The 576,716-nt window shown below is 40.7% G+C and overlaps 3 protein-coding genes, 2 long non-coding RNA genes and 1 pseudogene across 12 annotated transcripts; 2 read left to right on the top strand and 4 right to left on the bottom strand.

Annotated features, from left to right (window-relative positions):
- The first annotated feature begins 11,292 nt into the window (after positions 1-11,292).
- TAFA4 (TAFA chemokine like family member 4) lies at positions 11,293-82,117 on the top strand. 6 transcript variants are annotated; one of them, XM_039559264.1, is made up of 7 exons: positions 11,746-12,683; positions 12,952-13,152; positions 36,957-37,092; positions 40,136-40,251; positions 74,063-74,218; positions 77,321-77,445; positions 80,302-82,117. In XM_039559264.1, the coding sequence occupies exons 3-7, from the start codon at positions 37,013-37,015 to the stop codon at positions 80,311-80,313; spliced, it is 489 nt and encodes a 162-aa protein (XP_039415198.1). In that variant the 5' UTR covers positions 11,746-12,683; positions 12,952-13,152; positions 36,957-37,012; the 3' UTR covers positions 80,314-82,117. The 6 variants fall into 6 exon arrangements, with proteins under 6 accessions (XP_019135710.2, XP_039415198.1, XP_019135709.2 ...); XM_019280165.3 differs by lacking the exons at positions 11,746-12,683; positions 12,952-13,152 and adding an exon at positions 11,293-11,705; XM_019280164.3 differs by lacking the exon at positions 12,952-13,152.
- A 30,388-nt stretch (positions 82,118-112,505) lies between these two features.
- On the bottom strand, positions 112,506-112,694 carry LOC120410704 (annotated as a pseudogene).
- An 18,436-nt stretch (positions 112,695-131,130) lies between these two features.
- TAFA1 (TAFA chemokine like family member 1) lies at positions 131,131-355,643 on the bottom strand. The gene is made up of 5 exons (XM_010390208.4): positions 354,856-355,643; positions 352,650-352,770; positions 184,650-184,790; positions 148,015-148,139; positions 131,131-143,450 (listed from the first exon to the last, which is right to left on the bottom strand). The coding sequence occupies exons 2-5, from the start codon at positions 352,765-352,767 to the stop codon at positions 143,433-143,435; spliced, it is 402 nt and encodes a 133-aa protein (XP_010388510.1). The 5' UTR covers positions 352,768-352,770; positions 354,856-355,643; the 3' UTR covers positions 131,131-143,432.
- Positions 355,644-381,222: 25,579 nt separating this feature from the next.
- LOC104683356 lies at positions 381,223-394,754 on the bottom strand. Its single transcript, XR_750804.4, has 3 exons — positions 394,676-394,754; positions 388,977-389,099; positions 381,223-382,207 (listed from the first exon to the last, which is right to left on the bottom strand). It is a non-coding gene; the product is annotated as an uncharacterized LOC104683356 (long non-coding RNA).
- A 64,597-nt stretch (positions 394,755-459,351) lies between these two features.
- Positions 459,352-461,250, bottom strand: LOC109143362. Its single transcript, XR_002043484.3, has 2 exons — positions 461,187-461,250; positions 459,352-461,091 (listed from the first exon to the last, which is right to left on the bottom strand). It is a non-coding gene; the product is annotated as an uncharacterized LOC109143362 (long non-coding RNA).
- Positions 461,251-461,322: 72 nt separating this feature from the next.
- SUCLG2 (succinate-CoA ligase GDP-forming subunit beta) lies at positions 461,323-576,288 on the top strand. Of its 3 annotated transcripts, none has more exons than XM_039559028.1 (11): positions 461,323-461,426; positions 482,110-482,251; positions 511,972-512,071; positions 512,199-512,289; positions 518,338-518,490; positions 519,454-519,543; positions 521,982-522,078; positions 525,408-525,569; positions 526,988-527,130; positions 566,367-566,487; positions 574,338-576,288. In XM_039559028.1, exons 1-11 carry the CDS (start codon positions 461,343-461,345, stop codon positions 574,451-574,453), a joined length of 1,299 nt encoding a protein of 432 aa, XP_039414962.1. In that variant the 5' UTR covers positions 461,323-461,342; the 3' UTR covers positions 574,454-576,288. The 3 variants fall into 3 exon arrangements, with proteins under 3 accessions (XP_039414962.1, XP_039414963.1, XP_010388507.1); XM_039559029.1 differs by having other exon boundaries at positions 574,325-574,450; XM_010390205.3 differs by lacking the exon at positions 461,323-461,426 and adding an exon at positions 481,092-481,177.
- The last annotated feature ends 428 nt before the right edge of the window (positions 576,289-576,716 follow it).

Genomic DNA, 576,716 nt, shown 5'->3' with positions numbered 1-576,716 from the left:
CAGTTGTGTACAGGTAATTACAAGTCACTCTTGCTTTATTATTAACTATTTTTTGACTTTTTTTTCTTTTAAATAATTTTCCTCCCTGTCCCCAGAGCGTTCAGCACTCCTGGTGCATCTGCATCAATTATGCATCATCTGTGTGATTTTTCTTCCTGTGGAAACTTGGCTTCCAGAGGCTCTTTGTGATGCTCTAGCCATGACCTAACCCTCCTTTGCTGAATAATTCCTACCGAGACAACACAGTTTCCCCGCTGTGTTTTCCACGCTGCCGTGTCTCAGCAAGGCAAATAAATCAGGCTGTCTCCCACCACCAGGCAGCCTTGTTTGCTCAATTTTGCCGTTCCATTTCTTGCTTTATTGAATAAGCATGTATTTATGTACCTTGTGTCCTTTCTGTGCCTGCTCATTTTTTATTGAACTCCTCTATTGGCTGCACGGTTGGATTTTCCTGACAGAGTTTTGGATCTTAAAATGCTATTTCTTCAGACCAGCTGTCACTTCTGTCCTAACCTTGTCCCATGAGGTCTCTGTGCACCGCTTAAGTGTCTACTCTGCCTGCCCCTTCACCTCCTCCTCAGCTCTTTTAGTTTTAATACCTTGTACACAAAATCTGGTTGGGATTTTCCCCCTTTCTCTTTAATTAAGGTGACTCTCTTATTTTTGGCATTCTCCAAAAACCAGCACCCCTACAATGAGAACCCCTCCACAGCTTTATGTTCTTCACGACCCCTGTTTGTGCTGGTGCAGCACCAAGCCTGTGTCTCTCTGGGAATTAGCAGGGAGATGCTGCTGTACCAGCCCCAGTCTTAAATATCTTCCCCAGCGATAAAAGCAGTCTCCAGCCAGACTTTATTTTAGCTCACCTCAGCCTGCAGTGGAGCCCTGGTGTGCAGCTCCTGGGGCAGCTCACGGCCCGCTGGTTCCGAGGGCTCCGCTTGGCTGGAGCCAACGCCCCGCGGCAGCTGGGGAGAGCTGTGGGAGAGCAGCCCCAAGATGGGGTTCTGCTCTCACCCCATGGTCTCTCATCCCCCACCTAACGAGTTCAGGCTTTAGGACTGGAGAGGGAGGTTTTTGTGCTGAATCACCCGTTTGGGAACATGTCACTTGGTGGGATTTCCCCCCCACCCCAAATCCCCATTTCTCTCAGGAGAGCACAATGGAGCTTTGGGGATGTGGGGGAACAGAAAAACCTTTTCCCTAATGGCTCGTATTTCTGCTCAGTAACTGCCTGCCAAATTTGATGTTGGGAGATGCCGAGATCTGTAGGGCTGGGAGTCGGTGTCTAATGAAGGGACGTCAGGCTGGGAATGAGGTTTTTATACCCCGCACAGCAGAACTCCGGGATGTTATTTATAGCTGCTCACTTGCACCACAAGCACCTGTAGAGACTTTATTCTCCAGCCCCTCAGTGGAATCACAAATGACAGAAAGAGCTGAAGATGTAATGACCCTTGAAGTAGGAGAAATTATTTACCAAACTGTAGATAAGGCGACAGATCTCTCCTGCACTGTGTTTAGGGCATCCAATCTATTGCAGATGTTACCATAGTCATGCTGCTTAATTTAAAATTGCCCTGCCTTCCTTGTGTCTCAAATTCTTTTCTTGGGAAACTAAATCCTTTCATAACCTAAATGCAGCAGAGGAGATGAAAGCGGCTGGTCTGGGGATGGATATGGCCATTCCAAGGGAGCTCTATGTAATTGTTTTTTAAATGGACATGCTTGCTCTATTTTTTTTGGTCTGGTTCATCCTGGTTTTGTTGTTTGTGATATGTCTTCTGACATGTGCTCCTTGTCTAGCAATAAAAAGCTACCAAGATTAAAAACCTTTGTTAATTTATTACTGGCATAGTAAGAGCTCTTCCCATTTTACTGACTTTGCGACCACTGTAGCAGATATAATGCAGGGATTAAAAAGGAATGGTTACTATTGGTTTCCTGGAGTAATTTTCTTTGTGCATGGATCAAAAGAATAAGGATTAACAAAATTATTAGGTATTGGAGACAATAGCCCAATCTGCCTGCCTTTAGCTTTTAAAATCTGTCTCTTACCAGGGCAGGTGACTGGAATAGAAACCTTGCCACTCTCTTGAACTGAACATGTTGTTCAGACCAATCTCTCAATACTAAATACCCAACAGGTCTTTCTCCACTGAAATCAGACAAGGATCTCAGCTTCATCTACATAGGACAAGACTGATTTACATTTGCAAGACATAATATGGTTGGTCCCAATTTTTCATGTGTGCTTTCATGCAGTGCTAAGCAGCGAGTTGTGTAAATCTCTCCAGTGTGAGCTTTGCTTATCACTTTTCAGTCACGTGTGAGCCCTGATTTTAGTTTTCCTCCTACTGAGACAAGGCTTTGGAAGCACTCAATGAATGTCCAACACATGCAAGTGGAGATAACCCTGGGGATTCATTTCACCCATGGCTTGGTCAGGGCTCAGTGAGACCCAGGGTAAAAGAGAGGCCTTTTGCCCGCAGCTCCTGGATTGTTGCTCTTCCTGGTGGTATTGCAATCAAAGCTGTCAAGGAAAATGATCTACAGGCAGTAGCTTGATTATATTTGTCCTGAACTACTACTACACGAAAGGATTTTCAAGTTTTAATCAGTCTGCATTAACTATGGTGCTCTTGTAGTTGATCATGGAAAGAAAGCAACTGTTGATTGCACTAAAAGCATTAAGTGACCTCTGCTAATTAAAAGATAATGTCAGTGCAACTGAGTGGAGTGCCTGGGTCTTTAGCCTTTTAGATAGACATTAAATGAAAATCAAAGAGTTTGGAGGAAATATTTGTGGTAAAGTTAAGAGACTTGTTTGTGGAAATAGCAAGTCATGTTTCATAAAAGTTATTTAATCCATTAATGATACCTAGTATGCCATAGAACCAGCAATTTGCTGGAAAAGAACAAGCTTCCTCCCCAGCTGTGGGATGTCTTCACTTACTCTGCCTTGACTGGAGCATTTTGCTTGGGAAGCCTATGATATAGTGAATCCAGTGTGTCCCTCTGTTGTCCATAAATAAACCAAATGCTTTTTCTCACAAATGCATGTTACCTTTTAAGTGACCCAGACATTCAGTGTTAAGTTTGGGTTCAGTAATAGTGTAGTCAGTGTCTACAAATGCAGCCTTGCCTTTTTTTCATTAATCTTGGTGTCTGGGAGAGAAAACAAAAGAGGTGCAATAACTATGTACAAGCACATCCCTTGCTCCTTGGAGACAATTGCTGGTAAACATTAACTTCTGCTTTCTGTATTTATATAAATGCAGAATGGAAGCCCTTTGGACAGAGAAGCAATGGCACAAATTCTGTATGAAATCACCTGGAGATGCTGTTGTGTCCTCCGAGGAGCACAGTGGGCAGAGAGCTCTTGGAGGAGGTGCCAAAGCAGTTGGTAAAAGTGTGGGATAATTTTTCAGGTTTCAGTGTCTCACTCTGACTCCTTCCTCTGTGAGAAGAAACAGAAAGAAGGAAAGTTAAAATATTTTTTTTCCATGTGGAAGAAGGTAAATCCCACGTGGGAATAGAGAAGGGAACATAATGGTTCAAGCTGTGGTGTTGGGAATGAGGTTGACTCCGTGCATAAAGCAGAGGCTTCATGGGGAGGAGAGGGGAGGTGTCTGCTTCTCTTCAGATTAAAAGAAATGTTCTGGAAGCTGAAGGTAATCTCTTCCCAGGCATTTGTAACCGAGCTTCACAGCTGCCAGATTGCATTTGATCACATCCAGCAGCCCTGGCTGAGGAGGCTGCAGGGTGAGGAGCAGCACAGCACTGAGTGTGAGGGCATCCGAGCCAGCCCTGGCTGAGCTCTGTCAGAGGCTCCATCCAAAAGGTCTCTCCAGGCAGAATGTGCCAGATTTGCCACCATCCCAAAAGCTACAGGAGGAGGTAGGCTGAACCTCCAGTGTATCAAGATGAGGGGGGAATTTTCGGACAGGAAATACTGATTTTTCTCAATGGCAGCCACCTACCTGACAAAAAATATTGTTCATCTGAAGGGAAATGTAAATGTAAGCCTTTGACACAAATATCCCCTTTAAAGAAGCCTTTCTGCCCCCCATCCCTCTGGAAATAGAAAGTTACATTTGCTTATGTGAAACCTGAAGAATTTTCACTTTGAAAACTTTAAACTTTGAAAAAATGCCCTTTATATTTGCCCTTAGCACTGAACTTTGTGGAATCCACCCTTTGCTGTACTGAGGTCTCAGCAGTGCTTGCTGCCTCATTTCTCTTTTCTGTTTTACAATTAACTCTTATTTTCAGTGTTTTTTTAAGAGCAATATGCACACCTGAAGATATTTTAAAGAAACTATTTTAAAAGGTTATGAAGAAATAAATACTTGGCATCGAGATTCTTGGAGTGCATGATGAATATTTTAACAGTTAAAAATCTAGCCAGAGAGAAATGAAAGGATTTAGTGCTCTAAATAAAACTCTTTGTGGGTTTTAATGTGCAAAAATGGACAACAATGGCTTTAAAGCCTCTCCACAGATACTTACATCTCTGCCCTGGTATACCCTGTATATGTTATATGCGTAGCCAGTAATGGTCTGTTATGTCTTTTTAGATGCTGAGGGAAGGTGTTACACCAGTTTTCTGCTCTAGGACTTTGCATAATAACCTTTAGGCTTTGAGCAGAGGGTTTGGACCCTTGGGAAGACAGTTGTGGATGCAAAGCTCTATTTTTGTACCCTGTGATGGAAAGCGGAAACCAGAGAGAGGGGAGGGAAAGGGAGATTTGGGAGGTGATCATTCCCCACAGAGGGGCTCAGCCAGCATAAATTGCAGAAAGCTCTGTGCTCCCATAACTTCTGATTGTCTTGTGACTGCAGGGAGGTTTCACACCAACAGTGGGATAAGGTTTGGTTGTGTCACTGCTTAATATTTCCATTTCTTTCTCTCCCTCACACACATGCCCACACAGCTGCAAAAGACAAGTTTTCTGTAATAGCAGCTGTTTCAGAGGTGGAACATTACTTGAGTTTTTATTTGTGTAATTGATCAATTCACTAGCTAAGAAAGCCTTTTTTTTTTTTTTTTTAATTAACCAAATCCATGAAATATGTATTTCTGTAAAGTAACATCTTTGGCCTGGGCAAGAGCCCTTCAGTCCTGCTGTAAGGTTGCCTTTCTGCAAATCCTCCTGCTAATCGACTCTTAAGTATTTTCTTCCTTGCTGTTACAGAAATTCCTATTGCTAAATGTAGTGAATGCAATTTCTAAAGTGATGGTGCCAGTATAAATTATTAAAATTACATAGAGTAATAAAAATGTGTTGTGTATAAAAAGATACTGAACAAGGCAGTAGGACTCAAGCTTTTAAGTTACCTCAGAAAATTCTCTGTATCTGTAATCAGGACAAGTGGTACAGTAACTACAGTTGGCTTTTGTCTTTACACGTTTTCTAAAGCAAAATGCATGGATGCCATAGTTTTCAGGCTTCCAGCTTTCCTTGAAGAAAGTGAGATGCTCACTTTCAGCTCTCAGGATTTTGATAATTTTTGGAAGCATTTTTGGCTTGGAACATTAAAAACATAATGTCCAAAATCGTAAGTTACTTTTGAAAATCTATGTGGTTTGTTTGCAACAAGGATAACTGATAAGATTTAACTGTGAGAAGATCACATATATGTATCAAATATATAAATTTATTAATTTAGTACATAATATCTGTTTTCTTATTATCAAAACAGAGAAGTTTTTGAGAAACAGGAGAAACCAATTCACCCCTTCACTATAAATTAATAAAAATCATCCCTTTGAGTTTTTTCTTCCTTGTAGTAGGCACTCAGAAGATGGACATGGGAACTTCTATGGAAAGTTGGAAAGAGACATTAAACAGCACAGATGCAAGGTTAGTGTTATACAAAAAAAAAGAGTTCAGTGCATAATCTCAGCCCTTGATGGAGAAGATATAGTGAAATGTTGACTTTAATTGCCATGGGACATAGATTAGCAGATGGTCCCATGGATAGACTGCTCTCCATGTCTATAAATAGCATAAGTTAATTTATGCAAGATCTTCCTTTTCTTTTATAGCTATCTCCCAATGTGTCGATATCTTCTTGGCAAGGAAGTATCCAGCCCCAGAGCTGGAATAGAGGCCCTGTCTCAAAGCCTGGTATCGTGTGATTATGTTACAGCAAAAAAGCATCTGATCAAGTAACTCCTGATTGAAAAGACAGGCCGTGACAGTCTGATCTGAACACACCTTCATTTCAGAAATAACTATCAGGTATCTGCAAGTCAGCTGGAATAATGTCTGGGAGAAGTGGGGGAGGCAGCACGGCTGCGAGCGGGGTCAGGGAGCTTCTGCCGGTTCCCATCACAGGCTGCTGATGCTGTTTTGCTTTGCACATCTTTTCTGCCTTCATCTTCCACCTCCCCAATGCTGGGTGAACTCCTTTGCTTGTGGTCTCACTGCCACAGTCACAGCTAAGTGGCAAATGGGTTTTGGGACCTGGCATTGCTGCGTGCAGCCAGCCAGCCTCCAGCCTGGCCCCTCTGTATCAGGTTTGGCCTCCCCGACGCGCAGACCCTCGGTGCTACAGCTGCCCCTTAGCTCCTTATCACTGGAGTCGTTTTCCCTCTTTACTGGGCTTTCCCAGCCCTCCTATTCTGTGTCTCTCTGTCCGTAATTTCTGTAATGCAAACCTCACTTTTTGGTTCACAGCTTTGCCTTCTCTGTTGTTCAGGAAGCCTCATGTTTGGAACTGTCACTGAGTAACTGGGTACCAGAATCCCACAGATATTTCTGCTTCTGGGCTTGTGAAGCCATTTGTGCCTTGTCCAAAGAACTCCTAGAAACTCCCACTTTTAAGCTCGTCATCCATCACTGTGCAAATGTTGGCATTATAAATCAGGGTCCAAGCAATCTTTTGGCCCAGTTCTCCCTTGCTATTACATTGAATTAAAGAGGTACCAGTAAATACAAAATAGGCAAAGAATTTTCTAAGCTGCCTGTGTAAATACAGGCAGTATTTTAAGCCAGAGCACTTTCTTCTCCCAACAGTGGCACAGTATCTCCCAGCCCCACAGAAGGGCTGAGCCATCCCTCTTCACCACCTGGGCAGGTAAATGAAAATGTAACAGAGGACCTGCAGTAACTGACTTTGTGCCATTTTGAGCCTGATATCCATCAAGATCAGCCACCAGAAATATGCATTGATAGATCAAGGACCACAACCTGCTCCATGACAAATCTGAACCCCCTTTGGTTCAGTAGGGATATTCTGGATTTACCTACATGTAATTTAGAGCAGATTTTGGACCCTGCCCATGAGCATTATGCCTTTCCCTACAGGAAGGAAGATTGATTCTGACCTTACTTAAACTAAGCAGCTTTAATCGTTCGGCATAGAAACACCAAGACTGGGCTGGGGGCTGGGGACACAGACATGGGAATCCTGTAATCTTTGGTTAAGTTGTAATGAAATTGTCCAGGATGAGAAGGAAACAGATGGATTCTGATTAATTTCTCACAAGTGTAGACCTCAGCATCCGATGTAACATATGTGGTGAGCAAATGTCACTCATGCCTCCAAAGTGCAGAAAAAATCACTATTGTCAGGATATATTCATTGGCATATTGGCTGCTGAACTCCCAAGGGTGCAAGGATGCTGTGCATTACATTTAGTCCTGAATTAAATATTCAGAGGCAGAGATACCTAACCCTTTCCTGTATGCCTCACTGGTTATCACAGTTGAGCTTAATGAATTGAAAGAAGGAGGGGAAGGGAGATTTCCCTCCCTCCTTTGTAAATCATTATTTACTGTGGAAGGAATATCAAGATGAGTTGGTATTTCTGCTTTAGAGTGTTCAGTTGACTACCAATAGAGCCTGAGTTAGGGAAAATAATGCAGCTTTGAGCTGTAAATGAGCAACTACATGGCTTTCATCTCGTATTGATAGAAATCAGAGCCCAGGTCTGTGTTTGTGGAGTTGTTCTGGGTTTTGTCACTTCTATAATCTATTCCACATAATTGCATATTTAAAGAAAATGTAGTTCATTTATTGATTGCCACTATATTGTTCGAGGCAGGTAAGATAAGAGGCCAGAGCTACTTTCTCTTGTCTCCACGTATTCTTAGGAAGTGGAAGGAGCAATGCATGTAAGTAAAGCGAGGCCCCATCTGTGCTGAGGAAACAGATTCATTACAGTTGACTTGTCCTGTCAGAATTACTGCCCCAGACTGTTTCTCGGAAAAGGATGTCACTAAGATATCTATTAGAGTATTTCAACCACAAACTTGAGAAGCGAATATTGAGCAGTGGGGCTTCTCTGTGGCTCGGGCTCTGCCCTTGGATGCAGCTCCCCACTTCCAGTCACTCCCTCTGCAAAATCAACCAACATGTCAGTCAGTGTCTTCTCTTCTAAAAATTAATTCCTCATTAGAAAAACGGGGGAAAATGGATATTTTGCTCTCTACCTCACTGTGTGTTGAAATTTAATGTCTGTCTTAACTTGCACATTTCCCTCTCCACCTGTGGCAGGCACTGCTCCACTCACATTATGGGCTGGTTTGTTTGTCTTAACAATCTTCTATTTGACAAGAGTGTGCATCTTTTTTGGGGGAAGCTGAATCCTCTCAAAAAGAGCTTTATTTCTGACTGAAGAAGATGTAGCTGATAAGGCTGGGGAAATCTTGAGACAACCACATTAGCTGCTGTCATACACTGGTGGAAGTTGGCTCTTCACGTGCAGCCTTTTGTTTTTTCCTGAATGGAAGATGAAGCAAAGCTCAGTAATAGCTGGAACTACACGAAACAGCCCCCATCTGCTGCAGTCATAACCTTCATTTTGAAACCCCTAGGTTTTGGAAAACCTGACCTGAGCTTCTTGTTTCCCTTTTTCACTGCTCCAGCTTGTGACCTGTGCTGGACTCCGGGCTCCTCTGGCCTCGTGAAGCACAGCACTGTTTGGTTTGGCCCCATTGCTCATTAGAGACAGCTCATAGTCTCTATGCTTAAATTTTTAAAATTCTGGTGAGACAATCAGACCCTGATTTCTCAGGAAGCTGTACGCAATTGAGTGTTGGTTTTGCTAAAATTCCTGATTTTTTCTTTTCTGGGTTGTCTCCAACATTTTTATGGTGTTGTTGACTTAATTGTGTACCAAAACGGAGCTAACAATTTGTGCATCTGCAAAGCACTTGAACACAGTGCTCCCCTTTGTCAGCTGGAACTCCAGCTCACTTTTTCTGTTTTTTCCATGGTTCCTGACAATGCATCACTTAGAGCTCCCTCCTTTAAGCTGTGGTCAGTGCAATGAGCCTAAGTTTGATAATTGCTTGTTGCATCAAGACTGCACAAGGCAAAATCACTTAAATCCTCTGTTGATCTCCAAAGTCACTGAGCAAGACCAAACTGCCTCATTTTTCCTTGTTTTATCACATGCCACTGGAATTCCCTGTAAGTGTTGCAGTCTGCTTTGCTGTCCTGGAGACCAGGAGCTGTGCTGGGATTCCTTGGCCCATAAAAGTGACATTGCAAAGCTACATCAAGACTTTTTGACCCAGCTTGTGTTGCGTGAAAGCTTCAGTCTCATGATGCCACCCCAGCTAAATACACGGTTTTCTGGACAAACCTACCCACTGCTTTGCTTGGCAGAGGTCTTTGTGGATAACCAGGCAAGCCTGAAGCCATGAGAATAGGTGAAGCCAAGGAGAGTGGTGGGAGATGGATTTATAGGGAAGATAAATTGGTGGGCACGGACATTTGCGTTAATTAATTGCAAAGCTACAGAGAAAAGGAATATAGAACTGATGCAGAATTACCTTGTGACCAAAAATATTTCCCTAAATCAGATAAGTGAGAATCTACTCACTCAAGTGAAGCCATTTTCAAGGAGCAGTGATGAGGATGGGACCTGAGTGCACGTTGCCTTTGTCTCTCCAGCTGAGGAATCACACATGAAAATCCCAATCACTGCTTCCTGTATACAGCAAACCAGCAGAGATATAAAATTGGGGCATAATGATGAATGAAACTGTGGGATGTGTCTTGATTATCCCAGGTTTCTAATGTATAATTGAATTATTTTCATAAGTGTATTTCAAGCCCTTTGATTTCTGGCCTCTGTTTTTAATTACTCAGCCCCCTCTTGCCCTTGTGCATTATTATGCTGCTCATTAGCATTCAGTGAGACTACAGAAGTTTGACTTCTGAATAAAGTAGCGTACAAAAGAGAAGGGATGCTTTTTATCTTACCAGTTAATAATTTAAATGGAACCCTTTTCTTTAATCAATGTTTAATAGTACAATAGTTGTTTATTTAAACTGTGTTTTGCCTAATTTTGCAAACAAAAAAGAGAGGCAGGATAAACATGTTTAGAAATAAAAACCTTTGTAACCATTTTAATCTTCAGAAGACTTAAAATATCTCCAGCACTTCTAATGTTGGTTCATCTCAACAAGGCAGGAACGTGGGCCTTGAATGTCTCTGTATCATTTATGCAGTGTTAAGAAGCACCAGCCTATTTTTTATTTGAGGGAAGCAGAAAACCTTGCTAATTGCAAAACTGAAAGCTACTCAGCAGCGTTAATATTGTTGGCATGACCGCCAGCTGTGATGATTAGGATGTGTGACAGAGGGAGAGATAATTTGATCACAGGCCTGGGGACCAGAAGCTCCTGTGTCCTGCTCCTTCCCAGTGCACCTGCAAAGGCAAGGAAAATACAGGGGAGATTTAGTTCAGCCCCACAGCACCCAAGCTTTCTGGGAGGGTCCTGCAGGGCACAGTGGATGCCAGAAATATGGGTGTAACTCCAGGGTGAGGGAGAGGATGAGAGCTTAAGCCTGGGCATTGACTTGTCAGAGGAAATAGCTTTGGGGGGGTTTAGTAATCTATTACTAATTGGGTAGTAATTAATAATCAGATGTAGAGGTTCTGCATGTATGGAGCTTGTTCTGTGTCACCAGAAGAACATGGCTGTGGATGGGGTCAGACTCTGTGGGACAAAAACTGGGAGCCTGAGCCACGGCAAGGTCAGGGGGACCCTCAGAACACAACATAAAAGAGACGGACTAAAGCCTCTGTCCCTCTGCTTGGCTTCCTCGTATGCAAAACAGGAATTGATCAGGGATATCTTGAGGATTTAGAGATATCTGGAGACCGCTTTGGAGACATTAAAACCAGCGAGCATAATATCTGCATTTCAAAGTACTCTTTGGACCTCTTAATTCACTTTGACAGCAACCCTGCGCTAGAAATGGGGTTGGCTCTGTTGTCTGGATGGGAAAACTGAGGCTGAGAGATGGGAAGGAATTGTGAGCACAGGATAGCACCAGGCCAGGGAGAGCTGTGAACTCCTGTCTCCTGCGCCTCAGCAGCCCAGTAAAAGCCCCCACAGCTGGTAAACTGCTCCATCCACACATATCAGGGGGTTGCTGATCCTACATAATCCCTGTCTGATGTCCTGACCAGCCTACTTTCAACAAACTGTACTCCAGGCGGCAAGATGAGACCTTGTTTCCTGCTAATTTGCGTCTCCTGTCCTCTAAATCTTTCCCTTTCCCATCAGTACACCCAGTTCCCTCCCTTTTGCCCAGATCTACTTCTCACGTTTCTTTATGCAACCTTGGAGCTCCTTCCTGCTTCTGCCTTTTCTCTCTCCCTTTTTCTACGCTCGCTAGAGGTCTGGAGGGGTGTTAAGTGTCAGGAACAGTAGGCAAGAAGGTGACAGCTCCTCAGGTAAGGAATCAGATGGAGAGATGTGATCTCATGCTGTGGGCTTGTTCCCTCCTACTTTGACTATATTGTAACTCCTGATTAAAAGAGCGTAGCTGAGTTGTGCTAACACGAGATGAGGGAGAGCTAAGGCTGGGGATTTGGAGCCTTTCTTTTAGGCTAAGTGAATTTGTCCAGGATGTGAGAGTCTGCTTCTGGGTTATTAATTTACCATGAATGGTGGTGTGGAAGCTGCTGAGATTTTTACTGTATTTCACATGTGCACAAGAGAACTTGCACAAAGAAAACTCAAAAGGCAATTTGCAATTCCACAACGGTAGCCAGAGTGTTTTCCCGTGATAAAAGTAGTCTGCTCTGTTCCACAAGGCATTTTTTCACTGGTTCTTCCAACTGAAGGAGTGTTTGTCCAGGAGGATGACGATTTGTATCACAACAGGATTTAGGTAATATAGCTGAAATCAACCTACTGTTGCACTGAGCCCTCTGGTTACCTACGGTGAGACACTGCCCTCTCTCACAGAAATGAGACTCGATTCTACACATATTTAAATGCCTGACACCCACTGAAGCATTTATTTGGACGTCACTGTTTAGGCGAGCAGCAGAGCTCCGAGAATCTGAGGGTGTAAAGTGAGGTGATAAAGGTTGTACAGAGAGTCAGTGGCAGCACAAGGAGGCGACTCTGTTTCCCAGTGGCTGCTGCAAAGGCTGTCAAAGTGACCCCCACTTTGTAGCCAGGGAAACACCAGCTTTCATTTTGAACATTTAAACCAAATTTGCGAAGATGATGATTTATTGATAAGCCGCAGGACTGTGGACATGCAGTAAGAGGCGCGGGGAGGTTATGGCCTGAGCCCCACACCCTTCTCAAGTCGCAGCTGTTTCCGAAAGATGCTGCGAACTCCGGCCCGGCTGCGAGCTACGAAACACCTCCCGTGTCTTCCCTCGGCTGAGCAGCCAGCACTCGGATGCTGAAATAAGGTCAGGATTCCGTCAGGCGGCTAAAAGCCCGGGCTGAGCGAAGGCTGTGCCTCCGGAAAGCAGCGCGGTGTTCCCCGGCAGCAGCATCCCGCTGCCCGGTGCGGAGGGAGGGAGGGAGGGAGGGAGGGAGGAGAGGGCACCTCGCCCGAGCAGCTCCAGCTCTGCGCTCCCCGTGCGCGGTGGGGTCAGGGACCGGCGCGAACCAAGGGAGGATGCTCCGCGGAGGTGGGAAAGACGCCGAAGCCGTAACACCGTGCTTCCTCCCCAGGCTCTGAGGAGGAGGAGGAGGAGTGGGAGGGGAGTTCCAAAGCCACTTTGGGCGCTGCGCCGCTACGTGCAGGAGTGTATGCGGAGCATCCTCCTCGCAGCCCGAACGCAGGGTGCGCTCCCCGCTCCCCCGCGGGTGATTCCCCGTTCCCCGACGCTGCTCCTGCTTCCGCAGCCGCTCCCCGGGCGAGACGGCGGCCAGGTGAGCGGGGCCGGGCAGCGGAGCTGGGGCACCGCGGGGTGCGGGGTCGGGCCGGGCTGCGGCCGGGGCTCCCCTCCGGCTGCCCAGGCTGGTGCTCGAAGCCGGGAGGAGCGGGACGGGCCGGAGCTGCGGCTCCCCTCCGGGAGGTGCCGGGCCGGGCTGGAGCCGGGGGTCTCCGCCGGCTTCCAGGGCCGGTGCTGGGCGCTGCGCGTCCCGGGAGGGGGTGTGTGATGTGCGCCGGGGGGAGGCAGCCTGGAGAGAAGCATCGCTTCAGCTGCGGTGTAACTTGTATTTCGGAGCGCAGTTACCGGGAGTGTGATGGCTAACAGTGACTTATTTATTCTCAAAGAGGCCACGGGAGCTGCCCGGCCAGGGGCAGCGGGATCCCCCGAACTGGGCACCCCGGGATCCCCCGCACCGGGCATCCCCCGTGCCGGCAGTGCCTGCGGTGTTCGCGCTTCCCAGAATGTCTGTAGCGAACCCCGCGGGCTGGGCAGGCTCCGGGAGAGCGGCTGCGCGAGTGTCAGTCCGGAACACTCCAAGTGTTGGTCCTGGAGTTAAATCTATCTGTGCACTGGGGTGTGTGCGTGTAATTCATTTACTGCCCCCGTTACTCCAGTGATGAAGGTGTTGATAGCAAAGGGTCAAGCTTGCTCCCTAAATATCACTCTTCCCCCCACCCCCCCTTCTTTTTCTTTTAGAAAGTGCTTATAATTTCAGCTACCGATTTTATAGCTCCTGAAATACTTTCACTTCCCAGAGCAGTTGGTTTCCCACGACTGGCACTTTCACCTTTTTGAGTGGGAGGATTTATTTTCTTTAAAACAGAGCTCTAACAATACCCACTCCTTTCAGCGAGGCACGTGTCATCTCCTGACCCCAGCAACTTCACTTTGACAAAATAAAAGCTGGAAATAATCACTTAAGAGATGCGACTTTGCTCGTTTCAACAAGTTGCTTTGTTCTCTGCTCGAGTAATTTCCTCCAAGGCCCGTGGTCATTGTCGTTAGCAGAGGATGTGGTGATACGTGTGATGTTAAACCTGCAGTCACCGGGGATTAATGCACGGGCATGACATCACCGACAGCCAATGAGGGGATGGGTTTGGACACACACGGACCCAAACTGTCTTCCAAACTGGTGATCCTGCCGTGCTCCTGAGAAATAACGCCAGTTCGGGCAAACGCCGTGATTTCCTAGCACGCTGTCACTGTGTTTCTCAGCCCTGTGTCCTCCTCTGAGACAGTCACAATTCATTAAGCAGCCACTCGTGTGTGGTCAGTCTGGTTGGTTAAAGGTTTCACTTCTTGGGAAGAGATTATTGAAAATGGGCATATCAGTGCCCTGGCAGAGAGAGAGCTGACGCGACTGAGCTGGTTGCTGGCAGAGTGTAAACAGGCAAAGAGTTCTCAGCCCTTGTGGCAGGAGAGCTGCCTAAGCAGCGTGTTTGAGCACACAGAGCTTTCACCTGTAGTAAATTGCTTTCCTTTGCCTGATTGCTCGGAGCAGAGCTGCTCCCGTGGAGATGGGCACAGACTCCGTGCCAGGGGAGTGAGGAGGGGCCCCGTGCTGCCAGGTGGATGTTGCCGTGGCTGGCGAGGCAGGAAAACGCCTTGCCCCGCTGTGCCAATGGCTCCTGCTGTGCTGTCACCCTCACCTTGGTGCCTCCGTGCTGCCAAGGTCCAGCAGGTCTGAAGCCCTTGGCCTCAGTTCCTGTCACTTTGCTCTAGGATTGCTCAACAAGTCAGGGTGGCTTTTGGAGAATCACAACAGATGTTGCCTGGCATGGTCTGGCTCCTGAAATGTGCATTTCGGAGTTCAGCTGCCTCTTCTGTCTAATGTTTCCTTAACCTTCATTATTTGCTGCAGACTGATCCAATTCCCCTGCAGGTCAGGCAGGGGCTTCCCCATAGGCTGTGCAAGACCCTTTTTGTCACGATCACAAAATATTTTCACTCAAATAACTTATATTTCCCTTTGCTAGAATTCTCAATGCTAAAACATAAATTTTTGGGTCCAGACTTCATTCCTAAAGTCTTTTAATATTTTTGGTTGTGATTTATATGTAGGTACACACACAGAGTCCCTTATCAGTGCCATTGCATCGATAGCCCTTTGCACTGAGGGACCCACACAGAATATTAGCAATATGACTGATGTGCCTCAGAGCTGTGTGTAAGATCCTTATGCCTTCATTGCCAATAAGACGTGACAGGATACATCTAATGAATTACCTTTAAATTAGAAAGCAGTAAACAAGCCATTATTGGATTAGAGGCATATTAAAATTAGAAGAACGTTACCATCTTTTGATATCCTGTGGCACATTTTTACCAGCTAGGAAATGACATGGGGAGCTGCAGAGAGAGACAGAGGGTCTCTAGAGAACTGTAATGATTTTCATCTGTGTGAAATAGATTTTTTTTTAAATGCTATTACTTAGTGTCTTATGTTTAGATGATGCTGTAGCAGATTTCTTCCTGTTTTTTCCCTTCTAGTTTCATATTGATGTTTGATATATTTTGTCTGAGCGACTTCAGTGCTTGTGGAAGGTACCAGTTTGGTGTACTCTGAAAGCTAAAAGCTGCCAATTATTGAAGAAAAACACAGGCAAAAGGAAACAAGAGTCTTGTTGATAGGTTTTAGTCCAATATTGAAGAGCTTTCTGCCTTGCCAGGGTGCAGAGATTGCCTGGGTTCATGCCTCTTATTCCATGGCTCTTTTCCTCAGCTGTTTAGTAGGCTGCACCAGCTCTGGTGATTGTGGAATATTATTTAAATTGCATAAAAGAATTCACACTGACTTCCCTGAGTTTTATATAAATTCCTAAGAATCCACCAGTTCTCCTGGTCATACAGCTCAGGTGCAGGTGTTACCTGGTGTGGCCTTCCAGATGTGACTGCTCTGGATTGGATCTGAATTGGTGGAACTTGGGAGCAACCCCTGATCTCTCCATGCCAATCTCCTATTAATTGAAGGCCATCACCTGCTGTCCTCTCTCTGGCAAACCTTCCCAATTAAGGACTGGGCTGAGAGTGAAAAGGGCAGAATTTGGCCAGTACTCCTCAAGCGTTAGAAAAAAATGTACATGGAGAAGTAAATAGTAAAATATATGATGAAAAGCAATTAATTCTCAGGCTTGTGTAAAATAAAGTTTCTTACGAAACCTTGAAATCATTGTGGTTTTGTAATGTCACCTACCTCTGTTGGCCATTGAAAAAATAAGATCTTAATCTAGAACTAAATTTGAATTTGTGGGTCCAAAAAGTTTGTTTGGACTACCAATATTTTATAACTCTCTAAGACCAATCTTTTATTCTTTTAAACACTCTATCAATATGAATATGGAGCAGCAATAGACCTTTGAGTCCTAAGCCTCATTCCAGTCTCCGGAGGAAAATCTTGAGCATAATGTTTTGTGCTGGATTTTGGAAGCACACTCAGAATAAAGATCTCTCCTATATAAATACTTTTTACCCAAGGTATTGGATTTTCCTTGTCTCACTCTCAGAGTTTATGGCCCTGGGACTCCTTTTCTCAAGGTCTAGTAGAACTCCTTCAGCATCTCTTTTCCCCTTTGAAAATGTGATAACCATCACGCAAGCAGCAGCTTTGAAGCTGGTGCCAGCCCTGCAGATCAGGAGATCACAGCACACTTTCACCTGGGGTCAGGCAGCTTGAGCTGAGCTGCTTTGCAGTGCCAGAGCATCCTGACTACTTGCAAGGACGGGGATTTCTATCCGACTGTGGCACCGAAGCCTCTTTCCTATTCTGAAGGGGCTTGTAAGGAGGAACAAAGGACTGTGGATTTCACCTATTTTGCTCTATTTTATGTTTTCCAGCAGTTATTTTGGAAAGGCTGTGAGCTGAAAGGCTGATTTTCTCAGACTCGGTACAACTATGCCAGAGTAAAGCTCAAATGAGGGAAAGTACTACTGGGTATCTCCGTGACTCCAAAGGTGACCCGTTGTTTTTATTCCCCTTTCTGTTGTGTTTCAATTTCAGTTACACTTTACAGGGAACATCTGTGGAATAAAAACTCTGGTGGGGTCAGGTCTTTCTCCTAGAAGGATATTTCCCTCTGCACAGCATCAGTGCAAGTTTTCTCCCTCCTCCCACAGCAGCTGTGCTACATGTGCTGTGAGGTATAACAAGGATAAATATATTAAGGGGCAGAAATCCCACCCTTGGTGTTACAGGATGGTAAAAGATGGTTAAAGAACTTCCTCCCCAACCCTCACTGCAGAGCTCTTGCCCCTTTCTGTTCTCCAGCCACTTGCCAAGCACGACTCACTCGTGCTACATCCCTTTGAGCTGAAGAACATGGAATCAGCTTGGACTTACTGATTCTTACTGGTTTCTTTTCTTTATAGAGGAGAGAGCAGAACTCAGGTGCTTGAGCTCTTAAAGCATTTGTAGGCTTTTTTCTGAGCCTGCAAGAGGCTGCTAACTGCTAAACCAGAATCACTTGAGTAATGCCTAGACATGGATAAACCAATTAAGAGGAGTTCTTTCAGCTTTTTAAAACAAATTGCAAATTTCAGGTTCGTATTTGCATAATTCAGGTTATTAATTCATGTGTTTGCTTTTCCTAAACTGTGTGCCAAATTCCCATTTGGTGTAAGTTTCAGAGTGTTGATCTCAGTGTAAAGGGGAAAAGGTGGAAATTGAGTTGTTGTAGGAAGCACTAAATGGTTAGTGATTTTTCTTTTCAACAAAATTAAATGAGCTTCTTTTTTTTCAGAGTCAATTCAGTGTCACCTTAAGTATTCAGTGAGAAATTCAGAAATTCTTAATTGATAGGGTACCCAATCTCTCCTTTGTGCATCTCTGGGATTTATATACATCACAAGTTAATAAAGCTTCCAGCATTCATTCTGTGCATGTGTAATTAAGGAGCGACTGTACCTCGATGTCATTTGCTGTGTTATGTGGATTCCAGTGGTGAGGACGATGGTATTTTATGCTATCGAACACAAGCAGGAACATCCCTGCATGAGTGAATCTGTTTGAAGGACTAGGCTGTGGCTGCTTTAGTCTGGAGAGCAGTTACCCTCAGATTTTCTTGCTGCTTCCATTATTCACTGAGAGTTATGTGTGTTTATGATAGTCTGATCAGCAAACACAAGTGTGTTGCAGATGCAGATATACTGTGAAGTACAGCGGTTTACATTAATGGGAAGGATTTATCTTGTTGCAGTGTTGAATTTATGATGCCAAGCTGTGATATTTCCCTGTTTCAAAAATGTTATATTGCAGCGGGCTGATATCAGGGTGATAAAATAAATGTTTCTTTTTTAATTCAAGCCACTGTAAGATGCTAATAATGTTGGAGACAGGAAGAGAAATGCCATGTTTCAGAATTTAATGTAATGCATCCATATTACAATTTCCTGGCTAAACTAACTTAGCTTGGACTCCTAAATGAAACTTCTTGTTCAGTTTAAACTATTAAACAGGTGTGGTTGAGTTCTTTAATGGAAGTATGGCTTATATGACAGAAGCAGGGGAGTTATAGTGCCCTGCTTAAATCAGTCTTTGAGACTGTTCCCTATAATTTACAAGGGCTTGTAGTGACAGGAAAAGGGGGAATGGCTTTAAACTGAAAGAGAACACATTTAGATTGGATATTGGGATGAAATTCTTCACAGTGAGGGTGGTGAGGCCCTGGCACAGGCTGCCCAGAGAAGCTGTGGCTGCCCCATCCCTGGAAGTGTTTAAGGCCAGGTTGGATGGAACTTGAAGCCACCTGGTCTAGTGGAAGGTGTGTGTCCCTGCCCACAGCAGGAGGAGGGATTTGGAACTCTAAGGTCCCTTTCAGCCCATACCATTCTGTGATTCTAGGATAATTCTGAAAATAGAGAAGCTCTGGTTGCTGGTGATGGTCTCTTCACTGGGCATTCAGGAAGCCCGTGTTCCCTGCTGGTTTCCTTCCAGCTTCCTGGTGAATGCTCAGCAGACAGGGTTGCTAGGGAGGAAGAAGGGATCATCTCTTCCCCTTTGCTGTTACCTCCTCCTCTGGCCAGTGCCAGGGTCTGTGGCAATGCCAGGGCTGTACTCAGGATAGCCATTTGTTTTATTCCTGGAGGAAGTAAGATAGTGTGAAGGAACTCTTCATAACCTTAATGACAGAAGGTGTCGTGGCTGCCCTGCTCTGCGGCATTCCTTCTTCCCTGAAGAAAATTGGGATGCAACTGGAATTGGCCCAGTGTGGATCCAGGCAGGTGTAAAAGCCTGATCCTGGCTGTCTGGCAGGCTCGTGTTGACTGTGTTACTATTTGTGCTGAGCACTGCCAGTTTAATGGCTCTGAAGCACCATGGTTAGAAGTCAAGTGCTATGAGAATTTCCCCAAACACAGATCTACAGCAGTGAGTGCACCTGCACATAAAACAGGCCACTGAATCTCAAAAAAGGATTTTTAGTCATTTTGTGGAACACAGAGAGATTGTCATGTGTGCATGTTCCTGTTACATTACTCCGTTAAACAGTGCCTCTGAACTTCGGAGTTAATATCCTTTATTGTGGAAGCACATCACAGAGTAATTGAAATTGGGTTATTTAACTGCAAAGTATACTGGAGTAACAATTTAATTGTGGAAATACCTGCCAGTGATGTGGTGTATGGGCTTAACTGGGGCTAAGGGAGGAAAAAAGCGAAATAATTATTTTAGTACGAAACTATCCCCTATTTTTGGTGTGCTGCTGAAATGATTAATTCTGATTTTGTTTAATAATAGATCTGTTTCTGTTCAGGGACCACTGAAAGAACAAAAATTTGTTAGATCAAATACCTTTTAAAAACCTGTGCTTATTGTCTTAAGAGAGAAGCAGGTAAAAAGGATTATCCCTCCTTTTCTACACCGAATTGTCATGGAGAGATGGATCTGGGGTGAAGTGGGACAACTTCTGGCAGAAAGACTGTAACCTTCCACCTGAGAATGACACTTCGTTAAGTGTTAGAAATTAATTGGTATATTGAGCTCATCCACACACGTAAGAGCATTTCCCTCCAGAACATTTCCTCCTTGCAATTCTTCTCATATATTTTTGTGACATATATTTCAGTTTAACAATAGAAGAATAGTCACAGAAGCTGTAAACATTTAAGAATAATTACTGTTTATAACTCTGAAAAAGGGGCACCCACTTTAAATACAATTAGTGCAGCCACTTTAAATACAATTACTCACCTTGCCAGTGGGTACCATTCACCTGTGAAATGCTCCAGGTGCGCTTTCCTCACTGGTTGCACCCCAGACTGAGGTGGGTGGTGGTTTTGGGTGGATGAACAGGAAGCTGCTTTCTCCCAGTGTCTTTGCAGACAGCTCCAGGAATGAGAAGGAAAACATAATTCAAGCAAAACTCCTGGGTTTTGCATGTGTTAAACATTCTTTTTCTTGAACATGCTCTTCAGAAATGGATAAACTATTACTGCTAAATCTTGCTTGGAAATGTAGGGGAGACGGTCTGCTATTTGTAATTCGCATATTTGGAATATACATAATTGTATTATGGCTAGAGATCTGATCTGCCTTCTGTGTTTTCCTCATGTAAGAGGAAAAATAAAGCCTGTATAAAGCCAAATTAGTCTTATTTTAAATGCTTTTATTTTTTTTTCCCTTACAGAAGAAACATCTTCTGTTACAGTTAATGAGCACTGTTGTCTTTTGTTAAAGTCTTTGTTACAGAGGCTTAGAGCAAAAGGGCTTTAATAATAAAAAGGCCTTCTTCTCTGGAATGTCTGTCTGATAATAGTCTGTATGATTTAAGAATAATGCTGTAAAATAATTGCTTTTCAAAAGAATAATTTTATATAACTAATTGAAGGGCAAGTGGAAAATCTGCATCCTCCAAATAAATGTATTGTGTCTCTTTAAATATCCAAACAATTTTTCCTCCTATTTTTCCACCCTCAAGACAAAAATAATATCAAATCTCATTCAGGTTGTACTTAAATATGACCAAACTGATAATTACATTATTACAGAGAAGGGCAGGATAGCTGGAGGATATGTACAAGGTGCATTAGTACTGCAAATAGAAGCTGATTTACTTATTGATAGTGGAGACACGTTTTAGTCACTTTATAGAATTAACAATTGATCAGCTTGTTAGGTTCTAGTTCTTCATAAGCACAGCATGTTTATTCATTATTGTCATTACATGATGCAGGCAGCCGAGGTCATGATTAGCAAGGCAAAATCTAAAAAAAATTCAGCTTCATTAAATGTAACTTCTGCAATGGGCAGTTTCTGAGCAATGCACCACTTCTCACTCCTCTGACATAAATAAAACTTATACCTGCCTGGCTAATTTGCATTTCATTAACATTTTTCAGAACCATCAGATCTATTTGTTTTGCCAAATGCCAGCGATTCAGGCTTGTAAAATTGTAATAAGATGGGCAACATCAAAGCATTACTTTCAAATTGCCTTGGTCACTGTAAATATCCCCCAATCTGCAGCACTGCAACTGATAAACGAAACACGCCGCTGGAGGAGAATGGAAAGATGTTATTCCAATAAATATACCCCTGATTGTTTGTTACTATGGGTAAGTTATGTTTTCTAAATCAGCATTGACTTAGGCTTGAGCGAACCCGATAGCAAAAATTCCCACAGAGGCTTCTCCTGCTGTATATGACTAATATATTAAAGAAGATAAGTAGTCGTTTTTAAAACTTATTACACAGTAGGATTGAACACAAGAGGAAACCATTTTACAAATCTGAAACTTAAGGTCACCTTGAGAAGAAAAGGACACTTCAGATGGCTAGAAAAAGTCTGTTTCCTCCAGAAATTGAGATTCAAAGTTTACTCTTTTCCCAGTGTCTTTTATAAAGCTTTAGACTCCCAAGTGTAAAACTAGAGTCTGTTTTGATGTGCAAATATTTCAAAACTATGTGGTGGATAGGCATTTAGACACTCGCATCTAACCAGTGCTACAGATGAGCTTCCAGTCTCTTAGTAATAAATAAAATGCAGAGTAATAATTAATAAATAATAAAAACCAGAATATAAAGCTATTCTGCTAGTGGTTTTTATAATATAATCCAGAATTAGGGCTGACTTTTCTAAAACATTTTATTAGACTGTTTTAATAATTTTCTACCTTTTCCTTTTTTATTTCTAAGCATTTAAAAAAAAATCATGATGTATATTTTAGTGATACTGAACACTATTAAACTTTTGGTTCATAATTCAAACTTTTAGGAGTATGAAAATGTGCTCAATAGCATTTTCTTAGGGCTTGTTAATAAAGTTAATGAACTTTTTTTCTATTAGTCAGTCCTAGCATAGATAATACTGCTCCCTTGTTTGAGCTGTAGCAAATCAGGACAACATTGATTTTCTTTAAGAGATGAATAATGAAAGATCTACATTCTTAAATATGTAGATAAAGATAAGTAACTTAATTAAAAAATTATCAGTGGAAGCTAATAAGATGAATTAACTGTTTCAATTTGTTGTATATGTCAATAAGCTGTACGATAACCTGGATTTTTACATAAAAGCCATTTATGATATTTTTTTTTCAATTTTCAGTGTAATTTCATGGTGTCTTTGGCCGCCAATTCTTTTGGAAATTGCTCATGTCTTGGGAATGTTAAATTCTTGGAGCTATCTCCCTTAACTTCAGCTGTGTAGGCGTTGACTCTGCAGATGTTTAACGTCCAGAGCAGTGCAGCCTGATGAAAATAGTTCTGCCCTGATCAATAGGGATGTTTACAGGCTCTGTCCTCGGCGGTGAAGTCAGGTTACAGAGCCTGATTGTTTTTCCAGTGACTGGCAAATTCTTGTGTTTGATCACATGTGCTATGAATATCTGAGCTGGCAAACTTCCAGGCTAAATTGCTTGCTATTTTTTGACTAGCATTACAAATTATACATGATGAAAAAAAGGACGTCTTGGGGCCTCCGTCTTTCATCCGATGCTGCTTTTAATATCGAGGAGGCATCATCAGGGTACACAGGGTGGAGGAGGAGCTGTGAGGAGGATCTGCTCTATTAAGATGTGGTAGCTGATGTTATTAAAGGAGGAGACAAACAGCCTTGTGCTGGAAGGGCTCCTCTGTGTCGCACACACGGGGGTTTTTGGTCTCACATTAACAGAGCAGGCACCCACACCGGTCTCACGGGCGGATTCGCTGGTGGGAATAATGATGTGTATGGTGTTGCACCTGCAATAAGGCTTTCACAGTCCTCATGCTTCAATTCTAAGGAACTCCTGAGTCATGCTGGTTTTCAAGCTTGAATCTCAAATCTCAGTGCAGCTACAAATGCATCATTGGACAAGCACGCCTGAGCTGCTGCTTCAGGCCCTTGGGTCACTGCCTTTCTGTGGCAAATGTACTGCCCAGTGGCTGGGCTGGAGTTTAGTTATTCCTGTCTTTTTTAGACATCTCTGTTTGGCTTCCAGGGTAGGACAGAGATGCTTCACCAAGATCTGCAGATTTTGCCTTCTTCTAACTCAGGGCTGTCCTGTTTGAAGTGACTCAGCTGGGTGCTGAGAAAAGGGGCAGCTTGTAGATGGGCCATACCTGTAATGGGAAGGCGTGGGGGACACTTTGTAAAACCTCTGGGCAAGGCATTGCTTGGCAGACAGGGCATGATTTGAGCAGGATGTCTCTGTAGAGCTCCCACAGGATGGTTTGACAATAGAACGTGATTTGGGAAGCAAATTTCACTCTGTCTGCTCCACCCAGCAATGCCCTGCCAAACTGCAAAGTGTTGAGGATACTCTGGTGCTTCAGACTTTACTTTAACTTGTTTTACTCATTTAGTCTTACTTCAGCTCTTGATTAAACATAATATTTGTGTCCCTGAGATGAGTAACAAACCCGTGCCATGCTATGGATCTTGCTCTGTTAATATGGGTGGGAGCCAGTGTTTCTTGTCCGGAACAGGACTGTCAGAATCAGAGGTGTAAATAAGAGCCAAGGAAAATTGCAAACCTCTCAAGTCCAGTCTGTCTGTATTTTTATTACATGGTGCTCAGCAGATCTTTCTTAGAGACTTTTTTAAAAAAAAAAACCTGTTCCAAGTTCAGCTGAAATTTACCCACTTACAGCAGAGATTGTTCTTGGTCCTCTGTGCCAGGGTAGCAACCTCTGGATTTTTCCTTTAATTCGTGGTTTTTGTCAACACTGTTCAACACACAGACAGGACCTGGCTGTGGCTCTGTGTTTTGGGGTATGCACCTCAGGACATGAGTGGCCAGAGGTCGGTGGTGGGTGAGAGCTCCAGAGGGGTCCCAAACAACCTCCAGCTGTGTCCAGCGTGTTGGAATGGAGCTTAAGCTGGGCTTGAGCTCTGTATTCAGAGAGCTCTGCTGACTTCTCCTGAGAGGAGAACAGGAAACTTCAGAAAGCAATACTTTCCAGTTAGGGTGACCATCATAGGAATATTCCATTATTCAATTAGAAATTTTTCATATTCTTGAAGACTAAATGCTGAGACCTTCAGGTTAAAAAGGCAATAGATTATTTATGCTATGCTGCTATGCTCAGGTGATAAATTGGATGGTGCTATTGCAAGCAGAGAAATAATTAAGAATTCTGGTACAATTGAGAAGTCAAATTAGAAAGGATAAAATCATGATTTAAGAAACCAACTGTCTTTGGCTGGAGAGCAAAAATAATTTAAAATGATAAACCATACCCTCCACTGGCCATTTATTCTGGTTTGTGCAGCAGTATCAGTGTTCCAAGTGGGTTCTTCTGTCTTTCTGACACAGCTGCTACAAGACACTTTGTACTCACAAGTACCTGCTCAAAATCATGCAATCTGAATGAAGCTGAAATACCCAGGTATTTATTCTATTTGCACAAAGCCATCCGCCTAGAAAAAGAAAAAGGACCAGGAAGGTAAAATAAAGGTGGGTGCACTCGCTGGAAAATGTTCTTTGGGTTTGGCTCACCAAACAATTTCTGTGAGCAGAGAAGTGAATTTTTGGCATTGTCTGTCAATTTTAAGGGAGGATAGAGGTGGACAGGACTTCATCCATGGTATAAAAATGATGTATTAGACTAAATTGGCAGTATATAACTATGTGAAAATGTGGGGTTTGCTTAGTGCAAGGCACAACTCTAAATTAAAAATCTGTATCTTCCTTTTTGGGTGTGGGGGTACCCTCTGGTGAGTAAAGGTTTGGCTGCCTGCAGCCTCTCTTGCCAATCTTAGCCAAACATTAGTCATTTGCAAGGAGGGGTTTCAGTTGGTGAGGGGAAAATATAAATTCAGTAAGTAATTTTTTTCAATTTTTTTTTAAATTAGTGGTGCCGTTTCTCATTTAATTAGTGACCAGTACTAAAGCAGCAGACTTAAATTCCTGCTCTGGTCCTGAGATGTAGCACATTTTTAATGAAAGCAGTTTTTAATGTAAACCAGTTCTGTGACTGTCTTTGCTGTCTTGCCTCTTGCCAGGCCATGGAAGTGCTGTGTGCAATAACCCTGGAATTTGAACCAATGGTGCAACCACTCCATGGGCGTCTATAAAAATGTGTCTCACAGTGCAGGAAACTCAGGTGGGAACAGTTAAACTGAGAGAGTTCCACTTTTGTGTTCCAGTTCATCAATCTTTAAAGAGACACTAGTAGGTCAAATGGGTACAACACTGATCGATGGACAAGAAGAATCCCTTTTTAAAGTCATTGCAATTCACCTCCAATGGGCAATAGAGAAAATAAAATAAAAAGATACAGCCACTTGGGGTCCTGGTGGGGGAGAAGTTAATTAGCTGAGCACTCACATGCTCTTCAGAGAGCTGTCCCTTAGAGTCCATAAGGGATTTGCAGTCCATTACTTTTTTTGGAGGGCAGGTTCCCTGCAATGTGACAGTGACAAAACCTGTCTGTCTCCCAGTCTCTTACCAAAGGCTCCTTGTGGTGTAACTGCACCTCAGGAACAGCCAGGACACCACCTGGTCATCACCTGAAAGACAAATACCTGCTGGGCAGGACAGCAGCAGTTGTCTCAGGACCCAGCAAAGTGCTCATGATTGAACTAATTTGAGTTACATTTGAGTTACAAGCAGTGTACTATTAAAGTCTATGTGGCAGTATTAAACGAGGCACATTGGCATTTTTTGTAGGGAAAGCTTCTGGAAAGTTGTATGTGAGCTGAAATGTCTATTCAGTTGCCCATCTGAAACCACAAAAGGTGATATGTGAGGTGTTTCATACCTGTTGCTAATTCCAACATAATTGAAATTTGGAGGTTGCTCTCTTTACTGTAGTTAAGTTTGAGTACTGTTTCCCCCAGGACAGAAATTCACAGACTATTTACTCAAAAATGGAAAAAAATGTGTTCTGTGGGAACCTGAAAGCCAGGGTTCTGTGAATAGTCAGAAATCAGAGGAACAGAAGACTCGTGCAATCCATTTCCTTAAAAAACCGTTAGGCAGAAATATCTGAGCGTCTGCCCAAGGTGACTGAAGATACTGTTTCTTATTCAAGTGCCAATATCCATAACCTCATACAAACTCAGGAAGCACAATGCAACCTCTGGCAAACAATATCTCATTGCTAAAAGAGAGAACTTAACGTGCCACCATATAAAGTTTTTTTTCCTGTGAATCTTGAGGTGGTTTTTTTGGTTGGTTTTTTTTTTTCCCCCCATAAAATCTCAGTTTCCTGGATGAAAATAATTGGAGAAGATTTTTCTTTTCTGTTTTCTAATTATTTTTAAGAGACTTAATAGCTCTCTAGTGGTGATGAGAAGCTGATTAAAAGCTGATTGTTGTCTACCCTGAAAATAAACAATCAACGATTTGTTACTTTCAACAGATCTCACATCTTTAAGGCAATCATAATTGCCTTCAAGAGAGGCAGGAGAAGTGGGGGGAATCTCATACTTCATTTCCAACCCTGAGCATTTCAAAGCATAATCAAAATTATACCACTTACCCTCCCCCTTGCTCTTCCCATCAATCACGCACATGGTTACATGATCATGAAGTGGCTTTTGCATGAATGAAGAACAGGAAAAGAAAAATCCATTGTAGGCAGATTGGGAAGTGAAAGCCTGATGTTCAGGCTTCTCTGAGCTTTGTGGAAATGAAAATTATTATTATTAGGAAAAAAAAAAAAAAAGAGAGACCAAAAAAACCCAAATAAAAAAGAAAGTTTCTAGCCTTAGCCATGAAGAGGACGTGGCATTACTCATTCAAAGCCTGGCTGGATTCATACTTCAGTCAGAGGCACTGGCTGAGCCTCCTGTATTGAAACATGTTGTTCCCTCAGCTGTGACAGGTGCTGGAAGGAAGACCCTCTGACAATTCACATGCTTGAGGGGGAATACCATGTTAACACCTCTCTTACTGTTTCTGAAGAGCAGTTATCAGCTTTCTGTGGCTATTGCTCTCCTGTCCTGGTAGTGCAGCCACAGGAAGGTGTTTGGGACCTTTAGAGGTTTGCTCCTTTTCCATTGCAACAGTGCCAGAGCTCTGTGTGGCTTCCTCGTGCCTGTGAAGGGATGAAAACAGCATCCAGCAGATGATTAACCTGCCATGGGACATCTTCTTCTCTTCCCCTGCCTCCCAGCCCTTTTGTTGGGGGTTCACATGTGGTCTGCTGCCAAGCAGGACAACTTGCCATGGGAGGCAGGGAGAGGTGCTGTGCAAGCACGAAACAGAGGGCTGAGACTCACAGAGAAGAAGGCATGAAGGATTGGGCAGGAAGAGGAAAGGAAGGAAAGGATGGAGGAAATTCCTTCTGGATGTGAGGAGCAAAATGTAATTTATGGGACTTCTGAAATTCTCTTGCATCAGCGAATGCAGTTCCTGGTGCTGCTGGAAATGAAAAGAGCTGAGTGTTGCTTTATGCATTCTTAGTGGGATTTGGAATTTTTCTGGTTACAAGGAGAAAGGCAGAGCCTGCTGGAGGCACACAGAGCCAGTGCACGCACAGACAGGGCAGGTGCACTGGGTGTGATGGGCAGGGCTTCCATCCAGCCAGAGTTGTCAAACAACAGAAAAGAAAATAAAACTCTGAGATTGGTTCTAAATATGCTTTTGCTGAGTTAACGAGAATCCAGACTGAACAAGTTTGGGTTCTTCTTTAAATGCAGTTGTTTATTCACCCATGTACAAATCTCCATGCCATACAATTGCCTCATTTTTGTCAGTGTCATATGACACCTTTTACTTTTGAGCAACAATTCCTGAACTGGTGGGTCAGGAATCTTATTCTGGAATCCTCCTGCTCAGTAGAGCAATGTTTTTCCAAAGTAACTTGAGGAAGTTACTGAGAAGCAAACAATGTTTTCTAACATTGATTAAAAAGCTGATCCCATAGCATCAAAGTCAAGTGACAAAACCAGATCAATAATCTGGGTTATGGCTGTTTGGTCTGTGCCTCCCTCACCCTGTGCAAGTTTTATCCTTCGTTATTGAGATTCTGTATGTTAGGGGCAGAGTTTAAAATCACCCTGAGCTGTGTTGTTGTTGCTACCAAAGAGGGAATATAAAAAATGTTACCTTTCAATTTCCTAGTAGTTATCCTGTCCTGCCCCAAGCCTGACAGAGAGCAGGGAGAGCACTCCACAAGGTACTTTGCTATTCGCTTATGTAGTGAATAACACAGGTGCTAAAAAAATGTGTGTTCAGCCTGTAATTACACTTCTGGAAATTTAGTGCTGTATTTATGAAATGCTTTTCCTTAGAATCTTTAAATAATTAGCTAATGAGTCCCAAGTGGAACAATTATCCCATATACCCAGACAGTTGGGATTCTTCATCAGCCAACGTGCATCCAGTGCTCATAAAACATGCTTGTGTTCTAAAAGCAAAACTGGCTGCTCTGTGCTTGCCTCTCAGAGTGTTTTGGGAATTGAAACAAAAGCAGGGACCAGGTTACATTGGTAACAAGTCCTGTTACTGTCAGGGCCTAGTACAGCTTAGGGAAGTGTGAGTGGACACGCTGTAACTGTGAGTGAGGTGCTTTTGGGAATAACAAGTGAATAAAATATTCTAATGCAGTAGAACCAGAAAGAACCAAATTTGGTTGCATGAGGACCTTAAGAACCACGAGAAGGATATCTAAATACAACACATCCTGACTCTGCCTGCATGAAAAACCCAACATGTGTAGGAAGAATTTTCAGTTTGTTTCTGCCATGACTTTCCTCCAGTAACCTCTGACTTGATTCAGGGTATTGAGGCTGACACTGAACAGTGACTGACTACCTCATATTTATATCTCAGTGGTTTTTTGCTCCAGGGCATAAAGGATATATAGTCCTGCTACATGCTCTGAGCAAACATGTAATCCAACCCTGTGGATGGAGAGGGGAGCCTTGACCACCCCACAGGTGTTCATCCAATTTAAAGAAATCTCCACAAACCAGGCTCCACAAGATTTTGAGCAGTTTGTACCACTAGTTTCCCCCCCTTAGACACAGAAAGTTTCTCTTCATGCACACACCAATTAATCTTTGCAGGACACTGAATTTATTTTTATGCTGCTTGCAGTAGCTACAGACAACCACTTTAAATCCTGCCCTTCTTTAAACCAAGCCTCTTCAAGGAGACAGTTGACATGTCTCCAACAAACTCTCTTTTCTTGACTAAACAGACACAGTCACTTCTACCTTTCCTTACCACCTGCTTGCACTTGCTGACTTTTAATTTTCATGTTATTTCCCTTGGATTGCCTCTTGCTCTTAGTTTGAATGGCCACCCCTAGTCAGGAATTATCTGCTTCTTGCATGTGAGCCCTGGACTGGCCACCACACACCCAGAATAGGTCTGGGACCTCCCAGCGCATTATCCAGAGGCACAAATGGACATGAGTTTTCCTCCTTCATCTCTTCCATCCATTCCTCCCTCCTCTGAGTGATCTCTGCAAAATAACCCACCAGCTCAGCTGGCTCCCTGGTGAGAGGGAAGGAAGGTGAGTGACCTACTCTATAGCAGGTCAGTTATCTCTGCCTTCCATGGGAGAAATTAAATTCCTCCATCAGTTCAGGGTAAAGAAAATAGTGTTTTATGGCTCAAGACAACCTGTGCAACAACTTTAATGCTTTGCTACCTGGCAGGCAAAGTTTACAGTAGGGGAAAATGGTTTTTTACTGTGTCTGAAACATCCTGCTGAAGAGATTTCCTTTAAAGACGTTTCTCTCCATGTTTTTTTGGTGTGCTGCCTGCTTTAGATGAGGGCAGCTGGGAGTGGAGCAGGGAGTGGAGCAGGGCACTGGCTCTGCTCTGTGTCCTCTTTGAACAGGGTTGGAGTAATTCCTGTTCTCCCTTGAACAAAGTGACTGAAACCTGCACATCTCTTGAGCAGGGCTTGCACAGGGGGGTGGAGAAGATTTTGAGCTGCAGTGAGGGACTGAAAGAACCTGGATCATCACAAGGAAAAATTCTTTCTGATAAAGGTAATTGAAGGAGTTGAAATGCTGGGCTGTAATGAGATCTCCTGTGTTGGCTGTCCACACTGGTAGGTCTGTGCAACCTTTAAAATGAAACCTTGATGGTGATACATGCCTTTTCATGAGTTTGGCAGAACAGTTCCTAGTGGGGTGGTGATGAATAATAAATAATGCTGTATGGAGAAAAGAGTCTATTCTGCCTCCATTTGACAGTCAGAATAGCTGCACTTTGCTCTCTGAGCCGTCCCTTGGACTTGGTGGTCTTTATCCTGGAGGAAAGATGAGAACTCACTTTGTGTTGAGAGAGCAGAGGAAGCAACAGCTTTGATTTCAAACTCCTCCTTACTCTGTGTGGACTTTGGGTTTTCTGGCAGTCAGTCCTCTGTTCCTTGCCCTCAGTCCCTTGCTCAAATTTGTTTCCTGATCCTGTGCACTGCTCTTTCTGCTTCTGTGTGACCTGAGCTCTGCTGGCTCAAATTTGGAGGCCACAGACTCTCACTTAAAATGAGTCCAACTGAAAAGCCTTTTTAAGAGATCATCCACCCAAGTCACTATTGAGACTCTGGCACTACTAACTAAGGAAGTCTGTGGTGTCTGGGCCAGAAAATTAGGGTGATTTAGGCATGTTTTGCAGGATAACCTCCCAGGACATCTTCTTTACACGCTCACAACAGACAGAAGGTTTGTTCTCATGTTTAAAGGAGGTGGTGAGGACAGATATACCCTAGAGAACTCCAAATGCTGTGAAGACAGACCCAGTTCCCCCTCCAACCTGTGGCACAGAGGATGTCTGTCAGTGTGTGGATGGTCTCTGGCTGCTGGTGTGGTCGATACCTCCTGTTATGTGGATATAACAGCAGTTCAGTTCTCCCTCCTCAGGAGGTTGTGGGGTTTATTTCCTCTAGCTCTCACTGGCATTGTTCTCTTTTCCTCCCCACCTCCCCCACTTGCTGTTAAGTGAGATTTTGAAATATTCCTGTGGAAAGGGCTAACTTGTGGTGACAGACTGAGCTGCTGCCAGCAGAGACTGATGTCGTAAATGGGACGTGATGTCATAAAAAACAATTCAAAAATTGCCCATGAAGTGTGTAAGGAGTCTGCTGGGGTCTGAGAGGGCTGGGCACTCCTGCAGTGCCCCTGTGGTTTTTTGGATACCTGCCTGGCTGATTTTTGTGCAGTTCAAAGAGCTTTCTCACTTCACTTTGCCGTGGGGAGCTCGATGTGACCAGACCTCCATCCCTCAGAGATTCCTGTAGGGAAGCAGAAGAGCTGATGCCAGCTCTGGGAGTAAAGGGAAGACGGAATGGACCCAATAAAAGTTTTACTTTCTTGCACTGTGAGCTTAGTCTTGTGCTACCATCCAATACCTGAAGGAAACCTACAGGAAAGATGGAGAGGGACTTTTTACAAGTGCCTGAAGTGAAAGGACAAGGGAGGATGGATTCAAACTAACAAAGAGTATGTTCAGGTTAGATATTACGAAAAAATCCTTTACTGTGAGGGTGGAGGGGCCCTGGCACAGGGTGCCCAGAGAAGCTGTGGCTGCCCCATCGCTGAAAGTGTTCAAGGCTGGGTTGGATGGGGTTGGAGCAACCCGGGATACTGGAAGGTGTTCCTGTAGTGGAACAGGATGGTCTTTAAGGTCTCTTCCAACCCAAACCATTCTGTGACTCCGTGATTCTGTCATTGTACTACATGGGTAACTTTATGTCCTCTCTCAGTTTGCACAGTGCCTTCCTACTTGGTGTAACCCTTACTTGGTGTAAGGACTGGCAGAGCCGAGGCCTTTAAAGACCTGACACATCCCTGTGGGATGTGCCAGCTGGGAAAACAACCAGCATGTATCAGGAGGTACAAGCTGGAAGGTGCAGTGTTTAAAGTGAGGTTAATTAACTGTTGGAATAACTCGGCCGAGGTGGATTTACCGACACTCAAAGCCTTCAGATCAAGCCGCAGTTACGTGAGCTGATGCAGAGATTTCTGGGTCAGGGTTAAGGGACCAAATCCAGAATGTGAGACGCGTTATTTCCCTGTGTCCGCCCACTGCTGGGGCTGATGGGGCACCTGGAGGGCACGGCGGTCACTGTGAGGTGAAGGTCAGCACGTCCCCGCGCTGCCCCCGCTCCGAGGACAGGCTGAACGCACGAACCCTGCGACAGCGACGCGTTAATGTGGTTAATGACAGGCGCTAATTGTCACGGGCGGCGGCGCCAGCACAGAGGAGCGCTGCTGCCGGGAGGGCCGGGATCCCTCGGGGCCGGGGTGGCTCCGGCGGGGCGCAGGGAGCGGGGCTGGCGGCGCAGCCGTGCGGCTGAGGCTGGATGAGGCTGGACGGGGCTGGATGAGGCTGGACGGGGCTGGATGAGGCTGGACGGGGCTGGACAGGGCTGGATGAGGCCGGGTGAGGCTGGGTGAGGGCGGGTGAGGCTGGGTGAGGCTGGGTGAGGCTCCCGAGCGCTGCCAGGAGCTGGGAGTGGTGAAGCTCCTCATGGACACAGGCTGCGGCGGCGGCGCGCGGCCGCCAGGGGGCAGCACCGCCCCGATGGATCCCCGGGAAGAGCCGGGATCCTTTGGGAAGCGCCCGGGATCCTTTGGGAAGCGCCGGGGTCCTTCGGGAAGCACCCGGGATCCCTTGGGAAGCACCGGGGTCCTTTGGGAAGCGCCGGGGGTCCCTTGGGAAGCACCCGGGTCTTTTGGGAAGCGCCGGGGTCCCTTGGGAAGCACCCGGGTCTTTTTGGGAAGCGCCGGGATCCTTCGGGAAGCGCCGGGATCCTTTGGGAAGCGCCGGGGTCCCTTGGGAAGCGCCGGGGTCCTTCGGGAAGCGCCGGGATCCCTTGGGAAGCACCCGGGTCTTTTGGGAAGCGCCGGGATCCTTCGGGAAGCACCGGGGTCCCTTGGGAAGCTCCGGGATCCTTTGGGAAGCTCCGGGGTCCCTTGGGAAGCTCCGGGATCCTTTGGGAAGCTCCGGGGTCGGCCTCCGCACCGCGATTTGGAGCAGCGCTCACCCGCCCGCCGTCCTGGAGCTGCCCCGTGCCGGGGAGCGATATCAGCGCACAGCCGGGAATGGTTTGGGCTGGAAGGGGCCTTAAGGAGCCGTGGGCAGGGACACCTTCCGCTATCCCAGGTTGCTCCAAGCCCCGTCCAGCCTGACTTTGGACACTTCTAGGGATCCAGGGGCAGCCCCAGCTTCTCTGGGCACCCTGTGCCAGGGCCTCCCCGCCCTCAAGGGGAAAATCTTTTATACAACATCTAGTATAAATCTCTGCTTTCTTCATTTAAAACCTGTCCCCCTTGTCCTATCACTGCCTGCCTGCCTGTGTAAAAAGTTGCTTTCTCTTTATTATAAGCCCCCTTCAAGTACTGTCACTGAATTGCTCCCCTGTTTATAGTGATTTAGCCCCAAAATGGGGCTCTGGGTTTGTCAGCCAGTGTGTAGGTGTTTGCTTTAGCTCTCTCTTTTGTCTCTAGCTCCCCTCACACAGCAGCAATTTTCAAATACACACAGTGACCTGACTAGATCTTTTCCCCCCTCTTCTAAGAAATGTCAGATATTGCTGTATTTCCTCTTTGTTTCCCTTTGTCCTTTATTCAGTAGGAGATAAGAGTTTAACCAGGCTGACAATGGGGTTAAAGTCAGGCTGGCAAACCCCCTGAACAGGATATGGCCCCCAAATTTCTTTCCTTCTCACCCTTACTTCACACAAGAGGAGTCTTTAAGGGATGCACAGCTGTATTTTAAGTGAGGAATTATTTAGAATGGAGAAATTAAGGCCTTTTAAATATTTAATGAAAGGAGGTTTTGTAAATTATTTAATAGCTTATTATAAAAGATGGCATAAAATGGTTTAGTAATTTATTCTTTGCAGAAAGTAGCCATAAGAAGCATTTTACAACATGTAAATATTGGTAGGAAATGCACCTAATTTAAAATGTTATCTTATTCCATCTGTCAAAGGAATTACACAGTGCCTATACAGTTTTCAAATAACTTTAGACCTTTATTGTTTCTGTTCTTGACACACTTCCCTGGTACAGGGAAATGCTGTTTATACCATTTTCCTGGAGTGCAGAGGCACAGAGAACAGACTGTGCTGGGACTGAGGCACAGCAGACCTGACCATTGCAATTCCCTGCAGATCCCAGAACCCACAATCTTCATTTGCCCTACATACTGACACAGGGGAGTGGTGTAGCCTCTGGGGAACTCGTGCAAAGCAGGAGTTGCTCATGGCCAGTCCATGCATAAATACTGAAAATTGAGCCCTTCCCCTCTCCCATTCCCTCTTCCTTCTTTTCTGTACCTTCGCTGGAGATGGAGGTGGGGTTCAGCTGCTCACTGGCTAGAGCTCATTGCATAAAAATAAACAAGCAGCTCTGTTTTCCAAAGTCATGTGTCACCCTGAGCCAAGACAGGGGCCAGCAGTTAAACCCACTGTTCACAAAACACACACAAAGCATGCTTTTGCCATGAAAAGGCTGGAATTCCTTTTACAGTTATTAACGAGGTGAGCCTCTTGTTTCTGTTCTGATCTGTCTCCTTTATTGACATAAACCAGCTGAAGCTGGTTTCACGAGTGTGCCTTAATGTCACCTCACACAACTCTATTTTTTAAAGAAATATCACTGCCTGGAAGGCATCAGAAGACCTGGAGATATGCAGGTGGATGTATCATCTGTCACTTTTGCTGCATCCACTTAATTAGAATGAGTTGGGCTAATCAATACTCCCTTGCCTTTTACCAGTGTTTAACACATGTTTACAGAACAGGTTGCACTGATGTTTGTATTTACCTGTAGATGCATCTGCACAGGGTTTTATTTTCCTCTCTAATAAAAATTATGGAACAGATAAGCACTAAAACCCAAGTTAGTGTATTGCAGTATTGATTTCTACAGGAGCACTGTAAGAATATATTTATCTACCTGTCCTATTATGAAATGGGTAAAAATGTAGCACATAACCATTTCAGTCAGTCAATGCTATATTGAAAATCCTGTTTGTTTGCTTCTTCTTAATAGGCCTTTTGAGGCACACTGGTTTTTTATTTTTATTTTTTATTTTATGTGTATTTGTGGAAGAAAGGATTAATACAGGATGGTAGTGCTTTTTCTTAAGACAACTCTTTGCCTACATTTTGTTTTGATTTTCACTGCTGATTTGATAGAACCGCTGATTTTGGCTCACCCTGGAACTCCACCTTGGAAAGCAAAGAGAGTAAAATGTGATTAATTATAGATTGCTGGCCTGGTGCCTCTTTAATTCCAGCAATTACTCTATTTTCTCATGGCATTCTGAACAAAAAGGAGCTGTTAAGGCCAGGTTGGATGGGGCTTTGAGCAACCTGGTCTAGTGGAAGGTGTCCTTGCCCATGGCAGTGGTTTGGAACAAGATGAGCTTTAAGGTCCCTTCCAGCCTGTGATTGGAAGGTTCTGTGATTCTGCAAGTGTGTTGAGCCAGGGGCTTTCCTGTCCTGAGCTGCTGAAAGGTGTCTGCCTGTGTACTTTTATGACCCCAGACATAGTCTGCCCTCCAGTGTGGTGGTGTAATTTTGTGTTCCTTAAAAGCAAATTTCTAATTGATCCAAGGAAGAGTGAAATGAAAAGAATGGGGGATGAGAAAGGTTTTTGTGATCACTCTGTAGGTGAAGACCACATTGTTATTACTCTCACAAATTCCTCTGTGTCATGTTTTCAATAGCAGAAGGTCAAGTTGTGCCCAGGGATGGAAGTGAGAGAACAAATATAAACAGCAAAAGCAAAGAAGCTTGAATGTCTATAAAATGGAGATTTTGAGCTCGTTTTTCTGTGGAATGTGTGTCAGTGCTGCTGCAAAAGTGTTTCCATGTGGAGATTTCAAAGTGTAACTCCTGGCTGTAGGTGGGCTGGGTGTGAGAGGTGATGCTGAAAGCGAGGAGAGGCAGCAGGGTCAGAGGGTGCAGTAATGCATAATCCCAGACACACTCCTGTGGATGTGACCCTCTGCTCCTGAGGCAGGCTCCAGGGCCTGGGCCAAATCTTTACGAAGACAATGACAGATTTTTCCCACTCTCTGTAATAATCTCTGGTTCAAACTGTTGGAGGCTTCATGGAACCATGTGGCAATGTGTTTGCACTATGGTGCAGTCTTAGACCTTCCAGCTTTCCCAGCTGGGTGGTGAGAGGGCACGTGGTGATAGGGCCCCAGTGAGCTGCACACACTCTGTTTGCAACTCCTAGTACAGCAAACTCTGCCTTTGCTTAATGCACTGATATCTCAGAGCTGCCTCACCACAGCTTCTCTGTGTTCTCAGAAAGAAAAGAGCAGTACAACTGCTGCCTTTTGCCCCAGATTGCCCTGTAGATGGCACTGTGAAACTAAGATTTTGGTAACACAGACGTATTTTACAGCACCATTCCAGATGTTAATTGCAGTGTAATGTGGCTTTCTTTCTAGGTCCCCGAAGTGAAGGAAAAATTCTGAGATGCAGAAAGGTTTATTTGCTGCCGCAAATGGGAATCTGGAATAACTATGAAAAACACACTGAAATAATTGTGTTTGACTGGAACAAAATTCTTGCAAAGTCCCCAAGGTAAGAGCACTTTTTATCTTTCAAATGACACTGAAGATTCACTGTTCTGGTTAGCAACAATATCCACTTGAATCCAATAGAGAGTGAAGGCTTGACATTTCTGAAAGCGGCAGCCCACTGACGCTGAAGGGCTCAGCACCCCTTGCTGCATCTGTCTGCCAAATTTCATTTTTTCCCTGCCTTTTCAAAGATCCTCTTGTAGTTCTTTACATCAGCAGGCTGAAAACTTGCATCCTGTCTACCTGCAAGGCAGACTGAAGTCTGCAAATGTGTCACCTGGATGGTGCTGGATGCTTTTAGCAGCCTTTCAGTTTGGGTATGACCAAGTGGATGCTTTGTTGTAATACATTCATTCCTGGATTTGAACATTCTTACACTGGACTAAGGTTACCCTGTTAATCTGATGAGCCCTGGTTTCACATTGCTTGTTTAATATCTCAAAAGAGTCAAACTCAGCTGGGGAAATCTTTTGAAAATAGGTCAGTACATGACCCTTTCCACCGAGACCAGTTTTGTTCCTGCACTGGGAACAGTGGGAACACCTGGGTCCACTTAAGAGCTGAAATAGCAGCTGTTGAGTGCGTGATGCATGATTTGGGACCTGTCCGTCATCACACCTGCCTCTTCAATCAACTCCTACGAGAAACAGCATGCTGAAAATGCCTGGTCTGGGATATTTAATTCTATGGGTTAAATCCAGCTTTCTGCCACACCTCAGGAAGCCTGGAGGAAGGTTTCTGTCTTCCTGGTGATATATCAGAGTGACACCAGAGCTGGGATCTCCACTGATACTTGGGTTGCATCCAAGTGTTTGCATTCGGAGCAATAGAGGGATGGGATTGGAAGCTGAGCAGATGATGACATTGTATTCAGTGATAACTGGTGCATGAGCTGTAAACTGTGTGTTTCTCATGGAGAGACCAAGAAAACTAAGGTTAAATTCAGCTCTCTCCTGAAAAAAAAGGGGTTCAGCGATGTGGGAAAGATTTGGATGACCAAAATCTGAAATTCTGACACACTGATTTCAGAACTTACCAGGCAGTTAGGCTAATGCTGGATCAACAGCAATAATAACATTTATGCTGGTTTCACAGTGACTCAATCCCATTAGCTGCAGGGGCATTATGTGGTTCAGCTGGATGCAAGAGGTGAATTAGGTTCAGCTGCTCTGAATTAACCTGGGAGCGCTCCAGAAGAGCGTACTCATAGGGTAGGTGAGGAGCAGTGATGTCTTTATCTTCTAGGCTTGATGCATGCTCACAGAAGGCTCCTGTATACAGCTGTAGAAGGCCATCAGGGTGATTGTTCCTGTATTCAGGGTGGCAACATATTGTGTACAAACCAGAGCATCTTCTTAAAGCCAGAAAAGGTACTATTTTACCAAAACAGCCCTTAAATTGTGGCTTCTTTTACATATAATTTTCATTTTCTGAAATCTGTGGATGTGGTGAGCTATTTTTTTCTGCAATATTTGTGTAAATTTTAATAAAGTTTGTAGGCTGAAGGTGCGGGGGTTTACACCAATGTATTTCTTTCTCAAACGTAAACCAGTATTTGTTGCTAAAATATATTTACATGCAGCAAGCTTCTCATCTCTTAACTTTTGATATTAATAAGTATATTTTTTTTTTTTTTAGGCTCTACCAACATTTACAATTAGAGAAAAAATGTTGTTTTGCAAAGTGTAAAAAGGGAAATTATGCAAGCAATTTAAAATGGGAAAACATGGCCTCTGTTTTGGTTTAATTTGTAGATGTTTATCAAATTTAAACAACATCCAAGTGTGTCACCTGGTTGTGACAGTAGAGCTGTCTAAGGCACGTGTTGCTTGGGATTTTTTTGTTTTAAACTTATCTCTTCAGCACTTGAGCATTGGGTTAGCTGAGTAGTCTTAGGTATTTTCAAGATATATAGGTAATTTTTTTTTAGAAAATACTTGGAAGACTCAGAACTAGAATCTGCAGAGGGGAGTAGTTCCCAAAGGACCTTTTGGTGCAAATAAACTCGTGATAGGCTTGCCCAAATCCCAGCGTGCTGATTAACTGCAGACTAACGTCACTGCCATGAAAACAGTATTTGATTCAATTTATGCAAATCTATAAATTGCCTTTAATTAATTTGATGTATTCCTGCTTGCAGAATTTTCTGAAAGCATGGAACACAGTATCTAAGGGTTCAGCTACATAACACCCATTTATGTATCATGCAAGCAATAAATCATCATAACTGAGTTTAAAAAGATGATTAGATTCCCTTTCTATATGATGAATGGCATAACATAAGCTGTTGAGGGATTTAATTGTAGATATTTGCAGAAAAATTACTGAGGATTTGCGATCTTAGTTCTAAGAATCACATGAATAAGAGTAATAACACCTTCTTTAGAGCAACTGTTTTCTGAGATGCAGTTTCCAACATCCTGGCAGAGAAGTGAGTCCTTGCATATTTGACTGAGGTCCTGTTTCATGAGTGTCTTATCCTCAGCAAACCTGCTGATCTCCAGGAAATCTCCCAGATATTGTGTGTTTGGGAGACCCAGCCAATTTCTGTGCATGGCTGCAGGGGAGTTGGTAGCTTTAGTAAATATGTCCTGAGAAGTGTTAAGTAAAGATTACATTTATTTTCTATCATTGGGGGAGGTGCAGTTTAAAAATAGTAGCACAACTCATAAATATGTATATTTAAATTTGAGAGTGGCTGGTTCTTAATAATAGACAAAAGAACTCATCCTTTATCTCTTATTCATAGAACTGTATTGCACTCATAATGTGTTATTATAAATATGTGTTTGTGGGTAATATGATGTGTGACAGACATTGCTTCTAATTATAAAATTATATTATATATATTATCTAATTATAAAAACTCTTTACAAAGAGTTGATCCCAACCAAATCATGAAGTTGATTTTGTGAATGTTGCCTTGTAATAAATGCATTAGTTATTCTTCAGCGTCCTTTCAGCTTTTCCTTCCCCACATCGTTTTTATGTTATTCCCTACTCACATTGTTCTTTCACTCAACTGCTTCCTTTTCTGCCTCCAGGATGAGATTCTGTGCCAAATCAATGCTTCTGTCTGACTGGCTCTTTCTGGTCTATGTGTTAATGGTCTGCTGTAAATTGTTGTCCGCCTCTAGTCACCATCCCCGGGGGCACACAGGTAGGAGCTTTTAAACTCATTATGTGCTACTGAGACCAATTAATACCACTTGCAGCATGTTAGAGCCCACTTTCTAGCAATGGATAATTGATGAGGCTGTTGACAGCATGTTATAATCAGTGCAATAGGTTAAAAATACACCGCCACCAAGAAAAAAAAGAGTTATTGTAAATTTTCATGGCTTTTCTCTAGTAATTTTATGTACTAAAGCTCGCCAGGGGGTTTTTGGAGTGACTTCATGACCACTAGGACTTTGGGATTTGTTTGTGTCATTTTGCTTTATCCTTATCCAAAGACATTCTGAGATGTATCTTTATCTTCACCCTCTTAGTCCTGTCATTATCAACTGACTTTACAATGGTATCATTTGCTTTGGTGGGCAATAAATCGAAGCCCTCAGACTCATGTTAGCCAGTTCTTTCACTGACTAACACAAATTCTGACCTGTGATCATCTGCTGATCCCCCCCCTTCTTTTCCTAACTGGCATAATGAGGCAAAAAAAGATCCTGCATTTGAGGGGATGTACTATTGTAGTAGGGAAATATCTACCAGGCACGATGTGCTATCATATTATAAATGATAGAAAAAGCCCAGAACAAAGCCGGGTTGACTTCCAGACTGGATCTCTGTAGCAACATCTCTGGTAGGATTATGCAGACAAAGCAGAAAGGAATAAAGATGTACCAGTGCTAATGCAAAGGTATTTGTGCAAGTCCTAAATAAAATGGGATAGCTGTGCTAAGACTGTGCCACCTTTGATCCCACTAGAGAGTGAGCTAAGGTAACAAAATGCCACCTGTCAGTGCTGCTTTCAGGAGAGGCCAAAAGTCTGGCTGCAAACTCCATGATGGGTCTGTGTTGTCAGCACCATAGTCAGCTTCATGCTGGCTTGGGGATTTCTGCAAGTGTTGCTCTTTGTGATGTGGCCTTATTCTTAAATTAGGTGTTAGGCCTCAAATCCATATGCAATGTTCTTAGCTCTGAGTCAGACTCTTGTGGGTCCAGGTCTAATGTTAGCATCCACTCCCCTCAGGGCTGGGAAGTGGGGATGCATTTGGTAGAGGCTCCATCCTCCAGAAGAGACAAACTATTGATCTCTTTCCGGACTGCTTCCAGTGGTTGTCTAGGTAGGAGCTGAAGGCTCCTCCTGTGCTCACCAAAATATCTTCAGAACCGGCAAGCAGGACTGACTGACTTGCAGGTAGCTGCTGTGTCTCTGAGAGCTACAAACCCTCCTCCTTGCCTTCCCCATAACATCTGGAATGGTGCTGCTCTGCTTTCCCTGGCTGTGCAACACTCATGTTTGCTGTAAAATACAGTCAGCGTTTATGGAGAATAACTGCACTTTGAAGCAAAAGCCTGTGGAGTGATTCCAGTGATTGCAGTGTTGGAGGATGGACCATGTTGCTGCTTTGTTCTGGGAATCAGTTTTATCACTTCAGTGAGGAAGAAGGGGGTCTATGCACAATCACAAGTTAACAGCAGAGCATTTTAGAGCCTACTCTGAAGAAAAACCTGGACAACAGCCTTCTGCGGCTTTTGCCATTTGGGGAGCGGTCTTGTAAGAAGAAATGTTGTTTTTGTCCTTTCGAGATGCACTTCGCCTGTGTACCTCAGGGAAATACCTGTAATAAGGCAGCAGTGATCTTGTGTTGTGGGCTTGTGTGATGAACACAGTGTATTATGTAAATTAGGACAATACTTTTTACATAAAATTTCAGAATGCTTGAGGACATACCTCAAATTGACACCAGGAATTCTTTCCACCCTATCAAAGAGGTACCACAAAAACAGTCAAGTTGCTTGACTTGAAGCATATTTGTGCACTGTGATTTCTCTGGTGAGTGAAAAGAAGGTTCTGTTCCTCATGAATAGTTTGGTCTGACTGTGGAGCTCTTTTTCAAATGGACACCCTTGAAGCTGGAGCCTCCATGCACATTTTTAGACTGTGGTGTCTTGTTCTTCCCCAAATGTGAGTTTTCCTCCATGTACACTGAAGTGACCCCCATCCCACTTTGATTCCATGTGGTAGATGAAGCAGCCACCCCATCTTTGATTCTGCAACTCCCTACATCAGACTCTTGGCACCACAGAGGATATAGAGGGTTTGGGGGGCTCTCCTCCAGGGGCCTGCATTTCCCAGCCTCATCTTATCTTTGCTGTTTAACACAACATATAGATTGACCTTCTAATGGATAATCAAACCTCAGATGGAATCTATTGTGTGAGCAAGGTGCTGCCTTGTTCATCAGGAAAGCAGATAATTCAGAGCTTTAAGCAGAGCCTGTTTTGTGGAAAGCAAATAATTAGTCTCATTTATTTCATACAAATCAGCATGTTCTTGGATAGCAATTGAGATAAAATTTTTGCAGTCAATAGGCAACATTCACATTTTTCAAAGTAAAATGTCCTGAAGCACATTAGAGGGATGAATCCAAGCTTTGGGTTCAGCAAAGGCTTTGTCCTGTGTCCCTTAGGTCCTGCAGCTGTAACCTGACAGGTACCTGCTGAGCTGGGAGGCATGAGGTGCCCAGGGATGCTTTGAGAGGAGCTGGTTTTTAAGAACAGGTTGTGTCTGCTCCTGACAATCAGTGTGTTTCAAATGATGTACTTGACATGATTAGCACCTTTAAATATATGTGTATTCACTACAGCTAAGGAACTTTATTAACTAAGAGCAGACAAGAGAATTTAAGATGAAAAGTGGGAATCGACTTTTTCTTTTCAAATTACTGCCATTTTTAAGGAGCCTAATCTGGGAAGAGACAATTATTGACCTAGGTTATGCTAGATGGTGCCTGAAAGAATGACATTTGATAGCTGTCTGCCCTATTCAGGCAGGAACAGAGACTGGATCTTACAGACTCAATAGCCATCCTGCTCCTGAAAAGTGGGAGAGAATGGCATTGAGCAGTCCCTTTGACAATGGAGGGCTCTTCGCTGTAATAAAGCGTAAGACAGACCTGGTTCTTTCTTTTGCTCTGTGAAATATTCACCACCATCAAATACCTGTCAGGGGAGAGACTGTTCAATCCTGCAAGCCAATCCTGCTATTGCTTTGGAGCAATTTGAATCCAGCCTGGAGGCCGCAGCCTCCTTTTTCATTGGACCACTGTAATGGCTTTGACTGCCAGTGCCAAAAGGTAGGGGAGAAATGTTCCTTCTCATCACCATTAGATCACTGAAGATGCTGCTTGTGCAGATTATTTCAGCATCCTCTTTGTATATCTGTGTGGAGAAGACACGTGAGAAAGTTCATAGGACTTTGTTGCTGTGAACACCCTTCTGAAGAGTTTCTCTTTTGCCCTGACAATAGCTAAGGGAAGCATAAGCACCAATTTTACTTTTTTTTTTTTTTTTTTTTAAAACTGGGCAGTATTTCAGGCTCTTGAGTACCTAATACCGATATAATGATCAATTCCATGCTGTGCTGGATGAAGCAGCATACATTTAGTACCAGAAAAGATTTGTTTCCACCTCACTGCTCTAAGTCACAAATGAAGAAGCATTGACAAGACACTTTGTCAGGTCAGCTCGTGTGAGGGCTGGCCCTGCAGACCCTGAGCTGGTACAGCCAGCTGAGCAGCTTCTGCCATGAATTACTGGTGCAGCTCAGCTTTTTCAGACTGTTTTATGTGATGATCCTCACCTGAAATGCTTCCAGCTTTGCTGAAGGGTCTAAATTTTTGAGTGGAATGTTCCACATCACTTTCAGTTTTTCACAACTTTAAGGAATTTTTTTCTCTACTCTCAGGGCTTTATGGACAGGCTCTGTCCCCACTGGAGTCAGAGGAAAAATTCTTTACTTACACAAGCTCCAGGATTTAATCTTCTTATAGGAGAGCTGAAAAATGCAGCTTTGTATTAGAAACATTGCTGCTTTCAAGAAAACAGTGAAAACCCAGTCTTCTTGTTCTCCCCTTATTTTGGGGTCGAATCATAATTTTTCCTGGCAGTGCTGTCGGGCAGCCATGGGATGGATTCCCATTTCCACCAGAGGGCCCTGCAAGGCTGTGGAAGGGACTCCAGCACTCAGCCACCGCCGGCTTCCTCCTGATCTAAATCCCAACTCTGCATTTTGCTAACTAGAATTATGAGTCCGTTGTATTTCAATGGGTCAGACATGGTTACTGCACAATAAGCTTTAGCCCTTTGTTCTATTTAACTCCTTTTATGTCTTAATGTTTTATTCAGTGTGCTATTTATGTGGTTTATTACCCAGCTTCTAAATATAGGGGAGCTACAATATACAGCCCTGACTGTAATCTCTTCAAGTAATAAGGTAGGAAAAGCAATTCAGTTGAGAAATAGGTTTCCTTTAAGACTAAAAGGAGCAGAATTCTCTGTGTGAAGTTTGCTGGTATATTTATTTTTGAGGAGAAAAAAGCATAAGAAGTATTTCTTACTTTCCTTCTTTATTTTTTTCCTTAAATAACAATGAGAACTTTTAATACATGTGACAGATTTTGACAATGACTTCAAATTAGATGCATAGCTATGTTACCAATAAGTAACAATTCGGTGTTGATTTACTCTTTTATAGGGTAAAAGGTAGCTCCTGGTGTCATTTTCCATGAAGGTAGCTTTAACTGCGTGGAATGTGGTTGCATATGAAAAGATTTGTGTATTCCTGGCACTCGAGGGGTGGGAGGAGGAGAATTACAGACAAACTGGTAAATGTGCAGGTTTATGTATCAAATGCCATTGTTTCAAAAGTGTGGGGGGAAATTCTGTAATAAAAAGAAGACAGAGCCTCAGTTAATACAAATGGCCAAACCCAGTGTGTCAAACTGTAGAGCAGGAGGCTGAAACCAAGCTCTTTCCTGCAGTATCAAAGTGACCTTATTTTAAAGCCATTGGGGAAAGCTTGTGAAAATACTGTCTTTATTTTATTAATTTTACATTGACAGCATCGTGTTTTTTACATAGCTGCCATCTGCAGTAAATGATAATCTTTATATTCCATTGACCAAAATTCTAACCAGGAAAGCTTTCTTTACTCTGTGTCTTTTCTTTTAAATCTACTTCTGCCATACTTAGAACTGATAACAGAAAAAAAAATTGCATTTTAAATGGATAGTCTTGTGCTAATGTGAGAAATAAATGGTTGGATAAGTGTAAATCCACAAATAGATTGGAAAAGATCTTGTCCTTGGTGTTCATTGAGTGAAGTGATGCAACAAAAAGCGGCACGTGCTCTGTTCTGGGTTTACATGGAGGTCAACTCGCTGAGTCCTTGGGAGGATGGATGCCAGAGTGATAAAGGCAAGAGATTGAGATGTAAAGGACTTGCATTGAGTTCCTTGCTCTCAAATGATTAAAAGACCTGCCTAAGATGAAGTTGTGACCCCACTGAAGTGGGAGTTTGTGATTCTTCTGTGATTTAGTTTCCAGCCTACTCCGGATATGTCTCAGCAGAAAAGGTAAACTTCATAGTTATGATTTTATTAAAGCTTAAACCAGTCATTCTCACAGAATTCACCATTCAGTGTATGGCAATCACTGCCATTTTGAAGGATGGAAACTGTTTTAGGACCTGTTCTGCTATTGATCCCCAGGTCTGTGCTCACTGGCTGGGGCACACTGCCACAGCCTTTCTGTTACATTAATTGTGATAGCAGTGCAGAGCCTGTCCCAAACTTAAAGTCCCATTACAACATAATTGTAAGGCCTTTCATCCCAAACGAGTGGCTGCACAGGCTTGAATAAACATCCATGGAAATGGACAGCAGTTTCTGTTGATTTGGTGATTTAGGCTGTCTGGTTTTGTCTGTGCTACTGGTGAAGGGTGGTTCAGAGGCAGGCTGATCCTGCATGTTGGCTTTCATTTGCCCACTTGGCTGTGGGTGGGTACGAAATATTCACCTTGTACTTAAGAGCAGGAGATCTGTTGTCATCCTTGGCTGTAGCATCAAACATGCCCCACCTGTGCCTGGTCCACTCAGACTCCAAGAAGTGCCCAGCTCTGCTCTTGTGCCAAGCACAGTGTTCTCTCCTCCAGAGAGCTGCCCCTTGAGTTTAACTTTGAAAGTTTCTGGTGTTGATGTACCTGGCTTCAAGGACATGTTTGAGCAAGCATTTCTTCTTGGAAACTAGAAAATGTTTAATTAATAATGGAAGAACCTGGAGATGGAATTTTTTTTTTTTTACTAACATTTAAGTGTTTTGTTGGCAGAGCACCTCAGGATTGCTGCTGGTAGCCCTTTGCTGCAGCTGTCTGTTTTTCAGTGTTTGGCAGCATTCTTGCATTCCTTCAGGAGAGTGACAACTGATAGCGGACAATGGATTCTAAATCAGGAGATTAAAGATGTCTTGTAGGCTTCAGCAGGGTAATCTCTCATCATCACACTGGAGATGGAAGTTACACCGGACATTCATTATCTTCCAGGGTGATAATCTTTAACAATACCTCCAGAAATGCCAGAAGTTATGAGTGGAAAATTCTAGGATCAACAGTTCTGTTGCTTAAGTGTTTGGTTTGCCTTTATTTATTTATTTATTTCCTTTCATTATTTCCACCTTTCCCCCCCCGCCCCCCTTATGGACATCATCCATATGCCTTGCAGTCCAATGGTCTCTGGTGTTTTCATTTATGTTGTTGTTTTGAGAAGTAATGACCAGGTAAGTGGGAGGTAGGATTTCACTTAGCTTTGTTTCCTGCTTGCATCTTCCTGATACCAGTTCTGTTTATAGCTGTGTTTCCTTCAAGTAGCATCTTAAGATGCAGTGAATATTTTGGAATAAGCAGTTTTCTTTAGGTGTCTTTTTTTGCACAAACTGTTGCAAATTAGCTGGGGTGAAATGGCAGGATCTGTGTTTAGTAGACCAGGGGTGAGTTAACAGCTGTTTGTAGGGTGTTGCATCATGTTGGCTGGTTTTGCCTGATAGCAAAAATGAAATTGTAAGTGATTGTAAAGCAAAAATCTAAATGTACCAAGGTAGTTTTTGGGTTCATTTTATTTTCAGATTGGATGTAAAACCTTAAAGCATCTTTTGTGCTCTGTATATCCCTTCTTCTACAGCTTCCTTTATTTTCTCAGGAGATTTCCCTCTACATAACAGGAAATAAGGCTGATAGAGAGCAGACACTGACCTTCCTGCCTTATGGTGTCCCTGGATTGTCTCTGACTGGCACATGAAGTCTCTCCTGACTTGCCATGTTGAGGAGATGCCTTTTTCAGAGGAGATCAAACAGGAAGATGTTAAGACTGTGTCATCACTGACGTTGCTACTCCTAAGTTTTCTCAGATTTGTCTATAGAAAACATCATTTACTGAAAATACTAAAATTGAGTCCGAGTATAATTTGAGAAAAGAGCGAGTGATGTCAGTGGGCTTAACTCACCCCAGGAACATGAGTATTTGGCATGAATTGTGGCTATGCTAATGATTTCTGTCTGCTGAGTCCTTTCAGCAGATGCTGGTATTCTTCCAACTGGAAAAAATAAAGCAAAACAAAAAAAAAAACCCAACAAAACTAAGTCAACTGAAATTTCTCATCTAAGAGTTTGAATGTAGAAAGAGGTCTTTGCTGTTCTCTCTACGTGCACCCTGTTGGAGTTAGTACTCTTGTGTCACTGAGGAAAAAAATGTAGCTGATAATTTTATTTTCAGTGTTTCTAAATGCATGTTGCTTAAAAACAAGCCTGATTGCTCCGCAAGTTGCTCTTTAGGATTTTCACTTGCTTGGCTGGGTGTCCAATGCTGTTGTCTGTTTTTAGGAATGGCTGCTGATAATAGAGTTTAATAATTTACTAGCATAGAGTTAATTTTTCAGCTTTTGTTCTGCTTCCAAGTTTCAGAAATATGGAGGCAATATAGTGGATTTTATTATCAGACCTATGTTCAATGTTGTTTGTTGTTTGAACTACATAGAAAAAGGCAATATTTTGACATTTCATTCAGAAATACTGTGACAGATGGGCTGTTTTTCTCCCCCCCCTCCCCCCCCGCTATTTTTAATATTTTATTGGAAGTACAAAAGACCCCACAACTTTGTGTTGACATTCTCTAGAAATGGAGTAAAATTGCTGCCCTCAGCAAAATGCAATTTGCTGCAAGGGATGACACAGTCCCCAAACAAGGAGCCTAGATAATTAGTCTACAACTGACAAATAAGTCTGCTATGCTAATGTAATGAAACATCCTTTTATCAGACTGTATCACATGGTAGTTTGTGCCAAGCTAGAGAGAAAGGAGAGTTTACTCTGAAAACATGTCCTCTTCTGGGGCAACAAATCTAATCCAGCACTGACTGTGAAAGAGTTTTCCTGACCCTTCCCCACTATCAAGGGATTTGGATTGACTTAATTCTGGATCAAACCCAAAACCTGAGTAGGGTTTTTTGCAAAAGCATTTCCATTTTTCTTTTGGCTGTAGCACGACCAGCGTCAAAGCAGCATTAAAAAGAACTGTGGCTGCAGAAGGCCCAGTTTATCAGGGGGATAAAGGTGATTCAGCATTTTCTCTGTATTGTCTCTCCCTAAAAAAGGAGGTCTTTGCACCAAATTCTGCAGCCTAAATAAACAGGGATCTGCTGGAGTAACTCCTCTGGCAGCCAAATCAAAGCAATAAAGTGTTTGTCAGCAACATGAACTGCTCTACAGAGGAAGTGTGATTATTCTCATTTAAGAGATTGGGGATGAAGCACTCGTGTGCATGGTGAACACTTCCATGTCCTGGAAGCAAACAGGTCTCAGCTGCAGAAGAGAGCCAGAGGTCAGGTTTAGATTGCCTTGCCTGGGACTTGGTGGCTGGGCTGCAATTTATGCAAACAAGACACTGAAATACCATCACTGCACTGTGCTGGCCAGCAAAGGTTCACACCTGTCAGAGCTGGCAAGGGACTGGTGAGCTCCTTCCCAAAATTATTTCCAGCGTTTCTTGGTCCAGAGTCTGTTAGCTGAGTTGGTCAAAAGGCACTGCAAAGAAAGGACGTTTATTCTTATTTATTAGGTTTTGCTCACTACATTTTTTTGTGAAATATGACATGACCTTTCAGTCTGAGATCTGTTAGATAATAAATATTATTACCAGGGTCATTCCTTGACCAAGGGAAAACTGCCTGTTGTGAAATGATGAATTCAGTCAGGGGACAAGCCATGGAAAGATGTTTGGTTTGTGGCAGCCTCAGCAGCTGATTGTACTGAGGGAGTGGATATTGCTAATTGCCACTACTCTTATGTTAGCATGGTGAGTAGGAACTGGTTTGCTACTTGGCTGTGGGGATAGGGAGAGAAGAAATGAGGTCTTTCTGTCTGAGGTGAGAGCACAGGCATTGTGTACCCATTGGCTGACTCTTGTTTCATGCAGTGTGAAGCACAGGTAACATCAAGGTACCGGGAGTTGAGAGGCAGCAGGTACTGACCTCCAGCAGAGAAGGGGTCATTGACGTTCTCACACTCTGTAAATAAAGCATTAAACAGAGAAATTCTGAGTATAAAAAGAAATCAGTATGAAAATCACAAGGATACACCCTGTGCTTCAGTAAGAGTGTGTGTTAAAACAGCATCCAATTGCAAAGTGCTCTCTGGGGCAATGAGAGCTATTTAGTCTTTTTTGCATAAATCTGATGACTTAAGCTGTCGGCTTTATGAAAGGGCTGGATGATAGAGTGAACAGGACGTGAGTCTTCAAGGAAGAAGAAAGGCAGAAATCCCTTTCAGTGGAGACAGGATCTCATGATGTCACTGAGCACTTGATAAGCCAATTGAAATTCAAGAATCACATTTAAATTTCTGTATGATGAAATGAGAGGGAGAGAAATAGGTTTGCACTAATGATTATGTAACCTCTTGACTAGAATCAAATAATATATTGTACATTTTCATTAAAATCTGCTGTCCTGTATCCAAGCAAGTGCTAAAGTTTAAAATGCAGTTAAGTAACATGTTAGAAATGTGCAAAAGCTGAGATTACTCTTCATGTTATGTACTGTACAAGCCTTGTCTCTGCAATGTTTGTATGGGTGTGTGAATTACTAGGGTTTTAATGCTCCAGTTAACTTTTTTAACAGGTAAGCGGGCTTGTTCTGTTTTGGTGTAGAGGCAAATCAAGGACATCTGTTTACTGACAGAACACAACTATCCTAAATGAGTCCTCCTGAAATTAAGCACTGAGAGGTTCCTGGGTTAGGTGTCTCACTCAGACTGAACTGAACATACGGCAGCAAATAAATGCGGATACACTTGCAGATTCTCTGTAAAAGCTGATTTGGTGCCTGGGTGCAATGTACAGCCTGTGATCACAGGGGAGCTCTGGCTTTTGCCTGTGACTCCAGTAGAGTGTTATTTACAGCACCCAGGACTTTCTGGAGAGTGGAGGGATTCTGGTTGTACCCCTGCTTTTCTGGGAGGTTCACTGTACAGGGAGGACAACCTGTCGGGCTTTCCAACTGCTACACAAACCCCAAGATAGTCAAAGGTAGGCTCAGCAGTCAAACCAGATGACACACGGATTATGATTCTCCTATTCTGTCAATGGTGTAGTTGAATAGCAAGTACTGGTATGTGATGTTTATCACAGTTCACCTGTTTCCTCCCATACACCAAAAATAAAGCATCATCCCATTCTTTGTTGACTGCTACACCACTGGTGCTCTTTGGAAGAAGTCTGTGTTGTGGAACTTAATTATGGGTTAAATTAAAAGTGAATTAAATTATAATTTTATGTTTCTTGTAGCAATTTTACAGGAAATATGAAGGTATGAAAAATACAGGGATTGACACTTGTTTCTCTGTCTCAGCTGCATCTCACAGAGCAGAGTACTCATTGTTCAGCTAAACTGCTGAGGAAAGCTTTGTCCTTTCCTCTCTCCTGGTCCCAAGTCAGGCCACTTGCCCTCTGCTGCCCTCCCATTCTCCTTGATTTGGAGGAGTTTGTACCACTGATGTCTTGCTGTAGAGTCCTATAAGCATCAGAAATTTATCTTCTTCATAAATTGTCCTGTAGACAGTACCCTGACAATTTGAGTTGGCTTTAAATTGTTGTCACTGTCTCTGCTTCATCATCCACGAGTAATGATGTTGGTAATGAAAATGTTATGCTATCATTTACAAATTCTGAGCCCCTTTGTTATCTATGAGATGATAAGTAGATAGCAGAATATCAAAGTCTCATTTTGCTCTACATATGTTCTGAGCTCCTGAGTGCCGAAACAAGGCAGATACAGGCTTTTAAGGCCAGATTTAACAAGATATGTAGATACCTATCACAGCAGATTAGCTGCCAGTATGATTTTTCAAATGGGTTTATGCAAGGTAGGTGCTGAACTTCCATTTTTAACTGCAATGAAATTCTAGATTTGAAGACTTTAAATTTGTGCTGGTAAAAGATAGATAAGATCCAGCACATTACAAAGCTCCGTGTAACCATTCCTCTGTCAGCTCCAGCATCTTAAAACAGCTAAACAGCTGCAGGGTCAAGGTGGATCAAGTCCATGGAGTGGTTTTCCCAGGCAGCACAGGAACGAGTCAGGGCAGAAGGAGCAGACTCTTACAGCGGCTTCTAATTCAGTGCCTGCTTTATTTTACTTTCTCTGCAAACTTTAGCCTTGTTCGGCATTGGCAGCGAAGTGCAGAAGGAGTGTCCCTGTGTCGGTGGCTCAGCTGAGCGCTCGGTGTCCGTGGCTCTGCCCGCGGTCGGTCCGTGGCTCTGCCCGCTGTCGGTCCGTGGCTCTGCCCGCGGTCCGTCCGTGGCTCTGCCCGCGGTCGGTCCGTGGCTCTGCCCGCGGTCCGTCCGTGGCTCTGCCCGCTGTCGGTCCGTGGCTCTGCCCGCGGTCCGTCCGTGGCTCTGCCCGCTGTCCGTGGCTCTGCCCGCGGTCCGTCCGTGGCTCTGCCCGCGGTCCGTCCGTGGCTCTGCCCGCTGTCGGTCCGTGGCTCTGCCCGCGGTCCGTCCGTGGCTCTGCCCGCGGTCCGTCCGTGGCTCTGCCCGCTGTCGGTCCGTGGCTCTGCCCGCTGTCGGTCCGTGGCTCTGCCCGCGGTCCGTCCGTGGCTCTGCCCGCGGTCCGTCCGTGGCTCTGCCCGCTGTCGGTCCGTGGCTCTGCCCGCTGTCGGTCCGTGGCTCTGCCCGCTGTCCGTCCGTGGCTCTGCCCGCTGTCCGTGGCTCTGCCCGCGGTCCGTGCTGAGCCGCCCCGCTGGATGGCGGCAGCGCCGCAGCCGCAGGCTCCTGGCCGAGCAGCGCCACGCTCCCGCTCAGAGCTCATTCTCCCGATTTTCACGGGATTTTCTCCCTACTTAATCTTTTATTTACCTCTGTGTATCCAGTGGAGGCACAGCTCGGTCTTTACGTTCCTCAGTGTCCGAGCGCGGGTGTTCCAGATTTTCCAAGAGCGGGGGCCAGGTCAGCCGGCGAGGAGCGGACACGTCCCTGGTGCGGGTCACACCGCAGCCGGGACCAGCTCAGCCCGCTGCTTGTCAGGCAGAACTTGACCTGGGAAGGGAAATGAAATTGAGCCTGAGCGTTTCCTTTCTAAGTTTTATTAGGCTGTATCAACAGCAATTAAAGCAGGCAGGTATTTACTGCCTGACGGCACTGACAAATAATTTAATTTCCCACTGCTAAAAAAATGATCTTCAGCTTAGCAGGCTTTGTAATTAGGTTTGACCTTGAGCAGTCCCACATTCCTCATGTTGGTATGTTCATGTTAGAAGGAGTATCTGAATTTTGGAATCTATTTAAAATGTAAATTATGTTTCTTAAAAATTGTAGCACATCTTGCATAGCATCGAGGCGTTTAGCATTTATGTTATAAAGGTACATAATAACTAAATGTGTCATAACCAAATGTCATGATTTTATGCTGAGTGCTTGGACCTGCAATACTTTATGTGTGTGCCAGTATTTAAATGAGATCCAGCTCACCTCCAAGGCTAACAATCTATTAGGATGAAAGTGTGGGCAGTTCACCTCAGTGTCAGTGCTGTAATTTCTAGCTATTTGTGTGTGGACTCTGTACTGTGAGAGAAAAGAGATTTGTACAGTTAAGACTCTCTCTTCAATATGATAAAGTCCCACAAAAATTAAAATTCAAATTACAGTAACATTTTGGGTATCTAGGTAGAGCCTGAACTTCAGTCAACAGAACAGAGCTTTTTAATTTTTAACATTGGATGTCTTGCAACTAAATGCTGAAAGTCAATGCATTTTTTTAGTTGTTCTTGGTGAATTAGTAGATACTGTAGATGACAGTAAGGTATATTTTAGGAAATATCACACCTGCTTTCTTTGGAGGTGGTTCTCAGTTTAAGAGAAAATACTTGCATTTATTAGGGTGTGAATATGGCATTAAGTGGTTGCAATAAGGATAGTGTTGTTTGTTGCAAACAGGAGATTTGAGATCAGAACAGACTATTTCCCTAGAACAGCAGGGCTGTAAGTGCTGGATTATTAACAGTAAATCCACAGTATTTCCATTTGTATATGTAGAAGAGACTTAATCCCAGCCACAGGTCCTTGTGATGGTTCTGGGCAAGAATATGGAGATAATGAAGTAAGGAAAATTGCTATATAGAGAAAAATGCAAGCTTGGAGCTGGTACAGACTTGACCTCTGTTATAGCCCTTAATCTTGGAATGAAACAAGATTTTGCAACTTGTTCACCTCCTTCTGAAGTTGCTTGCAGATACAGTGACACAAAACTGTTTCAAACTTATCAACACCAGCACTGGCTGAATGTATTATCTGATGCTGCAGTATGGAAATTGGGGCTGTTTGATTTACAGGACTCTCTGAGCTGTTGGATTTATCTGGTTGGCTTAAAAGCCTAAAGGAAAAAATTGCTTTGAAGGAGAATTTTTTAAAAATAAAGATGTCCCTTAGTTAGGGTTAATTGTGGCACCCAGGGAAGATATTTCATTACCATTATTAATCTAGATCTGTGTCTGACCCTGTGGGAGAGTTCTGTGTATGCTCCAGGTGACAGAAGATGGAATATCCATGGAGAGGACAGAACAGCTCTAGCTGGCAGACATATAAAATAATCCATATGAAATTGGGGAGTTTTAGTGGAGTTTGGAAGTTTTAAGGGCACAGCTTTGAAGTGTACAGGGATTTGCTCCTGTACATTCATTAAGAAATGATACAGTATAATCAAGAGATGATTTATGCAGTTGTAACGGTGTAGACAGGCTGCTGTTAAGTATATTCTGATGCTGGTGTCTTGTTCCAAGTGTTGGGATTAGCTACAGGTGATAAGAACAATACTTTGTTTTCTGTCCTGAGCAAGTTATTTCTTTAGTTGGTTCCTTTTTAGTTTGTTCTTTTTTATTATGATGTCAGTCTGGTAGTCCAGCATGTTCTGAATTAATTATTAAATGCTTCAGAGTAAATGGAACTGGGACTGCTGCAGAGAACAGGAGATTGTTGTGATTTGCTGAATTTAGGGACTCTTTTATTTCACAGTGCTTTCCTAAAGGGGAACCATGTGTGCACCTTGAATTTCACACACCTCTTAATCCTGAAGGACTGAAAGTTCTAAAGGAGGAGGACAGATGTTATTTTACAGTTCCTCCACCTGTCACTGACTCCCCAATAATTTTTGAGAGTGCTGGGCCAGCAGAGGCTGTTGTCAGTGCAGACTGTGATCCCAACGCTGGGGTCCCTCCCTCCCAGAACAATCTGTGCTGTTCTCATGTGTGTGTCCAACTCACACTTGGTTTCAGTTCCATTAGATTTTGATTATTAGATGTCATCCCTTTGAGATATCATGCATTAGATATCATCCATTGAGTTAAATATCATCCATTAGATATCATCAGCAAGTGCTGAACAGGGAAGGTCATTGTTTTCAGTGCTCCCTTTAGACACTTCTGAAAATTCCACCTGGAAAGTCTCTTATTAGCCACTTTTGTTATATGAAAAATGTCATTCCTCATCCTCAAATGACAGGGAAACACCAATAATAGTTCACCTTTAATCATTTTAAAGTTTAGTTTTGTGCTCAGTGACAAAGCTGTAAGATACATTTAGCAGGATCCCATAAATAATTGCAAGCTGAGAACAGAATAATGATGGAAAGCAACTAGTTAGCCAGATCATGTAACTCCAATGCTTTATGTTGCCAGGAAGGACTTATGCCAGCTTGCTTGCAGAGTTGCTGTTTTGAACCTTCTTGAATCCTGGAAGGTTTGTGATTTGAGAACTTTTATGGATTTCTTTATATAATAGTTCGAAGAAGCCTTGCCCCCAGTGACCTAATTATGTCACCTGCATGCTGCACAACTTTGTACTCAAGCAAGACTGCCACGGGCATGCGAGCTTTGTACTGGAATTTTTTTTTGAATTGGACTTAATCTTTTCTTCCCCCCTCTCCCAGTACAAGCTGCTGACTTCAACATTTTACCTTAGATTGGAAGCTCCACTGATTTTTTTTCTTTTGGGTTTTATGGTTTTTGTTGTGTGTGTTTTTGTGTGTGTGTGGTTTTTTTTTTTCCCCCAAGAGGCCGAGGATGCAATGATAAAACTAATTTGTATTTTTAATCTGTACCTTGTAATTAGAGCTAGGAGGGGCTGGAAGGGGATGCCAAGCAAGTAAGTGCTTTTCCTTTAAAAGCTCTCCGGGCACATAACTGAGTCCTGGGAGAGCTTTAAAGGAAAGCACTAATGAAATTCCTGCACAAAAGGAAAAATAAGCCAACAAAATTAAGACTTAAGCATGCTATTTTTATTCAGGACTGGGGTTAAAAAAGACTCTGGTACCCTCTGGGTTCATTCTCAGATAAAACATTTGAATCACTAATTATTATGTTCTTTTTGTGTAGATGAGTTTCTGCCCCACTGATTTCCCCAGTACTGAGATTTTTAGGTGATTGAAGATGATGTTGGTGTTACTTGGAGGTTTTGCAATCATTTTACCTCAGCTCTGTTAGAAAATCAGGTTGTTTTTACTCTGAGATCAGTAATTTTAATGAAGTTTTGTTTTTCTAGAGGGCAAAGCTCCAAAGCACAAACCCCAGCTTATTTAAGTCTTGGAAATGGAATAGCTGTGGAATTTAGGCACCTGGATCTCGTGAAGGTTTAAAAATACCTCACCTTTCACTCAAGCAGAGCAATGAGTTAGAAACAAAGCTCAGTCATGGTCACCCATGTTTATAACCTCGAAGAAGATGATGGTGGTGAGAAAGGGTTGAGGTGCCAGTGCTGAGTTGAGAAGCTGAAATAGATGTTTATTGTCCTTTTGGGCAGGATTCTGCAGTTTTAAGCCAGTAGATCTCCAGTGGTAGAGCGGCACAGAGCTTTGTGCATGGATATGCTGATAGAATTGTTCTAGCACAGAGGATTCTTTGTTTCTAGGAAACACATGCAAAATTTTCATTACATGTTGCCTTCTGAATGCATATGACTTCATTAGCACAGTGAACTCCCATGCCTTCCTTCTGCCAGCTGATCCTCTAAGGGTCCCCTGACTTCTGCTCTCAGTGGCTTTTCTCCTTAGTGTGTAACAACCTTTATTTTTTAAATACCAGTTTATAGAATTAAAATGATAGCTCTGAAACAGAGATGTTGCAGAGCTAAACCATGTTGTTCATTGGCACATTGTGCTGTGCATGAGATGGATGATTTTGCATTCCATGTGCAAGAAGGAACATAAGCCTCAGCTTGTGCTGGCATTCCCAAGGACAAATGAAAACAAATGTCAAACAAGATTTCTTTTGATAAACACTATACCCAGTTAAAATGAAGCTCAAGCCCTTTTTCCTTATGCAAGACTAGCTTTTGTTCTTTCTAAAGAAGAGATGTCCAGGTGAATACACTGGGTCTTAGCTGGCATTGCTTGAAACTGGATTATTCCCCCCCTTCCCTGGTGGGGGCCATGAATGGTTGGCTTTGCCTCATCTCCTTCTTTTTGAATGGATGCAGAAGACTGCAAAGCTGGCTTCCTCTTCCTATTATTTAGTAACTATCCTCTATCCCTTGAATTTTTTGGGATGGCTTGAGTTATTTCTTTTCAGTGGCTTAGTGAAGGCAGCTTTCTCTCCTGTCTTAGCTGGAGGACCAGGCTGAAGATCCAAGTGAAGTATCATCCATAGTCTGAGGAAAGAGAAGGACCACTAGCAATTAGGATTTGTGAACTGAAGAGTAAATGATGGGGATTTTTGTATTTCTAAAACTTAGTTTTGGAAACGAAAAATATCCCTCATCATCAAGGGCATTCTCAGCTATACCTCTGACTTAAGTATATTAGTTTTCCAAGTGATGTAAATAAAATTAATGGGCCTGACTTTGTTTATGGGCTGTGCCTCCACGCAGCCATGGCCCTGGTGCAAACGCTCTCATCCTGGTGTTAGCAGGCAGCTGTAAACCTCTATTTCTTATGGCTCCCTTGTAGCTCTGTGCTCTGATGCAGCTCAGCATGCAGATTTTTGAGTAAGGAGAGGCAATAGTTTTCAACATAAACAAGTCCACTGGGTCACATTAACCTCCTTCAGTCTCTGTGTTAAATAATTAAAATAAACTAGGTAATGTTTAACTATACGTATTTAGAGGCTTACTGGAGGAGCTTATTAGTTCAATATTCTAACACAGTATCTTAAACCTTCCTGAGCTCCAGGATCCCTTATTAAATATTTAGTGCATATTGCTGAAAAAGTCAAGATTTGCTTTATTTTTTAGAGGAAATGTCTATTCTCAAAACTCACTCAGCCTTTAAAATACTGGCCATCTATAAATACTATTTTTCTCCAGCTGTCATTTCTTGCTACCAAGGAGTATTTTTCATTTGTACCAATCTTAATAGTGCCGCAAGAATTAATACTTGCAGAAGGCTCTGCAGTGCATCCTTGCTGTATTCTATAGAACCACCTCAAGTACCTTTTTAAGCAGCTCATTTGACAGCAGCTCCTTTGGATAGAAAGAAGACGTGTGTCAGCTGCTGACTGTGCTTCGGAGACATCAATATTTCTCCTTTTCTGCTTCTAAAACTGTCAAAATGAAATTAGTTAATTGGTGGGTACTTTAGTGTAGTTGCTGTGGGATAGTAATTATTGGTGACAAGAGCTGCTGGATGTGCACTAATACAGTACAGCAAAACCTAAAATTTGAAAATACAAGGCATTATCTTGCACTGCTATTAAGACTAGTCTTTTTGCCACAGTCTCATTTACTAGAGATTCAAACCTTCAAGTTCAAGGACTTCTTGCCAGGAGAGAGAAGATTTTGCTTTCTGCAGAGCAGAGTTTTAGAAGACTTGCTACATAGCTAAGCAACAGCAGCTTAGTGGATTAAAATAGCATCAGTGATATCTCCAGTCTCTGGGGTAATGAGTTCTAAGCAAGGCAAAGACCTCCAGGAAGGGATTTTGTTTCTGTGGAGTCTCTATCTGATGTTAGTGAATAATAAACAAATAACAAGTTGTTTCACTGAATTCATTCTCATTTTGCCTAATTGCCTGTCTTGGTCCAGTACTTCTGCAGACAAGACACAAACCATGTTGCATTTACCTTTACACCCAGGGACTGATTGCTTACTGAAAGCAACACAGGTCCTGTGTTTTTTCTCTGCCTGTAGCCAGAAACTGGTCACTCCCTGCTCCAGGATTGTCTTTCAGTATTTTATTATCACTTTCCATGTTGTTGTGTGACCTGAGATGTCAGCTGAGAGAAAAGGGTCCCTCCTCAGCCCCCATGACAGCAGCACCTTTTAGTATGAAGGTATTCTGCAAAGAAAACTGTTTTCCATCTCTAACAGAGACTCCCCATAAACGGTCTGTGTGCCATAAAACATAAAACTACCTAATAATCCACCTCTATACCGATGCTTAAAATTACTCAGAAGCTGACAAAGGATAATGTGTTGGACTGGCAGCATGTTGGATCTCTAATACAGACTCTATTCATCCTGATAATTGCCATCCACCTCTCATCTGAAACTCACCTGTGCTTTAAGCATTGAATCATGATCAGTCATAGCTCTGTTCTCATAATGCTAGGAAGGAGAAATACAAGGTGAGAAACTCTTTTAAAGAGGGTAGTCCCAATTTTGACAAGGTGTTTCATGCACAAACATGTCTGTTTCTTCACTTGCAATGTTTTCAGGTTTAATGGGGTCTAGATTAACAGGTTTTTCTTCTCTATTGGATTTTTTTCTGAAATTTGATGGATATGTAAAAAGTTAACTTAAAAAAATATCTCTGCTTTGAACTGACAGGAATGTTAGAAGAAATAGAAATCTATTCTCTCTTACCCAACTTCAGTGTTTTTTGAATAACAACATATTACTGAAGTTCCTGATAAAATGTCAATGATTTTAAATAAATAAAAGGAGAAATTACTTATGATTTTCAAAAGACAGCATCTTTTAATCTTAGAGTGCAAAATGCGTTCCTGAAGGAGAAATAATGCTGTTTTTTTTCTAGACCATTGCAAATAGATGTCAGGTTTGTTGCCAAATAACATGTCTGATTTCATGTCTAATAGGTAGTGGAATTTAATGAGTACAAACTGAAAAATGGAATAGTTCTCAGTAGGAAGGGAGCTGAGTTCTTTTGACACACCCTGCTGTTCATTCAATTGTAAAAGATACCCACAGGTGGCAATTCAGTGCTTTCAGTGCCTTGTCTGTGTGAAAGAATAAATGTGAAGCCTGGGCACACTGGGAACAAATCCACCCTGGCTCACAGGCTCAGTAGGAACTTTCAAAAGGAGTGAAAAAGGGCAGCCTTTGTAGCTAAAGGAGGGTGTTGGTGGTCTGAGATTTTTCCGTTGATATCTAAGGTACTTGATATTTAAGGTAATTACACCTAAAACTTAAGTAGGGAGTGAAATTTATACTAAATTCAGTGGTTCAGGCCTTCAGGTGGCCCACTGCTGCAGTTAGTTTGGAAGACATACTTGACACCTCCTCCACGTTTTTTTCTGGGAATCATTTGCCAGCTGGGTCCACAGCTGGTGCTGTGGCCTAAATGGGCTCTGTGGAGAGACAGCAGAGAAATCCTTGTGAGGACTGAAGGGAGCCTATGAGAAAGAGGGAGAGAGACTGTTTACAAGGGCTTGTAGTGACAGGACAAGGGGGAATGGCTTCACACTGAAATAGAGCAGGTTTAGATGGGATGTTGGGAAGAAATTCTTGACTGTGGGGGTGGTTGCCCAGAGAAGCTGTGGCTGCCGCATCCCTGGAAATGTTCAAGGCCAGGTTGGATTGGACTTGGAGCAACCTGGGATAGAGAAAGGAGTCCCTGCCCATGGCAGGCAGGTTGGAACTAGGTGGTTTTTCAGGTCCCTTCTAATCCAAACCTATCTATGATTTGATGATTTTATGATTATCACACTTCAGCTGTCCCATTCATCACCAGTGCAGAATGTGTGGCTCAGGGACTCATGTGGATGTTCCCTTCCTTGAAGCTGTCATAGTGCATGGGGGATTCATATCTTTGTGATGGTTTAGTTGCCCAGCTCTTGTCTCTAGGATATGTTAGAGTTAAAATAGTCCCTGAGGAAAAGGTGATGCTGAAATGTGCCTTTTACTCACCCCATGGGGAACTGTAGGTGCTGGCAATGGATGTGTGTCCTGCTGCTTCCCTACTTTTTTAGGAAACTTGCATGGCAAATTTCCTTCAGGTAAAAGTTGGGTACTCTTAAGTGAAGTGTCAGATGTTTTTAATACCTGAAGGTCTAATTCTGTCTGGTGCTGAGCCTTGTAAACCAGTGCTTTGTATAACCTGGATTTAGGAGCACTTTGTACATGGCCAGGTCAAATCACGAGCATGTTTACTGTAGCTCATGGGTCTGGTTTGCTGTGTAGTTTTGAACTGTGATTAAATGGAGATCATTATTTTGCAGGCTCACAGAACACAGAGTGCTTGGAATAGGGTAGTGAGAAACCTATTTTCTTGTATGTAAGTGAACTCTTCTGGGGCTATGTTGCTGAAGCCGGATCCCTTCTCAGCTAAGGCTACTTCCAAAGTGTACATATTTATGATAACCTCAGGCCATCTGCCACTGATTTCAGAATGAAGTAAAATATTCATTCTGGATGTATCCTGCTTTATCACAGCCAGTGATTCACAGTGGAATGTATCTTTTGCCATATTTTCTTGTCTTAAACCCAGTAAGTTTTTTGTACACAATTTAGAATCTTTTAAGTCTTCCACATTTTGTCTCTCCCTTAATCTTTGCCCAAAAATAAAGGGGAAATTTTACCTTAGATTCTGTACTGCCATTTTTGCAGTCTGAGAAGCAGCTTGTTGGAGACTGCAATTAAAATTATTACATATTTTACCCATAATTCAAGAAGAAAAAGTAAATGACGTTGTTAGAAGTGTTTAAACAGAAAGCTTTCGGTCGCTTAATCACATATGAAATAACAAAAGGCTTTTGAAAAGCCATTTATATTTCTGCATTGCCATATTGAATACCACCATGCCTGCTCCCTAACAATAAAATTTTACAATATTTGTTGAGCAAACCCCATATTTTTCTTAATGCAGCAATGTAGGTATTTTTACATTACAGGACTGTTTCATTAAAGAAAAGTCATGGCAGTTCAAGTGGGTGAGTTATTTTCCTTGAAAGTTCTGTTTGTCAAGGTAGAATTAAATTGGACTAGCCAGGACTGTCAGTGTGCTGAAAATTGAGTTCTCTTTGGGGAAGTGGCAGTGCAGAAACCAATTGGTTAATTATATTGTCTAATCTCAGCTGGTCAGGATTGCATGCTCTGAAGGTGGATAGTCACTATAAAGAAAGTCTTGTAATTTCTTGTGCTCAAAAGAGGCACTTGCAAATCATTACAAGATGCGATCACATAAGATCAGGAAGCCTCGATGGATTAGTAATGAGACACAGAGCCTTTTAGCTCAAGGTCGATGTTCCTAATCCAGATCTGCCTGTGCTGTTGGGAAGTGACCTCAGGCAGGTTCTTTGTTTGCGGTGAGCTGGAGTTTTCAGGGTTGTTGATAAGTACAAATTCACTGAAGAAAAATTGCCGTGGCGGTGGTTTTCTCTCTGGCTGTCTCCTTCCCTCTTATATAGAGACAGAATTTCTGCTGTTTTCTTGAATTGTGCTGACTGAGGGAGATTAATGTGATTCTGGCCAGGTTCCTGCTGCTGGGAGCTGCCTGCTGGGCAGTGATGATGCTGCCGGACACGAGTGCTCTGGCATGGGCAGTGGAGGGAACTCAGCAGCAGGAGGCAGGACAGGAGTTTGTGTTTAAAGGAGAGACTGCTAGAAGTTCATGTTTAAAGGCTCACGTTTAAAGAACAGGATGAGGGAGGCAGTCCAACCCCACACAGTGTCCTTAGAAGCTTTGAAAATAACAGGAGTTGAGCAGGTGTGCATGGAAGGGAAGTCTTTTTCAATGGGCTATCCAGCAAGTGTACAGGGCTGTGGAGGACCTGGCGGCTCATTACAGACAGTGGCACTAATGCAGCTGTCACTGTCTCCTGCTGCTGAGGTTCACTACAGATGGAACTGACGTTTTCTTGGGTTCTAAGGACCTTCAAGCAAGGGATCTTGCAGAGGAATGTGCCTTTATGGAACTGCTGCTGCTCTGTAGGAACAGCTATTGCAAACAATAGCTCCTTCCCACCCTGTCCCTGCTGAGACATTGAGTTGAAGGAAGTATCAAATGGACACTGTATATAATCTCACAATATCCATGGATTTTCAAAGCTATCTACTATTCTGACAATTTATATTGCAAGGCAATGTGTGTTTTGAGATCAAGAAAAGCCAACCACACTAGAAACTGTTTTCTAGTGAGTAAAAAGTCAACACAATTTTTAAGGGTTAAAAACCTCCGTATAAACTGTGGGTTGAAATTTTTTTTTCGAGAATACAATCAGAAGAAACCTGTTAATAGTTTCCTTTTGTAATGTGCTGACTTCAAGAGGAAAACCCAACTGCTTTATTTAGAGTACCATCCTTGTGGAAAGAGTGGAACTAATGACAACTGTACCAGGTCACCTTTAACTTTCTCAGATGGGAGATGGTGGAGCACTGCTGTTAAAGTCAATGGCTCTTGGGGGAACCTAACCGGCACTGTAGAAGGTAATGACATGTCCTCTCCTGCCACCTATGGCTGCTCCATTATCCTTGAAAGCAGCCATGAAATTTGCACAGCTTTAACGGGAACATCTGCTTCTCTCCCTTGGTTGTTTCCCTCACATCTGCAGCGGTGGCGACAGGGCACACACTCTTCCTCATTTACCCTCGTTGCTCTGACCTTTCCTGTGGCTCATTTTTTATGCTGTGTCTCCTTAATGACTATTCTAATTCATCTCTGCATTTGCTGATAGTCTTATTAGGGCCAAGGGAAAATTCACCAGGTGAGGAAGCCTGTTGTTTCCTGGTAAGAATGAAACTTTGTCAAATCTGACAAGCTGGCTGGGATACTTTTGAGGGACAATTTCACTACAGTTTCTGCAACTTGCCCAGTTGGGGACTAGTGTTCCTGCTAAAAAGAGCAATCCATCTCTTCTGTGGTGAATGAAGTAAGTCTCCTTTTCTGACTGACATGGATGATTTTTTTTTTTCTGGCCAACACCTAGAAAAATATCCAATTGTCCTCCTGCTATTTAAACATCTAATTTCCATTGATTTCAAATAGATTTCATGGCCAACATGAGAATGGGACATTTAAAAGCCCTTGGGAATTTGAGACTTCCCCTTCAATTCTAACTCCTTTGAGCTTCCAATCCAAATATGCTTTGTCAAGTGTCCTGGAGCAAAGCCAGTGTCTGTCTGGTTTCCTACAGGCACAGGGAAATGCTATCATTGCATCTGCTGCATCACAAAATAAAAGTGCTCAGTTATTGGGGGGAAATTTCCATCTCATGGTCTAAAACCCCCTTCCAAATACAACAATCTCTAAGAGTCAAGGTCTCTCTTAGTCCTTTGAGTGATGGCAGTGAGGATTGAATTTGATTCAAGGATCAAACTCTCGGACTTTCTCCCAGAGTTGTGGTCTCTTTCTGTCAAACATATGACGTGTGTGGAGGGAGGCTTTTGATGCTAGTCTTCATTTTGTTCCTGTTGTACATATTATGGGATACAGTGACTTCCGTGCCATTTTAAAGTTATATTTTAACTTTTCACTTCAAGCTGAATGGCTTAATTAAAATGGAAAATCTACCTAATCATTGTCAAGGACTGTAAATTTTAATAAGAATGGAAGAAGAGCTGGATTCTTGGGTACTTGGAAGGGGATATGTGGAACAAGAAAATAATGTTTTAACCTATAGTTCTTCCATTTCTGAGAAGGGTCTGTTAACACTCTGTCTTTACTGATTCAAGCAGCTTTTTTGTAGCAATTCACATTTTAAGCCTGAGCGAAATATCTTTATTGATGCTAGTTGCCAAATGAAAAAAAAGCTAAATTTGTGTAGAACAAGCTGTATACTGACTTCAAAAACACCTTCTTCTGCATAAAAGAATAGGCTTAGTTATATAAATGACACGGAAGAAATAAGGTGGGAGATCAGCACAGTTTGTGTGTTGTGGCAGCACCCACTTGTGCACACCCAGTTACTGAGCAGAGATCTCCACTTTTGGCTCTTTGAACTGCACCTTTCTGGGATTTTCTTGGGTTACAGCCTGTGACTGGAACGTTAAAATTTTAGTCTTCCACCTTTATTCTTAGATAAAGAAGATTAAAAAGTGAAAGTTGAGAGGCTCAAGAGGACTGAAGAAGCTTGAAAAGAAAAAGAAATATTAATGGTGATGCTTTGACTGAGAGTCATCTGTATGAAATAGGAAATGTACAGACCTCCACAGCTTCTGAATTCTGACCTTTTAAATTATTATTCTGTCATTAGCAGTGTAGGTCGGGGTCAGCAGTTTAAATGTGGGCCTATGGGAAACAGTTACCAGGTATTCTCACTTTATTTCCTTGTATCTGTATTTTATTGTGGGTCTGTTGCAGTGCAGCATGAAGCGGTGGGCAGTCTGCAGTTTTATTTTTTTTCCATAAAAGAAAACCCTCCCTATTTTAACAACACTGACTAAAAAAAGTCTGTTGACATTCTGAAAACCTCACTTATGCTTCGTACTTATGGATATAGCAGTTAAAATAACTTAAGTTCAATTAGCTGTTCAGCCAGGTTGGATAAATTCTGCACATGCTGAAACCACTTACAAGTCCTCATGCCACTCAGAGTTACAAATGCATTTTTTCAATTTAGTTTTATGACCTGTTATTGCTTAACTGGCAGCTGGATCTTATACTTGGATTGCTGTGATGCTTTCCTTACCTATTCCATTGGATAAACCCAAGGTAATCATTACAGCTGTATAAAACCTGGTATCAAATGAGACAAACTTTGAAAATAATTGATCAGTGGTGATCAAGACATAGGGCTTTTCCCAGAGATTAAAGACCAGCTGAGGAGCTGATGGCCTGGTGCCCAGTGCCTTGAGTGATCTGATTGCTCTTAATGTTCCTCAGAATTCCATTTGCCTGATTCGCCTATCACATGAAAACTTCATCCCACTTCAGCAGTGAAATCTATCATTCAAATTCAGTCTTATCTGCTGGTTCTGGTTTTTGCAAAAGACAGTTCTTCCAGTGGCAACAAATGCTGCTATATGAGTTTAATAAACACAGAGCAATTAGTAGAAAGTGGGATTCAGTGCCATCCTTTAAATTAAGAACATCCAACAGGATGACCAGAAGAGCTTTCATAAACCACACCATTCAATGATAGCAGTTATGTGTGGATCTTTCTGGAGCAGACCCTCAAATGAGGGTTAAAGAATGAATAATTATTTATTTACTTACCTCTAACTGTCAAATTCAGGCACATTCCTGTTATTCTATAGTCCCATAAAAGTAATTCAAGGAGGGAAATACACCTTTGCATTATAAAAATAAACCCCAGAAAGCAGAAGTTCTTTATGCCTTGTAAGTGTGAGCTGTTTTGAGCCCTGAAATGGAGTACAGTACATGTTTCCTTGGTTGATCTCCCCAGTTTTACTGATTCTATTTGGACATGAGACTAAAGATTCAGTTTTCACTTAAAATGAAGAGAATGCTTCTTTCCCAAACATCTACTTTGTTTTCTGGCAGCTTCCATTTACTTAATCTGCAGAGCTTAATGACTTAGATGACAATTAGTGTTTCGTATTCTCTAAACAAATATCATTCTTGTCTGATGAATGACCTTGAACTGGGTTAAAAATACCTCTGGTATTCAGTAGATTACAAATGTTTGTTTTACACAAGTAAGCCCAAAATGATCATTAGATATTTCAGGTGATGGAGGAATGCTCAGAAAGGCAGAAGACTTAATCCTCAAAATATATTTTGTTGCATGCATGAGACAGACTTAAAAGGGTTTTGTTGGGGATTTTTTTTTTTAAATTTCTTAAAGATTATGATACTATTAAATGAACTTCTGTCATGCCATAAATGAGCAGTAATAAGCTGTACAAGCACAGCCCTGAGACTGGGTGTGGAGAGCAGCTGCAGATGGCAGTGAGCTCCTGGTGCTTACAAGGGCTGTGTTAGTGACACCTTGATCAGGATGGCTTCATCATTGATGTGGATGGGACAACCTTTCCTGGTTTGTGGTCCCAAATATGCTATTTTTGCTTTCCTATGGCAAGAACAACCCTGTTTTGAGAGGAAATCAGCTCTCAAAATTGAGGCAGAAAATTTAATTTTTGCTCACAAAGTGGTGAGTAACCATAAGCCTGCCCTATATGGATGTGTGTACCTGCTTTCTTCAGGCAAGCAGAAATCTCTCTAGGGAACTGGTTTCATTCTCTTTCCCTTTCTCTCATGATAAATTTGTGAAGGAAGGAACAAATGAGAGAAAAATAGTGGTCTGCATGTAATAGCGAGAGTGAATGTTAATGGGACACCTGGGAAATACTTCTATATTACAGAGCACAATGTTGCTCATTTGCTACAAGTTATGATTGAAAACCAAATCTTTCCTTTGCATTTTCTCCTCTGTGTCACCTAAAATAGCCCCACAGCAGGAAGCTCCCTGCAGGAAATGATTAGCCCTGCTTTACTCCGAGGTGCCTTATGAGGTTTTACGTTCCTGGATTCCGTCTGTACAAGTGATGTGTGTGCTTGAACAAGGATGAATATTGGTGCCCAGCTGAAAGGCAGCAGTCCTTATTGATTGACTCCAGCGAGCACCCTGGCAGACAGAGACACTCATGTTTTAATTTGTTTTTGCTTCCAGGTCACCCTTCATCCACCTTTCCATTTGCAGCAGCTTTTCCCTCCTGCCCCCACATTTACAGCACCTCAGTTGTTTTGATTTATCGACAACTCAGATTTAATGCTTTGTTCCTTGGAGAAGTCTCTGTGCTTGTGTCTGATCTAATGTCACCTGTGCTACTTATTCCAGAGGACTTTAATCTCCATATGGATGTGACCTCTGACAATCACCACAGAATTCACTCTCTTACATGATTCTCTACAGCTGTGTCAGCAGATTCCTCCACCTGCTCTGAAGGGTTATGCTTTTGATTTCATTAACTCTTTGGGTCTTATTATCAGGGTTTGAGGTCACTCACCTATTCTCAAATATACAGCTACACCTACCTGGTGTTCCTCCCTACTCAGTTGCTTGTTTTTAGAGCTGGTTTTTTTACCCCAGGTGTCATGTCTCACCTGAAACCAGTTAAAGTGCTTCAGGACTGGTCCCCTGGTTCCCCAGATAAAATCCTGATTGTGATTTTGCATATAGCACACTTCTGTTTTCCACAAGGAGAAAAGCATAAATGTCTTGATTGGAACAAAGTCTGTAACTTTATGGGCTGTGGGAAAATCTTTGTTGTTTGAAGTCTACACGTTGTGGAAGCTCCAGCCTCTATTCCTACACCTGGAAGATGGTTGTATCTTTGCTTCCTTTTTTTCTTAGAGATATTAGTACTAGGAATCACAATCCTGCTATGTGTTTGAGGATTGTAAGAGTAATGGCTAGCAAAAAAGGGTTTCTTTTTCCCTTTTTGTTTATGTTTGGGTTTTTTGTGTGTGTTACATCTTACTTTGCCTACTATCATGGGCAGGTGATTATGGGAAGATATTTCTTGTCTATTTATTCCTAGAACAGCTGAACTGGGCTTTTGTGGCAGTTCTGGACTCTCTCTGAACGCTCCCTTACTGCCCATAAGTGAAAAGATTGAACTTAAAAGTGGAACTGGACTGATTTGTATATTCAGAGACAATTTCTGAGAAAGTGGGGGATATATATATATATGTGTGTGTGTGTGTGTATATATATAAAAAAAAATATACTGCATATCCTCGAGGGAGGAGAGCATCTAAGACAGAACCTTGTGACATGAATGTGAAATTATGAAAAAAATCTGATCCAGGTGGAATGGTAGTAGAGAAAAAGCTGTGCTGTTATTCTCAGCCTCTAACATGGTGTGTACATTTTACTTTCCAAGTGACTTTTATCTTCTTTTCTTGAGAAGAATTCCCATCTTTAGAAATACCCCTTTTCCACTTTTACTCCTCAAAACTCCTGCCCTGTGAGCTGGATTGGTTCTTGTAAATATGTGTGACAAAGAATATGAAAAATAGCAAGAGTTGTTTCCTCTAATATTTGTGTTTTTCTAACAATATTTGCCTTTTGGTGTGTGCTTCCCATGCTCATGTATTTGTAAGCAAAAGTCAGCATGACATGAAGGCAGATGATGAACTGGCACCAAGCTTCTTAAAGTGCTTTCCTCTTCCAAATAGCATCAGTGCCGACTTCTAAACTCATTTGTTTCTCTTAATGTTGTCTGTAATATTTAGTTCCATAGCTGTTCATCCTCCTATTGACATCCATCCTCTCACCCTTTAAATAAATGATGCAGTTGATTTTGTGCAGACCAAGCTTGCTGGTTTTGAGGCTTTCTGAGGAATGTGCTGAGCTGGACTCATCCTACTCCAGATTTGCTGCTCTCCACAGCATAGTAGCTCTCTTCATCAGAGGTGGCAGCTTATGAAACAGAGATAAAAACTCTCTTCACATTTGTCTTTTCCTTATGTTTCTTAGCTAAGAAATTAGAAAAAAGAGGAGGTTGTTCAGGATTTCTGATAGAGGCATGCTGCCTGCATGTATATTGCATTGTGACAGCACTCCCTGGGAGTGATCAGAATTAGTCACAGAGATGAAATGGATGTGGACAAAATTGGTTAGCAACCTTCTGAAAGCCTCCTTCTTTCTTTGATATGTTCCTTCTGGTTTTGAAGTGCATCACTATGATGTTTGATATTTTATTAACAATAATTATATTTCCCTCTTTTTTTTTGAGCATTTCAAAGAGTTTTAGAAGTATTAATTGAGTATCTGCCCTCTGACTCCTATTAAGAATGTGAAAATAAGGTCTAGTCAAATATTTTTGTTGAAAAAAAGTATTAAGAATAGTACTGAGAATATTAAGAGTACTACTGAGAATAAACAGTTCAATGGTGATTATTGAGTCAACTCCATTTACAACACTTGTGCTGGCTTGTAATGTCCAAGCCTAATAACTTCCTTGTTAGTACTTTCTTGTTCTTCAGAGATGATGTCTGTGTTCTCTGAAATCCCTGGGGGCTGTCTTGCAGCTCTGCACAGCACCTTTTTCTGGGATGAAAATCCTACAGATAACAAATAACTGGTCACAGAATCTTCATGTGGCCATTTCTTTAGGTCTTTAAGAAGCATTCTGGGCTTGGGCACCTGAGGGCTGTTGTTATCTGTAGGTGTCTCATTTTGGAAGGCAGCAAAATTCATAGCAGGGAGTATCCTGGAGGTTGCTTCCATTAGGGAGCCCTGTCCCATTGTGTCTGTGCCCTGTACTGAGAGATAGAGTCCTTAGTGAGCTAGAACAGCACTGGTGCTTCCAGGGAAGCAGAGCTCTAAGGAAATTAGGATATGGATAACAACACATGTGCCAAACTCCTGACCAGAGGAAACACAGAGCCACAAGGTTTTCAACACTCATCCCCTGTCCTCCACTGTCGCTGGCTGACCCATGCTCTCCCTTCAACATGCAGAAGGATTTCTGTGACAGAGACCTTTCTGTGGTGGTGTTGCTGATAAAATGTTTCTTTCTTTGGAGAGTTTTCTTATTTAAAAGTGACGATGTAACTGAATTTCAACTGCAAATACTGGCAGCCCTTAAGCTGTAGATCTGAATAGGTTTACAGGTGATGAGCTATGAATTTATGGGCTTTGCTCTTCACAGCCTTTCTCCCTCTCTCTCACTGCATTTCTCCCTGAAATGGTTTTCCTGATGTGTCCAGCATAGAATTCACTTACTGTGGTCTTCACATTTTAAAAACACTTCAGTCCCTGCTCCTCTAATGATTTGGCTTCCAGAGAATCCATTGATTATAAAATATTTTAAGGTGTTTCTTGAGTGATTCTGTCAGTATAATCTCAGCTGCACGTTAAGTGTACTTTAAACCTGAGATGAAGGTTTATTTAGTGCAAGATGAATGTTAAAACATGAAGGAGAGAATTCTTATATTCTTTCTTTTTGCTGCTGTTGGGCACCTGAATGCAGATACAACAGGTTTCAATAGATCTAGGGAGGAATAGACTGAGTTAGGGTTGATTAAGATTTTCTGTGAGTTTTCTTAAATCTGAAAGCTGCTCTGCAAATGAGTGTTTATCCTCTAGATTGCTGAACACTGGCAAAAACAGGACCAAAAGGCACCATGTTAGCCCTCAGCATTTGTTCAGCACCTGCTCACAGATGTGTCTGAATATTAAGGAGAAATTCATACGGTGTTCAACAGCATAAAAAGTGTCAGGATGTGTGTGAACAAGCAGGAGGAAATATCAACGTGAACGTGTAGGAGGGGAAAGACTATTACCAGGGCAATCCAATTAATACAAATGATGCATGCAGATGTCTGTGGCTTTTTAGTGCCTCCACTGTTGTACTCCATGAGGGAGTACATGCATTAGGGACAAGGGAGGTGAGTGCTGCCTTTCCTTGTGTGCCAGTGGTGCTTTCAAACCTGGGCATCCCACTCCTCCCAGGAGATGAAGAAGGGACACCTTCCCTTACCTGCTTGTGGAGGAAAACCAGGAATGTGACAGTAAAACAGCTCCTAAAACAAGGGCTGCTTTCATGAGGTAACTTAATTTTGCCTTCTGCAAACAGCAGTGTGTCTGTTGACTCCTGGCACTTCAGGGCAGCACTGTCACTGCTTTAAAACTCAAACAAGATAATTGAAAGAGCCCAAGGTTTTTGGGGCTGTATGCTCAGGGCCAGCGTGTTTGATTTCCTTTGGTATTGGCTTAACAGGACTGTTCACCTAAAGGAAGTAGGATTTGAACTGGAAAATAGACATCCCTGAAGCTACATATTGATAATTGGAGCTGGATCCTTATGATGTACCTTCTGGAAAAAAGGTTCTCTTATCTCAGCATCTGATGTCTGGTGAATAGTGACTTTAACTAAAGACAAGACCTGGCCACTTGGTCTTTCAGATGAGATACATGGCAAACACAAATATGTGGCCTGAGCAGTTCAAAATTTTTGCTTTTTATTGCTTCCCTTATAAAACCTCATTCTCAAGAGACAAACCAGACTCTGACCTTGCTCTCCTGAAGTGAATAGAAACTTTGCTGTTGATTCCAGTGAATGCAGGACCACCACAGTGGACACTGTAGGAAACCAATGGAAATTTTCTCCTATTTATCCCAAAGAGTTTTGATTCAAGCTGTTGCACTAATAAACAGATAATTAAATAAATATTGAATTTAATAAATAAAATTAGCAACCTCATTAAATTAACAGCCTCTCTTAAATTAACAATCTCATCTTACAAAATCTTTTCTGTCAGAACTTTTGCCATCTTACTATCTCCAAGCATTTTCAGGAACAATACTTTGGGATGAAGTGGCAAACTTACTTTCTCTTTTGTGTGTTTGTTTTCCATATTGACTTACGGAGAAGCTGCTGTCCTCCTGACTAGTAGCTGTTTTCATTTTTTTCCATGTTTATTACTATATGGGTATTAGGTACTTCATGAAAAGTCACAGTCTGCCAATAAACTTATTACAGTGGCTCTGTAAGGTACTTTTATGTTATCTTCAGCATTTTGCCAACTTGTAGTAAAATACCTTATGCATTTTTCTGCTGTAGCACATTTTGCTTAAAAGTAGTGTAGCTTTGTCCTCAGGGAAAAAAATAAAAAAAAAAAAAAAAAGTCTGTATATATAATTTTTTAAAAAGTTGAGTGCTCAAGTAGAACACTACATTTCCACTCCAAGATTGAATATGCATAGTTTCTTGTCCACTGAGGTTGTTAGGAATACAAATTTGGCAACAAAATTCAGGCAGCCAAGTGTTTTCACAAGTATTTCAGCTGTGCTTGAAATACTTGTGAAACCAAAACACACAGAGCAAGGAACACTGCCAAGCAAACTTTTTTTAAAAGTTATATGTATGTATTTAATACTCTTAAGTCCCCCCACAGAAGCTTAAATTGCATTGCTAACTCTTTTTGAAGTCTAAGATTTCACATCTAATCAAGTCATAACATTTTCCACACAAAAATACAGTGATGTTAATCCCTCAATAAGATTTCATTTGTAAAAGTGTGCCCGATGTTAGTTAGCAGCAGATACTGTAAAAAACCAAAAAAAACCCCAAGCCAGCCCAAAATATCCAAACAAAACCCCCCAAACAGGGCAAACATGGAGTGAGGAGGAAGCAGGATAATTCTCAGGTTTGCCACTTGGAGGATTGTCTGCTTGTGGAGCATTCTCACCCTTCCCCCTACATTTCTTTATTCTCTGTGCCTTTGATATCAGCCACACCTAGACCAGTATCTGTGCTGTCTCTCTTCTCGTACCAGCAGCCTGTGCTGCTTTGATGGTGACTATTTTTATTACTCTCAGTGTTGTCTCTCTGTCTTGCTCACTTATGAAATAACTCACCCTGCTCTGTAGTGCTGTTAATTTACAAGGTGCTTTACAGACACAGATAAGAGCCATCCAAGGCTCTACTCTAAATAAGACAGGAAAAATGCACGATGAAGCACTTGAAGGCTGTTCAGGAAAGTGAGGACATGGAAATGACTTATGCAAAGAGGTGAGGGGCTTGAGAAATGGAGTTTCTGAGAAAAGGTTTAGGTAGGATGGAGAGGAAGTTTGGCAGCAGAGGAAAATGATCAGCTGCAAGGAGCAGTGACGCAAGATGTGAAGGCAAGAGGGAAGAAGGGAAAGGGAGGGGAAAATAAACTTGGAGAAATAGGGAAGAGAGAACTTTAAGGAAAGCAAGAGGACAGAATATTTACCAGAGGTTTGTTCAGAATGGTCTGGGAGGGAACTGAAGAAATCCGTACAGTTTGGGTGTGGGTTTTTTCTTTTGGACAAAGCTTGACTATCCATGACAGCTTCTCAGCCCACCTTGTTCTCAGCCTGCCTGCAATGACAGACAGCAAGCAGTGCTTACACGTTGTTGTGTTAAAAAGTTTCCCTGCTATTTAAGATGTTTCTCTTGTACTAAATATTATCCTGTCCGTTGTGTCCATTTATGAAGGGAAAGAATCAAATAAAACCTAATGGAAGACAGGAAGGCAAAGGAAGAGGGCTGTGCTCTGTCTGCCTTTTTGCCCTCATCATCTAACTGAATACTCCAACCTGCTCTTCTCCCTATGGCTTTGTAAGGGTGAGGGAAGAAAGATTGAAAAATTTACTTATGATAACTAATTTTATTAGTAAGAATAGTATATAAACTTAGGGAATGAGCCAGATCCTACAAGATGCTTTGCTTCTTTGCATTCCTGGGATTTAAGCTGGCTTGGGGAGATTCAGTATCCTGTAGTAGGACTGCACAAACCAGCTCTTACTTAAGAATTTTTCTTAAAGAAAGGCTTTCTGATGTGTTTTTCTCTCCACCCCTTACCTCTGGAATTATTAGGCCAGCACCAAGTGAAGCAAGGGACGTGTGAAGTCGTGGCCGTGCACCGGTGCTGCAACAAGAACCGGATTGAGGAACGCTCCCAGACAGTGAAGTGCTCCTGCTTCCCGGGGCAGGTGGCCGGCACCACACGGGCACAGCCCTCGTGCGTGGAAGGTGAGAGGCTCTGCTTGCTCGTGGCTCATTAAGATTGTTTGAGAAGTTGAGTCTCCTTGATGTTTGACTTCCCACTGCCTCAAAAGCGTAATCCTTCTTTTTGTTAATTTTGGAAACATCTCTGTGCATTGATGATAATGATTCTGTGCATAAATCTTGGTGTAATTAATCCTCTTAATATATGTACTCGTCTATTTCATGTCTGTGCCAATAAAACTTCTTAATTTCTTCACGCAAGAATTCTCCTCTAAAACTAGTTTGAAAACAGTGTAAGCCAAGAGATTCAGGCTTATGATATTAACTCTTCCAGATGTCTTAAGACTTAGTAGCTTGGCTAAAAATTCACTGGATAATAAATGCACCCTTAAGAGTGGAGGCCAGTTCTCTAGATCAATGTTTCACCATTTAATGTGCCTATTTCTTGTAGAGGTTGCTGCTCTTGTTAAATTAGTACATCTACTCCAAGACAGACTTTTTTTTAACCTTAAAGTTACCAAAAATCCCTAATTTCATTAATTCATAAGCAAGATTCTGTTTTCATTGTTTTGCATCTAAAATTGCAACAGGTTCACCCTAATATAAAACAAAAACTTCAAAGTCCAATTCTAATCTAATATTCAGAAATATTTAGTGTCAGACATAAATCTCTAAATACATGTGAATCTGTTTTTTGAGGTTATTTTACCTATTATGAAGCTGTCAAAACAGATATTTAAGAAAGTAGATTTTTATTTTTAATTTTTTAGATGCCTAGTGTTTTTATGCTTTGTAATTCAGCAATACAGTCAAATTTAACTGTGCAATTTCTTAGGGAGTTTTGTTACATCAGAAGTATCTTCTGTATTTTTCAGTGACACATCAAACAGCAGAAGTACTTTTACATATAGCAGATAATAGAAGTCAGGCAGAATTTTAAACTCACTTAGAGACTGCAAAGGTGACACTGTTATTCCATGGCAGAAATATACAAATACTATAGAAGCTTGATTCAGTCAATAGTTGCTGAAGGAATTTAATAGCTGCTTTTTCTTCAAGTATAGTTAAATTAAGTGCAACAAAATATTATGAACGTAAGATTTTGACTTTTAAAGTGGAAGCCTTTGATTCCCCCTCACTCCTTAGGGTAATGCTTTAGCAGGCTTTGCTTATTTTTGCAAGCATTTGAGACTACAGTGAGTGGCTGTAGCACAGAAACTGTAACTCTCTCCTTAGCCTCAGGATTAGATGTGTTTTCTCCTACTCTATACACACCCTTCAGTAGACTCCTACACTGTGAAAGCAAGAAACAGTTTGAGTTTTGAATTGCATGTTACAGACTGATACAGACATTTAGGGTCTTTTTCCAGCACCTTTGTCCTGAATGCAGGCTTGTTTAATTTGCCTGTAATTTGTCCTGAGTTTAAAGGGAAGGATACACCCAAAGCATAGAGTTACTTTTCCAAATAAAATAAAAAAAGATTTTATAAAGCAATTGGCTTGTCACTGTTTTTTATTGTCATTGAACTTCAGACCTTGTCCAGTAGTGGTGATCATTTGCACCAGGGCAGCAATTCTCTCTGCTGTTGATCGCTGCCGTGGTTGGTACCTGGTGTTTTTTCTTGAATCACCCAGCTCTACTTGGCCCAGCAGACCTGTAGCTTGCCATTGTTCATTCCCACTCCTCCAGGAAGGGTCATGGTGCCTCCTTTCATCCCATACTCCCTTATTTTGCCTGTTTTCCTCTGTGCCAGGACCCCTGTTGGGTGCTGTCATCTCCTCTGTGTGTTTTTCACTCCATCCTTAGCGATCTCATCAGAAATGATCTCTCACCTCCCAGGAAGCACCGTCAGGTTTCATCCATTTTTTGTCCACACTGATGTCCACAATCAATCAGTACCAATGCAAATGATCTGAGACCCATATGGCTGGTGAAAGTTCATACATTTATTTTGCAATGTTGTAAGACTGAAAGATTAGATTATAAAAGCCAAACTGGTGTTCCAGAAGTGTATTTTTTCACAATGTTTTTCAGTAAAAGTACAAAACAAAAGTAATTGAATGAACATTTCAGCAATATCCTGATGTCAGCTTGCCTGCTTGACACCCTAATTTAAAGGTTGCAGAAGAACAAATATATCTTGAAATTAAAAGGAAAAAAGTGTTTTGCAAGAAGTAGACTCCATTATTTTTGTTCATCTCTTCTGAATGTGTTATCTTTTAAAGCATGCAATTCAATAGTTTGTGCATAATGCAGACTAGCTGAATCAACATTTTAAGCCATATTTTTTTTTGAAATGCAATATAGATTATGTAGGATTGTGTACTGATATATTTCATAATCATTTTCTGGGATTTGATGAGTGCCATGAACAATGTAAAACTGAGAAATGCATGCAGATGTTTGTGCTGTTGTTAACAGCAGGTTTATAAAGCCATGACTACATTTCTAAAAATAATAGTCATGGTCTTAATAGAAATTGGCTTAAGGGTAGAAAATTAATAAATTTGCCCGGTTAGGGTGTACAACTGTGGTTTTCCAAAACATATTGCGAAAGTGGCACTGTAACTGCAAGGAGATTTTTAGTTGATATTCTAATGCTTGCCAGAGGTCTCCCCACTCTTACCTGCAGTATTTGCTGACAGACCTCACGGGTTTACATCTCTGTGCAATTCTATTTTCTCACCCAGTGAAGGAAGGAACTGTCATTTCTCTGTCCAGTCTCCCATATGCATAGCTGGGCTAAACAAGAAGCCTATGCTTCATTCCACCTTACAGCAGGTACTTGACTGAAGCATGCAAATGAAGTAGGCAAGTCATTTTTGTAGTCAGTGGAGATGGAAAGGCCCTTCCAGAGGTCAATTGAAATGTCGGAGTCAGTCTCTGGTGGTGCCTGCCTGTCTTCACTATTTGCATGCAGCATTTACCCTTCTGAGGGCTGGTGAAGTGTTTAGCCATGTTTTACCTCAAACATACTCCATGTAATTCACTATTAAACGAGCAATTGCTGGTTTTATGTTTTTGAAATCAGCCAATCGAACATGGCACAGACAACTTCCCTGCAAAAAACCAACAGTCATAAAAAAGGTATTTTATAGTTTATCTTTCCCGTTTCTATTCTCTAGCTTCCATTGTCCTGCAGAAGTGGTGGTGTCATATGAACCCCTGTTTGGATGGAGAGGACTGTAAAGTACTACCAGACTATTCAGGTTGGTCTTGCAGCAGTGGAAATAAAGTCAAAACCACAAAGGCAAGTACAGAGATCACCTGTATTTAAAGGTGCCAGTCTGCTGATTGTTCTTACTGCATTGTGTCTGTGGGTGTGAGCACCAGTCCTGGCCTTCTCAATGTTTAGGAAAGCTGTGATTAATGTAGTTGTTCTCAGAGGGGAAAATATTGGGTCAGAACTGCCCCTTCACTCCTGCAGTCAAACTGAAAATGGTCCTGATTCAGTCCTCAGTGACCCAAAGAAACTATCCTTGTGCTCAGTGCTAGAGGGATAATCATGTTCCAGGACCAATTCTTCAATTTGCAGAGTTGAGTACAGGGATCCGAGATCTTTACCAGTGTCACATAAAGTTAGATTCCTATGCTAGAAAGCCCTTTTAACTTTTGAAAGTACCAGCCTGGCTTGGGAGTTGTTGGGAACCTGCACTGATGCCACTGTGCCACACTGAACATCACTGGAAATCAGGTTGGTTCAGAATATTTCTAATTACAGACCACTCTGTAGCTGGCCTGATTTTTTTTAAACCAAAACTTTGCTATTCCATTCAATTTCGTAATTAATGGAGAGAAAATATCATGTCCTCTGTCTGCTTGGCAATTTAAAATGAGTTCAGTGCATTGAAGTTCAACAAGTCACAGCGAACTGCATGTCTAAATGCATCATAAACCAGGAGTCTTTAGCAGGCAATAGCAAGGGGAGACATATGCTCAGCTTTTCCCTTTACAGCCTCTTCTAGCTGGGAAAGAATGTTGTTCATTAGGTTACAGTCTAAGTTAATAAGCAATATTGTCACCAAATGTTGTTTAGTAAAGGCTGTTCTGAGGAGTGAAAACTGCACTAACTTCTGGATGGATGAGAGGAAATTGGATGTTTTGGGAAGCTGTGGTGTGATACTGGTGGTCTGTAGACATTGCATAGTGGCACAGAGGAAGTGGCAGAGGGGTTGGAAGTAGAAGACCTTTAAGAACATTTTCAGCCCAAACCTTTCTATGATTCTATGGCCAGTGTTATTTAAGTGCCAAAGATGCAGTCTGTAACGTGCCTGGGTCCTGCTGTTCTCCTGTGGTGGACACTACACCTGGAATTTGGCCTGCAAACTCTGGAATCAATGTGGATAACTGGGACTCAGTTATTGCAAGATAAAGATTACCCTCAGCCTTTCAATTTTTTCCCAGTGTTGACTTTTAACTACTCATTTGTGGATAAGGAGTAGCATCACACTGAAGGGTGAGACTGGTGAATTAGGAGTTCTAGAAATTGTATAAGACAGCTTCATCTCTGGACATACCAGGAGAGAGCTGGCAACTTATACCACAAGGACCTTATTGGAGAAGAGTGAGTCAGGTTAATTATTCTTGAGTGAGGGTTAATTATCCTCCATGCTTTCGACAGATACTCAAAGGATGGGGGGCAGAACAAAGACTTTTATGTTGGCACTGATGACTGAAGGCTGGAGGTGTCAAATCCTCATTCATGCAGCTGCCTCCTTCCTATGAACAGTTGTAAGGAAAATAGAATGGAAAGACAATTTCCTTTGTCACAGGGAAAAGGGAAGTATGATGTAACTTATATTTTTATTTTGCGAGTGAGCCAAAGATTTGTTTCAGATCAATAAACAAAATATTTCTTAAGTGTGTTATTAAAATCTTACACAAAGAGAACTATTTGAACTGTCAGACCAGTAGCCCAAACTGCTCAGCCACCTGTGAGTCTCAGCACTGGGATGCTCAAATCAGGCACAGCAAAACCCTTTGGGACTATTACAGAAAGTGTACACATCCGTGAATTTTTTCCAATTTAATAGCTGCCTTATGTCTAAAACACAATAAGTTGAGATCCATTCCATACCAATTTTTTTCTGTGTTATGCACCAGAGATGATCTTATTACCACTTTAATTTGTAATCAATTTTTAAAGCTTTTTAAGACCCTGGGATCAGTGCTACGTGGGACAGCAGCTTCCACAGGTTAATTATACACTGAAAGAGGAAATGCCATTTAATCAACTTTAAGTCCTCTATCTTTTCACTCCATGAAAATAAGTAAAAATAGTGTAGCTAAAATATCTGAAGCACAGGAGACTGCTGACGCTACTCAGTATTTAGATGAATAGTTAGTGGCTGAGTGGGACTGTTAAAATGTGCAAAGCTGAGGAGTTTGCATCTTCCATCAGTTCCCTCAGGAAAAGAAATAAAAACTTCTCTATGCTGAGTGTCTGTTTAGTTCTGTGACACTTCTAGACACTGCACAGCAGAGCTGACAAAGCTTTCCTCCTCACAGGCTGCCTGTTCTCATCCATTTGCAGGACAGGAAATCCAACAGGACCCTCGTCACTGTGCAGCCAAAGCTGCTGGGTTTGTGCTATGGTGTGTGCATTAAGGCATGAACACATCCCTACAGCCCCTCCAGGGTCCTGTGGGAGTTGTGCTGTCTGGGGGAGATTTCTACTGCAAGAACAATTTATTCCCCCATGTGCTGTCTGGTCCCTGGTTCCCTCCCATAAGATGGACCACTGGGAATGGGCAGCAGTTTTTGTGAATGGTCCTTTGGGATGTAAATCCTACACTTGTGCTGGAGGCACTGGTGGTGGAAATGATATGAAACAAAATAAAATAGGAGATTTCCAGGAGATGATGGTGGCAAATTTAATGGTGCACTGCCATTTCTTTATCAGCAAATGCTCCCCCATGCTATCAAACAACAGTGTAATTAGCATTTATATAGAGATTCTGCTTCTCTGTGTGGTATAAAGGTGTGGCTGGGGCAAGTTCATTCATTGTCTATTCGTGTGCACAGTTCCTTTACAGTAACAATGCACCTGATATCATCCTTTTTTTGGTCAGTTCTGTGTAGGTAATTCTTTCCTCTTCTTTTACAGGTAACACGGTAGCAAAGGCTAAAGCTGCCAGTCGCTCCCAGAGCCATGGCGTGTTGGAACTGTTCTTTGGCTGTTACACAGAGACACTTTTTTGTCACAATGTTATTGACTTAATCCTTTGAACTTGCAAAATGAGTTGGGAAAAAGAACAACACTTCTCCTTTCCACTGTGGCTGCTGTTCCTGAACCTGGATTTTGCTATTCAGTGGTACATTATAATTTCACAAGGAAAAACGAGGAGCTTTGGTTCTACCTGAAATGCACCTTGGATTCCCAAGGATCTGAGACCTGGCTGAAATCTGTGGAAGCACGCACCTGAGCTTCTTGTGGTGCACCAAGGATAAGACTTTCTTAATGACACAAAGATATGTAAATTGTTTTAAATGAGTTTAGGTCATGAATGTAACTTAGGGGATCATAGAAAGAAAATGCTGGTGTTAGAACTGGTACAGATGATCTCAAAGGTCTTTTCAACCTATATGATTCTATGGATTTGTCTGAGGTGTTTCTTGCATACAGTACAGCATAAAAACACAAGGCTGATCCCAGTGAATTGACGGTACCGTGTTAGTAAATTATGTCTTAGTGTATTTTCAACTGTGGTTTAGTACCTATCAAACTGGTATGAAGGTGAAAAGATGGAACTTATAGAATCAGTAGCAATTATTGTAGGACATACTTTGGTTATAGCTGTGCAATTAGTTTTATTTCCTTAGATAGTTCTAGGTAGTTTAACTTTTACATTCATAAGTGATGGCAGGAAAGCATGAGGAAGAGATAAAATTTGAAAGCAGGCATAGTTTTTCTTGTCCTAAAATAAATCCATTCTCTAGGGGAATAGCAAAGTATACATATTCCTTGCCTCTTTGAATCTAGATATGGAAAAGAATTTAGCCATTAGCTAGAAATATTCATTGAGATGCCTCAAAAAAAGGAAAGCAGGCTTGTACTGCATAAGGAAGGCTTACTGGAAGGGGAATAATTTGTTTGGATTTTCATAACTTTGGTTATATCCTAATAGGTAACATACTTAAAATTCATAAGCAAAATTCTAGATAAAAGTGAATCTTCAGTTTGAATTAGTTCTTGTTTAGAATGATTATAATAATTAAATGTCCAGTTCCTTGACAGACTGAATTTCCAAGTGGTTTCCTTTTGAGACACATAATTGTTCCCTATTATTGTAGATGCATTTCATGCTATTTTTCTTATTTGCCTGTTAGAGTTTTTTGTCATCAGTCTTCACAAATAGAATAGTGGGTAGAGGTGAAGCTGTAGCTGGTCTGTTCCCCCTGACATTGCAGCAGACTGAAGTGCAGTGGTGCAGATGAACTGCTGGTGACCCAGAGACTGAAGTCATTTTTATGCTTTATGTAAATATTAGGGTAACAATGCACATCCAATTTTTATATAGACAGAGAAGTGAAAAAAAGGTGTCTTGTACTAATGTAGGTCGTTGTGCATATGCTTTCTAGTGTATGGGAAAGATCCCATCAATGGTGGGAAGCTGTTCAGGGTCATAATTATTAACTTCTGATTTGCTGGAGTGAGTGGGAGCATTCAGCCAGGTGGAAAGATTTGGCCCTGTGTTTTTTGGTTTTGATTTCCTTGGTTTAGGTCACTTTTAATTATGTATTTGATTACAGCTGGGATCATAGTGGTCATTGTACTCAGTGATAAGCAAATGAGATTTTCTGCTCTGTGCTTGGACAGCTGAACAGTTAATAGACTCTGCTTGCCCTAATGAGCTATACATTCCCAATATTTTTCCATTGTTTTGATTTTCTGATTAAATTTTAAAGTTACCTTTACTATTTCTATTGTTTCTCTGCATATACATTCATGGCGTCATCAGGGAAGATCATTTTCATTTGCTGTTTGTACAGTGTTGACCCATAACTAGAATTTATTTATTTATTTTGGTAAGTGCTCTTCGGTTAGGCTTAGTTAAAACCATTGCTGAGATGTTCTAGGTGGGTAAAAAAGAGGTTGAGAGAAAAATTGTCTTTTTTTGAAGCTAAATACAAAGAAAACAAGTTACTTTCCAGTGATCATACACTGGATTTGTGGTGGAATTGAGAACAAAACCAAAACTTGTGTCTAATTCAGTCCTACCCCAAAGGGGTACAATATGTCACATGCCCTGAAATAGGACCCTGCAAGGTGCTTTGGCTGTCACTGAGGAAGGGGGAAAACTACAACAGAAATTTGGTAGCATGGGATTATGAAATACGGCCCCAAAGAGTGACTTGCCTTCCTGGAAGCCCAGCCCATGACAGAGATTTTATATTCCTAAAGAAGCTTTGTTCCAGAGGATCTTGGGTCTCTTTACAGCATTTTCTGACTCATTGCACAAATGCTGTGATGTGTGCTTCTCTCTTTTTTTGGAGGATTGCTGCTGCTTCCAATGCTGTTGTCTGGCATCTGACACCAGCACTGCCCTTCTGCTGAGAGATAGCAGAATTAAAGTCTTTGCCAGCAGCTCTGTTAGTGGAAGAGATCAGTGCCTCAGATCCTTGGTGTGTTCTCTCTGGAAATGGTTTATGTTTAACTACTGGTTCTAGAAGAGCAATTTTTGTAAGCAGCACTCCTTACCATCTCTTAGCAACCCCAGTTTGCATCCCACAGTTAGGATTCTGTGGGGCTAAATCCTGTGGGTCATCATGCCCAGGGTTTTGTTTGGACAGACACTGTCCTATCCTGGTTCAGAGAATAATCCTCTTGCTCTAAAAGAGGCAATGTCTTTCCATGCAATTTCAAACAAAGATTATTGCAGACGCTCACTTCTCTGATGATATATTAATATCCAAGCTGAGCTGATTCATATCCTGATTATACCTATACCTTATTTCTTAACTGTGTTCTTTTTGTCCCTCATCAGAATGACCCTGATGCCTTTCCTTTTCATCCAGGTGACATTTCAGTAGGCATAAAATAACTGTGGCTTCTTCATGTCCTTTTTTTCTCCCCTTTACCTGTCTTTATAGCCTCCTTTGCATCTCTTGCAGTTTTGGTGAATATTTTTGAACACATATTGCCAGAATTATGGGCTTTGTTTGACATCTGCCACTGCTTGTTTTCTGGAGTGTTGAACACTGCCAGGTCTGATTGCTGAGGAGCTGCATCCTGTCTCACTTTGAGCAGGAAGTGCCACTGTTCACTCCTCAGCCATTTCCTTACCACCATCCTTATCTTCTCCAGTTAGATAAGGAAATATCTGTGATATCAAAATAAATGCTTGAATATATAGATTAAACTAGATATATGGCATTTTATTTATCTAGAAATTAAATTTTCATAATATAACTCCCTGCAAGGTTCCCCTTGCATCCTACAACTCAGTCAAATTCATGATAGATTTTTTCCATTTTCAATTTACCTCTAAGTCTGTTATCTTCAAGGATTTTTGTTCAAATCTGGATCTAAAGAGAGTGGATAAATTTTTTACACTTGCTGTAAATTTTCTCAAGGGTTAGTTTACAACAAACCTACAATGATAGAAAATGGCTTTGAAGACTCACAATTTGCTTACAGACTGAAAAGACCCTGAGGTAAGAGAACAGTTAAGACTTCTGCCATAACAATAGATGCTTCTATATCTATTGAGATAGAGATGATCCTGTAACGAACATTTGGGATAAATTAGTACCTCATGACATTGTAGTAATGTCATTTAAAGGACTGTTTTCTGCAGCACAGTGTCTCTCAGCAATGCATTGGGGTAATAATTCTGGACAAACTCAGAATGGATCTGCTCACCTTGGAATTTGGAATATATTGGTTATGTTCAGGAAGGTGGTTTTTTGAAGTTTAAGGCTGCAGGGATTCTCACTGCCTGGAAATGAGAATCCTGAACCTGAAAATATGAAGTATGTACTATTTTTCACTTCAGTTACCTTAGTGCTTAGTTGAGAAATCAGAATCCTATTTGCAAGAGCAGGATTAACTAAACAATGATAAAACTTGGAGCTTTTTTTTTAAAATGATGACTTTGCCTTATGAATAAGCAGCATAACTCCAAATAATTTCCTTTATGTCTTTTGCTGTTAAAGTTATTTTAAAAGACAAATGAACTAAAAAGTGCCTGGGCAAAGTTAACAGCTTGTACTTTAGAGTACGAGCTACGTATTGTAGACATATATATGTATATATTGTATGAATATGTCTCAGTTGCTGGATTTTTCTAATTTGGATGAAATTTCGCAGATGTAGTGGGTTAGAATAACAACCCATACCAACCTTCAAGAGACCTTTTGCATTTTATAAAGTACCAAAGCTTTATTATTGCTATGAGGACAAAGTCACCCACCAGGAGAAATTAATATAGGGTAAGAACACTTCAGGGGCCATTCTGCCCCGCTCTGTGTGTGAGTGTGACATTCCCATTAATACACAGAAATTACACACACTCAAAAGAAGGCAGTTTTGGTAGCATGTTTTATTGGTAGCATATTGTTATTATAATCATTTTGCAAAATGATAGTCAGTGAAATGTTGCCAGAAAAATCACTACAGGCTGCACTGAGTGTGGAGGCTAAAGCCTGTGAAAAGCCACTGTTGCATTTTACCAGCCCAGGGTGGGTCCTGGAGATGAAGATATATTCCTGGTCCTTTGAGATGTAATGGCTTGTAAAAGGGGCAGACATGAGGGAGACTTAGTGGAAAATCAACTCTGTTTTCACTCTTCTGTCCCATTCCTTTCAGAGAAGAAAACGATTGCACCTTTGGTCTTTGTACACTTTTGTAGGACTGAAGTTCAGAGATTCACAAATCTCTTCTAGCCAATGTGGGTTTTCCATTTTGGAAGGTCTCTCAGAGCATGGTCAGATCACGAGTGGTTAAGCAGTGACACTGGGCTCTAGCTGAAATGCAGGTACCATCTTTCCTTGTGGATATAAAGTGAGGTACCTCAGACTGCTGTGGAGGTTGCAGCTTTTAAAGTTCTCTTAACTCTGTCAGTTGTCTGTCTCAGCCATAACCTGCATTGTATCTGCCATGTAGGGCTTACCTAGGGACACTGGATAGTCCAGCACTAGCAGAGACTTCTTCATTTTGGGGTATAAAAAGTTTTTCTCTCTGTAAGTGAAATTTTGCAGAACTGACCCCACTTACGTACTTGGTATTTAGGCATTGAAGTCCTCCAGCAGAGAAATAGGAACACAAAGGTTTTGTTTGCTCATTGGAGTTGTGGTTTACTTAATGACAATCCATACAGCCATGAAGGTTGGTACAGGAATTTACACAAAAACTGTATAAATTGTAGTAATTCAGCATCCCTTCTGCTCTTTAGTGTTCTCACCAGGTGAAGGTTTGGGGATCCCATTCATGGCTCTTGGCTATAGGATCCTTATTTTTGTTCTTTGCAATTCAAAGTTGTGGGTGGATGTACTTTTTTTTTTTCTTTTTTTTCTTTTTTTTTTTTTAATTTGAATAATCAGAGAGGTTTTTCACAGAAATGGCTTCCAGTCAAGAAACTTCTGCTGGGTGTTCTGAGTAGAGGGAATGGTTGGCTCAGACATGACAAGGAATTTATGAGGGACAACGTTCATCCAACCCCACAAATGCTCTTTGCAGTGAGCCAGAAGAGTGACAATGTGACATGGGTAAGATAAGTCAAGATACATCATGTAATTGGTAAAAAGCATTATTCAAGACATTTCAAGGACTGTTAACTTGTGGCCTTCATATGGCTGAGACCTTGGAGAGCCGCAATAAATTGTAAAATAATTTTCAAGCACCTTAAAGGAACATCTACGCTGCCACCCATGAGCCACCATGAGAAAGAGATGGACACTACAGCAGTGGAAAAATAGCCTAAAAGACAACCCAGAATTAGGTACAGAATATGTTTGTCTGCTGTACAGTACTGTGCAGATCCACCCAAGCTCGTGTACTGGGTGATTTTCCAGTTTACAGAATCTCAGTAATTTTTTTCTTTACCATGTTTCCGCAAATGTGCCCATTGCTTAAAATTCACTAGAACAAGTGATTTGCAAGCAAAATTGTCAGCTGTTTGCTTACCCTTTGAATTAAGTAGCTCACAAAGTAATCTACTACAGTGGTAAAATCAATGTAAAATGCATTACTCTAACTCCCAACAAAATAAAATTGGTGCTTTGTAAAACAGCCCTGGTATTCACAGGACTAAACTCTTCTGTCACTCGGATTCCTGTGGAACTCCTGGAGCTGATGAGTTCACACGGGTCCAGATGAATGCACAATGATGTTCTCTATCTGCCTTTTGAAGATGTGCCTGCAGTCAGCAGGAGGCATTAGCAAATCCGTGAGGAATATTGCAGGAAGAGTAGAGGAATGTAGTGCTGCTTTCAACAACTTTTACAGGGCCTTTGGAAAGTAATGGGAAAACTACTTCATTCTACAGTAGCCCATGGCTTTCACAGCCTGAGGATTAGGTCCTACCCCTACAGAGAGCACAAGTGCCTGTCTGTGGTTAGCAGTGAGCCCAGGGCTTGTTGGCTCTGGCTAATATGCATTTTCTACACAGGGATGCTGCAAGTTGTAATGTGGCTGTGCTGAGTGTCTAAATATGTATTCCAGGTCTTGTAAAGAAGAGACCATGGGGGCACTCTGCACCCTCAGATGGATCAGGGTGTGTGTGAAAGGACTGAGCTTTCCCCCTACATGGTGCTGTGTCCAGAAGCATTCTCTCTGCTCATGTGCTAAGAATCCTTCCCAATCTTCTGACAGTAGGAAAACACAAACAGTTGCAGAGGGGATGTGAATTCCTGCAGCAAGGGCTAGAAAGAACATTTTTTGTCACTTAAAGCAAAGCAGACAGGGTAGCACATCCCACAGGACATTAATGAGCCACCTGATAACACCAAGTGCACACCTGACCTCTTGACACGTGAAGCAAGGATGACAGATGTACTGTCAAAATACAAATCTATCAACTTCATCATGTAAATCTACCCACAGATGCTTTACAGTAGAGATCTGAGGGCAAACAAACATTTTAACTTACAGAGTAACCTTGTAAACAGGAACTTTTTACAAAAGACTCCAGTTAATAATTTATGAATTGTAACACTGTCATGAGAGAAGGATACTGAGCATTGATTTTTGGCGTTGAATGACAACAAAGCCAATCCCCCAGTTTCCACAATAATGATGCACTCACTGTTTTAGTGTTGGGGTGCATTGATATTCATGATGCATTTGCATAAAGTCCTGTCTCTCACCTTTTATATTATTCATTTGGTGCTTTCCATTTCTTTCCCTAATGTGTTGAGTTGTTCCCTTAAACACATAGATTTCTATTCTGCAGGTGGGGAGGCATCTCAGAGTCACTTCAGGATACTGATTTTTGCTCTTTAATTAGGTCTGTAAAGAATTTGGTGCTTAGATCAGGAATTAATTTTGTTTTCTTGTTTATAAGTAATTTATTGTGACCTCTTGAAATGATAGCATTTGCCCTGTGTGAAGACAGTTAATTTTCTAAGATGTGACAAACACAGGTTTTAATTAGATTAGGGTAATCATGTCGAAAAAGGAACTTTCCTTTATGGAACACAGGGATATTTGCATTCTTTTAGTAAAAGCTTTTTTTTTTCACATGATTGAAAATTAGGCCTAACAACGAACAGATCTGGAGTATTGGAGTTCAGGCAAGAAGAAACTTTTTGAGCTTTTTATAATACCTTTCAGGACTCTTCCTACAGAGCTGCATTTTTGGTACATGTTTATTTATGATTAATGTATCAATATTTTAGTTTCTATTTTAGAGAGGCTTTATGCAAATATCTGTAAGTATTTTTGCAGAGAAACCTATAAAATATGGATTTGGTATCACTCTAAATGTTGTGTCTTTTCCCCCTTGTACCCTTGAGCAGTGATGGCACAAATCCAGTCCCTTTTGGACATCCTGTTTCTGGGGAAGGACCCTGATGGTGGGGAAGGCTGGCTGGGCTATGTGGGGAGGTTTTTCTGTGTTGTGTTGACGTGAATTCATGAACAGGATCTTGGTTTACCCATTGGAGCTCTGGATTCATGGCATGCAAAAGGTGTGGGGTTTTCAACACAATCCAAAGCCCTCATAAGCACCTTTGAAGATATTTTAGTTAATAGTTCTGATGAGGCTGTTTGAGTCTGCCAAATCAAATCAGACTTTGCTCCTCCTTAAGGGAGAGGTACTTCTGCAGACCTCTGGCTTAATGGGCTGGTGGCAGTTTCAGAGATGCTATAGTTTTCTGAATTGCTGCAGGTGCACTGATGGGTGAGACCCTGTAGGCCTATTGTGAGCCATTAATGCTCACCACATCAGGAATATTTCAACAGAGTTATGTTCCTGGATCATTGATCTGCTGATCCATAGGTGTGCAGAATTATGTTCTGTGAGACAAGCTGAAAGAGGCAGGAATGTTTTCTGTATTCTCCAACAATATTCTCCACAGTATTTTTTTTTCCTTACAGGAGTCTCAATTCAAGGATTGCTTCAGAGATTCTAGAGGTGATTTTAATGAAAGAATGAGATTATTAAGCCTACCAAGTGTGCTCTCCCTGCTTGATAAGTAGCTATATATATATATATATAGCTGCTATTCATATATATATATGTATATTTATATATATGTATACATATGAATAAATAGCCTGTGAAATTATAAATTATTTCCTTTCTTAATGCTTTTTACCACTGCACATTGTGTTGTGGAGTGTGATTCCTTGTATCCTCAGATATAGGACAAATCAATATTTGATGAATGACAAAGTCAGCCCTTTAATATTTTTTATCTGTCAGTTCATAAATGTCCTGTTCTGCACCTACAGGGTTCAGCTCTCAGCTGATTTCAGGGAGTGGCCAAGCAGGAGGCTGGAGGAGAGTGCCACCAGCTTGAGAGGAATGCTGGATTTGGTGCTGCTGTTAGCCAGAGTACTGCCATAGAGATTGTATTTGAGATCCAGCCGCAGGCTGTGGCACACAAGCAGTGCCAATCTGGTTGAATAAATGCAGATAGGCTGTTAAATGCAGCGGATATCCCGGTCTGCACCTTTTTCCATAGAAATCCTGTATGAATGATGGAGCCCAAAGGTTTTCCATCAATGTCTGAAAGCAATTCTATCCCTCTCTGCTTTACTGCTTATGACAGTGAGAGTTAAGAAGCCAGGGCTGTTCCCATCCTGTCCCCAGGGCACAGGTCCAAGGGAGAAGCCAGACTGTGGTGTTTCCCTAGTGTGGATTCCTGCAGCCTGAGTGCCTACAACCCAGTCTGCTGTGTAGCAAGCAGGTAATGTGAGATGTAAGAGCTTTGCCAACTTGTCTATCAAATATTGACTGTGTGCAGCTACTGTGAGGCTTTACAGGCAGTGGAAAACTTGGCTGCGTGGTAAAAGCTGCTGCTATGCTCATTCTACCCGAGATGTAGATCTAAATTTTCCTCATCTCTGTTCTCCTTTTCCTTCCACTCCTTGTATCCAAACTGTGCATAAACACATTCAAAAGGCAATGGAAAGATAGTCATTAAAGCCTCCTGCACTGCTCTTGCATGGACAGAATTAGATGAGAGTCTAGTTTATCCTCTCAAAACAGCACAATTTGTTCTTCAGGAACATTTACAGTATTGTGCAGCCAGGGAAACTTCATAAGAACATTTGGTTCTTACAGACAGGTGCTGCAGAATGGTTTCCTGTAAAGGGCTAAAGGTTTGCCAACTGCTCTGTAGCTGCAACCAGCTGCCATCCTGCCACAGCAGAGCCACCCTGAGAGGTGTGGGAGGCTGGCAACTCACTGATATCCACTCAGTTGTCTGTCGTGGTAGAGCTCACAAGAAGACACTGTGGAACCCCCTGGAAGGATTTCCCTTCGTGCAGCTGGCAGGGCTGTTACACCCTGAGGCTGCATGGCACAGCAGAACTTGCATTATCACTTTTGCAGTTGGCCCTGTTTATAGCCCCTGCTGGGATGGATTTGTGCTGGCGGTAAATGAAAGCGTGACTGGCATGTAATGGAGAGCCAGTGTCAGGAGGGAGACAGGTGGAGATTTTCCAGCGGCAGAGGAATCAGCTGCTGGCTTTCATCCCTCTCCAGTACTGGCTTAGCCAGTTAGGTACTGCAAAGGAACAAGGAGAATCCCATTTATTAGTATTTTGCTTATTTGTGTGGCAGGGAAGTATTGGATGCACAATGCTGTGCTGCCATCAGGTTGCAGGAAGGGAGAGAAAGACAATGCTAGATGAGAAACAGTGGAATGTAAGCAGGTTTTTTTATCCCCTCTCTCATTTTTCTAAATTATAGTGATATTCAGTGGTAGAATCATAGAATAACTTGAGTTGGAAGAGACCCACAAGGATCATCGAAGTCCAGCTCCTGTCCCTGTACAGGACTGCCCCAGAAATCACACCATGTTGTCCAAACACTTCTTGAATATTCTTCAATCATGTAGGTTAACATAGAGTTAACTGAAGGTACAATGTAATATTTTATTACATATTATGAGTGTCAACCCTTTCATTTTTGTGCATTTACTAAATAAAATGTTAGATTTGCAGAGGTATTCCTTTATAATTGAAAATATTACTAAAAATCTGAAATTAATTTATTCAGCTTTATAAGCCAACAAGCACTTTTCTTACTTTGTATTTTGTTTCTGCAACCCAAGGAGACTGTCTTCTGTGGCCTCGGAGATGTCTCTGCAAATCTTAATAAATCCTCAAACTTCAGTTAATGTTTATGTATATTAGTCACATGTGAGTTTAATTGCCATTATGAGAGCCTATCATGGGTCATGGTTAGCCATTTCCCTTGGAAATAATTACCCTCAGTTGCAGCATAATGTGTTAATAGAATTGCTTTAAAGCAGGAGAGCAGCCCCATTAGCACTTGTCACTGCTCCGTGTATTTTCAGGATGTCTCTCACCTCCATCGTGAGCCATTAGAACCAAAGGGCTGGGATGCAGTAAATAGTCTGGTGCACGCTGGCAGCTGTGAGCAATGAACTGACAACTGATTTATTCAAAAGGAGACACCTAACACCCCAAAGGGGGTTGTTTCCCAGGCATGCTTGGTCCAGCTCTGCAGCCCTGGAGAAGTGGTCTCTGTAACTGCTTGTTCCTGGTTCTGCTCAGGGCTGTAAGAGCTGCTGAACCAGGCAGTGCAGCTGCCCATGCCAACAGTGCACTACCGTGAGCTTGTCTTAGTTCAGATCACCTCAAAACCAGAAAATGGAAAGGAAGTGTGAGCAGGAGGTTTCTCAAACACATAGGAGAATGTACAGGTTCTGCCTCTGTCTGTCCCAGCAATCCTGGACCTGCCTGAGCAATGTGGAGCTGCTTCAGCTGTTTGGAGAGAGGATGTCTGTCCCACACCTGCACCAAATGGCCAAAGGTGTGTCCTGGGCAGCTCTGGGCTGAGTTCCTTCACATGGAGAAAGAGACTGACCCCATATCCTACACCCTGTGGAAGACGGAAGCAGTGAGCAGTGCAAGAGGTGCAAGCAAAGGGGAGAGTTGGCAGCTCATTTGGCTGGATGATGGTTTTGCTCAGAAACAGCATTTATTTTCCATGGTATCTGCAATCTTCCTTCACGAAACTCTCTATTCCTTACAGTAATTTGGAAGCAAATGTAGAAAATACGTGACTATGGTTCAGTACATGTTTTCATTGCTTTACTTTTGCAATTAACTTGTTGGCATAAAAGTCATTATCTGATGACATTTGGGAAGAAAGAAACAAATATTGCCTGGGCCAGAGGAATCCTGCCCATCTTTGCAACAGCCATTAAGATAAACACTTCTCTGGTTTTGTGCAAACAAGCTGATCACTTTTTTGGCAATTTAAATCAGCTGACATCATCACCATGCTCCAGACTCCAACCCAGTGCCAAAGGTTGATAAGCAATAAATGTTCAAGTCAAAGCTGACCTAATGCAGGCCTCCCAGAGCTTCGAAAAAGCTCACAATATTTCAGCCACAGCAGGTGCATTCTGTAATCCTTTATTAAAAACTCCTGCCACACACCCCCCCAACATGTGGTGGGGTCTTATGCAGATTAAATGTGACATGTTACGAAGTCATTGCAACCTTTTCCTTACTCCTAATTAAAGGAAAGAAAGCCAAGAAGAGAAAGAAATACTCCTAAAGAGAAATGTGAGGCAGGTGGGTAGACATGATTGTATCCTGTGTGACAATCACTAGGCCTGAGGTTCACGAGATGGGGAAGGTACTTGACCTGCTGTTCTTCCTGTGTGTGTGCTTAAATTAAACCAGAGGCTTTCTGTGAAAGATAACTGACTTTGTTTAATTAAAAGCCTCTCTCCTGTTCTACCTGGACTTCTAATTCCAGTGCAATGTGTAGGCACACGGTGCTTTGTCTTCTCAGGGTATAATTAGACTCAGTAATGCAGCTGTCCTGTTTACAGTGTAAATCCCCCTAATGATAAATGGAGTAGACTTTTGGAGAAACCCTGATACTTCAGACAGGGAGAGTGGATGATCTTTGCAAATAACTGGTGGCTAGAAAGTAAATCATTATCTGCTAATAAGCCTCTGATTGCTGGGTGTTTTATACTGTGGAAGATTAGAGAACTTGACTTAGCTTTATTTTAGTCCTGGCTGTGGAGCTGGAGCACGAACAGGACTAACTGGTTTGTTTATGGGTGAGATTCTGACCTTGTGTCTTGAGAATCCCTTTGAGAGTTCACACTATGGCAGAAGCTCTTCTGTGGTGCTGGTGAGAAAAATGTGACAAAAAGGCTTTAGGAATGGATAGTGTGTAGTAATACGGGGAGCAGATTCTGTGCTGTGAAGCACCCAGTGACCTCAACCAGGTGAAAGGACCCGCATAAGCATTCTACAGCCAAATAACTGTCCCCAAACCCCCACAGCATCAGGACAGGGAGCTGATTGAGGATGGAATGAGGACGTGCTTTTACCCTTATTTGCAGGTGTTTATCAGGTTCCTGAGGAGAGCAGAGTGTTCCAACTGCAGTCTCTGACTTCTGCTGAGACAGAGCTGGGGACCACGAGGGGGAGGTCACTTCAGCTGTCAGATTTCAGAGACCAGAAACTGCTCAGTGGGGAAGAGATGGGGAACATATGGTGTGGTAGGCAAAGGTGACAGTGGCACAGAAGAGCAAGAAATATAATGAGAAGTAAACTTTTTGTGGGATGCTGCCTTTAGGAATGTGGTGTGAGAGGGCAGGAACTGGTGAGAGCGGGGCTGTATGTGCAAAGAAAAATCAAATAGGGTAAAAACAGGAGCTGGGAACAGGGATGAGCCTTGGGAGGGAAATTGCCTTCTCTCCTGTGTGTGCTTGCCGTGGCATACATCAGCCTGGAGGCCACAGGAGTTATGGCATGAATTGGAGGAGCATCTTAAAGATGGATGGTTTGTGTCCATTTGTTGCTCTCCAGAGGAATAAAACTGGGGCCTTTGGTTACTCTCTAGCTCTGGTTTTGATTCAGAACAGGACAGGAGGTATTTTTCTGGCACACATGATTGTGCAGCCCTGGGAGGAGGAGGTGGCCACGGGAAGAGATGTGCCACCAGCCCATTGTGCCTGGGGGTCACTCACTAGGACCACAGGGCAGCTCCAGGAGAAACAAATGGGGAGGAAGCAACCAGTGAGGAGTTCCTTCAATTGGACTGAGTCCCATTTCTTCTTGTTTCATTATATTTCAGCTGCATGGGACGAGTTGGGTGGCATTACCTCTGCTTGTTATGTGTTCTTACCACGCTGTCATTGTCACTGGCGTAGCCTTGCACAAAATAATTTTCTCTGCAATGTCTGATGCTGGTGTGTTCAGCCCACCAAGGAGACAACTTGAGGAATTGTTCATCAGCATGTTCACTGACCATGCTCAAGATCTTCTGGACATCTGAATATCTGCTACAATTTGATTTCTTTTGGCTATTATGGCACTGTGGGAATTGTTTTCCCAATCACTGAGAAATTCAAGACTTGAAAAATGCTTTTGTCTCAAATTAGGACAGAAACCCAAAATCTCAACCATTCTTATTCATCAGCTGTGGGAATTTAAAGGAAGGAACTATCTTAGTTGAAAATACATGTTTCAGTAAATTGCAATTGCTGCAATTTGAGTTCAGACTTTTTAAAATGTAAATGAAGTATTTGCTGATCATTATAAATTTCAAAGGAAGAAAGCAGGTCTATATGAAATTCAGTCTGTTTCAAGTAAAAACATATATTAAAAAGTAGTTTAGGTTACAGATTTTTTCTCCGCAACTGACAAATTTTTGAACAATCCTTCATTTGCAATGTTTTGAATTAGGAGAAATGGCATTTTCTGATGTTTCCTCAAAAAATTCCCGAATTGTTTTAATGATCTAACCAACAACAGTCTTCTGTGGCTTTTTGCCAATATGTTGGTTTATGTGTAATTATACTGGAATGATATTAAAAGTTTATTTCATAATGAAAATAACCTCAGGAGGAATGAAAATGGATATAGAGTTGCAAATGAAACACTCCGCAAAAAGTGAAATTTGCACTGCAAGGAAATTCTTGCTCCACTTTCACGTCTGAGATGGTAATAAATTGAACACAGAGCATTTCACAGACAGTGTCAGATATAAAATATATTAATCTTGTCAGAGAGTGTACTAACTCTCCCAGATTTATGATCAGGTGCACTTAAGTGCTGTTCTTCTCATTAATCTTGATTTACAAACAGTAGCCTTCAGAACAAGGGGTCAGAAGAGACAAGAGACTCATGGATGTGTTGCTTGGATAACTCACCTTCCCCAGCTGCCCTGTACCTTTCAATGACACCTTTCCATCTTTAATTACTGAAGGGTCTTTAATCTTGTCTGAGTAAGGACAGGATATGATGGATGTGAGGGGTTGTCTGGGCTACTCTGGGTTTGTTTTTTAACAAGAGATGTCATGGATGTTGGTGCGAACAGCAAGATTATCACATCTGCCACTAGCAGGACTTGATGCTGAGAAAGTTCATGATGAGAGGGATGCACTTGGAAGGGGGGAAAAACAGCAGGAGAATTACTGAATGAAAACAGCCATGTGGAGAGAATATAGTTCCTAAGAAACTGCACTTTAAAGTCCGCTTAACACACATACTCTGAATAAGATTCTGTCCATCGCAAAAGAATGTCCCTTTATAATTCTTAAAATCAAGGGGAAATGGAAAACCATGTTTTCAAAGGAAATAAACCTGGTAATTCTACTAGGTGATACTGGGGACAAGTCAGCCTTCCTGCAGGCTGGTGGGCTAGGTAGGATAACATCACCCTGGATTCTTGTCAAGGTGCTTAACCTGGAGGAGTTAAACAAACCTCCCAAATCTACTTGTAATTCGTAAGAGGAATGAACAAAGTAATTCATCTGATAAAGCTGCAAAACTGCCAGGTGTGAGGACATAGGTGTACACAAAATGAAAATAATTTCTAACTTCCTCTCTGGTATGGTCAGTCATCCAAAAAAATGTCATTTGTAGCATTCAGCACATTCTTCCTGCTCTTGCTTTATGTACTTTCTCTAAGGGTATTAAACTGCTGGAGCATCTGTACGTTGCAGGCAGGGGTGGTGGCAGCGTTAAGAGTCTAATGGACTTCCTAGGGCCTATTCCAGTTCTTCCAAATGGGAGTAGAAACTTGGGACATTTGATATGATGAGGGCTTTGGGAAGAGTTTTGGCATGAAACAGTTATCTGAGTTGTGGTTTTAAGTCAGGAAGTAAATCCACCTTAAAGAAATATGCCTGAAGTGTACCAGAGTCTGGACTTTCCTGATATCCACTAGAAAAATATTCCACAGCTATTGATAAAACCTACCTTATTTTCTTCACAGCTTCCCTAGATGCTTTGTTCTGAGCTTTAAGACCTCCCAAAGGCTCACAGATGCCATGGGGGTTCATGGATGAGAATTCAGACTTTGATGTGGTTGGAACTTGAGACACTAATTGCTTTGAGAAACAGGACCAGGGCCTTAAGCTGGCATCAGATACTGGCTGGGAGCCATGGGAAAGAATTGAACACAAACCAGATATGCCCTTGGCAGCATAAGCCATGGAATAAGCAGTTGTTCCCCATTCCCAACCAGCTGGAGCTCATGTACGGTTTCCACACTGAGTTTCAAAACACATTGAGTTATTATAATCCAGCCCAGAGGTGAAAAATTCATGGATTACTGATGCCACCTAAGCAGCCAGACTTTGCAAGGTGTCAGACCCAAGGCACAGCTCTGACAAATGTGAGCAGTGTGCTTTTCCACAGAGGAGGAGACGATGTTTCCATGAGCTGTTTAAAGAAATCCTTCCCCTCATCCTGCATTTTGGCTGTGCTTGGATTCATTCACTTCAGCCTTTTTGGATGCAGTTCAAGCCATCTGCTCCTCTCCAAGAGCTGTGTTCCTGGAGGTGTTCTGGCCAGCTGTGTCAGTGGTGGTATCCGTGGAGAATGAGGACACTGTCATCCACAGCCTGTTGGTAACCAAGCCTGCAGCAGCTTCTTCATGTCTCCCAGACATCTTTCCTAATTAAAGAGAGGAAGAAGGGCTACATGGATGTCTATGGGCTGTTCAAGGATGGGAGAACAGAACCTGCCTCCACTCTTAGGTTTGCTGGACACCAGTGACAGCAGCTATGTTGGAGTTGAACTGTCCACTTCTGGTACTTACTGTTGTTATTTTTATATCAAAGACTTCAGACTGATCTAGGAGCGGAAGGGAGGTGATGACCACAAGAATTGGGTGTCAGCAGAGCTCTCTGTGCTGTTTCAGGGGCTACATCCCCGTGCAGGATGTTGGCCAAAGTGAGACAGCTGTCAGGGAGGAGGGAGGTGTCAAAAGGAAAACATGTATCAGAACCTTCAAGGTCAAGGATCAGCTTTTGAAAAGGTTGAAGAAATTATTTATCATTGAAAAAAGGACTTTGAAGGCTTGATTTTTAGAATACTTATTTTGAATCCTGGCTTTTTTTGAAAAAAAACCCATGAACTTAGCTGGAACAGAGAAACACAGACACCAGTTTGTTTGTAAGTGAAAGTTTCTTTTCCAAGGAGAGCCATATGTACTTGATTAAGAAGCTGACACTTCTCCACAACTTTTTGTTTTGCTGGTTTACAGATTCATGGAGTGACCTTCTTGGTAGGGATAAAGGAAATAGTCAGAGTGAGGGCATCTGAACAGTAGAAGATAATAGATAATGATTTTTTCTGTGGTTGGTTTTCTCACTTTAGAACAAGTTGAGGCTTCTTTGGAAGGCAAGGCAGCTTCAGTTGTTCTCAGCCATGCTGGTGTGTGGTTTAACCTCTGATCTCTCATTAGTTGGTAATATTTCCAACAGAGTGTGAGATTCCTAGTGCTTCCAGAAAACAAGATCTCAGATTTTGTATTGAAAATATGGTGCAAAATATGTTCACCTCATAAGAAAATTCAGATAATAACATGAGAGCTGAAGGTCTTCATATAGAGTTCCCATGTGGTGGTAGGCAGCTGATCTATAATTTCATTGAGAGAGTCAGAAGTCTTTCTTTTTTGGAGGAGAACATGCTGCTGATCATCTTAGTTTCTTGCTGTATGGGGTTTTTTCATGTATTTATTTTTAATTCTGATTATTCAGTGCAGGAATATTTTCTGTATCTGAAACTGAGGAACAGCTAACCCCTCCTCTTCATTTGTCTGGTGTGTACTAAAATATATCCTAGAGTGTGGAATGTATCCCAGACTTCTTGATGAGAAGGTGCAAAGGTGAGAGAAGTGTCTTTTCAAGAGTCTAAAGCATCGTGGAGTCACGTCTCAGTGAAGCAGTCATGACTAAATACAGCAGCCAAATTGAAACCCTGCCTAGTCTGACTTGTTTTTTTGGCATCTGATCTTGCAGTCACCTGATAGTGTTAGTCCTTCCCCTTTCTGTTCTGTTTAATGGTGTTGCAGAATGAGCAACTGTCTTCAGAACTGATTCAACAAATGGGGAATTTGGAAGAAATACTTGATGCAATTTGAGAAGGTTTAGGGCACTGCTATCACAGCAACTTCACCTCAGTGGTTCCTACTTCCTGAGCCCTGGTGGGACAGGCTTCTCTCTGCTCTACTGGACTCTGTGGAAGGAGATTTGCATTTGTTCCTTAGTTGGGTGCAGGTGGTTTAACAAACTAAAGTATGCCTCAAAGAGCTGGAAGAGTTGTAAAGTGACAGAGCCAAATGCTCAAAGGCCTTCCTCCCATGGATGTCACCAAGACCAGAGCTGTGGGTGGAAGGAGATGGCCATCTGTGGTTAGGAAAAACAATTATTCAGCAAAGCCCCATCGCTGGCTGAATTAGCAAGTGTTGGAAGTGACTGTAAATGCACCATCCTCAGTGCTTAGATGTACCAGTGTGTCTCTGTGCATTGCCCAAGTGTCACTCATAGTGAGATGCAATAGCAGGTTTTCAAGTTAAAAACTCAATGTTTTTTTAAATATGTGAAGCATAAATTACCACATATAATGAAGAGCTGGATGACTCTTATCCCTTAGAACTGCTGCTCAGAATGTTTCTTTGTTTTGTCAGATTGGAAAGGCATCAAATTGTTTTATTCATTATTTCTCCCTATAGGTTACTTTCCAACGTCATGTGTTTTGCACTGTATAATTTGGAATCTTTTCAGACTGAAAAGTGCAGACAAAGAGACTCCCACTTGTTTTGACAGTGTCTTGTGTATTTTATGCACCAGTTTAAAGCAAACACCACCCCTTGACACCCCCCTAAAAATGATGATCTTTGATTTGATTCACTCCATGGACCTAGAATTGATATGAAAACCTGTGCAAGAACTAAACCATGTGAGTAATTTAAAAATTGTGTCTAAATACAAATGCAGCAGGGTTCACCCCTGGAAATTCTCAGACGAGCTTAAAGACGACCTTTCATGAATAGTTTAAGTAGATATGGTTCTCTGTTGGGATTGGGGGAACAGGCTGGTAACCTTTTCTGTCCCCTTGTGGGTCTGTCTTCCATAATTATCTAATTCACCGCTTTAACTTTATTTCCAAATAAGGAAAGATTGTTTTTGTATGGAAAGCTTAGTAGCACTACAGCTTACTTGGCCAGGGAAGCATGAAGACAGGATAAAGAGAAATATGCCTAGTGCCAGAGGTTTCCCAGGAGTTTCAGTCAGACCTGGGTAAGGCTCAGTGTGGAGAGGGATCAGCAGGACACAAGGCTGAGCTGGATTTATGGGTGTAGTTATCTAACAGTAGCTTTTGCCTCTCAAGGTCAGCCCACCCGAAGTGCACATACACAGTGATGGTTTAGAGGAATAAGCTATAAAACCATAAAGTGCACAGCAGACTGACAAGATGTCAAGTGGATTACTACTTTGACAGACTCAGGAGACCAAAGCACAGGTGCAGCCCAACAGCAGCTGATAAAGTAAGTGCTGACAGCTAATGAGAGCTCCCAAACCATGGAACTGCTCATGCTCCAACGAGACCATGCCTTGGGTAGGAGCTGTTCCTTCCAAGGATAAGGATAGGCTAAGATGCTCCTAAATGGTGGATAACCCTGCTAATCCAAACACTGCTTGCTCTCTCCATCCTTGAGGAGCTGTATGATTTTCACCAGAGCTGCATAATCCCTGGTATGAGTGAGCATTCTTTATGAAGTGTTGGAAGGGTTGAGGACAGCATCCCAGAGGACAGCAGCTTTGGTGGTCTATAACCATCAGTACTGAAATCTTGAGCTCCTGTGGGCAGTGAGAGGACTGGGGAGAGAAAAAGGTGCTGTGGGTTTCTTTCTATCAGTAGGGATAAAGGAGTTGGAGTGTTAAATGTGCACCACCATCCTGGCACCTGTGTGCCAGAGGAAGGTGGTGACTGCTGAGCCTTTTCCTGCACATTTTTTTCCTACCTCCCCTTGTAGGAGCTGGTTAAATTTGTCAAATAAAAAAGCCAAGACACTGAGAAATGGTTCTTCTGTCTTCAGTTGTTCCTAGGTGTAGGTTTTACAAGCAGTAACAGTACCATGTACCTCACTGACTAATTTGATGGAATGAGCTTTGTAAAAACAGATTAAACTATTTTCCATTCACTTCAGGAAGGGATAATTAGGTGGGAACAGAACAGACAGGAACAAGTCACAAGTACTGCGCTATCAGACACTGCCTTTGATCATCGTGTTACTCCCAGGTCTGCAGTCACAAATTAGGGTGTTCTATTTGCAGTGGATGGGGCTTCAAGCATGTTGTGCTCAAAGCTGAATTTTTCCTTGATTTCCTCTTCAAATGCCTTTTTCTCATGCAGAAATTTTCAGGCTACTCTGGACTCAGAGAAATTGTGCTATCTCCAAAAGGTGTTCACAGGGGAAAAGGTAACTTTCCCAGTCTCCAGGAAAATAAAGTTTGCCTTCACTGAGTTTGAACTAAAAAGTAGGCTCTCATATGTGCCTCTTTGAGCTGCTTTCTCAGAACCAAAATTAATTATTTAATCCTCTTCTTTGAGCTCTGTCCCTGCTCTATATATTAAGTTTCCTTTCTACATGGCTGTGACTGTGAAGGCTGTGTAGCTCCTGAAGGTCTAATAAAAGTAGAAAATGTAGTAACATTCAGCAGATTCAACCAGTGTCCAGGGCTGTGAATGGTGAGCTACAGCTGGGAGTCCTGGAAGTGAACTGGACAGACTTACAGACCTGTCTTTTGTGTTTTGCTCTATTCCTTCTCCAAGTCTGCAATCAGTGGGATAAGAAAAACCTTCATTTCTCTCCTTTGGGTTCATCCTCAGGGAGAAGTCTTGATGACAAATGCAATGAGTCCAATAAAGAAGTAATGAAAAATAACCAACTTCCTTTCACAGTGTGTGAGTTAGAAAGGAGGAAAGTGAAGGAGAGACTCTGGGGCTGTTTTATCCTATTGCTTTTGAAACTGTGAAGGAAAACTCTGTTAAGTCTGAGTCTGCCAGGTTTGGCAGACAGATCCTCTGTTATCGAGTCTCTTGAAACTAAATGTGATGCCTTGGTTCCCTGGTGAGGGCCCTGGAGGGAAACGAAGCTGCTGGAAGGCTCCTGAGAAAAACGCAGTGAGGCTGTCACAGGGTGAAAGTCCCCACAGCCTTTGAGAGAAGGCTCAAATAAATGCTTGAAAAGAAAATTTTAAAGGGAATCAAAGGAGGGGAGGCCTTCAAGTATTAGGAGAGATGGAGGAGAATTCTTGTAATGCTTTGTCAGTCTAGTGTATGGAAAATTTCCCTCTGGGACCAGTGTGGGGGAGGCTGGGTTTGAAGTACAGGGCTCAGCTCAAGCTGTTGACATTTCTCCTTCAGTGCTGGAGGAGTGTGAAGATGTCCTGTGTCAGTAGCAGGTAGGTCAGCCAAAAGGATGCCTTTCATATTTCCTCCAGAAAATACTGACCTATGCGCCCCAAGCACAGGTCGTTTCTACTGCCAGTTCTCACCTTAGGAGTGAAGACTCTCCAAAATATTAATTTGGTTTGAAACAGGGAATATTTTCTGTCCAAACACCTGGGCTTTGTTTTTATAAGAATTAAATCCAGGCACTTAGGCCTTAGCAGCATAAAAAATATCCCCTGTAGGTAGAGGTGTGATAGAGTTCTTCATGGAGTTTGTCATTTCACATTATTGCTGGAAAACAAGGGGACAGATTGCATTGAAACCATGGGGAGATGCTGATGAAAGCAATTTGTGCTGTGGGAAAGTGAGATAGACCTGATGGAAGTGAGAGGGCTGCAGGCTGGAGCAGTGGCTGTGAGGGGCACAGCAGCTCATAGCTGTCCCTTGGTCAGTTGTCCCCCTGAGCTGCTGCAAGGAGCAGCAGGGCAGCTCTTTGGTCATGGTGTTCTCCACGTGTGAATTCCAGCCCTCAAGGTCTCACTCTCTGCTGGGTAACACAGAAAGCTTCAGGTGCCCACAGCACATGGGGTTTTTCAAGAATCCCACACCTTCTTGTGCCTCACCTTTCTTGGCCATCTTCAAGCCAGCACCTCCTTGGGTGGCGAAACCCCTGGATAGGAACAGGGCCTAAGGCAGCAGGTTGACTTTGTATAGTTTTCCATTCTTTTTGCCTCATTCCCATGACAGAGATTGCATTAGAAGCTGAGAGGCTCATAAATTCTGAGTTATAGCTGTAGGCAGTTCATGAAGGGGAAATTGGGACTGGGGAGGATTTGAAATTTACATATATACCACACCCACTGCTATTTAATTTGCATTTTGTTTGCATATATCATGGTTAAATAATACCCATGCAGTACTTTTAAGGGGTAAGGAATGTATCAGTTTGTCTATGATTTATATAATTTTTGCTTTAAGTGTAATTTTATAGAGTAGTTTGGAGAGCATGCAGTATGAGCTTAAATTTAATTTCACAAAAATGATCAAATAAAACTTATCAGCCATAAATATTGAGTTCTCTTTGAAAATAATGTGGCTTTCATAAAGATCTTAGATTAACAACACTGCAGTCTGCTGGTTAACAGCTGAAAAACCCTGATCCAATACAAGAGCAAGCTTTCCCATACATTGGGATTTCAGGGGCATCTGCCCTGAACTGGGTGGGAACTCAGGACTTGTGTCTGTTCAGTGGTATGTGATTCCTCAAACTTTAGGGACTGAGTTTGGATAGTGTTTTAAAGCATGTTCCTTCCTTGTTTGCATTACTTGAATGATTTTCCAGGATGAGTGCAGCAGCAGAGTGACAGTGTCTGTCCTTCCCAGGATGGCAAATGACTGTAACATAATTATTAGATAATTGTGACTAGTGTCCCATGTGGGAAGAGAGAGGCCAAAGCTATTTCAAGATGCTTTTCAGATTTTTTTTTTACCATGGACTTCTTACAAATTCAAAAGTAGGAAGTAAAACCACCTGACAGTCTTTGTTTTGTGCCTATCCCAATGGCACAGGAATTGCAACATCCTATTTAAAATTTATTTTCCCCTTTTTAGTTTTGCAGCTGTTCTTCAGGGCAAAGACCAGTTCTGCAGAGATATTTCTGCATCTTTAAGAAGCAGAGAGGTGCCACACTCCTGTCACTGCATTTCCCTTGACTGGGAGGACTTGGAAATTCCATGAAGTCCTTCCCAGGAAAAGCTTTCTTCCTCGGGGATCTGGTCTCATGTGTTTCTCTGCATTTTTAGGCACCTAGACATCTTTTAGCTGTAAGTACATTTTTGGTCATGTATTAAAACTCTTGGAGTACCATGTTCTGTCACCTCCTCCTCTGTACACACTCAGGAATCTCACACTGTAACCACCCTCTCTGCTCCTTTTCATTAAAGGCAGCTCTCGCCTGGCAGCCCAGCCACAAATCTGCTTTGAGACAGAGAATATTCCTCTGTGGCAGCACAGAGATCTTTATGTGTCCTTTTGGTGGCAGTGGCCTATAACCTGCAGTGCTCCCAGCTCTGCAGCCTCACACACGAGCCCCTGCCCCTCGCTGTGTGCTGGGCTGCCCGCAGGGTTCAAGTTTGCCTTGAATGATCTCTTAGCTAAGAAACAACAACATGTCACTCTGGCAACCTGAGCTTAAATTGGTTTGAGATGGTAAGGAATGCTCTTGGTTTCTCTCTAACCTCCCTGCACTGGCAATAACTCAGTTCTGAATGTGCAGCCTGTTATTACTGTGGGCTTTTGACACATGGATGTGAAACCTCCTCTTAACCTGGCTGAGCCTTGCCAGAGTGATGGACATCAAAAAGGTCTGCTCTGTTTTGATCAGCACCAATGTGCTTGGGAGCACGTCCCTAATCGGTCGCCTTTGTCAGTGTCTGAGTGCTCCAGCAGGGCTTCAGGAGCAAGTGGGTGTTCTCACCCATCCTCTCATTTGTCCCTGACCTCAGGCACTTGCACAAATGTTATCTGGAGCAGAGACTGGAGATGTGCTGTTACACAAGTGGCAGACATGTATTTAGCAAAATGGACCAAGTGTGGGTTTGTGTGTACTTGAGTTCCAAGTGTTTTTCTTAGAAGTTTATGCACTTCTTGTTGCTTTGTAGCATTCAAAAGCAATTTAAATTTCTTTGCTTCTTGATCTTTCTCATAGTCTTCCAGCTTTGTTTCTGTGCTCTTATGTGGCATCAAAAACAGTGCTCTTGCTGCTTCCCTTTGTCAGGTTGTTCAGATGGCCTGCAGCCCCTCTGCAGATTACAAATGGGTGTCAGTCTTCTGCCTTGCCTTGTACCGATGCAGGTAAAACAGGTATGTTCATGTGAGCTCAGAACAAAGCCTTTAAATCTATCATCTGTGTTTGCACTTGAATGACTCTTTTTAAATTTGAGATATGAACTATCAAAGGAAGAATACAAGCACAGGTTTGCTTGGTGGGCTGTTAAATAGGATTTCTGAGTAAAGCCTCAGTGACTCAGGAGCCCAAGAGCACCTTTAGAGATCTGAGCCCTTGGAAACAACTGTATGGAATGTATTGAAAACAGAGGCACAGCACTGAAGGCATCACCCTGTGCCTTTCTACCCTGTCATCTGCTGGCTGTGGTGTTTTCAAGCTTGCCCAGGTGTTGCTACAACCTTTGAATCCCCTTATATACCTGTAAGCATCCTTGGTATCAGCAGCAGCTGCCTGGCCTGATGTGCTCCTGAGCCCACAGCGATGGAGTGGAGCTGCTTTCTGCCTCCATCTGTCTTTCCACATGGCTGAGGCTGTGGCTGCATATGCATGGGAGCGAGTGAGGCTCAGAGAGCAGTCTGAAAGCCAGCCAGGCACTCGGTGCTTGCTGAGCAACAGGAGCATGCCACGAGCATGTGCCCTTCCACAGTTTGAATGAGATAGAGCAAGACACTAGGTCAAGGAGAGACGTGCAGCAGAGGGGGAAGTGGGAAAGAAATCCATAAATATTCAATGAAGGAAGCGGGAGAACACATTCTGATTACAACTCTGGCTCTAATGTACGCAAATGTAACAGTTTCCTCCCCTACTAAAGAATCATGTATTACATACATTGGATGATGTAGTAATGTGTAGCAACATAGTTTATGACTCCTAGGAGAAGAAAATCATAATTCACTGCCATTAACAAAAATAATAGTGCTTTCACCCAGAGGAGCTTTCCTTCGAAAGCCTGTACAGATTCTATCTAACCTAATTTAAGCAATGTCATGAGTTGGAACAGATCGCTATCAAGTCTGTCATGCTTGTCATAACACGGCACTTGAATTGAAGACATCCCTTCCCAGGAGAAATTCCTGTGAAGGAACTGTATTATTTAATGGAGTTTAAGATTCCTTTTAAGTTTCAGAGCTTGTTTGCTTGAAAATTGTTTCAGTAAAACTCAACTGTTAGCCAGGTTTCATTTAAAGAGAAATGAGTTTGCATGTCCATGATTACAGGCTGCTATTCCTCAAAGCTGTAATTAACTGGGGGTGCAAAGGGGAAGCCACTACAGAGGAGCAGAGCACACACAACGTGCTTTGCAGCTGGCATTTATTTTCTTAGGGGCAAGGCTTTCTGGAGCCTGTGGATGGCCACCAGCATTTATGGGAAGAGACATTCCCTTGTGACAGCCACCTGTCTCTGTCACACCTCTGTCACACCTTCCCTCATCCCTCCTGTATTTTATGCAAGCTGCTAATTAGCTTTCAGTTTTTAGTGTGTAACGAGGCAGAAAACCTAAGAGGGAAATGAGACCGTGGTCTTGCCCCTCAAAAATACTTGGAGTCAAACAGCATCTTAATGAGTTAAATCCTTGGATGGTCACAGGTGTGGGCTCGTGACTGCTCGTTTAATTTCTGATTTAAAGCAGCAACAGTGGGTGTTGAGGGGTGTGGAAGTTCACATCCATTCCTCCAGTGCTGCTCCCATTGCCAGGCATTTCCATCCACCATTTGTTCCCATGTTCCTGGAGAGCCTTACGCTGGTGCTGAGGGAGGCAGAATGCAGGCGCAGCTCCACGCTCACTTCATTAGGAGCACGTGGGGGCTGTCCTCATTTAGTGAGGCTGCTCAGGAACCTCCTGTTTGCAGAAACTTTGGCAGCTTGTCACAGCGTGTCAAGATCTGCTCATCTCCCCGGATAGCAGAGTTTATGCATAATGCAATAAATAGAGACGGGGAGAATTGCGTTCCATGCATTTAGCAGATTTCAGGCTAAAAGAGAGAGGAGTTAAACTAATGCCTTCCTGTCAACCTCTCAAAGCATTTAATAATTTTTTTGTGTTTACTTTCTTCACTCTCTTCGTATTTATTTGTTTATACAAAATCTTTTGGGTTTTACATCTCTCTGTTAAAAATGAGTCGATGTCTTTTTTCTTTTTGAATGCTTTAGGAGATGCTGGGGAATACTTGAAAAAGAAATATATTGGGAGAGGCATGAGAAAGGTGTTTAAGGAACTGAAAGCATAGGGAAAAACAATAATTCTTTTCTCCCTTGCTGCACTGCCTGTTCTCAAACTTCTGTGACCGGGCCACATGGTGGCCTTTGGAAACTTTGGCGTCTAATGCTGAAGCTGTGTTCAAAGCAAAGCCTGCCCAGTCCTGTGTGAAGCACTGGGCTGATCAAACCCCACTGAAGTCAGTGGAAAGGCTTTCACTAGAGGCAGTGGGCTTTGGCTCAGATGCTAAAAACATTATCATCACTCTCTGGCTGATCCTCTTGATACCAGTTCTCTCATCAAACCCTCTGACAGAAAAGGAGAGAAAATCCAGTCCCTGCTGGTTAAACCAGCAGCTAAACACAGAGTTTTGACAGATTTAAACCACTCCTATGGAGAAATCAGAGTTTTTCAGCACAGAGGTACAAAAACACAAATGCTAGAAGCTACACCAGTCTTCAAAGCATCCTGTATTTCCCCAAATTCTTAAGGTGCAGTTTTTTCATGACCAGGAGAGCAGTAAATGCTGTAGGGTGTTGCCTAGCATCCTACCCAGCCTGTGGGTATGGGGCTGTCCCTTGGGCATTGTGGCAGGGGTGTGGGGATGTGCCATGATCCTGGGAACAGGGGAAGGCTGTCCCATGTGGGGGAGGCTGAAAGATGGGGCAATGGAGAGAGGTAGTGGGGGATATCAGCTTGGGAGAGAGGAAGACTGGGAGCTGCTGAGCCATAACCAGGGAGAGGCAGGGAAACTGAGCTCAAAGCCCGAAAGGAAAAGATGTTTAATGAACATTCTAGACAAAAAAAATTACATGATTAATCAGGACTGGCCTTATTTCTAGTCCTGGTATCTTGGTACTAAATGAAAGTGTAACAGAGGGAACTTGAATCCTGATTTTGTTCCTGTTCTTACTGCAAAGGCTCAGTTCACAGGTTCAGACACCAGTAAGGAAGAGCCAACAGTTGGGTGGTGGAGGCAGGGACACAAGCCCCTGCTACACATTTTTAAGCAGCTTCTAACTCAAACAAGAAGACAGAGCTAAAAAACCCTCTTGATTCAATCAAATATCTCCTTCCAGCCAGCAAGAGTAACAGGCTTTGGGTGTTAGATGTCCAGTCTCAGTGGATTAATAAGTTGCTTTGTATTATCGGCCAAGTTTCATCTAGAAATAAATCCTGTCTGATCTCTGTGAACATGACACAAGATTATTCCAGCAAGTGCAGAGGTTGGGATTTGTGCATTGAAACTGGTGGTGAGCAGGGCTGTGGGGGTGAGAAGGTTAGGAGAGGATCTGTGCCAGGGGGATGCACTGGATTAGGGTTTTGGGAGCAGAGAGAGGATTGCAAAGGTGCCCTGTGCTCCTGACCTGCAGAATCCAGCACATGACACATCCCTGGGACAAATTGCACTGCAAAGTCTTATGAGAAGCAGCTGAGTGCGTTGGGGGTTGTTAATCCTGGAGAAAAGGAGACTTCAGAGACTTCTCACTCCTCAAAAGAAGACTGTAGCAGGGTGGGGGGGCAGTTTCTTCTCCCAGGAACAAGTGATAGGATAAGGAGAAATGGCCTCAAGTTGTGGCAGAGATTAAGATTGGGTGTTAGGAAACGTTTCGTCTCTGAAAGGGTGGACAGTGTGGTGAGGGGTGTGGGAAGCTAGGCTGGGACAAGATGGTGGAAAGAAGTGTGGGAGAGGATTTTGTCTGAGAGGAAGGGAGTTATATCCTACCCCTCTATCAGAGTTGTGCCACAAGGTTCAATTTCCATGATTCTTCCCATGGGAAATTCTGCACAGTGTTTTAATTAGCAATAGAAAGATGTTTAAAGAAGCTTGAGGTTTCTTACCCCTTACTCATGCTTTACTCATCCACTAGACAGACACACCTCACAGCCTTTTGTTCTTGGTCTACATTTGCACTTTCTGTGGTTTGTTTTTTGCTGGTTTTTCTTCCCTCTTCTGCTTTGAAACAAAGAAATATAGAGCAAAATTGTAAATTATTTGATTAAAGAAATACGCTTGGGTTTTCAGCTAATTTTTGTATTAACCTTTCCCTGTGTTTGTATGGCAGTGGTGCCTGGTTCTCGGGATTAAGCCTTGTGTGACTCCCAGGCAGAGCTTTCTGAGAGCCTGCAGTGTTGGCAAGCCTAGTCCACGCTGATGCTGTGGCTTTCCATGGAATTTTTGGCCATTACTGAGAGTGAGCAGCAGGACTTGGTGTGCTAAGCCTATCCTGGACCTATATGAAAAGATTTGCTTCCAAACTGACAGGACCACCGAGGTGAGAAACAGCCTTAGCCTTCAAACAAGGCTTTTAATTTAGTTTTAATCCCCCATCCTCAAAACTGTATGAAAAAAAAAGATTAATAATACTTTCCTTTTTACTGAATTGAAAAAAGGATTTTCCCTCATTGGAGCATTTCCTCCTCCCACAGCAAGTTGCTCTCTGGTTTGAAAATGCTTTCACAGATGTCAGTTAAAATGTCAGAGGCTTCTGATCTAATCCGTGCCCTCTGAAGGACACCTGTGTTTATTTTTACCCTGTCTCTCGCCTCACATTCCTTTGTCTGTGGAGCCCTCCAGCAGCAGCTGTCCTCCAGCCCTCTGTCTTTTGGCATCTTGTACACTCCTGCTCGATGGTGTTTTTGGCTGTCAGGACCATGGCTGGCCTTGTCTCGGAATGCCCCTGTCCAGAGCTGTGGGTGACACTGCACTGACCTGGTGTCATCCCTCAGCCCCTACAGCAGGAGCTTAGAAAAGGCAGGAGGAGGAATACTGCTCAATATAAGGTGGAAGAGGAGGTGACTGTATGATGGGAGACCTTGGGAACAGGGGCAGAAAGGGAGGAAGATGGGCAAGATAAAAACAGGGATGAAAAATGAATAGGTGACCCAGCCCAGTTTTGATGGCACTGGTGGCACTGGGGACATGGGTGAATCTGTGCAGGTCATGTAAGCATCCAACTGGCCTTGCTTCTGCACCGAGGTGACACCAGGGGTTTGGGAAAATTAGTGCAATGATACAAGCAAATAAAACTCAGTTACATTTTCCCATAGTTTTGATCCTCATTTTGGCAAAACCTCAATCTTTCCCTGACTTGTCCAGCAAACGTGATTAAGATTACACGGCAGGAATTCTTCCGTTCCAGCTGGAAAAATATAATTTTCTCTCTGTCCAAATGGAATGGGTGATTTTCTTGTCAGTGTTTTAAATTGGCCTCCTTGGGAACATACTCTGAGATGGTGATGTCTACATTACAGAATAGAGACAACTCTTGCCTTGAAAAAAGGAAAGAAAGATGGTGGTTAATGGAATAAAAACTGTGTTCAAAAGACATTATAATAAAGTCCTACAGACAGAGGGCTTTCTGACTGTGCCTTTCCTTAGGGTCTCAGCTGCGAGTTCCTCAGGGACTCTCAATCCAGATTAAACCCCGAGGGAGATTTATATATAAATGTCTATATGTATTTCTATGTGTGTATATATATGTAAATACCATATAAGCCTGTAAAAAATCCGTAAGAATCTCTCTATTGACTTCAAAGGCATTTAAATCCGTGGTAGTAATGCAACTATATATTTGTAGCTGATTTGAGGATTTAGGGAATCTCTCTCTGAACAATTTCTGAAGGCTGTTTGAGATTATAGCATTACTCCAGGTAGCTCTATTAAATTACAAACGCTGTTCTGATTGCACTCCCAGTTTGCCTGTGTGCTGTCTTTTTATTTCTGCCTTGGACTCAAAGTCCCAGCCATAGTGATGCTGGATTAATAATGGATCACACTGTCACGGGAGTGAGGCTTGTTTTACTGCCCAGAGGAGCCATGGGGTTGGGAAGTGAGAGATCATTTTGAGGGGAGGGAGTTAAAAGGTCAGCTAGTGTGGCTTGCCACATGCCCAACGGAGCTGGAAGGGAACCCAGAGTCTTGAGCACCATTTCTAGCAGCAGAGAAGTGATGAGTCAGTGTTGTGGTGGAGGGGAAAGGGCCAGGAGCTTCAGTAGTGATATATTTTTAATGATGCAACATAGAATCATATAAAGGTTTAGGTTGGAAGGGACCTTAAAGACCAACATGTTCCACCCCCTGCCATGGGCAGGGACACCTTCCACTATCCCAGGTTGCTCCAAACTCCATCCAACCTACCCTTGGACACTTCCAGGGATGGGGTAGCCACAGCTTCTCTGGGCAACCTGTGCCAGGGCCTCACCACCCCCACTGTGAAGAATTTCTTCCCACTACCTCATCTAAACCTGTTCTCTTTCAGTTTAAAGCCATTCCCCCTTGTGGAGATAGCAGGGAATTGACCAGCATCTGAAAGCTCGGAGCCCATCCTATGCTGGCACAAGTCCATGACAGGCAGTGGTATCTCACACGGTTCCTTTGCTAGGCTGGGACACCTGGAATACAGCAGCAGCACAGAAATGAACTCTCCCTGTGTTTACATATGGCTGAAGTGGACACGTGTTCCTCCTGCAAACCATCATCTTTTCTGTTGGTGAACTTACTCCAGAGAGCTCTCCAATATTAATGGTTTTGCCTGAGCATCTGTAAAATGAGCTCCACAGGATGAGAACCTTGTAAGTCAATACAGGGAAAGCTGGTCTGTGCTGTCACTGCCCTGGTGTGCTGTTTGGCACGAAGAAGGTTTCCTTCTCTGTCTTCATGGGTTTAGTTTTAAATAGCTTTTATAAAACAGAGCAACCTCCTGAGCTTTAGGTAATTTTACCATATTAGATACTGAAGTATTGCTGAATCCTGTTAAGCAAATGCAGACCAAAGGATAAAAAACAAAACAAAAATGCCTTAAACCTAAAAGGCAAGTCTCTTCAGGGATTTCACCTGCTTCTAGTGAGTGATACAGGGAGACAGGACTGTTTTTCTGGGGGGAAGTCCTGTCTCTGAATGGATAACATATGTGCTAATCACAGCCATGTAGGATACAGGTTCCACCTGAATCACTAGGTCGGGTCTTGTTTCCTTCAGGGGATTTTTCCATTCCACTGAGCTCAATTTTTTTTTCTGTTAGCTGATTTATGCCTTTCAACATGAGCTGTATCAAAGTCAGCGTTTAGCACTGTATATTTACTTTGGTTTGCATGCAATTTGCAAATGATATACTGAACTTTTATACAGCTAATATGTTCATTTTAGTGTATAATGCATCTGTGAACTTCCTGAATTTTGAGCTGAAAATATGATAAGTGGGTTATATTATGCAGTGAAGGAGCTGTTCTATGAAAACACTTCCATATCATCAATTATGTACCAGCTTAATACAAAATGGTATTAATACATGAATCAGTGAAGGAAGCTGTACAATAAGATTCTCGTGAGAACATGAAACTGATATTTATTAAAGATGTAAGTTCCGTGTTAAGAAGGAATATTTTGTTTTATTCATCTATTTGATAAGCAGCTCTGCAGCCCAGAAAGGAACAATTTCATTGTATATTCACAAGGAACTCTCACATGTGTTTCTCATATTTCTCACAGAGTTCAGAAGCTTGATAAGCAATACAGATATCATAAAATCCAACTACTGGTTTATAGTCCACAAGTATTGCTTTCATTTGAGCACAGTGGCTTTGGAAATGGCTCCTCAGACAGCTGGTAGTGCTGGGTGGGATCCCATCCTGGTAGAGCTGTGTGGAATGCTCAGTGGGATCCCTCTTGTGTTGATGCACATTGTAGTCCAAGCAGCTTCAGTGTTATTTTTACCTGGTTGCTCTTCAGCTTATTTCACCTGGATCTCAAACTGCAAATGTCCCTCCACCTCCCAAATGCATTTCAGAGCAGGCTGCAGACCCATAGCCCAGACCTGTTAAAGTCAGCACAGGTGGATCTGGAGGTAAGAGTGTTCTTGAAGTGTGTGACATGTCTGGGATGGGTGTTCAGGGTCAGCTGCAATGTTTTGTGTTGAAATGGTTGCAGTTCCAAATAGAATGGAATGGAATGGAATGGAATGGAATGCAATGCAATGCAATGCAATGCAATGCAATGGAAGTAGTTCACTTGGAAGGGTTCTACAATGGTCACCTGGTCCAACTGCAAAAAGACAGAGTGTAAAGCCCAGCACAACTGAAGGGCAGGGGATGAGCCTTGCCCTGGGAACGCCACCTGACTGATCATGGTGGCTCCCCTACCAGGCAAGTATTATGGAATGTTGGACAGAGGTACATGTCAAAACACTTTTTAAGACTGGAGGAAGATGGGGGCTCAATTATACTCAGTATTTTCACTATGAAGTTAAAAGTCTCTATTACTCTGAGGCAGAGGCTTTCCCTTCAAACCCCATGATGGGTAGGCATTAGAGTCTGAGCTGCTTTAAGAGTGATCAGGAGCCAAGAGCTGACTCTGCCAGTGGTGCCAGTAGCTCCCATTCATCTCACTTTCAGCAATATTTGGAGCCAGAATTAAGATGCCTCAAGATGAATGGGAGCCAAATTGTACTGCCTTTGTTCTCATTTGATTAAAATCCAATAGTTTTTTGACTACTACATTGGATGAGAGGGTGCTTATTATTGTTTTTAACCAACATTTAGATGCTCTGGTGATTTAAAGGCTGGCACAGCCCCTTCATCTGTCTGCAGCTCACAACTGACTTATTTCCCCCCATTCATTACAAGGTGCTACAGGCACCTGGATGCCAAGAAGGGCCACGGATGTTTTGGGAGGAAACCCTGCACTGCTGGAGGAGCTGAGAAAAGCAATCCTGTAAGGGAACACTGTGAAATGATGCACAGACAGCCACAGCAAGAAAGCAAATCTTTGGAAACCACAGCACTGGAAGAATTAGAGGGAACTTCAGGAAGAAGCACATTGCAGAGGTTTTGTAGCACAGATTCAATCTAGAGGAGTCATTTACTGAACAGCAGCAGAATAATAGAAAGAAAAGCTTATACAATACCTGAACCAGGGTAAGAGTAAAGATTGACAACTGTATGATGAAAGGGCGAGCGAGAGAAGTCAGTCTGTGAGAGAAAGAAGAACGGTGATCAATATTAAAAACACCACCCTGTTTCTTGTGAAAAGTAATGGGATGTACAGGAAAACATAAGCAGGGTGATGAAAGCATGGACAAGGTGATAAAAGAACCCATGAAAGTCAGAGGGAATTTGTCTTCAACTTTTTCAGGCATTTAGTAAGAGTGACTCTGCAGAGAGCTCCAGGGTAGCAGTCTGGCAGTTTGTTTGCCTAATATGGCACTGAAATTAAGCAATAATTCCATTAAAAAAAAAAAATCCCTGCTCCTCCCAGGAACTTTAGATGCAATTGTTGTGGGGCAATTGACACAGAAATCACTCCAAAGCTGCTTTGCAGAGGTATAAAGCAAGAAAAATGGCTGCATAATTATTTGTTTCCTTCCCCTCCCTTGGCAGCTTCCAGCCCCCAAAACTGAGGACTGCTTCAGTGTGCATATGACTCAGGAGAATATACTCCTCCAGTGATGGCCCAGAGGATACTGGTTGATAGCTGGGGATACTGGAGTATGTCCAGAACCAGTGCTGAGCTGCCCAGCCCCATTTTTAGGCAACATGGTCTACAGGAAGGTGTCCCTGCCCATGGCAGGAGGTTGGACCAAGACAAGATTTAAGGTCTCTTCCAACCCAAACCACTCCATGATTCTGTGATTTCCCAGCCATGCTGAAGCTGGAGGCAGGGACTGGTCCCAAGAGTGTCGCCAGTGCAAATGTTACTGAAAATACCAGCCTCCACACAGCCCTTGAAGCAGGCATAAGGAGAGGCCTAGTTGTAGGAAACCTCTGTTCTTTCTGTAAGTTTATGTCCAATTTCTTGTCCCCAGCATGCCACAGTGTGATGGATAAGCATCCAAACCTCAGACAAACCTGAAGCAAGGGAGCACTCCTATCACTAATGAAGACACATTGTCACTGGGCTTGGCTCAAAGACCATTAAAATTTCCAAGTGGTTCCAATGGGGGCCAGAACAACCCTTTTCCTGAAGAAATAGAGGTATATATTAACCTTAATTGGGAACAGTCTCCACGAGGATTTTCCCTCTGAGGAAAAGGATCATTTTGTAGATATAATTGTTTTGGAGGGAGTAATTATTCCACGGATGCTTCCTGAGGTGACTGATGGCTCTTATTATGTTTTTTCCCCTGAAACTGTAAGAGCTGTAAGAGTCCTGTCAAGGACCAGTGGCATTACCTGGCAAGCAGGGGCCAGGCTGATGTTCCAACACAGATACACACCAGTAGGAGGAACATTTGTACAGTTTGGCTGAATATTTCTCTGTTATTCTGTACCCTGCAGCACAACACAGTGTGCAGAAATTGACTGACTTAGCTGGACAGTGAGATAAAAAATTACAAATAAGACCGGTTGGGAGCTGTTCTTCTGCTGTGATTAGATGTAAAACAGCCCCAGCCAGAGCCGTGTTTTGCCTGGGGTCAGATCAACAGAACACAGATCCTGGTGTTTCTAAGCGTTAAGTTTTACTCAATTTCCGGAAGGCTGGAAATCATCGCCCTGAAAAACCTTTCCAGTGATGGGGCATGAGTGTCAGTGTGAGGATCAGCAGGAGCCACAGGATAATCACTTTTTCCTCCTGATCAGGAAGATGTTCCAGGGAGATGTGTGGGAGGGAGAGGCTGACTAAGGAAAGGAAAAGGGGTATAAATCAAATCAGAGGTGGGACAGACAGAATCAGGCAAAACATAGTAAGGAGGAAGATCCCCAGAATGAGAGCTATCTTCTGCAGATTCCTCTGTGGTCAAGTCCTGCTTGCTCCTTCAAGCAATGTGTGTGACATCCTAAAGGTGTCTTCCTGTCTCTTGGTGGGGAAAGCTGCCCTTGGGAGATTGCCTGAATAAGAAGTGAATCAGGGCTGATCAGCAAAACCCACTGCTCCTGAAGGAGTTACTGGGAGATGTGGTGGAGGCAAAAGACACTTGAAACGAGATAACTTAAAATCATTTTGTACACAATTTACAGCAAAGTTTTCTTTCATAATTTCCCTCTTTTGTGCCCCAGCTTTCCTATTTGCCTTACAAACTCTTGGCAGAGATACTTGGATTGAATAGGGAGCTGCTGTTGAGAAGCTGTGGTTTCAGCACTGCAATAAAGCAGTCTTACCCCAATGAATTTTAAAGGCTATTTTGGCTGTCTTGAGAAATGCTGATTTATTACTTGAATGCATCAGGTTTTTTGCAATTAACAGGACACTGTCTAGAAATTATAGACCATCTTAGGCAGAAATGGGCAATTGTCTTTTTTCCAAGCTATTTTTATGAAACATTTTCCTTCATTCAACCAGCAAGTTAAATACTCTCCGTTAATAAAGTGGCTTCCACATTCAGACGAAGAAAATTTTGCTAGATTTTTCTTCAGAGTTGACATTATCACCAAGTATTGCTCTCTGCAAGAAGGTAAAGTCGTGGTTGATTTGTTGGTACCATGCACGCTACCCCCTTGAGCAATTCCATAAGCCTCATCCTGAAACCTCATAAAATTCAGTTGCGTTACATGCTAATACAGCAATTTTAAAAATAGTGGTGTCACATATTATGTTCTAAAGATGTGAGAGACTGTCTGTATCACATGGCATCAGATATGGCAACAGACAATGAGGTTGGCTTGAATGCCACACAATTCATTATGCAAAATAATTTTCATTTGAAGACATTCAGACCTGTCATATTTCTTTTAATGAAACCCTGCATTTTTTTAATAAAAAAGCTTAGCAAGAATAGAATTTCAATAATGAATTGGGTAACATATTTAAGCAGATATCAATTAAAATTTTAGTTATAAGGAACAGTTTTTCTTGAATTTTTCACAAGATGTTAAATTTTTAATCAGTTATTTCTGGGGAAAAAAAAAAAGGTTTTCTGGGAAAAGAACTTTGAGATGTTTAGACAAGGACTGCGTATAAAACCTGAATCATGATAAAGAAAACATACTTAGGAGATCTTGATGATCTAAAGGACATAATTTCCCACAAAAGACCACAGCCTCTGTGCTCTGAGAGCCACATGTTGTCTGTGGAACACAGAGAAATTGAACCTGCGTAAACGAGACACAAAACTCCACCTTGTGTGAGCCAGCGAGGATATTTGCACCAACCTACATTATTTCATTCCTGAAAACCGGTTGAAAATCTGCTCAAAAATTCAACTTTTAAAGATGTTTTCCATTCCATTTTGGGATGGGAAGGATGGATAAAAGCTTTTCATTTTGCCAAGGACAGAAATTCTGAATTAAAATAAGCACATTTTGCTGAATGGCATAAAAAGAGAACATCAAGGCAACAGCACCCACTTGATACATTTTCAGCAACTGCACATCCACGAGGGCCATACAGCTCTGAACAAGGCTCTGCTCTTGTTACACGCAAGTGTTCCTGAAATTGCTGTTAAAATACTCCCATTCGTGCTTGGTGCTTGTGTTTCTAGGAGATACCATGGGATGAGGAGAAAGGCACAGAGTGAAGACAAAGCAGTGAAGAGGATGTTTGCCTCAAAGGTGATATCTGGGAAATGGTGAGTAGGCAGGAGCTGGGTCAGCTGGACAAGTATAACATGAACACTAAGTCATTTGTGCTCCATCCTAGGGTCAATTATTACAAATACATAAAAAAAAGGTGCTTTCTGGCCTCTTAGAGTTATGGGGTGGAAATACAGCCCATTTTGCCATTTGAAATAAACACATTATCCTTTGCTTTGCTATTTATCATAGGAAACATTTGCAGTTATTCCAACAACATTTTTCACAAGATGAGGATGAGGATGCCACATCCTCATTGGTGAAGGTACCTTTTGGCTTACTGTTAATGCACATTGCCTCAATCATTAACTTCATAAAGTAGGAATAATTGAAAACCCAATGTTAAACTGCATTCAAAAGCTTTTGGTTTATCAGACTCCTGCTGTCTGCTATGTGCAGATTTTGATGTAGACGAGTGTAGAACATGCAAACCTTAATGATGGCTCTGGCTCAGCATTCACCCTACTTACATCAGCAAAAAGCCCCATTTTGAAAGCAAAGTGTGACCTCAGGAAATATAAGGTTTATATTCCTGCCAATTCCTACTGCACTTTCCCAGGGAGGTGTTAAACCCATTATCAGCCATCACGGACAAAATCAGCATTTCCACCTCTCAATGCCATCTGATTGAGCGGATGTGGTGAATGGCAGGCTTGAAGTACAAAGTGGGTACTTTGCACTGCTGTCCACATGTCCGTGGAGCCCATGGAGATGAAAGGCTCAGCCTAAGCTCCACATGTTATTCATCATGCAGGATTGCTCCATAAAGTTGATTTTCCTTTGCTTCTTTGAAAGCCTTCTGTAATTGAGGCTTCGACTCTTTTCTTCCTAGGTCTAGAGTGAGTATAGAAAAAGACAAATTATGGTATTGAAAAATGAAGATTTTCTAAATTTCCCAATTTTGTGACAGAAATAAAGCAAGGAAATATCAGAATTCCTTATGGATATGCTGCATGGACAGCAGGTTTTGTCTGTATTTCTTATATATATGGATTTTATCATTTGGCCATTTTATAATTGCATTGCTTGGAAAACTTGGTTCAGGGAACATCATCTTTCTGTTGTTTTCATAGAAATAGGACATCACAGAGCAGACTGTGGACTGCTTCTGTCAGAGATTCAACTGCCATGTTTCATTTCCAAACCCTCTGCTGCCTGGGGCATGTGCGGCTTGAGACAGGTAAAGAAGTTTTGGGAATAAAGAAGTTGGCGAGTAACTGGCACACCAGTCTGCCAGGGATGTGATGCTGTAGAGATCATGTGTGGGGTTTGCAACATGCTTCAGTAAGCCTGAACCAGGAGTGTCAATGTTAAAGTGCTTTTTCGAGGGAAATCAAAGCCTGGTGGAAGTGTTGGCTGATAACACCGCTGGGTTGCTCTTTGAGGTAGGCAAGAAACATCCTGTTACCACCTGACACGGAGATACATCCAAGTGCACTTACACTTGTACTTTAAAGACTCAGTAAGCCAGAGTGGTACAAAGCAGTTTTAGTATCAGAGAATTAAGCCCTGAGGCACAAAGGCCAGATCTGTACTTGAAAAGGCTCCTTTGTGTTGCTGTGCTGGCAAACCCTCCAAGAAGGAATGAGGCATTTGTAATCCCACACAGGGTAGGGAGAGAGATCTTAGATAGGGATACCCAGTTTTGTATGCCAGGACTTGTGCGGATAGCACAGAGAGTTCACAAAAGATGTGAGGGTCACCGAGTAACCTTGCTGTGCAGACAGAAACTTCTGAGTGGCTTAGCAGAGGCAGATATGAGCAAAACAAGCTCTTGCCAGCCTTGGCAGGCTCAGACTGCTGCTGTTTGTGGAGGTGCACTGCAAGACCCTCTCAACAGCAACCTACACACCCCACCATCTGCTCTAATGAGGTGCTTGTTCTTATTCCTACACTGTTTTCCATATCCTCCCCTCGTGGATCTTCGGGGACCTTTGCCAGAATGAAAATTTTTCAGTTTCTTTCACCTCTTTGTTCTTTCATGTCTCCATTCCAAACGGCTTTGTCTCAATCCTTTCCTACTAAGTAAGATTCGAAGTTTTCTGCTGAGTAAGAACCAGCAACCTGATCAGGCTCCACATGACCATGCCTCCCTTTCCTCATACACAGCCGGAGTGCCAGACAGTCCTTCAGAGCAGAAGCTGTCTCTAAGGGTGGGTTCATTGGGTTTATTGAGGAAAAGGAGGTGGCTAAAGTTACTTCCTTTTGTGAATCTGTACAAGTTCCTGTCTGCTTTTTAGAACCACAATTCTGCAGAAACAAAGGAGCAACCAAACAAGTGACAAACATCAGAATGTGCGGCTGCTTATTTTATGCAGAGCTCAGAGCTTTTGGGTTTGTGCCTGCAGAGTCACCATATTTTAAAAATGGTAATTTCTGAGACCAATCTAAAAGGCTAATTGTTGCTGTTACTGATCTGCTTTAAAAGCCATGATTAAAGCTGAAGAGAACAGTCACAATTCCTGCCAGCTGCGGGAAGCTTTGTGGGTGCCTTGTCCCAATTACAGGGTTTTTTGTAGTGAGCACACTGTATTAGCATAGCTGCAGCTCCCTTCTAACAACAAGCAATCATGAGAAACATTTAATGGCAGGCTTTGGACCATGTCTTTCTTTTCTGTACAGTGTGAGTAGTGAGGGTTTCTGGTGCCTGTGAAACACATTTTTTCCCCCCAGTTAATTTAACAGGTTCGGAAAATGAAAGTCAAGGTTCAAGTTGATGTATTCACTATACTTATTTCCTTTTCCAAAAAGAGGTAGCTGTCCAAAGGTTTAGGTGGCAGTTTCCATTTGTTCATCTCAAGTGGTATCACGTTCTGCTTTCACAGCAAGGGTAGAAGAAGCAGAGAGGAGACTTTGCTTAGGGCTCACAAAAACTCTTCAGCTCTCCAGTCTCCTGAGGCCCTATCCAGAGACTTCAAGAGGGGGGAAACTACTGCAAGAAAATGTGGTTAATAACACCTGGGGTTGACTAGGTTAAAGGAAGATTGGACTAGACCAGATTGTCTGCTCCCTGTCTGTTTTCAAGAGCCAGCAGGTCAAGAGGCTGCCTTCAAAAACCAGCCAGACAATTCTCCCAGCAGCCCAGGCTCTCCATTAGAAAGCTGTTCACTAAAAACACTTCTGTCATGGGCAAGGAAGCCTTCTAGGAACAACACGTTGCAGTAACACTGTCTAGTTCGGTCATATTCTTCCTGGGAGTTGATCCAAAGCCCACTGAGGTCAATCAGAACCTGTATAATGGCTTAAGCTCTGTTTAGTTGGAGCTACTAATCCAATTTCCACACCAGTGCTACTGTGAAGTCCCAATGCTGACACATGAAATTTAGCTCACTGCCAGTGGTAGCATCATTACGGTTCCTGCTGCTCTCAGCTCTCTGATGCAGATTTGTTCACATATCTGCAGCCACAGAAGCTTGGGCAGAAGTCCTGCAAGGCAAGGTGATTTGGGCCTTGTCCATTGTGAAGGGAAGACATCCAGGAACAACCTGGGGTACAGGTAAAGTTGCCCATGTAATCCAGTGAGGTGGCACTCAGTGCTGGTCCCATGGCTCGGGGCAGATTCCTCTGCTTTTAACAATGTCACCTCTAGGGAGGGGTATGAAATATGTCAGTGGGACCATTGAACACCTTTTCCAAAGCAGGAGCCATTGCTGACCAGGTTTGTCACCAATTTCCTCAGCTCTCTGAACAGAGAGAACTGAAAGTTGTTTCAGTAGTTGATGGTTTAGCACTTGACAGCCGAGTAGGGATGCGCTAACCCACACGGGCAGATGCAACCTGTTCCTAGAGACCTTGCAAGGCTACACTCATCTGTGCTGGAGGTCAAGAGTGTTGATGAGTTTCTCAAATTAATTCCTGGTTTAGACTTAGTTTTATCTTCTGGTCTGACTTAATATTTTGAAAATTTCCGTCCCTTTTTTTGACTGTGATTATCCTCAGGAGCCACCCAGCAAGATGAACAACTCTAGGGCTCAATAGTTTGTGTTTTCTCACTTAAAATTCCCTTCCTGCAAGCCATTAAGGTATGACCTTGATCCTTTCAGTGTTCATGGAGAGTTAAGACACATGGGGGTAGAGCAGAACTGAAAAGATATTTATTTTGGGACTTAGGCCAATATTGAGGAATTTGATTCAGCTACAGTGTCCAGCTGGATGTGAGATGGAGCACACCAGTGCTTATTTCTTGCTTTCCAGACCAGCTGTGCAGAACCACAGTGATGAGGTTTCCCATAGGTAACACTTACCGCTTACGGATTTTTGAAAATTAAAAGGTCTTATGACTGTAAATAATTACAGTTCCCAAAAAAGGTATTTCTGCCACATAAAAATGGCCATTGAGCTGTGCAGAGTCCTTCAATTTAGTGCTGAAGTTGTGTTAAATCTTACATTTCAAGATTTCTTGAGTTTCTTCTAATTTCCGAGAAAACAGGAGACGAAACAGCCACTATAAATCCTGTAAGTCCAAAAGTGCCAGGTGTATAACAGCAAGTAGTTTATCAGCTTCTGTTTATCTGGGTTTTCTTAAACCTTGTCAGATACAATGACAATCAGCACTGACTTTCTACCAAACAGGTCAATAGAGGCTTCAGTCTCTGATCCAGATGCCAGATGAGTTGTCCACGAAACTTCCATTAGGACACAGACCTCAGGTGTACGAAAACACAACAAACAATTACAGAGACTTTCTGGAATAAAAGAATTTAAGCCATGATCACCTGCTTTCTCAGAAATAACTGATAAAATTGGTGATATGATTTCTTGTGATGGCCTGCCTGTTTTATGTCAGAAAGATGCACCTTTACAATGTCTCATCAGATGTTTTTAAGCCTGCAGCACTGTGCTGAGAGAGACCTGTTTTAGCAAGAGTGTTGTGCCATCCTTGTCCAGGGTAGGAGTGAAATACTGACCCCTGAGACATGCTGACCAGGATGCCATGCCTGGCATGGAAAGGAAGTATTTCTGTGGAGAAAGTCTGCATCTGGTGCTACTGGGCCATGCAGAAGATAATGGGTGGTCCTCAAGAGTAGTTGTAATATGTGCTCTGGACCCAGGAGGTTTGGAGTAGCAGTGGGATAAGACAATTCTGTAGTCTGAAACCACATTCATCTGTTGAGTCATCTATTATGTTGTTAAAATGTGATAATTGGAATCCACGCATTACCAAGCCAAAAAGACAATAATTAAAGCCGAGACACAAAAGGGAGTTAATGCTCCAAAATTATTTTGTGCAGTTATTTGATAAAGTAAGTCTTTCTGTTTCCTTATGAAAACCCCTGCTCTACAATGAATCTTTCTAACTCTCTGGAAAATAATCTAATTATAGTTAACATTATTATGTTCTTTGGTGCTTTAAATGGAGCTGAGGGTAATATTGTACTTACTCCAAAGCAAATAGCTGCATATTTCAGTCTGACATTTCATATTGATAGAAACAAAACCATTTTGTTGAAAACAATGGATAAGGGAAATAATTCATTTTCTAGATAATGTACCAAAAGAGGGAAAACCACCATCATGTTCTCAACAACAGCAGAAATATGCTTTGCCAGACACTCTTCTATAAATACATTTAATTATAACATTGTATTCTTCTTCTCTAGGAGAAAGCAGGTGAAACCTAACTTTCTCTTTCCTGAAATCTTCCCATATACTTTCCCAAACAAATGAGTATCTTATGAGTCAGGCACTGTGATCACTTGAAATCTTATAAGAACACTGGAAAAAAAAGATTAAAAATGAAAGAATGGTATAAAGTCTGCAAATGTGCATTTAAATCTTCTACTTCAATCTCAAATAGACAAGCCTCATCTTTATTTTTATTCTTTTTTGTTAAAAAGAGCCCCAACTGGAAGCCAATGAAATGGGAAATATATTGACTTCTTTTCATCTTTGTATAATTGGTCACCTATAGTTGAACAGTGAAGTTAGATGCACAATACCCACCCTCAGCCTCTCTACAGAAATGGAAATGCAATTGGAATTTTCTGCTGTCTCTGAAGCTGGTTTTGTTTAATCTATTTTGTTTTAGCAGCAACCTTGTTGCTAAACGTTCTCAGACCGGGGAGGTTAAGTAACCTGATGTAAGCGTAGCCCATGTTCACAGAGGCATGGCTGCACAGAGAAACTTCTGGTATTTTGAGTCATAAACCCAACAATCTTTTGCTGGTTATGATATGAGAAATGTGTCAGGGAACTGGGTTAGGGATGCTCAGGGGGCCGGTTGTGTGGGAAACTCTTAGCAATCCCCTTTTTTCCCTGTGGGACAGCATGGATGTAGTACCAAGGCGGAGGGGCAAACCCATTGAGGGCACCCTGTGCAGTCCCTGCTGCTCCACCACCCCACACTCACCACAGCCCCATCAGAGCATCCTTGTGCGTGGTTCATGAGCTGCCCATGGTGGATGAGCTCTTCCTGGACCATGCTGCTACCACACACCGTTTTTCACTTGCAATCCTGCCCACTCTGCCCCGTCTGACCCATTCCATTAGCACCAGGGGGATCTGCAAAGGGGCTCTTGGAGGGGTCTGCCCAGGGCCTGGGCTCATGCACTGTGGAATGTGTAATAGAGTCAAACCAGATTTTGCTGAAATGGTGCTGAAGTGGAAGCCTGCCTGTCTGCTCTTTGACTAGACAACTGACACACTATATCTCCCTCTGTGAAAGCAAATATTTTTTCTGTCAAAATGTCTGTAATACAATCCATTCTCACTCTTGGTGTAGAAGCAAAAGCTTCTAAGATTTTAATCAGGGCTGGATTTTGTGGTCCCGTTAGTATTAGAAATCCAAGAACATACAAAGCTGTACTCCAAAGACAACTGGAGATATTCTTTTTTAAGGTCACAGCAAATGTAATAATGCCAACAGCTCATAGTGTTCTTCATTAGGCTGTGTAACTTCCCAACCCATCAATCACCCAGTGGAGGGTGTTCACTTACTTTCTTTAACAGGGTGAGTGTATTTTTAAATTGGTAACCTAGTTTAACTCTCCTTTATGAGACAGATGTGTCTGACCCCGTTGCTGTGGGAATTCAGTCATGCAAAACACAGAGGCAGAGTTGGGATTTCACGACCCCAAAGAGGTAAAGCCATAAAGGTACCCAGAGCACTGTACATCCCCCTGCCCCTCTCTTCCATCACATGGCTCAGCACTGGGTGGATGATAATTGAATATGTGGAATTTGCACTTGAAAATGTCTTTTTGTCTCTGTGCAGGTCAGCTCTGTACTGAGTCTCAGCTGCACCCCAAGAGCTCCTGAAACTTTGGAAAGAAGGCTTTGGTCTGTCAGAAACCCTGATTTGATATGGCATTTACCTCTAGGCTGGGTAAAACCTCTGAGGGTGTTAGAGAAAGTCACTCAAACAAGTGAAGTGGAGCCCAATAGGTGCTGGTGAGGGTGAGCACTGGGTGTTGTTGCTCCAGGCTCTGTCTCCTGGGTGTTCTCTGTTTGGATACCTTTTCTGGCCCCAGACAGCTGTTCCTGCAGGAGCTCCTCTTCCTGTCTCCCAGACAAGAGCAGGGGACACTTTTGCATCTGGGGCTTCCCAGACACTACCCACCTTCCAGGTTCCTTGGCATGCAGCAGTTTACATTGTGTACACTTTAGTATTATTTAATCAGAAATTTGGGCTTAGGGGTTTGTTTTGGGTTTGTTTGCCCTTATTTTCTAAATATTGGTAGAGAGCTCCTGGGAACTTGCTGCAGACAGCCACACTGACAGCTCTGGGCTTTGGTGTGGTCCTGGCACTCACCGAGGCTCGCTGCTCACTCTTTCCTTAATTGAAGGTTGGGATGAGGATAAGGCTTAGCTCATACCCTTGTGAGACCTCACACATGCAGAGAGCTGTGCTTGATGGAAAGGCAAAAAGAGCATATTCCTGCCTGAGCCTTGGCTTTTTTTCCCCAACCCCTCCTTGGGAAGCAGGGAAGATGTAAGGGTATTCTGTGAGCAGCAGGAGGGGAGACCTTGCTGCTTCCCAGTGTAGGGATTATATATTAATACATCAGGCTTCAATGGTTTCTGGTTACACAAAAAGACATAGAGAACAGCAGAGGAGCTGGGAAGAACATTGAGTCTCTACAGCTCCGTGATCCTCTGGCAGCACAGGCACACATCCCTGCTTCCACGTGTGGGGTACTCACAGAGGCAGACACAGGGACAAGGAGAAAGAAGAGAGGAAACCAAACCCTCAGCTATGTGTCATGGCAACCAGAGCCACCACATCACTGCAACACAGTAGCATCCCTTCCTGCTGCTGCCGTATATGAGCACAGGTAGGAGCAATGCAAGAAGCAGCAGCTGGAGAGCACAGTGGGTCCATGGCAGAGCTGCCCCACCAGTATGTGTGGTTAAGCAGACAAAGCACTGCTGGTGCTGACAGTGTCCCTGGGAAGCAGCACTGTGCCTGGAAGGGTTCTAACCTGCTCTGTAACCATATCAGATGTGTGAGGCCCCAGTAGATGTGTTACACTGAATTAGCATGAATGCACTCAGCTTACAGGGTGTCTTATTTTGGTTCGAGTTGGTCATGTTGGAAGAGAGACAAATTATTGAAAGGCTGCTCCCAATCTCTTCATCCTCCAGACTGTAGTGACTCAGATGCAGGACCTTACTCTTGGCCTTGTTGAACCTCATGAGGTTCACATGGACCCACTCCTTGAACTTGTCCAGGTCCCTCTGGATGGCACCCTATCCCTCATGGGTGTCAACCACAGCACTCAGCTTGGTGTCATGTGCAGACTGGCAGAGGCTGACAACACAAGGAGATGTGTGTTGTGCAGATCTGCTCTGCAGAGCTCTGTTCAATACAACAGCACTCGTGGGTGTGTGGTGGGGATGTGAGCTGTTCCTGTACCATATCTATTGTCCGACAAGTGTGCCAGTGTCCCTAGAGCAGCTGGGCAAGAAAAGAGAAGAGCAATTTCCTGAATGCCTTGTGCTGAGAGGATGCAGCACTACAATACAGCACAAGCACTCCATCTACCTGAAGTGCAGACCTACTGCTGCCAGTAGATTAGCCCTAATGCCCTTGGAACGTTTAATTCAAATAAGCAACCTTGTTTCTGGCTGTGTACCTGAAACATCTCTTTGTGGTGGAAATCTTCTTTTTGTGGAGATTATGTTTGTGAATGCCAGGAGGTACTTGGCACTAAGTGCCTCATGCATTTGTATCCCTGCACAGTGCACAGCCTGCATAATCCACACATTGCCTGAAGATGGTCTTTAGCTGCAAAATTCAGATCTCCATCTTAAAACACTTTGCTGTCCTGACATTCTCAGTTCCAGAAGTTTAGGTTTATCTGCTCAGTGTTTCTCCACCATGGGAATTTGGTTTGGGACTAGCTGTTAATAAATTAAATGGCACTTTTTTTTTTTGGTAATTCTTTTGCAACAAAGGCCCATCAGGGAATATGGAGATAATCAGCTTGAAGAAAATCCTGAGAAATCTGTCTGTGCCTCTCCAAATAGGTCACCCAACAGGCAGCATCCCTGAAAATTGTATGGGGGGCCTTTGAGATAGCCTCCAGATTATTTATGGTGTTATAATTCAATTAAGTGGTATCAGGGGATCAGTAAGGGTGGCTGTGAGATCCTCACGTGCTAGATATTTTTGGACCCTACAGAGGAAGAAATGAGAGTATTTAGGATTGAGTAATTAAAATGGTTAGGATTTAATAGGGAATTTATACTGCAATCTGTGGATATTAGTCTAGATGGGTTACTTCATATGGAGGCATAGTAATGGAAGCACTTGTCAAACAGGTAGCTGGGGTTCTGCCTATAAATAACCAGTAAATGATCTATGGGAAAAGAGAGTGGATATGCTTGGACAATGTTTTATGACCATCCTTAAATTGTGGAGATAGGTGTTTTAAAATGTGAGTCTGCCTTACAGGCAGGAGAATTTTAGGTCAGTAAAGAAGAAGGTTATGGGTTAAAGCCTGACGGATTCCTTCCTGCAACAGACTGAGAACCAATTTTCCTTGAGTCGTTTAAAGGAAAAGGGGAAATATTGTGTAGCTGAGAGAATAACATGGTGCTTTAGCATAAGGCACTGAAATGCTGGCAAAACACTTTTGTTGGGAGAGATCATGAACTGTCAGGGTCAGAACAGTCCCACTGGAGGTGCAGATGAAACTTGACTGAGCTGAGAAAACAAGCAAGATGTTGCCTCAGTTCAGCTACAACAGAAAAATAGGGAAACACTTGTAGTATTGGTTCTCTACACTCTGGCCAAGTTGAAGACACCTCTTTCAGAGGTGTTACTGATCTTTCAAACCTTCATCTCAGTGCAAGCCACCTTAGAGTGATAATAAACAATCCTCATCTTCTTAGACCATGAGGTTTCACTACTGAGGGCTTTTTAACTGGTTTGTGAGACCTCTGCCTGCCTTTCCTCACAAGCAATCAAAAGCTACGGCTCGGTAAAACATTAAAATTTTATCCTTGCCTTCATCAGTTCCAAGTGAACAGAAATTGTTTCAATTTGTTAAATCTTCTTGGTGAAATGAGAGGGATGGCATGGATGGCCCTTCTGTGTTGGGCTGCAGTGGGATGTTGTTGATGACATTATCAAGTGCTCTAGAACTGAATCGTGACTTGTCAAACTCTCAAGTCCCACACCAGAGTGGTTGTGTGCTTTCAGTCAGAATTATGGCTGAGCAGAGCCCTCTTCCCCGTGCTGTCGGGGAAGCCCTGCTCCATGCTCAGCAGCCCAGGGTGTTCTGCTCCTCTGACAAGTCATTGGTGATTCCTTTTGCCTTCCCTGCAGAAGTACTGGCATTATCTGTTTCCTCTTTAAATTCGAGGGTATTACTTTGATCAATTGTTGAATGCAATCCTGGAGGTGAGGGATGTCTTACTGTCCTACCAGGACTCTGCAGCCATAGCATCTGTTATTCTGTGTGAGAAACCCACATTTCTAACCCCATTTCTAAACCATCATTAGTCACCAGCAAATTTAATTTGTCTCTTGGAGAACTGTGAGCAGACATGCATTGGATTGGAAAGTGGTATTTAGCATTTGGGGCCCTGCACTAAGATGCAGCTAATCTGGGTTCAGCTCCTGCCTCTACCTCAGGTGTTCTGCAGCCACGGCAGGATCCAGAATCAGGATGCAACCCCCAAGGATGGCACTGCAGAAGTATCTGGGACACTTCATTGTGGTGTTCACTGAGGTGCAGTGTAGTTTTGAAGCCCACTGGTTTCCATGGCAGGTTGCAGGAAAGGGATGGGAAGGAAGATGAAAATCTGATTTTGAATTACCATGAGCAGAAAGGAAAAAACCAAATGTATACCTGGACCCAAATCTCCTAATGTTCAATAGCATATCTGGATTTCTCCAGTGGTGATAACTTCTGTATCAAAAGAAGAAACTGGAAGAAGAATAACAGGTTCTTGGTATAAACCAGGACATTTTTCTTGTTTAATACTCCCTGTGGCAGGGGCACATAGCTCTGCCATGCTTCACGCACCAAGAGAAGTCACTCCTGTTTCTCATTTCCTCCTATCTCTGGTCACTATTAATCATTAGGCAATTACATTCTTTAAGATAAATCACCACAAGTTTCTCTTCTGTAAACAGAGAAACAGCTTTTCTTTGTAAAGATTGATTTAGTTGCCCTGCAATTTCCTGTTTAATTAAACAGGATCAGTCTGACAAATGCAGGTTTTTAAGCACTTTGTTTCTAGCCTTTTTTCCTTCTTCTAGGAATATACAAAGGATGGAATTATTTTCCATGGCACTGAGAGGGCAGCTAGGTTAATACCAGTCACTTTGCCCTTGAGCATCGATTATTATCAGCTATGCCAGATAATCTCATACAAGGGAACTCCAAGAGAGATTCTCCACCATCCTTTGTGGCCTTCAGCTGATACCAAGTGAGTGTCAGCCCTTCCTGAGGCAGCAGATGTGTTTTGTCAAGATGTGGGCCATCTTTGCTCTCCTTTATCCTTGGCCACATTGAGCCCTGCTCAAAGGAGTGGAAGGTTTGTACATCCATATCACAGACTTGCATGCTGAGTAGGTAAAGAGTAGATGTTAAAGTGCTTTTTTGAGATAAATCAAAGCCAAATCCTCAAATGGGTTTTGGGCTACTATCTTAGAAATAAAATGTCCCTAGAAACAGCAACAAATGGAAGGGTTGGGCTGGGAGTTTGTGGTTTGGAGGGAAGAAGCTTGAGGGGGACCTGGGCATGGGTTACCAAATATGAGGGTGGGAGATGCAGCTGATGTGGGGCTGTCCATGTCCTCCAAAATCAGGTCTATGGGTGCCTTGTGAATGAGGCTGAATTTTAAAGGGAATTGATTTGCACACAGGACAATGAAGTTCTGGCACATCTCAGAGTGGGAGATCTGGGAATGGATGGACAGGTCCAGAAAGGGATCAGCCACATTGATGGGCCACAGGGGGATAGCTAGAGCAGTCTGCTTTTTAGCAGAGGGGATAATGGGGAGAATGGGAGGAAGAGGCTGGGGCAGTCAGAGGGATGATGCAACTTGGGTGCCATTCCCTGTGGGAGCCGTATGGGGCTGGAGGAGCAGCAGGAAGCAGCCATGTGCTGTGGCAGCGGTGCTGCTCTCCAAGTGCCCACGCTGTGCTGAACAGCAGATGTGCCCTCCTGCATCGACTTGTCTGAGCTGAAAACACTCATCAAGGTGACGTTATACAGCCTGGGAAAACAGGAGACAGTCACATTTTTATTGGCTTTTAGATAAATGTTCCCTGACACTGGAGCCATCTGCAGATTCATTCCTGCCACTCCTTTCATTCATGCCTCCATTTAAACAATTTCTTGAAAGGAGAAATCCAAAGAATTGTTTTTCCCCTTTCAACCTCTGCCTTTGCAGCCACCTGGGAATATCACTGATCACCCAATGACCAATTAGCACTCAACCTTCCCATACTCTCAGTACCATTATTACACCAACAAGGCAAAGGTGTCATGTTCCTGCTGCTTCTTCCTGAAATGGTAACAAGAGCAGGCTTTTTTCTGGAAGACATTTCCTTAAATATTCCCTTTGGGGTTTTGAAATGATACTCCTTAGTTGCTGTGACATGAGCTAACCCTACCATTTGTTCTTATCTGTTCCAGAGTAAATAGTTGGAGATGTCCTACTGGTTCATACTAATGCCAGGTTTCACATTTGGGGCTGTGGTTGGAAGCTGTGCCAGAGTAAGTCTTGACAGGTGTACATGGAATAAATGGTGTTTTGATGCTTTTAGGAGAAAAGAGTGGTAAAATTTCCTTCAGAGATGCAGACTGTGCTCTCCCAGTTGTCTTTTACCCCTTTGTGATACAAAGGCAAAAACCAAAATGTACATGGAGGTTCTGCAACCACTCGTGTGGGATGGGAAAAAGGCAAGAACAATAGAGACTGGCACATCTGTGGCATCACTCCCAGGAGAAGCTCCAATCAACAAAACCATAGCCCCACCAGCCTGTAGTGCCCTCTCCTTGCTTCCTGCAGGGAACTTAGGTCTACCACCAGATGAGCACTCCTGCTCTGTGTCACACAAACGGTGGCAGCAGGGCAGGGATGTCCTGGCACAGAGGTGGTGATAACCCTCAGGTACAGTCACATCCTCTTCTGGCACAGGGGTGTGTGTGGGATCTCTGACCACAGAGCATCACAAACAAAAGTGACTCTGATCTTCCCAAGGGCTCAGCCTCTCTGCATGAATGCAAAGGTGAAGAGGTGACACAGCAGGAGCTCTCGGACTGGGCAGGAATTCTGCAGGAGAGCTGGCCTCCAGCACCGCAGCAGCTGGAGCTGAACGGGAGCGTCACCCGTCTCTTTGAGGATTTCCTTGCTGCTCACCCTGCTGAAACATCTTCTCCCTCAGGCTAAGTGGTTCATGGCTCTTGGCTTATTGCTATTACAAGACATTTATGTTTCGTGGCAGATGGTCTACTGCACAACTTGTTGTTTTGCTTTTTTTTTAACTAAGGTGGATCAGCAGGCAGTGGTTCAGTATCAGGCAGCTCCAGGTTGAGATATCAGTATTATTAGTACTTCTTTAAAGCAAATGAAAGAAGACAAAAAAAGATTGGGAGAGAAATATTTTCATAGTCACAAGATTTGTCACTTTTATAGTATATTTGGCACTTATTTTGTGATGGCCAAAGTACGATGACCCAAGCACCTTTAGAAAACTGTTAAGGTACAAAATAATGAGCGAACAGTACAAAGCTTTGTGACTGAATGCATGAAAATACACTGGCTCAAGCTAAGCTGCATGGAATTTGACCTTGGCACAAATGATGGTGCTTCTCCACCTCCTTTCCAACCTGTGCCTTTTCAGACGATTTGCAGATTTAATTTACAATGCATTTCCATATACAGAGGAAAAGTGCTACAGCTTTATCTGTCCATGGAGTCCCAGTAGTCTCACCTCACCAGATGTTCCTTACTCATTTAAACAGTGCATTGAGCTTTGCTTAGTGTGATAATTTTGAAATGCAATGAGTATGGGGACACATAATGAAGAGTTAGAGGTAGTGGCTGTAAGCGTAAAAAGTTTCAAGGAAAAGATCAATTGCCTTGTGTCCAGCTGTATTACCATAACTGGGTATTAATTGTTGTGCAAACACCTACAGGTCACTCTGAGCATAAATTATGTTTTGATATCTTTCCTTAAGGCCAGAAACTTGGTCAATAACCTTCATTTAAAAACAGGACCTCGCTGCAAGCAAAGTCTTTAACTCAAAACCTTGTGATTACCAGATTGGGTTTGCTGCAGCAGGGATTGTTCTTGGCTCTGGGGTGAGAAGGAGTGTAAAGGACATTTTTTTCAGCCATGCCTTCTTCCTACCCCCAGGAGCAAGAACATCTGAACTGTTTTTCCCGAGACTGATTCCCTTTTGTAGCATTCTGATTTTCACTCTATTTGTGTCCAGCCCTTGCTCCCTGCAGCAGCCCTGCCAAGGCCAGGCCACATCCCTGAAGCAGTTAAATGTTGGACTTTCTCCAGGAGCTCTCTAAGGGGCTTTCTCAGCCACTTTCCTCAGCTGAGATGGTGGAGGTCCCACAGGCTCTGGCAGCGAGAAAGCAGAGGGAGAATATTCACAGTTAACCTGCAGAGACCTCACCTTAGAGGCTTCACTGTGAGGTTCTACTCCGAGTCCAAGAAATAAACTGGAGAGAGATATTTATGTCTAGGACAACAGTCCATGGTGTGACAGGACCCTCCAAGGGACACAGAGAGGTTAAGGGACACCAGCAATGGCTGCTGAGGGTGATTCGAACAAGTGGAATGACCCTTGTGTCACTCCCAGGTATGCGCCATCCCTGAGGAGGCGTGACCTTGGATGATGGATAGAAAGGTAAATGCATTGCCAGCCCCTGGCCAGACTTCTTGAAAAAGAAAAAACTCAGTGAAAAAAGAAATTTCATTTTCAGCAGCACAGACAGAAAAATAATAAAAAAAAATCAGCATATTCACCAGCTGAAAGGCAAACCAAGAGTTCATGTTTCCTAAAGAAGTTGAAATCTAAGAATCCACATAGTTACATGAATATTTTCCCCTTAAGGAATGTCAGGGTTTTGTTTTTTAAAGCTTAAAATAGTTTCACCTCCTCTTCAATATCTTGGTAAAATAGTAAAAATTTCTCAATCTCACTCAAGCTTGCAATAAATTATTTTTGCCCTATATTTACAGCAAGGTCAATTTTTTTCTCCCCGGATTTCTTGCATATAATTCATTTGAATGGGGTGGCTTCTATGTCATCTTTAATCTTCTAAATGTATCTTAAGTCCAAATTACAAGTCCTAGAAATGAGTGACCCATAATGAATTCTTAACCATAACTTTATGGCAGAACAAATATTCTTCTCAAATATGCAAACTGTTAAATGTTTTCTTATCATACTAAAAGTGTGAATTAAATTATACTATGATGAAAAAGTAGCAGTTTGCAGTAATTCCAAATGTGGCAAATCTTCAGTAGTGCATAAAATTATTCAGTGAACTGTGGAAAACATCAGAGCAATTCTAGCCTTAAAGCTTTTCTTCCAACAACCAAAAAGTGCCAAAAACAAGCAAGCATAGCTAAGCATTTCATCTTGGAAGCAGCTTATTGAATTAATAAGACAAGTCAATTAATGTAATGCTCTGTTGCTTCAGGATAAAACATGAAAAGGAAAAATATGGAGCTGTTTACTGTAGTGAGATCAAGCAACCATGAAGTCTGTAAAGTTAAAGTTGTTCATTTCTCTAAAATCCAAGGAAATGATCAGCACTGCCATTGTATAGGCTCACTTTATATATAAGTCTTGAGCGAGATGTGGATCTTCTGCTGTTCAGACAGGGTTTTAATACCAATTTGCTCCTGCTATGAGTCTGGTTTCCCTCTCTGCTGCATAAACTCAAAACTGAGTAGCTGGCATCATTGACACTGGTCAAACATTGGAACAGCCTGCCAGGGAAGTGGCGGAATCACCAGCCCTGGAAGTGCTCAAAAAACGTGTGGATGTGACCCTTAGGGGCATGGTCTAGTGCTGGATCTGGCAGTGTTAGGTTAATGGTTGGACTTGATGATTTTAGAGGTCTTTTCCAACCCTAATGATTCTGTGATTCTCTATAGGTCATGTTTGATGGGTTCCCCTATGTCTGAGGGTGTTTCGGTGCTAACTGCTGGGGAAAGTTACCTCAGAAGTGTGCAGGGTATTTTCCACAGGTACCATTTAACCTCTGCATTGTAGAGCAGTGAAGAAAATCAAGAGCTGCAAGTAGAAACTCTCTGTATTTCGGCAGAGCAGCCTGTGTTTAAATCATGGCAAGGTCCTGATAAATTGAAAGTTAAGGTTGGTAATCTCTGCTTTCAGGTCAGTTCCTCGATTTTCATTTAACTTAATGCTAGGCTCATATGTGCTCAGAAATCCTGATTCCAAGTGTCTGTAAAAAAGTGTCTGAGAAGGATGGAGTCAATTAATGGTGAACAGCTGGTTTTCCTGTGTAATAGACCCTATCTTCCCAGAAATCCTCATTATGCAAACTTTGGGTTTTATTTGAAAAAATTATAATAATCCTGATCAAGAAATTTCCCAGTTGTGAACTCCCATTTTTCAAGTCTTCTGCCCAAATCACCACCTTTGAATGCAAGGGACTAATTAGATCAGTTGGGGGTTAAGGAGGACTACAGAAATGCCTTGCTGTTGGTTGGATGAATGCCTCAATTATTCAGGCACAAGATGACTTTCATACCTGACAGCAATTTGGGAAGAACAACTCTCTCATGGCTATTCTGGTAAAATTCTGTTGGGTGTGAAGGGCAGCAGGTGAAAGGGAAACTGGAGACAGCAACACAATGACCAGGCCTACACTCATTTCTGTGAGGCTGCTTTTTGGGGCTCCCTTGCAGGTGACAAGGCTTCAAATGGCAGAGCTACAGGAGGTGCTGAAAGGTGGAGTTACCTGTAGTCTCGAAGAAGATATTAAAGGAAGATCATGAGGACTAGAAATCAATGACAACTATGTGTTAAACCAGTTTTAGTTTTGGGCTAAACCATTTTAGCAGCTTTGTGCTGCTCTTCCTAATTTTGCCACCAGATCTTCAGCAGCACTGACTGTAAGAAATCCTGTCGCTTATTTTCCTTTGCAGCTTTTTTTGATGGTGGAAAAAAGGGATGTATTGTTGTTACATTGTAAGTATTTTTTTGTAGTTTGCTCCTAGATGCACAATCAAGACGATGCTGTTGGGAAAAGCCATTGTGACACTTCTGAGAGCTTTTGAGGGACGTCATTAACTCCAGGATCTCATAGATCACATGCAACAAGCAGTTCCAAAAGTCAAAATAAAATTAGTATTGGGGGAAAAAAACCTTTCAAACTCAGCAATGGTACTGCAAAACAACATTATGAACCAGCAAATACTGTGGGTCAAATCCAGTGATGAGGGAAACTGAGGTATCTGCAGGTATTGACCCTAACTATCCAGTCCTCTGGGGTGAATTCAGAAACTTCAGCCTGGGGACTCTTCCTAGGCAGCAGGTACAATGTGTGTGGGTCACTCTCTCCTGTTTTGCTCCTGTCCCAATTGTTCTCCTTGCCTTGCTGGGCACTGGTGAAATTTTTGCCATGCTCTCCTTGAAGTCAGTGCCTAAAGGATAAAGACTAGCAAAAATATGAATCAATCTAACATGCACTTTAATTTGTCTAATATATGAATACCTGGATTATCATTTCAGAGTTGTCTGTTTCAGTTTTTGCTGCCCAGGGCTGGTGTTGACTGTAACAAGACACTGTTGGAAAGAGCCTTGTAAGGTGGAAGTTGCAGATTAGATGAATATAACATCTGTAGGGGAAAATTGTAGGATTGGGCCCATTATTTTGAAAACTGCATTCAATTCTGTTCAAATCAGAGAAATAGACACAGGTTACAGCTAGAGCTGTAAAAACATCAAAGTGGTATGAAGATAGTAAAAAGAAAAATTGATACAAAAAAGGTGTTTCAGTTATGGGAGTAGATTGGAATACTGTTTATAATCCAACAGCGAAGCAAATGATGAGATGATAAAATCAACAGGCTCTTATCCCCTGCCTTGTTTTGTGTGCCAAGTAAAAGAATAAGCTTTTGTGTAAGCAGAGTATAATTTTTTCTGCCTTGGACAAAGGAGTGGAGATGAGCTGAAAGGGAGATAGGCTATAATAACATTTAGAAAGCAGGTGCTGAGAGAGTAGGAAAGCTAACTGAGAATGTGATGTTCTTATAATAATCACATCTCAGCACAGATGAGCAGAAAATATCACTTCAGGCTTGTAAGAGTCTTATGGCTTTGGGTGCCAGAATTTCCTGTCCTTCCTTTCATGAGTCTTCCCTGTCTCCTATTCCAGATGAGGAGAAAGCAGTGCTAGGACATACCAACAATGGCTATGGTGATTTTCCACGTTTCTTTTCCGTCCAGTCACTGTTCTCTCTTGAGACCGTATGTTTTTGGGAGTCAAGGTCAGAACAAAATGAAGCCAAATGAGTGAAGCAAACATGGAAGCTGCCTCTTGCAGGTGCACATCCACACTGTGATACTTCTTTGTTGCACTGGCTGTTGCTACTTAGGTGATGTGTCCCTGAGAGTCTGGTAGCCAAATAGAATGGGGGGAAAATAGCTAAGCTGCTGAGGAAAAACATCATAGTCTGGTTGTTCCTCTTGAGCAGCTTTGAACATATATGCCACCAAACTCTGCTCAAAGAGCAGGTACTTATACTGAGGTGGAAGTGCCTTCATCAGTAGGAAAGCCTTATTTGGACTGTCGTGCTGTGTTGTGAAGACATAAGTGCTGTTACCACACATAGTCATCAGTCAAATCCAGACTAGACTAAGAGCAAGGAAAGTTGGTGGAACACAAATCTGCTTACTGTGGATCCAGTGCTAAATGATAAACTTGCCTTTGGCAGAATTAAAGAAAAACTGTAGAGTGCCTGGAGGTAGCACTGCAAGGCAGTGACGTCTTTGTGACAGGTCTTCCCTGCTTACGTTCATTACTAAGACTTAAGTGGGTCTCAATGTGACCTATCAGTTCCTATTTGAGAAGTAAAGCTGGTGGAAGATTTGCCTAAGGGCTTGAATTCAAGAGCAAGTGCATTCCTTATTTTAAGATTTTTTTAGCTGATCTCCAGCATTAATTCAGTACTGAGGCTCTTCGGGTTGCAGAGTGCTTTAATGGCTGTTTCATTTCAGTGATACTTTGAGGGAGTACTCTCTGTAAGCAGGAAAGGACACAGAGACCATTGTCTTTAGCCTGTAACATTCTCTAACTCTTTCTTTGATTTATATCAGTGTCTGTGAGACACCAGGAAGGCTTTAGGAACTTGGGGTCAGATCTGTAAAAACTCTGGACCATTTTACATGGGACATCATGAAGGCCCTACTAGTCTAGATAGCAGAGTCTTTCAGAGAGAAAATGTAATTGAAAGAGCACCAGGGAAGAAAAAGCTCCGAAAAAACATTGGAACAGGTTTCCCAGGGAAGTGGTGGAATCACTATCCCTGGAAATGTTCAAAAAACATGTAGATGTGGTGCTCAGAGACACAGTTCAGTGCTAGACTTGGCAGTGCTTGGCTAATGATTGGTCTTGATAATCTTAGAAGTCTTTTCCAATCCAAGTGATTCTACGTCTGTGCTTGGATCCCACACTACACATTTCACAGCAGCTTGGCCTGTTCTTCACTTTTTATTTCAAGTCCAAAAAAAGCCAGATCAAATCAATAGTGCTAAATTTTCCTCTTGCAGAGGTTTAAACGGATGGCAAGCCCCAGTAGCCGGTGTGCCGAGTTCTCGGATCTGGTCAAGGCAGAGGAGACCTTAGGAAAAGCAACAAACAGAACAGGTTCAGGGAAGGTGAGGAGCTGACAATTAACTCCTCTGCAGCAAATCAAATACCAGCAGCACCTGCTTTGTACCCAGGGCACACCTGAGAGGGACCCCATGGCCCTGAGCTGGGGATTGCTGGTGTGGGCAGTGAAATACAGGGAGCTGCTGGCACAGATTGGCACCTCGCCTTCCAAAGTACACAGGAAAAAGGAAAAGAGAGAAGATCACATAAATCACTGTTCTTGAGGGGAACAGCTCCCTGAAAGGGGTCTTTTCTTTAGTCTGTGGGGCAGTAGTGGTGATAAAAGGCTAATAGAGACGGATGAATGTTGAGTGATGTGAAAGAGAGGGGATGAGATGAAATGAAAGTGAAATGAAACAGGAAATGAAGAGGAATGGAAGGTGGAAGGAAGAAAGCACATATTCCCCTGAGCAATATTTTAGGTTATGGGTGGTTTGCTTCATATCTAGGTGGGCCTCTAGCCCTCATTTCTAACTGAATCAAGGACAGCAATCTGAGAAATAAAACAGATGAGAAATAATGGGAAACAGGTCAGTAACCTGATGCTCAAACATGTGTTTTGTTTCTGGTCATACAAATTTGATCTTATTGCTTCTTGGTGGGAAAACAAAAATTATGCAACCATGAGTGTTGGATGAACAGGTCTGTTAAATGGGAAAGACCTCTGCACATTTCTGAGCTGCAAGCAGGAATTAGAGGTACACGTCAAACAACAGTAAAAGGTTCAGCAAAGATCTGCCAAATGTGCCCACAGATGAATATTTGTCAAAAATAATTTTTTCTCCATTGCTTAGTTGCCCTGCATAGTATCCTCTCCTGTGGCAGAGGTGCTCCCACTTTCAGGTGAGACCAAGTTATTTGTGCTCCTTGTTGGCTAGTTCACCATTTTTCTGGTGGGAAGCAATGTGTGCCTTCTCTGCTCGAAGTCAGCTTTTACATGGAAATCATTCTCTCAAATGGATGTCTCTAAAAAATTACGACCTCCAAAAGAAGAAGCCTTGGTCCTTTTTTTCAGCCTTTCAGGGTTAAGCACAGCCATTTTCTATCTCTGCTCTCATCTGAAAGGCTCAGAGCAGCTTCTACTGTGGAGCCATGAAACCAAACAAAGGAAGGACTGTGTCCATGTGGGAGCAAAAGATGTTGGAGTAGACCTGGTTGTGATCTTCCCAGCATCAGTGGTTTGAAAAACCCAGCTGAAGGGAGATGCACAAGCTCTGGTCAGTTGGTGCTTGCAGATGGTTGTCCACATTTGACTGCAGGCCCCCAATTCTGCTCTCTGTGACTCAAGCTCAAAGCCAGGGTCTGCTCTCAGCAAAATTTCACTGATGTGAATCGCAGATGAACCATCCTCAGCAATGCCCTAAAATCCTGGAGCCTTCAGTTCTACTGACGGGTCTGCTTCAGATTTTTAGCAGCACCTTGGGCAGGTCTCAGGTCTTATGAGTTTCAGTTTCCTGCCTGGAAAGCAGAGGATTCAGTTTCTTTCCTCAGAGCAGCATGGTTTTATAAAGTACAAATATTTGTGAAGTTAAGTGCTTTGACTGTGTGAGCCTCTGAGAGAAGAAACCATAAATATGTGTCAGGCCTATGATCTGAATTCAAACCAGTGAACTAGAAAAAGTGTTGACAGCCTGAAACCAACTGCCCTGTACACACATCTCCTTCTGTCTACCTGAAAGATTATTTGTGGAATGTGTTTCTATTTTTCTCTGACAAAAAATAGAATACCAAGCAAAGAAGCATGACCCATTTCTTTGTCAGGCAAGCTCTAAACCCTGCTTACTGGGATGTGACTGAGGTATTGATAAAATAGAAGCTCATTTTAGGCCACAATATTCATCCTGCCCTTGAAGAAGAAACAAAGCCTGCCACCTTCAGATGAAATGGATATGCTTTCCAAGCCAAAGTATGCTTATCTCCTCCACAACTTCTCTGTGGTCTGTAATTACATTTGGACCATACAGTGAAACAGGTAAGTGGCAGATGAGGAGAGTTAGGAATGTAACTAATCATTTTATAATAGGAAAACATACAAGCAGTACATTACTGACAGTACCTGCAAACTCTGCTAATAGTCAGTCAATAGATCTGATAAGAGCATCACTCATCATAAACTGCTTCACCTTCAGCAATTTTTCATGGTCCTTTCTCTGTGTAGGGCCAAGTCTGGGTGCACATCGTGCTGTTCCTGATGTTGGCCATAGGGGTGGACTTCTACAAGGTTTGGGTTTTTTTATATAGCATATAGCATATTCAAGATTCAATATCAAGTCATACCACACTGAGCATTTTATTACCAGAGATTTTTGGACAGAAGCACATAATCTAGAGTTTCGGAATTAATAGGCAGATGGTAGCTACTTTTTTTCTTTTTTTTTCTTTTTCTTTCTTTTCTTTGGTATTTTTTTCCAACTTATACATTTTAGATTTACATAACTTTATTTCACACATCTGACGAAACACTGACATAAATCTAAATTTATCTTTGATGCATTTACAAATACTCTTTTTCTTTTTTTTTCTTTTTCATTTCCTGAAATGTCTCTTTCTAGACTTCTGCCAAAAAGCAGGAACTTTAATTTTCTCCCCTGTTGACATAAATACCTTTTAACATTATGCAGAGAATGGCATGACTGTCACTTTCCCATGAGGATGTGGGGACCATTCACTTCACCACTGAAACACATCTGCTTTCCATCGGCCAGGATAAGTAGCTGTGACATCTTCCTGCTACACACTGTGCTACTGCAAATATCCCTGAAATGCAGAATATTTGTGACTCTAGGCTTGTTGAATTTCTTTTTGTTATTGTTTTCAATTTGGTTCCCTGAAACAATGAAGGTTAGTTGCATCCAACTCTTAATTGGACTTCACGTTCTATTAGTCATTATTTTTGCAAAAGCCTTAATTCCCCTCTAAAACATTTTAATTAAAACAGCAATTTCTCGGTCCCGCGCTCCACGAGCAGATTTTTGCAGCAACTTCAAAGAGACGCAGATGTTTACTGAATTTGGTGGGGTGGTATTTGAGGCTGCCTACTGGCAAAGAAAAATTCGTAAACATCTCAAAGAAACTTTCCTGTCGTAATGACAACATTTCCTTCTGATATGTTAGCAAGTCTAATATTTCCCAATCTCACAAGGCATATTTCATAGGCACAGCATAAGCAGCGTTATCTACTCACAGAATGAGCCATGTCAGATGCTCTGCTGTGGGGTATAAACCTCCCAGTGGTGATACCTTGGGCTTTGGCAAAGGGTACAAGGCCACACGTTAGTTTGTGGGGCTCCTCTTACAGAGTAGCAGCAGACTGGGAATAAGGAAACCAAAGTTCGATTTCTGCTGGATTTTCCACACCTCCCCATTATGATTATGGGTGGCCATTTAGCCTTGTGTGCCTCAGCTCCAGCTGGTAAAGGGCTGATAACACATCCTGGCTTTGAATGGATTAACCTGCTGGTCTATCTCCTAGTGCACCAAGGGATGCTTGAGAGGGTCTTGGGGTTTATAAGGTGCTGTTTGAGCCAAATTCAGAAATGCTAAGGGTTTATTTTGGAGGAGTTTCTCCTTACTAGTGGCAGGTGAGCCTGGAGCTGATCTGATAATCCATTTGGAAGTAACCAGGCAGGCAGTGTTCTTCTCTGAACTGAGGTGATGGTACTGGGGACACATGGCCAGGGCAGACTACATCTAAAATATAGAGTAGGGTCCAGGTATCTTCTGTGGTTTGGGCAGGTGGCTGTCCCCAGAAAATACCTGGCCTGTCCAGCTGGGCCACCAGCGAGGGTGGTCTCCATGTGCAAGGATCTACAACTGATGGCGAAGCTCACACTCCTTTCTGCACACAGAACCATGGAATTCTTAATGCTGGAAATGACCTCTAAAATCATCAAATCCAACTGTTAACCTCACACTGCCATCTTCACCACTAAACCATGTCCCCAAGTGCCACACTGAGGCCTCTTCTTGAACACTTCCAGGGATGGTGATTCTACCACTTTCTGGGTAGTCTGTTTCTTCCCTGGATACTCTTCACTCATATTTTTGAAGGGGGACAGTAGAAGTACTTGGAAACAGCTTATCCATTTCCACAGTGAGCACTGGGCAAAGACCGGCGTGGAAAGCCAGCATGGAATATGGCGTGACACGTCATGTAGCTGCTTTAATCTACAGTGTAATTACAGTGACAATTTCTGCCTCTTGAAGCGTCCGGATTGAAGTGGTTACCCTGAAGGAGAAAGAAAGTTAGTGGGGAATTTCAACCAAATCCAGGCTGGGAAGTGCAGCACTTCCCCTGCACTGGATTAAAAGTGATCATCATGGCCAAAGGCATCCTGTGAGAGACAGGTAAGCAGGCTGAAAGGAAATTGGAAATATTAAAGGATTGAAGCTGGACTGGACAGAAATAGTTTTACAATTCCCTATTCCTCTTTGATTTGGTAGCATTAGGCGGACTGAAGGGTAGATAGCGCAGACTTATGCGTGACAGCAAGACACTTTTCCACACCAATAAACCCCCTGAAATTAATTGGACTGCTCACAAAAGTGCCTGGGAATGTGAACTAGGCTTGCACATTTCAGCCCTCAGATCTGATCTTTCTTCAGCAATGCCAGGCCCAGGCTGCCAGGTGAACAGCTACAGCTCAGCCATAAATGGGAGTTGAGACTGCTCGCAGTGGCTGGGTCAAGGTCTCTGTGGACACATCCTTGCTGAGGAACATCTCAGCTCAGCTGAATTCACCATGGCAAGAAACAGATTGAAAATAAACTGAAGGAAACTATTCTGAAGCAAAAGCAGGGATCAGCCACGAGTTTGTGCTTGTCACAAACTGTTGTGCATTTGCTGTGCTGTGGAATTGCCTATTTGTATGCTTTTAGCTGGTGGCAAATGCTCTCAACAAGAGTTAGCCTGGCTTGCAATGAGGGAAACTTAAATTTAGGTAGTTGACCCATGTGTGCTGTGGGATAAGAGAACACAGCCAGGTGTCCACAGAGGCATGCTTAAGCTGAGGTGCCTGTTCAACCTCAAATGGGTTCCTGAAAAACCAAACTGTATGAAAAAATTCCCCTCACGTGTTGGTCTGGAAAGAAATAGCTTTGTTGTTGTTTCAAAGAATTAGTGAGCCAACAATGCAAAGCTTTGGAGGTGGTTACTGGGTTTTTACTAGAGTCTCTACGAGCTATACAAAGTCTGAAGACATTGTACGTACAGTACATCTTTAATAAGAAGGGAGCTCACAGTCTACCAAACTCTGCCAAATAAACTTTTAATACATACTGTACTTCACTCAGTAGTTGTCCATCTCTTCTTCATGGAATATCTAACAACTCTAAAAATATTTTCTTGGAGGAGGATAGAATTATCATTGTTATATATCAATCAAGTATGGTTAATGAAGCAAAGCCAGCATGCTAGTATTGCACAAGGGGAAAAGCCTCCAGAACACAAAGTGGAACAAAAAATGCCCTCAAAATTCTGCTGAAGGGAACAGGAAGCTCTGGATGCTGCATCGGTAGGATTCGTGTAGCTCTTAGGCGTCCTTGTACCACAGCAGGATTGCTTTGCCTCTTCACTGCCACATTTCTCTCTCAAACAGGTAGGGAACTTCCAGACCATTGCAAAAAAGGAAAAAAAATATTACAGCAGCTGCAGCAAAGTGTGGTACTACTCAATTTCTTGAAGAGTGAGGCTTTTATTTCAAAATATCATATATTAATATATATATATTTCTATATATATATACTTTAACTGGTATAAAGTAAATTGTAGATCCAAACTTATACTGTTGTTTGTACTTTGCAATCTCGGAAACTTTACCAAAGGAATCACTTTCTTCATTTTTTATTTTCAGCTGTCAAAAATCAGGGCCATTATTTCCACCGAATCCTTTCTTTCACACAGTAAAGCCACTGTTGTTTTCTGGTAAACAGTCAAAGTGCAAATAAGAAATCCATTTGGCTTGTAAATGCTGAGATGGTTTTAAACTTTCAATACTTTGTCCTCATAAATCAGCAGGGCTTTCACTGTCTCCATGCAGACGTGGGCGCTCTGTTAAGTCCTTGGGTGGATCTGCAGTGAGAAAATGGGAAAGAGTCAGTTATGCATAATATGTTAATTTTTTAATATATTCTTTTAGAAAAGAAAGACCCAGGCTCTGTGGCATATAGCTGATTGATACAGCTGAATTTAAATATAATACTGGAGGGGTGTGTGTCTTTTAGCACTGCAGGGGTGTAAAAATATGCAAGAGGCAGATCCTGAGCAAGCTCCTGCCTCTGCCTTGGGAGATGCTGGGTGTGCATTAACCACCTGGGCTGGTGGTACTGGAGATCATGGAATCATAGAATGTCTTGGTTTGGCAAGGACACCTTTCACTACACCAGGTTGCTCCAAGCCCTGTCCAACCTGGCCCTGAACACTTCCAGGGACAAGGCAGCCACAGCTTCTCTGGGCACCCTGTGCCAGGGCCTCACCACCCTCACAGGGAAGAATTCCTTCCTAATGTCCAATCTAAATCCACTGTCTGTCAGTCTGAAGCCATTCCCCTTTGTGCTGCCACCTGATGCCCTTGTAAAGAATCTCTCTCCATCTTCCTTGTAGGAGCCCTTCAAGTAAGAAGGACATTCCAGGACAGCTTTGGGCCTGGGGCTGTGCTCACCCCAGCCTTCCACACTCCCCTTCCCAGAGAGATTCCAGTGATTTCTGCCAGACAAGACAGGCAGGTGCATCCACCTTTCAGGTTTGTTTGGAGCCACACCAGCCCACTCATAGAGAGGGCAGGGTAGGAGTGACTGGCCACAGCAGCTACTCCATGCACTCACCTCGGGTGAGATAACACACCCTGCAACAGACCAAAACCCATTCCTCTTTGTGACTACCACCAAAATCGATCCGAGTGCTGCACTAATGCTGCAAGAAGAAACACCAATGCCCAGATGTTTTTTTAGGATGCTGAAATAAGAACAACTGACTGACAGCAAAAATAGTGCTCTCAAGGAGATTAAAAACCAGTGCTCTCAAGCTTTTGTTACGCTTTTGTTTCTTTCCTCACTGGAACACCCAGATAAATGCCATGAGGGGTTCAGCCCTTTGCCAGGCACCTGGGTCAGCAATGAAACTCACATTGACTTGAATATGATCAGGCTTGGCCATTAAATCAGAGCTACAGGTTATTATCTAAGCATGAGGTGATTGAATGCAGCAGTAAGTATTAAAGCAAGAGAGATTTACAAGAGATCCGGCCTGTTCAAATTGAATGAAACTGAATCCCACCAGTTAAAACTGAAACCTGAAGCAAATGGTTTAAACCAGATTAAACCAGTCAAAACCAGTTCAAACAAGATTAAACTGGTCAGAACAGGGTAAAAATGGCAAAAATCAGTTTAAACCCTTTCAAACCAAATCAAACCAATCAACACCAGTTCAAACTGGCTCAAACTGGTCAGAACCAGTTCAGAAGGGTCAAAAATGGCTCCACCTCATTCAAACTGGTTAAGCCTGATCAAACCAGGTTGTAACAGAAGGCACAAGCTGTGAAGCTAGAGAGGTGCTTTGAGCTGAGCTGCTCTGCCAGTTCCTAACTGATCAACGCATTAATTTCCATCTTCCTGAATATCAGCAGCATCCAGCCCGAGACGCTGCTCTTCTATTTCCACTGGTGCCAGTTGCTGTGCTGAAAGTGCTGATGTGATCTCCAGCAGGTCCTAGTACAGCTCCAAGGGCCCCAGATTTTTGAGGAAAGCATTGAAAGTTATGTTCTTAAACAAATTTAAAAAAACCCAAAAAGGAGTGACGAGGGATTAAAAAAACATTGAAACTGCTCCAGAAATTGAATGACAAAATGATTTCTTTGCAGTGTTTGTCACCTGCCTGACCATCAATAGAAAACAAATTGATTTAAGGAAGCTGTGAGCTTTATAACTTTGGCTTTAAAAACTTAATTAGTGAGTTATGCTAAATGACTAAACACAGAAATAAATGCATGAAAAGGAAGGAATGAAGAATGTGCTGGTAAAGACTTCACTGAGTGTGTTGTCCACCTCCTTTTGACACTAATCACTTTTAATCATGTTTGAGACCTAACCATGAAGTTATGCACTACCCTAGCAAATGATATATACTGTGTATATCCATGTATGCATAAATATATATATATATATACACGTACACACATGCTTATATGTGATTTAGTGTGGGCCTGGAAGGATGTGCTAATGGATATCTTAATCCCGAGAGTCATAAATGTGAATGTTTTCCTCATCAGGACAGCAGCTGCCCAATGTAAATGTATTTAGTGTAAGGAAAAGCCTTCATTAAAACAGTTTACAGTTTACAGCCTATGGAGACTTGCTGTAGCTTTCTGCCTAATGACCACAGAGAGAACTGGGATGTTGACTGATTTGTCTTGTTTCTTCTGGTTTCTTAACTTCTTTAACTACTCAAATTAGACACACATGGCCCAAACTTGGAACCTGGACTGTGGTCAGGGCAGATTACATTGTAATCTCATTCTCTGCTGCTGTCTGAAATGGCAAAACAAGGAAAAAAAAAGCCTGTTTCAGGATCTGATTGCTTCCATTATTTTATATTTATATTGCTAGACTTGACACAGTGGTATGGATTTGAGCGAAGTTTCAGGGACTAAGAAGTAGAATTTTTCTTTAGAAAATGCAAGAGACAGTTGCTGAGCACATCATGTCATGTTGCCTTTGTCACTTGGGTTCTGTAATGATATTTTAAAGCAACAAAGCAAAATTCTACTGGAAGCAGCACCATAAGGTACTCCCCTCACAAGCTAATTAAAACAACTCCTATGGGTAAATGAAGAAATATTTTTTCAGTTATGAGCACTCACTCTGCAAGTATTTAATTTAAATGAAATACAATAATGCATACTGAATAGATTGGACCATACAGCTGCATATTAATGAAGCTGCTAAATTTCTAGCAATCACTTCTATCGCCTAAAACTAGTTTATATGATGAGGATTGGGGGAGTTAAGAGAAGGACAGCTTCACTGAAGAAAGAAAATGCAATTCCTCAATTATATAACTTGTAGACTGACTGCAGAAGAGCTGAATTATTTTATAAGATACTTCATGTTGCTTCTTAGTTCTCCTGCATCACTTTCTTCCATTTTAACTCCCCAGTAGCCTCACTGGAAAGGACATGTAGTGAGCTTGTGGTTTGGGATTTTTTAATTGCACTGCAAGGCACATACATCACTGGAAAGAAACAACCTTCCAGTGGTGCTTCAGTGGGAACAGATCAGCTGTGGGCACAGAACAATTTGCAGGAACAAGACTGCAGGAAGAAACTGAGTCAAGGAATCCCAGTTACCTCCATCCTTCCTCCTTTTCTCTTGGAGGTGACAAAGAGATCATATAGATCTTGTTTTTGGGGCCCCTTACTGCTTCCTACAAAGAAAACCTCCTAAGTCAGTAGGTCTCCTGATAATTTTAGTGTTGGTGTGGCAGAAGGTTCTGCTCCAGAAATGAGGATATGTTGCAATACAAATCATTCATTCTGGGGTAGGTCCTATGGAGGGAAAGAAAAGAATTTCGGTGGCATGGGGATTAGTTAGGGTAAAATCTCCTCCTTCAACAGAAGGCCTAGAAGACATGAAAAATGGCTGGAGTTAGGATTGGAAAGAAAGGAATAAATCAGGAAATCACAACACTAAGCTGCACATTCCTGTGAATTAGCAGCTGGGCATGAATATGTAGAATTTCTCATCAAAAAAGGAAAAAATTCTTGAAAATTCACTCTTTTTCATTTAGCTGGTTTCAAAAGCTATTTTCCAATTCACAGAGAATGAGAATTTATATATTTTAAAAAAAATTTGACAACCATGTCATTTTCTTGGAAAAAAACTTCAATGGTGGTATGAAAATTAGTTAATTAAAATTGTTGAATACAGGTATAGGAGACAGTTTTAAGACAATGGTTGTGAAACAGTTGGACAATGCAAAAGAGAAGCTAGAGTCCATTTCTGAAAAACACTTTTATTCCCAAGGTAATCTCACTGTGGGAGTTTAGGCAGCTCATTCACACTCTCTCTTTGCAGCCCTCTCTCTGCCTTTTCCTGGCAAGGTGTGGTGAAAGCTGTCGTCACCTGTTGGCCTGTGTTACCTGAACCTGCAGCATCTCAAGAGCTTGTCACTAATGGGTTTGTGGGGTTGGAGCAGCTCTGAAGTGAGACCCGAAGTGCAAACAGAGAGCTGAGTCCTCTGCTGCAAAGCACTTGTGCAGCTGCTAATCCAGGTGTGGCCTGGAACAGCCAAGGAATGGATATAGGATCCAGCAGATCCCTTTGAGCTAATAATCTTCCCTTTAGCCACCAGAAAGGGACTCCATGATCTGCATCAGGGTTTTTTTGAGGTGACAATGTCTGTAAGAAAGTGACCCGGCAATTCAGCAGCTCCAACCTGCTGGCTACCAAGCCTGGACCCAGCTGACCAGCTTGATCCATCTAAATTTTCACCAAACTATGGCCAGAAGCACTGGGTGATCATGAAGTGGTCTTTAAGACTTTTACAGCAGACATGATGATGGAAAAGACATGGGTGAGCAGTCATTAGTGACTCCCTTTCCTATTAAATCCTCCTGGGTGCTGACAGAAAGGAGACTTACTCTGGTGGTCTTGATTTTATTGCCAGTCGCACACATCCATCCAGAATTATCAGGCAACGTCTTACATTCCTCTCCTTCTAGGCAGGGCTCCATCTCACACCACCATTTCCCAATCACTATAGAAGCTAAAAGAGAAAAGACAATGTTCACAACTATGTTACAACGGACAAATCTAATTAAATAATATCTCAAGGGTCTAACACTGCAGTTAAAAGGCAGAGTGTCCCTTCAACTGGAGTTTAGTTGTAAGGATTTCATATTTAATTACTTGTTTGGCATCCTATATTGCCGAAGACAGCGCACTGCTTGCCAGAGCATCCTCGTACAGGAGATCTTGTCTGCTCCTGTGCTGTGGCTGCAGGGAATGCTGTGATGGCAGCAATTCTGCTGCAGACCAAAGGACCATCCAGCCTCATAGCCGCTCTCCCTGGATGCCAATCTGATCATCACGGACATGTACAAGAACAAGGCAAGTCTGAAGAGATTTTCCTCAGAATATTCTCCAGGTCTTCAGGACTTGTGGCTCAGTGTACTCCAGATAAAACTGTCTGCTTTGCTTTCAGGACATGCAGCTGGATTTTTTTTTATCACAAATCTATCCAGAATTATTTGGACCCATAAAGACTTCTAGCTTTCCCAGTATCCCATCCTAGGGAGCATCACAACTAGAAGTAGAGGGTAAGGTAACAGTGAACAGCAGCAGAAGTTGTTGAAACATGATTATGAATTTTGTAGAAACCATATTATCTCTAGCAGTAACTTTTAATTTCCAAATATTTAACATTGTAAATAATGGCAGCGTTTGGACCCTGTTGTTTGAATTTTATTGGCACATATGTTTACAACCTTGAATGTACCTTAATGAAGTTTCTTGCCTGGGAATTGGTATCTGACTATATCCTTAACTGTATCTTAATGACATTTTTTGTCTGGGGATTTTGATAAACTTTAGCTAACCTTGTAACTGCGAAAAGTTGGCTCATGAGTGGCTCCTTCTGTGGTTTGCTTTTTCTGGCAAGGATTTCATGGTTGCACTCAGGAAGCCTGTCAAAGCTTTCTGCATGATCACTCAAAGAGAGATGCTTAACCCATTCATATCATCCCTCATGGCTCCTTCAAGCCCACAAAATACCTTTGAAGCAGCTGCCTACCTTATACATACATATATATTAATATATATACACACCAGCTGACTGCCATTCAGCTCTGGAAAATGCCCTGTTGTGCATGCATTGATTTAAGGACATTACAGAGCTTATAATTAAATTCTTGAGTATAGAATTGAATAGAATAGTTCAGTTTCAGGGGCCCTACAATGATCATATAGCTCTCAGTGTTGTCTTTTCTGGTTCTTCCCACAGCTTATATCTGATTTTTATAATATAATATATAATTTCTCCATATATACAAGACACAAAAAAAGCCCTTTACACCTGTGCTGGCAAGGCAGTTTAATGATGCTATTCACACACCTTTTTCAGAAGGGTATCATTAATGCTGCTAACAGCAGAGGAAAAAAAAATGTCTCTCTTTGCTATGCATGAAAAGGCACAAGGGCTGAATCTGTGCTCTAATAATAGATTGTGCAGTGGGCAAACTGAAAAACCATATCCTGCTAAATACTGGCCTTCACAGCAATCATCAGAGTAGAGCGTGCTCAGGATGCATGAGAAGAATTCTGTGACATAGAATCAAAAGTGATGATCATAATTATTTACGAGGAGCAGTGCCGTAGCATTAAGTAACCACAGAGAAGGATCCTATGCTGCGAGGTGCAAAAACCCACAGACCTGAATGCCCTGGCCTGAGGAGCTTACAGTGTAAAACAGAGATATGAGGTGAATACAGACTGAGAGGCAGCATGGAGAAGCAATGCTGTTCATAGCAATTAAAATGATCCCACTACTTATTAATGCTGTTAAATACAGCCCAAGTATTCAGATCTTGACCTTGAAAAACAATCAAATGCAAGGTCAGTGCTGAACCTTAATGGCAACTGATTCATGTAGTGGTGTATAGGTTTTAGTATATAAATATATATATTTGTTAATTTGTGATCACAGTGCAATTGCATCCAAGTGTCTATCAGTGAGCACCCTCACCTCGGCTGAAGACCAGGCTCTTTTGTAACGGAGGAAACTAATGGGGATATTTACAGATGAAAAGCTCCTCTTTGTCTCTAATATGTAAGTAGGCAAAATCCTTTGTAAGTCTGAAGCACTACAGAGCTCACTGTGGTCTAAGTCCTCAGCCCCACACCATGGCAGGGGCGTCCAAAACCCAAAGAAAATTACCTTCTTTGAATCTTGTGTTTTTAGGCTTTCTCTTCTATTAAGAGCTTTTTAGTCTTTAGGACCAGTTGTCTTTCTTGGGCACCACTGATCCTTTGAGTTCTACTTGATTTCAAAGTTTTATACCTCCAGCTCTCTTCAAAGAAGGAGGAAAAAGCTTTAAAATGAATCACAGTTTGCAGCATTTGAGATTGGGTCCACCTGTATGAGGAGGGGAGAAACCTCCCCAGGGAAATGACGCAGCTTCTCTATGTTTAGGTTATGTCACTCTGAGATGAGCTGAAGCAGTCATGTGAGAGAGGGAATTGCTCAAGTTAAGATGTTTCCCCTCAGGGTGGTTTTTATTCAAGAACTCCCAGATCCTGAGGAGGCTGAGCTTCTCAGTGACCCTGATGCCTTGAAGTGGCTACCAGAAAACAGAGGCTAGACAAGATTAAGAGAATAAAAGTAGGTATTTATTTGAAGGGCCTTCAAAGGTACACCCTGAGCAGTCAAAAGCCTCCGAGGAGCTCCACCCAAGATGGAGCCTGGGTCGTGGGTTCTTCACACTTCTGTAAGTTTGGTCCATTTGCATATCAGGGTTAATTCTCCAATTATAACATCAGTTCATGATGTAATTACCCCAAGTTTTCCCCTCCTCTCAAAGGCTTTTGGTTTACATACTTTGGGACCTGGGACAACAAAGTGTCCTTGAAGTGCAAACCTAGAGAGGGTTTGTTACACCTAACCAGCATGAGAGAGCAGTAGCTAACAGGCCATATGAAATTTAGACTTACATACTAGGCAGTACAGGATTGAAAAATACAGAAGTTAAAACCTAAGACATCAGCCTGAACAGCTCATTCTGGGTGAGAATTATGGATTCCTGTTAATCACCAAGCAGCACAGGCTGTGAATGCTCACATCAGTAATGCTCTGGAGTGCTTCTCATTGTGTTCTCAATGTCTGGGGACTACACAAAGCACAAGAGTTTCTTCATGCAGGGCTGCATTGACTGAGACAGATCCCTCTGCCATGGGGAAAGGAAAAGGATAGGAATAGAAGAGCCTTGACTACTTCTGCTTTGCTTGTGTTTTGTTTGAGTGCTTTTCTTTTTTCCCCATCTCCTTCTAGGTTGAATAAGTGACTGCTTATATCTTAACTGTTTTCAAGAAAATGCCTCTTTTAAAAGAATGTTAAACTCTAAACATATGACTAATGGAGCTGGGGAACTCAGGAAATTCTCAAGCTTTCTTTTCCAGCCTGATTCACACCATTTTTTAAAATCTTTGTTTGCAAAGCCATAGAATAATTTTGATCAAAATATTTAACTTTTGATGTATTTTGTCTGCATGGATTAACACACAATAAAAGCATTTGGTTGAAATGGCATTTGCTAATCGTGTGCTCCAGAGAAATAAACTACAGATAAGAAATCTGGAGATCAGATAGAATACAGGGAGAAATCAATAGAATAGGTTATATTTTCTCATGTTTACACAATTCTATTGCATTTTAAAATACATTTGTTCCCAGACATAATGCCCAAAGCCTTAGGTGGCTGCAGGGAAGTGCAAGTTTAGCTTGGATTCAGTGGGATTCAGCCTTCAAAGTTCACGAGAACCTTTGGAGGTTGCACAAGGGTAGTGACTGTTCTTTGATTTGCTCTTGTGCATCGTCTGGAGCACAAAGTTTTAATGCATGAAGGCAGCTGGCTGGGGAAGTTTTCCCCTTGAATTTCAGTATCAACATACTCCATTAAGGGCAATAGAAATGCACTGAACACCTTCACATATCTACACCTAAAAGATCAAATCATCATGGAAACACTAACCCTTCAATCATCTTCCTCTTGAATCAAACAAAGTTTGGAAAAAATACACAATCCATTTGAATAAAGCTGCCTGTTGAAACTCCTGAATTTAGTATGTTTCACATTTCTCAGTCTTCTAAGTCTTGCATTAAACTGATGCTACTCAGTTCCTCAGAGCCGTTTTACAGGTGATTAACAGGACATGGACAGAGAAAATGTGCACACACAGCCCAGACACTCACAGGCACTTGCTTCTGTCATGTTTGCTACTCCTGTGTGTAGAGAAAATGCAAATAGTTTTTTTTTTTTTTTTCAGATAAAATTCTCCTTTTCTGCATTTGTATTTAGGACATTGCTTTAACAATATGACAGACTCTATATGGCAATAAGTATAAAGACATTGTATTTAACAATGTAACAATAAGACCATCCTCACAGAGTAACAGATAACTTTAATTCATGTTTATGGAATACCCTGAAATATGAAGACAGAGCAAAGTATCATCATGCATTTTTCAACAGCTTAGAGGGAACATGCTATGTATTAAAATGTTCCAAGATTGCTTCTGCAGTTGCCATTATAAAGCCACAGCAGCTCTCTTTTTTCTGTGATAAAGTGCACACATTTTGTTTATATAGAAATAGAATACAAAGGAATGGAGATATTAGATTGTGGTTCCTCCTGATCATAGGTATCGTGTTACTGCAAGGAATAAGAAGCAGAGCTCATTTTCAAAACCAGTACACTCATTGCAGGATGGGAAAGTTTTCCCTGTAAGTATAGAGCATTCCATTTTAATCTCGTTTCCACCAGCAAAGATTGATATAAATAAAATTTAAATAGAGAACACATTTCACAGATGTCAGAAGTGAAAAAGACTTTGTCAGCTTAATGAAAAGATATCAATTTTCTCCACTTTATTCAATATATTGTGAGTCATTTTCTAAATGGATTAGATTAAAGGAAAGTTCAAACTCCCTGTGAGAGATTCTTGCGCTGATGGAGATTTTGGCAATAGTAACAGCACAGAGGTGGATAAAATCTTTCAAGAAATTTGGGGTTTTTTGGAAAAAAAGGATATAAACCAGAATGGGAGAAACTGTAACCCTGTGCTCAACTACTCCCTATACAACAAAATCTCAGAGAATTGAATGAGACATGCAGTTTCTCTTAGTTTATTGGGATGTCACGGGGAGCAGAATGAATTACAGAGGTGGGAACACACTTTCTGGGAGGATGAGAAAACTGGACTGAAAGAAAGTGTCATCTGAAGGGTTATATATTTCATAAACAGTCTGAGATAGCAGCCACTTTGGGAGCTGTAGAGCAGTAATCTGATAAATTAAAGAATACAAATCCTAAACAAAACATTTCAGGTTGAATATTGCTATCTGGGAGAAATACAGGATGTTTCCTACAGGGAATCCAAACTATCAAACTCTTTACTTTAATTCAATCTTACTCAATTTTAGAAGTATCAATCTAACGTTCCTGCTGTGCAGTGCTTCACAGACTTTGATAACAGACCTCTCATAGTTCTGGGAAAATGGACATTTCTCCTGTTTAAAGTATAAGCACAGTGCAATCAGTCTGGCAAGCGGTGTCTCATATCCCTAATTGCCTGAAATTCAGTCTTGCTGAGTTAATTTAATATTTTTTAATTGTAGTAAACATTAAAAAGACATCAGCATACTAAACTTCTTTTTTTTTTTTTTTTTGAACACACTGATCTTTGCAATATTCCCCAGGTTTTTTTTTAAATGTTTTATTAATTCACTGGCAGAGTTGAAAGAATTGAAGATTTTTTTTTTTTTTCCACTCAGAATTCTTGATTCTCCATTGCAAAATATTCAGCAGCTAGAGTAAGGTATTTTTAAGAGTGTATTACATGTCTGAACAACACTGTGGGCTGCACCATTAAATATGAAAGGACAGATTAGATGCAAAGAATCCATGAAAAATTTCCTTTTAAGATCTGCATAAACCAGCAAAAAAGGGTGCTAATTCGACAGCATGAGAAGACTCACTAGTGAAAAACCACTTACACTGGCATTTCCTAGCAGCCAACACACTGTTAGGTAAATTAGGAAAAACGACATAAACACGTTGTGTACTTCCCCCCTAACAATGTGACTAATAGAGGTGGTGTTGGCTAATGGCCTGAGAAGCAGAAACTCCCAGGGCTTGTTTAATCCCAGATCTGCTTCTCACTTTCTCTATTACTACAGGTAAATCATCTCCTTGCTATTCCAGTTGGCCATTTGCAATTTTATTTACTTAAGAGGATGAGTTATTCTTGCCATGCTTCCTTGTATGCTCCCCTCTGTCTCTCCTGCCCTGCTGAACTCTAACACTGAACTGCAGGAGTTTGGGACTGACATTTTTTTCCCCATTTGTACAGCTTGAAAAATGGATTTCTCAGGTCCTATGAAAATAAATTATAACATTAAAATTACGGAAATGCTGCCAGAAGGTCCTTAAGCACATTCCTGCCTTTGAGCTGAATGGAGATGGTCTGTTAGAGAGCAGATTTCACACAAAATAATTTAGATTTCGCCAAGGAATTTCTAGTCCTCAATGCCGTTCAGCTTGGGAGTGTCAAATGCTGCATCTTTGTCATTTTTCCACGTCCCTTTGTTTGCACCTCTGGAAACAGCTGCTGCTTAACCATAGAGGTGAGGGGCATCCATAGCTGAAGTAGGACCAGGATTCCTCATGGACAGCAGCTTCATGGTGAGTGAATGTGCATCTTCCCTTCCCTGAGTCCACCGACAGTGACAGTACCCAGGTTCTCTGCAAAGTGTGCCCAGCTGTTCAGAGGTAAAACACTGATTTGTTAGCTAGGCACACAGATAAATCATCCAGAGTTTAAGGAGAACTGTAGAATTTGCATAACCATGCTCTGAGTCAGGTAGATCTCAGCAGCAATGACAAGGAAAAGAAATCAAAATGTTTCTTAGCCCCTCAAAGTTCAACTATTGAGATCTTTTCAAAGTCTGGGATTTTAGGTAATACAAAAATGAAGCCAGCAGAAGCTGTCAGGCTGGGAGGCCTCTTGTGGCACTCCTTCAGGAGATGCCAGCAGGTCCCAGGCCAGTCGTGCTGGCAGCTGGCTCTCAACCCTGTTCTCATTTGATAATCCTGTACTCAAAAAGTGTGGTAGGCTTTTTAAAGCTGTAATTATTCCACATTCCACTGAACTCAAACATGACTAATGCTTGACACTTTCTCTGAAAGTCATGGATCATAGTTGATATTCTAACTGAACCCTCAGCACATTATCTATCAGGAAACTTCATTTTTTGCAAAGGAAAGGCAGAGTAAGCCTCAACAAAACAGATTTTTTGCAGATATGTGTGGCAGAGAGAAAGGACATGAAATGATAAAATAAATCATGTATGAGAAACTTGTCTCCCCAAAAGTGCATAGTGTATTCTATGACCTTCCAGAGTGCTGGGACGCAGTGTTATATTTTTTCTTGGAATTTCCTGAATTCTTGCACAGCAACATATATCCAAGGCAAGCATCAAGCTGCCAACTTTATTTATAGTTTTTTTATTGGCAGTTGACATAACATCTCTGCAAAGACAGTGGGGCATTGGAGAGCAACCTGCTGATGCTAATGAGCGCTAATGAGGCTGATGAGAGCATGAAATCCAACGTTCAGGGAGCTGATGGGAAGGCAGGTGACCGAGGACCCCCTCCCAACCTGTCCAGGGATCTTTTGTAGGTTAGGGAGACCCAGTGCTGCTATTTATTACTGAAGTTTGGGACAGAATCCACCCTTCCCTGCAGAACAAAGCTGAGAGCAGGCTGCTAAAATATTGTTCAGTGAAGAAGTGTTATTTACATCCTCTTTGAATGGCTTCAGATAACCTAGTGAAAGCTTAATCTTTTTGTTATATATTTAATGAAATGCCAATGAAATGCAACATATTTATACATATTTGAAAAGAAAATAGGAAGCTACTTATAAGTATTCACAGACATGTTTCAGACCAGGGTTGAGGACTGGTGTGCCATCAAAGAAGTGTATTGGTAATTTTTCAGGAATAATAATTCATTAATAAAGTAAATGAACAAGTTGAGATGCAGAGGGAGAAGAGCCAGGCTGTGAGATGAAGATTAGGGGGGGACACAAAGGTTTGTGGGTGGTCTTGCTATGCTATTCCTCCATTGGCTGCTGGGACCCCAAATCATACATATATATATATATATATATATATACACACACACACCAGCAATCTGTGTTTAGTGTGTGATCCAACAGTTACTGGAGAAACACAGAAAAAAACCCTCAGTTTTTGCAGACTTCAGACCAAATCTGGTGTCTGTAAAAGCTGCTGTTGGCTCAAATGTGAATTCCCTGTGCTGTGGGTGTTGGGTTTGGGGATGTGGAAGGGAAAAGCTGTGAGATGGGCTCGGAAGGGTGAAAGTCTATTGTGAAATTTTGACTGAATGAGGTGCCAGAATCACAGCCTAGCAGCAAGCACTCTATGAAAGAACTCTGGAAATGAATAAATTATATAACTGTAATGCATTTATAAGGCATAACAAAGCATGCATAATATATTGGAGGGTTATCAGTTATGAAATTAAATTCTGGTGTACCACTCGGGTATAAATTGTGTTTCTCTCATTACCAGAGAAACTCTTGTTAACAGAGAAGATTCCTGTAAATAAATATACATAGAAAATTCTTCCATTGAATCTACAGAAATTAATTGGATATAATGTGATCATGTGTGATTAGTCAATGAAAAACACCTCTTTTGGCGTTTTTTTTTTTTTTTTGTGCACGTTTTTCCAGAGAAAAATGGTTTTTGCTTTGGTTTTCTTTTTGAAATGCAAGCTATTATACTGTCCCTGTCTTCCTCTGTGAAAAATACTAAGTTCTCTGTGCTTTAAAGACCTGTGGCTGGAACTCTAAACTCAGAAAATGTTGAAATATGTGGCTGAGATTCCAAGTGTCTCTGCAGCAGTGGGGGCTGTCAGATGGGTGCCTGCTGCTGGAGAAAGCAACGGAGAGCAGGAAAAGTGGCAAAAGAACTGAAGGCACAGAAGAACCTGAGAAGTAAAAGGGTGAAAGAGAGCGGGTTTTGATTAGAGATTGAGAAGAAATTCTTCACAGTGGGGGTGAGGAGGCCCTGGCACAGGGTGCCCAGAGAAGCTTTGGCTGCCCCATCCCTGGAGGTGTCCCAGGCCAGGTTGGATGGGGCATGGAGCAACCTGGGATAGTGGAAGGTGTCCCTGCCTATGGCAGGGGGTGGAACAGAATGGTCATGAAGATCCCTTCCAACCGAAACCATTCTATGATTCTATATTTCTCCTAAAATCTGGATACCAAGGAATTTTTGGGAAAAGAGACTGCTAAGAGGCGTGAAGTACATGAAGCCATCTGCTATTCTCCCCTTAAAAAGGATGGAAAGATGATAATAATCAGAGCCAGAAGATTTCTGAAGCAAAATTCCCCTTAATTTTGAGGTATTATAAGCATGTAATGTCCTAAAAGAGTTTCACCAGTACAAGTCCCTGCTGGTGTGGTCACACTTCTGTCCAAGACACCCACAAACACAGGCCTTTGTCCTGTCTAGTAACAGTAAATCTGTCCAACTTCTCCACAGCTGGAGATTAAAACACTTTCCCAGCTTTAGCTGAAGCTTATCTGTGCTTCACCTTGTGCCTCATAACACATTCTTGGTAGGTTCTTTCCCCCTAAATGTCCTGCAGCATAACAAAATACATGAAAATCTATTATCCAATGGACACAAATCCAACAGCTGCCTTCAGCATGTAGCTGGTTGATTTTCAGAGTGCAATGCTGCAGATCAAAGCCCGATGAACAGCATCCCTGGATGACCCAGGGTGCTCTGGGGAAGGGTGGCAGCAGTCCTTTTCTAGTGTCTGTACCCACCAGATAATTTCAGTCCAGCTACAGAAATTTGTTTATTCGAACCTCCACCAACCCAAACCCACCTTGCATGGGGCCAGGTGCCCTGTGCTCCCACTGCAGGGATGATTCTGCATGAAAGGAAAACTAAGGGAGGTTTTATTGTCTTAATGATGGTACTCTGAATTTGCACGTGGTGTTTGCTGCTTCATGCACAGTGGTACTGAAAGGCAGAGCCTGCAGATTTCTTGAGGAAGTAGTTAACTTGCAATTATCTCTGCTGGGAAAAGACAATAAGGTCCAAATTCTCCTCCATGAACTGGGAATTACTGTGGCATAAACAACACACCTATAGAGCACCCATATCTCCACAGTCCAGGAGAGCACATTTTAAAATCTGTGTGGAGGAAGCTGTTTTCAAAGGTTAAGTTAAATGAGCCAACTGGCACTACACAAGGTAATTACTGATTTATTAAAAGTGTTGTATTCATTCAGCTATCTTTGTTCTGTGATGTAAGACAAGTCTAATTTTGTTTCAAAGATTAAAGGAACATTTGTTTTTTGTAAACAAATCCCTAGCTGCTATTACAAATTACATCATGCATAATCTTGACATGATAGATTGGGAGATATTTCAGTGCAACAATGCCAGTGCAACTGGAACAAGAACTGCGAGACTGAACAAAAATTGATGAATTGAGCACATGATATTTTGTGTTTCATATCATAGCTTAATTACTGCTTCAATATGCATGGAATAAGAGAAGTAACTCAATTATAAAAGCTTATCAGCAAGACTTACAAACAGTGAAATTCATGTGTGGATATTAAACTGACCTTAACTGACAAGCTTTGTTTTGAAATTATGTTTTCCTTCAGTGCTCATAATACTTATTTACTCTGAGACCTTTTACAGAGAATACTTTTAATGGGCACTTGAAATTTCATGGCTGTGTTGGTATTGGCACAGCTCATGTATTTTTGCCTCTGTTCAATTTAACTCTGAGTTGTACTATTTTAAAAGATCAAAATTCACTACCATTCACAGTGATATTTTTTCCTCTTTTTTTTTTTTTTTTTTTTTACCTTGGAAAAGGCCCTGGATTTCACTTCTTCCAGTTAACTCTTTGTTACTAATAATTTATGCAATGACCTTACCCTGTTGTCGTTAGAGTGAATAACCCTGAATTATACAAAAATCATCATTTCCACTGTAATGCACAAGATGGGCTCTTGAAAAAATAAGTAGGTGGAAGGAGCTGTGAGCCTCAGACTCCAGGTACTCCAGGAATCTAGTGCCCACTCTGCTCAGGTGACTCTCAGCTATGAAGCTGTGATCTCTGTTCTCATCACTACAAAAGGGAGTTTGTTTTTCACTAACATCTGTCCTTGCTCTTCTTGATCTCATTAACGCTCATACAAAATGAGTGTACGTGGAGCCTGAGCGTGCCCAGCCCAAGCTCCTTACAATTATGAGCATGAATTAGTGGAAAAGGTTTTGCAGAATGTGTTCAGCTCTGCCAGTTGCAAAATGTATGCAAGCAGGAGCCCTCCAAAGACAAACAGCTAAACAAAGACACTGGGAATTGCTATAGTTACCAGAAAACCAAATAGAAAGCTTTAGATGAAAATTTATGATTTTTTAATTCTCTTATTTTACAATACTCCCTTCTTCCATCATTTTAAAGCACTTAAAAACAGAACAAGGTTGAAATAGCTGGGCTTTCTTTCTAAAAAAAGAAATCTCAAAAAAATCATCTCCAAAAATACCTAATCAAACAGGAAAGATAATTGTCTAGTGAACCCCCTAATTCTGGGCATTATGTTGCAGTCCTCAGACTTCGTATTTCTGATTTTCTGCTTTAACAGTGATCACCAATAGAAGAGAAGGTGGATGAACAAGAGAAGCAGGTCAGTGGAAAAGTGCTGGGAAAGCTGTAAAGACTGTCTGTGCGCAGCTAATCTGAACTGTCATTGCTCAGAGAGCTGAGACCTTCCCTACACGTGCTGTGGTTCCATCAAGCATCACCTCAGGTCACAGTCTGAGGTTTTACAGCAGGAGCATCTCCTTGTCCATCCTGCATGACCACAAACTGACTTTAACAAATTGTCATGGAATCCATGTGTCCACCTCATGAGGCTCCTTGAACACAGGACAATTAAGAAAGAAGCACATGGTGAATGGGTTCATCACCAGACATCTCTTTCTATTTAATAACTTTAATTATCCATTACCCAAATTCTGCAGAGGCACTTCTGTCCTGACTGGCACCTGCCATTTGTAATGTGCAGTGTCCTTGACAGCCAGACATGACCATGTGCACAGAGAATGGGACCCAAAAGGTGGGAACGTCCACAAAGTGACTCTTCACCTTACCCACCAACACTGCAAAACTGAGAGCTCCCATAAAAAGCTTTCTTCCATCCAGAAAAGAATTTCCAGGAAAGTTTATCCCGAGAAGTTTTTGCTATTCTGCAGCTGCCATTTTTTATATAATTTTATTTTTTCATTTCCTTTCATATAAGAAATCCCTTTGCACTGCTCAGGCTGATCTGCCATAGATTCTCGGGGTTGATATTCTTTCCAGCACCACTTACAGTATCTGACTTCTCATTCGATCAATCGATCTGTGTGAGTGATTTCTCCTTTCACTTGCTTTAGGCCTTCTCCTTAGCACCAATCCTTCCCCTCTTGTCAGTAATTCAGTCTCCACACCTGTGATCCCAAAGCTGAGGCTGGAAACTGATGCCTCCCCCATAAGACACAGAGCACAGCCCATACTCAATTACGTAACATTTAGTACAAACACTGTAAGATACAGATGTTATCTCACTTTGACCTTTAGGTGCTGATTTTTATGGTTTTTGCTGCTACTTAGACAAATTACTCCTGTCCTAGACCTTGTGATGACAGGCAGCTGAAAAGGCTTTCTCACGAAAGGCAATCTTCAGAGGTCTTTAATTTAGCTTTCAATGAAGGTAGAATATAATAATTTATGATGAGTGCCTTTTGCATGGGCTTCCTCAAATATTTATAAACTCATTTAAATAATTAATAAAGGATTTCTAATAAACTGTTTATATTCACAAAAGGAATGTAATTTGCAGAAAGGACAGTTCAGGTGCTAGGAAACATGGGTAGACCACAGAATTAAAAATAATGACTTGCATTGTAAGTTTATATGACCTTTTTACAAGTTGTGTAAGGTTGCTTTCCTGTGGTGAAAAAATGTTTCTATCGATCTGCATAAGCTGTGCGCTGCACAGGCTATTTTAGGGAGGGAAAAAGAACAACTTTCTATTAACTTGGGGATTGTCAAGATCAAAGTTTGTCCAAAGAAACAAAATATATTATGTTAAGTATATAAGTATATCAAGCATAAGTTTCCTTTTTTCCCTTTTTTTTTTTCCTTTTTTTTTTTTTTTGAGAAATTGTTGCTACACATTATTTTCAGGAAAGAGAAACAAGTTTTTTATCCATTGGATCAAGTTTGCATTTATCACTACAGCAGGCCATTATTTAATCAAGCATAAGCTATCTGAACCAGCCTGTGATCATCCTAATGTGGATAATAACAATGAAATCCTATTAACAAAAGCAATTACTTCACAGCAATGCAGCCAGTTAGAGCTTTCCCAGCCTGCCTGGGCATCACTGATTTCCTCTCTCCACCTCTGGAGCTGAGTTGAGCACACAGCTCTTGTAGGATGTCAGATTCCACTGTGGCTGAAAGGGAGCAGCTCTCTCTCCATCTGATTTCTCCCTAGATCCCGTTCCATTGGGATGTGGGGTGTTTAGCTCGTGCTGAGGTGAAGAGCCCCCTGAGCTGATCTGAGCAGGTATCATGGTATGGCAGGGCTGTAAGGCTGCAGGAAAAACTTCCCTGCCTTCTCTTCCTGAGAAACCAGCCTGGGCCTAATGCTTGACTTCTGCCATACGACCTTATAGCATCACAAAAAAGAAAGATTATTCATTCATGACATCCTTTAGCTGATAAGTAATTGCTATTGCTGGCCCAAGGCAGGTCTCTCAATACGTATGTGGGAAAGGCTGCCTTTCATCTTGGTATCATTTATCCTCTTCAAGGTCACCCTTAAACTTTGCTTGAAGCACTCACTTGAGTGCAAGCAGGTGGACACAGCTCTTCCTGAAGCAGAGGCTACTGCAGGTCCACGAGCCCCTCTCTGTACCGGCTCTCCCTTATTCCAGCTGCCATCCCTTTGAGGTACCAACTACTTTCACTGCTCCAAGCAGCATCAGCTCAAAGTCATATGAACACCAATTTTTCACACAGAAACAGGAGGAGGAAAGGAGGCAGACTTTTTTCCCCTCACCTCATCTACGTAAGCACACCCCCCCACACACCATCACATTTAGAAAGGCAATCACACCTATTTCAAATACCAAACAAACCCAAGCTTATCTTGTAACTTCTTCTGCTGTCTTAAAACTCAGGGGTGCTATGTTCTGCAAACACCTCCTCTTTGCATAAACCACCAGCAATCTCCAGCTCCAACCCTGGAGAGAGTGCTGGCGACTAAACCAAGGCAGATAGCAGGGAAAGAGAGCAAAGTATGCAAATTTCACTGGGCACACTATAATTACTAATTCATAGCAGAACAGATCACAGTACTTCACGCTTATCCCATGTAATTCAGTCACAGCAGTATTCATTTTACTATTAATTTTAATAGAATAATTACCTTTATAAAGAAGAAAGAAACTACTGTTAGAGGGTCAGATCCTCAGGTGGGGAAGATATGGTGATTTATGCTAGCTTGATGAATTTTGTAATCTTCCTTTTTCCTTCCTTTGAAAGGAATTCAGTAATTGACTAGCTGCCAGACTTACCGAGATAATCTATGCTAAATGAAGCAAACTAAGAAGAAATGGGGAAGCAAAGAGGTGCAAATACTTAATGGTAAAATTTACATTATGTGCATTTGAATGTTTATGCATGTGCCTGCCTGGCAGACAAACACACACAGAGTCACACGTGCCTAAACAGCCAGTTCCCAGTTCATTCCCAACGCTGTCTGGCAGCAGAAACAGTTCCCATAGTGACACACAGTGCTGAATTTATAATGCTTTGTGTCCAGATTCTGCTCTGCGAAATGGCTAAGAGGTTGGGATTCCAATAACATCCTTTTTGAATATTAGCAGACAGAATGGGTTTAGAGTATGAGCTGTATTAATGACCTACAAAACAAGGAGCAGACAGCTATAGTATTATCTCAACAACCCAGAGAGATATGCAAACCACTTAAAAATTTAGCTCTTGGTCATCAGAAATGTTTGACAGGAACTCTTCATAGCCCGCAGCTGCCATAGTTCATGTATTTTTGAGGATAAGCTTAGACCTTACCCATCTGCCACTTGCTGCCCTCACAGCTATTCTATCTTTTCTCCTGTTTTTCCTGACGTTTTTGTTTCCTTGTCCTTTTTCCTCATTCTCCTGGCTCATAGGAGCAGATCTGCCTTTTGTCTGGAATGGCATGCCAGAGAGGAGGCAGAAGAAGTTAGAATTTGCCACCAGGAGCTGCTGGGCAGCTTCTGCATCTGCCTCTGGTCATTAAGCATCTTCAGCTGCTGTAATTTAGATACTTCAAGGTGCTGCATTATATTATAATGAATTGCTTTGAGAACTACTACTGAGATTAATTAAATTTATGGCTCCATCTTGGAGTATGTGCCCTCTTGTTGTGATTAAGATAATGCATTGCTTGAAACAGAAGTTAAAATACATGTCAATTTTGGCAGTCAGCAGCGCTGTCATTGGAGTTTTTACTTCCAAAAAAAAAAAAAAAAAGATAATTTCAAGATAATTGTTTCCTTTCTCTCTGCTAGGGTTTTAAATTCAACTATTTTATTTCAGGGTTCTGTTTAAATTGAAACTACTCCAGCATTATATGCAAAGAGAAATCAATCTCAGAGGGGGAAAAAAGAAGAACCAAATATAGATTAAAAAGCTGCCTCTCCAAAGGTTTTGAAATATGAGAAGCCTGGCTCTGCATGTAAGATTAATGACAGCTACGTGTGTGATGAATAGTTCAGCTCAAATCAGGGGAAAGTTTTACCCTAAGTATCTGCTGTTCCAAATGTTGAAACCCTGATATCACCCAGCCCTGCAGCAGGAGCACTCTGCATCCTGATTGTCCTGCTCTGCACAGAGAAGTGAACAACAGAGAGAAATAATGCCCATGCTTATAACCAACCCACATCACTTCATGACAAAAACATAATTTCTCTCTCTGGATATCTCTTTTCCATTATTTTTATACATGGTAATATATCAGCTTTGTTGGCCTCTTATTAAGAACCGTAGATATGGCACCGGTGGCAGAGGCTTTGCTCACATCGTGGCTCATGAATGGAGCTATTCTTGTACTTTAAATTGTAACTATTTTTCTAAAGAATGGACAAAATGAATATTCAGTTACTGTGCATTCAGGGCCTCAATTTGTGGCCAGGGAGCATTCAAGGCTTCAATTCTGTGCTGGGAACTCATGGGGAGACCTTCAGCTCTGCCTTGCAGGGAACAGCAGCCCTGGCCAGGGAAATGCAGAAGAGCTTCTGCAAGAAAGCGTCTTTAGTGGCTGATGTGTTTAACTTTTTTTTTTTATTATTAAAAAGCAGGTGGAAATAGTCAAATTAGGACAGCTTTTGACCTCCAAAGGCTTTTATAGTAATGGGGAGGCTCGTGCTGCAGCCAAGTTGGTGTCTCATCACACCAGAGCAGTTTCCTGTGTCTTTCCAACACTTCCACTACAAGGATCTCAAAGCACTTTTCAGGCCGTACCTTGACATTGTTAAATCCTGCCAAGGTAGAAGGGAAAGCATATTCTTGTCCTTGGATCACTGTGGATTGTACAAGCTGCTCTGAAGGACATGGGGCAAAATGGTAAAAATATCCCTGATCCTTCAGTGAAAATATTGGGTTGTATTTGTGTTCTCTGCCAGAGAGAGAAGCAGAGGCAATCCTTTCCATTTTCTGTGGGCAGTGGAATAGAAAGGCACTCATGATTTCCTTAAGAATGGCTGTAAGAGTTTATCTAGCGAAATAACAATAATACTAGAAAAATCTGACTCCAGAGAAATCTCTTATTGTACCCATGTACATTCATTATTACTGTTTGGGAGGGAATTCTTCAAAAGCTAACAAGGTATGTAAATTTATTTTTTATACTCATGGTATTTGGTCCTAATTTCAAATGGAATAAATGAGATATTGAATAGTACAGGTAGCACTTTTTGTTTTAAATTGTAATTTTTAATTTAGAAAACCACCGAGGGCAAGTTGTTCAGGTGCCCAAACATGGAATTTAGGTAACTCACTGGAAGCCCTCAGGCTTTGAAAGTGAGTTCTAGAATACCTGTTTGCACTAAGGGGAGAGAGGGAGGAGCAGGCTGTGTCTGCAGCTTCAGCAGTGCAGCAGTAGTGTGTCTGTGCTCTTCTGCACCCTGCAGTACCCACCAAAGCACCACTCAGCATGATGCCAAATGGCTTCACTTGACATACACCTGAAAAAAATACACAGGATGGGAAAGAAAAACATCTAGACAACCAGATAGCTGTGAAATGGATACCAATATATATCTATAGATCTAATTCTGTGCTTTCTTTTTTCCAGGGCACTGAAAGAGATGGGCAACAGGGACACACCTTTGCTGCATCTTCCCTCCATGCAGAGATGCTGCGAGATACCACAGTGAAGTCAAATCCCAGCAGCATTTCAGCAAGAGCCTGCTAATCTCTGGTGAAGCAAAAGGGAGTCAGATCAGCACAAAGAAAAGAGAACTGTGTATTTAATATCCCTATGGGGTTGCCTGGGACTGGCCTCTCAGCAGAGCACACTGCATTACATTTGTGTTCTGCAAGGGGACAGTAACAAATGGAACTATCAGAAAGGGCCACAGGTGCCTCCTCTGTCATTTTGAAGAAAACTGGAATTGTAAGAACTCAGACACACTGTATGCAAAGGAGGGTCTAAATGTACTGGAATAAGATTGAAGAGTTGACATTTAAATTGCCAGGCTGACATTTTTAAGCATTTTTGCATGCATGCTCTCACGGCTCTGTGGGTAGATGGAGGGTAGGAATGAGGAGGTGATGCCATCACCTCCTGATGATGGCTTGCAAAGGCAAAAAGAGAAATTGTTATTTATGGCAGTGCTGATCAGATCTTTATAAAATGCACTTGCTTATCATTCAGGACAAAGATGTGGAAATCTCCTTGTTTTGCTGAAACTCTTGGAAAATATGTGCAAATATGTGGCAGGGTTTCACACTCATATTTCCATACTTCCAGTGATGCCATATAAAGACCTTTCCATTGTCAGCCTGTTATACAGTTTTCCTGCAGCCATATTTAGTTCTTCTGGCCATGAAACTAATGGTAAAGCTTCTCCCAGAAACAGAAGCTTCCCTTCAGCTCACCTTCAGCAGAGTCCAAAGGTCTTACACCTGCCAGTACCGATGTTTTTAAAAACTCCAAAGCACCACCACAACACTGCTTAGACTGAATGACAAGACAGAGTTGAAAACAGTTTATGCATAGAGTCAATGCACTCAGTCTGAACAGTTATGCAAAGAATATATTTGCCTGAAACTCCCCAAACCATCTTGCAAAACCTCTGAAGAGCTGCATCTTTTTGGCAGGTTACTTTTTTTTTTTCTTTCTTTTGGGTTTTGGGGCTTTGTTGTTGTTGTTTTTGTGTGGAGGTTTTGGATCATAATTAGAGTTACTGCCTGGTATAATTTCTTAATACTATGCACAGCATGCACAAAAAGCCTGCTTTCCAAAATGTCTTGTCTGACTGTTTCTCAGGAAGGCAAGTTCCTTGAGCAGTGGATAAGTTTCTGGGGATCAAAATGGTGCAAATACACTTCTGGATTTAGGGATCACAAGAAAACCTCACAGCTCCAATCCTGATCCTTTTACAAACACAGCAGAGAACAGACAGAGCAGCAACAATTGCAGTGCCCAGGCTAACCATGACGTGAATTGTATATTACCACAGGCAGATTTCTGCCAAGGCTAAGCTATAAAACCTCCAGTACTCCTAGAAAAACAAAAACTCACTGCCCTGATTCAACTAGAAGGTGATGACTGCAAATATGCTTTACAAGTGTGCACGACAAATAAGGGTAGAATTGAACATTAAATCCACCAGCATCTCATAACCCAGGACATCTTCCCAACCAGAAATGCAATCTGTTATCTCACTAATTTTGATCCTATCTTTTTCCATCTTCTTTGTTTTAGTGGTGACTAGATCTGATTGAGAATTAGTTTGCTCCATTTAATCCTAATTCATGTGTGTCTCTGAGACTTCCTACCTTGTCTGCCTGTCCTCCTCTGTGTACCTAAAATGCAATAATCTATGGTTCACAAAGTTTTTATGATGACAGCAAGTCAGAGAAGGAGTTTCAACTGCACCAAACTATCCTTGTAATCAACCTTAACATAAATGTTGTCTTATTATGCATCTGTCTTCTCCAGCAGGCCAGAATTGTTCCTGTAGAGATTTTCATGGCAGTGGGCAGCAGCCTTTCCAGCCTACCATGTGTGTTAGCTTTCATTTGTACCAGTAGATCATGGAAGAAGAAACACAGATAATGTGTTAGTCTGGAAAGCAATGCACAAGAGATATCACAGACAGATTAATCTGGCGCCTCAAAGACAGCATAATTCATTTGGATGAAAAGGGGATTCTCCTCAGTGAGACAGAGAAAAATCTCCTTTTATCTTTTTCTTGGCAGAAGAGTGAAACACGAGGAGAATCCGTTCATGGGAAATGGGAATGCCATTTTAACTGCTGACACCCTCCTGGCCAGGGGCACTCAATTAGCCCCATGTCCGATTTCCTCTTTGGCCATAGGCTTCCACGGCTACCTGGGCTTTGTGGTTCAGTCCCCTAAATGTACAATAGGCACAACACCACCTCTTCTGTCTCCTCCCAGTATAAAGTCCAGTGATGAGATGGACTTCAGTGAAACGGCCAAAACAGGAGAATTCCAGCCTCCCTGGGGAGCCGGGACTATCCACAATGCCTGCTAGTCTGTAACACATACAAACAATTCTTTCCTCTGCAAAGGTTAAGTCTGGGCTGATGGTGGTCACAGGACATCACTGCAGGTGGGACAGCTTCAGCACTGTCAAACTCTGCCCTCCAGCCTTCCCTTGGAAAATATATTATTGTGAGCACAGGTAATTTCTTGTAACTGTCAAGAGGCTTTATTTTTCCTTCTCTTCTGTGATGAATTCCCTGTTAACCAGAATAATGTGACAAGGAATAATTGTCAAAGAGGTAAATTCATACTCAGTTCTTTTGATGATTTGGCAGTTTTTGAATTTGCACAGGCAGCAAGCAATGTTTTTTTAATATATAGGACTTGAATAAAAACAAATACGCTCCCAGTAAAATACCTGTTAGACACATTTTATAATGGAAAGAGTTGTGGACAGATGTGGGTCAAGATTTCAGAGCAAGGATAACTCATTGTCAGTCTGTTTTGAGGTGGGTAACTTGCCACTCCCTGAAGTTACTTGGTTTTCAGTGCAAGTATAGTTCAACTCTCCTAGAAAATGAGACTTCTGTGAAGGTCTGTTCATTTTGTGCATCATTATGCTCCACTTCATAAAACCTCAAGTAGACTCTTCTCAACTCTAACTGCTATTTCTGCTGTAAAGATGAGCAAAAGGGGCTATACTCATTTCTCATCAGGAACCTGAATCAACACTCCTGGAAAACTCCCATTAGCTTGAATGTGAATTGCCTCATGCCAATATAAAGTTATAAATATGGAGGAGCACCACTGGCACAGAACTGACACTGTTGTAAAATATGAGGTATGGTTACCGTGGCCTGTTTTACTCTGCGTGCTGCTTCTGTAATACAGTTTCCAAGGCCCACCACCAAAATTTGCAATAATTCCCTAATTTGCATCAGATGTCTATCCTCCATTCAATGGCTTTTTAATGTCCCTGTAATTCCACGGGGCAGTGGCACTGGGCACATGGCTTTGGCATGGGGCCACCTGAAACATAGGGTTTCCTTTGCAGCATTTTATTAGCAAAAGACCAGGTAATGGAAAGAGTGCTCAAAGAGGTGTAAAAATAATAATAGCACTGAGATATTGATTTATAAGGGACTGGGTTTAGATTACAGCAAGATAAGCATTACTGAAATTCAACAGCAAGTTAAAAAAGGTATCTAAAATATTACTATAGAGGGAAATGTGAGACAGAAGGAGTAACAGAGGCTGGAGAGGAGAACAAAGTGTACCATCAGCACAGGGAGTCCAGCAAGAAAGTGCAAAACTTCAGCTGACACCACCCCCTGGTGAAGGCAATTGGTTACACTGGTGTTTTTCAGGCAGGAAAATAAAAGAAATGAGCAACTTGCCCAAACAAGCTGGGAAAAGAACAGAGAAGAAAGCCAAGACCAAGGCTATGGTTTTCATTTCCACTGGCTGTAGCACAGCATTTCCCTGGAAAAGGAAATGATACTGAGGGGTAGTGGCCTGAGAACCCTCCCCTGGAAACACTCAGGGTGTGCATGGCTAGAGATGGGAACAGAGACTGGAGAGATCCTGCAGGGAAACAAAAACCAAAGGGGCAGCTAAGCCAAAACAGACTGTGTCACTAAATCATGTTTCTTTCTTGGAGGGATGTTGATTAATCAAGACAGAACTAAAAGTGAGTCTTTGATAAAATGCTTAAGTGGCCACACTCGATCTACAAATTATTTGCATCAACTAGAAGATGAAACATTAGTTTTCCATTATGCTCCAGGACATAGCAGCTTGCTAAATAACACTTTTAACTTTCCTCTGGCACCTATTGATTACATCCAATAGAAATTAAGAGTAGAAGGCAATTAAGTTCAAAATTTAATGGTGTTCTGCTCCTGTTAATTTACTGCCTGACCTGATCAATACATTACACTGGATAACAATCTATTCCAGCGAGGCTTGGTTTCTCCAGTGTCCCTTCCACTAAAATTACAGTAATGACAAACAACTAAATTTTCAGCAAATAATACTCAAAAAACAAAGAAATAACATAAAAAATAATTAAAAATTGGATTATTCACTGTAGTGGTGAAAACAACAGCACAGAGCTTGGACTTCATCAAAATATTGGATAAGCTACAACCTCAGCCAACAGAACCCTCTGGAAATTGAAATCTCAAGCAAGTTTTAAACACCTCACATATACAGGAATACAAAAAATACCCCCTTAATCTAGAAGGCAAAATTGAAGTGGGAAACAAAAGATCAATGGTAGTGAAAGCAACAATATTGTGCTGTTGTTCTTTTTCCCACATAATAGTTTAGGTCTCCAGGTGAATACACACAGCAGAGACTTTGTGTATAACCAGCTCCATCAAAACCTACAAGCACAGAGTTAATTTGCATTAGGTTGCAGGTTTTTTTGGTCCTTCCTCCAAATCCTTGTAAGCACTTTTTAAATAAACAAACTGTTTCCTAAAGGAAACAAGGACACGGTGACATTTTGTCACCTCCTTTTATTCTCAGAAGTGGCACATGCCGGGTCCCACAGTGCACATAGCACTGGGTGTTTTGGAGACCACAGGGGTGCTCCTGCAATCCTGCCCTGCAGACAGAACCCTTGGGGAGGACAGTCCGGGTGCAAATGGTGACCAGCAGCCCAGCATGCGTCCAGTGATGGAGCATTTCTCTGGAGAGATGTCTCCTGCCAGAGAATCACCATGGGACTAGCTGTCCCTCTGTGTGTCCAAGTGCTCACACACTTGCCTATACAACTGACTGAATTACATCCCTTTTTTGCCAAAATTCAACGTGTCAGCATAAAGTCAAAACAAAATATGATGAGGTTTTCTGAAAATATCCTCTTTGCTGATCAGCTGCATCCCTGCTGGCATTCACTGTGTAGCCAGCTAACCATTAATCACTACGAAACATTTTCAATATTTTGACACCAAAAAGAAATTGGAAGGAAGGGTATTTTTGGATGGGAATGAAAAGCAGGTTGGAGGAACATCTCCTTTTACCTTAGGGTTTCCCCAGACTGACTGTCAACCATGACCCTGTGGAACTGCCCCCCATGCTCTGTTTTTATCTCATCTGTCACAGGTACAGTAACACTGATCTGAACATTGCATGTCTTTAATCTATTTATTGTACATTCTTTCAGGTTTAAAAAACAGGAAAAAAAAATCCAAATATTTGATGTTATTTACTGCATTCAGTATTACCTACACAGCAAGTCTGCTGACATTCTGCAGTGTGGCTTCTCTTCACTCCTGTCTTGCCCACAGCCCAGTTTTTCTTCTCACTACATGAAGCCTGTGCTTCTGCCCTTGCTGGATGCCTGCCTTGTTTTGCAGCATAAAATAGTAAATTGTATTTTTTTGTTAGATTTCAGAGTGCAAGTATAGCCCCCTTGGTCTCTGCAAAACTCCTGGGAAGAACCTCTAAACATCTATGGTGTTGTTTTCTTAGTGAAAAAAAACCAAACCAAAATAATACAGCAGTAATTCCAGGCACCTGTCATTTTTAGCTGAAAAATTATATAGGAAGCAGCAGCATCTACATTCTTTGACATATTGTAGCATGCCATGAAGTGAGCAAATACAAAGGTAGACATAACTAAAATATGTTGTACAAGCAGGACATTACCCCAACATGGCTGATTTGTATTCTACAGAAAGCTGCATGGAGCAAGACCTAATATTTCAGGAAAAGCCAGCAGAACAAGTGCACGATCCGTACCCTGAGCACAGGGATACTGCAGTAAGCCCTGCCCATAATTCTGCCCAAAACCTGTGGACTCAGCAGAGTCAGGAAGGGCTCTGGCTGGCCCTTCTGCTTCTTCTGATCTGCCAGCACTGCTGATGTCCCTGGCTACGCATTTCCTCCAGGCCTATCACAACTAGATGCTCATGTTTAGGAAGGGAAAGTAAAAAAGTAAGAACACCAGAACAAAAATGCAACAGAATTCAGCAAAATAACATTAATACTTCCTAAAATGGCATAGGTATCCAGCAAACCCACAGGGCTGCACTCAGTAGTGGTGAAGATGCAGGTCATTAAGATACAGGTGATCCTTACAGGGTTTCTCTACTAATGATGCACTATTGAAATTGAAAGAGCACATTTATAACTTTGCATTTTTAGCAGCATTTAGTAATAGAGACCAGTGCGTTATATTTGCTTCTTATCTCATGCTATGCAAAGCAGAGCCTAGCAAATGCTCCACAGTTAGCAATTTATTTGATTTAGGACTGTAGTTTGTCCATGAACAATCTGCTAGTTGAGTGTGGTGATTACACTTTGGTTATTTTAGAACTATTTGGTGAAAAAAAAATTAAACGGGACAGTTTGCTCTGCAGCTACTGCAGTAACATTTCAGACATGCACCACTGAGAGTTTATTAGCTGGGTTGAAACCCTCCAGTCTAAACCAGCAAATTTATTCCTGGAACACTGCTTCCTCACAGGTCACCATCTGTATGGATTAGATCTGAGACCTGGAGTGGTTTATAAACATGAATTTATATTGCTGTTTCTATTAGTTTAATAGTAATCCAATAATAAATTATTCTAATCCTATTTTTCTTTTAAAATGCCAGACTATTTTTCTTTGCAAACATAGACAGGAAAGGAAAAAAAACCCTGAAAATTCCAACTAATTAAAGAGCATTAAACCAGCCGGGCAAAGTTCCTTACAAGGTTTAATATATAAAAGCATTCACAGACAGTTTTTTTTCTCTACCAAATATGCTTATTTTAACAGTTAGGCTGCAATATTTTTTGGCATTTCTGCCCCAGACTTCAACATTGAGTCAGAGCAGCATTTTCACACCATCTCTACTGACTTTTATGGGACTGGGCTTCCTTGCCTCTGATGACCAGGAAAAAGCCACGCTCAGTGCAGGCTGCTCCAGGGAGGAGGGGAAGGACAACCTGGCAATTTCCCTCCGGACTGCCCAGGCTCTGCTCAGCCAGAGCAGCCCCAAGGTGCCAAAACAGCCCGAAGGTGCCAAAACAGCCCGAAGGTGCCGATCGCCCCCAGCTGCTCACACAGCAGCCCGGAGGAGCCGGTCCCATCAAAGCAGAGCCACTCGTTCTGGAAGCCAGTGCGGAGCGGTGGGAAGCTGCCAACACTAACTTCCTAAAGGTTAATACTTACAACTACGTTTTGGCTGATATTTCCAAAGCTGCCTGGAGGGAATGGATGCCCAGTGCCCATTAATTTTAATAGGAGCTGGGCAGGCACAGTCCTTATGAGGGTAGGACTATTTCAGCCTATTACTGGTGGTGACATAAGGTTTGATATTGCAGGAGCCTGATTACCTGCTGGGAGCACTGAAGCTAATGCAGCTCCTATATTTTGGCTTGAAAATTGAATATGCAAAATGCATGAAGTGTGTGGCTATGCTTACCATAAATAATGAGTTTAAAATGAAAGTGGTTCAGATGGAAAGGGTCCAACCCAAAGCTAGCTGCTAATGAGTGTTCCTGACGATTTCAGAAATACAAATTGATAGGATTTAGCACACTCTTGCAGGAAGTTTCACTGAAGACCGGTGAATAAGGGCTGTTACATTCAGAGCTTAAGCTTCTAACCTGGTTTGTCAATTTATTCCTTCTATTAGGAAGTTGTATCAGCTTTCAAAGGGTGCCATTAAACAGTAAAACACAGACTCGGGTGATTTGCAATTATGTTTGAATTTTAGGAATTTCAAAACCTCCCCCATTCATTCTATTTATCCAGCCTGGCTACACAGAACACTTTCAGACCATGTCTATTGTAATCACAGATCATTTCTGATCACAGTTTCCATCCTGCCATGTGTTAATGAGCAGCTCAGCTGGGAAATCTGAGAAGTCAAATGGATACATTTTGCTAGAATCCCCACTTGTGGGCACCAGGGGTCATTGGTAGAATGCAAGCCAGGTAGCAAAACTATAATTTACTTAATTTTTGTTTGAAAATGTTGTGGTTTTTTTCTTCAATGATCACACGGAATTTACAAGGGCTGTTCCAGAGGAGTAGTATAAAAGGATTTTGCAACACTGCCTCATTATTGCTCACCCAGGGAAGTCCAGGACTGGCATCTCTGACAAACAGAATAGATTAAAAATATCTAAGTCAATATTTACAATGGAGAATTAATTGGTTCCACAGCTAAAGCTGATTTATCAGCAGGTTATTGCAAATAAATGAATAAAAAAAGATACCAATGTTGGTCAACCAAACAATAAAAAATGATTGTATCAAATAAAGCCAAACTGTAACTAAAGACTTCAAGAGAGTGTTTTTTTTTTTTCCCCCTCTAACACAAGAATGAAGTTTATGAGTCTGCTCTACAGCATTTTGTCTTGGCTTTCATGTCTGTGATCCACCCATTGCTCACCACTATGCTGCAGTGTTTGTTATTTGAACAAATAACACCAGTTACTTTGCATTCTGTGGGTGTGACAAAAGACACTGGAAGTCTTCAAAATCAGCTGTCATCCCTCGTGGGAAGCTGTTGCCAACCCCCTCTTAGAGCTGGTAGTACTCTTCTTCTAATTTCCAACCTTTAATGATGGGGAGTTGATATCTATTAAACCCCCCACTGTTTTCTTAGCCTTTATCCATCCCTGGTCTGACAGCAGATTCCTGCTCCTCCATCTTTTGCTCTGCTGCCCTACAACTCTTCTCTCTCAACAGAGGCTGCCTATTCTCCTGAGCAGCCAAAGCCTCTCTCCACATCTGGCCCCATGAGTAAATTCACCCCTTTTTTTGAAGCAGAGTGGCTGGAACTGCACATATATCCCAGGAAAGGACCAGTCCTTGTACTAGAGGGAAGCACTACACTTCTCCACCTCTGCCACAAACACCTCAACTGATTCCCTGCCTGACATTCAGATCCCCCAAATTCATCACAATGCACAGACAAACCAGAGAAATTAATAGTGCCAGTGCAATGATGAGGCTGGGCCTCTGCTACTGAGCTGAATCCCAGAGGATACACAACCTGTCCAAAACCATACAGATTTTCTCCTCTGCTGCTCTGTTCCTGTGCTCTGTGGCGTAAAGCAGTGGTCACTGTCCTGCCCCCCATCCTGCTCCGAGCAATGGTACCTGTGCCCTTGGGTAACTGATGTGGTGCAGGTGTTCACTGCACTAATGGACTTGGGTTTTTTATATAGCAGGGACCACAGGTGCTCTTGTTTTAAAAAGTGTTCATCCAGTTGACAATTCTCAAGTGAAGGAAAGCAAACTTCTAAAGGAAATAGAGTTCATTTGTTATTTGCATAACTATATTACACACAACCGTATTTGATGGTATTTCGTGAGGGGTCTGGAGAAAAATGAGAGGGAATTTTGTAATAAGAAGACCAATAGAGAGAGATGTTTTCTACTCTCATTTGAGTTAATGGGAGATTTCCCTGTGTCCTCAGTTAAGACAGTGTCATTTGCTTCTCCATTTCATTCCTGAGTGATGGTTTGTGCTGATGTTTCACCTTGCTGTTCCTCAGTTCTGGGCACATTTGGAAGAGAAAAAAAGTGTACTGACCATGCACATGCATCTTTAAAACTCTGCTGTGCGCTTGCTGCCTAGGAATTGTAATCAAGAGGAAATTATTACACAAACCCACATATTAAAAGCAATCCATCTGCCTGCGGAATAGTTTTTATGTACTAATGACATAGAGCAGAATGCTTAAATTGTGGAGCACAGCTCCTTTCCCCACTGCTGTCTTTTGCATGATCGTTTCAAAAGGGAGAGGCAGCACTTTTTAAATACTATTGAAATTTGCCATCCTCCATCTTGCTTAACCTTGAGCAATTATTGTAGCAAACTGAATGGTCTAGGAAAACAGCTCCCAAAGAGGAATAATGCTTTCTTTGATATACAGGATTAGTAAACTGCTTTTTGACACCTACATATAGAGACCTGTTCCAAAATCTGAAGGCTATTTACATGCTGAGTAGCACACTTCCTCAGCACAACGTCTAAGATTTGATATAAATCCCTCGCTTGCAACGTCCTTACTCGATTCCTAAACTTAAGACAATTCTGCAATATTAGTGCATAAAAATCTCCCAAAGCAGACTACAGACTGAGAAACTGCTGAGGGCCTTGGGTCCTACAGTGACCTGGTTGTATTCTGAGAGGAGGAACCATAAATGTGTCTGTGATCAATTGTATGGATAACTGATCCTCTGAAACCAATTAAACACTTGTTGAAGCGCCTGCCTCCAGTTGCAGTTGCCAGATTAATTTGCATAGTTCAACACAACAGACACTCTCAGTGCTAAATTAGTGACTCCTATGTGAACTCTCTTCATCAGTAAAAGGATAAATTATTTGTTTGCTTCCTTCAAAGATTTGGTCACTGCCTCTTTAAAATTTCAGTGTGTAATAGCTTCAGGTTGTTGTTTATTAATTTAAAGAGAGTGCACTGTGGAGAAGCATTTTTCATTTTTACTTAATCATCCACTTCTTTCATGTTCAAACCCTAATCCTACAAACCACATTCAAGCCTTGTGATCTAGCTCCATGTTTATAGACAGAAGGTAGCTTTGAAAGAAAAGAAAAACCTTCCTGCTCTGCAATACTCCAATCATGTATTTTCTATAGTGTATTAGAGACACCTATAGAAACACAGCATTTCACAATGTACCAAAACCACAGATTTTGATGCAGAAAAGATGTATGGCATGAGCTTATGCAGAATTAGCCTCTCGGTCATATGGTGATCCTTGGCAGGGACAAACTATCATCAGAACTCCTGCCAGGATTTGGTGCCAGAGGATACAGCACACATGCTACCCCAACCCTAATGTTTCCCTGAGCTCCCCTTGGCCACCAATTAGCTGGACACTGGTCCCACACATTCCCTGAGGACTTTGAGCATGGATTAATAGCCAGTCACCATCCTGCTCCTTTTCCTAAACTCAGCAAACTGTGCACAAATTAGCAAGGCTCTCGGGTTCAAGAGCCAATTTACACCAGCTGAAAATCTGCCTCTGGGTGTCAAACTGCTTTCTGAGAGCATTTTGAACACTGCACTTGGGCTGTGCACATGTGCTTTGCCACACAAGGAAAAGATGAACCTAGTGCTTGTTTAAAGGCAGGGTGTAAAGGTTTAACCCTTTCACTCCTAAGACACCACACATGGTCCATCAGCTGGAACATCTCCACACAGGTGCAATAAACAGCAGCAAACCTCTTTGTCTTGCTGCCATGCAGGGCAGATACCCACCAGACTGTACCTTCCTGGCATTTGAAAATCTCTCCCTCAGCATTGCTGGGTGAAGGGCTGTTGTGAGAAGCCTTCCTTAGCATTGCTGTAGCTTTTTTTGCCCCTAGATCTACCCTCTGTAGATTTGCACATAGGTCACGGGGCTGTCTCTTGTTCTGGGCTCACCAAAGCAGATCTATATCTGCAAAGCAGTGAAACGCCTTGTCCTGGTTTTCTCCATGCTCTCCAGGCAGCATGACTAGTCCTTAACCAGAACTCATGGTCCTACCTGTGACTTCATCCCTGCGAGGGAATTTTCTTTTCTTTTTTAGGCTCTCTTTTTCCTTCCAGCTTGTGCTTCTTTTTCCCTGTGATGCCTGGCACGCTGGCATGGCTGGCTGCCCTCCCTGCCTCCAAACTCTCTTCCCAGGCTCTTTCCAGTGCTGTGATTAGCACTTAATGCTACCTATCAGAGGAGAAAACTCCTACTGTTTTTCCATTTAGCCTCTAGCGGGTTTATTTCAAGTACTTGAGCGAAAGTTTACTTTCCTCTGTATGGAGGTGAAGTAATTATATGTTCCTGTGTGTCTTCACACTGCTCCAGAGCCATGCCATTCCCTAATTTCACCATAGGGATGCTGTTTGTGCACCTTGGTTGGCTGGGAGGGCTCTGCTTCGTGTCAGCACTGAAGTCTGTCAGCTGGAAAAGTGACCCCCCCCCTCACACAGATGGAGATAGTGCTATGACTTATGGCTTTTTTTACCCCTCTTAAGTAGAAAAAGAAAATGTTTTTCTTGTGGAAATTGGGATTTAAGTGAGCTCTCTGCACTTCGTCAGGGGTGGATTAGTCAGCTGTTCTATGAGCTTGATGTTAAAAGGGTGGTTGCTTTGCTGCACAGGGAACTGCAATGTCACTGGGAAATGAAAGAAATATAAGACATAGGTAGGGAGAAAACTTATAGATGCGATGAAGAGGTACTCACACAAACCCACAGTCAGACACTCTCATTAGCTGCACCATCTTCACACCAGAAAGACAGGAGCATCCATTTCCCTCTCCCCAGAGCCTGGTGCAGTTTGCATGCAGGAGATGGGGGAGCGCCTGCCTGGGAACCCCTCAGTGCAGACTGGCTCAGGTCAGCTGCAGATTTGCCCCTTGAATGTCCTGCCTCTGTGTACCTTAAGCACAGTAAAACATCCCTGTGTGTCTGAGCAGCTCTGGGTGCTGTAAGGCACCACCCGTGGCAGGGTGGCTCTGCAGCGTGCACAGAAAGACACACACAGATATGCATAGATGTGTATCCATATGCCCACACAGAGACTTGTGTGCACATCCACTTGCTCAGGGAGAAGCACAGCCTCTCTGCTCTCCTCAGGCTGCTCACTGATGCTCTGGGTCCAGGAGATGATGCTGTGCTCTGACAGGAAATCTCACCCACCATTGGCAGGGTCAGGCACATGCCTCCCCTCTGCTCCCTTCAGCCTCTGTGCTGCAATGGGAAGGCAAACTGGTAATGAGAGATTCTGTGCCTGGGTAAATGAATTAATTACGCTGCATAGCCACCGCCAGCTTTGCTTTTGCTCGCTCTGAAGTCAGCACCTCTCAGGTTCTGGCTGCAGATTCAGGGTGGCTGCAAGGGTGTTTCAAGAAGACATGATCTGGACAAAAGAAAAGCCTAAAATATTTCAGTAAAGTTAGGCTTCTCTCCCCATCTCTCCTTTTTTTAATAGCACATGCGATATTCTGTGAATTTTTTGAGCTCACTAAATGGATGTCAGTGGGGAAGAAAGACATTTCTTTCCTCCTTACAAATGAAGTCATCTGAATTCACCAAATAAAAATAAATACGAGCTTACTGCTTGGTTCCAGTGGTGCTGCAGAAGGACAGGGCTATAGATTTTCCCAGGAGTGTGGAATAATTCACCAAGGCTGCTCGTTATTCATATAGACAGTGAATTAATAATATGGGACCCTGAGATCTCTTCTTATCTAGGCCGAAGCACAGCTAGAGGGATGAGAAGCTGACTCCTTGGATTTCAAAAAGCATTTTTCCCCCTTTCTTCAAGAAATAAGAATTGATTGAAAGTAATTTCACAGAGTGGGAGAAAAAAGGCTTTCTGGTGATACCACCTAAAATACACATTAGATAAATAGAAAACTATTGGCTTTGTGACTGTGAACTGTTTTCACTTGATGTAAGTGCTGATAGATACAGGATTATCTCTAACAAAGCATTTACTAAGGACCTGACCCAAAGTCAATAGGAGTCTTTCATTTGACTCTACAAGGCTTGAATCCTGCTTTGACTCCAGGGAGAGCCAGGAAGTGTCTGTGTATCCCTGGCCCACCTCTCAGCTGGTGCAAGCTGGGGCAGCACCAGTGCTGTGGGAGGATGCTGAGGGCTGAGGACCAGCACAAGGGGCTGTGCTATACCTCTGTAGTGAAGGAACACGGAACTCCTGAATTATGGATTCTTGCTCCACAGTAGGTATCTCACCCGTAATTTAAAAGTTAAAATAAATTAGCTGATGTCCACAGGGTGGCTGCACTTACTGTCTGCCTAAGGAGTGACAGACCAGATGTAACCCTTTCATTTGTAGGTCCTGGGTGAGAGAGAGGAGGGCAAACAGCAGCAAATGGAGCATGTGCTCTGAATGCTGTCCTCTCTCTGCTCCACCTAGTGCACATGGAAAAATAAGGATGACCAGCACCAATCATCCAGTAGAATGACTGGAGAGGTGTGAGGTGCTGGCCCAGAGAGGCATTAAAACTCAGGGTTCTCCCACTGGTCAGTAAGACTTGTGTTTGGTTTGGTAGTGCTGTCCTGATGAAGTGGGATGTAAATTCACAGGGCCACATGGTGGCTAGTGATCCTCAAACTATTAGAAATCTGAAGTATATGCCTGTGTGTTAATATTTCATACATTGTGGAATGATCGGAAACCTGAGGGGATCCAAAGCCAGTCTGTGAGAAAGGGAAATACTGGTTTGATTTAATTTTATTTTTCTGTATCAGTGAATGATTTCTCTTTCTTCTGATGCATGACTGGTATAAAATAGGACAAGAGCAGACCATGGAGACGAAACCACTAATCCTGCTGCCTGACAGTCAATGCTTCAAATCCTGTGTTGCAGAAAACGTGGAATGGGATCACCTCAGGTGTCTGCAGAGGCCTTTCTTACAGGTACAACTTGGAGAGATACTGCACAGCATTTCAGTAGCACCTTCCTTTTTCCTCATTGGTTTTAACTAGTGTTAAACCCACCTCATTTCCTAAAAGCACTGGCAACATGCACAACCTGCATGAAAGTCCCTTTGTGGCTGATTTCAAAAGCCAGTGCAGGTGCTTTTCTGTTATTCCATACTCTGTGGTCCAACAAATTTCACAGATAATTATGCAAGAAATATGAGGTTGCCTGTGAAAGAGTTTAAAATAGCCTGGAAGAAGATTGAAGGGAAGGGAACAGAAAAATGAAACATTAAAAAAAAGTGTGTGTGAGAGCATTGACTGTAACACAGTAAACTCCAGTATGGATGAACAAATTATATATTAGTCATAAGCCTTGAAGAACACACAGACATAACCACCTACTGACTGTACAGCATGGTTCAATACCACTTTAAAGGATATGGTACAAAGCACAGTATTCCCAGTATAAAAGTGACAGTATCAAAATTATAAGGATCTTTTTTTATAGTAATGATATGACAAAGGAATAAAACCTCAGCCCACAGGAGCAATCGTGCCAGCAACAGCGATTTGTGCTGAGGCACCTGAGGGCCTTCATGAGCCCACTGGAGATGCTGGACATTGCTTTCCCCAGAAAAAGGGATCCTCTCAAACTCCTGTAACGCATAATGAAGGAAATCCACCTGGAACATGCTCTGGAGAGATATTTGGGCAAATGAGGACTATAATAACATCCATGGCAGAGAGCTGAGCAGCCTAATGCCCGTGGTATCTGCTGTGGCCAAGTGGCAGGCAAGATAAATTGTAGAGAGGGAAGGGAGTATTTCAAACCATCCTTCAAACAAAAAGGACCTTGAAGTAGTGCAGGGAATCATGAAAATAAATTTGTAACAGAATAGGCAAAGAAACAGAAACTGGTGTCTGTGTTTCATGGCAAAGTTTGGCTTTTGTATTGCTCCCACTGGTGCTACTGTATAATTCACTGGTGATTGAGGCAGCTTTTAGGACAGTGTCTACTGAATGAGCCACAAGGAATCATTTATAACTTCTGAGGCTGCCACAGCCTGGCCTCACTGTACTTTATTAAGATGAGACCCCAAAGAAAAAGTTCGCTGGACTTGGCAGGAAGTGATACTTGGGAATACACATCAACTTCATCCCTTTCATAGTACAAAAAACACAACCTCGGCCTGAATTTTGGCCCATGCAGGAGGAGGACTGCAGGCCAAGCCCTGTGTACTGGGAGGGTGTGCTACCCATGATCAGATCTCACAACAAAAGAGACAAAAGGACCATTCACCATCCCTGATACGTATTAGAAATGTTAAGACGACTCCTATGTATAATTGTATTCTCTTAAAGAGGAAACAAAACCAGCTCTCCACACAGTCCCAGCCACACAGCCCAGTTGTGTCCTGCAGCAATTGCTGGTAGGAGTGGAAGGCAATGCAATCTCTCCTCTGCAACTGGACTCAAACTGTCAAAGCAGCAGCCTTGATGAGGTGTTTTCTGATGAAATTTAACTGGGAAACACCAAAAGCTTGATCCCAATACCATTAAGTCACAGTTTGGCAGGGCAGTACTGAGGTTCAGCCTGTTTTGTACACACTACTACATAGCCATGGGGTGGAGATGGCTCAAGGTGCTAATCAACCAGCAGCCAAACTGCTCACAGGGGTCTCCCAGTCCCTGTCACCTCTCAGAGGTGATGTCTCTGTTTGGGTGTGAGTATATTGCTGTACCTGAACACCTGTGGATATTTAATTAGGACCCAAGCAAGCTTTCTTAGTGACACATTATGTCTTGAAATCATATATATTTACACAGTATAAAGAAAACCTAGTGTGAGATTTACTGGTCTTAATCCTTTCAATATTATAGATGAAGAAGGCAGAAAGTTGCAGGTGACATTTTGAAACATCCTCATGTACAAAATAAACAGCACATCCCAAATCTTTGTGTGAGTTAAAGCACTGACGTCAGTGGGACTCCCATGGGAAGTTTTGGGAGTTTGTCTTAACAAGAACAGAACCACCAAACAGGAAAAAGTTTTGCCTTAAACCAGGTCAGTATGTCAAAATTCACAAAGCAAAGCCCGGGATTAAACAAAGGCCAAAGCAAATGTCCCTTGGATTAATTTTTACCAGCAGCACATTGGGCTTTTGAACCGTTCTCCAGCCATCTACAAAAGCAGCTATGGGCTGACTACAACAACTGAAGTTGAAAGGGGAAGACATTCCTTTGTAGTTCACGTTTGCTGGCTTTGAAGTCACAGTGAGTCTTACCAGTGACTTCAATGGGACTTGCCTTACACTTTCGTATTAGCCATTGTTTTATCCTAACTCCTTTCAAAATTCCAGACAATAACATTTCTCTTTATTGTAATCCTGACAGAGCAATTAGGCTCCAGTCCACACCTGCACCCGGCTTTTTTCTTAACACAGCACTCTTTGAGCTTCTCTTCTCTGAACAGAGTTATGAGAGCTGAATTAATGGTGTCTCTCTGCTCTATCTGCTGCCTCTGTATTTCATGACCTGATGAAGAACATGAAATTCTTCAAGGCTAGTACAGCTGATCTTTGGTTATGACCAACTGTAGTTTTCACCTACCATTTTATGACTGTGCTTAGCAGAAAAAGAAAAGCTTCTTTTTATCAGGGTAATTAAGCAATAACAGAATGACAGGATGTGGACTAAAGTGCAGTCATTCACAGGTGCATTCATAGCATGGTTTTAATCATGAGTTCAGAAGCTGAATTGCATTCCCAGTGTAACAAGCTATGAAACACTGTTTCATAATTTAGAAATTTGAATGAGTTTTTTAAATAATAAAACATTTTCTTTTGTATCTTTAATATATAAAATAGATATCCACATGCCAGAAATACCTGCTGAGAAAATGCGAGATTCTCATTCCTCTAAGGCACTCCCTAATCATTCACCTTTTTGGTGTCAAATATGCAAGGCTGAGTTTTGTCTGCACAATCCTCCATTCCACAATACCCAGCAATATTCCTGTCTAACTACAACTCCTGTCTGAGCTACACTGGACCACTCCCTGCTCCATTCTAATCCCTTTGCAGCCTGGGACTGAGGAAAGGTATCCAGAAGAGAACATTTTTCCCAATATTTGCTTGTAGAACTCCCCACTCTCACTTGCTTGGGGTGAAGCTGAGTGCCAAACGCAGACCCAAAGAGGAAATGTTGAGTGCTTCCAAAGTGGACAGAGACACCATCACCCCTGGGATTATAGCATGGAAAGAGTGAGGAGAGCCCAGTGCAGAGCCTACAGAGCTGCACAAAACCAACCCGTGGCTCTCTGAAGCACCTGTGGGTTGGTACAAACAACAGCACACGACATCCACCCAAAAGAGCAGCGAGGGATTTTTACAAGATACTCCATTTCACAAAGCTGCTGCACTGAGGGTTTCAGCAGCACAGAGCAGCTTGTTTGGGAAGGGTAACTAATGGGATTAGTACCACTTACTCCCCATCTTCTTATGTGATTTATATTTTGCTAAGCCCTTCCCAGCCACGACTCTCTCCCCAGTTGCTGTGTGGTTTCCTCTTGCAGTGCTGGCAGGGGAGCCCCAGAGAGGAAAACACCCTGTGGAGCTAAACCTGATATGAAAACCAGACACAAATAACACGGTGCTTTTTCTTCAGGAAAAAAAAAAAAAAACAACAAAACCAACAAACAAAACAAAGAAACAAACCAAAAAAATCCCCGTGACAAGCAACAGCAGTGGTGATTTCAAAAGACAAAGATTTTTTCCAGCTTTCTGCAATGTTTGTTTCAGGACTAGAATACAAGATTTATTTATTTATGTTATCTTGCCACTGACTTTCCAAATGTCTAATTAAATCAAAATGAATGGCAGCTGTCCTTTGAAATATTTATGAATCAAAACTAATGTGGCACCGATGGGGCTCCATGAAGTGATGCAAGGGATAATTCTGTCCAGTTATTTATCAATAATAAATCTCTTATACTCATCAAAGCATCTATCCTGGGCACTATGGTCACAGTTTTCAGGTAAATCTTAACATGACCCATGTGCACAGAACTATGCACTAAAGTAGCAAGAAGGTGGTCTAAATATATACTTATGCTTACAGATTTCTCTGTTGTGTTAAATGAAGAACACAGCGAAATTCCTATGCACAATCTATAGACTTAGAGCTTTCTACTGGATGGTACACAAACAGAAACATATACACAGGAGGAGCTACTTGCCATCAACACAGGAAGGTCTGTTTCTTGTAGTCCCAGCCACTTTCCCAGGTAGACAGGAGCATTTTACTGTTTGTGATCTTTCCTCAATTCGATTCTTATTACAGCATCTGTGTGCTGCTATAACTTCACACGTTCCTCCTTCTGGCAAAAAAAAAAAGAAAAAAAAAAAGAAAAAAGAGAATATTGACACTCTGATTAGGAAGAGCAGCAGTGGCTAATCAAAGCACCCAGGCGTGCTCCTGTCTGTGCCTCTGCCCAGCTTCTGTAAAGGTGGGATTACAGTGTTATTTCTATCTTTTTGTGTGCTCCCGAATAAGCTGAATAATAATAGGTGCTGCTATACTACATTTTTAATAGAAAATGCAGATAAGTGTCCCTTGCCTTTCTTATATTAAAAGTTTCTATGACATACACATAATTTTTGGCCTAAAAATGATGGTGTCAAGGTCTGGGCCTGAATAAAAGTAGAAAAAATACTACAGAAAATGTGCAACAACTGTTGGATGGTTTTATGCTTGTAATATTGGAGGCCTCTTCCCCAAATATATTCTCATACAAGGACAGAGACTAAGGGAATCCATCTGGAAATAAGATATTTCTTCAAATATTTGATTCTGTGCTGGTACTCAGCCCTTAGGGAATGACAGTGAGTCTCTCCAAATTACAGGGTGGCCCAACAGCACTTTCCTTTGCTCCCCCACTCACTAAGTTGGCAATTTCAAGGCAGGAAACATTCCCTTTTTGTGTGAGATCACCAGGCATAATTTATCTCCTCCCTAATTGTTCTTTATGAACATTTGCAATGGTTTTATTAGAAGGAGAACACAGCGGAGTGATAGACAGATAGATGGTGGCTTTGGGCTTATGAGTACTTGGTGTTTGTGGCATATACTGAGCACAGAAATGAAGTCTCAGGTGTGCCATTCCCCTTCACCTCAGCACTGCAGTACAAGGAGACAAACACCACAGTGGGCTAATGCACTGCCCAGGTAATTTCTCCATTCCTCTTCACACTGCATTTAGTTCATAACCACTGAGTGTTTAATAGTGTCAGGCTGTTCCCACAGATATTTGGCTACTTTCTGAAATTGCAGCATAAATTTGGCAGGGTTTGTTTCAACTTAGTACAAAACCTCATGTGCTGCCCTCTAAAGGGCAGGATGTGCAAGATTTTCTAGAAGAGCATTATTTCTTCATGCCAATAAGAATTGCTAAGTGCACAGCACTTTTACTACAGCATAAACCACATTACTCATGTCTTTGGCTTTCACTCTTTTTGAAAGAATAGTGAGAGCTTTTGACTCTGTAGTGCTGTGCAGCCAGGTAGGAGAATAAGAAGTGTGGGGATGCTGATCCACATCTGGCTGTGAGCAAGGGGTTTTGGTAGGTCTGGGACTCCAGTGGCATCTCCCTGCTCAGGAGCGAGTCCTGATACCTGGTGTTTCTAAAAATGTGGTATTTTTAGTGAAGCAGTGGGCAGGTAGGCAGGGAGGAATCTCCCTTGCCTGATGTTGGTCATATGGTGGTGTCATATGGTGGAGTTTGAAAGCATGAGATTAACTCTGTAGTAAATACTGAAGTCATCTGGAGAGACATGCTGCTGCATCTCAGTTATTAGGTGCATTTGGCCTGCTGACACAAGCTTTTTGAAAGCCAATAGGTGTCAGAGAAGAGAGATCCCAACAATTCAGAGAGCCATCCTCTGACAAACAGTCTTTGAAGTGTCTCTGAGGAGTAAGAGAAATTGTGATAATCAACTCAGCCCCAAATGCTTGCATTTTCTATGAAGTAATCCTTCACACAAACTCCCTGTTCCCCTATCCAAATCATACTGAAAGCAATGAAAAGATTCTCATTGGTTCAATCCATCTTATGGTCATGCCCTAGGAGAAGAGAGATTTGTGATTTTATTGATTGCAACTTCAACAATAAAGATAATGTACACAGTAATAAGCATTTCTAATTTTAGACTACATAGACTGTGTGGTAAATATCTGTGAGTAACCTAAATGCTTAATTTTCTCTATGAATTTGCTGTATGAGTACTAAGAACCACATGAGCTAGTCTTGGTTATTTGGTTATCTATTCAAGATAACGGCGTTGTGCTGGAGAAGCTTTATAACACCTTTAATTGCTATGTGAAACTCAAGTTGCTGGAGCAGTAAAGAATTTAGCTCAAAGTGTGTAGTTGTTTAGGAGGGACAAAACATAGTGAAACTATAAAAGCAATGAAAAACCATTTTTTTAAACTGCTAGGCAGTTAAATACTTTAATTGGAAGTTTTATCTACATAGGCTATAAAAGTATGCAAATAATAATAATTATAATAATAGAAAGACCCTTTCCAGTGCTGACAGAGAAGAGAAAATCCACCTCACGTGGAGAAAGTTCTGCATGTTATACACCCTGTTTTCCTGAAAAATCTGTTAAGTGGGATCAGATCTTTCCACTAAAACATGTTTAGCCTATGGATACCTACTGGGTACATTGCATGCCATGTGTTTTGCTGGTATGGATTTTACCAGCCATGCATGTACATGTGAGACTTTTAAAAAGCCATATACAAAATGGGAAGAGACACAGATATAAATGGACACAGAGAGAACAGGAAGAACACCGCATTGAAAAAGTGTACTCCTTATTACATCATTCACAGAAACATTTATACCACAAATATATTGAGAGTGGGAGGTTCTATTTAAATCTATTTCAGTTGCATAAATGAGGAAATTAATCGAGTGGGGAGAGGAACATGAATCCATCTTCACTTTCCATTGAAAACCACTCAATGTATTCAGGTGGATATGCAAAATACCTTTGTATTCTGTGTTTTTTATTTTTCATTTCCAGCTTTCTTCTTTTGGGGGGGGGGGGGGGGGTGGGGCTGGAGACCAGCAAGAAATGCTCTAATTCAATATCTGATGACTTTCCTGAGCCATTTTTTTTCTCAATGGTTCACCTGGATTATGGGAAGACCTGGTGAGATATTACATGGCGGGAGTCCTGAAAAAAGATGTGAATTATAGACCTGATAGGCTGTGAGTGCAGCAAGAGCTTGAATCCTTGTCATAAACCCCGCAAATGTCTCTGTTTTTGGAAGTTTATGGTCTATTGAGCTACAGTAGCTTCTGGCTTTGATTCCACAATAACAGCCTCATCCACCTCGTTCAAGTCAATAGGGGATTTGCCATTGCACTTAAAACAAGAGGAAAGGGCCCTAAAATCCTCAAAGTAAGTGTCTTCTGAATGGTATGTTGACAGTTACATTTCATGAAATGGCTGTTTTATCCACCTGGCTTTTTTTTTTTTTTTTTTTTTTTTTATAATTCCCGTCTGCCCCAAGAAAATCAGAAGATTAGAAATGGAGTTGGAACTTGCAGGTCAGGAAGAGCATTGATCTTCCTTCAAGAAACTTGAGAGACGAATGAAAATCTCCTATCATGATTTAGATCTCCTTCACACCAAACATTAGCAAGACTTGATAGTGAGAACAGCTGATCCTTCCTGAGCACTCAGTTCATGGGGGGCCCTCAACTTTGCATGAAAGAAACGTGATGCCTACCAAAGCAAGAGGGACAGAACTGGCTGCCAGGGAGGATTCTGAGCTGTTGAAGATGGTAACTGTGTCATTGCAACTCAGCTCATTCCCTAGGCTTCCAGAAATCCTTGTTCTGCATAGACTTAAAATAGAAAACTGTAGAAATAATACATAATTCTTACTGTAAAACAGGGGCAACTGTTTGTTATGCCTGAAAATGATTTAGTTCCAATTGGAGGACACTAAACTCCTGAAATAATGCTCATTTTTGTCCCTGTTATAAAGCCACCTTGAGTTTACACACCGCTGAGTGAAATATTTTATCATGAGCATGAGCCTGCTGTGGGAGGCTGTGATTTAAAATATCTAATCACCTATAGGGTCTGACTGCATGCCTGGCAGAAGCCAAAAAGTCATCTTCTAGTCATCTCTGTTTTTTATATCTCTAGCTAGGAGGCAATAATAAAAGCATATTTTGCGCTTCAAAATTATAACTTGCCTCTGCATTCCAGCCAAGCCTGAACTTATCAGTAAACAAACATAAAAAAGGCAAACAGCACTACTGATTTGTGTTATACATTGTGGAAGTCATTAACTATGACTCAGGTAGCAAAACTTATACGTTCTCTCTTTGACAGTGATGACAATTTAATAGTATTTGACTCTGCTGAGTTACATGGAGCGTCCTGCAGCAATGAGAGGGGTTGTTTATCAAAATGATAAACATGTTTTCATTTCCTCCTTGGCTGCATGTATGTGATCAGAAGTCCAAGGCCATCAAGAATTCACTTATTCTGGCCACCAGACAGACATTAAGCTATTCAGGACCATCTGTGCTTGAAAGGAGTTCCACTTAATGGACCTTCCTAGGGCAGGTCAATCATAATGAATGCATGTGTGCATGAATGCATGAGCAGAGCAGCTTTGGTGAGACTTCTCGGGCTGCTTGGCGGTGGCACTGACAGATAAGATGTGCCTTTCTTTTTGGGGTCATATGCCCAGTGATTTTAGAATTCAGACCCTCTGTTACATTTGCTTCTAGCTCATTGCAAATGCACCTCACAGCCTAATCCAGACGAAGGTTGTTGTAAGAACTTGCTCGTGCTACTTGCAAAAAAACTAGCGATGCCCAAACAACATCATGGGCTTTGCTGGCCAAAGTCTGCCTCTGTTACACCATTAGTAATTCACCATGGGAATACAAGCAAAAGAAATCGAATGGACCAATTTTATCCACACTTCCAGACAGTTCATTAGGACTATAGCTGGTTTATGGTAGCTCTATTTATTTGTACAGCTTCAAGTAGCCAGTCTAAGTGCCAGTGCTATCATCCTGCTAAGGTCATATACCCATATGTTATTCTGAAAATGCTTAAGGATATGCACATGCTGCTGCTAGACCTAGGAGAACAGAGAAAATTTAAAAGAGAATTAAGGTTCTATAGACTGCAAACAAATGTTTAACAATGTGACAGTAAAAATCCTTCAGACTCTTGTAGACTTGCTGAAAAAGTGCTCACAGAAACTAATGGGTAAAAAAATTTGCACCCTTGCCACCTCATGTCTTTATACAAACATCCAAGAGAAAGAAAAAAACAACCCTGTGTCAGCCTTTTTTACATTTACTATAAAGACTTCAGGTTTGGGGGCTACAGTTTAAAGAGTTTTCAGTTTGAATAAGCTCTGGAAACTTCCCAGGTGTAATTAATACATTCATAAGCTTTAATCAAAATGTTTATGCCAGCTAATGTGCCAGAACTACAGACTACAGTGTGCACAGGGGAAAATACTATACTTTAAGAAATAATAAGCCACTACTATGGAACTTACAAAGTAACATTTTTGCTTCTGACAGGAATATGTAACAGATGGAAAAACGAAGTCCCATGCTACGCCACGAGCCACTTCACAAGTGAACAAATAAAAGACTCCTCATAGCCACAGTGCAATTACACTCAATTTTTCTTTTACATATAATCCACTGACATTCTGTATCTGCTCCAGAAGGAAAAGTATCAAGGTTACAGGATGCATTTGCAGAGCAATCAGAGAGGGCTTAGGGTTTTCACTCATTTTCACAAGGTCAAGGATAATTGCCATCAATGAAGTCACAAAACAGCTGAATTTGGCTTATAAACATGATGTAACACAAAGGTACCATCAAAAAATTGATCTAAGTATAACACATTAACATTATTCCTCACTTAATTCTTTTCCATTATGGTAACTGATACAAATAAATTAATGGGCTTTTCTTTATGGATGGAGTTACCATAACCATGGGAATTTGGAACGCTTCACACATGCTCTGCAAGTCCCCTGCTTATATACTGGGGCTTTTTTTAGCCCAGTGGATCAGAATAGACTGCAGTGGTTTGTTTCCTAAGTTTCTATTTATATTCTCATTAATATTCAGTATTTCATTGTTCATTATGCAAGATCTATATTATTTTCTTATTGGGAAGACTCTATGCAACAGCAGCAACATCAGTGACTCCTGCTGTGGGTCATTAAGTTTTGGGTTGGGATACTGTTTTATTGAATTCCGTTGCTGTGAAAGGGTCCTGGAGATGCAGGTACCCCCTTAAAGAAACTGCTGCTTCTCGACAAAAGACCAGAACAAGAGGACCACGGCTAGGGAAATTTGTTTTCCTGTGGAAATGCACCTTGTGTTAAATTTTAAAATCCTTTTGAGGTTCTTCTGATGTCCAGATGACTTAAGAGAGCACTCCTGGAGGTCACAGCTCTGAGAGCCCACAGGACTCTTTCCCAGGGGATGGTGCAACATTCCTGTAGGTTGAGGCCCCAGGTCCTGTGTCATGGCACAACACCCCTATTTTAGTAAGACCAATAATAAGATTGTCTTGCTTTGTGCTGGTCCATGATCAGAGTCTGGAGAAGAGCTGCTGGGCGAAGCAGGTCAGTTACATGAGAAAATTCATTCCACACTCAGCCAAAGTTCTGATTGATTCTGGAGTCAGAATTCCTGAGCTAAGAGGGGCAATGTGCATTATCACAGGCATCTCTGGTTATTTATCTTAGAAACTCTTGAGAGTAATTGTGACAGAAAAGGCCATTTTTATAAAATCAAACTTTTCTGCAAAAATGAGTAACAAAGGAACTTTTAGAGGAAAATAATATCTTTAAAATATTTTGTTCAGCAGAATGTTAATATTTCAGTTTAATATTAACTTCTTTTTTTTTCCATTTGTATTTTATTTCCCATTCAGTATAATAGGGGAAGCAAGGATATGCAAAGCTCTAATTAGCACAAGGATTTGTAGTCTTTTACAATTTTCTACTAATGCTCTCTGCCATCAGCCACAGGAGGCTTTTTATCTGAGAGATTTACAGATTCTTATACTTACACCCAGAATAGAATAGACTCTGATCCTCACAAACTGGTTTATTCGCAGAAATTAAAAACATGTATTTTCTGTAAAGGAGAAATGATGTGGATTCTACTCTTGAATTCACAAAGAAAACCCGGAGCACACCAGCATGTGAGCTGTGATTGGATCTAGGGCTGGCTTATGGATTTCCATATCAAACCAATATACACACCAGAGAATAGGTTTTTCTACTAAAGAGTCTTGCAAATTGATCTCCTGAGAAATTTGCACAGGACCTTTTTCCTATGCATATTAAAAAAAAAAAAAATCTTACAGATGAATCAAAGGGAAAATGGTATCCAGAACAACAAGGCAGCCTTCTAGCAGCTCCTGCCTCTGGCACATTGCAGTTCCAAAGGCAGTGGAATAACCAGCAAGGCTGAGGAAGGCGAGGGGACAACAGGGCAAGGGTGGCTGGAGAGGAATGCTGATGAGGAATCTGCTCCTAGCTCTTATTTAAGCAGGGTTATGAGTAGTTTTAATTAGGATTTTGCATGCATGTGTACAATATACCCCAAAATGACAGAATCTATGAGAAAATCCCACTTCTTTTGTGTGGAGCTGTCCCTGCCAGGGCCATACCCAATCCCCACAGGACTGGTTGCTTTTTAGTCACAGGGAGTACGGCAAGGGAATTGTAATAAGGACTATCAGCACTCTGGTACTGATGAACTACAAAACCCAGATATGTAACTCACAAGGCAGGCAAGAATCCAATGTTCTCTTAGTGGGGATCTTCAGTCTTTTAATGAGATTTTTTTACTTCAAAGGGAGACCAACTTACAGCAACTTTGAGAAATGGAGGTTAGAAATTAGAAGTCTTGGTGGGATTTACAGCTCTGGAATGCCATTAAGAGACGTGTGTGAAGAGGCAGGACTTAATTCAGAAAGAGAAGAATGTTATTTCTGAGAAATAACTGAAGTTCCATATCAAAAAGTAATAAGCATTATGACTCTAAATTTCATTGACTTTCAGTGAGATATGACACTCCTAGAGGTCTATATCACTTGTAAATAAGATGTCTTGGTCTAAATGATGTATGCCAGTAAGGCTGAGCATACAATCTTGTAAGTACTTTAAAAAAAATCTTGCTCTTAGTCACTTGGGTGGTTTGGAAAATTTAATATTTGATATGTCAGAGAGGATAAAAAAATGAGTTTGGACAAAATAGATGTAATATGCCTGCATTGAAGCCAGTGCTCCTCCTATAACTTAAACTGCAGGCAGCAGTATAAACTAGAGATTAAAAAGACCTGCTGTGCTATTCTGATCATTGCTTTGCAGCTGCACAATTCTTGCCCAGAACAAATTTTCTAGGTATCAAAGCTGTGGAGAAATGTACATTTCTGCTGCTGAACATAAATGAACATTTCCATAATTGACATCTCTAGTTCCTTGCCAGAGAACAGCGAAAATCCAAAGTGGAATTAGGCCTGAAAATACCCTAACAATAAAATTTGAGTGAACCACAAAATATTGTTCTTGTTACCTCTAAATGTTGTTCTAAATGCTGCCAGCAAAAGGCATCCAAAGAATCAGTTTTAAGTTTCAGGAAAAACACAGAATGAAAGGAAGACAGGACTACTCTCTTTTTGGATGGAATAATTAAGTTGATAAGAAATAAGTGATTCAGTCACAGCTGCTGATGAGAAACGAATATAGAAGCGTGCATGAGAAGTAGTTACTAAGAAAGGATTTAGAAATTATTCCATGCCAACTATGCAAGCACAGCTTGGTCCTGCCAGAGTCTCACTTTTGCCCAACAGGTTTTCCCCAAGCACCAGATCTCTAAAACTGATTTGGCTTTCACTGAATGCCTTCATCACCAAACTACTCTCCAAACTGGGAAACTGTATTAATTTTCCCTTCAGCCTTAAAAGAGATGCAAAATTGCTTATTATGCTCATGATACACCCTTTGCATTTTTTATATGGTACATGAAAATGTCATACTTTTAGGATTTTAAAAAAATATTTAGAAAATAATCCACTGATTACAAAGAAGCTGAGCAAAAACCAACTTTCAAATCCAGGATCTGAGCCATCACAAAATTATTCAGGGAACTTAAATTCTTGTGGAAAAGCAAAACAGTGTTGCTCTATACAGTTCATCTTTTGATATGAATGTTGCAGATAAATTCATACCCAGATAATTTTATCCACTAAGGTGATTAGCCTATGGAGAGCCTATGATGTGTTTACTGAGCACAGTAGCATAGTTTATGGTAATGCTCTTGTCATGCTTTATAAATGTGTGAGGTACTTTTATGAAGTAGTTAGATAAGGAGTGGTGAAAGTAATGTGATCCATAAAGAATGCACAGTGATGAAGAGCTGGGATTGCAGAGATACTACAGACAGACTGATAGAGAGAGTTATAACCAGTGCAGAGGCTGCATTAATCTTCCAAAGAATGGTAATAAATAAAATAACAAGAAGGAATGGTTCTAAACAAATTTGGCCAATGTATAAAACTGAGATGTCAGGGTGGGATCAAAGTGAAGGTGTTTTGAATGGGATCTCTTAGGGATAAGTTGACTTGCCATAGTGGCAATAACATTTTCATCGATGGGGTTGACCACGTCTTACAAAACCCATGAGAAGGAAACCAGAGGACTGCAAGTTACAGCACGTGTAAGCAAGTGCCACTGTAAGATGCTGTGTGTGACAAGCAGCAGCAGTAAATCCTGTCCTCTGCAGCAGCTGAGCAATGCCAAGCAATCACTTCCCAGGCATTGCTCAGTGGACAAGTGTGCCCATTATCCCACCCCATATATTTCTAGAATTACTCATACTGTGGCGACCAGCAGCTGGTCCTGCATTTGAGCAAACAATTCCTTTGCCAGGAACTGGCTGCACAATGGTGCAGAAGGACAGAGGATGGGACCAAAGGCTCAGAGGCAATCAGTTGTTTTTGCATGGAAAGCATTTTACACTGCATTCATTATCCTCAGCAGAAGAACCTGGTAGTCTCCAGCCTAAGGAATTTACAGCACATTCATTTCTGAACCTTATTTAGCTTCAAGCACAGTCAAGCACTTCAGTAAATGTTAGGGACTGGGTATGTGAACAGCAATATTTTAACTTTCAGGCTGCTATACTTCAGTTATGAATTAACAAGTCAAGGAATTCTCTCTCAATCTATTTTAACTTTCAGGCTACTCCACTGTGGTTATGAATTAGCAAGTTTAAAAATTCCCCCTCAAAATGATCTATTCCCTCCAGACTTAAGCATGATTGAACTGTTTTACTTGTGGTTAGGACCAAACTGCGGCTGAGGAAGAGGGGGAAGCAGAGGATGATGTGGGATTCAGACCATATTGCTCTCAAAACTCAACTCATCAGTGCAGCCATTTCTGTGGGAAGCTTCAGTGGGAGGGTGGTTGCCTCCTCCTCACTGAAATCTTAAGGGACAGTGGCAATATTTTATTTCACGATAATTTTGGCACCTCTTATTTTCTTCTTTGGCTTTGTTCTTGTGACATTCATCTCAAACAAAGCAAGTCTGACCGATTTTCTCTTTTCCTGTATTACTTTAATCATTTCCCAAACCTCTCTTCTCCTACATTTTCCCATAGTCACTGTCCTTAGCTGCTTTTTTTTGCATGAGTCTCCATGTTTTGATGTCTCTCTCCTCCCTATTTCTGTTGATGAGCAATATTTTATTTCCTGCCACCTTGATTTGCTCTGTCTTTCCGCTCCACCTCTCTGCATACAATTTTAACCCTGATTTATTCTGGTTCCCCACTCTCCCTCACTCTCTCCCTCTTTACCTTTTTTTTTCAACTGCATTGAATGTTTCTTTCTCTGACAATTTCTCTTCTCTCTGGGAGCTCCTGGTGAACAACACAATACAGTACTACCTCCTAATAACTGATCACCTGGCTGCTGTTCAGATTTGTACTGCTCCTTTGAATACATGTGCAATTCAGTTCACTCTGTTCCTTTATAATGTGGATAAAAAGGCCTGCATACTCAAGCGGAAATACAGGCAGTCTAGTGAGCAAATAATTTCCTACTTTGAAAGCAACATGTGACACATTACAACATTGGCTTGAAATTTTTATTAATTTATTTTTTATTAGTTAAACAGTAGCAATATGCAGGGAGCTCTGCAGTTAGCAGAACCTAAGAGGCTAGGCAGAAAACACATTTATTTTTCTCTCCCCTGTTTACCCTTGGTGATGATCAATATTCATGCAAACACTGTCTAAGAGAATGTGGAATCAGATTGTTCAATTAAAAGTTGCTTTTTAAACAGTTTTTTTCAAAAACTAAAATCTTTTTGATGAAAAACATTGACACTTCACTGGCCAATGTCAACAAATTTCAATTCAAGATAAAATGCCTGTCTGGGTGTGTTATAATTCATACAACTCAACTACTTTTAGCAAATGATTCCCAGTTTCTATATAGTACTACAGCCAATAAACTACACCATACTCACATCATCACTAAAAAGGGGAAAGTGTCTTGAATGCTGAAGTCCAGACAAAGAAGGAAGTAAGGAATTATTTGAGCTATGTCTCATGGTCACAAAGGAACCATTTTACACTAAGATAAAAATAAATTCAACTTTTGTTCCAAAATGATCCAAGTGATCTATTCCAAGGAAATTATGCAAAAAGAAAAAAGATACATGCACGTGTCCTGGGCATGTCCTGCAGCTTCCTGAGGAGCAGCAGCTCATCTGATGTGTTGCAGATTCTGTGCTAATTCCAGCACTGCCTCCAAGGGGTCCTTCTTCCCTCAGCTCTTAGACTTGTCCTGATTTATGTCCAGCTTAGTCCACTTTTGAGCTAGTTGAAAAAACCCCATTCCATTCAACCCCCAAGGTTTTGTGTCAGAGAGCTCAGGTTTAAGTGCCATCCCACAGGGTTCATGTGGATGCGGCTCCAGGTGAGCCCCACCGGAGAAAGGACCCCAATGCTCTGACCCCTCAATTCAGCTGCCTGCATTTCCATGTTTAAAACGTTTTGGATAATGTTGAATATAAACTGGGCTTTCATTGGGGGAAAAAAAAAAAGGGAAAAGCCTGTGAACTAGAAACAGGACAGCTCTGCCAACTCTCCTTAATGGTGTGCTGGTAATTAAAAGCAGAAGAGGTCATCTTGCCCAGTTCTTTCCCAGTATCAAAATGTTTCCCTCCACACACTCATGAGAATCTTGCTCAATTTATTTTCACATTATTTAAGCAGTTGGACTTCTGCTTGTGCATCCTTTGAAGATGCCATTCTAGCATTTAATGGGATCTACCATTGGGCCGAACAGAAAAAGAATGTTCTGTTTTCTTTTGCTCAGTTTTCCTCATTAACACTAATTGTGATGCTATGACCAACTGAACACAACTATTCCCTGTTCCATGTTTACAGACATCAGATGCATTTCAGATGGTCATCACATCCCCCATCATCATTATCACCACTTAGACAAGCTGTGCATTTGCTGCTTCTCTTCCTCTTTCTTCACGAGCCTGTCCCCATCACTTCACTGATGTCCACGGCTCTTCTCAGCATCATTGGCATCACTGATGTTTTTAAAATTCCACTATGTAACAATTACATTATTATTAAAAGTGATAAAAATTCTGTGCTGTAAATTGGATGAGTATTATCTCCATTAAAGAGAGAAAATCTGCCCTATTTTCCCAGTCCAGCACTTATGTCTACTCAGCTCTTCAGTATTATTAACTAAAACATAGACAACCAGCACAAGTTAATCAAGTTTCAAGAATATTTGATCATCAGTGTATGAACAACCAGATAGATTGGTATTTATTACTGCCTGGGCTCGCCAGCACTGTGGAGATGGACAGGGAATAAAAAACAGGGTGTAGAAACAGAGACAGATGCTCTGTAATAGAAAATCCAGCCAACAGTCTGAGATGGAAGACGAATGCCATATCTAATTGAAATGGTGCTCTGTGCTTCCCAGCAGTGTTCTCAACAAGGAAAGACACTATTAACTCCTGCTCTTGGAGAAACTGCCATCACTTTCCTACTTTTTCCATCCCCACTTCAGCAGTTGGCAATTTTCCAGCATTAATGTTTGAATACTTATTTTCCCCAGGTATATCAGTTCACTTTTTTTCTAGTTACACTCACATTATTTCCTGGGCCTTCAGATTTTTCTTGTCCTTTTTATTCTGGGTCTTGTAGTCCAGTGACATGTTATAACACATATTTTACTATCACTGGTAAATTGGCAGAGGTCCTGCTCCCTGTGAGCCACAAGCTGGATAAAGTCATCCCCAAATATTTCTTTTAAAACCTGAAAGACACTTTTTTGCTTGGCAGAAAACCAAACTAGCACTTGCAATAGCCATGGCCCTAAATGGAGTAAAAGGAACAGATTTTCAAGCCCAACCTACCAAGTTATCCAGCACTGCAAAGGTGTGGGCTTCCCTCTTGTTCCAGTGGGAGCCTTCTCCTATCAAACTGCACACTAACAAAGAAGGAATTTAACCCTGCAGCCAGAAAAACTACTGACTTTCCACTGAACAAACAAAAATGTAATATCAGCAATACCTTTAAGGCGGGCTTGGTTGACAAACAGGTGCTCTCTCTGTAAGACAGTTTTCTTATTGATCTGTGCTAACATCTTGCAGGAGTGAACAATCTCATTGCCATGTCAAAGGCTAACCATCTGTGAACAAGTAATGCAGCCAGAAAATCCTTGTTGCTACAATAATAGCTTTAGGACGTGGGTTTTGTTTCAATCACCACAAAAAGAAACCTACAGGAAACTTCACAAGAATTGTTTTTCTGAGAAATCAGTGAACCTAGAAAAATATTGCTTACACAAATTTCATAGAAATAAATTACAATAATTTACACACTATCGAGCAAGTAAAGTTACTGAAATAATTGGAAAGTTCATTTTTCCCTTTTTCTCCTTTGATATTGCAATCACCTTCTCACAGTCTCATGCATCACAGCCCTTCTCTTATTTAAAAATCATAATTCTCTCTGTGGGAAAAATCACCTCTTCAATACCTGAATATATATGTTAATACTTTCAGGGTCAGATTTTTTTTTTCACATCAATAAACAGTATTCAGCCATGCTGGAACCACAATTTTAGACTAAAAGACCATTCTAAGAGATTGATGTGCAAGCACAGTGTCATACTGAGAGAGAGACTAGTGAATTAATGATTCTGGAACAAAAATCTAATGGCAGGACTTCCTGAGACCAGGAGACAGTCTTGTGAGAAACTTTCTTACTCAGTGAGATAGCATTAGGTCCTAAATAATTATCGTGTCAGAGAATGTTAGGTGCCCCGGCATAATTTTTGACTAAGGGATTTAAGAATTTGACTGTTCCCTTAGAAATGTGTACCAGGAGGTCCCGTATATCAAGGTAATTAATTAATTATTATTATTATCATCATCATCATTGTTACTAATTACTGCCTTTGATAAGTTACTGGACATCTTTCAGTCTATAGCTAAGTGTCATTGAAAAAATCTAAGTTTCTGTCTAGATCTGGAAGGCCTTAACTTTGTCTTTCGACTCACTGGTTATGCCTAGGGAACAGCCTCATGGAATACCAGCACTGTGGCATCCAGAAACAACTCTGGTTCCCAAATCCTGATGAACACCTGCAAGGAGCAAAGCTGAGCTCATGGTCTCTTGCACCCAGACAAAGCTGGTGAGATGACGTGAGTGCAGATGTTTCAATGGCACAGTTGAATACTGAGATCTTTGGGGTAACTCACCACTAATGAACAGCAAATTGCTGTACCTGCCCATTTACAGTCGGGACAAGGGTGTCAGTGCATGGAGCAGAGAGGAGGTTGGCTGGTACCACTGGAGCTCCTGGTCAGGAACTCCAACAGAGACAGAGTCAGGGAGGGAATCCTTGACCCCAAACTTCTCAGATCAGTGCACAGCACAAGCTGGGCTGGGAAGAGGCACAACAGGACAGAGCTGCCACAGGTTTCCCATTCTCCTTCTCTGCCCTGTTCATTCCTGTTTTCACTCTGGCAGTCTCAGGCCTGTCATCCCTGGCTGATGTAGGTGAGCTGTCTGAGGGGTCTGTTATCTTTGTGCATAAATATCTCACCTCCTGCTGATCTCCTGGGCACTTGTGGGCTTCTCCCCACTATCCCTGTTTTGCTGACTTGTTTCAGCTGAAAATTTGCACAAATAGAAGAAATGGTTTCAATTCTTTTTAAGTTAGTCTGGATAAAGAAAGTATCAACAGGAAACAGAAACAACAGCACTGTCAGTAACTCAGTGAAGTCATGGTTCACTCTTCTTGGGCTTTTTCAACCCAAAATGTCAGAGACAACAAACTGGAACTTCTTGATGTATATTTGCATATTTGTTTACTTTTCAAACTAATTAGCTTTTAAAGTATTACCAGGGAGCTGAACAAATGTACCGTATAGCTCCAAAAAAAATACAAGAGAAACTGTTTGAATTTGAATGAATTTACTTTGCTGGCACCATGGATGTGTCAGCCCAGTGAACACTTAATGTTGAACATTAATTATACAAACAAAGGAAATGGGACAAAGCTGTTGTCTCTGTTAGTTTTCTTCCAGGATTCAACCATGTTTATGCTGGAGGTTTTGTGTCGTGAATAAATTCCTGACTGTGACGGCTTCAAATGGGATGATATTTCAGAAGATTGAAAATATGCACTGATCAATGCCCGAGACAAACAAGCTCTCAGCTGTTGTTGCTCACTCACTGACCCTTGCTCAGGAAGGAATTCTTTATATCATGCTGTGAATTTCATCAGCTGGTCATCAGCATGATGGACTGATGGTGGCTCTGCTCCCTCTGGCCACTTGTCTGACATACAGCTTTCCAGTCAACTGCTCATGGGTTTATGGCCTTCTTCTGATCCTTAGGACAGGGAGAGTAAGCACTTGGGCATCAGAACCAAGCAAAAAAAGATAAGTGCAAAATTCATTGAAACTTCTTGGAGAAATTTAGATTCAAAGTCAAAATTTGGATTAAATTCAGGTTAAATTTAGGTTAAATTAGGTTTAAGTTAACCCTGCCAGATACTTTTGTCTGTCAATCTAAAAAAAAAAAAAGTCAAAAATGAACCCAATAACAAAACTCAGTAAATAGCAATATAAAGTGAATGGAGAAGGACAAAAAAGTCAACTGCAACTTGTTGATGTCCAACTGTAAAAAATAAATTTTAAGATGGTGGTGAAATAATGTCAGTTAAGAACAAAATTTAGAAGTTTCTAACCAACATAGGAGTGACTTTCTGAAGAAGAATATTATTGGGAGTGATAAACAAGAGAGGTGGTTGGAGCGATGAATAATCAGTGTTCTGAGAGATGTCAGGAAAATACAATTTTTCACTGCGTCTTCCAGTGTTAAATCCAGGAATTAAGACAGAACATGAAGTTGAAGTTTCAAAAAAATAAGGGAAAATCTCACACAAGGCACATGAGCTGAAAGTTTTCTATGAGCTCACAAAACAGTTAGAAAAGCAAATTCTTTTAGGGGTTATTAAACACAATCCCTGCATCACAAACTAATGAAAACTGGAAAGGTCTAGACAGAAATTCTCTTTGTTGGTTTATCACTCCTGTACTCTGCCTTAGCATGGGCTGCAACTGCTACTGGAAACAAGATTGGACTCCTGACCTGACCCAGTATGGTTGCTTTTAAATTCCCAGAGATGGTCCCAACGTCCCAGAGGTCATTCTTCTAGTCATCTGAAAATAGTAACCCACTGTAAAGTATCACCAAGCTATTTAGGACACATATTCCTAACATAAATCATATATTGGGACTTTCATATCCCTTTGCAGGTCTTGCATTTCCATTTTTTCCTGCTCTTATCCAGGGCAAATCTCCATCACACACCCATCTCCTGTTTTCTCTTTATATTCAAATCACATCACCTTTGACGTTCCCTCTCCAACTCGTGCTACGAAATGCCATCACCAGTACACCCTAAACTTTTATTTATTTCCTCACCATCTGACAGCCTGCCTCGCACAGCTTTGTCCAGAGTCACTGCTACAGGACAAAACAAGGGAGGAAATGTCAAAGTTGTCATGCACATTCCCCACTCCTTTGATTTCTGCTGCCAGCCTCACCTTCTCAAAACTTCCTTGTTCTTGGGCTTCAAGATAAGGATGAAACTCCCACGTGCCTGAGAAATTCTCAGATTTCTGAGCATCCCAGATTCACTGCTAAATGGCCCTTAAATGTGTACAAACCTGGAACACAAATACTGCCAAACTAGAGCAGAACAATTGTCCATCATCTCTTCTGCACTCCCTGTGACAGATGAAACACAAAGGGCTTCAAAAGAACACTAAAGATGCCCATAAATGGGACAACTGCAATATAGGCTGCCTACACACTTACTTTCTGGGGAATAGGAACTCCTATTCCTTTGGGAGAATTTTTAATCCTAGATAAATTCATAATATTCAAATCATCTAGAAAAATACACGTATTATTATTATACGTCCCCATTAATATTGGTGCACCATAACTTTCACATACATTATACACTGTATTAATAAATATTTTAAACCTGGTTCCCTGCATCGATTTTACAAATTCCTTGGGTATCTGCATTCATTCATCAGAAGAACTGCAAATATAACAGTTATTCTGCATTCCATTTTGTGCCTCTTCAGTTTTTCTCTAGTGTATATGGTCACCTGCATGTCAATTTTTGCTCATATAAAGCTATTTCCTTGTGTCTCAAACATATCATGTGGCTCCTAGTTTAGATCTCACTGGTTAAAATTGATGATAAAAGGGGCAATGTGAATCTGTCAGTGGACACATCTTAAATACTCATAATGACATTCAAGAGTTCAGTATTCAATACAGTATTTCCCATATTTATCCTGGTGTGCTGGAGCAAGCATTGCAGTAGTCACCAGTTTGGGCACACCTATTTCACTCTAACACTGTTTTTTTTCCAATAACCAATGTTTTCATAATAAATCACCAGATAGGTGTTTTTCCCTCACCACTCCAAGGGCAGGAGGTGGCTCACCCCTGGGACTACTCAAGCTCTGTTTTCAAATCATTCTCCATTTTCTTCCTATCCTCTTGGGCCTGAACTCCTTTTGTGCTGTTCTGCAGTCTCTGCTCATCCCCAGGAACAATTCAGCACACGTTCCCCCGGGTGCTCTTGTCTCTCTACCGTTTACATCTTGACAACATCACCTTCCCTCGTTCTTCACTTACACGATCTGTCACAGATCCATTATTCATTTTCAGAGCACAGTGTTGTGAACCATGTCGCAGGTTCAATTCACAGTGTTGTGAACCAGATGTTCTGCTCAGGAGAAAGAATTGGGTCTTTGAATGCAGTAGTTAGGATTTAATTAGAGCCCTGTTCTGAGGGACATTCACAAGGACTGCCCGTAGCCCAGACATGATCCTGAAAATAGTACTTTAAATGCACATCTCTCTCCATTGGATACAAAGGCAGAATAATGCCCCAAAGCTAAAATTATCCATTGTGATTTTCTTTCTGTGTAAACATTTGTTTAGTTGTTCCTGCTTTTAACAACTTTTTTCAGATCATCTGCTGTTACACTACCCATTCACCTGGTTTTCATCTAGTTTTCTTAATCCCTGTGAGAGTCTTTGTTATGTTCTCTCTCACCCAAGACTGTATCAAGCTTTATAAGTCAAATCTTCTCATTTGCTTCATAAAAAGTTTTTTACTCCATACTTCTCCAAACGTGCCAGATTATTGCCCAAACCTTTAGTAAATCTAATTTATGTTAAATATTTCTCTTCATACAAATTAATTAGCATTAAAAATAAGATATGACTGTAACATTTCTGAACACTTCTGGAAGTGCTTAAAAATAGTGTTAGCACACTAAAGGTATTACTGATAGTAATTCCATTATTTCCACATACAATCCCACATGTACACACACTGTTACATGAATATTATTTAACTTTGTCCTGGCTCCCTAAAGATAAGGAGCTTTTAATTTTAATATTGGTTTGCATGCAGTGAGAGAGAATTTTAGATTACAGCAGGGACCATGAACTACACGCACTTTTTAGCAGTGGCTGTGCACATCAGCCTGTAAAAATTCTGGATGCACATGCACAGGGTGGGCAATTGTGCACATCAGCATCCATCCATGTCTTCAGCTCTCTGTTCTGAGCATGCCAGACTGTGGTCTGTGTACAGATATAAAGAGTTTTCCACGTTATAGGCACAGGGACTATTACAGAAAATCATTCATTACAGATGAGCAGCATATTTTTCTGCATCTTTTTCAATCATTAAAATATGTTTCATAGTATATTTTTAGCTCAGTTCATTAAATGCATGCACAAACTTGCCCACATATCTATAATTCCACGAGGCCACTTTTAGCAGTTTTGCTCAGTAACATTAAACTCTGTGTACTGCAGGCTTTGTGTTTTACTACTACTGCCATGAGCTTTGCAAACTTAATTGCCAGAGTGACAATATTTCAGGCGGAGCTGTGAATTGAGGCTGCTGTTGGAAGGCTGTGTGTCACAGCTGAGGTGATGAAGGGCAGGCACTGGATATCTTTGTATGGAAGTGTTAGAATTTTATTCATGGAAAGCCAATGTTTGTGAATGCCGTCCGTGCCTGCAAGGTGTTGGAAGTCGCTAAGGGATGTGTCAAGGTCTTTCTAACACACTGCCTGATTCTTGATGCCAATCATCAAAGAGCAATTGGAGAAAAGGCAAAACGCTATCACCTTTGTATACAGCCTTTAAAACTCACTTTAGACTGTGGATATGAGATGTTGATCCCCTTTCCCAAATAGGTAACAGGTTAATGACCTTATACTTGGATTCTTTTCACAAACAAGTTTGTGCCCACTCTGATTTTTCCTTGGATTGCAGAGGGTCACACTCGCATCAGTTTAACAGAACAGCAACACCAATAAACACCTGCAGCTCAACTCAGCTTCAGCTTCTCTGTCTCAGGCCAACGGTTGCAGATGAAGGGAGGAGGCATTTCTTCATCCTTGTATCCACTATTATCAAAATAATTACTGCATGTCTAAACATAATTCCCAAGAAAAGCAGAAGGGAAAAGCTGTCTCTTTGATAATACAGTAGAATCAATAACAAAAATTAACTAATGAGAAGGTAATAACATAGAGAAATGAAGCAGAGGGAAAAAGTAAAGCTGAAGTACAAATATTGGAGCATCAGGAATTTGAATTAAATAGACCTTTCTATCTCTGTCTCACTTTGAATTTCCACAGCTATTCCAAGTACATGCAGCAAAATCCACTAAAGTACCTTTCTAAGAAGCTTCTGAGGAATTAACATAGCTGAAAGCTGAGAGTGCAAAAGTTGACAGGAGATTTGGTCCCTGTATGCCACATAAAATCTCAAGGCAAAATCCTGGTCCCACAGAAGAAATTGGCAAATGTGGACAGGATTTTGCTCCGTCTGCTTCAATATTCAAACTGAAAACTGCTTTGTTTATGGGATGTGGACTGCATGAAATTGAGTTGCCTTCATTTTATCTGTGCAGCTGATCTCCAGCCTCTGGTGAAGGATTCCAAACTCTAAATAAAAGAGGGTAAGTGGACTTTAAAAGTTGATTTTGTGGATTGGTTCCTTTCCCCCCTGCTCTGGGCTGTAAATGGTTCAATTACTAGGACATCATCAAAAAGTCTCCAAAGTTTATCCACCACACACCCAGGAATCCGGGTGTTTCTTTAGTTATTTTGTCGAACAGAAATATCTTTGCATAGGTGTTAACTTCCAGGGTTAGGTGGGTTTATTGCTTACATTTCCTATCAAAATTGTTCTATGAAGAGAAACAAAAGATGAAATAAAATGTTCAAAGGAGCACAGCAACACCACATCACTGTGGAAGGGATCCAGACAAAAACCTACTCTAATAAAGGCAGCGTTGTGTGGTTTCCCTAACAAAATTCGTAGGCATCAGGTATAAAATGTCAAAAGCCCTTGGTCCTACACGATCTATTTATATATTTGGACAAAATTATACAACTATAATTCCAAAGGTTTTTTGAGTAACACATCACAAACACCAGAAACATTTCTCCTTAGACCACTTACATCTAATTTTCATTAGAAATAATGCTATGTAAACATCTAGGGTTTACACTGTAGGATTGTACTCACCCCTACACAAAGAACTCCATCACATCTTCAAGGGCTACGAGTGGTGATCATTCCTTGGAAAAATCACTTTTAGCCACGTGGATACCACACTAACACAACACTAACTGCTTTATGAACAACTGTATCACCTCTTCCTGGTGATCTATTGTGGACAAGATAGTGTCAAGAAACTCCCAGTTCTATGCTTAAATTCACTGTATTTTCATAAAGGAGAGGTTCTTTGGCTGGCTGGAGACAGTTTTCTACCTGGGTGAGTTAATAAACAGTAGTGCATCAATTTATTTGGGAAAGGTTATTGCTACAATAAGAATGGCTGAAAGTTACCTGGCAGCTTGTCTTACTTTGGAAAGAAAACAGAGTTTCAGAAAGTATTTGATTCTTGGATTCCTGCACTTAGCTTGGATGGCTGAGATTTTCCCTTATTACTACAAGAGTTGGGCAGTAATGCCAAATGTTTTAAAAAGTGGATTTTTTTTAGCTGTTTTCACTGCCTGTCAGATCTACAAAATGACTTTTAAAGCTCATGTAGAACACGCCCAAAAAGTATTCTTTGTTGGAGTAAAGTGATCATTATACTGTAACTAAGAGCAACAAGAACCTCTTGCAGGGCTCACGCATTTATTTTCAGCCCAGATGAAGAGCTCTGTCTCATTAAAGGATGCTCTGCATCACCTGGAAGGTTTCCTACAAACTTCAAATGTCTCTGCAGGACCTTTTCCTGCTGGGGTGGAACTCTTGTTAGCTGTTTGTGTTTCCCAACATGGGTGATCTGCTTCCCAACCAAGCAAATCCACTGCTTCCCTACCCCAAAAATTCCCCGTGAGTACCTTCTGAAATGGTCCAGGGAGGCAAGAGATGTTGCCTCTTCACCAAAATACAGAGATTCTTAATGGCAACATTGGCACAACGAATACAGTCCCATTCCCAGGCACTTCATTGCCTTATCTTGTAACACCACTAATTGGGTATTTTTGGTTCATCAACATAATTTGCAGGGTGCCAGCCACTGTAGAGTCTATTCACCAAATAAAATCAGAGTAAGCCCTTTGGTTTGTGGTTGGGTTTTTTTGGTGGTGGTGGTTTTTTTTTTTCAGATGGACACAACATTTGGTTATCATTCTTCCCATCACAGGTGGCAATCCCATTTGCTGAGTGACTATGTTTCTTCTTACTTATTTGCTGTTTTCTTGCTGTTCCTCTAATTCTTCTTCAATCTTTGCATTATCCTACAATTGTTCCTGGATCTGATGTCTTCTACAGTCTTTGTGCCTACAAAATCCAGATAATGCAACAAGTAGCTGCTATAAATGCAAACTAAAATACCTATAAACAAATAAAATAAAAACTTATCTAAATACTAACAAAAATGCCAGCTCTTCTAAAGCTGAGGAAATCCACTTCCAGTCACCAAGCAGCAATTATTATTATTATGACTTTCATGCTACAGTAGGCAGTATTATGTTTGCTCAGAAGACCAAGTAATAGATAATAAAAGGGTCATCAATTAATGCTAAATTATATTATCTATTTTCATCTATAAAATCAGACACTGAGTGTGACTTCCCTCCTACAACATACTTTGAAAAAGGCAAATAAAGGAGAATGAGAGAAATGTTATGAATTGACTTTGAAGCAGAGCATATGCTCTACTTAAATGGAGATTATGTCAGTTAAGATTATGTATATTTGCACATACTCAGAGTGAACATCTCCAAAATCTCTGTGCATGTGTATAAGCACATACTCATTCTTAAACATATATAGGCATGAAAGTTCAGCTTGCTCAGAATTTAAAATTCAGTCATATTTTCCTCAGGAGCCCCTGACTATCTTGAAAGATCTGTGCAGTTAGCAGATAGCTGCAGGTACATTCCCACCACTGCTCTGCCTTCACCTGCTGTTATTTTCAGAATATGAGAGGAAAGTGAGTGATGTCTTCTACTCTCCATCTAAGAGGACCACAGGCACTCAGTAAGTGTTTTAAACCATCTTTGCCTGAGTAAGTTTCTTAATGTCATCTGGCATATTCTGACATTTACTAGCTATTTGCAAGTTAGGTTAAAAAAAATTACATATACAGATCATTTTCTACAAGGAAATATCACGTTTTGGTGATAATCCCAGTTCACCCAAGGAATCCTGATTTCACATAGATCCAGGTAGTAGAACTGATCTATTGTGTTAATTAACTTTATCAGAATAGATAAATTATTGCATTATTTATCTGTTCTCTACCATTTGAAAACACTAAAATTAGAATCCTGAAATGAAACCATAACTAATGTGGATCATCACAGATATCATTGCTTGATCCGTCTACTTGATCTGGCTTTAATGCTTTAAAATATGGTTCCCAAAACTAATATTGTCATAAACTAAATGCATCATCTCCTGAAAAATGATTCCCTTTTCTAACACTATTTGGTATTTCTCTTATTTATTGATGTCTTTTAAGCCTTTGTCTTAGTGTGTCAGTACACATAAAACTTATGCAGCTTATTTGGTCACATGTTATCTACATGGCTTTATCAATATTTTTGAGCATCTGCTGCCTGGCAGCAGCATTCATTAGATCATGCACAGCTTTTGACTGCAGGGGGATATTTGAGCTCAGGTGTAAACTTTTGCATGGCAACCTTCAAACCACTGTGAAATGAATCCCCCTTTCCTGGTCATAACAGGAATATAGTTGTGCAACTGTTAAATATCTAGCCTGAATTATTCTTATTTTCATGGTTTGGACTGCCATGGAAAATTCAGACTAAGCACGCATTAATACTTGCACTCTTTGGCACAGGTTGTGTTTTTTCTTTTCTCAACCTGTTGCACAGTCCTGAGTAATGATTGCTTATTCTTCGTCTTCAATTCTCTTGTTTCTCTCTTTGATCAAAGCCCAACTGTGTCATCTACAAATTGGTTATGACAGTCACATGCAGGAAATAATGTTTTTCAAAGATACTTTGGATAGAGAAAGTAATCATTTTCAGTGTTGCAAACACTTTGTCTACTTCAGTGTTTCAGTCTAATCTTTGATCTTGCTGCTCCATGTGTGTACTATTATACAATTACCACCCATGTGTCCCTGAATTTTCATGTATTTATTCTAGACCTCACTCTTTCCCCCAAGAAAACATATATTTGCACAAGTTCCCTCTGTAGAAGCAGCATTGCTTTGTGCAGCTGCAGTAGGCAATCTTCCCTACCATTTCCTTTGATGTTTAGAAATGATCAATAGTAGAGAAACTGCATCCATCTCCTGCCTGCATGTCTGTGGCTAAGGAGCAGACACACACACAGCTCTCAGCCTTACAGGCCTCATTATGCATAATTACAAGGCGTATTTCCTTGTATTACAATAAATAAGTGATCCATATTCTTGCTGTTATGATATCAGACAGGGTGGATAAAATCCTGCAGCCCCACTAAGATGATAAAGTCAGTGGGATTTCTACTCAGTAAGAACTAAAAGAGACATGAAGAATTTGTCTGATATTATTAAGAGGTCCTTTCTGGATTACAGATAAGGTGCGTTATATTACCCACTGTTTGCAATCCCAGAATATTTTACATTTTGTCATATTACACTGCAAGCTCTTTGGAAGTCCCTGTTTAGCAGCTCTTACCACTTTCAGATGGGAGCAATTGGATTCAGACCACATGAAAATCTTGGAGGTGTTATTAAGGACATAAAGAATTTGAGGGCTTATTGGAACAAATAATTCCTTGTCTTTGCTTACCACACAGGAAAAGGCTTACTTTTATTTTTGTTTCCTGAGGCAGGGCTCCAAAAATGTATGAATTACTTAGGAGTAAGGTATTACTTATCCCAGCCTTTGCACGTATTAAAACAGTAAATGAAAGATGTGCCAAAGGAAGCCCTTGCACACCCATGTGCAGAGGTAAATGGATGCAGATAAATAGAGGCACTACTATTTAAAATCTTCAGTTAGCTGGAAAATTCATCCTTCAGTCGTAAATCGCCCCTGAAATCTGGAGACATTGGATTTCAGATGAATATTTTATATTACATCTTAAAGGCTCTTCACTACAAGAAGTAAAATAATTGTTATTAAATTCTCAGCAGATTACAAGGCATCTCCAGCACAGAGTGCAAAGGAGGGATTGGGCCTTTGTGGTGCGCAACTCACTGCACGCTGGGGAAGTGGATTTTGCTTTTTGAAGGATATTTGCCTCCAGCATAATACCAATAATGGAAATAATATCACATCATATAAAGTTGAAGCTTTTATTCTCTACAGAACTGAGGAATGATGTGAGAAGTACTCTGGGAATTTTACCCCTTAGATTAAATATTTGAGTCATGAATGTCTGAGACAATCAGTTTCAGTTCTGAAATTACCTTGCTATCTCAAGCATAGGAAGAATAAAAGATACTTTCTGTATTACAATTAAGACATGGCAAATCTTATTTTCAACAAGATTTTATGCTTAACACAAGAGAAGAATTTTTTTTTAAATAGTGCTGAGCCTTGATGTCAGCTTTTCCATCATTATCTGAACTCAGCCTGTGCGTTCATGGATTGGTCTGGTCCTCACTGCAGCCCATTCCATAGTCAGACCATTGTGGTTCTTCTCTCAGGTAACAAGCTACAGGGTAAGAGGAAATGGCCTCAAGTTGTGCAAGGGGAGGTATTAGAAGAAATTAGGAAAAATTTTTTCACCTTAATGTTTGTCAAGAGTTGGAACCAGCTGCTGAAGGCAGTGGTGTTATCACCAACACTGGAAGTGTTTATAAAAGCTGTGAATGTGGCACTTGAGGACATGGATTAGAGGGGAACATGGACGAGCTGGGTTGATGGTTGGACCCAATGATCTTGGAGGCATGTTCCAAACCTAACTATTCTATCAGCCTATGGTGGCACTGGAAAGCCATTCCAAGGCAGGAAGGGACCACAGTGGTCATCTGGTCCAAACTCCCAAAAAAGCATGTGCGTTTCACTGCAGTGTTTCAGGCCAGCAGACACATAAGATGCAGACATCCTAGAGAGTTTACCAAAGGTTTGTTCCCAGAAAATTCCACAAATAAGCCCAGACCACACACAAAAAGTAACACTTCTGTAACAAAGAAGAAAATGTAAGAATTTTCTCCACCTTGTAAATTTGATCTGTAAAGCTTTTACAAAGTTTCTATCTTCAGAAACTTCTGTCTAAACTAAATACATTATAGATGTAGAGATGATGCAGAACCAACATTATTTGTTCTCAGGGACGCTTTAGCAAGTAGAGAAAGCAGCATGAGATAAATGTGTGTGCACATGTGTATTCAGAGGACTATGTCATATGTATTTTCTTCTCTATAAAAAAACCCACTAGATTGTACTTCCCAAGAAGTGACATAATCTCTATATGTTTAAATACTTTTCTACATAAAAAGATTGGCATTTTGAGTAAAAATGGAATAGGACAGAAGGGATTTGCCAGGCTGAGAGGGGCAGGCTCAGTTCATTTCTTCAGTTCGTGGACTTCTGCCTCAGTAAATATGATTATTCAACAGAGTTTACAAGGCTCAGCACTGAAACAGCTGCATGAAATCCTGTGACCTTTGCAACACAAGAGAATGGAATTCTAGAGGCACTTTCTGACCTTAAAAATCTTTGAGACAATGGAATAACTATAAAAAAGGAGAAATTTCATACATCTTTGAAATGCTGAGTCCATGGACTTTCAAAGAATTAATTCCATGTATTCCCTTTTTAGCTTATTTCCTTTTTTTCCATCATTCATCTACATTGAAGATAATATCTAAAATCCAATGTAATTATATTGCCACCTAATTCACTGGGGCCAATATATAATACAAGAAAAATCTTCAAAATACCATAAATTGTGCACATTAAAATGAAATAGCGGAGACCACTTATTATACAAAAATGGAAAAATATTTGACATTTTTGGCACAACCGGGACACAACACAGTTACAAGCATGAAATGTTGGTGTAGGCACACAGTGGTGCCAAAGGGTGACGATTTCACAGCTCTCTGGGCCTAAAAAACACAACAAAAATACTCCAAAGGCCTTCAGAGCTACGAGGGGATGACGTGGGCTCGTGGAAGGCACGATATCCATGGAGCTCTCCAAGGTGCTGCCTGCAGGGTCACAAGGGAGAATCCATGGTCATGAGAAAATACAGAAGCCTGAACATTATTTATACAAATTATTCTTTTTCAAAAGAACTGTTTTCCTCACATCAGAGGTGTAGATGGGCTCAGTGATGAAAGGGAAAATGTTGTCAATAGAAAAAGCAGAGAATTGCAGCCGGAGAAGCAATAAAATATGTATAACTTGGGGACTGGGCTGTTTTATGCTGTGACTGAAGGTGTGGAGCATTCTCCAAAGGCTCTGCAGGAGGAAAGAAATTCCACTCATATAATTAAGCAAACACCAAGAAAGAGAACCTTAAATCTAGTGCAACCTGAACAGAGACTAATACAGCTTGACAGAAAAAATCTAAGTGATTAGAGGAGTAGCCGAGCGCTCTTTAGAGGCATAACGAGCTTGGGTAGGAAGGCCAAAGACTTTCATGCAGCATTTCTTTTCAACCACTGGTTGATTGGAATTATGCAAATAGAGCAATGTGTAAACTTGATTTATATATAGACCTCAAGTCCTGAATAAATAAATTGGACCCGTCCTAGTACAGTTAGTGGAAATAAAATAAGGTTTCTGACTTTGGGCTGGAAATATTTTTTTTAACATAAAGCAAGCTGCATGTAATAATTTCACTACTACTAGGTTTCAGCATATGGTTAAATTATTTTCCAGAACTAGGTACAGTCTAAGTTTCAATTTGGGTAATTGTGAATCAAGAGAGTTGCTGCAAAATTTGATCCAAAGCTGTAATATTAGGTGCTGCTAGGAGTTTTAAGAGATCTCTGATTTGGAGTTCTGTCGTTTTGTTAATAAAAGCTAATTACCAAGAACTCTACTGCTTTCACTGCTGTTGAGAAACACATATGTACAGCTTCAAAAGTTCTGTATGAGGAATAACACAGTTTCTAGAATAGGACACGTATTACTGGAGTGCAGGGGAAATAGCTCCCTAGAATATTCCAGCATTTTCCACATTCCTTCTGAGTTTATTTTTTTTTATTTCTCAGGGATTTACTTGCATGACTTTGAGCTTAAAGCTTTTGGTACCTTACAGAACTGTGCCCTGTTATCCTGTGCCATCTTAATTCTTTTGCAGATGCTGTATGACAGAGAGAACTGTCCAAACAAGTCCAACAATACAAAACCTCTTTTTCCAGACCACTTTCCTGATATTAACTGCCATGTCTGTGCTACTGTAGATGCAGTTAAAAGGGAGAGAGAAGTAACAGTTTTTTGGTTTCCCTAACATTTAGTCATTTAATTATATTTCCGAATTGGATGAGAAGCAGGGAAATTACTAAGGATTTCTTTTTCTTTCAAGTATTTTCCATCTAGTTTTAGGACCAGATCTTCTCAAAGGCATGCCACAGGCAAAAAAAAAAAAAAAAAGGAGAAATTGAATGGTTTGCCTAAGTACAAACTATGCAGGTCACTTATAGATGATTACAAGTTAAAAATTTGAATTTTATGATGTTGTTGAAAGTTATGGGTGTCTGAATTAGCCTCACTGGGGGTAGTGCTCGCTTACGCAGGATTAAACATCAATTAGTTCTATGATGTGGGAAGTGCTGCATTTATCAGGCAAATGAAGTAAGGTATATATGCATAATATATGAAGACAGAGGAAATTCCACAGCTCATTTTGCATGTGAAGAGTTTAACTGAAATCATCAGTACAAACAGAAAAGAAAAAGAAATCATGAGCAGTTCCTGTTGGATCTGATCTCCCACCCAATCAAGAAAGGGAGACACTGCAGGGAAGAGCTGCACAAAACAGTCCTTGACAAGCCCAAGAAAGCCAACACTCTCCATGCACTCCACAGTTGTGTGGAAAGATCCACTTCTCTGTGAAAAGCTATTGAGTTTTGGAAGCAAAGATCAAACAGCCAAGCTTCATAAAATCATATCATCCACATCAGCAGCCCTAATTTATCTAAATGGGGAAGCTCAGTAACATTGAGTTTCACTTTGTGCTAACACACAATAACATTTGGGCCTGATGTGGCTATTTGAAAGGCTCTCTCCTTGTCTGGGTAGAGATAAATGTATCTCAGTGTTGAGCCAATTATTCACAAAGACACCAGGGGACTCACATCAACAACTAGCTAAGCTTCCAAGTTTGCCAGTGAAAGCGAAAGATGCACGTCAGCTGTTTGTCTACAAATATCCAGCAATTATCCAGATACCAAGACACCCAGTAACACACAGTAGTCATAGCAACCTGCGTTTGCCTTATTTGAAAATGAAGATCAAAGTGCTATTTGACTGGAGTAAAGTATACCATTTTTTAATTCTTTATTGATTTAGGAAAAAGATTTTAAACTTCTGTCCTATGTTGTGAAGATGTCATTATGAGTATTCCAACCTGCCTGGGATGTTCTCACTTCTCTACTTACAATTCTCTATTTATATGTCATTTGCAATTTTACTGCCTCATTTTTACTTTGGATCTGATGGAAATGTACTAATGAACTGGGCTCTTCACCTGTAAACCCTCAGCTTTCCTTCCACATCAATCAACAATGACAGCAATCATTATTTAAATAATATTATAACAGCTAGGTCCTGTGAAAAACACAGCATTGCTTTAAGTTTGGCTGCAACAAACACAACTCAGAATTATTCTGAATCCTGAGAATCCCTGGCCAGTATTGTATTGTATTTTCAGGCTTGAAACCACTCATCCCAGACAAACCTGGTTGTACTTATTTTGCTTTCTTTGTATAAAGCAAACAACTGCCTAGAGCATAGCTGAGGGTTTTATCCTATCTTGCTCTGAAAGATCAGCGGGGACCCATGTTGTGAAGAGGAGCTGCTGGGACTAAAGAAGGAGGTGGCACAGAGAACATCCATTCCCAGGCTCTGCCTGTTGAGCTTTCCCCACTTACCAGGTTTTGGGTTGGGAGTGACTTTTTCTCCCCTCTGTGTCAGATCTCAAGACTTGTAGGATGTTTGTGCCTTTCTCTCTATGAAGGGTGAGATTTTCTTGTTGGGATCACCCTCTCACCTCAAAAAGTGCCTGGATTTCCAACTCTCCCTGACCTCTGCCCACCACACCCTGTTACTGCCCTGAATGCTTTGCAGTCTCAGTGTGGGACAAAACTAAAATCATAATGTTTAAGAGCAGTCAAAGTAGAGGAACCAGTCATCTTTTGTGTCCTCACACTCCCTGAAACTGCCAGGCTGCAAAGGTGGATACAGGCCAGCCGTGACTTTTCTGCATACAAGAAGCATTAAAACAACTGTGAAGGAGTAGTTGCATAAACCTGCAAGGCAATAAGCCAGATAGTTTTTCTAAGATCATTTCCAGGCAATGTTCCATTCCCAGTGGAGGTTTCTATTGATCAGTGGTTATTTTTGCTTGCAATCAGCCATAGACTTGAAAAAAAACCCAACCAACCTCTGCTTAACAGAGCATCATCATAAAGTGTATCAAAACTAGAAAGGACCTTTGATTACAGTGTACATCCACTCATTATTTTTATTTTCTCTATCTGCCTTCTGTTTGTTTATTGCTATTCTCTTTACCCATAGCTTAGAATCAGGAATCAGCTCTGCCACAGTCAGATGCTTTATTTTAGGTATTTATGTATGTATTTATTTATTTATGTAGGTATTTATTTATATATAAGGGTACAGGAGTTGATGCAGCTTAGAGTGTCTGACCCTCACCATCCTACTGAAGGCAGTGGGACTCTGCAGAGTGTGATCTCTGCCAGTGGACATTGCTGTGGATGAGGGTTTGGGGAACTGGGTTTTCATCTGACTTTGTGCTAAAATAGCTCTTTGAATGCCTCTGTCTTCTAACAGCTTGGAGCAGCCTGGGAGTACTCACATTGTTAGCAAAGGCAGAGTTTATTTTGTAGGAAACTCCACACCCAGCTAAGGTTTACATCTGTAGGTCTTTTTTTGTGTTGCTGTGTTCCATTACAAGAATAATATTGTCTATGTGAAACAAATATGTATTTGGCTTTAACCACCCTTAAATGTAGATCTTTGTGAATGCTGGTTACTATAGTTACACTGGCATTGTGGGTAATTCTTCCATTATAACTGTTGCATGTTTGTATATAAACAGCTGAGCTATATTTTTCTTACTTTAATCTAAGAAGCCACAGGAAATGCTTTGATTTAAAAATTGCTGATCAAGCCTGCGAAGTTAAAAATGTGAGATCAGGGTGAAATCACCACAATTCACTGCATTATTACTTTAAAACTTAAGGGAAAATATACTTCAAAAAGCTGAAAAAGTGTTAGATGATATACACGAGTGGGCCCACAATCCATTATGATTAAACATGCACTTAACCATTTCACAGATTTCAATTTTAATGCCGAACTATAGGCTTGTTAAGCCAACCATGAATGGAAAGGCTTGCTCAATGTTCAGGCTTCTGTGATACATTCAGATCTATTAGAAAGGAAAACTTTCTTCTCAAGTTAAACTCTTCAGGGTTCTTTTGTTTGTATTTCCTTTTTTCCCGATTGGTGTCACCAAGCAGGAGATCAGGTCAGTCAAGCAGGACCTCCCTCTCCTAAATGCCTGCTGGCTGGGTCTGATCCCTGGTTGTCCTGTATGTGCTGTGTGATGGCACTCAAGAGTGTGCTCCTAAAAGCGAGGTAGGAAAAGGAGGGTTGCAATAGCTCTTGTAGAATTAAGTAAAAATGAACATATTGACTCTCACCAGAGTGAAGTTCACTAAACAGGGGGACACGGCTCATTGTCCTTAAGCTCTACTTTCTGGTTAATTAGAAATTAAAGCACTGTGGCTTTGTACCTCAGATTCCAGCACCTCAGTAATTGCTACTAAGGAGTAGAGTTAAGTGGAAAATAATTGCAATCTGAAGGTCTATCCCCAAGCAATCCAGAACAGCTCCTGCCCACCTGCTCTAAGATTCCAGCTAAAGGAGCAGCTCTGCCAATGTCAAGATCCAGCAAGATTTTCGGATACTTTTTGAACTGCAATAAACAATGATCTTTCTCATCTGTGCTCACTTTTGCTGGATACATAGTTTACACTCTCATGTCTTTTTAGGGTGTTTGTCTAAATCAACCTGCCAACCACTCAGAAGCTGAGTTCATGTTGCTTCTGATAGAGACACCAAACTCATTGACAGCAAGAGAGCAAAGGCTTAAATGAGCATCTTCAAAACAAGGACATGGGATAAAAAGTAGAGAAAATTTTTGGAAGATTTTATCCTTGTCTTCCAGCCATAGTTGTTCCTACTAATTCTGCTCCTTGCATCTTACACCATCTTACACATTACATTCCTATCTCAAAATCTCCTTCAGTTTTCTTCTAATTTTTTCTAACCTAATCTCTCAGTTCTGTCTTTTGTATTGATAGCCTCTGACTTTATTCATGGCAGGTAGGACTGCTTATTTAAAATAACACATTTTTAATATATGCATTAATGCTGTTTTAGGAACAGAATAGTCTCTACTTGGTCAGATTAGTGTATCTCTCATTTAATTACAACTCAAAAGGTTAGAAAGTTTTATCATGCACGCATATTCTCTGGGAATTATCTGACTCTAAAATATAATTAATCATCCTCTGTCATGCTTTTATTATACCCACTGCTCTCTGGAGTCATTCTTTTATTTTGTCTTCATTCATATTCCTCTGACCTTCTTCTTCACTCTGTTCCCACAGACCTCAGGTGAATTTTAGCCGACTGCTCAGAAGGGAGTGGATATTGTTAAACCCATTTGTCAACCACATTATCAACACACAAACATGAGATCTCTGCATATGCTTAGCATTTTCCATATATAGAAGCACAACTATTAACATGGATGGCATCTGTCAATGTTGACTAAAATTAAATTTTGGAACTCCTGTAAATAATAAAGCAGTCATATAAAGATTATTTCTCTGGAGCATAAGCTACCAGTAAACATGATTTGCATATTGTGCTTACAGCTGTTTCAACATGAACTGTTTGCTGTGGTTCATTAAAATGATTTTATTTGTCAGATTCCAGGATAGTTGCTAGTCTACGTACACCAGGCTGGATGAATGTGGTGACAATTCAGGTTTTCAGAACTATGCACATGTGTAGTGGATTAGTGAGCCAAACTGAATAATAAAGCTTAAAAAGAGGTCATTAATCACATGTCTCTGACGAGAGAAATGAAAGAGCAAGGACCTCTGAGAGATGTTCCTATGAAACAAAGAGTACAAATAGCAAAGCAATGTCCCCAGTGAAAAGAAAAGCACTTTTATAGACCTACATCTCACTTCCATTCAACACACTGCAATCTTTTCTATTGACTTAGCAGAAGTTAAACTGGGACTTGGGCACAAAACTTAAATGCATTTCCATATAATACTCTTGATCTAGATAATAACATCCATACGTCTAAGAAATGTCTTACTCTAACTTACAGTAAATTGACACAAACCTTTTTTTTCCTCTCTTGAAAATTATCTATTTCCTTCCTCCATAATACCACAAAAATCTAGATTTTCCTCTCCCCCCTTTTTCTCCCTATACTCACGATCTCCACAGAGCAGCAAAGAGCAGTCAGAAATTTGATTTCATCTATGGAGTGGTCTCTTCCCAAACAGAAAAATGGCAAGATGGCACAAAGACTGAATTAAAAGGAATTCTGTGCTGTGAGGACACGTGAATGCCCAGGTAAGACTCACCACAGTCACAGTCTGTATGTTTACAGCTGCATTTGAGAGTTCAGCTGTGCCAGAGAAGAGCAGCAGAGAAAGGATCCTTGACATCATTTAGACTTTTGGGAGTAATCCATGTTTCTGTCAGACCCTCTGGGTGTGAGCTGAGCCTGGTGGGGCTGGCTGTGAGCTGGAGGCTGGACGCCAGGGGACTCCAGCTTCCCCTCATCACATCCCCAAGTGCACTCAGTCACAGGTCAGGTGGGAAATTTAAAATGCTAATGTTGTGAGTAATTAGGCAGCTTCCTGCTTTTTGGTTATCCAGCCTTCCCTTCCACCTCTTGCTCTCAGCCATCATAAGAGAACCTTAAGAGGTGTCCGTAGATGACCATTGGGTTTTTTTCTCCATTTTCAGAGCATGCAAGTTACACAGAGCAAACAAAGCAATAGACGTGACACCCATTGAACAGCTGTGTCCTGAGCAAAACCATTCCTTTCCACCTTCTCTCCCCATCCAACTCCTTGCCCTTCATAGTCCTAAGTATTTTTCAATATTATTGAAAGAGTACTAGAGTGAGAGATAAGATTGCCATGGTGTGGCACTATATTTTTATAGGTTTGGACATCCCTGCGAGCATCAGTGCAGCTTTTAGAGGTCCATTTTCCAACCAGGATCCAATCTGGCTGGAAAAGACATGGATGTGATTGCAGGGGTTCCACACCAATCCATTTTAACCAGTGCCAACCTGAGAGCTTTGGTGGTTTGCAAATGCACATCGATTGACTCCTGAGACTGTAGTCCAAATGCAAGGGATGTTTCCACTGCTCACAGAATATTACAGGAATTTAACTCCTACATTTACCATAATAATCAAAGCTTTAACCAAAATACACATGGAATAATTGCTCATTGCTTGCATGTCCAAGGAAAATGTCCTGCAAAGTATTTTGAAGCAACAGTCTGTCTCAGAAAGATCACACGTGAAAAATATTTCAGCAGAAGAAATTCTGTTTCTAATCACAGGTAAATAGATTTGCTTCCAGAAAAGCCTGTCCGCTCTCAAAAAGTCTGCCAAGGAAATGCAGGATTTCAAGAATGCTGGAACAGGGAGAGAGGAAAAATAGCTTTTTCAGTTTCCCAGCCAATTCTGGGCTTGAGAAGGAAATTGGTTCAGGTCAAAATAGATACGCTATTTCAACAACAAGAAAACCACTGCATTTAGCATAGGTACAATCTAAAATGCTTCATTTAACATAAAAAAAAAAAAAGTATTTTATGTTTTCAGTTTATTTAACCGAACAAAACATTGTTTCATTTTTTAGTATGTAGAGCTTTTTTTTTTTTTTTAACAAACTAAAAATGCTGATTTGAAGCAAAAAGTTCAGAACTTGGATCATTAAAATGCTGAAAAGAAACGTTTTGGCATTTCCCATGAACTGGTTTTGAATTCTCTCTTGTTCCTGTATTTTTCATCTGAGCTATTTATAAGATTTGACCCAAATTCTTTTCTCCCCAGCTAGCTCCTCTTTTTCTGGTAATTTATTAGTTGTCCAGTAAAATAGTGGCCAAGACCAAAAGGCAGCATCAGTTCAGTTAGTTAATGAAAGCAGTAAAAAAACCTCTTAACACATCAAAAATGGAGAGCAATGGAATGAGAAGACTGTCCTTACTGCACTTCTGTTTTTCAAAAGATTTCCCATGAAGGGGCTCCCAGAATAGGCAAATTGTGCCTTAAGTATGTAGTTTCTCCTATTTATGACAAATTACCCTGTGTCTGCCTGTAGGGACAGATTTTATGCCTTGTGCATATGCTGAAGCCCAAATGTTTGTTATGAAATCACATTATTGCTCCTGCTCTGCCATCCTGCAGGCCCTGATGCTGGGGGTTGGAGCTGTGCATCCTCCTTTGCAGCACAGGTAACTAATTCCCATGAATTTTTGTGTGTTGAAACAGCAGCTTTTCATGGACTGGGTGAGGAGTTGGGAACGACCATATTCAAAACACGGGGTTTGGGATACAAACCCATGGAGTTTTGCCCTAGCAGATATGATAACTGAACCAGATATGCCAGGTGCAATCTGGATTTTGGTCAGGGGCTGTACTAGGAACTGCAGAGTAGCTACTGAGGTATATTTGCTCCGGTTTTGTATTATTTTCTATCCCTACCATTTTTCCATACTCATGTTCTGGTTCTCAATTCAAATCAATTTACTGGAGTCAAACTCTCACCCAGATGCTGACACCAAATAATACTCCAGAAGTCCCCACAAAGACTACTTGTGGGCAGGTGCTAAGCTGGCAGGAACAGGGTCTTTTATTTTAGCAAGCAGAAAGGTTTTGATATAGTTCAAATTACATAACCACATTTTCTTCCAGCAGAAGAAAGACAGACCTTATTGAAGTCAAAACCAAAACTCCCATTTACTTAAAAGGGCCAGAAAGTTAAAAATCTAAAACTTTTGTAGCTTAAAAAGGAGAATTATAAGAGAACCAGCTATCCCATTAATTTTCTAGGTCTGTCTGAGAAGTCTGGTCTGAGGAGCTTTTTATCTACTAAAATTTTTGAGAAGATTGAAGAAAAGAAACTACTTGCAAAGGGGAAAGGAAAATGGACAACTCTTTCAGTTCTGTAGTGAAACAAAGGAAAAGTAATCTCAGTTTTAGGTGCAAGTTATGAAACATCATTGTAATTTTTACTAATTAATTTGTAGCCATATTGCTACAATAATATATATTATATAGCTACATAATTGCTAATAAAGCAAAGATTGCTGTCTGCACCAGATTACCGATGACAGCTCTGAGGTGGCTGTGACATATATAAAATAAAACCCCACCCACCCTCACACTGAGATGGCTTTAGAATCACAGAATGAAGATATGACACTGCCAGTCGAGCCCACCGCAGTGAGTAGGTAGAACAAAGGACCAGATCTTGCCCTGCTGCAGGACAATATGCAAGGGCTTTGACAGAGCACTGACTGCTGCAAACAGACAGCCACAAATCTCAGGTGTCTAAAACTCAGTCACAAATCAGCCTGGCAACAGCTCATGAGCAGGCTGGCAATGACCTCAGCACTGTCACACACACTCTTATCTGCTAAATTGCTTTGTGGTAACCTCACGTCATGTCCTTCACCACACTTCTACAAATATTTCTCTCTTGCTTTCCAAACAGCTGACAGTGGGGCTTCTGAACATTGGAAGGATTTTTTTATTATTATTTATTAAGTATTTTTTCTTTTGTATTTGTAGACACAGTCCATTCCTCCTTATTGATACACAATTAAAGAGCTTTGGGATATAGTATGTATTTATTTATCCTATGGACAGCTACACATTTAATTAGCCAAGGGGTAGTTGGCAAACAAAAGAATTTCCTATGGCAGTGCGTGAAATGGGACAGTTTCAAAGGCTGCTCAAAGAAGGTCTAGTCTTTCAAAAAGGAAGAATTTAGAACCCAATAGAAAACCTCAATATAACCCTTTGTTTGTCTTCTGCATGTGGGTGCTTTACCATAGTTGTAGGACAGATCTGGTTTTTCAAAAACACACTGAATATTCCTGCATGAAATAAATACGACATTGCACAGGTTTACTGGAGGACCTAAGAGTGCAACTGGGGAAAATATGGTTTCCTAAATCTTCATTAAGGAACATCATTCAGATGTGCTTGGAAATCCCCAGGGAAAATCCACTATCCCAATGCATAATATGCTATGGTCTTACTCAGTCCTTCCTCTCCTTTCTATTGCAAGTTTCTCTCCTCATCTCTCTACAGTTTTCTGGGAGAGAAATACTTGACTGTAACATTTGTCTCTATTTAGCATTTTTCCCCCTTCTGTTGCATGTTCTACCCTGTCCTGACTTTCCTATTTATACAGCAAACTTTCTGAAGCAGAAATGTTCTCCTGTTCTGTACTGTGTCCCAAACCACGGTGTCCCATCAATGCCCAGTCTGTTGGCACAACAATAATAGACTTGATAATTATTACTGGTCCATGCTATTAAAGTTACATCAGTGATATGAATGAGCAAAAACATCAAGCTGCTGGGACAAATATCTGCAAATTTCTTAGCAGATGTCGTATGTGTGTGAGAGGCTGAGGTAAGGAGCTAAACAAGTACAAATCTGTTTACAAAATTATGAAAAACCTTGGAAAGGATGGAATTAGTTGGCACAGCACAAAATGGAGTTATTATGGTGCTAGACACTCACTTCACCTACCCTTGTTTTACATCAGGGGTCATACTCCATTACCTTTTGCTCCAAGCTCCAAGTCAAATTTGATTAGGGACTAATCTGATTCCACATAATGAGAATACTATTTAGGATGCATGCTTTAAATGTGGCTTTCAGTCCACAGTTTGTGAGGTTAATGAATTTAACAATTGAGATGATTTGTACGTTCCATGGATGATTTGGCATGGAAGACATTTGTAAAATGTGCAAAACTGGCTAAAAATGGCATTTCAAGGAACACAAGTGAATAATTACAGCTGATGCTACAACTCGCGCTTGTCCTTCAATGATACATAGGTGGCTAATATTTTTCAGATGTTTTTAGAAGTACCACTAGGAAACATGAAAGGAAGAAAAAATTCTTCGACAGGTAAAATGCAAGAAAATATCATAAAGTTTTGAGCCGATCTAGCAAAGTACTTTGGTGCTACAACCCCTACACTTACACAGTACCTCCAAATGAGAATGGAACAATTCATGGCTGGAGTCCAGACTACCTGAAATCACTACTTTGGTCCAGATGTGGGCCAGATGTAAGACTTAACCCTCACTTCCAAATGCCCTACCCCCAATACTTTTCTGTCCCACCCTGGGCCCTCTCTGAACACACACATCCACAGCCTTCGTATCAGAACATGGGCTCCAATCAGACATTAAGGTTTTAAAGCTAAAATAGCTAAACTTGATGATGCTGGAGCTTTCCTTTTCTTTGCACAGAGGTTTTGTAGCTAAGTCTTCAACCAGCAAAGCAGAGGCCCAGATGTCCTCATCACCCACCTCTGCTGAGCACCCTGGTCACTAAATCATAGGCAGAGCAGCCCAGTGCTGCCGGGTAGTGGAGATAACAAGAAAGCTGATAACTACCTCTGGAAAGGTAGAAGCCCTGGATTAAGGACCCTGCTTCCAGAAGTACTGGCACATTTTTGTCCACCCACTTGAGGCACGCTGCTAAACCAAAGCATTTAGGCATTCCCAGAGCAGGTAGCTTGATGGGCTTTCAGAGCTGCAATTCCAGGCACAGGAACCTGAATTTTGCCCAAGCCTTGAACTGATGCTCAGATCTTGTATTGGATTTGTCTTGCTTGCTCCTGCTCCAGGACCTGAGAGCCAATTTCTTGTCAGAAGCACTGAATCAGAGTGGTGGGAAGGCAAAGAAATTCAAATGGCACTAGAAATCAATAATGACTGCTCTTATATTAAAAGTTCGTTGTAGCACAAAGCTCTGCAATCAGATGTTGCACTTATTATAGCTCTTTTTAGAATTTGGAGGCTGGGGATTCTGTTGGTGAACAGAGCACTGGGACATTTCATGCGAAGGAAGCTATTCTAGGAGAAAGAAAGTTGTATACCCCAGACCACCATCAGGGCCTTAAAAGCAGCGGCAACAGTGGCAGCTGAACAATGTCCTAACAAAAAATTAAAATCATCCGTCATGCTTACACTGCATCTCAGGGCTCACTCTGCTGTGTTTCCTTGGAGCTCTGTTTCAAAGATCACCTTGCTGCCAGCATGTCACTAATACTTTTGCCCCCCACAGAGGCTACAGGGAACATGAAGTTCACTTTCCCTCTCATTGAGTCAAAATTCAAACCTGTCGGGAGAAGCGGTGTTGTCTCCAGACAGAAAGGACGAGTTCATAAAAACCTGGAGGAGAAACAACCTCTTGGTGAAGAGATGCCAGCTGATGCCTGGAAGGAGCTGCAAAAGGTGGTGAAACATTCCCTTTTCTCTGGTTCTCACCCTTAAACGCTCATGACACAGCATATGCCACCCACAGCAACCTGCCTTCGTTGGCACCCATTTACTTTACAGCAGTTTAAATACAATTTACAATGACACAAGATGTCAGGTGAGCCCCTTGTGACTTTTTGTGCTGCTCTGAGTCCCAGCTGGCCCTACTCTGCAGGGCTAAGAGGACCTGTCCTCCAGCCACCCCTCCTGGGTGCACCGGGGACCTGCTGTGTCCACGTGGAAATACAGAAAATCGAATTCGAAGGGTCTCCAGTTCTGTCACACAAACCCCTCCAAAGCTAGAAAGGATAATGCTCTGAAGCACTGTTGTGTCATCCCACTTAAGGCAGGAGCATTACTGCTCGCTTTGCTCTGCTGCTGAAGCGATCTCTTCCCCGTTAAGTGCACAGGGCGTATCACAGGATTCGCCTCGGGGCACAGTCTGTAGTGACTGCATTTCCCAGCTAATGAGCATCTGAGAAAAGGGTGTAAGAGGAAGACACAAAGAAGTAGCAGCAATGCTTTTAGCTAAATATCAGTCATTTGATCGGTCTTATTCCAGCTTAGTCCAGCCTGAGATGAACACAAATCCACTAAGATCCATGTTGTTACTTACTGAGCTATGGGCAGCAGACATGGTCTAGGGAGGATCACATCTCTGCCACTGACAATCCAGGATCTGTGCCTTCTGAACAACCACCTCAAGCACCCGACAACCTGACAGACATTTCATAAAAGTACCTTTATTACAGGGTACATCCTGACTGACACAAACTTACTCAGCTGATTTTTGCCAGCTGAGGATAGTGCCTTGGAATGATGACAGCAGGCCAGGCTGGAGAAACATAACGAGAAATAAACAGTTGGTGTAAGTTCTGCTGCTGTCTTGAAGTGCCTCAATTGAGTTTAATGGTGATTGTTTACAGCACGGAGTGCAATACCAGTCATAAAGTGGGAGAGCAAGTGATCAGATGACAGGGAAAAAAAAGGATGTGCGTTTCCCTTTTGCAGAGTATGTCACAGAAACCAAAATGTTAATTCTCTACATGATACAAGAATGCTATCCTAGTCCAGCATTTATAGAAATAAGCTGGCAAGACTGTACAAATATTAACATTTTGGAGAATGTCTCTGGTTGAGTTAGCTTTGGACACATGCACATTGTTGAAAAAGCACATGAGAGGATCTTCAATAAAAAATAATCATTTCAGTGAGCACAATGCAAGCAAGTGAAAGCAAGTCCTGTTTGTTGCTGGATGCTGACCAATGAAACAACTCTGTATTTTACATGGATATTTAAATGTTTCTATTGCTCATATCTTCTTCATGATTTGCTTAATACTGACCTTCCAAATGCAGCTACTTGTAATAACCAAAGTAATTTGCCAAAGGTAACAACAGTAACAAGTAACAACTGCGCTTAGGCTTAGCTCCCATATTGCCACAACAATATAACTGAATTAGCATCTGATGGCAGGGAAGATTTCCAGTCCCAGCACAGTGAGATAAATGTTACTAAATGTTAGACTACTGTGAAAGATTCAACAAAACATAATTACCATGATTATAGGCTATAAAAAGTAACATTACAGAAGAGCTCACTTAATACAAAGGAGAGGAGGAACAAAAAATAGATTTCTGTCTAGAGGTCCCTTTTATACAATTACAGAACATTTCAGCAGTCGATACAAAAAGCCAGGTGGTTGTACCCAGAGAAGCAGAGAGAATTGGTTTTTCATTAAACCAGTGGTGTCTGCTCACTTGCCTCCCTCCACCTGCTTCCACCAGTTTTGTTCTGATGAGAGTCACTTTGATGAGCCATGACCAACTTGTCACCCCACAAAGGCATTGAGGCTACACATTCCACATAAGGACTTTCACACCATCCACAGGAGCACATAGAAGGAAAGAGACTTTGAAAGGGTCCAAAGCAACAGTGGGAAACAGTGGGAATATATATGTTTTATATATTTATATATATTTATATGAATATAAACTTTCTGCTATGAACTATAGAGAAATATTCTTTCTTTTGTGAGGCATGGAGGTGACTTTCATAGGATTTTCTGTGATCAGACCAGTGGACTGGTCCCCATAAACATCATCCCCAACATATTGAACAGAACAGTAATGAGTGGATCTGTACTCAGTGCCACTTTGGATAATATTTATCCAAGAATATACACATACTCGTCTGTCACTTGAGTGACCATCCACTTTTTCCTCTCCACAGTGTAATCTACGTTAGGTTCATATTTCAACATTTGACTCACTCATAAATGAATCTTGGGGAGCTGGCACAAATGAATGTTTACCACAATCCCTCAGAGTGCCAGCCCTTCTCCTCCTGTTACATTGCACTGATATTTTCTTTCTCTTTCCAGTGGAAAAGCAAGTGCACAAAGGTATTTCTTACTAACAACTCAGCTTGTTAAAAATATTTTAATGACAGATAGACACACAGTGTCTTTTTTTTTTTTTTTTTTTTTTTTTTTTTGGTCTCATCAGGCATTCTTATCAATTACATTTTTCCTCAATGAGCTGCCTGAGTTGCAGGCAGCTCAGACTCTGCTTAAGCCAGAATTAAAAGCATGACCCAGAAATTCCTTACAAAGAAAAAATGATTGCTAAAATAATTTAAAGTTTTAACTAATGATTCTATTGAGTAACTTGTACTCAGGTCACCACATTCTTGTTCTGGGTAACTTGTTACTTTTCTGCTACGGAGAGACTGTTCTTAGCTAGATCAATAATGTCCTGCCCTGCCATTTTAAAAAACCTGAAGCATGAAAAAAAAAGTTTTGAAAAATATTTTGAGCCCTCTTTTGTGCTTCAGAGACCTCAGATTTGCTTGTGCGCTGTAAGAGCATAGATCTGTTGTGCCATTCACTGACTGAGTGCAATCAGTTTGAATTCAGTGGTGATTATTAAAGGAATGCATGCAAAGGATGCGGTGTTGTTGAAGGGACAAGGTTCATGTAAGAAATTGAGTCTGTTTTGTGCATCATGAAAGGCAGAGGAGAGGGATGGAGTGGCAGCCTAAGGTACAGCCAGTACGTGAGTTCATTTGAGCCTCTGCTCTTGCCGAAGTCCTGATGGAGTGAGGCAGAGAGTGATGCTCTCAGAAGCATGTACCTGCATCTTTAGCTACCTAAATAATGTAGGGAATCTTAGTCATCAGCATCAAAATATCACATTGTATTTACACGCACTGAAGGCAACATTCCTATTAAATACATGCCAGGTATTGAACAAAAAAGGAAAGTAGAAATGAAACCATCTCAGTACATTCTCTGAGGGGTATTTACACAGCATGAGCAATGTCCCAAAACCAGCCTCATTAGTGGTCTCCCACCTTCTCTGGCTGCAATTTAAGGAAAGACTTCAATCATGACAAGCTCACAAAGTGCCAAAGAACAGAAAGACAGGAGCTGCTCAGTAACCCACGGCATTCCCATTAACAGCCCCGGAGCGATGCGCATTCCTCTGGCAGCGCTCCAGAACTGCGGGTATGGATCCCTGGGAGCCGCCTCCTCCAGAGGGGCTGCACAGCAGTCCTGGGAGCATCTGCCGGATGTCCTCGTCCCTCTGGAAATAACTGCGCTCCTAGGAGCAGCACATCCCGGCTTTACCCTCTTCCACCTTCAGACCCATCCAGATTTTGTTCTTGGTGTCTGTGCTGAAAATGTAGTTACAGCAGCTTCCATATCACCTTCCCACTCTTCCTTCCAAACTGGCAAACCACCAGAATCTCTTTTTTTTTGGTTTCGTTTTTTTTTTTTTTTTTTTTTCTCTCCCCTAAATGATAGCCAGCAACGGGAAAAGCAGAGAGATGGCACTGGGGCTGGGCAGGGGCCAGTTTTGGTGGTGTCTCGGGTGGCTGAGCTGATCTCCCCCTCCTTGGTGTGGAGAAGTTGCTGATGAGCCACCAGTATAATCCTGATGAGTTTATGGATGAGGAAGGGAGTGTTGTGCTGCAGGCATGACTTGGTTCCCTCTGCTGTTGTCCAGGTGCCAGGTCTGCCCGCTCTGCAACCTTTTTCTAGGCTTAATTATTTATTATTTTGCAATCCAGCCACAAACACTGGGACTTGGACTGGTGGGAATCTTTTATGTGTACAGAAGCATTTGAACTTCAGCTTTGCTCAGGATCACTTTACACAACTTGCCAATCACTAAACATAACTAATGATCAAATAAGATGTAAATGTTTCATGGTAAAATTGACAAAAATCAATGAAAAAAGTCTTAGTCATTCCAATTATTTTCCAAATTCAGTTCATAGGTGACAAATTAATATTTAAGCATATTGGGGGAGTATGTGCCCTTTATTTAAACAGCAATATAGATATCAATTAAAGGACAAATTAGTTATACCTTTTGACTTATGTGCAAGGAAGAGAATTGCTATAGTGTGAAAGAATTTTTAACTAGTGGGTAGTTTGGTAATTAGGGAGCTGTCAGAGCTTGTAATGTTATCTTGCAGCAGTTGGTGTTCAAAATACTTCTTGCCACTCATGATCTGAGTGGGAAGCTGTTAATATGCAGCTAGAGTCTACAAGAGTTCAAAGGGTAGAATTTAATTACGATACTGTAAATTCTTAATTTTCAATTACTATGACACTAGGGATCTGCCCTTGAGAAAGGGCAGATAAAAGACATTTTGGCTTTTACAAATGTATGAATAAATAGGAAGGCAAAGAGAAATAATATTTGCAGGATAGGATTGTTACACTTGCAAGTTCTCCAATTGCTTTTTTAATTTATTTTTGCTGTACTAGATTGCAAAACAGTTTTCCTGTGTCAACAGTTACAATGCATCATTTGTAGATATTATCTCACTCCAGGCAGCAGCTTCAAGGCCAGCAGAAATAATACTTTGATCTTGCAGTGTACTGTAAGCCCACGCACAGCTGATGGTCACAAGAGTTATACACAGCAAATAACTGCCTGTTCTAGGAAAAACCCTTGTTTAGAATCAAACACCCAGCTACCTTGCAGGTCTCCTTTATTGTTCAAATTCACAGGACCTCCTTGGCCAGTGTTATGCAAATATTTGGGAGGAAGCTTTTCTCTGTTTTCCAGTTTTATCACCGTTCACCAGTGACCTCACACAGCTGCACAGAAACAATCCAGCTCCACCAGCAGCCAAGTTCCACCCAGAGGCTGTGGACCACATTGTAAACGATGGATCAAAGTATCCTGCTTCCAAGCTGATGTGTCATTACTAACTGCAGTTAAGTCTATAGCAGCAACCTCAGCACACATGAACACTTTTGTATGAAAGATCATACTTTCATTAGAAGGGGTACAAGGGATCATCCTGAAGTCAACATTAATGAGGAGAGCAGAAAAGCAGAGGAAGAAAGGTTGCCTAGGTAACATAATCAAGTTTAAAAGGCAAGAAACTTTTGTCCCATAGCAGTGCTTCAGCCCTGTTTAAGGGGGACAAGACTGAGCATTGGCCCCACGTAGCCTCTCACGTGTAGAGCATCATCCTTGTGCTGCCCTGCACACAGCACCCAGAACCGACCTTCCAGATGTGCTGCAGGGCTTCACTCCTGATGTTCCTGCAGTTCTGAATACCTGAGCTGAGAGTTCCACAGCTCCCAGTAAAACTGAGCGAGATCAAACTCTGTGTTCCTCCCTGAAGCTACAGTGGTTTTATTTTATGATGGTCTTTATGCCATGTTTCACAATCACTATCTGGGGGACTGCAGCAAAAATCGTATTTGTGGGCGTTTCCCACCAAACCTACAAAATGAGAATGACTGCTCCAAGACCAAATATTTAAAGAAACCCTTTATTCAACCTGAAGAAATAGTTGTAGTTGAATCCCATGTAGCAGACTCTCATTGGTGGGGGAAGGCATAAATAGCCGTAACCAAAAGTTTACATAGCGTGAGACACTGCATTGGGAAATTGTGCTATTAAAGTATTTTTCCTGAAGTATTGTTAAAACATTTATAATTTATATAAAAACACCAGGAGGTACCTTTAAAGTTATTTAGCATGAAAGTCCAATAAAAATCTCCTTAGGTTTTAACAGCGTGATACAATAGCTCTCACAGTGTGTATAGTTAGCCAGCTCATATTCAGTAGTGCAGGGAACAAAAGCACAATGCTTAGTGCTCTCTGTCAAGTCAAGAAAAAGTCATTTCACCACTTATGGTGATTTACATGCATAGCAAGTCAGCCCAAAATGCAGGTGCTTTTTCCAAGAATGGAGAGGAAGCACAAAAGGTCAGAAACATCATCACAAGCACTTAATACAAAGCAGTTTCATTAGGTTTCCACAGATACGTGATGCTCAAGGAAATCCCAGCTGAAGCATGTCCTTCAAGTAACACACATGTAGCACTATCCTAATTTGCTCAGTTATTCAGCAGTGGAGATCATGTCAGCTTGTTAATTAGGCAATTAGCGTCTGAGACATCAACACAAAGAAGTAGGAAAACAACCTACTTTCAAGGGGTAGGTGCACAGAAATAATTTCTTTGGGGACTCAAATTTCCAATCCTGAGATCTGACTGGTCCCTTGTCTAGTTTTTCTTTTTCAGAATGAAAAATAAAACCGAGGCCAAACCTCTGGTTTCAGGTCCCACTGTAAAATCTCACTCCAAGTCAGTGGGAGTCTGGAGATACAGCCATGGGCAGATTTCATCTCTGTGCCTGTGATTAGTGATGTGAGGAGGTGAAAAAACAAAGAAAAGGAAAATAGAAACAAAACTCATTTGATGTAGGACTGCTGCTTTTTCATGCTCTAGGCCACTGCGCACCATGGCTGTAACTTTGGCATGGACCAGCCTTGAAAAGGCACACAATAAACAGGAATCATGATTACATCAGCATCCATGGTGCGTGCAAATGCACATCTCAGCAACAGCAGCAACAAAATCTCAGCCATTTTCCCCCTACTACAAGTTCTGACATGTGCACATGGTGCAAGACCTGCACTTCGCAGTGCTCAGGGAGGGGAGGTACTGGGACATTTTAGTGACAACCTTCAGGGCAGTTGAAGACTGTATTGGCACATGGGGAAGAATGGCATCCTACCAATGCAGGCTGTACAAACCAAGGCCCTGGCAGGGCCACGCATGCACAAACCTGTTTCACAACCAGTGTCAGCCAGTGGCATCACAACATTATTCTGATTGTTTTGATTTGTCCAGCACACAAACCGCAAATATTGGATAGGGATAGAAGGGAGCACTTTTTTTCTCAACTCTGATAGTCAGTTTTTTTCTAAGCTGATTTCCACAAACACCATTTAAAAGTGTTTCAAGGAAGTCTGTCAATAGTCTGAAGTGTTAATAGATTCTTTGGTAGACTCCAACACTAATCCAGACAAGCATCATGAATAGGCTGAGGAGAAACCCAATGGTTGTCAATAAACAACTGAGCCATTACTATCTATTCATTCAGCTTGATTAACAGGGTGGGCTTGAGTGAGAGTGTAAAGGCAGCTTCTTCTTGATATGGAAGTTACGATCATATTTATACTCATTGCCAAAGAAAATAAAAATAAAAAACACAGAATAAATTTTTAAGCTTCTAGAATGTAACTCTGCTTTGTGATCCCAGGGGGATCAAAGTTTGAATCTGCTCCCAGAGCAGAGCACATAAAGCAGCTTTGGTCACCCTCAGCCATCAAACTCCTGCCCTGGTGCCTGTGCCACAGGCTGAGCTCTGCCACAAACCAGCTGTTTACAAGCTCTTGCCACTGGATAGACCCACTGAGAGCACTATCCCCAAGCGCAGGTTGAAATTGCTCAGAACAAACTGGTCCTTGTTCTGTCTCAGGACCTTCCTGCTGGAGGATGGCAGGAATCTGAGCAGGACGGTTCACAGCTCACCCCTGGCAGTAACCTGCCAAGTTAAGGCACGTGTACCCAAGGCAATAATCTACAAGAGAGAGAGTGCAGCGTATCCACCTAAGGTACACACAGCAAACTCATGTCAAACTGCAGGGAATTTGCCAGAACTGCTTTTCTAAGGTTTGTGCTTTTGTGCTGACTCAGTCACTAGGAAAAAGGCAAGTAATGACTCTAAGTGAGTGTGTTCAAAGAACAAATAGGGTTTTTTATTTTTTATTCCCAATGCTGCACCCCTACTTCACTTTAGAGGTAACAGCTGAGGACCTAAGTGCATTATACTGTAAATACACCAAAATGGAAATGTTCCTCTGTAATGGAATAGTTCATCGCCTAGGCCAGCTTCTCCATTGATTTACATTCCACGTAGCCTCAGGAGCACTGCAAGGGCTGTAAATCAGCGAAGAATAGCATCCTTTGAGTCTAAATCTCCCCAGCCATTCAGAAGTCATGTTAATATGTAGCTAGAGCTGTGGTGTACACGGAGGGACTGTCAGTGGGCGCAGCTCCAATCAATGGCATTGAAAGGGAGCACTGTGGTTAACGCCTGCATCGATCACACTAAAGGGTGATAAACCATTACACCATCAGCCAGGATCACTGCCTGACACGCTACATGAAAGATTCACATGTCTTTAAGGTTGTGTTTTTTAGAGTTGACTGTATCTTTGTTGAAACTACTGAGTTTCATAAGCCTGTTTTTCTCCTCTCTGTAAATGAAGCACACAGGATCTGGAGGACAGACATCCTTTAAACCAGTAAGGTGAAGACACACTTGGAAAAATGACTGTAAAAACATGCCTTGTCAAGTGGCAAATTTTCTTCTCAGTATCTTTAACATCTTTGAGCTGGATGCCAGGTTGATTTTTTTTCTTTAATCAGTAACACAGTAGGATGGACACTACTCTGAGCTCATGCCTGGGACACATGTGGTGACAGAGGTACAAAAACACAACTCCAGGGACTCAGGAAACTATATCCCGACGTAATTTGACAAAATCAGGATTGGAAGTGAAACCAACTCATTTCCACGGATGTCCTTGATACACGATTTTGCCAGAATAGAACACATTTCAAAGTTTTACTAAATGAAATAAATACAATTCCAAGCACCTATAGGAAGCAGCCATTAAAAACTTGTGCTTCTTTTTCTCACAAACACACTTTCCATGCTAATTTACACCCCTGAGCAACAAGGAATTTCCACATCTTACCAAAAGGCAGACAAAACCCACTTCAAAGTAGAAATGGAAAAGTCAATGTTGATTTGTGCCAGTGTAGGCTTTATACTGACACATAGGAAGAGAAGAGAAAGGAATTTTCCCCCACACTTTCCTTTATTTTTGCATTTCACATGGATAGCTCTGAAAATCTGGCTTGCCCAGTCCCTATAAAACAGTCCATCAATATTTTAACTGATTAATAGGATTGCTATACAGGACCTGCTCTTTCTGATTCCCCATGCTGGTGTTCAGCTGTGCACACTGGACGTAGCTTTCAGACACTCCAGTTATGAGACATTTTCCATTTCATCTTTTGAGAAGGAACAACTGGAGAAAAATGACTTCTTCTCATCAATGGGGGCAAAAAAACCCAAAAACAACCCAAAAGCAAACACCAAAAAATCCCTAAAATTAGCATCTAGAAGAGCAAACCAAGTGAAGGGACCAGCAGAAGCACTCAGGGTAATAAATCTAGAAATAAAAATGGGTACACCTGCCCTGAGACCAGCTCTCCCACAACCAGAAGCCATTTATGGTGTGTTCAAAACCTGTCCCTGGTTTAGTTTCACCCACAAGGTTATTCTGTAGAACACTTTAGACTAAATTCACAAAATCTCTTCCCTTTCTGACCCAGGCCCGGGACAGCCGAGAGCCTTTTCATATTTTATTTTGTGAATGAAGTCAACTATGGGCACACCTGAATTTGCCTTCTGACTACATCTCCAACCAGGCTAAAAGAAAGATCTCTGCTCTGCAATGTCTGTCTGTTACTTTAGTGATGTTTGTGGGGTCTCCTGAGCAAAAACATATCTGTAATCATTTTCCTGAGGGATTTAAAAGCAGGTACTTCTCCATCAGTAATTATTCTCATGTGATTCATGGAAGCTACTGCTGCCATGGTAGGGGCGGGGGAGAAGACTTTGGATTTTCAAGCTGTGAGATCCCTTCCTTCCATAGTAATAATGTCACTGCTGACTGAATAAATAGGCATTGGGCCTCTCATCCTCCTGCATCTAGAAGTGGCCATGTAATGTGTATATTTCCCATTGGGGGTAAGCACTGTGTGGGAGCCTTGTGCGCAAATCTTATTAAATAACCTGTGGGATGCATGCAAAAAAGCCTGTGCACCTCTTTAAATAAACTAGCATGAACATTTATTTACCATTTTCATTTTCTCTGTCAATCAGCTTTGGGGAAAGGAAAAAAAAAGGGTAAATTGTTGGTATTCATAATGCCTCAGTACAGGAACACTGAGTTATGGGGTTGTTGTCTCCAGCATCTTTCCATGCATTTTTTGATAGGATTTTTTGGCTAATCTATTTACACAGCATTAAGGGTCTATTACATATGAATCAAACGCAAAGGTTGACAAAAACAAGTCCAAAATTCCTCTATACTGGAGTGTAGAAACCAACAAACAGAAACATTAACCCAAACAAAACCAGCTGCTGAACCATTTTGGAAGGCAGGCTGATTTTCATAAGCCCATTAAAATAATTCCCAATTAGGCATAAAATAGAAGATCCAAGACGCATTTTTTAAGGAGAGAAGGAGAGTCTCCATCCTCACTGATGTTGTGATCTGAAGAGCTTTAAAAATAAAGCTCTGCACCACCCTCCCTCACCCCCATTTTAAAGTACTGCTTTCCAAGGCGATCAGGGCTATCTCCTGGAAGAGCCAAATCAAACTACATCTTGTCCCTGAGAATATTAGCTGAGGAATGATTTTTGCAAGCTCCACTCTAAGACATGCACTGATTTGATGACAGCTTTGGAATCTTTAGATAGAGCTGAATTCTGGTCTTTTTTTCATAATGCCACCATGCCTGTCTCCATGAAAGCCCACAGCATCACAATTATTTTGGCCAAAAACAGAGAAATAAACTATGAATAATCTTTACCCATTTCATTTTGCTATTCCTATTTCTCATGCAAGTTTGGGGGATTGCTCCTGATTTCTTTTTCCTGCCATGCTGTAAGCTAGCACATGATTTTAAAGAAGGAGATGTCAGTAATTAGGTTTATTGAGTTTTTCATGTTGCTGGAATTTTAGTGATTTTTTTTTTTAAAGGACATGAAAAATTTTCTTCAGTTTTCTTATTCCAGGACAACTCGCAGTATTTTCCTCATGCTTCAGGGTGGGCACATGGACTGGTTCAAAACTCCATCTAGAAAAGAAGAAATGGAATGTATTCCCTAATAAAACTTATTTTCATTTACAAGATAAAGAAGGGTGAGGTACTTATGAAAAGAAAATAAAAATCCTTTAGGGGTTGAACACGGAAACTTCATATCTTCCAGCCACCTGTAAGAACCAAGGCTGCTGTGAACATCCCACTTGCCACTTCCATAGAGTTTGCATCCTGTATCTGAGAACTTCTCCATAGCTCTTACAGGGCTCCCAGCAGCTTCCACTGGCTGGGATTTCTGTATCTAAAGAAATCTAACAAGGTATTAAAATAATAATTCACTACTGGGAAATCAGTGGGATGCCAGCAGGAAGACAAGATAAAATAACTCTTAAATATGTAGATATTTCCCAAGGAATAGAAAACTTCAGTGCTCAGCCCCTCCATCAAAGCCTGCTGAAGTCAATTAGAAGACTTCACTTCAGCTGAGGTCTGTAACCTAGCATGTGGGGAAGGCTCAAAGAAAATGGCTAAGTTGGCTAAAACCTGCTTTTTCTCTCATTCCCCAGCACCTTTGTAGTTCAGATACAAAAATCAAAGAGATCTATGCTAAGAAAGCCAAAAATACAGCCCAGGAGAAGGTGTTTCTTCAATCTTGCACCTCTCAGGCAGATTCCACAGGACTTTACCAGTGAAATCCAGAAGGATATATCTGGAATCCATATAGCATTGAACAGTTGAGGTAAAAGAATATCTGTGGCACAATTTCTCTTAAATACATCTCACATCTGTCAAAGCCCACTGCAATCAATACTTTTATGACTGTAGCTGCAAGTTGCTGAAAAAACACAGCAGCTATCTTTTAAACTGATATCAGCAAGATATAATGGGATATCGGAATTAACGTTAGCTCAGTCAAGCATGACAGCTCGGTGTAATGACTAAGTGTCAGCTACTTTGAAAGTTTACATCTCTTTTAATTACCACGATTACCCAGCTGACTGGTTTTCAGCTCATACAGCTCCTGGAGGCTCCCAATGAGCAGCAAACTGCAAGACACAGAAATGTCAGCAAAGTTTTCCATGGCATTGTAAGGATCAGATGTTGATCCTTATCAAACTGCTGTCCCCTGCTAAGAAGAACACTGCAGAACACATTACCACTGCTCAGGATGGGGAGATATATCCTATTTTTGTTCTCTCACTCCATAGAACAGCTTTGCTAGGAGGTGGCAGTTGGGGAAACTCAGTAGATCAAGGAGTTTTCTTACTGCAAGGCCTCTTCTGTATCCCACCAAGTACAGGGTGGTTGAAAACCTGCTTGTTTTATTTCTAATTAAGGCTTCCCTCTTTTGTTTCCAGGCTAATACAGCCCTTCAAACCAAATCCTGAGGGTTACATACTAGGCACAAGAACTGTTTCTTCCCTGCGTGCACGGACAGGTTGGAAACACAAACCTAACTTTTAATGAGTCCTGTTTCCAGCTAAACCACCTTTCCCTTTGTCACCTCAGAACTCCCAAAAGGGAGCATCTGTGAGGGAGCACCAGGTAAGCACATACCTACACAAAAGCCCTTTAATTGGTCAGTCCAATACCAGACCTGGATAAGGCAGACAGGGACCACTGGGACTCTCCAAGTGCTGATTCCAGGAAGGACAAAGGGAAACTTCTGGCTGGTGAGTGCTGAATTAGGCCTTTTCTGAGAGATGGCATTTTGCAGTAGAATTCAGTCAGGGAGGGACAGCTCTTCATCACCTCTGCAGTCCGTGAATGTACATTTGCACTCCTACCCTTCACCCCCCACGTTCTGTGGATTGCTTGACTGGTGTGCTCACCCTTAATATATTTTTGAAGAAAGTATTTCAAGAGATATGAGGAGATGTTTTCATAATGAGGGTAATTGCCATCGCATTTTAATGTACTGCAATACAGAGCCATGGTTCAGCAGCTTTGCTTTAGAGCAAGTGTTAAAATAGAGAGTTTTAGATCTATCATGAAATACACCTGTAACTAACCTTTGGTGCCTCATGCCAGGGTTTTGCTCCTACTAAGCACTAATAAGGTGTGCTCTGGCCTGCCTGCCACAAGTGGATGAGGCTCCTCTAATGAGTCTATAACTACAAAAAAAAAAAAAAAGACAAAAAAGAAAAGGAAATAACTACCTAGTCACTTTGGCCTCATTTTATAAATAGTGCCGTCTAGTAATTCTAATTGCGACAGAACATTGCCTCCTAGAGATTGATATCACTACATTACAAAAAAATAATCAAATCAGAGTGCAACAAAGGACAGGGGAGCTCAGAGAAAAAATAAGATTAGCCATAGATAGGGCCCACTATCAGAACCATAATAGTGTTATAAATCCCATTCCTTTCAATATATCTGACATAGTATACACAGATAGAAAATAGCAGTAAAATACCACATACAGGTTCATTATTTTCCTTGCTACAAACTGCTTCTTGGATAGTTTTGTGAGAAGTGAAGGAAAGGGGAAGAGGTCGTTTAAGGGATGGTAAAGGAGCATTCGCTCATCTTTTTTTCAATGAGCAAAGTGCTTATTTTGGACATGCACTGGAAGGTTCTCACAGGAGATATGAAGCCACTGACAGCAGCCCTCAGGTACTACTGGCAGCTGTTCCAAAGCCTGTGAACTCAGCCAAGCCATGAAAATCCTTCTCCAGCCTGTCAAGGCCCAGAGAAAGCAGCTGAGCCTTGTTAGCAAATCAGCCAGGCAGAATAGGTAAACTTCAGTTCTCCCAAAAAGTCAATTAAGAGGGCTATGAAGGCCTGTTTAGCTGGTTGGTAATAGAAAAGAGATTGGCAGCCCTGGCTTGGGAGGCAGGAGCCAAGGTAGCTGGGATAATTACTGAGGCTGTGTGAGTACACGATGCTCTTTGGGGCTCTGTTAGGAGCAGACAGGCAAACAAGACTTGGGATGGGAATGCTGTTAATGGAGCACTGCAAGCAAACCCCAGCCTGAGCAGAGCTCTCCCCTGCAACACCCAGACCCTGTGTGAAGTGCATTGCTTCTGCTGTGCTGGCCTGACCCTGCCAGCAATCCTGCTCTTAGACAGGGGAAACACTGCCCATGTCACAGAAACTCCTGCTCAGGTCTGTGCTTTTGCTGAAAAGCAGATTTTATGCATAAATAAGCAAGTGCAGGGAATCTGGTACAGAACCTCCATGAGTGAGATGCAGCTTTAAAGCAAAGCCTGTGAAAAGTCCCAGTGGGAAGCATTTTAACAATTGGCATCAGAGCTGGTGGGGGCAGCAAACGGAGCAGGTGAGATAAAGCAGGACAAGGCATAAATTGTGAGGCCTGGGGTCAGTTGGTGGGGAATGGGTAAGAAATCTCCTTTATTCCAGCTCTCACCTACTGTGATTTCCCCTACAGAAAAAAAAAAGAAAAAAGACCTTTCCAAATGGAGAAGCCTTCAATGCAAGCTGAATTTTATGTTGGCTACAAAACGACTCTCTTATTAACCCTTCATCTGAGAATGTCCATCAGGTTCTTCCTGCACAATGTCACATCTCTCCCAAATCAGAAAGTCTCCTCCTTTATAAAAATCACACTGTTGTTCAGTGGCATTTTCCAAAGCATGAACCTGGCAGCCTCCTTTGTTTTCCACAGGAGCCCCAACCTCACCTCAATCAATCACATTCCTAAGAAAACTTTCTTATTTCTCCACCTCTCAAGCCAGCTAGAGCTGGCTGCTGTGAGGAAGGCATGGGCACAAGAAACCTGTAAAAAAGGGGCTTTAAACTAGGAAATGTTAAGTATTATTAATACATTAGAGAGCCAACACAGTAGCTGTTGTTGCTGTCAAATGCTTTAGTAATACACTAATCTCACCATCCACATAATTCTGAGCGTCTCCCCAGAGAAGCCAGGATTACTGCATCGGCCATATAAAGGTAAATGTTGCTTTTCCCATTATGATTCTACCCACAACTTCCAGCACTGTCTGATTAAAATAACTTGGCTCTGACTTTCACAGTATTTTGAAGGTGACAACATTTTTAGACATGACATCTTTCTCCAACAGAGAGTGCAGTTACAGGAGGCTTTTAATGGTTTTTGCAAAGCAATAACTCTGCAACTTGAAGAAAAAAAACAAAAGGCAACCTAAATATGAAAAGGCTGCTTTTATTAAGATCCTCTTTTTCATTAACATTTGCATTTTAGAGCTGAATATCATTCTATGAATATCAACAGTAGAGAACTAGGTACTGTGGCACTGAAAGCTTCTTTTCCTAGTGAATTATTTTATGGTAAGTACCTTCATTTATTTTATTTAAGATTATTAAAAAAAGAAAAAAGAGAAAAAGACCATTTTGATGTGTGCTTTTCCCCCATTTTCAGCTGTGAGATGTCTCTGGCAAGTATAATCTGTCAGTATTTAGAGACAGAATAAACTCCATCAGAAACCTGGATGTTTCTTCTTGAATGTGTTGGGGAATTCTACCCAGAGACCTGGGAGCCCTATCCAAAAGCAGACTTCTGGAGATCAGAAAGAGAGGTTTGTTTGGAAGTTTCCCTGCTCCCAGAGCTGCTCTTTGTGCAGCCTGTGCAGGGACCCTCTTGAGCAGAGCCACCACAGCTGACAAAGCTCCCCAGTGGCCTCCTGCACCTTCCTCAGTGCTCCTGTTATGATTATATTTTGTTAAACTACATCAAATGCTTGAAACTCCTCACAAGTCATAAAAACATAAACACAGTCACAATAAAAGTACTCACCAGCTATCTCAGAAATGGTGGGCATCAAGCTCAAGGACTTACTTTTCCTTACATCCATGAAACTTTCTTCTTAAGTAGCCTGGGAGTATAATTTACAAAAGATTTCTGATTCAGTTCCCTTTAACTCCAGGTTTGTCCTTGACTCCTCCAGCAAGAAGATTTTCTTCTCATAATTTTAAAATTCCAAATCAGCCCTGCTTCCAGAGCTGCTCAAGTGCAACCCTTCTTTTGGCCAGAATCCTTCACAGGTGAGTTTAAGTGTCTCAAATGTCAGCAAATGAGCTGCAAAGGGACATCCTACTACCCACTTTATTTCACTTAAGTAAGGACAACAAATTCTATCTCTTTTTTTTTTTTTTTAATCTAATGTGGTATTTGCAGATATCAACTTTATTTAGAGCTGCCCTGTGGCTAATTTTTATAAGCATTTGTTCAATAAATGCATCGTACCGAAGTCCCAAGATTAGTATTTGTCTCCCCAACACTGTAGCTCAAATATTTTTGACAGAAATATTTACAGCTGATCTTAAGCTTTTGACAGAAATCTTCCAAGAATATCAGCACGTCAAGGATCTCCATTTGAGATCAGTGAAGCTACTGCTTTTTTCCTCTCTGCTTCACATGAAAAGATTCCTTTAGAATATCCTAAGGAAACTTTTGCAGTATCGTGACTAAATTTTCATACAATTTGTAACTACTTAATTGTAATGAAGTCTGGGGAGAGCAGTACCCACTCACATAAATTAGGCTGTTGAGGACTGGCAGATGTTGCTGAGAGGTAATGGTGAAGCAGGACTATATTTAAAGGGCCACAGTTTCTTCCTGCTTGTTCCCAAACACTAACAGAGCACACCTTGATGGAGTATGATCCTGTCTGAGAACAATGCATGTAATGGGTAGAAATCTCCTTTTTCCCAGTTCCCATCCAGCTGGGAGTCTCTGAGCCATGGAGCAACTGGGGGCAACTTGGAGCCACCCCTCAGATGCTGCAGTTGAAGTCAGGGCAGGAGCAGATGGGTTTGTGTGGCTGAGACCTGTAGTGGGCTCCCCAGTGCCCCTCCTCTGCACTGAGCAGATCTTGAACCTAGGCCAATATACACCGAGCTCAGAAGGGTGCTCGAAGCATCTTAATTAGGGAGAAGCTTTATAAAAGCTGCTCTTGTACAAAATAACTCGTTTACTATTATAGAATATAGAAACAATTCAATTGCTTTGTACATTTCCATGTCCAATGCGCTCAGTAGAGCTAAGGAGCTCCCTTATAGCTTCTTAAGAAAGAATAACAATGGAAATTATTTTAAAAGGGCCAGAGAAACCAAAAATCCAGCAATTAAAAGCACCTAATATCATATTCATACTTTCATGTATCAGACGCTACCAAACTCTTCTTGCTGCATGACTGCATTCACTACAAGATGTAAAACTGGGAGTGATAGTCATGGTCATCAGTCAAATTATCCCACATCAAAAATCAGTCTCTGCTCTTCTGCCTCAATCTTGTCACGCTGCTGTGGCTCCAAACTTGGCCACTTCCCTTAATATAATCCTTATCTTTAATGCTTCCCTCCCTTCACCCTCCCTGCACTTAAAAATTGCTTTGTACTGCAAAATGCGGCAAAGGATTTTTTGGAAGAAGGGGAAAACCTCCCTACAGCAATCTCCCCTCATATCCAACTGCCAGTTTAGAAACTCAAGGTGTCAAAACCCTCCCAAGTGGCATTTTCCTCCCATATGTTTTTAAATGTTCCATCCCCAAAGGTGACCCTTCTGAGATGCCACATCCCCGGCAGGAGCACTCCACCTCCAAATCCATCTGCTCAGACCTGACACTTTAATTAGCTGGGAGGTGAGGGGACAGGCACCCACCCTGCTGATGGCACAGTGGGGGACGAGGCCCAGGTCTGTGTTCAGGGGTGACCCAGCACCTTTCTCATCTCAGCTTCTGCAAACAGAAACCACCAGGATTTCCCTCATACACTCTGGGAATGCCAAGTGGCAGAAAAAGAAATCCTCCAAGCTAATTACTGAAACAGTAAATGAGTCACAGCAACAGAAATCTCAGCAAGTGCTTGTCCTTTCATCACACTAAAACCTGTTATTTCTCTTGGGAAAAATCAAAATAATTTCCGTTACTTTAATATTAATAAAAATCATATCAGAAACACCAGCACAGGCTTACAGAAATATGACTGAATTTTAGATATATGGCTCCTTGGAATGCTATTCAAACATGCTAAATAATCTTTAATCAATGGAATGCTTTGCACTTGATTTTTTGGATGAAGTGTTTTAAGATAAGAGAGGTTTATAAAGCAACTTTCAGGTTCATTCCAGTCCTATGATACCTCTTCGAAGTTCAGAGCCATGGCTATGCATTCAAGAGCTGCATTACTGAGAAATGTACATCAGCTGGAAAATCAAAATATTATCACATCGGCATAAGGACATTATTTGGAAATGAAGATCAAGTAAAAATTTTCAACACGTACAACAAATATTAGGGGAGGATATTATTGTAAATGAACTGGAGAGTTAAATAGTTCTCTACCACAGTGAAGAGGAACATACTTATTCCAAGAAAGAAGAGGTGGAACGTCTAGGTAGTGGGTAGGCTGAGATCCTTCCCATTGAATTTGATGACGGACTGCAAGAGGTGCAAACTCAGACCAACAAAATTATTACTTCGAAAAGCAGCAGGTTTCCAGCCTTGAGAGTTTAAAGAGCCAAATCTCTCAGCGAATTCTTTTCTGTGGGAATCCTTGGAAGTTTAACTGTGGTATTGTGCCTTTCCCTGCGCACGTACGCAATCTGCATCTCTGAAAACAAGAGAGGGTTTCAGTGCCAAAATTAAGTCAAGTGAGATTTACCAATGTGCAAAAATATCTGCTCCTGGAGACAGGCTGTGCAGTTTTAGGGATAATTTTGGCCTTTTGCAGAGGATGCGTAGTTTAAGCACTGTGCTCAGGCACCCAAATTACTCCTGAGCTTTCCCTCATGGTGGAAAGAAACTGGCATTTTTCGAAGGTGGTTCAGCCCGTCAAAGATCAGGCTCCTACTCAGGGCATTCAAACTGGGTGCCTAAATTTTTGCATGGTAGTTTCTTACCTCTGAGTTATTCCACCACCCTGACAGGATATGGTGACCGCTATCAAAAACCCAGGAGTTTGCACCAAGGGCAGGTAGTGCCCAACAAGTGTTTTGATACAGCTGCAGAAACAATGGGCTAAGAATGTAATTGGCATCGTATAATTATACAGATCACATCAAGAGTCTCTGTCTTCTATCAGGGTGACTTATTATTCCTCAATATATGACAACTTTCTACTCAGATGAAAAAAATAAAGTTTTTCAGTAGAATTGTAGCAAGCCATTAAACCCCCAGCCTGTGACATAGTGCAATGTGTCCAACACAATACCGAGGGTATTGCAGGTCTCACTTCATGTCACATCAAGTCATTATTTTTTTTATTGATGCATTGCATTCCTTGGTTTGGGATGGCAGAAGTTGCAGAGAGGTCTCTGAGGTGCAGGTCTGGGTAAAACAGACCATCAGGTCATGAGATATTTATCAAGTGATAATGTGAACGACCAAAAAAGAGATGAGGTGGGGACAAGGGCTTCTCCTGCTGGGAAGTTACTGAACACTTGGAGCCCAGGAACAGATATCTCAGCGGCAGCTGGCTGCCCTGACTCCCTGAAAAATTAATCACTGCAGACAAATGCATAAAAAAGACAACACCTCATTCTGTTTTCCACTAAAGCTGGTGGCTAAATTCCCATTTTTTTCCTATCCACCCTCCAGTCTGTGCCACGAGGCCCAGATGTGCTCACAGCAGTCCTGCTGTTGTGACAAAATAACACCAGTGGATTTGTGAGTGGTGCCTGTGGGGAAGAACCACAGGACCTTGTCCCACCACTGCGTACTCTCCTCTTGCTCTTTCTGCACAGTGCAGAATGGGCCCCCAGTTCTTGAGCCTTTGCAGTGTCAAAATTCCAGGTTTGGCCACTCACAGGAAACTCACCTTGAGGAATTTATTTCTATTCCTCCAGATACAAAACCTGATCTATGGTATATCCATTGAAGGTGATGGAGTTGTGACTGCACAAAGAGCTTTACCATCAGCCTTTCCTGGTGTTCAGCAGACACATTTGGACCCCTGAGAATCTTCTAACACTGGAGCAACATTTCTCACTAATCTGCCACTGTTTCGGTGGACATTTTTAAAAACAAGGATTTCTTACACACAATGCAAGAGCACTTCATGGTTTCAGACTAAGTACATGAGCAAGTACCAGAGAAGACCTTGCAAATACATCTTGGCCTAGAAACAGTCATTCTATGAATATTTTAATTGATAAAACCATATTGTAGAAATGTTCATAGAAAATTAACACAAGTGGAGCACAGAATAGCCAAAGGAAATTAATTTACAAGTGTGATGGCATGAAAAGTCCCAGGAGACACTGAGCAAATGAACTAACCCTACTTATATGAGCTCTCTCTGTGCTTTCAACATCAGCACTACACTTGGAAGGAAAATCCTTCTACCTGCAGCAGAGCAGCAGATGCATAAAGGGCTGATAAAGAAGACCAGTTAGAAATCTTTCTATACTGCCTTGCACTTGAAGCATAAGTACCAATCCTGTGGGAAACTGCAGCAAATTCCCACTCAAGAATAAGTTCACATCATAAAGTACCTGCTGTAAGTACCTTTATGGTCTAAATAGGACAATGCCACTTAGGTTGTGAAAAAGAACATTTAACAGAATGCAGCTATGTAATTATGGGCTACCAGCAGCTGGTACAACTCTGTGCTGGCATAACTGCTGTGCAGACTTCACATTTACTGGGCCAGATTTTTGGTTTAAGAAAATTGGTTGTAAAGACAAAAGCATGGGTATCCCTTGAAACTGCTCTGGGGAAAAGGAGGGTGGGATGCTACAACTGATGGGGCTGTGCTGGAGGTTTTCCTGCCTCTTGCCCTGATCTCTGCACAGCCCCACCACTTCCCTTCCTCCCAACCCCACTATGTCAAACAAAGGTAACATTCATGAGCAAGAAGGTTTTCTGGATGTGCAGCCACATTGGAAAGGGAGCTGCCCTACAGCAGCAATGAGCTCTTTGGAGGCATAAGTTTGTGGATACCTATTCTCATGCAAGAGTATTGCTAAGGATGTGAATATTATTTTTGTGCTCATAGGAGTAAAGTGGGCTGAATTAAGTTGGAAAATAGGCACTATATATACAACTATCAGATAAAAATCTGAGTTCAGGAGGGGCAATGAATCATTGTACATGCAGCAGTAATACCCAGCACCTTGTGAAGTCAGGGAAGCTTTTGCCACTGGCTCAACAAGCCAGGGTTCCCCTCTGTGTATACACAAGACCATAAACATTTCATAAATTATTGCAATCAAATCCAAATAAATATATTTAATAGACCAGTCTTCTCAAGATTGATTCTGAAGAAGCTCTGTAAAATGATACGTGCCTGTACATATAAAACACTGTGAAAAAAGGGCCCTCTTCCCTTACATTTTAAATTACTGAATACTCCAGACTGGTTCCTTTGATTTTAATCTAAAAGGCTGAATTTTCAGATTGCCTAAAGATAAATGAATATTTGTCATCTGTCCCACTAACATTTTTCTAAGATATTGCTTCTCCTTTTGGCAAACCTGCTAAGATTTGCTTCTCGTTTTCATCTTCAGTTGTACAACTGAATCTGTTTTGAATGACAAATAATTCATTACAGAATTCATTTTTTAGCTTTTCTTGCCTGAGACATCTTTTTGATTGTTTCAGGGCACTGTTCTAGCAAAAGCATCAAATCCACTCTTCTATTTATTCCACAGTGCAGTTTTGTGTTTTGCTCTGGCAAGCTTCCAGCTGAATTAATTTGACATTCACTGATCAGTCAAACTGTCCCATTACTACCTCCTGCCCGCCTTGCCATCATGGTCCACTGTTGACAAGAGTAAGGAATGAACATCCACAGGGTCACCTTCAGAAAATCTTTTATTTAATTGTTCTAGACCTACTGCTATGCCCTGAGGTTATCTGTAATGTTCCTGTGTGTCTCTCCTTTTCTCTTTACAAGTGTAGTGAATAATTTTATGTGGGCTCACACCATTCACAGATGGAGCCACTCCAGCAGAGTTATTTAAGCAGTGGCCTCAGTAATTACCCTGAGTGCTTGCAGGAGGAGGATTGTTTTATTTCAAAAGCCACATGAATGACAGGCCAAGTAGACCATTCAGAGCAAAAGTGTTCAGAAAGTGGTACTGAGAAAGACTGACAAAACTCTCAGTATGGTATTATTTATATTCGTTATGCAAGAAAGACACTTGCCTTGTTTTCTTGTTCTATAGTACATTATTCCAATTAATTAATATTTATTATTTATATTTTTATTATTATTTAGGAGTGCCAAGTGATATGCCCAAGACAGTAGCATGGCTCACCAGAGCAGGTACAGTGCCAGAGGATCTGCAATTTCTGTTTTCATTTGTCTGAATTGACAGCTGTAGCAATTGTTATAAACTTCTTGTGGAATTAAAACCCATGTGTCTTGTGCAGGAGTTAGAGCATTTGTAAGGAAATATCTGCATTTTTGATTTTTCTTTTTCTGAGTGGGTTTAAATTTCCCATAGGATGACACACTTTTAAAACATTCTATGATGTTTTGTCATGGAGATATTTTGTTTCACATTTCACATGAATGACCAGTGCATTCCTGCACATTGCTGGAAAGGGAACTGAAGTCCTTTATATTCTCCTGAGATCATTATAGAAGAGGTTTGGTTTTCTTTAGTTACACATATTCACTCATTCTTCTGGCTTAGGAACATCCTATCATTCATTGCTTCCCAGGATCACATAACACTGATCCGTATATACCATTAGCTTTCTTAGGCAGCAAAATTCTACCAGATCATGAATCTGATATTTCAGATTGCTTTTGTCTGGAAAACATATAATATTCCTCAGGCTTATTGTAAGATTTGGGCTGCTGTGGTGGAAAAGAAAGCATGATCTGATAGACAGGATTCATTTATTTCAATACATGACATTTTATGATGAATAAATTATCCTCTTTTCCTCCTATTTCTTACAATTTTTCAATGAGAGAGTAATTTCCATGATGCATATGATGACTTTTTCCTTAATAAAATTTTTTGTCTGAGTTAGGTGTACATGTTTGGAGTTCTGTGTGTCTCCACACAGCAAACACATCTCAACATTGCAGATGTGCAAATTCTTAATTAATAACGACACAATCACAAGCATTACACAGAAGCTCCATCACTGTCACAAACTGGGTAGGGATGATTTAATATGAGAGAAGCTGTGCAAGGAATGGGGTGGATGTTTCAACAAGTCAAAGTCATAAGACACCTTGGGACCAATTTACTGCATACTTAGAAACCAAAGAGTGTCATTAACTTTAAGAGGAAAGCTCACTCTGCAGTAAAACAGAAGCCATCAAACTGGAGATGGGAGAGTTAAAGGAGTTATTAAAAGGATGGGAAGTAGTTTGGCAGGAAGGCTCCTGGTGCACTCCCTGAATGAAAAGGGGAGTTGAGGTTTTGCTGCTCCAGTCCCACAGAAGGTGCTGATCTACCAAGAGTTTGTGGGAACATATGGTTTGGTCTAAAAAGGGGTGTCTGAAGCAGAAACAATCATCTGCAAAGCCATGAGCAGAGACAAAGCTGGAAGAAAAGGAAAAGTTGGGCCAACAAAAGGTAATTTTCTTAAGATTTATAACACTGATAAGAACGTTATTAATTAAATCCTGAAAAAATGCATTGAGATCAACCTTATGACATGCAGGAAAAAAAACCAACTTTGTTTCTTGACATTCTTCATGATACAGCAAATATTTCCTATGTTCCTGGATCTAAAAAAGGGTTTAAAGGAGGTATTTTGAGTAAAGAAGGTATATTGTCTTACTTGAAATGAGCAAATATTTAGTTTTTTACCTGTCACACAATCAGGTGCAACCTGAACTCCTTGCCCCTATGTTTGCAAATTCATAAAAATTTCAAAAAATTGCCAAAAAAGGCTGCTGAATTCATCATAAGAGACATCAATCAAACCCAATAATAATGTCACAGCCTAAGCAAGCAGCACCTACCAAACTGTATCCACCTCACTCAGTTCCACACACACCATGGACCAGCCCGGTGTGCCACTGCCAGACAGCAGGAGAACCCCTAGGAAACAGAACCAATGTAGTGAGGAGGAAAACCAGATCTCTATACACCATTTTAAACAACATTTAATGCCCTTTTTAATCAGTTTATGTAAATTTGGAGCTTTATGTAAAATTGCAGCTTTTCTGTGCAATTTCCTCTTGGCCAACTGATCAGGTCTTTGCCAGAACAGAAAAAGCTTGTGAGAATATCAGTCCCACAGGACATGGAAATAAACTTATGAATCACTTGCTAAAAAATCAAAGAAAAGGGGTCATGGAATACTTAAAATAGGCTTGCACATTAAGGAAAAGAGGAATTGAGCATCTTTTCATTATTATCATGGTACTATTCTGAAAATAGGCTGCAGCTTTGAGAAGTAGTGACTCTCATTTCTTTTTTAAACTGGTATTAGTGTGGATGAACTTCGTTGTCATATCTCCTGATTTTGAGCTGTAGGATAGGCAGTTATGTAGGCATGATAGGGAAAGGAGAGTGTGCCAGAGATTTTACTTTGAAATATGATTCAGGACCTTGCTCTGATGCAACTTCTTAGGAAAGTGCAGAAGATTTCTCCTAGCTTTGGCATTCTAAAAAGATGTCCCATTTCCAAATAAGAAGTTACGGTCTTAATGTAGCTCATGAGAAATCAGTGATTTATTCCAAGGAATCTTTAATCAGCAGGGTAAAGGGATACTTCATAGAACCATAGAAGGATTTGGAAGGGAACTTCAAGTTCATCTGGTTCCAACCCCCAATTTGTAGCCCCCATCTCCACAATTTTTGTTGCATATTCTTTTAGCTGCTGCCACTCCAGTTAGGGACTGCCGTGTCATCTGCCAAAGGTTTCAAAGGTCTGTTTGCCCACAGTAAAGTCTCACCAGCCCTGAACTGCAGGTTCCAAGACTCTGGCTCTCAGCCCTGCACCCTGAACATCAAGCCCAAACTCATTAATTCAAGCAGAAGTGCAAGAATACAATCCTGTTTCCACTGGGTGCCAAGAAAGATATTTGTTGACATCAGGGGAATGCTTGAATTTTGTTTTCTACAGTTAAAGCTATAATAAACTGAGAATCCTTTTATTTTCCTTCTTATTTACAGTACAGAGTTGCAAGACAGATGGTAGGAACCCATCTAGCATAAAGAACAGGGTAGCTTTAATTGGCATTTCTGTTAAAAGGATTACTGTTTGATAAAGGCTTGTATTTTCCCCTGCTAAAGGGAGGAAATTAGATCTTTGATGGAGGCTTAGGATTGTGACTGGAGAAAGTATATATATCATTTTTGGGATGGATGGTTTATTTACAGCTGGCTCTGTAGCATTAGCTTATCAATTACCCCTCAGAATGTGATTTACCTATCTGGAGAAAAAAAAAGCATTTTTTTTATTGTCTCTAATGATCAGTTCTCACAGTTCTTGTTATTCCCAGATGCAATAAAATAGTTCTAATGACAGAAGTTTCAATGTATTCAGCCAAACTTTCACTGCTGTCAGCATAGAGTCAGCACACATCTCTCCATTCTTCATTTTGTGTGATACTTCTTTCAGAGTGCACTTATATTCATTATGATAAGAGAAATGTTGGGGTTTTTTTCCCAACTGGTTAATCTACATAGCTTTAAAAATGTATATGTTTATATAAAAACCCAACCAAACAAATGCCAAGGAACTGTCAAGAGGACTGAATATGTCTCACTGAAATTGAAGACAATCTGTCATCCAAAGCTCATACTGGAAAAATCCACAAAATGCCCATTAGACAGACAAGAGGATACAAAACAGATCCCAAACACTTTATATCACTGAAACCTCTTAAGGATACAGAAATCTCTCAGAAGCAACTGTTTGTGCACAAATCTCACACAATGCCTGAAATCTTTCCATTGAATGATTCTAAGAGGATCAAATATGGACCCACTTCACCATATTTCCTTCCCTTTGCTCACCAAAGCCCTCAATTCAAACCCACAGTTCTAACACGATCAATAAGTCATGTGACTTACTGAAGGACACATTTTCTCACCTACCTATGTTAAAGGTAATTTTAGGGAATTTCCTCCATGGTCCTTGATTGGTGACAACCCCAATGCCATGAAGAAGAAGGCTGGCTCTCACTCTTTCCACTGTGTTCATGGTAATTTGCATTTTTAGTTGCTTGTGGGAAACAGTTGGGACTATTCTGAATGGGCCTAAAATATTAGAATTCAACACACTGATGCCACAAGAATGACCACTTACCATAAAGAAAGAGTGAGCAAGGTTTTGCTCTTATCAGTGACAAATCCAAGTGGAAATAGCAACATCTTGGCATATTATCAGTAAGGATCAGTAAGTGCGGCCATTTCAGTAATCTTTGAAGTGTAAAACTTTTTACCTGGGAGTGACTTCTTACTGTCTTCCCTATTTCCTCTTTCTTCACCTGCTTACTGTTCAGGTGTTGGTAAATGAAGTCCTTCATACAGCAAAGGTTGCAAGCATGTGATTAACATTAAAATGGCCTGTCAGCAGTCTCCGAGTAGATTTGATCAAGGGACCACTGAGGTGCTTAATGTTCAGCATGAATTAATTGCTCTGCCAGTTTAGAAGGTCTGTTTGCCATGTTGTGCCTGTATTACCACTGTAAGTTAAATTACCACAGTCTATAAAACACCTTGTAGGCCATTTCTTCTGGATGAAAGGAGCTATGAAGAATAAATTGCAGTTTCTGAAACACAAACGCCCACCTGAAATGGTTATAGGAAAATGGTTGTGGATATGTTTCTGTTCCACTTTAGTGTTGCAAAATTCACTGCATTCTCTTTGTATCAGATAATTTCATCTTGCTAATTTTCAAGTTTCACAATCACCAATAACAAGAAAAATGTCAAAATATCAGGAATATAAGGCACCAGGGGTATCATTTGTCTATCTATAAGCTGTCTCTATTCATAACTAAATTTAAAATACAGCTCAGATACTGCTTGTCAGAAATCAAGGTAAAAGAATTTCAAACAGGCATATTCCTACTCTATGAGAAACCTGATTCAGACTTAATTTAGAACACATTAGCTATACATTTGAAGAAAGAGATGGAGCAAATATGTGAGTGCTAATATGGTCTTCAATCCCCCATTTCAAGGGGCATAAAAGCATGTCAAGCTCTTCCATCCTCTTTTGGCTCGCCTACAAGGAAATTGCATTAGCAAGTGGCATAAAATCATTCCATTTTGAGCACTAACCTGACCCTTTGTTTTCAGTTGTGTCAGAGCTGAGAGCTCAAAGGGACAATGGGAAAAGATGGCACCCTAGAGACAGATAGATCACATATTTTTCCCATCAATCAAATTGTCTTTGTGCGCAGGTGCACTGAACTCAAGAACGTGGCTTGAATTAGACTTGCTGCCATAAACTTAGCCTTCGTGTTTGATACAGCAACTACAGGTGAATGCCAGAATTAAGACTTTTTCAGTGATGTGGTGACCACGATATGTTGCTTTTTGGATCATCCAAAATAGCTTAGAATTAAGCAGAAAAATTTGACTGTGACCTTGTAGACTGGCTACTAATGAGCTCTGAGGTACTCTTTGCTGATGTATATATAAATACATCCCATAATATGTTGTAACCTTGCTCAGAAATAATGCAGGTGGAGTTGTACATGTGCATGAAGGTCCTGGGCAGTCCAGACAGTAACACCCATAGAAGGAAAGGCTAAGATGCTTAGTGAGAAGTGTCTACGTTTAGTCTATTTGGCATCTGAAAATATTTAGAGACTAGTGTTTGACTGATGACATCCTGTAATCAATTAAACTGACATCATCAGTTTTACTTGGCAATTTGGGAAAAATTATGTGGAAATTATTTGCTGTCTATAATTCAGGACAACAAAGGCAATTGGCTAAAAATGCAGTTTTCTTCCAGTGTACCTAAAGGAAGCAGCCGAATAATTGAAAAGCCATCTGTGACACAGAGCTTGCAGTGATGCTGACAGGACCCACGGTGCTGAGCTTCCCACCAGGCAGTGGTTTAAGTTAAGAGCATCATGAGCCAGACAAAGCATTGTAAATCATTGAACAATGTCTTGTCAAGCATTGGAACAGGCTGTCCAGGGAAGTGGAGGAGTCACCATCCTTGGAGCGTTAAAAAAATGTGTGGATGTGGCACTTGATGTGGTTTAATGGTGAATATGGTGGTGGTGCTGAGTTGATGGTTGGACTTAACAATCTTTGAGGTCTTTTCCAGCCTTAACAATCTCATGACTCTCCTTGGTGTCTATGGTCCCTCCCTTGTACCCCACGCCTGGGATTGCAACTTGCCTCCCAAAGCCTGATCCACAGGTAAAGAGTCTAATTGCAAAATCAACCCTTAAACTGTGGCTACAGAGGGGTGAGAAATGAAGAGTTGTAGGCAAGGGGAAGATATTTATGGCTGGTATTTGAAAATAGATGGAGAGTTATTGCACTAGAGATACACACACAGGTTCTTCCTGAGGGCTGGGACTGCAAAGAGGAGGAAGCCCAAACCTCAGCAGCTGTGTTGGGTCGGGAATTGAGAAGAATTTTCTGGTAAAATAAAGAGATGAGTCCATGAGAAGGTTTGCAAACCTTAATCTGCTGGAAAATGTCATGGAAAGTTACTGGATATTTAGTCTTTGGGGCTGTATTGTCTGATCCATTACCCTGAGCCATAAACTGAACAGAGATAAAATGAGATGACATTCAATGTGCAGCGACATGCCTCATGATGGGTAGGTGGGAATTTGTCATTAATTTCTCCTTTTGATTATATATAATAAAGATATATATGTAAAATATAGCTAGATAGATACATAAAATCTTTGCACCTGGTCCGTGGGAGCATTGCAAACTTGTAAATATCATTTAGTGATATTTAACAAACCAGCCAGGGTTTGACAAAAATAAACACCACCAGTGTGAAAGAAAGCAAGAATTTTCATTAAACAACATCTTACAAAATGAGTTATATTTAACTTCTTCAAACCAGCAAAAACTCCAATGCCTTGGCACACAAACTGTGGTATTTTTCTTGGCACACTCTATAGGTTATGTCTTGTGCAAGGAAGAAAACTTTAGTTCTTCATTTAAGAATTATGATTTAGCATGAATTGAATTTTTTAATATACAATTAAATATGTAACATATAAACACAAATATCGATCTGTGATTACATAAATATATATTTAAGAAGCTTCAGAATACACATACACACATTTCAAATATGCACATCTATATGCACATATGTGGATAAGCTTGACTTTGAAGCCTGTTCCCTAGCTACCATGGAAAAAGAATTCTGCTTTATTTTCAAAGCTGGGCCTTCTATCAGAAGCTTTTCCCTTGGAATCTTGAAGTAAGTAATAATTTCAATGCATTGGGAGTAAGTTTTCAGTCTTTAGCTGGGGAAAATCAGCACAGCTCTGTATTCACTACAATATGGAAAGTCACAAGCAGGTTGGCCAATGCATTTAAAGTTTTAAAAAAGTATCTTTACCAAACACCAGTTCATGCAGGGTGAAATTTGTGACAAATCCATCATTACTGACCTGGAGAGGGCTCTGGTATCACCCCTATTGTTGCTACTGGTGAAAAGTCAGAACTTAGATGTGCTGCTGACTTAGCTGGTGACAAAAACCATCTATACCACAGATGCTATTCTACTGCTTCTGGGCATCCTGATAATATTAACTGAGCCATTCAAGTATATATAAATCTATTTTTAATATATATATATATATAGCTCTATCTCATATATGTCAAGACAAGCGTCCTCAACAAAACAAAACAGAGACAAAAGCCATAACCATGTTCTTCAAGATTAAGTCAGAAAGTAGGAAGGTGAAGTGGTCAAACTAAGAAGCCAGGCTGGCATCTCCCAAGTGTCCTGCTCAGTCTCAACAGCAATAACCCCTCACCTGAAATAATCCCTTCTCTATTCTCTGTCCTATTTCCACTATCAGTCTAGAGAGCTAGGAAATTAGATTAAATTCCTTGGTTAGAAAACTCCCATTCCGTGCAGACACTGGGATGGAAAGCAAGTCAAACTTCCCTTAAGATCTTTTTCTCCCCAGAAGTGCTACATTATTGTCATTATGCTAATGAAGTCCACTCAGGTTGAATACTCTCCTATTTCTTTTCATAAAACACATATAACAAAGAAGTAAATTTCAACAGTGATTGATTGACAGCTGTCAAATAACACACATGGCAATTCAGGTACCAGGAATTGCTGCTGTTTGTCTGGGCACCACAAAAATCTATTGCAAAAGCTGATGCTTTTGAAAGGATCTTCTGAAGCAAGAGCCTGCCTGGCAAAAAATTTTTTTTGCCATTTCATTTGCTTTCCCCTGGTTTCCACATGCAAGTTAAGGTTAGCAAGGCAGTGCTGTTCTGACCTGAGATTTATGTAAAGAAAATGTAATACCAGTCTGGAGTGCTGGGTGATTTTCTTGAGCAAAACCTTCATGCTAATCAGTCATTTCCAGAGCCTTACAAACAAACACTAACTGTGCTATGAAATATTCTCGTGACTCTTTCTTGAAGTATTTAATAAATTTGGACACAGCTCTCTATCAGCAATTCAAATCACTTCATAGTAGTGAATAATTTGCCCTAAGTAAGGCATCCCATTTTCCCTCTTTGTGAATCATCCAGAAGCAGATTAGCGTTTAAACAACTGTATTTTTTTTGTGCAAAATTATTTACCATATAATTTCTGTAAATAATTAATGTTCCTAATTTTACTTGTAAGTGATCAGATAGAAGTTTAGGACACCAGAAACTGGAGTGGGGTATGGTTAGCACATGCTCAGTGGGAGCTAGATAAACTTTATTCCAGGGTTATGGGAATTCCTGTCCTGTTCTTCCACTACTTTCTATTATTTATAAAAATGTCCTATTAAGTTCTTACAGTTTCAGTTATTATTTTGACTATAAAATAAATAAAATACGCACGTGTGTATATATATATATATATATAAATCTGCAAACCAAAGCAATATTTCATTTAAAAAAGGCATTTGTTTATGTAAAAAACTCCTCAATTAACACTTTAAAGCATTAATCTAAATTAAATCTTTTATTAAATGCATCAGGATCTCAGCTAAGCAAAGCAAATATAACAGTACCTGGGCCAGAGCAAGAATGCTGATTTACTCCAGTTCAGCTTCTTCATAATGATTCAGAGCTGTTGAACGTGACACTCCCACACCCTTTACTTGTCAAAAGCTCTGATCTAGAAAACATTTTGAGGACAGAAAGTAGGGAGAGGACTCCCAGTCATGCTGGGGATCTGCCAAGGCAAGTAGTAGTAGTGTACAGCTGGGAAGACTATGCTTAAAAGATCTGGCATTTGTTAGTCACATTTCAGACTTCTAAGAAATGGATAGTGTAAAGTTATTTTTGGTGGATGAATTCTAATGATGCCACATAAAGTTGGTACCATAGGCGCAGACATAAAATTTTAAATGAACTAGAAGAAAAACATGGCATTACTTATTTGTACTGCCTCAAAACAACAAGATTGGGTGTTGCTTCATCTTTTTTACAAGTCTCATCTTTTCTTCTGTATCATGAGAGAGCAGCTAACAAAATAAACATGCTCAAAGACATATTTGTATTTCCTACTTAATAAAAACCTCCACTGCAATTGCAGGCATAGGAGTCTACTCCCTCTGTTCTCTGTTCTTGAGAAGGATGCCAAGGTCATTAGGTGCCAAAAGACACATTTAAATGCCTACAGAGGTTGAGCTCCCTGGGAATTGGATGCCTGGCTTAATTACTAGTCTTGAAAATTGCTATCTCTATCTTGAGTTACTCTTATAACCTTGAAAATTTGTCCTTAAACTACTCCTGAAAATAAGATTTAGAGACATAACATACTGTTGGCATTTTATCTGGGATCTCAATACCAAAGAATGGGCTCCTATTATTGAATAATTAAGGAAAAAACATAAATTATTCAGAGAAGCTGTGTTTTCTTTCCCAAAGGAAGCTGTTATATCCCAAACTTGAGCCTGCAGACAAACAAGCTTCTGTCCTGCTGAGTTACAGCCACCCCAAGTTGTATGACAGGAATTGCTGCAACTGCTCCACCTCCCCCATGGCATCCACCTTACCACGTGCAGAGGCAGCTGATCCAAGAGGGTAACTCAGAGAGAGGCTGTAATCAAGAGAAGGGGATTCTGTCCAGTTAAGCCCCTCTCCTGAACTTCCCTCTGAATGGACCCTTCCATCCTCTCTGTCCAGACTGCCTAGAGGGACTTTAAATCCTTTACCTGGGGTTGATTCTGCTTGGATTGACCCCCACTCTCTTGGACAACCTGACACCAACCCCTCCATGAGACAGTACATGACACTCATTCCAGCTGCAGCCCCTCTGCCTTGATGTGGTTTTAGCTTCTAAAAATTCAGTTCAGCAGATCAGGCATGGACATCAAGCACCCCAAGGTGACTGCAGCCTCATGAACTCCTGCAGGACAGGTGCTGTAGGAGAGTCCAAAGTTATCATGGAATCATGGAATGGTTTGGGTTGAAAGGGGCCTTAAAGCCCATCTTGTTCCACCCCTGGCATGGGCAGGGACACCTTCCCCTATCCCAGGTTGCTCCAAGCCTTGTCCGACCTGGCCGGGAACACTTCCAGGGATGGGGCAGCCACAGCTTCTCCGGACAACCTGTGCAGGGGCCTCCCCTTACAGGGAAGAATTCCCTTCCAATATCCCATCTAATCCTGCCCTCTGGCAATTTGAAGCCATTCCCTGTTGTCCTGTCACTCCAGGCCTTTGTCCCAAGTCCCTCTCCAGCTCTTCTGGAGCCCCTTTAGGTACTGGACTGGGCTCTAAGGTCTCCCTGAAGCCCCTTCTACTCCAGCCCCAACACATGGTTCTGCTCACATCTCCCTCACCTCAGCTGCACCAGGTCTTGTTTGAACAGCAATGCAAAGCACTTTTCCCACTCCCTTCCTCTGGCAAAGGCAAATATGAAGGTCCCAGATCACGCTCCAAAATAGCAGCTTTTTCCTTTCCTCACAGGCTTGATGACTTGTGCCGATATCTAATTAATTAATTAAGGTTAGTTGAGGTCGGGGCCTGGAATCTGAGCAATTAAACTGTTTGCTCCCCTGCTAAAACAAACCTCGTGCACAAGGCGAGCTGCCAAGGTTGGAACTTGTGAAATTTGACTCAGGAAAGGAGGTGCCCTGTGCCTGTCCCTCAGGGCTGCCCAGGGCTGGCTCTGCCTGCCAGGCTGTGCTGTGGGCTCAGGGATGGCACAGAAGAGGTAGAAAGAAGTCCTGCTAACTTTTGTTTTAAGGATGACTTTTCCTGTCCTTATCATGAACTTGAATATCTGGTATTTTAATTTTAAAGCCCAGCTCTTGAAATGGAGTGATTAGACATAATATCTCGCCTTTGACAAGAGAGCCTTTGTGGGTTCAAAGATGAGCTTGAAAATGAAAACTGATTAAAGCCTGAAGGGTCAAAGCCAAAGATGGAAATGAGAGTTACCTGACATGGATTTCTTTTTAAAGATCACAGGCATTCAATCCTGTTGCACGATTCCTGAGTTATGTAATTTAGTGGTGCAGAAGCAGAACACGCGGTTCGCGGAGGGACAGAGGTGACCTGGGCTGGGCAAGGAGGGGGAGCAGGGATTTGCTCCAGGGACTTGGTGATGGAGGTGCCTGCTGAGGCGAGCTGCCCCCTGGCCCCAGACATTTATCACTACCTGGCCTGGCATAAATACATAAACAGACAGATCACTTGTGCTGTAAATAGCAGAGAGCTGCCAGCTCTGAGGATAGTACACATCACTTTAAAAATTAATAGTGTTTTATTGTGAGCTTGGTTTTTTGTTGTTTTTTTGGGTTTTTTTTGCAAAATCCCTTCATACTCTTCAGGAAAGTGAAGAAGAGCTGGAGAAAAACCTAAATGCTGCGATAAACAGAAAATGAGCATGCAGCTCATGGACATCATATGGTCACAGCTTGACAAAGCCCCTGGCACTTGTATCTGGATGGATCATACTTATTACTACTCAGATTTTCTGTCATTCTCAGGAACCTCTGTGTTTTGCACTTGTTGTTAATTAATCCAAACTTGTTCTTAAGTGATCTAGAAGTTTTTAGAAAGTGCATTTCTCCCAAAACACCGGACATTTCCCAGGCATAATCCTGTAAGTGGCTAGAAAGGTTGTACTCACAGGATTTCATTCCTATGAAAGCCTAGACTTTCTAAGGTATAATAGATTAAAGGTCATTTAAATAATTATAGTTGATATAAAATTAAAATAGCCTTGAAGGTACCTCCCCAGACACACAATTTGAAGTAAACTTTTCCGAATAAAAAACCCCAGAGTTATTTACTCTAGAAGATTTCTGTGACCCACTAACCCCTGCAGTGTCATGTATCTTAACTAACTCTGCTCTTTATTGATCAGAAAAAAACTCCACAACAACAAAACAAACAAACAGCAGAAAAAAACCCCACAGGGTTTTTCTAAATAAAGCAATTATTTATAAAATGATTTTGACCAGTTTACAAGGAGAACACACAGAGCCTCAGTGAACATGGAGCCTGCAGGCATGCCATGGGAATCTGCCTCCTGGGCAAAACAAAGACTTGGAAAAACACTGTCAGAAACTCAAGAGTGTCTACCTCCTGCTTTAAGGGCTTCTGCTGCAATCTGGAACTGCTCTGCTGTGACAGTAATTCAGTCTTTTCTCATCTCACTGGGCGGAATGTGGGCAGAAAGAGCTCACTGAAGACACAGGGCTCTTCTTCACACCCTGTGAGGGCAGGCTTAGAGAGAGAAGAAAGGAACTGTATTTCTTCCTCCTTCATTTGACAAACAGTGAAAGGAATCTGGTCATCAGGAAGTATTTTTGGAAGAAAAATCTGCTTTAGCGTGGATTTCAGCTCTTTCATACCTGATGACAATATCTAAGGCTAGCACACTTTCTCCTTCAATGCAACATTTCCTCTGGCCCATTTCCTTCCCAGTGTGACTCCCATTCCCCACCTATTGATACACAAGGTAGAACATGGAGGCATGAAAGGTCAGGCACAGGTTCTGCATAAATTCTGCTTGTGAGCAGCCTCCATTGGTGCCATGGATGTGCAGAAAGCTGTGACTGTAAAAACCTGGTGATTACCCTCCCTCTAGGGAGGAGGGCAGTAACAACCTTAAGACAAGCAAACTTCAAAAAGCCATTAAGTAAAATCAGAGATACAGCTCCTTCTTGTATTCCTGCCCACCTGAGTTTTTACCCCCTAAGTCCTTTGTTGTACCTGTGCCCAGAAATAAATGCAGGGCAGAACTGCTTTTTACCCTACGGTGCCTCTTGGGTCTAGCACAGGTCTGATGTCCCTAATTCCTTCTTTGCTCATCCTCTGTACACAGAAAGAAAGGACTCGATGCAGGAAAACACTTGATGGGCTGCTTGATTTATTTCAGCACGTTCCTGTAATCCTGAGGGAATAGCTGAGCAGACCTGGACTTAAGAATATATTTAAGTATGGGACCAGAATGAGGAATGCAGCTGCAGCAAAACATGGTGAAAACACGGCTAAAACTGTATGGCAGATACACGTTACAAACTGGGAAACCACGATGGCCAAGCTGTCATCTGTACAGATGGTTTTCCTCAGCCAGAAATCTGCTTTATTCTGACACATAAAAAATTAAAACACCTTGCTAAAGAATCCTCTGGTTTACAAGACAAGCTTTTCTGGAGAGAATATAAATGTGTTGGCTGCTTCATTGGCAGTCTATGCTTCAGATTTATTTTTTTAAGATATAATGTCTGAAGCCATATTTCCCTGGTGATAAAAATCCCATTAGTAATCCTGACAAAATCCTAAAGGGCTAAAAAGCAATGAAGAGGATTTCTAATGGTAAGTTATAAATCCTTTTAGAGAATATCTTGGTTTAAAATAATTCAGGGGAGAAAAAATGAGAATCTTAGGAACGAGGTAGTTCTACTTAAAAATCCTGTGGTGCAATCAAGGACACTTAGGAGAAATGCCACTTCCTAAGGCAAGGAGATGACACTGAGCTGCAGCTTTGGCTGGTCACTTGGCCAGTGAGGCACTGGGTACCTGAGGCAGAATAAGAGAAGGGGATATCATTTGTGCAGTGCTGTTTGTAATTCCATCTTCCAGAAAAATACTGAGTTCTCCCCATTAGGCCAATAAGAAGGTAAGTCAAGATCACGAGTACAAGAGACGTGTGTAGCTGCAGGAAATGGGATCTTCAGAGCAAATAGAGATGCTTGAATGGAAAAAAATAGCAGAGTGCACCTGGCTGATTTTTCCCATAATGTGGGCAAAGCTTCCCTTGGTTTAAATTGATTTAAACCAATTTTTTTTGTATTGTGGATGACTTTCACTTACTGTCCCACACACTGGTCAAGACCCGATTTTCAGGATTTTTTTTTTCACATATAATTTGTGCCACATAAATCTCTGATCTGTAATTTTGATGATTATTTTAATCCATAATTTGGAGGTGGATGAATGCACATCTTTACACACAATGGTAGAACACATGTAGTGAAACTCACATTTGTGGAATACAAGAGGGATTTTTGCTGAATAAAGTATGTATGTTACAAAAAGCCCTAAAATAATTTCAGGAAGTCTCAAACACAGCAAATATATAGTTCACTTTACAAACTAAAAGGAAAAAAATAGCATATCTAATATTATTCCTCAGCTAGATTTATAATAAACCTGAATTTGGTGTGGAAACTGCTCACTGAATGAAATGGGGGTGGTGAGGAATTAATTGGGGTCTCTTCACCTTGTGTCACCAAACACAGAACAAGAGCCATGATTAAGAATTCATTACATTCAATTATTAATTTATAAAAGAGGCTGCATTCTTCACTCACCTGGGTTCTCACTGGGATGAAATAAATTGGATTCCACAGGAACTGATAAAACTGCTGCATTTAAATAAATAATTATACACCTTCTGAAGATTTTTAAGCCCATTTATAGCCTTCTAGAGCAGAAGTGCATCTAGTGGTTAAATTCTGCAGGCTGCAGAGGCATGATTACTGTGCTTTATCAGTGACAATGGTACTGCTTTTTACATGGTGAGTAATTAGAAAGGAGAAGCCACTGCTGAACATGCAGCTGACAAGAGGCTGGGAAGTCTCTCAGGGACAGAGTTAGAAAAGTGATCTTGATAAATTGGAGAAACGGATTGGAATGGAGAAAATGAAATTCATGGAAGACAAATGCAAAGTACTGAGATGTGGAAGGGAAATCAGACATGCCAACAGCAAGCTGGGACACAGCTGGAGGTGCAGGGCAATGCAAGCTGGGAATGGCTGTGCTGGGGTTTGTGGGCATCTGCATGTTCAGAGCAGCACCAGGAGCTGCAGGGAGTGTGGGCTGAAGGATGCTCCCCTGGGAGCTTGCACAGTGGGAAAGCCCCTGCCCTCCTCCTCAAGTGCCTTCTGTTTTCCTCATGTGCTGATAGCCCAAGCCCACAATTGGATTTAGCCTGAAATACTTTATTCAGCAGATTTGATTTTAACAGCTCAGCAAGGAGTTTTGGGATGGCTCCAACCCCTGTGTGTGAATAACTTAATCTATCAAAAAAATTTGCCTGGCCCTAAATCTAATCTCTACCTGGAACACTCCTGTGCAAGCCATGAAAGCCCTTTCCAGGTGGAAAGTCACAAGCAAGACGTGCTGCAGGCAGCAGGACAAAACGAAATCTGTTGCAGGGGAATTCAGGGGGTAAGGGAAGACCTCTGAGTGACCTTACTGTGGGATTCAGCCTGAGAGAAATTAAATCAAAAATGCAGGGGCGTACTGCAGGACTTCCTTGGGCCACCTGGCCAGTGTCTAACCAGCATGGTCAGCCTCTCCTGTGCAGCATCATAGGTGGGGTTTTCATCTGAAAGTAAAGTTCCATTTATCATCTTTGTAACTGCAGCAACTCCCTGTCAGACATTCCTCACACAGCAGTATATGGCACAATGTGTTTTTAGAAATGGTTCTCAGTCACACCTTTGCTAATTCACAATGAGAATGTAATGGTATGGAAAATTAACACCGTTTCTCTGCTGTGTCACATAAAACTTGTTCCATATTCATATAATACCTTATTACTGGTATGATAAAATAATATGGACACTGAAAAGCCATTTGTTTCAGAAGCACTGTGAACATTAAACCTTACAATGACTATACTGACTACTAAAACTTACAGCAACACTTACAAAAACCTTGTAGATTCAGCAATCAGCTGCTGTATAGATTATGTATTAAATAAAAATAATATCTGGAAAAAAAAGTGCTTTGTGATGAAGTGGAAAGGCCTTTTAACTGCTCCTGGATAGCACGTATCACAGCAAATTAATTAATCAAATAAGTCACCCAATGAAAAGTGGTTCGGGACTCATGGATCTCAGAACACATCCAAGAAGGCAGAATCATTTATGTGTGCCAGCCTCTTCCACCTCATGTGGGGAGGTTTGTCCTGCCAGAGCCCTACTGGGAGCAGTCCCCCTGCTCAGGAGAAAATTATGGCTTCAAGGACTGTGAAGAACAGCTCATGAGGCATCTCTCACTTCATTTGGTTTTGGATTAGGTTAGGCTTTGGATTAGGTTAGGCTTTGGATCCTGACTCTATGAACCAGACACAGCCTTTCTTTTACCCTTTAGTTGCCTGTTATCCACAGACAAACAGGAGTCACTGATACATGAGGATAACTCCAGAGTCACTGATCTGAATGTGTATCAGACCAAAATTAGAACCAATTTTATTCTGGAAAGCAAAACCTGGTTCATACAGAACTGAAAACAGTCTCCACATTTCTAAAAGAGCTGCTATGAAAGTGAGGCTACAAGACTATGGAGATAATATTTATATCACAGTACAAACAGGTACATCTTTATGACACAGACATATTTGTAAGCCAGTCAGACACAGTACACTCATCCTACTATTATATTTAATCAAAAAAAGGGTAGCTCCACTCTGCACTTGAAATCTTAAATCATCTGGTGTGTTATTTGGCAAGAATTTTACTAAAGTCTCTGTCTGTAAAGCTTCTCACAGCATATGAAAATATTGCACAGGCAACAAGAAAATCTACCACTCACAGGAGTTTGTATTGGAAGATTTGGGAGACTTGTGGCTGTTGGCTAATAAAGACTCAGGGGAAGACCATTCATAAATACATAGCCTATTTCAAATCATCACAAAATGAAGAGTCTGAGACATTTTAGTAAACCTCCAAACTATGTTTTAAACTCTCCAGTTATGAAACAAATTGCTCCACATTGAGTCACTACCAAGAGAGAACTGCCTTTAATGCTAGCAGAAAGGGTATTGCAGAAATTCCTCACATCTGCAAAGCACCTCACTTAGATGATAATTATGTTCTATAAAGTGCTGTTACTCTTAGTCACTATTTACTTTATCTATTCTGAGTCATATTAAGTGTAGTGTCTCAGCTGCAGAGAATTTCATTACACCATTTGTTAAAGCATCTTTAATAGGCCAATTTCAGCATCTGTCTACTGTATCTCACTAAATGGTTTTTATTTGCTAGATGATACAGTTTAGATGAAACACACGTCAACAAGAAATCCCGTTGTACTACTACAAATGTCACACTCACAGCCAGAAGACTTTCTCTGAGATCATTGTGCCTACCAGTTAAGTGAGGCTGTTTTGAATCTTTTCATTAGTAAAGCTTTGACTAAACTGCTTGGGACTAGAACCAAAATCTGAAATTAAGCCAGAGTTTGGAGGTTTGTTCAGAAGAAATAAAAGTATTTCTTTGATGTTTTAATTTGTAACATCTAATGGAATAACAACATGTAGATTAAATACTGAAATAAATACTTTAATGACCTTATTGGCCGTTCAGTTTCAGCCAAGTATTTCAGTTATACTTTATATGGGAGTGAGACATTCAAATAAAACAAATTTACCATGCATTATAAATAAAACAGAGTACAGCAAGTCTTGTCAGTGTGGTTACCTGCTCTAACTCTCAATAGGTTTCTCCATCTACTTGTCCGCAATCAAGCCATCTATATTTTCAAAATTACATAATTTAAACATCTTTGGAAGAAAAACTATCAAGTCCACTTCACACTAGAACACTTATTGCTGTATATCTGTAGTTAAGCAATGTTGTACTACAGGTAAAGCTCCAAGCTTCAGCCTTGGGGTTTTTTACAGTATTCTTTCAGACTTGTTCCTGCTTTAGCCTAGACCAGACAGGTCTGCTATGAGCAGGCTCCAACCCTCTGTGACTGCTCTTTAAATTACACTGTGTTGATTTTGTAGTGGTTTGATTCCTGCATCTTATCTTCCTTTTCCTTCTTAAATACCCCATACTTTCACACAACTAAATCCAGAACTTCCGAGTCCTTTCAGTCTCTATTAGATGAAGGAAAGAGAAATATCACTCCAGCTGACACCACTCGAGTGATGCTATCAGTTACATTAATGCCTGGAAAGGGTATCTCCACTGAGACCTGCCAGCAAGCAAACATGCCTTGAATTCAATGGGAACCTTCAGGTGCTAAGGACAGATAGTTTGGCCAACCTGGCTACTTGCAGTTTAATTCCCTAATTTAACACTGCCCATCCTCTTCTACTCAAGCAAACACCTCCCTCTCCCCCTGCAGGAGACTCTGCACAGGACCAGAGCAGCAAAGCTGTTGGTCCATGAGCTGCTCTCCTCTTCTTTAAATTTGTGTGATTTTTATGCATCCCAGGCAGACTCCTATGTCCTGATCATCACTACATATCACAGAAATTTCCAAGAAAACAATATGTAAGTACAGAGTACAGTTTGTGATTAAAAATCCATAGATTTTTCATGAAAATCAGAGAAAAATCTATAAAGCGATCTACATTTTCATAGCCTACCACTCTCTTGAATGACATGTTTGGCCAAGGTGAAAAACAGACCTTTACAGATGCAGGCAAGGCAGAGTCACTGCTGCCACGGCTTTTTGTGCCTGGCACCTGAGAAGATCTGATAAGGAGAGGTCAAGATAAACTCCCATGGTGTCCCTCACCCAGCTCAAGCCTTTCCATCCCTCTGGGAGGAAAGTGAGAAGTCCACAAAGCTAGCTTTAAAGAGGACTGAGGTGAAATCAATGAAAGAGGCTGGAGGGGCAGGGACATAACAAAACCCTGTGTCAGAGAAGTCAATTAGCCCTGTGGCTGTTCCTAGAATCACTGATTCTCCTGAGTTAGAAGGGGCCCACAAGAATCACTGAGCCCAGCCCCAGGCCCTGCACAGGACACCCCAACAATCCCACCATTGTCCAAATGCTCCTGGAGCTCTGGCAGCCTTGGGGCTGTGACCATTCCCTGGGGAGCCTGGGCAGCGCCCAGCCACCTCCCCCTGTTAATGGAGATGGAAATTCTGCAGGCTTGCAGCTAATGTGGAAGGAAAGGTGGCTGCTCTCTGCTAACCACTTGCCCTGGATTAATCACTATAAAGGCAGCTCAGGTGAATGGCACACGGGGTTACAGCACCTCGAGTTCCATGCCAGTGTGTGCAGGGTTTCACAGGGTGAGGTCAGCAGCAGCTAAAAATGGCAGTCCTGGATAAAAACAGCCAAAGCAGCAGGTGAGCTGCAAAGCAGATACCTGCAATTAACAACCCAGTGGACTTTGGGTTTATGGTGGGGTTTTTTCCTCATTAATTAATTCCCTCAGGTAGTTAAAAGGAATATGAACCCTGTGCCCAGTTTGAAGAAGTCAGGAAATGTTTCCTTTTTTTTTTTTCCCCTAATATTTCAGTGCATCACAGCATGTTTTTTAGTTGTTGGCCAAGGCCTGGAAGCTGCTTTTCATGAAGCACACTGCTTTGCTGATTTTTGATGCTGAACTGAATTATCAGCTATAGCTTTGTACTGTTCCCTTCTGTATGCATTTTTTCTTTAATTAAAGTTGTTGGAGGTCATTGCATGTTGCTGAAATCTCTGCAGGGAAAACACTCTTCCTCTGTTTTGGTGCAGTTTGGGTCTATGACTCCTTTCTTATTCTGAGTGAATTAATGTTTTCTTAAAGGACAGAACTATGAAACAGGAGTTAAGGTGTAAATGAGGGCAGTTTTGTCAGTATCTTTGCAAAAATAGCGTACCTTCTTTATGGTTCAACCCTGCCAAGCACTTAAGCACATGCTTATCTTAAATAGCTCCACAAAAATCAATGAAACAACTCACATGACAGCAAGATACTGATCAGGGGGTTACTCCAAAGGATGCTTTGTGTCTTATGATTAAAAATAATTCCTACCTGGGAGCTGGGAAAGCATTTGCTCAAGCCTGCTGTCTACTGGTTTCTTCCCTGAATGTCCTCTTGATTAGCACACAAGCTCCATATGAAATATTTGGAGGATATATGTTTTCTAGGTATCCAAGCAATGTTTTTCTTTTAAATTGGATGTGAATTCCAAGGTAGCTTTATGCTCCTTTTCTACTCAAATGCTCTGCTGCCACATGTCAGTACTGCTCTCTGGCAGGTCTCGTAAGAACTGGAAGTATAAAGTACACCTGCTGTGGCAGTCTCTGTGTTTCAGTTTTGTTGTGGTTGGAACACAGTTTTCTGATGCCTGCCTTCAATTAACTTCATCTTCCTGGACTGATTTCCTGGATTTTTAACTGCATCCAGCTCTTTGGCCAACAGCCTAATCTCAGCAATATTTATTGTTCTCTTTATTTAGCTCCATCTCTTTATCACACATACTCCTTCCATTGTTATGTCTATTTTTCAGGTAACAAGCTGCAAAAAATAATGTAACTTTTTTGGTGCAGACTCAAAGGAAAAGATCTCTAATTACAAAGACTGTGCTCAAGACTGCCCATTTTGCACAAGGATTTCTGCTGTCTCCACTGCCATGAGCAGGAGGGCAGAGACAGCCAGCGTTCAGCCCTGCCCTGGCACATTCAGGAACAAAATCCACTGGGTTTTGCTGAAGCACCAGGGCAAGCTCAGGCTGTGCTGGTCCTTTGACAGAGCTTCTCAGGGTCAAACTGCACAAGAGATGAGTCTGAAGTGACTAATTTTAACTATATATTTTTATAATTCCAGGATTTCTCTTTCAGAACGCTGTTATGACAAATTTGTTACTGAATTTCCCAGACAGGTTTTTAAGCCACCTCCAGGCTGCAAAGCCGCAGAATAGCTCACATTTAGAAAATTACAATAAAAAAATCCACATACAAGGATTGATTCTATAATAAGACTTTTTCATGTTATTTTGCTGCTGAGTGAGACAATCTGCCGGAACTCCTCCAATAATCAAAGAGGAGGTTTGCTGTCTGTGAGGAGAAGATGCAAATCCTGATTCTATTCTTTGGCGGTGCTGGGAGCAGGAGCCCAGCTCGTGTTTGGTATGAATTCAGTTAGTCTTTTATGACATTGTAATATGCAACTCAAAAGAACTCATCAAGTTGATCTAATCTAAGCTGCTCTACAGAAAGCTCAAATAAGCTTGAATTCTTGGATTAGTCAATGTTTGCAGCCACTTGAATTACATTTCATATATACATAAAGTGAGCATATGAATCTCAGCAGTTAAGTACTCTGCTGTCAATTTCCATTTTTTTCCTTAAGAAATGAGTAAAACATATTTAAACTCATCACACTGAGAAGTAGTATCTGGCTGTAATCAGATACAATCAACCGAAAGAAAAGAAATAGCCATATTTGCATCCATAATCTTTTTTATCTTGACACTGAAGGCTAATTGTCATATCAGGAAATGCAGAATGAAATACAGTATATGTGCCTGAAGGTACCATGTTTTCAAAATTGCTTAACAGCAGCTACTACTTGCTGTTTTGACAAAGATATACTCTCGCTGTCTGATAGCACATTTCTGTAGGAAATAATTTTGAGTAGGCCCTGTCAAATAAAGTTAGATTTAATGCAGCCACAATGTTAGTAATAAAGAGGAAGCATTGACATTTTCTTCTTTATAATTAGATGTTGCCACTGATATCCAGCAAGAAGACACTGCTGTCCTGAATTGTGATTGTTGCTGGAATGCTCATTGCATTCCCTGAAATCTGTAGTGTCCCTGTGGGTGCCAAGCACATGCACACAGGCATTGCTCTTCTGATTGAACTGTCATAAATCCATCACAATGTGATAGAACTCCACCAGATGAACCCTACCTGAACACACAGCAGATATATCCCTCACTGCCACTGGCTATTTGTATTATATTTCACATTTTAGGGACAATAGGAATGTGTTATTCTCTAGGAAAGTGCCTTTTAACAGCCTAAAAATTAATAGGGGCTGAGATTTGCTTTCATACACCACATATGCCTGGGGGCTTTTTGCTTTGTTTTCATCTTTTTCAGCTAATCGTTTATCTGAAGGAAGTTATCAGATGATGCAGTGGAAAATAGACAAGTTATTATGGTAAGTGCTGTGACAGCCTAATCAGGAGCAGGATCCCACTGTGTTATCAATCACAGAATCACAGGATGGTTTGAGTTGGAAGGGACATTAATGCCCATCCAGTTCCACCCCTGCCATGGGCAGGGACACCTTCCCCTATCCCAGGTTGCCAACCTGGCCTTGGGCACTTCCAGGGATGGGGTAGCCACAGCTTCTCTGGGCAACCTGTGCCAGGGCCTGACCATCCTCACAGGGAAGAATTTATTCCCAGTATCCCATCTAACCCTGCCCTCTGGCAGTTTGAAGCCATTCCCCTTGTCCTGCCACTCCAGGCCACTGTAAATAGTCCCTCTCCAGGTTTCTTGCGGGCTCCTTCAGGGTTGCTCAGGTAGCCAAAGGAATGAGCACTTCCAGAGAGGTGAAGACTCATTGGCCACTGCTGTGACAAGGAATTCCCACAGTGCCCATTTAGGTCCAGGGCCTGTCCTTATAAAGAGAAAATAAGGAATAAAGATAGATGGAAGGCTCTGTTAGTGAGTGGAACCACTGGAGCCTTTCCTATGGCAGGTGCATCCTCCAGGCCGTGCCCTTGATCCAATTTGCAGTGTTACAAGCAGCTTACACGATCCTATGTGAAGAAAGCAAACGAGAGAGATGGAAACAAAGGCAGGGGGAAACACAATATGAAATGCACCTATAAATATTATAAATCCTGCAGCAACCAGCCAGCCTCTTTTTATCCCAAAAGCTAGAGAGATGGAACTGATTAGCTCTCACTGAGGAAAGGATATTGATGCTTAATACCCTTTTGAGGCTGTTGAGCTCAGTTATTGGATTCAAAGCAGGATACCTGATGGTGCAGACAGCAGCATATAACTCTGCTTCCTTCCCTAACTGCAAGTCCACAAGAAAATTACCAGTTTCAGCTTGGAAATGAAGGTGGTCTTTTGCTGGCTGAAAATCACTTATTTATGAAACAATTTTAAATTATTTGCCATTTGCAATGCCAGGAAGAAACAGCACATTTGTTCAGCCAAAGTACAGTTATCTCTGCTGTGAGATTTAGAGTGGTCCTACTGTTTGTCGTCTTTTAGGTTGAATTTTTATTGGTTTTGCAAATGTTAACACATACTGTTAAGCAAGATTCAGCCCAAGGAGATAATGTTAGGGGTGAATATGTTTGGGTTTTCTCCTAAAAAGCCCCCAAATCTTTGGAGGCAAAAAGAAAAAAATAATGAAAAACTAATGGCCTGAGAAGTGAAGAATTAAAAATGAGTAGTTTTCGCACACAAAATTGCCTTTCTGGGGTGACATCCATGAAGACTTTTGGGCCAAACAGGTGTTTATTTTTCAAAAGTTGAAGTGCTCATTTAATATTTTCAAAGCGAAACATTTTGACTTTCTTTTTGGTTTTTTTGTAACATTAAAACCTGATTTAGTAATTATAAAAAAGTCAGAATATTAAAATTAATAATTAAATAAAGAAGCTTAAAATCCTTAGAAATACAAACCATCATTTTTGTTCAACCTAAGTTGACACTTAATTTTTTTTACTAACAAAAAATACTTTCTTCCAGCATGACTAAAATTTAAAAAACAAAACAAAACAAAACAAAACAAACCCACCCTGAAAACCCCAAAAAGCCAAAAACCCAACAAAACCCCAAACAGACCTAACAATTAGTTACACAGCTCCGTGAAGTGCTTCTTGGAAGCTCTTTACTACAACTTTTATTCACAAAATATGATTTCTGGCAACCAGACATTGCACCTGGCACCTGTTTTAAATAAGAGCACAAAGTGATTATATAAATGACAGCTCCTAAAAACTGACAAAATGCAGAATGTGAAACTTTAGGAAACAGAAATATAAACACCAGTAGTTGCAATATACAAAAATATCTTTTGGATCCAGTATATTTTGGCCATGCAATGCCCTTCTAACTTCTCCAGGATCCTAGAGGCATTTTTGCTAAAAAGTCAGAGCATAAGCAGACTTTTTGACATATGAAATAGAAGCATAATCATTTTCTGTTCATGGCCTCCAATCCTCCAAAGGGAAACTGAAAATCATATAGCCTAATTACAACTCTGAATAAAACAGTTTTATTACCGAATGAACGACTTTAATTCTTTGTTTGCTCTCAAATGATACGTGAAAATTAATATGTGGCAAATTAACACCATAAAATTCGTGAGTGAAGGTTTTTTTTCAGTTTGCCTTGCCCTACTTGCAGCGAGGGAATACAATTTCTTATCTGGATCACAGGCAATAAAGAACACCAGATCATAGTAATGATAGAAGTTATAAAGCACTGGGCTTGCCTTACAGCATAATTCAGTCATTCAGAAGTCTTCACGCTTACAAATGTATTTTAAATACCTCTCAAAGCTGAAATGTGGCTGTTTTAGTTTGCACCAAGCTTTACACCTCGGTGGGGACAACACAGGGAACCATAACATGTCATAAAGTGTTACAGTGCATGATAAAGCCTGGCTTCTGCTCCATCACATCCCCACACCAGGACATTGCTCCGCAGCACCACGACACAATTAGGCACCTGAGGTGCTCTATTGCCCCATAATGAAGTCCAATTAAGATTCATTAACCTCAGGCCTCCTTCACTTGTTTGATGGACAGTGAGTATCTCAGGGAAAAAGCTAAAAGGTGAACTTGAATGAGCTCAGTTCAGCAGATGACATTTTGAGGAGTTTAAAGACACCTTAGATGATAATTTACATCTGAAGCATCAAGGCATGTTGACATATTGATTGATAAATGGAAATACTATATGAGATGGTCATGCTGGCTGAACATTTAGGATGATTTATGCTGTAACATTTGCTTTTTATATGTGTACCATTTTTTTATGTTAATAATAAAGTGCTGTAAATGCTACATTAGTAATAAAATATGCACTGGCTATGTGCTTTATTTGCTTTATTTGTGTATGAATAAATACCACCACATTCACACAAAAATGATATGGAAATAATATACCTTGAGTAGGCACAGCGACACCCTGTAAATATCCTAAGGTAAAATTGATGTTAAAATCCAAGACTGGAAGTCTGCACAAACCATGATTCATGTCGGGATGTACATCTTACCACTATGCTTAAGGAGAAATGTGTCAAAAAAAAGAGAAAGGATGTATCAGAGTTATTAGGAAAGCAGAGCAGATGACTATGTGGAAGGGACAACACTTAACTGATTTATACCAGTGCTTAGAAACAGTTCAGACTTTTGATGTTCCTCTGAGATTAACGACACCGTCGCTCTCTGTGACAGGTACCCACACATGCAGAATGACTGCTGCAATATGTGGCACAGCAGCGAGGCGATTACAGAAATGTCAGAGGCTTTTCTTTCCCCCCAGCAATGAACGTTTCATCACCTCCTGGTGACCAGTCCACTTTCAGATGGGGCTGGTTTTCCTTCAGGAAAGACCACTCTGAAAGAATGGGCTGGCATGGGGGAATCCCCACTGCTATGGAGCCACACAAAATACGCTCCAAGCAAGATTTCCTGGAAGACCAAGCATAAGCATCCTGCTCAGCAACCATTACCCTGCGCATATTTTGCATACACACAGATGCCCCTGGGAGGCATCACTCCTAATGTGTATGTACAACACAGATGCTCTGTGCACATGCAGTACACCCAGCCCTTTCATACATGACTGACTTTCCAGACATGCAAAGTAAATCCAAATATTTCATGAAGTCCAGGGCCTGCTTTATCATTTAGCAATAAATATACAGAGCATAAACCATATTGTCAACATTTAAATGGTTAGTTTGACTTACTGCCTACCTGCAGTGCCCTGACCTTGACACGTATCAGTGAGACACACAGGAATTCTGGATATAAATATTACCATGTAGTTGTATAAAATATTCACTTTGAAAAATTTATAGGATTGAAAAGGAAAATGAGGAGAAAATAATTCTGACATGGGGCACCGGAAGTATGCACACAGGAGCTGGGATAGGTAGGAGAATTTGCAAATTCATAATAGCAGCAGTTCCACATTAGCAGCAGTGTGCTGTGACTTTTTGCAAGAACTCTTGCATTGAGCAACTTTACGCACACAGATTATCTGGCTCAGGCATAGCCCAATGCTAATAACTTCTCCTGAGCTAGGTAAGGACTCAGGATTCATGGAATGAGGAATGGCAGTGCAGCAGTGGAAGTGCTGTGGAATTACTGCAGCACATTAGGCTCTTACTGTACTGAGTGTGAAGTGTCAGCTCGGATGCAGGCTGTCAATAGAGCATAAATTATCACAGCATCAAAGGTACAGGAAGACACTGTGCTGTCCTGAAATTCAGCTAACTTCCTCTGGGATGACAAAGCCCTGAGACTGTAGGGAACCCCTATTTTGTTGACAAAAATAGCCCCCTTTGAGGGGGGCTGAGACACAGAGCCTCCCCCAGTGCAAAGGAGAGCAGCATTTTCATGTTGGTGGCTTTCCTAAGGCTCCGGCCACCCCCTCAATGCAGCCTTCACCATTCCTTTCCTGAGCAAATTACAGTTACAGAAGGCAGCAGAAACAGCAGGTACCTTTTATAATCAAAGATCTCAATAGTTACAGAACATCATGTAAAAGCCATTTCCTCAGTTCAGCAAGGACTAAGTGGCAACAAGGGAGAGGATGAAGCAGGGACAATGGCAATTAAAAGCAAAAAGGATATAAAAATATTCCCAAATGCCTCAAAAGTAGCAGGAAGAGAAGACCATTTCAGTCTTAGCTAGCATTAACCTCTTTACATGGAAACTGAGTCTAGAGGTAGAAATGGCAGTACCCAGGATTTTGTTATTCACAGCATCCAGTGGTGATGTGAATTTGGGTAGGGAGGGGATCTCACACCACTCAGAGATAACAATTACCCCCGTTACACACAGGCACACGCACATTTATCTCAGACACACACAAGCAAGTCTTGTGTCACATATAATGTACTCCACAAACCCAATTTGCTCTCACTTCATTATTTTCAAAGACATTGGGAAAGTTCAGGGAATGCAGGTTGTTGCTATGCCAGATTCTGCAGAATGCAAGTTCTTTTGGTATTAACAGGAGTCTTTATACCATTTTCTCTCTAATTTTCTACTACAGAACTGCCAAACACCATTTAGCTTTGCTCAGAAAGTTGAAGGTTTTGTACGCAAAGCCCCAGAAACACTTCTCTTTTTTTTCTTTACTCCTGTGAGCAGCCACATAAATCCCAGATGTTCTCTATTCTGCAGGAAGTAAATATTGAAATTGTGCTAGGAGATACTCAAACAGAGCAGATAGAGATGTGAGCCTGAGATCCAAAGTGTGCTGAACTTGAAGCAGGTCTATCAGCAATTGCCCACTCTGACAGTGCTGCATATCTGCTGTCTGCAATCAGTACTGAGGGCCATAGATCTTCCTAATCACCTTTCTCTCCAGTGACAAATATGAGCAAGCTAAAGCTAAGGTCAAATGAAAGGACTAAACACCTTCCATACATCAGCAAAGCTACCCTCACTCAAAATATGAAGCTCAGCATCTGGTGAGCTTGAGTGATGTATGGCACTTTGGTAGGAGGTCTGGCAAAAAACAGCATCAAAGAACCTGATGCAAAACTCCTTGAGGGTTGTTGAAAGCTGGGGAAGATGGCTCATTCCACTGAAGCAAAATCTGGGAGCACACAGCTTGAGGCATCACACTCAGCCATGATGCAAAAGACATTTGTTGTTATTACCAAATATAATTATTCTTTGAAAAGGAAAGAGAGGTGCAGCCCCATGGGCTTGTGTGAAGCTTTTACATGTGCAACAGTTGGGGTTTTCTTTGCCATCAGTGAGTGGCCTCGATGGAGCCCAGCCTGGAGGGACCTTCCTCCAGTGAGCCCAGCAGAGAGGATCCCTCATGGCTGGGCCACCACAGGCGGGACTTCCAGCAAAGGTCGTGTGAGAGGGAATGTTCCACTTTGGGGCAGCTGCCAGGACTTGGAGGATTTTCCTGTAAAGAGACCTGTAGATGTTCCCCATCTCTGCCTCACCTAGGTGCCAGGGACATCCCCAATTCCTGAGGAAAGCTTTGGAAGGCAGACCTCAGTCCTTTGGTTGTGTTTCACCATGGAGCACAAGGGAGTTAAACACTCACACCCTGATGACCTGGAGGTAGGTGACTGACTCCTTTCTTTTAGAAAAAAAATCAAGGTTTAAGTAACTATCCTCAGGAAAAGAAGCAAGATGGAAAAAAAGCCCAAATCGCCAAAAAAGCCTGGAACTTAATCCCTTGTCTGAGCATCTCAACCAGATGACAGGATGACTTTAACTTGGAGCAAATGGGCTGGATGTAAAAAATACAACTTTTCCCAGGTACAGCAAGCAGGAACAGGCACAGAGGTATCTGAATGAAAGTTCAAACCCGAACTTTGTGCAAGGCAGTGTGAGTAGTCAGTAATTATTTATAGCTACAGGCCGGTGCCTTCTGAGCATAGGAGAAGAACTAAGCAAGTTACCTTTCACCATGAAAGAGGCTCTGGGAATATTTCAGGAGGTTATGGGAAGAATATCTGTTGAGGGGTCAGGGCTCAGGGCAGGAGGCTGCCTGCTACAGTCTGAATTATATTATTTTATTCTGCAATCCCAGAATGTTCGTTTTCATCTGTCCTGTCAGTCAGTTCTTTAAGTACAGCCTAAATCTAAGTTTATTTGAATTATTATACAAAGGAAAAATGGCTTTTCCTTTCCCCAAATGAAGCCCCTAAACTCAGTGATTCCACAACATAGATTCTAAATTCAAGGAAACTTTATCCAAAAGCAAGGGAAGAACAGCCCCAAACCCATCAGACCATTATAGAACCAGAGGCACCTTTTTGTTCCAAGCAGCTCCTGTGAGCCCTCTAGTTGGGGGTCTTTGCTGTGCACTCTACCCCTCCTCTCCTCATCCTTCCTGTGCTCCATTGCCTCTTCAAGGGCTCTCCAAAGCAGTTTCAGATTTTTAGCTCCTCATGACAAGCAGACTAAACTCTTCTCCCTGCCAACCCCACATCAGTACAAAATGATGTCATGACTGATACATTGGTGGCTCCAATTCGTACTGGTTGCATCCTTTTCCATACAGGAAATGTATGGAAAGACATTAGTCAAGAACATAACTTCTTCCCCTTCTTATCCTATTCCTCTCACCTAAGGAAAAAAAGGAAGAGAACTAGTCTTAAAATTTCCAAATTTGCTAAATCAGCGAGCACAAATCTTCCCGTGGGCCTGAGCATTGCATAGCAATTACAAAGAATTCCACCTGCTCCAAGTGCTCGCTCATCTAAAATGGGGAGTACTCGCTGGGATATTCCTGTCTGCACAGAAGATCAGCTTGCTCCCCCATTACATGAGGTTCAGCAGATGGATTTGGTATCTGTGTCTGAGGGCTGTACCCAGCACAGTGCTCAGCTGCCCCAGCCTGCCAGCAGGTCATTTGCCACGGTCCAAGCGGCCATACAGCCCTGGCACATCCCACACATGGCATCCTGTGGAATTACCCCTCTCCCACATGTGCATCCACAAAAACGCAGCTCTATGGAGGAGATCAGATCGAAATTATTTTATCCTAGAGTTATATTTCCATTATAATTCCAGCTCAGGCCCATTTCTAAATGCTTTCTAGGAAAGCATGGTGACATGTCTGGGTGGTGTTCTGCCACAAAGGATATCCTGGCTGTAGCACGCTGCTGGGACTGCCAGCAATGCCAGGATCCAACCCTCAGTGTCACAAGGACACGTGCTGGGGACACTTGCCACATGCTGAATGACACATCCGGGTGAACAGATGCGAGGGGCAGGAAGCAGCTCTGTCCCGGGCTGCTGGGGGACCCGGTGTCCCAGTGCCAGGGCACAGCTCGTGTGACTGAGCAGGGCAACCCTGCCAGCTCAGGCAGCCCGGAAAAAGCCACATTCCCACAGGCAGGCAGGCTCAGGTTTTGTCAGTGAGTTATATCCCTTTCCCCAGATGTAAAGAAGGCCAAAAGTACCCCGTTGTGTTACAGGGTAATATAAATGTTGTTTTTGGACTTTGGTGCTCCAGTGCTCTTTTGCCAATTACATAAGGCGCAATTGTTCAGATGAGAATTCCGTGTTGACTAATTGGCAAAAACATACACAGAGCTAAGTAGCACACTGTGTCCTACTTCGATGAAATGTGCTACCATTCCATCCTAATTAGAAATACTCATTTGCTCTTTTAATTGCATACCTTTGCATATTTACAGTAATTAATAAATTGCAGAAGTGGAACATACTAAGTCAGTCTAATATTTGCATTTCTGCTTCTAAGTCCGTTAAGGCATCGCTTCCACATTAGGCTTTAATTATGTGAGGAATGCAGACCAGCTGATGCCATGCTGGAACCCAGAACGATTTTCTTTGGACTCCTCTACCTGGTCACTGACCAAAGCAGTGTTTTCCCCAAAAAAACTGGCAAAAGATCTACTTCCTGAGGAATTAATGCTACAATTGCATGCATTTTTCTAGCTGGCTATTATGCCCTTGAAATACTGATACAATCTTAATTACAGAAGTACAAACAATACCATTTCTGTGAACTGCTTTCTATTTTGTGCCAATTATGCAAGTAATAAACCACATTCAGTAAAAAAAATAACACCTTTTAGTAGTGCCCAAGTCTTTTCTATATTTTTAACAATTTTGGGAGCTGCTTATTTTTACTGCCTGAAAATATCCTGCCACAATATATATACTAACAGTAAGAGCAATAAACAGTTTCTTTCTGAAGCTTTCTTATAAACATGCTTCATTTTTGGTTGGTTGTGGTCTGAACCACTCTTGGTTTCATTGAGACTATACCAGTTTACATTAGCTGGGATCTTGCTCACCTTATAATTTTACGGGATCTGATCCCATTTGTTCTGGAAATTCAGGAAGGTCTTTCTTTCCTCAAGAAATTATTTGCCCCAAATGGAGGTAATGGTTTTTAAAGTGTTTGGTGTACATGCACACAGACGTAGAGGTAAAACATACTTTCTATTTTAGACTGTGATTTGTGTAACAAAGCAGATAAGAGCAGGGAGGTTTTACAGTCAACGAGCTCAGCACAAGAAATTATGAATTATTTTTTTAGATCTTCATATGCACTCACTGCTTCCCAAAATCTCACTAAATCCACTCACATCACTCTTATGAGATTGCAACCTTAAGATTTCTCACAGCCCTCATTTTGGAAAACAAAAGGCAGCTGACATTCCTGCCTGAAACATCTGGCTTTACACCTGACTCCGGATTAGGGTTTTATCTGGTGGCATTTGGCGGGGCTGCACCGGTGCCAGCAGAGCTCATGTCCTGAGCTGAGCCAAAAGCCATGCCTGTGCTGCAGCCTTTACTCTTTCTGGACACAGAAAGACCAGTCCTTAAAGCAATAGGTCTGGCTCACAGGATTTTCAGATGCTGCTCATAGCCCTGGCAAAATAAAGAGCATGGCAGGAAAAGAGAGCAAATATAGCGCTGTGCCACTGTAACAGTTTCACAGGGATTCTCCCAGCCTGCAGATCACTCCATGGCAGTGGCAGGGAAGAGGGGACACAGACCAAGGGTAAATGTTTAGGGCTTTTCTGGCCATTTTGTGCTGGAATGCTGCTGCTGAGGAGAGCAGCCCTAGTGCTGGCACAATTCCCAGCAGAGTGCTCTAGTGGGGTGTGCAGGGGGCTTTCCCAAAGTGGGAGAACCTCTGGGAGGGCCAGGAGAGGCAGCGGGCGCCTGCAACTCATGTGACAGATTCTGGCAGGACCTGGGTGGGACCAGGAGCAGCCGCAGCCAAACCCTCCCACACCTACAAAAGAAGCCCCTGGGAAGCCACTTGGTGACCAGGAATGCTGCCACCAGGGCAGATGGCACAGAAGGGCACTGGAGCCCTGCCAGCTTGACCAGGAGCTTTGGTACCCACCTGGCACAAAGCCACGGACTCTGAGTGCTGCACCCACCACAGCCGACAGAGCTGCTCGGGCAGAGCTCAGGGGAACACACTGCCCACCCAGAGCCAGCTGCAGGCTGTGCCCTGCTCTTGCTCCAGCTCCATCCAGCAGCAGTGGGCACAGTTCTCCTGGTAGAGGAAATCCTCCCCTTAGTGCCAGAGCTGCAGGAGGAGGTGAGGAGGTTGAGGAATACCAGTGACTGTGAGAGAGAGACCTCTGGAATCACACCCTACCCACCCTGAGCCAAACCCAGCAGGCAGAAGGATGTGTGTTATGGAGGATTCCCCCTCCCAGGGAGTGTCTGAAGCCAGGTTAGAGGGCTTTCAGCAGCCTGTCCCTGCCCATGGCAGAGGAAATGGCCTGGATGGTCTTTAAGGTCCCTTTCAACACAAACCACTCCAGGATTCTATGATTCCCTGTCCTCCATTCACCTGGCTGAACACAGTGACAAGAGCAATGGGATAAATTAAGGGGCAGGGGCAAGGGAAAAAGATTCCTGCCCAGTGCAACCAGTGCATCCCCTCCATAACTGCCCCACCACCCTTGGTGCTTGTCATGATGGGTGTGGAACCAAACAATAACACACACTGCTGGCTGTTCAGTGGCTTCAGATGCTGCATTTAAGTCCATTTTCTATTCATTCCATCATAGAAAGCCAAGTCTGAGTTTCCTACCTTAAATCAAAATCAGTACCATTCTCTGAAAGCTATTTTTTGCCCACTTCTCTACACCTCACAGAGTTATAACATTTGAGCCAAAGTGACATCTTTAGTACTTTGGCAGAGAGCAGAATTTGATTAGCAAACTCTTCAGCTGTTGTATTTTGCAGACAGTGTTCAAAATATCAGGCCTAGGTAGGGCAGAAATGAATCTTGCACCATTCGCTCCACCCAAAGGGTGTCAACCCTAATTCCATCATCTCAGATGCCTTTATGGCACATATTTAAGTCTGCAGTTATATTTGCATGCATTCATTCATTCAATACTAAGCCTGACATTTGTAAAAAATCATACAGCTAGTGAACAAGAGAGCTGTCTTTTTCTTCTTAAGTAGAAATTTCAGATTTTAATGTCAAAAGATAAAAATAACTGTTGGAGTTTTGTTTGTTTGGGTTTTTTTCCTTCACTGTAGAGAGAACTTTTGTAAAAGGAGATCTACAATTTCAAACTAAACAAGCAAATTGTCTTTGCACTGCAGCTTTCTTCCTTACCAATTTCAGTTGTTTTCAGAGAAAAAGGGGAGGAGAAGGCTACATGAAGATGAAAGGGAAATTTACCCCAATGGTGAGCTTTCAAAAGCTGAAGAGTACAAAGAAAACCTGATCAAAAACTTATTACCAGAAACTGGAATGACTATATGTGTCTGGGGAGGGGGAGAAATGCAATATCACAAGCAAAGAAAATTCAAATACAATAGAAAATGGTGCTGGATGTCCACTGGGAAGTGGAATGATTTCTTCTGAGCTCATGGGAAATTATTGTATGGATATCTGAACGATGGGTCATATTGGTGTTGAAACCAAACAGACATTTATTGCGTTTCATTCGGATATGGGCAGAGTTTAGTTTGTAAACAAACATCAGCAAACTAAGTTACAGACTCGCTGCTGGAGACATGATCTTAAAACTAGACAAAGACAAACCCCACTAACACAACTAGGCAGGTATGTGCTTTTCTGTTTGATGGGAAAGAGTTTAGAAGTGTAAGACAAATTAAAAAGAAAAAAATAATTTAGATATATGCCCTACAGGGAAACATACATTAAGCATTTGATAGTGAACACAAAACGGATTCATGCTCTCAGTCCTCAGCATTCTTCAGTGAGCCCATCAGAAGTACAGAGCAACAAGAACAGGGCCAGGAAGGGTCTTAGAGGCTACTGAGGCACAGCCTGGCATGAGCCTGAACGTTTGATGTAGTTCCTAAGAGACAAAGAGGATCCTGCACTCCCTGACATGTACAGAGTGGGGAAAATGGCTCCTTAGCTACACCTGCACAAAACTGGAGAGGTTCATGTAAAGACGTGGGTGATACAGAAGGAAAGCATGCAGGATAAGGGAAATCTGTTCATTTAAGTAAGTTTCACCACTTGTTTAATTTTCCTCGGAAAGGTTTCTGATCCTCTGCAAAGTTCCCAGTGGTGAGATCAGAGAAACCTTACAAAGTTTCTGTAGGGGTGTGCTCTGCAGAGCCAATATTCCTGGGACTGAGGATAGCAGAGGAGTGTGAGCCACAGGGACACATCTCCTGCAGGTGGGAGATCTCTCCTTTCATGGGAGATGTAAGAACTCAGTCAGGATGAGGACAATTTAGAAAACATAGGCAGAAAATTCCCCTGTTGATGCAACAACAACATATAACACCAGAGTTCCAGACATGATTTTGCAAATTTGGTGCAAACAGCTCTTCCATATTGCGTGATTTCTTATTGATAAAATATTCCCAGTAACACTGGAAAATTCTCTTACACACTGAACAACAAGGCTATGATTGACTGTCTGCACAGAAATGAGTTATAATGGGATTTGGCACCTCTGAGCTGGGAGGACATGGGGTGCCAGCAATTGTTTGTGTTTCTGGAGGGGTTATCCAGCTTCAGAAGTGTTCAGTGGCATGTTTCAATCAACAGCAGGAAAGTACAGCTATCTCCACTTTGAAGAAGTTTAATCTATGGCTACGATCCAAAAGACCAAGTGTCCTCTGAATTCAAAGGCAGCCAATCTTCATAGACTTGAGAAGAGATTATCTAGAGATTATGTTGGTAATTAACTGAGGAAATGGAAAGTTGGTCTAAACCCTGTGGATCTGCCTCAAAGTGACATTGCTCTTTTCTTTCCACAAAGGATGTGTTGGAGGCTATGGACAGAATTTACAGAGAAGCACAGAGAAATGTGGGTAAAGCAACCAGGGGAGCCTGAATTCAGGTGTCTTAGCTAAATCTTTGCACCGAGCTGGACAACTGGGTAGCTGACAACAGATCATTTCTATGTGAAATTAAAATTAAAACTAGCAACTGTGCACCAATACCCAGCAATCATCGTATCAGCGTTAATACATGTTCCTCATTAATAGCATTCACCTAGCTGGTCTTGTTACACCTCTCATTTACTGCAATTACTCCCAATTAGACAGAGCCTGTGAGCACCAGCTTTTATATCCTGTCACATGCCAGATGAGCTGAAGGACCCCTCTGCTGCAATGCTGTTCAATAGATAGCCTTCATTTTCTATTACTCTAGAGACCTTCTCAAGACAAATGCTTCATTCTTATAACATCATATTTTTTCCTCTTATTTGCATGACAGCGCTTCAGAGCTCTCCTAAATCTTCGATTACTTAATAACTACTTTTCTTTCTCATCTGATAACTGCAGAGAGTGGAACAAAAGGGTGCTGCATAATTACAGGCGCACAACAGCCCTGCTATTTAGCATTTAGATGGTGCCACAGAAAGAGAGACGCTGTACCAGGGAGGCAGAGGGGAGGTGGACGTGAGCAGTGACAGTTGGCTGGACAGAATGCCCCCTCTCATCTCTTTCGCTGTGGTCCTTGCCAAAACCATTATGCAGTTTGAGGCAGACAGAGGAAACGTGCCTGCTTTCCACCAGTCTGCTCCGATCACTGCATCCCACTCTGCGGACATTTCCCAGGCTTCAAGTCATCGCTGCTTGGCAGAGTGAAGAACAGCTTGAGACAGCTACAGCAGGGCAACAGAACCCCACGCACCAGGCAAATCCCCCTGTGCAGGCTGAGTGTGCAAAGTAGATGTGAACATGGACAGTTCACCTTCATATAACCCCAAACAGGTACCAAATCCCCCAGCACGACCTTAGCCCCCTAACCCAGGATATTCACAGATGTCTGGGAAGTTTTGGAATCAGTGCTCCATTTAAATGATCCTTTCACTCCTTCCCACATGAATTATTGTTATTTGTATTAACAAATATACTCTATGCCAAATTTCCCACAGGCCTCTTTTCTAATTAGCCATCTGCAGCCTTGTGAAGCTTTACATGAACACAAAGTATATGAAAGGATATCCAAATACTATCAGCTCTAACAGGTACTTATCCATCTCTTAACACATTGCATACACTGGCCACAGCAGGTAAAAGCAGTATGGATATGAACTGTGGAACAACATCCAAGCAAACCACATGCATGGCCACACATTCCCAGAAATCATTCTCCAGTCACCAGTTCCAAGGAGGAGATAGCTACATAACAGGAGACAGCTCTTAGTTTGAAGCATCACTCCTACTTTAACAAAAAGGTGGTTTTTTCCCATTATTTGCTCCTTAACAACAAAACACTGAAGGTCTTTACTGCCTACTGCAGAGTGTTAATTTTTAATCGGAGAAGCTGCACGCTGCTTGATTTCTTTAGTGCATGAAGCAGCCAACCAATCGTACATCACCTCTAACTCCAGAACAGCAGTTTCAGCAAGGAGCCTTTACAGCTCAGAGCATCCTTGAGGGCTAAAGATGTCAAGCAGTTTAAATGCCAATGAAATCAAGAAGACACCAGGCTCAGATATGTTAGGAAAAAAGGACAGGAAAATGGAGACCTCCACTGAGACCAAAAAACTTTTTCTCTGCTCTAAGAAATAAGGGCCCACTTAAGACACCTGCAAAGCGCTCGCCTGGTGAATGGGGAGAGGCATAAGCAGCACTAATGACAAAGCATAGAGCAAATTTTATCATGAAAAATGTTTGAGAAATGGTCTGGAAGACATCTGAGAGAGTCCAACTCTCCCTCTCCCTCTGTACATCAGACATTACTGACACATGCCTTGCTTAGCCTGTCCAGCATGAGCTCTGATGATTGAGATCCTACAACGACCTTAAGGAATTTGTTCCAAGTCTAAACAGAAAGGTTTTTTCCCAATAATTCCCCAGAGCACACAGTCTCAGTGCCAGTGTGCTCATTGCCAAACTATTAAAGTTGCCAGGCATTCATGTGATACAGGACTTCCCACCCCTCAAAGCTGAAGGCCACTCTAAAATTCCCAGTTCACATTGTTTTCAGGACATGGTGTGTTTGGGTATCACCCCTATCTGTAAAGCCCTTCCTGGGCCCACTGAGGAGGAGCACTTGGCTCCAGCTCCTGCACAAAGGACACTGCAGAGGGATCTGCATGTCAGCACCTCCCTCTGAAACTGGAAAACAACCCTCAAAATGTACCAGATCACGTTCAACAGACCAAGATTTCAGTGGATAATCCAAGCTATATTGCTGCAAAGGCTTTTTCTTTAATAGCAGTAATTTTCAGCAGTTTTTTCAACTTTCCAATGTGCTGTGCAGCAGGATTGAAAGTTAATATCCATTTAAGCCATTGCCAGAATAGGAATATTTCTGCTCTTGTATCTTTAAAAATATCTTGTGGAGTGAAACGATAGATGCCAAGTTTCAAGGTTGAATGAATTTTTATAGCGAAATTATAAATCCCCGAAAATGAAGGATAAAATGGAGAGTATTTAATAAGCCTGAACTGAAACAGTGCTATCAGATGTCCCTTTAATAATTTTGATAGAAATGGATCTTCCCTCAGATTTTCCTATCTGTGAGTACAGCATTCAGCACTGGCACCATTCTGCTGGTGGCCAGTGTTTAAAGGCAGCGTATTTGGATTATACCAGAGAATGCCTGAGACCAAGCAATGGCACAGTGGCTCTTCCAGGCAGAAAGATGCTGAAAACCAAGCTGGGCTGGTGAATTTTCTTCAAGCCCAATTCCACACCACTGTGGCTGCTGTGAATTTAGCACTGCATTGGGAGACAAATCTTTTCCTACCATTAGGTGGGTGTTGGATGCTGTAGACAGGAATCCATGGCCAAGACTCCTGCAGCCTTGGTGCTGATGCTGCACCCTCCATGAGCATCTCTCTAGTCCCACCTGAGGGTCTAATCAAGTTACTATTCCAGTGAGAGAAAAAGGTACTAACACTGGTATTAAGCAGGTAAGCTCTGAGTAGCACCCTGGGAGGAGGAGGAGAGTTTATCCTTGTCATGTGCAGTTTAATCTCTTTTAAATGACACTCTTGCCTAGAGGAAATGGTTAGTGCCAATCCAAAATCATGAAAGATGTGTTTTGCAATTTTCCATGCTGACTTCAGACATATTTGTGGTTGGATTCAGTCCACTTCCTCAGCAGAATTTACAGGGATGCAAGTTCATTTTGTAATGACACCATCACACTGGTGCACTCATGCATTCCTGCACTTCAAAGGTAACAAAACGCGTCTTGATGGTCAGGAGTATTGAAAAAGAACAGCAACAGGTACAGATAAAGGGCTTTAGCCCAAGCAAGCCCTTGCAGAAGCTGTAATTTGGCAATGGCAAAAATACATTTTCTCTTAAACATGACTCCTTGCTGCTACTCTACCTACAGTTATTTCAAAGATTGGTCCTTCTTTCAGGTGCCTGAGAATGCCATCACACAGCAGTCAAGAACTATTGAGAGGTATTAGTTTGTTACCCTTATAGTGCACGAAGAAACCTTCCCTGCAGAGGGATCAGTCTTTCTGAACTTTTGGCACTTCTGCTCATTTTTTCATTTTTCCATGCTAGGTCAAACTATATACTTTTTTTTTTTTTTTTTTTACTGTTCTGGCTTGATTTAGCATATGTAAGTGCACTCTTTTAACATTTACACCAGTTTTGCTGTATTCCTTCTCTGCTCAAGCCATCTTCAGATCAGTCCTTCCCAATCCTACAGACATGATATGCTTATTCAAGGAAAAAAACCTCTACCTTTTTTGTTCTGTCCCCCTTTTAGCTTTGGGCCATGAGCAAGTGAAAGCATATCCTGACAGCAATGTAATATGTAAGACAGAACAACTTCAGCCAAGACTCCTTAATGGAAATGGCAACTGCTATTGATTTCCTAAACACAGAGGTTGTGCCCCTCACCTCCATGACAGATCAGTTAGTAAAGACTGGGGACTCAGGGGAAACTCCTCAGTATGTAAACATGAACTTGTGGTTTATATTAACACAATATATTCTACAACTTCTTCCATGGTGAAGTCCAAGAAAATACAGGAGGAGTCTGCAAGTGGCAACCAAAGATATTCACAGCAAAAAAATAAATTGCTAATACAAGTGCAATTGAATTCAACAGGCAAAAGAAAGAGCAGACACATAAGAGTAGTGAAACTGTGGAAATCTTTGGATTACCACTAAATTTACCATCAAAGTGAAAAAAAGAAAAACAAAACCAAACTGATTCTTCATTGCAATACATTACATACAGTGATTAATAAAAGTAATTGTTATTTATCCTCTGATAACAGTAAATTGTCCTTAATGCAATCAAAATTGATGTAAGAACTCAGTCTGACAAGGACAAACAGCTTTATCATTAATGGCTGTCATGGTAGAAGAGACAAATATTTTTCCAAACAATAAAGTTAAGAAGCTCCTCACTATTTGGTAATACAGTTTATATTTTGAATACAAGAAATCTCCCATTTAGCAGCAGAGCAACTTGCCTCTGAAGCACAGCTCCTCCATAATCAGTGTTTTCACAGGCATTACCAAGGACAAGGAATACAGACATCACTGAAGATGTCTACAGCCCCTCTTCTCTCACTGCTAACAGTAAAAGCAGTATAAATAAACCCACTCACTGGCCTGGCTGCACCAGCAGAAAGATCAGACAGACAGCTGAGATGAATAACACTGAGAATAGAATAACTTACTTTGTCCTTGAAGCAAAAGCAACTTCCTTACACCCCTTAAGTTAATAATGCTTTATTTTGTCCCCAGCTGTTAAGTTTATAGAAATTAAAAGTCATGACTATTTGTCTTTTGCCAGCATGAATTTAAAAGTGCCTTTAAAAAATCTCATTATCATTGTGGCTTTTTTTTTTTTTTCCAAGCAGATTCAATACAAAGCAGATTACATCCTGTCTGCACTAGTAAAGTGCACATAAATTTTTCACAAACCAATTTATCTTAAAAATTTTTCTTTCCTCATTTTGATTCTGGACACAGTGCAGAGTAGAAAGGCACTTCAAGTATTTTTTAGATAACACAATTCTAGCAATAGTGCATTAGTGTTTCTGAGGTATTTCTGTTCTATAACGTTATTTCCAGAGCATCAGAACACACCTTTTATGAAGTGGAATGAGTTCATATGAAACAATTACATTACCATGAAGTTTTAGTCTGATGTTCAACCTGAATTTGAAGATTAGAACTACAGGATTCCTTCACAGGTAACCGAAGAGGATAAAAATAATTTCCTTTGGTAAGGAAATTTGGAAATATCCACCAAATAATCTGGAAAGGGGCTGCATGGGTCCCCTGTACAATCACTAGGGAAACCAGCAGTCCTGCAACAACCACATGTGGGACCACCACTGGTACCCCACACCTGTACCAGCAATAATCAACAGCGCAGTTCCTCTGTTCCAGACGTGCAAACCGTTCTTTCTGAGATACTGGGAGAGGAGGGTGACCATAATTCTCACCATAAGTTTTTAGGAGTGTTGGGAAGAGACACAAGACTTCCAGGTCTGGGGGAAAGTGTTTCTCTGGAGAGCAGCCCTTCCTCTGCAGAGCCTTGACTGCTTGGGGACGGTCAGGAGACACTGATTGAGCAAACACTCCCATTGAAAAACTACATTCTACTTGGAGCCAGCAGAGATATTTATAGCCAGCTTTGTTTGAATGGCCGTAATAGCTGAGCTACAGCTTTTATTCTCTAGACAGCTCCAAAAAAAAAATCAAGGCAACGACACTGGTGGAGCAGGAAAAGTTCCACTGTCGCTTTTCATGCGGCACTTGTCTCTCCCAGGCACTGATGACAGCCTTTTCACAAGTACCCCAGGTGCCTTACAGAGAGAACAAGACATGAGTATGTCATGGCATGAGTGCAAAAAACGGAATAAAAGTTACCTTATACAAGTCTGAGTCACTTATTGTTAAGACAGAACAAAATCCTGAATCTCTCCTGTTCCTTCATTTGCTTTCACTCCTGCCTAAGGAAGGGTTTTGATCACACTTTCATTTTAGCTAATAAAGCGTTCACAAGTAACATGTTTACAAGAAATAGTAACACTGCTCCTTTGAGAGAGACAGCACTGACTGTCTAGGAACAGACAGTGAATAATGGGGCCCAATAAGTGGGAAAAAAGAAATTTCTTGGGGTTTTGGGCGGATTCTAAACATGTCATCTTATTCCTGCGTGTTTGCTAGTCTTGGAGCAGAAGTGATCAGAGGATGTCACAGTCTTTTGGAAAAATCTCAGAAAAAGACTGAGTCAAGAAACAACCCCAACCAGAAAGCAACAAACAGAGGAACAAGTTCTTCACCTGCAGTACTGCAACCCTAACACCTCTTCATGTGTCTGAACTAGGAAAAAGAATTTGGAAGCCTGGTGGTAACAGTGTAACCCATAGCACCATCAGAACAAAGCTGTTGACCAGACTTTTCTCTTTTGGCCAGGGTGCTTAGTTGGTCAGAATACATAAGGAAAAAAAAGTTACTTAAGAAAATCACTCCAAACTCTAAAGACACATAATTCCATCTGCTTCCCTTTTCTAGGGAAAAACAAAACCAACAGACCCAAACTCCAACTAAGCATGGCTGAAATTGCTGCCTTGGGGAAAAAATCTTGCATGTTCCCTTCCCTCCAGCAGACAGGCAGTGAAGGCAACATCACAGTCCTTCAGGAGAGCCTTCAGGGATACACCAGAGAAAACTTCCAATATTCTTTTTCACATTAATTTGCATTAAGCTGACATTTTTAGTGATGGGCATTTTCAGATTTGTGAAGAAATATAGTTTTCTTTGGAAAGTCATTTGCCAGAAAATTTCTACCACCTCAACTGTTTCAGATTCCTCCTTTATCTTTGGAAGTGCTGCCTTTTGAAGTGCAGGCACAAGAAGACACTTATGACATCTCTACAGGCACTTACAGGCTTTACTCTGATCACATTCCTGTACATTATAGCACATTCTTTAGAAAACAAGCAATTGGAAAGAGCGGAAATAAATTTCAGCTTCAGGATGTTAAACCATTCTTTAACACCTCAGGGATAGGATACTGTCTAGAAGGATGAAAAGCTGAGATAATTGAGATGTTCAGCCTGGAAAAGAGAAGGCTTTGGAGTGACCTAATTGTGGCTTTCCAGTACCTGGAGAGGGCCTGAAAGAAAGATGGAGAGGAGCTATTCACAAGGGCCTGGAGTGACAGGACTAGGGGGAATGGCTTCAAATTGGCAGACAGTAGGTTTAGATTAGCTATAAGGAAGAAATTGCTTATTGTGAGGGTGGTGAGACCCCAGCACAGTTGTCCAGAGAAGCTGTGGCTGTCCCACCCCTGGAAGTGTCCAAGGCCAGGCTGGACATGGCTTAGAGCAACCTGGGATAGTGGAAGGTGTCCTTGCCCAGGGCAGGGTGTGGGACTGGACGGGCTTTAAGGTCCCTTCCAACCCAAACCATTCTGTGATTCTATGAACCAAAAAACAAAGCAGTTCCTTGCACCTTCTTCTCAGACTGGATGCAATCGGCCCCTTCCAGCGATATTTTGTTGAGGATCCTCTCTTCTGCATCTCCGCACTCTAAACCAGCAGCGAGCGTCCCACGAGAGCCCCAGGAGGCCACCTGACTCAGAGACACATCTCTGAATCACCAGCACCTACTCCCCGTGGGAGGGAAAGGGTAGTGAGTTACTGCTGGCCTGGAGCAGGACTAAATTATTCCCTCCCCACACGCAGGTGCTGGCTCAGCTATTTTGACCCAGCGCGTGGGAGGGCTGAGCCAAGGTGTTACCCAGCCCTGGGAGCTGCCCACCCTCTCCTGGTCTCTCGCTGGGAGCGGAGGCTCAGGCAAGCTGCAGAAGGGAGGAAGGTTTATATCCCCTCTTCCTACCTTCTCTAGACAGATGAAGCCACAAACCAATTAAACTATAAACTATCCCACACTTCTTTCCAAATTAAAGCTGTGTTTAATACACAGCCATTGTGTGTTTTCCACTGTGAGCTCTGCTCTGAGAGCCTGTCAGAAATCATCAGCGGAGACTAGGAAGCTGGAAGTTAGCAAAAGGCACATCTTGTAGCATCCTGAAGTTGCCCATAATGTTAAAAAAAGAGAAAATTTTTCTATTTTTGTACCACTTGGACTCCTTTTGTTGACAAAAATAATCATATTTCTGTCCTTATTCAAGACAAACCAAGTTTGGGATAATTGTCCTTAATATGTACCGCAGGAAACCAACACTGACTGTGTTGTGTATGGAGCAAGGATAAGCCTTCATCAGTGAAGTGTTTGAGTGGAGTTCAGCCATAAAGGACATGAGGTATAAGGGTAAACGTTCAATGTAGCAAGAACCAATTATACAAACAAGCATTAAGGTTATAAACTTAAGTTCATTAATTCAGTGTGCTTAGACATCAGCAGCAAAAGTAAATGACAATACTACATAGCAATAGCAATGATGAGCATAAACAGGAGTGTTTTAATGGCAGCAAACTCCAGAAATAGGCACCTTTTTCTAAGCCACAAAAACTCAATTTCCACTTGGCACAAAAGAATCAATTAGATATGGCACTTACTGGTCAGCTGAGAGTTGGACGCACCTCTCCTCTCCTCCAACTCTTCACTGTGCACAAATCAATGATCAAAGCAAATGCAGCCATAGAACTCTGTGAGTTTGTAATAAAGCCATTCATTTCTGAAGCCTGTTTCTGTGTGTGGAATTTTCTTATAGAGATAGGTGCTGTCATAACCAGTGTACATTTCTTGGCAGAGGGAAAAGGAGCAGAAAAATCAATGCATTTGCAAACTCAAAACTAATTGAGCCATTCCCAACACTGCATGAATTGCAGCAAGGCAAGGACCCATTTAACGACTGAGATGTTTTATCTTGAACCCAGGTACCTATGTGGCTTGGAAGAGCAGCTCATTTAAAGGAAACTTCAAGTGAAGAGCGTAGGCAGAGATGAAGGCTAAATCTTGATTCCTCACACAGTGAAGTGGGTAAGATGTCAGTAGTGCCAAGAACTCCAAAGTCCAGTGAAAGCCAAACTTTGGAGGAGATTTTATCTGAGTCTAAGGAAGAAAATAACCCTAACGGGAGCTCACTTAAGTGCCAGGCCTGGTAAATGAACCAACCTGTGGGACTTGGGCACCTCATTTTCCTCACAAATCCTGTTATCACACAGAAGGAGGAGTTTAAAATGCCTCAACCAACACATTAATTTAATGGAACTATGCTTCATTTGTTCTATACTTCCTTGAAAGCCCAACTTGAACAAAGTGATTACAAAATGTAGCCTTCTGTTAACATTTTTCTGCATTTCAATTGTTCTTTAATATCTATTTTCAATACAGTCAGTAGAATAGAATCACAAAACAGACAAGTTGCCATATTAACTCAGGTTTCTGGACAGAATTCCCTAGTAAATAAGGCCATCCCCAATGTGATGTACAGAAAATTCCGGTCCACCTTTCCTTATCTCCCCGCCCTCTCCCCAAAAATGGCAGTTCATTTTTCTTTTCTCTTTACTTGCTCCTCCACTTGTCTGCAATGTTCATAATGGGCATAACAAAGAAAGAGAAGAAAAATGCAATTAACTTTTTCATCTGTTTTCAGACCCTGGCACAAGCAGAACTCATGAGGACTTTGATTGTTTCCATACAAATATTCCTGCTTTTGGACACTTCAACACTTGACAGATGTCAGAACAGAAACAATCTGATTATTCTTTCCTGGGTTGGGTTGTTTTTTTTTTTTCTCAAGTTATTTACAACATAAATCTTTAATTCCTTCTAATTGAAGGCATCTGTCCTGCTATCTGCCTCTTCCATCTGAGGAGCCCATGTCTTCTTATGCAAGTCCTGCTGTTCAGGTTCCAGTTCATCTTCTTGCTTGACATTTTCCTAGCTGGAAACTGTGTCTGTAAAGCACCTCCAGAAATGGAGGTGTGATGCTTGGTAGAACTAAATATCCTAGATAGGCTGAAGAACATTTAGCCTGCTCTTACAATAACCATCACTGTGCTGTTAAATGATGCCAAGCCACAAAGTACCTCATCTGAACGATGGGATTAGTCCATTTTGTGACAAATATTGTAACTGCAAAGGCATCTATCACAAAATCTCATAAGGCTAGAAAATATTTCCTGACATAATGTCACCATACACACACATCACAGAAACTTCTGAAATGCAGAATTAACACCCTTCCCCCCCCAACCTGCAAGAGAAATTTTACACATTCTTGAAAATGTCAAGATATATGGAAAGGATTCACTCTATTTTTGTCCCAGGACCTATATTACAGGGCAGAGGAACAACTTTCTGTCAGGCAGGAAGAGTATTCTAATAAGCTAGAGACTGGAAAACTTTCCTGACCAAAAATATTTCATTGAAAAGAGACTATACAAGTTAAAGTTGTTTCCAGAAATGATCTTCAACCCACCAACAGGTTCTTTAAGGGAAAGAGATTTTTCCCAAGAAGTACAATACATTTGATTCAGGGATGGGAACGACAACATTTGTAACCTCAGGTACGAAAGCCTGCGTCTGTCCTGGACTCAACAACTTTATTCTGTTTAGTTACTACGCTATTTAACTTCAGTTGTGTGGCTTCTTTTATATCTGTAACAGTGTTACTAAATGGGAGCAACCCTTTGAGGCAAAGTAGAGGGGACAAGGGAAACAAAGCTGTGTTCAAGGAGAAAGTAATGATGGGAAGAAGGTCCCTGACTGTGGCACTTTGTCAGACAAGAGGTAGCTAATGGAGAGAGCAGGAGCAGGCTGAGACCAACTCTGAGAGGAGATCAGAGCATGTCTGCTATCCTGATGGAAAGGTTTGTGTTTCCCTAAGCAGCTCACAGCTAATGGGCTCATCACTCTTCCCGTGTGCTCCCATACAGACAGCAGCCACAGAGCAATGTTCCCAAGGATGCAGACAGCAACTCAAGCTCCCTCTGTCACTTCTTTTTCTATCTTTATCCTCTGCAAAGTGATGGCAATTCCCTATGGAGCCAGAGTTTGTCCCAGACCTGATGCAGGCACAAGAGTCTGCCATAAAAACATTTTTTACCTGATAATAATAGGCCAAGTGAGAAATGCTGAAAGAAGGGCAAAATCAAATTTGGGGTATGATTAGATTCTCAGTGCTCTACTTGCACATTCTCCAAAATGCACTGAACCAAGGACTGGTTCCATGGCTAATAAATCTACTTGGTTTTTGCTTTAATCCAAATGAAAGGAATATCCAGCAGCAGCAGAGAAGGAACAGGTTGTGAATATTAAACACATATTTGTGCAAAATAAAATTCCTATTTCATATGTGTGTTCCCAAATCTGAAGATAACATCTCCAAGAGATTGGACTGGAAGTTAAAAGGTAAAGGTACTGTATTGGGGCAGAGCTGAACAACATCCATCACCACTGGAGCATGGAAATACAGAGTAAGGGCTTCAGCAGCTCACATCCCTGGAATCAGTTATCTAATGATTCATCTTTGCCACAATAACTGCTGCAAAAATCGATTCTACAGCTTTCCTCCAGTCTTGGGCTTTGCATGGGAAAGCAATTGTTCAAATTAATTATTCACCAAGTACTTTCAGAAGTTAAAAATGTAGCACCTAGCTATGCTCTGTGTTTATTTCACAATCATTTCATTTTTTTTTAATATCAGCATCTCAGATACACAGATATGTGATTAAAAACAAACAGTTGTAAGGAATGTCAATATAAATAGTAGACAATGAAACAGAGTGTTTCAGTTCATTAATATCTGTATCTTAGGTGACTGCAGGTGCACCTTAATGAATTACATGACTAGTAAAATACAATTAAATGCAGCTGCATATGTTTACAAAACTGCAGAACCAAATTACAGGTATCAGTAGCACCCATAATTCATCCATAATTGACAATTTTCATATTACTGGAATAAGGAATCAAGTCATGCAGATGATCACTGCATTTGCCTTTGAGCACCAGAGACACAGGTTCATTTCCTATGCAGCACCATAAATGAAACAAATTACATACTTGCAGGTTAAGGCAGACCTGAAAGCAAATGCTCCCCTGAATGATAGCTAAAAGCTCAAATAATTCAGGTTCTATTTAGCTGTCAATAAAAGTTCATGAATGGCTGATAGCTGACGTAACTTAAACATATTGTAATAAAGTATTTTTCTTTACAGAAGAGTCATCATATGTCTGGGGCAGAACTGGGTTCTGACCCCAGTAATCCAGTGGGTGGATTTCCAGATTTCAAGAACATGACAAGAACATAACAAAGAACAGAATTTGTGCTGAAGATTTTGGTTGTCTTTTGTTTCTACTTGTGGCATAGTGATCATCTCTCTTTTTTTTTTTTTTTTTGCCAGGACCTTTTATATGGCAATAACTCCTGTTTACATTTAAATTTCATTTCACCCACAAACCTTGTTAGGACCTCACGCAGGCTGTGTCATTCAGACCTTGCCTGGAGAGGCTACTGAGCAGCCTGCTCTGAGGAGGGGTTTGACCAGAAGGTGCCCAGAAGCAGCATACCCAGGCTGGATGGTGCTGTCCAGTTGACAAGAGCTGGTGGTTCCCCTCCCTGCTTCACTAATTGCATGTAACACCCTCACAGCTTTGTATTACCAGGGCTGTAAATTATCCAGCTATCAGCCAGAGAGATAAAGAGCAGCTGGATTCCAGCACTGATCACCTTAGTTGTATGAAGAGTTATTGGGGGGGAAAATATCTTTGTGTGTATATGGTATGGACCAGTGTTCAGCTTTGGAGACAAAGTCAGACCTCCTGCAATCCCCCATCATTCTGTACACTGCCAAAGGCCAGAGAAACAAACACAGGCACTAGCAACCTGCTAAGGCAGAATTTTGAAGGGCTGCATCAAATTATTGTATTGAAGACTGAAAAAAACCCAAACAAACAATAAACAAGAAAAAACAATTATTAAAAACTGCAATCATCATCTTATTTTGATCCTATCATGTGTACACAAACAACAACCCTCCTGACAAATGCCTCACGAAAGAGTCCAGTTAAAGGGACACCACTGATACTGAAGTAAAACCAGTAACAGTTCCTTCTCCTTTTTAAACCACATTAATTGTAGACAAGACTTCTGAGATGTAAAAAAAAGAAAAGTAAAAATAATTAGATGCAGCAGTATTTGATGCTGGTTCCACTTCACTTTAAAATGGATGATGGCCAGTTAATGTTTTTAAAAGCAAGGAAGAAGAGAACTTGAGTGGAGAATTTGCTGAGGCAGTGTGGCAACCGCAGATGCCAAACATGCAGTAATCCAGCTGCAATCAATCCAGCTCTTCTATGCCTGACTGTCTTTGTAAAACAAGAGTCCAAACACTCAGAAGAATGAATGGAGGAAGAAGGGTAAAGGAAAGAATAAAGAGGAGACAGGCTTCCACGTGGAAAATATATCATCTAGGGACTTAACTGATTGACAATTTATCCTTTAGGAAATACTTGACTTCACAAAAAAGGAACTGTTCATTTGATGACTCTTTCAATATTTATCTTACCAACTGGAAAATTTTAGGTGGCTGTGCTGACTGCAGGAACAGGACCCAGAAAAAACCTGCTATGATTTCCTTCTGCAAAATTATTGTGGAGGAAATGCAGCAAGTCTAAATTTCCAAAGACAAAGATAAAAAACAATTTCCTGAGATCATCTGTTGGAAAGTCTCTTTGTTGCCTTTAAAATATAAGCTATTAGTAGGATTTTATTTTAAAAGAACGGAAGGACAATTTTACAATTTTATACTGACAAGTAGGTGTTTGTTATCACTTAGATTTTGTAAAATGCCATAGTTTTATTTTTGGTTGTTTTATGGGTTCTATTACTGAAAGAAGTCATGGCCATTTCTCAACATGACCAAATGGATGATCTCTTCTGTTTTGTAGGTGGGGAACTTGAGATCATGGAATGTCAACTCCTGTAAAGGTGCTCAACTCTTTTAGCTCTTTTTTTACTTGTTAGAATTTGAGATGAGGAATGAGGGTCTGAGGAACATGTAAATCTCAGTTCAAGATACTTGGAGAGCTTCCATAGTGTTGAATTAACTGTGCTCATTTGGTATCTCAGCACGCTCTACTGATTCTGAACACAGGGCAAGGCTATTGCAACGTTATTAGCAGCAAAAATTGCTTCTCAGTCTAAACCCATTTTTTTTTTTTTATGCTTAGCAGACATGAATATCTTTCCAATCTAACACATCTCCAAATACTTTCGACAGTCACCGATGTGAAGACTGGAGGTTTCCACTCTTGGCTCAACCAGGATTTCTGCAATGCTTTTGCCAAAACAGCAGTTTGTGCCACATCTCACTGCACTGAGGTGCTGCATGATGCTCTGTACCATCAGCATCCCTTTATTGCCTACTCATGGTTGAAATCCTGCCCCTGGTGTGGGCAGCTGGCCCTGTGTGGTGCCATGGTTTTAGTCCCAGCAGTGCCCAAATTGTGTCATGGTCTCTGTGGTCACTTGCTAACAACAGTTCATCAGAGCTTGTCATCCTGGGGATCAGGGAATCACACAAGGGTTTGGGTTCAAAGTGACCCAAAAGATCATCTTGCTGTCATGGGCAGGGACACCTTCCACTAGACCAGAATGCTCCAACCTCCATCCAACCTGGCCCATGAAATCTCAGAACACCTATTAAAATAATTTTGAGGATTAGGAGAAGAAAAAATTATGACTGGCCAGGAAGAAGCCCACCGTGAGCCAGTGTCACCATTTTTAGGACAATGTAATGTTGAGGAGATGATTTGAGGGGACATGGTCCCTTCTGCAGAGTCATTCCTCCAGAGGAGATGTGGAACACATGACAGCCCAGTATTACCACTTACACAGACTCCCTCTGAGGTTAGTGTCCCCCTTGACATCCTCAGATCAGATTGGTTTGCAAATGACTCACACAGAACAAGAAGAGTCCAGATCTATCCCCTGCGGGATCCAGAGGAAGGAGCTTTGTGTAATGTTGCCCCAGAAGATCCACACCAGCATTTCAAGACTTGGTGGGGAGGTGATTGAAAGCTATTGTGAGCCTCTATCCACACAATCCTCCCACTGCTCTGCCCCCCGAAGAAAGGCAGCCCCGTAAAGCATCCCAGCCTTAGCAGGAGCTACTTATATCCTGTAGTAGGAGGCTTTACCAGCTTCGCTGAGTTTCGAAGTGATATAACACAAATCTGTCACCACAGATGGTCTCACCGATAGCATCTGTGGCTGAAGTGCCGAGAAAGGAAGCCATACTTCTTACCACTGTGTATAAAAAGAAAACTCTCCTGCAGTAATATTTCACTGCTGACAGCATAGCATCTCTGTTAAAAAAAGAAACGCTCATGTATCCTAATATTCTGCCTTTCTAAATAATAAAATCAATCTCCATGTTAGCAGCTTGTCTAGTCGATATTTCCCCCATAAAGCTAACTTATATTCCACTTCTATGTCCAGGATAATCTTTAATGGGAGGATAATGAACACATTACAGAGTCCTGATTTTCTATATGTTACCAAAAATTCCTATGTCTTCATTAACTAAAAAGGGGGCAGCTCACAGGACTATTTTTCAACTCTGACTTCACAGCATACACTAATCCCTTCACTGTTATTTTGTCAAGATTTATTTTGCACACACAGATACATGTAGAATTCACATCATGGATTTCTCTTCCATATCTATAATCACAGCCATCTGATTTAGCCCACATCCACAACTACATACTCTGCCTGCTAATGTATTTCCCTGAGATTTATTTCAATGCACCAACAGGACTGCATCTCTTCCTCAGCATGTTCAAATGGTCAATTCTAGGAAGGAAAGTAGTCCCTAAAGTTATCAAAACACTGTATTTCCATTTTCTGTAAATGTGGATTGTCTCTTTACCAATTAATTTTATCAAAGCCGCAGGAGTGGCTGGGCATTGCTCTTGGTCAGTAAAAGCTTTTCTGGAAGTACAAATGTCTCAGTGTAAAAGTCCATTACCTCACATCCCTTGTAAGATATATGCAAAGGCTCTTTCCTTCAGAAAAGTCTGCACAAGCATAAATTCAGCATGACCTGAAACTCCAGCCCAGCAATTTCTTTACATTTATATCTCAAAAGCATGAGTCTGCAAGATAAATGCCATGACTCCTTTTGCGTTCTAATAGACACTTGAAAATTAGGATCAGTTTTAACTGCTTAATATATGACAGAATTTAACTTATATGCTACCTAAATCTAGGCACAGGATACAAATATAAAAAATAAAAAGCCTTATGTAGACAGCAGATTTTACATAGTTGCATTGTGATGGAGTTTAAACTAACATATCTTGAGAAAAACATTAAGCTGTAATCTGCTCATACACCTTCCAGAAATGGAATTTGACAGGAACATGTCTTAACTTTACCACATTTAGGAGGCATTTTTAAGTTTAGAGGATATTAACAGTTATAAAACTCTGCTTTCCTTTTTTTTTTTTTTTGTCTATTTTTTTAAAGACTTAAAATTGTAAGCTGGACTCCTGAGTTTTTCCTATCTAGTCTGGTGCCCTGGTGTCTTTAATTTGTAACAAGAGCAGGAAGAGGAGAGACCTAATACCTGGTTTGCTACATGGTAATTGTGACAATAAGAGGACCTGGGATGGTACAAAAATGGCTCTAGCCACCTACTTTATGATACCCCTTGAGTCGAACAGCTGACAGAGACACATGTACCATATTATGACAAGATGACCTTTAAAGGTCCCTTCCAACACAAGCTGTTCTGCGATTCTATGGTATTATCTTAATACCACCTTTCAGGTAGATGTGTTTCAAATATGAACAGCTTTGATAGGAGAGCAGGGAAAACTAACCCCCAGAAACCTGGGGACCAGGTGGTGTATATTGTTATCTGAGAGACAGGTAGGGATGACAACCTTTCCTCTTTTTGCCTCCAGTCATGGATATTAAGCTCTGTTCTCCTTCTCTGTTGTGCCCTGTTTTGATTTGATGCACAATCCTTTCTTCAACATTTGGATGCCCACACCCTGGGGTCAGCTGAAATCAGGACACATAATTCCCATAACACAGTGGGACATCAGGTCCAGTTTGGACGGAAAATGTTTTGATTAGAAGGATTTATGTTAGAAAAGTTGCTGGAAGGTGTCTAAAGATATCCTTTCATAAACAAAAGGGCTGAGACAAGTGTTAAAGTTGCAAAGTCAAAAAAGCCTTAGAAAGCACTGTGCAAGCTGCTGTCAAGTCTAAACCTATGACATTAATCCTGAGCACAAGTTGTCCATAATTCCATGTCCCCTGCTCCTCAGGACCCTGCCCAGATCAGTGTAGCTCAGCCAGTGATGCAGACTGTGCAATACTTACCCTTCCCTTCAGCATTCATTTGCGGCCCCTCTGCTTCACGCTTTGCTCAAAATCCAAATGCAGCAATAAATGAAACAATAAACTTGCTGAATTCCCCACAAAAGAATACTTTATTCACTATCCTACTTACACAGGCAAAGAGATGGGTGTCCTGAGGAAAATACAAGCACTGAGGAGCCCTGCCTCAGGGAGAGCAGCAAGCTCAAGAGAGTCATGGAGAAGATGTCGCTTTGCCTAAAATCTGCATGGGACAGACAAACGGGATAAATGGATGTTTTAAGACTTAGCTGTAATGAAAAACAGCACCATCAATCATTTATTGCTGTTGCAGAAAGGTTTCTGTCTTTGCCATGTGGGGAAACTGATTTTTGCTGAAATGCTTTGCCGGTGGAAATTCTGCATTGTCAGCAACAGCTTTCCTAGGACCACAAGGATCCCACCAGCAAGGACCCCACGTGCTGTCCCACCTTTCCCTGGTGGTCCACAAGATGCCAATATTCATTTCACATTGGTCCACAGAACGACATTAAGCCATTAAGGTTTGCTTTCTGTTTATTATTATTAAAAGCTTAGCAATAAGGCAAACATTGAAGGGAATCCTCTGTAATTTTTGGGTTGACCAAAAGACTTGTACAACCACTGAAGAATTGTACCAAATTACACCCATTTTTAGCCACAGATTTTACATATGAAATCACTAAGCAGAGAGTGCTTGGAGAATTTAGGTATTTCTCAATTAAAAAGTCCAATTTGCTGTGATATATATAAGCTATTGTTTATTTTTTATCCTCCCTGTGGAGTGATATCTATCATTTTCAGCAGGAAGCCAGGGCTATTTGTTTTTCAAAGATAGCTCTTTGGAATTAATTACTCTGGTATTAGACTAAGTGACAAACAGGTAGTGCAGAACCGAGGGTAACAAGAAATTTTGTCTTGCAGCTTTTTAGAGTAAAATTATTCTCCTAACCTAACTGACAGCATACCATTAATCACTATTTAACAATTATTACAGCCAAGACATATTAAAAACAACTCTAGATTTCTCACTGCTAGTTACGCTTATTTCATTTTCTAATTGCTGGCTTAATTTTTTAAATGTCAACAAAAGACAATTAAATCCTTGTTGTAACTGTTCAAGCCAAACATATATAATGAAACTTAATAGATGCATCCTGCTTAAGATTCTGTTGGAGTTTCTTCCATGTGATGGCACTGTATCAAATATGACAGCTGCTCTCCAGTGCCTCATGTCCAGCCCACCTGAGGTACCTCTGCTCCATCCAGTGAGTTTGGGTGTCGTTTTGGCGCTCCTCAGAAATGGCAGACAGTTAAACTCTCCACTGAAACATTAATTATTAAGCTGTTTCCCAAGATGTCAGAGCCAAGATGGCAATTGCAAAATGTCTGTCAACATTTTGACTGACAAATACTGGTTTAGCTTTATTAACCACTCTCTCTGCTGTGATTGTCAGAAAACAGCACAAGGCAATGTTTTATGGTCACCAGCGGACTCAGAGACGCTGCCTGATGAGTCCTCTTTTTGACACAGAGAGCTGCAAAGAAAAGAACAAAACTGAGCAGCACCTGCTGACTCGCATGAGTTTTGTGGCTCAGGGTACAGTGATAAATCAGCTTAAATGAGAAAGCTGGTTTATTATGCTCTCATCCTCCAGCCAACTCTTCCTAGCTTCTGCCACAGTTTGTTGCCATCTTAGTTCTGCAGATAAAACTCTTTATTGGGTCATAATATACACTGGATCTCTAAAAGCAACGTGCTTTGCAGGAAGGATGGGAGCAGCACATAACCACAGGGTGAGCAGGTACAGAAGGTAAAACTCAGAGACAGTGTCAGTCACAGAATCATTATGGTGGAAAAGACCTCAAAGAACAACAGAGTCCAACTGTTAACCCAGCCCTCCCATGTTCACCTCCAAACCATATCCCCAAGTGCCAAGTTCACACACCTTTTGAACCAGTCAGCCTGTTTTTGTTAAAAAACAGAAAAAAAAAATCATCAGTGGTTGATGATCATCACAAGAGCAGTGATTCTAAAATCAGACATAACCTGCAAAAACTTTCACAGACATAGTTCTCACAGGGGTGTAACCTTGTTGAAGCCAATTAGATAACATGTTCTGTGTGTCACGTTATGTGGGATTTCAGATGAAACACAGGTAACATGGCCCTATATATATATCTATATATCTATATATCTCTATATCTCTATATCTATATATCTATATATCTCTATATATATGTATATCAGTTTAAGAAAGCCATGGGTGAAAACCTGCCAGGAAGACTGTCAGTCAGGAGTGTGACAAAAATCATGTCACCAGGCCAAGTAAATGTCCATATTCATGAGTTCAGCACAAAGGAGAGGGACCCCATTTTACCCTATTAGCTTTTAAACGTGTCACAGCATAAGGAGCTGAACACAGAATACAACATCCAGCATACAACAATAACTCCACATTTGGAAATGAATCACGGAAAAAAAAACCTTTCTAAAGGATGTGTTGTTTCAGAAGACAGTGACCTCCAAAAACAGAAAACTAGAAAGATAAACTCTCTTGCTCCTGGAGTTTTCTTAGAGAGCACAGTTGCCATACAAAAATGAAAACAGAAAGTAAGTTTAAAGTAAAGGGATGCTTTTTCCTGACTATTGCACTGCTGACAACAGATGCGTTTTCTAGTCTCTGGCAAAACATTAGAGAATTTCCTGATTTAGGAGTAGAACTGCACATGGAGGCATCACCAGTGGACCCAGCTCAGCCCAGTAAGAAAGAGAATATCCAGTCACAGAATACTTTGCTCTCTTTGCTTTATAGCAAGAGCCTACAAACCAACAGGTCCTGACCTTCAGCTGAGCCTTCTGACAAGAATACAAGAGTGGGACTGGAGCAGGGGGACAATTAACTGCCAGACTGAAAGCAGACTGTGGCTGGAAAATAGAAGAAGAAAGTTTGTGTTAAGAATCTGACAGGGTGGATGTGGGATGATTGATCAAGTCAGCGTCATAGTGTCTCAGAGGCTCAGGAAGGGGACGGGGAAAGGCAAGGTAGTGAATTTATTTTTAATTGCTATAAGTTTTTTTTTTTTCTTTTTTTACCCCTAGGACAGAGAAAAGGTGGGGATGTGCATGGAAGAAAGGGCTTTTTGGGCCAAACTCCATATGTTTCTGCTTGTGTCTGATTCTTTTCCTGTTTCTCTTTTTAGGGTGGAAAAAAAAAACAAAACATACATCTTAATAAGTCCTTTTTTAAAAATAGGTGAAGATACAAGACTTTCTTGAAGCAGTTGCCATGGAGAGGCTGTTCAAGTGAAGAATAATTACTAGGGCAAAATCACATACAATATGGGGACTGATCCTTCAGATTTTACCCATGCAGAACTCCCACAGAAGTCAACTTGTTATCACATAGTTTTAGCAAGCCAGGAAAAGAAAAAGAACTCATACTTCACTCCTTCTAAATGAAAAAAAAAAAAAATCATTTGTTTGCATAACAGCAGAGAGAATAGGCTTTTTCAGCAAAAGCCTTTCTTCTAAAGACTCTGCAAGCCACCTTATAGCACAGGTGGGATGTTTTCACTTTTAGGATCAAAGAAGTTAATTACTGAGCAGTAATTTGTAAGTGCATAGTGTGCTTTTTCCCATAGTATCAGAAATATTGCAGAATGTGTACTTAAAACAAAATGAGGTCCCTCTCTTTTATTTAATCAAAAATAATTGCAAATCCAAAGAGAAACATTTTTATACAGGTTCCAGCTGGCTATTGATGCTGACTAGCAGAAAGAACCAACATTTCTTTGTCCTGAACACACATAACTCCAAAATTAGAGATTTGTCTCTTCAAACAACAGTGGTTACACAAGGACTCCTAATGCTTCAAACTGCACCTTGCACAGAAGTTCCAGCAAATTAATTCCCCCCTCACCTGCATTGCCTTCTCTACTCCTCACCTCACCCAGCTTCAAAGCGAAGCTCTGAGGCTGGGAGTGCTCCCCTCCCAGCTCTGAAGGCACAGTTCACTGGGGACGTGCCTCTTGCATTCCTCAAAAGAGTCCCGTGCCTTGGTGCTTCGATGCTACCCTGCAATATCATCATCCTGAAAGCACATGGTGCTCTTTTCAGAATCTGTGCTACCAAAAAAAGACACAGCCCTGCTCGATAGCTCCTTTCTATCACCCTGCAGAGTAGAGGGATAACAGCTACCACAGAGCTGGCTGAAGCACAGTCCATGGACAGAATAATCCCACAGGGCCATGCAGCACAGCCCTCATCATTTTACCACAGTGCTGGGACATAAATCCGCATGGCTGTGGGTACGGCAGAGGGTGGAAAACCCCTGGGGCAGCCTGAGCTCCACTGCTCTGGTAAGAGAGATCACCCCTGCCAAAGTTTTCTGCCTTTTACCCAAAATATGCCACCATGGAAGCACGACAAACAAAAAGAAAGGAACCCTCATTCTGGGAAGCATGGGGTATTTATGCTGGTACGTACGATTAGAGGTGTGTGATTGCACAGGCGTAATTACACCAGTTAACTTGTCCATGTAGAAAAGCCCTGAAGCCCCTTGGCTTCAGTCACTGCCAAATACCCACAAACTCTCAATGGCCCATTCCCAAAATAGCAATTACCATTCATGAAACATCTCTGGAAAATGGGGAAAATACTTAGAGACATGATGATCTTCAAATGGATCTTTCTGTTGTGTTTTCATGTGCTAAGCAAACTACAAAGCTTGGTTTGTGGTGCAGGGCCTGTGATCAGAACACACCTGATGGGCCTATTTCTCTTGTCCAACATCCATTTCAGAGGAACAATAAAGTAATTACATATTGGGGTCAGGCTTACAAGACCCGTTGGTCCTTATCCTGCAATTTAATCCTAAAAGGAGTGTGAGTATATGGGTTCCCAGCCGTGGACTGAAGTCCAGCACTGCCAGCTGCAGCGCTGTTAGGAAGCCAGGTCTGACCCACATCACCCAGGATTCTCAGCATGCTTCCTGTGCTGTATTTGGCAGAAACTTTCCCAGAGTCTTAAGCAATTTAGTATTTTGGGTATTACACTGAGGGAAACCTTGAAAAAACAAACAAACTCCACAACCCAGTAATAAGAACAAGATGATATTTTTTTCATCAATTATCCCAATTAAGTCACCAGTTATCACCTCCTATAGCAGTAAAAAGAGAACACAATTAGAAAATTTAATTAATTAAGCTGAAGGCAATTATACCTATTTTAAACCCCTCAATCCAGTAAGAACAGCAGACCAGAGCAGTGAGGCAGTGAATATCTAGTGCTGAAGGAGGCATTGAGCCCAAACATCAGATTCTGCAAGCAGGGGGCTAGCTGGGGTGATCCATTCCCCTCCAAACCAGCATCTGTCCTAGGGGTGTCTTCTATATTCTCCTCACAACCAGAATTAAAGACAAAACAAAGGCTGTCCTCTACGTCACACTGAGGGAGGTGAGAAGCAGCCGTCACCTTCTTGAGCTACAAAAAAACCAAAGCTGAGGTGGGGGCGCAAATATATGTTTTATCATTATAAATAAAGGCATTGTGTTCCATTGACTGTCATAAATATCAGGAAAATCAGACTGATAAAGGGTAAGGACCTGGTTCTTGACAGAGTGAAGCCCTCAGTAGTTCCCAGAAACTCAGGAAGACTCTATTAGAGCAGTAGGACACCAAAGTTAAAAAAATAAATGGTAGGACGGTATCTAAGCTGAAAACTAAATGATAAGAGCTAAAAAAAAAAATAACTACAGCCTTAATGAGCTATGCTTAAAATACAGGCAATGGAACCCCACTGAGGAGGAACTAACAGCAGTATTCACTGCTATTTTCATAAAATGTTGTAATGTTTGCACAGATACTGAGGAAGCCAGCCCAGCTCAGGCACACAAATTGAGGTGGAAAAGATGGGTCAGGAGAGGTGCTGAGAAGGGTGACCCAATTAACATCCATGAGGGGACTGCTCTACCAATTCCACACTCTTCCTAAAAGAGGGAAATTGTGAGAAAAACAAGCTGAAAATACACCATTTAAAATTTCTGTCCACTCAGAGGGAGAAGGTCCAAATGGTGCAAACTCCATTTAGAGACAGAAGACAAAAAGTAGGGTGAGACCAGGGCAGATGGTTGGGGCAGAAGGGAAGAGCCTCTTTCACCTGAAAACAATCTGGGGGCAGAAGCAGTGGATAGTGGAGGGACCGTGGGCTGAAACACAGCCCTCAGAGCCTGCCCACAGCCTCCCACATCTTATCCAAAAACCAGCAGGGATCAATCAGCAAAACACCTTGGGTTGCCTCTTCAACACGGTAAAAAAAAAAAGTTCTTTTCTGTGCTGCTTCACCATGGCAAGCGCAAGAGCAGTTTTGATGTAAACTGAAACAAGCTGCTAGGAACAAAAATAGCTGCACATTCATTTTATCTAGTTTAGGTACATTGGTGTAAACCTGTTTGCCAGCCACTGCCCTGGAAAGAAACTGAAGTGCCAGGAAAAAGGAGATGAGGAGGGTGGTTATCCCTGGGACAGCAACCACTGGGACAGAGGGAGAGCCAGGGTGGGCAAAACACGAGGGTTTGCCTTTGAGAGGGCAGGAAGGGATGTGAAAAAGGGAGAAGCAACAGCAAGATGTGAGAAATGAAATGTTTTTAAAGAGTAAGATAAATAAATGAGACAAAGGAGGGATGAGGAAAAAAAGCAAAGAGGGAAGAACGAAGCCTGGATCAGTCCTTGGTGTCCTCTGAGTTGTGACTTTGGGGGTGTCACCACAGGAGAAGAGGAAATTTGAGAGTTTTACATTGGGGCTGCTCAGCAACAGCAGGGATGGGCTCCTGAGGTGCAGAGGACACGCAGGGCTCTCACAGGAGCTCCATACAGATCTGGGGAAAATAGCCCGAGGCAGGAATAAGGCAGGAAACAGTAGCCTATGACTTAATTTTTGAAAATGGCAGCACCAAATACTCTCACTGGCATAACTGAGAGTGCCAGAGACATGACATTACAACTCCAGCAAGACTGCATTTAGAAAAACACTTTTCCGTTGATAACACAGCTTTCCAATAGATAAACACAACGAAAATACAGCACATACACACATTTAGTGTTGTGGAAATAAGATTGCGATATACACATGGAAATGAACTGATGACTTACACACAATTAGAGATTTTCTGATTTTCCCTTTCCCATGATTTTCTGCCGATAAGTCTATTAAAACAATAGACAAACAAACTTGAAATACTGCTGATGAATTCCCAGAAGCCCAAAGAGCACATTTTTCAGAGCTGGTATCTAACTACTAGAGAGAGAGAGAAAAGCAATTAAATAAGAAAAAAACCCAACAAGCAACTCATTCCTCAAATGACTCATTTCTCACTTAAAAGGAGTCTCTTTCCTCTGCCTCCACTGCCCTTTAACAGCTCCTTCATGCCAACACCACTTCAGGTCATGAAAGGGTAACAAGTCCCAGTTCTTTTCAGGATCATTTCCTGACTGTTATCCCATGCAGGGAGCTTGGTGTCACCTTTTGCTGTACAAAGCTGATTCCCCATCGAACCTGAGCTTTTGATTTCCTCCCCTCCCCAGGGACTATTTTTGACATCTTTTATCCAGTATTTTTTCTGTCAAAGAGCACTTGTTGACACTCCTGCCTAACAGCTCTTCCATTAGAACACAGAGCCATCTCAGGTTAATTTGCAGATGGCCACTTGTTTTCTTGGGAAAGACAAGGTTCCCAAGGCTCTGCAGTGGGATAGCTTCCCAATTTGGCATTATCTGTGCCAAAAACATGACTGCTGTACTTGCTGTGCCTAATGCACACAGCAGCATTTGGTTTTGTGCTCATGCCTCCCCAAGGAGCTGTAATGCTTCAGAGATAATTAACCTATGGACCTTTTGACATTATTCGCAGCAGAAATGGGTTTTAGATGTCCACATAGGCTCTATGAGCATAACAGGTGAGAGATGGCCCATTCTTGTAGCTGAAGGACATGTGAAAAGAACTTTCCGTAACTTTCCATGGCTGCTCCCAAAGAACAGCCCTTTCTACTCACAGTGAAGAGCTGAGGCTCCCACAACAGTGCTTAGATCCTTTCTTGTTTCAGATCCTATTTGGAAATGCATTTCCAAGACCCACTGTTACTGGATAAAGGAACTTTCCATTGCTCCTGAGCACAGTGGCCTTCTTCTTTGGATATCTGAAAACAGAGGGAGCTGAGTACCAAGAATCTGGATGAAATATGGATGCCTGTTCCTAGAGGGGTAAAAAAAGCACGGGAATAGAAACTTCAGTTTTTCCATTTAGATGAGGCATCTCCATCATTGGTAAAAGTGTCTTACATGCTGATTGTGGGGCAGAGAGAAGAAAATATTGTAAATTGCTGATCTCACTGTTCTTCCAGATAACACAATAGGAAAAATAACTCAGATGCCAATCTGTGCTCTCTCTCTTTCCAGGACAATGTATTGCTTAGAACTGGCACAAGCAAGCAATTTAGTACTTAATAAGTACCTAAGAGAATTAGAATCCTAATGAGTACAACTGAACTACTCAACAGCCCCTAAAATCCAATGAAAGCATGGTAATAAACTGAAAGAGAAGCTAGATTACGTGCTTCAAAACTCTCCCTCTTTTTTCTTTCGAACTGGGTTTAAAAACTTGCTTTGTTAACTACTTATATACCCATGTTTTTGAAAAACAAATTGAACCTTGCCCCTGGCTTTCTGCCAAGCATGGAATTTCGGGTGTTAGGTGGTTTTAGTGGCCAATGTAACAAATTGTGTAAGAGATTTGGGGGGGTTTATTGTTATTATTGGTTTGGTTTGTGTTTTCTTGAGCTTTTCAGCACTGTATAACTGTCCTTCACTTATCTTCTTGTTTAGGTGCCAGAATAGTATAATAGGGGCTACTTGCAGAGGGCTGCAGTGCCCGGGCCACAGCCAAGGACAGGGGCCACTCTGCAGTCCTGTCCATCCCTGTACTCCTCAGAGTGCTTTAGGATCTGGCAGTCACAGCAAACAGTAATTTTTTTTCCCAAAGGGTTTATCAAATAGTTAAACATCAATGCTGTCAATGTATGTTTCACCAAGACAATTACAATTATCTGGTTTTCTGAAACTCCCCTCCCAGCCCCCGCAGTATTTAAATAATTTATGCCAGGAGTTGTGAAGTTAAGAGACTTAATCCTGAATATTCTTTCATAACAAAGTATTGTAGCCCACAGCACTGAGAATAAAATTAGGCATATACATATACATATCAATCCAATACATGGTCTCCATGTCAACGTAGTGCTGCAAAACTGCAAAAATATCATTATTGGGAGTAACAGGAGATTTTTTTTAAAACTTTTTCTTGCTTGAAGAAGAGTATCATGGAGCTCACATGTATGTGAATCCATTTCAGTAACACTTTGTCCTCAATTTATCAAGATCTTACTGAATCCTGTTGCACTGGATATTAAGGAGAATTGGTGAGTTTTCACTGAATTCAGTCAGGTTTAGCTTCAGCAGCCAGATCCATGAAAAAACTGCCCAAGGCCTCTTGGAACTCCAGGCTGCACATGCAAACCCATCCAGTTAATGTGACATGATTGAACTAATGGAGGACACAAAACCATATGGCATTTTTCTAGTTCAGAAAAATAAAACCAGATTAATTACTTACTTATTAAGTAATGATTACATGAAATGCAAATGAAAGTAAAGAAAGGCTTCCCAGAGCCCTGCTACCCTGCAGGTCTCTGATTTCTGTCCCAGCGAATTTTGAGGAGCACAGAGTGACAATCATCTGGGCCCCAGATCCCTAAGGAGACAAGGTTTGCAGTGCCAGGTACAGGAATGCAGCATTGTGCACGTTGGGAAGTGTTTTAAATGGCTCTAAAAACAACTGAATGAGAAAACTCATAGCAGATGTGATCAGAGGACTGTGAGTGGTCTCAGAGGGGGATTCTGGCCCTCACCTCACCTAGCTGTGGTTTTGAAGTAGTTTGGGACTTATTCAAGAGGAGAGGAGGATGGCAAGAAGGTTCCATACCTTCTCAAAGGACCAGACAGGCTTCAAAGACAGGAATTTCCAGCACTTGCTTCTCTGTATTTAATGCCAAAAGGCAAGTGGTTCCCCAGCTTTTGCATCCCCACACATACCCCCCAAAATCAAAAATGGGCTGAAATTATCTTAATGAGAAACTACTTATTGCATTTTCAAGTGAAAAAGAAAAAAAAGAAATAAACTTTTCGAGATCTGAAGGCCATTATATAGCAGCAAAGTATCAGGAAAGCTGAAGTCAGATGCTCCACAGACCAGAGCAGTAAGTGCTGATCTAATTAAATATACAACCAGACTCTCACAGCTATCAAAAGCTGCTTATTAAATTAAATAAACAAAAGCTGATTAATAAGACACTTGGTGTTAAATGGTTAGCCTCCTGCTTGCTCTGCAATGTTCATTCTATAACAATAAATGAAAAATCAACATGCCTAAGCATGTCTAAATCTGGACTATAAGGATTCTTAATAAATTCCTGCAGTGAGGCAGACCAAACAAAGAATAACTGGCATGAAAGAATGATACAGCATATAGTAAAAAAGCAAAATTTGAAGCACTGTCACAATTACTATGAGGTCTATTTGATTCTCAGTGAGGAAATAATGAAATTGGTTGGACCAATTTCCTTTATGACTAAAATGAAAGAGGATTCAGGGGTCCTGCTCTTTGGAAAACTTTCCATGCTACAGGCTCAAGAAATCCAAGCGCCAGCACACACAAAGGTTGCTCCCTGTCCCCCTCAATGGTGCAGATGATGACTTTAGTCCCAACCTTGTCAGGTCGGTACGTGGTACAAAGGTCCTGGGCAGCAAGATCTGTTCAGAGAAAACCCAACCAGGACAGAAAGCTGCAATAAAGCCTTTAGCTTCCATTGTAAGTAAATCAGGTTAATCTTCTGTTTTCTAACACCAATATTCTCAAGAGATTCAAACTCCTTCTTGAATCCCAGTTGACCACCCACCTCAGGGTGTGAAGCTGTAGCGCCTACCAGCCCAATTAGACTAGAGGGCAAACACCCGTATCAGTATGGTACTGTGACTGGTTTCTCCAAATAACCAGAGTAAACAGTAGAGTGGTTCCCTGGCACAGCTGTGGAGCTCTGGAGAGACCACCCAGCAGGCAGCAACACCCCAGCACTGCTCTCTCCTGACACATCCCAGCTCCACCATTCCTGCAACACACCTGAGCCCAAGAGGTCTGTAGATTACAGGCCATATTTGAGGACTTCACTGTTTGGAAAAAAAACTTGTTCTAAGGAATATTAGGCCCACATAGGGGGATGCTGAGCTTTTTCAGTTTGACACAGGAATTACAGACCCTTCAACATCTCCTTTTCAAAACCATACACTTGAGTGGAATAAACTCAGGGAAATGTTCCTATTGCATGAATCAACCAAAAAACCACCTGGGAACATTGCAGCTCACACTTCCTTTCCATGGGGGAGCAGGTGAGAAGAAAAATACACACCAGATATTAACTGTGCTGTGTAATACACACTGAAAGGTGTTCAGGTGCAGCTGTGAATTTGTGGCTACATAAACTTGTAGAGAATAGGGAGAACGAGGTGGATGCAGTCAACCCTGAGACAAGGTCTTTGCTTGTTGGATAATCAAATGAAGTTTCCAAAACCTTTAGTTGAAAAATAATTGTTTTAGCGCTTTTTGCTGCAGGAAAATTACTGAGAAGCAAATTATTAATGTAGTGTGGCTTAGGTACTCTATAACATCTCTGTGAGAACATCCAGGGCACAGAAAGCATAGGGCAGAATATTAAACTTGCTAAATCATAAAAACAAAGACAGAAAATCAGCTGGTGTAAGGGTTTCCAGATAGAACAACAAGGGGTAAAAAGAGCACTGAGATTTTGCACAGCAAAACACTCCCGTTAATGTTAAATAATGAGGCTGTGTGACTTACCTAGTTATTAGAGTGAAAGATTATTTAATATCCAGGTAGCTTGTTTATCATTTCTGAAAAAAAGTAAAAAGTACAAGGCAAAGGCCAAGTTGAGGGTTTTTTCTTCTTTCCAAGCAGTGCTCTAATTCAAATTTGTTCTTGTTTTGCCCAGCAAAGAGATGTTCTACATGTTAGTTTTTATAAGCCATTATTTGTCTGGTTCATAAGAGGGGAGAAGAAAAAACAACAGCAAAATCTACTTTCTAAGAAAGAGTAACAATTGCCCAAGAGTTATTTGCCAAACTTTCTATGCTGATTACGGCTAATGGTGGTCAGTGCAGGTGGTCAGTAACACAGTGCAGGATGCAAGGAGGCATCTCCTAAAAGCTTCTACCTTGGTACTGAAGCAAAACTAACCCAAAACATGGTCAGTTAAAGCCATTAAACAGAGCAGCTGCACAGGAGTGAGTCACAAATCCATGACCCCACTCCCCAGTGGGATGGTGCCAAGACCTCCACACTGTACTAATGAGGGAGGTTAACGAGCTCATGCAGAGGTGAAATGGACAGCACAACCAGGATGGAAAAAAATTGGATCTGATGAAAGGGGAATTGAGGGCCAGCCAGTTATTCATTCTTCACATGCACTGAACAGAGGAATCATCAGGTGGATCTAGTCTTTCCTGGGCATAAACACAGCAAAATACTCCTGTCCTGAGGGGGAAGTTGTCTCTACACAATACCAACAGCAGCATCACAGGACTGATGTGATGAGCCCTGTGTGAGATGCCACATGCAGCCTGTATCCTCCCCATGCTATGGTTCAGCTGTGAATCCTGCAGTCAGGAAACATCTCTACTGGATTATGGCTGCATGCCCTGGATTGTTACAGCTCGTTTAAAACTGCTTTTTCATTTTTTCACATAAATACAACACCAAAAGAGGTGGCCTTCCATCATTAAAAGTAGTTCACATCCAATTAATAATTGGTCCTCTAAGGGAGTTTCAAATCAGGGCCTGGACTTGATTTGATATCCCAGGCACTATATCAAGAGGCTGAGGAACAACTTGTTCTCATTCTGTGTGAGTCACATCCTCTCGGCATCCATGCACTCAGGCATTCCTCTAAAGAGGAAAAAACCCTATGTTAATTTCCAGGCATATGATCCTCCTCTGGGGTTTTTTTGGTTTTTTTTTTTTGCTCTGTTTAAGATTAAGCTTTTAGAGTTATAATGGATATTGCATCATCAGGCTAGCTTTAATATGTAAAAAAAGGGCTAATTATATGCTGTTTGGTGGTGGTAGCAAAAATATAAAAATCAAAGCAGTTTTCTTTATCTTGTTTTTCCTTTGAATCCTCATGGCTCAGGGAAAGCAAGGAGCTGACAGCCTTCGGCTATGAAGAAAGGCTGGGTGAAATTGGCCCCTGTGCAGACCACAAAAGGCAATAGGCTTGTGAGCAGCCTTCTCCGGATTGATACGCTCCTGCAAGTTTAATTTTCATCCTCTAAAAGCAGACAGGGGATGCAGAGACAACAGAGCCCAGCTTCCCCCGTGAGGGAGAGCAGTTCAGCCCACCCCTCACGGCTTTCCTTGGAAGTGCCTGTACAATGCAGAGCTGAAGTGGCAGACATTGGAAATGTTTTAAAATTCCACTTTGCCCTGAGGCAGATGGCTGTGCCCTGACCACTGCTCTCCAGTTTTTGGGAAGAAAACATGGACAACACAAAGGCTGGGATTTGCTCAGCATGAGAAGGTGTCTCACACATCTTCAAAGCCTAGTTCTGGTTGAGCCACCATGAAGGTACAGACTGGAAAAGCTCTTGAAACCCAAGAGGCTTTGTCATAGTCTGGAAAGCAAAAGGATTTGATTTTTAAGGGTTTGTTCCAATAGATTAAAAGCTAGTGCCCATTATTTTTCATGTTTTCCTGAGTTCCAAAGAAATTTCAAGACTCTGCCAGCATCCTGGGGGTTTTATTTAGAGTGCTAAGGAATCAAACTGGGCAGGCAGTGGGAGTCCAGCACTCTGGGGGAAACTCCTCTCATCTCCATGCCAATGTTTTCTAAACCAGAGCCAAAGGCAAAGCACTTAGCTGTGCATCCACCAAATACCACAGTTTTTCTGAATTGCAAAATTTATCCTCTAGTTAATCAGTAACACAATAGGTTTGGATGTTCCTAATTCTAATGTAATGATTGTGTACATAAATCATCCTGGCTGGACTCTGGGACTGCATATCCACCCAGCACTGAGTCCATCCATACAGAATTCCCTTCTGCAAAGTATTTTCTGTACTTCCAAAATATCCATGTAAGTGCACCATACAGTTTATATACTTCACAAACTGGGATCTACATTTAAGATGTAGCAGGATGAAGAAAATAACACAGATCCATCACATATATGCATAAATTCACACCTCAGTACCTTGAGCAACCTTTCCTACATTTGATATGATGGATAAAGAAATAGTTGTAGGGAGAAAAAAAGTGAACAATGCAAAAAATAAATCTTTGTTAGATAAGGAACACAAACACATTGTTTTGGCAGCGGTCTCTCTAAATGTAGTTTGTGTTTGTTTTGTATATTGATTTTGTAATTCCTTTACAATTCTCTATCCTAAGGTAGACAGCAAAAGTTACTTTATAAGAAAGATTTAAATGAATGAATGGAGTTGCTGGGGAAACAGAGGTACCTTGCAGTTCACCAGCAAGTGCTTGCAAGCGAAGACAGGCTAAGGGAGATCAGCAGCTTTTGCTGTGCCATAAAACAAAGGTACAGACAAACCTCCTCAGAGCTGAGCGAAACTACCCCCACAAAAAATGATTCCAGCCTCCCAGGGGAGCAAGACATAAACGCACCAAACGTCCTAAGTGCCTATTCGTGTAAAAGGATGACATAGCAGCTCTGTGTAAATCCTGCTCACCTGCTTGCTTCTCATTTAGCAGGTGATTTACTGGAGCAAACTGCAGTGTGACTACCTGAGCTCTCCGTGACGATGGGTGTTTAATGTCCCTATGCCAGCCTGGGGTCAGCTTTGTCATTCACGTCGGGCACCCAGGCTAATTCAGGTGCATCCCACATCCTCCCTGAGGCACTCATCTGCCTCCTTTCACCATGTGGATGCTTTATGCACCGCAAACTAATTATTCTGCTGTCTATCTGCCTCTCCCCAGCCCTCTAACTTGCCCAGGAATGTAAAGAGGGAACAACCAACCTCATTTCAAAGCACTGAAAAAAAATCAAAATTAACTCTTGTTTTGAGCTTCCATGTCACAAGTTAGTGATTTCCAGGCAGTCTGAGAAACCTCTCAAACTCAAACCCCAGAAACTGAAATTCTGAGTTGAAATAAACCCCAAGTGCTTGGCTTCTCTTATAGCATCAGTATTAAATTGATTGCCCTTCCTAATATCCCTGTAATCCTGTCTTGCTCCAGGCACGCTTGTTTGGAGTGATTAGACTGTGAGAAGCATTTCTGCCCTGTTCCTGATAGATGTACAGGAAAGGACAGGTCTGGCTTTGAGCTGCATAAACTTATTTTGTGACCAACTTCAGCAAATGCGACCCAGAATTCATCCCAAGGATAGAAATGCTGTGTCACTCTTCCATTGCAATTTTCCCCCAAAACTACTCTCTTTCTTTTTTTGAAACAAAACTTCCAGAAGCTTTTAACATCAGATCATTGTTGCTCACATTTTTTAAACTAAATATTCAGAAACGCTACAAGCAACAGATGTTATTGCTTTTTAGAGATCAGATTATCTAGGAAACTGTACTGTTAATGTACACACACCTAGTCAGGAGGCATTTTTGTGGCATTGGCTTTGTGCAGGGAGAAGAGATAGAGGTTGTCTTAGGCTGCCAGTTACAAGGAAGAAGAATGTAGCTAAACTCATCATTTGACTGACTGGAAGCAAATTAGCGGGAGGTTAAGATGGCAGCTTTGATACTGTCTTCTAGCAGGAAAAGAACTTGGAAAAGGCAGGTTTCCCAGCCAAAGACTTCAAACACTGATACCAGCAGCTGACATATTTCTAAACAGCGCCGGCAGGAACAAGCTTTTTAATGCAAGTGCACATAATCTGTTTTATTCTGAGAGAACCAAGTGATGAACTGCATAGGAGTGAAATTCATTGAGCTTTAGCGTGGCTGGCTCTTACAGAGCCCAGTGCTCCTGAGGTGCCTTTCCACACCCTGGGCACAGCAAAGATTTCACCCCAGCAGCACAGCAACAGCTCAGCAACAAAAATGCACAACCAGAAGCAGAGGGGGCAGAAGGGAAATTTCTGCTCTGCCTTCCCCACAGCAGCTGGACTAAAGCCTCCAAATGCACAGTAAGCAGGATTGAATCTTTCCAAAACCACAAACAAACACACAACAAAAAAACACAGCAAATCCCCCCCCCAAAAGACCCAGTCCTTTACTCAACAGAGGAAATTTTCATTCATACCTCATTGTATTTACTACATCGCTTCCAGGTATTTCCATCCGTCCCCTCTCAGACAAAAAAAAAGAAAAAATCCCAAATTTGTGTTCTGAAGGGACAGATGGTCTCACCCCCCTAGTTACAACAGGGCAAATATTTGAAGGTGTTCATGCCACAGCTTTCCTTTCCAGGACACTGTGTGTTCTTTCTGTTTCTCCTTTCCCCTACCAACACTGGTTCTTCCTTGAAGCCCCGTTTCTATTTTTTGGCCTAGACAGTAGGGGTATTCCAGGTGTAATACTTCACAGCAATTTAATTTAATTTCAGTTCTTATGTCCCTGCCTCTAGGGTGTTATGTCTTCTTTTCTCTATGTGTTAGTTTGATTTATTTTGCTTTTCTTCCCACTATGATTCTTTTAGGATGCTTTTAGCCTTTCCTTAGCCGCATCCTATTCCTCTACCACTCTTTCCAACCCCATGCCCACTTAAACGTGCACCTGTCTGGGCAGTGCAGATGGACCTGAGCTCTCCCACTGTGAACCAGTTCTTACCTCGTCCATAGAACCAGAGGTAACAACAGCTGCTTAAATATGTGAAATATTAAACCAGCAAAAATACACGGCAAAAACTTGAAACTTACCAGTGCTCAGCCAAATAATTGCAAATTGAGTCTATTCAATGAACAAAGTTTACACAGTAGCACAATGAATGCACACTTACTTACACATTTTAATGATTGCCACCAGTCATGCTCATTCATCACTTTTCTTGCCACCAAACATTTTCAGTGTGCAGAATACATTCATTTCAAGATATTGGGTTAAAGTGAAACAAATCCTACAAGAGTAATGCATTTTATATTCAACACACTGGTGCCAATTACAGTGAGTTCATCTGACATTTGTTTGAAAATTTCTGAGTGTTTAGTTTTGACAAGAGACAGTTCAAAGAGAAGCTGTGTTTTATTAAGCTGTCCCCTTTAAGCACAAGAATAACTGCAGCTTAAAAGAAAGATCATTTTCACTACAAGCACTTTAACTACGAATCCCAAGTGAGAAAAACTATGAAAGGACACATCACTTAATAGCTTTAAAGTCACTTTTTACACCTTGCATTATTTTTGTTTGAACATGACTGGTGAGACAGTGGTGGTTGCCTAAATTCACATCCTACACTGACACAATCAGTGAATGAATGTCCTCAGTCCTCCTCCAACTGTTAGCTGTTTGAAATACCATTTGTTTTGCTCACCATTTTTTTTGTGCTTAAGTCTGAATTAGCAAATAACTGTGGTGAGAACAAAGCACCTGCTGACAAATTCTGTGATGTTAACAGTGTGCACTGTATCTGTGCAATAGTTTGTGGTGGTGTAAATATTTAATTGGCACTCATTGGGCACATCTCCAGCGCAGAGAGGAAACTCCCAAGGAACTTGTGAATGTCATCCTAATGTCTGCAGACTCCTTGGAGTGCTTAATCCACGCTAATACTTCAACATGAAAAAAATTTAGTGTGTTTAAAGTTAACTGTGGTAATTTTCTCTTTTGCTTCAGCTAAATGTCTGGCCCAACTTACTACCAGGTGTATATTGATGCTCATTTGAAAAACATCATAAAATGATTTTCTTTATTTTTATAGGTGCCATGGACTCTTTGGGGCTTGGTGGAATGAATTTGTATTCTGGAAAAGAAAGAATCTGTTTCCATCTGCTAATCCAGCAGAGCCACTGGAGGCTGCACCTCAGCCCTCCAATAAATCCAAGGGTGAATCCAGAAGCATCTGATCTTGCACCTCTGGTCAGACTGGTTCCACCCACTGCTCTGCACTGACAGACACACCAGAGAGCTTTTCCTGGGTACCTGGATCTAAATGTGGCAACTCAGGTAAAAGAGGCTGAGACCATCCAGCATTATGGCACAACAAATAACTTTGTGAACAGACTCAGAGGTGATCAAAAAACTGCATCATGATACCATGCATTAATTGGCATTGCAAATTCAGCAGAAATATGTTTTTACACACAGCTAATATCCATGGAAATATTTCTGCATCAGATTGAAGAGGTAGATCTACCTATCAAATTTACATAGACATAATTTTTGGGTAATATCCATACCCAGATATCATATTATCAACATGTTACTATAATTGAAACAAAGATTAGAATCACCAAGTAATATAAATGAAAATTAATCTTCAAGCAAGTGCTTGAGGAGCTCTAACAATCCTTCTGGTTTCATTCCAACATCAGCCAATTGTGTGTTGAGCAGGCATGAAGGGGATAGTTGTTAGATTTCTAGCACGTAAAAGTACAAAGACACTAAGCGAACACAATTTGAAAGCATGTAAAAGCTTTCATGAGATTTTTAATTCCAGATAGTATACATGAAAAGCTGTTGTTATTAACCATTTTTCATTATTAAAGGTCTCTTCATCCCTGAGTGAGCAAGTGGCACTGACAGTTGTGCATTAGTCTCAAATGACAACAAGCCCATCAATCTTGCAGGGCTCCAAAGAAGAAAACACAAAGAAGAAATAATTCACAGCATGAAAAAAAAAAAAGTAATAATAATAGTAATAATATTAATAGCAATAAAATCTTCCAAGGAGAAAACACAACTCAGAAATTTAACTCAAAACACTACCACAAAACCAGATTATTTTAGGCGGGGCTTAGATTGGCTGAGGGAAGAGCCAAAGTCCAAGAGCCAGATTTGACACAATAAAACATTTACCAATAGAGTGACACATCCAGTGAAATTTTTGGTTAGCATCTTTCTGTATATTTCTGTACACACATACATATCTGCAAGTGTGACCCTGCTTCCAGTTTCCTTAGAAGATGTAGAAGTTAGGCAAGTGCTGAAGGAGAGTTGTGGGGCTGAGATTATCATCTCAGTGCCATGATTTTTAGCCTCTTTTTATGGGTCTTTACACCTAAAATTAACCTTAATATATACTTACGTCACCTTTAGAGTCAGTCCTCTAAAGCACTGAACATAACATGTGACACGCTCAGCATTTTCAGCTCCCAGGAGAAAAAGGTAATTATCCCTTCATAAAAAAACCCAAAATAATTCTTGCAGAGCATGGTTCTTCATCAGTTAACTGAAAACTACACTGTGGGAGACTGAGCTAGAAACCAGTAGGATGGTCTTTGTGACTTGCTCTTCCCTCTGGAATAGATCTAAGAATACAGAATACACCAACCAAGATGTGGTTTTTATGTCGTCACAAAACACTGCCAAGCATTCATCTCTCTCCTGATACAGCACATCCACACAAAAGCACAGTCCCTCTGGAAATGGACAGAATTTGGAGTTTCCACCAGCCTCAAACTAAAGGACCAGCTTCTTTGAACAAAATGGGATTGTTTTGAGGAGTTTGTTCCATGGGTTGTGATTCAGCCTTCATGTAATTCTGATTCAAACCTTGTACCACAACAGGTATCCAAGAGTAACCAGGCAGTGCCATTTGCACAACACATAAATATTTCATACAGTCCTTAAAGCCACAAGTGCCGAGCTGGAAGATGTGTGCAAACATCAGTGAATTCCACCTCTAAGGCAGGGAATACAGCCCTGGGATTTAGGGGCTATCCTGTCAAGAAGATCCTTCTCATTCTGCAGGGTGCAGCTACAATTCCTGATGCCCCACAAGTGGGATAGTGTTCAATCACATTGAAATTTAACCTCTGTGATCCCTATTGAGTGTAAAGCTGTGGTTTCCATGTCATTTGAAATAAGAAGCTCTAAAAGGCAGCAGAGATGTCTGCTCTACCAACAGGCTTCTATTGTACATTCTTCTCATTTTGGGGGTGACAAAGTGTTTGGTTTAACTGCTCCTTCTTTTTGGGATTGACCTGAGAGATTAAAGTAATATGGGAATATCAATCACACACTTGTAGACTTCTATGTGCCTGAAGTAAAAGCTGCCACTGTCACCATCAGCTTTCTAAAGAGCAAGCTAATAGCATCACTTCAGTCATTCTTACAGCTCCAGAGTACAAAATAAAGGTCAGAGGTTCAAAAAAACCTGATGGGTAAAGGTGGAAATCAGGCTGAAAGATCAATATAAATTGAGCTAAAAAAAGACTGCCTTGGATACAAAGCAAATGTTGGTAAATATCAGCCAGTATTTGCTTATGAATAGGTTTAATACATTATGCATGCATTCACCATGATAGTATTACACCCTAAAATCCACATTCCTTGCAGGAAGCTTGGACATAGGATACTGGGAGAAATTGAAAGCTGAGAAGATTAATGTTTTATATTGGATAATCTGAGATTAAGTGGCTCTGGAAAAAAGCTAAACCTGTAGCAAACCAATCTCAACAGTATTTGTCCACACCATTGAAATTTCATTCAGTTCTTCAGAAGTAACAGTCTGCTTCTGGTGACAGCCAGAGCTGATCTGTGTGGTTGTTGGCATGGGAGTAAACAACCTACGAATCTACAGCCCTTCACTGGGGACATTCAAGAGCACAAATGTTCCTTTAAAATCAGTGTCCTGCTTATTGCTCCTATTTTCCAGGACATGACGAATGGTTCCACATTGGTTGTTTCTCCTGACATTGTGCCTTGGCAAGGCAGGTCCATGTCCCCCTCCATCTTCTCTCCAAACAGAGGGGCCCCAACCCAGCTGCCCCATTTGGTCCTGTCTCTGGGGGAACACTACTTACCGTAACACATTTTTCATATTTGACTGATTATTGTCAATCTCAAAAATACGCCCATAAATAATTCATTTTAATATTAGAATAATTCATTTAGGTTGACATCTACCACACACTTCCTTAGGATATAAAGACTTGATTGTGTCTCGGATTCAGAGCATCATGAAAGGGCTCTGGGAAAGAACAGCTCTTCTTTCCCTCTCCCCCGCAATAGAGGTTGATTGAGAAAGAGATGACAAGAATAGAAAGTGTGTTTAGCACCAATCTTATGGAGTTTCTGACAAGGACCTGATTGCCTTGAAGGACCTTTCACCCCTTAGGATACGTTGTTTGTTTGTAGGGTCTTGGATCCAATGGTATTTGCTAAAAAAATAAATTTCTACTAATTCTACTGATTCGATATAAACTTCAACAAAGATATTGTGGAATAAAATGTATTCCAATTAGACATTTTAAAAAATTAAATTTAGGGGTTTATAGGTGCAGTATTAAAAGAATGTGATGTGTTTTACAATTTACATGGTTCTTCTTATTCTCGCCTTGTCCAACATGATGGCAGTAACATCCTGCACTCCTTTACCATGGACATGTATTAATGTATGATTTTGGTATATGTGTCAAACCCTTCACTGCAGCTCAAAGCTGACACTTTGCTCTGATAAAGAGGACTGTGATCTGGTCACTGTAAGGCAATCATGGTTTTCAAAACAACATGGGAGAAGATACAACATGAAAGATGAGTTGATGAAATATTGAACCACCATTCACTTGTAAAAAATTACTGTAAAATTAAAAACTAGAATATAAAAAATAGGAAAAAAGCCTGAAATCTCACATTTTAACCAGCTCAAATTATGATATCATTCTGGAAGACTGTCTCACTTCCCAGGACACAGTCAAATTTTCAGTTTAAATCACTAACTGGTGTAAGCCTTGATTCCTTTAACTTGCTTACAAAAGTCAGTGCAACTACCCAAGATAAAACAAAAGGCAAACTAACAATGCATTGTGTTACAAGGAATTGGCATTTCTGCAGAGAGTCATGCAGCAGTAAAGGGAATTTTGCTGGTTCCCTCCTGTGCCATAATAACACCACTCAGACATTGCCAAGAGGATCGCAGGGGTCATCAGAGTGGAACTTGCGACAAATATTGCAAATGGAACAACACCAAACACGTTGTAACAGCAGAAGAAAGAGCAGGACTGTTTCACTCAGAGATGAGGTAAAATGAGCCATTTATCTGGTGTTTGGAGTGTGACCCGCACTTTGCTTGCAGGAGTGCAGTGGATGCTGAACTGGAAAATAAAACTAAATGCTTAGTTTGGTTCTCTCCCCTCCAGCTAGAAACTGTAGAAAATGGAGGAAAACTGAAGGGAAGGAGAATAAATTTTAACAGACATTACCTGCTCACTATTGAGCTATTGATAAAAGAGGTCACCCCAATTATGAAAAAACATAGATGAAATTTTGCATGTTGTATGTATTTTGTCAAACGGAAGCGCCTGGTCTGACAACACAGAGGGAATAAGGAGGCAGCCAGGATCAATGTTCTCCCTGCCTCTGCATGGCTGCTGAGGGGTGGAAGGCAGAAGCACTCCATGTGCTCTGAGAAGATACAGATGATGTGTGCTCCTCTCCTGGCAAAGGGCAGGAAAACCAAGGCAAAGTCATCTCACAGGCCCTGGCAGGGCATTCAGCAACAAAATGCATCCAGGAAATAACAGTGGGGCTGATTATACATTTAGAGGTTTCAGGCCCTGCCTGGGACAGTTTATTTCCACATCTCCTACTCTTAGCAGAGTTTGTGGCTTAAAATTGTTCAAATCCTTTTGCTGGCCTATAAATACCATATTGTTTAAAAAATATTAAAACATGACTGCCGCCAGAGAACCAATAACTCTGCCTCTTGAGATTTATGCCATAGTAAAATGCCAAAAAAATCCCAGACAAAAACCTAAACCCCATCTCTTATCGAAGAAACACATACAGGGCAAAATCAATCCTTTCCTGCCAGGAACAGGACATGAACTGGACTACCCTGTTACAAAGACGACCTTCTGGTTAGAAGGTTACCTAATGTATTTAATATATTCACTGAGATACTAAGGTGTATTTAAAATTCCCATTTGCAGCCCACAATACTACAGAGTTGTTCTTCCTTCCATGTGGCCCCAAACTGCGTTGTAAATTATGGTCATCCCTTCTCCCTGCTACCAAAATTAATTATCTGATAAATAGAGTTAATACACATGGCTGCCCTGCAACAATCTCTTTGATGGATTTGTGTTTGGGGCACTGCAGACGGCCTTGCCAAGACACAGACACCATAAACATTTTGATTCTGTGACTGGATGAGTCACTGCAAAGAAATCCCTTTGCAAGGGGTGGGAGCACACTGGGTCTGTGCTGGGTCTGAGGATGGACAACCTCAAGTCTCCAAGCCATGAAGCAAACTGCCAGAGCAGCTCTAAATGTAAATACCAGCTCCAGCAGCCAAAATATTGCCTTCCAACAGCACTAGAGCCAAACGTGTCAGAAAGAAATGCTCATGTGCATCAGTGCACAGCCACTTCCCCTCAGTAATGGCCTGGCACACAGGCAGCTACTTCCAGATGCTTTGGATGGCAGAGGACAGAAAGAAGAAAAAAGCAACATCAATCAATAAGAGAGCCAGCAGCCCAAAATAAAGTGTCTGAACAACCACAAGTTTCCTCAGTATCCCAAATTATGCCAAGTAATTAATGCTGAAAACAGCCTCTGGTGGGCTCTTCCCATTTCAAACAAGGAATGAGAAGCAAAAAGGTAAAACAAGTGAGAGTTCAATGCTAGAGACAGACCAAATTCAGGTAGCAAGGCCTCTGTTCTCAACAAGAAAAGTCTGTCCTATGATGCATTTACAGCTAACTCAAAAAAAAAAAAACCGACTTGTGTTTTCTCTACCTCCATTTAAATTTTGTGCTGGTCTCTGGAAATGGAGATATTCAGTACAAAGCACAAGTTTGAGTGGAGAAAACAAAATGACACTGTGATTGCCAGTTCCTGCAGAGAGATCCAAAATGATAAAACCACACCTTGTTCCTTCACCATGGTCAGGGAACAGACCTGTGCCACAACTTCTCCCCTTTAAATTCCTGCTCCCACCCTGCTTTTCCCCTGAGGAATTCCCCCCACCTGTTACAACCCGAAGTAATTCTTTGGGAAGCTGAAAATGTAAATGCACCCCTGAAGCAGCAAAGCCAAGCAGCAGAACAAGTCAAAGTGCCATCCCAGCACTCTCTGTGCACGCTCTGAAGTCTGGGCACATCCCAGCACTGCCTGACAGCCACTGACACTTGACAGCAGGACAGATCCCGTATCTGCCAGAAGGAAATGAACAGTGCCCCCAATAACTTGAGGTGTCTCTTTCAGTAGATGACAGTGACAATTTAGCAGTTTGTTATGGCAAGTCTTGCAGCCATTTAATTGCATGTAGACAGAAAAATTGGAAGAGCAGCTTGCTCACTGCACTGACCAGCGTTTCTTACAGGACATAGTTAACAACTCCCTGTTTATTTGCAAATAGGTTTTGCTTCAAGCAACTGGAAGGAAGTAAAACCCTTTCTGAGGCAGTCAGGGCTGTGGGTTTATCCACAGATCTAATGGAATTAGGATACAAAAATGCAGAGAGACAAAACATAGCTGTTTATTGTGTAAAAGAAATAAAATCATTCCAAGGTATTTGACTCTCCAACCTTTGGAAAAAAAAAAAATCTGAGTAACCAATACAGATCAGAGCCTGTCCAACCCAAAATAACCATATAAGCCAAGAGTTAATTATTTACAATTCCTTTCAGTCAGTAGGCCAAGTTACAGTCACCCTTCAGATGTTTGAAGAAACCAAGGGACACAATAGTGAGGGTGCTCTGCATTTGGAGGATTTAGGATCACAGGAGACATAAAATCGCTCTTGCTGCAAAATAGTCGGGAGCCTGACTGACATTTCTGCCATCCCCAGACCCATGGGTGATGTGCAATATCTTCTGCATCTCAGACTTTTGACCTTTTGTCATAGATCAAAGACACTCAAGATATTTTCTTTTGAATTCAGGCCACTGGCAGTTAACCCAGAAGCTCCATGTTCATCAATAAACCACACTCTCAGCTGCCACATCCACACATTTTTTGAACACTTCCAGAGGTGGTGACCCCACCACTTCCCTGGGCAGCCCATTCCAGTGCTTGACAACCCTTACAGTGAGGAAAGTTTTCCTAATATCCAATCTAAACCTCCCCTGGCAAAACTTGAGGCCATTTTCTCCAGTCCTGTCACTTGTTACTCAGGAGAAGTGATGGAGACCCACCTGGCTACAACCTCTCTTCAGGGAGTTGTAGAGAGCAATGAGGTCCCCTCAGCCTCCTTTTCTCCAGGCTAAACACCACCAACCACTCCTCATATGATTTGTGCTTTATTCCTTCCATCAGCTTTGTTACTCCTCTATAGAAACAATCTTTCATTGTTTCCTATGAAGTTCATGGAGAAAAAAAATATGCACATCTGGGTTTTGGAAGCAGCGGAAGGTCACCTACAGTTGAAGTGACTGACACAAAATTTTGTGTTATTACTTTACTCCTCCAGCTGTACAGTAGAGGGCAAGTGCTGTGATGGCACCTGCATAATGCAGACACACATAATATGTCACAGTGAATCAAAAGCCTTAAAGGAAACCTTTTTTCAGGGTCAAATGTGTTTGAGTATCTCTAAAGTAGAACAGAAGAATGTAAACAGGCATGAACTGCTATATTTCTGAAGGGTTTTTTCATTCAGTTCTCTTTGCATTGTGGACATCAATCCCAGAACATAAAAAATAACTAGAACAAAGGAAAAATAGCCAAACAAGAAAGAGAACTTCAAAGGGATGATATGCTTCACACTCAGCTGTAAAATACATCACTGGTAGCAGATCAATATTACCAATTTCCATTTGCACTCCCGTCCTGGACAAAAGGAACTCTTCTAGCAGTTACCCTTAACAAGAAATTCAAAGATACAACTGTGCAACATTCAGTTCATTGTAATATTAAAGAAGAAATGAGTGATACCCCGTGCTCACTAAGGCCTCTCCTGAGAAGGCAGTGCTAGGATGACACACAAGGATTCTCAGCATTGCTGTACTCATTTCATAGTTGAGATGACATGCTACATAATGCCACCATTCAGATACAAACCTAATCTTTCCCTTTGGTCCAAAATCCCCCATATTCTTGGCTTGTGTTTTTAACTTGTTGGGGGAGACAGCAGGCTCCCCAACCAGACCAATCCCACTCATAACCACAGCTTGTAGAAGTTTGGGCGTGTTGAGCTGCTGAGATAGATATTCATAACCTCAGAACTGAAAATATAGACCCAAATATCTTCACTGCTGGTTGAATTAAAAAGGTTATGGGTAACTTAGATAAATATTCAGGGTTTGATAAAAAAACAGCCATAAAACTCAAACCTTAGACATTGACCTCATACTGTGGAGATGAGCTGACTGACAATCTATGAAGCAGATTTTTCAGATTCGTGTCTCTGCACTGCGCCTGCACCTGAGAGTTGTGCCAAGCAGCCATGTGCAACAAAACTGAGTCAGGAGCTCTTTCCAGGAAAAGCACACACAACTCGAGTACAAAAGCAAATCCAAAATGTCGGAGTTCAGCTGGTGCTCGAGAAATACCAGGCCTTTGTCCCTGAATACCGTGTCTGCTGTGCCCCCCTCCTTCTCAGAAGCTCATAAGGAAATACCATATGTCAAGCAGGATTTATTACAGACTCTCTATATGATTAAGTTCCTTCTCAGCTTCAGGCAAGGCAAAATTAATTTGACTTTAAAACAAAGCAAATGTTAGTCTAATGTGTGCATGTTTTCTGCTCTTTCCTTAGAGAGCAGAGCCTGTATTTCACAAGCAGCTGAGATTCCTTCTGAAACCAATAGGCATTGATTGATTAATCACTAAGGATTTATTGCTCAGTGAACAAATGATGACATATTATCTAAAAGAAATGGAGCAAGTGGTGCCTGTAGAGATGTATCTGATGGCCAAACAACAAAGATGAGACTTACATTCCTGCAAAAGGATACCTATTGTTTTAGTGATATTATTTACATGGGGATTCAAGCAGAAGAAAATCTGTTTTCATTTGAATATTTTAAATGTTTGGAGTTTCCTAAGTGTAACCAAACTTGCTATTTCAGCCTAAGGAAACACAGCTGTATTCAAATTTTGGGTAAGCAGTGCCCAGAAATAGAAATGCTTGAAAAGATACAGCAAAAATGGCCAGTTCTTAATCACTATGAGCTCAAGGAGTTAGCTCATTGGCTTTTTGTGCTGCATTGATCATGTAACCCTAATTACAACCTTGATTTAGAACTTCAGTTTCTTGGTTATATGAGTTAGCAGCTAATTATTATTTAAGTGTTAATTATCCTTAGCCTATACACATTTGCTAAAGTCATCAGGCTCTTTTCCTGTAGATCTAAAGAAAGTTTTTTTTTCCTGAAGTGTTAGCTCTCTGTTTTAGCTGTACTTTGCCATCCATTTAAGATGGGAAATTGGAGCTCAGACCTTCATATCCTTCAAAGAGGCAACACATCTCCCCAGGAAAGGTGAGAACAGAGAGCAGGGTTCCACTCAAAGCCTGACCCCACTGCAGTAGGGATAAACACAAGGATGTTTTGCAACATTAAAAAGGGGAAAACATGAAATGCAGAGTGAATGAGGCACCAGCAGCTGGAGGGCCCAGGCTGGTGCCTGTGTGCTGAGATTGGCCTCCCTGGAGCTCACCTGAGATCTGCTCCTAGCACTGCACAGAACAGACACTGCCCTTCTGCACTGTCACACTGCAAATGCACACAGACGGACAGTGCTTGGCTTTTACACTTCTTTGCACCTGTTTGAAGATGACTGTGGTCCAGTGAGGAATGACACAGCAACCCAAACTCCCCCTAGCCCTAATTAGCCCTGTTGATCACATCAGGGCAAGTGTTCATCTATTTGTAACACAACTTGAGAAGAAACACCTCCACTCATCCTTATTGCAATAATTTTTCTAATAACAAATAATTTTAGTGACAAAATTATATAATAGTCTCAACTGTAACAGAACACTTTTCAGCTGTAAAACTATAAGGGAATGAAATGTTTTCCACAACATTAATGAGCTTTCTTGGACAAGTCATGTTTCAATAAAATATTAATTCTTGATCATTTGTCATGTGTTAATTAGGAGAATAAGCTGTAGGAAGTCTACATTACCATGCAAATGTTAATTAGGTCATAATTTATGTTAAGCATTTCTAAGTATAGGAGCACCAGAATCACATATAGCAGCAGATGAACTTTAGGAAAAAAATTGCATTTGCAACAGTTATTTTTCTATTTAAATATGAGCATTACTATGCTTTAATAAACATCAAAGAACATGTATTTATTTGACTGTCCAAAGTCTCCTCTCCTCTTTCTACCCAGACTCACACCTCAGCTGAAAATTTGTCTCTGGTCAGGTATGATGAGAACCTTGGAGCAGATGGTGAGGTTGCTTTGCAATGCAAGAACTCAAGTGCCATGGAAGTCCTGGTAAAAATAGCAGTTTTAACTTATATTGGAGCCAAAACACACAGCCCTGCAAGAGCAGGAATGCTGGCTCATCAGGGGGTGCTGGAGCACTCCCCTCTGCAGTCAACAACAGCAACACTCCTGGAGTCACCTCTTGTTTTTAAAAGTGATTCACTGTGGCACTTTCCCAGTGAGAGGGAGAAGGCAGCTGAGAAACAGGGGAATCCTTTTCAGCATTTGTCCCACTGCTCCCTTCAGAAATGGGGACACAGGAAAAAAAAATTACAGGATGTGGCTTTTCAAATCTGTGAGGAAAGAGCATCCTCCAACCTCAAGTTCCTCCTCAGAGGATTTTCACTTTTTTTGCTGTGCACAGGAACAGATCCTAGCAGCAGGATTTTGTTTTCTGGTGAAGAAGCAGGACCTGCATCTGTCTGAGGCACATGGGCAGCATTCAGGCTCACTGTTCCTTGCTGGCCCATTACCTGAAAACACCCCAATGATGCAGCCAGTTTGAGGCAGCAGAGAAAACAGCTCTGCTCTGGCATTTTATGTGGAACAACCACTGAAATAAACAGCTGCAATGACACACTGTAGTGGGCTGAAGATAAATTTATTTTTCTGTTTCCACACTCCCACAATTTTTACACCTCCCCACACAAATCTGCCCAAGCTGCTTCCACTTTGTTGGTATTATCAAAGGAAGAAAAATAGCACTGGGCTCTGGAGGGAATACCAGCATTAACTCCCCCTGCTTCACTTTGAAGGCAAACATTAATTGTTATTTTCATTTGTTGAACTGCATTTCAATTGATTTTTTGAGTTGTTTTTTTGTGGTTTGATTGTTTTTTCTTTTTAAAGGGGAAAAATCATTAAATGATACAAGAGTTAACAAAACAGATGCAATTCCACTTGAAGTCATAAGTCAGCTCTACCTTCTCCAAGCTATTTCTAAAGTAAACAATGTCAGATTGGAAAAAAAATGATAGTTCAGCCATAACATCTGACACTTTGGGAACTAGAAACACAATAGTTTTGGAAAAAAAATAGTACAGAAGGAATATAGTTAAGTTTTTATCTTTTTTAGTATGATGTAAGATACTCCCCCTAAAAAAGACAAAGTGGGAAAAAGAGAGAGACCAGAAAAAGTAGCAAAGGGAATCAAGAGCACTCAACCAATTTAAATACTAAATTTCCATCAGGGAGAAATAAAGGGGAGGGACACAGGAACATTAGCAGATGACATAGAAAGACCAAGCACTTATTTATCATTCTTCATAATGCAAAACTGGTGAAAAGTATTAAAGACATCACGTGTCAAATTGCTTCAGATGAGCAATTTTTGCATTGGTGTAATTGCTATATGGCACAATTACTGGCATTTTACACCAGTAAATATATATACTTTAATGCAGAGCAATTACTTGGTTCCACAAGCCTGAGCTATGTTAACAAGAGGTGTAGAAAACTAGAGGGGAAAGCAGGACCCTGTATCCCAGTGCTGCAAAGGAAATCATTAATGGTGTGGCCTCTGAATCCAACACCAGGTCCCTGATCCATGGCAGCAGCAAGGTCTGAACCCCAGAGGCTGCTGGCTCTGCACCTGCCCTAAGTCACTTGGGTCGGTGAGCAGTGATAAGGGACGCCCTGTGAACACACTCTGTATATAAACCAGCAGCTGAGCTACTCGAGCAGAGACAGAAAACTCCTGACCCTGCACAGACACCCCAACAATCCCACCCTGTGCCTGAGAGCATCATCCAAACGCTCCTGGAGCTCTGGCAGCCTTGGGGCCCGTGACCATTCCCTGGGGAGCGTGGTCAGTGCCCCACCACCCTCTGGGGGAAGAATCTTTTCCTGATACCCAAGCCCAGCCTCTGCTGGCACAGCTCCAGCTGCTCCCTCAGGTACTGTCACTGGTCCCCAGAGAGCAGAGTTCAGTGCCTGACCCTCCACTTTTTCCCCTGTGAGGAAGTTTTAGACAGCTTTGAGGTCTCCCCTCAATGTCCTCTTCTCCAGGCTGAAAAATCCCAGTGACCTCAGCTGCTGCTCCTAACTGATGGCATAATGCATGCTATTCACTGGAGCAATTTAAGCCCTTCAGCTCTGAGGAAAATCCCTATTTCACATTTATTTCCTTAAAAACAGACCACAGTGGAGATGAGCACAGTACCTTGCCCTCTGTTTGGAATATCACATTTAAATCACCCCGTACACAGTGACAGCGTTGATCTTGAAACCCCTCAAGCCAAAATAGCTTTATTTCACACTGCCTATACATTTTTCAGGGCAGAGATGCAATCAATACACACAAAGGAGTCCAAGGAACCCAAGAGGAACGAGAACAGTTTTTGTGGAATTGATGTCGCCATGCATCCATTAGCCCCACTCAGTAATTAGGAAATTAAAAGTGTCTGATTGCTCCCTTCTACTGAAGGTCACCCTTGAGGCCCTAAAGTTGGGTTTAGATGCTAATTAAGAGTTTGCTGACTGCTGCCAGGGCATGGGCTACAAATGCCAGCAGAAATCCTGTTCTAAGTCCCTGAGTTATTATAAACAAATGCATGTCCTTCTCTATAGGGGATATTTTCAGGATTACCCGAGCCTTGGGTTTATCACCACAGTTTGTAAGGCAATAGCCTGGCTGTACACATATATTTCACTTTAATAACGTCTTCCTTCTTTCAGAGAGTAAAATTTGGTTCAGATTAATAAACCAGGGCACTCCATATTATGCATACCCACAGGCCTAAGTGAGTCAATCAATATCAAATTTTACCTACACCTGCTAATAATTTTTGCTGATAACTTAGTTCGTTAACAAAATCTGAGAAACATAGCATGAACACAAATGTGTGCAATTAAGATAATGTTTAAAACACTAAATTTTGGTCTTACGAGCCCCTAAGATGATATAATAGCTTAAAAATAGGCTATCCTGAACACCTGAGTGCAAAAAGCAGATTTGCAATCAACAGATGTGATACTGAAGCAACACAAAGTAGCCCAGCCTGGGAAGCAGGGTACCAAATTAAAACAGTGAGTGTGTCCTGATGCACCTGTGCTGGCTCTGGAGCTGGTGCAGGCTCCAGCTGGGACACATCTGTGTTCCTTTGCACTGTGTAGACATGCCTAGAATCATTTTATGACAGGAGGACATTCAGAGAACTAAGACCCACTGAAATGAAACCCTGATGCAACTTTTAAACTAAATGCCTGAAAACTCATGGCTGAAATCCACAGAAAGCACAAACCTGCATTTGGGTACCTAAACCACTCTGTCCCAGGAGATGTCTTTGTAGATCAGATAAAGTCACCTGAGTTTAAGAATAATTTATCTGTATCCTAAGTACAGGCCTTTGAGGATAGACTTTCTTTAGATAATCTTTCTTTCTGCAGTAATAGGTAAATTATTATAGAATATCAGACCAATTGCTACACCTAATCCCCAATCCCAACAGCAGCCAATGCCGAAGGGGCTTGGTGCTTTGAAAGGGTACAGAAAGTACTGTGGGAATAAATAACATGAAAACCTGCCCAGTGCAAGGCACACAGGAAAGCAAGAGCAACACAACAAAGAGGAAATAAATCTGCTGGGAACAGACAAAAAATACGGTTAAAAAAATCAAAACAGGTAGTTTACTACTGATACAATAGCAAAGGGGATACCAGGACAGAGGGAAGACAAGGTACAGGCTAAGGACAATCAGACACCAGCACAGTGCAACAAAACTTACGAAGAACAAAAGAAGGTGGAAATAATCAGAACATGAAACGAGCACCTTAATAAGACTTCTGGCTGCACATATAAACTTCAACAACTGCATCTTACACGGCTCATGCAGCATGATTCAGACACAGCCAGGATAACACAAGCTGAAGACAATACTCAAGTTACAGGCAGGGTGAAATTATTTACAGAGGACAACACTGAAAACTGAGGTTTGACACAATGATGAGTCCTGCTACAGCTGTGACAAGAGAAGAGTTTTGTTCTAATATATTGTATCAGACTAAAAAGCCAGATATCATGGACATCAGGGAGACAGGTGCAGATTGTAGTGCAGACATCACCAGGATTTACACTAGAGATATTAAGATTTGAATAGTTAGATTACACCGGTAAATGAAGTTTATAACCTAAAAAGTTACCCAGTATATCTACGGTTTATTAGTTGTCTAAGTCCCTCATCTGGTTTTTTGAATCCCACCGTAGGTTGATTTGTGAAGAGTCTGACACATTGCAAAGTGGTTCTGTAGCTTTGGTCTCTTCTTTAAGATCACTGCATCCTTTTTCCCTTTTGATGACCCAAACCCTCCCTTGCCACCTCCAGGCTCAGTCACACACCACACTCCCTCTTGAGGACCTGAACAAAAGATGCCATGACAAATTTTCTACCTCAGTGGAAGAGATTCATTTTGCCCCAGTTAAGATGAAGTGTCCTGATTAAGCATTCACTCCTTTCTCTGATGGCTCATTTGGCTCCTTTCAAATCCCTCACATGAGCCCTCAATGAATTTTATTTGGTTGAGGGTCTAAAGCCACTTTTATGCATAACCCTGGAACAGTTATCTACTGCCCTGAGTCTTTTGGGCAATGCTGGTAAAATGCCACTGAAACAACGTGGTCTTACTTGGTGCCTACATCGTGCTGATGGAGAAACAGGATGATGAAAGCTCAACCAAGAGCCAACTGCTTGTTTTGGAAAGATTTTCTCCTATACAAGACAATCAGCTTCTTCCATCACCTTTTTCTTGGCAGTTTTGGAGTCTGAGTTACAATATTTGCTCATCATTCCATGAGCTTCTGAAAACATTTCATGGTTTCCTTGGGTCATATTTTCATACTGATAGTAGAGGTTCTGAGACTTGAATAAACAGAAAAACCTACAAGAAACACTAATAATTCTATGTTTAAAAATTACAAAAAGAATTGCAGATGATGGTCAAACCCACTCAAAAAAAATTAAGGGTCACAGTATTTCACTTGAAAAAATTCAACTAAAATTAATTATCTGAGTAACTATATTTTTTTACTTGCATTTTCTGTAAGTATTTTTTGGTACATTTTTTTTCCTCAAACAGAAGTATAACAAGGCAAGTCTGAACTGATTTAAAAAGATGTAATTTCATTAGCAGGTGATTTACTGCAACAGAATGTGTGTTAGATCCAGCAGTAAAGGCAAATTAATTGAACCAAAAATACTTTAGGAAGAAGCAATCTGAGTTATCAGGTGTTAGTAATCAAAAAAGATTAATACAGGGATATTCATGACCTCTACTTGTAAATAAACATCAAGGAAACTTTTCTCCCTTCAGGAAACTAATTCAAGAGAGCCTCGGAAACTGTAATTAGTATTAATTTAGCTGATTGTACACTCAGATAAGATGTGCATAAAGTGGTTTCAGACTTTAGGGGAAACAGACAGCTACATACACCAATTAACAGATTTTTAAAAGACCTGGAGATAAGTAATTAATTAGAGGAACGCAGGCAAAAAAGGGATTCTAAAGAAACTGGTGGCTCTGCAGACAGGAGCCAAGGAATCACTGGAAAGAGGCTGTGGAATGGCAGGAGAGGGGAAGATCCTCTCTCTGCAGCCCTCTGCCAGCTCCAGGAGCAGCAGGGACCAGCTCACCCTCACTGAATGGAGCACAGGCACTGAGATAATTGGGACTTTTCTGAGGGAATCTTTTTGTAACCTGGTAGCACACATTCTGTACAAATGAAACCTTCTGAGGAGGAGCCACTTGGGATTTTGATGGGAGAGTTGCTAAGGAACAAGGCAAGTTTTGGTCAAAGGCACAGAGACAGCAGAGCCTCTTGTCAGGGCACTACCCTCGCCCAAGAGTAGCAAAGAACAACTCTTCCACCCCTTAATTCAGGCCAGGACATAAGTGTGAATTCCCCACGCCCACCTTCACTGCACCACCTCCACTCCCCAACCTCGAGGCCCTTCAACAATAGCTGGATCTTTATTTTGTTCCATTCTCCATCAAAACCTCTGAAAGCCTTCTTTCATCTTACTTTGAAGTAGATATTTTTAATGAAGTGTTTACCAGCCAAGTCTAATTGTGCAGCATAACTAGTGCAACTTGAAAAAGCACACAGAACTGCTCTAGAGATGGGAAATGACTACAAGCCAAAAGTTGCAAGAGAGAGCAAATGAAAAACTTCTTTTTAAAAAAGCTCCTGATGTCAGTGAATCTGTCATTCCTCCTACTTTATAAAGCATGTCCTTGTTCATCATAAAATTTCTTTGCATTTACCAGCCCAAAACAGCTTTGCTTTCTATTCAAACAGCCAAAGACCTGTCTGGGCTGCAGTTACCAACGGGTGTCATAATGACACAAAAATGTAATGTAACAGTTGTAACAAAAGCAAATCTAAGGAATGGCAGGGTTTTAATATTTCAATAAGGTTAAAGCAGGAGTGTTAAATTATTTAGGTTCAGGAATAAGATAAAAGCACTAGAGCAATATCACATCCACACTCATATATCTTTACACGTGTAGAGGTGATATCTGTGTGATAAATTGCAGGAGTGTGAGGTAAATTAATTTACTATGCACTTTGATCACAATACCCTCTCCTGGCCTACTAATCCATTTCCCAGCAGACTTGCTCTAACATCCCAAATCACAGAACACTTTCATTGCTGCCATTAAGAACAATGTTTCATAGTCTACCTCTTTTTTTCTCCTCACAGGTGGGGAAGTTTCCCTCCTTGAAATTTAAGAAATATAAATTAAGCTACGGAAAAGAATACAGATGAAATCTTTATATCCTCCACTCTTTCATATTGTGTAACTATATAAGAGACCTATAAGGAGAAAACATCTTCATATACTGACAGCTGGGCAAGATGCTGTCATAGCATGATTCTCATAGAGGGGGAAAAACAATAAAATCTAGATATTTAACTTTTCAACTACAATGATTTAATATTGCCAGTAAAGAAATAATGTATATCTGTATATGGAAAAGCACTAAAAGTTAAACCTAATTTACAAATGTGCTCACAATTTGACACTTTAGGGCTATAGACTATTACATGAAAAAACGTAATTAACATACCTATCACTGCCAGAAGTGTGATGGAACCAAAATTTTTGGCAAGTAAAGAAAGCCTGCTACTTCCTTAAATCCCCAGTCACAGCTACCAGGAGCAGGGAATCACTGGAGCAATCTTTCCCTGCCAGGCTCTGAGCATCACACACAGGTGAGGTGCTGCCAGGCTGGAGGCTCCCAAGCAAGCAGATTTACCCCTCTGCCCATCAGGTGGGCAAACAGCTGTAAACCCAAAGGATGATCTATCACAAAGCTGAACAAACCATAAACCCGGGTATTATTCACTGGAAGATCACCAAGTGGATTGATGTCACGGATTTGCAGCTTCTGAATCTTGCCACACATACAGAAGGGTGTAGTGCCTGAAACCCCCATGGAAGAAATCCATATGAACGTGGGGAATGCAAAGCAAGAAGTGAGCTGGACTACAGTAAAGCTATGGATGCAAAGCTGTGTTGTGGACATACAAGCACTACCTTCCCCCAGTTTGCCATGGCTTTGTTTACAGCATGAGTTGCACTTACCCAAATATTGAATATTGACAGAAAGAGTCATGGCAGACTTAATAACACTTTGAGCATTCTCTACACTTGAGTCAATAGATATGCTTTAGAATTTGCTACAGGAATCATTACATTCAAAATGTAATAAGAAAAATATTTCTAGAGAAGAACAAAGACAGGGTAATTGATACTGGTTTCAGGTTTCATACATTTATCCTTTACGATTTTAAGTACTTCATTTAGAAAATCTATCCTTGTGAGCACTGAGGTCTGCCCAGCTGTGGCCACCAGAACACAAAATGTAAAATAAAAATATTAGAAGAGTTTCTTCTTTGTTGGGACTGGGGTAGACAGATAACAAAACAAATAATGAAAAATCAGGTAACTTGAGTGAGTGATTTTACCTAAAGAATGGCAGAAGCCCTGAGCCTGCAGTGGCACCTTTTCAGCCCCCACATCAGCTGGGGCTTTGCCTTTGCCTTGTGGAGGCAGGAGACCCGGACAATGCCTGCCCCACTGGGGCCGCAGCTCAGCAGCACCACGTCCAGCCTGTCAGAGCTGCTCCCCGAGGACAGACAAAGCCAGATTGCCCTGGGGGCATAGGGAAGGGGAACATGGAAAATCAGTGTGTGCTGAGCTCCTGCAGTGCTGGGGCATTGCTGCTGCTGCCCAGCCAGGGCAGCTCTGCCACACCTTGTCCCTGCAGCTGCAGAGAGAAATCTTCACTGCTGCTAGGGCAGCTGCAGAAATTCTCTCAGGGAGTAGGGGGGAAATCTGAAGAATGCAGCAGCATCCATTTCCCGTGGCCAATGCAGCACAGGGATTTTCTGCTGTCCCTCACAATTCTATTCCTACTGCTTTGGTCTGTGACAAGCCATGGTCCCAGGGGAAACATCTCATTCCAGACTGGCACTGGGACAATGAGGAAAGATGCTCTCAGCAATAGCAGGACTGAAAACATTTCAGTCTTCATCAGGACCAGCAGGAATGCAGCCAGACCCCAACCCTTGTATTTGAATAACTGATGGCAAGACCTGGTCAGCCAAAGGGAAACTTTTAGCACTGAGTTACCCATGAGAGGGCCTAGGACCTTGGTGCTGTGAACATTCCACTACAGACTATACTGAGAAGACAGGAAATTAGGGAGGAGCAAAGGACAATTATGTGAAGAAAGCAAGGGTAGAATCCAGCTCTGCACACTAAAAATGGGTCTCTGCACTACAAGATGAGGTAATGTACAGAAGCTAGCAGTGAATATTCCTGCACCACAGAGAACAAAAAGGTTAGACGAGCCTGGCCATGTGCATATCCACACTTTTTCACTTTGGGAGATGATACACTGCCCCCTTCCTCTATCCTCCTCAAGAAGTAATAAGGGAAATACACAAAATAACAGCAGCCATAAATAAGGAGTCTTTGCAGCAGAACAGAATTAAGCCTCCTTTTCTTACAGCATCTTTCCCAAGCTTCCCATTTACAAATGGAGAAGATGCTTCAGACAAAGGAGGGTGTCTAAAATATGGAGGATTTTGTGGTTTTGGTATTTAAATAAATAAGAAGAGAGGTAGGCAGAGTGTTATATAATCCAGAATAAAACTTCTCAATTTTATGTTAAAAAAGGAAGAAATTAGCACCCTTGCCTCAAGGTTTAGTGTCCTGAAAATGTTTAGCAGCTTTTTTATAGAATAGCATCATTATTGTGCAGATATAATACACAGGATGCTTCTCAAAATTATATCACAAAGTACTTGTGCATTCACAGTATCCAGTAACTGCCTCCATAATTTATGGGCACCATCCTATGCAAATCATGGTAAAGAAAATGATAGATCTCAGGGGCTGTTCGTTGTTTAATCTCACTTTGTCATGATTCAAAAAAGAACAATGTGAAAATACAAGGAAAGTCATCCATAATGGTAAAAAAAGATTCTTGGACGTTCTTCGTTGTTTTCTAAGAAACATAAATAATCAGCTATTTGTCAGCTATGAAATGAATTTACATTTTCTATTTCACATGAAGGGCCATCAAAATCCTAAGTGTTTTACACCCTATTCTATTTCTGCTGGCTGAAAGATGGGACTGTAAGATTTGACAGCAAGAGATCATCCACTGAGCTGGGAAGCAACATGAAAAGATATCACAAAACTGGGCTGGGACTTCAACAGGCATCACAAGGCTTTGGAAAGAGGTTTGTGCTTTGGGCTGCTGAAAATAAAAATGCCAAACCCCTGGTGTGGTGGGGCGACCCTGGCTGAATGCCAGGTGCCCACCAAAGCTCTTCCATCCCTGCTCTTCTCAGCTAGACAGGGGAGGCAAAATGACAAGCAGGGCAGGGAGAGGCCACTCAGCAGTTAGTCAGAGGGAAAAAGACTTCACTTGGGGAAATCAGTTTAATTTATTGCCAAACCAGAGCAGAATCACAGCAAATAAAAACAAGTCCCAAAAGCACCTTCCCTCCCACCCCTCCCTTCTTCCCAGGCTCAGTTTCAGTCCCAAATTCCCTCCCTCCTTCCCAAACCACCATATTACTGTTGATGCCACCTTCTCTGGTGGGCTTGACCTTGGCCAGTGGATCCATCCTGGAGCCTCTGGCACTGGCTCTGTCAGACATGGGAAGCTTCTGGCAGCTTCTCACACAAGCCACTCCTGCAGCCCCCCTCCTGCCACCAAACCTGGCCAAACCCAATACATCAGATCTCAACTTCTCTTTCAAATTTACCAAAATTTGGATCCTTCTGAAAGTGTTATGTTCCTACCAGAAGCTTGGGAGGGTTTTTTTGTTTTTTTTTTTTTTTTCACAAGTCTATATATTTCACTAAAGGTCTCCTGGCACGTAACCCCCAACTCATTTACTTTGAGTCCTACTACTTTAAAACAAATATGTCCACATAGGAATACCACCACAATCATCACCCTCCCTGGAATGGAAAAGGCACAATTAGATACAGTTTTCCTAACTGCTGGATTCAGTGGCTGCTATTAGATCACACAGAGCTCCACTGCTGAGAGAAGATGCTGCTTTCTCCGGAGGAGGAGAACAGTGGTGATGTGCAAGGCAGAGCTGAGTTTACATAAAAATGGCAAAAGCAGATGTTATCACTGAGATAAAGAAACACATTTCTAATACTACGACTTTGTTAAAGCACCACTACCACCAACAACAGAAAACAAAAACAAAAACCTAAAAGCATCTCTCAAAGTAATATTTCAGTCTGAGTTTCTTCAAGGACAGCAGAATAACTGCTGCAGATGTGTATTAAAGGAGGCGTATTGGTGTCTGACATGCAGAACTGTCACACTGACAAGTGAAATGTGCTCATTAAATTAGCAGAGGTCTTGAGATAACTGAAGTCAGCAAAACACAACAGCACTGCAGACAAACAGAGGTTTGTCAAAGCTTTGCCTTCCCTCCCTCTGGGCTTCTGCTTCTTCCTGAATGGATGAGCAGAGGCCACGGGCAGGGCTCTGCTGAGGCTGGTGCAGCCTTGGACTCCCCCAAAACTCAAGAGAGAAGCTGCAGGTCAAGCCTTGAGTTCAAATTCAGCAGAAAGTCTTCATCTCTCACACTGCTCTGAGAGTTAAGGGGAAGGGATTCAGCTTTCTTCCAAAAGAAAATGTTCTGACAAAGTGTTCCCTGTCCAGAGGGTAAACTTTGGAACAATCTGCTTTTGTAATATGCGTCCTTTGTTTGTTAAAACCTCCTTTTCATATATATTAAGTTCTGAATGACCAGCAACTGCCCCCACCAGCTCAGAGCAGAGCCATGTACTCAGCTTCAGTGGCAGAGATTTTAGACCTGTCTTGGCCATCTCCTCCCTTTTTGGCAGGCTTAGGGGCTGTTTCAAAACCCATGCAGCCTTCCATAGAACACTACCTTTACCCATGGAGACTGAGAGCAATGGACTGGGGTTTTTTGCTGTCTCATAAAAAGTGAGAGAGAAAAATCCTGATGTCTCATTTCTGCTCTTTTATTTATTCAAAATGTAAAACTAAAGAGCTACTGGAAGGCACTCTCCCTTCCAGCCCTATCTTAACACCACAGCTCTACTTTAGGGAGAAAGATGAAAAGTCAGCCCCTAGAGCAGAACACGACTTCTGATTAGAGATACTCTGAATTAAATCTATTTAAGGAAAGAAACAGTACCATCCCTAGTCTTTTTTATTTATCTGGCCTTTTCCTCGCTCTTCTTTCAGTGCCTAGAAATTTGTCAAATTGTTTCAGGTTTTGTTTTCTATTTTTTCTTTTTCACTTAGGCAGAAAAACAACTGAGTGGTTCTAAACTAATTTCAAAATGTAAATATTGCACCAAACCAACACTTGATATCTTGCTTTGGCTGACATATAAAAAAAAAAAAAATCAATTATTTACACTGCTTTAGTCACATAACAAAAGCAATGCTGCTTTTCAAAATGTACACTGTTAACCTGTATTCCCTCAAACTAAAAAATAAACAATTGTCACAATAGAAAAGAAAATTTGCTACAATTACTCAAGCACATGAAAGCTTATCACCACAAGAGATTCAATGAGCATTTTTTACATTAATTCATCAGTAGAGATGGAATCAACTCTTAGTCTGATACTCAAGACCTAATGAGAGCCTCCAGATACTTTCTGCAAGCCAGGCAGAAGGCATCAGCTCGTGCTCAGTCACCTTTTCATTGCATGAGAGGAAAAGGATCCCTTGCCAGGACTCCCCAGTCCAAACAGGTGACCCCAATCTGAAGTGGGACACTCAATTCATTCTATGACAGCAAAAAACACTGATAAACATCTGTAGAACCTCTGAGCTTTTGTGTTGCCAAAACAGAGACAAACCATGGAGGAGAACTTTCTCCAGCTTGGAGGTGTTCTAGGTTCCAACAAGTGAGAAGCAAAACTTCTGCAGTCAAGCTCAACAGCCAGAGCCCAAAAACGGCCATCAGTGGGGAGGGACATGCAGGAACTTAACAGCACCTTATCCCTACCAAGCGTGTGTGTGGCCACACCTTTGGCTGGGCCAAACAAGATGACATTCACAGGTTGTTTTCCATTCAGGACCCCCAGAGCACAGCCCTCTTTCGGACAGATCTTCTAGGGCTTTTCCCAGAGCAATCCATGTTTTTAGAATCAATCAAGAGATCAAGGGTTGGTTTTTTTCCAATTAGAGCAAATGAAATAGTCTGATTTTTTTCTTTTCCTTTTATAAGACAACATTTATCTTGACACAAGTTTCCACATTACTGTAGCTGGCCTGCAAGTGTATTGAATAACAGCGGACTGGTGATATTTGCAAGTCAGACACATATCAAAAAATACACTGAGTTATGCAGAATCCATTTTGCACTGCCTGGGAAAGGCTGGAAGCATGGCACTAAACTCAGGTGGGAAGTGTAGGTTTCAAGTGAGAAACATGGTTAAAGAGGAAGCCTTTCTGTCCTAAGGCAAGCCCAATCTTCTCACCTCCTTAAGGAAGCAGTTAAGTAAAAAGTGGGAAGCTCCACATTTGAAGCAAAGCTGGCACTGCCTGTCCGCAGTTCAGCCGAGAGCCTGGACATTCCCTGGACAGGGAATCATTCCCTGACACGGCACAACGTGTTTGTCAATTGAGCACCAGCAACATGAGGGCTCTTCACACCTCTCAGCTGGGGCAGTGTGAGCAATTACAGCTTAACCACCGTGGAAGTTTAAGCCAGCGTGAAGTTGGCTTACAGCAAAGCACTCAATTCCATGAAAAGAGGGGGCTGAGAGGCTCCCTGATCCATCACCTGGCTCAGAGCAGCACTTGCATGTCTAGCCATGCCAAGGACAGAGCACTAGGGAGGGGATCCTGCTCTGGGTACCAGTTGCAGGACAGTGTCTGGCAGCCACCAGAGGAGGCTGTGAGGAGCAGAATAACAAAACCTCACTTGTTTCCATCCCAGATACCAGAAATGTGCTCCTGGGGGACAGCTGTTTCCTCTGATGGCCTGTTCCACTGCTGGATGCTGCACAGGCTGGCCCTGGGCTGGTCGTAAAGAGAAAGGACTAAACAGGCAGTGGTTGGTTGAGTCCCTGTAAAACTATGCTGCCTTTATAGCAAATGTTCTGAGACCCATAAAGTGCTATCAAAATATGGAATAATCCCTCCTGAAAAAGGCATATTTGAGTTTTATTCCTATCTTTGGCTCCTATGTGAAATCTGGACATTAAAGCACTTGGAAAGCAGACAGGACACAGCTCAGAGTAAGACATCTGAAACTTTAGATACTAATTCATATAATGCATTACACAGAGAAAATTATTTTATTATAGTTACATTTAAAAGCAAGTTTACATTCTAAACTCTGCATGAATTTCCCCTACAGATTTTGATTCATATATTCTGTCAGGACTAAGGGATAATCTCTTCCCACCTGTTAAAGAGCACAGAGGTAGGGAGCAGCATACTAAAGACACACAATCCTCATCAGAAGGACTATATAAATGTACAGTATAAATGTGATTCTGCTTTGTAGCTGTTTCCATCTCTAGACACTATAGATTACCCTTTTTCCTTTGATAGGTTAAATAAACAAAAAAGGAACGTAAGAAATAATTCATTTCACCTAAGAACAGGGTTTAGGGGGGACTTGCATAACCTGAACCTCAGAGGATTGACTGGTACAAAGAACTGCTCGATACCACGCTGCTTGTAGGAAGTACAGCACCAATCAAAACACATGTGGGGTGTGTAGACACCAGAAACCACTACGAAATCTTCCCCATTGGAAGATTCTAATCAACAGAAATCATTTTTCCTATGGGTAGAAGAGGTTATGATTTATATTTTTCCCAGTTTTTCTTAGAAAACACTTAATCTATGGTACCAATAGCAGGAAGTAGCAAATTCTTTCTAGCATTTCAAGTTTTTTGATCAAATAGCTTCATTTTGATGCTTTCTAAATAGAACTGTCTGTTTATTAAGATATTGCTGGTGTTCAAATTGGGATGAAATCAAATGAAATTCTGTAGCTCAAACAAGACATCAAGGTGCATTGACTATGAGGAGGAAGTTCAGAAAGCCTTTTCCAAAAGTGAGAGCCATAAGAGCTTACATAAAGGAGGATTTAGAGAAAATAAAGGAAACTGGTTTAGAGGGAGAGGGAAAATAGAGATTGAAACAGGATAAAAACACACAGAGAACAACAGGTAATCTATTTACTTTGTGGACTAAATGACAGCCTCTGTGTCTGGTGATCTCCCAGTGGTGGTTTTGGAGGGTTAGAAAGACAATGTGCCCTAGATGCTCATGCCCACAGCCAGCTCCCAGTGGGGCATCTCAAAATTCCCCTTCCTACAATTGTGTTTCAGCTCTTCCTCCCACCATCCTCGGAGTGGGGAACTCCAGTGCTCACATTTACCTTTCAGGACTCAAAAGAGACCAACCAGGCTCATAACAGAACTGGAGTAACCATGACAAGCATGAGATAAATATCTAATAACCACTGCCAACTTATTCGATTCAGTGTGTTATCAACAGTGGGAATCAGCATTGAACAATTACACAATTCTGCCCTCAGGGAAAGAAGGAAATGCAAAATACTTCCAAATAAGTCATTGAGGAGGATACATTCAACCTCAACAGAATTCACTGTGTCCTGCCTGGCAGCTCTCCTGACTCCCATTGTGCTGTGGCAAATGGGGATACACAGCACTGGAGAACCATTAATGTTTTTTTCTCTGCTTTTGCCCACATGTGAGCCCCATCCTCCGCCTCTGCTGGGGATACAGATGGGTTTCAATGGATAGAGGGAGGGTCCTTATGGGTCTGTAGTCCTGGGAAAGCCAGCAGCTGCCAGGGACACTTCCCCACTTCACAGGCTTCACTGTGAATTTCCCCAAAGTCTTAAGACTTCAGTAGAGGACAAATGTCAAGGGAAAGGATGGAAGCATTGCCTTGCTCTTAGGCATTGAATAATCTCATTTAGGGACAGCTACCAGTGCTGCTTTGGCCTTGTTAATTTTGCCTTCCTAAGTCAGTGTTCAGACACTCACAGCTTTTGTCTACTGCTGTTATCAAGGCATTTGCATGCACTAATCCATGACAAATGGTTTCATTTGATGCACATCTGATTTCCTTGCCTGCCAACTAGAAAGAGATAATAGAAATACCAAGAGAAACTAAATTAGAACTAAAGGAGTCATCTATTTGTTGGAGAAATTCAAAACAAGGTTAGGATAAACACCACCCAGGCAGCTGACTTGATGGAGAAAGCATTGAGATTTCAGCTGAGGAAAGACAGTTTCTAATTACCTGGAGGGAAAAAAATTGCTGCATTTTAAAGCCTCACAAAAAGATATTACTACAGAAATAATTATACTACAGATGTGGGAGCTGGCTTAGACAGTCATTGCCTGTCAGATCCTGCCCCAGCACACCGAAAACAATTACGAACCCAAAAACCTCTGTTAGCTTCAACTCATCCCTTTGGGTTTTTTTGTTTAACACAGTAGTGACTTCTGGCTGACTGACCACCCAGATTGGAAAGCACTCCATGCAAGTAACCAAAAAGAGGAACTCAATGAGTCAATGAAAGTCACAGTAAATAGTGTTAGTTTAGCTGTGACAGCTTATGATTTAGGCAAGATTTTTCCCCAGATCTCTGCTGTTTAATAAAAGGTGTGTCCTTGTATTAAAAAGGGCAACTTCTGGAAACACCAGACCTCCTTTCATTCCAATGTTGCTCTAAACCAAAACAAGAGCTGGTACTGGCCAGAAGGACACACAAGACCCTCCTCATGTTCACATTGGTATTGAATTTGAACTCTCTGAGGTCTTGAAAAAGGCAGCCAGTGGCAGATCTGAATTTATGCTTCCAGACAGGATTTATGCCTCTATCAGGATGATGGCTTGTTTTGGGTAACTGCTGATATCTATGCAGACAATTTTTTCCCCAAAGAGGAATATCAAGGCAGAAATAAAGAAGGCACGAGGATATGTAAATAATTTTTAAAGTTTCAACTTAGAAAATTGATTCCTAAGAACAGCCCAAACTCCCAAATAATAAGTCCTCAGAATTTCCTACTCAGTTTCAATTTTGTCTTTAAAACATGAGATAGGCTGGTGTTCAGAAGTTTCTGAACTGTAAAATTAGCCAATTTTTAAACACATGATAGAAAACATAGGAATTACTACACCATAAAAAAACAATAATTGGGGGTTTTATGAACATAATTACAGGAAAAACCTATCTAGTCATATTTCAGTGTGTTTTACCACACCTTCCCTATCCTCAGCACCTTTAGCCAGTCCAGAAATGAAGCAAAGTTCTTCCCTGAAATGTGTTTTTCAAAATGCAGTGTTCTGAACATTACCTTACTCATGGTTTCAGTGTTATTTGACCTAATTTCTGTCTGGTTTTAGGTTTTATTTAAATTCAGAATGGCTCAGAATGTGAACACTTACTTCTTAATGTGTTTGTATAGGCAAATATAAGAACTACAGGTACTTTTAAACTCCTGAACGTGTTCAAAGTCACCACTGTGTTATTGTGATTCCTGGGCAGCACGTAGGAAAGAAGTGCTAACCAATAGGTTCCCTTCATTTCTGCATGTTCTTTTAAGAAACAAACATATAAATCAATGAAACCAATTTTCCAAATAAAATGTCCTTGCTTGCTCTCAACCACTTAATTAAACACCATTAACTCTAGTTTGTTTTGGCAACCAATTAATGTCATGATCAAATATAAATAGACTCTGCAAGAAAAGATTATAATTAATAAATCCTGAACACCACATTACAATTGCACTGAAGCCTTGCTTGCCAGAGATATTTAGCAGCAGTTTTGGAGAGCATTAATGAGGACAGTAAAAATAAAGGTTTATCAGAGTGTGCAGTTTAGATCCTGAGGCTCTTGCCTGCACCCAGGCTGATCTGCAGAGCCTTTGGTTGCTGACATTATTCACAACACAGAAAAATCACAGTCCCAGGTTTCCCACTTTCCAACAAACTGATATGTACATTCACAGGAGTGTTCTAATCCAGTTCGCCACAGATATAACTTTCACTTGGTCACAATTTAATTGAAAGTGTATTTTGCTTGCTGTGTTTTAGTAGGTTCACAATGAAGGCTCTTGATTGAGATTTGTCAACTACAGAAAACTAAATTAATCCAGTAGGAGCTTTGGATCATGCATGAGGATGGATTAAAAGCATTCTTTAATTTAAACCAACAGCTCTCCTGATAATCAAGAGACAAGGATCACTGTTTAAGCTGGTTTTTAGTGGCCTATTCATTTAGTAAGAGTTAAGGTACACCATATACAAATAAAACTTAACTGCTTATGGAAGAAGTTTTTGTGCCCAATTCCAAAAATCTCCCAGCACTTGTGGCTGGGTGGGAGCTGCTCATGGAGAGCAGGTTATTCACTGAGTTACTCATAACTCAAGAGACACTGCACCACAACGAGGGCACCCATCCCAGACAACAGATTATTTATGTACTGCACTTCACTTGGTGGTTCTCAAGGAATCACTTTGGCATCATCCAAAAACTAGTAAAATCCTCCATTCCTGCCATCAATTCAGTTCCCAAGTCAAGCTGTTTTCTCAAACTAAGGATTACACTGGAATACTAGGACACAGTTATTGATTATCACAATGGCAACAGTGATCCTGCACCCTGCTGCCACTGAAGTGACCCTTCAAGAAGGGCAGGAGTGGTTTTTTTACCCACTGTGAAGGAAAAGGGGAAAACTGCTATTCCAAAAGAAATACAGAAGGCAAGAGAGAGATGTCAAAAACCAATCTAAATAGAGCGTAGAAATATGAGTCACAGAAACACTGGGCTTTGTAACTTCATTCAGCTTAATTTACACCCCCGATTCCCCATTGTGCATCACTGGCTGAGTCTCATAAATTTAGACTCCAACTGTGCTGAAGTCCTCGTGGTCCCTACCCAGGGCATGATGAACAGAAAGCTCCAACATCACTCCCATGCAAAAGAATAAGTTCAGCTGGAGAAAACTCTTCTGTATAGGGCATCTGAAAGCAGCAAAAAATATTGAGTTCCACCAGGAAAAAAATCTTGCTTGCAGCAAAGGTTGGTTTCATAGAGTGGAAAGGAAAACATTCAGAGGGAAATACAAAGATTACAGACAGTACAGGATAAAATAATATCAAACTTATGGGAGAAAACACATCAATCTTATGAAGCAATGCACTTGAATATTACCTTTTAAAATATAAATGAGCTTTGGACTAAAGCAGGCTAATCATTAAAGGCATGTTTCTGATGTTATCAGCAGAAATACTTCAGTGCAGAGCAATGTAGCTTGCCTTTGGGCTTTATATTTGTAGGTGCCAAATTTTTCTTGGGACTTAACCACCACAGTATGAATTCTCACAGTCTTTAATGCCGTGACAGCAAGATACAAATAGTGCTGTGCACTGAAAGGTCCCTGCATGACTCACCAGGGCCCCAAGGCTGCACTTGGAGAGGGAGGCTCAGCGCACGGTGATGCTACCGGGGCCAGCCCAGCAAGAGGTGCTTTTTGGTCCCTCCTTCCCCAGGGCAGCTCCTGCCGTGCCAAGAGGGATTTGCTCTGCACCTACCCGAGTGTCTGCCTGCAGAGAGGCCTGAGGGAGAGCTGAAGTGGCTCAGGATGGGGACGGGAGCATGGCCAGGGGGAAGGACAGAGCAGGGGGACTAAACCAGAACACAGCCAGTGCCAGTGCAAAGCACACCCAGGAGGCATCATCCCATTGCTCTCTCTGAGCACTCCACCATTGCTCTTTTGCACAAGGTGTGCAGTGAGGGTGACCACAGGAGTGCATTCACAGGGAATGCAGCCACGCTTTCCAGCAGCTCCTGGGGAGCCTCACTGGGCGCCGTGGGCTGCTCAGGGCCCCACTGCACACCTTGGCCAAGCTGCTCTTCATTGTCCTTCGAGCTGCAACACCTGCTCGCCCTCAGGTTGCTCCATCTCCCTGGATCAGAAGTAACAAGGCATCACATTCAGCAGTGTGACTGGTGACAGCTTTCCTCTATCTGCACCAAGCTGTGAGGATCCCAGCTGCCCTTCTTCTGCCACCAACCAGCCAGTGAGGACCAGCTGATGCCTGGCAATGCCAACCTATCCTTTCCCCCATACTTCCCTGTGTCTCAGGCAACAGCTTACAGACCCCCAAAACGCCCATGGCTAGCCCTATCTGCAAGCACACCCTGGAACCATGATGGGTTTTTTTCAGAGGTTTGATGTTTCAGAAAAAAAACCAAAACAATCCAAAAATCAAAATCACAGAGTGCAATACTTCTGATCAAGTCTGCTGCTGTAAACAAGCACATCACACAAGCACAGCAGGCAGTTCGTTGCCATCATGCTGCTAGAAACCCTACCTCATCCTTAAGTGTTGATTTTGTCACATCAGTTCTCTTCCTAAACAAAATACATGTCCATGTACATCCAAATGTATTTTGTGTGTGACCAGGAGGTACTTACAACCTGGATTTCTTCACTTAGCAGTTGGTAATTTCCCATTTTCAAGAGCAGCCTGTGAAGGCCAGGTGTGTATAACAAAGGTATCACAAGGGAGATCTTTCCAGTGAGTGACTGGAACAGCTCGTTATGAGAAGGATTTTCGGATTGTGAACAAACTAGGGCACTGTGGTGCTTTCTGTGCATTTTCTGGTGTAAATGAAAACTGAATCAGACCTTAGAACTTAAAAATTTGCTCATTTTAACTAACACAGCAAGGAACATTAGTTGTCACCTTTCATGGCCATGGCTGGCTGTATTCCTGCCTGGCAATTTGAACATCGTATACTGAAGGCAACAGTTTGCATTCCCATCATGTGATTAATGAAACACAATTCTTGCTAATCATAGAAACTTTTATATATTAGCTACCTAATGCCACACTTGCTTCTGTCAACACCAAGAGCAAAAATCCTGTTGAATTCACCTTCCAAATCTCAACAGTTGTACAAAGTAGAGACACATTTTATTTACACTTTCCTGAGGAATTAGATTCAAAACCCTGTATGTTTTGAACTGAATAGCCACATATATGGGACATATGAAAATAGTAGACCTTTTGAAATGTGAAAATATGCGGTTTACCCCAAGGCTACAAAAAATCAGTGGGCAGGCCAAGATCAGAACTAAGACATTTTTTTGCTCACAGCTACAAACTCCAGTTTCTGCAAAATGCTGTCTACTGAGAAACATGCTCAGAGCATCCTTAGGTTGATGTTCCTTGTTAGTTGGTGCAGAATTGCTTTGAGACTGATTTTTCCATCTCATAATATGAAGTACAGAGAATTACTTCTTGAGAAGATTTTTAATAAGCACATCATTAACTACTGTCACAATAAAAGGTACTTCATGTTTTAGCATCGTAAAATTCCAGCCTTGATTCAGTCCATGATTTCTTCCTCTGAACAGGCCTATTTTTAATTAGCATATTTGCAAATGTCAGCAGTGCTACAGTGGGTACATTTTTCGGCTTGTGTCTACCTTACATCTTTACACTGCACACAACACTAACTTGATGTGCACCTAATTCATTTGCACAAACTTACAGGTGAATCCTGTGTCCTCCAAGTAACACATGGCCAGTGTTGTCATCTATGATCAGCTGACAGATTCAATACCTTGTTATGGAACAAAGTCAAAATTTTGCAAAGAATTGCATGATTGAAAGGGTGATGGATGCCTTTTTTTTTTTTTTTAACTCGAATCCTGTACTTGGCTAATATCTTCTTGTGTCACCAAATGCCAGCATCTATTTCCTACTGCTGGGAGGGTCAATCCTGTCAATCAGATGATCAATGAACTATCACAGGCACTCAGATAACTCTGCAAATCACATGTCCACTCTAACCCCTCAGGCCAATTCCACAGCCCTACAACTGCGTGTGTCTTAGAGACTAGAACAACCAGTGTGGGATTCTTTTCATTACCACTGTTTCTTCTTAAATCACACAGAAATGACAAGCTTGCAAAGATGGAGATTTGTTTCCACATAAAGTTATTTCCTGTGAATGCTTTCACACATCCTTTGCCTAACATGATTTTCATGAAAATGAAATATAGTCATAAAAAACCCTGCAGAAAGCCATGAGTACTGCCTAAGGGGAATTACACTGCAATGGGGTTCTGCAGGTTTACTCCAAGGTCTCCTCCTGATCTATCCAAGTCAAAAGGAACCGGCACCAATACCCAAGGGCACTAAAGAGCAGCACTCAAACTTCTCACCGTGTTAATGAGACAAGAAAGAAATAATGAACAGGCACAAATAATTCAGCATCATTCATCTTATAAGCAAGCAGTATTTACTATGCCTTACTACCTGTGCACACCTGCCAACATTTCACAGAAAATAAAGCTACAGTCAATCACAAATACTGTCATGTAGAGCAGTTTATCATGTTTGTTTCCAGGTTCATACCTTCTGCTAAGTCATCTAACTGAATAAAGAAGTACTGAATTATAAAAATGAAAAATTATACTGCACTGAAAAGAGGCTTTAAGTTTTTGTGATTGCACAGTGTGTACAAATCTATTTCAGCCCATTTAGATACTAGCCTAAGAAAGTTTAGGGGGGGAAGAAAAAGATCAAGCTCAGAAATCTCTGATGATAAACTAACCTTCTTATATATTGCCCTTGACTTCCAGGGTTTCAAAACTGGATTAACTGCAGTAGTCCAGATGGATATATTCACTGTGCTAATCCACTGTGTTCAGTTCAAGTTTATTATGCTAAATACACTCCAAGAGGATTTTATCTTTTACCTGCACCTTCCTGTGCTCAGTGAGACTCTTCTATTCATCAAGCATGAGAATCACAAAATGGGGTGGAACCTGCCTTTTTAATTATCTTGTAACCAAAGTGGCCCCATGATGGAGCTGAACTGCTCAAATTCTCTTATTTTAGAGCACCTCATTATCTGTAGAAGATCACAAACTGAAAGAAAAGGTATGCTGAGCATGCTATTGATTACAGCTATATTTGTCATGATTCAGTAAGTTAAAATATCATATACCAAATATTAAATTACTGAAATTATGCCTTGGCTCATCTGCACCCATTTGTTATTCACTTTTATTTGGCTGAACATTTTAATCTTACTTACAGAGTTTCTAACTAAAAGTAAACTATGCATTCCTAATAATATAAATATGAAAAATAGTGTGTGCTCAGGGACTGCAGTTGAATACATTAAAATCACTCAGTTTGCTAGTTAACATATTTCCATCCCTTTTATGTACAACCTTTCACATTCAGTTGACAGACTGCAAATTCATGGCCTTATGAAAAAAACCACTGTCTTGATTTTCTGTTGTGACAGCAGAAATTGTCCAAAATATCTAACAGTTTCCCAAAAGGACACTCACTGGCTGGTACTTCCCAGGTGCAGCACAATCTGAATTCGAGGTGAACATCATGTCAAATTCCACTCATCTGTCATGTAGTGGATTATTTCTTGAGAGACTGAAATTGGCTGCCTGGGATCAGAACACCATCAATCTTATTCACATAGGGTGCAGGGAAGCTGCCTGAGCCAGGCTCGCAGGAGGGAAAGCTTGGCTGCTTCTAAGTAGGTGATGAGGCAGCTGTAAAACCTTCACTCTATCTGTAGCACATCTCTGAGTGAAAGATTTTGTCATTTTTCACATTTCCCCAACATTTGGTATGCATTCAGTGTCTTGCTGTTCTTGCTTCATAAAAAAGGTGATTTTTCAAGCTTAGGCAAATGTTGCAGAGCTCTGGATCTGCCCAGCTCTCATTTTTTCTCATAATGTCACTTGTTTCAACTGAATCCATAAAATGCTATTACATTTTCCTTTTACATATCTGTTTAGCTGGGCTGGTTTTTCCCATTTCCTTCACTAGGGACACACTCAAATAACCAGCAGCATTACTGATGATTGCATTGTAATAAATCTCTGCAAGTCCCAAATAAGTCCCTCACCCGTCAAACTTCAAGCACTCCCAAACTTCCAGAGCCAGGTGGTAAAGGTAACACCCTTGGTCAACCCGATGCTCTAACATGGGCACTGAGATCCGGCCTAGCAAGGATTTTGGTTTATTCCTCTATACCATGTATGTTTTATTACAAGAAACCAAGACAATACCCACACCTGTGACTTCTGGGCAAGAAATGTACTTGGGAAAACTTTGAGTTTTGAAGTTGCTCAAGACCTGTGTTCAAGACCATCTGTCTATGAAGGGATGTAATTTGATCAAAAAATATTAAAATATTAATTGCCACATTGTAAAATGACTCATCTCTGTGAGTTAACATTTTCCATCTTTCATTACTACAACTCTCAAAGCCTCTCCCACCTTTTCTTTGGATTCAAATTCATTAAGTGACATTCTTGGCCCAACCAATTTTAAACAGATGAAAATATTCTGCTAGGATATGTCAACACCTCAATTTTTAGCATAGCACATTCTTCAAAGTACAATTAGAAGTTGAAGAAGTTGTGTGATCCATTTCTATTAATAAAAACACAATGAAAACCCATGGCTGTGCTGTCCCTGCAGATCCAGCAGTCCAAGGGAGCTGTGTTCTCCACTGCTAACCTGTGGGACTGACTCTGCCTTTACAGGCATTGCACTCTATTCATTCTATTCCCAGCCCCAAATTCTCCTCTGGGCCGCACTTTTGCAGCCCCATCAATTTTCAGAGGCAAACTTGAGAACCTCAGAATAAGTGTGTCTCCCTTATTCCAAGGCAAACACCTGACCTCCAGCACACGCGGGTGACTGAGGGAGATTTGGTGCTGGTGGTTTAAGGAACAAACCTGAACCCAGTTTGGGTCAGATAAGTACAAAGTTCTCCAAACCTGTGCTGTCACAGTGTCCAAGTTCTACAGCCATTTCAGAACTTCACCAAATGGGGAGAAGGGGAGAGAGAAACAAGGACACAGAAACTGAACCATTACCCAAAACGGGATTCTTCTGTTGGGAAATTGTTAGAAAATGACATTAAAGGATGACTATTCCCATATTGGATTGGCAAAGCACAACACACATTAGACTCACCAAAAAACAGATGCTGTGCAATACAAAGGCAAGCAACTCATAAAACTTAAATGAAAAAAGAATTTTGATTAGTCAATCATTTATCAAGACAGACACGAGCACAGGCAGAGAGCCTGCTAGCCCAGAGCTGAGCTCAGTCCTACCTGGTCTGTGCAGGTGATGCTGCTGGAAAGTGTGATGGAGGGACCCCTGACAGAGCAGCATTGCACAGGCACTTATCCACAAATACAGGACCCAGGACATTGCAGAGACCACTGCCATTCTCTAAACAAAATATTAGACAGACATTATTATCCAATGTCTTACAGCACACAGAACAGTCAGCTTCCATTACAACAGTATTTTTAATATTTTTCATTTTCACTCCTTTTGCTAAATGTCTTTTGATTATTATTCGTCCCTGCAGGATACAATTGTTGTACAACAAAGGTCATGCCCAAAAAGGACAGCTGAGGTAAAGAGACATCAACATGGGAGCCTGGATAACTTTAATAATTCAGTGGTAAAAATCAAACTGTAATAATCTGAGGACTAAAAAAACCACAATATAAATAGAAGCTGGAAAATTTTCTCGTACTGATCCATAGCTGAATCTACAGGGGAGTTAAAAATATAAATTAAATTTAAAGAAAAATCACAGCACCAGCTGAAAAAAACTAACATGATGTCCAGGCAGTATCAGAGCTGCTTTAAACACAATGTAAAAAGGCACAAAACATCCTCAGATATCCAAGACACATTGCCAAAATACTTCATCCCCAAAACTAAAAAGGCTATTACTGACCCAGAGGGTAACAGTACATTGTTTGGTTTTTTGCTTTTGCAAGCATTAATTATTAATCATGCTTCTGTCTACCAAAGTAATTGTTTCTCAGAATTATGTTCTAATCCCCAGATGAAATCAGCTTCCTTTTGTTCGACCTGTGCATGTACAAGGACTGGAGTATGGCCAGGCTGAATTTCAGATGTGTTCTGTAGAAGATCTGATGTTTTTACAAAGCAGATTGTGTCAAAATTTAAAAAAAACATTCCTTTTGCAAAGGGAAAAACTATTTCTTTGTCTGCTGGTGCACTTGGCCATCCAGTGTAGACAACTGTGTTTTTTCATACTTGTGTTCATGGCTGTACTAACTGGCTAAATTTCCCTCTGACTTGTTAACTTCAGCAGCTCTTTCTCAGTGCCTGCAAGGATCAGGAGTTTTGCAAGGCTCAGCTACGCTACACATCGTCCAGTTCCCTTAACAGCACCTTCTGCTGCATTTCAGATGGCCAAATTAATCAAACTTCAGGCACTCTCCTCACTCAGCCAATGATGGGATGCTGCTCGCTATCTAATAATCCAATCAGCTGAACATCATTTTCACAGAGCAAGAAAGACTTTGAAAGATTAAATCTCTCACATGGAAAAAATCATGTCCTTACAAAAAAAATAAAAAAAGTCTGTATGTGATACCAGGGGATTTCTACAGTAGGAAGATGAACAATATTAAAATAGTGGAATGCAAAGCTAATAAAATATATGCATATAAACCTATTTTCCCCCTGATTTTAAAGCAGCACAGTCTTTGGGAAGCTTTTTAAGTCTAATTAGTTGAAATGAACCACATAAACTTACAAGTAAAATTAATAGAGAATACCAAAACATTATTTTGATCAGCATGAGGCTCTTCCTTTCTCTGTACTGAGTTCTTAATGCACTGCGTGGTGTATAATTAATTTCATTTCCAACTGTTTGCTTTGCAGTATACAATGCACTTTTTCTCCTCTGTTTTTAGACCCATTTATCTCTTGCAAAATAGATTCAAACCCCTCAGATCAGGGAGCTCCCAGGAGGCTTCCTGTGTCTTCAGGAATTAACACCTTCTTGTCATAATTGGCGCTCCCGTGCTTTTTATACCACAAGGCAAAGGGAAAGGTGAGCCTCACGTAGGGGAATTTCAGCTACTCAGGTTATTTAAACTGAACTTTAAAAATCCCAGTCAAAGAGTGAAGCAAAGCCAAACTTCCACAACCTGCTAAATGCTCCTGTGTCTTTCCTCTGGCATCATGTTCTCAGCACATGGACAGCAGACTTACATTATGCCCTCAGCCTTTATTATTAGTTTTTGGGCTTCTTTTAAATATAAAATCCTCTCTCAAACTGCACTATTTCAAACTACCTTTGCTCAAACACAGCATTTCTAGCAAACATTTCTTCATGCACTTGTTTGTCAGCAAACTGTCACATACACAGTTTTACCCAGAGATCATCTTAGCATTAGTATAGAAACACAGCAGTGAATATTTTCCACTTATTGTCTGAGTTCCAGATCTGCTCTCTGAATCTTAAATCCTGAGGAAGCTCCTTACCTGAGTAATCCAACCAAGAGCAGAGCGCTCTAGTAGTGTTCATCGGAAAGATCTAATACTTTTTTAAATCCATCTGTATCACAATAAGGGATTTCTTTTATAGCTTCCCAATAATCTTCTTTATCAGGATTAGAAGTAGGGAAAAAAAAAATTTTTTTTTCGTTACAAATCCTGTTTCCAGAGTAAAGAAGACATCTGAGCTCTCAGACTGCCGTCAGAAAAGTGGCCAAGGTTTGAGGGGTGGAAACCTTCTCATTTTCACCTTTAAATCATTCCCGAGTATCCCCTTCTGCTTGACGAGCCCTTTGAAGCGATCTTGAGACGATCTGCGGCTTCCAGGCCACTTCAGGGCGAGGAGCAGCTCGCGTGTGCGGGCAGCGCAGCCCCGGCTCCGCACGGGCGGCGAGGAAGGCGGCGGTTCGAGCGCTGCTCTCGGATGCTGGAGGTGCCGGAGCCTATTTCAACACATCCCTGCTCGGGAGAGTATCACATGTGCCTTAAAGCGACACAGCCCTCGCTCACCAGCCCCAGCCCGGCGCTCGCCAGCGACTGGAGCTGCATTTAAATAGCGGCAGCAGAGCCTGCACCGCGCAGGGGAGCGGCCGCTCCGGCTGCGAGAGGCAGGTAGGGATGGGCAGGAGGGGAGCAGCGCCGGGGGAGGCGAGGGGCTGGGCAGCCAAGGAGAGATCTGGGGACTCGCTAGTTCTGCCAGCAGAGCCTTTATTCCCCAGCGTTGTTCTGGCACTTATTCACGAGAGGAAAGCGAGACTTAAGGGAGTCTCTTCCCTTGCACAGAGAGCATCACATGCCTGTGAACAGGGAAGAGTGGTGCAGGGAAAGTGTAACAAGACACACGGGAGAGCAGGAGACTCCTACACGCTCCCAGGGGCTTTCCAACACCTTGCCACAACTCTGAGTGGAATCTTTCCTTCCAACTCCATTTCTAAGGCATCTCTGCGAACAATGGGGAAAGAGCTCTGATTTACTCCCAAATGCTGAAGCTCAGCTATGCCAGATTATTTATTACAGTTATTTATTCTCCATGTTTTAAGTAGCCATTTACAGGAATGGAGTGGTTTCCTCTCCCTCTTGTACCATATGTAATTATTTTTTTTAAAGAGCCATTGTATGGACTTAGTACATACCATTCACTTGGTATTACAGCTCTTATGTCTGCCTACAAAAGAAAAAGGGCTTGGAGACAAAACAGAAACTTCCATTTTAAGAGCTCAGGATGTGTGCTATAACACAATGTGGGATTATTTTTTTTTCCCCTGGATAACCTGTGGTAGAAGAGTGTGCCACCTTCACTGCTCACCAGCATGAGACACCAAACAATCATAAATAATAACAGCACCAAGTAGCCTTACACTCAAGTACCTCCATCTCAGCACCTGAGGACATCTACCTCAGTAGAGACTCTCACCAAGAGGTGCAATGAGTTTACTTGACAGATCACAGGGTACTTTGGAGCTGCTGTGTTTTATTGGGCAATACATACCAAGAACTTCACCCTGCAGACCAACAGGAATGTTATACTGGTCTCTGCCGCAACACTCAGAGCAGGTCTTTACTGCAGCATTGAAATAGTGAAGCAATTGGTGGCAGATGTGTGTGACAAAGTGACACAGGAGAGCACTGGCACACGGACCATACCCACAGCACAGGGCACCACAGCAGGGGGCTCCCATCAGGTCCCTGAGCAGAGCTGGGGACAAGAGAGTGGCTCAGGACAAGCCTCATGGTGACCAGAAATGCTTTCAAGAGGTCAACATTTTCTTTTCAGGTGCTTTGTTTGAAAACACACAGTACAAGTATGGTTGGGGATATCATGGTATGTTTAATGAAGATTTTCTTGTTCTCCTGAAGAATTTCCTTAGACACTGAAAGATGGCAAAGAACTGAGGTATTTATTACTTTCTGGCCTCAGAAGGTTCTAGAAAGCTCAAAAAAAGCAGCTGAGAGGCAACCAAGTACCATGAAGTACTGCTGAAAAAGAGAGACACCTTGTAGCTACCAGGGATCAGGCACAGCCCAGAGCTGGGGTCAGCAAGCAGAGGCTGCTGGGGTTTGCTGCCAGAGCCACAGGGAGGCTCAAGATCTTCCCTCTTTCCATAGGAATACAAGAAGATTTCTGCAGCGCCTGTGAGGGGCAGATGATGGGAATTTGTTATAAAATAAACACCTGTTTAAGATACATCCCTTCTAGGGCTTTGTGGGAAAGATACAAGTGAAAGGGTATGGAGTGGGGAGGTGTGAAGCAAAATGAAGGAGAAGGGTCTCAAGAAGCAAATATAACGTTCTAAAAAACTCAGAGGTCTTGTGGACAGCAGGAAGAATCAGGCAAATTGTGACCACACACCTTGGCAGAGTAGGAAGAGATAGATTTATGCAAGATCCAGATTTATGTAAGGTACAGCAGAACTGTCACTCTGCCAAGCAGTGCTAACTCCCAGCTCCACGAGGCTAATGCCACCATAACCCCTGACAGATGCTGCTATTGCTCAGGACAAGCTCTGCAGAAACAGGGGACATGTTGCTTCTGCAGGGTAGGGGGGAGATCAGAGGGACAGAGAGAGTATTAAACAGGCTGTGCTTGCAGCCTCTCCCCTGCCCTGGCTCCCAGCATCAGACAGGAACACAGGAGTCCTTGGCAAGTCTTACAGAAGCATCCTCACATCTGCTTTGATGTCTTTGCTGCCAATTTTAACTTTCAGTGGACTAACAAGACAAACATTTTCCTCTTGCCCTCTTTGCTAAGCACAGTGGCATATTCACCTGATGCTTTAGGGCTTTACTTCAGCCCCCTCACTTGGCTCTGACAGGGAGGGGATGATGCTATACAAGCGCCCCTGGGCCCATACTGAATGCGGGGCTACTGACACTGACACACTGGAAAGAGAAAATAGGAAGGAAAAAAAGACACAAGTGAGCAGTCTGCACATTTCAAAATGCTTTCCTGTGAAAATGGAAGGCTGAAAACAATTTGTCTCTAGACAGAAGGGAGATGGGACTAAAGGTTGTGTCCTGTGGAACAGCAGCTCCTGGCAGCACTGGGGCAGGATGTATCCAAGCCCTGCAGAGGGCAGAACACCCCTTGGGTTATGTGGTCTGCATCTGACTGCTGGGAGGTGAAGTGTCAGGAGAAGGTCCTTCCACCTCCACTCTGACACCTGATGGGACACAGAGAACAGAGACCAGCACCTGAGCTATCCCAGTCAGAGAGCATGGAAACTGCCTATCCACAGCTCTGACTGGAAGATTCCACGGGGTTGCTGGCACAGCTGCCACGAGCAGACCATTACACTGGGTGATATTTCCACGGTGAAGGCAGGTTGCAAGGCGTAAGCAGGAATGCGACTTTGAGAGTTTGCCCCACACCCAGGGCTGCATGCACAAGGAGAACAGCCTTTCCCTTCTGCTTCCACCATTCATCTAGAGATGCCAAGTGAATGACAAAAATAGGCAAATAAAAATAAATGCTCTTCCCTGCCTGAACCTCTATTTATCACAATTTTCTGGGCACACAGAAAAGGACAGCATATGCAACTCAGGCAGGCTCACGCAGACAGCAGATTGGTGCTTGCACCCAAATAGGGGCCTCTGGCCTCTGCTTTCTGCATTCTGCCTCCTCTGCCTCTCTCTCCTCCTCCCCCACACTTGCCTTTTCCCCATGCAGAGATTTAACACGACACATCCCAGGCGTGTATTTCACAGGGTCTGGAGAAGGCTCACCACCTTGGAAATGCAAAGCTCCTCAGTTCTAGTGTTCCTGGGACAATGAAGCTTTGCTTTTCACAGATTGTGTTCTCCACCCCTCCCAGCTGCTTCCACCCACCCTACAAAGCTCCTTCCCATATCCCAGACTCCACCTTGGCTGCTGCCTGGGCAACAAGCACTGCACACTGCAGCTCCTCCCTACCTAAGTGTTCCTGCCCAGGTGAGCCAAGTGTAGTCTTACAGCAAGTTTTACCTCAATTCCACCAAGAGCCAGATTTCTGACACTCATCCTAGGTTCACAACATTTGTGGAAGCTTTTTTAAAAAAGCTGTCAGAGCAGATTGGCCCCCTCACCTCCCCACAGAGCTTTTTCTCCATTGGGAACCATCCCACATGGAAAACCAGCAGCTGAGCATGTAAAGATTGAGCTGCCTACGTGTGATTGCCTGAACAGCAATGCCATGAGGCCCAGGGTAAAACCAGCCAAGAAATCCTCCTCCAAGGCCCTGAGCCACCCTGTGTTTCTTGCTCTTGCTTGTTTTCCTTTTCCCTAGGGGAACAGGAAGCACAAGGAATAAAGCACAATTCCTTTGGTACAGGGAGAGCACAAGTTTTATGGGCTCCCTGGACACCAGCTGTGGACACAGCTTGGCCCAGACAAACACAAACTACATTCAATGCAAGAGTGCAGCAGTGCTGGATACTCAGCATGCACATCCCCTTGCTCAGCCAGGTACTCCATTTCCCATTTAGAAATTTTGATATACTCCCAGGAAAACCTTCCTTTCCCTGAAACTTCCCTTTCTCAGTCCTCACCACTTTTCTCCCTCTCTTGCAGGATATCTGATCCAGCCTCAATGACCAAACTGCATCTGTTTCCTTTCTTGTCCTTCCTATGTCTTCTATGACAGCATTAAATCCTCCTGTCTGTATTGTCAGGGTTTCTTCTCCTATAGCTTGTTCCAGTGACAAGAGAAGATGCAGTGTTTTTCCTAAGGCAAACAAGAACAGCTTAGCTAGAAAGATACTACATTTTTCATGAAGGAAAAAGCCACCAAGGATATATTTGGTGATTTGTCTGGCTGTGACCACAGCCTCCACTGACCAACCCAAAGACCACAGACACCATGAAAGAGCAGAGCTGAACAACACGTGCCGGGAAGCCACATCCCATGGGATCCCAGGAGCTGGTTCAGACAGTTATTGTCCCACTTCAAGAACAGGATGTTGGGAAATTTGCTCTGTTTCCAGCACAGGTGCAGACATATGGATATGGAGGATCAGCCAAGGCAGCAGCACAACACACTCAGAGGAGATGCTCCACCTGCTGCACTTGGCACCCAGAGCTGGTGGCTCCTTTCCACCCTCTTATCTCATGGCACATCACTGCACTGCCTCTCTCCCTCTGCTGCCTCAGCCACACCAAAACTTGCTTGGCAGAAGCAGCAGTTTTGTCAACCATCCCCAAGTATCCAGGGAAGATTCAATCAGGAAGATGGCATAACCATAGGGAAAAATAAACCAACCAAAGAACCCCCAACCAAACAAAAAACCACAATAACACAATAAGTAGCTTGTACTAAAAAGAAGAATTTAGCTTGTACTAAAAGAAGAATTAAATAAAAAGTCTAAATATTGACAAAAGCAGGGAGAAGTGAGAACAGATCATAAAAGGAAGGATTTTCACAATTACTCTTACCAGCCTACCTTAAACATGTGGCTACTCCTTGTTAGAGGGACGTCTGGTCTTCACAATTACTGTGTTTGGGAGGCAATGATTCTGCTTTTTACAGTTTTCCAATGCCTAAGAGGGGAGAGAAAGAAAAAAGAACACATCTATATTTGTCAGGGAAGTTTATATCACAAAAGTTTGTGTCCCAGTTATTTTTAAAGTATGTAGGACAACGCACACAAAAAGTCTCAACCCTTATCTAGAACTTGCCATTAGCTGACAAGATCAGCACTTGCTAAGGATTAACAAGATGAATTATCCATGCAGTACATTATTATCATGCAAAAAAGGATTTCAATAGCACTCAATACATTTAAAATATAACCAGCAAATAATGATTGTGCTCAGGATGTCATGGCAGGTAAACAACTGTCATAAAATGGTGTGAGTTGTCCATTTAGTTTCAGTTCAGAGATACCAAAAAGCAAAGAAATCTAAGTTAAAACAGTCTATGAACTGATAGCAGTTCATGGCTTCTTGTGATGCTATTATCCTTTATCTGTACGTTAGCTGGAGAGATCATCCTGATCTGAAAATCCAGAATCTTCTCATGGATTCCCAACTTCTTCCCAGCACAAACTCAGAGCCTCCAGCTGATTCTTAAGAGCTGGGTTGAACCCATTACATAAAATGCTACTGAAATATCCCCAGTTTTAAAAAAAACTATTACTTTTGTCAGGCTGCAGCTGCTTTTCCAGACCAGCTAAAACCACATTACATGCAAGATCCACCTACTGTGGACAAATCATGGGTCAGAGGCTGCATGAACTGAAAATTCGTGTACCTATAGCCAGAGGGGACATTTGGCATTTGATGTATCATTTTCATTATGTTAAATATCAGTCCTCAAGCACAGGTTTAGCATCTACTTTTGCTGCTGAAAAGTCAACTTTTACATGAAGGTGCAGGTATTTTTAATATTAACAACATAAATAAAATAAAACCAAGAGAAGCAAAGGCATTCAGAAACTTTGGGAAGCAAATTCCCTATGGTGAGCTCAGATATGGTCACTGGGTTAAATTCACTCCCTCTACATTAAGTTAAACTTAATAAAAAAATTAGGTCTCCATTGTTATTTCAACAGCTTGAGCAGCAGGGTTGAACTAGATAGTCTTCAGAGGCCCCTTCCAACCCCAGCCATTCTGTGATTCTGTCATTATCCTGAAGCAATAAAAAAAGGAGGCTTCAACAGCAGTTAAAATAAGCCTCCTCTATCAAATTTCACATATTTCAGACATCAGCATAGAAACAGGAATGTCTAGGAAACAAATCTCCCCCTAAAACACTACAGCAAGTCAGTGCCAGCTTGATACCCCCTCTCCTCTGTGTCAGACTTCCCCAGCCCAGCCAACCTTCCACCTTCTCCCAGCATAGGGACAATTATAGGAAAAATAGCAAAAAGCCATACAAAAAGTTGTTACACAGACCAAAGCTCAAAACCACATCAACCATTTTCCAGTTATCCCATCACTGTGAAAGCAAAAATCCCCCCAACACACCACGAACACTCAAAGCCCAAACCATGAACACAACCAGGAAACCACTCCACAAACTCCAAAACCCTATTTCCCAAACACCATCTTAAAACAAACAAACAAAAAAATAAGCCTGAAGTCAGAGGCAGGTTTACTTCTTTTCTCTGTTCTCCTCTAGTTTAGACTGCCTTTTCTTTTTTTTTAATTTTTTTTCCCCCTCTCAGACTTTTCAGCTGCATCCCCAACTACAAATGCAACAAACCCCAACACCACCACCCTCTTCCTCTGGCAGCAGCTCAGGACCTCTCCTGGCTGTGAAATGTTTCCAGACACACAGGTCTGCCTGGGTGCTCCAGTGCACATCAAATACACATCCTGGCACAGCCCAGCACCTCTTTTGGAAAGGAAGCTTTGGCTGGTGCCTCTGCCAAAGGAAAATGCAAGCGGCCAGATCAGCTCTGCAGTGTTGCACTTCTGGTCTTTGTAAGCCCAGGTGCGACCCTGAAAATAGCACTTTAAAGTCCTCTAACTCTGCCTTGGCCTCAGCTCCATAGCAAATCTCAGCTCTTACATTACACCAGGGGACTGACCAAACAGCTGATTTGCAAACCCATGTATTTGCTTCCACTTTATCATAAATACAGACAGTGGTGGGGAAAAAGAAACATTAACAAATTGAGAGGTTTCTGTGCTACTTGTCCCCTGCAGTGTGGACTCTTATAATGGAATCACTCTGTGATATTAAATTATACTTCAGTTTATTACTTCTGGATTGTGCAGGGGCACAGTGTGGCTTCCACACACCTATTTTAGCATGCTTGGACATCCTCAGATTAGAGGTGCTACATAAGGAAATGTAGTTATGGATGAAATACACTGCTGTGCAGTCCTATAGCCCAGGGTTCATAGGAAAATCCTTGAAAAGATAAAGCAGGCAAACAGCAACAATTTTTGCCTTCAGTTATGTTCATGAAAAAACCCACCCCCAGCCAACCAAAAAAAAATATCATAAAGCAACACAAAAGACACAATTAAAGAGGGTGGAAATGAGAGTTTGAGGGAAAGCTCTCCTATTGGAACAAAAAAATGTGAGAATTATCATTAATATGTGGCATACAGTAGACAATATTCCCTGATGCCATTGCTTAAACAATTAAGATTGAATTCTTTGTCACAGCTATGGGTTTGTCATTATTTAAGAAAAACACTCTGAGCACTCTCTTCCACACCTCATCTCCCTGCTTGCAGGACCAGGAAGGGAGCTGCAGCCAGGGCCCAGAGTGCTGGGCTGGTGCTGGAAATGGCAAGTTTCTGAGTAGGGAATTAGTGCATGAAATGAGCAGGATAAAAAAATCATATACTGTTCTGCCTTTGCTCCAAAACAGCTTGGTTGATTGACAGCAAACCCTATATAATAGTTCCTTCCAGGCAGATGGCAAGATCATAATTTGCTCTTCAGTCACAATTTCCTAATGCCTCTCACAACCCAGCCCATCTCCACGATCTACCAATAAAGAGGGGCCTGGGTTGCTTTATATGTGTTTTACAAGGCTCACATCAAAGCTTAGGGATTAATATTGTGACTAGTTATTGTATTCCATTTTGTAAAAATTTGCCTCGAATTTGCCTCCAACATCTCCTGGCTGATCGTGGGCAGATAATAGCTGCAGAAATCCACACAAAAGCAGCTCGTGAATGCCTGAGCCACCCCTGACAGACAATACTCTTCAGAACGCTTGCGTAGGTGTTGAAAATCTTGCCATACATCTCGAGCTCTCTCAGCACATATTGTTTTTAGGCTGCCATCTGCTAATGCACAGTCCCACCCTAAGAGAGATGCAGGAATGAATGCTCCAGTCTCCAGGCTGTTCTGCTTTCAGATTTTTATTTCTCCCAATTCCCAAAACTCAGACGCTGTCTTTCTTAACCCTGAGTGTAGCTTCAAAGTTCAACAGACCTGCTCACACCACTGCTAATTTTCAGTGATAAAGAGCATTTACTGAGCACTGCTCAGGCACTGCTTTAATGAACCAAAGGTATGCTTCAGACAATGTGTCCCTGGAAGCAGATTCATTTGTCTCCATATCAGCTGCACATAGGTGCTGGAACAATCAGGAACCCTGGAAGCACTCGCTTCCCATGCATGTGTGTTAAATGGTTGTTATTAAGTTGGTGGCAAAGGAAGAAGACATAATATAGGTAACATCTTGAACAAAGCAAGCCGTGCCCATCACGGTGCAGAATGTCGGGATCAAATTATCCCAGTAAATAAGGAATGATAACATTACACTTGATCGATTTTCTTCTTCACTGAAATTGTCAGCAGTATTCTGTTTCTTACTGCTGATTCTGCTTCACTACCAAACACATTAGCAAAATTTATAAGATGATATTTAATTTTTTTTCTTGTTAGAAAACAAATTTATAATAGCTAATTTACATTAAGTTTCCTATGCAGAATCCATCACTAAACTACATTGGAAGCTACAAATTTAATGCTAGGAAACTGAAGAGTATATTATCATTTGCCAACTGAAATTTATCTGGTTTAATTCTTTTTTTATATTCCTCTTCTCCCACACATCCCTTTTACTACCCCCACCTTCTTCTCAGGTTTTCAAAGATTTTGTTGTCATTTAGTCCTGAATAAAATCCAAGAATCCACTGCAGGCTCTGTACATCAAATTGTTGTTCATGTCACACCCTGACTTCTGTGCACCAAGCAGGGGAAGTCAGAATAAAGGATCATACACAATACATTAGAATTCTTTCTTGTATTTCTTGCAAAAAAAAAGGTGAATAAAAGAGGACCAAGAAAACAAAATAGGGATGGGAAATTGAAAATGTGAAGGGCTGTATGTGTAAGGAGATACAACTGGTAGTTTTGCTTTCTTTCCCAGTTTGTATAGGAATCCTCTCTCTCATTCCCTAAATTGTACAAAAATGGTTTGATAGACTGAAGTTATGTTTTCCTTGATTTCAGTAATCAAGGTAAGTCAGAACAATCTTTTCCATTGAAAACAGAATTTTTACATCTAAGCAACAGTAGTAGTTTTTGTTTCATCTACCTCTGCTCCAGCAGAAGATTGCAACTGCCTTTTTGCAAGCTTTTAGTTGCTAGAGATACAAACACTCTCTTCAGAGTATGGCAGATGAATTCTCCTGCAATGAAATAGGATACCTTTCAGAGAGCTTAAAAGCAACTAATAGATTTTCAGGAAAATGCTGAAAATTGGCTTAATGTTGCATAAATAAAGATATCTATGCAACCTGGAATGCAACTCTACCACAAGCAGAAGGCTAGGCCCTACTTATGATACCAAATCCTTCTTTTGCCAGTTTGCACAGATCTTTAATGGACATGAGGTTATTTGCTGCCCTTTTGAACCTCCCCTGATACAGTAATCATTGTTGAATTTTAAATATGAATCATTTTCCAGGCAATATCAAGTTGGCTCCTCCTTCCATTTTCCCACAGGGGGCTGAAAGATGTTAAACTGTTCTCCTCACAATTAAATTCATGAAACACTTAAATTCTATGGCAGTCAGACACCAAGGAACAGGAAAATCGTTTCATCTCATAATGTTTTAGAGCCCCTAGGCAAATGTAAACACTGTACGTGATAGAGGAAGGATTTATTGCTTCTGCTGAACAGAGAATCTGCAGATTTATTTGTATATCCAGTAGATTTTTGAGGGTAATTTATTTATTACAGAATTTTGGTAAAATGTTTATATAGGAAGTTTGAACACACCAGACTCATTTGTGTGGAGATGAATTTTAAACAAAAAGATACAGAACCAAATCAATCTGTATTGAACACTGGACTGTAACAATGAATCATTGCTGCACTCACTCCCCTGCCAGAGCATAAAAGGGTTTGAGGTCTCACATATCCCAGGTTCTGGAGGCCAAGAGACATTTGATAGGTGACCACTGCAAGTGGTGCTGGAGACACCTTAAACTTAGGCAGGGAAGTATCTAAGTTGCTATTATAGTCTTGTAAATATTTTACCCAAGAATAGTTTAATTAATTTTGCTGAGAAAAACATCAATAAACTCTGCTCCCAAATGTTGTTTTAACCATTCATTTTTATATATCTCAGAATGCCAAAGGTCACCAGTCTGAGTCAGTACCTCACTGTTAGGATATCAAATTCATAAAAACACTGGTAAAAATAGGACTTTATGTCATGCCACTTACTTTTACAGTAAGCACTTGAGTCTACTGGAGCCTCCTCTGCCTCAGCAGTATTAGGCAGCCTTGGGAACTGCTTGGGAAACTAAAGGAGGATAATTCCAGTTTCATGGCAGAGGTTGAGACACTTCCAACACCAGTCAGCAGCAGATTGTGCTTGTAGGAACGGCCACCCACACACTCATGTCTGTGTCTCTGTGGATATCCCAGCTCCAGCCATGGTCAGTCATCCTGATCCTGCCCAACACGCTGACTCTCACTGAAATATTGGACAGCTCCATCCATGAGATCCAGCAGAGCTGTCTGAGCTCTGACTACAGCCTGTGGCCATGCCCCAGCACAGCTAAAGAAGATCACAGAGAGCCTGAACCTGATCATCACCTTCTCTGACAGCTCATCACACGTCTCTGCTGAAAGGTGCCTGTGTAGTATCAAGGAATTAAAAATCCTTTTTGTTCTCTTCTTACTCTCCGTGCTTATTTAGTAGAACCAAGAGGAGACAGGAGACTTCTTTAAACAAAAGCATAATTTCTGAATTCCTCTTCAAAGATGCCACAGAAATCACTCTGGAATACCTGTCAAGCTGGCATTCCCCACAGTGTGCTTTAGCTCTTTGCTCTGGCTAACTTGAAGCGAGAACTTGAACCATATCTCAGATAACTGCTGTAGAGAATCAATTTTCAATTTCCTGCTGAGCTTCAGATATATATTTAAATACTCAGTACTTCTGGCATCTGGAAAGAAACCAACAATAAAATCAAATGGTCAAGCTACTCATCCGATAAGGGAAAAATCTGCAATGAATCAAACCAACAGGAGACTCAGACAGGGGCCTGAAGGGGAAATTTTCTCAGGATCAGTGTAAAATCAGTACCATGATCTTAAAGACTTTTTGATGAAAAATACCCAGTTACTCAATGGCAAATTTGTCTAAACCAGAGTATTTCTGTAGAATTCACAGTTCATTTTAAAGCAGTTTAATTTTTAGTGGAAGGGAAAAAATAGATGAAGTTCATTGTGAGGTTGAAATCAGTAACTAAATCAGAAACAAGCTTCAGCCAAAGAAGGAGAACCTCTGTTCTCAACCGAGAGACACCAGAGGAATGCTGATCTTCCTGAAGGCAATGAGTGTTTTGTCACTTTTCATGACCAGACTTTTATCCTAATCACAGACTCTCCACATCACTGTATGCTGTGATTAGGATATGGGTCTCTCAGCTCAGCAGTCTGCAGGTTTGCCTTTGTTTTTCTCAATCTTCAGTGTCCTTAATAGTAAGTAAATAAGTTAATACAACAGCCCCTGAAGAAAATTCATGCTTTAAACAAGGCCATTGGAAAGATTAATGAAAAAAGCCCTACAGCACTTTTGGCTGAGGTTTTATTTGAACAGAATTTTAACAAATAGACCAATGTTCCCCAAGAACATTAAAATGTTATCAAGTGGGAAACGATGTTCCCTGGCTCAGCCCCCAGACAGACCAGCAAATGCATCTTTTTGCATTCAGAAGGCAAAATGTTAACTATGATCATGGAAAATCACAATTGTGAGGATGTATTAAACTGGAATACACAAGCTAAGAAGGGAGATAGCAAAAAAATATCACAGCACCTGTAACTGTCCTACAGTTTTGCAGGGTGTTGCTGCTTTAAGGGAATCAGAACAACAAAATGCCTCCCCTCCCCTTTACCAGTTGTTGTAAGGCTATTTCTGAGAGTACCTGACGGGAACATGGAACAAATACGCTTCTCTACAAAGCTGTGAAGCTAGGAACTTGTAAAACACTTCTTTGAAGTCAGAATGATTGCAAAGTGAAGAGGGAAAGCCATGCAAACAGCATTAAACCACCGTCTCTGGGAGGTTTTATTCCCAGCAATGCTGCTCCCTCAGTTTGTCCAGAGAGCTGATGTGCTGGGAGCTTTCTCCAATCTGCAACCAACCATCAGCACCTTGCAAACAGAAAACAAAGGGAAATGACAGCAAGGTATGAAGAATAAGCTCGTCTTGATGCCACTCTTCGGGAGGGAACCAGGAAACAAAATAATAGGCATAATAGGCAGGCTGGTGACAACTGCAGAATTTCTTGGGTTTCAGAGGTGTGAGAGTAGAATTGGAAAAATTAATTGGGTTCCAATTCTATCCTCACTCTGTGAAAATGCATGAGCAACTATGGGCAAAAATGCCAATAGTAGTAATAGTAATTGTAATAATAAATATGACAGGAATTGCCTGAAAAGTATTAATTTGCAAGTTAGGGCTTTTCAAAACTCTTATTCTTAGAGACCTTTGGAGGCTGTTTCTTGCAGAATGACAGAACATTCATTTTAGAAGGATTTAGATGCACCCTCCTGTGTGGTACCCCTGCATGGCAGCATAGCAAGGCTCCATCCTGCTGTGGATCTGAGGGAAACATGAGCTGTGTCCAAGCAAAAGCACTGTCTCTGCTGTAGTTCCTTCCCTCCAGCTCTGTGTACCTGCCCATCACCTTCCCCGACACTCCAGATGGTGTCAGTGTAAATAAAGGAGTGGTTCTCCATGGCCAGGAATGAGATAAAAAGGAGGATGCCCACCAGTGCTACAGCTCAGCTCAGCTTAACCCTCATGGCATCATGGCCAAGCTGAACTGAGCTTTGAGCAACCTTGTTCAGTGGAAGCTGTCCTTGTCCATGGCAGGAGGGTTGGAAGAAGATGATCTTTAAGGTTTCTTCCAATCCAAGCTGTTCTATGATTCAATGATCTCTAAATCTTAAAATACAGTCTGCATGTTTTGCACATAAGGGGCTTAGAAAGCTGTACCCTAATTCTACTCTCATGGAATTCAGTAGTAAATTTCCCATTGTTTCAAAGAGCTGGATCTATAGCAGTGGTTTTCAAAATCCCACCCTGCTGCTGCTGTGCCCTCACCAGCCTGGAAAAGTGTACATCATACACCTAAGTGAAAAATGTCCTTGTTCAGTCAGGAGTGACAGCATTGACACAGGAGAAAACTCTTTGATGGCCTGAACATGGGTGTGAGTGGACTCAGCTGCCTCTTCCTTTGGAGAAATGCATCGTCTGTCTATCATAGCAGGAACTACTGAGGGGGGTTATGCATTCCATCCACCTTGGGCTGTAAGTGGGTGGCAAAATATCTGCCCAGCAAAGATCTTTCTTCTGGTGCATTAGTTCCACAGGTACCAGTGACGCATTAGGATTTGATGTAGTTAAGAGAAGAAATCTAATTCAAAGTCATTTGGCTCTAAGGGCAATTCAACCATCCTGCTATTGCTGAGTGACTATGTGTATTTGAAAGAGAGAAAAGCAAATACCCAAAGGCTTCTTGTTTACGATGTTGCAATTTCAAGCAGTGTCGCTGTGGCAGAATGAGGTGCTGATAACACAGGAGATAAGGCAGGTGACAGTGCTATCAGCACCTGAGGAGCAATAACTGATCTGCTTCACATTTACCAAACCTACCCAGCACTTGTATTGTGTTTGCCTAATGATTAAATGGAATGACTTTCTTTTAATCAGGATGTCAGGTTGAGCAGCATAATGGAATTAGTCAGGGGTGAACACAGGATTCTGAGCCAAGTGGGGCACTTCATCACAACTTATGAAATCTGTAACTTTGATGTTTCTTTGGCGGGCCACCGTGGGATGCTGGGTTCCTTGCTCAAACACAATATATCCAAAATCAAAGCAAATGCCCTGTTCCTGTAATTTATTGTAAATACTCTCTTAGCCTGCAAGTTCACCCAAGTCTCAGCCAAGGATCTTTTTTTTCCTTAAGATACATGTATTAATAATTTGTTCATGTCACATGGATGACATCTAACAGTTTATCCCAGTTATCATTAATAACTATTAATGACTGCTATTACAATGAAGCTGCATCAGCTTGTAGCCTCACTTGCATTCAGCTCATTTTTCATTTAATTAAGACATTCCGAATGCTTACTCTTCAGGTAAGCTCTCTTACTTCAGAGGGCAAGGATCTATGCATTTAATTGCTTTTTGAAATGTGGTAGATGAATCTATTTAGCTACTGCTATTGAGGCGTGGAATATATTATATGTTTCCTTAATCCTCAAATACAAGTTATTGTCACTCCCAGGGAAGCTACAACATGTGAAAGTTTTAGATGCCAACAAATCCAAATTGAATGAAGTCATGTCTTTTCAATGCTGAGAAGGTTTAACAAATTCATGTAGACACTAATGAGTATTACTGGGTTTATGGAGGGTCATGGAAAATTAGACTGGCTTTTTAAGCCATTATTACAGATTTTCTCATTGTTTCATGCTAAGCTCTCTACTATTAATACAGCTTACTCTTGCTTTTGGCCATTGGACAAGGTTTGAGCTTCAATGGCATGGCTATCTCTTCATACTCTTTGTGTCTTTGGTAACCACATATTTTTCCCAACTTTAAGGATTTGGCAGGATTTAATTTCTAAGTTTAACTTACTGGCTTCTTCCAGAAATTTGCCTTGTATCTATTCTGCAAACAAAATTGTCATGCAACATAGAGCGTTTATTTACCTCATTTCTCATCAGTACTTGATGAAATATTGTGTGTTGCTGCTGTAAAAACATCTGTAATGAGAACAATATAGGTTTCTTGAAGATATAATGCCGAGTTTGGACCTGATAAAGTACCAGTGGAGTCAGCTGATAACAGTGTGGTAATCTGCAGGTAGAGTCAGCACATGTAACACGTCTTTCATTTGTCAAGGATATCATCCCGTGTTTCTGCACAGTAGAATGAAACTGCCAGTACCCACAACTTGCTCAGGGGTAAGGAGCTGAGCTGTGGAGGACACATTTCACCCACTGCAGTTTCTTGACATTAGAGGGCTCCATATTCCACAGAGTATGGCAAAAGCAAATCTCATTTTGAGGTCAATAGAGACGACATTGGAAAGAGGATTATCAGCTCCTCTTGGAGCTGTGGTTTGATGGTGATGCAAATTCAGCTTCTGAAGCTTCTTAAGTCAAAAGCACCAGCTGAAAATTTCTGGGTTATATTTTGGATAAACTGATTAACTCGAACACCTTTTCTGTCTCCTTGTGCTCCCAGCAACAAGAAGGAAAGTGGAGCTGCCATGGCCCATGTCCAGGGCTGCACAGGTACACCTGCAAGAGTAGTTGCCACTCCCATGAAACACAGTATGGAGGGCACAACAGGCAGCAGGTCCTGCTCCTTGTCTTGCAGAAATCATCAGTTTCCTGCTCTTGTCTTGCTGAGGATGAAATACCTGTGACCATCACAGAAGGTCCCACAGAAGAGTTTGGTGGCCCTTCAGGAAGCTGCTATCCTTGTGCAGAGCTGGGCACAGCTCTAAAGAAGCACTGGCAGAAAATCTGCATTGTGAATGTAAGAGCTCTTCCTTGACATAGATAAGGTAAAAAGGTAATCATTGTGGAACAGGAACAAATATTTGACTGCCGTTATCTCATCTTTATGGCTCAACCTATTAACAAAAAAATACTTTTAAAAGATTTTTAATGGCCAGACTCCAGAAGGAGCTCTTACATTGAACGACTTAGCCCTAAGAAAGTGCAACTTGTCTTCGTTGCACTTCAAAGAGTCTAATCCTAAAGATATCTTCCTAAGGAATAAATATGCTCATGAGCTGAACTAACCCCATCCTAAGAAAGATAAAAGAGCTTTTCCAGCTAGTACAATTCCAAGCCTGCAAAAGTGAACTAGCTTTTTATTGAGGCAACCAAGTAGACAGGGGCTTCATCCAGCCATGTGCCCATACTCACACTCTACTACACCAGCTCTGCCTCCCTGACCACCAATACCCTGAACAAGTGGCAACTGCAGCAGCAAACAGGTTGTTTACTTCTCAAAGACTACAAAAGAAATCAAAATTTTGGAGATAATTAAAACTCCCTTTTTCCTGTGCTCATATATAGTTTTCAACAGCTAATGACTAATATATTGGTGTAGCTTTCCCAGTAAATATTGAAAGAGAGTTGGATTATTTTGGTACCAGGGCCAGATTGTAATGTTACAAACAATTTGATTTCCTAAATCAAGCAGAGATGGCCAAAGAAATTATCATTCTGTGAATTTTTGGCATTGTCCTGACACATGGACTATGTTTTACTAAAATGCTATGAGCATAATTCGGTCACATATTTCTGAAAAATGTACAAAAAATCATTTTACTAGTCAACAACAAAGACAGTAGAGACAGGGAGAAAGTACAGTACAGTAAAGCATTGAAAATCTGAGTATCTTTTTCAAAGTTACAGAGCTGGACACTCCAACTTCAGCACTTGCAAATTGTGTGTACCCAAGATAGCAGGAAAATTCCCACTGTGAAAGGCAGCGTCTGCTTTTGAAGCAAATGTGTGAAATTTACACCAGCTGAAGATCCAGTACTTGTTGTTGAATTTATTGAGCTCCAACAAAATCCCACTGTAACCAATGGGAAAAAAAGAAAGGAATAGGAAAAAAGAACCCCCTTCCCTTCAGCACCTCCCAAAGCAGCCTGGCTGTGTGTGGAACCCTCTGGGCCCTGTGCACGGACATTAGCAGCTCTCAAAGCATGACCAGCTGATTATACAAGGATACTGACTCATTCTTGGTTTACTGAAAAATCCCAGAAGCAATATAAGTGGCAAAGATTTGGTCACAAAACTGCTGTGAGAAGCCCACAGATTTATGTATCTGAAACTAAGTACCCCCTGAAAAATTTGGGGTGAGAGGGAGTAAATTGTCTCTTTCACATCTGTGTCTACAGGGTATTGAGTCTGGTACCCAAATCACAGATCAGTAATGTTCTGGCAAGATGATTCTTCATCGTGCTTCATTTTGAGATAAATTCATGTAATATGGAGAGGCAGCTGCAGGAGCAGAACAAATAAAACCTCAGTATTTCCTTATGGCTGTTGAATTTTTTTCTGAATTTCTAATTTTGTGTTTGCATTTGATGGGTCACTGATTTAAATAAATTGAAGGCATAAATCACATAAAAACTTTAAGTCAGGGACTACTTTTTCACTTTTTGTTTATAAAGTATATTTATTTCACAGTGGTTTATGGCCTCAGCTGTTATACTAAAATAGTTTCTTCCTTGGGTGATACTGTTGGGGCTGCCCGGGGCAGCACAGCATCCAGCTGCAGACATCCCTGGCTTCTGCTGCTGCAGGCAGGGGCTGGCTGCAGCCTGCAGGGAAGGCTGCCAGCTGCAACAGGCAGGGAAGGCTGGCCCCTTCACAACGAGCGAGCCCCAAACAAAGGTGGTGTAAAAGCACTGGCAGAGGCAAAGGATGAGAGTGGGGTCTTGTGAAGGTATCAACAGGGTCTCTGTGTAGGTTCCAGCTCCTTATTCCCGCTGGAGGGTCCAGGGACAAAGACCAGGAAAAGGGGGAGAGCACAGCATTTTATATGGGGGTGAACAAAGGGATTGACTGAGGAGGAGGAGATAACAGAGGAATATCCAATAGGGATAAATAAGGGAGGGAATTACAGGAGTAGACCAATGGGACACCAAAGAAGGGAGAACTTTCCAGAACTAATACATAGGCAATTAAGGAAAATGCATAAACATGAGCTTATACATAAAAGTGGGTGGAGAACTCCTGAACCAATAAATTTAAAACATGTAAAGTAAGAACACTAGGAACGTGGGAACTTGCTGTAACCCCAGGGTGAGAATCAGACCTCTGTGCTCTGGAGGGCTGTCCGCCACTCCTGTGAAATCTCTGCTGTAGTGGCCACTGCCACATACATTGCAACACTTGGGATTTTTCATTACCTTGTTCCCAGATTCAAAGGCTACCCATTTTCATAGATCCGTAGATTAGGGGATCCTTGCTAGCTGGAATCTGGGTGACTTTCCTGCCCAAATTCCACCATACAGCAATATGCCCTGAAACACCTCCACCTGACAAGAAATACCCTTTCTCTGAAATTCCAGGCGTCCCAGAGGCTGCAGACTCTCATTCATCTGATTTTGGCAGCCAGGCTTATCATTGTCTTTATGAGAGCTCAACTGAGACTTGAAGCCAAAGTGGTGCAGCAGTTTGGGATGCTTGGTAGTGTGGCAAACACCAGGAAAAATCTGGGATAAACATAATCAGAGATTGCAGGGGCCATCTGTGGCTGGAAAAGTGAGTTTCCACAATGCTCTCCAAGAAGTCAGTGAGGTACCTGAGGTTCGAGGAGCAGACTGAGGATGGGAGCTGACTGCACAGCTCTGGGCTGCAGTAGTTTTCCAGATCTTCTGCACAGCCCCAGCCCATCCACAGTGGTCCCAGCAGCCAACTGAGGAGTGTCAGACTGGGTGGAAAAGGCTCAGAATTAAATATTCTGAAAATGCAGATGTGACTCGAGCTTGCCATGCAGCCCAGTGGAGAAAGCAAACTGTCAATTCCACATCTGCTCACATTTCTCCATTTGTTACATTTGAAACAAAATTTTGACAGTGATAAAACAGAAGGAGCAGTTGTGTGTTTGTATTAAAACATCATTTGGATAAGCAATACCAGTGACTGGTGTAAAGGAACATCTGTGATATTATCCTGCTATTTTTGTCTGAGTCCTGTCACACTGGGAAAGGCAAAAATAAAAAAAAGAAATTATCACATGTAATGTTTCAAATTTAGCTTTGTTACAGACATATTCCTTTTGATTTTCCAGTGCAATTCCCATAGAATTAAGATAAAGACATCTGTCTTTTCTTGGAATCAAATAAACATTCTAGTATTTTGGTCTGACTATGAATCATGGTTCTCAAAATTTTTGGTGATTAATTTTTAATCCCAAATTGATAAATTCCTGCTCAGACAATAATGTTAACTTTAAGATCCAAGCCTCCCTGAGCCCTTAATCTGGATTTCCCTTGTTACTACTAATGGAGTTTATTTTGTCTATGAGAAAAGTAATTAACTATAGCAGAAAACAAGGCTGAGATGAAACAGACAAAAGAAAATAATAAAATTATTTATAGATAAAGCATGTTAGTCTTTTGTTAGGTAATAACAAAGCCACTTTGGTCATTAGTATCCACTATAGGAGCAGAGGAAATTTATTCTAGCCACACAAAAAGCACTTCCACTGCTTTATAAAATCAAATGTTTTCTTCATGTCTGCTGGGAGGGCGGAGGGGGAACCACTTAAAAGCATTTGTAGGACTTGCAGCTCGTTGTATTCAGCTCAGTTTATGTCAGGCAAGAAAGTGATAAAAGCTGTTGATTTTATTAATAATTTATATCAATCATTATTTATAGCCTGATTGGTGCAGGGCAAATGGAAGGTCCACAGTAATAAACAACTCATTAAAACACCCAGCATTAGGATTGTTTAAATGTATAGAAGTTCACAACTTCGTGCACACTATTAAACCCCTTTGAAGGAATATGTGTTCATTTTATAGGTGTCTCTTCCTCCTGGAAAAAACACCCATTTTATCACTTCCTTCCCATTTCTTGGGCCACACTGACTGCTTCATTTCTGATCCCAAAGGGAATTTGCTGCTGGGAGTGATGATCCCTGAGGAGCAGTGGGGAGCTGACCAGTGTGTGATCCAAAATGTCTTCACACTTGACCCCCCCCAGTTCACTGTCTACGTTACTTCAGATTTCTTTTAAAATAAATAATTTGTGATAATTTGAAAAAACTAATTGATGTTAATAAGGAGGGAGCAACAGGTTTACACTTTTGATCTTAGTCCAGTGGTTAAAAAAAACCCAACCTTTTATTTTTAAATGAAAACCTAATTGATAGCAATATTCCTTAGTAGGAATTTCTGTAGTGAACTAAAGCAAAAAGTTCTTGGATATAGACTCAGCCTTGCTCTCCAGCATAGCTCATCTCTGCTGTGTCCCAATGGCAGTTTATCTGTAACACATTACAAACATTTCTGTCAAATGCTTTGGGTGGAGCTTTTTCAGTGCTTTCCCTTGTATATTCACAATATTAAATCATTGTCATGGAGGCTTGACTAGGGCTGGTATCTAGTTCAGTCCTCAACTTCCCCTGGAAAACTGTTCAGACCACTTACTTTGTTTTATGTTTTCTTAGCTGACAGTGATTTATGAAGATAACACTTCCTACATGATAAAATTCTGAAAAGAGCAGATATTGAAGTGATGTCAAAGTTACCTAAAGTGTAAACTGAAACAATTAATTTAAGGCCTAATGCTGTAATGCTCACATTGATCAAATTTTTACTACTGCCTGTATTAAAAAGCTCCTTGATTTTGTGTGTAGGTGATTATTATTAAAAGGCTGATTTTAAAAAAAACCTCCTCTGCACACATTAGATCAATAACCTGTCCAAGAAGCAAGGAGCTGTGGAAATGAGTTATAGAGGGAACTGTGAGGATAAATTATATGGAATAATTAAATAAAAACCCACTGTGTGTGATTGACAGGAAGAAGACATTTTTGTGAATATCTAGTCAACATTTTACTGCATTTTTTCATTCTTAAAAGATAGAGAAAAATTCAAATTAGGCCTTTACATTACTGTGGTTTTGGTACCTTTCCTAATTAAATGTAATCTCAAGGGAAGGACTTGTTTATGATTCTATATGCAGGAGTGCTTAGGGAAGAGCACAAAAAAACCTCAGCAAAGATGTGAGAAAGACACCAGTACATTGCACTCGCCTGGTGCAAAGGAAGCAGGAAAGAAGTGCCAGCAGTTTATAAGGAAATTGTAGCAGGTGGCACAGTCTAGAGGAGATGAGTGGGTCAAGAGATGGAGGGCAAAGGCTGGAGCAAAATTCTCTGAACAGCCACAGGTCTGGTCCCACCACCCAGACCTAAAGCTGATGCCTGACTCTGGCCTCCCCAATAATCCAACATGACAACTCCTCAAGTTACTGATTCGGTGGAAAATGGAAAAAAAGTACATTTTCAAATGTCAAATCATCCTGTCCATTAGAAAGTCCAACCTTCTACCATGTGTGCTTTTTAGAAGAGACTTCAGAATGTTAAAGAAATACTTTAACAAGTGTAGGTTGCTATGGCTGTAATTGTGTTATTTTGCTACTTAATGGCCTAGAACTGAGGACACACTGTGTATCTCCAGTTTACTTTTCTGACACAGCAATTGATAATGCAAGTTAACATGGTATATGCTTCTTATTCATTTACTGGAATCTAAAAGTGATGAAATCACACAGTCTGGGTTTCATAGGCACAACAGTCATATTTATTTAGTGTGCTCTGTTTATACTGGATTTTTAAAAGCTGCAATCCACATGAGTGCCATCATACTAGGATACAAGAAATTGTTCAGATTGTTTCCTGTTTTCAGCTTCTGTTCTGGGAATAAACTGCTGTGTTAAAGATGTGTAGTGTGAATAATGTGTGTGGTCATTCATATCTCCAATTATTTTTATCGTATAAATGAATTTATTATACAGCAGTGGAAAATGCCAGAATATGACATATTCTGTATTTAAATATGCATGCTTTGTATCTAGCACAGATTTATAGACAATATGTTTGTACAAGTGTATCTAATACGTTACAGGGGTTTATTAATCTTGGAATCATTGTGATAGTAAAAGCATTATTTCTTTAGACCTTCTATTGTTTAATAGAAATGACAAATAGTTCAGACATTTGGAGATGAATGAAGCACCACCAAGAGCAGTTCCCTTGGAAAAAGACTCAATAAACATCTACAGTTGTAAATCTAACCACTTTTCTTGGTAAAACAACGTTGAAGAACTGTTACAGAATTATAAAATGCTGTAAAGTGGCTTTTTTAGGATTGAACAAGAATTTTGCACTGTTCTTTTAGAGAATGATGGCTGGTCACAAACCAGTTTCTCCTTTGCACTTTCCAACTAAATTCCTTGAAACACTGGCTACTTCTACCACTAACCATTACTTTTATGCTAAGTCACATAACATTTTACCTGGAGCCTCATGAATCCGGGGTAGTGGGTTGACCAGGGCTGGATGCTTCCTGCCCTCCCTCCCCCTCTTCTTCACTGACCTTGGTGTCTGCAAAGCTGTTTCTCACATATTCTCCCTCCAGCTGCAGTTTCCATTGCACAGATATGTTTTTCCTTTTCTTAAATACATTATCCCAGAGGCTCTGTCACTGCTGGGCTCAGTCTTAGCTGGTGTTGGGTCCGTCTCGGAGCCACTGACATTGGCTCCATCAGACATGGGAGAAGCTTCTGGCAGCCCCCCACTCCCAAACCTGGCCACACAAACCCAACATACCCAGTAAGAACTGGCTGCACTAGTGCAAACTCCTGCATTCAACAAGGCAGAGAGTTGGGATGACTCCCAGGAGACAAAGCCAAGTAGGAAGGTACTGTAGGCTTATATTAGGGGGTGTATTATTTCCAGAAGATCAGGTGCAATACACTGGCTCCTAATACAGTCTTCCATCAATGCCCAGTCTGCTAAAACCGTGAATGGAAGTGACTGATCTACAGTTTGCATTCTCTTTTCAGTCTATCAGCAGAACATTAAAACCATTGAGGCAAAAGCCATTAGAACAGCACTCACGTATGAAACAATGCACAGGTCTGCTTGTTCCCATTTTTATGCACTGCTATAGGACTATAAATATTCATCGTAATGTAACTGAAAATTATTGAAGTGAGAAAAAAGAGAAACAGGGAAGCCATTTGCTTCAATTCATAAACAGCATCTGTTGGGAAGTTATTCATAGATTGCTTCAGGGCCTGCTGAGCAGCAAGCCCATGGAAAAGGATGCCATTGCAAGCAAATTGGCCAAAACTGCAATGGAGATGCTATTAAACATGATTCACTGACAGCCAGGGAGCATGATCAGGCACTGGATTGTTTTATGTCTTCTTTTATCACTGGGACACAGAAGTAGCCTCCAGCCAAAGTTTCACACAGTTCAAATTAGAAGAGCAACCTTCTAAGTGTATTAAGGCCTAACTAGTGGCAAGAGAAAGTTGTGTGGAGTGATATTATAGAGAATTCAGCTGTTTATTTGTCCCTACCCGAGGCACATATAAAATCCCCTTGTGAATCAGGGTGGCTACAACCTTTCATACTGGGTATTTTTGGTCAAAAGGTGTTTGAATGTCTTGTAAAAAGATGACAATGCAGCCTAATGGATAAGTGAAAAGCAATTAATAACTTAATAAACATCCTTTAGCTTCTCATTAAATTTCAAAATACAGTTTGGCAGAAAAGTGACGTAATGCCAAAGAAAAGTGTATCTGTGCAAATCCACAGAAGAGAGTAAATACATTCTCAAGTATACTTTATTACTAAGAATAAAATACTCAGCTGCCAAATTTTGTTTGCTGATTTACAGAGAAGAGTTACAGAAAGGCAAAACTGTCCAGCAATTCTGAATTCAGTTCAAATGGTGCTGAGTTTTCAGTTAATGATCTGGCCCAAATTTTTTTCCCACCCATGGGACTTACGAGATCATGAGGGACTTGAAAAATGCAATTGCAATCAATACATGGACAAATAATTTTCCCAGCCCCATTCATCCTCTTGTTGCAAATTATTTATTATTTTTAATTAAGTCCAGCAATTCACTGACTGTAAGTAACTGGAAGTGCATCCCTTTCATACCAGAGAGGCTGCACAGGCCCACAGCTTACAAGGTGAAGGGTTTTCTTATAAATTTGCTCCATTTTCCTCAGTTGTAACTCAGACAAACAGCAAGAGAAAAGGAGCCCTTTGAATGAACTTTTTTGACTAGTTTTAAATATCCTCATGAGCTGTTCTCTCTTTTCACAAAAATCTGGGGAAAGATGGGTTCTTCATCTGCCTGACCTACATGAGGTGTGCGACCTTCATGTGACTGATAAGCTTTAAATCAAGCTCATGAAAATGCCTGATTCTGCAAGCAAACAATATTTTCTCCTAAGAAAAACATTAATCAGTTGTCATTTGGTTTTTACATTTTGTTGTGGAAATACATGCCTGTGACTCAAGTGAGTGAAGGCTCTTCACACATAAAAATATATTTGACTTTTTCGGATATTTTGAGCAAATGTATTTCCAAAAATTAGGACTGTTTCATGCTAGGGGAAAAAAAGATAATTTATTCATCAAGTACCCTGGAATGTGATAACTAGCAGGCACCAGTTACATCTATTCAGTAAACTCCTTCTCAGGAAAGTTAACTTAGCTTTAAATTATTCATTTAGAGGTTGATACACTCTCTAGGAACAGTAGGAGATGTAGTGGGTGTGTTACATTTAAGGCGTAACAAATGCTTAAGCACAGAGGAACCTCCACTCAACCTTTACATGGAAAAAAAAAACATTTTAAGATGCTTCATCCAAATTTTATTTGTATTTTCTTTTGCCATAATATGCCCTTTTGCTATTCATTTGTGTGGAAATGTTTGCTAGAATAATTGAGGTTTTGTCAATAAGAGACGCTACTGAGAAAATATAAATATCTGTTGCCAATAAATTACACATCTGAACACCTAAAAGATGTGAAGTGCAGCTTCAGCACTGTCCTGTTCAAGATGAAGAACTACAGCACATGACTGATGACACATAGTTAAATACCATACCTTGAAAGCTACAGATCAGGCAAAACTGTTCCAATGTGTGTGATGTCATCGCATCCGGGTAAGGCTAAATGAGAAAATCAATGTTTGACAAGGAAAACCAGATCATAACTTCATCGACTGATAATCTGTTGTATATAACTCGCTTGCCCTTTCATGTCTCCACACCCAAATTGTGTAATTCAATTCATTCCACGGACACCCTGATTTTACACATGCGAGGATGTGGTCTGGCAGCTCCATCTGGAATGTAAGTGTGGGTTTTCCAGCTCAGGGGCATCAAGTAAATCCTGTTACTATCCCTTCTTTGTTAAGTCAAGTCATAAAATTAAGGGCTCAAGTTCTTTCATGCTTAGGTGCCACATTCTCCAAGGAACTGCATTTTGGGGTGCATTTTGCCTTTCCTCTGACATGTCCAGCACAAACTAGAAGAGTGTTCAACAAAACACTTTTACAGCTCTATGCTCGTAACTTCCCTACGCCCCAAGTGAAGCATCAGGGAGAGTTCAACTGGAATTGGCATAAAAGTAGGCAAATTAAAATCATTTTAAACATGATCAAAAAAACCCCATTCTTGTTTATGGAGGGAGATGATTAATTTTCCAAAATGCTACTGCATATATTAGAGCCACCAGGAGCAGCTCTAATTTCTGCTGAGACCATTTATGGAGATTTCCATTCCTTTATTTATTCCTTTATTAAATAAGGGAGATGCCATAGCAACCCCTGTCACACACTTCCATTCATGTATTGATTCAGCATTATTCAATCTGTATGTAGTTTCATTATTCATTATTCAATTTAATGTAGGTTTTAATGTGCCCATTGTCTCACATTACGCTGTAGACTCTCAAAATCAAACCCATTCACTGCAACCCTCCTGCAGTTCATGTTTCTGAATAACGTGGGACAGAAAAACAACCACTTTTGGGAGCTGGCTTGGGTCTAGGTCTTTATCTGTGAAGACTTTTCCCAAATCTTTTCCATTTGACTCCCATTTTGTATCATTTCCACCTAAAATACCAACCAGCTCAAAGCCCTGTCATTCATCTGAATTAAACAAATTTATAGTGAAGTCAAATCAGTCAGTTTGGAACAGTGTTGCTCAGGCCCATTTCCAGCAAAATCCATTTGCTTTTCATAGCAGACTCATCTTCTCAGCATAAATTATTTTATAAGAGCAATGTTTCTGAGTATAATTTCATTTTTTTACTATAGTAAACATTTTCAGCCATTCACCAAAATGGGGATGGTCCCTTTGGTTATACAGCTCATAACCTAAAATAGTAAAATATGGATCATCGCAGCTTTCCTATAAAGGCCATAAGTGGCTAGTGGCATGGCAATAATTTTTGTCCTGAATATCAGAAAGAACCTCTACAATAGTCCATCAAACCATTTAACCACACAATTCCATAGCATCACTCATGGGACCAAAACCAAGTGTGAACTTAAAACACAGGAGCAGTTCAGTACCTGAAGCACAGGCTGGAAGTGTCCCACCTAAACATGATATCTAACCAGTACATCAATTATGTGTGTAGCTCTTCTTAGGCCATTGTGCAGCTTTCTGCTCCTTCCCAAGTTCTCCTGGAACTGTTGCTCCTGGAATTCAGTGATACACCCAGGTTGGTTCCTGTAAGCCCTGCTTTTACTCTGTGGAGATGGGAGCTTGCTCCTCATGCATGCCAAGCCATTCCAGATGCTCCATGACCACATTATCCAGGCTCCAAACCTGCCTTAGGAAAAGCAAAGTAAATTAGTTCAGACTTGCATGTGCATTAGAGTAATCCCAGAGTTAGAGCAGGTACCTCCCACAGCTGGGAATATGGGCACAGCAACCTCTCAGGCAGACAAACCCTTGAAAGGGTCACAATCATCCAGCGCTGAGAAACTCTGGGAAATCTTGCTTTGAGATCCCCTAGGAGCTCACACTCTTTTTGCCTGTTAAGGCTTTGATGCAAAAGAGAAGAGCTGTTCACCCACAATGTGAGAGAAAGTTGGATAACCACTTTTAATGGCATATGGTATGTCCATCTGCTAAGGATATGGCATGTCACACATCTGTTTTCTGGCACTGGCCTGGGAGCAGAGCTTCTCTGAGCTGCTCTCAACACTATCAGCTCCCTTCCTAAATAACAAGTGATGGTTTACCCAGGAAGGAAGCAGTGAGTGAGCAGCAAGCTCAAATCAGGGTCCTGAGCCACACCAGTAGGAATCATACCAGCACAAGGATTTGATGGGGTGTCAGCAGGACACCACAGAGAACAGAGTTTGCCCACACAGAATTACACTCACTACTCATGTAGGAAATAGAAGACAAGAGAATGATAGGAAAAGAGAATAATCCTCTTGTAAAAGCTTTGTTCACATCAAATGTTGTTGACAAGCCTGACCCCAACTCTTCTCACCAAACAAGCTGTGAATAACAGCAGTGGTGACATTGTCCGTATTGGTTTGGTGTTCTGGTCATGCTCTGAATCTTAACAGATCTGAAACTTAACAGATCTGAATCTTAAAATCCCAGACCTGTATCTGCATCGTGAGGTGCCTCAGCAGGCAGCTGTATCCATAGTTTTAATGAAGACTCAAAAAACCTAAAGATTCCTTTCCTTAATATTCATTGTCCTTCCAGGATGAAGACTTGAAAGGCACAGGAGCAGGCAGTGATTAATTATTAGCAAAAACCCACTGGGACAACACCCAAATTTAACTAATCTCATTAGTTTCCTCCTTTGGGAGCAAATCTTTCTTATGTGTTATGTCAGCTGAGGAAACTATGGAACCAGAAGTTTCCCTACCAAAAATAATTTACCAGATTGAAAGGATCTTTAGGATGATAATTTTACTCATCTAATTGTATTTCTAGTCCAAAAGATTACATAAATAGGAACTAAAATGAGAGTTTCATATAGACTGAAATACTGTTCACTCTCCAAAAAATGTAATCGATATCTCCGGGGTAGTTCAGAGAGTGAACATATAATCATAAAATACAGGAACAGAATGTGTTAGTAGGGACTGAAAAAACCAGAACAAATGACATGGCTTCAGCATGTAACCCAGGAAACAAAAATACCTCGTTCAGCTGGCATTTTTCAAAGTGATATATGTCAATACTGTTGTTCCCTTGTAGGTTAACTAAATGTGTCAAAAATGGATACAGTCTAAGACTCGGTAAAACAGTCTCTCTTTACAGCTTGCTTTCTTGACAAAGTTCAATTTCTATTACAGGAGGCCAGCAGTTAAAGAGAGTCACATATCTCTAGCTTGCTATTCTCTGCCTTTGATTTTTATAAATTTTTACCATAGTATAATCAAAGCTTTCAACACTGAAAACATGCATTCCCTTTTGTTAACACTTTAAAATTTGAAAACTCAGCAGCAGGAGGTAAAATCAAAAATCACTTGCCCTTATTCTCTCATTCAGTGGAGAAAAAAGTAACAATAAAAAGTCTTTTGTTAGAGAAAGCAGGAATTTTAGGCATCACAAACAGCACCAGGACAAGGGATTTTTAAACAATGGGCTGACAATTGATGATCCTGAAAGGGGAAAAATGGCAGGAATCTGAAGAAAAGCAATGAAACTGCTGCTTCTTTTCTGCTTGCAAAGAGAATATGGAGCATCATAAAGCTTTGTAGCACTATTCTTATACATAAACATGAAACACATCATCATATGTCTTTCTGTTATTATGGATATGCATAAAGCTGGACATATGGCACAAGGCAGTGACTGTACACAGGACAGGAGTGGAGGGTTTCCCAAGGCACATGGATGACAGTGTTTCTAGCCCTGCAGGTGGGAATCTCTGTGTTTGCAGGAAGGTTGTTCTTGCAGTCTAACAACTCTTCATAGAGTCCGTTCGTGTGGCAGGCAAGGGTGAGCACGTTGTATGTTAATTGTGCTTGTATTCTGCAGCTCTAGGAGTCCTCTTGATCTAAGTGAGACAAGGAGATTTTGAATGTTCAATAACAGTCACAATACAATATATTCAAGAGAAGACTGTGCTTATCTTAACAAATTTCCTCTTTCACTTTGCTACAACTCAAGGATACTCAAACTTTTCATGGAGGGATAAACTACCTCAAGTCTGCCCAGACTCATTCCCTTTTTGATGTTGTGCCAATTCACAGTCATCCCTTTGTCCTCTAAGAACATTACGTGCAATCTGCAGGTCCAGTGAGCTTTCTGAAGTAACTTTAAAAAAAACACCCAAGAAACAGTAGAGGAAAGAGGTTGTGAAGGACAAGCAGCATTTTCAGCTGGCAGCAGCTGCAGCTGCCCAGCTCTGTGGCACCCCCAAACCCTCCATTGGCTCCAACACCCAGCAAGTGGCTGGGTAAGACTCCAGGCAAAAAGCCACCACTGAGCTTTGTGCTGTCACGTAACAAATCCAAGGCTTGTTAGTTTAATGCTGCCTTTGGTGTGTCTCCACTCCATAACATTCACAGCAGCAACTGCAGTGCAGACTTACCCAGGGAGAGGCCAACAGATGTGGTGAGCTGTGCTCACAGCTAGAAGTGCAAAGTGTTTGATCAGCTGTGTGTAGATAATTAGTTCTATAATTTTAAAAGTTTCTGTTATTCCTTAGCATCCACTCTAAGCTGCAGCTACAGAAATGGTTCTCTAAATACCAACTGTCAGAAGAAATTCCCATTCACCAGAACGTTATTTTTAATTCAAGGAAGAACTGAAAACAAAAGAAATTTATAAGAATGCTCAGACAACTCACAGGCCAACCTTACATTATTTTAATTAAAAAAAAAAAAATAGATTGATTCCCAAATGTTACTCAAATAATCTGTTAAGAAATAAAGTGCCAAATATTAAGTGAGGTGATCTTCCAAAACAAGTATCTACATCTTTCTGTTGGAAAATTATTTAGACCACAACAGCTCTGAACTTTGATAGCATCAAGCATGCAAATGCCACATTGATTGGTCACACTTATTTTATTTTTGCATAGCACAATGTATTTTAAAGATTAACTCTAGCCAGCTCTGTTCACTGGTCAGCTATGGGTGGACTACTCCTACTTTCTGTTTTTCTAGCTGAAATCAATGAATATCCAGAGGATAACTTGCTCACATCTCCCTTACACCATCTCAGAGAGAATTTTGTGTATGAGAACAAAAGGGTATCCACTACAACTCAAACTATGGTTCCAGCTGGAAAAGAACCAGTGAGAACAACACCTTTTTCTGTGTCCTATGTCCTTTTCAGACACCACTCACCTAATCCCAGTGACTATTACGACAGAAATTATTTTGATTCTTCTCAACTCCTGAGAGCCAAATTGGAGCTAAGAGGGGAACGGAAGTTGCCTCCTTTGCATCAGCATCCTAAAAGCTGTTAAATAAGTTTTAGGTGCATTAAAATATGAAGGTACTGAGGCATTGATTAGGGCCTAATTTGGCATTGAATCTTCATCTTTATTGTCAATGCCTGTGATAGAAAGTTTGCATTTTGACTTCCAGAGTACAGGCTGGAATTTGAAAAAGGAAGAGAACATATTTCTAATCCTGAACTTAACAGGTTTTACACTGGGTCCTTGAGTGACAAACACAAAACTTTATAAATATCATACTTGTGGCCATCCACTGGAGCAGAACAGCAATATTAAAAGCTTACATTTCTGAGATTGTACATTTCTGAGCCCTTCATAGCTTTGCTGTACAAAAGCCCAAAAATGTTTGAATGAAGCCTCTGATACTTCTCTACATCCTATTGGTGGTGGTGCTACTCTCTTCCTTTTTTTTTATTTCTCCAGATCTTTTAAATTAAAATATGCATCTCTTTGGGGAGTAGATGAAAAAAAAAAGAAAAAAGATTAAAGCACTACCCAGTGCAGTGTATTTGAAATTTAATCAACATTTACCCATTGTACTAGTTCTCAATTCCCACAGCCAGATAAGGACTTTTGTTATTTTCAATGCATGCATACCTGTGCCTGGCTTTAAAAAAGAGGCAGTATTGAATTTTTTCTGAATTACACCACTTAGGGTCCAGCAGAAAGCCTGGTGATATGAACCTGCTACTTCTGTGCATTTATGTGGAAGAGAACTTTAAAACATGTCATATTATCAACCCATTTGTGCAAATGAAAATGGTGTTTTTCAAGACAACAGCAACCAAGCGTTACAGAGCAGACGGAGTTCATGTTACAGGTAAGAAATGGCCACTAAGGGCTCTGGGGTTATCTGCTCACAGGCCCTCCCTCTCCATGGTTTTATGGGTGTACCTGGTCATTTGCAAAATCGTGACTGATCTCAGTCATGTAAAATGATGATGAGGAAGGTTTGCTCAAATGTAAAGGGGTTAGACTTCATCAATCATCATCACTGCTGTTCTGTCCTTCATTATTTTTACTTTAGATAAAAGGCCAGAGGGACTGTAACCTTTGCTGTACCTTGTTATTCACCTCTTTGATGTGAATGGAACTCCTTGCTAAAGGAAATCAGTAGGTTTGGGGCCAATTTAAGGTATGAACACCACACACCCATGTCGTAGTACTATCCTTCAGTTTTGGAGAGGAGGTAGCTGCAGATATGGAAAGACCTGGAGTCTCTTGTAAAAATTAACTTGGAAATTAAAGGGGAGAAAAAATTAAGGGCTGATTTTCTCTAAACGAGGGAAAGGATGCTCTGCGGAGCAGGTGATTGCTTTGTGCTGCCAAGTAACCTACAAATACACTTCAGAAGCAGGGGATTAACCGTGCTGTTTGTTTTGTGTTTCTTGATAGATTACCTCTGATAGGGACCTTGAGATTTAGATTTGGAATGCTTACTTTAAAAGTTTCCTTTGTATATACAGTGTCCTACGTGTATAGAGCAAAAAATACGTTCAACCTTGATACCCTTGTTTAATAATGTAGAATGTTCCTGTTAGTTTTGTATCAGTTGCTTGTAATTAAGACATCAGGTGTCTTTGTTACAAAAATATAGTAAATGAACTTCTGCCTTCAAACTACCCTTATGCAGGGCAGCTTTTGCTGTAAGGGAGATGCATTGAAGTGGCTGCTGTGTCAGCAATGCTCCTTCATCACGCTGTGCTGTGCCACTATAAAGCACTATGACCACAGAGAGTTCCTTCCCATCCTTCCATGAAGTACTGTTAGTCTGTCAGGGAAAGGATATTCCAAAATAACCCACAGAAAGTGATTTTCAGGGCGAGTCCACAACATTTTTTTCTATTTGGGCAGAAATATTAGAAATAGCAAATCCTTTCCTTACCACCATTCTTGAACTGCACTCTGGCAACTTTTTATTTACAACACTTGGCAGCAGGTACCAGTCTTCAGCAACTGGTATGCAGTTAAATGCTCCTCTTTGCATGTGCAAAATGCATATGAAAGTTTAATAAACATAAACTTGATGATAGAGTTTTTAAGGCTTTAACCTTGTTGCCAACTAATAGTTGTTCTCTTACCTAAGTTCATGAGTGCTTAGAAAGACTATTGTTTTTAAATCATTAATGACACCCCAAGGCAACTGCAGCAGCCACCCTATATATTAATATAAATGTTTTAAGGAACCTAAGCACAGTCAAGCTCTCTTAAAACCAAAAGATTAACTTCATTTGAACTTAAACATATGCTTAGAGCTATGCATACATTTAAGTGTTCTGCTGAGTGGCATTTTTCTTCAAAGAACAGCCCTGTTAACTTCAATAAGACAATTTATATGATCATATTCTTCTAGTCTAAAGTATAAATTTACAATCCATTAATCACAAACCCAAACCTATGAAATACCATTATAATGAACTTATTTAATAAAGTTCGCCTTTACTCACTTCTAAGTCTGACAGTATATCTGGAAGGAATCTCAAGAATATGGGACTGCAATGCTTAAAGGGCACTGAGTATGGAATTTTAGAAGCCACGCCCATAAATTGGTTCTTTTCCCCTTTTGTTGGTCAGGGCATTTAAGGGAAGTCTTGATGCCACTTCAGACAAGCTTTTATATCCAAGCAAAGGCACCTGTGAGTAACACATCACTGTTTGCTGCCACTCAAACAATGAAAAGGAACAGTCTAGAAATGCTGCAGCACTTTTCAGCCTTTTTATAAAACACGGAAAGCAAGTTGTGTATCAAAGTTTTCTCTGAATTATGCTTAAAAGACAATTTTATTAATATTAAATAGGCCATACAACACCTTTTGATTAAGCAAAGACTTCCAGTTTCCCCATGAGTGAGAGCATCTGTTTATTGTCAGCCTCTGCTGCAAGATCCTTTGAAAGGGCATTGCTTTTGCCAGGTGTCCATTTTGGGATCAGGAGCATTGTTCCTGATCAACACAGCAGCTAAACCTGACCAGAGAGAGGTTTCAGGGAATACATCATGCAGTGAGCAGGAGGATGCTGTGCACAGCAGGGAGTCTGAAGCACACACAGGGACCAAAAATATTGGGAGCAGCCAGCCAGGGCTCCAGAGCTGCAGCAGGGGTGTATGAGGGATCAGAAGGAAGAGGCAGCATCTGCTGCAGCTCAGAAAGTCACTTACCTGGTTTGACTGGATGCAAAGAACCACCAAAGGTATGGCAGAAGTGAAAGGAGGAGTTTTTATTAATATTTCATCTGGTGTAGTCACCTTCAGATTTATTTATGCACCAAGAGAGCATGTCTCCTGAAATGAAACAGCAAGAAATATGTACATTGAGTTTCAGCTCAGAGCTTATATGCCATATATTGTACCAAAACCTGAGGGATACATACTGGAGAAGGGAAGAGGGAAAGGTACAGGGAGCCTCTCATGGCTGGGGATCGTGTGCACTCTCTGCAGAAGGGGTGGTTCCCCTGCAGAACCACTCAGAGCAGATCTGAAAAACACTGTACATGCACCATGCTGGGATTTCTGCTTCATAAAAAATTTCCTTCATAAAAAATGAAGGAAACAACAAAGTGAAGCCAATGAGAAATCCACCTTTTGTCCTGGACTTTGGGCTGAAAAAAAAATACATCTCATCCTTTCCTCTTATTTTCCTTAATTAGAAAAGGGAAAATAATGTTTTTTCCTTTCAGTGAAAGAATTCCTCATTTCCTACTTTGTGGCCCAGCCTTCAGTGGTTCTTGGTAATATCAATGAGATTTGGATAGACATCTGGAAGGCTTGGAAGAAATCAGGTGACTTTAGAAAACTAGAGATAGAGCAAGAGAGAGAGGAGACAGATGAGTGTGGGCTGGGGGCAGAACCTCTTTAAGCAGCACAGATGCTCCAGAAGAGGATGTGTGTCTGCAGCCTTACACCCAGTTGTGGGCAGTCAATTGAGGCATGAATGGAAAATATTTGTATTGGGAGCGGAAGGAGAAATCATGGATATGGGCATCTGAATTTCTTAAATTCTTTCAGCAGTCCTTTGCTAAATTCTGCTCTCACTGCCATGAGGTTAGTTTGCAGTCTGTAAACAGATTCACAGACCCACCCAAACCATCTGTATGTTGCAATGACATTGCCTGTGACTGATTTGAGCTTTTCAAACTGATTCAGTCACTTAATTTGTTTGAAAATATAGGTACTGGCATTCTGAGAAGTTCTGCCATAGATTTCCAGGATGATAAGTTTTCATCTATGGTTTCACAACTATTATTGTAACACAGAATTGCTCTTATGTGTCTGGAAAAAACAGTTTTCTTGGTTTATATCTAAATAATAGCAATACCTGTAAAATTAATTATTAAGAATGTTAACTGTTAAGGCGTTAATTCTGTCAGGATAATACATGACTCACTGTTGAACTTAACCTTCACCTTGAACTTAATTAAAGAAGAGAAAGATGTGGTGGTTGAAATGCAAGAACATCAGCAGCTTTTCAGATACTTTCCTCCTGCTAAAAGCAATATTGCTACTCATCCTCTCAAGCTTTAGTGAGTTAAAAGGTAGAAGAGAGAAGAGGAGAAGTTCTTAGGTCAAAATATTACAGAGTAGCTAAGCACAGAAGAGAAAAAGCAGTCTCTTAAGAAAAGTCAGAACAAGGAACAAAAGCCTAATAATTTACAAGCCTACTTCTAGAAACAGACACTGTAACATGTTTTCATTGCACTTTAGGCAACATTCCCTACTTTTCATTGAAAAATGAGGAAAAGAATGCTTTGCTATTGCATCTATCAGCAGTGCTTGTAATATACTTCTACTTGACCTGGCACTGGGAGAGAGAGAAATGAATTAAAGTGCTGGTGGGAAAGGAGGGGTAAGAACATATGGGTGGGTATTGTGCTTTGCTAAAGCAGGGAGCTGTTCATATTGCATTTTGGGTTTGTAGTTTGAAATAATTGGCAGGGTGCTCAGAGCAGGTGGATGGTTATTTCTAGTTTCTTCTATTCTGGTCTAATAAAGTAGGAAATGCACCCAGCCTTTGGGTCCTCAGACTGGCTTTGGTTTTATTACTTATGTACTATTTGCAGCCTTAAATATTTGCTTAGTTTGGGTACATAATGAATTTCTAATTTCATTGCTGGCTGTAAGCATGACAGAAATCATTACATCATGCTGTATATGAAGAAATCTGTTTTAATTTCACCCTGCTTTAATGACTATACTCAGGCTATTGTGTGGCATAATCATCTCTTATTACTACACCCTGCACCTCAGAACTGGCAAAGAGGAAGTGTCCTTTAAATTGAAATCAAGTTCTCCTTCAACTGTTTGCAACATCTGAGGCAAGGCTGCTTTTAGTCTGACTTTCTTTCTCAAGACCTGCCTCTCTTGCTATGAGTATCACTCAGTTGAACAGCACTATCCTTAGACTTCACAGAAAGGCCTGCAAGAGCATCTGGGCAGGACTCAGCACCATGTGCCTCTGAGACAAGGAGTGAAAAATGTCACGGGCTGCATCTCAGACTGCTGACAGAGAAGGCAGCAGCAGGGGAAGGCAAACAGGAGCAATTCGGGAAGTGATAGAGTCCCCAAAGTGATGTATTCTCAAGTTAGACAGAAAGGAAAAAGCAATCAGGAAATGTGTTTGCCATGGTTGCTAACACTATTCCAACTCCTCATGAGAAAAGGAAAAGCCCTCCTTTAATTTATAGCAGTGAGAAGTGTTATCCCCATTTGGCGGTCAGAGTCTATTAATAGCACTGCTTACTAAATGGCTTATCTAAATTGCTCAAGGTGCTTTTTGGAGCTGATATGATTGGCCCCATTAAAAGGAGTGCTGAACTGAGGTCCAGATATGCAACTTTTCTAAGCTTGCAGTCCCTGGTTCCTGCACAAACCAACTTCTGTAAGTGATCCTGTTGCATCTGTACTGCAAGATGAGTTCTGGTTTGGGAGCAGATTTGGGCAAACCCATCCATAGGATCATTATGGTTCCAACATAGGTAAGTTGAAGAGATCTGTGTTCATCTCAGGAAGACATGGATTTGAAACCTGAAGGAGACTGGACTTGAGTTTACTGAAGTATAGGAATATCAGTACAGACCATGAGAATGAAGAAAGCTCAGATCCCCCCCAGGTCTGTCCCTCTCACATGGACAGTGTGGCCGTCAATGACGATGGACAAGTCTGGTCTTGAGAGTGGGGTTGAACCTAGTATAGACAGATAATATAGGACCTCAAAAAATGTTCCCTTAGGAGGAGAAAAAAAAGCCCTTTTAATTAGGTTTGTCCTACATAAAACATGCCTGCCTTTCAAGGCACAGAATTTCATGGGCAGACAGAAGAGTGACCACGGAAGCCAATACTTCCATTAGATGGAGAAATAGCACATTATGCTGCTCTAGTCTAGTCTACAGCTCCTGAATTTTCTCTCTTTAAATGGCTATATAAATCTAGTGGCAAAAGCAGGCAGTTTGTCAATGAATGACTAACACCAGAGCAGTGCGCTGTCTCACCATCCTCTGGCAGCTATTACACCTGAGCAGTATTTTTTGGGAGAAACTTGCAAATATGTGTAGGCTGAAGCTTTCAATATAGACTAAGGGAAACTTTACCCTTTTGTTTCTAAACTGACAAACTAACTTTCAACACGTATTTTTCAAAGGTTAATAATTTTAATTTTAAAAAAATCTCTATATTGTTACTCTATGTTAATCACACAACCAAAAAGTTTCTCTGAATTACTGGGATACACTATTTCTTCCTGCTCAGGGAGAATTTCTGGAAGTATCATGTGAACAAGCCCAGCCTAAACAGACCATTGTTGTAGGCTATTTATGTTACCCAAAAAACAATGCTATGTGACTACCTTGAAGTAAGTCTTCTTCCCATTTGAAATGCTAAAACCTAAAGTACAAAATAAATACTTCGAGCTTTCATTTTATATACTTTACACCTTCACAGACCACATGAGAGAAGACAGTCTTTCCCATCACAGGAGGTCATGATGACCTCTCTGGAAACTCAACAACAAAATGTGTCCATCTGGAAGATTACAGAATAAAGAGGGTTTTTTTAAACTATGCATCATCCAGTATCTAGCTTTGGTTTCATGAATGAACTAGAAGCCCTAAATATTTTTTCACTAATAAGAGAGGAAGGTTGGGGTCCCAAAACTGATTGTTCTAAGTAGTGTTTTTCTGAGATGTCCAAGGAAGCCTTGGGGCAGTGGTGTGAACAACCCTTTGTTACACAGCACAGAAGAAGCATTTTGTAAAGGAACTGAAGGAGATCATTGCCCAAACTGGTTTGCACCCCTTGTCCTGAGGTTTTAAAGAATTCTGACAGTAGCAGGTTGGTTCTCAGCAGCACAGACATTCCTTCCTATGTATACAGAGCTGACTTCCTGCTGCATTGTTAAAGATAAATTACAGTACAGCAGTTTTTACCAGGGAGACTGTGCATTTACAGCACTCTGTAAAAACCTGGCACTTTAGCAGAAGAACAGATATTTGAAAACAATATCAGCTTAATTTCCCTTTCTTCTCCATGCAAAAAAAAAGCTATAAAGTGTTAGATCTTTCCTGTAATTTGCTTAATTGATTAACTTGATTAATGTAGATGACTGAACAAAGGGTAAGGCAATGAAAAACAGGCCATTATCTTCATTTGTTAGCATAGTTCGATTTTGTGTAAATATTTGGTTTCAAATTTATTCAGATTCTTACACTGGAGAACATTTTTCAAAAGCAAACAATTTTTACTGGCAAAAGACTCGTCATCTGAAACTTCACTCCCCAAAGGTAAACTGATTTAACCAGCTACATATTGGAGGAATCAAAGTGCAATCTTAAGAATGACGGTGATGGCAGAATGAGCAATGTGATGGAGAGTGCTGCTTCTCCTGCTCCCAGAAGCTGAGAAGTCACTGCTCTCAGTTTGGATTCAGACACCTTTGCCAGCATGCCAAATAGAAAATTAATACTCTATTTAGTAATCTGATTCTTGGTGGCTACATTTTACTGAAGTTCAAGATTCACTTCATAAAGCAGTTGTTCTTTTGGTAGTTGTGCTTCGTTTAGGAAACATTCAGAGCAGAGTGAATTGCACCTACAGTGATAACAGGCATTTGGCTTTCAGATTTTGATTGTGCCGTTAAAAAATGGGGAAGTATTGTCACTCAGAAAGAAGATCTTGATAAGTAATATGCTGGAAGAGTTGGAAGCAGTGTAGGGAAATGGACAATCACACCAATTGCCTTAAATATTGACTGAAGAAAACCACTTTTGTCCCAGGAATATCAGTACAGAAGGAGGGTGGCCCTGAAGTAAATGTATGTTCTTTCCTGTTCATTGTGGCATTGCTTTAATTTCACAACTCAGTAGCCCAGGCAACTCCTGAGTTCCTAAAGAATTGAATAATTGATCCATAATTAATGGATGCACAAAGCAAGAAAACAGGAGCAGGATACTGGCTAATACAAGAGTCAACTACGGGGAATGAGGCCATGTACCTGTCCAGCTTTTGGAAATTGTTTTATTAACTTTTATTAGATCTACACAGCCACACGCAGAAGGACACTTTTAAAAGCACAAGGCATTTTGAAAAATGCTGTGTACCTATGCCACACTTTCTATGAAGAATAATCTTAGAAATTCAGTAAAGACACACAGAGTTGTATGCAGGATGATTCAAATTCACAGCCACAGTGATCATGAGCTTTTCTTTGTACAGATGGAATGAACTGGTGGTACTTTCACATTGAATCACACACAAGGCATCTCAAAGTTTGTAAGAAAAATAAAATTTCAGCATAGAGACTTCACCCTGCCCTTATCTTTCCCCCAAAGTTCAACCTACAGTTTCCAAGAAAGCAGACAATTTGTTACCTGGCCTCTGGGCATGTGGTAGTACTACAAGTAACCCTCCTTGCTTCCTGGGCTTGTGGAGGAGAGGACCTCCTGCTTCCAACCAGACCACTGTCACAAGAGAGATCCCTCCAAAGCCTTCCCATATTCTGGATTTTCCCTGTGCCATCCTCGTGCCAACATTATGCACCCACATGCATCTGTGCTCCCTGAGTATGGGCATGTAGTCTGCAATTAGCTCAAGTTTAAGCACTCAGGTTACCATAACACCCAGCTCTCAGATACGAACAGATGGCATTTATAAATGCACGGAAACTGGAAGGTGATCCTCTGCAGCAAGTTTATTTCTGTAAGCCTTTCAGAGTCATATGAAAATGATAGAGAGTATTAATCCATTGATCTGCTGAGCAAGAGGAACAGCAAACTGGCTTGTCGGAGTACCTTTGGCTCTCACTGGGATTTTTAGCAAATGAAAACCAATACAGTTAGGTTGGCAACTAAGCCCACACTACTTGTTTTGGAACAGTGGCTCTGACCTGATGGCTGTAATTCGGTCTCATCCCTTATTTCTCTGAGCATGGTTAAAATACTCCCAAGAAGAGGAATCTCAGAGTTGCATGGGCATCTCCCCACCCTGCAAGGCACCAAACACCTCCTGCATGATTGCTGTATACTTTGGATATCAGCCAGCAATGTGCAACTGGAGAACAAAAATGAATTAAGAGGCAAAGATTCATAGAATAGAATCACAGAATGCATGATTCTAGACTGAAAACAGAGAGCAGACTGAAAACAAGGGTCCTGTCCAGCTCTAAGCACTGCCAGTGTCTGAAAGCCTCAAGCTGACAGCAGTTTGAATTCTAAAATAAAGACTCCATTTTCCCATGTACAGCAGATGGAACTAAATGACAGAACGTGGATAAATATAGAAGACTAAAAATTATAATATCTATTTGAAGCAAATAAATCACCAGGCTCATAACCAAAGGCATCCAGAAGGAGCTGACCAGCACCAGCCAAGCTCTCCCTGTGCTCGTGCTGCCTCCTCAGACAAACACACAAGGTGACAGGCACTTGCCAAGAACCTGCAAGAGGAGTAACTCCTAAGGTACCTGGACTGTGGCCAGGAGTGTTAGGATCACATACATGAACATCAGAGAACTTCTGCCAGGCAGCAATTCTGATCACTGACTTCTGATAAAGCTGGATCACATGTATGTGTAACATGAGAGCTGTTTCGAAACGAGTCTGAAATTCTATATCAAATTTCAGCTTCAGGCTCCCTGAAAACTGCTGGCTTAGGGTTGAATTTTTTTACTTCATGCTTTTTTTTGTTGATGCTAAAATTTACCAGTAGATAGAATCTAAATGCAGTCTAACTTCAGAATGAATCTGCCTAATTTAAAAGAATGTGCCAGAACTTGTTCGTTCAACTGAAGCATAAAGATTCCAAATAATTAACATAAACGCAAGTTTCATCTACGTTATGGAGATGGATTCCTGTCAGGTGGGTGTTCACTGTTTCAGTGTGCATAGCCAGATGCTCTAGTCATTCTTTTAAAGGACCTAGAACATTTATAATGATTAATCACATTTCTAAAGCGGTAATGTATGCTACCATCTGTTTAATTAAATCTCATACTTCCAGACATACGCCAGTCAACTCATAGGGGTCAAACACTGTTTTCCCCCTTTGTGCATTAGGGAAAAATTGGTTTATACCATTATACTTTTTATGCAGTCCTTCTGGTTTTAGGTACCAACCGCTACTCGAGAGATGACTGACAGCATGACAGGAGACAAAGCTATTTTAAAAGGTAGGGATCCGACCTCTGATCTTGCCTTCTCTATAATTACTGTATGTTTTTTTAGCACCTGTTACTTTGCACCTGAGACAGCTGTAAGTATCTTATGCTAAAGTGAGCTAAGAGAACAAACTCAACAGGTTATGAAAAAACTAAACTTCTCTAGAAACATTTGCTCGCTTCTTCACATGCTTGAGTTCACATGCCCAGAGACTCGTTTAATTTAGTGTAAAAAAGGATTTTGACAGGGCTGCATGTATCATCCAATCCTGTCCATTGCATGAAATTTGTCACTATGATTTTTGGGTTGTTTTATACATGCCTAAAGCCTTTTTCACCCATTTTCTTGTACTGATTAAGGTCTTGGTTGAAATTGCTCAAAAAAAAAAAAAAAGCAGCCTTAGGGATTTTAAAGGTTGTTATCTCCTACTTTCATTTCGTAGCGACACTAAAGTATCTGAGTTTGAAATACTGCATTTAATGTAAACTGCTGAAGCATGCTTTAGACTTCAGCTTGAACTTTACATACCACAACTCGCACAGATTTGTGCTTTATTAGCATTGTTATTATGTTTTTTTCTTTAGTTTATTTGTTTCAATAAAGGAATTTCTGAACTGAAAAGATATTCCATGATGCAGTATCTCAGGAGACCTCCTGACCTCCAAACTGTACAAGGTGTTTGAATCCCACCTGCTGCCTTTTACCAGGAATGTGCCAACCCTCTTGTCCAGCTAGAAAGAGTGAACATTTCTGTTGCACTGATTCTTCTTCAAAGTGAGAAAAATTGTTCTAAAACATAATTATTTCTTCAAATATTGTCTGATCCTGAAGTATGTGTTGGGTTCCTTACACTGAGTAGCTGCTGAAAACTGCTGTGGACACAACTGAGGAACTATTTCAATATATCAGGGTACATCCATTCCTACCCAGATAGCACTCCCAGAAACTGGCCAGGTTGCCAGAAGGAAAATTACTGCATTTCTTTGCATTTATGAACTTGATGGCTGACTTATATTAGAGTGAGATTAAGCAGATTTATCACTTAGCTAATTTAGTAAAATTTTCATCTATCCAGTACTTGGCCATTTTGGTAAATCAAATTTAAACCTCAAATTCAAACTGTTTCTTGAAGGAGAATGACAACCTATTGTAACCTCTAGTGAGACGTTTACTGGCAAATATTTTGCTTGTCTTAATTAAATATGAGCCTGTTCTTGTCCTTGTGTCTTTTCCATCTCTATTTGGTTACATCAGTATTTAGGAGAATAGTCTTTCCTACAGAGGGTCTAATCCTTCTATCCAATAATGGCCAAATTCAGAAGACAAGGTAAGAGAACACTTATGGGGAAGAGCCTTAGGATAATCTGAACACTGATTTTCTGACTGGTTGTCATCATTAGGTTCTCAGTACAGGCACTGTTTATAACTTCTGCAACATTAATCTTGAGAAAAATTCCTTCTGCACATGGAAAGGAACTATTATGTAAATCTCCTCAAAAGTATTTCTAGAAGTCACCCTAAGTGAGATGTTCATCCACCTAAAAATATCTGCAAGGCTAAACAGTTCCTCAGCCAGACCTTCACGCCCTGTTCTGATGTCTACTACTGCTTCTGAAGCTGCAGAAGCTGCAGCAGCTCCATGCTGGCAGGAGAATGTATTTAAACTCTATTTGGGGCAGAATAAGAAAGGTCCTAATAAAGCTTTGAAGACAGAGGTTGTTGAGAGCCTCACAAGATGCACAGAGCTGATAGCATACTTTGTTGATGCAAATATGACAATTAGCACAGCTCCATTCTTTTCTGTTATCTGATATTTAACATTGTGACAAACTCTGGAGCCAAGGGAAGGTGCTCAGCTCAGAGAGTTGGGGTTGTTCAGCCTGGAGAAGAGAAGGCTCTGGGGAGATGTTCCACCAGCCTTCCAGTAGCTAAAGGGGCTCCAAGAGAGCTGGAGAGGGACTTTTGACAAGAGCATGTAGTGACAGGCTTTAAACTGAAAGAGGTTTAGTTTGGATATGAAGAAATTCTTCGCTGTGAGGGTGGTGAGACACTGGCACAAGCTACTCAGGGAAGTGCCCCATCCATCCCTGGAAGTGTCCAAGGCCAGGTTGGATGGGGATTGGAGCAACCTGGGATAGAGGAAGGTGTCCCTGCCCATGGCAGGGATTGGAATGAGATGGGCTTTAAGGTCCCTTCCAACACAAACCATTCTGTGAATCGATGATTCTAATTCACACTGTCAAAGAGGAGGATTCTTCATGCAGAAGGAATCTCATATGTGCTTTGGACACTGAATGAGTCAAAGAGCTTAGAAACTGTAAGATGGCAGAGACTGATGGATTTGAGCATCAGAAGAGGATCCTGTCAAAATGTAGTTGGATTTGGTCCCCCTTGTAGGTTCCTGTTTGGTTTGAATGCTTCCAAAGGGGACATCAATCCTGTTGGATATTTTTACAGAATCAAGCAGCTTGCAAATAGATGTCATAAACATTGCTTCATGTGCAATCTGTTTGGCAAATATCTCTTTACATAAAGGGATCTCTTTAAATAATTCTCATTATAAATATTGTAAGAATAGAAACAGTTATTGCACCAAAAAAAAGTCCATGATAGATTTTTCAAAGGGGTCACTGACCCAAAAGTCACTAAATAAAACAAGTATGCACAATGAATTGTTTAGTCACAAAATTTGGGCTTGAAAACTGCATGTGCCAAGGTGTAAGACCTTACACCTGGTATATTCCTGTCTTTGGCAGACTGTCTCAGACAAGGATAAAATAAAAGCATCCTGCTCACTAAAGCATCAAGGTTGATGATTGCTACAGCTGAAATGCAGGTCTAGACTGAACACAACACGATCAGCTAAGGCAATGTCTGTTCTGAACTGAAGAGTTTTATTAAAGAGGCCCGAAATAAGCAGGTAATTTTTAGAGCTAATTTCAGAAACGTTGCAAACTGAAGTCAGAATAAAACCTGCTTTCAACTTCCCTTAAAAATTTCACCTCAAGTATACAATCAGTCTTGAGTGTCTCCCTTATGACTCTTATAGTTGGGCATTCTGACTACAAACAATAACTAGTATAGACATATATTAAATGAAAACAAATAGATTTATCATTATGTGAAATTTTGGAATATTACATGGCTTTAATCTCTCTGACACATCTGAGCTGTTTCTTCTTGAACAGATGGTGACATTACAGTCACCACAAACACTGAAGAAAAATTGCAAGAAAATATAGTTTTACACACAAAATTTAGAGTTTGTGTGATGAAAAACATTGTTAGTGCAGTCTAACACTCCATTTTGAAACCTGTTCATATTTAAAACCTAAATCACAAGCAGAGTACACATCTTCAAAGCCTAATAATCCATGCACCGGTGAGTTATTGGAAGCAGGTGAAAGTAAAAATCCCTTAAAAGTTTTGCTAAAAGATTTGTCTTCATCATTGGTTTTCTAACATTTAGTGACTTTTAGGGTTCTTCTATAAAGGGGAGATTAAAAATGCATCTGTATGAGACTAGAGCCAGATGACCTTATTGTCCTGAAATTTCTGCCAGAAAAGGATCTGGAGTAAGAAAACCTCTCCACAATCTCACGTAGATCCACAGAGATAAAATCCTTTAGAAGAAGACTGATTACGACCCATGATCTGAAAAAGATCCCTTGTGGATTACTGATTTGGACATTTGTATATGTGGATGTTCAGGCTCCTAAAACATCAATGTAAACCCTGGGACTGTGCCCCACACAGCAGGATGGGTTCTGTCTTCTCAGGAGGCCACTGCCCCCAGCTTGTCACCTGTCACATGGATGGTAGATGTCACCATGGGAGGGGATAACTGGATGGCCATTAGACTCACTTGTTTTCTGTTTGATCTGTTAGATAACCCGAGACTGGTTCACTTAATGCACTGACTTAGAAAACAAATGAGTTTAGCAATCTTTTGTAAATTGTTCCGGTATCCCTGCAAAGAGAAAGAAAACACGTCAGTCAGGATCAGGTAAAGAGCTGGAAGGTCTAGGTGCACTTGCAATCCAAATTTAATCCCTCAGATGATGGTTGAAGCCTCTACTGACTGTTTTGGACTTGTACATACACAAACCTGTGTCTGCCTAGGTTGTCCCATCTAGTGAAAAAAGACTCAGATTGGCAGCTACAGTTTAGCTGAGCTCTGAAGCTGAACAGATATTTGCTCTTTGTTTTCCCTACAGATATTCCATTTGGATTTAGCTGTTAGAGTTGATATTACCGTCCCCAGCCATGCCTTGACTGGGCAGGTGGATTGGTGAGCTCTTACAGCTTGGATACAGCCAGTCATGGGCTCACTTTCAAATATTAGGTTTGAATCCTGGGCTGTACAGGTCAAAGGAAAGGATTTAGCATATAAAACCTGCTATTAGACAAAATAGCAATCCTGCTCTGCACCCCATCAAGGCTGAAATTCATGTGGGCAAAATAATTGCAGTATCTTTAAGATCAAGTACCATTCAAAACAATAGAGATCATCATAATGGGAAATACATAATAGGGAAGTAATAAGGAATATAAGTAAATTATATAAAATGCCTCTGGGCTGAAAAGCAGTAAGAGAAAAACTGAGGTAAACCATTACAGCATCAGATTAAAATACACAGTTGATCAGGTGATTGCCAGAAAAAGAAATGCTGTGTAAGAAAAAGTCCCATTTATAACTGCTGGACAGCAAAAGCAGTGCTTTCGTCCCACAGTAACATCTTAAAACAATTTCTAGAAGAGTTCTCTGCAGCTGGAAGGATTATCTGACTCTCACACAATTCCTGTTACTCAGGTTCATTTCTGACAGATGTGGTTCGTAAACTGAAAGTGATTGGTAGTTATTTTTGGGATTGCTGTAATGTAAAATTCACTGCTAACACAATTACATTCTGATCATCTGCTAAAGGAAAGTCTGAGCTACCCAACGAAAGTACAGTGTGCTTCTGGTTGAAGGCTCCAAGGGAGGTTGTCGTAGCTATTGGACCTGGAGGGAATTAGATGCATTTACCAGCTTTGGAAAGCTTCCAGCCTTTATCACCAAAGGCTGTTTGGAAGCACTCCTAAGAGCATCTGGAACTTATAGCAGTATTTTCCAAAGGTTTGTTGTAGTTCATGCTTCTTGGGCAGTTTCCAAAGAACCTGGGAGATTTTACAGCTATTAGAAAGCAATGCAAAAGCCAGTGGCTGAAATTCATTTCCATTAAATCACAGGACTAAAATTTTCAATAAAAAGTCAAAGGAGGATGAACTTGGCATGCAATAAAATTGAGAGGTTCACCTGTGAGCTTCTGTGGCTGTGCTTCAAACAAAGCCAGCTCTGTTAGAGTAAGGCAGCCTCATCAGCAGTACAGTGACTCGAGCTCCACTTACCTACCTCCTCAGCTGTCCTTCTACTGCGGCATTTTGGGGGGTGTTTCACATTCTACTCATAGCAAATAATATGAGAAAATCCTATTTAATAACACATTTTAAGAACTTGTATGCAATATCTTGAAATCAATAGAACGGCAGTGGCTCACCAGCCCTCAGGACACACTCTGAAGCTATTATCACAAACTGTGGGGTTTTATTTCAGTTCCACTTGGCCAAATAGCAATCAGTCCTATTTCATGCTATAAAAATACACTATTTATGTGTGATCTTTAAGTCAGGGATGATTTAGATGGACAGGGGAGCAGGATAAAGTGATATAAATAACATGCTAGCTCATCTGACAAAAAACTAGTCAGCAACCTCTGCTTAACACTGGATTTCAAAGGACGAGAGGTTCAAGAGTAAATGGGGAAAAAAAGAAATTCGGGTTTTGAGATTCATCTTATCAAATACCCTGGATGTCTAGTGATGGAAACTGAGATGAAACACAACACTATACTGAGAATCAGTTCTTTAAATACTCACATGCTTTGAGGCTATATCCCTGAGTAACTTAAATCTCATATAATCCAGTCGCATCATATAACCTATATCTTAGTACCTGCACAATACCCATTCATGGCTAAGCTGAAAAGAACTGATGCAAAGTGCTGCTCTAAATAATTATCCTCCTGGCTGCACCTCTAGGTAAGAGTTTTGCAAAGGTTAGTCAGATGGATGGGATGGATGCAAACAGTTACCCACAAAGCAACCAGAAATTTATGTAGATATAAAATTTAAGTGCCAGGAAACACACCTAAGACAGATACATGCTTCCTCCCTTAAATCTGTGGTTCTGATATTTCCCTGTGTGGGTAAGACTGAGAATTTCTGGCTTATCCTATCTGAAGCATCTCTACTTGGGATAAAAATCCTCCTCCAAATTAGCATCTTAGATATTTCACTCATACTGCCCTTTTCTCCTTGAAAAGGTAGTCTTAGAACTGAAAGAAACACTGCCCTCTCGCTATACTGGGGAAAGCAGGCTCTGATCCTTTGTAAGCTGCAGGGACTGCTTTATATCATCTATTACTTGCCTAGAAGGGGCTAAACAAGAAGATAAGGTCTTAGAAGCATGATTAATTTACAGACACCTTCCAACTAGAATATAAACTGCTATCCAGAAAGATAAGCATAAATCTTGATTTATTTTTCATTCAAGAATGACTGCAGCAGTAGGAACAGCGGTTATTTCAGTTACTGTATGTGTATCACTCTTCCCAAGTAGAAAGGTCACAACACTGAACCTCTTCAAACCATTCTGCAGTATTCACTTTTCTGTGTGACCAGATGATTTTTGACCATGGAAGTTCCTGTGTGCAGAGAGACTGGGAGGTGACATGTTTGCATCTCAGCTGCCTGGAATCTGTTCAAATTCAGCTCACAGATGTTCTCCCTTTCTGTATTCAGTCCCAACACCCCAACCTGTCATAGCCTTGTCTTCCATTTTTCTTCACTGTCCCTGTGAGCTACAGTTGACAACTTGCTTATTCAAGCTTTGAGTAATATAGAAAAGCAATAAATTCACTAGAAATTGTATCAATTTTTCTTTTTTTTTTCTGTCTGGCTCAAATATCTGGGTGGCAGATCTGCAAAAAGTCTGCTTAACAATCCCCCTCCTTGCTTTCCATTTCCAGAAAGATTTTAGAAATGTTGTACCAAAGCATCCAATTTCTACTCTGTCTTACCTGCCACATCTCCACTCCACAGAAAGCACTGAAGGTGTTTGCTGCTGTAGATCTTCACTTTACTTTTCGGAGGCATCTTTCTGTTAGATCTCTGATAGCTGTCAGAATGTATTGCTTTCCTGCCTGATATTTGCATGGGTCTTCCATCAAATATTGCCATCCACAGCAATCCACCTGTCCAGATAAGTGAAAATCTTCTTTTCTCAGCTCTTTTCCTGTAAACATTACTCTTCCATCTTTCTATATTCCTCCTACCTTCATCAGCTTTGATTTGGAGCTACACACACACAGACTGTACACACAAATACCAAGATGCTGTAGAAACAACTGAAGAAATTGAGGTGTCTCTCAAAACAATCATTCAGAGTTAGACTGGGAAATGTAATGTCTAATTTATCATTGCTGAGTTATGCATCATTGGTAATGTCAGCAGTGAATGTGCCTCTTTGAGAAGAAGGAAATGCCAAGTTTTTTGAATGCAGGATTGTCCCAGAAATGCCATCACATATGTTTCACAAGTAATACAAGACTGCAGCAAACTGGTGAACGTGCAAAAACATTCAGTAGTTTTCTTTTTAAGGATGGGTAACATTTTAACACTTATAACTTCAACAGAACACAGTGCATCTGGCTCTATTCTCTTCCAAGTGAACTGAATGCTCTCTGTAAGGCTGGATAATAAATACAGTGATATGCTATCAGTATAAATTGGTAAGCTGTAGCTGATATCCTTGATTCCCATTTAGTTAGGAAATTTTGTCTTGTAGTTATCCAGTAAAAATTAAGCACTTTAGATACTCATTCTAATCTTCTTCCAGCTTTAACTCTATGTGAGCTAAACTGTTTAGGATATCAGTTCTTATGTCAAGTTTCACAAGAAAGGAGTATTTAAGAATTCAGATATTTGTTCAAATCCAGAGAGTCTCCACTTGCCTGGATGAAATAAGATTGTTATGTCCAAACTTTATAAGCCACTCTCAACCAGATTAACAGAAACAGCAAAACATTCAGCCAAATATCAGAAAAGTATTTCCCAGCAAGAGTTTAGAGAAGAGAGTCATTACTCCTTCCCAGGTATTGTTTTTTGCCAAGTGCCAATGTATTGGCTTAGATGATCCTTGTTTGACTCACAACTCATTCTTATAGTAAGAGAGAGGGGAAACAGCCCTGAAGGAAAGTGGTAAATGTATGCCAAGAAATTGCTGGGCATAAAAAAGCCACTGTTCTGCTTCCCTTCTGTCTAAAGAAGGTATGGATAGATAAGTTAAAGTGAGGGCATGGGAGATGAGTGTGTGCAGGGGACAACAGCACCACATACACCTGCCTTACTCACCACAACATGCACAGGGGACTGAAGCAGCTGCTCCTGAAAGAAGTGAATTTCAGAAGCTTGAAACTCTTTCCTCTAACAAATGGCAAGCTGTCTCAGGGAAAGACATCTGTGGCTTGCTCCTGGTGAAATTTTACTGTACTCACAAAGAAAAATTGTCTTTGCTCACAATTGCTTGCACAATAAATTCATGTATCCTTTGCAAACATCTCAAGATTTGCAGGAAAATACTAATGAAAGAAAGAGTGGGTCATTTCACTTAGTTCAAGTCCAGTGAGAGGGAGTGATGTTTGAAACCAGCAAGAAAGAAATTGAGGACTGAATAAACAAAAGAAAAATTTTTGCAAACAGCTTAAGAAACCCAGTCTGAAAACAGCCAAAGAGCACAGATAACAGCAAACTAAATAAGAGCTATGAATACATAACATAAATACATAAATACAAGCATATTTGATTTTGAGATTTTCAGATACAAAGCCCGAACTTTCTCTCCTTGCTCTACTGCAGTTTGTTTGTTTTGCATACCAAAATTATTTTGGTTTGTCCATTAAAACATACTGCAATTTCTCTCCTCCAGAAACCCCCACTTTTCAGTGCAGTGACATTAGCTCTAGGAAGACACATGGCTTATTTCAGCTGAGAAGTGCTCTGATCTACAGGAACTAATTAGAGCATTTTCTCAAGCTCATCTCTTTCTTCTCATTACTGGTGACCAAAGACAACTGCTGAGATATGATTATTACAGAACTGTCTGCTAGTGTTTGCGTTATCTTTACAGAAATAAATCAGCAAATACTACCAGAGTAAGGGACAAGGAATGCTTAGAAAAACAGCCAGTGGCAGAAAACAGGACCTACAAGAGTCACCTTAAGGCCAACCAAACTGATCTCTGCCAGAAACAGCTTCTGAAAGAAATAGTGTTGGGGGAAAGGAACACAGAAGAAATTGAGCCAGCGCAGGGTGATATGAGTGTTTATTCATAGTGGCATTCATAAAATGATCAGAGAGCGGAAACATATTTTCTATGAGGAAAGGCTGAGAGAGTTGGGGTTGTTTAGCCTGGAGAATACTCTGGGGAGACCTTATTGAAACCTTTCCTTGCTTTAAGGGGGCTTGTATGAAAGATTGGGGCAGACTTTTAATGGGGTTTGTAGCAACAGGACAAGGGGTATCAGTTTTAAATAAAAGAGATTCAGATTAGATATAAAGAAGCAAATGTTTTACAATGAGGGTGGTGAAACGCTGGCCCGGGTGTGATGGACATTTAAGGTCAAGTTGGATGGGGCTCTGAGAAACCTGACCTAGTTGAAGACACCCCTGCTCATTGCAGGGGTTGGACTGGATGGCCTCTAAAGGTCCCTTCCAACCCAAACTGTTCTATGGTGCTGTGATTTCTCAGTGTGGTGTGCAGGTTGTTGCAACAGATGGGTATTTCAACCAGTGGTTTCAGGCATGTCATATCTTCTGGAAGGCTGAACAGCTTCATCCGGAGAGTTCTTGAGTTCAATAAATTAGTGTTATTTACAAATTAGTTTATTTGTTTGGGGCCATTCCTTAGCACCATACTCTATGAGTGATTATATTTGACCTCAACGTGACAGTTTGCTTCCTCTGCAAGTCCTTAATGCCTATGCAAAAGCAAACAGTAATTACATAAAAAGCAAGGAAAAGGCAGGAATAAACTGTTCACCCATTTGAAATGTGGATCTCTACTAAAGGTATAGCATTTCTGCATTTGTGGTGCTTTTCCACATTCCTGCATGTTATGCCTTTTTTTATTGTCTGGCTGCAGGAACTTCTAAAAACCTGAAGTAAGTTGTCATAGAATCATACTCTTACTGGACTGAGTGTCCCATGGAGTCAGCTGATATGTCAGCACATTACAAAGACAGAATAAGATTAATGTGAGGGAAGTGCAGAGAGCTGTTCACAATATTGGCACCGTTGTGCCCCTAAGAAGTGCAAAGGTTGCTCTGGCTGTTCAAACAGCCTTGCCTGACTGTATGTTTCAGACAAAGAGTAGGTTGCTTTGCTGAAGAGTGTTAATAAGACATGCCAGATCTTAACAGAGCCAGTCAATATGACAAATCCTGTAGCCTGGAAGAAATGGTCAGGGCAGAATTTAGCTTCAAAGAGCAAACCCAACACCAGAACAGACTCAAGTAATTATAAAATCTACTGTGCCGCACAAGCACACTCCACAAAGAGTATTTTAACTTCCCCAGTCCTTCAAAATATCACTTTTTTTCTTCTACTTCTAGAGTGCAGTGGGACTTAAAAAGCATAAGTTTTTAAAAGTGACAGATTTAAATCCAAACCAAAATAACAACAACAGGAAAACAGGAAAACATCACATTGGGTTTATGAGGGAGAAGATCAGATGGCATTTTTACATGCAAATGATGAATAGCACAGTGAAAGAATTCAATATGATAAATGTGATGGTTCCTCTCTGCTATTAAACAAGTGTCTGTGATGCATTTGTCCATGCAAGCCTTACAATTCCATAGGAGATTGCAGAAGTTTCCCATGCAAATTTGCAGCTGCTGTAAATACAGAGGGGGATACAGAGCACAAGGTGATGACTGGTTGACCCAACAATCCAACAGAACTGATGGATTTTTTCACTGCCAAAGAGGGAAATCAAAAGGAAGATCCTTCTAGGTGTTTCTGTGGATTTTGTTTGGTTTCGGTTTTTTGGGGTTTTTTTAAAATTTTTAACATTTAGTTACTCCTATCACTATGTTTTGTTTTTCAGGAAGAACAGAGTCTATCACAGTCATGCACTGAGTTCTCAACACAGCATTAATTTTCCACAATGCCACCAGCCAAGACTACACTAAAAAGTTTAACTTAGTCTCATTGTGTCTTTCAGGCCTGAAATAAAATTTACATAACTCAGGAATTGCCCCCTGAAGAGTTTAGTTTCTATTGTCAGCAGCTATGTGCTAGCAGGGAAAACTGTTTTCAGCAATATAACCAGTGTACACCATCCCTTCACCAGGGGTCTCTACACCAGGATTGTAGCACAGGGACCTTCCCAATTGCACCTGATGACCAGTCCTTGTTTAAATTATCTTATTTAAAATAAGATGTGCCGGTTTGGAGAAATTTGGAGGAAAATATCCTCTGATAGAAAGCAGGTTACAACCAGCCCTCCCCCACCAGGTTTGGGAAAAAATGAATTTTCCTCAAAGGAAAGTGAAAGAGATAAAAACTATTTATTTAACAAACACACAGGAAAAGAATAATAATGCCAAATAATAAAACCTCTTGCTCTGCTGAGAGAAACTTGGGAAAATTTCAGAATCCATCCGTGGATCTCTCTCCTCTCTTTCCCTCGGAGCTGGGACGGGGTGGGCTCCCTCCTCCAGGGCCTCCACCTCGGTGGAAAAAGTCCCAATGTGTTCTGATGTTGAAACAGTCCAAAAAAGAAGAAGGAAAAAAAAAAACAACAAACTCCCAGGAAAACAAAAGTTCAACTCTCTGTCTCTCTCTGGAGAAAAAGGAGCTGAAAAACTGGCTGGAAAGCAAACTGCTTCATCCCTCTCCTGACGCTGCTGTTAGAGGCAAGAGAGGTTTATCTGCGTCCTTGAAAACATCAAAACAAACTGCAAACTGCTTTGAAAAGGTACACTTTTCTCTCCCCCCTCTCAGGCTCAGTTTAAAGGCACTGAAAAGCACAAAATTAATTTGTGGGCATAGAACAGCGATATGGGATACACGTCATAAAGTCACCCCAAGACAACCGAATAAAGAGTGACAACAAAATAATTTGATCACTTTCACAACCAACTAATTACTTTCTGATTTTTAGCACTTGGAAGCCAACATCCAAAGTCACCATCTTGCAGTCCCCAAAAACACAGAATTTTCCCTGCAGACAATGAAGATTTTTCCAGGAAAGGCTGAAACAGCAAACCAAACACCCTGAACCTTATTGTCATAAGGAAAGACAAAGTGAAAATGAAATGAGGTAACCATAAATGTTCTTCTTGAAATGACACAAAAACTTTTAAATGGTGCTAGAAAGAAAGGGTCAGATTTCTAATGGAGAAATTCTACTGTTGTTGTGTGTACATGTTGAAGAGAAAGAAAACTTTAGTCACCACTGGAGAAGTGTCCTTGATTAGGGAAAAAAAAAAGGAAGAAACAAATAATGACAGCCAATTTCCAGTGCTTTTAGGCTATTTCATATCAAACAGTGTGATGAATGTAGCAATATCACTTTTGGCTATAGCACAAAAAATATTATCCTCTATAGACGCTGCCGCATAAAACAAAAATGCTTTTATTACCACTAGCAATGATGTGACATGCCTGATAAATGCCACTTTAAGACTCCTTTGGGTCCCAGCATCCCTTCACACTTATTATCAAGTTACTAATAGATTCTGTAGGTTTGACTGGCCATCATTTAGGAGTGTCATTTACTCTAAAATGACAGAAAAGTAAAATGTTCTAAAATGCTCAATTTTTCTCTTTTCCCTGACTGAGTGACTAATGAGTAAGAATAATAACTTTTATTCATGTTGTCTAGGTGATAAAATGGCCATTGTAGAATGATGAATATCAAGTAAAGATGTTTTCATTTAACACAGGCAGGGAAAAAAAACATGAACCTTTAAGTCTTAAAAATATGAAAGAGAGCAGGCAGCTATTTAAGTATTCATATCTCCTCTATGACAACTGAGTCTGTTTCCTTTTGTTATTAGTTTTCCTCTGAATGCAGAGAAGCACTGAAAACAACAGGGTCAGACATGTTACAGATTAAATTCTTCCTTGTAGCATAATACTGTCCAAAGGCTCCCACTGAGATTAACACCCTTTTTTTCTGGGTAATGTATAGACATACCATAAAGGTTAATTCCTGCAGTGAAGTGTAGAAGTTATGTAAACTAGACAGGCAGAAGATCAGAGAGATGCAAAAAAAAGGGAAAATAGTTGTGTAGTAGATACCTGGCAGAAATCACAGGGTATTATATTTAGATTAGAGATGATACTCTGGTTGCAGACATCTCAGAAAAGCCTTTCCAAATCACAACCATAACACCCAGCAGAAGATAATTTTCACCCACAGTTGGTTTCTATGCTATATTAGAGAACCAAGAGCGAAAAAAGAATATAAACCACATCTTTCTGCAAATTTAATTAATTGGAGCTGAGTCCCTAATTCTCTAAAGCCACTTCAAAACCCAGCATAAATTCTTGTCTGTATGAGAGGATCTGATCTCACCATGACAAAGATGCAATAAGTAATTCTATATTAACTACCTCAAAATAAATGTTCACCTGACCCTCTGCTCATCATGCATCCTTGTAGTTCAAACCCAACCCCTCCACTTCTTTTCAAAACAATTGTGTGCTGGTAAAGTATAGGGGTTTTTAACATTTTTCTTTTAAAATTATCTTTCCCTAAGACAGCTTCACCTGTTCAGTAAGTTCATTTCCGGATCAAAGGCACAAAGCAATATTGTGTCTGTATAAATATGTCAGCAAGTAATCATATTCTAATGTTTTTTAAAGTAAAGGGTTAATTTAGATCAGACCTGGTAGCAATTCCAATAAGTTCAGTGGAGATACTACTATTATATTGCATAAATTATATCCTGATTCAGTTTCATTGACTTCAGTATTGATTTTCATCTGGATGAGTTCACAATCCCAGATCTTTAGCTTTTCAGTTCTTCAGGGTGATTGAATTGTCACTGGAGAGCCAGTTCTGCCAAAAAGGGATTAAGTGAGGCAGCTCCGAGCAAGCGTCTTTAGTTGTTCTCCTTGAGATGAAGAAATTCCATCAGGAAAAGAGCCTGGAGGACAACGGGTTTTATGGTGAAGGGGATGAGTGGCCAACACCCCAAATTGACTCACCAGGCAGAGCAAACTAAAGACTGTGAGAGATTAAAGCATCCACTGTCACAGCCTCAGAAAAGGAGTCAACTCTGCAGCTTCTTCAGGGATAGTGCCACAGCCTCTGATCCACTCTGAGAAGATCAGAGTGTCACTGCCACTGTGTTTCATGTTCATTAGACAGACCTCGAAACACCAGCTCTGCTCACACAGTGGTCAGTTCTGATCATAACAAGTTCCTTGGCAAAGAGGAGAAAAAAACCCAAGTGTATGATCAGAAAGATCACAAAATGTTGCTCTGGCTGTATTGCAGGCTGTGTAATGTAAACTCTATCAAATAAACACTCCCAGATATTTTCCTACTCTCCGATTACTGCACTAGAAATGCTCAATAATGTTCAACAAATGTATGAAAACAGCATATGTCAATCCAGCATTTTCTTCAAACTGTTCTATTTTCAGTTCCTGTTTTGTTCAATTAACACTGCTATCACTGACTCACTCTCATTACCACTGATCCTCTTCAGGAGAACAGAAGGAGTTTTCGTTAGCACTGAAAATCTATAGTTCACAGAATATTCTGAGTTGCATGGGACCTGCAAGGATCATCAAAGTCCATGTCTTGGCTCTGCACAGGAAATCCCAAGAATCACACCATGTGCCTGAGAGTGATGTCCAAACACTTCTTGAACTTGCTCAGGCTGGTGCTGTGACCACTGCCCTGGGGAGACTGTTCAGTGTCCAACGACCTTCTGGGGAAAGAACCTTTTCCTGATATCCAACCTAAACCTCTTCTGCTACAACTTCAGGCCATTCCCTCAGGTCCTGCCACTGGGCACCAAGAGCAGAGATCAGTGCTGCCCCTCACAAAGATGTTGAAGAACCAATGAGGTCTCCCCTCAGTCTCCTCTTCTCCAGGCTGAACAAACCCAATGCCATCAGCTGCTCCTCATACAGCCCCTCCAGACCCTTCACCATCCTCGTGGCCCTCCTTTGGATACTCTCTAATAGCTGAATGTCTTTTTTATATTGTGGTGCCCAAAACCTCAAGGTGAGGTGGCACCAGGGCAGAGTAGAGTGGGATTGTGTGTTAGAAATCATTTGTAAAATTATTTTTTCAGTCCTAAAGACAAATTCATTTTATACCAGCCTAGAAGACTCCCTTGCTATTAAATCATCATCACTGAAAACATCACTGAAAGGTCATTTTGTCAGTGTTCTCATTCTATATTGCCAGACCCAAATTTCCCATGCCTGCCTGGATCTCTCTGCCTGAGGCACTTTCTTTCCTTGTTGCTCAGGTGAAGGCAGCTGCTGTGTGGATATACTTTACAATGTGTTTTGAAATTATTCTCTAAATAAAAATTGGGTTCTGTAGGCTGCAATAGGCAAGTATAAATAAAGAATGTGTCTGGTTTAAATGGAGTGAGTAAAATATACATCCCTAACATAGAATAAGAAACATTTCTGGATAGAGGCAGGAAGGTAAACCACTTTGTTTTAAGAAAAAGCTAACACTAACGAGCACTTCTAAGATGGATTTGTATTAAAATTACCCTGAAAAGATTTTAAAAACAAGTATATTAAAATGTTCATGTGAAATTGTTATGAATTTTTGTCTGAGGAGCAAGTTGTCTTAAAGATTCCATTTTCTAACAGAACTATATTCACTCTATGAAATATTTTGCATTATATTTTAATTAAAGTTATAATTACAGAACTAAATATAATTAGCTTCTTTCTTCAAAAGAAATTGGAAGTGAACTTACTTTATTAAATTTTCAATTTGTTTCCTGCAGTGTTACATAGTTTATTCTAATTAATTGAATGAGATCTCATAAATATTTTATCAACATAGGGATGTGATTAACAACTCGAGTTTTGTGTGGTTTTCTTTTTTCTTTCCAGCTTTCTTCTTCTCTGCATTACCATTTCCCCAGTTTTCATGTTCACTCTCCTTCCTTTGGTGACAATTTAAGTATGGGAGGCCTGCCAGAAACCCCCACTTCCACAGCAAAATGTTGCATTTTTGCAGTCTCGGCTGTAAGAAGCCATTTTTACCTTCTCTTCAGGAGTGTTAGTTATCTAAGGAAGCCCTCATATAATACAGGCCATGAATGTGACACTCATTTCTTGGGTGATTTATGACTTCCACACTGAATAGCTTCCTGCAGAATCTCCTCTGCTTTTGGGGGGTGTGTGCAGCATATTTGTTTATTCCCTGAGGAGATAAAGCAGAAAGGAGTAAAAGAGACTGTAACCCCCCATTAGCACACCCTACTCCAGAGATTACAAAATGAAGCAGAAGGTGCATTTCACACAGTTCCCTAGTCCCTGTTGTGTTGCAAAGGGCTCAATTTTCACATGGCATCAGTGAGATTTAGACTTGAGGGTGCTGAACAGAGCCATTGCGTTTTGAGCCTCTGCCTCACCTGTTCAGCCTCCTGTGTGGCATGCAGACATTCAGCAGGACAGAAACACCCACACTGTGCCCTCAGGCCCCTCATACAAGATCAGAGCTGCCATCAGGGGAAACCACACCAAGGGCTTCACAGGCTCAAAAGGAAAGAGGCAACCCCTGCTTCAAAGCATGTCAAAGCAGATAAAAATAGAAGGAAGACATGGAGGTGAAGGGACCTGCCTGTAGTTACACACTGCATCAGGACAAACATGAGAATTCACTCTCCCAATCCCCAACCCAGTGTTTCCTCCCTCCCCATCACTGCTGGAATGGGATGATTACAGTTCATGTTGGAAATGCTGCTCTGCAAGCCAAAGTGAGAGTAGATAAACTTACCAGTATGGATAGCTAAGCAAATAAACAGCATGTTGACATCAAACAGAAAAAAAATATAAGTACAACTGTATATAAAATGAATAGTCAGGAAGAAAGAAAACAATCATTATAGTTCTTTACCAGATTAAATCTGTCAGCCCCTACTTTAAGGGGGAAAGAAAGTCTCTACTGTCAGAGAGTAGCTCCAGATTAATTTAATTAAGCACTGCTTTAATAATATCAAAAGAAAGATTGAGCTGTTACCATGACCTTTACCATGCAGCAATTTCAAAGGTATGGGATAAATGGAACAAAAAAGAAATCCATATATGTTTTAACTATTCATTGAGCTTAGGCAGGAATTGTGTCACTAGCCCATCTTGTATCGTTGACAGCAACAGGCTGAGTATCTTTTAATATCTGAAGAACAAATTGTTTTCTTGCAAGCATATTTCAAAAGTCCCCGTGACACTAGCTGCAAGTGGACACATTTCTTCCTGGTAAAAAATTTCCCCTAATCGTTTTTCCTGTCCACGCATTCCTTACTATTTATTCTTTAATTTAGGGCAGATTTGGAAGTAGAAAAGTGAGTCAGATTTGTTTCACATGCTATATGTTGTACAAAACTGAGTAGTCTTCATCTGCATGCACAGTAATGCTGCTTTTGAATTGTAAAATAAATGAATGGAAGTCATGTTGACAAGAACCTTGCACTGATGATTCAGTGATCCTGTTGTACTGTTAGTGTTGTTTTCCAAAGTCTAACACTATTTTCCAATCAAATTTTGATTGATAGATGAAGTTAACCCTGATGTTTGCAGGCACTTCTTGTAGAGGTTGGAGCTGCGACTGTTGATGCCAGACCTGGATTTGACCTGAGATTTGCTCTATATTTATGTCTTCTAATGACTCCAAAGTAGCTTTATTGTGCTTGGATCTTCATCTTCTCTTAATTTACTTTACTTGTTTGAAATCAAGTAGACTGTTACTTGCACAGCTGCAAAGGTAACAACAACAGCAAATGTAATTTTTATGTGGAGAAAGTCCACATTTCTCAACTCCTAATACACCAAGAAAGACGAAAAGGCCAGAAAGCTTGTTCTGCTGTTAAAATGACAAGATTATGGATATTTTTTTAAATTATTACAAGACAAGCCTGGGATTCACATGTAATATTTAAAGTACATCCAACATACTTTAGGCAGCACATTATTAATGCCAAATGAAGTATATTCTCCAAGTACATATTTACAACTCTCCAGTATTACAGCTCCAAGTGGGGATTCCTTCCCTGGCCTATATATCCCACTGTGGGAAACATCTTGCTCCTTCTTAGGGTAATGCAACCTCCCACTTTCCTAATTCAGAATTTCTGGCCTTTCATTGGCTGGGTGCTCTCCTGGTCAGAATTACATTTTTATGGTTATTTGAGAGGGAACTTTGTGTAATATCAGCATCAGCAAAGGCAGCTGGGCCAGCTTCCAAACCCTTAAAATTCCCTTCCCACAATGCTTCAACACACTGTGGCATCACAGTACTATCACTTTATCTGGTAAAAAGGTATTTTATCTCCTTCTCTTGTTTTACTTTGCTTTCACAGCCACAGTCTCATCTTTTACCTTGTAACATAACTTCAGATACTTTTCCTGTTACCACATTCTTTATTGCTTGCTGCAGATTTTTTTCTCAACATATGTGGGAAACAGTCTTCACACTTTTCTTTCCATTCCACATCCTTGACATAACGGGTAGTTTGAACAGTTTGCATATGTACACACAATGGAGAGGGGGATCTGTGCTGACAAAGGGATGGATGCTTCAAGCATTTTGTTGAAACAAATTTTAGAGAAGGTTCTATTTAATTTTTTACGGTTTGGACATGATTTGAAACCCAGATCGTATTAATTTATTTGTAAAGTTAACCACTGTCAACACTGTAGTATTTCTTTTCTTGATTTTCACCCACTCATGAGGGAAAGAACAACTGAGATCACTGTGTTTGGCATGGGGCAGGCAGGTGCTCAGATCCCTCCAGGGAAGAGGCTCCCAGCTTTGTGGGCTCAGGCGATCCCTTTACACACTCATGGCAGAGGGTCCTGGAAGCTCTATGGATCTACAAAGCCACACTGAAAAGAGAATTATGGGTTCAGGGAGCTGACACAGGGCACACCATGCCAGCTCTGCTGTGTCCTAGAGAGATGTTGAATTATGAGATGGAGAATAAGTCATGTCATACTTCTTGCTACCCATTTGTCCAGAATAGTTTCTATTTCATATCTCCCTTTTTTTTTCCCAGCAAATTTATTGATGATAGAAATATTATGAGCTGGGCTATGCCAAGTAGGAATATTCTAATAGTGAAGAGTCCTTGGAACAACTGCAAGGACTTTGAAGCAAGATGTAATAAAACCAGTTCTGAATGTTTCCAGGTTGTGATCACTTTTGTAAGAGAGGACAAGTGAACAGGTATTTTGATGCTGGAACTTAGATGAGTATAATTTTTAACTCTAGCTGTAACTAATCCACAACCTGGATTTTTCAGCCTTTGGGGTTTTGTCACAGCATTCACATGGCATTTGTACCACAGTATCTTGATCAGCAGGTAGCATCTGTCTTGAGTTTTGTTCTATTTAATTTGATAAAAGTGGAGCTCATGCAAAGACAACTAATTGGGGAGCTGAATACACAACCTACCACCCACCATGTGCCATTACTGGAAATAACTCCACAAAGAAACCACATTTGGTGCTGAAAAGCTAGGACAGCTTTAACTCCTGATAGCATTCTCTGTTTCATTATCTCTCCATGACTTGGCACGCTTTTTGTGACACAACCCCTCCCCCCCCATACACTCCCTGTGCAGCAGAAATTGATCCAAAGGCATTCTGAGTAAGGGACCCTTGAAATCCTAGAACTGCCGTACCCCTGGCTTTACACTGGCTTCAAGAGTGGGAAGATTGGCAACAAGATGCAGTCAGAGCAAAGATAGTCTTCCTCTGTATGCTATGGCACCAAGATGATTATTAGACCAAAAATTTATTGAAGAGATACCCCATGGTCTAATAATACACAGGGCGCAAACATTGTTTAATGCACACAGCAATTCCTGCACTAGGGCTTCACTTTGTGGGACAAAAGACAGACATGACACTGGGACAGGAGCAGATAAATAAACACATCAAGGAACTAATGTCCTACAGCATCACCTTTTATCTTCTTGGAGAATGATAGAGGAAGACCCTTGTAACTGCTCCAAGCCAACTTCCTTTCAAACTGTTGGGGAAAGTATTGGCTGTCCTTGTCCATTTTCTTTGGCCGTCACAGGCTCTTCTCTCACACCTCTGCAGGGCACTGCATGACTAGGCAGGTTTCAGTACAAGGAAACACCAGGTCTTTACAGCATTCCTGAGAGAAACAAAACAAAAAAGAATCCATATCTGGCTTTTCCAGAAAGCCTCTGCACAAGAGCATATCTGTGCTCATCCAGGGCAGAGCAGTTCAGAGGGACGGACTACCTGGGGCATTTATCCTACCACAGTCAGTGTGTTGATACACCTGTGGCTTTAAACAAGCTGCCAGGACCAGCCAGTGCTCTGTGCATCCATCCTGACTTTTCCCGCAGGCACTCCTGAAGTCCTTACTTTGTAGCCGTAATTCAGGTTAGGTTCTAGTTCAGTGTCTTTTTCCCATATCAATTCATCTCAACACTTCTGTCTCTACAAAGAAACTCTCAGTGTGTTATCTCACTTTGTGTTTCTAGATGGGATCAGTATGGCAGTTTCAGAGCGATGCTTTATTTTACTGTCACCTGGAGAATGCCCCATCTCTTCTCCCCCTTCTGATTTACATAAAACAACATAGGATAAGTGGAAACTGTAAAGTTTTTATTTTAGAGGCACCGTCACTAAAATGTCTTTAGAAGCTTCCAGAACAATAAGACGTCATCTATTTCTTTTGCCCTTATCATTTCCCAGTTACAGACCTACAAGCTATGGGTGAAGCCAATGTAAAAGAATATCCTTTTCTCTGCAGAGATTTGTTTCACTGAGGACCAGGCCCCCTGGCCTTCCACACCTTGAATCATCGGTGACCTACTGCTGAAGATCTGGACCCAAAAATAACTAGAATCACTCCAGAAAGGACATTCAATCTCTACTGGATTATGTCCTTGACTCTTCACTGCCCACTCAAATTCTCGTAACTTTGTGTTTAGACACTTCTCAGGTGTCATATTGATTTTAATAAAGAACTTCCTGAAAATTAAAAAATCTGCATGTTTTTTCACCATTACCATGGAGATCCTTGAATGACCTGCTATCAGTATAGGCTAATTAAGCAGGAATTTCCATTCTTCACATTACTCACACATTTGATCCAATTTTTTTGTCTCTTGGAAGTTTCCCTAACTCTTAACGTATTTTGCTCATTTAATGCAATTAGAATTCAACATAGGTCTCAGAAATCAAGACAATAAAATCACATCTCACTGTAACTTTAAAGCTGTCACAGAAGCTCAAATTCTTTCCTAAAATCTTTCTTTTTCTCCAATTAACTATGATATATTTACTGCTTATTTTCCAACATTAAATGCTTCAGTTCAAAAGTGCACTAAGCAAATAAGTAATGTGCAAGGCTTTTTAGTGTAATTCAAAGGAAATCCTGAGAACCTGTGACACCTTATTTTTCAGTAAGAAGAAAAACACAATTGTGGATAATTTAAATCAAACTACTTTGTAGATTTCTGAACACCACAATTCTAATTCTGTAGCCATAATTTTCACTTTACAATGTACTTTCTAGAAGCCAAAATGAAAATTTTAAGAGTTTTGAATACATGTGGGTGTGAAAATGCTATCAAGGGAAGCACAACTTTTTTACTGATTTCTAGAAGCTGTATTCCCATATCAAAGAGTCGGATTTTTCCATCAACTTGCTTTCGCCAAGCAGCTGAAAGCATGAAATAAAAAGAAATGGAGGAGAGTGGTTCTGTTTTCAAGAAAATAATGTGGAAATGTGCAAGTTCATTAGTGAACAGGATTATTTCGCAATTAGTTGGTGTTAGACACAGAGGCAAAGAGACATTAATCACAATGACCATTGTGAAAATCCAGTGTGACCAGTGGCCTTCAATATTCTGTGGGAAAGTGTTTGCAGTAGCTTTTAATGCCTTTTCTTTTGGATGTTTTCAGAAACCATATGATGTAACATTTTTTTATCGGCAAATGTCAGTTATGCAATATGAAAGAGTTCACAAGACAGGGTTAGCTTCAATATATTTCCCTCCACACATTTCTGACTCACACAAAATACCGAAATTAGCAAATACCTTGTTTGCCAAGAAGTTTCATTTCCTGGTCTAATAGACTGTCAGTTTTTCAGAATTATTGAAACAAGGAACTTAAGTGAGACAGCATGAGATGATCAGTCAGTTTGGATTTTTCCATTTTCAATTTTATCCTACTTCAAAACTATTATTTCTAAAATTTTACAAACTGCTGCAGACTGGGAAACCCATTTCCCACCCAGGAGCAGTGTCAGAAACTTCTGCTTCCATCCAGGTGTTCCTGCAGAGGGAGGTATGTCTGATTCTGCTGCACACTCTCATTCGGAAATGATTACAAATTGCTTGATGTTTTTTTCCTCCCACACTGGAAAACGTTGGTTATTTAGCACTGGAAATTCAGGATCTTCTGGGCATGTTTAACCCATGTAGGTTAAGGGCTGAGGCATCAGGGAACAGAGTTAGAAGAAAAATATTATATTCTGCCCAAGGTTTGATAGATATGACTCTAATGGACTCAGATATAACTTTGATATGAAAAAAGAAAGGGATGGACAGCAAGTGATTGTACAAACTTTAGGTAAAGTTTATTACCACTTTACCATCCCTGATCAATCTGTGCCTGTGCTGTACTTGCTCACTTGCATCTCTCTTGACAGTGTGAGCTCTGACCTCACAGAAACAATCTGCTGTATATCGAGCACCTGAGAGCTAAAGATATTTCACAACAGCACAAAGTGAATAAGCACAAAGTGAATATACCATGGAAGCATTAGTTCTGCTGGGAGGAATGGAGATGGTACAAGGGACACCACAGATCTATGAACACCCTTAAGAGACCTCTCACATTTTTATCATTTTATAATCACTTTAGCTGCTCCCTGTGGAAAGGGGGAACTTCTAGGAAACCCCAGGAGACTCTGATGACCACTAGCAACTCTATAAAAGGGAAAGAAGTTCAGCTAGCAGCAACCAAAACTAAATATCAGCCACTGTAGTGTTCTGGAATTCCAGCTCATCTTTCTTGCAGACAAAGCCACAGAAGCATCTGTCCTTTCTTCTACCCACCTACAACCTTTCCTGGGACTTTGCAATCCAAGGAAACAGAAACAGATTTTCCCCTACAAGGAGCAAAATTGGACAGGGTAGAGCCTTGCAAAGCATATTTGCTTGCTGGTTTGTTCCTCGTGCGGGCTGGAGTGCTCTTTGGTGAGGACTCACTAGATATGCTCGTCAGAAGAGGTGTTATTCTGGAGCAGGAGCAGGAGCAGGAAGCTGAAGGCTCCTGCTAACAGATGGAAGAGCAGCCCCAAGCCTGCTCTAAGCCATGCCCAGGAAATGGTACTCATGCTCTCAGCTCCATACTGACTTGAGGGGAGGCTGAACATGGCACTAAGGAAGCACATGGCTTAGGAGTTTGCAGAGGGGATTGGAAGAGAGAGCTTGCCGGCTCCACATGAAGCACACTAGAAGCATTATTCAAATATTAATAACAGCTGCTAGAAATTTGGAAGAGACAGACAATTGAAAAATGCCCTGTGCATCTGCCTTTCTGTAACCATGTGCCCAACACATACTCTGTCTCTGCCAGGAGCAGAATTCCCTCTCTGCAAGGCAGCACAGTTGGCACAAGTGCATACCTGGATCAGAGCTGGTATGTGCTGCAGTTGTTCTGTGCTCCCAAACCTCACCACACGCACTGAAACCCCCCCAGCACTGCCAGAGCACCGCCTCGGGGACAAGAGAAGGTAGATTATTATTCCCTCTTCTCTGGACAGGATAACACAAGGAACTGAAGAGTTCTTACCATTTTTCTAGCACTCCTGGCTATAGATGGAAGTATACAAGTATAAGTGAAATGTTTCCGAGAATTTAGCCCCTCAGTGGCTACTGCACTTTTCTCCTGCAGGTGGTGCAAAGATAAAGCTGCCTAAGTAAGGGCCATCAGCTCTTTGGATGGATTAGACCCCTTTTGTTAAACCAGCTGGTTCAGGCAGCAAAAATGTGGCAGTCACAAAAGTGCCATCCATCTCAGTCAATCTGGCACTGGGCTTCTGAAATTGTCTTGGGGTGACTTTATGATGTGTACCCCATATCACTGCCTATGCCCAGAAATTAATTTTTGTGCCTTTCTGTGCCTCTAAACTGAGCCTGAGAGGGGGAAGGAAAAACTGAGCAAAACTTTTTCAAAGCACTTTGCAGCTTGTTAAAGGTCACACAGAGATAGCAATTTTTTTTTTTCCCAGCTGCTGCAGGGGAGGGAGGAAGCACCCGGCTTGCTGCTCCCAGGTCAGTTTTTGGCCAGCTGCTTTTTCTCCGGAGAGAGACTGAGAGTTGAATTTTTTTTCCCTTCCCTGGAATTTCAGATTTTCTCCCTTTTCTGCTGGACTCATTCAATATCAGAACACATCGGGAGAACTTTCCACCAAGCACAGAGGGCCTGGCCCTGGGCCAAGCCCCAGCTCCGAGGAGACCAAAGGGAGGACTCTGACACTTTCCCAGGTTTTTTCTCCACAGTGAGAGATTTTATTATTTAGCATTATTATCCTTCTCCTGTGTGTTTGTTAAATAAATAGTTTTTATCTCTTTCACTTTCCTTTGAGGAAAATTTATTTTCCCCGAACCTGGTGGGGGAGGGATGATGACCTGCCTTCTCTCAGAGAATCTATTTCTAAATTTGGCCAAAGGGGCACAGAAATGAACCCTGTTGTTGGGGCTGCAGTGTGGCTCAGAAGAGGTGGTCTAAAGCTACCATAGATATGCTGATAAACTCTGCAATCATGGCAATGTAGACACACTTGGAGATTACACATGGATCGCTGCCAGAAGGAGGGAAAGAAGTGTACCACAGCAATATTAATAACTGTGTTATCAGTCTAGTGTGTTATGTCTATCTGCTATCCACTATCACTGTATTTACCCATTTTGTTGCAGTCAACAGTTCTGAAGGAAATTCTCAATTTCAGCTCCACCCTATAATCACAGAAGAGGAGACCTCAATTGTCCCAGAAAGTTTGTAAGTGAAGCCTATCAGACAAAAGAAGACAAGGAAACTGTTGGACATTGGTCACTGGCAGTGGAGGACAGAAAATGCCAAAGAGGCTGGAATTAATGTAGATCTCTTGAACCTTAGTCTTAAAATCATTCTAGCTCTTCCCTCTTTATCTCTGAGCACTGTAAATTGGGTTAATGACCCTACAGCAGCAGACTCAGAACTGAAATCTCCTCGATGATCTTTCATTTGTATTTCTTTTTTTTGATGCATTATTCTAAGTGTATCCATACACATTCATCACATGTACCACAGCTTCCCTTGAATGACTGGAGTTTTTTCAAATAGAAAGCAGTACAGCAAGGAACTTTTCCACTTAAAAGCATTCTGCTCCAAAGAATCATGGCTGTCATTTCAAAGGTATTTGTTCTGCTAACAATATTTTTCCAGGAGAATGTTTCATTTTGTAATTTGGAATATAAGGACAATTGTGGGAAATAAAAACCCATGAGAGTCATATGATCAAAAATCCACAAAGATTTCAGAAGATATGAAAAGAAATATGTCTTAAAAAACCCCAGACATGCAAAATAGAAGATTCAGATTAAATTCTCATAGCTGTAGGGCTTTTGCTTGCTATTCATGAGAGCTACAGAATTCACTTCTACTTGACATCAGAAATGCAGATTCAGTGAATTCATTTAAGACAAAATTGAAATCTTATCTTTTTAGGCTGGCTTTTCCAGCCTTAAATGCAGCTCAGTTTTAAAGCTCCTAGATAGTATTTTATGTGAAGTTATTTGAGATCCTTTGTATTTTCTGCACTATATGCTTTTAGTTTAATTGTACTTAGTGTGCATTACGACATAGCGTGATTAGTTGAAAAATGACAAACCAGGTAATGGGAAAGGCAAAGCAGTCACTTGCTAATGCAAAAGGATAAATGGAAGACCTCTAAGCCATGTTGAAGAACCATAAGAAGAAATATTTAGTGAATGAACATACTACGAGGATTTCTACATTTCCTATTTCTTTAGCTGCTATGCACAACTGTGTGTATATGGGGACGAGTTAAAAATTGTTCTGCTCCACCATGCCCCCATTTTTTCCTGTCCACAACACAGCACATCCCAATGTTCCTTTTTCCTCTTCCTTAAATGTGAAATCTCCATCTGTTCTTTCTTACTCAGTCCATACCACCTGTTTATGGACTACTGCACAAGTAAGATGCCAGGGATAACAAACGGGCCCGCTCCAGAGTCAGGAGGGCAGAAGTGCAAATGGCTTTCCTCAGTTCTCAAAAGGCTAAAGTATATTTTCTTCATACTGAACTATCAACTCATGGTCAATGGAGGCAAATTTCAACTTAGCAACTTTTCCTGAAGTTTCAGAAAGTCCGTCATAAAACTAAAGGCAACCAGTTGACATTTGGTTTTTTTAAAGGTGAATTTTGTTCAATCACAAATTGCTGCTTTAAGTTCATTATCAAATATTGACTTCCCTAATATTTAGCACTGCACAAACACATGACCCTGACAGGAGTTATTATGTAATCTCTTGGGAAAAGTCTGGGAGTGAATAAAGGTAAAAAAAGGGGAGAAATCTGTTTCTAATTTGACCAAGTGATAACATACTTTAAATATCAGATGATTTCAGTGAAATCTGTTTTAAGAACTCAAATGTTCTTGCTTACTCCAAGTATCTGTCATTCCATCTTACAGTCACCCTCTCACCCATTCAAGAGATACAGTTAAATATTTCTGCATTCCAGAGTGACAAAAGGCTTAGTTCAACTGCTGTCTTTAGCTCACTAACAGGAGCAGTTGCTGCTGCCCAGAGTCTGTGATCACTCTTTTGCTGTTACTCCCTCCAGCCCCACATACCCCACCTTGCTCTAGTGCAAATCCAACTACAGCATTCCCTCCAAGTGCCCCTCTTTTGCCAGGAGCATGGAGCAAACAGCAAATACAGGACTGCTGCACCTACCTGCCTGCATAAGGATTTGGGTTCTCCAACTCATCATGTCTTCTAACTGGTTCAATGAGCTGAACTCATTCCCTAAGGAAAAATGGGATTTCTACTAAACATTTTTCAGCTTTTTGGGAGAAATTTTCCTTACTAAGAAGAGTTTTGTCCCACTCTGACAGATGCAGGCTGAAACAAGAGTGTCAGCTGTTCCATGTTCACCATTCCTGCCCCTGAGGAGGGTGTGTTTCCCAGGAGCACACATACATCATTGACTGCTGGGGTGCAGAGAGAAGCACCAGGGCCAGCCTCCTGCTATCCATTATGTCCTCATGAACAGCACCTATATCCCCATCAGTGAAAAGGCAGACATGCACCACAAAGGGTAGCCACAACAACCTGCTAGAGGCTTCTTTGCTCACAGTGCCCATTTCCCTTCCTCCTAATTTCAGAGAAAACTGCTGCAGAAGAAAAAGAAAAAAATCAGATGAGCTTTTTTTCATGACGCTACAAACTGCAATTAAAGATTCATGAACTGGAAATTGTCCCTGCACTCCTGTGCAGCAAACACAGTGGTCCAGGTGCATGTTCCCATGTCAGCTGTACATACAGGTAGTTGACATGTGACATGGATGCATCACTGTCTTTTCACTAAAATAAGAAGACGCAACATCTCCTGACAATGTATTTCCAATACACTCCATGTTTTCTCTTTTGTAAAAACATTTCCTCTGGGTCTGCATTTGCAACAGTCCATCAGCTCCTATCAGCTCCCTTTAAGGGTGTGGGACTACTGAACAGGCTGCATCACCACTAAGAAATGACAGCAATGGGAGTCTTAAATTGTAAAACAGGCATATTTTCTAGATGAAGACTTTGAACCTGTAGAAATGAAGTCTGAAAATGATAGTGGCACTAACGATAATGAAAAAAAAATCTTTTCTAGGATAAATAGACATTGTTCCAGTTATTTTATTTTAATCAGTCTACTCTAACATGGAATTTGGCTTATAATTTTTATAAAATTCCAATATCTTCTGATATTTATGATTGATTTTGGTACAGAATCATCAAAGGAATGCAGAACAAAAATTGAACAACTTCCTTAAAACCATTAGCAGAGCTAAATTATATCATGAATATGAAAAAAAGCATAGCACACAGGCAGCAGAAAATGAAAGGCAGATGGGTACAGTAAGAAGAGAGATCAAGGTGCAAAAATATCAGTTCAGATATTTTAAACATGACTTTAATATTCATCAACTTGTTCTTCTGTATTTTGCAGTTCATTCATCTGTGACTTAGGGGTCACATGATAAGAGGTATGGATTGAATTAGGAAACCCATCTTTTCCAGCTTTAGATTCAGCTTTGAATGAGAATAGGTTAGTGCCGGCAATTTCCGTAGCAACAACGGGACAGGGGGCTCAGACAAGCATTTTGTGTTTCCCCACAGTTAGTAGAATTTCCTCTTTCTCTGGGTTTCCCAAGCTATGCAACAGAAATAATGATATTTATCTCTGGTTTTAAGATGCTTTGAGATCTGTGATGAAAAAGCACTCTGTCAGAGCTTAGATAATGTAATGTTGCAGGCAACTTTCTCCTTATTTGGCTCCATATTTCTTTTCAAACTCTGTTAGGCACCCTTTTAAACTTGTGGTTCTTTTAAAAGACTTCAGGTTGTTTTCAAGTCTGTGTCCTTTCCTTTAGTCCCTCTGTGACCACCCCTTGCACAGGTGACTCTGGGCAAGCTCCTGTGCAGTCACACTGTCCCTCTGCCACTGAACTGCCCAGACTCTTTACCATGATGCTCTTCACACACTCTTTTAGGGCAAGCCTTACATTGTGTGCCATCAGACAGGGGAATGTATTAGGTTTGTGATTCACATTTAGTTTCGGAGTAGCTGAATGACAGGCACTGACAGGGCTGGAACCAGACAGTTTCTAGAGCAACTCAATTCTGACAATATCCTCTTGAAGCCAAGTAAATATCCTTCAGATTTGCTGGAGTCTGTGCATATCCTGCCCACACTTGCATGGGCCTGAAACATAGTAAAAGTCATTCCCACTGGCACTCCAGTCTAGACCACCTTCTGTTCTTAGCACACATAGTAACCATTTTCACTGCATCCTTATCAGTTTGTTCTTTCAGGAAATGCATTCTATTTTCCATTAAGTCCTTTTCGCATAAAGCAATTCTTACATCAAGCAGTCTGCCACGCTTCCTTTATCCTTGACTGACCTTTGCTAGGGTTTGGCTAATGCCTTGCCTACCAGTTCCATTATTCCCAGCCTGACTGTTCATACTGAGGGCAGTGTTTTCTAGGAATTATGGATACAGCACTGCAAGCAGCCACTTCCCCCAGTCGATATCGTGATGAGACCTATTCAGGGATAAAATCTTCAGGTTTCAACTTAATAAGAAGCCACTTGCATATTTCTGTCCAGGTGCAACAGTTCAGTTTTTAAGTCATATTCTCAGCCTGGGCACAGATCTGCTTCACTATGCCAAGAATTAACTCACCCAGGGCTGTGAAGGGTCTATGGCACTATTCAGTATGGGAAAAGTCATCTGCATCCAGCCCTAAGGAAGTGCATGCAAAGTTCCAAAGCTCTGCTGGTTGATGAATTAACTGGAGCCTCACATGCTCCAAACAAAGATCAGAAAGGCTTCTCCTTTCTGCTAAGAAGAAGCACCAATTTCATGGCACTGTAGGATCTAAAAGATCCTGTCACAAAGCCTTGAGAATTTTATCCAGCTATTCACGTCCTGAGCCCATTACTGTAATTATGATGAAGGGTTAATATCTCAGGCTGGGATTAGGCACTTCCAATTTTACTGTTTTGCAATAAAAACAGTGCAAAGACATCTAAAAGAGTGTAAATTGTATCACTGCTGAGAATCCGATAAGCAAAGTGATGATGTCTTGTCTTTGATCTGCCTTGTTGTGCATTACTGTATTTCTGAACTGACAGAAAAGATGTTCATTTCAAGGCACCAAAATGTCTGAACTATTTAGGAATTGTCACCTTGAATCAATTCTGGTTTCGTACACTGCATCTTTGCAAGCATTATTTCTTCCAGATCAATTCCATATCCAAACTAATTGTTTAAAGCTGTGACTTTAAGGGAATAACTGTGGCACTCCTAATTAAAACAAAAATATTTCCAGTAGGGTACACAATTTACACAAAGGTATTGACAGCAACAAATGTTTCCAAATGCAGATCTTTCACCTTTGCACATACAAAGGAGCTTTTTAAAGGCTGAAGGGCCTATATTAGAAAAACATACAGTACCTACTTCAACATGAGAATCAGACATCATTTATAATTCATGTAAGTATATTGAAGTTTTCCACTGCCATCCAAGAGAGATGGTTTCAAATCTATGGAGTGCAATAAGCCAATATTCTGTGTTGCAACTCCTATATATCTCACATAGATTTTACTCAGGAGATCATTTCTATACTAAGGTCTTCACATCTACAATGTGCTACATTCAAAACCCTCACTATCTCTGCATATCTATCAGCATTAGTATGTCAGCTTGTACCCCATGCTATTTTCATAAATGCTTTAGGGACACAGTTTTGTTGAACAGATAGAAGATAGAGTTAAATGTAATCTGAGAATAATGAGAAGCAAGAGGAATAGTTAGCTCAATATACAACCATTTTTTTTTCCATATTCAATATGAAAACCGAAAAGAAATGAATGATATCTCTGGTCAATTCCTTCTGCATTGATGCAAAACTGCTGCACATAATTCAGCTACTTCCTACAACCACACAATTTAAACGCCCAACAAGTGAGCGACTGAGCTAAGGGAAGTTTATTACAATTCAACCACAAACAGTTCAGTTCTACTCAAAGACTTAGATTCTATTTGCCAGTGAGAGAAATTTGCACTATGACTGCCTGCAAGGCATTTAACCTATCCAAGACTTCTTCCGATCACAAGGGCAATTCCACTGGCAGCTCTGACTCTTAATTCCCTAAAGCTTGTAGTCTTAAATAATCCTCTGAAATTTTAGGACTTACATTAAATGATCATGTATAATGCATAAAATCCAGTTTCACAGTTTGGTAAAAAGTCCCAGAGAATTTGATTTCTAATAAAATTTTCTTCCATCTCTGCAGCTCACACTAGTATTTAGCAGAGCAGAGATAATTCATCACAAATGACTTTATCGGCTGTCATAGACTTAAAACAGCTTTGTTCTGCACTTGATTAATTTGTGAGGCAGTTTATTCAGATATTGAAGCTGCTTGTTCTGCATGATTACTAAAACTAAACAGAAACAAGTATCCATTATTACCTAAAAATAATGAGTGAGGAAGAGGCAGGCACTTGGGACCCAGGGAGGTGACATTAATGTCCAACATCTTGAAAACAGCAGCATTTCAAATTATTGATGCAAAGCATTTGACGACTGTCTTTAAAAGGCAGGGACAGAAGCTGTCTAGACATGATCAGATATCAAAGTCTATGGATCTGGCAATCTGATAATTTTTTTTCTCTTTTACAAAGGTAAAGAGGCGCCTGTCAGTATCTGACAGACTGCAGACACAATGATTATAACAACAACAATAAGAACTGCTCTCTGTAGTACTATTATCCTCTGAATAACTTTGTTGAAGGAACTCCGTTGCAGTTTTTTTGTTTGTTTGGTGGCTTGGTTGGTTTTTATTTCTGATGCAGGGTAATGTCTGTATATTCTGTGACCCTTTGTTGCAGCTCCCACAAGACAGGGATTTAGATACAGATCCCAAATTGATCTCGAACCACTGTGGAGAGACTAAGTGGCATCATCTCTAGAAGGTGAATTGGAATACATTCCAGATAAAGCAAGTTGTTCTTTTTTGAATTGGACTTAGGGAGTAAAATCTGATTTAACCCTTCACATGCACTAGAAAGTTTCTCCAAGCTCCTCCTCTCATGATTATTTATGAGGCCACAGGTACAATGATAACAGTTATTGCTCTCTTTAGCAGCAGCCTATAATAACAGATTTTCAAGAGGTTATACCATGTATTTAACATAACAGTAATTTTAGGAATTGATATGTGCTTGTTTAATAATTGTTGCTTTTCTCCCTGAGGCCTCATGACTGTACTTTTGTCAACAGAAAATGGTAATGCTTTCCTCTAAGGGAACACTTCCAGGTCAAATGAAAGTTGAGATAGAAAGCACATAGTAGCAGAAACTATGATTGGGGCATTTGGTTTAGTATTTTCTTTCTACCAGAATGTATAGGCAGTCCCTGCTAAGATATGCCTAAGAACAAATTCCCAGCTCAGTATTAGTGCTGGATTTGATGTAGAACAATGATGCTGATGTCATTTGGGTGGATACCAATGAGAAAAATAAGCTAAAACAGCTACTTAATGGGACATGAAGGGATTCCATATGAAACGTCACAAATGTAGTTCCAAGAGTTATAACATGTTCTGACTCCTGAAACTGAAACTGTTGAAACCATACTCCATAATTTTATTTTCTATTATTTGTAAGCTTTCATACATCTCTCAAATAGTAACACCATGTGATGCTGCATTATGGCATTTAAGCCTCTGGGTTAAAACACCAAGTCTGCATCGTGTCATGCTGTCTCATCCCCTGGTGTTAAGTCACATTCAGAGATTTTCAAAGGCTTTAAATCCAGACTGCTATTTATCATCACTGGGAAATGGATTTTTAAGTCACACCTCTATGAAGGCTGATCATCACAAGAGTGAATCAATTTCCAAATTGCAAAAATAATACTGTTGCTTATTATCAAGAGGACTTTAGACAACTGGTCAGTAACCATTTTTCATAGCAGTCAGTCCAAATTCCTAGTAGAAAATCAGAAATTAAGAGGAATAGGCTTGTCACAGCTCACCTATAAGAAGTGTTTCCCATTTCTTGGCTTCAGAAGACTTTGGAGGTTAACAAGACAGTTTGTGCTTTGCTTTAGAAAATCAGCATCCTGTTGTGTTGAGCATTGCATGCACATACAGTAGGAAAATGTTCTTGTCCTTACAAAGCAACTACATAGATAGATCAGAAAACATCTTATTGTCCCATTTCAGAGCAAGGAAATCAAAGCCATTGTCTGAAAACTGCAGCCGAAAGCATGAAGCAAATCCATGACTCCTAAATGTGCACAAATCATCTTTTTTTTGCATGAAGACAGTCAAGAAACAATGGGGGAAAGTTCTGAAGACTGCAATTATTCAGGCAACTGGGGCAGCATTGAGGATAAGAGCAGGAGCCCTGTAAGCAGTCTCAGCATTCAGGCCAAGGGCTGTATCTCCTAATCCCCACGGATGGGTCCGTGGATTGGAGCTGAAGCCGGTTGCTCGGACTGCGAAATACGATGTGTTAAATGCTCCTGTGCTGCTGGTGAGCTGAATTCCTAAACCTCCACGGCTGTCACTTGTCTGTACAGAGGGTCCAGACAGATGTTGTGGTGTCTAAAAGGCGCAGGAGCTGTGTCTGTTCAAGGACAGCGATGAAGCCCCGCCTCACGCACGGTTCCTGCACCATGGCCCGGTGCACACAGAAGCACAGGGGTCAACGGGACTCCAGCCCTGCTGGGACTTGAGAGATTGAAGCAGCAAAGCACATGAGCAATAGAAGGTCCAGGGAACCAGAGTGAATCCAGTCCCAAGAGATGCCTCAGCCGCACAGAGTGCAGGTGGAGGGGCTACAGCACCACCTGCCCTGATCCATTGCTCCACTCCCACTGTGGTTTGTACAGTTTTTTCAGCTTTTGGCTGCATATCCACTCTCAAGTGCTCTCAATTTCTGCCCTGAAAGTGCAGTGCTGTTTGCCCAGCCTTCAGGTAGCTGGGGTTGCTATTTAACACCAGGTCATCCATGTCAGTGCCTGATCTACTTCTCCCCTTCTTACTCCACAGCCTGAATTCATTATGGATTTCAGGTATCTCCTGAACTCTTCATCTGCATTATGAATAATGACAGATAAGCAGATAACATTACCAGGCTGCCCTATATCCATCTCCAGAATCTGGTGAACTTTTACTTATGCCATTAGAAATACTTAATAGAAAAAGAGCCTTTGTTCCTGTGGTAGTCTTCATCTATTAACCCATTTTTACTAAAAAAATGTATGTCAAACCTCAAATGGGAGGGTTTGTCATACAAAGTTTACAAGAAAAATGAGTCATTACTTAAAAAGTTATTTAATAACATTGCACACAAATGACCAGAAATGTCAATTACCAGGGAGAAGGGGCACAGGACACTTCATGTGATCGCAACTGTTGCTCAGGGGCACTCATGTTTGAGCCTTTCTGACAACATCTAAAACACTCTAATTGAACTGCCTGGGCATAGAGGAATTGCTTCTTGCTCCTGCAAAATAGCTAGCAGAATTACAAAAATGGCGGTCCAGAAAAATGTAGTGTATTTTCAAGCTTTTGAAATGTCACACTCCTGGGCACCAATTTATCTGAGTTACATTGCAACATTACAAATAGCCAGCAAGCCATACAGGGCCATTTTTCACAATAAAAATACTTTCCTAACTGCTATTTTAGTTCAGTAATGATTGTATAGATCTGTTTATTATGCATTTATATTTTTCCCTAAATAACACCTTACTGTTGGCAACGTACTGGAACAGGGGAAAGTGTGCAATATTAATGGGGCCAACCACTTGCTTCAGCTTAAAAATATTTTTGACTCCAGGGGAAGAACAAAGAGAGAGAAAAAAGAAAAAATCATGAGAAATCCATAAAGAAAACAAAGAAATCCTTCAGCTATTTTTCTAATTTAATATTGCTTCCACTTCTATCTGTTGTCTCCAGGATAATGGCCATTATGATCCTAGGGAAAAGATTACATTGATTGCAGAGTGCCAGGGAAGCTGTATTAAAGGTCAATAAGGAAAAGTGGGATATATCTCTGCTGGAGCTATGATTCAGCCTCTTGAGCCCACTTCTGAAGATATTTTCATTGTTTTTTGTTGTATGTAGAAGCACAGATAAGCTGCCACTTTTAGAAAAGCACAGCCAAAAGCAAGGGATTCCAGTTCCCAAATGCCTTAATGCACCTGCATTGTACATCAAGGAAACTATTAGGCATGCAAGTCCTAGTTCTTGGAGACTTCTTTCATTAGCCCTAACATAGCTGTTCTCACTGATGGATGCCCTGCACCTGCCCAGGTTAGCTGGCTGTCAGAGCTTAGCTTGGGACTCTGAGCCCACAAGCATATGTTGCAGTGCTAGAATAAATATATGTTGTGCATTTGGCTAATCCTCAGCTCTCTGTGGCTTGTGTATCTCTTGGAGGCAGGAAATGTATGTCTCGTGAAAGGTACACATCTGAATTTGGCCACTGAATGTGTGCTCCCTGTGGTACCAGAGACGGCAGTAGGGCCTTAATTCCACGCAAGAATTATATTGAACCTTTCACACTTCTTGCATTTGTCCTGGAGTCATTCAGTAACAATTATTAATAGCAAATCAACATGCAGTCGGCAACAGCTAACTTATCAATTGTCTTAACAAACTGCCTGCATAACCCCCTTAGCACTGAGAAAACTCTTGACGCTGGAAGGTCAGGATTTGAATTCAATGGAACCTTAAAACTAAAATTAAGGGGTATGAATACCCACCCACTATGTCTACAGGCCAGCTTTCTCTTACAAAGGGAGGTTTGGAAAACCTCCCTCTTATGGTTCTAAGTGTGAGTAACTTTCTAACAGAAGGAGTTGCTAAAGGAACAGCTCTGCCACTTGAAGAAAATGGTTGCTTTTCAAAGAATTCATTGCTACCAAGTTGGTTGGCAGTGAGAGCAATGGAAAATGGTTGTGCATTTCTCATAACAGCAAATGCAAATGTTTTAGGACTCCTTAGTCCCCCCTCTCCCCTGACGTCATGCAGAGGTGAGCAGAGATAAGTATTTTTAACACTCTAATAAAAAAAGTTTAAGTACTAATAACTATTGTTCATTCTGTTGGCAGGATTTTAGTACAGAACTCTTTGTCTTCAGTTTTTAGAATCATTATACTACAACCTAGAGAAAAAAACATTTATACTTTATATGAACATAAAAGAAGTCCATGCATATATTCTAATCATATTCCTTAGCACAGGCTGCCTCACTGGTGTGTATGTCTATAAACTGGACTCCTTAAAATAAAATCTGGAAGCTTCCAGATTAATTAACAAATAAAACACACGGAAAGTTGTTCAGGCCACAGTTTCATATGTGAATAACATTCTCATAATAGTTTCATTTTATTTGTGCTTTTAAACTGTAGTTTAGGAATGGCTTGAGGAATTACAGTTGTTACAGGGAAACAGTGAACTCAAGAGGAATCTTGGGATAAGCCAAAGCAGGCTAGAAACCACAAAAACTGAGGGATGGCTATTTTGAAAGGTAATATGCTTGTGACTTCTACCACTTTCAGAAGGGCTACCAAAAGTATTTTCTGTCTTCCTAAACTATTTTCTCTGTATTTGCAACTTCTCCCAGCTGTGTTGCAGATGGGGAATATCTCTGGGTCAGAATTAGGCCAAGAGCATTCAGAGAAGCACTGACCTGCTGGATCATCTCATGGCTTTGGGCTTCAGAGCAGCAAAATCAGATTATTCAGAGGGACACTGAGATTGGGATTCAGCAGCCACCAGCCTATTCACACTTGGGACAGTCAACAGGTCTTGATTTCAATGTCTGCTCATCTCTAGGGACAAAATCTCTTCTCTGAGAGGCAGTACCATGACTTTGCTTAAGTGATCATCTGACCCAGAGGAAAAGCTGTTTAAACAACCCTGCTTGGATTAAAAAGCCCAAAAGGAATTGCTTACACTTTCCTGCCGTTTTACCCACTAGCATTGAGGGTTAGCATATGTCTGTGAACAGTAGCATGCTAATCCTAACAGGAGAACTGATGCTTAACGCCCAGTGTATTTTATCTCTTTGATCACAGAAAATAGATAAAAACTTCCTGCCGTGAACCAATACCTCATCTCACAAAAGCAAAGTCCTAAAGAAAAGTATGTAGCATAAGGGCACCTTGAAAAAATCTCTTTGTGACACATGGACTAAGTTTAAACAGGCCAGTTGCCTGTGCCAGTTAAATCAGTGCCAATCAAACATCTAATCCATCTTCAACAAAGCATTCTTCCAAGTAAGAATGTCATAGAATATTAGAGGCTTCCTTCTTACTTTTCAACACAAATTTGAAATTCTGGTTTTTCATTCAACTCACAAAATCTAGAGGATGAGCTAAGAAAATAAGTCATGATAGAAACTGCATACTTTACCTATCATTTGATAGGCAAGACATTGTTATTTGTTTGGTTAAACAGTGCATAATTAAAAGTCAATATGCAAAACTGTAATAGAATCTGTGTAACTAGTCAAATTCTTTTCAATGACATTGTCTAATTTATTGGAAATCAGTAATAAAATGTTTGTTTCCAACATTATCTACAAAATGATTTGTATATGATTTGAAAATAAATCCATATGGCTTTGGGTCCACAGATAAACATCCATGGGCAAAGTTCATGGGAAGGTGATCCAGCTTAGACACTGAACTAAGAAATGCTATTCAGGGAGAACAAATTATAGTTTACTTCTTCAGGTCTCTAGCACAGTGTGCAGAAATGAGTTTAGTTCCTTTGAGAATATCTGTCATATCCAAACAGGGAAATACCTTAGTAGGCTGTACCCATTTCATAATGCATACGAGATAGATGTCTCCAGAGGAGGGACAGGAGTCGTCTTATGTTTAAAAGTTTCAGAGTCCAAGCTTGTTAAGAAAGCTGGAAATCAATTATAGAAACTAATCCTGTCAATGAATTACTACTGTTTGTTAGCAAAGCACCACTGGTGTGAAATAATTTCATTAACTATAACAATATACATGCTACACTGTGCCGTAGTCCAGCCAGTTTTCTAAAGTCCGACGTGAGTCAATGAGTGGCAACTACCCAAATCAAAAGAAACAAGTCCAGTAATCCTAAGGATTTTGCTTCCAAAAGGATTTAAAAGGAAACAGTACTTATTAGTGCTTGACAGGTGCACGTAGGAGAATAAGGAAGGGAACCTACAGATTGAAACAGGATACTTCCAAACAGTTCTTCCAAATGCCTGAAAACATTTCCAAAAGGATTTGTTCATGCCAAGAAAAGCAGTTTTTTCTCCATTGTTGCTCAAGGTGCCAGGCATGGTAGGAGCTCACAGAGACAGGGCAGGAAGCCAGACCCAGCCAGTTCCTGTTGTGGATTGGAAACTGGCCAAAGAGCCAAGCCTGATTTACAGAGCTCAGGCTGAGATCTTGATTTCAACCTTCCCACTGCCTGCGTCAGTCTGAAATCAGGCTCCTTGCTCTGGACCCTCTCTCAAGCTTGGCTTGGCTGGATATTTTTTTTTTTAGTCCTCTGAGCAGGAATATAGGGGTAATTTGATGTGCCAACAGCACAGCTCTGCAATAACAAGCACATGAAAGATAAGAGACATAGTGCTGTAAAGTAAGCCCCAGAACTGCTTTGGATTTTGAGCAAGGACACAGCTACTGAGTGTGCAGTGTTACAGCACTAGACCACATGCCCTGGGAGGGAGAGGCCAGAGGACTGAGTAGGTAGATGGACCCCTTTGATTCCATGATTCCTTCCATATTCCTATTTACTAGGCAGAGGAAATGATGCACTGATACTAAGCAGTGCTAATAATACTTAGAGCCTGAAGCACTTCCCAGTTCTGCCCCTGTTTTGCCTATGTGACACAATGAACTGCATGTGTGGCAGTGCAGTCAGGACAAGCAGTGCTTAAATTTTATATAATAAACATCCTAAACCGACTCCAAACAGCTTCCCTCTGTGACCATAGGTGGGAAGAATCCATTTTGGAGACAAGTTGAATCCACACTTAAGCTTTGAAAACTTCCTGCCTGAGGCTGAGGCATAAGGGGGGACAGGCAGAGAGAGTCAAAAGATGCAAAGCATCGGTCTCAACATCTCACCTCCCTTGTAAGCCTCCTACATACCTACAGAAGTTTACATTGAGATTTAGTGTATTGCTCAGATCCTCCCTCTTCCCACCTCCCTCTGCCTCCTGCACTGGCTGCAGTCACACCACCCCTTGCAAAGACTTTGAGAATCTTCCAGTCATAACAAGAGAAGAATTAATTCTTTCCTTCCCCAGCACACAAGCAGAGGAAGCACTGCTGGTTGGCTCTGTGGGCCATGCATGTCTATGCCCTCATTAGTTACAGCAGAAATTCTACCCTGCTGAAGTCACCAGGAATTTTGACAAATGACTGTGCTACACTCTTTGAAAGCACTGGCTAATATCTCAGCATCTCCGAACTAGTAGAAACAGCAATTTCTAGTTTAGAGGAGATTGTCTCACAGATGGATTAGGAAATGTGAGTAAAACCTCCTGGATATTCCAGGTAGGAGAGATTGGCAAAGTCTGTTCCACATTACATGAACAAGAGCCCCACAGTGACCACTCATAGCCTACTGCCCATGTAGTGCCTTCACAAGACTTGCAGAAGCTCCTGAGAGAAGATGTGTCCCAACACCATGGTCTATAGAGATTACTAGTACTTCCCCACTGTATACAGCTGTCCTTACAGCAATGTTTGGAAAAAAAATCTTTGAAATAATTCTTTAATGCCTGTGCCTCTTTCAAAGTCAAATTTCTGTCTTAAAGGTCCTCAGTCCTGTATGTTCACCATTTTCTTATCCAATGTACATTGGAGACACCAGACACTTTAAAACACTGGGAAACATGGTGAATTTTTATGGAATATTCTTCTTATCTTCAAGCACTCAACTACTTAAAAGAAAATGTATTTTTCAAACGTGTGCAGCACTGATTTGGCATCTTTATGTTAAAATTAACTAATTTTATGGTGTTACCTTCTGGCTGCTGCACATGACAATACAGAGTTGGCAGTTACAGCCCATTATAAAGGGAAGAGCAGCAAGAGGGTGTTAACAGCCTATTTAGGATTTAAAGCGTCTTGCAGCACGCAGTTTTAAATTCAGGTGCAGTATAAGGTCAGCCTTGAATTGTATGTATAATATGTTTGTCAGGCACCCCATGTGTAAAACTGACAGCTCTAACCTAGTTGCCACAGGCTGTTTTATACAGTTGGGAATATTATGTCTCTTTGACTTCAGTGATGTACACTTGAAAAGAAAATTGTTTCATTTTGAGGAAACTTGGAAAGTGAGAACCTATTGCATTAATAAAATACAACATAAACTTTCTAGCTAAAAAGGCTATTTGGAAGTAGTTAGCATCAGGTCATGCCACAATTAAATGCAATACATACACATTAATACTAATAAAAATAAAAGAATAATGAGGCTCACATAGTCTGGTTTTATTCTTGTAAAATTTGACACGTGAAGTCTGGCTTTGCTCTGCTACATTAGAAACGTGAGTTGAATGCTTGGAACACTCTGGATTCCAGGGAGTGCTTGGTGCATGGCTCTGAGAGGAGTGCACAGAGCCAGGAGTGCTCACAGCTCTGTGCCTCCTGCAGTACTTGAACCTCATGATCTTGAACCTCATGAACCTGCATGATCTTGAAAGTCCTGCTGCACCACGATAAGGGGTTACTTTCCCACTGCTAGCTTTGGGATACAAGCTGTTTGCTACCACCACCACCATCTTGTGGAGCTGCAAAGCTGGGGCCCTACCTATTCCCAGATGATTTGGTAACAATTAAACTTTGTTGTCCCCATTTTATATTTAGCCGGCTCTAACCAGGACAGAATAACCCTGCCATGGAGTGAAACATGAGCAGTCCAAGGCAGAGGCAAGGCTCCAGTGCAAATCAATTGAATTTAAACACCAGACAACTTCTCACTGAGAGCAATCCTGCCTTTCAGAAAGAAAAGGATAGTGGAACAAGATAGGGTAGCTTGGAAGGAGCACATTGATGAAGAAATTCAGGAACACAGCAGCACTGTAGTTTGCCAAAGTCACGTAATGGCTCTGGAATAGAACTGTTTCTCAATCTCCTGCCTCAGCAGAAAGCCAGTCTTACACCACCTGTAACCAACCACCAGAACGAAACAGAGGAGGCAATTGTACAGCAACTGCAGCAATGACAAAGGTGGAGGCTCTGACAGACAGGATGACTGACCAGTATTTGGTTACCATCTCTTTGTTATGTCATACAGCTTTCTTCCAGAGAACAACAGTTTCCAGTCACTTCTGCCTTACTTTCTCAGAAAAATGGATGCTGATTTATCAGGCCATTGCACACTGATCTAAAGAGTCCAGCTCTTCACAGAAAGGTTTGAAGGTACAAAAGTTTTTTATAATCTCTCCTGGGAGGTAGTTCCTCAACTGGTGTAAAACAACACTCAGTAATGTCAAATGGAAATAGGCCAGTTTATATTGCTTGAGGATTTTGTAGCTTTATTTCTTACATAAGTGTTCCCAATATCTTTCAGTCACCTCCCTAAAAGGTGCAATTCAGATTGAATATTTATCATCCTTCTACATTTTTTTCTTCACTTTAAATTGGAAAAGAAAATAACAAGCTGTCTGCAGAGTAATCAGTTGCTATAGTAAACATTACTTTAGCATACAATGCAGTACTTATCTCTGTTCTCTTTAATTAAATCTGTGGTATATGCTGTCATTTGCCTATGCAGAGCAAGTGTTCTTCTCTTCAACCCGAAACTTAATTTCACTAAATAACTCTTTGGTTTTAGAATAAATTGGGAAAGAGGTTAAATTAGCCTGATTTTCCTCATTTCCCACGTCACTCATATGTGCAGGATGTGCGTTACTGCTCTGAATTAGCAAACTTCAGCACCCAGTCGTAATGATGGAAAAAACACTTACACTGTGTAAAAAAAGGCACTTTTACAGGCCTTATTTATCTTCTAATGATAATGGATGTTCCAAGCCTAGTGTATAACTGACTATATGAATTTTTAAGTTGGGGGATTGCATGCAGGCACTATCACTAGTGAAGGGCCAAAGTATGAAGATACTAAATAGACACGAGACTCATGATTTCAAGCATTTATGAAGGAATCTTTGGGTCTCAATTTCTAATGTGTGCATATATGTATAAACAAGTATTGGTGGTAAAGTTATACGTCATTTGTTCAGCTGGTCCAAATCCCTAAAAATCCCTTCTACATCAGAGAAAATGGTCAGGGTTCTGTCAGCAAAGTGTCTGGTCCTACAGTCCAAAGAGAAGGGCATTTAGCTGTCTTGGGAAAGTCTCTGAGAAAAATGTAACCAAAGGCAAGTTTTCCTACCACTGAGAAAGCACCTAGAAAGACATTTTACCTGGAGACTCCAGCTATTAAACCAAGGCATCGCTTAGAAGGCAGCAGTACCTAACAACTGTCTTCAGTGAAGTCTTTGTGCCCCAGTTCAGAGAACCAGCTCCAGCAGGGCAGTTCTGGGCTGAGCTGCAGAGCTCAGGAGCTGCTCTGCAGTGGCTGTAAGTGACTGGTGCCTGTAGCCATCATCCACAGAGATTAGGGCCCCACTCTGCACCCAGGTATGTGCAGATCTTGGCTCAATACTGCAGAGTTGGAGAATCATAGAACACCCTGAGCTGGAAGGAACCCACCAGGATCATCAAAGTCTGCATAGAACAGCCCCAATAATCACAGCCTGTGTCTGAAGCACAGACACTTGAAGAACAGTTTGCTTCTGAGGCTCCAAACACTGTGTTAGACACTGAATAATCCAAAGTTGAACTACTAAAAGCAATAAGAACATAGCACTGCATGTAGAATATTGCCTGAATTTTTGTCAGTGCACTTTGCAGAGATGATGTTTTTCTTCTGGTTTAACACTTGTGCCAGTTCAGTCTCTCTGCAGAGTGAGTGCATATCCTTGGTACAGAGACATGGAACACTGTGCTGTTTCACAGTTGTGTGGTGGGGCCCATGGGCACTGATCTAATTCCTCTGCATCAAAACAAGGCATCTGTAATATTACAGCACAACTTACAACCAGGCTGGAGCCAACACAGCCTCCACACTGCTGGTAGGACTGTGTCAGTTCAATTCTTTATGCTTTCTTCACCAGCTAAGGCTCATCTCCCCAGTCTAATTGTATCAGCTAATAACCAGTAACAGTCTCAGCAATGGAAAATCTAGGAAAGTCAAAGGAAGAAACTGGAATGATGAAACAGCAGTTCCCATTTCTGATCTTTAGTTACTTACTCTGAAAGTTGCAAAAAAGATTTTCATCTCAGCTACAGTACTTCTTTTTCAGTGTCAGAACCCCAGCTTTGCACACTGGAAATAGTGATCAGTACCTGTCTGTTCAGACTGTCACTTGATTATTGTCCAAATTATCCTTACATAGATTTTCTTCAGTAGTTAGGATATTACAACAATCTGGAAAAATCTTAACAAAACTAGGCTCCTCTATGAAGATTTAGACTATCCTCACACTATTCAGTCTTTGCTACAGAAGGTGAAAAACTATATGATCTCTTTCATAAAAAAACATATTTAATTGTGAACTGTATTGCACACATAAAAACATGTTCTCTAGCTTCCAAAATTATTCTGCAATCATGTTTAATAATATTCCCTATCATATTTACTTAGACATTATATTAAACTAATAAATTGTTGTTGAAATATTGCATAATGAAAAAGGAAATATGTTTATTTTTCTCATAAGTTCCATGTTTTTTAATCAGTTCAATGTGAATTCAATACAGCCAATCTTCTCTTGGTACTGCTTCCCTTACTGAAATCAATTCTTCAAAAGGGAAGGAAATGAAACAAAAAAGGGAATGTAAATGTCTGAGTTACAGTCAATGGAAGTAATCATAGAATCATAGAATGATTTGGATTGGAAAGGGCCTTAGAGACCATTTTGTTCGAAGCCCCCCTGCCATGGGCAGGGACACCTTCCACTAGATCAGGTTGCTCAGAGCCCCATCCAACCTGGCCTTGGACACTTCCAGGGATGAGGATCCCATAGTTCCCTTCCATTTTTAAAAAACAGACTGGGAGTTCTGCCTTTACACTTGTGCAGGGGTAAAAATTGTCTCCCAAACAAAGCACTCAGACATGATGCATCCTTGGTCCTCCTGTGGGCAGTTCTGAGTCCAGCCAGTTATCAAATCTGGCTTCTGCTTTTAGCGGAACAAACTACACAACTTCCCTCTGTGTTTGAAATCTGGTGCTCAGTGCCTGCTGAAGCACTTTGGATGATTTCTTTGTCCCCATGGTAGTCTCATAAGTAGATGAAAACTTCTTACCTAAGTTCATAACCAAAACACTATGAATTCTAGGACTTCCCTTCGTGATTAAATAAAATAAACATAGAAAGGAGTGCCAAACAATATATGGAAGAAGTAACCTGCTTTCACAGTTCATTATTTTTGGGAAAAAACAATCAATTTGGCATGATGTTGATGCACTACAAACTTCAAAGACCAAATAACGAGAGAGCCTGTCAGCTGAGTGCAGGACTCGGTGCAATACCTGTCAGATCCTGAGTGATGGGGAGAAGTTGTGCTGCTGGACTTCACTGCCTGTCACTTACATCCCCTTTATTTTTACAGAACAATTTACACATAGCCACAACTACTGTTGTAAAGATAATCCCACGCCACAGCAAACAAATTAAAATGGAAATTCTCTGTGAGGTAGCATCAAACACTGTGATTGATGCTTTAGACATGCAAGACAACAAATTTTCTGGGAAAACATGACTGTTTAGATTTCCATAGGACACATTCTGGGGGCTTTTGACTTTGTCCATGTGCATGGCCAAGTTTCATACTCTACCACTTAACTCTATGGCAGAAGGAAATTTTATTCGATCCATTGGCCAAATATTGTATACAATTGCAGATTCAGGATCTTGTCATTTTGTCATTTTGGAAATATTCTGTTTGATAGTTTATTTTTAAATGTCCTCAAAAGGAAAATAATTGCATGTGTAGGAATTTAAAAAGCAAGAGTTATCTAAAGAAAGTGGCTTACCTTGTGATAAACTATTCTGTCAACACTTGAGCTGAACTTCATAATTCTTCATTCCTGTGAAGGACATAATATTCTGGATCACTTTCAGACAGGATTTTTTTTTTTTCCATTTTTTATTTTAAGAGCAGAGTTAGGATTTTCTTTTCTACACAAGAAATCTGCCTTCTCATCCTCTTCTCAGTGTCTGACTCTCAAACACCATTTGGTAATTTAAAACATCAGTTTGTCGTATGCCATTTTCACCAGGGAAAGGATATTAGCTCTTGTCTGTTCTTCACAATAATTAAGAAAAACAGGAGTATCAAACGGACTGGATGTATCTCAACTTTCATGGTTCAGATATGACCGTCAGAGGAGTAATGTGTAGGATCTGCATGGCTCTAGAGCTGTAGGATACAGAGTGTAAGCCTTGTGCTCCTGTCTGCGCATTTTGCTCATCTAGTATGGGACGTAGCAGGATAGTATTGATTCTCCTTCTACCCTTCCTTCATTTCCTATGGTCTCAGCCTGTTCCAAATCACCCAGAAAATGTAGCTCCAGCAGCAGAAACTTCACAGGTGTCAAATCCAAAGCAAGAGATAACAGAATTAGCTGCATCAACTTTGCACAGATGAAGATTCCCTTTAGCACAAGGTGTATTCTCCAGGTGTCAATCTGGCCAGTTAAGTTAATTTTGTTCTGACTGAACTTAATGGGCTGTAAAATCTCTTTCACTATAAGCAATTCTTATTCAAACCTAGAAGCTAAAATAATTTGTTCTCCCTTTTTGAAGCCAAAACTGAAAGTCCCATGAGTTTCCTTGCAAATTGACCACACTTTTCTTTCCCTGTGCAATGTTGCCTTGTTCACTGGAGAGAATGATAATTTCTGCAAAACAGTGCAAAACTATTATAATCAACACTGCTCCTGCTTCCTCTCCAATATAACACTGCAATCAGCAAAGAACACTTATGGATTTCTTCCATGGAGCCCTGAATTTGTTCTTTTCTTGTTTTCCTCAAATCCATTAGCAGGCCAGGAATTAGCTATGCCAGTATGTTCATCTATAAGTTGATTCTTGTAAGCATTTTAAAGCCCAGAATAAAAGCCCTGGATCAAAGATGCTTGGCTGAAGCAATCTGTCTGGGGAACTGTAGGAAAGAATTCCTATCACAATGGGAAAGACAAAGTGACTAAAACTCAATCCTAGTAGTAGTTACTATCAGGAAAGAGCAAAAACCACCATGAAGACAGGAAGAACTTTCCATGCACTGTGGCAGGGGGCCAGAAACGTTGAGGTGCCACAATGTTTGGCTGCGGTTTCCAATCCCCTGGGCAAGAAGGCTACAGGTGATGGTGTGAAGATGCAAAAAAACACCATACAGAAACACAAATGTCTGTGCTTTACTGGGTTCATGTGAGTAACACAGATGCTTGCCTGAAATGCGGAAATATCACCTTTAATAAAGATAGATCCATGAAAGAGCTTGCCTTCAGAATCCCTGCTTACTGATCAGCATTTCTTTTTTTGTTGTTTTTAAAGTGTTGCAGGCATTCCTGACATTTGTGCCATCTGAAAATTACAGCTGCACTCCCAGTCTTCACTTGAAGGCATCCTCACCACTGAGAGCTTTTCTGAGAAATGGCAACCTGTCCCCTCATCCAGAAGTGTGATTTTTGAATGGAGTGCAGGCAGATGATTTCAGCTGAATGGTGTCTTCTAGAGGAAGACTCTTACATCTTCTTATTTTCTGTGATAGCAAAAGCCTGAGTCTATTTATTCAATTACCATGTGTTTGAGCCTACAGGCTTTGCATGCTTCTGCCTAGCTAAAATAACTCATTCTACTGCTGCAATCTAATTGAAAGAGTTCTGTGCAGTCTCATTATGAATTATTCTGTGTTATGCTAGGAAGGCTAGAGGTTGTGAAACTAGTTATATCAGCAAAGCTGGCATCTGATTTCATTAGCTTGCACTGTAATTGCCTTACATTTGATGGGCCTCATACTACCACTCCTGCTCAGAGAAAATTTCTGTTGCCTTTGTTTCAGAGCTGTCAGTTCCACTTTGGGACCTTATGGCTCTGTGATCTGGCACTTCATACCACAATGAGCATCTGCCTGCCAAAATATCCCAAGCAGTCAGGGTGCAACAAGGAGTGTGGAGATGCCATGTCTTTAGGAAAATGCTTGTATTAGTCTAGTCAACTCCAGAATTAGACAACTCCATTTTAGAGTACTCTGAATCGTTACAGTCCTTTCATACCTGGCCAGTTTGCCCAGTAGAAGCACCGTCATGTCCAACAGTGTTCCAGGTAAAGCAAGACCAGGAGGTCTCCAGGACAATACCAAGTGCCAGATAAGCACAGTTCTGAGAGAGAACACATGGGTCAGCACTGGCACATGAGTAGTGACAAGTGTTTACAACTGTTTCCAATGCCATCCTCTTCTAGAAACATTGACCAATGTGGAGTTTTCAAGCAGGATTTTGGTAAGTGGCCACGCCAGTATTAGTATCTCTTTTCCCTAGCTTTTTTTTTTTTTTTTCCTTAGCATTTATCTCAATCACTGCAGTACTCAAATAGTTGATCAACAGGTTTTGTCTCTCCGACAGTGGGAAAGTAGAGTGGAAATGGGATCCTCTGTCTCTGCCATTCACAGGAAGAAAGATGTCATATACCAATTATTAAGTTTCACCTAGATTTATGGCATGTGTTTGCCATGCAAAATGAAGACATTACCCACAAAGATTCCATGATTTATTACCTGGAGAGGTGATGCATCACTGAAGAAAAGGAAATGGTGGAGGAATAATAAAAGAGGGAGCTAAACACAGGCAGCATCAAGGTGGCAAGGGTTTTCTTCCTTTGCCAACAGAAATTATGCTTCCTAATCCATGTACCTCTTTTAGCTCAAGGAAAGGAATTGGAAATCACAAGGATTTCTGCAAGCAACCTCAAATTGCAGCTGAAGGTCACATTCTTCTATCAGTTTCTTATCACTGTTCTCCAGTTCACTGTAATATTTGCAACTGTCTTTTCCTCCTTTGAAATTCTCTGAGTCTCTGCAGAAAGTATATAAAGTGAACTAATATACAGTTCTGGAAGAGTTGTGAACTTCAGTCCGTCATTTTCTTCCACAGCCAAGGAGCATTCCTTCACATTCCATTCACAGCATTCCTTCTTCTGGAGTTTCAGAAGATGTGAGCTTGGGCTCTTCCTGTACCAGAAGTACCACGCAGTGCTCCTGGGGCCATAGACCATTACATCATTACACCACCACTAAGAATTACATCAAGAGTCACTGTCAAACACCTCCCAACAAATCAAACTCAATCCTCTCAAATTGCTGGGATAAGAATAGTACAATTGTCAAAAATACATCACATTTTGTAGGAGCTCTCCAGCTCCTTTTAAATCTTTTATTTGGAAGTATGCATGAAAAGATAAAGTTACTGGCACATTTAGCAGAATGTCACTCAGTTTCTTCTGTCTGCTCTTAAATGCTTTATCAACTAGTTTGATGTAGTGAAAATACCACAGTTCCAGTAAAAAAATTAAATGTAGAACATGAATGGCTTTTAGAGAAAAGCTATAAACCAGTGTGTCATAACAAGCTGCCTCACTGCAGGACACAGGGTGCTTCCAATACATACCCTGTAGAAAGGTGAAATAGCTGAAGCACTTGAAGAGTTTAATACAATATCTGCCATTGTTTCTACTGTAGGGGTGGAAGATACCAATATAGCTTGGGTACATTTTACATAATGCTATATACTGTTGGCATACTACTTGAATTTGTATAAAGTTTCCAGTTATCCTTGGACTAATCAGCTTTTTATTTATGTTTTACTGTGGAGTTTTATTGGAAGCAAATTCTTCTGTAACACATAGTAAAACTGAGCTGGTCAAGCAACCATGATATCCCAGAGAAATACATGCTAGTGGGGTAAAAATTTCTGAGTGAACTTGAGGAAGAAGGTGTAATTACATAGACAATGCAATATTTCCAATGAAATTTCAGAGCAGGCTTGAAAAAATGAATTTTCCAGGCATCATCAAGTTCACAATGTAGAAGAATGAATGTGAAAAAGAAATCAAGACAGAGCTGCGCAGAAAAATAAAATAAATAAAATCCAACATTCACACCTGTACATCACTAAAGAAATAAGTGTATCTGCTCAGGTCAGGTGGAAAGCAGTTGAAAATACACAGGCTGGGGTACACCTGAGAAGATCCACCCAGTTCAGTCACAACAGGAAGGTTGGCAGAAGTACCTCTTTATGACAAAAACATCTTTGCTCCAGAGTCCCTTGCAAGTGAAATGGATCAGAAATATTCCCCCCACGCTGTGTGGACAAGGGAGTGAGAAATGAAGCTGAGCAATCTATTAAACAGTTCTGTGATGGAGCTGTAAGTCACATCATAAGGTGAAAGGAAACTGAAGCAGAGTCTGTGACAAATCTAAGGAACTGGCAGCATTTGTTAGATAAATGGAAGCAAGTGACAATAGACAACAAGCCAGGCTGTCTGGGCAAAGACTTTGTAGTTCTGAATTTTCCGGTGACAGAAAAGCACACCAAGATTTTTAAAGGCTTTTGTTCCCAGAACCACTGACATGTCACTAGGGAATGCCAGCAAATAAAGAAATAACACATTTTTTATTGCAAAAAGACACAGTGCAAAAGAAGGGAAAGAAGGTTGCTATGAATATTCAGTCACTGGCTTGCCTAACATTTCTGAGGTGTTGGCATTTGACCATTTCTATCCTCTTTTAGTGCCCAAAATGCATTTTGGGCACAGAACTGTGGAAAGCAGGTTTTACAAAGAATAATATTAGAATGCTGGAAAGACTGTTGGTCTGAGACAACCTCATATGATTTCACTTGAAGAGCGGCACTGGGGTAACATGTCTAAGATGTAGCTTTCCTCCCAAATTCATTGATTCCAGAAGTGCCAGAAAACTGGCCTTGAATAACAACTATGAGGAATGAAATGATGGCAGTTCACAGCCCTCTCCTCAGTCGAAAATACCAATTAAGCACTGCATTAACTTAGTGTTCACCAAGAGTTATCTACTTAGCTCCAATCAGATATATGCTCTATATTAGTTGTAAGCTATGTTCAACTAAAAGGGTGCAACAAAGGTGAATGGGGTGAAGTTTTCTTTATATTTTTGTGGATGACACAAGTATCATCTGTGGCTATTTACTCTAGCCAGGGTTGATCTGGCCTGTTACTTCTAACATGAAACTATACTATTCTCTCCCACAGGGAACAAAAAACCTCTGTGAAATTAAAATCTTGATGCTATATCATAAAATCAGACAAAATGAGACAAGCACCAGCAATGACTTATCAGCTGATGTCAGGGGCTGAAAAAGAAGTTGAATATTCTCTGAATGAAGCCCACCTGCTTCATTCCAGAGAGACTTCTTGCTATATTGCAAGGCATTGATAGCAGTACCATCAACTCAACTAAAATCAGAACCTAGCAGAATATCGATCAGCAGGATCTGAAAGCACTCTTAAGAACCTTGGCCACCTCAATATCAAGCAGGAGCAAACTACAAAATATGTCCATTGCTCCTCAGTACATCCTGCTATCGAATTTTTCCACATCTCAGAAACTTTTTACTGAGCTTATATAGCTTATTGTGGGAGTAATAGAATGAGTGAATAAAATAAAAGTATTCTATCTTCTGTGTCATTGAAATGCAATCAGATTTGCTCAAAGAAAAAGTGCCATACCATCTCCATCCTCAGTGTTAACATTCAGGAGTTTCTCCCAGGTTTGCTTATCTGATAAAAAGCCTCTCCACCTGGAGTCTGATATTAATGCATAAATCCCAGAAATGTGTCTAGAAAAGTTCACACTATTCAACTAAAAAAACATTAAACAGAACATGAAGGGAGGATAAAACCCTTTCAGGTTAAAATATGATTTCTTTATTTCCTTTGGAAAGAATAGCAACAGACCACAATCTCAAGGGAAATTGTAAATTCCCCAAGGAACAAACAAAATAGCTGAAGACTTAAGAGATTTAAGATATTTGAATAAAATGGTTTTGTAAATTAAATATTCAAAACTCTGCTATTTATTTAGGCCTCAATATTGTAACGATGTCAGACTGCAGCATGGCAATAAAGAAGCAATGAACTGGAGACCTCTGGTCCTAAATATATCAGCTCCTTCTGCTTGAGTTTAATGACCAACCCTGGAGCTAAAAGTGGTAACAGCATATCATCTGCGGATTGGGACCTAAGAGGATAGGAAACGGCACTGACTGCTGGCCAATAAACACTTAATCATGTCTATCCATCTCTCCCAGGGTTTTACTCTGCCGTCCATCACTGTACCATCTGAGTGCCTTCACGTAAAATCAATAGCAGTGGTGCAATCCCTGGAGGATGTCACAGAAACTCCAGCACGTCTCCTCTTCTAGGTGTTTGCATAGCCACAGAGTCACAGTCTTTGATTTTAATGAGACTGTTAGTGAGTACTGTGTTAAGGAAACTTCCTGTAATCATACAAACATTAAACTATTCCTCCAAATGTTACTGGTACTAACAAAAAGGACCAGACTCAGATACTACATCTTATAGCTCAGTTTGAACATTTGATGAACTGTAGGTACAAAAATGCTGTTAGTGAGGATTTTCTTGTTATTTTTCTAAGTCTGTGAGAGACTTTCTCTCTCACAGAAGAGGTAGCAGGGAATGTAAACAACCAAGCCACCTGCAACCTTGGAAAGTCTTGTTTATGGTACAGAAGAAAATATTTTGATAATGGATGTTTTAGGATTTTGGCCAATCACCCCCAAGGGGTGGCTGGTCCTTTGTCCAATTAGACTATGAAGAAAAAAGTTTATAAAAGAGTTTGTAAAATAATTAAATAAATAAATAAATAAATAAATAAAATAATTAAATAAATGCACAATTCCTGCCTGCTGGATCTTCTCCTCCTCCTCCTCCCTACGGCTGCGGGACACGGTGATATACCGTAGGAACCAGGCCTGCGGTAATAATGAACAAATGATTTTGTAGTTTATCCATCAGCTGCACACCTTTCATCATTTAAAGATAGGGAATAGACAAACTCACAAACACTCTCAGGAAGGGCTGCCTCATTTCATACAGGAAGTAGTTCACTGTCTCCCCCATTTACAGCCTTTGTCAGCGCCAATCCTGGACTATTATACCTCAGTGATGCTACCAGCATCTTCTGTCATGCTGATGCCTGCACTCCATTTCTCAGTACACTCAACACATCATATCAGTTAGGAATAGATGTATGTACATATTCATATTCATATTCATTCAGTTCCATTTACTAGCCCATGCAAGACTGAAGTTCAGTTGTGGCAACTCCAAAACAGATAATATTTAAACACCATTCTGATTTTCTCCAGCATAAAACATGTATAACGTTATTTCATGTCTCCGATTCTCCAAGTTTTAGTCACTTCCTTAAGAAATCTATAGAAATGCACCTCAGAAAGAAAGCAGGCAAATAAATAGGCCCAAAAGTTTGTACATAAAGCTCCCTCTCTTCTCAGTTCACTGAGAGGTGGCAGCAAAGTGCTCCTTTCCTCAGTTTCAGAGCTGCCGCAGTTTCAAACAAGTATTTTGTGAACACTTACACTTTCAAATATACTTTCAGATGGATGACTGAAAACTTCATTAACAAGAGCAGATTTTCTTCAAGGGATAGGATTTGTCTCTACTGCCACATTCAAGAAGCAGACAAACACAACCACTGATGTATCAAAAACCCCCATGAGCTGCCCAGGACTGGCATGCTGAGGACAGGCCAAGATCAGTCGTAAGGTACCCAAAGGACAATTGTGCAGCATCACAGGAGCTGCCTTTCACATTCTGACCTGTAAAACAAGGTATAATGTATGGATGGGTTGGTCAGTGAATCACTCCAGACTTAGGAAGAATCACCACAAACACAACAATGCTCGGAATATTTGCTATACATGCTACCATACACTGATATTTATATAGGAGAACTGCAATGGGAGAAAGTATATGGAATCCAACCTTCCTACTGCCCACTCTGAAAACATGCCAACCCAGAAAGTTGAACAAAAGTAATTTCTCCAATTTCACCTGATTATACAGTTAAGAACTGAAGTAACAGTTCTATTTGAAGTAACAATATTGAAGTAACAGTATTATACTGGACTTAACTGCTAAAGACATCAAGAAGAAAAAAACCTAATGGAATGTCAGTATATTGCCATGAATCTTAGATTTTCATTAACAATAAAGTGTAACATTGCCACTAAGGCAATGGAAAGCTCATAGCTGAAATGACCAGGAAAATATACTGTGAACAGCTACAGTTATACACATTATTTCAAGAACAATCTAATAAAGCTTAATTGTTTGAATAATATTAGGAGATTGAACAGCAACTGCTTTAAACTCACTGTCTCCAAGCAAAAAGTCCACAGTTGCAATAAACCTTAGAGCAAAAGCTCTCAAACATGGCTCTGGAGCTTTCAGGCTACTTCATCAAATCATTCCAATAGCCAAGATTTCCATCTCTCATAGATCCTCCTCAGCGCTCAGCTATCCTCTCTGTTATCCTGCTGAAATCAAAGGATACTGGGGAAAAAAAAGGCTTGAGGTTGCTCCCACTGCAGCATCAGCAAAGGCAGATGGGATTTGCACGCAGGCTGAGTTTGGACAGCCCACAAAGGCTGCGGGTGTGGACACAAAGTGCTTTCTGAACAGCTGCTGTTCCTGGGCCTGGACACTTCAGTTACCCAGGAGAGATGAGCAATGTTTTTTACTGCTGAAGCAGAGAGAAGCTTTTTCTTAGCATTCATTTCATTCATTAAAATGAATCGTCCTAATGAATTATTGAAGTCTTACACCTCAGATTTAGTTTCACTTGTTTTATGGTATGTACAATTGTCTGGGTATCATTCCTCTAACAAAATATTTTATAGGTCTCTACTACAGTTATTTTCTGAATACTTGCAAGGGCAACTGACAGGTTACATTTTTATTTCCTGGGCACACAGGAATGCCAGGTATGGGAGGGAGAATCTTTACTGGGTTTGTCTCTTAAAACTGCCACTAACCTATAGCAGTATTTTCTCACCCTCCTCTTCCCTCCCTTTAGGCAAAATGGTACCTCAAAGGCTCCTAGTTTTACGCAATGCTCTCTAAGCCTCCTCTTCCCCAACTCCACACTCCCAAAATAGAGAGCTACATCTGCCCCTATTTTTGTCTCTTCCTAAAAAGTTTATTGAAATTTTTGCTTTACAGTATGTTTCAAAACTGCAGAAGGAATGACAGAAAACAGTAAAAACTTTACAGCACATCCCCTTCTCCCCCACTTCACACCCTATAATCTCTGTAATTAGAAAGAAATTGTATTGCTTTTTGTTTTTCTCAGGCTTTCCAGAATAATTCAACTTTCAGCAAAGAACATATCTGGAAATACATTTATGTCCTAAACATAGAAATAAAAATTTTCTAATGAAAGTTAAGTTGCACTCTTACCTACAGCATTCCCTACTGTGAAGGTTACTGTTTAAAAATTCTGATTATAATGCACCATCTGCTTGGCTTCTTTACACTCGCTTTATTCTTTATTGTGTGCTGTAATTAATGAGGCTTTCTGTATTATTACCATAATAGCTGATGTTTTTCTTTATAAATGAGAAGCAATAGCTCCCTGATGAAAATTTCAGCTTACTTCAACAAATGAGAGGAATTGCCTTAAGACTGGATGGCTGTTCAGGTGTCATTGCAGTAGCAAAAGTCTCAGCAATACTGCAGCCACAGTGCTTTGAAACATTGTGACCATGAAGTGATAGAGGAGCTGGATGAAGTTAGGATGGCAACCTTGTCTGTAAAGGACAGCTGTCCTATGTGACTACTGTACGCTTTAGCAGATAAGGAAAGAAATGAGACAAAATAATTTAACATCAAATTTCTCTGTGAGTTTTTGCTTCATCTTTGTTCCATGGCTATGAAGTACATCACAAAGATAAGGCTGATGCCTTTTGGCTAGGAGGACAATTTCTATGTGATCCTGCTGCCTCCTTTGTGGTTTTTTTTCTTGAAATTGCAGAGCATCTTATCTTCATGGAGAATGATGGAGTTTTTAGATGTACAAACCCAGCATTCTTCACAAAACGAGCAGAAATTGCATGACAAACAGGCCCTCTGGTTCGATTCCACATAGACAAGGGAGCAAAATTCTACACAACATGAACCAATCCCTGGCTTTCAGTTCCCAGATAAGCATGATGTCCTAAAAGGTCCTTTCTGTGGATTTTGACTTTGTCTCTTTTCTTCAATTTTCAATAAACAGCTCTCACTCTGCAGACCACAGCTGTACCTATAAGACTTGTGAACTTGCCATTTAGTATTACCTAAAGCCTAAGAGATAATCAGCTGAGGTTGAAATGACCTCTGATAGTCACCTTTCAAACACTTAACAGCCTACCTTCAAAAACACATTTCTCCATCTGCTCATCAAGAAAAATGATTTCTGATGGTCTGTACTCACCGTTCCTTCAGGACTGATTTTCTCATTTGGGCAGAATTATTATGGAGCTATTTTCACTCTCTGAACCTCTCTCAGGTTATTAAGACAGACCTGTTCAGTCTGACAGCACAAATGCAACAGGGCATGACTGGGCTACGTTAACAATTCTACGCAATTTGATCTCTGCTATATGCAATTAATCTGTAGATGCCCATAAGAAATTCCTGGAATACGAGGTATACTGAAACTACCTCACCATTTTGAAGAAGCTGGAGGAAACCTGAGGAATCAGGAAGGGAAGTATTGCAAAATGCCTAATGTCACAAAAACCAGCAGAAGAAAGATCTTAAGTAGTATTTAGCATACATTTTAATATAAATCTTCTATCAGTAAAGGCCTCCACTAAATATATATATATATGCACACACACATATATATGCATGCACCTACACATACATATATGTACATGTATCTTCTGTGCTTTAAATGGTGCAAGAAATATTTGACTTATCACTTCCACTGGCCTCCGAAGAATGAGACACTTCTGCAGGATATAGTGGTGACAAGTTTGCATTAGGCACAGTGCCACGGCTGAAGTCCATGCTTCTGATGTAAGACAGCATGAATTGAACTGCTAGTTTCAATGACAGGTTAAAATAAAAAGTCATTGCTACTCTCCAGAAACTCTGGACAAGAGATGAATCCCTTCTCAAGACTATTCATTGTCTGCTTATTGACTGGAGCTCATATTTTTATGCTGCATCACAAGATCATACTTAGCATTAAAGCTAAGTGATTAATTCATAACAATTACTGCCTAATAAAGTCTTCTCTTCTTCACAGAAGACTGATGTATTTTGCAAATTCCTCAGTTATTTGTTGTTCTGAAGTAATGAATTAATTGCAATAATTTTCCTTTTATAGGGTGGCAATAGTCGTGTTTTCAGTTGAAACATGGCATGTGTCATACCAGGCATACATTACTGTTTTTCTTTCCTAGCTGGCAATATTAGATGCAATTATTGAATGAAACACGCACAAACTCTTACACAGACATAAATTTCATTGGAATTTGGGGGAGTATTCACTGGCAATATTAAAATTCTTTTAAATTCTTTCAGTTATAAATAAGACTTCACTACTTGAGCATTCCTACATTATGCACTTGCATAAATGTCTGCAGGATAATTAGTAGTGAAGTTCACTCCTTTGTAGAGAACCGAACCATGGGCCACAGACACTGTAAAAACTGTGCTCCCAGAAACCAGCAGACATAAGAAAGCTTACTCTCAGCATTTATCCCTTCAAACTCTGCTACTTTTCATGAATCCTACTCTGAATTCCATCAAGTAAGCCACACGTAGCCTTGAGTAACAAAGGGATTCATTTCAGTATATAGCTCAACGCTCATTATATACGTTAAAAGTCTAAGGAAGCTAAATCCAAAGTGAATAAATAGTGAATTGCTCAGAATACTACACTTAAGATGCACGTTACCTCAAACATAAAATCATCCCAGCCATTAAATGAGCTGTCCATGTAGATTTTCTGTTGTTTCCCTGAATTTTTATTACAGTACACAGGATTTTGATCCTAAATGATTCTCAAAACAAATCACAGACCTCCTTTGGCAGTTGTTGTTAATGAACTGGTCTTCACCGGTTTTCTAAAGAAGAAATTCAGCATTTTCTGAAGCGCAGACTGGTAGCATAAAAATACCTTTTGGGGTAGAATTTTGATTGTGGATTTGCTTGTATGCACTAAAACATTCCCAACATTCCTAGAGAAACAAAATCATCAAAACACATTTATTAAGGACAAACAATATAGATAGCAGAAGCTATAACTGACGGTGCTAAATTTAACAGCTAAGCTTGCAAATGCTACTTTACTAAATCAGATGGATACTAGAACTTGTTGTTTGGAAAAATTTAATTCCAATTTCTTTTGTGAGGCAGAATGCAGAAGAAGAATTTTTTTAGGCTCTGCTACAGCCAAGCTGATGGCTAAAGCATTCCCATTTTGATCTGTAAAACAAGTGCATATTAATTAAAAATACAGTAATTCCAACATACTTTTGTAGAAGCTAGTAAAGGAATGGGCCATGGGGAAGTTCTTTTTGATTCCTCCTAGCTCTACTAATAGAAAAAACCTTTATATTATTATTTCCCAAAGCATAAAAAACTGTAGTGTATGTGTGTATACACACACAAGACTTGAAGTTGAGATAATCTATGTCCATATCCAAGAGTTGATAAAGATAGTTAACTGTATGTATATTTTTTATTACACTTTGTAACAATCTTCATAAGCAAAACATTTTGGAGTTATTCTGCTTACAGGCTAAAGAAAGTTTTACAGAAATGAAGTCAATAAATTATATGGCTTCTTTTACTGAATAAAATGCATCTATATAGAAAGCAACCATGAGGCTTTACCTTCCCTACTCATCTGTTCATATAGATACCATTTCCTGAGGATACAGACTCTGCTCTTTGCCCATTTTCTCTTTGAGTTTCCATAAAATTTGCAAACACCATTCAAAGAGCAAATACTAATGCAGCTGATTTACAAACCTCTGTATAGGGGAGATGATGCTTGCAAATGTAGTAGGAATTCTGTTAAAGTATTTAGGCTGTATGGTCAGGAAATTATTTACAGTCCACCATGGGTATGATCAGTTCTTAGTCAATTATATTCAGTGTTTTCATCAGATTCCTAAAGGCTCCCTGTATGTAATTTGAAGGGATCTAAGAAAGAGTCACTGTCTGTTTGTTCTACTCCAGTAACTGACATTTTGACTACATTTTCATGTCTGAAGAATTGACACATTAGCTGGTAATTGATACATTAACTAGCAAAAGAGACACCTGGAAGCACCCCTTGCCAGTACCATATGCAGGAAGATTGCTATTTACTGGTAGTTTTATTCTAAAGGGAACAGATTACAAAACAAATCAGCACAGTCTGTGTGATTGCATTTGTAGATATTCTCCTTCTTCTCACAGCTGGTCTGAGAGGTAACACCATACAACACAAGAAAACCAGAAAAAATTTACAAACTTTGGCCTTTTTATATAGAGGCACTGAGATCTTTTCAAAGCACTGGTGATGAAGTCTGCTTGCTGTTGTGACTGAGGACAGCCCAGCTCCATCAGCTGTAACTGCTCTTGCCACCAGCTAAGGTAAAAAAACCTCCTTTATTTTACACACTTGTAAATGTCCAAATATGCTGTCTAGACAACAAAGCAGTGAGCATATGCACCAAATGCCATAGTAACTGTTGTCATCCTGCTTTATGTTTAGGCAGTTCAGTTTCCTCTGGTGGTGTATTCAGGTTTTGTTACAAGCTTTTTCACACAGTGCTGCACTTCTTTGTTAGGCTCCTCAGAAAGGTTATGGTTTTTATAAACTTCCATGATCACTGAACCGCTTGCTGGTGTCCAACCAATTGCAGTGAAAGTGAAACCTGCCTCCATGACAAAAGATTTCATTGAAATAGGAAAACACAGCAAGCAATCTACAAAATACACAGAAATAGTACCCCATGACCCCAAACTAGGTAGCATAGTAAGCTACGTTTAGATCAATACTTCATTTGGCAGAAAAATCAATTTCCCTGCCTCTGCAATCCATAAAATTCATCAGGAAAAAATTACCCCTCACATATTAGCAGCCCTTTCACCTTAATGGTTTTGAAATTAATTACAATAGACAATTTCAAACCCTGTAACAGGTTGGGGCAACATGCTATAAGGTATTTCACAACTTGTGGATTAAAACATGGATTAGATGTGATGGGAACACCTATAGCTTTCCTGACTTGCCCAGCCTGCCTTTGGTAGGGGCAAACACTGCGTTTTTAGCTACAGCCTTCAACAGTCTCAAGCAGTAACCAGGTTTCATCCCTGGAAAATGCTCACCTGTTTGCAGATACTGTGCAGAATACACACAACCCCATAAAACAAAGCTTTTTCTCTCAACATCCAAGTAATTTCTCTAACGGTGGTGACATCTTGCCTTTATTCTTCCACATGGGAATGGCAGCCCTCCTGGGAAAGGGTTAAAGAGCTTTACTGCATGGCACAGGTGGAATTCACAGATTCCTATCAGTCAGCATGGTGGATATGGAGGTTTCACATTTGACTGCCTCGGCAAACTTCATCTGGAAACTTTCCTGTACACTCTGGAGAGCTTGCTGATAGGAATGTTTCTAAATATAATGGCTTGCTGCTAAATATGTTTTTAAATACAAATGTACAGAAGATTATCGATCTAGTCAAGATTTTGCTTCATATTTAATAAATCTAATTTATTTTTAGAATGTTTTTCTACATAATAAACTGCTCAGCAGACACAACAGAGCCTGTCTTTTCATTATGTCACTGTTTTGCTGCTACTCTAACCTCCATTCCTTCCCCCAAGTAAATTTAGCTTTATTTTTTAAGACTGTTAGACATTTCTTTCCTGAATTTAGATTCACTGTATTTTTTAGAGACTTCAAAGTCTTTGTGATGATATAGTGACATCTTACCAAAGAGGTCCAGCCTTTGAGAGGTTGTTTTCTTCCACTGTATCCCACAGCTCAGATCTTTACACTTTTTGTATTCACAGTCCTGTATCGTCTCTGACAGAAGTTCAATAAAATTGTCTTTCTACCCTCAATATCAGGGTTCTCAGCATTGTTGGAACTGAGTGTTATAGACCTACAGTCTATCTCTGCTGAGAAACTTAACTCCCCTGTCTGCCTCATTATACAGCAGGCCACTGGAAAGAGGTAGCAGTAGCTCTCCTGTAAACTGATGCATCACTTCTATTGTTTTCAGCCTATCAGTTTATGTCATCATTCCTGAAAGTTTTGTTTTTACAAAGTCAGGTGGTTAGATAGCAAAAAAAGTGGAGCATTGGTGTTGCTATTGCTACCCTCTTGCTATACATCTTTTTAAAATTCCTTATTCCACTATTTTTCTCTTTATTCCTACATAATATTATTTAAAGTCTTCCTGGTTTTAGACACTTTTCACTTTTCAAGTCAAAGTTATCACACAGTGTTAAAATGCATCACCCTGGCTTCCCACAGAATTGAGCAGAACATGCAAAGACTGTTTTAAGGCTTCACTTGGTTCCTTCATTCTGAGCCAGACACAAGTTCCACTATGTACAGCAGAGGTGCAGACAATTTGAAAATGAAAAGGGCAAGCTGATATTTACATACACAGCCTAGTGATGCAGCAGTACACAGAGCTCCTGTGTTACTGCAGACAGCGCAACCAGGACATTTGATCCTACCTAGTCAAAACCATCCTGCTTCCTTCCAGGATACGTTCCAGTATATTTCAAAAATGTTTTCATGAATGGAAATTTTGTGGCCATATGTAATGACTGAACTTGGTGACCTAGGAGGCAAATTTACAATTCTAATACACTGGTTTTCCTTCCTTATTTTCACCCTTCCTTTTAGACCCAAACATTGTTATTTTAATCCATTGTTACCCTTCCTCCACCCATTGGTGTATTTGCCACTTACCACACATTTTTCTTTTTTGTTTAACATTTGAACAGAGAAAGGGAATGAGAAATAGCAAAGGACTGACAGAGCATCATAGTCTGAGAGGTGCTTGTGCATCAGGACCCACGCTCTGCAGTGACACTGTCAGACTCACCCTATGATCTTGTTTCCTGTTCCTCAGCCACCTACACTGGGACTGTTCTACTGAGTTTGCTGCAGCTTTATTACCCTCACTTGTTATTCTTGGGAACACTGTGTGTGGGGTATCTTTCAAATAAACTTATTTATTATAAACTTATTCCCTATGAAATCTGTGTGAATATGAAGCTCAAGTTCTGTGGTTAACCTAAGAATAATATGGAGATGAGGAAGTGCCTTTCAGCCCACTGGTTCCAGTACTCTGAAATGAAACTACAACCCATCAACACCCAGCTAGAGAAACACATTATAAAATTAAAAAAAAAAAAAATTTTTGGGAGGTAATCTGCACAGATAAGAAAATGAATATACAATGTCACTGCAAAAACACTTAAAATTGTGCTTTACCTGTGATAAGGTGATTTTTTTTTGTCTTTAAATGTTTTCACTTGAACACTACCAACCATTTAGCCTTAAGGGTAACTTCTAAAGAGGTATAAACTTTACACAATGTTCTTTTTTAAACTTAATTGCAAAACCATTACCAGTTGTTTTGCATTAAGTAGACCACTGCTAAAAACTTAGCTACAATCTAGCCTTTTGTGCATCCTGGGGAAGGTAGAACAGAAGCACACTCAAATGCTGCATATCCATGAGAGATACAGGGAGGAATGTCTGGAAATCTAGAAGCAATGACCTTTGAAACCAGCCTCTCCCTCTATCCTTTTTCATTTTGCACTTTGCTTCCCTCCCCTCCTCATTTGTGAGGATGGTGTGTTGAGAATACTCCTTAGCTGTTCCCGGATTCCTGCATTTCAAGCGTGTTCCCCAACAATAATTCATAATTTGTCCCTCCTCTCACACACCAACATATCCCGTACCTCATGATCCAAGAATTCTGGCTCTTGCTTGCTCTAATTTCGTCAGAGACCTGTTTCATCTAAATTTTCTTTGGTTTACACATACATAGAAGGAAACTGGATGTGAAAATTATGAATCTCTCTATCTTTTCTCCTCATACTTTAAAGGTCAGCTATGTTCTGCAATAGATACAAAAAAAAAAAAAATCATGTCTTGGTGACTACTACACACTGTGCATTTGCACAGTGGTTTTCCACTAAATCTAAACAATAAAAATATAGTAAAGTAGGTCCTGCATTATTTATATTAAGCAGTGAAAATGCTCCTCATAGCATTAAATGATAGCCTTGCATGCAATTCACAGACATTATCTGAAAGCTTATATACCTGCTATATATATAAACCTAATGCAGACAGCCATAATAGTCTGTATGAATAGGGAACGCTGTACTTATTGAACCACAGGCATGAAACTAAAAATGAAATTATAGTTCCTCCATCATAATACCCAAGTCAGTATATAATAATCTGAAAGAACAAGCACACAGTAATACCTGGGTTAATACGGGGTACCATACATTATTGCTCAATGCTATCAAAAACTAGCATCTCCAGATTCTTTATTGAAACATATTACATTACTTAAATTGTCATGACAAAGACAAAAGTGTTCAATTTCAGACTTTTCTAGCACCTCAGTTTTTATGGAATTGCAGATTTTTTTTCTAATAGATGTATAATTTATTTGCTGATTAAGTACCAATAAAGGATTTGTTTGGTCCTGATTTTTTAAAAAACACATTTGGGAGTGTAAGATCTAAGCCCTGCAATGAGCATTCTCCTTTGTTCCCACTCACATCCCGGAGTAGAAGATGTGGATTTAAGTGTTTATCCAACTATTTCATCATAAACCACTGAATAAATAATGTTCAGCATAAATAATGCCTCCATATAATGCTAACTCTGCATGCTTCAATATAGGTGAATTTCACATGAACTGTTGTAAAATTGCAAGCGTATCTCATCCACCGCTAAATTTTAGCAATTTTTTTTCAAACCATGATTGTAAATTGACCATTTGTGTGAGCTATTTGGTTAACTCTCTGTTACTCATAGGTGGGTTACCCAAAGTGTGCACTAACAAGAAACAGATGAGGAAATGCTCAGCTGGGGCACACATAGAGACTGTAAGCGCAAAGGCCAGGCCATCTCACTGTTGAGTTTGCTTCAGATTGTAGACATGGTACACCTGTATCAACACCAGCCCTTAAGTCATTGCTGATAGATGGAACAATGTTCTCAAATCCGACTTCTGGGACTCTCTTTCATGAAACCTCTGCTCAGACTTGGAACTCATGTTAGATTTGAAGTCCACGTGATGGACATAAAGCTACCACGGCTCTGCTCTTCTGCTCCATCCCCCAAGTAGGCCTGAATTCAGTGTCTCAGGTTTGGCATTAACTAAAAGGTTTCACAGAATCATTTAGGTTGGAACAGACCACTGAGATACTCAAGTCCAACCTGTGACCAATCACCACCTTGTTAAATAGACCACAGCACCAAATGCTACACCCAGGCCTTTGTTATAAACCTCCAGAGATGATGACTCCACCACTTCCCTGGGAAGCTGACTGTAATGCCTGACAACCCTTTCTGTGAAAACGTTCTTCCTAATGTTCAACCTGGCATTGACACATTTCACCTGTGGATGAAGAACAGAGGCATTTTATGCAATTCAGATTAAAGTGCCTATGAAAAATCAGCTGGATTCCAGCAGGCCTTATTAGGGTTTATTAGCTTGGGTTAATTTGATATGTCCTAATAAAAACCAAAAGAACTTTTAGTCATGAAAAAAGAAGTCAGAAGGCAATACAGCCTCCAGCAGTTCCAGGCTGTCACCTCACACTCCCCAGCCCCTCCACTCATTGCTGCCTGCATTGCTCCCAGGCCCCGTCTTCTCCACAGAGCCTTTTCCTGCTCTGGTCACCGCACTGGGCCCCAGTCCCAAACCCGGCCGTGCTGGGCACAGTCATCTCAAACACAGAATAGGTCAGGCGCGAAGGGACCACAGTGGCTCCTCTGGTCCAACCTCCCTGCTCAAGCAGAGTCATCCCAGAGCACATGGCACACGATTGTGTTCAGCTTTGGAGTATCTCCAGTGAGGGAGACTCCACACCCTGTCTGGGCAATTTGTTCCCGTGGTCGGTCACTGCACAGCAAAGTAGTTCTTCATGTTCAGGCAGAATTTCTGGGCACCAGTTTCTGTCCATTACCTCTTGTCCTATCGCTGGCCACCACAGAGCAGTGCCCGGTCCACCTTCTTGAAATCGAGACTTTAGACACCTGTACACATTAACGAAGTCCACTCTCAGTCGTCTCTTCTCGAGGCTAAACACGCACAACTCCCCCGGCCTTTCCCCGTCAGAGAGATAACGCACCTTCTCTCGCCCGGGCCGGTACCCCTCACCACGGCGCCGACCCCCCTGGCCCGGCCCCTCACGGCGCACCCCGACCCCGCGGCCCCGCCCGGCCCCTCTCCGCCTCCGCCGGGGCTTCCTCCCGGGGCGCGGGGCAGGGCGGGTACGGCGGGTAAGATGGCGGCGCCCTTGGCTGGGCAGGCGGGGGCTGTGCTGCGGGACCTGGCCCTGCGATCCGCCCGCCTGCGGGGAGAATTCCCGGTGAGTGAGCGAGCCCGGCCCCGCATCCCGCCAGCTCTGCCGCCGGCAGCCTCCGCCCCGCTCGCCGTGCCCGCCTGAGCCCCGCGGCCGGCGCGGCTCCGCTCGCAGCCTCCCCGCGCCCGTGTCTGGCAGCGGGAGGAACCTTTCTCCTCCCGCCTGGCTGCGGGTGCTCGGGCTGGAGGACGCGTCCAGCCTGGAGCCCCGGAGCTTGCGGGGTCGGGGCGAAGCTCTGGCGGCGGCGGCGGCTCAGGGCTGGGCAGACCAAAGCTGACCGGGAGCGCCCGCTCCGAACGCCTTCCTCCCCCCACAGCTAACAGAACTCCGAATTATTTCAGTGGCAGAGCTGGGGAACGCTGTGCACGAAGTGATATCGTTTGTCTGACAACGTCTCGGGTGGCCCCAACGGGTTGGTTTGGCTCAGTGCGGGTGGCTGAGGTCAGGCTGGGGTGAAGATGCCTGTTTGTGCTCTCCTGGGAAAATGGATCCTAGCTCAGGCTTCCCGGTGGGCTTGAACCTCAGCAGAGCGATGGGAAAGAGTAGATGAACCTCCTGGAGTGGTTCAGGGGCTCTCTTAAGGTGTAGCAGCAGTTCATTATTCATGTCGACAGCAGCCATGCCGAGGTAAAATGAGATACGCACATTTTATACAGCTCTTATGCTGTTGGCAACCAACTGTTATTTTACCTTTTCATCATGAGCAGCTGTATGAGAATCTACTTTGGTCCACACTTCTGAGCATAAGTGTTTTTCCAGAGCCAAAAGCCCCTGGAGCAAACAAAGCGTGTTTGTGTCCGCTTCTCTCCGCAGGTGCCATTGCAGGGAATGCTCCTGGCTGCAGGTGCAGGGCTGTGAAATAAAGGGTGGTGTTGGTGCTGAGCTTGTGTTGCACAACTGCTGCCGTGTGATTTATCTTCTAAGTCACCCACCTCGGTTGCAAATCTGAAATCTTTTGTGCCCAACTTTCCCATTTGAATGCTGGGTACAGTATGTGAGAACTCAATGCAATTGATTTGTTGATTTAGCATTCGTCCATTTCATATATGTATGCATAAACAGGGAGACTGTTTATATGTGTATATATACACGCACAATGATGTCTATATATATACATTTATCTGTATATATACAGATTTAATTTCATTAATGTAGATGGGCAGTGCTGTCAGTCACAACAGTGTTTGGGGAATAAGCATTGTATGTTTGAAGATGTGTTCCTGCCGTCATGGCTTAGGTGAGTGTGATCCTACAATAAGGATTTCGGAGGTAATATCCCTGTTGTTGTAGGGCTGTGATATGGAGGGCTTGGAAAGACTGGAGTATGGAGCATTGTCTGGACAGTTATCTCGGTGTGTACTGTAGAAGATGTTTTGGTTGAGGTGCCTTGGTTGGTTTCAAGCCCTGTCTTTATCTGGTGCTGCAGTGGGAATTTGAGATACAGGTGGAAATTAGGAACTCATGCTCTATTCTGTCATCTCTCAAAGCATGGAGGCACTCTGTAAATTACCCCACTGAAATAACTGGGTATCAGCTCAGATCCTCAAGAGTATTCTTAGGATATCATGGTGGCCAACTTTAAAAAAATATATATTTTTTTGTGCATTATTTTTGAATTAGAGATGTTGAACTTGTATTATAAATCACATTTTGTTATTCTGCTTCTGAACTCTGCCAGATACTGAGAGCATCTCCCAAGATCAGTGCTTTCCAAGTAGGCTATTTTCAAGAACCACATCAATACTGTATAACAACAAATCAAGTTCTTGATTTCAAAGCAAACCATTTTGTTTTATAAAGGTCTTCAATTTTACAATGTTGCATAATAGAATTCCCATTTAAACAGTCTCCTAATCTTCCAGTGGCTCAGACTTTAAGCTACAAATAAGTTGATCATCCAGAGTCTGGATTTCTGTGCTACAAAATAGGATAAAGAATCTGAGAGTAAGAGCCCTTCCATTGAAGGTGTTTCTCATTTGTATCGCTCATTCCCTTGCTCAAATGAGAAGTTACACTGTTACTTTATTTAACATAAACGTTCAAAACCTGTCCTCCAAGCCCATCACAGTGTTTCTTTCACGGATGAGGGTCTTCCATATGGTGTGGGTGTGATAAAGAAATATCAGTCTTAAACTTTGTTATTTCGGTAACCCTGTGTGAGATTTAGAATCTTGCCTCATAACCCTTATGACTTCCTGTTGGAGTGGTGTTTCTACACTATTGCAAAATTTTGTATTATTTCAAAACTGTTGCTGTTCATAGCTGTGAAATTTGGTTGTATGTTGTAATTGTAATCTGCACACATATTCCTGTGTAACTTCATTTTAGGGCTGGAGTAAATGGTAATTGATCCTATCGCATGAAAATATTTGATCATCCTTCTGCTTTCCCTTTACTTTTTTATAACTGTTAAACATTTTTTACTCCTTTTGCTGTTTATATTCTTGGTAGATTCAATTCTTTGTGCTTCTAAAGTTTTAAATCTGACCAAGTGTTTCAAGAAGATAAAAGATAGATTTGAGTTGTCTACAGTGCATGTGGACAGGAGCATTCAGGCCTGCTCTTGCTGGAGCAGTATTTGTAAAGAGCTGTGACAAACGCTCCTCCGGGCACCACTCGGCAGCAGAATTCAATCTTGTTGGCTGGCAACAAATAGGCTCCATTGAAGGCTGTTTATTTGAATGGGAGTTGGATTGGGCCCTTTGGGAGAATGCTGTGTTTTCAAAATAGCTTCAGATGCAGTGAAATTCAGCGATGAATATAAATGAGGAACAATTAGAATCATAAAAAAAAAATGCTTACGGTAACTCCAGTATTGTAATGGAGTGAGCAGGTTGGTTGGTGCGTTATGAGCCCTATCCCAGCCTTCAAAATGGGCCTCAGTCCTGCCAGAACACATCCAGATTCCACATGTGTTGAAAATATTAAAAAAAACCAAAAAAAAAAGGAAGGGGGGGGAAGATTAAATTAAACAATACTTCTGTTATAAAATCTGCTGGAATCTATAGATTTTACAAATAGGGAACTGTGCAAGGTTGCTCACTGCAGATGCCTTCAGTTCCTAGACTTGGATATCTGTAAAACCTCATTAATGTTGAACAGAGAAAGTTCTGCCTTTTTTAAGAAACTATCAGCTGTGGTAGCTGATCTTCCATGCAACACAAAACATTACTGAAAATAACTTTTCAATTCATGGCTTCAGAAGCTACTTTAATGTTGAATTCTTATTTTTTTCTTAGTTTTCTTTGGAGTTCTTGAAAATTTCTTGAAGGTTTGGACTGCTTCCCTATTTGGCTTTTCCTGGTTGGCAGTTTTGCTATATTTTCAAGGTTTTACATTTAGAGGCAGGAAATACATGAGCCTACAGACTTTCACAAACAGCTTTTTCTAGAGGCTCCTCATCCAAATGACAGGAAAGCCCTCTTCAAACTCTAGACAAAACTGAAATGCCAAAGTGGAGCAGATGTTTGGCCCACTCCTCCCCGGCAGTTCCATTAAACACATGGTTATTGAATCCTATTTTGAGATGAAAGAAGGAAATGAAAACATAAATATAACCTCAGACTGTGATTTTTTTTTTTAATAATTTTTTCCCCCAGTTAGTTTTATACTAGTGGAACTTCCACCTTGGGAGCAATCTGGCTCTGACACAGTCAGTCACAGCTTTGTCTTGAAGTAGAAAAGCTGCACTTTGCTGCATTGATTCGTCTTCCTTTGTACCTCATGGAGGTATAATCGGGGGATAGGGCTAACTAGGTAAGAGGAGACAGCCTTCATGAATATGACATTAGACTGAGAATTAGCCACACCTGTAGTCTTAAACCTGGCTCTGAATGAATAAATCCTTCTTCTTGACCCTCCAGCTGAACTGCCAACCAGTTTATCTAGAGGCTCCTTGCATCCTTGGGTATGTTTAGGATTGGTTAAAGTTTTTTTATATAAAAGCAAGTGGGTTTTTTTCATTGATCTGCCTCCTGAGGAACTAGATGAAGTGTCAATAGACAAACTGTGCTTTCTTTACAGTTATCCGAGTGACTGTTTCCTCCTGTTTTTCTCTGGAAATGTCAGTCTATGTTTTTTTTTTTCTTTTTTTTTTTCTTTTTCTTTTCTCTTTTTTTTTTTCTACCTGGCTGATGACTGCCAGCAGGGATTTTATGAAGAATGTGTGAAGATACTGAGATTCTTTTGGGAATACAGAGAAGTGAGATGAAGGTTTAGAAGTTTACACTTGGGGTATAGTTGTTTCTTAGAAGTAGTTCATTTCTCTGCTGTTTTATCCTTTCTCTTGTTTGGAAGGTTCATTTTCAGCAAAAATGGCCAGTGTCCTCATTTAGTTTAGAGATGAGATTGTCTCCCTCCCCATTTTGGAGACTCACTTGTTCCAAGATGATTTAACCTCAGATGATAATTTTTATTGTTCGCCACACCTGTAATGAGTAGCTCAGCTCATTATTGCCTTGGCCAGTCCAATTTTTCTGTGCATATTTGTGACTATCATCTACAGCTTTGAGCATATACTCTGAGGATTTTCTCCAGAAAATTTCCTCCTTTGATACTCACTGCTGAGAAAAGCAGTTTCTAACCATCTGTGACTCAGCTTACACCCATCTCTTCCATAGCATTTTAATAAACCACAGGACAAAGAAGTCATATTACCTGTCCAACTGCTTATGACAGTAACTTTAAACTGGTAATTAAACATTGATCCATGATTAACTGGCTATTGATTTTATTTTAACTAGATAACAGCAGGAGTGGGTATGAAACAAATAGAAGTTAAGATTGACTGTTGTGAAAAATTCCTTAATAGTGGAGCTATGTCGTGCTGCTGAATTCTTTGTTGCATGAGTGAGACTTAAAACAGATTCTGAACTGCAAGCTGAAGCCATCCTTTACTGTGGTAATGAAAATGAAAACTCTGGGTTGGTGTTTTAGTTTGCTTGTGACATTGTGCTGATGGAGATGTTTTTGTATAATTAGTGGTTAAATGTTAACTGTGAAGGAATTTAAAGACTTGCTATTTTTCCACCTACTTGTTGGAACATCTTTTTTAAATCTTCAGTCAACAATTTATACTGATAGCACAAAATGTGTTCAATAAATGCAAGTTTTGTTTAAAAGGTGCTGCTTTGAGCAGATTTACCCATGAGCTTTTTTCTTCCTGTCCTCTCTCTGGTCTCTTTCTAATTGCCTATAGGTTTCCCTAAACTGTAAGTCTGTATCCCGAAATTGAATTCAATTTTATTTTATTTCTATGAAGATCTGAGAGTTTACAAGCTTTGAATCCAAAATCATAAAGCTCTAGGCACTCACAACTCCATTGGGCATGAATGTAGGTTGGGGTATTTAACTCAAAGACTGTTTCTTAAGACTTTTTAACATATTTTGTGATACATTATTATTCATTTGTGTTTACTTACCTTGCACATGGGTAGTACTTGGTGACAGATCAATTTCTGTCTATCCTGTTTGTCTTCAATTTGTGCATCATAGAATCACAGTCTAGGTTGGGTTGGAGTCTGAGCAACATAAGCTGTGGGAAACAGCCTCAGTTTGTGTCAGGAGGAGAGAAAATCACTTGCACTGTAGTTTACCTTTGATGTCTTAACTCCTGTCCACCTAAATTCTTCATGAGATGCAAAAGTTTTGTAAGAATTGTCAGGAGGAATGAAAAATTAAGTGGGATTTTCGATCATGTTTGGTAGATTTGCCTGCTTATCCAAGACTTTTGACTGAAAAATAAAGCTGCAAATTAAATACCAGACACAGATTACTGATGGAACACTTCATCTTCTTTTGCTATCTTCCTCTGAAGGATCTGTGGACAAAAGGACAGTTTAATTTGACATCTGCTAATTTCATGGCAGCCAAGAAAGCAGTTACTGCCTTGTGGGGGGGAAAAAAAAAAAAAAAAAATTGTTCATACAGAGTACTGCTATAAAAGTATCAGGGAAGTTCTGGTTATTGGAGGAGTTCTGTGTGCAAATTGTACATAATGCTGATGGCTATAGGTAAAAGATAGAGCTATTCATGATAATTAAAGATAAAAGGGCTATTTAAAGCAACCATATCCTTTTTATTGTCAAGGTAGTACTAGCTAAGGTCTGAAGATGGCATAAAAAAAGTATTTTCCGTTAAATTTTCTATTGTCTTCAATTCTGTCACTCCAAACACATTGGAAACAGTGAATCTATTTAATTGAATTCTTTCATGCAGAGTTTCAGTCTAGATTTGTTTTTCAGTTAAATGGCTTAGCTTAAAATAGTCTAAAGTAATGCCATAAATTTTGGAAGTAGAGGAACAGATATTTGGAGCTTGCTTTAAACGTGATGTGAGATGATTAAACATGATTCCAGAGCGGCTGGAGTGCTGGAGCTCCATCTAGGGAGAGTTGATGACCCAGCTGAGAACCCACGAGTCAGAGTTTGTGGGCAGACCAACATCACTGACAGGGTTATTGTACATTCCTGCTGCAGGCACCTTGATCAGCAAGAACCAGATGAAGCTGCAGACAGCTGAAGAAGCCTCAGTCAGCAGGCCCTGGTCCTCATGGAGGACTTCATTCCCTCCAGCATCTGCTGGAGTGACAGTGCAGCAGGGAGCACATAGTCAAGAGTTCCAGGAGGTTTCTGGAGAGCTCTGATAACAACTTCCAAATGCAGGTGTCTGAGGAGCTGACAATAGGAGACATTACTGAACCTCACATGTGGCAACAAGAACTGGTCAGGGCTCTGGCAGCTCCCTCTGGGGAGGTGTCTGGTTTTAAAGCTGAGGGAAGAACCATGGTTGTTTATTTCTATGGATACAGCATGGACTGCAGTAAGACAGAAGGAACAAGGCTGGGCATAGTCCCAATTTCCTTAACCAGTGGAGTAATGCCATCATCCTTTGGGCTTGGAAGTGCTGTTCCATTGGATCAAACTTTACCTTCCTCTCCCTCCATACAGTCGGAAATGTAGAAATCTGCTTTAAGGTCAGAATTTTTGAGGATGATGAGATGATGCTTCTTGTAGTGTCCTAAGCTTGCTTTGAGATTTGAGAATGGCAGCAGGGTGAATTTATATAAATAGGTATAAATAATGGAGAAATATTAATAAAGAAATGACCTGCGAAGGAAAGAAAAATATTCTTAATGTTTGACTTCCTATTAAAGGCTTACTTTCATTGATTATTCTGGGCAGTTTCTGGTTACTCCCCAGCTCTGCCCAAGCAGCTGAAGGCTCTCTACCTCTTGTGTCTTTGTCTCTTAGAGTTTGCTTCATGTCAGTCTACGTCAAATGGTCTAATTAAAACCAAGACTTATTAACAATAAAAGTTGTGAAGCACTCAGATTGAAACAAAAAATGGGTAGCAGTATTTTCTTTTCTTACTGCTTCCAGGAAAGAAATTGGTACAGATCATTCTGCACTGGTTTGATAGGCCAGTTATGACTTAGGCATGCAGTGAAACTGTTTCTGTAGATACTTTTCTGTATTTCTTTATTTTACTACCGTGGGCATTTGCATTTTTGTTGCTTCGAAGTGTTATGTTGCTTACTGCTCAAAGTCATATTCTTCTGTGATGACATAGTTGGGTAGCGTGGAAATTATGATGATTTGACTTCAATATTAAAGAACTGGAACAAAAAAGCTGTGATTATGTTTCATATTTCCTTCTCTGTGATGAAAAATGGAGCTCAAATGGTCTAAATTGGCATTTTATCGGTGTTTTTCTTAAAATATCAGCGACTTCTAACACTTGAAAAAGCATTCTTCCAGGGTATGGTAGGCGTGAAACACTTCTTTGATAGATATGATTACTTGAGATACGAATGCAGAAACATTTCTGTTCATCTTATTGAATATGCTCTGAGTTTCGTAACAATTTAGGAAGCTTAATTTGCATGCAGGAAAGAAAAAATTGATAGTGGCTACTTTGTCTCATGTTTGGTGGTACAATAGCTTTGGAACTATTTTTTCCTGGCTATGTTTGCTGTTTAGAACATTTCTTCATAGTTGCATAAAAGTATAATTTTAATCTTGTAAAATTTAGGAAATTAAACACTTTTATAAGATCAGAACAAAAATATAAAATTTCCCCTCAAGATACTTAAAATAAAAGAATATTTCTGATTTATGTGGAGAAGATGGCTTATTTCACTTTTTGAATGTGTTGTGCATATCACCAACAATCTTCTTTCATTTCCCAGGGCAGGGTATGTGTTACAGTATTTTCTGCAACTGATTATGCAGTTGTGTATGGTAGTGAGTTTATTTTCATCAGATACTTCAAAGCCTTACTTTTTAGGTCAGGAAAGTATGCTTCTCTTAAAGCTTTGAAGTTTGAAATAAGCAAAATGAACATAATTTGGCTAAAATTAATTACTAATGCAAAGCAGAACTTCTGATGGCGAGCGCATTGACAAAAGCAGAAATTGAATCTGGGAATTCATGTTCTTCCTTTACCCAAGCAAAGGCTCTGAAAATCGATTCCAGAGGTGTAAAGTTTCTGTAGACACGCTTGCTCTTTGGGCATGTGTGGATGTACAATAAGTAATTTTAATACTGTTTTATTCAGCTGGATTTTGGCTTAAAAACACAAGGAAAAAATATTTTGCTATCAGTTTGTGCAGTAAGGACAGAGGGCATCGTTTGGCCCTTCGAGTGTTCTGGCAGCTTGGTGTTTGGGTGGCCAGCTTTGTTTTGTGACATCCTGTTTGTGATGTGACCTGCATGTTGTTTGAACCAGACAGATTTCGTGTAATCCCACAGAGTAAGGAACCTGCCCTGTTTCAGGGTTTTTAGAAGCTGCTAATTGTTCACTGTTCAGGTGAAGGTTTGTGGGGTTGGGCTGTGCTCAGCCCTGCTCAGGCAGCCTGTCCACACTAGCCAAAATGCATCCCAGAAGTTCTCAGGGTCACAGGGGTGCTGCCACTTAGTTTGCAGAAATTTAATTTTGCTGATCGCATGTGAATAGAGGCCTGAATACTCCCCTGGGTGGGGAGCAGGACACAGTTGTCAGGGATTTGGTAATGTCCTGCTTTATTTGGAGGTCAGTCTGTAGCAGCCTGACTGAAACAGCTGCTGAACAATAGGCTGGCAAGGTGTGGGAAATGAAGAGTGGTCAGGGTCTTACTCTTCAAAGGGACACTTCCCACCATCTTCTCTTTTACTTTTGAGGACTGTAGTCCTCAAAAGCCATACATGCAGACACCCAGAAGGATCATCCAGGTGGTGGCTGCTAGGATCTGGCTTGTAGGGCCCGAGGATGTGGGCTTAGATTCTGGTTTTGTGAGATAAGGAGAATAAGAATGGCAGAAGGAGCTCAAGTCTGACCCTGTGCATGTTTCTGGTAGATTACAATGGAGCTTAGTGGGTAGGAGAGTGTATTTACAGAATAGCTGTCAAAATCCCTGAGTGTAAGCAAGCTGTAAATAAGTCTATAAAGTGTAATCGTTACTGGAGACTTTAAATCTGCAATGAGTGAAGGACTTGCTTCAAGTTCATTCTTGTGTCTGCTTCCTTGCATGAGAAGTAAACAGAAGGATAAATCAGAAAGCTGAGTTTATACATATATAGGCACATTGGAAGATATAAAGGCACATTAGAAGAGAATTATGTAGTTTCCCTAGTGTTTTCTGGAGCTAATGACCCAAATGAGCCCTGCAGTGGAAGAACATCACACCACCCTACATCATGTCCAGGAGAAGGCAGAGGTTAAGCCTGGCATCAATCAGTTTGCAATCAGACCAATTATAGGTGGACAAGGAGGAGTACAAGATCAAGTCAAAAGAACATAGTAGGGCAGGCATTCAGGAACCCTTGAAATGAAGGGGTTTCTAGCAGTAGATGGGGAGCAGGAACATTCAGGAGAACTGATTATGGAGTCATGATGTTTTGTTAAGAATGCAGTCAGGATTTTCAGTCACACTTCCAGCCTGACTACATTTACTATCCTTACTATTTCATCTGCAATACTGTGAAATATCCATATAACTGAGGTGTTTCTAAAACATTGTGGGTTTTATGTGCATATTGCTATGGTTTTGTTTAAAGGGAAAGGTTCATGAATAGATACTGTTCTGGTTTTTTTTAATCCAGTCTATATGGTTTTGTAATCTAAATTTCAGAATTGTGTAAGAGATGGGTGCTGTCTTCTGAAATCCTCTTCTGTTTCTGTGACATTTGTTAAAGCACAGCGAAATTGTACTGTTTCCTGTTAGAGCCGCTGTGGAAAGATTTAGAAGGTGGGCTTTAATGAAAGAGAGAAATAAAGCAAAGAAAGCCTTGCTAGCATCCAGCCACTTCAGAACTGATGGATACACTCCTGATGTACCTCTTTCCCAGCTGAGGGATTCCACCACTGAGAGAGGAAAGAAAGCACTGAGTGAAAAATAAAGAGGGATGTTGAAGTATCATTATATGTTTCCTAATAAATATTGATTTCTATGTCATTGCAGTTTAATCTATCGTTTAGTGGAAGGGAACATTGTTTTAGAGGTGGAAGAGGTAAATCCTCATGAATATTTCATGTATTTATTAATGAATTAATTTTAAGGTAGTGGGTAGTGAATGAAATGTTTAAACCCCCCAGTAATGGTGGTATTTTAATTTTAATGTGAAAAAACTTCAATAGAGCCACATATTTTTAGATTCAATTACCTTGGAAAGCTGGCAGTTCATCTAGTGAGCGAGTTTTGGGAAGGTTCTCCCACTTCAGTGAGCAAATCTGGGGAGGGTGCGGGAGTTTGATTCATGACTTGACTTTGGGGTCAAATCCAGTAGGCTTATTTCTTTAGTTAAATCATTCACTTTCCCAGGTTAATTTTAGCATTCTGGGTAGGCTGTTCAGGTTGAGGCTGAAACTGTTCTTTTTATAATTGGTTTCTGCAGGATCTTGCTACTTCGAACTGTCCTGCATTACCCAAAAATGTCAGACCTTCCTACTCTGCCTAAAAGTGCTCCCTGCTGCAGTCCCTTGTATCTGACTTTGTATTTTCTTTTTAAAAAGCAGAAATGTGGCTTATATGGCTGTATCATGCAGAGGGTATTTCATAGGTGTTTATTTGATAGAAATTTCTGTTCATTTCTGTGGTATTATTGAAATAAAACTCCTTTGGTAAGACTGAAATTTGAAGGACAACCTAATACTGTTTCTCATTTAAATTGTGTAAGAATAAATGATTACAAATTGACAGATATTGCTTGTAGTGATTCCTTTCTTGAGTGAAAAACCAATTTCTATTTCCTTCTTAATTTAGGAACTTAAAATTATGAAGAGAGAAAAAGAGAAACTAGATGCAGCCCCAACACAAGCAAAACAAACTATGAATTGAAAATGTAATCACTGCTTTTGTTTTCAGGGCCTTGTTGCATTGCACTAAATCTGCAGATGAACCAGCTTTTACTCAGGATTTATTAGTAACAAATAACAGAGATACAGCAGGTGCTTGTGTGGAAAATGCACTATACAATGTTCTCCAGTGTCCCTGCGGAGTCCCTCAGCCTCTGCCCTGGTGGGCTCCGTGCCCCCCCTGGACACTTTCCCTCCCAGTTCAGCACGTGCCTTTGCAGGGGTGTGCAGAGCTCTGGCATTGTGCACCAGGTAGGCCCAGTCTCTCACCTGTGTCCAGGAGCATCCAAATCCCTGGGGGTGAATTCCTAGGAGACATTTGCTGCTGGAGCAGTAGGTGTTTGGGTCCATGCACTTCTGAGAACTTGTGTCTTTTTCAGAGAGCTCACCCAGAGGATTCGCTCACTACCAGGCTTTTATTATTCCATTAAATAGTGTACAATATTTTCTGGTTTAATTTGTTTTGAAATAATTCAGCCATACTTTATAATGCCTTGTGGAACTCATCAATATTGCCTGTGTAGCTGTCTAATGAGAGTTCAGTAAATTAGCATATTCATTAAACAAACAAATTATTGTTCCTTTAGTAATTGGTGACTGCCTATTTCTCAACAGAGGAGTGATGTCAACTGGCATCAATTAGTTAGTTTAGTGTGCTTTGTTACCTGGAGTTAGGTAATCTGTGGCTGATATCCTGGCTTCATTAGGTTGTATTAGAAAAATCACTGCTGCCTGGTGATGGGAGAAAAGTAGTTTCTCTTGACTAAAAGGATGAGATCCCTAAATATACCTTCTTTAGCTTTTCAGTTAAAATAGCTTCCTTCTCTGAAATTGACATGTTACTAGTTTAACAAAGCTCTTCTCTTCATTTCTTTGATGTTTGTCACCATCTTTGTTTCCTGCTGTGATGCACTGTGATTCCTGTCTTCCTCTGCCTGGTTTGCAGTGGCTCCTCTTAATAAGAATCTTGCAATGTGTGACAAGAGAAATTGGCTTTTCCTTGAACTATGGGAAAGTATTCAGGGGAAGATTTAACTGAGCACTTTTGATTGCATGGACTAGAACTAAATGGTGACACAAACATCTAATATAGTAATAAAAAAAATCCTGTGATTGTTTCAAACTAGATTTCTGAAGTTCTTCTGGAGTGTTACTGTTCTGGACAGTGAGTTGCAGTGAATTTGAGTAATTGCTTTGGAAGGAGAAATGCACTTGAGCTGGTAGTTTCATACTGTCTTCCCCAGACTTGGTTTGCAGCAGGCAGTGCAGTGTCATTTTCAGCGATGAGCACTTCTGGGCAGAGGTGGTGGCCTGTTTCACTCCATTAAAGTTTTTAAACTTAAACAAAATGTACGCTTTCCAAGCTCTTGGCCCCTCTCTCAACTGTTTAAGTCCAATGTTTGTAAACAATTTAACAGTAGCAATCCTAATAATTATAGTAACTGTGAGCTCCTTTTATAACCAGGCCCCCATTTATTTGTCTCTGTTTTTTGAGTATATGAAGAGAACCATTTAGTTATTTAACACAGGCATCTTGTTTCAAAGAGTCATAGATGTTAGGAATAGTAATAATTATCCACCAGAATAGGCAGTCCAGATTTACTAAACAAAAATATAAGGGCATACTTCATGTGTGGTTTTTTATTTTATTTGAAGTTAGATTTCATAAACCTTTGTTGCACTGACAGATCTCACTCGTTCTGAAAAGTGAGTATATGGTTCAGTGGTATAAAACAGTAAATTGCCCCTGCAGTTTATTGATCAAAATGCCTTAGCCTTCAGAAAACTGGGAAATGTGATAGGTTGGGCTTTTTTTTTCTGACAGGCATACTGCATTTTACTGCTCAAGATATTTTGTGTGGTATATTTTCAGAAATAAATATGGAACTAAAAGGCCTATAGCTGTTAACTAGAGTTTGTGTGCTGGTTTTAATTCAATTAAAATAAATTCCCATTTGTAGGAATAGGTAATGGAACGTAACTGTTTAAAGGTCTTCAGCTGTGCCTGTAGATTTTAAAATCAAATGCTCTTGTTTAAGGCCCTGTCTGCTTATGGTGCTTTGATACAGACTAAAAAATAAGCAATTCCTGACTGGTGTGAACAAAAGTATGGAAACTGTTTTTGTCAGGGAAATATTCAAGACTTCTTCCTAAACTAGCTCACAGAATCAATTTTATCCCTCATAAATATATCACAGAAGTCTAGATTGAGACTTTGATCATAATGCTCAGTGTTGGATGAGGCTGCTGGACTCTGCTGATACCAAAGGGACCTTGCTGCCATATGGCATACCAGCTAAAGTGGGCAATTTGGGATGTTGATGGAAGACAGTTTCCTCTGTGGCTTTTAAATAGGATGACCTGGAGGCTTGCTCCTGCTTTGGAAGATTAAAATTGCTGGTTTGTGGCAGCCAACAGGACGTTAGTTTGGAAGGACATTTGCTGTCCTGTTTTCCATAATGAGCCCCCAGGTTTACAGTGTTGGCCGTCTCTGGAGAGAAGGGGATGTGTAGTTTGGCTCGATGGGACAGCTCTTACAGCCCATGAGCCTTACCATGACTCTTTCCATTCTTTTGTGCTTGAAAGACTTGCTTTCCTACAGAGCATATTTTTGCTTTTTATGACTCACATTTGTGATAAACTTCTGTTTAGTGTGGTGCCTTTTTGCTAAGTTTTTGTTTCTTGTTGGGTTAACTTACTCATTTTGTGGGCACTGCCAGCAAACTGAAATAAGTGGTTTAGTTTGTTTTCAGTGGCCTATGTGGTATATTTTAAGTATATGACCTAATAAAATGTGTCTATACCTGCAGTGGTTTATATGAGGGTATTCAGTTTATTTCGTTTATTTCTGATGGTTTGTTTTTGAGAGAAACTTCTACATCTTTGTCAATTGCAGAAGCTGTATGTCAATAAATATAATAAAGGTTTATGCCTCATATTGATGGATGGCCTACTCTTTCATTACTGTCATCTTTGTGTATCTGTTTTCCTTCATATGTGCTTGGAATTGCATTACAGGTCAGAGTACTCAACTGGAATAAACTGGAATGCTGTAGGATGTGTTGGCTAAGCAAATAGATTTTTTCTGGTGACAGACATTTATTTTTGATCACATACACTAAATACACCTCCTTTTAAGTTCAGATACAGAATACATCTGAAAGACCTCAGGAACACCACAGTTTTTATTCCCAATTTACTTATTTCCAATATAACCATTACAATAAAATCCAAGTTTATAAAACTTGATACTTTATGTATTTGACATATAATTTTCATTCATGTAGAGTTAATTTGTGTTGCTAGAGCTATTTCACAGGATCTATGAGCACAGTTAAAGGTACTTGGCATCAGTGGAGCAACAGAGGAGGAAGAAAGAAGTGGGCGTTTATTTGACCAGCTTTACTGCCAGGTGCTTTTCAGAGGTCCATCTTTGTTTTGAGATATTAATACTGACTTCCATTCGTACTTCAAATGAAAAGGAAATGTTGGATGTTAAAGTGTGTCTTCCTTTTAACAGTCATGCAATAAAATGCATTAAGCTATGTTAATGAAAACAGTAGAGCTGCTCAAATTATATATGTGTGTCAAGGGATGTTCAATTATCCTAGAAATTTGCTTAGTGGTGGTTTTGTTTTCCTTAATAGTGTTGATTAACACTGGATTCTCTTCCCCAAACTAGAATTGTTTGGCATTTTACAAAAGTAGAGATTTGACCTGGAGAGTCTTACCAAGGGATAACCGGTATTTGAGATTTTTTTAGGGAAATGATCTACACATGAACACTGGACTTGATAAGGTGAAATACATAGTTGTGGATGGTTAGCTGAGGTAGTTTCATGTGGAATTAGGCATAAAATGGCACTAAATTTTTTTAAATTTGATTTTTTTAAGACCAAGAGGCCTCAGTCGTAATAGAGGATATAATTTGAATTTTCAGTTGCTTGTCAGACTTGACCCTTCAGTTATTCTTTTTGACAGCTTTTTCATATACTTGTTACAGAACACACTTAAGATTCTATTATATTTATTCTATTTTTAAAAGTCACCCTTGGACATTTTACCAGGGAGGCCAAAGAATGAGAAAACCTTACACCGAGTGTATAGGTTCAGGTAAGAATTAATCAGTGACATCATCTGATGAAGTTTGGGTTTACTGATGCTGCTCCTGTTTTGTGCTTATATGGAGCATTTATTTTCGAGCAGAGTTTTGCTGAAGTAGTTAACATGCAACTTGCAAACTTCTTGATGAACGTGTTAAGACTCTTCTGGTTTTATGAGCATGTGCTTTCTTTTTCCAAAAGTAAGCACTCAAAAGATACCTCCTGGGTCATCTGAAAGATATTGTGCATCAGAGTAGTTAATGCTGCATATGTAACCACGATGTCTCTGCTGCAGTGTTTTCTAAATCTGTTTGGGCTTTTGGGGTTTTTTTTTTTTAGTGTTTTTTGGTTTTGGGGTGGGTTTTTTTTGTTTGCTTCTAGCAGAAGCAAATTTCTGCTAGAAAATGTATTTGTAGTTCCACTCCTGTTTAACTAAGTTGTTATTTTTTTAGCCCTTATTATTTAAATAATACAATTTTTTTTCTTGTCTTGTGACTGCTAAAGAATTGGCACATGGAACAGTGGAAGAATAATGCAACTGCTATCCAAATACATTATTTCTGCAGAGTCTTCAGCATTTATGAAAAAAAAAACCAAACCAAACCACCAAACAAAGAGGAGGTAAATTAGAGATTATTGCAGGTTATATGAAGAATCAATTTTTTCTCTAGCAGTAGTCAATAAACCACTGATGCAATTCTGCAACACCTGACCTTGTCAAGATGATCAAAAAGAAATGTTTGATTTCTTGATGTGTGTGCCACTCATTTAATCATGTGGGACCAAACATTGTCTCTGCTTATATAGAAAAGGAACTTTGAATGGAAGACTTGTCCAGAACAAAATATGCAATTCCTAGTAACAGCAGTTTTCTAAATCCTCCTTGCTCTATGTACTTTTGTTCTACATTAGTGTGATTCTGACTGGTAACAAAAATCTTGGAGGTTGGAGAAGGGAAGGAAGATTAGAAGTGAAACCCAACCAATCCTTTGTGCTTTTGGAAAATGCCAAATAATTCTAGCCAGCAGGAGAAAATGTGGTTTGAAATTTGTATTTGATTAAATAATTCTGACTTCATCTCACTTCATGTTACTGCTCAGTTGAGGCCTTTTGTTCCACTTACTTGAGTTTTGGGATTTTTGATGTTGTTGTCAGGCTCTCAGGAAATGTTATCAGTTGTAAAAGAACCCTGTTTAAGTATATTAATCTCTTTGATAAGCACTTATGTTAGAAATTTAATCTTAAGGAATATCTTATTAGGATGAATTTAATTCCTCTTTAAAGCTTTATTATTTTAAATAACATTTTATTTTCTGTGTACTGCTAGTAATGTTTTCTTAGTTCTACAAACTGATTTATTCTTAAACCTTATTTGTGGTTTAAAAATAAAAAACAAAAGCACCTTTTGATTTACCAGGCAGATCTGAATCTCAAATAAGAGCCACTCTGCATCTACAATGTGTACATCAATACACAACATGAAGTTCCCATATGAAGGATAACAGAAAAATACCATCAATGGAAAATTTTCTCATTTTTTGTCTGTCATCTTATGAAGATGAAAGAAGAGATGTCACACAGGGAGTCAGGGTTTACTGAAGTCCACACACAATTTCCAGTCTCTTCTTCGCAGGCTGGTGGGACAGGATCTACTCCTTGTGCTCCAGCCCAACCTTGCAATAAGGAAACAGATGAAGCACAGACACATCTTGAACTGCTGGAACATCCTGGCTTTCAACTGGGACAGAGCTTCATGGAAAGATCTGAGAGACCTCTGGTGTTTTCTGACTAATATGTGGGGGGAGGAGATAAAAGTATTCAAGCAGGGATAAACTGGGAATAGAAGGTGGTGAGAATCAATAATGAACAGAAATTACTAAAAGCTGGGCTCTGCATTCCTGTGGTTTAGGTTCTCTTTTAGTTGCTTCCCCATTCCCTCTTTCAGATTGAGATTATTTTTCTCATGGTGATTTACCATCTAATTCTTGAGTCTGTCTTTGTTGAGAGCTGGAACTGAATTGGCAAATCTAGCAGTGCTGTTCGATGCTGCTGCGAACAATGAAACAGAGCTGTAAAACAGGAGAATAAGCAATACAAAGACAGGTGATGGCAGAGTTGTGTTCTGTGCCAGATTAAAGTCTCCTTCTGATAACTTTCAGGGGGAAGGGTTGGATTATGGCTGCCTGTAAAAGACTATCTATGGGAAATTGCTTTCTCTCAGACCTTTTTAGACTCTTCCCTAAGGTTTTTTTAAGCTGTACCTTTGTGCATTACCACTCTTACTGTCAGTCTCAGGTGTGGATTTATCTGTAGAATGCATAAAAGTTTATGATGCCCAAGAAATGCCTAAAATGGGCTATTTGAAGCCCATCTGAAATTTTTGAGAATCCTTGGTATAAATGTATTTGGAGGGTAGGGATTCAAGATTCTTGTATAAATTCAGATACAGATTTATTGCAACGAAAACATCTTTGGGTTGGGAATTGGTTCAAAGAATCATCTGTTTACTCATGTTTCTAAGTTTACATGGTCACTTTTTTTTTGTCGTCACCCTAAAATGTATGTCCACAGCTGTTTTGATTTTTCAAGATGGTCTTGAAAGAGCAGTCACCTTTGCAGATTCAAAGCTTGTGCTTTATTTCATCTCTTGTAACTGCTTTAGTTTTCCTGCTGTTCTCATGACATACTGTGTGTATCTTGCAAGGGCTTTAAAGCAAGTTTTTCCTGTTCCTTGTTCTTCAGAGCTTCTGGTACAGACTTCAGACACTTATTAATTTTATCAAGCAGTTAATTCACAACTGGGAGTTTTTTTCTGCAATAACTTGATTGAAAGTCCTCAAAAAGTTGGCACTCAGTAAGACAGTCTGTCTTAGAATTATGTAATATAGCAGGGGGTGAAAAAAATGTGCTCACTAACCTGGAGTTTGTAGGCTTTGCTTTTCTGTGCCAGCAGTTCTTGAGCAGACCTTTGTCTCATCACCCTTAGGACTGCTTTGACACTTTTCGAAGGAATTATTCTCTTATTTCCTTTCTGTGTTCCTCAGACTGGCCTGGTTCATAATTTAGGAAAGAAATAGTGTCATAATATCTTAATATGAATTGTCCAACTTTTATAAGAGAACATTTGTCCTTATGCTTATGTATGTCTGCACTTTATGCATATGTAATAAGATTTTTAGCATCCCATCAATGGAGTATCTCTGTGGTACATTTTGAGTTATATTTTTGGGTTGTAAAATATCTGTTGTATCCCAAAAGCACCCATAAAGTGCCGAGAGGTGTTTGGGAGCAGAGGTCACTGCAGTTCCCATCAAGCAACAGCCATAAAAGTCTTCCCCAGAATGAAATTTTTTGAATGTTTTCCTTCTTATTTATTTGATTTAGATCAGCTTCATAATACATACATGTGAAATTGATTTATTGTTCTAAGTTATGAATAAAAGCTGTTTTGAAGACTTGGTCTTAAATTATAAAACCAGTGACCGAGATTTTATCAGCTGTATTACTGATCTGTAGAAATTTTTAGATAAATTGAAAGGGTCCCTCCTGGCCCCAAGTGTTAATCCCTTTGTGGAAATGATCCTGAAGTAATAATTGTTAGAGCCTACCAGAGAATTTATAATAGGAAAACAAATTAAATGTCAACAATTATGAAAGGGACTTTAAATTTTGACCCTACATTTGAAGCATTGCATAACTGTAATAACACATTGTCTGTGAAGAGCGTGGAGGAATATAAATCATATGAGGTGTCTGTATGATGTGTAGAATTAGAGATAGCCGTAGAGCAAACTGACAATGTCATTTTGTTCCTCTAAAATATGTTAATGAGGTTATGGATAAAAGGATTTAAAATGTCATCCTGAGCTATTTTTAACTGTTCAGGTTCAGTCGGAGTCACTTTTACAGAAAACATGCAGTTATATACTGTAAAAAATGGGTTGGTGTTTTCTTTATGCATCAGTCTTTTGTGCTGTGTTTCAAAGAGAATAGAACAGATGAGAGTTTGCTTTTGAGGCAACTCAGCCTGTAAACCTTGAGTGTTGTGAGAGCATGTGTGTTACTGGAAGACTTTAGCATGAAGGGGTTTTGTTTTCAGTATAAAGTTGCATAAGGTTAATAATTTTTTTTATCATGCTGCTAGAAATCAAAGCATTAGTATAGTAAATAATCCTCTTTGTCTAACATTTCTAAATACATAGCACTGGCTTGCATGCTGTGTTTCTTACTTCAGGAGAAACCAAGAATTGATTGTGGCTGGCTGCCAGGAGGACAGCAGTTTGTCTCTCCATGTGGGAAAAGCATCTTTTGCTGGCACAAAAGGTGATTATACCATTGCCAGGAGCCAGCTCCACCTTTGCCATTATACCATTGCCAGGAGTCAGCTCCAGCTCCTTATTTATTGCTTTTGTGTGAAATAATTTTTCCTGTGTGGAGAATGTGTCCTTTCTTAAAACCATTCAGTAAAGATCTTGTGACTTCTCTAGTGTTTCAAGGTTTCCTGCCAGCACAAGCTGATGTGATGTCTTTGTGTGTGTCAGGCTGCTGTGTCTTTGTACCCATGGGGTGTAGATATCTTTGTATTCCCACGGGGATACCTAAACTGGCATGTTGGGAATGAGGAGGGAACTCTTCTCCAGCTGTTGTTGGCCTTGCATGGCTGATGTGGCTGTGCTGGTGTGCTCAACAAAACCTACTTAGAAGCACAACAAACAAAGCAGAGATAGCAGACCACTGAAAATATGTGTATTAGTGTATAGTTTCTTACAGAATAATGCTAACTCCATGTCAGTTGTTTTTCTTCTCAGATATGCTTCAAGAAACACAGAGAATCAGTGGAAATAATTTTATAGGGAGGAATTAGATGAAATGTCATATAGTAAGGATATTTAATATGAAACTGGATTTGTTTTAATGTAACAGTCTGTTAGTATTTTTATAGCAGAGGATAATGTGAAAACATAAATAGACTTTAGATTTCAAGCCAAATTTGCCTTGATATTAAATGCAAGACATTTTGTCTGGCCAAGTGAGCCTTGTGTAGCTTTTAAAAAAATATATGTAACTTTCAGAATACTTGGGATGCACAAATGTTAAGAAAAGGCACTTAGGTAAATCAATATGGATTTTACCTTTTCTCTGGGCATTGTTTAACTGCTGGTTTGAGATAACTGTAAGGTGGAAGATCTCAGTGGGCTGTCTCATGAACTGTTCTTAATGAGCATTATGTTATTTTCCCCTCTTGTTTTTTCTAGACTGTTCAATTAACCCCCAGACGATGGCTCAACCTGCAGGAGTACCAAAGCAAAAAAATAATGGCAGACCATGGGGTTACAGTTCAGAGATTCTTTGTAGCTGATTCTGCAAATGATGCCCTGGAGGCTGCTCAGAGACTGAGTAAGTTGCCTGATAATGGGAGAACTCTGCTTCACTGGATAGCAATCTGGAAAATAAATTGTTTTCTAATAAGTTTAAACAGTCTTTAAATTCATGCTTACTGAAAATGCTTAATTTTGTATGTGAACAAGTTTATAGCAGCAATACTTAGAACTTTATTTCTCAAAAGTTTTGCATGCAGCATGTAACATGAGTTCTTTAATTAACATAATAATTCAGAATGTCATGAATAGTTGCTGAGGAAATTTTTTTTTTTTTTTGCATATTTGATATAACTTAAGGAACTGAAATAAATGAACTGGTGTAAAAAGCTGTTTTCAAACAAAAATTTGCTCTATTAAAAAGCAAAGAAAGGAAAAGGTTGTGGCCTCTCCATTTTAAAAATATAAGGATATTTTTAAAATATCTAAGGATATTTGTTAATGTGTGTGTGTCCATATGAAGAAATAGAAAAGGTGAGTTGAGTTACCATCGTGAAAGGATGTGACAGTGGCTTGGAGAGAAGACCCTGCTTCTGGAACTTTATTTTGGTTTTCTAGCAACATCCTCATTCTAGCATGGTGAACGTAAGATGATAATGTGGGTCAGAAATGGATTTATGTAATAGCTTTTTTCTCAAAAAGAAAGTGTTGAAGTACTTTGTCAATCCATTCTAACTCTGAAATAATTTTTCTTCTTTTTAAAGTTGAGTAGTTTGTACAGTTTTTCTCTTTTCATTTAGCTTTTGTTAATATATCAGACATCAAAATGCCAGAGGCCAGACATTATTGTAGTCTAATTGTGTGGTAACAGGAAGGTTTTTTGGTTTATGCTTTACCTAATGCACAGGCCACTTAGTTAAATGCATTTCAATTTTGCACACTGGAAGGTAAATTAACACAACTTACTCATATCCAAGATTTTATCAGAGCTCAAGTAGCTGACTAGCATTAGCATAATGGCTTGTTCAATCTCTAGAACTTCATTAAGTTGATACATTTTTCAGTGATCAAAGCCTTGTTATGACAATCAGTATATTTGAAAATATATCTGAAACAAAAAATTAAGTGCAAGTGTTATGGTCATTTAGCAGTACAAAATGGAAGAGTTGGACACAAAGCAAAGCACATAAAATTGGAATGTTTCCTCATGTCTGGATGTCTGAGAAAATCAAGGAATGCTAACTGAAGCTGTGGCAGGTTTATCACCAGTCTTACAGCACTTAAACTCTCCTCTTCATGATTGAACTCATAAATGGATTAGTCTGTCCAATAACTATTGCTATTCTTGATCTCTATGACTGTTTGGAGAAATAAATTACTCCATTAAAGGCAGTGAACCTCCTCTGTTTTATGATGCTAAGTTTATTTTAAATAACCTCTCTAGCTTGCTTGCTTTGCAAATCACAGAAATACCTGTCTACTAAAAACAAACAAACTGTGTTTAAATAATCAAAAGTAAAATCCAGAACCAAAACATATTTGCTCTTGCAACTTTATCAGGTAAATTTTATTTTAATTGTGTGGGCTCGTTTGCACTTCAGAAAGTGTAAGTTAGTGGTGCCTTTCTTCGTTTGATGTAGTTGCATTCAGCCATGGTGCACTACTGAGCATGAAAGAATTGTGGTTTATGGTGTGGAATCTATTTCATGTTGGAATGACTGACACTCCATTGATCCACTTAATAATTAACAACATCCTCGTAATCATTCTGATGGTGTGCTGTCCTTGTACTTCTAACACTTCTAAGACTTTGAAAACTAAGAATCAACAAGAGCATCAGTTTTGCTACCACGGTCATTGTTGTTCCAAGATTTTGCCAGGTTTATTATGTTCTTTATGATCCCTCAGATTAATATTGTCTCTGTCACTCAGGTTTGTCTGCACACTTTGAAACTTACCTGCACAACAGGAAAGTTCAGCCCACAGGAGGCACGAAATATTATGAAGTAAAATAACTGGTGAAGGCAGTTTGGGGATGCTGTTGATAGACAGGCATTCTGCAGTAAAATATGGGGAGAGGCCAACCTCCCCTGTCAAGTCCTGGTCAAAATGGGATGGTTTAGGTGTTGTGTGCCACATTGCAGCTGTCCTTAACTTTGGCTTCTTCAAACAAGAGAAGATGCTTGTCAACATATTTTAAAGATAAAAATAGGATAAAGTTCTCAAAACTTGAAAGTCAAAGGTACAGTATTTTTCTTGTGAAGGGAAATTCTTTCTATAGCCTTTATATTCTTACAGCATTACCTCACTCGTACGGGTCTGTGTGAGATAAAGGGGTACAGATAAGGGGATAGGAATTTCTGTCATGGAATTCTGCATAAAGTCTGGAATTCACAATTTAATTTCACAATTTTACCAACTATTTTGTGCTTGATAGAGCTGTCTTTACTGCTGCAGGGCATGTGCTCACCAGTTCTGCTATTGTTGGATTTCCTGTTGATGCAATGGAAAAAGATGAGATTAGATGATTTTTGCTGCTGTCTTCACTTGCGGGAAGGTGTTAATGCATGTCTTCTTGAAAGGGTTTGCCTTTATCCAGTATCAGCAGTTTTGTTACACTTTGCTCATTTCCTCTGTTTCTCTCTATTTTTATTAATATGTACACTGAATGTTAATTTTCTCAAAGACTTTCAAAACTTACCAACTGCATAAAAGGGAGTCTACAAGGAATTTTTAATGGAAAGAAAGGATTGATTTTTTTTTTTCCCCCTTCTAAGATAAGAATGGCAGATGTGAAGAAAATTAACATGACGTCACTAATACCGACTTCAAAAGAAGTCGTACACAATAAAGAATACAGAATTAAGCCCCAAGGAATTCATTGCCTTCTATGTGCTAAGCAATTTTCAGGTGTAACTCTTGTAGGGAAGGCAATATTTACAGACTGCCAAGAAATTCGGTTACAATAGTTTTCTGGTTTATGTTAAAATTCCTTGGTTTTCAAGAGAAGAATGAAAAAGATGTTGTGCTGTTTTGCTGCACAGTATTGTGTTGTTTGATGTGCTCTCTGAAGAAACTCAATTTGTAGACAAGTTCTTACAATTCCAGTGCAACTATTTAATAGGAAAAAAAGTGAAATATTTGGGAGCCAAGTTTTTGTCTGAAATATAAGCTCATCTGGCCGTTTTTGTATTAACTCACAAGTCTTCTGATCTAATTCTCACTTAATTTAGGGCTTGTTTAGCCAGAGAAGGCATTTCCTTACTTGCTGTTTCTTTTCTGTTGTACTGTAGTAGCAATACCTAAGGAAATAATCCTTATATATGATATGTGTACCCCTGAGGGTGTGTGCATTGCCCCTGCCTGCACTGTGCATCATTGCAGGGCCATCATTTGCTCTGGACTCCTCCAGCAGAAGCCCTTAAGTCTCGTGCTCTGCCTGATGGAGAGGTTATTAAGGGACCCATCATTTTAAACTAGGAGGTGGGCAAAGCTGAGAGGGGTTGTAATTAAGCTGGAGGGGGTTGCTGTGCACTGTCATTTGGCTCTTTAAATCAGTAGAGAATTTAGAGGTGGCTGGCACTGCTGACAGTCCTAAATCGATGCCAGGAACTTGGCATGTGTTTCTTTTTCTGAATTTTAACAAAAGCAATAGAATGCTGCCTGTTGCCACTTAGTGTTTCATTACATTTAGGAGTCAGTCAGGTGCAGTGTTCACACTCTATCATAGAGAAATGCAGTTCAATTGAGTGCAAGGTTTTTATTCACTCTTCTTTTAAAAAGAAATAAAACAAAACATAGCCTCTGCATGTCCTATTTCTATTGCTTATGCATGAGGGAACTCATAAAATTCAGCTTTGGACTGAAGGCATGCTTTTTATATCAGGCTGGAGAGGTAAACATGTATTTTATAAAGAACAGAAAATGTTTATTGAAGCATCTTTTCATGAGGTCATTTACCTGTCACCTATTATTCACCATTTTTCAGAATATTGAAAGAGTTCTTGGTCATGTGAGCACCAGTCTCCTTCCTATCTCAGCTCCTGAGGTTTTTTTCTTCCCATGGCTTTTTATTTTAAAGGGAAGGCTGCATTTTTAGATGCTGTTTTAGATCCCTTATCTGAAAATTCACCTCTCTAGTACAAGTTGAGAAAACCACTTGAAATTTACGTTTAGAAGGGTTCAAAAATTGACCTTTAGGTTTGTCCTTTTTGTGTAGATTATGAAGAATTTGTTGGTGATAAGCTTTTATGCTGGGAAAATGAAAAACATCCTTAAACCTGATGTTTCTGAGGATATTTGAAATGCGAATTCAGGCTCTTTTTTGTTATATCAGGAAGAGCTTTTCTATGAGTATCCTGTACAGAGTGGCCCTCTATATAAAATTTTATTTGAGAAACTTGGCTACTTAGCTGATCTTTTTTTACTGTCATCATGGGATTGCTTATGTGATTTAATTTCCTCTCTGTTTCTGTCCATCAGGATAGATAGAAAAATTGCTTCTTTCAGCATTTCTATGATCTCCTTATTTCTTTCCATTGTGTGCTTCACTGTGAAGTAATAATTTTTCACCTGTGCATAATGAGTTATTTCTCAAAAACCCTCATGGACTGAGTGGTTATAGCTAGTTATTTTCTAGAGCCACTCAGGTTATCCTTTTCTGCATACATGGAAAAAATCGTGTGTTGCTGCAATAGCATTCCAGGGAACTGTACACAGAGAACTTGCTTGCTGGTGAGGAACAGCTCTTCCACAAGTCCTCTCATTTTCTCTGACAGCTTTTATTAAAGTTCCTTAGACTTAAATTATAGCTTTCTGAAACTGTTCTTTCAGGCAAAATAATTCTGTAAGTTATTGACTAATACGATTCTATTCTCAGATGGGTAAGTATTTAGAAAAGTCTTTTAAATTTAGTAGAAAACTGGTGGTGGATGAGCTGCCTTTGGACCACGTTCACTGTTACTGAGTATGAGTATTTCTCTATTCCATTTAATGGATTTTGCCTTGTCAGAGTGATGAAATCTAAGATTAGAGTGAATTTGCATTTTCCAGGCACTTCTCAGTGATAGAAAATACCTGTTAATACTCCGTTATTTGCAGTCTTCATAGGCATCCCTTGAATGCATCAGTTCAAAGCTCCACAAAATTTGTCAACGTCTGCAGTTTTACTTTTTGTCTCTTGTTCAGTTCCCTGTTGTTTCTTAGAGCACTTTCCTCCCTGTGTCCCTTTGCTCATTTCTTCCTCAACCCTTCTCCCACTTTATGAGTTCTGATTGAGAAAATCCTCTTCCTTTTTTTTTTTTTTTTTTGTGCTAAACAGTCAGTTGTTACCCTATTTAGCATAGTTAGAGTGCATATTTAGCAGTTGTGTTCTGCTAAAAACCATTTGTATGCATACTGGTTTTTTGCTTGCTCAGACCCACATTTGCTTGACTTGGCAATCATAGAAAGTAATGTTTCTGTGTATGATCAGAAGACAAACACTGATTGGTAACCAAGGTTTAAATTATATTTAAATATTGTCAAATAATATTGTTCAAATAATAGTTTTTTCCTACATTTGTCCATGTTGCAATGATTTAATTTTTGGAAAAAATTCTGAAATATTACGGTTGTGTGAACAACTTTAAAATTCTCACTTGTGTCTGAAAATGATGAAAATAGTAAAGTAGAGTAAAAATTATGAAGGCAACATGTTGTTTGCTGCAGTTAAAGTAATTCTTTGTAGGAGGCTTGGTAATCAATATGTCAGTGATCCAATTTATTTACCTCATCTACTGGATGAAAAAGATCAGTCATGGAAAATCAGAGGAGCTAGGAAAGGTGTTAAAGGGTTCTGTTCACCAAACGTGCTTTGCTAGGGAGTTTGTTAGAAAGTCCTGGGGAATTAGCTGTGATACAGCTGCAGAACAAACCAAGAGTAAAGCACCTATGCATAGTAGTTCTTTTTATTTTTGGTGCTTTAACTTAATCTGTCTTGGAAGCTGAACTGCACAAAGCATAGTCAAAGTGGAATTAGGATTTCATTTGAGGATTTCACACTGAATCCCAGTTGGTGCTCCAGGACCATTCCCCTGGATAGGAGCCCTAAAGTGCTGCTGTTTTCTCCTCCTTGTGTGCATGGGTTGGTTGGGTTTGAATCTTGTAATTCCTGCTTGTGCTCCCTCCCCTTTGCTTACCTTCTCCCTCTGTGTCTCATGCTAAGAAACTGCTTCACAGAGGTGGCAGAGAAGTGGCAAACTTCCATGTGCAGCAGTATTTAAGCAGTGCAGCACCCTTGGTACACCCTGCAAGGGCTTTCTGCCTTTGCTTTCCTGCTTGTTCATTCCACCTCTGCAGCTCAGCAATGTTTTTCCACATAAAGCCTTGGCACCTCTGTGGAAACCAGGCAGCTGTGGAACCACATATGCATTTGTTGGTAACGGCCACATGTGTTGCATCCTGCATGCCAGGAAAAACAGGCAGAGAAATTTGCAGCTTCCCTAACTGGGAGTTTGAGTTTTATTCTTTTCCAAAGAAAATTAATAATAGGTTTTGTCAAAGCTCACCACTGGGTATTGTTTTTTTTTCAAGTTGAACCTTTCTGTTTCAAGTTAACTTACAAATTGTGGCTTTTTTAATATTTTAGATATGAAAATTCTTTGCAGGACCCTCTGTCTCCAGAGGAATTACAGAAAGAGTTAATTTGAAATGCAGTGTTACGGAAAACAAATTGTTTTGTTTTTATTATCTGTTCCCTTCGTTAGAGAATTACATGCTGAGTGTGAGTCAGTAAATGCAAGCTTGAGACTGCTTACATTAGTTAGATATTTTATAACCATTCTTTGTCACCAAATGTCTTCATATTCAATAGATTTATAGTAATATGAGTAATGGCTTGGGGGCTAACAAATCAAAATCTCATTTCAGATGTTTGACACTAATGTTGAGCTGACTTATTGTTCTCTCTGTTGGATTTCTGATCAAATTACCAAAATAACTACTTGAAAGTAAAACACAAAGTCAAAAATACTCTAGAAATGGGGTACTGAATTCAAAACATAATGTGTGCCACAGAGTGTGGGCATTTGCAAATTTCAGTTGTGTTAAGTACACTACTGGATTTTCGTTCATAAAAGAAGGAGGCAACAGAAATTATAGTTTTTCATTTCAAAACCAATCAAATTCTTGATTCAAGAATTTTATCAGGTGGTAAAAAATGCAGTTTTACAAGAAAGGTACAAGATGACTGCTGGTATTTATTCCACTCTTGTCACACCATATTTTATGGTTCTTCAAGGTAGTTTTGCAGCTGCAAAACAATAACCAGATGCGTAATTGAGAAGCAGCTGCATGAAATTGTCATTTTTTTATGCATGAAAACGGAACCATTAGACACACTTTATGTATAATATATGAAATGTATATATATGAATATGTATAATAATACGAAATACTAAACAACGTTTTCTCTGTAGTATTAGCAGCTGTGTAAAGGAGAGAAATCACTCCTTCTGCACTCTCTAGATGCCCATCAGCTTCTAAATATTTGGGGACAGTTACTGAAAGCAAGTTTCATTCTTCTCTGGTTTTCTTTCTTATTTTCCTTGTGTGTTACTCTGTGCTGTGTAGTGCTGCATCTTCTATGTGATCAGTTTCAGTGGATAATCCCATGTATAGGGGTCTCAAATACAAAATTGATGTTTATGCCTGTTTTTCATTTAAACTTTTCAGTGGAAGGACTAGTAGCAAAATCATGTTGAATAAAATCTAAGCGAGAATGATGGCAGTCCTAAAATAGGATAGTTTATAATTGGCATTGTCACAATTTCCCTAATCTCCTGTAGTGTCCCCCAAGTGACACAGGGTGCAGCAGGAAGATATTGTTGTTAGTTATCCACTTTCTATATGTAATTTATTTGGGAAAGTTAAATTTTTTAAATTTGTCAGTTGTTTCTGTTAAATTTGTAACACCTTTTGTCTTTAATGGACTAGGTGGTGGTTTAGGATGGGCTGGATTGACAAGTAAGGATATTAACTTGTACATTTGCTATAGAAGCACATGATTTTGAACCAAGCCAGGAATCTGTCACAACTAACCTTTCACCTCATATGAAGCTCAGGGAACACCCAGCATCCAGCCTCCATCTATGATTCCCATCCCCTATTTCCTCCTTAGCCTCCTCCAGTCAATGAGGTAATAATAACTAGTATTTTGCAAAGGTTAGGATGACTTGCAAGAGCTTGTTTTATCTTTAAAGATGGGAGTAAATTACAAGTTGAATATATCAGCAGTTGAGAAGTATGATCATAAGAGGCTGTGATTATTTTTTTTTTTCTGGTAGATAATCTCTACCTAAAATGGTAGAGCAGTTTTTGAAGCTAAGGATGTTCTGACATTTTGTTAATCTGCTACTTCATATTTGAGAAAGTGCTGTGAATTTTAAATATGTTTATCTACATTTCTTCAAATATTTGCAGTTCAAGAAAAGTAAAATATTTCAACACATTTATGAATACAAAATGTGTCTTTGTAACCCTGCTGGATTCAACTGGGAGATATTATCTGACTCTCTGCATCACAGTATATTTTAAATGATGCTCTAACCCTTGAGAGTGTCATCACAAAAAACATTTAGTGAGAATCGTGTTCAGAAGTTAGCTATGCTCTTATTTTAAGTGATTTTTGTTTTATTAAGAAAAATCTGAAGTTGACAGTTTTACCTATATGTGGTATACTCTCCCTGGTCCTACAGTTAAAGTCAGCTTTTGTTCCGTGCATCATTATGAAGGGGAACATTTTTCTTGCACCTCCCCTGGGCTTAGTTGCACTGCTCACCTGAGTAAGATGAATATGGCTAAAATACAGGCTATAAATCTTAAATATATTTATTGTTCTAAATACTTAAGAACAGCCTTGGGGGTTTTGGAGAAAGAGAAGAGAAAGGCAACCACAAACAGTTTGCTGTATAAACAGTTTACAATTTAAAGTCACTGGGAAGATTCCCACTGCTGCACTGCACTCCCCTCTACTCCCTGCCAAGCCTTACCCCTCTATTCCTCCAGTTACTCATCTGTATAGTTTAGTAATAGCTTTCCTAATCTTGGTGTGTTGTGCTTTGTCCCCACAGATTATCGTCACAACAGTCCTGACGCCACATCTGCTCCTCTTGTTCTTGTTACCACAGATAAATCCTGTATCCAGTTTTTTGGTTTAGCTCATTAGAATGTTCAGTGTGGTTGATTTTCTTACTGGCCTTTCCACATCTTGCATTCAGTGTAATACAGCTTTTGCTTGGATATGTTGGAATAAAAGAGGAACAAGAGAGACTTGAGGCTGATCACTGCAAATTTGACTGTCTTAGGAAAAACTAGTCTTATGCAATCTCTCCCCTTCCCCAATTAAATATAAACTTACGTCTCATGCAATAAAGTAATCTTCCATTTAAATATGATGATTAATGTATACTATAAATAACTTACTTATTTTATCTTTTGAGTCACATTCCTATTTGAAGTGCATATGCAGATAGTATTTATTTAGTTGTTTCTTTGATCCGTAAGAAACCAGGTTAGGTGCTTAAAGATGTTTGTATGGAAAAGTTATTTTACAATTTTAAAATGAAAAACTTTCATGTGTTTTCATATTTTATGTTGTTGGTTTACAAGATGAGTCTCCTGTGTTGCTGAGCTTATGCAGCTTTGTGACTATTTTCACAATTTTGATGTTATGGGTTCCGATTTATGGCTGGGTTTTATATTGAGTTTCTGATGTTTAGTGTCCTGTAAATAGTGAGATGTCTGGACTTGTACAGACTGGAGTGAGTATTCCTTCAGAAATCTCTTTGCTGATGAAGAAACAAAATAAACCAGTCAAATACTGGAGAGAGACTTTTAAGGGCCAAGGTTCAGGGGTAATTTAACACGAGTTGCATATCAGTGAAGATGTCTCGATGATGTCGGAATTTTCAGTTGTGCAGAAAGGATGCAATTAGTGCAGTTAACAGCAGGTAAGGCAACACTAATTATATGTTCTTTTGTCTCTAGGAATTGTTTTAGCTATTTAGAGCCGCCTTCTTTTGCATACTATTAAGTAAATTATACTGCAAAAGACTTTCTGAGAGTAAACTGTAACCACGATTTATACAAGTGTAATTTATACTGCCTTAGATATCAGTTCTGAACTTGACCTTGAAGTGAGAAGGTTGGAATGGAACAAATGACAGAAGCACAAACAAAACATCATGCAAAAGTGTTGCCTCTAAAGAAAAATTGCCCTGTTGCATATCTGACACGTCAATAAAGTCTGGAACTCTTTTCAGCAGCATAGAGAGAAGGAATAATCTGCTGTAGGTTTATTTTCAGCTGTTACCTTGTCTAATTCGTAAACCAGGCAGACACAATTACATGACTCTGCAGAAGCTGAGAAGTGGGTTTTCTGATGTGGTAAAGCAGCTTGCTGACCTAAAGTTAATGAAATATTAGCCAGTGCTTAGCAGTTGTCAGGATGACACAAAGCATCTGTTTTTGAGGATTCATAGGAGGGGCCATTGGGATGATGCTTAGGTCACATACTTATCATTTAAATTGCAGACTGGCTGAACCTACACACTCAGCTGCCCAGAGTTATAAAGCTGGTGTACAGGTGTGATCATCTGCTGCTGACAAGTTTGACAGAGATTTGATCCATGGTCCTGCTTGTCTGAAGCTGAGAAGGTGCTGAACAGCACCGTGCACGAAGAGTGTGACCATTTGAGATATACTTACTCACCTCTTGTGTCAGTCCTGTTATAGGTTCAACATAGGTTCAAGGCACTTAAATCAGCTGCACATTCTCTTTCTTTGCAAACAAAGTTGGCGTTTATTCCAATTTTTCATTTTTACCCAGAAAAGCTCCATTTATATGTGAGTAATTGAGGAAGTTCCAAATTCCACTGTTTTATATGACTGCTCACTCTTTTGGGTGTTTAGACTGTGCAATTTCATTAAAATATGTAGAGTTCGATTTCCAAGCATAATACTTGCCTTCAAAATCCCCACAGAGCTCAGCTTGCAGGAAGCCTAAATGAAACAGCTTTGCTGGTTTCCACATCACATTAAGATACATCCTATCCTGCAAATGCTGATTGCCAAACCAAAAGCTAATGCCTCTCTCTTGCTTTTATATTCATTTTTCTAGGCTAATTTAATGTTATGAAACCTGTAAAACATGAAGTTTAATGTATATAGTTATATATTTTCTGCTGAAGTGGTGATTGGAGCTGAAGATACCAATGCTAAGCTGTCAGAACTGAGGGGGTAGCATGTTTATATTCCCTCAAAGGACTGGGAAAGGGCTGTTGTGTGAGAAAGGCATGTGGGCTTCTAATTAAGCAGGGCAGCGGTATTAATAATTGAGACTTGTGCCATGTGCCTTGTGAATGTACGTACTGCTCTCTGTCTTTTAACTAACTGCAAAGTGCCCTATTGAGTACTAGAAGTTGGTTGTCATATGTACCCTTCCTGCTCTTTCCAAGTCCTAAACGCTGATCATGTATCTTAAGGAGAATCACAGATTGCATTCCTTGGGTTTCAGCTGAGCTGTGGTTGGCCTCACTACAGCCCGCTGGATCATAATTACATTGAATTTGCAATGCTATCCAGCAAACTGGCCTGAACAGAGTCCTGTGTGACACATCAGGTGCTGAATTGATTCAAATGAAATGCTTGAGCAAAGCTATGTAAACCCTTCTAAGTTCACAGGAAAAGAGAGATTAGAAAGACTGGAGTAGTCAAGGGAAGCACTGGGAAACCTGCAATTGGCAGGAGGTTCTTGTGCTTCTCAGTGGGCATTTGTGTGTCCTCAGCTTTCCTGCGAGGTTCAGGAGCAGGTCAGCAGTTTGTAAGCTCACATTTCTTAAAAGACTTAATAAGAATTTGTGCAAGTAACACAGGAAGTTTGTGGTCCAGGAGTACCAGTAATACCCACAGGTGTTAGGGAATGTTGGATTCTGCCTATATCAACACATTATTCTGAAATACAAGTTGTGACAACAATCAAATAAATTAATTAGTAAATTCAATAATTTTGGTCTCACAGTGGGTTAAAATGTGTCTCAGCTATCTAATGTCCCTCCCACTCACTGTATACAAATAAACTCAGGGAGCATGGATGAGTGGGAAGAAAGAGCCCATTTTAAAAGAGTGAGGAAGAAGGAACCATCAAAACAAATATCATATTCCTCCCAACAAAGAACTCCAACAAAGAACAGCCCTAGACCAGAATGAAACTGTCCACCTTTGGATGCTGAAGTGCAGTGGAAGAATGAGCATAACACCAGGAAAAAAGGTAGCAATTAGGAAATGGTTGTATAAGAATTTTAACTGCATTATTATAGAGGTTTTTCTGCACATAAAAGCATTTATTCTTGTTCTATAGTAAGTAAATCTGGAATAAAAAAAAAGACACTGTTGAGATCATGGGTATATTTATAATATATTCTTGGCTTTATATGTGTCTAAATATGTAAATTGTGTTTTCTCTTTGCCCAGAAACAAGGTTTTGAGTGTAACATTGCTCATGGCTTAGGTTTATGCAAACGCCTAACAAGTGTGACCTGCTTCCCTGAAGCTCAGCTTCTGTACCTCTAGAAGGTTCCTGAGGTGTGTGTGCTTCTCTGCAGGAGGCCAGTATTTGGATTTTTAAACACCTTTCCCCCTTTTTTGTTATGAATCCAGAGTCAGTACACTGAAAGCATTCCCCACTTGGAAATACTTTTTTAAAAGAACAAAAAGACAGTTTCTTTTGTATATAAAGGAAGAAATAGGCTTATGTGCAGGAGTGAAGGATCTTAAATAAAACATTGTCCTTTTTCTACCTTCGTTCAACTGGGAAAATCAATTTTTGGTTCCTCAACTGCAAAGAAAGATCAAAAGGAAAAACTGACAATCTAAACAAAGGGCAAGGTGATGTGGGCTGCTTGCACTCCTGTTCCCTGGTGTGCTTCATACAGGCACTTTTCCAAGCAGAATATATTTACAGAAGAATCAAGGGTATTTTTTTTGTTGTATCTCTGAATCAACGATGTTGGGACTAAAAGTGACCTGAATATAAAAGTAAAAAAATGCTACTTTATGTTGCAATTTGTGGAGCTCTTTGGTGCAAATATAGGCAACAGTTCTCAGATGTGTCAGGTTCCTCATTGCAGAATACTTATGTTTTAAAGAATTGTCATTGATTTTACTTCACTAGAAATGGCCAAAGCTGGTACTTTTTTTTTTAGCATGTTATGTAATGCAAGAGAGAAAATATTTTTATTCTTGCTTAAATGCCAACTGGATTCACATTTAAATCTTCATATGAAAACTAATTTTAGTCACTGTGGAGGGAAACTTTATGGAGATTGGCTTTCCTGCTTTGTATTGATTCCTGTTTATATCTTTAATAAATAAAACATGATTTATTGTTATAAGCTCATATTTACAAGAGGAGATTAAAGTGTCAGCAGGAAAAACAGAAAGGAGGAGTGTGAAAACTCTTTAAAACACACAAATGAAAAAGCACCCCAAACTGAAAAACAGCTTGAAAAGCTTTTATGAAGTATATTAATTATCTTCTGCATAAATGTAAAAAGTTGAAAGTAGTTATAAAAGTATTTGATTTTAATGTATTTTCACATTTTTGAGAGAATTACTGTGTAGACATCAATTTTTTAACCATACTGAATGTTGATTCAATGGGTATTTGTGGAAATACTCACAGCTTTTTACCGGCTAAGCTCATAGTTCAATGCCTTAGAAAGCCTCGGGCACCCTAGAGAGGCAGCACGGGCAATCCAGCGTTTCAGTAGCTCTGAAAGCGGCAAAATGGCAGCTGCAAAGCTGATACCACCAGCAGAAGCAAAGAGGGAGAAATATATCCTTCAGTTTGCCTAATTCCTGCAATTAGAAGCTTTCAAACAGAGACAGATGCAGATGTTCGCAGAAGGGATGCAAAGCCAAAGAGCGCAGGCCCTCTCTCAGGTCCTTTCTTTTATTGGGAGAAGGGGAAAGGGGCAGACTGGGGGCAGACCCGGGGTGAGCGGCCAGTCAGACACTGCTAAAGAGTCTGAGTTACATTTGGTTTTGTCCTCACTTGGAACAAAGGGGTTCAGAGCACATGGCAGAGGCAAGTCCTGGCTTGTCTTGGGGAGGGGGAAAGGAAGCTCGGAACAGGCAGCAACAGGTATTATAACTATAAAATAAACAGGCTGCATCTGACTCAAGGCACATCTTTGCAGGAAAGTGTTTTTGTCTGTATGTTGTGTATCAGTGTGTTGGGTCTTTACCCATGCAGGCAGAATGCATTTGCATTTGGGCCTCTGTGTTTGGCATGTCTTGGCATGGTAGGGATGCAAATAACTATGTACAGAATGCTCATTTCAAATACAGATGGTCCCAAGTTTCAAAAGCAGCAACTGTAGCTGTCAGCTCTGGGACTTTTGGGAGTGTTTGCAGGGAAGGGCACTCTGCACTGTAGCATTTGAAAAACAGAACCTTTAGAAAGTGCCTCCAGATAATTGGCACAGATGACCAGTGATTTATAAAGCCTGTGATTTTTTTCCTCAAGTACTGATTAGCTCCAAGACTACCTCCTCCTCATCAGGTGTGTCCAAGGAAAGTTTTGAAAGCAAATCCAGTGATTTAAGGCCTTAAATTTGTGTGCCTGCATAATAGCGTTGTAAGGCTGATGTCAGTATTATATAATCAATAAAATATGTCTGTATGTTTGATCTGTGTAGATTTTGAGGCATTTCAAACTGCTTGCAGCTTGTTTATTGTGCAGTTAAATCTTAATTTGTGATGACAAAGTGCTCTGAATTAGGTGAGTGGTAAGAAGCCATGTAGGAAAATTATGATGATAGTAGTGAAATGTGCCTGATTTTGTAACTGTGCTCATTTGCAAGATTTTTCTTTCTTTGTCTATTCATTAATTGTTTGTGTAACAGGAGAGTTCCTGGGAGATGTCAACAGAAAACTGGCAACTCCACCTGCTCAGTCTGCAGTGCCATGGAAGTGTCATTGTGCCACTTTCTCACTTCACTTAGACAGGAGAGCAGAGGCTGGCTGTAGCTCTCTGCTGAAAGTAGTGCACTCTTTGTTGTCCTGCTTCTTCTTTCATTAGGTCTGGGGCAGCTGAAAGCTTTATGAAAAGCTTATTGCATGGAGCACACGTGACTGGCCGGGGTGGCCAAGGTCAGAGGCTCAGATGTCTTGTTCTCTCTATCAACACCTCTCCTGCACTGCTGTCTGGAGCTTCTCTCCAGAGCTGCCCTGGACAGAGCTATGAAACAACGCACTCCTAGGGGAAATTACTTGATTTCACACAAATGTTCTTGTTCATCCCTGATACTCCTCTCATGCTGCCAGGTCCCTTGTCCCCCTGCAGTTTTCCTGGGTTACAAGCACAGTGACAGTGCTTTGCCCTGAGGGTGGGGACCTTTATGTCTTGTTTTGTCTTCTGGCTTGGCCCTGTGGGTTCCACACAGGCTGCCTTGGAGGGTGGAACATTTAATTTTGCTCAGGCTATTGTTCTGTAACATGCTGGGGTTTTGTTTAAATCTCTTTGCCTCCTAATGTTTCCTATGCTGAAAACTCAGGAAATTGTTGATATTTCAACCTTTCTACAGGCTGCAAGTGAGTAGGACCTACCCTCAATTTAGTTGCTGCTGCTTCAAAATTCCTTCAACAAATGCAGACTTGGTTCTGCAGAAATGAGCCAAGGTAATGTCAGAAAAGCACTTCAATGTTAGTCAATTGAAAGAAAATACATGATTGTAGATGTTCAGTTTCAGATCAATGGTAATAAAGTAAAAAAAAATTATTATGTGCATTATCAGATTTCATTTCTTGTGATCCAGATTACTTGGCTTTAAAACTCCAGTCCAGAGGCTTTGCATGCAATTTACTTTGAAGAAAAATCTCTTAATATCACAGCAGCTACTTTTGTGATGAATTTGAAAAAGTCTTTCCTTGTGAAACAAAGGAATTTGTACATACAAAGAAGAAAAAAATAGATAGTGTTTAAAAAAGTGCACAAGAAGAAAATAAGGAATGGTTTAGATTCATGTAGGTTTGTTTAGGACGTGGTAATCTGTGTTAGGGGAAAAAACAGGAAAACTGGGAGTGTGGTTGATAATTACTGCAATATCCTTGTCATTCTGGGATAAGTGACTCTATACCAAGATGGACAATTTTACTAGCAGCGTTCTGTAAAGGTAAAATGCTGATTTTCAATATTTGTTGGGAGTTAAAACATCAATAAATTTTATAATGTCCCTAATGCTGAGAGAGTAACCTTTAACCTCCTATTGATTAACATTTGGGTTTTCTAAGATAGAACCATTTTTTATTTTTACTGTGGAATTGTTAAAATTCAACCCCTGGGGTTTTCTTGCTCTTTTTTACTTGGGACTGCATTTGCAACCAAAGAGAATGTTACTGATTCTGTCTTTGCCCTGTAAGCCAACACCAGAGAATTTGAATTCTCCTCCCTGTGTTCCCAGCCAGATGACTCATTACATCACGACTCTTAAGACAATGGTGTAAAGATGTATATCCAGGGTGAATTTGTTCATAAATTAAAGTCTTAAAATTACCTTGTAAGATGGAAATTTTCCCATGGTTTTGTTGGATAGCTACAACTCGAAATATGAAACACAGTTGTTTCTCTGTGTAGCCTTAATCAGCTAATTAGTTGCAGGCCTCTTAAGAAGAGATCTTCAGGAAATACTTAAATCTATCCCATTAATTGGGGAAAATGTGCACTTAACCAGGGTTACTTAGGAAATTGTAATCTTCTTTCAGACTGTATCTGTTTTCTCTAGCAAAAAGTGGTATTTTAGTTCAAAACTTTTCAAAGAAATTCTGAAAGGCAGAATGGACAAACGAATGTGATTATCTCTGAGGTGCTGTATCCTGCCAAAGGGCTGTGGCTCTTTTCTGCTGAGGAAGCATCTGTGGAGACCTGCTCTGCACCAGGTTGCTTTCAAATATTTTCTACTATTGTGTATCATGTTCTAGCTTGGCTTGAATTGTGTAGGCTGAGCTGCAGGTTCTGGAAAATCTAAAGGGAATGCCAGGATGAAATACCAAGGAAAGTAAATGGAAGCAGTGGACTGCCTGAATTGACCCACCCCTGAAGTGGATTGCACCAACTGATCTCTGTGTGTGTGTGTATAAACCAATATACTATGTATATATATATATATATGTGTATATGTGTGTGTGTCAGAGACTCTGCCCATTAGCTTGACTTCCAGTAGAGGACAGCAGTAAAAGCAGTTCTCCCAGGTGCTTCTAAGGAGTTTCTCCCCTTACAGATGTTTTATGAAAATAACCATTCCGATGGTGCAGGTAGTTTTTTATTTCCATTTTACAGTAAGAGACGTCAAGATTTTATGTAACTTCAGGTACTCAGATGGGACTCTCAGACCAAATTGCTCTCCAATCAGCACATACACAAGATGTAATAAAGGGCAGGGAAGAAGAAGGTGGCTGTTGTGGGGTCATTTAGAGCAGCAGCTTGCAATGATTTGGAGTAGGATGGTTTTTCAGCTGCTGTGTTAGGTAATGGGAATTCTTAGTCCCTGTAAAATGACAGGGCCTGTAATGAGCTGACAGGCTCCCAGTCCAATTTTGACCCATGGATGTTATTTCTCTGGCAGAGCTCTGCCAGATCCTTCTGGCTGGGCAGGAACCATCCTGTTAGCAAATCCATGGAATGGGTAAAGGTGAAGAGTATCAGAGTCACAACACGGGTTGTGCTACACAATTCATACCAGCTGTTGTTGTGAAGTCCCACTTCTAGAAGAAAAATCTTAATTGTGATCTTTGAGGCATGCACTGTGATTAATTGTAACCTCCAGTGGCTGGCATGGACCAGAAATGTGTGAATGGGAAAAAGGCTGAGGAAGTGTTTGGAGCATCTTAGACATATGCAGACATTCCAAAGCATAATTTCCTTTATATCATTCCAACCATATGTATTTTTATGGGCTTTTTTTAGTGCCTAAAAATCAGAAAATAACTTTTAATTGTTGTTTATGAAGCACCATATGGCTGTCTGTAATTTTGGCTTCTCATGGAATGAGGAAAATGAAATTAATAGGAAATCACACTCAGAAATCTATTATTAAGTTAATGGAGCTAACAGCTTGTCCAGTGTCCTCATACAGATCATGTTGTAGCTGCATATAATAAAAAGCAACTCCTTATAAAACCACTGAGAAAACAAAGTGGCAGAGAGAGGCCGAGCCAAGAAGCTGCATGTGTTGGTACTGGGCGCGGTCATGAATGGCTCAGCTAAAAAGCTACTGGTGAAAATCAAGGATACAACATGTATTTTGGCACTTGCTTTACCATGTGTTCTCAATAATTAATATTTTCTTCTAGGTGGTTTATGAATTAAAGGCTCATCTCAGGACAAAAATCTCTTGTCCCATTTTTTATTTTCATCTTTCAAGTAGAAACTTGTTTGGTCAACCCAACTAAGTTGTTCAAAGTTCTGTGCTTTTTTTTTTTTTTGTGGCTTACATTCAATTACTAATGGGAACACTTTAAACCTAATTTTTTTCTCTCTTAACCTGTCCTAATAAGCAGTGAGTTTTCAGAGCTGAATCTGTAAAGTTTTCATTATCTTACTTCCACCAAACATTCAAAACTGAAGACTCTTAATACAATGGTGCGAAAAAAGGATACATCACAAGATGAAAGACTATAAAAATTACCAAGCTATGAAAAGCACAGCAGGATGGGGTTTTTTCTCCCCCTTATTTGGAGCATTCCCTAAATTGCCTCTCTTCAGCATTTTTGAAAAGTGTCTGCAGATGATGTGATACTAAGAAAAACATCACAGAACAAAAAAGAAATGTAGAAAAAATAACCAAAATAAGGTTTTTTTTCTTAGAAGGCTAATTAATATTGGCAGGGACACACTGTTGGAATGTGTTCTGGATGGGTTTATGTTGAATGTCTTGACTGTATGTGTGAGAAGGAATTGGATAGGTTGGGTAATTTTATAAATCTGTAAAAACAACATTGTTCAGGTAATACAGATTTGAAACTATGTTCTAAATAAAATTTTTTGGGTATTGAATCTAAATTAACTGGTGTATCATTGATCAGGGAGATGGCCTTTTTATGGAGTAATTGAGTCTGAAATATTGAATTAGATATTAAAGATTCTTATAATAGGTCTCCTCTTAACCTTTTCCCAGTATTAGATTATTTTGGCAATTGCTTCTATTTCACATATGTGATGAATAAACAAAAACAAGAGGAGGATGATGGTGCATTCTCTCCCTTACTACTTGGGCTCAGTGATTACTGGTGTTATCTGACATTAAGTTATAAACACAGGTGCTTACCACAATTGAAACTTCATCTGTCTTCAGTAGTTAATATTTACCAGTTGCCAGAGGATTTTAGTTTAAAATATTTCTTTTAATACTGCTTAATGCAGTAGGAATTTTTATGCAATTAAAAGCTAGATACCATGAAATCTTAACAACAGGAATCCTTAGAAGGTTTTTATGCAAACTGTGCAGGAAAATATCTCCAAGAGTAAATATGGTGGTTATTCCGGTTGCAGTGTTTCTATCTTTTAAATAGATATTTCTCCATTCATGTTTGTGTTCCATTGCCTCCTGTATTCTTTAAACCTTTATGTGGTGAGTTTTCTCTGTCTGTTTCTGGATACCTCTGTTTTCTAGATCTGGAGCTCTGGAAATGAATGAGCTTTTGCCCAGAGTAGTTAACCTCCACTTGACAAGAAGGAAACATTAGAATCAACTCTGTTCCTGATTCTTGGATTTTCTTTTCACTCTGGGTAAAATTCATTGCTACTCTAGATAGCCAGAGCTATACCTGTTCATCATTTTAGTCCCACTTTTACCTGCAAAGGACTTGAACGTCGTGTAGCCCTGTGCAATCCCTCACCCCAGCATCTCAGTTACTGGACTTCTCCATCTGGCTTTTACACCTGATGTCAGGTGTCTGTTAGAAGCTGTGCTGGAAAAAGATTCTTTCTTTAAATTGAGATAGTGTTTATTTTCATTGTGGAGTCTGATTTTCTTCTTCAGATAGAAAGTACTTCCGTAAATGAGGCTACATCTCAGTGCCCAATACTGGGGTCTTAAAAAGTCCTCTTTTAAGTATGTGATTTCTGTCTGTAAATTGTGAAGAAGGTTGGGAAGGGGTTGTTGGTGGTCATTGATTGTGGGGAGGGGAAAGTCAGGTATTTTGGGTTAGTTTTGGCAGGCGGTGGCAAATCAGTGTCTTGCTTCAAAATCAGGGCAAAGAATCAAGGGCATATGTAGAATAACAGCTCCAAAGTAATGCTTTTCAACTTTCTGTCTTTAGCACTACTGAGGCAGACATAAATTCTTCAGTGTGATCGTTTTCCCATCCAGATGTTTCCCAGATAATGACCAGTCTAGCATGATTCTCTTCAGAGGCTCCATAAATTATTTCAGCAATACATTGAAAACTTTGTACTTAATTCCGCTGAATAAGCTGGATAATGAATCAGGCTACTGGAGGACATTTCAATCCTACTGGGCTTGGTTCAGATCAAAATACTGCCAGATTTGCTATTCTTTTGCATGTTTCTAGTTTTGGATGTGGATTGATTTATTTATGGTCTGAACATCAAAATGTGTGGTATCTATTGCAGCCCTACACAATGAAACAAAAACTAAGGGACACAAGGCTAAGAGTTAGAGTAGAATTGTATAACAGGAACTGTCTCTGGGAGAGAAATGTTAATTTTGCTAAAAATGTAAATTTTCAGCTAAGAGCTGTTCAGTATTTTCATTGCTTTGGGTAAAAAATGCAAACTGTAGAAGAGATTTGGGTTTGGAGCTTCATTAAGAAATTCTTCATGAAATGTGTCAAAGCCCCACTGAGGGAAATATTTATGCCAAGCTGGCATTAGTGTATGCTTAGAATTAAGCAGGTAACTACCTGTTTGATGAAAGCATCTGTATTGTGTCACTGTAAATTATTGTAAAGAGGAGAAATGACCACTGGTGGTGAGTAAAGAAGTGAGGTCCCTTGAAGTGGGGCAGTGCATGCACATAGCTACCTGTCACATCACTTTCTCTCAGCTTTTACAAGGCAGCAAGAGAGGATGAATCCCTTTGAAGGAATTTGGTCCTGGCCTAGTATTGGCAGCCTTGCAGAAACTGGATCTAAAGTTGATGCACATTGAGATATCTCCCTTTGAGCCTGTGGCCTGTTCCTCGTGCTTTCGAAGGCTGTTGGATGCCCAGCCTCCACTGTGTGATGTCCTCCACTTTTCTTTAAGCTTTGGCTTCCATTTTAATGCTTACTTTTAAAGATCCTGCTGGGCACAGCAGGCCTGTATGGAAAGACTGTGCTTGGCAAAGGGCTAATTATCAAGTCTCTACTTGAACAGGGTTCAGCTGTCACATATTACAGTATGGATTTGTTAACACTTCTTAAGGGGTGGTGGTAACATTGCAGTTGTCTTTACTCTCTGCATGTTTTCATATATGAAAGAGAGTAAGTTTAGGTTTTATATTATTACTGTATCCCACAGCCGCAAGGAGGAGAGGAGAGAAGATCCAGCAGGCAGGAATTGTGCAGCAAGATTGATTTATTTAATTATTTTACAAACTCTTTTATAGACTTTTTTCTTCATAGTCTAATTGACCAAAGGATCAGCCACCCCCTGGGTTGACTGGCTAAAATCCTAAACATCCATTGTCAAAATATTTTTCTATTGTACCATTAACATAGTTCTACAAGGTCGCAGGTGTTCATAGTTTATAGAACTTCTGCTAAGCTCTTCATGACAGAGAAAGGTATCCCACAGGCTTAGAAAGAAGCAAGAAAGTTCTTGCTAGCAGCAATATTGTATCCACATTATATGAGGAAAAAATTCTCTGCCATCAGGGAGGTGATGCACTGGAACAAGTTGCCAGGAGAAGCTGTGGTTGTCCCATCCGTGGAAGTGTCCAAGGCCAGGTTGGACGGGGCTTGGAGCAACCTGGGATAGAGGAAGGTGTCTCTGCCCATGGCAGGGGAGTTGGAATGGGATGGGTTTTAAGGTCCCTTCCAACCCAAACCAGCTGTGATTCTATGATTCATATTAACTTGCTTTTTCACCGTGTGAACTCCCTGGTTTCTTGCTTAGGTTTTTTATTTCATGCTCCAGTTTTGAGAAGATCTCCAACTACAACAACTGCTTTATGATTAAAAGTGAAGTGTGAAAAAAACCTAATATATGTGCCTTGGTTTTTATGTATTTGACACTACATACAGGTTTTTCAAAATCATCTCTGCAGTTCAATAATGGATAAAAGAATTAGAATCAGTCAGAGAAGGCTTTGTGTCTCTTGTGCCTTACATATAATCAGAAAGAATGAAATTTTGAACACGTTCCAGGAAAGCAGGTGTGTGTATTGTTGCAGCAAGGGGCGAGAACAGCGTTTGTTCCTAATGGCTGCTTGACTTCAACACTACAGATTGCATAAAGCCTGTTCCCTGAATTGTATTAAAACAAATCGTGTTATGGTATGCAGTCAAGAATTTAGGACACAGTTGATCTGCCTGAGTCTGCTAGCTTTAAAATATATTTTACTGGGGGGGAAAAAAAGGTTTGCATGTTATTTTGGCAAGGAAAACTTGAAATCCTTGTAAGCTTTAAAAGGTAAAGATGCAAAGAAAACTGTCAATGTATTCGTTTCACTTTTTTTTTTTTTGTAGTTTAGGGAAATGGGAGGGATAGAGAGAAATGTCTTGATAAGAATCTGTTAAAACTGACAAATTTTTGAACGACAGTTTTAGAAATCAAGTCTTGTGATTTATTCATGTATTTTATAAGGAAAGCAGGTCTACTAAAGCATATGAATTTGCATCCCCAGGTTTCTTACTGCTTAATAGAGTATCCTGAGAAGCTTCCATGGTGGTATTGTCAGGTCATAGGGATTGTGACTAATACAGAAGGAAAGGTTTTCTTTGCTTGCTTTTGCAGCCTCTTAAAGTGAAATCATCAGAAAAGGAGAAAAATAGTATTGGCTTGGGCATAATATAAAGAATATTTTGAAGTCTAAAAGTAGCAAAAATGGACCTGTTGGGTATAATGATGGAAGAACCCTGGATCCCTTTGCATGGATTTTTCCATTTTTGTTCAGTATTTGCTATTTATGTGCTGTAGGACACCAGGATGACTCTGCAGGTTACAGAAATTGCCTTTCTCTGTTTTGCCCATAGAATGGATGTTGCTTTAGACCTGGCAGAAGGAGCTTTTTCTCTCTTGTCAGTGAACTTCCGTGTTCTTCCACAAAAGGACAAACTTGTTCCTTTCTTGATTGAGTTTCAAACCATATCTATTCTCAAGTTTGTAAGCAAATGTGAAAATACTCATTTTTCTAAGCCCTTTGTCTATTACAGAGGAAATTTATGTAAAAAATAATGAGAAGTTAGGTTGAAAAAAGAAGCTGTTAAAAGCTGAAAAAGTCAGAAGTAAGATATCCCATGGAGTTTCAAACAAGCACATACAATGAACAGTTTCAATATGAGGACTGTTTCTTTTGGATCCCTGCCTTAATGTGCATATATTTCCATGCATTATAGTGGTGCTGCTGGATCTAGTGAGGCTCCGTTTGCTGTATAAGTAATTTATCAGGTTTAACTTATATGTAGGATGTGTGAATACTTGATTACTTTTACTCTGAGAAGGTTTAAGACTGCAATATTGAGAGTGAGCTTTAGCTTAGCTGATTTTATCTACACCGGTGAAGTGTGTAGTAATGGCTATGAAAGCAATTAATAATATTAGTGACAGAATCAAGAGACTGACTAATTTATCATTATAGATTTTAATGAGGCTTATAATCTAGCAATAAATATACAATATATTCAAAAGTATGGAGTTATAAAAAGGATGATTTATTTAACTTTCATTCTAAACTAGTCTGCAACCCAAAGGTTGTAGAAAGTAGGCTTGTAAGAACATAATTCTTTTGGTGTTATGGAGCAGAAGGATGAAAATAACAGAGGAAGAGAGTTTAAATTAAAGGGGGGAAATCAGTTGTTTATCTTCATTCAAAAGGCCTTTAAGCACAACAATAGTTTTGTAGATGTGGGAGGCATCTTGTGCACACCTTCTTTTTCATCTCAATCTGCTCGCTTGGCAGAGCGTGGGAACTGCCTCGGATGCTGCATCCCTGCAGTTCTCAGAAGATGGGGAGCAGTGGAAGTGGTAGCAATACTTGGGAAAAGGTGTCTCAGATTTTAGACCAAGTTGTTGTAAAGAGACCCAAAATGTGAAAAGTTATTTAGCAACTTTAAGATTCAGTGTTCAGTTTGAAAAATAAGCTTTACTATAGTTTTTGTATTATTGTATTTTTTCTTGTTATGGTCTTCCTTATTGCTTTTATTCTTCTCCCTTCTTTCCTTGCTGGACTAAGTCTGCAGAATGTCTCTGGCCAGGAGTGGTGCTAAAATGTAATAAGCTCCTGACAGGATCTTGCCTGAGCAGTGTAAGAGAGTGGCAGAAATTTGGAAAATTAATTATAGCCAGTCTTGCCCAAAGGGGAGTTGGAAACTCAGGTGGTAGGGGTAGCATTAAAACAAGAAAGAAGCAGCAGTAATAAAACAGGACAGATGAGACCCCAAAAAGTAGGTTTTCCTACTGTTGGATCAGCTAGATGTAAGTAATAAAACCCAAAACCAATCCAAACTGGACCCTTTTAAGGCTTGTAAGGGGAACCCTGGGTTCTGGAAGGAAGGCTCTGAGCTGCAGAGATGCAGTTTGGGACATTATTTAGAACCCTTACAGGACACTTGAGCATTTGTGGGTTTGCATCAACACTGGTGAGGAGACAAGTAGGAATGGCATGTAGGTGTTCTGGGGTTTGTTGGTATCCTGATAGTTCTTGTGCTCTCCAAAATAAGGCATAATTGCTGTCAGAAAACGTCTGTAATGTCTGCCTTGTTTTCTTCAAATGTCATGTTATGAGAGCAAAACTATGAAGCAGGGTGGGGGAAAACCCCTTGCTTATGGAAAGGAAGCACTGAATTTACTTCTGTTTTTAGGAAATCAGTGTTCAGCATAAATGCTTGGGGGATGGAATTGGTCATCCAGTGAGAGCTCCAGCCCATCCTTCATGGAGTAATACTCTAGACAACCATGAGAGAAATGTGGACTAAAGCCTGACTGGCCAAAGCAAAGCTTGAAGTTGCACATGTCCAAAGAAAGAAGTGATTTATTTTCTTCAGAGCAGTTTTACCAGGTAAATACATGTTTAGGTTGCCCTCTGCCTCTTTGTGGGGTGGAGAGTTCGGAGCTGGTTGGAGACTCCTGTACCTCATCTGGCTCTTTTGGGATTCAGGGAGGAGGAAGCGCTCCAGGAGTTCTGCTCATCAAGCACAACCTAATTATTTTACCTAAAGAAGGGTGACCATCAAAGTTCTTGAAACCGGTGACCCTCTGCCTGGCCACTGTGGGCTGGGGTCCTTCTGTGCGTCCTGGCACCCAGCTGCCTTTGTGGACACAGCTCTTGTGTGTTTATATACTCAGTGTTTGGGTCAGTAAGGAGACAGGGCTTCTGTAAAACCTTGATTTGGCATGTCTTCAATTTGCTTTCATTGTGTGGCTCCCGTGACAGTGGGTTGCTCTCATCTACTTTGCAATGTGTGCTAAGCTCATTCCAAGAGAGATCAGGGCATGTTCCAGGGACACTTTGCTTCTGGTGAAGTACTTACACTGCAGTCAGGGGCTTGCAGTGAGCCCTTCTGTGCTCAGTTGACTTGCACTGGGGTAAAAATACACTAATGTAGTAGTGAAATGAGTTCTGCATTTTTAAGAAGGTGCAGGCAGTAATTCATTTACACAGAGCCCCTGCAAACAGAGAGGCCAGACCACTGAAAGTCGCATGGTGAGACAGAAGTTTGATTGGGAATTCATGTGAGACCTCCTCCCTTTGTCCCAAGCTATAATTCTGTGGTGTGGGAGGTCTTGTCAAAGTAGTCCTGAGTTCTCTCTGGTAGAAAGCCTTTTGTTCATAAACAGGGAGTGTGTGAGACCTGTTCCTGTGCAGTCCTACATCGTGTGTTCTTTACAGCAGTTTATTTTTGATAAGCTACAGCACATTTTAATGTAATTGTTAACATGCCTAATTTGCAGCCACACAGTCGTATCAATAATAATGGAAAGTTGTTCACAGGTAATAAATTAGCATAGCATATAACCAGCAGAACTCTGCTTCTCAGTATATTGTTTCACGATCAAGAATTCAGTAGTTAAATATGCACAGCAGTGGGCTGAGAACAAGCTGTTCATTTTTGCTGCAAGCAGTACCAGTGGACCAGAGTAATCATAGCTCCCAAAAGCAGGACTGATTTTATTGATTTTAAATAGGCTTTCATTATAGCACTGAGCTTATTCCAATTGCAAGAAGTATCACTGCTGTTTGTATTCACAGCGCTGACTGAGGGAAGGAGAGGTCTTGTTGGATGCAATGTAGAGGCTGTTTGTCCCTCAGTGTTCTATTCTGCCCTGCTGAAACATCTGAATTTATTATAGAAAATATTTTTTCCTATGTGGTTAAAGTTTTTTAGAAATGTAGAGTCAGCCACAGTTCTGAAATTTTGAATTCTGACTATTCTTTGGAGGAGTAAAGGTCTTGCTTATTTATTGGCATCTGACTTAGGGACCAGCTGTATTTTGGTTCCATTTTTTAAAGGATTCTTTAGAAATCATGGAATCACTTTGCTTCGAAAAGACCTCTAAGATCACCAAGTCCAGCCATTTAACCTAATACTGCCAGGTCCACCACTTAACCATATCCTTAACACCACACCTGCACCTCTCTCTTTCTCTATAGGTTAGTGTAAAAAAGGCAAATGTGAGAGCTGCTCAGTCTGAGATATTAATGTATTCGGGTTATAATTAGTTAAGAACACATGCTGCTACCAGCAATGCGTCATTAATCTGCATGGAGCAGTTTGCAGCTATTTGTTGCTAAATTAGTGACACTTAAAAGCTGTTGTGTTTTTGTATTTTTTGTCACGGTAAAGAAAATTATAAATCTGTGACTAAAAATCCACATATGCACACTTAAGAAGCGGGCTGGTGTGTTGTTTGGTTTTCTTTGGGGTTTTTGTGTTTGTGTTTTAATTTACACAAGGCTGGTCAGTCAATGGCCATACACAGAAGTTGGTTGAAGCCTTAATGCTGTTTAAAATGTGGCACTGTACTTTATGGTGATGTAAAGACATGTTGCTTGTGATAGGTTCTCCTCAAATCCTTTATGTGTAACTGCACAGTCCTGCTTAAACATTTTTCCAGTGTTACTAGAACAGTTTAGAACGGTATTAATAGAAATTAGTTACACCTTTCTGGTTTTAATGGATTTAATACTGACTTTGGGTACCTTTTTTATTTTTTTTTTTTTCCTTAAACCTACAAGTGAAGGTGAATTACTTCAGATATTCTAGATAATCCCACATTTTTGTTTTGGCATGATCTTTCATAACATAATTTGGGAATTCAGGCAGGAACAAACATAAAAATTTTGTGTGAGCATTTCTAGAAATCAACTCTTTAAATAAGATGGTGACATTAAGTAGTGAATCAACTTGGTAAGTACTGAATGATCAAGCCTAGTTACTGTAAAATGAGATCTGGATGGTTTATTTCATTTTACAGAGTTTGGGCAAATAATTATGGAATTAAATTGCTTCCTGTTGGTTTCCTTCAGGGCATGAAGAACCTTCTACTGTGCTCTGCTGAGCTGCTGCACTGATTAGTTCTTCAGGTCTAATCTTTACGTGGCTGTGCTCACTTTCGTGTCTGTTTGTTTATGGGTTTGATAGTTGTTTTTCTGAAGTTACTGTATTGCCTTGATGGTCCTCTAGTGGATTATAAAAATGTACACATTAATTCCTTTCTCTAACTTCATTTGTTGAAGCCTAGTGGAGATAATTGGTGCTCATGGAACCAATGTGGTGGTTGGGAATGAGGGTGATGATCACTCCCAGAACTGATACCACTCATCACTGATAATCAAAGCTCACATTGTTGGGATGGTTGGAAGCTAAAATTGATTTAATTAAATGCTTACAGCATCTATTAACAATACCATATTAGATTCTTTATCACAGCAGCTACTTTGATTTTTAGAGTTTGCTTCTGCAGGTTGAAAAGTGATTTATAGTTTTAATTCATCTTAATTTGTGTGCTTAGGAAACATTTGATATAAAACTTTTTGTTGCATTTAAATTTCCTTGTAATCTGCCCTGCAGTGGCATGAGTAATAGGGAGCCCAGAACATGAATATATTGAAATGCATTAAATATTTTCAAGGAGAATGCTTTTAAGGTCCAGAGTGATATATGTCAAATGTTACTGAATGGATAAACATATGGAGATATTTTACCCTCAAGAAGCTTGGAAATTAAGCATCTCTTAGTACAGTATCTATTTTAAAAATAATTAACAGTAATAATAGAAATAGTAACTACTACTACTACTATTATTACTGCTGTGTTAAAGTACAATACCTGTCTTAAATAGAATATTTGTTTCATATTATTTATTCTGTTCTAAGGTTCAGTTTCTTTTTGTAGCTGCTGAAATTTATTATACAAGCATTTGAAATGATGCTGTGTCAGAGCTTGTCTGCACCAAAAATTGCTGCACCTCTAAACCTGTATTTAATAATCTGTAAAATGTTTTTACAGCCTAGAAAGTCTATGTGTGTTTGAATGAAAGTATCTGTATCCTCTGTGCCAATTAAACAGTAAATTTGTCAATTTAACAACAAATTCTTATGTTTTCTTGATACTTAGATAAAATATTATGGTTTGAGGTGTGATGTAATCCAAACACCACTGAAATCAAGAGATTTCCACAGACTGCAGGAGAGGGTAACAATGAGCCTTTTCTAGGCACACCTAATGATCTGTTAATATTAGGATGTCAGACTTTGCAGAGCACCTAGCACTATTATGATAAATGTGCAAAGTGACAGTAGTTGGTGATAATAAACATCTGAAAGGCACCTGAGAGGCGTTCATGGCTCAAGAAGTCGCTGTGATCCAGAGCTGCAGAGATCATGAGTGATGGTTTGGTTTGGTTGGTTGTTTCCTCTTCGCCGTTTCCCCCGTGTTTGACTCTGTAAGGATGTCAGGATTGCTTTTGTTTGGAATGTAGGACATGGTGCAATTGCTTTTGTCACTGTCTTGCTGCACTTTCCTGTTACTAAGAGACTGTTACACTCAAATTGCCAAAGATCCAAGTGATGCCTCACAGATGAAATGTTTTCACAGCTTCTGCCCTTGCTCTGCTCTCACCTGCCCTTTGGAAATAGGGATTTCTGCTTTAAGAACCACACCCATACATTTCCTTCCATGCGTTCAGAGCAAAGAATCAAATTTATTTCCCTTGATGAGCACTGTTTTGTTGTGTGTTCAAGACAAAATATGATCTATGTTTAAAAACCATGCTAGTGTGTCAGCCATGGAGCTGTGCTGGTTGTGTGGTTTGTTGTGCAGGCTGTGTAGCTTTAACAGCATGGTTCTGATCTCTGCAACGACATATTTATCCATCTAATAAGCTGTGTATATTCATCCCTTAACTTCCTTGAGCAATTCTTTTTTAACATGGTTGCTTTATAGAAGTGATGAATTTACTTTTGTTTCATTTCTCACTAGTAATGAACAACTTCTTGTTGTTTTAAAAGAGTCCAACCTGGAAATGCTTTTTAATCTCATACTAACAAGCTCAATAATTGATAAACTACAGAACTGCAACGTGCTTTTCTTTTACAGAGGCAAAGGAAATTGTTCTGAAGGCACAGATTCTGGCTGGAGGGAGAGGGAAAGGTATTTTCAATAGTGGATTGAAAGGAGGAGTTCATCTAACTAAAGAGTAAGTACTTTAAATTAAAGAAACATAAATAAATTGCTCCTTGTATAATATTTAGGCTATTTACAATAGCTATGGACTGTTTATTTTAATATCTGTCAATAAACTAACATTTTTTCTTTGTTTGTAGCCCTAAGACTGTTGAACAGCTTGCTAAACAGATGATTGGGTACAATCTGTCAACCAAGCAAACTCCAAAGGATGGTGTGACAGTTAAAAAGGTAAGATTTTAGCCTCTTAAAAGTTGAAAACTGTTTTCAGCTGCAATTTTGCATTAATAAGCTGGGATGAATGACGTAGATTTTTTTTAAATCCTTCTCCAATTCTGGATTGATTGCATCTAATTGATGAAAAAAAAAAGAAAAGGAAAATGTTACTTCTTTTTTCTGTTTGTGTATGTATTTTGTTCATCAATTTTGGCATACCCACTGATGGAAAAATAAGTTGATTTCTGCCATGTATATTGAAAGGAATCCTTTGTCGTAGGCTCATCTTCCATCAAATGCATACTAAATAGTGATATAAGTTCACATTGCATTAGCTGTACATGCTCATTAACATTCTGCTTACAGAAATAGTAGATACATGATTACCTGTAGTAATAATATTATCTGTATTTCAGTCACCCTCAGGTCTGGGCAAGTCTTAATAAAGCAACAGATGAATCACAGAATGATTTGAGTTGAAAGGGGTCTTTAAAATTCCTTCAGTCCAACCCCCTGCAATGAGCAGGGGCATCTTCAACCAGATCAGGCTGTTCAGAGCCCCATCCAAGCTGGCCTTGAATGTTTCCAGGGATGGGGCATCCACCACCTCTCTGGGCAACCTGTGCCAGTGCCTCACCACCCTCACTGTAAAAAATGTCTTTCTTATTCGTAGTCGAAATCTATCTTCTTTAGTTTAGAACCACCTTGACCTATTACAACAGGCTCTACTAAAAAGTTTGTCCCCATCTTTAAGTATTTAAGTTTGTCCCCATCTTTAAGCCCCCTTTAAGTATTGAAAGGTTTGCATGAGAATGATCTCAATTGAAAAAAAAGTGTCTGAACAGGAGATTCTTCCTACTTATTGCAGATACAGACCAAAATATGTTCATGGTAGTGATTGAGGTAGCACATGGGAGTTCATTTTCCAATGATGGTGCTTTCTGTAAGGCACCAATATTCGCTTCAGCATAAATGGGTTGCTCTGTATTGGCCTAAATAAGAGAAGTAAAGATTCAGCAAGATTCTCCTTCAAATTAGTAAAATTCTGTGAGTCAGGAAATCCTGGCAATTGCCTATCTGCTGTATCTGTTTTTATCTCTTGCTTTGTTTTACTGAGCAAGAATCCTTATACAGGTAAGTAGGCAAGAGCCACACTGTATCTGATGCCAGGAAATAATTTGGCATGGGCTGAAGGAACTGCAGTTCACATTTAATATCCTGTGAACAGCTTGGTGTATTAGCATAGAAGGGGAAGGAACACCTGTCTGGAAAGATCCTGTCTAATGAGGGCTGGAGGAAGGTGTTCAGGCAGTTCTTCTCCTGGGGAGCAAGGAGAGCAGATTACCATCACTCCTCAGAGTCGTTGTTAAAAAGAAATACTATATATTGAAATAGGAGAAACAGTATTAGCATTAAGGCATGTCTGTCGGAAATCCTGATAATACTAAGGATATAAGACAGGATATCCCTTTTCCATATTAAGGCAGTCTGCTTGGGAAAATTAGTATTTTAGCTTTCTTTTATAAGTTCTTTGTTTTTATTCTTTTGCCCTAGTTGGCCTGCCTTGAATACATCCATACACAGATTCTGCTCTTTTGTCAGATTGCAATCCTGTTCATCATTGACAGATTCAGTTCTGAAAAAGAAGCTTCTAACTTTCTTTGAAATTGATAGAAATGGAAGAAGGGCGTGGGTGTTGGGGGTTTTTCACGTGGATTATTCAAAGGATTTATATTAGGATGACTTTTGTGCCATGTACAGTGTAGATATAGAATATTTAATTTGTGGTTCCTTTCTTCCCCCTCCACATGTTTGTATGAATGAACAGTAGGCAGGACTAAGCAGCAGGGGCATAGGTGAAGTTTAAGGTGAAGTTTGCACTACTGAACTTCAGATATTTATTTTGGTGGTACAGGATTATGTACAGCCTTGAGAGACTGGGTATTCTTCCTTTGCTATAGGTTCCCAGGGAAACCCTTCAGGAGATGGTTTGCAAGTATTTTAATGTTGATCCATGATAAACCAATGTGATGCTTTTCGCTGGTTGAAGCTGATCATCTGCTGTCATAGACTTTCATTCTGATTATAGAGTTGGCTTTTAAAAGTATGTTGGCTTTGAACTAGTATGTTTTATAGTTTTGGAATTGAGATCTTGATTCTTACTAATTAATGGTAAGAGCATACACCCTGCTTTAATTCATTTTGTAGCAGTTTGCACAATGTTATGCTTATTAGATAGTGAAGAAAGCATATTTAAAATTATGCACTAGGTCATCAAAAAACTATTTCCCAGCAAAATTATGTCTTTTTTAAAAGCATTTCTTGTTTACAAAGTTAGCTCATGTTGAGATCTTTAAGGTAGTTAGAGGAGCTGAAGCACTCGGGTTTGTAGTGTCAGGATTACAAAATCAAATACTGACATTTTAATCAAGGGGCAAACTACAGTAATATTGTTAAACATATAAATTTAGCTATGTCTGAGATACCATTTAATGCAGCAGGAACTTAGTGTACTGAAAATGCCAGGCAGGCTCTTTGGGCTTGCTAAGGGCAGTGGGAAAGTTGAGAACAAATCGCTGGCATTTTTGTTCTATTTCAAGGCATGTGCTTTCTCTCTGCATGTATGGAAGAGTTTGTGTGTCTACATGTACTTAAGGAAAATTGCATCTCAGGAAGAAAAGAAAAGGCATGTTTTTAGGATTTGTGTTTTTTAAACTTTTCAGTGTTCTAGAAAGTTTGAGTAGTTTAAAATACTCCTATGTTTTAAAAAATTTAAGTAATAAGCATTTTTCAGAAGGAAAATAGTTATTATGTTGCTTTCTGTGAGGCAATCAATGAGCTAGTGTCAAGTCAGGGAGTGGAAGTCATGTACCTTTTAGATATATTTGTAAGGAAGGTATAAAAGGTAGAGATTTTCTACAATTAGAATAATTATGAAACAGAAAATGGTGGTTTCAGCTTTCTTTCTCAGCTTGTGCACCTGCTACAGAATTTAAAGTGTGTTTGTGCTTCTTCAGATTGATGTTTCTCAAATAAATAGCAATCTCCAATTCCCTCATAACTTGGAACCTGTTTTGTGAGTTTACATAAAATCCTCTTATGGCAGTTTGGAATTTGGAGAGCCTGGCTATCTGTGATGACAGTCTTCTCTTATCATGACAACCTGAGAATTCACTACCTGTGTTTTCTCTCCAAGCAATAACAGAATGAACATTTTGCATATTTGATTCTGTTTAAAAAAAGCTGTTACAGTTACCCTCATGAAATTAGACGTGTGACTTAAACTTTTAGGTAGCAATTTGTTGCAAAGAAGGAAAGCTTGAAGTTGTCAGGAAGTTTTAATGAAAACTGATTTTTCCCCAGGACATTTTAAATATAGATATGATATGGTAAACAGATAATGATGCGTCATATTCTTTATCAAAAGCAAAACAGACAAAATGTGAGAAGAGTCAACAGTCTCTAGATTCAATTTCACTATTCTTAACTGTTCATCAATGTGTTTGCATTAGTTCTGTCATGTGAGTGATAGGTAGACTTAAACAAATAATGTTTAAAGACCTTGAACACCAACTTCCCTGGCTTTGCTCTGCTTCAAACAGGGAGGATGGTGAGGACAAGTTACTTTGTTGGGAGAAATTAGAGATATTTCAAAGTCTGACAGTTTTTGTTCTAAGGTTGCCTATTGCAAAGTAGACTCTCAGTAGTTTTGTGAATTAAGACAGAGAAGTATCTGATGATGTTGACGTTGTTAATTAGCAACAGTGAGGACAATCACTCCAGTTGGAAGTTGCAGTTGAAGGTACCTGATTTAATAATGTTAGTTCCACCTGCTGTGCCTGCAAATGTATTCCTCAAAACTTGTTGAATGTATTCCCCTCCTAAGTCTGGCCCTCACCCTGAGCTCCCACAAACTGTCTGAACAGTTCTGACAAGATCCAGCAGGATCAGTTGGTTGTATATGACCTGTGTCTAAAGTAACTGACTCACATTTTTCAGATACATTGATGCAGGATATGTAAGAAGGTGAAAACTTGGATGCAGGTAAAAATAGTAGCAAATCAAGGATGCTTTCCCTACCCTTGCTCGTTAATTTGACAAATCTTGGCACGTAGCCAAGCTATGTCTCTGAAGTTGTCTTTTAGCATCCCTCTGTAGTAAACTAAAATAGGCAGATGCTTTTAACTAGTGCAGTAGTTTTTTGCATTCTTGGTTCTCTCCTTCACCCTGGCTTTCTTTACTTTCCTTTTTGAACAGTCGCTTATTTGAACTATTCCTTTACATCCTCTTATGTTGTATGAATAAAGCAAGGTAAAAGTAGAAGGAAACAAAATTACTATAAAGCAAATTGCTTCCAAGTCAAAATGACCATAAATAAATTTCATCTTTCCTTCAATTCTGAGCACTGAGGGCTTTATTTGATTCCTTGTTTCTTACACTTTTTTCTCCTCTTCTGTAATACATACTGCCTGGCAGAAAGTCCCTACATTCTTTTTTATGTACTCTGGAATAGAATGTCAAAAAAGCGACTTGGGTGAAAGTATAGTGCATCTTTCTTGTTTATAGTCCTTGAACTATGAAAACCCCAGAAATACTCATTTGATGGAGCACCTTGTGCTGGGTAGGCAGAGTTTTAAGGCTGCAGGTATAAAAATGCCTCTTGGATCTGCTGACTGAGAGAATTCATTTCTCCTTGTGGTACATTCAGCAATGATCTTTGTCTGCAATCATTGTTCAAAACTGTCACTTCATAAACAGACCGTGTTAGAAAGATGTTGCTACTTAATCCTTCTTAATTATATTCATATTTGGGAAGTGATTTTCCTGATTTCTACCACTTCCATTGAAAGTTGGGAAGTAGTAGCTCTCTTAAGGAAGAATGTAGTGCTAATTAAATTGTAGAGGTGGCTGCTTCACTTTCAGATTGAAAAGCAAAACTGTCGTGCAGAGCAGAACTACAGTCTTTGCACCTTAGATTATGGCATCTGTTATGATCACAGGCAACAATTGTTAATGATCATATGCAGATTTTTTCCTAAAATTAAGAATATTTGGGGAAATTTAGTATTCATATATCAGAACAGTTTTGTGAGTCCTTTGCAAGTGTAGAACTACTCAGTCTCTGAAATTGCTTCAATAGCTGTTGTTAAATTACTGCAAAAACAGTTCAGGTGAAGAGGAAGGTACAGTTATTGTAATGCTAAATTGGAAAGGACTTTGTGTTGTTTTTGGGAGGAGGGAAAAAAATCGTAGCAAGGACTTGGTATGGGCCAATTTCTGTCCCTTTTAATGTGGTACTCATAGATTCCAAATGTGGGATTTGAATCTCCTTTCTGTTTTGTGCTGTGGTGTCTGTCAGATACTGGTACCAAATGGCTCTGTAGCTTAGAGTAATAACTAGAAAGTAGTACCTCTGTGGAAAAATAGATATCTATGTTTCTAGATTGTGCCAGCATCTGAAGGACACACACCTGTTTGACTCTCTAAACTGAAAGTAAAATGCTGGATGGCAGAATTATCAGTAAACCCATTTTCTTAGGAAATACTTGGGTGGGGCAGGAATTTAGTGCAGAGATTACAAGGGCTGGGTGGCCTTTGGTCAGAATAAGGGAGGGAATTTAAGCCTGAGGTTTACTGGTGAGGAACAGCACTGCTGGTGAGATGCATCTGAAAGCCAACGTGCCCGTCCTTGTATCTGTGTGATCTGCAAACCGCGTCCTTTGTGACTCACGTCTTTCTGAGGGCACATTAAAGTGCTTGTTGGGATGAAAAGGTAATACGGATGCAGCAGCAAGCTGTTGGAAAATCCCCAACGATGAGGTGGTCCAGGTTTACATTGCTGGCTGCGTGCCCCAGTGAGAAGAGCAGCATTAGAGGAGTCTCTTGCTTAGAGAGAGAAGATTTCTTGGGAAAAACATCACGGGATTGTAGGACTGTAGTAAAAGCAGTGAAACAAATGTTTCTTTGCAGGATAGCAAGTATCAAACTGCTGCATTTAAGGCAGAGTAGAAGGACCAGTCAGAACCACTGATGTTTTCTTTTCTTCCCTCTATTCATTTTTAGGTGATGGTTGCAGAAGCACTGGATATTTCCAGGGAAACATACTTTGCAATTCTGATGGACAGAGCCTGCAATGGACCTGTCATGGTTGGCAGTCCTCAGGGTGGTGTGGACATAGAAGAAGTTGCAGTAACTAGCCCAGAACTTATCTTTAAGGTATTGAAATAGTGGTTTACAATGAAAATTTTCCTTGTCAGTTGTCCAAAAGAATATTTTTTCCCCCTTTCTTCTCCCTTTTTTCTTTCTTCCATGTAGAAAGGAGACAGGAAGAACCATAAAAATAGTGTTTCATCAAATACAGGGTCAGACCTGTCATCTAGTAAATGAAGCATATTTAACATCTGATTTTATTAGAATTTTTCACTTAGAAAAAGATCTTAAATCTAGCTGTTATGTGATATGTTAAACTTCGTATCTGAAATGTTTTATGAGTGAGTTTCACTTTCAGGAAGGTACACAGTTTTTTCACAAGTGGGTTGGTGCCAAGATACTTATTGTTTCTGTGTCCATTTTTCTCTAATTTACAGAGTTGTTAATTATTTTTTTGTACCTGCAAGACTTTTCCATCTGAAATACAACTGTTGTAATTACTTTCTTAACGATGACTACACTGAAGTATTTTTTATGTTACTGTGGCAAGATAATGAGTAGACAAGCTATTCAGCTGAGAAAATAATTGATACAATCAAGTATAATTATTCAAAAAGTTGTAAAAATATTTAACGTGCATTTTAAAATTATATAAACTTCACAGTGTTACTGGGCAGTGACATTCATTGCCTTGAAAATATTCCAAAATATGTCATAAAAATTAACTAGACTAAATATTCGTCAATGCCATCTGTACAGTAATTAAAAGTGAAAACTGGTGTCACATTGTCTTGTCAGCGTGCAGCTCTGAAGAATTATATATTTTTTGGAAGGACTGTTTCACAGTCAGTGTGGTAATTATAACATCCCCTATAGGCAGCTGCTATAGCCTCAGTCTGGGGGAGCCTCGGCAAACAGCCAGGCTTTAATTACTAATTTGCACATGTATGCTAAATGTTTTCCTTTTGAAGTTATAAACCTCCATTCAGATTGAATATTCAGTTATATTTATGCATGTTACTGTTGCAGGAGGAAATAGATATTTTTGAAGGCATAAAGGATCATCAGGCGTTGCAGATGGCAAAAAATTTGGGATTCCAAGGACCTTTGCAGCAGCAGGTAACTTGGCTCTACTCCCTTGATTTAGGCTGAAGACTTTTTAGCCCAGCTCTATGTTCAATATTTTCCAGCAGGCAGGAAAGGCCAACTGTCATTACATCAGAATCACTTTCACATTCTAAATACTAAATTGCACCTATGTAATTGTCATTGGGCTTTAGCCTAATTGTTTTAAAGTGACAGTCCCTAGTCTTTGAAGCAGTCGATGGCAACAGGCTGTTCCACCATGTGGGATTCCTTTGCTTTCATTGGAATTCCATTGGAGCTCTGTGAATGGTATGGGTAGAGCTGGTTTTGAAAATTGCTTTTAATATAGGCAGAAATAAAAGTGTGTCTGGATTTGTGATTGAAACCTTTTAAAAATTTTTAATCTTTAACTCAAAAACAAAGGGCTGCCAGCTTGTTGTCTTTTCAGTATTTCTTTCTACACATATATATATTTTGAATATATGTATTTGCCTTTATGAATCATTTTGCAGAGAAGAGAAGAGAGCTCATTTAAGCTACTTTGGCCTGGTTTTTTTCTGTAGTATCAAACTGTCATTTTTGTAGAACTCCTTTATTTTTTATTCAGCAGTTTTAATTATTTTCTATCCTAACATACAATTAACAAATGCATAATGATTAAGTTGATTAACACACATTTGAAGATTTAGCTGTATAGCTAATGAGGAGGAATGATTATGTAGAACCTTTCAACCCTTGAAGAGTTCTGGCACTTGAAAATTAACAGCAATATATGTATGGACTTTTAAACAACACATTTAAATAATGCTGCAGGAATGCATTTCTTTTCTCGTGCTGTCAACTAAAAGGAATTTACTGAAGCATGAGGACATAGTTTTTATCCGGACAAATCCTGGTATTTACTTATATGTTCTCTAGTTCTAGGATGGGATTTTCTGCTTTGCCTTGAAGACGCTCAGTACTTGTAGACCTTGAAGAGAAATGTTGACATTAAGCTGCCTGATTCAGACAGGTGCTGAAAGATGGAGCAGCCCTTAATAAAAATGAAGTGATTCTGGTGTTCTGGTGCAGTTGCAGCGGAGGACTGTGGCAACAGCAGCTTTTCAGGTGGCCCAGAGTCAATGCTGGGTTCATGGTGGGGCTCCCTCCCCAGTATCACTGCTGAGAGCCTCACCCCTGTGCTCTTGGGGTTGTTTGTCAACCTGAGTGTTTGTGCCAAGGAAGCTGCTGCACATTTACAACTGATAATTCTTTTAAGTCAAACCCACTGAGAATGCTTCAATTGATAGCTCTTGGGCAGGGAAGGCTTCCTAAGCAATCTGTGTGCTGCTTCCCAGCTATAGCTCTTTAAGGAATCTTATCACAGAATCACAGAGCAGTTTAGGTTGGAAGGGACCTTAAAGACCATCCAATTTCAAGTACCCTGCCATGGGCAGGGGCTCCTTCCACTAGATCAGGTCACTCAAAGCCTCATCCAGCCTAGCCTTGAACACTTCCAGGGATGGGGACTCCACTGCCTCTCTGGGCAAAACTGGGATTGGGGTTGAGTCTTTCCAGTTGTGATGTTTTCTTTTGCATGACTAACCTTTAAGCATAACTAACCTAAGCATGTCATGACTTACGCTTTCTTTTGTCTAATTCATTTTACTTATCAGGAGAGGTCCCAAATATTTTTGGGTTGTGTACTTCAGTTAGCTGATCAGTAATGAGAGGAAAAAAATTGAGTGGTTCTTCATTAGTGCACTTCATCTGCAAACTTATTTCAGCTAATAGGTTCACAGTGTGTAATGAACCAAAGGGATTTTTTTTACACGTGTTCATGTTGCTGTTTTTAAGTAATTCTATTAGTGGAAGAATGTTAAAAGATTAAAAGACTTGGAAATTAGTAGTCAGTGGTGATACTTTTGGCCACGGAACGGGGCATGGAGATAGAGGATGAGGAGTAATGGGGAACAAGCAAGAGTATCTTGTAATGAGTAAATAAGCACGCTTCGGGCATCAGTTCTTCAAGAAAACATTTCATACTGATGTAGGAAGGAGAAATAGATATTTTTCCTAAAGTCACCAGAGTGCACAAACTACTTTGTGGTTTCTGCCTTTAGACTGATGAACGTGAAGGCAGCTCAGATCTCGGCGTACCGGGGAATACTTCATTGTGTTGGTGCCTAACAGTCACTTCCCAAATCAAACTTGTCATAGTAGTTGCACTGTCTATTTTGTAGAAAATCTCCAGTTTATGCAGTATTTAAATGCACATTTACTAAATGTTACGCAGTACCATAATGCTGCATTATAGCAATGTAAGAGACTACATGAGTATGGTTAAGAAAACAGAAATAAAAGCAGTAATTATCTAGGACCGGTGTGCAATGTAACACATTAAAAATAATCAATAATGGTTTACCTTTGCCTTGAAAACATGAACTTCTATTTTTCTGTGTGGTAACTGTAAATCATTTGATCACATTTAGGCAGCAGATCAAATTAAGAAGCTGTATAATCTTTTCTTGAAAATTGATGCCACTCAGGTTGAAGTCAATCCCTTTGGTGAAACTCCAGAAGGGCAAGGTAAGAAATTGAAGGAAACGAATGCATTATAATTCTTTATTTATGCAAGCTATAAATTAAATTGCATAGAAGCATGTAGCAGCAGCTTTGTATTAATTTCATTTTGTAATGTAATTTAAGTGACATTCATAAATATTCCCATGGCAGATTTTATCTTTCAATACCTTTTGTTGTTTCATCCAAATACGGGAAGTATTGGCTTCTACATGTTCTGCTTGGTGAGAGACAGCAACATTTTCTGCTCTTCTGCTCTGTATAAAGTTGGGGTTTTCTTGATTTTTTTTGATGGGGTTTTTTGGGTTTGGTTTTGTGTGTGTGTTAACGCTGCTAGAATTCCTGAGATTGTGTGGAAAGAAACTTGTTCTTTTATGTTTGCGTTCATATGGGTAATTTAAATTTTAAGGTGCATGACTCTGCAGCCTGCTAGAGCACAGGACAAATTTCAGTTGGAACACTTGGCTACATCCTTTGGGAAGAAGAAGGGCCATTGATCTACCTGCACCATGACTACAGGGCTGAGGAGGTGTAGGGTAAAAATAAGGAGCTGAATCAACTTTCACCTCATTATAATATTTGGTTTTCCGACTGAAACCTTTCCTTCTATTTGTCATTTTTGTCCAAGTAACTCGGACAAAGGTGAAGAGGGGAGGATCTAAAGATGCCTGTGGGATATTGAAATAGAGTAGGGCTGGTCCATGGGGATCACAGTTACCTCCTTATTGTTTCATTTCACTGAGGTGCTGAAGGCTTATTGGTGGGGTACCAAGAGGGGAAATTGGGTGTGCAAGTAGAGGCAAGTGAGGGAGAGGACAGTAAGTAACAAATGTGGTCCTTAAAGACTGGAAAGAACCGTACTCGTTTTGCATCCTTGCTGATGTACTGTGAGGTGGCACTGTGGAAATAAAGATTTGGATAAGTTACCAAGTTAGCTCTTCTGGAATGGCTGTGCATATTTAGTGAGAAGGGCTTAATTTGAGGGATGGTAGGAGTTTTTATGCTGTTTTCTCTGAGGTTTTTCCCCATGTGTTTTGCATCCAGGAAGCTGAGGAGCAGAAACAGAGTGGGTTTCAAGCTGTGAAAGCCATCTTGCTCGCAGAAATGCACAGGAGTCTTCCTGTGCTTATTTCATTTTGCTAGCAGTTTCTCCATCTGAAATGTCTTAAGGAAGAATAAAGACAAAAAAAATGGAAGAACATTTGAATAGCTTAATGCAGCTCTTCCTAATGATAAAATATAAGTCTCTTTATAAAGCCCATTATTCTTGTCAAAGTAATGGATAAGATGGATTTATTTCTTGCTGTGTTTTGTGGTTTTCACTTGTGTGGATTTCCATTAGGTTGTATGTATTTCCTTGTTTAATATCCTAGCAAATGCCTTGTTAATCTTAGTGGGTCAGAAGCCTGGAACTTTCCTTTTTTTGTTGTTTGTTTGCTCTCAGTGTAAACTGTTGAATTGGCAGATGACAAAAATCCTACACCACTAACAAAAACAACAGAAGTACTTCATGAATATAAGTGTTGGAGCATTCTTCCATATTTGTTTAAAAGAAGAATCCATTTGTATAATCTATCATGCATGTAACAATGTGCTTTTGATAGTGAAAATGGTTTAATAAATATTAATACATGTTTTTGCTGCTACTTTGTACAGCACAGCCTTTGTTAAAGATGAGTGTTCTGTAGAAATGAGTTTCTATTAATGTGACATTGAGGATGTTTGTATGTAGGGTAAACAGAGCTCTGAAACTGCAGTTGTACTCTAGCTTTGAGTTGGTTTAGCAATTTAAGCACCTGAAAGCTTGAAGAAGAAAAATGGTCTTATTTCATTGCTGAAAAAGTAATTAAAGCAGCTCTAGTGCATTAGAAGTGTATTAGGAACTGCAGATATTTCTGCTTTTGGCACGTTCCCATATAATGGTTGACCAGGTAAGATCTGGACTCTTCCAAGAGATTTATTATACTCACTCACAAACAATTTTCTGAAACTGCAGTCACTGAAGTGAAATTTGATACTGTTTTAATTTAATCTGTTATCAGTTACAAGTCAAAAATTAAAAAAACCCCATCAACATCAAAAAACCAAAACAAGAAAACCCAATGCAAATCAAGATATACATCTGAGACTCTCCTACTTGTGTTAATGTTTTGTTTGCTGTCTCCTTAGCTATTTTTTCCTAAGTTAAGAAACTGTATATTAAAACGAGTTACTTCTCCACCAAACAAGATTATGTGTTTTATTTTAATTGTGTATCTATATCAAAGACTAAAATTGTCCTCTTAATTGTCACTGATGTCCAGATGTGTGCAGTGCTCATGAACACGTGCACATGTACCATGTATGTGTTCCAATGGCAGTGTGAATAAAAAACCCCAGCAGATAGAAAAACTATTAGATTTTTATGGACACAGCATTTAAAGGCACTTAGATCTGATTGGTTTGCCTTGAGAAATCAATTATGCTTAAGTCAGTAATTATAATCTGAATATAATACAAGGAAAATTACTTGCATAGTAATATGATAAGTATATAGTCTTACATTTACTTAGAACATTTTAATGAGGCATTTGCCTATGCAAACCCATAGAAATAATGAGTCAGAAAATAGGCAAATAACACTCCACAGGCATTTCTGTTACTGGTGTGTTAATGTCAGTATTGTGGCTGCTAGCCAGTCCTTTGTATCTTTTATTTAATGTAGTCAGATTTAGCTACTTTTAAATTTGTTTTTACAACCACAGCAGATCGTTATTGATGAGAAGATTTGTATTTACTTTCTTAATTTTCTTTATTTAAAAGTAATCTTTTGGTAATTTTTAACATATGTTGGTTTCAGGTTTTTTGAGCTCTTTAATGAAATAATGTGTGTTCAGTTAATAACATCAGAAATTCAACATGTGGCTAAGGGGAGAGCATTTTGTGTTGCTCAGCTCTGAATGACCGCGTGTTACCACGCATGGCTTTGGGTTGGTGCTACCTGTTCTGTCTGTTCCAAATTTGGAAGGTGAACTCTCCTGTGGCACCACTGCAGCCCACCTGTCCAAATCATAAAAACTGCCCTCATACTGTACAGGAACTTTGTTTGAAGCAAACACAGAAGATTTTCCTGTGTGGTGTGGAGATCTTGCCGTGCCTTTTCTCAATAGAGCATTTATGGAAAACCTGCCCTTTCCTGCTGGAATCAATGCTAGAACTTCAGCTGCTCCTGTGTTGGAGGCAGCATCACTCCCAAAGCAACCTCCCCCTCACTGCTGGAGTAGCTGTAATATTTCAGAAACCCTGACTGACTGTAGGCTCTAAATGCCTGGATGTTGTTTTATTTTCTCCTCCAGTTGTTTGCTTCGATGCCAAGATAAACTTTGATGACAACGCAGAATTTAGGCAAAAAGAAATATTTGCCATGGATGACAAGTCTGAAAATGAGCCCATAGAGAATGAAGCTGCCAAATATGACTTAAAATATATAGGACTGGATGGAAACATTGCTTGCTTTGGTAAGAACAAATACATCCAAAAGACATTTGAAGACAAATTTATACTTGTTCAGTCTATAGACTTTGTTTACATCTGACATTCAGGCCACCCTTGACAGTATTTCAGTCTGTTTTGCTGAGTATTTCTGCTGTTTTGTCTGTCCTTCCACAAGTTCTTGCAGGAATGAAACTAAAATTGTGTGGAAACCGTGCTGATGGCCACAGCACACAGGCAGGGCAGGAGTGGTGTCAGAGGGAAGGCAGGCTAAGGGGTTTCAATTTCTGAGTTTTTAACCTGATGTAATTGGTCTTTCCAGAAATTAAAACAAGAAAAGTCATCAAAATCTAATCAGTAATTAAAAAAAATGAGTGTGTTACTTAAAAGACACTTGAAAAGTATGTGTGTATAAATGTGACATTCCCAGTTACAACTGAATATTAAACTCCATTTCCCTTTAAGGAAAGCTGCTAAAGAATCTGCTTGGAAATGGCAGCTTTTTATTTTCCTGAAGTTTCTGTACAACAGAAATTACTCTGCTGTTTAGAAGAGATAAGTGGAAAAGTCAGCTATGCTCTAAATAATCTTCATTTTGTTCAAATTCTTTTAGCTAATACAGCATTTATTAATCTAACTAAATTAGGCTTTTTTTTCGACTTGATGAGAAAATGCCCAGCATTTATATTGGCTCAGATGTGTACTCCAAACACAAATCTAGAAGATTCTGATAATGTGTTGCAATTGATTCAGTAAGTGAGAGTGAGACTTTAATCTTAATTTAAAAAAAAACAACCAAAAGACCCCAAAACCCAAACAATAATTGCCAATATTGTGCTATTTTTTTAGTGCTCTGATTTCCTGGTGACATAGGAGTCGTTGTCCAGCAGGAACAACAGGAGCAGCTTAAAGAGGACACATAATTCTCATCTACTTTTCCCAGTTTAAAAGATGTTCTTACCCATGGAAATGCTTCTAGACTAGTGCAAATCTAAAATAAAAGGCAGTTTCAGAACATCTGAGGTCTGTCCCCAAAACTGAGTTATCTGTGATGCAGTAATACAAAGCATCCACTGCTATCAGACTGATGGGAGAGGAGCTTAAAGAGTCAATTTGTCCTTCACATCACTATTCCCAGAAGTTTTTATGTGTCTTTATTTTCAATAAAATCAGAAGTTTTTTTACTTCCAGAATTACCATTCCCATGCTCATGCATGCTTAAAAGAAGGTGCACATCTAAGCCCTAAAGAAACTTAAATGTTGGTATGTTTGCACCAGAATTTGAATTATTTGTTGCACTGGATATCCTTGAATAGCTACTGGCCTATTTAGAAATAGCTGTGTAACATTTTGAGCCGTGTTCTGGGGTTGTGCTGATACATTTTAAGCCTTTTCACAAATCATGTCTATGTGAAATACAAGCAATTGATGTTTACAATTACAGTCAATGGAGCTGGACTTGCAATGGCAACGTGTGATATAATATCCCTGAATGGTGGAAAGCCAGCCAACTTCTTGGATCTCGGTGGAGGCGTGAAAGAAGCACAAGTCTATCAAGCATTCAAGCTGCTGACTGCTGATCCAAAGGTAAAAATGTTGGGTTTGGACTGGGAGCTTCCCCATGCAGCAATAGAGCTGAGTAGGATCATGAATAGTGCACCGAAAAACCCAGATCACGGTGAGAACACTGAGGGTGAGTTACTAAAGGGGTGATCTGGGAGGAAAATTATTTCAGTATGAACCACTGGACAGCCTTTTCAGTTCTTGATCTGCACTCAGGTTTGCTGGTGAGTTGTGAGTGGGAACTTTCTCAAGGCAGTTCAACACAGAAGTGCAGGTGTGCCAATGCTGGGCATTGCAGTGTTGAACTCGGAGCACTTTCCTCCTAAAGTGGAATTTGTGAGATTTAGATGCTTAAAATATCATTCCTAATAGTGTAGTGCCACAGTAGACTGAGGAGAAAAATGGGAAAATTAAGCAAATAGCTAATTCTAAGGGCTGATTTGTACTCTTTTAAGCTCAAGGTTTCTAAAATATCTGACTCTGCACTGCAGGATAGTCTGTATTTAATTAACATTCCCAGGCTGGAATCACAGCCTGGAACATTCTGACACTTCCTTTTGCAGATGGAGCTGCAGTTGCTCTTTTCTTTTTCGAACAAGAGGAGAAGACATCAGTCTGTGTGTACTGAGTAGAAGTTATTTCTAGAGATGTGTGTTGAGGTCATTGGTCCCCTCTGCAGACAGAACTGGAGTATCTGCTGAGAGAATATTGATCAGGCGTGGGCTTTGGAGCAGTGCCAGCTGCCCATCCTGCCAACGTGCAGTTACGCTTTTGTGTGTAGCCAGGACTTGGTTGCTGTTGATATTTTTACTAATGGAAATCTGTCGGAGGGCTTTGATCATCTTTCCCATCTCCTGCACCAAAGCATTGCAGCTGATTTCAACATATTGCCTCTTTTTGTGGATCTGGCTTCATCTGCTTTATCTCACTTTTTCTGTGATTCCAGTCATTTTCCTCATGTTCATTGTGATGTGATGCTAGCTTCTAAATGCCACCTTCCTGTGACAATTACACTGCTGTAATTGTATGCTCTGTGCAGCAGTAAGTGACAAAATGTTGGGACTTTTCAAATAGAGGTGGATATTGTTTGCAGCAAAATTTCAAGGCAAAATTAGGGAGAAAATTTACAGTACAAAATAAACACAGTACAGCTTCATATTGTGAGTTCTTTGCAGCTGTAACTCTCCCTGCATATTTTTTAAGCACCTGGTACCTTGACGTCTCAAGTGTCTGTTGTTTTGGTTGTTTGAGTTGCTCTGCAGTGCGTGCTTCTTGTGATGGTCTGGGTTTGCCTGAGATGTAATTTAGTTCTGAAACTTGTGTTAGTGGTAGAGAAGCAGGTGCAGTAAAGTCTCAGATACACAACTTAGCTGGTGATTATCACTGTGCCAAGTAGTTTCTACTGTCTGCTGAAGCACAAACAGCAGGTATTAATTTTAGTGATGAAGCTTACTGAGTTTAAACAATTTTAAAACAAAGAGGCATTCTAGTAGCTCTCAGCTACAGAACATCTGTGTGCCCAATATTTGACTTGTAAATGTATCCTTCTATTATACATTCTGCTTTTATGTTAGTGCTTAATTCCAGCTGCATACTACCAGGGCTAGTGAAGCTCTGCTACTGAGAGAAAGCAAAAGGGAGCATGGAAAGGACCTGAATTAGGCATTTATGCTGTAGCTGTGCCATTCCTGGCACTGACTGGCTGAAGATGCAGAAGGCAAAAAATTTCATATTTTATCTCATTCTTTTCAGAAAATATAGCAAACATCTGTTATTTCCTCTCCTGATACCCCATGTCCATTAGCTCACTAATATACAGTGGGATAATTGAATGAATCCTCTCTTTTCTTAACTAATGGAGGGGCTTCAGTCCCAAGAGTCTTTGTGGCTAATGCAGCATTTACAGGTTGTATCTGGTCAGTCATTGCCCTGTGGCCTTTAACTTGATTCCCACCTTTTTCGAGAAGATAAAAGTTTGTTCTTGGGAACTTGAGATTCAATTAATGCTTGCAAATGTCTAAATATCTAGAGACTAAGAAGTAAACAAAAAAAAATGCCTTCAGGGCTGTAATGTGGAGAAGCACTATCTTCTAGTTGTGCTGGCAGAGTTAAGGACATTGCAGGAGAAGAAATCTTCCAGAAGAAGATGTTCAACTGCACTTTGAAACAGATCTCTTTCTCTCTCTTTAGTTGTCTTTAAAATGTCTATTTGTATTAAAGCAAAAAAAAAACCACAAACCCAAGAAACAAAGGAAACTAAACAAACCAAAAAACCACACAACACCCCCCTCCCCCAACAAACAAAATAAACAAATCAATGTATGCCATGGTTTGATTTAGTGAAGCTGGGGATGTTGTTTTCGGGAAAAGTGAAGATCTGGGCTGGTTTGCTGCTGGTTTAATCTGTCAGTTGTCAGTGTCTATAATTCTTGGGGAAAAAAAAAATGTGTGAGGGTTTTTGTTGCAAAAGGTTACCCACTGGGTTTTGGATGGAAATGCTGTCCCTGGAGCTAGTGACCCTTTTTATACTCTGCTCGTCTTGTTTGCTGTCTGCCATATCCAATACTTCCTAGGTTAGACAGGTCATTGCAATGGTTCTGAACTGCTTTCTATTCACTGTCTAAATTCCAATTGCTTTTTTTCTTCCTTTCTTTTTCTTCTCCCTGCCTGTCCTGTTTCTGTAAGTTTGTGCTGTGTATCTGCTCAGGCAGGAAATGTACAGTCTTCCCTCTTTCTAGATACTACCAGGAAAGATGGCTCGGTTCTAGGAGTTAAAGCTGCTGGGAGACACTGCAGGAGCTTCATTTATCCCCCTTTGTCCCACAGTGAAGTAAAGTGGTTGTTTCCTAAAGTATTTCTGAGGTTCTGGGTGGTGCCTGCCTCTCCCCTGCATGTGTGAATTCCTGCTTCAGGCATCTCCACGAAGTCCTCATCCCTGAGTACTCTCACATCCTTACCAAGCTCCACAGGTGCTTGTTTTTGTTCATGTTGAAGACCTGGTTACCATATGATGACTGTAGGATTCATCAAGGTTTTTTGGAAAGGCTAAAGCTGAAAAAATATCTGCTCATCCCTCATGGATCTCCATGGACTGCAGGGGAATCTTGGCTCTGGCATCTGGGGCAGTTCCTGCCCCTCCTCCTTCACTGACCCTGGTGTCTGCAGGGCTGTTCCTCTCCTATTCTCACTCCTCTCTCCAGATGCTGTTTTGCAGTTTTTTGTGCCCTTAAGAACTCTGTTATCCCAGAGGTGTTGCTGCTGTCCCTGATGGGCTCAGGCTCTGTTTCAGAGCTGATGGCATTGGCTCCATCGGACATGGGGGAGCTCCTGGCAGCTCCTCACAGAAGCCACCTCTCATTCCCCTGCTACCAGAACCTGGCCTCACAAACTCAGAAAAAAGCCAACTAAGCTGCAAGCAGGTTGGTTTTACCATCATCAGACTCTAGCCCTGATCTTGGCAGTGGACTCCTATTAGAAAGTATCACTGAAGCACAGGCAGTTGAAGGCCAACATGGTTTGTTGTTCTTTTTCTCCTTTTTCCACTAAAGTTCCTTTGAAAACCTTTTTTGAAGCCTATCATTGATGATATGACTAAAGAGTCACCAAATTAATTGATGTTAACAACTGTTAGCTTATTATTTAGGCAAAATACTATTGACAGAAAGACAAACGTTTCTCTGGAAAAAATATTCCCTATTGACATCTTTTAGCTCATATCCAGGGAATAATTAATATCAAACACACACAAGACTTTATTTTTTTTCTTTAGCAATTATCTGGTCCAAATTCAGATTATTGTCTTAATTATATGGACTAGACAATCTTATTCCTGTCACTTTGTTTTGCCTGTTTATGTTCAGATGTATCTCTGTGCCCACCACATAATTGGCACTGATGTGTCTCACTGTTGTGTGTCAAGCAGAGGTTTTGGGGCTTTTGTTTTCTAGGCATCTGAGAGACATTTCAGACCAGAATTCTGAAAGAGGATACCATTAAACCATAACTTTGCAATTCCCTTCTTTTCCAATTGTGTTTGGTGTGAAAGTAATACAGTTTATACATCCTCATTATACAAGACATTTTTATCGCCGGTTTATCCTTTGCCTTCAGGGATTTTTAGTATTAGCTTTCTTAACATTTGCAGTCTGTTCTGTGGCAACAGAAGGGATAACATTATAATAAGAGGAAAGATTTGGGATATTCTTTTCTTAGATTTCAGAAATAAAAATAAAGTTGCCATGTATAATGTATTTGGTCTTTATTTTGGATGAATTAATTTGGAATTGAGTGAGCTAGTTCAGTTCAGACCATTCAAAACATCTCCAAACATTCAGGCAGTTTGGAGCGTAGTAACTATATTTGTGTGTGTCTGGACTGTTTGCTCTTACTCTGCAACTTTAAACAATGACCTGCTCCCAGTGTTAGGGGGAAAAAAATATAAGAATTCCAAATGCTAGATTTCTGTGATAGTGAATTTCATCAGCCCAGAGCATAGGCTGGCTGTGGACAGTTTGTCTGCATTTAGTTGTCAACAGTGGATTTCTCAGTGTTACAATAATGGAAACTGCTAAGACAGAAGGAACAGATAACCTTCCCTATCACACATGCAGCCTATATCAGTGTGCATGTAATGTTGGAGAAAAAAGGGAAATGTAAATAAGATTCAGTTGTGAACATAAAATAGAGTGTTAGCACTGAATTTGTTTGAGTTGTCAGATTTCATGTCATTTCAGATAATGCAGAGGAGTCCTCTTCTTGCAGACTCATTAGGAATCTTTTTGGCTTCTCATTCACGTCACACACCCTTTACAGACTTCATTACCCAGCTCTTCTTTACACAGCATGAAAATTCTTTATCCTTTGTGTGCTTCTCTGATTCACACAAGCGGGTGAAGCATCCTGTGCTAGTTTGAGTACGCTTAAACACTGTAGCTGAAGAGCTACTCTAGTGCACAGTATCTGTGTGCTGTACTGCACTGTTCCACAAATGTTAACTGCTGGTGCAGTGTTCACACTCTGCATGGCCCTTCACAGCTCCAGCTGGGTATCTCAACACAGTGACACTTGAATTTAGTGGACACTTTTGGAAGTGAGGGCTCTGACTGCTATTTTTACCCCTTTGTGTTAACTGTGGGTTATAATACTCATCTACCATCTACAAACATTGATCAAAAATTATATAGTTTGGTGAAGAAGTTAAGTGTTATGAAAAATATCAGTTATCACTGCTTATTGCACAGCCCTGTCCTCCTGGCAGTTTAGTACTCAGCACTGGTTTTGTAGAAGTGCAATATTAAATTTTTAAAAACAAAATCAAAATCTATAAACCTGTTGTTTTTTGATAGCAATTTTGACATTTCTGTAAGATGTTGTCTAATCAATCATTGACAAATTCCACATAGTTTTTGGAAGCTGGATCTTGCTACATCATCTTAGTATTAACTCCTAATAGCACATAGAGGGGCCTTTCTGTCTTGGGGGGAAGCAAACAGGTAGGTAGAGACCAACATTTTCTCTGATTTCAAATATATAGATGATTCAAGTGTTGAAAGAGGAATCCGACACAGAAAGGTGAAGGAGCCTTCAGTTAACCTGGGCAATCTGCCTGGTGTTGCAGGTCAGTGTCTGCCTCAGGCAGGCAGGAAGCAGTAAGGGTTAAGAGCAGCAAAGAAATGTGGCTGCATAGGGTAGCTGTTCTGAAAATTGTCCAGCCAAAAATGGTACTTGAGTCCTACAGCAGTTTATTTTAGGAATTTATAGGCTATCCAGCACCACAAGTTTTAAAGACTAGCTAAACAAGCAATTATCCAGGATGTTTCAGGGAGAGTTGATCCTGCCTTGGAGCCAGTGAATGCTCTGGACATTCCTTTCTGTGTTTCAGAGAACAGCTCTAAACATAAAGCTGTGATTAGTAATTTTGTGAGGGCAGTAATGTCTTGACTTTGGATGTTTAAGATTATTCTCATAAATGGACAGTTTGTGGAGGTAGAAAATACCTATTAGAGTGCAGAAACATCTTGCAAAGCTGGGAAAAGTTCACAAAGGCATATTGGGTTTTTTGTCTCAGAAATTTGTACAAATACTTTGCCTTTAGCCAATGGAGCAGCTCATTGTTCTTTTAAAGATACTGCAGGTTTTGAGTTTATAGGAGTAACTTAGGAGTTTCCCCACATTTGTATTAGCTCTGCATTGGTAAGAAAATACAGACTGATAGAACTTTAACAAGGATTTTTTTCTGATGTGCCTTTGCAGTTTTGCAGAATTAATATGAAATGACTATTCGTCTTTTAAAACACTTAAAATAGTAAAAAGTCATTCTTTCATTTCGCTGAGGCACTTTTAGAGACTGATAGCATATTGACAATATTTATGAAAATGGGAGGACAATTGTGCATTTAAAATGCATAATTGAGTTGTCTTGATTTATAACCAAAAGTAAAATATTTTTCAAGAGCATGTGTAGTGTTGAGTCCTAAGTAATTGATATGTAAATATACTTTAACATGATTCTGCCATTATTTATGGGCACTGACAAGTTGAATGCCTTTTGGCATTTTATAGTAGGCTATAATGAATCTTAAAAACTGGATATGAAAATAAAATTCCTAAGCAAGAGGAAAACTTGCAATGATTTTGTAATTGCTTCCTTTGTGGCAGAATAGAGAAAATACACAAATATTTTCATAGATAGTAAATGCTGGCAAATTTATGGAAGAACCACAACACAAACTGAGCTGTTAGGTTTGGATGGAATTGGAAATGTTTGTGTGCTAATTATCCTCTCTGTAGTGTTGTCCCTTCTGAAACAAGGAGAGACGAGCAGGCATTTCCATTTCCTTGGAACACAAAAGGCATCACCCTCCTCAGACAGCTGCTCTCTGGTCAAGGCTTGTTGTGTTTTCCTGCTTGTTTGAAGGTGTGCTTGATCAGTGATCAAAGTGAGACAGGATTTTGTTATTGGCTTTGGTTGTTGGTGCTTGGGATTGGAGAATGTGGACTTTTCTGAGGTCTCCACTGATGAGCTGGGATGGCTCAGCCTGTGGTGGGAAGTGTTTGAGAAGTACCCAGGAAGGGTTATGGGGCAGTACCTGTCTCTTGTAATGTCATAGGCTGGTGTCACCATCTCGCTCCAAACCAGGGCCTCAGATGGAATGTAATGGATCCAGGCAGTAAATCTCCATCCTGAACACCTTCCCAGCATCTCTGACTGCCAAAGGCCTGATGTCATGTCCAGAGTGTGCAATAGAATGTGCAGTTATATCTGCATGTCTTGGGATTGCCCAGTAAAAGGAAATGTCATGTAAAATACAGCAGAAAAGTGTTTAATCCTTTACTGGGGTTTCCAAATTGATTAAATTTTGAAAATTTATGTGACTCATTTCACAATTAGTGAGGATAAAAAGAGAAGATATTTTAGGAAACTCAATTTGGTAATTCATCTTGGTGAGATGAGTAATTTATTATGAATCTACTTTTAGATCATCTATCTAGCAGACATACAGGAGAATGAAAGACAAATAATCTGATAATACAGGTAGGAACTAGTATATTGAAAGAAAAGTTGTAGGTGTCCTTACTTAAACTCTCCTGTAGAGAAAATCGCATTTTAATTCTCGTTATTTTTAAGTGGGCGTTATGGCTGTCTAGGAAAGTGTTTGTTCTTTCAATCAAAATGAAGAAATTTAATCACCTTGCCTCCATCTGTTCCTGATGAACTGGCCCAGACGATGCAATGTGTATCTCGAGTAGGTGCTTTCAGCCATTTGCGCTAGGTTAGGCACACTCTTGTGACAGTGGAATAAATAACAACTGGTTTTACTTATCATTTCAGAAGCACCGAGGATGGATGGAGCACAGGTAGATAGGACTTCATATTTTTCTTATTGATAAGACTAAATTTGGAGAAAAAATGGTAAACAATGCCAAAATTAACAAGCGTTTTCCCATCATAAAATTATCTTTTAATGACAGAAGGGCCTGATATGGCTAAGATTTTTAGAGTAAAGATACATCTATAATTTTTTTTTTTTTTAAAAAGGGTATCATAGGGTGATGGAGTTTTGGAAAAGACAAAAATTGTTTGAAATACAGCTTATTGAGAGAGGCAAAAAGCTATTTCTCTTGAATCTCTGTTTTGCTTCAGATAGGGCTGAATTATTTTACAACTTCTTATTCATGCTTAAATTCAACAAGAATTCAAACCTGTTTCAAGTTTTAATATTTTATTATCTATTATTCTGAGTGGATGGATAAAGCTGAAATAAATGAGTCTCTTCACTTTTGAAGCTTGTCATGTGCTTAAGTAGTTGGCAAATTAAGTCCACATCTACCACAAATGAGTAGCTCTTAGTCTTTTTCCTAGAGGTTTAGTTTCATCTTAGAAAAAACTATCCTCTTACAGGAAGGTAAACATAGTCCTGCTCCTCAAAAGTGTTATATTTTTTGTACTGGCATGCTCAGCAGTCTCTAAAGTCAGGTGTTTTCTTTATAGTGGTGTGAAAAGTGAACAGTTTATTTCTTTTAGTGCTCCTACTTTTGATAGCAATGTGCAGAAAACAGAAGTTATTTCATTTCCATCTCCCAGTGGCCAATTCTTTCACGTCTGTAGCCTGGGGTGTGTGCAGGAATATTCCCAACAGATTCTGTGGGCATCTTCCCACAGTCCCTTCAGTTGCTCAGGGGTTCAGTGGATTTGAGTGGCTCCAATAGTTGTGTTAACAACTGTGAGTAGGGAATAGTGGAGTGTAGAGTCTGTGTAAAGTAGCGTGAGGGTGTAAAGGATGAGGTCTGCAGGAAGAACCACTTCAGTCAGAGCTGGGCAAAGCCTGGGGACTGTCTCTGTGAGTATATTGGATTTTGTGGTTATCACAGGGTTATGATCACACACCAAACCTGGAGGAAAAGCTCATAATGTGCTGTTTGTGTCAGGTGCAGTGAGCACATGTCAGTCACTTGATCTTTCAGTGACTTTGGCTTGAATTGAATGTATTGCCCTTAATCAACTTTTCCAATGTTCGTTAAGGTTCTACCTAATACCTTTGGGGAGAGAAATAGTTTTCCCATGGATGTTTTGTTCATTTGTTTTGTAAACTTTTCTCTCTATATTAAACACCTACATGTGTTTGTTTTTCTGTCCCAAACACCACAGCAGATTCTGGCTTAACTCTGGTGAACAGAAAGCAGGACATTTTTGCTGCCCTGTTTTTCCACTCCTTTTGTGACAACTCAAAAGGATATTTCTTCTCTGTCCCCTTTGTTCAACAGAATTGAACTCTTGCTTGCTATGTGGGTACCTTTAAAAAGCACTGGAGGGGAAGGTAATCTTAAATATCTGTATTTAAGGAATGCATTCCCTCTCCATTATTAAAACGACAGTATGGATTCCTTTCTAAAACATGGACAGAAAACCCATTGAATTGCAGGGGAGTTACCTGTGGTTGTGGATGCCCAAGGAAGGGACTGCATGTGGGAGAAGGCAGCAGGTAGCCATGGGGCTTGAAGGTACAGACTGGGCTCCTGCTGCCTTTTGGCACAGGTTACATGGCTGGGATCCTATACAGCTTCTGCTTGTCAAGGGAAAGCAGGGTCCCAATTCCCAAGCATTTTCCTATATTTCTACTGTAAAGCAGAATGGAAATGCAAAGCTATTTTTTTTTTTGTTGCAATGGTAGAACCTAAATGTTAACAGAAACTGTCACTTTACCTGAAGGATTTCATTTGGAAATCTGAGATCCTTTTAATGGAATCAGTCGATTTTCCTTGGGGTTGGTGGACAACCACACTTTTCAGGGGAAGAGAACTGACTCAAGGAAAAGAGCTAAAAACTTAGTTTTTCATAATATTTTTAATGGGAAAAGATTAAACCATTTTGAGCCAAATTACTTGGAAAATTCCAACTAAAAGGCAATTAGTGCCTGTATATGGAAAGACAGGTGGATAATGTCTGGCCAAATAGATTTTGCTGAAATTTCCAAAATTATTCAGGTGTTTTCAGCAGAAAAATACCAAACATTTTAATTTTTTTTTTTAAAGCAATTAGAGGAGTTGATTAAGAATAAGGTAGTAGCCTTACTTGTTGCAAATAGTCATATAATTTCTGTTCTGTAAATGTTCTGTTTGGCCAGGATGGAGCAGGTATTGTACTACTGCAGCTATTCCAAATGAATTTAAAAGATATTTGACTGCTTTTACAAAACCATTTTCACCTTGAATCTTCTGCTATGGCTGTCTTATTCTTTTTCATTTGCATACGTATTTTACTCATCAAATAAGTAGAGGAAAAAGATAACTTTCTTTTTAATTTTTACATGCAGTTTCCTACAGTGAAGGTGTATCTGTGAGTAAATCTGCAGGTCTATACCTGACTGCTGCTCTGACAGAACTTGTGTGCACATTTCCACAGCCTGTTTTGTATGCAGTGCTGGCTGTTGCTGTACTTTAGAAACCATTTCTAATTATTTAAGGGTAAGCCTGAGTAACCAAAGAGCTGCAGAGCACCAGATGTTCATTCCCTGGGAATGTGGGGGAGAAGGAGCCTCTTGCTGCAAAAATACTGCTCAGGGCAGAGGAGCTGGAGCTGTTGTGGCTCCCACCATCCTCTGCCATCCTCCCCCCAAGAACTCGGCAGTGCCTCAGTGCAGGAAACACAGCAATCCTGCTATCAGTGCCATAAAATTGGATTTCTGGGTGGCTGACAGGTGAGCTTACCATGGAAGTCAGTATTCACTTTACCAGAAAAGGGAATTAAGTCTGCACCTTCAGACAGGGCCCTGCTGAGAAGGTTGTTCAGCAAAAGTGTGCATAAAGCTCTGTCCTGTGACACAGTGATGCCAGCCCTGTGATTAAAGCAGAAACCTTTGTATAAGCTATGGATGGCACTTGTGAATGGTAAATTTGGAATTAATAGTGATAACATGGGAAAAGAGTAAAAACATCTCATTAAGAAAATAGATTATATACATGCTTATGGGGTGCAAGTTTTAATCTAGATAAGATTAAAACTTGAAAATGCTGAGGATTTCTTTTTTCTTAACTAAATCTTGATTAAGTCAACCTCCTAGAATACTGTTGGGGGCCTGTAAGAGGCAAAAAAGAAGAATCAATTATTGGGTAGAAATGAATGAATGTGCAGAGTCAATATTTGATAGTAGGTGGTGAAAGTTGAATGCCTGATGCCCAGCAAATCATTTGATTTAAAGGTTTGGGACTGCAATGCTTGACTTCTCATTGAAGAAATATAAAGGAGCAAATTACTATTTGCTGAAAAGTCACAGAAACCTTATCAGAATTGTTTAGTTCCTGCTGCTCCCTGGAGGTTTTCCTCTTCAACCATTGATTGAGTATGTGCTCTCTGAATTGTGAAGGATTTGCCTTTAATCAAAACTTCTGTGGGGCTCTGCACAATTGTGCTGGGATTTTTGTGTGTATTACTTTGAGAGAGTCTCAAATACATTTTTGTTTTCACTTAGTCATACAAATTGTGGAAGTAATTGAACTGAAGAGATAAAAGCAATTAGAGCAAAGATGGTGTCTACATATCAGCAACATTCCTTTAACTCTCTTAATAATGCTGAACATCTGTTGAACTTCCATAAGAAAAGCAGATGGGTTCAGCCTTGCCCCTGGACCAGTGGAACAGCTTCCACCTTACTGACTACTGCAGTGTGAGGCTTTCCATCAAAGAACTTCCTTGTGCCACTTGTAATATCAGTGGACAGCTCTGTCGTTCCCTTCTGTCAAGAACTATTGGGAGTTTTGACTCAAATCCAAGAAAAAAAAAGGATTTTTTTGTGTGAATATGTTTTCATATTTAATGTCCTCAAAAAAAAAGAAAAATTACATCTAGAGAGAGATTTTCTGCAGCTCACTCTCATTAGGGGTAAAATCTGCTGCACTTTTCCACCCTTTGTTTGACACCTGATTTGGTATTTCATTTATTTTTTTAGTCTTGCTGAGTTCAGTGTGTTTTACCACACAGCACTCCAGAGTGCTCATCATAAAAAGCTGGCCACCAAACTTCCATTATTCCTAATTTACCATTCCAAACCAAAGGAGAAAATCTGGCACAAGTTTGTTTTCAGTAGAAACTATGATTAGTATCCTGCTGGTATTGGTGCTGCAGTTCTGTACAGTGACAGAGCTTCCCTTTCCATGAAGTTGAACAATACCAACACAAGATTGTCCCAGCAAGCCAAGAAGAGCAACTCCACTATTGAATTCTCAGGTGCAGCATCTTGGCATGTAAATCAAACCCCGTGTAATTCTAGTGCCAACTTCTTGGTCAAAATCTCAGCCCTGGTGTTGAATTTAATTACATGGTGCATAAAGAGCATGAAGTACTTTCATGTTGTTTAGGAAATCGTGGTCATGACTACTAAATAGTTTTTACTCTTCCCTGAACTTGGTACAGGGATAATTGTTTATCACTCACCAAGTCCCTCATTTTCTCACTTTTTGCAGTCAGAGGTGCTGTAAGGCCCCAGAGTCACAATACCACCCTCAGCAGAGGAAGATGATGTTTATCAGAAATCAGGGGAACTTGGAATCAAGCTAAAAGTGCTTCAAAGGTGGGGCTCTTTTCCCTCTCTTAAGAGAAGGCAAGGAAAACTTCAGTGAAAATGATTGTGCTGTCTCAGTTCCTTCTTTGTTTTTGATGTACTTTCATCAGCTGATTTGCTCCAAAATAAAATTCTGCAAATGAATTATTGTAATATAAAAGTAAATACTGCTTTGGTCAGCTCTTCCTTCTCTAGAGGTGCATTTTATATGCTAATGCAATTTTTTGGTTACTTTGGGGAATTGTATTTGCAGAAAGTGGGGATTTGTTTTGGAAGTCAAATATTCCACTCCAGTTTCCCACTGGGGAGGAGGGGTTGGTTGGGTTGGGGTTTTTTTTAAAGCATTTGTCAGGCCAGAACAGCTCTAGAGGCTTTAAGTAAAGTGCTGATTGCCCTGTCAATCAGGGTGCTGAGGAACTGGGAACGTCACAGATTGATGCTTGACAGAATAATTAGAAAACTGTCACTTGAAGTAACCACTCTGGTGTTCCCTAAAGAAATGTGCCAGTGCCAAATGTGTGCTGTCCAGATCTAGAGGTTAAATGTTCACTAAGACAAAACATAGCATGTCACCAGCGAAAATTACTTCCAACATGCTGTGGAAGCGATGCTCCTCAACTCCCTAAACAGGGACTACACAGTTTATTGAGCTTACCTGCTTTGATCTTGCTCATGTATTCAAGAGCTTTTCAGCCCTGAACGAGGAGGTTTAACTTGGTAACCCACTGAGGCATTATCTAACATTTTAGATACCAGAGGGTGTGAAAGGGTTTGAGGCAAAAGCACTTAAAGCTGTAACAATATTTTCCAGTTCTGGAAAGGTTTAAAGGCAATTCTCTAAGTATTTTTGAGTACTTTTCACTTAAAATAAATGGATGCAGGTATTATCACAAGTTTCTTTCTTAATCCCTAGCTCTTAAGGAAACTAGGATGTATTTTCCTGATTTGGGTTAGTTTGGAGACTGCTCTGAGGAGCACAGGACTAGGGCTGTGACATTTGTGTGCTTTGGTTTTCACTCGTGTTAGTGCTGCATGGTCTGCATGGGGGCTGGCACATCAAGGCTTCTAGGAATCAGTTGTGGAATCTCAAGCTGGAAGGATCCAAGTAAGGTCTCTCCCAGGAAGAGTTTGTATGGCAGAAAGCTCTTCTCCTGAATGAACAAAGTAGGTTTATCTTTTGCAACCACACTTGCATAGTCACTGAGTTGAGGTTTGCCTAATTTGCAGCTTGGAGTTTATTTTAAGGTGTAAGGGGCTTTTTCAGTATTAATATTTTACCTAAATTGCTTATGAATCCTCCAAGTAGTAAATACAAAAGATAATTCAAGATTTTAATTGAAAGCAGGTACTTTCCTATTGATTTGGAATTTTATAGGAAGATGTGCTTTATTTTGTCACTCCAATGCTTAAGATCTCTTCATACATGAGAGTGGTTTCCTGATTGCTGTTATCTGTAGGGCCGAATCTTGAATTGTGCAGTTCTCCTGACGAGGAAAAACTGCTTCAGTAAGTTAGAATGAATGAGTTGTAGATGCTCAGGTTGCATTTCTCAACACTCCTGCTGGAGCTGCTGAGACTGTGTTTTCAATGGATCTGTCAGTCAGAAGCGCAAGTGTCTTTTTCTTTGAACACTACAGATACGGAAGGTCAGTGCTTCTATGGATTTAGCTGAGAATAATTTTGAAATTTCTATTTTCAGAGTTGGAGATGAAATTTCAAAACTGCCATAGGGAGAGAAAAAGCTTTATTTCCATGAGCAGTCAAAGTCCGATTCTCTCCTCAGTGAGCTATTTCTATTATTTATAAATCTCCTGCTACTGGAGTGTTAGTGCTGGTTTGCATTAATCTGCTAAAATCATACTGGATACTTAATACCTGTTTAGTTCTCTTCTGTGCAGAGTGAATTGAACTGATTTTTTTCCTAGGTAATGCACCTATGCAGTTATGCACATGTACAGAGCCTGAAGCAGTGTTCACTGTGTGCACACCGAAGCCAAGTGTCCATGGCCAGGCTGGACGGGGCTTGGAGCAACCTGGGATAGTGGAAGGTGTCCCTGCCCATAGCAGGGGGTGGAATGAGATGAGTTTTAAAGTTCCTTCCAGCCCATTCTATGATTAATTCTAACACAACAGGGTTCCTATGGTCACAACAGCTCTGTAGCAGCACTTCTTGGAGAATCATTCTAGGAAGACAGGAGGACCTATGTCAGCTTTTGAGAAAAACTGGAGTGATTTCATTCAGCTTAGAAAAACAGTCAGGAATAGGTGAGATGGGGATGATCTGTTTCTTGAGACTTAGGATCAAGGCAAAGAACTTGTTGAAGGCAGGATTCCTCTCTCGTATAAGGTGGGATGTGAAGACAGAATCCTTCCCTTGGAACTGTGTCTGAAGGGTCCAAATTCTGCTGGAGCTGGAAATGTTTGAGTTACTGTTCTTTCTCAGCTGCTGGCTGCCTGTAGAGTGAAGGGAGCGTGTTTCTCCATATGTTGGGTGCAATGCAGTGAAGAACTGATTGTCCACTGGGTCAGGGCAATTAGTGCAGCCACAGATAGAATACACATTTCAGTACAGTTTATGTCATTTTTTTACCCAAACCACCTTTCAGATTTCAAAATGGTACATAAACTAACTTTTCACTGACACAACTTTTCACCTGCTGCATCAATGACAAAATTACAGAAACTGATTTCCTCCAAAGACCAACATCAAAAAACCTAAATCAAATAAATGACATGAAATAGAATGTGATGGTGCAGACGCTCTATCTTTATGATTATTGTCACTCATGGGGGGAAAATCCACATAGGACATTCCTATCTCTGGCACCCATTAGAGATGTTGTCACTTCAAGCTCACAGCAATGAAGCCTTTAGAGGCTCCCACACCATCTCCTATTAATTTTTATTCCCTTTTTTTTCCCTATCACACATACCAGTTTTCCATGCATGCTTCATACACATTTTTATCATAACAGTTTCAAGCAAACTTCTCTTATCTTGCTACTATTCTCTAGTCCAGAGTTTTTAAAGCTCTAGTGTACCTTTCCTATCCTGAGCTACAGTAAAAGTGTTCTCTCTTTTTATCTTGTTAATATTTTTTTAAAGGATTTGGTGAATTTTGATTGCATTTTGTAAATATGTGAAAAGGGAAAACTTTTATTTACTGTCCTTTGAAATCATTCTTGTGTAGATTTTGATAAATTGGACCTGGCATAAATGCCTTCATTTTGTTCTTCTGTCAAACTTCCATGTCTGAATAAATCAAAGAAAACATCAAAAATAATGGAGGCAGGGGGTGAAAGGGTTGTAGGGAAGTGGTAAGAAATTATACTCCCTGGGAGGAGGGACATGCTGAGCATTTTGAAGTGTATAAAAGGTGTAAACATGAAGGAGGGAGTATAATTATTTAATCTTAGTAAAACTGGAACTAAACATTTTTAAAAACAAGGAGAATTGAATATCATAAAAAAAAAATCCTATCAGCAAGAGCTATAGTGTGAGACTTTGATCCTGAAATTAGCTCAGTGTGTGCCCTTCCTGATGAGGCAAGGAGTCTGCTGAGTAGGTGCTTCCCCTACTCAGTCTGCATTTCTGTTTGCAGAGTCCTGCCAAAAATCACTTCATATTTGAAATAAAGTGCAAGCCATCTATCTGGAAAACTTTAAAAGTAAGTAGGCTGGAAAAGGAAAGGTATTTCATGGTCTGTCAAGTGAGAACTGGAACTCCTTGCAGGTATTTTTTGGGGTTGAATTAGTGATCTAGTTGCATGCACAGAAGATGGCAGGTGTTAAATGCTGTTTCCGTAGGCTGTGGTATAATTCCAGATTTGCATCTGGAAACAGGATCTGGCTTCAAATGTGTTCTCTCAGTATGCTCAAACTTTTGTTGGAGTTACTGTATGGTTCCTCCTCTTCTTCTGAGTTTTCATCCTTTTCCATGTGGGAATCTGTATTCCTAACATCTTTCCATTCCTTCTTTATGGATTGCCCTTTCAGCCCCTGTGGCCCGGTTTGCAGTGGCACTTGTGAACACAGAGCCAAATCCACCCCCCTGGTAGAAAGTGGCAACCAAGTACATCTCTGTTCAACACCTTGCTGGTATAGGAAGCAGAGACTGAAAAGATTATTAAGGAAGTGGGAATGGTGTCATTTAGTGCCAGTGTCAGGGGTTCAATCCATTCACTTAAGTACTGGACTCGATGATTCGTGTGGGTCCCCTACAATTCAGAATATTCTGTAAAGATGTGTCTGGGTAAGGTTTTGTCAGGTTTGGGTTGTAGGTTTTATGTTGTCTTAAGAGATTGTTAAAACTCCCCAACTCTTCTTGAAATTTATTCAGTTCTTGGGGGAAAAGTCAGTGTCAAAGTGTCAGTGTCCAAGGCTGAAGGGTCCCAAGAATGGGATCCCAAAGTAGCTTCGAGGAGATGACAGATCTCAGTCTCTGGGACAGAACCATGATACAGACGTGCCTATGCTGTTTTCCTTTGATTTGTGTTGGATATTACCTTTTTTAGAGTTAATATTTTTGAGTTAATCTCTTTGTTTGTAGCTCTTACAGCAGAAAGGAAGTGATATATTTCTGTCTATGCCTATTAATTTTCTATCTTTATTTCCCGGTCAACATGCACCACATCTCTGCCTTATCTTAAAAGCAAGGCTTTGCTGGTGCTGGAGTAAATGTTCTAATTGAATCCCTCCATTTGGCACTCTAATAGCTTGTCAATTTGCTCACATCTGACAGCCAGCCCTGCTGCCTTCACAACTAATGCTTGTTGAGTGCCAATATAAATGAGCATGATAATAGTCTGATACTACGTCTAGTCTTTTTCTAAATTTATTGTCAACATTTTTCTGAATCTGTTGTGGTGTTTTCCTCAAGGAAAATGATTGAGGAATAATGAAATCTTGCTGTGTTTGTCATATTTGTGGACACTGAACCCTACAAACAATTTTTCATTTTCTTTCGAATATCAGAGTTGTGAACACTTTGTAAAACATATCCTATTAGCTAGAGCATTACAATAAGGAAAGAGTGTAAAAATTGATGTCCATTTAAAAGAATAAGAGAAAGGGAAAGAAAAGGATGAAGAAAGGCTACCCTTTAGATGATTGATGGGCTGCCTAGATCAAATATGTCTAAATTAGAGACATTTGTATAATTGACCTTCTGAATGGATATAGATTAAATGTGATTGATGATGTCACTATTTAAAGAAAGACTCCATTTTTTTTGCCATTTTTGATGGCTTATTCTGTATATAAAGCAAATTATTGTCATGACTTAAAAGACTAATAAATGGTGTGGCGGAAAGGTGAGGAGTTGTGATGGTTGTGGGGGTGGTGAGGCCCTGGCACAGTTTCCCAGAGAAGCTGTGGCTGCCCCATGCCTGAAAGTGTCCAAGGCCAGGTTGGACAGGTCTTGGAGCAACCTGGGATAGTGGAAGGTTCCTAACCATGGAGACACTGGGTGAGCTTTCCAGTCCCTCCAACCCAAGCCATTCTGTGATTCAATGATTTTTACATGCTGTGCCACTTTGGTGTACAAAATTGTGTACAGGAGAAAGTTGAGTTTAACGGGCTCTTGGAAGAGATTTGTTGTAATTATTTATGTTGAAGTATGGAATAGAAACCTGAGCTGAAATCAAGGTCTCTCCATCCTCATCCTACAGTTGAACTCTTCCTTTCCTTAAGCAGTTTAACCTAAACAGGTAAAGAATGAAAGGAAGGAGTTCTCTGGAGGTGGCAATACTCTCCCAAGTTACCCAAAAGCAGCCAGAGGCAGAGCTGTGTTAGAAACCAGGTTGTGTGACCTGAGCTGTGCAATGCCACATCCTCCGCTGTGGTCTCCTGCCGGGCTGAGCTGAGGAAGAGCACGTATTTATAGAGGTGTCAAAGTCCTGCTGGCTGAAGAAGGTTTGCTATCTGTATTTTGACAGGAAAGGAGATGTTATTTATTAATGCCCAAAACAAATAAATGCAAATAAACACAAATAAATGATATTCTGTGGTAAAGTTGAGGAGAATGCCTGTAAAACGAAGTCACTTTCATCTCATCTATCTGCTTTGTTGAAATAGAGGTCTATGAAGAGAAAAAGGTTACTTTCTGAGATTTAATGCCCTGAAAATTTACAGGCTTGATGCTTAAGCAGTAATAAGTGAAGCATTAAGGCGTTTCTTGTGGATTAATGACTGGCTGGGAGGAGTTGATGGTTTGAAGAATAGCTGAGGACCATTAACCTCCACTGGTCATTAATCTTCAAAGGCTGCCTTGAATACTGAGGTCATTATTGCTATGGAAAATAAATATTTGAGGAGGGGGAGAGACGAAGGATTACACAGACTTCTAAAATAGATGGTTTGAATGGTTTAGTAGCTACCTTGTCTATCATATGTCACTGTAGGTGGACAGTCACTAATATTATTAGTTTACAGGATTAATAACAGTTTTCAATTTTCACTGCTCAGGTTGCTTTTATTTTATTCACTAATTCAGCTGTAAAATTCGTAGCATCAGGATAAATACAGTTGTAGAAATGTGACTGTAGGGTGCATACAGCTGCCTGGTCAGAGAACTGGCCATGGTGCTTCTAACATTGTTTTCACGTTTAAAGATGTTGTGGCTTCCATTAAACACCCTTTGCTCTGCAGCCCCTTTGCCTGTTCAGGCACATGGTAGGTACATGCCTGTGTCTTATTTCCCTGCCAGAGGACATACCTTTCCTTAAGTGCTCAGCAGTGTTATTCTCAGCAGTTCTTCGCAGAATAATGTGATGTAGCATTTCATTTGCTGCAAGTCAGCTTTGCTGTGTGGATGAAAAGGGCTCAAAGTGGCTGGTGTGCCTCAAATACAAATGAAAATCAAGCTGGCTGTCCTGCTGCTGTTCACAATTCCTGGCCTTCAGTTGCAGGACAGAGAACAGTGACACCTGGAAGAGAGGATGCACATTTCCAGTCTCACCTGGAATGGTTCTTTCCAGCAACCTCCCAAATGCACTGCTTTTATGTGCTTTGTCCCAAATTCAGCACATTAGGAGTGTTTATGCTATTAAAGGGGAAATGTCAGATGAAAATCAGCTCAACTTTGTCAGGGTTACAAAACTGAGCAAATTCATACGCAAAACATTTGGGGCAGGGGGGTTCTTCCCCCCTTTGCTCCATTCAGCACAGCTTTCCATATATGCTGAGTTTATTTTCCAGGTTGAACTCCTCTGCTCTCATCTCGTGTCCTGCCATCACAATGAGCAGTCAAGGGAGCAGTTGATGGATATTTTGATGATCGGCTACCTTGTTACTCTAGAGTTAAAACAAATTTGTGTCAGTAATATGCCAAAAACACTGAGGTACATGGAGGTTATACAATCCCAAATCTGTATGTGCTCCTTGAGACAGATTTGAAGGTTAGGAAAGACCTTTAAGATCATTTAGTCTGACTTCCCACAAACATTTGACCAAAAACGCCTGCCTTGAGCTCAGAGTTCTGTGCTTGAATTAGTATATGTCTTTTTTAGAAGAAATTCTCCATCTTCATCATTAGTTTAGGCAGATACCACATATATATTCCTGGAAGCTTTTCCATAGTTAACCTCCTGTACTATGTTGATACCTTCTGAAGTATTAGCTGTCTCCTGTCAAAAGTTATTCTGTGGTGTTCCACTCAATAGTGTAATAGAATGAATTTCTTAAGTGAGGTTTTTCATGTTCTGAGTAACTCCTCTGACTCCATTTTCTTGCCAAAAATCTGAGAATGTGAGACTTAATTGAATTCTAAGAGGAGCAAAGACTGAGACAACCATTGCTTTGTAGTCCTCATATTTTGCACAGGAAGGAGTATCCAGAAAGCAGAAACTTCGTGTAGATAACAACAGCAAAATTAAGTTAAAGACTTCCTTAACAGCTGTGCATAATACCAAATTTGAAAGTGTGACGAAAATGCTAAAAGTCCTTTTTCTGGTTCAGTTTGTAAAATCTGCCTTTTCCTACTAAAACATTTTAAATGGGAGACTTTACCTTAAGTGAAAGATGAATTAATCAATTTAAGCCTAAGGCAAGACAAGGTATGTGTCAAGTTACGAGTTTTTGGTGAAGAGCTGTCTGCTGCTGGGGTTGATGTGTGCAAGTTGCATAGCAAGCTATGCAATGGAATTGAAAACTTAGGTATAAATACGTGTCTGGTGTTGAAAAGTGAATGAAACAGACCTGCACTGACACTTAGTGCTCCCAGGAAAGACTTTTTCTTGTGGGAATGAAAAATTAATGAGAAACAGGCGACAACTGCAGCATCGCGTTATACTGAAAACTGCTACCCGTAGTTTTTTCATAATTGGGAAACCAAAATAGCTATCCAGAAATCAATACAATGGGTTTTGTTTCTTTGAGGGTTTGTACACATTTAAGTCTTTACTACTTGCAGCTTTGTGCAGTGTTGAACGGTGTCCATGCTTTTTTTTTTTTTTTTTTTTTTTACTATTTCTTCAAATGGACCAAGATGTTTTTAGAACAATGCTTACAAATGCTGGCCATACATGAGAAGACCTGAAAATAACCAGTAAGTGAAGTGAAAACCCAAACATCCTGGTGACATCCACATTCAGCAATATACAAGCTGAACTATTGCATTATTCTGTGCTTTAAAACATTTTGTCCTGCCTACACTGCAACTGATGACTGTAGCTAAACGTAGATCCTGACTGAGGAATTGTATGGCTTGTGATTTAACAATAAGTAAATTCTTATTTGTTTGGCTGTAAAATTTTTGAAAGAATTCCAGTTCCTTCCTCATGTGAAGCATTATTGACTGTGAGCATTCACAGCTCTGCCATTAGATGGGTTTGTGGAGTTTTTCAAATAATAAATGTGGGGCATAAAGTAGGTTTGGAATCCCTCAGTGGTGGGTGGGGCAGAAGGGTTTGGACAGACACAAGAAGGACTTGCTGGGTTTTGATTTCAAAGCCTGAAGAGTGGACAATTATTTCAGAAGTAGCTTTGTAACTTGTGTGTGAGTTTTATACCAGAGGGAGAGCAGCAAGCTCTCAGAGTAGAACCACTTTGGCATTTTCTGCCAGTTCCACTGTTCTCCAGAAGTCATTTTCACAGCTGCAGCCATAAGAGAAAATCAGGGATATTGGATTTGCTGAAGTCCTGGTAATCAAAGCCTAGCAGGTAATAATAGAGGCTGGCTATGATGGTGATTAACTGAACCATAGCTGTTTTGCAGGAAGGGAGATTTTGTGGAAACTTGAAGTCCAGGCCAGAAAATAACTGAGGTCGTGACATTGAATGAGGGCTCTTTGTAAGTAAGTGCAAAAAACAATGGCCAATTTGAGGTGTGTTTAGACCAAGAATCCAGACATCCTGGTGACAGTCAACTGTGATGTCCTTGGTCTTGCCTTGGCAATTTGCATTAAAGGATGATGTTGACTAAGCCTCCTTTGAAACACCAATACCGTGAGTTTGCTGTACTCCAAGTGCCCATCCTTGAAGGAAAAGAATACAGAATCAATAAACACAGGACATGAGCAAAAATATTGCCAGTTTGGATCAGAATTGTCATGTCTATTAGTTATTATATCTCTGATGGTAACCTTTAGCAGATGGCTAATTAAAAGAGAAGGGTTAAAGAAACCCTGTAAAAGGCAATTATGAACTAAAAATAAAATATCTTATTCAGATTTCCTGAATTTTTTTTTTTCATTTACTAAAGTGTTGTATTGACTTTTCAATTATAAAATCCATATGCTTGGAGTGGTTAAATATATTCATAAAGATGGATCTAAGATTATAATTTAATAGCAATGGCTTGTTCTAAATTGTTTAATATATTCTCTGTACTTCTGATAGTGGTGACTATAATAGAATGTTCTCTTTATGTGAATAAATATATTCATTCCATAAGAATTAATGAAATACAAGTATATTTATGTTGTTTGCTCTGTCAAGTACCACACCTGTTTACATTTGAATCCATTGCAATGAAGTTCTGCATGAGACTTTTTCTTATCTCTGCTGAACTGAGTATTTGTAAACCTATAGAAAAATAAATAATTTTGCATGTGTATTTTGGTGCTTTGTTGTACAAACTTGATTACCTGGGCTTTGAGCAGGTTTTGGTTTTTTGGCAGGATAAGTAAACCACTGCCATATACATTAATCTCACTGCTCTACTTCAGCAGAGGAATTAATTCACAGGTGGAAGGAGTGCAGGAACTGGTAAATCAGATCATTTCAATATCACTGTATTGTTGTTCCTTCTGTTTTCCATCAATTATAACCGGTTAATTTGCTTTCTTGAGACCAACTGGTTGTATCACTCTTCACCTTTCTAGAGAACTTATATTTTGAATTAAACTTGGAGACATTCACTGGTAGATATCTGCCAAGTGAAAACTGACCCTTTTCTTTTGCATTGTGCTTTCCAAATCCATCCTGTTTTAATCCCTGGAGATTCTATTTCTTCCACATTGAGTTACTCCTTTGGTAACTTCTTGCAAAGGGACCTTTACAAATGCTTGTGCATTTTGTGAGGAACGAGACAACTCTTAGAAAAATTAAAATAATTTATTAAAACAGAAAAATTGAAAAATTATAAAAATCAGGAAAATATCAAAATTTGGGATCCTAGTGGCTCAAGAGGTATTTCCGGGAACGCAGGGATTAGAGATCTTTGGGCTTTTACAGCACTGGACCTCCGGTGGAAAACTTGCAGTGCTGGGCTGACTTTTAGCTAACCCAAAAGTCAGAAAAAAATTATTGAAGGCTCCTAAATAGGAGTAAGGCTTAAGTGCCCAGCACTGGCACCCACCACAGCTAAATCTGCAGTGGTCTGCCCCTGCGCTGAGGCTGACTCACTATTTTATAGTGCCCTTGCTCCACCCCAGTCCGCCCACGGACCGCCCATGGCACACCCCTTTGGTCCTAAGTGATTGGTGCTTCCCTTTGACAGATTATCTCTGTCTACCAATAGCTCGTCGTTGTCGGGGGGGTAGTAGCAGCTGGAGTAAGAGTGGTAACATGTCCTTATTAAGATTCAGGTTGCCACGGAGCTTACCTACAGACCAACGGCTAAAGGTCTAAAACTGGCTGTTGGCTGTTAGAAACTGGGGTTTGGAGCTGGTTCTGAGCAGAGTAGAAACCCTTAAAATAAAATATTAAAATACATCCAACACATCTTAAAACATTTGCAAAAGTATACAGAGAACATGAGAAAAACAACTTTTTTTTTTAAGGTTGGAAAGGGAATTTTAACTGGGACACTTTTAACTAGGGGATTTTAACTGGAACTGGTGCAGATAAACTGCTTTGAACAAGTGAAAGCACTAATAGCAGAACTTGATATTTGTACCTGGACTGATGGGTGAACATTAACACTCAATTAAAGTTGTGTAACCCAAAATTAACTTATCAAAACACTTAACATGCAAAGACCAAGCTAATTAGGGAGTTCATGTATGACACATTTCAATTACAATGCATGAGTGTCCATAAGTTGCTGACACAATTCATTCTTTAATTCAAATTCCAAGGCCTCTTGATGTACTGTTAATCAAATATTTGGGGTTTGTCATCTGGCGGGTTGAAAAATCAAGAAATAGTGACTATGAAGTATTTGAGTATTTACAAGAGATGTACTGACTGTTTCAACAAGGACCTACCACATTTTTCCAGTGCTTCTTTCTGATTTGCATCAATTTTGTCTGCAGCAACATGTTGCCTGGAGTTGTGACTGGTAATCATCGTGTTTCTGAGATAGCTTTGATCATGTGCTCATAGAGGATTTTGTGAACAATCTATTTAATTCCATATGATCAGAATAGTCCCAAATGAAAGGAGCAATGCATTAATCACTGTACCATTTACCTTGGCTTTAATTTGTTGATATTTTTCCTTTTTAAGTAGAAATTTTTCTTTATGCTGTTTAAGTAGTGTTTCACTCTTAGTTTTGCAACAAAACTGAGGAGAGCATTTTTCTTTATTGGCATGAGCAGCAATTTTCACTCTTTTTAAAGTGTTTCTGGTGAATTACATACAATAGAGCAGATTTAAACACACACAAATTTCTTTTTGGGCTACTTAATGAAAGTCCTTGGGGGTTTAGGTACACTTCTAATTTGGATCAAAGCTGGAACTAGTCAGAAAGTTGTAGAGCAAAGAGATTTTCTTGATACATTACTTTGGTTACGTTATAAATTTTTCATCCAGGTTGTGTTTAATTCTGAACAGAACCAGCATTCCCGGAAATTCCAGGGAACAGCCTGCTGGTTTTTCTGTTAGGTACGATATAGGAGGTTTTGGGTGTCCTGAAGCAAAGTCTTGAAACATTGCCCAGTTGTTTGTGGAAACAATTAAATTCATAGGCTCAAGTTGAGGGACTAATTCAACAGCGTTTGCCAGTTTGCAACTGGCAGAGGATTATAAATGAGTGTATCTGTCAGCTGCAGACACTGAAGACAAACGACAAAGTGAAACTTTGATAATGAATGTTTTATTATCTGTTGTTATTCAAGAATCATTCATGTTGACTTCATGGATTATAAAGTTAAATTGTTTCTCTGCCTTTCCCACTTCTCTTCCACACCAAGGTAAACTAGTTTGTGATACTGTACATGAGTTACAGGTATCTAAACAAAATCATTGATTCTTAAGTTTCTGTATTAAATTTCTGAAGCAATCTCGCATTAAGTGTCTAAGAAATTTGATGTTTTGTTAGTTCAAGGTTATCTATAATGGAAAAGGTCTTTCAGACGGAGGTGGCATCATGGTGTTCTAGTCTAGGTCTTGGCACATCTTCCATGTCCTTAACTGTATGTGTTGTAGCTTTTTGTTAGTTTATTTTACCAGCAGAAGTTTTTTTGTCTGTCAAAGATATCACTTGGTCAATATGACTGCTTATTACTTTTATTCTATTTGAATGTACTGAGATTGTAAAGATCTTGTACATTTACTTTTCCTATTGAAGTGGAGAAAAAAGCCTGCAAATGCTGCCATTACGTTCAGCACTGTATTCAAGCAGCGGATTATATTTCTGGTCTAGTTTGGATTAATACAATATTCCTACAAACAATTTAGTCTTTTCCCATGAGGAATATGGTTTCCTCTGTCTTCATATTGACTCCTAATTGTTGGTATTTCAGAAGATTAAAGTCAGGTCTTACAGGGAGTGCAAATCATACAGCCTTTCAGATCTAAACATCTTGTTGATACGGAAAGCAAACTGTTCTTGCAAATTATTTAAGCCTGAAATTAAATAAATTCTACTGAGTATTTTTTCATTTCTGAAACTCAGCCTTTATGCTTTCAAAATAAGATGGGATTTTAAGCAATGACAACTTTTCACAGCTTAAGAGTTACCTTATTTTTGCAGAATTAGTCTTAACCCATGGCCTTTAACATTTACCCACTCAGGCAGGCATTTTTCAATTAATAAGAGGGGTGGCACCTTAGCAGTGAATACAGACAGGGAAGCCTGCAATTAATAGATAACAAGAAACAATAGTTTTAATAGCCCATGATTGAGCGTATTTAATAAGTAAGGAGATTTTCTCACTTTAAACAAAGAGTAAGTGAATGTGTATGGGATTAGCAGTTTGCATCAGGGGAATGCCATTGTCTGGGATGAAAAGAGCTGCACATCTGTAGATAGTTGATAATTCAGATAATTATTCATTTATGTGTAGCTGACTATTTCATAATAAGAGGGGATACAAGTTTGGGGGTTTATTTTTTCTGACTTAGATGGGGAAATGATTAATTACAGAGCTGTATTTCATGTGAAGTTGTGAATAAATATGTTTAGCATTCATATGGTTGTTTACAAACAGGAAACCCACACCGCTTGCCAACAGTTTGATTAAAAACAAAAACCATTCAATTCATCACTAATTCTCTGTAGGAAAGATCTTTGCATTTGTGTAGTTTGGCATTTTATAATTAAATTCTTTTAAAACATTTTAATTAGGCAGAAGTAAACCAGAGTCCTTTTGTGTGCTTGTAGTAAGCACTCAAAGGTGTCACTGAGGTGAGAGCTGTTGAGAGTGCTGAAGGGTATCTTGGCTATGAAGACTGCTCAGCTTGAGGTTTGTAGTGTGTGTCCACACTTCGTTGGGAGATGGCTTTATCAAATCAAATAATGAATCCAAGAAACCCTTTTTCAGTTCAAGTTCCTCGACTATGTGTTGGTTCCCCAAAGTGTGGTAGAAATCTTTGGGCTGACATCTCACAGAAATGTATTTGTGATGTTTTCCATGCAAAAAAGAACTGTCTGAAACAGGGACTTGTAGCAAAGCAGTTCGGTCATCACCTGGCAGGACAGAATCTAGGCAGGACCCTATGCTGTTGATGCTTGAAAAAAGAAAAGGTGGGAATAGCATGGATCTGTAGGAACAAGCCCAGAGGAGGGCCACAAAGAGGATCTGCGTGCTGAAGCATCCCTGCTATGAACACGGGCTAAGAGAGCTGGGGTTGTTCAGCCTGGAGAAGAGGAGGCTCCAGGGAGACCTTAGAGCACCTTCCAGTGCCTAAAGGGGCTCCAAGAGAGCTGGAGAGGGACTTTCTCCAAGGGCCTGGAGTGACAGAACAAGGGGGAATGGCTTTAAATTGGAAAATGGTACATTTAGATCAGATACAAGAAATTACTTTTTCCCGGTGAGGGTGGTGCGGCCCTGGCACGGGTTGCCCAGAGAAGCTGTGGCTGCCCCGTCTCTGGAAGTGTCCAAGGCCTGGTTGGTGATGCTTTGAGCAACCTGGGATTCCTACCTTGTTCCTACCCAAGGCAGAGGGTTGGAATGAGATGACCTTTAAGTTCCCTTCCAACCCAAGCCATTCTATGAATGAGATTATGGTGGGCCATTAAAGGCCTTGGAAGCGAAGTCAAGGCTGTCCTGGTTAATCAGCCCTGCTATTGCAGACTGTGGCTCAGCATGAAACACCCACTTGGAAATGTTTTTATGTAATCTCCTTTTTATGTAATTCCTCTTTAGCCACTACTGTGCATAAGTACTTAAAAAGTAATTAACAGAAACTACATGCAATGCATGCATTAAGCTGTTTCTGCCTGCATTCATTTCCTTGGTTATAACCATTTGTGTTGTTTTCTTTTGAAATACGGACTTTCAAGTCACTTCTACAGTCTAGCCCAGATCACAAAGTTTGTCTTGGTGCTGTGTGTATTGGAAAACAAGATGTGTTTCTCAGATGAGGAAATAGATTCTAACAATGGGAATTTTTTCTTTTTGTGAATCATCCAGCAGGAAATTAAAAAAAATGTCACCATGAGAAGATAGAAATGTGCAATTTCGCTTTTATGCTCTCAAATTGTAGAATAAATAATCTGCTTTGGATGTACTTGCTTATCTGATTTTGAGATTAAAAGGTATGAGACACTGCTGGACTTGTGTGCTTAGCATTAAATATTGCTATGAATTTTGCACTATATTAAGGCTCTGAATTAATTTTTATTTGGGAGTTGCCTCTTTGTATCTTTGGAAACCTCACCAAGGAACTACATTCAAGTTGCTGATACCCAGCAGAAAATCTGTATTTAGAAAAAGTGCTACTGAACCAAGTGACAGCTTTTGGCTGTGTGAAATGTGGTTGGTTGTATAACTGAGTATTTGCTGGCTATTTGTTTGTTTTCATCATACTTAGTTTCAAGTGTTATGAGAGCATACATTTGAGGCTTGTTCTGACTTTTTTTTTAATTTAATGTGGGAGTTTTAAATCCTGATAAGCTTTTTCCAATTCTCATTGAAGATAACAAGTCTAGGAGAGCCATTTTTTGAGATAGATATTTTCCTTGACCATACTGCAAAATCACTTGTAAAGCAAGGGAATATGTTTAACAGGGACACCTACAATTCCATGTGCTGTTCTGTACAGAACTGGGGTGAGATATAAGAAGCAGCCTGTGATTTACATGCATCTCCTGTTAATTTTAATGTGCTGGACTCCCCATGGTTGCCTCGAGCATCTCAACCTTGATTAATCTAAAGTTAAGTTCCGTTGTGCTGGCTTATCAGTGATTGTTTTAGGCTCACTCCATCTGTTTCTTAATGTAGCTCTATAACTTCTTTCACAGTTCAGATTTGCTGATTATATCACTTTGGGGTTGTGGCTAAAACATTCAGTTCTGGTTTTATTACAAGATGCTTTGATAAACTTGTGAAAAGTGGATGGGAGATTATTATCGAATAATTATTTCTCTGAAGGTGATTCCCTTTTTAATGCAGAAAATGGGTGAAAAAAGTTCAGTGAAGACGATAGGTTCAATTATTAGGAAGAGTGAAGTGACATCACTGATTTGTACTTGTCAAAGATTCAGGCCAGTCTTTTCCCCCTTGCTTTAAGGAAAAAATGTTAAGTTGCATTTTATGTTTTTGCAAGTAGCAAGACAGTCCAAAAAAGTATGTAGAACCACTTTGGTTGAACCACTCAGGTTGAACTCCTGAGTCATCCCATTTTGCAATAATACAATTCTTAGCTTAGCATCCTATTTGTGGGGATGTTATTACTGGCCATTAATTTTTAAACTGTCACTTTTTTTTTAGTTTAAATTACTTTATCTAAACCTTGCAGAAGATAAAGATCATTATCTGTCTTTCAGGAGTCCTGTCCAGAGCTGAATGTCTTTAATATACAATGCCAGAGTGGACAGCCTTTGGAAGAGGCATTTCTGGAACAAAAATTCTCACTAATGTTGAGGCGGAAGCAAGTCCTGCTGGTCACTGACTGCTGGTGACCACTGGGAAAAGTGTGAGCTGCTGGGTGGTCAGGGAGTGTTGCAGGCTGAATTTAGCAAGGTGGGAGGAGAATGTCCTAATTCTACTTAGTCTGTGTTCCATCTGGAGCTTGGTATGTCCCAGGAACAAGCTCCTGTCCTCTGGTTGAGCACCAGAGGCTGGATGAAGCAAGAGGAAGAGGGCACATAAGCTCTTCTTAAGCTTGTTCCACATGTGGACAAAGTCATAGGCATTAATTTCTGTTCCCATCTTCTGACTGGGACTCAATCCTTGAAAGGATAGGAAAGAGCAAGGAATTAATTGTATTAAAATAAAAGGAGAAGAAATCAAAATCACAAATCACTTGTCCAGTGCCACATTCCTGATTGATGCTAAGTGGTAACTGCTGAGATTAGACAGCTTTGTAATCAGTGAAACTGATAAAGTTTCACTGATTACATATGACTCAGACATGCAACTATTTTGTGATTTGATTTGGAGAAGGGTTGCACTGATATATTAAAGAAATGTAAGCTGTGTTTTACTGAAAGAATGTAACTGCATTGAGTAAGGTTTGGATCTGTCTTGATCTGATCTGTTTTCTCCAGCAGTAGCCAGAGGCAGGTAAAGAGGAGCACAGGGAGAGGACAAGTGTCTGAGGATGCTTCCTAGTGATCTTTGATATCCTTGTATTTACAAGTCTTTGGTGGTTTTCTTTCCAAGAATTTGTTGCTGTATATTCTCAGCTCATGTAAGCTTTTGACAACCAATATCCTGTGGCAGCATTTCAGACTATAACTGTATGCTGTATTTGAAAATAACAGTAAAGGGACCCCTTTTGTATTTTGACCATCTCATTACAAGAGCTAAGGACTAAGAAATAAAACTACCTGGAGGCAGGCACAAAATGGTTGCACCTGGTTCCCTTTTTCCCCTGCTGGTTTCAGTCTTGGCTCTGAATCCTCCTTCTGTTTCCTTTGCTAAGATGGAAAGTTGTGGTATATTTAGAATATTCTGTGTACAAAGCTTGTCCAGTGTCTTTATCACTCTTCTAAGTACCTTTCTGAGTTTTACTAGTTCTGCTTTGGTTTACTACATGTTAAAAGTGAGCTGATTTTTATGTGGTAGTAATTTGGAACCTAATGAGCACAGCAATTCACATTTTTGATGACTACAATGTTACTGTAAAAGAACGTGTTTTAATTATTTGGAGATTTCAGATGTGTCTATGCAGTTCAGTACCCATGACAATGCATTTTTATACTTTAATTAAGCTTCTTGAAGTACAGAAGTCCTTTTTAAAAGTTTTCATTGTCTCAGTAAGAAGAGCAACCTGACCTAGATAGGAGCTTCTATAGCATTTCATTCTCTTCTGCATGTGGAGTAGAAGTTAGGGATGTTTCTCAGGTGACAAAAAGGAACATCCCAAGTCTTCCTAGAGCACAAGAATAACTGTTCTTCATCTCTCTTCTCCCTTGTGATGGGTACTTTTACTTAGTACTTTGATACTCCAAATAAACACAGTAGTATTTGTATTTCTAAAGAGGAAATAAAGATAGGTTCTGGTGACTTTCCATTTTGGGAAATAAATTTCACTAGTGAACCTCAAATATTATTCACATCAAGATTTCAGATCTTAGTGGGGCTTTGGTTTTCAGTGGTTTGGTTTTGGTTTTTTTCTTGGATGAATTATGAAGTAACTCTTTGTTTGGAGCAAGGCACATTCCAGCTGGAATTGGGAAGAAGTCAAATGAGTAGGGAGAGAGAAGGCACACTTTGAGATGTCTCCAAACTGATAATACATTCATTTTTAACTGGCTCTTGAAGTAAACACAAAGTCTTGTACAGAAAGTCATCAAATCAACAGCTCTGTTTAGTCAAGCCTTGTTGTGGGTATTTGTGAATGTGCCATTTACTGGCTTTGCTAATCTGCCAGGTGTCTGTCACACACCACAACACACCATCCAGTGTAGCTCACTCTTTGAACAATTCATCTGGCAGCAGCCCACGATGTGGATTCTGTCCTGCACCAGCTCCAATTCGTCATGTACCCATGCTCTCCAGGTGCTGCCTCTTTTGAGGAATACTGCACATTTTTAGTTCAAACAATTCAAACTTGTCTGACCTTTTTTGCCTTTTAACACACCATAAAGAATGATGAAACTGTACACAGAGGCACCCCAGGGCAGACCATGTTGCTGAAATAACAAGGACACGTTGCTACCTCCTGTGTCACATGCGTCAATAATGATGACACTGCCACGTTATTTTTCAGAAAGCTGATTATTGTTTAGCAAAAATCTAATTGAAACTTCAGACAGTAAAAACATTAGAGAAGGTGTATGATGTGCCTCTGAGAAATTAATCTGAAGTGCAGAGGCAAAATTCTGAAAATATTGGATCAATTTTTATAGACTTTCGCTGTTGTGGAAGAACTACTTGCAGTCATGCTGCTGTATAAACTGTCTTGGATGAGTGGGTTTGGAGGGTGTCTATAACTTATCATGCTAATATGGAACAGTCAATATGAGTTCCCTGAGTATTTAATGACCAACGTGTACTGCTTGTGCCTAAAGAGGGGTGGCGTGGGTGCGTCTTGGTTTTGCTGGATTAATATCCTCCAAATCAGGCCCAAACATGCAACTGCCCTTAGTTCTGGGTGCACAAAGAGGAATTTAAGGGCATTCTGAAATACTGCACTCTCATCTGACACACAAGGACTGTGACGTGTGTTTTTTCAGTCTTGCAATATGTGGTTGTGCAGATTGTTCTGAAGTCTGCACTGCTCATCCAGGGCTGATCACATTGAAGCTCAGATATTTGAATGAGAGTCAGAACAAATTTATTCCAAATATCCATGATCTGGTAGAAAATCCTGCCATATTTGCACCAAAAATACAGTTGTTCTAGCGACTACCTGCTGCATTATGTCCCCAAAACAATGCTAAAGGCTATTGTTCTGGTTCTCAAGTATACTTCAGAATGGTTCTTTGTGGTCTCAACATTTTATTTTCCCTCTCTTTATTATTTTCCCTTATTATCATAAATAAGGATTATATTAGGAGCTGGTTGTGCTTCCTATCAGGGAAAGAACATGCCTGCATGGTTGCAGGCACTTGTCTGCTCTGCCTGGATCACAAGGTGGGATTAATTAACTCTGCTCTGTGTTAATGTGGGGGATGTGGCTTCTGGACAGGACTGAGGCCTGGCCGAGTGGCAGCACAGGCATAGGAAGCATGGGATGGTTTTCAGCTTCCTAAACACATCTCAAATGTGATCCCCTAATAAGAGATGCAGAGGAATGATGGATTATCGTGATGGATGTGTTTGTGCCAGGGCTCAGGGTGGGCACAGTGTGTGTCCTGCAGATGAGGAAACGTTCCCAGAACAGGCTTGGTGTGAGACTTGTCACTGAAATTCATTGAAAAGGAGATTCCTGAGATCACATGGCTGCCTGCCAAGGTATTTTGGAATTTGAAGGAGGCTGTGTGTCCGGAATTGGAATATTTCTGTTCCCAAAACATGCACTCCTTGGAGTGGGCAAAGGAATGTCTCTGGGGACTGTTTCCACTGTGGTACTGTGATGTGTAATTTGCCAGTCCTCATTTCATCTCATTCCCTTAATGAGCTCAGATCCCTTTATTTTCATTCTTGCATCAATGCTACAGAGAATTAAGACAAAATCCCACAGCAGGGATGTTCCTGGTGGTCCATTCTGGGAGGTATCTTTGGCATTGAAGAGTACCAGAGCTGTCCCTGCTCCAGACCCCTTCTGGCCTGCCTGTTTTTCATACCCCAAGGAAGGGCCACAGTCTGGATCTGGTCAGTTAGCAGAGGATTGTTGCTGAATTGTTTTCAAACCAGCAAAAGCCAATAAATTCATATCCTGTTCTAGGTCCTGAATTTGCTGTAAGCAAGAAGGACTGAAGACTGTAGGCTGGCTGTTTTAGCACACCAGAACCTGGAACTACAAAGTTTTTTCTCTGCAAAAATGTGGTATTTGGGACTCTTAGCATGGCACTAAAGGAGTTGCATTTCAAAAAGGCCTTCCTCCAGTGCCAGCCAGGTACTGCCCTCTCACCTGCCATCCAAGAATAGGGCTTCACATACAGCAGTGGGATGTGGCAGAACCAGGTATTTTCTCTCAGTGAGATTTGCATTGCTCAGGAATCTCTTGAATACAGACCAAAAATTAGCTTTGGACAAAATCCTTAATCTGCTTTTCCTGCAGAGCAGTTGGTGCCCCCAGACAGAACAATCTGAATTGTGTTTTGGAGGTTCATCAGAGTTCTTTTCCTGCCATGGCTACAGGGTGCATTACTAGTGAATTTTAAACCTTGACCTGTTTTAGAATAGTGCAAGACATTCAAAATTGCATTGTATCAGTATTTCTTCACCTGACTGCAAGTGTTCTTGCTTTGCTGTTCATTGATTCAACCTCTTTAAATTTATCACTTTCAGACTTTTAAAGTTCCATCACAAAGAGGCAGAATGATATTTTGCATAATATTTATAAAGCAAAATCATATAGTTTGGCTTTAAGTAGAAAAAATAACTCTGCTCTCCTCTCCAAAGAGATTTTTATATTCCTTTTCCACATTGAATTGCACTGTCCTCTAGTGGGCGTTTTAAGCAAATGTTTTTGTGTTTGTGAATCTTTCGTACTGCTCAGATACAGAAAGCTTAATCTTTATTTTCAAATGAACCATAAATGTTGGCTGATAGAAAAAGATAGAGGATTAGAGTAGTATTTCAAAACTGAATAAGAAAATGTTACATTTGACCTGTGGTCCAAGCTGTAATAATACAGAGATATATGAAAACGTTTACATCTGATTTATCAGTTGGAGCAGAAGGATAAAGAGTAAAGATGCAAGTGTACGGCATCTGTCTTTTATTACATTTTATTACTTTGTATTGAGAATTGGAGATAATCTGCTTCTTTCAAATTGAAACAAATTTGGTAAACTATGAATGAATGAATGTTAAAGACCAGTTAACTAATAGGAAGGATTAAATGCACTATATTAGATTCAAAGTGAAGAACTATGTATCCCATTTTACCCAGTAGTTTGTTTTTTTCTTAATATTGCTATCTACCTCTTAAAAGGCAATGCCCTTCTTTTAACTGAGATTCCCTGGGATGTGAGGTGTCAAATAGCTCTGAAAATCAGAATGGGATACAAAGTTTTACGTGACAGTGATTGTCAGGCTTCTGGATGTTTGCAGTACTGGTTGTCTGGATCCAGCTGTAGGTGACAGCACTTTTACTTTCCTTCCATGGGCTGGGAATGCATCTGGATCTTCAGTGCTTTTGTCCCAGCATCCAGCAGTGTGAGCTTCCCCCCAGTCTGTGACATGTTTGAGTGATTTGAGATATCATCCTTCCACTGGTGTTTTTTCTGTTGAAGGAAGGCAGAAACAAATGCCTGGCAGTGAGCTGCCAACCTGCTTTTCTTACTTATTTCCTGGCAACTTAATGACTTCATTTGGTAAAAGAAGATGCTTTTGTAGACACAAAATATGACTCTGCTGACCAGAAAGACTGGGAGACACGATGCATGCTTTAACCTCAAAAAATGCTAGGAGCCTGCAGGCAGGAGCATGGTTGCCAGCTGTACCATGCAAACTCACTATCTTCCACATAGATGTGCCCTGTGGCATCCTGGAGAAGAAAACTTGACTAATATAATCTGCTTCATACTGCCTGGGTACACTTCCAGCCGATGAAGGAGAAGTGGTTAATGAATTAATTCAGTTTGCTTGAAATAAAAGGTGGTTTTTTTCAGACTTCAATCAGACAAACCATGAGCACGTCCTTTGCTAGTGTAGCTTTTAATGTGCTGCAGATGTAGTTTTACTGACAGTTGCTGAATAGCTTGTTTTCATCTGAACTACATGGATTGAACTTCAAAGTCACAATTTCCAGCAAGGTCAGAGATTATATTGGTGATTTTATAATATTTATACTTCACTCTCTGAATGCTCATGCACCTGTGTGCACATATAAAGGAAAAGATGTGTACAAAGTCTCAAGGCACGCATGGGACACTGAACAATTGGAAACTGTTGCAAGTCTTTGATGTCATCAGATGAGATAATGTGGGGAGGGTAGTGAAAGAGGTTCTCAAACATACACGAGCAGAAACTAGGCACAGGAGAGGAGTGTTTATGTGCTGGGAGGGAGAGGGAAAGCAGGACAACTTCTTTATGAGGCTGCCCATGTTTGGGTCTTCTCCCCGTGCTGATGGACCCCAGCCAAAGTTAAACTGCATCCATGCTTGGGTGTCTGCTTTATGTGAGATTCAGAGCTCTGCCTTGGAGGAAGTACCTGTTGGTGCTGCAGCACGTTGTAATCCTACACCTGTTGGAGTTGTTCTGTGGTAACAGCAAAGGTGGAAAATGAAAAGAGGAACAGCAGCTTGCCAGTGCCAAGCTTTTGTCCTCTCTCTTTTTGTGTGCAGAGCTGGTGTGGTTGGTGCAGGCTCGGAAGGTCAGTAGAGGTGAAAGCAGTGGCTGCAGCCAGCCAGACATCCCCAGTATGGATTTATAGATGGGCTGTGGGAAAGGTGAAATGCTTTACAGTGCTGCCTCTGCTCATCCTAAAGTGTGTGATGATCACATCTCGGTGTGCATTTCATTAAGGCTGGGGACATTTTTATAGAAAATAATAATAAGAAGAGAATATAGTAAATGCACATACACTCTATCTGATTTTAGAAAGCAGCCAGCTATGCAGAAGCTGCTTCTGCTCTACCTAAAATGCCCTTAGTTTTGTGGAACCTGGCAGCCTTGTGGATCGTATTGGTGATCCAGTACAATTCTAGCACTAATCTCCTAACACCATTACTTTGGTTAGTACACAGTTACATTTATTTGCAGTGTGGGGGTTTTTTTTGTTGCCAAACATTCAAAGTAGAATTGCAGGCTTTGTCAAGGCTGACTTTACCAAAAAGTGACTGGAAATTAAAACTGTTAGTTTTATTAATGAAGTAACATAGATTTTATATAGATATAGCTATACATAAATATATCTACTTTTATATACAGAGAAAATACTCTTTGTGTGCCTGCATATCTGTTCATACAGCACTTAGGAGCTGTGGGATTAATGGCTGTTCCAGTATTTGCAATGATTTAATACAATATCTAACATGAAGATAGTGATACTGCAGCACTCAATTTCTATCCCTTTGGCTTCCCAGCATTGGTGCTGTGGCCTGGAAGACTGTGGGGTTTTACCAACATTGGTGGTGATGTTTCCATGCCATTGTGGGTTCCCTTATTTCTCCAGAGGAATCCATGATCACTTGCAAGTACATTTGATGGGGATTTCACATCTGTCAGTTGTTTTGCTGCATTAAAAAAGTTTGACCCATGGATATGCAACTATCTTTTTTTTCCTTGATAATGTTGCTGAAATACAAAAAGCATTTATAAGTCATTCTGGTAGGTAAAAATGGTTATTAGAGTAATGATATTATTTAGTAACCTGTCTTGTATGCAGGCAGTTTGCCTTCTCCTTCATGTGTCTAGTAGTCCACAGGCATTAGATGCTGAGCATGTGGCTATATAATGGTTCTGATATGCTACAGGAGGTTTATTTTTCTCATAGACTTAAGTAATACAGAGATAGTGCATTCTCTGTGCACATGAAACACTGAAAGCCTCTTCATCCATCTACTGTGTCTGAATGCTAAAGTTCTTTCAGCTGGAAATGCAGGATCTAGTCAGGCTACAGAAGCATATATAAACAATGTTTACAGATTTCAGCAGAGTTAAAGTGAATCTCAGCATCATTTGAACTGATCTTCTGGTTTATTTGGAAGATTACGATAAAACCCAAGATCGAATTCTCTACCTGATTCAGTTTCTTATTGATTGAATCCTTTTAGACTCCTCTCTAATTTAACAGTGTATTTTTATTAAAGCCAAGCACACAAACATCAATTATCCAAGCTGCATCTAATTTCCTTCATTTTTTTTTTCCTTTTGCTGCCAATGGATTAGAAGGCATGATTAGAATTCAGCTTGAAAGCTGAAAAGCAGATCCCTAAATGAAAAAGTCTGCGCTAGGAATTAAAATATCCGTAGTGGGCATAAAATCCTCCTCCTTATCTCTAATAATGTAAACACACTTGGTTAAGTTGAGCTGTCACATGTCTGGTGCAATGTCCCTGAATTAGGAGGATGTATTAGAAAGGGTGGAGTGGTGTCTGTGGCGTGTCCCACTGTTAGAATCCATCACCAGGGTATTTTAACACCAAAGTGTTTTGCATAGAGGTATCTCTGCCATAAGGGTTCATGGGATAAGAGTTGGAAGAGCTCCGTTTTTTCTCTTAGATTTTACTTCCTATCACCAGGAATGTTTGTGTGTGCACAAGCAATGGGAACATAGAAGGGGCCTTCTAAGGTTTTGCTCTTGTAGCTTCTGCAGAGTTAAGGATTTTATAACGCAAAGGTGAAATAAATAACTGCAATGGCATCACCAACTTAAGATCCAGAAAACCATTACCTGGTAAATTCATGCATTTAACATGACAAGAAAGTATCTGAACTATAAGGAAGAGTTATAAAATCAATTAAATTGTATGTTCTTGTTTGACCTGTGCTCTGCCTGGGATGAGGAGGCCATACCATGAGCCATACATGGGCTCCATGAACTGAAAATGCACTGGATCATCTTTTGGGCAACTTGGTCTAGTGAAAGGTGTCCCTGTCTTATGGGAAGTAAAGCATTTGTTGACATGTTTTGTTTTCCTTGTGTACTGTGGATGGCAGTATTACTACCAGTGCTGAACTCTGTGTGTGTGAGTGCACATCACAGGGGTTAATTGTCACATTTTGTCTGTGGAGAAATATGAAACCTGATTGTGCAGAGCTATAAACGTGCATGACCTCAGGGAATTTTCCTGGTGCTGGTATGAGCCTGGCTACCTGGAGATGGTCAAAGTGAATGCCCTCCTCTGGTGCAGTGAGTTGAGCATAATTGCAGCTGACATCATGCACCAGTGCAATGCAGTCATATTTCATTCCTTCAGACCTAATCCCTTCTTTATCTTATCAGGTTTTGAGTCAACACAGTTCTGGCAAAGCTTGTTTGTGACACCCAGTGACACAGTGTCACCCAGCTTCTTGTAGGGCACCCCAAATGCAGATTAGCCCCACTGTGGAATGGGAAACAGCTGGGCTGCATCCCTATGGTGTCCTCCTCAACATGATGAGACATGGTTGGAAGACTGGAATATGGGCTTGGGTTAATCTTTTGCTACCTTACCAAGTGGAAAGAAATCATATTTAATATATTTTATGTATTAATGTCTTGTATGTTGTGAAGGGCAATTTAATTGTGAATTGGGTGGAGAAACTGCAGTTTCCAGAAACTGATGAATAGCGGTTTTTTGAGGTTATCAGTTAACCTGCTGTAATGAATGCTCTTCATTACATGCCTCTCCTTGTTAATTAGAAGGGATTTTTCCTCCTCTTTATCAAGTCAGGGCAAGTGTATTACCTTTTTCTCTGTAGTGCTTGTGATAAAGTGAAGATCCAGATTGTTTTGTGAAGTGTCCTCATGAATATTTCATTGCATGTGCATCACACATTCACACCCTGTGTTTTCTGAGCTCCAACCTCTGATGATTATTCAACACATTTTAAAAATAATCAAACTATAGATTGTTTAAGGTCTTTTTATTTATATTTATAGGTAGAAATTCCCTTTGTTTTTGTAGAATACTTTGTTTATGACATTAATTACCATGCCAGTTTAGACCAAGACAATTAATCACTGCTGCACACTGGAGCAACAATAGACTCAGACTCAGGTTCTCTGAGTGCAGAGGTGAAGCTTGTACCATCCATAAATGAGAACCTGCCAGACAGAGGGGAATTGGTACCCTGGTTTGGATCTTTGACCTGTGTTTATTTAAAAAACAAAGTCAAAACAAAACATAAACAAGCCCCCACTTATTTCCTCCTTGGTTTCTCTCCTACAGGTTGAAGCAATCCTTGTAAACATATTTGGTGGGATTGTGAACTGTGCCATTATAGCCAATGGTATCACCAAAGCCTGCCAAGAGCTCGAGCTGAAAGTACCTCTGGTGGTCAGACTGGAAGGTGAGTGCTACTGGATTCAGACCAAAATCATCCCTCATGTGCCCAGTAATCAATTTGGGATTTCTTCCATATCAAAGTGATACACAGAAAAGACTCCACAACTTGAAAGTTGCAAAGTAGGTATGTTTTAATCAGCTGAGGTGCATGGGGGAATCTTTCCTCCAAAGACATGTGCATCTTCAGCAGCTCTTGGCTTGGTGTTTACGTGGTTACAAACTACATATGCATCAGAGTACACAATACACCTATACATATTCATTGCCTGTCCCCGCTTCATATTACAATTAGCTCTAAAGTCATTAACATATCGGTGCGCTTGCTCAGTGCTGCCTGCTGCTCGCGGGCCGGGGTCTCTGGGATGAAGTAAAGATCTTCCTCAGATGAAGTAAGTAGTTCTCCTCGGGTTGAACTTTTTACCTCACCTTCTTGCGCAGACTCCTTGTGTTCCTGGCCCAAGGCCAGACCTCAGAGCTGGCTCAGGCTGGTTTCAGGGTCCAAAAGCAGGATCTTTGGTCATGGTTTCTTCTCCTTGTCAATGGTCTTGGATCCTCCCCTTATCCTCCCTTACATCCTTCCCTTTGCCTGGCAAGCACAATGAGTGTTAAGCAAGCGATATAAATTGTTTAGCAAGCAGCTGCAAAATGTAGCAATACTAGCAATACCGTGGTCAGTAGTTAACTCTTAAAATTCTAAGCCCCCTGTATCAAAAGCACTAAACAGATTGGTCCCTCGCAGTGAGAATATGTCCAATTCTTCAGCCACAGCACAACCTGAAGTCAATAAACTCATATTTCCTCATCTATGGTCCTTGATGGCATTGGAAGCAATGAAATTTTGCAATGGAAACATTGTGAGTTTGCCTGTAAGATTTGCAATGCAAATAGGAATTATTTTGATGCAAGTTTATGTTTACTGGAAGGTATTTATGTTTCAATTTTTTATTTTTTTTTTACTGAATGCAATTCCGTTATTGCTAAACAATATAGTTTTCTTACGTTTACACCAGTGCCATAATTAAAAGACAGATGTTAGAAACAGTATTTGTAGGAGAGATATTACTGTAACATGTTCCTCTGCCCAATCCAGCTAAAATCCATTAAAAACCAGAAGATTTGGTAATGGTAAGGAATATTTTATCTTTAGTGCATCCAGCATTGTTTCACAAGAAACAAAAAAGCCATAGGGAGGGGAGGACAAGCACTCTTTGGCAGTTACAGACTTTAATGGCAGTGGGTGTGGAGTTCTGCCTCTAATTTCTGAGAAGTGCCCTGAAGGAGGGAGAGTCTTCTGCCATTGAGTGAAAAGTGCCTTGATTGCAATCAGCACACAACCCTGGTAAGCTGAAAATATTTCTTTTTGGCCAAGTAGGTTTGGAAAACAGAGAGATTTCTGGGTGAGTTTTAAGGCCTCTTACTCAAACCCATCCATATTCAGGTTTGTGTGTGTGTAAAGAGCATAAAATGTCCTGTCACTCAGCATTCATGATGAACGGAGGAAATGCATCCCTTTATGGACCTGAGATGCAATACTGAGGTGGTTTTTCACACTGTGATAGAAGGGGGAGGAAAATATGTTCTGAACACTTCAGGCTTTTTCCTTTTCAAAACTTCCCCTCACCAGGATTCCTGAGGATGCATGCAGAGTGCCCATGGAGCCCTTTGGTTAGGGGGATGCTCGTTTTATGTTTCAGGAGAAAGCAGAGCTTTCCCCTCCCTCATTCTCATGCTACGCTGCACATGCTGGCACGAACTTCTGTTGTGGTGAGTGCAGGGAAGTTTAAATACTCTAAAATGGATTTTAGAAACAAATTGTGAACATTTTCTTTGGATGATGCAGCACTAGTCAACACCTTAAGAGACTGCATAAAAAGTTTAATATGGATGAAGGAGAGACTGATGGATGTTGCTTAGAAGCAGAAAAGTTTCATTATATTAAATCTCATTGTTTATCAGCTCTAGGCAATGTTGTTTCACTTTTTGTCATAGCAAAAAAACTTTTCCTGTCTTTCACAGCTGGGAAAAAGTTTATCCGTCAGATCTGCGAGACTTCTCAACTGCTGTAACTGCTCCTTTTTAAGTGAAGATACTGAAAAAGCCATTAGTTTTTCCTATGAACAAGATGTTTCTGTTGTGATTTTTGAAACTGTTGTAAGAGAAACAAGAGGAGCAACTTGCTTATTTTAAACTACAGTCTGCTGGGTCTGCCACTGCATTTGCTTGGCCTTTCTCCAGTAATCTTGATGATTCCATGATTGTACAGAAGAGTGAAAGCCTTGCAGAGGTGCCTGTTCCTCTTGTGCCTGCAACCTTTGAGTCATTTGCTGCTCTATCCACAGAGACCAAAGCTGAATCTTCAGAGTGTCAAATGCAGATTTAAATGCAAACATCTTTGGGTTACCATCTTCCCAGGATTGCTCACTCTTTGCTAGGTCTGTAATAATGTTTCTCCTAGACTGGTTGCTGACTCTGAAAATGGCAGTACCACATTTTCTTTAGGAAGCTCTCTCAGAGAATAATGCAGCAAACTCCCGCTTTTGCATAATCTTTATCTCAAAAGTTTTTTTAATTCCTCCTCTTATTCCTCGTGTTCATCCTAAACAAAGAGCTATGATGCTTACAACCTTCAGCTGTTGTACTTTGGAACTGTTAACGAGTCACTGCTGCTTTCTCTGCCTCCTTAATCACCTAACCAAGCAATGCATGTATGTTTGGTCCTTTTAATCTTTCCTCAGAAATCAATCCCTCTGGATCCTTAATCGTCTTCATTGTTCTTTGAACTCACACCAGGTTATTTAAACTTATAAGGATTTTGAATTAATAATGAGTACTGTGGAAGTAATCAGACTACCCAAGACTTTTTAAAATGTCACTGATGACATTTTACAGTTCAAAAGGAGAAAAAGGAACAAGCACTCTTTTGGGTTTCCGTTTTGAACATTTTCCCAACAGAAGGTTTGTGATTATTCCCATAAATCTAACAGATTTGTGACCTGCACTTTAAAGACTCTTTGCCCACATGCACTGTACTACAAGTGTCTTGATGACTAGAGTTTTAATCAGTCAAATCTGTCTTGATTTAGTAGGATTCTGTGGACAAATCTTTGTTCTCAGTTGTATAATAATTACAAGCCGTTTTACCAGTGGATAAAGAAAGGATTACTCTCCTCTTTGAAAATGGTAACTTTATAATTGCGTATGTTTGCTTGACTTATCAGTAGAGAACTCACCAGCTGAGACACAGGATTATTTTTTAAAAAGCTCATGGACAAGTGGAGAAACCACATATTCCAGATTTCATCTTCTACAGATAGAAAAGTAACTGCTGCTGAGTTTATGCAGGATTTTTTTCCCTTTAAAATGTAATACACTTCAGTTAAGTTTTGTGAAAACTGACAGGAGTGCTGAAGGGAAGCCAAACCTTGCTTCTCATTTATGTAGCTCAGAATTAGATGAAAAGAGGGAAGAATAAAAAATAATTGTGAATTAGAGATCTGCTCCTATGCTGGAAATTTTACATCCTCTCTCTTTCAAAAAATGAGTTCTTTCCTTCTCTGGTCATAGAACAAGAAGAACTGGGAGGGATCATAACTACTTAATATGTTGAAAGTCAAGTAGAAACAACTTGGGTTTTATTCACATCTGAATGCAAATTTTTTCATATTTTTCATTCATGTGATTAGTGACCTTGTGTGTTCTTCAGAATCTAAAATTTTCTAGTTATCTTCAGAAATCTTTTACACACAAGTGAAATTTTGCTCCAGCTTGTGTATCTTGTTTGCAAGTATGGTTTAGTATGTATGCGTGATTTTTTGATTTTTAGTATCCCAAATTGCCTGTCAAGAGGGAAGAATGGGATATTGCAAAGTCACAACTTCATTCAGATCAGACATCTTGGGCTTAAACATTCAGCACAAATTTAAATGTGCCCTTCCTTGTTAGGATGTAAACATGAGGCAGAGGGAAAGATTAAAATATTCTTTGGGGAAAGTGTAAGGTAGAAAAGGGCAAATGGAGCGGACAGAATAGAAAGAGTTTAATTGTCTCTTACAGGTAGGCAGTGGAAGTTGGTTTATTCTTGACTGCAGAGCCAACAGGTGTAAGATGTGTAAGCCACCAAAACTTTGTATGTTCCCTACCTAAAGGTTACTAATTAAAGCTTGTCACCAGCCAAACCTCAAATCAAATGTTGTTGACAGAAGGTAAACGATGATAAACTTCAAACCTTATTCTCCAATACCTGTCTTTGGGACCTGAGAGGCCACAAGTTTCCAGCTTGTGGGCTGACAGGACTGGCATAGCCTGGATCCACGCCAGGGGGAGATTTGGTTCTGTGCACTCAGCAGTGCAGCATGCCAAAGCTGGACCCTTGCTATGGATACTGTAACATGGGCACAACCTGCTCATGTCACCAGTAATTTTTGACATTCTGCATATTGTGAAATTTTTTGACATAGCAGAATGTTTTGGGTCGATCAGAGTATTTTTTATATTATTCATCTATTTGTTAGCACATACCAAATGTATATAACTGTGTCTTACGCCCTTATACCTTATTTACCTGAACAGCCAGAAGTTGCATTGCAGAATCCTGCATCCTCTCTGACCATCAGCATTACACAGTGATAATTTAGCCTGGTCCTGATGGGTTTATGACAGTGCAAGTGAATAAGGATCCAAATTCTGCATATGGAGTATGACTGGGCGTGTTTTATTTGTTTGATTTTCATTCAACCTCTCACAATGTGTGCTTGTGTGATCTTACCTCTGGTAGAGACATGCTTAGACAGAATATTTATTATTGGGATTTTTTTGGTAATGAGTTGAATACATTTGCTTTGCTACTGATAGCAGAGATTTCAGGTCCACAGAAGTGTAAATGTGAGAGATTGCATTTACACAGACTGAGAGTTTGTTCCAGAACCCAGGTTTCAGCAGGAGGATGTTTAGATTACAAAGCCTGAAGGTACATGCCGATAAAATTACATCTTTCCAGGTTTTCCATGGAGTGTTGTTGACAGTAATATGTGTCAGAAGACAAAAGCTTCTTTTTCTAATTAGAAAGCCATTCTCTTCATAGAATCCAGTTTAAAAAAAAACCACACACACACAAAAAAACCCCAAACAATATAACCCAGCAACAACAAAAGCCCCACAGCCTCCAGCCCTGTGAATTTTCATCTTTTCTCAGTTGGCTGCAGGGTAGGTGAAGGGCAGATTATTCTGATAGCCTGGATATGGGATTCTGTTTACAGTTCTCTGACACCATCCAGTGGCAGGAGGTTAATGCTGGAATAGTGGGATTCTTTATTTGTTTTTTTTAACATGTTGCAACAAGATGGTATTCTTTGTAGATACATAAATGTTTCCAGCATTTTCTGAATGTTTAATTTTAAATCTTTTACCTCTGCTATTAGCAGGCTCATTATAACTTCCATATTCTCCACATAGCTAAAATAGTTAATCACAATGAGATAAAAGGCTATCACTAAAAAAAAAAAGAAAATTATAGCAAAGGAAATGCTTGCTGAAAAGTGTGTTTAGTTGTATGGCCTGCCTATAAAAGTGTTTTATTTAAGAAATACAAAATGTACTCATACTCTTTTGACTGCAGTAAGAATTTTTTTTTTCAGCTTTCATCATTTCATTTCCCTGCATAAACTCCCTCTCCCTTCTCAGGGGCCTGTGTTTTGTATTGATTTTGTAATGCATGTTAGACAAGTGGTGTGGAGAGCAATCAATGCAGTGCAGAACAGATCCAACATATTGTTCCCTCTCTGACCTGTTAGTAAATTAATATTGGCCACTTAGTGAAGAGCAAAAGTTAGTTTTAAATACATGGCTATCACAAACAGCACAACATTTTTTCTCTGTTGGAAAATTTCCAGGAAAATTTCCCTCTTTCCATTTTTTTCTCCTCACAACACTTTGTCTTGTAGAATCCTATTTGAGAGATCAGTACAATCACGACTGTTTCAAATGTTTATCACACTTGTATCTAAATAAAAGACAAAACCTTCAAGGCTTGTTGGGAATCACTGTATGAATGTGAGGGACTCAACAGAGAAGAGAACCTTGGGAATGGCTCCTGCCTTCCCTGTGCAGTGCTGGGCTGACAAGTAGCAGCCTCCACATTATGTTATATAGGATGATTGAACAAAAATCAAATATTATGTTCTCTTTTTGCCCATAATATTATTTTTTTTCTGTAGAAAAAGTTCTGTACAGTTCTGGGTGTTGCTGAGCAACCAAATCCCCCTTCTGTCAAAGATTTGAGATGTCTTTGACCTTCCTACACAAACCCTACAGCGTGTCCTCTGCTCAACAAGGGGAAGCATGACCTGGGCTGCCAGTGCCTTTGCAGAAGGAGTAGATGGGGTCCCACATTTCTCTTCCTGACTCCTGCCTCTCCCATCACAAAGTGCTGTGATAGGGATGTCTTTGGTCCCTTTTAGCACCAGGAGTGGGAATCCTGACTTGAGCATGCTGATGAAACAGGCTTTTGAAATGCTCTGCTTCTGTTGTACCATTTCAGATGTTTTATGAAGTCTGCCCAAGAAAAAAAAAAATCATCCTTTAAAATGAGCATTCTGGAAGTTGCACAGTAAAGAGTATGCCTCTTGCCTGGTTAATAATTAAGGATGTAATTAGTATATAGCTCCAAATATAATTAAAATTCATTTTGCTAGGTCTAGGAATTACAAAGTAATTAAGCATTTTGACATGGCAAATGAACAAGGAACATGACATGGAGAAGGAGGACAGAAATTATTTTAAAGAGGATCAGCTCTGGGTCCTTGTGTTTGTGACTAGTGTGTGATCCCAAAGTGGATTCTGCTTCCTCAGTAGGCTATGTGGCTCCAGGTTCTTCTGTGGTGCAGAGCATAGCAGTGATCAAAAGTTTCACTTGGCTTTGCTGGGAAAGCTCTGGTGAATTCAGATTTTCTGTTAGTCTTAGTTTTCCAAAAAGAATGAGATAGAGTAAACGGGAAGGTGATGCTCTTGTCTTTTAGACAAGTTTGAGAAATGGGGAAAATGTATTTTCCTGAAATATCTTTTTCAGCTTTGGATTTTTTTCCTTCCCTGTGCTTTAGTCTATTGATTGAAGTTGAGCTTTTTCCATGCAAAATGGAGCCCCTGTGCTGTGTGACCATACATTCTCCTTGAGGTGGGGTGGACGTGGTGCTCAGGGTTTATTGGTGGACTTGGCAGTGCTGGGTTTCCAGTCATACTCAAAGATCTTAAGGGTCTTTTCCAACCTAAATGTTTCTGTGATTATAATAATATACTGCAGCAGAGGGGAGGGAATGGTGTCATGCTGAATACTTCAGAGACCTTTGTATTCCCTGTTTTTAGGAAAAATGCAAAAGCATATTCAAGAGCAGCTTAAACCCAATTATATTTTCAGGATTACCCAAATCTTTGCCTTTCAACAGCCCATTTTGCAGCTTTCAGTTGTCACAGGTGAATTTTAGTTATTGTTCACTCACTGATGAGCTGTAACTGATTGTGGCTAATAAATGCCATTAATAGAGCCTGGTACGTGGTCCATTATCCACTGCTCTTGTTGGATGTTCCTGCTGACTCTGGGGGATGCTGCATTGACCCTCTAATCTTCACAAAGCCCCTGTTGTGCACACAAGTGCCATTATCAGATTGCATTGTCTGTCACGATTGTCATTGGAATTATGAGCTCCTTCTTCTCAGCCCAGTCTAAGGCACTCGTTTAATCTGTTGCTAAACTGAAATGATGCGTAGTTTGAAGCATTATCTGATTTTTCAGAGATGTGCTAGGAGATGTTCATTAATATTCATTAATATTAATTACTAATTCTATTCAGTGTTCTTTTTTAGGAACAAATGTCCATGAAGCCCAGCGTATTCTGAGTGAAAGTGGCCTCCCCATCACATCTGCCAATGACCTTGAGGATGCAGCAAAGAAGGCAGTGGCAAGTGTGGCCAAAAAATAACGCCTTGAAGATTATTCTCATGGAAAGTACTTGTGTTTCACAAGGCATCATTCCTGCTGTTATTTCAGAGGATTAATGGAGTTCTCCTCATCAGGCTTGGTGGACTTAATTGGAGATACGCGGCCAACTCAGGCTTGCAAGTTGGGCTTCAGAAATTTCGCAGCTACAATCTTGAACAGCTCGTATGTCTGTATCTAATTTTGGTAATTTTGTTAGTCACAACTGTAGTAAGTAATACTTCACTCCATAAAGCTCTTGTTTGTCTCTCCTTCCAAAATTGTCACTGATAAACTCATGATAAGACAAAATAAGTAATTATTTACTTCTGTCAACACAATTGTTCTTTAACTGAACACATTTAGGTCACCTAATTCACAATATTTTCATTCATGTTTCTATATTGTAAAGGGTCAGCAAACTAATAGTGGGTTTATATTTTTTACGGACTTTTGCAATAATGTAAAAAGGTGTGCTTCCAATACTGTTTTTATTCAAATGAATAATGTTTATTTTCTTTTTTTAGAAATCACTGGTTTTGCCTTAAGATTATTTTCTTTTGTTGATGCCAATGGATACCTCACAATAGGAAAAGGGATTGAGTAGTTGGTAGTGAAAGGACCTCCCACTCTTACTGTGCCTATGAACCATTGAAATGTGATTCATTTCTTTCCTAGTTTTTGGAAATGCCCTGCTGTATTTTCAGATGTAGCAGTGCCATACAGGGGGCTCCAGGAAGATGTGTCTGCCACTAAGGAAATGGCTGCTAACTTTTTAAGATAACCTCTTTTGTAGCAATGTCACTGCTGTGAGGTTTTAAAGATGAGAAAACTGAAGCAGTTTTCTCTCAGGAGCATGGAGAATTCTTCAGTTGATTTAACTTCCAAAAACCATTTCTAATTTACTGGGAATAAAACACAAATGAACTTTTCAAGTTTTAAAGTATTTGCTTCTCAGGCATCAGTAAAAATATGTATAAGAAAAGAAACCCTTAAGTTTCTGTACTCAGATATTGACCAAGATTCATTTTGATTATATACTCTTTTGTAACAGTCAAAATTCAAGCTGTTAGTTACACAAATCGTTCATTCAGGGAACAGAAGGCAATACTAAAGAGCTTGTGTAACTAAAGAACTTGCTACAAATCTCTCTCTGCCCAGGAATTATGTGCTGAAAATCATCAATAAATTTGAACAGTGAACAAATGAGGGGATATCATGATCTGGTCTTGTAAATGGGCAGAGATACAAAATTTTGTGAAATAAATTCCTAATTGTGATTTTTTGAGCAGCTCTAATCAATATCATGTTCTGCTTAGAAAAATGTAAATAAATTTTTCTTGACATTTCCATTAAAACTGTTACATTCAAAATAAATTATCTGCACTAATCTTTGGCTCTTGACACAAAGAGTGCTGATAGGTTGCTATCATCAATTCCTGCAGGTTTTTCCTTCTCCATTTCTTTCTCTACATATTGCTCAAGGAAAAAATGTGTGACCATTAGAACAGCAATAAATATGCCACTAGATCTGTACTTATTGACAGAATGAAGGAGAAGGGTATCGTTAGCAGCTTTCTTGAAGGTACGTAAAAGCCACACTGCTCTGAAGGAAGAAATGTTTACCTCAACACAATAAATACAAGAGTTGCACTCTATTTTATATATTTTAATACTGGAAAGATAAGATTCTGTGGAAGAACTGTTTGTGCAATGTTGTCACACACTGTGTCCCTAACTCTAATCTCCAAACCATCCACTGTGCATACACAATTATTATTTTGCAAAGATTAATCTGTGTACACCATTTTGTCAAATAAATGTAAAAATGAACATGTTTATTGGCTCTGTGCTTTCTATAAAATAGAAAAATGTTTAATTTGCCTGCGCTCTTCCATGCAGCATTTTGTGACAGGTGGGTGAAATCAAATGCATTGGAATTTAGTTTTAGTTGGGTGATATTTCTATACTCCAACATATGTGCCTTTTATCTAAATAAGTAGATCTTTTTACCTCTGTATGTCTTTTCTTATATGTAGGCTAATGACAGTACATACAAGCTTTATCCCTCTTAAGCCATATACAGAATGGAACAGTATAATTTTTATTTTTCAGATGTAATATGGAAAGTTCCCTAAGCTCTGGTTTGGTATCTTTGAAGGTTTGGTATTTCACAGGCACTGTGCACTGGCTGTAACCAGAGGCTCGGTGTGGTGTTGTGGACTGGTTTGTTTTATTTGTATGGATTGTTTCTCTCAGTGTGCAAA

Source organism: Corvus cornix, chromosome 12 (assembly GCF_000738735.6).
Source record: "Corvus cornix cornix isolate S_Up_H32 chromosome 12, ASM73873v5, whole genome shotgun sequence".
NCBI lineage: Eukaryota > Metazoa > Chordata > Aves > Passeriformes > Corvidae > Corvus > Corvus cornix.
The sequence above is the reverse complement of the archived record's forward strand: the minus strand, read 5'-3'. Positions and strand labels throughout refer to the sequence as shown.

Excerpts from the sequence above, each read along its gene's own strand:
- TAFA4 (XM_019280162.3), top strand. The coding sequence starts at position 17,072 with ATGAGGGAAAGTACTACTGGGTATCTCCGTGACTCCAAAG. Across the intron at positions 17,112-36,956 it reads GTATCTCCGTGACTCCAAAG|GTCCCCGAAGTGAAGGAAAA; the intron begins GTGACCCGTTGT and ends CTTTCTTTCTAG. Across the intron at positions 74,219-77,320 it reads ACAGCCCTCGTGCGTGGAAG|CTTCCATTGTCCTGCAGAAG; the intron begins GTGAGAGGCTCT and ends TCTATTCTCTAG.
- TAFA1 (XM_010390208.4), bottom strand. The coding sequence starts at position 352,767 with ATGGCAGTGGTCTCTGCAATGTCCTGGGTCCTGTATTTGTGGATAAGT. Across the intron at positions 184,791-352,649 it reads GCATCACCTGCACAGACCAG|AAGGAGGAACGTGTGAAGTT; the intron begins GTAGGACTGAGC and ends TTTTTTTGCCAG. Across the intron at positions 148,140-184,649 it reads CAGACCTTCCTGTGTTGATG|CTTCTATAGTGATTGGGAAA; the intron begins GCAAGTAGCTCC and ends TTTCTCTTTTAG.
- SUCLG2 (XM_039559028.1), top strand. The coding sequence starts at position 461,343 with ATGGCGGCGCCCTTGGCTGGGCAGGCGGGGGCTGTGCTGCGGGACCTG. Across the intron at positions 512,072-512,198 it reads GGAGTTCATCTAACTAAAGA|CCCTAAGACTGTTGAACAGC; the intron begins GTAAGTACTTTA and ends CTTTGTTTGTAG. Across the intron at positions 519,544-521,981 it reads AAGGACCTTTGCAGCAGCAG|GCAGCAGATCAAATTAAGAA; the intron begins GTAACTTGGCTC and ends GATCACATTTAG.